The 496,902-nt window shown below is 40.6% G+C and overlaps 3 protein-coding genes, 1 non-coding gene and 1 pseudogene across 12 annotated transcripts; 1 reads left to right on the top strand and 4 right to left on the bottom strand.

Moving 5' to 3' along the window:
- Window positions 1-81,684: 81,684 nt before the first annotated feature.
- On the top strand, window positions 81,685-303,909 carry HERC1 (HECT and RLD domain containing E3 ubiquitin protein ligase family member 1). 8 transcript variants are annotated; one of them, XM_055435446.2, is made up of 78 exons: window positions 81,685-81,830; window positions 141,173-142,128; window positions 148,799-148,894; window positions 157,227-157,421; window positions 159,099-159,410; window positions 163,061-163,157; window positions 163,715-163,858; window positions 165,235-165,362; window positions 166,767-166,911; window positions 167,289-167,460; window positions 168,805-168,939; window positions 169,276-169,441; window positions 173,168-173,293; window positions 174,257-174,478; window positions 178,027-178,179; window positions 178,305-178,437; window positions 180,140-180,331; window positions 184,280-184,501; window positions 186,605-186,778; window positions 190,208-190,322; window positions 190,407-190,527; window positions 193,503-193,674; window positions 196,614-196,926; window positions 197,342-197,462; window positions 204,512-204,563; window positions 211,157-211,425; window positions 213,102-213,317; window positions 213,955-214,075; window positions 214,341-214,578; window positions 214,730-214,914; window positions 218,512-218,667; window positions 220,597-220,703; window positions 221,224-221,334; window positions 224,088-224,261; window positions 228,916-229,155; window positions 230,990-231,073; window positions 233,049-233,569; window positions 235,663-236,432; window positions 238,931-239,129; window positions 241,274-241,434; window positions 248,372-248,488; window positions 248,699-248,930; window positions 249,980-250,104; window positions 251,101-251,321; window positions 252,234-252,502; window positions 253,933-253,985; window positions 254,674-254,874; window positions 255,525-255,699; window positions 258,752-259,022; window positions 259,152-259,365; window positions 262,050-262,306; window positions 263,015-263,142; window positions 264,183-264,310; window positions 265,075-265,275; window positions 266,616-266,746; window positions 268,251-268,450; window positions 268,855-268,960; window positions 271,316-271,462; window positions 271,794-271,895; window positions 272,952-273,125; window positions 274,377-274,670; window positions 279,832-279,897; window positions 280,072-280,197; window positions 281,022-281,160; window positions 282,154-282,335; window positions 283,046-283,201; window positions 283,921-284,043; window positions 285,083-285,185; window positions 287,024-287,193; window positions 288,579-288,717; window positions 290,640-290,809; window positions 291,841-292,010; window positions 292,284-292,449; window positions 293,266-293,342; window positions 294,111-294,363; window positions 295,048-295,200; window positions 301,177-301,482; window positions 303,277-303,909. In XM_055435446.2, exons 2-78 carry the CDS (start codon window positions 141,199-141,201, stop codon window positions 303,460-303,462), a joined length of 14,619 nt encoding a protein of 4,872 aa, XP_055291421.1. In that variant the 5' UTR covers window positions 81,685-81,830; window positions 141,173-141,198; the 3' UTR covers window positions 303,463-303,909. The 8 variants fall into 8 exon arrangements, with proteins under 8 accessions (XP_055291421.1, XP_088695802.1, XP_088695801.1 ...); XM_088839676.1 differs by having other exon boundaries at window positions 224,085-224,261; window positions 235,687-236,432; XM_088839675.1 differs by having other exon boundaries at window positions 224,085-224,261; window positions 251,101-251,300.
- TRNAE-CUC (transfer RNA glutamic acid (anticodon CUC)) lies at window positions 88,296-88,369 on the bottom strand. The gene has a single exon. It is a non-coding gene; the product is annotated as a tRNA-Glu (tRNA).
- Window positions 186,884-186,966, bottom strand: LOC148776458 (U2 spliceosomal RNA; annotated as a pseudogene).
- A 139-nt stretch (window positions 303,910-304,048) lies between the features above and the next one.
- On the bottom strand, window positions 304,049-315,628 carry FBXL22 (F-box and leucine rich repeat protein 22). The gene is made up of 2 exons (XM_055435452.2): window positions 313,369-315,628; window positions 304,049-310,274 (listed from the first exon to the last, which is right to left on the bottom strand). Exons 1-2 carry the CDS (start codon window positions 313,701-313,703, stop codon window positions 309,929-309,931), a joined length of 681 nt encoding a protein of 226 aa, XP_055291427.2. The 5' UTR covers window positions 313,704-315,628; the 3' UTR covers window positions 304,049-309,928.
- Window positions 315,629-316,272: 644 nt separating this feature from the next.
- Window positions 316,273-428,746, bottom strand: USP3 (ubiquitin specific peptidase 3). Of its 2 annotated transcripts, XM_055435450.2 has the most exons (15): window positions 428,074-428,746; window positions 400,132-400,192; window positions 396,075-396,206; window positions 378,344-378,427; window positions 374,824-374,905; window positions 373,789-373,871; window positions 372,466-372,579; window positions 369,802-369,915; window positions 361,202-361,348; window positions 357,995-358,101; window positions 357,744-357,824; window positions 327,343-327,461; window positions 323,910-324,023; window positions 323,712-323,779; window positions 316,273-319,803 (listed from the first exon to the last, which is right to left on the bottom strand). In XM_055435450.2, exons 1-15 carry the CDS (start codon window positions 428,162-428,164, stop codon window positions 319,638-319,640), a joined length of 1,563 nt encoding a protein of 520 aa, XP_055291425.2. In that variant the 5' UTR covers window positions 428,165-428,746; the 3' UTR covers window positions 316,273-319,637. The 2 variants fall into 2 exon arrangements, with proteins under 2 accessions (XP_055291425.2, XP_088695803.1); XM_088839677.1 differs by lacking the exons at window positions 400,132-400,192; window positions 428,074-428,746 and adding an exon at window positions 399,048-399,165.
- Window positions 428,747-496,902: the final 68,156 nt, after the last annotated feature.

Genomic DNA, 496,902 nt, shown 5'->3' with positions numbered 1-496,902 from the left:
CCAAAGAATAATTGTCCCTTAGTGGTCTGCTGAGAGGGTCCCATTCTAAGGAGACCTTAATAGGCTTTGGTATTGGATCAGTTGAAGAACTATAAACAATGGTTAATTCACATTTCAAAAATCAGAAACACAGTTGGTGACCTCTCATTAATAGTTTCTGTTTTCAACCATTATCTTACTAGTTCCCTCTTTCTCTTCCCCTCCATCCATAAGCAAGTCAAAAGTTTCTAGCTAAAGTATATGTTTTAGTAATGTCTTTACTTTTTGAATAAAGTTTGTGTTCCCAGTTCTTAATATAAAAAAAAATACTTGGTTATATTATCTGGGGAGAAATAATTTTTTAAGCATTTCCTCCCAAACTGATCTACAGATAAGTGATCCTCTTCCACTGAGCTAGAAACAAAAAAAAAATGAAAGAAAAAAAAGCTCACAATGATTTTTTTAAAAACCTGTTCTGCAGTAGGAGCACTTATATACAACATTTTAACATTTTATTTAATCTTTGTTACCTTGTAAGACAAGGGAGAGCTCTATTTCTATAGATGAGGAAGCTGAGACTCAATGGAGTTACGAAATTTGCATGCGATGGAACAGCTGCAGCACTTGGAATCTGGATTCCAGCCCAGTTTCGCCTACCTCCAATTCTACATCCTTCTCTATTTTTCCTGGGGAGGCAGTGTTGAGTGAACAAAACATCCCAGAGAACCAAAGACAGCATGATACTGTTTTTATAAAGCTCAAAATCTGTACTATGTTTGGGAGTACATGCCAATGTGATAGAACAGTATTTTAAAGGCACAGCAATGATTACACACAAAATTCAAGATGGAGCTTACCTCTGATGGCCAAGATGAAAAGGAGGTCAGCAGTGGTGCTAAGCTGTTGGCAGAGAAGTTCTAGAGAAATTCATGATGGGCTCACAGGAATTCATTTTATTACTTTGCTTTCTCAATCACAGGAATTATCTATATTTTTCATCAAATATTATATTAAAATAATAAAGGGAGAGGGATTTCCCTGGTGGTCCAGTGGTAAAGACCCTGTCCTTCCAATGCAGGGGATGTGGGTTTGATCCCTGGATGGGGAACCAAGATCCCACATGCCTCATAGCATGGCCAAAAAATTCTTAAAAATTAAAATAAATAAAATGGTCGGTACTTTAATAATAATAATAAAGGTAGAAAGTGGGGTGAAAAAAATCAGCCCAAATGCTCATGAAGCTGATCCTCCAATATTTTGGCCATCTGATGCTAACAGCCAACTCATTGGAAAAGACTCTGATGCCGGGAAAGGCTGATGGCAAAAGGAAAAGAGGGCAGCAGAGCATGAGATGGTAGGATGGCATCACCAATTCAATGGACATGAACTTGGGCAAACTCTGGGAGATAGTGACGGACGGGGAGGCCTGGCACACTGCAGTCCATGGGGTCACAAAGAGTCGGAGACTACTTAACAACTGAACAAAACGGTCATGAGATGCCATAGTGGGCAGGACATGGAGGCTGCGTGGCAATGATCCCTGAATGTGCCTTGGCCCTCAAAACTTGATGCTGGGCGTTGCGCTGTGTCCTTTTACCTTGATCCGAGGTCATCGTGCCACCCCATGTGAATGCTTTGACTGAATTATTTTATTCCCATTTTAAAGAGAAAAACTAGAATATCCCTCCTGCGTCCCAGGTCACCTCCCCAGCCAATCCCTCTGCTTGGAGTATGCCTAAAGATTGTGGTCTGAGGACGTCTTCTGAGCCCAGCTACATTGTTGGCCAACTCACACTCTGGTGCCTTCCTGTCTCTCTGAGCTTAATTCCAGAGGCTGGGCAGGATTTGAAAAGCCATCCAGGTCATTCCCCTGCTCATTTTGAATTGAGAAGAGGCAATCCAGTTCTGTGTCTTCCTCAGTTTCCTTTCTTAATTCTTAACCAAAAGTATTAGTCTCTCAGTCATGTCCAACTCTTTGTGACCCCATGGACTGTAGATCAACAGGCTTCTCTGTCCATGTACTTCCCCAGGCAAGAATACTGGAGTGAGTAGCCATTGCCTTCCACAAGGGATCTTACTGACCCGGGGATTGAACCCAGGTCTCTTGCATTACAGGCAGATTCTTTACCCTCTGAGCCACCAGGGAAGCCCCTCTTAACTGAAAGGCCTGGGTTAATTCCCTGACACTTTTCAGCTTTTGGATCTTGGCCTTGTCTTTCACCATTTCTGGGCCTCAGTTTTCTCATCTGTGCACTGGTGATAATTATAGCAATGTTATTTGTCATGAGTGCCTCGTTGAGACCCATTTTGTAAGGGAGGTTTGACAATTTTGAAGAACTTGGGAAACATAAGGGACTTGATATTTACGTAACTTAGTTGTACTCTGAGACCGTAGGCATAAGAAGCAGCTCTGAGAAACGTAAAAGCAGAACACCCATGGCGACAGTGGTCCTCAACACTGGTGCCCTGGACTCTGGGTGGTGGGTCCTGGGGTCCTAGCTCACCTCCCACTCATCGCTTCTGCCCCGACGCCCCTGTGTGATGCCTGATCCTGCACAGACACTCGGCAGTGGTTTATTAAACAGGGGAGGAAGCAGGAAGGGCTCCTGCATGTGGGCCCAAGGCTCTCAGCTGGCCACCTTCTGCCCACCCCTCCGGAGGGTGCCTGCTAGAGGGGCGGGAGGTAGGAAAAGAGCTCTGCTGGAGGCAGGGTGCTGAAAGCGAGGCTTACTGCTGCTTTGCCTTTTCATTCAAGGCTTGTGTAGCTCACCTCAAAGGGCGTGACAACTCTTTGAAGAAGTAAATGCAGGACTCAAAACTATTTGGTCCCCACTTTGCTTCCTTGTTTTGTTGTTTTTGATGCTGTTTTAATTTGCTAGGGCAGCCATTACAAGATCATAGCCTAGGTGGCTTAAACAATAGAAATGTATTTTCTCACAGCTTGAGAGGCTGGAAGTCCAATATCAAGGTGTCAGTAGGATTGGTTTCCTCTGGGGCCTCTGTCCTCAGCCCGTAGATAGCTGCCCTCTTCTTGTCTCTTCCCACGGTTGTTCCTCTGGACACGAGCATCCTTGGTCTCTGTGTGTCGGTATATCCCCTTCTTGTAAGGTCAACAGTTGTACTGGGTTAGGGCCCACCCTCCCAGGTCAGTTTAACTTGATCACTTCTTTGAAGGCATGCGTGCGTGCATGCGAGCTCAGTCACTTCCGTTGTGTCTGACTCTTTGCAACCCCATGGACTGTAGCCTGCCAGGCTCCTCTGTCCATGGGATTCTCCAGGCAAGAATACTGGAGTGGGTTGCCATTTCCTTCTCCAGGGGATCTTCCCAACCTGCATGGCAAGTCTCTTGCATTGGCAGACAGGTTCTTTACCACTAGCGCCACCTGAAGGCCCTATATCCAAATACAGTCCCATTCTGAGGTTCTGAGGGTTAGGACACATGAGTTTGTAGGGGAGGTGGAAGACACAATTCAGTCTATAACAAGTATATTCTTTAAGAATTACTTGAGTTTTTGATGTCTGCCTCCTCCTGTGGGCCGTAAGCTCTATGAGAGCAGTATGGTCGGTCTGTTTGCTGTTCTGTATATAGTGCCTGTGGGTGTTCATAAGTATTTATGGATTGAATTAATGAATGGCTTGTTTTTCCTTGGTTGATCCAAGATGGCAAAGAAAGCTGCAGGACCTCACATTGGCAAGAAGCCAAAACAGAGCCCTGAGAACCAGGCACCCAGCAGCCACCCTCTCCCCACATTCTGTCCCACAGAGCATACTGGCTTAATACAAATTGGTACCGAATAGGCCTACTAAGGGTCAGATGTTCATCTGGCCATAAGGATGAGTAAACTTCTGCTAAGATGAGGGGAAAGAAAGTAGTGGTTAGCGTTCTGTTTGTTCATCCTTATGTCATCCCCTGATGATGGGAAAGATTGAAGGCAAAAGGAGAAGAGGGCAGCAGAGGATGAGATGTTTAGACAGCATCACCGACTCAATGAACATGAATTTGAGCAAACTTTGGGAGACAGTGGAGGACAGAGGAGCTGGCATGCTGCAGTCCATGGGGTCACAGGGAATCAGACACAACTTGGTGACTGAACAACAGCAACAACAGTGCCTTCCCACGGGTGAACTTTAGAAAGTCACCAGATGAAGGAGTAAAACTGCTCTGGGTGTTGAATTAGTCGTGTGATGAATTAAGAGTTTACCATTTTTCCCCACCTCTAGACATCGTAACCCTGATTCCAGGTCAGAGACCCAGAGGGCCCTGCTGGAGAGCCAGCAGCCACCTGCTGGGATTGGAGGAGGTGTTCAAGGTCAGGCGTAGACAACATATCGAACTCTGGCTGAGTGTTTGGGAAGAGTGAGTATGTGTGTGTATTCTGGGTGTTTCAAGGTATCTGTGTGTGTACATCTGTCTCTGGGATGTTTGGATGTATGTGTGTGCATCACTGGGTGTATCTGAGTTTTCTCTTTGTTTCTGTGTGTGTGTGTGTCTGACTGGGTGTCTGGGTGTGCACCTGTCTCTGTGTGGGTGGATCTGGGTGTCTGGGCTATTGTCAAAAAGGACTCATGATGAAGTGCCTCTGCCCCAGGCTTTGTAGCATCTGTCCTAAAGCTGTCAGACCTCCAAGGCTGGTCTATTTGACATTCCAGGGGACAGAGTTGAGGACAGCCACATCTGCTGAGTCATAAGGATGTGGGCTCTATGTGTCCACAGTTGGACGTATCTCCTTTCACACACACGGAGGGGAAATTTCAGACGGGTTGGCTGACCCTGCATTCTCTCAGAAGGTCCTGACCTCAGCCAGCCCCAGGAAGGAGCAGAAATGAGAATGCTCAGAAGACCTAGAGGTTGGCAGGAGGCGAGCTGAGACTTGGGTGTTCCCCAACTGGGTACCCTGGGTCACGGCTTTCTCAGGCTCTTCCAATAACCAACCTGCCAGCTTTGCAACTGATTGATGACCACTTCTTGATGGAGGAGGAAGCCAGGGCAGATGGTTCTGACCAATACGAACTCCAGAACTCACCAAACTCCTAGTGCTAACCCTGGAAGGTCCCCTCAGGCCACGAGTCTGGACTCTGGGAAATCCTTCTCTTCCCTCCCCAGTCCACCCAACCAACAAATAAACAAAGAAGACCGCAATAGAATGCCTAGCCACAATGCAATCAAGAGAGTCTTTCAAGCCTGTCTGATATAAACAGTAAAATTTCCCCAGGGTTAGCAGGGATGGGAAGCCTACGTTACCGACTCCTTGACTGGAAATTATTTCATAGGTTCTTTTCCAAGAGCAGATGAAGAAAAGCAAAAAGGCCTTTGTGGTGTGTACCTAGCAGGGCATGGAAAGTAAACACACCTTCTGAGAATTGACACAGGCCTGGCATGGAGCTGGGCACTGTTTCCTCGGAGCCCAGACTGGGGGTGAACCTGTAGATATCCAGCTTATCCAGAGATAGGGTGCCTCCTGTCCACAAGGCTGCAGGCACAGGCGTGGGTGAGGTGAGGCAAGGGGGTATGTGTGCCTCAAGGAGGGGTTGGTTCTTCTGTACACGTGTACGTGCTAAGTCCCTCACCCTGTGGACTGTAGCCCGCCAGGCTCTGCTGTCCATGGGATTCTCCAGGCAAGTATACTGGAGCAGATTGCCGTCTCCTACTCCCGGATCTTCCCAACCCAGGGATCGAACCCAAGTCTCCTGCATTGCAGGCAGATTCTTTACCGCTGAGCCACCAGGGAAGCCCTGGTCCTTCTGAGGAGGTGGTATTCAAAGGCAGGAAGGGGCACCGGCTCGCAGCAGGGCCCTCACCATTGGTCACTTCTTGTATTTAGACTGTGAAGGCCACTGACAACCATCATGTCTCTACCATCCCTCACTTCTGGCAAGGTCCATCGGGCCCATGAGACTTTGTGGGTCTGGACTTCAGGGAAGTGGGTTTCGTGGGGATCCACTTCTCCTGTAGAGAGAGGGGCCTGAGGAGGAGGTTGAATGGTCAGTACTGCCTAATCAGGGACTTCAGCGACTGTAAATGCCCATCCAACCCCACTGAAGATGACCACAAGCCAGGGAGTTCACGATCTCCAGGCAGGACCCTCAAGAACTGGTGTCAAACTGTTCACGTTGTTACATGATTTTCTCAGGGTGAGTTCAAATCTGCCTCTCTGAAGTTCCAAGTGTTGTCCTGGTTCTATCTTCTGGGGTTCCATCCATTTAACAAATAGGTAGATAAAGATGAAAAAGGCAGTCTGTGTCCTCAAGGTATCCACAGACCAGTGACAAGAACAGCTGTTACACGAGGCAGGAGGAAATAGGGGCTAAGCTGCAAGATGCGGGCTGAGTCCTTCGTCCTGACTGATGGGGGGCCTGGGAGGCATCCAGAGGAGGTGACACTGGCAACAGGCTTAAAGGAAGACGGGGCTGTGTATGTGGAGGGGCTGTGGAGTCCAGGCCAGGAGAAGCTTCAGAGAAGACACAGAGGCAGGAGAGAGCAGAGCCTCTCCTGAGGATATGGGGTAGCCTGGCAGGGTGGCAGCCTGGTATGGCGGGGAGATTTCGGGGAGATGGGGGCTGAATCACAGAGGGGTTTGAATCCAGGCCTGGGTCTTTATTCAATGGGCCATGGAGAGGCTCAGAGGTTTTGTAAGACTTTATCAGAGCTGAGGTTTACATCAGTGATTCTCAAAGGGTGTTCCCTGGCCAGCAGCATCAGCATCATCTTGTTAGAAATGCAGATTACCAAGCCCCGCCCAGACCTGCTGAATCAGAAACTCTGAGGGTGGGGCCTCACCGACTGCTTGCCCAGGGCCTCCAGATGATTAAGATGCACTGCTTAGGAAAACAACCCTGAGAGTCAGGTGAGGTGGGCGGAGTCTGGAGGAGGGAGAGTGTTGAAGGGCTATTTGAATCACCTGAGTGGGGGCCAGGAAGCCACCTGCCCTGGGAAGGGGGCAGGAAGAGGTAGGCAGATTTGGGTTCCAGTGTCAGCCCCTCACCTCTAGCTTTTCATGAACCTGAGCCAGGGACTTCCCTTTCCTGGACTTCCGTTTCTGTATCTTCAGAGAGGAGTTCCAGCTAGAGAAAGGTAAGAGACCATCAACCACCATGGGACTCAGGGCTAAAACCAGGGGCATCCAGGGCAAACGGGGATGGTTTATCCACACAACCCCCACAAACAGTGCCCAGAAGGAAGCACTGCTCAGCATGCTTCCAGAGTGAATGCTGAAGGTGGGGTTGCTGAGGGGCACAAAGCCCATCCCTGAGAACTTTGGTGGTAGCTGAAGCTGCCAGTTCCTCTTGCTACCATTTGGTGCCCATGTACCAGGAGCCTGTCTCCCAGGCCTCTGTCCCGTCTGGCTCCAGAGGCCAGCAGAAAGGGAGACAGGGCCCTGGTCCGGCAAGGGCACAAGGCTGGCTCCCCTAGGTCATGTTGCTGGCCAGATGCCTCGATCACAGGAAATACAATATAGCTGAGGCCTCCAGGCCACTGCTAATGCTGCTGGAGGCTGAAAATACCCAGTGCCCTGGCCTGGGCGCCTGGCTGACTCTTCTGGGTCAGGAGTCGGGGGAGCGGCTGTGGTGTCTGTTACTTCACTAGTCTGATCTCAGCTCGGTTCTCACCACTTTGGCCGGGGCCTCTGGGGGTGGGGGTGAGGAATTGCAGTCCTCTTCTCCTACAGTTGGATTTTTTCTTTAGTCAAAGTATGGTAGATTTACAATGTGGTATTAATTTCTGCTGTACAGTAAAGTGATTCACGTGCATGAACATATATATATACACATTCCTTTTTATATTCTTTTCCATTATGGCTTATCACAGATAGTGAATACAGTTTCCTGTGCTTTATAGGTGGACCTTGTTTACCCATTCTTTGTATAATTGTTTCCACTTGCTAGTCCCAAACTCCCAATCTATCCCTCCCCTACTCCCATCCCCCTTCCTCCTTGGCAACCACAAGTCTGTTCTCTGTGTCCGTGGTCTGTTTCTGTTACCTAGACAGGTTCACTGGTGTCACATTTTAGATTCCACATGTGAGTGAAATCATATGGTATTTGGCTTTCTCTTTTGGACTGATTTCACTTAGTATGATCATCTCTAGTTGCATCCATGTTGCTGCAAAATGGCATCACTTCATTCTCTTTTATGGCTGAGTTGTATCCCATTGTATATACATACCACACTTTTTTTTAATCCATTCATCTGTTGACTGACATTTAGGTTGTTTCCATGTCTTGGCTATTGTAAATAGTGCTGCTATGAACATTGGGGTGCGTGTATCTTTTTGAATTAGTTTTTTTGTTTTGATAGATGCCAGGAGTGGATACTATGGCAGCTCTATTTTTAGCTTTTTGGCACTGTTTTTCATAGTCACTGTACCAACTTATATTTCTACCAATAGTGTAGAAAACTACACTTTTCTCCACACCCTCTCCAGCATTTGTATTTGTAGACTTATTAATGATGGCCATTCTGACTGGTGTGAGGTGGTACCTTATTATAGTTTTGATTTGTATTTCTCTAATAATTAGCGATGTTAGGCGTCTTTCATGTGCCTGTTGGTCATCTGTATGTCTTCTTTGGAGAAATATGTATTTAGGTCTTCTGCCCATTTTTCAGCTGGATTGTTTGTTTTTGGTTGTTGAGTTGTATGAGCTGTTTGTATATCTTGGAAATTAAGCCCTTGTCAGTTGCATCATTTGCAAATATTTTCTCCCACTCTGTAGGTTGTCTTTTCGTGTTGATCGTTTCTTTTGTTGACAAAAGCTTATAAGTTTGCCCTGTTTGTTTATTTTTCCTTTTATTTCTATTGCCTTTGGAGACTGACCTAAGAAAACATTTGTATGATTTATGTCAGAGTGCTTTGCCTATGTTCTCTTTTAGGAGTTTTATGGTGTCAAATCTTGCATTTAAGTCTTCAAGCCATTTTGAGTTTATTATGGTGTGAGGATGTGTTCTAACTTCACTGACTTCTGTGCAGCTGTCCAATTTTCCCAGTACAGCTTGCTGATGAGACTTTTACCCATTATATATTCTTGCCTCATTTGTCGAAGATTAATTGACAGTAGGTGTGTGGGTCTATTTCTGGACTCGATTCTGTTCCAATGATCCATATGTCTGTCTTTTGTTCCAATACCATGCTGTTTTGATGACTGTAGCTTTGTAGTCTAGAAGAGTTATGCCCCCTGCTTTGTTCTTTTCTCTCTGAATTGCTTTTCTGAGGCAACTCTGAGTCTTTTTATGGTTCCATATAAATTTTAGGATTTGTTCTAGTTCTGTGAAAAATGTCATGGGTGATTTGATAGGGATTGCATTAAATCCCTTCAGCTGAGTTTTTAAAAACAAGGACCTGAGGTGAAAACATAAGATAGAAAGGTTACCCATAGCTCAGAAAAATGGGTCAGTTTTTTCTAAAGATCTCAAAGAACCACTCCATGTGTCTTGCTGGTCCTCGTGTTCATCCATGGACCAGTAATGCAGACTGGGAGCGATTAGGGCATTTATTTTGGCCTGAGACCCAGGGTCTCAGAGCTTGGGGCAGAGATAGCTTCCTGCAAAACTGGTAGGGGGAACTGAGGCCATTGCCAAGAGAAGGCAAACAGATGTTGGGAGGGACCCAACGTCTCCCTCAATCTCTTACCCTTTTCTGCTGGACGGTGCTCTTCACCTAGTTCCACTGCTAGGATGCCCCCCACACATTCAGAGTTGCCTCCTGAGCAAACTCTGGAGTTCGAATGGGTCTCGCACTCCCAACATGCACCCATACCTGACCAGGAGCCAGGCATGATGCAGCCTCCAAATTCTGCAGTCCCTGCTCATATCTACCCCTCTTCCCTGAGAAGAACTTCAAACCTGGGCAGGTTTGCTAGTCTCAGGTATGAAAATACTGGATTGGGAGTCAGGCAAGGCCTCCAGATTTGAATCCCAGCTCATCCCAGCTTAGTTGAATGACTTTCAGTAAGAAATTGAGCCTCAGTTTTGCCTCTTATAAAATGGGAATAACGCTATATTCCTTGAAGCGCTGCTATGAGGATGAAATTGAGTGAACAAATGTGTGAAAGCTAATAGGGTAGGAACTTCCCTGGTGGCCCAGTGGCTAAGACTGTGCTGTCAGTACAGGGAGCCCAGGTTTGATCCTTGGTCAGGGAGCTAGACCCCACATGCCACAACTAGGAGTTCGCATGCTGAACTAAAAGATTCTGAGTACACAACTAAGACCCGGCACAGCCAAATAAGTAAATAAATATTTTGAAAAATATACAAAAGAGTCACCTGCTTACAAAAAGAAGAGCTAATGGGGTAAGTAGCCAGTATACCGTGCTCAAAAAGTGGTTGCTGCTACAACAGTCATGACTTTTCTTGATGTCATACAGTAAAAGAATAAGAACAAATACATAAATGAGGAAACTGGAGCAAAAGAGAAAGGTGGAGACTTTTTGGAGTGCATCTGCCCCTGGCACCCACTCTGGTAAAATCTGCGGTTGGTGGGTGCCTTAAAGTGAAAGAGGGGTCATGCCTCCCAGGCCTCTGAGCACCGTGGCAGGTATACTCCACAAGCTGGAGTTAGTTAGGAAACCTCACTGCCCGGCCACAGGGTACAATCTGATTTCCACTCAACCAGAACCCCACACTATCCCGTGACCATCAGCAAGCACAAAGCCAGCCTAGCCTCTTCCTACCTGTCTGTGCCGGGGTCAGTTTGAGTTTGAGAAGTAATGATAATAGTGGGCCCATTTGTCATGTTCCTGTGACGTGCCAGATGACTTGCATATATTATCTTCAGTCTTCACAACCATCCTGAAAAAGAGCTCTTGGTTCCATTTTACAGATGAGGAAAAACAGAGGCTCAGAGAGGCAAATGACTTTTCTAAGACTGCCTAGCTAGGCGTAGACTAACAGGAGAGTTTAGGTTCCAATCCAGTTCGTCTGACTCCGAAGTTCTAGTGCCACAGAGTGGGGAGAAGGCTGAAGCTCCAGGTCATTAATTCCCAGGGGATGCGCCAAGTACCTCTGCTTGCTGGTCCTGTTTCCTCACCTGTGAGTCATGTGACACTTAAGATCAGGATTTTGTTCTCCTGACATCTGACTTCTTGGAGGCCCATTACTGCCATGGGTACAGAGCACAGCCAAGGCAGAACAGTGACACAGGTGACCTCAGTATGTCCCTGTTTCTCTTGTGAGGCTCTCCCTCTGGCCAGGGCGGTATCTTTCAACTGCCAGACAGCTTTGAACCCAGGTATCACCCACTCAGGCTGCTTCACCCTGTTCTCTGGACATTGCTGCTCACAGCCTCAAACAGGACATTTTCAGCCTGGTGTCTTCTCTTTGCTAGGTTCTGCCGTCTTTGAGAAGACTGAGCAGGGAAGCTGAGATGCACGTCTGAATTAGAGAGTGAAAGGTTAATGGGCTTTTTAGTTGCATTTAATCAGAAGCTTCTGGAAACAGTGTTATAACCCCAAAGAGCAAATAGTCAACTTAGTAATTTCATCAGTGCCTCTCTGAGTTCCCTAAAGGCCCTGCACATTCACTGTGATTTTGGCTGTATTTAGCTCTCCTCCAGGCCTATGCATTTCCTGAGGGCAGGGGGTGGGCTTTCTTCCCTGCCTAGAAGAAGTGCTCCATGGAGCACCAAGGCCACCATACCCCAGGGGGTGACTGGACCTGGGTCTGACCCTGCCTGTGGAAGTGGTAGCCACTTTCTGAGCTCCCTCACTGCCTCAGTCAAGCCTGGAATTTATTCCTTAGTAGCTAAATAAGAAGGCTTCCCTGGTGGCTCACGGGTAAAGTATCTACCCACCAATGCAAGAGACTTAGGTTCAATCCCTGGGCCGGAAAGATCTCCTGTCAAAAGAAATGGCAACCCACTCCAGTATTCTTGCCTGGAGAATTCCATGGGCGGAAGAGCCTGGCGGGCTATAGTCCATGAGCTCGCAAAAGAGCTGGACACGACTTAGTGACTGGACAACAACAGTAAAAGAAGCAAGAAGGCCAAAGGAGGGAGGGAGAGTGTTTAGAAATGCTACAAGCATACAGATTTCTCAGTCATCCCAGCGCTGAACCCTCCCAGTCCTGTGGCCACAGAAAGCTCCTAGGAGCCAGGCTACTCTAGAAGAGTACATTTATCAAAAAGTAACTGAAGGGAAGATAATTAGCATTTATTAGTATCAAGTTCTTGCCACATGCAGATGCTATAAAACTGAGGACCTGAGAAATGAATCCATATGAGATGACAAAGCTACTGGGATTCCCTGGCAGTCCAGTGGTTTAGATTCCTTACTTGATAGAAAGTTCCATAGCTGGTTGGGGAACTAAGATCCTGCATGCCGCACAGTGCAACCAAGAAAGAGAGAGAGATAGCAAGGCTAGTAGGTGGTGGAGCCAGGGTTTGAACCCAGGTCTGACTTTCAAGTCCATGTGCTCTGTGCTCCTGCAGGCTGCCTCTAGGTGGCTCCTTGGGACACAGAAGCCATGGAATGCTGAAAACTGTGTCTTATTCCAAACCAGGACCCAGACAACTAGTCCTGGAGGCTGACTATGTGCCCATTGGAACCGCCCTCACCCAGCCTGTGGGCACAGAGTGCTGTTACCCCGTACCCTCATCCGCAGTTGCTGAGCATCCCCAGAGATTTTTTCCAAAGGATGCTTGGAATCGTGTCTGACTAAGACCACCAGGTGGCGCAGTGTAGGCCGCAGGCCCTTGATTCCTGGCTCTAAGGCTCAGTTCTTGGGGATCTGTGATAGACAGGATTCCCCTAAGAGGTTCCTGGGAACCTCTAAAAATATAGGTCTAATCCCTGAGCGTCTGGTTTGATACTCTTGATTGAGTTCCTGGAATCTTCCATTACTTGAAAGTTATGTTTTTTGGTTTTCTGAATTGGTAAATTTGAATTCTCATGGTTCAAAAATTTTTAAGTATGGAAGGATATATAGAGAAAAATCCTCTACTCCCCAGCAAGTATTCACTATTATTAGTAACTTGTGAATCTATCTAGAGACTATACATGTGTATATAATGTTATGTATGTAACATCTCTATATAAGATCATATGTAAGAGCACACATAAAAGAAATAAGATGTATATTCTTATATATCATATGATATATGATATATATTCTTTTTCCCTTTTTACACAGTGGTTGCATTATATTTTTACTAAATTATTTTTATTTTGTCATATACAATTTCAAAATTTTGTGTCTAATGGCCCAGCAGGTAAAGAATCCGCCTGCAATGCAAGAGACGCAGGTTCAATCTCTGGCTTGGGAAGAGGAAATGGCAACCCACTCCAATATTCTTGCCTGAAAAATCCCATGGACAGAGGAGCCTGGTGGGCTACAGTTCAAAGGGTTGCAAAGAGTCAGATATGACTGAGCTTCTAAGCATACACATAGGTCTAATCATAAATTTTACAAGAAAAAAAGGTATTTGCAGTCTTCTATTAAATAAGACTATTGCCATTTAAACGAATAAAGTGACTGATCTAAGCCATATTTTATTTGCTAACATGCAGATAAGATATGCCATGTATACATGCAACAAAAGAAGCAGAAGGAATAGATTTTAATTAAAGTAGCAAAGTAAATTATATGTTTCCTGTTGTCTAGCAAATGCTCAACAAGTAAATCACAAGTAAAAACATTAACAAGAAAGAGCTGTTGATTTAATAGGAATATGAATATCTCAGCCACAATCCTTACTGTAAAACATCATTTGATTTTTGATGGCCAATCTCAAATTGTCGTTTCACGAGGTTTGTGAATGTCACTTATTTTGTCTTTTATCAGTGTTAATGATGAACAGTTTCATGGCCTCCTTAATTTGTACAAGTTTGTCAAAAAACTTCTTTCCAGGTGTTATGCTACTTGACTTTCAAGTAATCTTGCTCATTTGACTTAACAGAAGCTAAAATAACATGTTGCTTCTGATGGCTGTGTTGGGTTCTTTCCAAATGTTGCTCAGCCTCTTGGATTTGGGGAGGTGTGGCTCTTGTAATCTCTGCTTTGGAAGTTGGGTTCTTAACCTCCGAATGTATGATGATACCAAACCACTGGCCGTACACTTTCAAGTACTCTTGGGATAGGGTGGCATGTGCCCAATTTCCCAGCCACAGTAACCTTCTGCGACATGGAAGTCTGGTTGCCTTTAGAGGTGAAAGTATTGCTTATAATATATACTCTTTGGCACCTTTTTCTCACATAACAATATAGAGATTTTTTTCCCGTATCAGTTCATAAAAAGCTTCCTTATTCTTCCTTATAGTTGTATCAGTTCAGTGACTCAGTCGTGTCTGACTCTTTGTGACCCTGTGGACTGCAGCACACCAGGCCTCCCTGTCCATCATCAACTCCCGGAGTTTACCCAAACCTGTGTCCATTGAGTCGGTAATGCCGTCCAACCATCTCATCCTCTGTCCTCCCCTTCTCCTCCCACCTTCAATCTTTCCCAGATTCAATGTCTTTTCAAATAAGTCAGTTCTTCACATCAGGTGACCAAAGTATTGGAGTTTCAGCTTCAGAATCAGTCCTTCCAATGAACACTCAGGACTGATTTCCTTTAGGATGGACTGGTTGGATCTCCTTGCAGTCCAAGGGATTATCAAGAGTCTTCTCCAACACCACAGTTCAAAAGCATCAATTCTTTGGTGCTCAGCTTTCTTTATAGTACAACTCTCACATCCATACATGACTACTGAAAAAACCATAGCCTTGACTGTACAGACCTTTGTTGGCAAAGTAACGTCTCTGCTTTTTAATATGCTGTCTGCTGCTGCTGCTGCTAAGTCACTTCAGTCGTGTCTGACTCTGTGTGACCCCATAGACAGCAGCCACCAGGCTCCTCTGTCCCCAGGATTCTCCCGCAAGAATACTGGAGTGGGTTGGCCTTTCCTTCTCCAATGCATGAAAGTGAAAAGTGAAAGTGAAGTTGCTCAATCATGTCTGACTCTTCGCGAATCCATGGATTGTAGCCTACAGTCCATGGCTCCTCCGTCCATGGGATTTTCCAGGCAAGAGTACTGGAGTGGGTTGCCATTGCCTTCTCCAATATGCTCTCTAGGTTGGTCATAACTTTCCTTCCAAGGAATAAACGTCTTTTAATTGCATGACTGCAATCACCATTGCAGTGATTTTGGAGCCCCCCAAAATAAAGTCAGCCACTGTTTCCACTCTTTCCCCATCTATTTGCCATGAAGTGATGGGACAGGATGCCATGATCTTGGTTTTCTGAATGTTGAGCTTTAAGCCAACTTTTTCCACTCTTGTCTTTCACTTTCATCAAGAGGCTCTTTAGTTCTTCTTCACTTTCTGCCATAAGGGTGGTGTCATCTACATATCTGAGGTTATTGATATTTCTCCCAGCAATCTTGATTCCAGCTTTTGCTTCCTCCAGCCATGCATTTCTCATGATGTACTCTGCCTATAAGTTAAATAAACAGGGGGACAGTATACAGTCTTGATGTATTCCTTTTCCTATTTGGAACCAGTCTGTTGTTCCATGTCCAGTTCTAATTGTTGCTTCCTGACCTGCATACAGATTTCTCAAGAGGCAGGTCAGGTGATCTGGTATTCCCATCTATTTAAGAATTTTCCACAGCTTGTTGTGATCCACACAGTCAAAGGCTTTGGCATAGTCAATGAAGCAGAAATAGATGTTTTTCTGGAACTCTCTTCCTTTTTCAATGATCCAACAGATGTTGGCAATTTGATCTCTGGTTCCTCTGCCTTTTCTAAAACCAGCTTGAACATCTGGAAGTTCACAGTTCATGTATTCTTGAAGCCTGGCTTGGAAAATTTTGAGCATTACTCTACTAACGTGTGAGATGACTGTAATTGTGTGGTAGTTTGAGCATTCTTTGGCATTGCCTTTCTTAGGGATTGAAATGAAAACTGACCCTTTCCAGTCCTGTGGCCACTGCTGAGTTTTCCAAATTTGCTGGCATATTGAGTGCAGCACTTTCACAGCATCATCTTTTAGGATTTCAAATAGCTCAACTGAAATTCCATCACCTCCACTAGCTTTGTTTGTAGTGATGCTTCCTAAGGCCCATTTGACTTTACATTCCAGGATATCCAGCTCTATATGTCTAGTGATCGCACCATTGTGGTTATCTGGGTCATGAAGATCTTTTTTGTACAGTTCTTCTGTGTATTCTTGCCACCTCTTCTCAATATCTTCTGCTTCTGTTAGGTCCATACCATTTCTGTCCTTTAATGAGTCCATCTTTGCATGAAATGTTCCCTTTGTATCTCTGATTTTCTTGAAGAGATCTCTAGTCTTTCCCATTCTGTTGTTTTCCTCTATTTCTTTGCACTGATCACTGAGGAAGGCTTTCTTATCTCTCCTTGCTATTCTTTGGAACTCTGCATTCAAATGGGTATATCTTTCCTCTTCTCCTTTGCTTTTCCACTTCTCTCCTTTTCTCAGCGATTTGTAAGGCCTCCTCAGACAGCCATTTTGCTTTTTTGCATTTCTTTTTCTTGGGGATGGTCTTGATCCCTGTCTCCTGTACAATGTCAGGAATCTCTATCCATAGTTCATCAGGCACTCTGTCTATGAGATCTAGTCCCTTAAATCTATTTCCCACTTCCACTGTATAATCGTAAGGAATTTGATTGAGGTCATATCTGAATGGTCTAGTGGTTTTCCCTACTTTCTTCTTTTTCAGTCTGAATTTGGCAATAAGGAGTTCATGATCTGAGCCACAGTCAGCTCCCGGTCTTGTTTTTGCTGACTGTATAGAGCTTCTTCATCTTTGGCTGCAAGGAATATAATCAATCTGATTTCAGTGTTGATCATCTGGTGATGTCCATGTGTAGAGTCTTCTCTTGTGTTGTTGGAAGAGGTTATATAATAGTCTGCTGTATGAATTAAACAGATTTTTATCACTTCCCCTAACTGGAGCTGTTGAATTCCAGCTTCACTACAGTTATTTGAGATTAAGTAACAAATGCTAATATGCAGGCAATGCGGGTTGGATACCTGGATCGGGAAGATCCCCTGGAGTAGGAGATTTCAACCTACTTCAGTATTCGTGCCAGAGAAATCTCATGGGCAGAGGAGCCTGGCAGGCTACAATCCATGGGGCCACAAAGGAGTTGGACACGACTTAGCAACTGAACAACAATGATGATATTTAGGTTGTTTCCTTTGCTGTTGCAACCAAGGCTGTAATGAATAACCTTGTGCATTTCAAACGTGTAGTATCTGAGGATAGGTTACTAGAAGTATAATTGCTAGATCAAATGGTCTGTGTATTAAAAGTTTTTACAAATACTGCAAAATTGGCCTATGTAAGGGTTGTACCAGTTTATACTTCTCCCATTAAAGTGTGTGGTAGTGTGACCAAGCAGTCTAAGGCACTGGATTTAGGCTCCAGTCTCTTCGGGGGTGTGGGTTCAAATCTCACCACTGTCAACAGTGTGTTTTGGCTTCCCTGGTTGCTCAGCTGGTAAAGAATCTGCCTGCAATGGAGGAGAACCCAGTTTGATTCCTGGGTCTGGAAGATCACCTGGAGAAGAGAGAGGCTACCTACTCCAGTTTCCTTGGGCTTCCCTGGTGGCTCAGAGCATAAAGAATCTGCCTGCAATGTGGGAGACGTGGGTTCAATCCCGGGGTTGGGAAGATCCCATGGAGAAGGGAACAGTTACCCACTCCAGTATTCTGGAGAATTGTATGGACTGTATAGTCCATGGGGTTGCAAAGAGTCGAACACGACTGAGCAACTATTACTCAGGAAAGTATAAGAGTACTTGCTCCTCGTCAGCTTACCCAATATGTGTTACCAAGCTTTAGAATTTTTGCTAATCTGATAATGTAAAAAATGGCATCTCAGCATTTCTTTTATTCTGAGACAATTTATGGGATTCCCACCCCCCCCCCACTATTTTAAGGTCTATTTATCCTTCCTTTACTGTGATTTGTCTGGGGAATCTGTCATTTATTAAATGTTTCTTGATTTTAACCTTAGGCAAAACACAAAAACGCTAAAGGATTGACACAGTTAACTACATTCAAATTATAAACTTCTGTGTAATAATCAAGACCATTAATAAAAGTTAAAAGATATAAGAGGAAAAAATATTCACAGTGTTCCCAATATAACTTGCAGATGAAATATTAAAGAAGAGGAAAAAGCCAGAGTTCTGTCTGGCCACCACCCCTCACCATCTTTATAGCTTTTGAAGGAAATGCTCATACCACATGACTCCTCAAAAAAAAAAAAAGAACACAAAAACCCCACTGAAGTGGATATTTTCATTTCACAGATGAAGACTCTGGGTTCAGAGAGGTTAAGAGAGCTCCCCAAGATCACTCAGCTGGTGAGGAGATGAGGTGGTGTTTCTCTACCACTCACAACTGCTTGAGCCACGTGGAGATCTGAGCTCTGCTTTGGCTTGGCCCCTACACCTAGTTCTTGAGTAGGTCTCTCTTCTCTCCACCTTAGTCTTCCTGTCTATAAAATAGCTGGATTTTGTAAGTCTTTGCCAGCTCTAGACTTCTTTGTGTGATGGGGATGGTGGAGGAGGAGGGTAGGAGTAAAATGTGGGGATGCATTATGGAATGGGGCCAAAAAGACAGACTGAGAAGGAAGGAGGGGCAGTGGGGGAGGGAGGACGGGGAGAGAGAAAAAAAGAGAAGGAAAAAAGCAATGGTTTGATGAACCTTCAAAGTTAAAATTTAAAACAAACAACAATAACAAATTAAGATGATATCTAAAAATACAACCTAACATTTCAGAGTTTTCATCAGGTTTAGAAGGTCTCTGCTATTGGTATTAATCCCAGGTTCTGTTGGGGAGGGGGAGGCTCCACCTCCTGGGGCCTCGTGTGGACAGGTGGAAGGTCAGAGGAAGCCCTGCAGGGATCTGCCCCTGGTTCTGTGGCTTTCTGGATTGACAAGAGCTGACCCTAGAGCTGGCAAGTACAGGACCTGACCCTGCACTTTCCTGGAGGCCTTCTCCCCTCAACCCGATACTCGAACCAACCTCAGAGCAGAATGCCCAGGCTGGACCCAGTGTCATGGAAAACAGCTGGGGGCAGCTTTCCCAGGGCCCCCTGCCCAGGGCCTGGCCCTCAGAGGAGGTTAACGAGGGTTAATGAGGCCTGGCCCAAGAGGGAGGAAGTCCTCTAAAGAAAGGAAGTGGAGCAGGGGTCAAAAAAAGAGAGAAAAGGGGGAATGCATCCTTTGGGAAACCACAGCAGCTGGGTTGGGTGGGGGGTTGCATTACCACTGAGTAAAGACTTGTTTTTTCTCATCACGGGTGGGGCCCAGAAAAATCCACCAAAAAACTTGGACCTCCTGCCTTCTCTGTCCGATTAACCCTACGAGCAGCCCTGAGAGTCAGAAGAAAAATAAGTTTCCACCCCTGCCTCTGGGAGCCCATGGACAGACTGTCACACTTCAGGCCAAGGCTTAGAAACATTCTCTGAGAGCTGGAGGTGGCGGAGGCTCCTGAAAAGTAAGGGTAAACATGATGTTGGATCCCATTTATATAAAGCCCCAAACAGACTACCCTCATCTGTGGTGTCCGAAGTCAGGGAGGGGATAGTGGTGACCGGAAGGAACTTAAGGGGACTTTGGGGAATTGATCTGGGGCTGATTACATAGGTGTGTTCTGATTTTGAAAATTAAATTGAACCATATACTTATGATTTGGGTGTTTTTAGACACATATTTAAAAAAAAATTTTTTTTTTCCTTTTTTTTTTTAATAAGGGCAGCTTAGATGTTTCCTTGGAGGAGCTCACATCTGACAGGGGAAGAGTTAAAACCACTGAGTACCTACCAGTTTGAGCACTTCACATATGTCAGCTCCAGGGCTTGGTAAAAGCCATGTGATGTAGCTACTGGTAGCTCCGCTTTACAGAGAAGGACACTGAGACACGAAGAAATTTAAAAACGTGTCTAAGGTTTCAGCTACTAAACGACTGAGTCAGGAATCAAACCCAGGCCTCCATACTTTCTGCTGGGCCAAGCTTTCTCACCATCTGGTAGGTCTCCAACAAGACACAGGGAGAGAGCGGGGAAGGGTATTCCAGGGAGAGGAGCAGGCTGAGCAGAGGCTCCTTGAGCAAAGGCGAAAATCTCCCGTGACTCAAAGGTGGTTAGATATGATATAAAACTAGAATTCTCACCCTCCCCAAAAGTTTTAAATCCAGGCCAAGAACTGATGCTTTCGAACTGTGGTGCTAGAGAAGACTCTTGAGAGTCCTTTGGACTTCAAAGAGATCAAACCAGCCAATCCTAAAGGAAATCAATCCTGAACATTCATTGCAAAAACTGATGCTGAAGCTGAAGCTCTAATACTTTGGCCACCTGATGCAAAGAACTGACTCGTTGGAAAAAACCCTGATGCTGGGAAAGATTGAAGTCAGGAGAAGGGGATGACAGAGGATGAGATAGGTGGATGTCACTTGATGGACATGAGTTTGAGCAAACTCTGGGAGTTGGTGATGGCCCAGGAAGACTGGCGTGCTGCAATCCATGGGGTCGCAAGGAGTCAGACATGACTTAGCAACTGAACAACAACAAGAATTTTAGGTCAATCCTGTTTAGGGCTTTATTGAAGCCATTGAAGCCACAATGAGCCATTAAACGTTGTGGGGCAGGAGGTAACTAGCGTCTTGGATGCTGAAGATCCTATTTCTGGCAAACCTGGTGTAGATTTGAACTGCCCCCTTGCCCACTCACTGTCTTGGCCCACAGAGGACAACAAAATCAGACCCCCTAAAGCAATTCCCCCAACATCCCAGAAGAGACTGGGTTTGAGTGCTTAGCACTGTCCTGGGTACTGGTTTGGGAGCAGGAGAAAAGCAACAGGAAAGGTGGCCCTGACCTCAAGGTGTTACAGTGTAGCCCAAGAAAGAAGACACAGTCACATGCATAAAAGAGATTCTCACAACATGGGTGAACTTGGAAAAGTGATGCTAAGTAAAGAAAGTCAGGCACAAAAGACCATATGTTATATGATTCTGCTTATATGAAATATTCAAGACAGACAAATCTGTAGAGACAAAAACATGATGGCTTACGGCCTGTGGGGAGTGAGTGGGATGGGGGGGTGGTGACAGCTAAAGTGTGCGGTGTTTCTCTTTGCTGTGGCAAAACTGTGAAAGCACGACTGTGGTCGTGATTACACATATCATTGAATACACTAAAACCCATTGAATTGTGCATGTAAAATGAGTGAATTTATATAAATTGCATTTCATAAAGCTGTTAAGAGAGAGATTTCAGTGGGGAGTTGAGGTCATCTGGAGCAGCTTCAGCAGGTCTTATTGGGGGGAAGGGGGAGAGGTAGAGAAAGTGTAGTGGGGGCAGGAAAGGCTGAAAGAAGGAAGGGGACTTGAATTAGGTCAGAGGATGGGTAGGATTTCCAATGCCTTCCCAAGAGGAAGTAAGAGCCTTCTTCTTTCCCCAGCCCCGCAGTCAGTGGATACACTGCCAGCAGAGCCATAAACCCGAGATTTTAGAGAAAAATCCAGGAGTCCATTTCAGAGGATGGTAGGAGCCCAGGGACCTGACTCTGGCAAGAGTGGAGGGGCAACACTTCCTGCAGCCACATGGATCTGGGTATGACTGGCAGCCCTCTGGCTGGTGGCCTCAAAGGCAGGTCCTTGCAAGCCCAAGTGGTTGACAACAGACTCTTGTCAAATGTTTACCAAACATCCACCCTCCTCTGCCTGTCAAACACAAGATACAGGAAGACACAGGCCATAGTCATAAGGAACTTCGAAGTTGAGACTGCCAGGAGGCCTGAAATTTACCACAAACTACTTCTTTTAGAGAGGTCAAGGTCACTAACAGAATCATAGAATCTTAGATGTTGAGCACAGCCTCTATTTTATATGAGAATTAAGTTCAAGTTCTACAAGTTGTTAGACCTTGAGCCGGTCGTGTGACCTGTCTGACTCTCAATAAAATGTAGTAAGGAAATCTACTCTGCCTGCATCAAATTATCCCATGTAAATTGATACGCTTTATAATTTTGAAAGTGCTATGCACATTTTGGTTATAAAGCTAATGAAGGCACATTATTCACAATATCCAAATAGTGGAAACAACCCAAATGGGTAAACAAAATGTGATAAATACATACAATGAAATATGATTCAGCCTAAAAAAGGAATGGAATTCTGATGCATAAATGAACCTTGAATATGTTATGCTAAGAGAAATAGGCCAGAAACAGAAAGACAAAGGTAAGATTCCACCTATACGAGGTTTCTAGATTAGTCAAATTCATAGAGACAAAGTACAATAGTGGTTACCAGGGGGAAAGGGGATACCGTTTAATGGGTACAGAGTTTCAGACAGGAGACACTGGCACTGCTGACCAGTCCACCTCCCCTACCCACCACCACACCAGGAGCAAAACAGCAGCCTAGTGGGTCTTCATTCCCATTTTTCATTTCAATTAAAATGATGGAAAAACTGTGGAGATGGATGGTGGTAATGGTTGCATAACAATGTGAATGTACTTAATGCCCTGAAATACACTTAAAAATGATAAAAATGTTAAATATTATGTGTGAAAGTGAAAGTCGCTCAGTCGTGTCAAACTCTTTTGTGACCCCATGGACTACAGGCCAGAATTCTGGCCAGAATACTGCAGTGGGTAGCCGTTCCTTCTCCAGGGGATCTTCCGAAGAAGGATCCAACCCAAGTCTCCCGCATTACAGGCAGATTCTTTACCAGCTGAGCCACAACGGAAGCCCAAGAATACTGTAGTGGGTAGCCTATCCCTTCTCCAGCAGATCTTCCAGACTCAGGAATTAAACCGGGGTCTCCTGTTTTGCAGGCAGATTCTTTACCAGCTGAGCTACCAGGGAAGCTCAAATATTATGTATGTTTTACCACAATTAAAAAAATAATGAGCTAAGACCTCAAAGAGATTAGGATGATACATCCTAGCTTGTGCCTGGGTAGGATCAGAAGAATGATAGCGTTTATTCATCTGTACTGTGTGCTATGCATTTTGCATTGTTATTTCATTTAATCCCCAATAAACCTACAAAGGCTTCATTATTATTCCCACTTTGCAAATGATTAAACTGAAGCTCAGCAAGTTTAAATGTCCATACACTTTAGGCCTTGCTTTAGGCAACAAGTAAGAGAAGGTTTAATTCAAAACAATGAGAAGACTTGTTTTCTGTCAAAAGAAGTTAAAATGGAGCATAGCATTCCTTGGTGATCCAGTGGTTAGGACGGGGTGCTTTCACTTTCAAGAGCCTGGGTTCAGTCCCTGGTTGGGGAGCTAAGATCCTGCAAGCCACGCAGCACAGTATGTGGTGGGTTAATTCTGTATCTCTCAAGGAGGACTCAGTTTTTTCCTTTTTATAAGTTAAATTTATTTTTATTATTAAGTATGTTAAACACTCACATAAAAAAGGAAAATAAAATGAGTTATATACTTACCACCCAGTTCAGTCACATCTTACTGTTACATATTTACCCCAGATGCTTCCCTCTTCCATTAAAGAAAATTGCAGATACAGTTAAGGCCTCTTGTGGACCCTCCCAAACCCCCTCCTCACCCTCCCACCTTTCCATAGGAACCACTGTCATGAATATAGTATATATCAATCCATACATAGCTGTATGCTTTTACAAACATATTTATGTATCCATAAAGATTATATTTTTTTCATAAGTCACATAAAACAAATATAAAACTACTAACAATTTTAAAATGTCGGTAGTCCTGCAATCTAAGGAGACAAGATGTAAGTCTGAAATGACTTTAAAGCAAGGAAAACTTAAATAATCTATCAAGTCCAACTAGTTTAAGTGGTTTTATATGCTTAACACTGAAGTTGCCTCTTCAATCACAAATATGGGAATGAGATCTAGTTTGTAAGAATGTAATGAGAAGATCAGTCCTGGGCGTTCATTGGAAGGGCTTATGCTAAAGCTAAAACTCCAATACTTTGGCCACCTCATGCGACGAGTTGACTCACTGGAAAAGACTCTGAAGCTGGGAGCAATTGGGGGTAGGAGGAGACGGGGACGACAGAGAATGAGGTGGCTGGATGGCATCACTGACTCGATGGATGTGAGTTTGAATGAACTCCGGGAGTTGGTGATGGACAGGGAGGCCTTTCGTGTTGTGGTTCATGGGGTCGCTAAGAGTCGGACACGACTGAGCGACTGAACTGAACTGAACTGAACTGAAAGATTATATTGTTTTGCAGATTTCTCAACTTTTTGGTGTACTATCATATATTTCCTTTTGCTTTTTTTTTTTAATTCAATCTTATATTTTGGGGTTAACTCATATGGATACATGTGGCTCTCGTTTATTGATATCAGTTTCTTTATAGTGTTCCATTACCTGAACTTAACCACAATTCAGCCCTTCTCCTGTTGATGGATGCTTTTTATTATTACCAACACTGCCACACTGTACGTTCTGGTTATGATGTTTCCCTGTACCCATGTATGGATGTGTCTCTAGTGTATTTTCTCAGACATGGAATGTGTAGGCCCAAGGATGTGAATATCTTCAACTTCCTAGACATTACTGCATTGCTCTCCCAGCCAGGTCTGCCACTTGAGCTCATACCAAGCAATCCTGAGCAGGCCATTAACACTCTACCGTGAATTAGTACATTAAGTCATTTTCCTTTGGTGTCAGCTGGGAGCTGAGCAATTTTAATTGACTCTAAAATGCTTTTGTCCTGTAGCATTTTGTGGGCCAGGAGAGCCTTGCACTGGGGATCTTGGCAATGCTGCACATTCCATGCCCTCCCTATTACACCAAGAGCAAAACAGAGCCCAGTAGCCCTTCATTCCCATTTTATTATTCTTTTGACCCCTCCAAAAAGCATGTGGGAATCCTAGTTCCCCAACCAGGGATTGAACCTGTGTCCCCTGCATTGGAAGCACAGGCTCTTTACTGCTAGACTGCCAGGGAAGTCCTCCACTTTCCATTTTAATTCAGCAAAGATTTGTCAGGTGCCTGCTGTTAGCAAGCACTGGAAGAACTCAATGCCAAAAAAGATTTCGCTTCTGATCCTCAAGGTGATTACAGTCTAGTGAGCAAGAAAAATCCAAGTATGTAAACCATTATCCAAATGTTGTGAAATCATCCCCGAGTAACAGACAAGGTTCTGTGGGTGCTTCATAGAGGAAATGAGTATTTTCTTGTAAATGAAGATTTTTGTTTTGATTGTAAAAGTTGAGTGTTTTAAAAATTTTTATTTTAATTGGAGTATAATTACAATGTTGTGATGGTTTTTGCCATACATCAACATGAAACGGCCTGAGATATACATGTGTCCCCTCTATCCTGAACCCCACTCCCTCCGCCCTCTCCACCCATCCCTTTAGGCTGTCCCAGAGCACCGGCTTTGGGTGCCCTGCTCTGCTTCATGCGTCAAACTCACACTGGTTATCTACTTTACATATAGTAATGTATATATTTCAATGCTATTCTCTCAAATCATCCCATCCTCTCCTTCTCCCACTGATTCCAAAAGTCTATTCCTTACATCTGTGTCTCCTTGCTGCCACGTACATAGAATCATCAGTATCCTCTTTCTAGATTCCATATGTATGCCTTAATATACAGTATTTGTCTTTCTCTTTCTTACTTTACTCTGTATAATAGGCTGTACATTCATCCACCTCATTAGAACTGACTCAAATGCATTCCTTTTTATTGCTGAGAAATATTCCATCGTGTGTATGTACCTTAACATCCTGTCCATTCATCTGCCGATGGACATCTAGGTTGCTTCCATGTCCTAGCTACTGAAAATAGTGCTGTAATGAATATTGGGGTTCCGTTCAGTTCAGTCGCTCAGTCGTGTCCAATTCTTTGTGACCCCATGGACTGCAGCACGACAGGCTTCCCTGTCCATCACCAATTCCTGGACCATGCTCAAACTCATGTCCATCGAGTTGGTGATGCTATCTAACCATCTCGTCCTCTGTCATCCCCTTCTCCTCCTGCCTTCAAGCTTTCCCAGTATCAGGGATTTTTCCAATGAGTCAGTTCTTTGCATCAGAGAGCCAAAGTATTGGAGTTTCAGCATCAGTCCTTCCAATGAACATTCAGGACTGATTTCCTTTAGGATTGACTGACTTGATCTCCTTGCAGTCCAAGTGACTCTCAAGAGTCTTCTCCAACACCACAGTTCAAATACATCAATTCTTCAGCACTCAACTTTCTTTATAGTCCAAGTCTCACATCTATACATGACTACTTGAAAAACCATATCTTTGACCAGATGGACCTTTGTCAGCAAAGTAATGTCTCTGATTTTTAATATACTATCTAGGTTGGTCATAGCTTTTCTTCCAAGGAGCAAGCATCTTTTAATTTCATGGCTGCAGTCACCAACTGCAGTGATTTTGGAGCCCAGAAAAATAAAGTCTGTCACTGTTTCCATTGTTTCTTCATCTATTTTCCATGAAGTGATGGGACTAGATGCTATGATCTTAGTTTTTTGAATGTTGAATTTTAAGCCAACTTTTTCACTCTCCTCTTTCACTTGCATCAAGAGGCTCTTTTATTTTTTAAACATTTAAAAATTTTATTTTATTTTTTTAATTTTTAAAATTTATTATTTATTTTAATTGGAGGCTAATTACAATATTGTTATGGTTTTTGCCATACATTCACATGAATCAGCCATGGGTATGTGTTCCCCATCCTGAAGCCCCCTCCCACCTCCCTCCCCATCCCATCCCTCGGGATCATCCCAGTGCACCAACCCTGAGCACCCTGTCTCATTCATAGAACCTGGACAGGCGATCTATTTCACATATGATAATATACATGTTTCAATGCTATTCTCTCAAATCATTCCACCTTCACCTTCTCCTACCAAGTCCAAAAGTCTGTTCTTTACATCCATCAAGAGGCTCTTTAGTTCTTCTTCGCTTTCTGCCACAAAGGTGGTGTCATCTGCGTATCTGAGGTTATTGATTTTTCTCCCAGCAATCTTGATTCCAGTTTGTGCTTCATCCAGTCCGGCATTTCTCATGATGTACTCTGCATATAAGTTAAATAAGCAGGATGACAATATACAGCCTTGACATACTCCTTTCCCAATTTGGAACCAGTCTGTTGTTCCATGTCTGGTTCTAACTGTTGCTTCTTGACCTGCATACAGATTTCTCAGGAGGCAAGTAAGGTGGTCTGGATTTTCCATGTCTTTCATAATTTTCCACAGTTTTTTGTGATCCACACAGTCAAAGGCTTTGGTGTAGTCAATAAAGCAGAAGTAGATGTTTTCCTTGAACTCTCTTCCTTTTTCAATGATCCAACAGATGTTGGCAATTTGATCTCTGGTTCCTCTGCCTTTTCTAAATCCAACTTGAAAATCTGGAATTTCATGATTCACGTACTGTTGAAGCCCTCACTTGAAGAATTTTGAGCATTACTTTGTCAGCGTGTGAGATGAGTGCAATTGTGCAGTAGTTTGAGCATTCTTTGGCATTACCTTTGGGATTAGAATGAAAACTGACCTTTTCCAGTCCTGTGGCCACTGCTGAGTTTTCCAAATTTGCTGGCATATTGAGTGCAGCACTTTCACAGCATCATCTTTTAGGATTTGAAATAGCTCAATTGGAATTCCATCACCTCCACTGGTTTTGTTCATAGTGATGCTTCCTAAGGCCCACTTGACTTCACATACCAGGATGTCTGGCTCTACGTGAGTGATCACACCATTGTGATTATCTGGGTCATGAAGATCTTTTCTGTATAGTTCTCCTGTGTATTCTTGCCACCTCTTCTTAATATCTTCTGCTTCTGTTAGGTCCATACCATTTCTGTCCTTTATTGTGCTCATCTTTGCATAAAATGTTCCCTTGGTATCTCTAATTTTCTTGAAGAGATCTCTAGTCTTTCCCATTCTGTTGTTTTCCTCTATTTCTTTGCACTGATCCCTGAGGAAGGCTTTCTTATCTCTCCTTGCTATTCTTTGGAACTCTGCATTCAAATGGGTATATCTTTCCTTTTCTCCTTTGCCTTTAGCTTCTCTTCTTTTCTCAGCTATTTGTAAGGCCTCCTCAGACAACCATTTCACCTTATATCTTTTACTTGGGGATGGTTTTGATCCCTGCCTCCTATACAATGTCACAAACCTCCATCCATAGTTCTTCAGGCATTCTATCAGATCTAATCCTTTGAATCTATTTCTCACTTCCACTGTATAATCATAAGGGATTTTATTTAGGTCATACCTGAATGATCTAGTGGTTTTTCCACTTTTCTTCAATTTAAGCATGAATTTTGCAATAAGGAGTTCAGGATCTGAGCCACAGTCAGCTCCCCGTCTTGTTTTTGATGACTGTATAGAGCTTCTCCATCTTTGACTGCAAAGAATATAATCAATCTGATTTCAGCATTGACCACTGGTGATATCCATGTGTAGAGTCTTCTCTTGTGTTGTTGGAAGAGGGTGTTTGCTATATGACCGATGAGTTCTCCTGGCAAAACTCTATTAGCCTTTGCCCTGCTTCATTCTGTACTCCAAGGCTAAGTTTGCCTGTTACTCCAGGTATTTCTTGACTTCTCACTTTTGCATTCCAGTCCCCTATGGTAAAAAGGATATCTTTTTTGGGTGTTAGTTCTAGAAGGTCTTGTAGGTCTTCATAGAACCGTTCAACTTCAGCTACTATGCCCCAGCTACTGATTGGGGCATAGACTTGGATTACTGTGATATTGAATGGCTTGCTTCGGAAATGAACAGAGATCATTCTGTCATTTTTGAGAATGCACCCAAGTACTGCATTTCAGACTCTTCTGTTGACTAGACTGCTATTCCATTTCTTCTAAGAGATTCTTGCCCACAGTAGTAGATACAATGGTTATCTGAAATAAATTCTCCCATTCCAGTCCACTTTAGTTCACTGATTCCTAAAATGTCAATGTTGACTCTTGCCATCTCTTGTTTGACCACTTCCAATTTACCTTGATTCATGGACTAACATTCCAGGTTCCTATGCAATATTGTTCTTTACAGCATTGGACTTTAATTCCATCACCAGTCACATCCACAACTGCATGTTGTTTTTGCTTTGGCTCCGTCTGTTAATCTTTTCATTTCTCCACTCTTCTCCAGTGGCATATTGGGCACCTACCGACCTAGGGAGTTCATCTTTCAGTGTCCTATCTTTTTGCCTTTTCATACTGTTCATGGGGTTCTCAAGGCAAAAATACTGAAGTAGTTTGCCATTCCCTTCTCCAGTACATGTGTACTGTGAGAAGTGCAATTGTGAGGTAGTTTGAACATTCTTTGGCATTGCCTTTCTTTGGGATTGGAATGAAAACTGACCTTTTCCAGTCCTGTGGCCACTGCTGAAGTTTTCCAAATTTGCTGGCATATTGAGTGCAGCATTTTAACAGCATCATCTTTTAGGATATTGGGGTACATGTATCTTTTTCAATTCTGGTTTTCTTGGGGTATATGCCCATTAGTGATATTGCTGGGTCATATGGCAGTTCTAGTCCCAGTTTTTTAAGGAATCTCCACACTGTTTTCTCCATAGCGGCTGTGCTAGTTTGCATTCCCACCAACAGTGTAAGAGAGTTCCCTTTTTTTGAAGGAGGAAACAGAGCTGGACTCCATCTTAGGCCAGGCTATGAACATTAGGCTACACGCATGGTCACCCTCCCAATGGACTCTGAATTTTGTGCCTGGTGTCTATAGAAGTGGCATACCAATGGGAAACCAGAACCCCCGGATAAAAGAGCCTCAGGACTTGGACTTGGACTCTGCGTTGCCTAAAAGAATATGCTAATTATCTCTATAACAGAACAAAGTCGTAAATTCCATTATGTTTATCGAGATATGACCACAGTCCTATTGATAAATGTCCAATGTTTATCTAGTCTTGTGATACATGAATCATGGGTTAACTTTGATCGAATCTCTCTTTTACCTTGTCCAGAGTAGTTTCAAGGAATTTGGGGAGGTGGGTTTGAGCAAGTACACTTAGGGTATATAAGGTTTTCACAAAAACTGGTCGGGGTCTTTGGCTAAGAGAAGACTCTGCCTTGGGCCCGCCGGTGTAATAAACTGCACTCCACTATCTGCACTGTCCTTCTGAGTGAGTTTGTTTCCTGGAACACGTGGCTACAACATTTTCCATGCCCTCTCCAGCGTTTATTATTTGTAGACTTTTTGACGAGGGTCACTCTGATGGGTGTGAAATGACACCTCATTGTGGGTCTGACTTGCATTTCTCTAATAATGAGTGAAGGAACATAAACTTGGACAGATTCCAGGAGATGGTGAGGGACAGGGAAGCCTGGCATCTACAGTCCATGGGGTTGCAAAAAGTCAGACATGACTTGACAGGTGAACAGCAACAATAATAATGAGTGACGCTGAGCATCTTTTCTTGTGTTTATTAGCCATCTGTATGTCTTCTTTGGGCTTCCCTGGTGGCTCAGAGGTTAAAGCGTCTGCCTCCAATGCGGGAGACCCGGGTTCAATCCCTGGGTCGGGAAGATCCCCTGGAGAAGGAAATGGTAACCCACTCCAGTATTCTTGCCTGGAGAATCCCATGGACGGAAAAGCCTGGTAGGCTACAGTCCACGGGGTTGCAAAGAGTCAGACACGACTGAGCGACTGAATGGAACGGACTGAACGGAACAGACGGATGTCTTCTTTGGAATAATGTCTGTTTAGGTCTTTTGCCCACTTTTTGATTGGGTTTTTCGTTTTTCTGGTATTGAGGTACATGAGCTGTTTGTATATTTTGGAGATTAAGTATTTGTCAGCTGTTTTGTTTGCTATTATTTTCTTCCATTCTGAGGACTGTCTTTTCACCTTGCTTATAGTTTCCTTCGTTGCACAAAAGCTTTCAAGTTTAATTAGGTCCCATTTGTTTATTTTTGTTTTTATTTCCATTACTCTGGGAAGTGGGTCATAGAGGATCTTGCTGTGATTTATGTCAGAGAGTGTTCTACCTGTGTTTTCCTCTAAGAGTTTTTTGAAACAAGGGAAAGCTGGCCATCCTAACACCCAGAGGCAATAGATACATTTGGTATCAATGCTGGGGTGACTTGTTGTAATGAGGAGTGTGGTCAGGGGTGGCCCATGGAGGTGTCCCCTGGCTGTGAGGAGGGGAAGGCTGGGCACCATCACCTAAATCTGACCCCCCTTCCTTCCTGGAGTGGAAACTACAATGCATGGGGAGTGGGAACACCTGTATTTAAGCCCTAGACGGGTAAATGAAGCCTGCCTTGTCACCTCTGCAAGCCTCTGTTTCTTTTAGAAGAAGAATCTCAAGGTTTATTTTTGGTTTTCCACTTGGACAGTCTGGCCTACAGCTGGTGCACTGCATTTGTTTGTTCAAAGTCAGATTATTATGTAATGTTTTCTTGGTTTTTGTTTGTTTTGGCCACATCATGTGGCATGTGAAATCTTAGTTCCCTGACTAGGGATCGAACCCACTCACCCTGCATCGTAAGTGCAGAATTTAACCACTCAGTTCAGTTCAGTTCAGTCACTCAGTCGTGTCCGACTCTTTGCGACCCCATGAGTCACAGCATGCCAGGCCTCCCTGTCCATCACCAGCTCATGTCCATCAAGTCGATGATGCCATCCAGCCATCTCATTCTCTGTCATCCGCTTCTCCTCCCGCCCCCAATCCCTCCCAGCATCAGAGTCTTTTCCAGTGAGTCAACTCGTTGCATGAGGTGGCCAAAGTATTGGAGTTTCAGCTTTAGCATCAGTCCTTCCAATGAACACCCAGGATTGATCTCCTTCAGAATGGACTGGATGGATCTCCTTGCAGTCCAAGGGACTCTCAAGAGTCTTCTCCAGCACCACAGTTCAAAAGCATCAATTCTTCGGTGCTCAGCTTTCTTCATAGTCCAACTCTCACATCCATACATGACCACGGGAAAAACCATAGCCTTGACTAGACAGAACTTTGTTGGCAAAGTAATGTCTCTGCTTTTTAATATGCTATCTAGGTTGGTCATAACTTTCCTTCCAAGGAGTAAGTGTCTTTTAATTTCATGGCTGCAATCAGCATCCGCAGTGATTTGGGGGCCCAAAAAAATAAAGTCTGACACTGTTTCCACTGTTTCCCCATCTATTTGCCATGAAGTGATGGGACCAGATGCCATGATCTTCGTTTTCTGAATGTTGAGCTTTAAGCCAACCTTTTCACTCTCCTCTTTCACTTTCATCAAGAGGCTCTTTAGTTCTTCTTCACTTTCTGCCATAAGGGTGGTGTCATCTGCATATCTGAGGTTATTGATATTTCTCCCAGCAATCTTGATTCCAGCTTTTGCTTCCTCCAGCCCAGTGTTTCTCATGATGTGCTCTGCATATAAGTTAAATAAGCAAGGTGACAATATACAGCCTTGATGTACTCCTTTTCATATTTGGAACCAGTCTGTTGTTCCATGTCCAGTCCTAACTGTTGCTTCCTGACCTGCATACAGGTTTCTCAAGAGGCAGGTCAGGTGGTCTGGTATTCCCATCTCTTTCAGAATTTTCCACAGTTTATTGTGATCCACACAGTCAAAGGCTTTGGCATAGTCAATAAAGCAGAAATAGATGTTTTTCTGGAACTCTCTTGCTTTTTTGATGATCCAACAGATGTTGGCAATTTGATGTCTGGTTCTTCTGCCTTTTCTAAAACCAGCTTGAATATCTGGAAGTTCACGGTTCACGTATTGCTGAAGCCTGGCTTGGAGAATTTTAAGCATTACTTTACTAGAGTGTGAGATGAGTGCAATTGTGCTGTAGTTTGAGCATTCTTTGACATTGCCTTTCTTTGGGATTGGAATGAAAACTGACCTTTTCCAGTCCTGGTGCTAACTTAAAGGGAAAAAGGCATTGCTGGTTTATTGCATAATTAAAGCAAAAGAAAATAATGAAATCAGACTTGAGAAGAATCAGAACCAGAGAGCACAGGGGTGATCTGGACCTCAGTGGTTTGGGGTGCTGGCCTCAGAATGGTCATCAGCTTCCCGTCAGTAAGTCCCCCTACACAAAATTCCCCAGAGAGAGCATCTGATTGGCTAAGCTTGGGTCAGACGCCCATCCTTGGCTGTAGGGCACTGGGATGGACAGTTTCTCCTGGACATGTGGAATGGGAAGAAGCAGTTCCCCAAAGAAAAGAGAGAAGAGAGGATAGCTGGTAAAAACAGCAGGTATTAGACTCCACAGATGGAATTTCTGACACAGATGAAGACCAACTCTAGAATGTTCTTTGAATTTAAAGTAGAGGCAGGGCTTCAACCTTGGAAAGGCCAAGACAAAGCCAGAGCTTACATTTGCTATAGTCATGGATCCCAAGGCATAGGCAGAGTGAGAAGGGAGCAAAAGAACTCGAGGGCTGCTGGATATAGAGTCAAAATGTTTAGGTTCAAATCCCAGCTCTGCTACTTACTAAATGAGAATTGGGCATGTCACTTTACCTCTTTGGACCTCACTCTTTTCCTTTACAAAATGGGACTTATCCTCACAAGGATAAGACAGACAGACAGACAGACAGACACATACACACACACACACACACACTCACTCACTCGCTCACTCACTCTCTGGAACCTGACCTGCATTTGCAGCATCTTGAATTATATCATTATTGCTGATTTTACTTACTGTTGAGAATGTCACCCGGGAATGAGGGATACTCACCTTCAGTCTGGGCTATTTGGAAAGTGTTTTATAGGGGTTCAAGGTCAATCAGTAGCAGATCACAATGTTCTGTTGGAACTATTAGAAGCCTGGCTGCCTTTGTGAGCCAGTGTGGGGGAGTAGGAAGAATCAGTCTAACTAGAAGAGTCTCCCTTCCTTCTGTTTCAAAGCCCTGGGCTTATAGCAGGGGATCATCACCTTTCTTGTCACACAGCCCCTTTGGTAGTCTCGTGAAGATTATGGCCCCTTCTCAGAATGATGTTTTTAAAGAGGTAAACTAAAATACAGAGGATTATAAAGGAAATCAATATTACCAATATATGGTTATATAAGTTATTTTTACTGTATGTAATATAATCAATGTTTCCTTATTCAAACTTTTAATAACAAAATCTAGCATAATAGCTGTAAGAATTTTGAAATGAATGATGAGTATAAATTGTATCTTGAGACACTTGCAAGGAATAGCAATGTACTAAGAAAATATCTATGGTCTGTATTAATGACAAAGTCACAGATCTTATTAGTATTGCTGGGGTTTATTGCCTGCACTCATAATCAAACAAGATGTTAGATTTCAGACAGAGGTTAGTGATAATCAAGATGTAATTTTAAAAAATCTCATTGAAATTCAAATCCCAATTTCTACCCACAGATCCAGTGAAACAATTTCCTGGGCTTATGGAGACATAGGATGAGTCAGCAGCCAGCCCCTCTCCTGTCAGCAGGTTCAGGCCACAAGGCTGGTTCCCATTCAGAGTATGCAGTGGAGCTGGTAGCAGCTCTTACTGAAGGCTTGTCTTCTCCAGTTCTCCAAGCTCTTGCTGCTGCTGCTGCTGCTAAGTCGCTTCTGTCGTGTCTGATTCTGTGTGATCCCATAGACAGCAGCCCACCAGGCTCCTCCGCCCATGGAATTCTCCAGGCAAGAGTACTGGAGTGGGTTGCCATTGCCTTCTCCGCCAAGCTCTTGCTACGTCCCCAAGAACCTGGGCTTGAAAACCTTCTGGGATGCGAAGGGCCTTGACCAGTCTTGGGCTGACCCCGGTTTCCAGCCTAGTACTCTGACCACTGTTGAACAGCCATGTGCTAATTCATCCTGAAGGGTAAGAGTGTGAAAGGCTGGAATAGGGCTTTTTCTTAAAGTTGTTCTATGAATTTTTTAATATTAATTCCTTTATTTTAATTGGAGGCTAATTACTTTACAATATTGTAGTGGTTTTTGTCATACATTGACATGAATCAGCCATGGGTGTACATGTGTCTCCCATCCTGAACCCCTCTCCCACCTCCCTCCGCATCCCATCCCTCAGGATCATCCCAGTACACCGGCCCTGAGTGCCCTGTCTCATGCATTGAACCTGGGCTGGCGATCTATTTCACATATGGTAATATACATGTTTCAATGCTAGTCTCTCAAATCATCCCACCCTCACCTTCTCCCACAGAGTCCAAAAGTCTGTTCTTTACATATGTGTCTCTTTTGCTGTCTTGCATATAGGGTCATAGTTATGATCTTTTTAAGTTCCATATATATGCGTTAATATACTATATTAGTGTTTTTCTTTCTCACTGACTTCACTCTGTATAACGGGCTCCAGTTTCATACATCTCATTAGAACTAGTTCAAATGCATTCTTTTTAATAGCTGAGTAATATTCCATTGTGTATATGTACCACAGCTTTCTATCCATTTGTCTGCCAATGGACATCTAGGTTGCTTCTGTGTCCTGGCTATTGTAAACAGTGCTGTGATGAAAACTGGGGTATATGTGTCTCTTTCAATTCTGGTTTCCTTGGTTTGTATACCCAGCAGTGGGATACTGGGTTGTATTGCAGTTCTTTTCCTGTTTTTTAAGGAATCTCCACACTGTTCTCCATAGTGGCTGTACTAGTCTGCATTCCCACCAACAGTGTAAGAGGGTTCCCTTTTCTCAGCACCCTCTCCAGCATTTATTGTTTGTAGACTTTTTGATAGCAGCCATTCTGACTGGCATGAGCTGGTACCTCATTGTGGATTTGATTTGCATTTCTCTGATAAGTGATGTTGAGCATCTTTTCATGTGTTTGTCAGCCATCTGTATGTCTTTGGAGAAATGTCTGTTTAGTTCTTTGACCTATTTTTTGATTGGGTCATTTATTTTTCTGGAATTGAGCTGCATGAGCTGCTTGTATATTTTCGAGATTAATTCTTTGTCATTTGCTTCATTTCCTATTATTTTCTCCCATTCTGAAGGCTCTCTTTTCACCTTGCTTATAGCTTCCTTCATTGTGCAAAAGCTTTTAAGTTTAATTAGGTCCCATTTGGTTATTTTTGCTTTTATTTCCTTTACTCTGGGAGGTGGGTCATAGAGGATCCTGCTGTGATTTATGTCAGAGAGTTTTGCCTATGTTTTCCTATAGGAGTTTTATAGTTTTGGGTTAATTTTTTTTATTGGGAAGATTTTTCTTATTTAAAAGTCAGGATACTCAAGAAAGAAAATTTGGAAAACAGAAAAGCCAACAAAATCCCCCCAGCTCTTCACAATAGCTCTACTCAGATCTAGACACTAGGAATATTTTAGAATTTTCAACAAATAACAAAAATAAGCTCACTCTGTCATAATGTTTTATTATATTTTTAAAATGCAATAATGCACATACTTTTCCATATCAACAAACACTCTTTGCTGATATAACTTTAAAAAAAAATTATTTGACTACTCCAAGTCTTAGTCGTGGCACACAGAATCTTCTAGTTACAGTGTGTGGGATCTAATTGCCTGACCAGGGTTTGAACTTGGGTCTCCTGACTTGGGAGCACAGAGTCCTAGCCACTGAACCACCAGGGGAACTCCTGACATAATCTTTAATGCGTGAAAAACACTTCATTGTTTGGAAATAACATAATGTTATTTACCATACTCTATCAATATTTAACATTAAAATTAAAACGTCCACGTTTTTAACTCTTATAGTTGGCACTGTTGTGAAAATTCTTTTACATCTTGGATTTCTTTTTCAATTGATTCCCCAGATAAATTCTTGGATATCATTTCGGAGTCAAAGTGAAGAAAGCATTTTGCAATAAACTGCCCATCTGCTCTTCTAAAGTTTATTCTAATTTATATTCCCGACCAGGAGTATGTTTCTGCACATCCATGCCCACCCTAGGCATTTAAAAACTTTTTCATCTTAGCTAATAAGATATTTCAAAAAATAGTATCTCTCTTTAAATTGTTTGATTGATTATCAGGTTGAGTGTATATTCATATGTTTATTGGTAATTTGTAACTTCTTGTGTGAATTGTCTATTCAACTCTGTCTCTTATCTTGGATACTCACCTTCTAACGGGTTTGAAAAAACAGTCAGTAAAAAGGACATTACCTCCTCATCTGTCACATGCAAATATCTTTCCCTGATATCTCATTTGCCTTTTGGGCTTCCCTAATGGCTTAGCAAGGAGAAGGCAATGGCATCCCACTCCAGTACTCTTGCCTGGAAAATCCCGTGGACAGAGGAGCCTGGTAGGCTGCAGTCCATGGGGGTCACTAAGAGTAGGACACGACTGAGCGACTTCACTTTCACTTTTCACTTTCATGCATTGGAGAAGGAAATGGCAACCCACTCCAGTCTTCTTGCCTGGAGAATCCCAGGGATGGGGGAGCCTGGTGGGCTGCCGTCTATGGGGTCGCACAGAGTCAGACACGACTGAAGCAACTTAGCAGCAGCAGCAGAAATGGCTCAGCGGGTAAAAAATCTGCCTGCCATGCAGGAGACACAGGAGATGTGGGTTCAATCCCTGGGTCAGGAAGATTCCCTAGAAGAGGGCATGGCAACCCACTCCAGTATTCTTGCCTGGAAAATCCCCAGGAACAGAGGAGCCTGGCAGGCTACAGTTCATGGGGTAGCAAAGAGTCAGACACAACTGAGCAACTAACACTTTCATACAGGAGCTGGAAAGGCAAGGAAATGGATTTTCCTAAATAAAGTTGGTTTGATTGAACTCTTTCTTTGGGAAATTTCCTTTAAAGCTGAGGCATTTCCCTCTAAGTATCACTGGAAAGTTCCCAAGGGCCTCCTTCCCTACTTTCTCAGTCTGATTGGCTCCAGGCCAGGCAAGAGGTCAAGAAAAAGATGTGGCAGCTCTGGAATAGCTCTGCCCCACCCATCCCCAGCTTGTCTGTGGTTTCTGCACAGCTTCCTAATCCTTCAGGGTAGGAGGAGGGCAGACAGTGGTGATGGGGGTTGGGGAGACTCCTTGGCAGCTTCAGTGTGAGGAGCATGACTTACAGATGCCTGACTCCCCAGGGTTAGGCCTGGGATTAATCGAGGGGTATAGAAATGGATACCAGGAATGGGGTTTCTCTGGTAGCTCAGTGGGTAAAGAATCCGTCTGAAATGCAGGAGACCTGGGTTCGATCCCTGGGTCAGGAAGATCCTCTAGAGAAGGAAATGGCAACCCACACCAGTAGTCTTGTCTGGGAATTCCCATGGGCAGAGAAGCCTGGCGGGTTATAGTCCATGGGCTTTCGAGAGTCAGACACAACTTGGCAACTAGACCACAGCCACATAGGAATAGAAGGAAGGGGATCTTGTCAAAGCACTGTGGAGCTACCAGGAAACTGTGCTGCTGGAGGTGTCCAGACCTGAGGAGAGATGGGGGGGTTCTGGCTTGGATTCTGATAGACAGTGTTTGAATCTTGGCTCTGCACTTTTACCCCAAATGCTTTGGGGGAAGTGACCTAATCACTCTGAGCCTTGACTTCCTCACGGTAAAATGGGAACACCACTTTAATAACGGGCTGCTGTGAGCACTGAAATAGGCAATACACTGAAAGAGTCTGGCAACTCAGGTGTCAACTGTAATAACCCGCAGCGTCTGCTCAGAGCGCTGTGTTGACAGGGTCAGTTAGAAAGGTGCTGGGACCAACCAACAGAGTCTGCATGAGGTGAGATGTGAGGAAAGGGGATGGGAGCAGGGCTGGCGCATATATGGTGTTAAATAAATAACTGAGAACTCCCTTTCCTCCTTTCTGGGAGGCCATCTTCCCTACTTGTCACTCCCTTACCTATAAGTGCCTGGATGTCCCCTGTCCTCTGACCCCAGCCACAAACCCATGGAGCCATTGCAGGTCTGCAGTTCAAAACCCAAAGAAGGCTGGATTCCTAATTGCAGAAATCTCCCTCCTATTTTTGCCCCCAGGAGGCGCATAACTAAGAGCCTCAGGGGGCCGACTTCAGATTGGGAAATGTGTCTAAATGTACAATTTTGAAAAAAAAAAACCTCTCTACTTAGCAAGTGACTGTGAGTCTACATGCTGAAATATTAACGGTGACATTATATGCATTTTGCCTAAGTAAGCACTGTCTGTGTTCATTGTGTACGTATATACATAAGCAGAACTTATATGAATGAAGCAGAACTTCATTTCCTTTTTGTACTTTTTGTATATTTTGTGAAATATATTTCCCATTGAACATTTATTATAATTATAATGCAAAACAAAATCCCATTGAATAATACACTTTTCCTTGAATAATTGCATCCATGTTGCTTTTTCTTTAAAGTACTGGAATCTATATGAGCAAGTGGATCAAAGTATAGCTTGAACAGCTCAAATATCTTGCACTTTCTCCTTATTCATTTTGATCCTTACTCATTTGGGCACCTTTGAGAATCCCTAGGCCCTGAGTAGCGAAGATTCCCTGGAGGAGGGCATGGAAACCCACTCCAGTATTCTTGTCTGGAGACTCTCATGGACAGAGGGCTACAGGCAATAGGGTCACAAAGAGACAGGACAGAAGCAACTGAGCATGCACATACTAGAACCCCCAAAGAATTCAACTCAACATCTCTCCCCTCATCTCAATACCATGTTCGGAGTTCCATGAGTCCTAGCTCTGTGCCAGGGGCTGGGGGATCACACTAAAGATGGATGATCTCCATCCTCTAGTGGTTGGGCAAATGAAGGAAGGAGATAAATGCCTTTCAGTGGCTTGCATTCAGAGATGAAAGAATTACACACAGGTGGGAGAGGTAGAAAGAGGCTTCCCAGCAGGCAGTGGGGTCACCCCCAGCTATAACTTGGGCCCCTGCAGGGTCCTCTCAAGCTTGGCTGAGGCTTGGGGTCCCCAGGTGGAGCTCTCTGAAAGGGGCCCTCTTCCCTGTTGATTCTGACGGCAGAGCTGTTGAGAGCTGGGTCTGTGGGGGTGGTTGTTCTGGGGAGCAGCCACTAGGACAGGCTCCTGTTGGCATATTCCCCACAGCTTCCTGGGGCCTAGCGGGAGCACTGCCCCTGGGGAGCCCTCCCCTGCAGGTTGAGAGCTGCTTCCAGCCCAGAGGAAGAGTGAAGTTACTGTCTTCAGACCTCAGAGAGAGGCAGGCTTGGTAAGCTGACTCCCAGAGGTTGAGAGTGTTCCTGGCAGTTCCCCTGTGGACTCAGGCTGCAGCAGTCATCGCTGCTCCTGGCTACTGGCGAGGAGATCAGAGAGGCAAGGCTAGGGTGTGGAGTGGGTTCAGGGATTGGGCTCTAGGCCTGACTCTGCCACTAATTCTCTGGGCAAGCCTTGTTACTTAGTACATGCCAGACACTGTGTGAGATATTTTATGGATATTTTAAAAAAGTATTTTCACTCTTTTACTACTGAAGAAATTGAGACCCAGAGAGGCTCTATAAATTACTCAAAGTCACACAGTTAGACTTTCTGTTCAGTTCTCTCTGGCTCCAAAGCTGGTGCTTTTCCTCCTGCACTGCGTCTGCCTCTGGACTCCCCATCTCTTCCTTATCCTATAAAGAGGCTGGACTTGATGAAGGGAGGGGGCAGGAAGGAGGCCCTTCACTAAACAAGCTAATCTGTGCCCCTCACCCACCCAGGGGCTTGCTGTCATTGCCATCAGAGCCACTGTGCCCAGGGGGTTCCCTACCAAGGCTGTGTTTGCACCAAGGCTTCTGATCTCTAGGGTCTGAGTCCAGAGCGGCCCTGATCTCGGAGAGGTAGCAGAGAATGGTGGCATGACGCGAGATCTTAATTCCCTACCCAGGAATTGAACCTGTGTAGCCTGCCTGAAAACTAGGAATCCTAGCCACCGAACCAGCAAGGGCTAGAGGCTAGAAGCTAACTTTCCCTGGCTCTTTGTCCTCAGTGAAAAATGCATTTATCACAGGTGCAGAAACTGTAAATGCAGGTACAAAGTTCATCATTGGAGACATAGCACAGGGACAAGTGGGAGAGCGCTTAGAGAAATAGTTTGTTTAGTTGAGATAGAAGCAAGGCAGAGATGCACGCCTAAAGAGAAAGGGTGGGGGTGACCCCCCAGTGAGGAGGAGCACAGTAAAGAGGGGCCAAGTCGTTTACATGGGCCAGTTCTTCCAGATCTTTGTCTTCCTAGAGGCCAATTATCTGGTTTCTTTTTCCACACTTGACTTACCCTGGGACCCTCCCAGGAGGAGCGCACACACCCCTCAGCCAAGATGGAACTTAAAAGTGAAGGCTTCTGGGAGGAGCAAGACTCATTATGGCCTTGCATCATCTCCTTTTTACTCCAAGGAGCTTTTCTGCGCTTGTGTAGTGTCTTCCTTATCCTTTACTCAGACATGGTTTTTGCCTCGTTGTCCTTGATGTGATTATTCCCTTGAGATGTTTACAAGAGACAAACACTGGCTATCTACCCTGTTTCTGTTACTTCCATTTCTAAGAGCAACCCGGGGGCTGGTTGTAAATTCCTCAGCTGGAGCCCACCTATCTCTTGCCTCAGGAAATGCAAACAGGAGGCTGGCTGGTTGTAAATGTCCAACCTGGAGCCCATCTATCTCCTACCTCAGCCCCCATCTGATGACCTCAGATACCCCTTCCCATCCCCCACAGTGGCCCCAGTCCACAAAATGAAAGCTGCTTTCCTTTTCTTTCCTTTCCTTTTCTTTTCCCTTCCTTCGTTCCTTCTCTTTGCACAGCTGCAGCCTGAAAATCAACTTGAGGAAAATACAAATAGAGATATTTCTCCAGAGAAGACCCTGGTCTCAGGAGAAGCTAAGACTGGGGCCTAATTTCTGCAAACTTTCAGGGACTCTGTAGGATCTACCTATTTCCATCTTTAGCTCCCCAAATCCAGGCTCCTTCTCTCCCAGCTGCCCTTTGCGGAGTAAAGACCCCAGTACCCTGTCTCCTCTGCTTGGCTGGTGGACGCTGCCCCTTAGGATTCTGAGCTCAAGCTCCCCGCTGTGCTTCCACAGCCCTTTCCTATTCATGACTTCACCCACAGCCCTGCTTCATGGGGGCAGGAGGGACATAATTCCATGACCATTTGACAGATGAGAAAACTGAGACCATACAGTAGGAGGCAGGCCTTTCACCTCCGAGTTCCTGCTCTTCACTCCTGATTCAGTCATTCTGTGCTCCTTTCTTCACCCTCTGGAGTTTTTCTGATAAAGCTGGAGTGCAGAGTCTGGAACACAGGCTCTCTCCCTGATTTTCCTAGGTTTGTGCCAATAGCTCCCAGGCTGGCCCTTCTACAGGAGTTGAACTTATCCTCTGCTCCATTCCTGCTGACAAGAACCCCCCAAGAGCTTTGTTTATCCCCCAGAAGAAACTAGAAACCTGCTGGCCTGCTAAAGGCTCCATCGGAAAATACTTCCTGACCACCTGCCCTGGTCTCTGTCCACCCAAAAGCAGAAATGAAACCCTGCTACCACCTAGGATCAGATGTGGGAGGCTGGCAACAGGACTCTGCAGCAGCCCCGAGATCATGTGAATCAGGGTAACTTGTGTTCTCCTTCCAGATAAGATAAAAGTTTTGTTTTGTTCTCGTTGGGGAAGGAGCTGATCTTGCCAGGTGCCAAAAATGCTAATGAGGTCCCAAGAGAGAGCCTGCCTGGAGGAAAGAGCACTGAACCTGGAGTTGCACAGAACTTGGCTGATTCCCAGAGGTGTGACTTTGGGCAAATCAAGTTGCCTCTCTGAGCCTGCCTTAGAGGGTTGTTTGGAAGGAGTGATGAGGCAACACTGCAGTACATATGGCCTTAAAAAGATGCTCAGGACATACTGGTATGAAAAAGCACGTTACCAAAAGATGTGCACGGTAGGCCCTCATTACTGTGAAACACAGAAAAACAGTGGAGCGCTGTATACAGTGCTGGCAGAGCTTGTTCTGGGTAATGGGGCCATGGATGTTTTATAATTTTCCCTATTTAAGTCTTCTCATTCTTTTCCTAGAGTGGGCATGTGTTATACATCTACCAGCTATTGCCACAATAATACTGCAAAAGAGATCAGTCCCAAAACTCAGTAGGCTTATAACACAAGGATTCAGTCTCACACTCACGGGTCAGCAGGTCAACTGCAATTTGACTGATGGAGATGGGGTTTGGCAGGGCTGCTCTGTCTCAGGCTGCAGGTCACCTGGGCCTGCTTCTCACTGCAGGTTGGATTGAGGGCTGCTCCACCTGTCTTCACTTTGGGACTCTGGCTTAAGGGACAGCAGTTATTCTGGACTTGCCTCTCCCTCCAGATCACCAGCGCCTATGACACAAGCCAAACCATAGAGCATGTACAAAGCCTCTGCTTACATAATGTCAACAACATGCCATTGGCTAAAGCAGGCCACAGAGCAAAGCCCAACATCAGTGGGGAAGGAAAGTATACGCCACCACAGTAGGAATGGGAGGGGAATGAACATATGCTGAATTTTGTTTTTGTTCAGTTGCTCAGTCGTATCTGGCTCTTTGTGACCCCATGGACTTCAGCACACGAGGATTCCCTGTCCTTCACCATCTCCCAGAACTTGCTAGAACTCATGTCCATTAAGTCGATGATGCCATCCAACTACCTCATCCTCTGTCGTCCCCTTCTCCTCCTGCCTTCAATCTTTCCCAGCATTAGGGTCTTTTCCAATGAGTTGACTCTGCATCAGGTGGCCAAAGTATTAGAGCTTCAGCATCAGTCCTTCCAATGAACACTCAGGAATGATCTCCTTTTGGATGGATTGGTTGGATCTTCTTGCAGTCCAAGGGACTCTCAAGAGTCTTTTCCAACACCACAGTTTAAAAGCATTAATTCTTCGCTGTTCAGCCTTCTTTATGGTCCAACTCTCACATCCATACATGACTACTGGAAAAATTGTAGTTTTGACTCTACAGACCTTTGTCAGCAAACTGCTGTCTCTGCTTTTTAATATGCTGTCTAGGTTGGTCATAGCTTTTTTCCCAAGGAACTGGCATCTTTTAATTCCATGGCTACAGTCACTGTCCACAGTGATTTTGAGAAAATAAAATCTGTCACCGTTTCCATTGTTTCCCCATCAATTTGCCATGAAGTGATGGGACCGGGTACCATGATCTTCATTTTTTGAATGTTGAGTTTTAAGCCAACTTTATCACTCTCCTCTTTCACCTTCATCAAGAGGCTCTTTAATTCCTCTTCGCTTTCTGCCATAAGGGTCGTGTCATATGCATATCTGAGGTTATTAATATTTCCCCCAGCATCTTGATTCCAGCTTGTGCTTCATCCAGCTAAATAGTAATCTAAATATAATACTTGTATAATAAAGCAAGAATGATGTGCTTTGTGAGATGTATTCATATTATCCACTAGAAAGTATCCTAAGGGGCTTGCCAAGAATAAGACCAGGGAGTGATTTTATAATCTTATTGTTGGGAGGTAGAACAAATGTCCTATCCTCTAACAATCCTAAAGGAAATCAATCCTAAACATTCATTAGAAGGATTGATGCTAACACTAAAGCTCCAATACTTTGGCCACCTTTTGCGAAGAGCTGATGCATTGGAAAAGACCCTGATGCTGGGAAAGATTGAAGGCAGGAGGAGAAGGAGACAAGAGAGGATGAGGTTGGTTGGCATCATTGACTCAATGGACATGAGTTTGGACAAGCTCTGGGAGACAGTGAGGGACAGAGGAGCCTGGTGTGCTGCAGTCCATGGGGTTACAAAGAGTTGGACACAACAGAGAGACTGAACAAGACAAGAACAAAAGTTAAACGGATAGGCTGACCTTCTCTGCCTTCACCCTCTCTGATCCTTTAAGATAAGTGGCCACTGCTGTTTCGGGCTTCTACAGTGCCACACAAGAAGGTGGCAACACAGATTCATGGGCATTTATAGCCAAAGGCCATCTTTGATTGTTCCCACCTTCTAGTTGAATTCCTTTCTTTTGGTTTCTCTCAGTTCATTTAGTCATTCATTCAGCTCAGTTCAGCCGCTGAGTCATTCGTTCGAGGTATATTTATTGAGTACCTACTATATGCTGTCACTCCTCTAGCAATGGGGTTGTTGGTTTTTTTTTTTTTTTTAACTCTTTATTTCATAATGGAGTATAGCTGATTAAGAATGTTGTGATAGTTTCAGGGGGACAGCAAAGGGACTCAGCCATGCATATGCAAGTATCCATTCTCCCCCATGGGGTTATTTTGGTGAACAAGGCAGGTGCTGATAAACAAGGAACTCTCTCTGGGGTTTCCTTGCTAGTGGGGAGGTGGGAGAGACACCAAGTGTCGGGGGGAGATGCTAGTGAAGTTGACAACACCAAGCAGTGAGAATGCTCAGCAGTAAAGCAATAGGGCAGTGCACTGGAAATGGACGGGACAGGGGACGGCTGTTTCAGATGGTGTAGTCAGGGAAGGCTTCCGGGGAGGTGCTGTTGGAAATTATTGGAAGATGACTTTTGGGACCTGACCTTTTTACCTGGGCTCTTTAGGCCTTGCCTCTGAGTCACACTCAAGAACTTAGCTTGGCTTCTTCCCACCAGCTCACTCTTCACTTTGGCCTACCTCAAGGACCTCTCTTGTCCTAGTTGAATTTCAAAATCCAACACAGTTTCCCAGAGTTGGCTGGTATCCAAGTCGGCTTAGCTAGTCCTCAACAAAGAGGAGCCCCACAAAATCCTCTTAGATCAAGCCAACTACTGTTGGCTATTGTGCACCAAACTAGTAAGCATTTATTGAATATTTTCTATAAACTAAACCAATAGGTGTTTATGGAACACCTGTTGTATGCCAAATCAAGTCACTTACTAAGTTCTTACCACATAACCAAGCCAACAAGTATGTATTTGCTGTATGCCTGGAATTGAGGAGAACACAAAAGTTCTAGCTATTTCTAAGAAGCTGCAATTGTGTTATTGTTACAAATGTTACACAAATGTAGCTGTAAAAGGCAGGGCTTCATAGAATAAGTACTCTGCTGCATGGGAATTCCCTGGTGGTCCAGTGGTGAGGACTTTTTGTATAGAACAAGCTCAAAGCCCTTTGAGACCCAAGAGGTGGGCCTAGAGATCAGCATGGAATGAGGCAGCCACAGAAGGCTTCACGGAGGAGGTGGGCTTTAAAGGATAGATAGGACTGAGATAGCAAAGACAGGTGGGGAATGGGCCTGGGCCTGAGCAGCATGATTCCTAGGGAGTCCGTGCGTGGGAACTGTGGAATATGATTCTGGGCGTTGATTATGCGGGCCTGGTGCCCTCTCCTTTCTGGTTTGTCAGCATTCTGGTAACAGCAAGCTCCTCCATGTCTACTGTTTCTTCTAGGTCACAGCTGGATTCCTTAGAATAGATAATAATTTGCCTGAATGATCAAGGGCTAATGTCATCTGTCAGAATGGGCAGCCCTGCAGAAAAGTATTTGTGATACTCTGGGTAGATAAGAGAATAAGCTCAAAAAGGCTGGGCTCAGTATGTCCACGTACAATGTAGTTCTAGTACAGATGTCCTCCCACCTCCTAACACCAACGTCTTTAAACATGATCACATTTCTTTCCTCGGCCTGGAGCCTTGAGACAGCAGCCAGGGCCATCTAGAATTGATTAGATTTGAGACATGGGTTCAGTGATCTTTTACTAGATTTCTGGGAGCAGGAAGAATGGCCTCTTATCATTTTTATTACTGTGATGGCTAATAACGTAGGTGGCTCAGAGATTAAAGCATCTGGCTGCAATGTGGGAGACCTGGGTTCGATCCCTGGGTCGGGAAGACACCCTGGAGAAGGAAATGGCAACCCACTCCAGTATTCTTGCCTGGAGAATCCCATGGACGTAGGAGCCTGGTGGGCTACAGTCCACAGGGTTGCAAAGAGTCAGACACGACTGAGTGAGTTCACTTCACTTTCCAAAAACCAGTCAGGAGAAAATCTGAACTTATAAAATGTCCCCACTAAGGATAATCACTTTTTTTTCACACTAAAAATATTTTCATGGCACCCACTCTGAATAGACTGGGACTGGGGGAAAAGGGAGAATAAGCCACAGATTCAGGATCCCTGTGGATAAGGAGCCCCTCTATCTCTTGACTATAAGACTTGACTCGGTTTAGGAAATAGTCTATACAGCTGCTCAGGAAACTTGCTCTTCTTTCTACATAGGGTGTTTATTCCATCTGCAGAATTGCTTCATATTTCATTTACTTGCAGGTTACAGGGACTATGTAAAGCTCAAAAGCCTTTGAACATTGTCATTATAGAGAGAATTATTTAGACCTTGGGCAAAATAAGAACTGAAACTGAGGAGCAGATGTAAAACAGACTGGAAGATTCATTCTGAGGAGGAAATAAACCCGCACAGGCTTTCTCCTCCACTGGGGTCCCTGGGAAAAGTGAGAAGCAGCAGGCAGGCTCTCAGAGTTTCCTGCAATTGCAGAATCAGCCCCCCTAAGGGGAAGTGAGAGGCAGCAGAAGGAGTGCTAAGGAGCCCTGGCATGTGCATGGTTAAAGAAAACCAGGCAGCCGGCTCTGGGTTCATCCTGGACACTTGTAAGTGTGTCATAGAAGGTGGCAGAGGAATGAGTATGAGCTGGCCTGAATCCAGCCAGCCACTCACCACTCAGCAGCTGTGGGGCTGTGCCGACCTAGCCCTTTTGAGGCTTATTTATATGTGTAGAGGTTTATTAGGCCAACGCCTGTGTGCAAAATGGGGAGGAGCTAGGGAGGCTGGGAGAGCCATCAGTCCTCAAAGCATATCTGACCCCTGAGGGAAGGCAGGCAGGCCTGGTGGCAGTTTATTTTTATTTAAATATATATATATTAATTTATATTAATATTTGGAACATGGAACAACAGGCTGGTTCCAAATTAGGAAAGGAGTACGTCAAAGCTGTATACTCTTACCCTGCTTATTTAACTTATATGCAGAGTATATAATGTGAAATGCCAGGCTGGATGAAGCACAAGCTGGAATCAAGATTGCCAGGAGAAATATCAATAACCTCAGATATACAGATGGCATCACCCTTATGGCAGAAACTGAAAAGGAACTAAAGAGCCTCCTGATGAAAGTGAAAGAGGAGAGTGAGAAAGCTGGCTTAAAACTCAACATTCAACATATGAAGATCATGGCATCCAGTCCCATCACTTCATGGCAAATAGACGGGGAAACAATGGAAACAGTGACAGACTATTTTCTTAGGGTCCCAAATCACTGCAGATGGTGGCTGCAGCCGTGAAATTAAAAGATGCTTGCTCCTTGGAAGAAAAGCTATGACCAACCTAGACAGCATATTAAAAAGCAGAGACATTTCTTTGCCAACAAAGGTCCGTCTAGTCAAGGCTATGGTTTTCAGTGGTCATGTATGGATGTGAGAGCTGGACTGTGAAGAAAGCTGATCACCGAAGAATTGATGCTTTTGAACTGTGGTGCTGGAGAAGACTCTTGAGAGTCCCTTGGACTGCAAGGAGATCCAACCAGTCCATTCTAAAGGAAATCAATCCTGAATATTCATTGGAAGGACTGATGCTGAAGCTGAAGCTCCAATACTTTGGCCACCTGATGCAAAGATCTGACTCATTGGAGAAGACCCTAATGCTGTGAAAAATTGAAGAACAGAGGATGAGATGGTTGGATGGCATCACTGACTTGATGAACATGAGTTTGAGCAAGTTCCCGGGGTTGGTGATGGACAAGGAAGCCTGGCGTGCTGCAGTCCATGGGGTCACAAAGAGTCAGACACGACTGAGTGACTGAACTGACTGATATATTAATTTATTTATTTGGCTGTGTCAAGTCTTGGTTGTGGCATGAGGGGTCTTTGATCTCCATTGCGGCACACATGATCTTCAGTTGCAGCATGCAAGCTCTTAGTTGCAGCGTGTGGGATCTAGTTCCCAGACCAGGGATCAGATTCAGACCCCCTGTATTGGGAGCATGGTGTCTTACCCACTGAACCACCAGGGAAGTCCCATGGTGGGAGAGTTTAGGCTGCAGTGCAGGTTTAAGGAAGGTCAACAAGGCTGATTGGGGTCCTCAAGTCAAAGCCCCACTTCAGAGGAGTCTTGGTATCCCCACAGGGAGCGGCTTATGGGAAGTGTGCGATCTCAGAGCAAACACCTTGGTCCTAGGATTCCTCAACTGCAAAAGGAGAGTTGGTGAGAGATTTAAATAAAACAACGTATTTAAAGTGGGATGGAATCAGGTGCCCAGTAAATGTTCAATGAATATCAACTCCCTCCACTCCCTTGTCATACCCCACCCAGAGGCAAGTTCAGCAGTGACAAGACCTGTCTTCCACAGCCCTTCCATCAACCGTCCTTCGTCCCCTCCCCTCAGCCTATGCACAGGAAAGCAGATTGTGTGTCCCAAAGCCAGGGCCCAAGGGCTTGTGTTTGAGCAACCAGGCCCTTGAGCCTTTCTCATCGCTAACATGGGGCTACTGCCCTGATCAGGCCCTGGGGTGGGGAGAAGGGAGACTCCGAAAGCCAAATGGCATTCTTACTTAGGGGAGCTTACAGCGGAGTTGGAGCCACGAGTCTCACCACCTCAGAAACACCCTCAGGGAAGACTCTCTGACAAGTTCTGCTATCAAGTACACTGGGCTGAGGTCCAGACCATCTGCCTCCCCAGGACTACTGGGTGTCTCCCCTCAAAGGGAGATGTTGGGGGTGGCTGTGAGGCAGTCCCCAGCCTCTGCCTTGCCAACAGCTGCCACCTCACCCTCATGATCCCGCCATGTTAGTCTCCGTCTTTGTTTGTCTCCCCCAAACCCCTGCCGTGAAAAATTCCAGGCCTTTGTCCCTGTTGGCCCCTCTGCCCATGGGGTCCTTCCCCTTGCCTCACCCTCCTAATGAAAGTCTTCCTCCCAGTCCTGTTCCGTTGTCTTTTCTTCCAGGCAGCCTTATGAGACCTGCTCCTTTGGTTGCCAGCTCCAGTCCCCCAGGCATGTAGCTCTGTGTCTCACTTTCTGTCTCTGAAACCAGGGGTAATGGTGACAGCACCACTCTAGCTAATCACAGTGTAGTAGTAAAAATTAAATGAAGTAATGATAAATGCGCTTTATAAAGAGCTGTGTAAGTGAGCCTTGTTGCTAACGACAGGTGTGTCCAACAGACACTGGTCTATGAATGTATAATATGGTAGAGTGGGGGTGGGGTGTGAGCCCACAGTGTGACAACATGGAAGGAGTGTGGGACTTAGGTACAAAAGACCTGTTTTCTGTCTTTGCTGCAGGGCTACACATCCCTGAGCTAATCCTTGTCCCCTCTGAGCCTCCATTTCCTCCTTTGTACATAGATGTGACCTCCAAGGGCCCTCCTGGTTACCCTAGCTTGGCTCAGAGTCTCCTCCACTCTTCCTTCAGGTGTTGCCTGAACTCCAAGATGCTGCCCAGCTCCCAGGCTGGACAGCTCCCATGGTATTTCAGGAGGCAGCAGAGGCTCCCAGCTCTCAGCATCTGGACAGCACCTCGGCTGGGAGGATGAAGGGCCTGGTGGACCTCAGGCCATGAGCTTCCGGGTGGGGTTGAGGAGAATGGGGAGCCCCCTTCTAGAGGAAAAGGGTAGGCACCAGCAGCAGTGAGGAGTGCCAAGGCCTTGGAGGACAGGCGGGAGGGATTTGCACACACCATAGCCCCTGAGTGGAGGAAGTAAGAGACTGAAAATTTGGGGGATTTGCCTACAGTCTTTGAAGGCCAAGATCACCAAAATCAGAGTGTGGTATCTTGACTGGCCCCAATCCAGATACAAGATATAGGAATCTCATTTGATGCTATGGAAAATAACATTTTTCTGCTCTGATTGTTCAGAATCTAATTAGCAATCAAGGGCTCTATCCCACACACAGCAACTCTGGCATATCCTAGATGATGGGAATTTTTTTCTAAAGTCCTTTGGTGCGTCTTTGATGTTAGATCCAGTAATTGGCTCTAGGTTTTAAACGTCTGGCATTTCCACTGTGAGTCATAATTGTTCACTGACATACCTCATTTACTGCTTAATGCCATTTATAGACCCAAAAGATAAAAGGCATTGCATGAAATTTTTAAAAACTGCACTCCTTTAAACAGACTGTATACTTTCCCCCACTGTTTTTCAAGTGTTCATCTAGTGTCCCCTGCATGCAGGCTGGTGTTCTCTTTTTCACACTTACGGCTTCATTTAATCCTCATAATCACCCCATGAGGCAAAGATTGCTATTCTTTTTTCACAAATGAGGAAAATGCAACTCAGAAAGGTTAAGTGATTTGCCCGAGGCCACATCTGCCTACACTACAGGAAACTGGGGTTCGATCCCTGGGTCAGGAAAATCACCTGGAGAAGGGAATGGTTACCTACTCCAGTATTCTTGTCTGGAGAATTCCATGCACAGAGGAGCGTGGCAGGCTACAGTCCTTGGAGTTGCAAAGAGTCGAACCCGACTGAATGACTATCACTCACTCATACTTTCTATGGGCTTCCCAGGTGGTACTAATGGTATAGAATCTGCCTGCCAGAGCAGGAGATGTAAGAGATGTGGATTTGATCCCTGGGTCAGGAAGATCCTCTAGAGGAGGCCATGGCAATCCACACCAGTATTCTTGCCTGGAGAATCCCATGGACAGAGGAGTCTTGCGGGTTACAGTCCATGCCGTCCCAAAGAACTGGACACAGATGAGTGGCTGATACTTTCATAGGGTAAGTGAATGAATGAGGATTTCAACTTTGACCTTGAACTTCTAATTGTATTTTATTGGCCTCTTCACACCACCTTAGCTCCCTCCCCTCTGATAGTTCCCATAGCCTGTCCCCTCCTACATTGAAGTGGAGAATAATGAGGAGAGCCATGACTTGGTAGATAAGACACAAAAGGATATTGTTGACTATCAACTTCATTTTCCATGTATCTGTTCATTCTTTCAACACAGATCAATGAGAGCTGGCTAAAAACAGAGACCTGATCTTAACCCGGAAACCTAAAGTTCTTGGTCACCTATGAAATGCCAGGGCACATAGGGGCTCAATAGAATCCCACTCCTACCCTGAATAAGAAAGGGGACTAAAAATGGGCACAAATAACTAGGATTCAAACAGGGGATGGTTGGTCCTGTAGAAGAAGGCCTAAGGGAATGAGAGAAAAATTCTACCAGAGAGAAATCAAGTATGAACTTCAGGCAGCAAAAGGGAAAAAAGGTCACTGATTTAAAAAAACGAAACAACTCTGTTTCCACTAATCTCATAAACTTTAAGATGTTTTATATGTGACAAGATAGGGTATAAAACTATACATTTGGAAAGGAGGTAGGTGGGTAGGGAAACAGAGGCACTGGTGTTGGCGTCTGTCAAATCCTGGGCATTCTTTCAGGCAAGGAGCTTGATGTCTTTTGGCCTTTGTTTCTTTAATCTGGAGAAGGGATGTATTTCCCGTTTCTTAGGACATTGTAAATAGAGGACATGGGAGAGTATGTGCAAAGCCTTTGGGGGCAGTTCCTGGCATAGGGCAACTGCTTGAAAATTGTTAATTCTGTGAGTTATATTGGAGTAGTTGGTCTGGAGCAGAGAGGGCCCAAAATTTGGATCAAAAGAAGGCCCCCGGGACTTGAAGGTTAATATAGCATAGGCATGAACCTTTGCAAAGACACACTCTATTTTTTTTAATCATTTTTTTAAAAAATCATTTTTAATTGGAGGATAATTGCTTTGCAATGTTGTGTTGGCTTCTGCCATACATCTACATGAATCAGCCATAGGTGTACATATGTCCCCTCCTTCTTGAACCTCCCTCCCACCTCCCACACACATCCCACCCCTCTCAGTTGTCATAGAGCACTAGGTTGGGCTCCCTGTGTTATACAGCAACTTCCCACTTGCTGTCCGTTTTACCTATGGTAATATATATGTTACAGTGCTATTCTCTCAGTTCATCCCACCCTCTCCTTCCTCCACTGTGTCCACAAGTCTGTTCTCTATGTTCTGCTCTCTATTCCTCCCCTGCAAATCGGTTCATCAGTACCATTATGTTAGATTCCATATACATGTGTTAAAATATGATACTTGATTTTCTCTTTCTAACTTACTTTACTCTGTATAACAGGCTCTAGGTTCATCTACCTCTCTACAACTAACTTGAATTCATTCTCTTTTATAGCTGAGTAATATTCCTTTGCCAACCAAGGTCCGTCTAGTCAAGGCAATGGTTTTTCCCGTGGTCATGTATGGATGTGAGAGTTGGACTGTGAAGAAGGCTGACCGTCGAAGAATCGATGCTTTTGAACTGTGGTGTTGGAGAAGACTCTTGAGAGTCCCTTATACTGCAAGGAGATCCAACCAGTCCATTCTAGAGGAGATCAGTCCTGGATGTTCATTGGAGGGACTGATGCTAAAGCTGAAACTGCAATACTTTGGCCACCTCATGCGACGAGTTGACTCACTGGAAAAGACTCTGATGCTGGGAAAGGTTGAGGGCGGGAGGAGAAGGGGACGACGGAGAATGAGATGGCTGGATGGCATCACCGACTCTGTGGACATGAGTTTGAGTGAACTCCGGGAGTTGGTGATGGACAGGGAGGCCTGGCGTGCTGTGATTCATGGGGTCGCGGAGAGTCGGACACGACTGAGCGACTGAACTGAACTGAACTGAACTGAATATTCCTTTGTATATATGTACCACTACTTCTTTATCCATTCATCTGTTGATGAACATCTAGGTTGCTTTCATGTCCTGGCTATAGATACACTCTTTTTTCTAATGTGCTGGTGAGATGTCCACATCCCATGAAGGTGATATAAACAGAAGTGAGATGATCTCTTATTTGAGAAGTATAATAGATTATTCATGTGCCAATGGCAAATGCTAAAGATGATTGCAAAAAGAGAGTGGCAGCCTGCATTAATGAAGGGTCCTTTACATGTTCTGGAGGAGAAGAAACATTATATGAGACTTCGGTTGGGTATTTTAGACTGAAGAAGGCCAGTACCATGGGAGACAGTGTGATGGAGAGAAGCCTAGACTTGGAGCAAGAGGACCCAGGTTCAAATTGCAGCTCCAACAAGCTTTGATACCTGGGCAAGTCACCAAGTGTCCTGTCTTCTTTATGTCGACAGTTGTCTTAGTACCTGCTCTTTTATGGAATTGTTGTCAGAACAAAGAGGTAGGCTCTTAAAAAAACTAAACCAAGAGTTACCATATGATCCAATGATTCCAATCCGAGATGTATTTCAAAATAATTGAATGGATATTTGTACACCCATGTTCATAGCATCATTATTTGTGTGTGTGCATGCTAAGTCGCTTCAGTTATGTCTGACTCCCTGTGACCCCACGGACTGTAGCCCACCAGGCTCCCCTGTTCACGGGATTCCAGGAAAGAGTACTGGAGTAGGTTGCCATGCCCTTCTCCAGGAGCATCGTTATTTACAATAGCCCAAAGGTGGAAACAACCTGGATGTCCATCAACAGATAAACGATTAAACAAACTTTGTGCATACAATGGAATGTTATTCAGTCTAAAAAATGAATTCTGATACATGCTATAACATTGATGAGCTTTGAAAACAGTATGCTAGGTGAAATAAAGTGAAAGTATTAGTTGCTCAGTCATGTCCAACTCTTTGCAACCCCATGGTCTGTCAATGAAATTCTCCAGGCAAGAATACTAAAGTGGGTTGCCATTCCCTTCTCCAGATGATCTTCCTGACCCAGGGATCAAACCCAGTTCTCCTGCATTGCAGGCAGATTCTTTACCACCTGAGCTACCAGAGAAACCCTAGGTGAAACAAGCCAGACATAAAATTACAAATACTGTATGAATCCACTTATATGAGGTACCTAGAATAGTTAAATTCATAAAGAAAAAACAATAGCAGTTACCAGTGACTGGGGGAGGGGAATGGAGAGTTACTGTTTAATGAGTACAGAGTTTCAGGATAGGATGAGGAAAAACATGGTGGTGAGAGTTGGACTGTGAAGAAGGCTGATCGCCGAAGAATCGATGCTTTTGAACTGTGGTGTTGGAGAAGACTCTTGAGAGTCCCTTATACTGCAAGGAGATCCAACCAGTCCATTCTAAAGATCAATCCTGGATGTTCATTGGAGGGACTGATGCTAAAGCTGAAGCTGCAATACTTTGGCCACCTCATGCGACGAGTTGACTCACTGGAAAAGACTCTGATGCTGGGAAAGGTTGAGGGCGGGAGGAGAAGGGGACGACGGAGAATGAGATGGCTGGATGGCATCACCGACTCTGTGGACATGAGTTTGAGTGTACTCCAGGAGTTGGTGTTGGACAGGGAGGCCTGGCGTGCTGTGATTCATGGGGCCGCGGAGAGTCGGACACGACTGAGCGACTGAACTGAACTGAACTGAATGGTTGCACAACAATGTGAATGTACTTAATGCCATTAATTCCACTAAACTGTACACTCAAAAGTATCTAAGATGTTAAATTTCATGTTATATGTATTTTACCACAATAGAAAAAGGATATTTTTTGTTGTTGTTGTTGTTTTGTTTTTTAGAAAGAGGTAGTATAATGTAGAGGAAAGTGCTTTGCAGTCTGTAGAGCAATATGAACCAATTAGTTTTGGTGAGTTATGCTGCCATATTTACATTTGTGTTAGAGCAACCATCAAAATTGGGGTTCCCATTTAGGACTTCTACATCTGTTTTCCAATCTGTAAACCATCAAGAAGAGGAAGATACAAAGACAAAGTAGCATCTGCTAAGAGTTGAAAGAGTTCCTCTAGGAAGTGAAAAACAGGAGTGGCGGGGTTGGTAACAACTGAACCCTTTAAACGATAAGCATATACATGTTTCACAAAAATAAACATAACTTTGGCCTTATCAGAGGCCAAATTAGAGAAAAGAAAAGTTATCAAGTACTTCCAATTCATTATTTTATAATGCTTTTCATTTACTATCTGTTCTGAGTCATTGACTCCCATACCATAATAAGACAAGCCAGGCCAGGGAAGGCCCTGAGTGTTATGGTCAAGAAAAGGAGCTAAATAACACTGTGCCCCCACCCAGTGATCTTCCTCTCTGCTAGCCAGGCCTCGGAGAGGGAGGGCCCTGCCCCATGATTCTTTGGGTGTCCCAAAGAATCAATAGGAATCAATAGGCCTTCTTGTTTATCAAATTGGTTCTCAAGAGTCTGGAGCCAGCGCCTGATTCTCCAGAGCTTGCTTCCCGCAAGTGAGCTTTACAGATGGAGTCTGATGACCTTTAAAACTAGGACCAGACCTAGGATCCAAGCATCCCAACAAGGTGCTCTTTGAAGCTCTTCTTAGAGCAGCCCAGAGGTCTTGCCGTCTTTAATTATGACATTTGGCATGAAAATTAAATGATAAACTGTGTACATGGAAGTTCATGTATACCACCAATTCAAAGTTCACTTTAGCAGTAGGGTGGCACAATTTCTAAACCACACCAGACAATAACTCAACATGCCAATAATTTGTTTTAACAGCCTCTTGTTCAGTCACTAAGTCGTGTCTGACTCATTATGACCTCATGGACTATAGTACGCCAGGCTCCTCTGTCCTCCGCTCTCTCCCAGAGTTTGCTCAACTTCATGTCCATTGAGTCTGTAACCACTGTAAGCACCTCATCCTCTGCCACCCTCTTCTTTTGCCTTCAATCTTTACCAGCATCAGGATCTTTTCCAGTCAGTCCTCTCTTCACATCAGGTGGACAAAGTATTGGAGCTTCAGCATCAATCCTTCTGAGGGATAGTTAGGTTTGATTTCCTTTAGGTTTGACTGGTTTGATCTCTTTGTAGTCCAAGGAACTCTCCGTAGTCTTCTCCAGCATCACAATTCAAGGCATCAGTTCTTCAACTCTCAGCCTTCTTTATGGTCCAACTCTCACACCCATACATGACTACTGTAATAACCATAGCTTTGACTACATGGACCTTTGCCTCTGCTTTTTAATATGTTGTCTAGGTTTGTCATAGCTTTCCTTCCAAGGAAGGAAGTGTCCTTGTGTCCTTCCTTCCTTCCAAGGAAGCAAGTGTCTCAATTTCAAAGCTGCGGTCACCATCAGCAGTGATTTTGGAGCCCAAGAAAATAAAATACGTCACAGCTTCCACTTTTTTCCCTTCTTTAACAGCCTTGCTGCTGCTGCTGCTGCTAAGTCACTTTAGTCATGTCCGACTCTGTGTAACCCCATAGATGGCAGCTGACCAGGCTCCCCCGTCCCTGGGATTCTCCAGGCAAGAACACAGGAGTGGGTTGCCGTTTCCTTCTCCAATGTGTGAAAGTGAAAAGTGAAAGTGAAGTCGCTCAGTTGTGTCCGACCCATAGCGACCCCATGGACTGCAGCCTTACTGAGATGTAAATCACATAGCATACAATACACACATTTAAAGTGTACTATTTCATGCTTTTTTGATATATTCCATTATTAATTTTTAAAGTTCATGGTAAAATGTGTATAACAGAAGATTTGCCAATTTAACCATTTAAAAATGTACAGCTCTGTGCATTCATTACAGTCACAGTGTTGTTTCATTTAATCCCTGTAAATACACCATGACTAAGCAACAACAACACAGATGAGAAAACGGAAACTGAGCGAGGTTAACACATCTCTTAGTTGCTCAGAGAGGAAGTAGCTGGGTAGACGCTCAAACCTAAAGCTGCTAACTCTAAAAATTGAGGGTTTCCTGGCATGTTGTATCACCTTCTGCTGAGGCAGAGAGGTTCCTCGAAGGTAAACAGCGCAGAGCAGCTGGAAGGTGGGCTTGTTGGTACCTCAACAAGGGAGGGGAGATGACAGAAACTACGCTTTGCGGCTGCTCGCTTGTCCTCCCGACTCCACTGTGGTGCATGGCTACTTGTGTTCTCCTTGGTGCCGCCACTGCTCTCCTTTGAGGACAAATAGGCCACCCTCGCGGCCAAGCTTTGTGAAAGGGCACACGACTTTCTCTCTCTGCGTCCTCATTTCTTGTTATCCCTCAAGCCTCTGAGGTGCAGCCCTCTCACTCCTCTGATTCAACCCCTTCCCCCATCAGTATGACTGAGTGACCGAATCCAATGACCCCCTCTCGTGTCTGTGCTGGCTTTCCCCAGGACTCCCATAGCATCCCGCTCTCATGGTTCTCCCAACTCTGACCACTCCTCTACCTCCCTCACCCTGCCCTTCCCTTAAAAGCTGGCTTTCCTTCAGAGGTCAGTCCCAAGTCGCCTTCTACTGCTCTTGCTTGCCCTGGACAGCCTCAAGTGCGACCACGTCTGGGAGTAGGACACTGAGGGGTCCAGGCTGCCGGGGATTCTTCTGGAATGCTTTGAACTCCAGCTGCAGGAACTTTTGAGAACAGCTCAGAACCTAGGCTCCAAGGACATCCTTGTGAAGTGGCTGTGGCTTTTGAACTGAGGCTGTGGGACTTTGAGGGGAAAATGCACTAAATTCAGGCTGCAAGGCTCCTCAGGAACTCAAATTCAGGCCGGGGTCTTCTTGGGAGACACACTGATTATGACTGTGAGGATGTCCAGGAGAGACTACCGGTCTCAGGTCCAAGAGGACATTCTTGAACTCAGGCTATAGGGCCTTCTTGGAGGGGTCAATGTCCTCAGCTTATAATCGCTTCTTGTGGAGTTCACCAAACTCACTCACACTGTAAACCTTGAATTTTGCCTGCAGATTCCAAGTCCATGTGGCTTTCCTCTGCCATACAAACCCAGTTACAGGACCTTCAGACAAGCATGGACATAGACTGCAGTCACCCACAAGGTCATGGTCATGACCACCTCACTCATATACACACACACACACACACACTTCTCAGCCCCCTCTCCTGGCTCTTCCACATTTTCCTGACCTCTAAATGCACGACTTCATAGGGCTCACTCCTCAGATCTCTCCTCTTGTTTGCACTATCTCGCTAGGTGATCACATTTAGTCCAATGACATTCAGTTCAGTTCAGTCGCTCAGTCGTGTCTGACTCTTTGCGACCCCATGAATCACAGCACACCAGGCCTCCCTGTCTATCACCAACTCCCGGAGTTCACTCAAACTCATGTCCATCGAGTCGGTGATGCCATCCAGCCATCTCATTCTCTGTCGTCCCCTTCTCCTCCTGCCCCCAATCCCTCCCAGCATCAGAGTCTTTTCCAGTGAGTCAGCGCTTCGCATGAGGTGGCCAAAGTATTGGAGTTTCAGCTTTAGCATCAGTCCTTCCAATGAACACCCAGGATTGATCTCCTTTAGAATGGACTGGTTGGATCTCCTTGCAGTCCAAGGGACTCTCAAGAGTCTTCTCCAGCACCACAGTTCAAAAGCATCCATTCTTCGGCGATCAGCTTTTTTCACAGTCCAACTCTCACATCCATACATGACCACTGGAAAAACCATAGCCTTGACTAGACGGACCTTGGTTGGCAAAGTAATGACTCTGATTTTTAATATGTTATCTAGGTTGGTCATAACTTTTCTTCCAAGGAGTAAGTGTCTTTTAATTTCCTGGCTGCAATCAGCATCTGCAGTGATTTTGGAGCCAAAAAAATAAAATAAAATCTGACACTGTTTCCACTGTTTCAATACCATCTGTTCTCTGACAGTGCTCAACTTCACATCTTCAACTCAGACCTTTCCCATCAGTTTCAGACTCAGTCACATCCAACCGCCTGCTTGACACATCCTGGTTGGCTGACAGGCATTTCATGTCCAAAACCAGACTTCCGACATTCTCTCCTGAGCTCCTTCCTCCCAGAGTCTTCCCCATCTTAACAAAGGGCAACTATATTCTCTCAAATTTCCATGTTGAAGAAAAGAGTCATCTGTGATCCCTTCTTTTATATGGTATATCAGCAAATCCTGTTGACTCTACCTATAAGGTATATTCAGAATCGAACTTTATTTGACTGTGTCCAGCATTTCAACCCGGGCCATGCCATCATCAACTCTCCCTAGGCTCTTGGTTATCTAAATAGTCACCTTGCTTCAATTCTTACCCAGCCCTAGTCTATCACAATGCTGCAGCCAGAGTGGTTTCTCAAAAATGTAAGCCAGATCTGAGAGCTCATTTGTTCAAAACCTGCCAGAGTGAAAGCAAAGTTCTTACCTTGACTTCCGATGCTCCAGGTGATTCTTCCTCCCCACTCCTTTCTCTCTTTCTTCATTTTCTGTCACTCTCGCCCATGTTCACTCCACTCCCACCATCTTTGTCTCCTTGCTGTTATTTGAACATGTTAAGGCCACTCCATCTTGGGACTGACTTTGTATTTTCTCCTTTCTCTATCTACAATACTTCTCTCTCAGATATTTACCAGGCTCACCCCCTCAATGCAGTCAGATCTCTGCTCAAATATTACCCCTTGGAGGGAGCCTTTTGTTCACCTGCATAAAAGGGCAATGTCCTCCTAGGCACTCCCCACCCCTTTACCCAGCTTTATATTTTCTTTGTAGCTCTTATCACCATCTGATATACTATAGATTCTTTTGCTCATTTGTTCATTGTCTCCCCACTCCACTAGAATGCAGATTCCATGAAGGCAAAGACTTTGTCTTGCTCACAGCAGCATCCCCAGCTCCTACAACAGTGCCTGGAGAATACTGTAATGAATGCTCAATGAATATTTGGTGAATGAGTGAATGTATGTTGAAAACTAAGGAAAAATTTGTTGAACCGAGTGGAACTGAATCCACTCTTAGCACTTTGTGGGCCTCACGGACCTATATCTTTCTTTTCAGAGATTTTTAGTAAACAAAAAAGGAATTTTCTAAATCAGCTATCAAGGTACTTCCCTGGTGGTCCAGTGGTGAAAGAATCCACCTCCCAATGCAGGAAGCATGGGTTCAATCCCTGGTCCAGGAAGATCCCACATGCCATGGAACAACTAAGTCAGTGCTCTAGAACCTGAGCTCTGAAATAAGAGAAGGCACTGCAGTGAGAAGCCCATGCACCTCAATGCCACAGCCAGATAAAGCCTGTGGAGAGCAACTAAGACCCAACTCAGTTATTTAAAAAAAAAAAAAAATGCCGTTATCAAGACTGTTATATGGGAATATCAATACTTAGTCTGAGGGAGAGAATTTAGGACTTCTAGAACAGTATAGGGTTCTTTAAACATGACAGTTGAAAGGGTAACAGAACTATATCTGGTCTGGAAAAAAATACTACTTTCAGTAGTTAAAACAGAAGGATATTTAAAAGGAGAACTAGCTACACAAGTGATGGAAGAACCAAGAAGTCACTGGGGAATGTGATGCAACTCAGAGATGAGCAACAGCAGGAAGCCATTTCTACTTCCAGGTCAGAAGGTCAGTGGGCGGGGACTGTCAGGGCACAGGAAACAGAGACACCAATAGAAGCTGGAACCACAGAGAGAAAGCAGAGATGGGGGGAAGGGAAGGGCAGGGTGGTGGGAGTGGGGGTGGGGTGTGTGTGTGTGTTAGGGAAAAATAGCCTGGATTTTTTTCCATCTCCCTCCAGGGCTTTTCATAGACTGAATATGCCAGGAGCTAGCTTATCTAGGAGCCTGGGAAACACAGCCTGCAGGAGTCACCTCCTATAATGCAGACCAGAGCTGGGGAAAAGGAAGAATGGTACAGAGGGCAAACAGCACAGAACTAGGACAGGCACTGAAGTGATCAGTGGTATCAACAGACAGAAGAGGAGGAGAGACCTAGGGGAGAGGCAGAGGCAGCAGCAGAGACCATTAGTCTGAGCACGAAGGAAAATCAGACCCAAACAGTACTTTCAGTTTGGATTTAAGCTGGAGGATTAGCCTCCCACCCCTGTATATGATTGTTGCCACTTGTTTCCAGAATCTCAACTGTGGCAGCTGCTTTAAAGAGGGGAATCTGCATTTCCTGGCTGGGCTTCCAAAGTTGCTTCCATTCTCCTCTTTCAAGGTGGAACCAGCTCTGCTGTTTGACACCAGTTAAGGGCACTGTTTTTAAGAGCCCATTATTATGTGGTGGGCACCAGACTGGGTATTGTCCATAGGCACACAGGACTCTGATGGTACCCAGAGTATAGCCACTGATGTCATAGAGACACCCCAGGTGCCTCGTGTGCCTTTGATTTCACAGAAACACCCTTCAAAGTCTTCATTGCACTTGAGGCTGTCACCTCCAGAAGAAGGGGAGGGCTTGTTCAGCCTCAGTAGAGCCAGGGTCAATGGGGATGTTTCTGGGGAGGAAGGCTTACATTAAGGAAGAAGTTTTAACAACTGGAGCTGCCAGCTGGGGGACTGGCTCTCTTGTAAAGGAGTGAGGTTTCTGTTCCTGAAGGTGTTCTAGCAAGGGTCCATCAAAAATATTGTGGAGGGGAAGCCTGCAGTGGCAAAATGGGCTGAATGCCTTCTTTATTGCCTCCATTGTTGTTCAGTTGTGAAGTAGTATCCGACTCTTTGCCACCCCATAGACTGCAGCCTGTCAGGCTCCTCTGTCCATGGGATTCTCCAGGCAAGTATACGGGAGTGGGATGCCATTCCCTTCTCCAGGGAATCTTCCCAACCCAGGGATCAAATCCATGGAACCACATTTCCTGCATTGGCTGGAGGATTATTTACCACTGAGTCACCTGGGAAGCAACCCTATCGCTCTTCTAACTCTGCCCAACTCTGTATTATTCTGTGGGTGACCGACTAGCTCCTTTCATTCTGTCCCTCTGGTCTGGACACATCTTTCTGTAGACCAAGCCCATATCCAAGTTCCCTGACCCTGGCAAGGGAACATCTAAGGGGAGGTTAGACAGGTGCTACCCACTCAATGGGCCATTCTCTTCTTGTCTGGGTTTGAGTTGAGGAAATTGGCTCTTGGTGGGTGTGATAGAATAATGCTGCCCTATAGATGTTCATATCCTAATCCCTAAGCCTGTAAATTTGTTACCTTATATGGCAAGAGGCACCGTAAACAGGTATGATTAAAGATCTTGAAATGGGAAAACAATCCTGGGTTATTCAGATAAGCCCAAAGTAATCAAAGGTCAGAGAAAAAGTAGATGCAATGGCAAAAGCAGAGATTGAAATGATGTGCTTTGAAGATGGAGGAAGGGGTCATGAGCCAAAGAATGCAACTTCTAGTTTCTTGGGTCTGCCCTGGTGGCTCAGACAGGGAAGAATCTGTCTGCAATGCAGGAGACCCAGGTTTGATCCCTGGGTTGGGAAGATCCCCTGGAGAAGGAAATGACTACCCACTCCAGTATTCTTGCCTGGAGAATTCCATGGACAGAGGAGCCTAGTGGGCTGCAGTCCACAGGGTCACAAAGAGTCAGACACAACTGAGATACTAACACTTTCATACAGAAGCTGGAAAGGCAAGGAAATGGATTCTTCCCAAAGCCTCCAGAGAGAATGCAGCCCAGCTGATGCCCTTGATTTTAGCTCCATAAGACCCATTTCAGGCTTCTGATCTCTAGAACTTTAAAATAATAAATTGCTATTTTAAGCCACCAAATTGTGGCAATTAGTTATCCAAGTAGGAAACTAATACAGAGGACTTATGATCAAGTTCACAGATAGCTAGCACACATCCTGGTAGACAGGAGAAAAACCACTTCCCATAAAGAGGGAGTAGACAGGCAGTTAAGAGTGTGGGCCTTGGAGACAACCAGCCCTGGATTCAAAGTTCAGCTCTGCTACATTCTGCAGTATCTCAGAGGCTCATTTCCTTCTCCGTAAAATGGGAGAATTAACTGACCTTGGCCAGGGCCTTTACACAGGAGAAATAAACTAAAGTGGGAACTCAGCATACTGCCTGGAACATTGCAAGGGCTCAATAAAGAGTGGTGGCAGTTATTCTTTTCTTTTAAATTTTATGTATTCTGGACACAAGTTTTTAATTTGTATATAAGGTATGCGAAGATTTCCTCCTATGGTATGACTTGTCTGTTTTCTTTTTACTTATTTACTTTTGGCTGCATTGGATCCTACCTGTGGCATGTGGGATCTTTGCTGGGACACAAGGACTTCTCTCTAGTTGCGGCACACAGGCTCTCATGGGCTCTCTAGTTGTGACATGTGGGTTTAGTTGCCCCACACCATGTGGGATCTTAGTATCCTGACCAGGGGTCGAATCCACGACCCCTGTGTTGGAAGGCCGACCACTGGACCACCAAGGAAGTCCCACAGCAGTTATCATTCCATCCAACATCACCGTTATTACTGCTACTGCTGCCACTGCTACTAATACTCAATGAGAGCACTCTCTATGACTGAAGGACAGGGCAGGTGCTGAGGAAGAGTTAACAGAGATAGCAGCCATAAGGAGGGAGGGTGTGATTAGAAAGGGTCAAAGGATGGAAGTCACAAACTGCTATCTGAGATGGACTTCAGAACCTGAAGACTGGCCTGAGGGCCCTGGAGGCAGAAGAGGTTACCATTTGCCTCTGCCTACCCCAGATCTGTGCTGGAGTGTGTGTATCTGGGCTCAGAGACCTGCGCTCAGAGCCATCAGCTGAGGCTTTCCCTCTGAGCGTCTGTTTGGCCCAGGGCCCAAGGCCCCCCAGCCCAGGCCTCACTCAAGCTAGGGGAATGCTGGAGGAATGCCAAGACATGACAGAGTCCAGAAGTTCAGGAGGTGGTCCTCTGTGCTGGGAGACAAACCAGGACCCTGAACCCAAGTACATCCATCTCCTTGTGCTATTTTCCAGAAGAGGAAGGTCAGACAGCAAAAGAATTTGTGAGCAAGGTACAAATGCCTCCTCATTTCTGTGGTTCTCTCCCAAGGCCCTGATATTGTTCAGTGGGCACTCCTTTTTCTTTGATTACAGAAAGGCACCAGGCGGCTTTTCCCTAATGTGTTCTGATGAATAACACACTAAGACAATGTGTTGTGAATTTTCAGCATGTAACACCACCTAACATGCTGCAGTCATGGGGTCTCAAAGAGTCGGACACGACTGAGTGACTGCACACCACCTAACAGGGTAGTCAAGAATCTTTCTCTGGAGTCAGACAAAATCTGGCTCCACACCCTGGCTTTGTCAATTTTTAGTTGTGTGACCTGGGACAAGTTCCTTAACTTCTCTGAGCCTCAACTTCTTTAAGATGGTTGTGATAGCAGATAGCTTTTAGGGTTCTTGTAAGGAGAAATGAGATGATGTGTGTATGGTACTCAGAACACTGTCTGAACCTTAGCACTTGCAAGGGGGATGTTGATTACTGTTGTTGTTAGTATCACTGTCATTATTGCAGTGAAAAGGAAAAAAAAAAGAGAAATGAGTTCTTTTTCTTTCCCTTTTGTGAGAACAAAGAAGATAAAGAGAACTATGAGCAGGCCTGAACATTCCTAGTTTTTTTTTTTTTCACTTTAACTGCTCCTAACTCTGCATGTCTGTAACTAAGCTTGCTTTTCTGCCCCCTAACTCTGCAGGAGCTACACTTCACATCAATTTTTTTTTGACTCTGTGCTAAATACATCCTGTGTCTGGTGTTTACCCTTACAACACCCTTCCCCTTGTAATTACATATGGGAAAGAAGGCCACAGAGCCACCGAACTGCCAGACTCAAATACTGAGTTATAGACACCAGCCTATGACTGTCTTTGAAATAATGCAAGAGGAAGAAATCAAGATCCTAACATCTTTGTTCCTCATCTTATAGAAGCCTCATGGGTGGACGGGGCACAGTTCTTGAGGCATAAGCCTACTGAGTTCCCCTCTCCGCCGACTGAGAATTAAAGCCACCTTTCTATTTCCTCCAAACTCTGTCTCCGTATTTTTCATTCAACTTTGGTGGGCAGAGAAAGCCAAGATTTTGGCTTTCATGTTATTTGATAATTTATGTGATAATAACATCATGTTATTGTGGTGGAGCAGAGGCCACCACAAGCCTAGGTACTGTCAGGCGATTGTCTCATCACAACAAAGATTTGAAGTGATGGTACCAACCTGACTTTCATTCTCTGTGTTGTCCCAGCTGCCTGAGATGGCTTGCTCCTCAGGGACTGGGAGGTCAGGCCCCTCTGTCCTGGAGGATTCAGGAGGGTAGGCAGCTTGAAGCCCCCAAGGTGGGTTCAGCCAGGCACAGCTAAAGGAGATAAAGAAGAATGTTAACATGTTCCAGATGTGCTCTACAGCTGCTGTATCATGGATTGGTGCTATCTCTCCTATCAAACTGTTAAAAAATTTTCTTACTGAGAAGATGGTTTCTAACTTCATGTGTCTTTGGACGAAAGAGTTGAATTAGTTGACAGGCTGATTTGATTATGACCGATAAAAACGTACCTGAGAAATCATAACACTTCCAGTTTATTTCAAATGTGGTAACTAGGAGCAAATTTCCCTAGAGGGCAAACAGGATACAGAGATCGAGTCAAATGACATTTGTCAGCAGTTTGGAATTCAAGTTCCTGGAGCGACAGCAATTGATGGGCTGCAGTGAAAAGAGTCTTTGCCTTTACCACTGGTGGCTCTGAAATCACTGTAGCCTCTGGGAATGTATTTTTGTTGTCCAATCCAAGTTCATGAGCCCGATGTACACTGAGGCCAAACAATCTGAAATGTTGGAGTTTGGAGCAGAGGAAGGTCTATTGCAAGGAGAACAGGCAGCTCATGCTCAAAAGACTGGACCTCTCCAATAATTTCAGGGGAAGAATTTTTAAAGATAAAATTTGGGGCAAGGGCTGCAGAATGTGTGTGACTTTCTTTTGATTGGTTGGGGATAAGTTGACAGGGTAATGTCTTGGGAATCTCAACCTTCTGGTTCCAATCAGTCTGGAGTCTCTGTGCTTGTGATCAGCTTATAGTCACCATCCTCCACCTGGGTGGGGGGTCTTAGTTTCTGTAGAAGAACTCAGGGATAGGCATCAGATTGTTATCTGTGTTCCATCAAGAGCAACTCAGTTCAGTTCAGTTCAGTTCAGTCGCTCAGTCGTGTCCGACTCTCCGCGACCCCATGAATCACAGCACGCCAGGCCTCCCTGTCCATCACCAACTCCAGGAGTTCACTCAAACTCATGTCCACAGAATCGGTGATGCCATCCAGCCATCTCATTCTCCGTCGTCCCCTTCTCCTCCCGCCCCCAACCTTTCCCAGCATCAGAGTCTTTTCCAGTGAGTCAACTCGTCTCATGAGGTGGCCAAAGTATTGGAGTTTCAGCTTTAGCATCAGTCCCTCCAATGAACATCCAGGATTGATCTCCTTTAGAATGGACTGGTTGGATCTCCTTGCAGTATAAGGGACTCTCAAGAGTCTTCTCCAACACCACAGTTCAAAAGCATCGATTCTTCGGCGATCAGCTTTCTTCACAGTCCAACTCTCACATCCATACATGACCACAGGAAAAACCATTGCCTTGACTAGACGGACCTTGGTCGGCAAAGTAATGTCTCTGCTTTTTAATATACTATCAAGGTTGGTCATAACTTTCCTTCCAAGGAGCAAGCGTCTTTTAATTTCATGGCTGCAATCAGCATCTGCAGTGATTTTGGAGCCCAAAAAAACAAAGTCTGACACTGTTTCCACTGTTTTTCCATCTATTTCCCATGAAGTGATGGGACCAGATGCCATGATCTTTGTTTTCTGAATGTTGAGCTTCAAGCCAACCTTTTCACTCTCCTCTTTCACTTTCACCAAGAGGCTTTTGAGTTCCTCTTCACTTTCTGCCATAAGGGTAGTGTCATCTGCATATCTGAGGTTATTGATATTTCTCCCAGCAATCTTGATTCCAGCTTGTGCTTCTTCCAGCCCAGCGTTCCTCATGATGTACTCTGCATATAAGTTAAATAAGCAAGGTGACAATATACAACCTTGACGTACACCTTTTCCTATTTGGAACCAGTCTGTTGTTCCATGACTGGTTCTAACTGTTGCTTCCTGACCTGCATACAGGTTTCTCAAGAGGCAGGTCAACTAGTCATCCTGTAATTCTGCTATCCTGTTAACTGCTTGAGCCTGCTCTTTGGAACTTGGGGAAGGCCTAGGATATTAACACTTTTTTTTGTCTCTCCCCTACAAACAAAAACAGGGGACACAGAGGGGTGTTTGTACCCAGAGGGTCCTGCAGGGTACTGCTCAGTTTCAATCCCCACTTTTCTGTGATAACTTCTCAATATTGAGAGGAATAGGGCAGGACAAGAAAGGAAATAAAGTTTTAGATGGATGCATTAATCATAAACTCAGCAGAGAAACTTGGTTTTACTGGGCTGCTGTGCTGTGCCCAGTTGTGTTGGACTCCTTGGACTGTAGTCCACCAGGCTCCTCTGTCCATGGGATTTCCAGGCAAGAATATTGGAATGGGTTGCCATTTCCTTCTCCAGGGGATCTTCCCGACCTACGGATGATCAAATCCCTGTCTCCTGTACTGGCAGGTGGATTCTTTACTGCTGAGTCACCTAGGAATCCCTACCTTTTGTTTAGTATTTTTAAATAAATATGTAGGCAGTTACTTTAGAAACAATTTTATGTGCAAATAATCTATACTGTGCTACTCTTACATCCAATTTTCCAAAAACAATGAGTTTTTAAAAAGAAACCACACCAAAATTTTTAATAGGTACTGGAGTTGTGGAAAAATTAAGTTTATTCTACTAGGAATCTCAAATTAGAATTGAGTATTCTCCAAAGTGGAAATTACATAGTGCCATTTCAGGAACAGACTATTCAACTCCCCTTCAACATTCAGAAATGACTCTCATAAGTTAAACCACATCAAAACAGTCCAACATAATTAGGTTTCAATATATTGGACCATTATGTTCTTCTAAGATGCTAATAAACCAAAACCAGAAATACTAAAGAAAAGACATTGGTTTCAATTTGACTGTTGGTTTCAAACTGTGTATTTCCCTAGGCTTGGTAATTCCATCTCTGAGAGTCTATCCTAACGAAATAATTCACAAATTTAGAAAGATCTGTATGCATATGTTCATCTCCTCATTGTGTATAAGAGTGAAAAGATGGAAGCATCCTAAATGTCAACCTCATTGTCTAACAATAGGGCATTGGTTAAGTAAACAACAGCATATCCATTCTGTGGAATGTTTGCAGCCATTGCTGATGGGTATCACAAAGACCACGCAGCAGCTCAGGAGAAGGCTTGTGGTATATATATCAGGTTAAAAAGTTAGACACAACATGGTATTACTCTAACTATGGAAAGCCCAGATAGAAAAATAGATTGGATCTGTGACAACCTGAAGGGGTAGAGTGGGGAGGTATGTGGGAGGGGCATTTAGGATGAAGGGGACACATGTATACCTACAGTCAGATCATACTGATGTATGGCAGATACCATCACAATATTGTAAAGTAATTATCCTCCAATTAAGATAAATAAATATTTAAAAATAAAGAAAAATAGATTGGAAAGAGTTGCAGAAAGATATCGTTAGTGATTGTGTTAGGATAACAGAGAATTGTGGGTAAATTTTTTTGGTACATGCTCCAAGTAAATTTTGTAGTTATATGAATTTGTGGTAGGCAGAATAATGACCCCTAGAGATCTCCACATCCTAATCCCCGGAACCTGGGCATGTGTTATCTTACATGGCAAAAGGGACTTTGCAAATGCAAATGTAAATTAAGGATTTTGAAATGGGGAGAATATCCTAAATAATCCAAGTGGGCTCAAAGTATTCACAAAGTTCTTTTAAAAAGGGAAGCAGGAATATCATGGTCAGAGAAATATTATAGTATGTTAGATTGCTGGCTTTGAAATGGGAGGAAAGTCACCATGAGCTAAGAAATTCAGGTGACCTCTAGAAATTAGCAAAGGCAAGAGAAAGATTCTTTTCCAGAGACTTCAGAAGGAACAGTCCTGCCAAATCTTGATTTTAGCCCAGAGAGACCCATTTCAGACTTCTGACCTCCAGAATTATGAGATAATAAGTGTGGGAGTTTTTTATTTTCTTATTGAGGTATAGTTGATTTATAATGCTATTAAGTTTCAAGTGTACAATATAGTGATTCACAATTTTTAAAAATAATACTGCATTTACAGTTATAAAATATTGGCTATATTCTCTGTGCTGTACAATATATCCCTGTAGCTTATTTTATATATAATAGTTAGTAACTCTTACTCCACTGCCTCAAATTTGCCTCTCCCCACTTCCCTCTTCCCACCGGTAACTACTAGTTTGTTTCCAATGTCTGTGAGTCTGTTTCTTTTTTGTTGTATCCACCAGTCTGTTTTATTTTTATTTTTGACTGTGCCACAGGGCATGTGGGATCTTAGTTCCCCAGCCAGGGACTGAAATGATGCCCCCTGCAGTGGAAGCATGGAGTCCTAACCACTGGATCACCACGGAATTTCCTGGTTCAGTTTTTAGATCCGTGTGTAAATGATAACATACCTTATTTGTCTTTCTCTGTCAATAAATGTATTGTTTCAAGCCATTAAATTTGTGGTAATTTGTTATGCAATAATAAGAAATGATTATAATACATATGATAAAACTGAAATGAATACTATACAATAAAAATTAATTTTCTAAAGTGTCAGCTATTACAGGAGTGTTACCAAACACAGTGGGATAATTATACATTTTCTTTACCCTTACGCCCATGAGATTTTCTCTTTGAATGAGGAAGAAGATTTGTACAATTGGCTTTGGAGGATCTGAATTTGCATCTCAGCCCCTCAGCTGTGTGACCTTGGGCAAATTTTTAAAAAATGTTTTTGATCTCCTAATCTACATATATGTGGACCATGAAATATGATTATTTGCAGCTGCAATGGGCCCCAAAAAGGTTGATTGATTTTTTTTTCTTTAAATATATTTTTTTGAAATTTTAAAAATAATATAACATTACAAACAGGATCAAAAGTGTAGAGGAAAACTCTTCATTTATTGGGTAAAATTCCTTTAACCAAACACAACAATTGTGCATTTCCTTCCAGTCTTTTTTTTCATATATACATTGTTTTGACCAAGAACCTTGGTTGGAAGTAACCAAAGACCAACTCAAAGTTCAGTTCAGTCGCTCAGTCGTGTCCAACTCTTTGCGAACCCATGAACCTCAGCACGCCAGGCCTCCCTGTCCATCACCAACTCCTGGAGTCCACCCAAACCCATGTCTATTGAGTCGTTGATGCCATCCAACCATCTCATCCTCTGTCGTCCCCTTTTCCTCCTGCTCTCCATCTTTCCCAGCATCAGGGTCTTTTCAAATGAGTCAGCTCTTCACATGAGGTGGCCAAAGTATTGGAGTTTCAACTTCAACATCAGTCCTTCCAATGAACACCCAGGACTGATCTCCTTTAGGATGGACTGGTTGGATCTCCTTGCAGTCCAAGGGACTCTCAAGAGTCTTCTCCAGCACCACAGTTCAAAAGCATCAATTCTTCGGCAATCAGCTTTCTTCACAGTCCAACTCTCACATCCATAGATGACCACTGGAAAAACCATAGCCTTGACTAGATGGACCTTTGTTGGCAAAGTAATGTCTCTGCTTTTTAATATGCTTTCTAGGTTGGTCATAACGTTCCTTCCAAGGAGTAAGTGTCTTTTAATTTCATGGCTGCAATCACCATCTGCAGTGAGTTTGGAGCCAAGAAAAATAAAGTCAGCCACTGTTTCCACTGTTTCCCCATCTGTTTGCCATGAAGTGATGGGACCGGATGCCATGATCTTAGTTTTCTGAATGTTGAGCTTTAAGCCAACGTTTTCACTCTCCTCTTTCACTTTCATCAAGAGGCTCTTTAGTTCTTCTTCACTTTCTGCCGTAAGGGTGGTGTCATCTGCATATCTGAGTTATTGATATTTCTCCCGGCAATCTTGATCCCAGCTTGTGCTTCCTCCACCCCAGCATTTCTTATGATGTCCTCTGCATATAAGTTAAATAAGCAGGGTGACAATATACAGCCTTGATGTACTCCTTTTCCTATTTGGAACCAGTCTGTTGTTTCATGTCCAGTTCTAATTATTACTTCCTGACCTGCATACAGGTTTCTCAAGAGGCAGGTCAGGTGGTCTGGTTATTTCCATCTCTTTTCCACAGAATTTTCCACAGTTTATTGTGATCCACACAGTCAAAGGCTTTGGCATAGTCAATAAAGCAGAAATAGATGTTTTTCTGGAACTCTTGTGCTTTTTCCATGATCCAGTGGATGTTGGCAATTTGATCTCTGGTTCTTCTGCCTTTTCTAAAACCAGCTTGAACATCTGGAAGTTCACGGTTCACGTATTGCTGAAGCCTGGCTTGGAGAATTTTGAGCATGACTTTACTAGCGTGTGAAATGAGTGCAATTGTGCGGTAGTTTGAGCATTCTTTGGCTTTTCCTTTCTTTGGGATTAGAATGAAAACTGACCTTTTCCAGTCCTGTGGCCACTGCTGAGTTTTCTAAATTTACTGGCATACTGAGTGCAGCACTTTCACAGCAACGTCTTTCAGGATTTGTAATAGCTCAACTGGAATTCCATCACCTCCACTAGCTTTGTTCGTAGTGATGCTTCCTAAGGCCCACTTGACTTTACATTCCAGGATGCCTGGCTCTAGGTGAGTGATCACACCATGGTGATTATCTGGGTTGTGAAGATCTTTTTTGTACAGTTCTCCTGTGTATTCTTGCTACCTCTTCTTAACATCTTCTGCTTCTGTTAGGTCTACATTTCTGGAGCTGTTAGGTGTCATGGTTCTTTCCATATGCAAAGAGCTTCTTTGGGAATGAAGCCACCCTGGAAGAATGCAAGGTCTCAAGGCGGAATGTGAGACTAAATTCCATAATGATCTTGTTTGATTACCTGCGTCCAGCCATTCCTGAAGATTGATACACCCATGAAATCTTCAGTTATATGAATCAGTAAAGTCCCTTTTAATTTCTACTGCTTTGGTTTGCAACCAGGAGTCCATCCACAAGTCAAAAGGATCTTGACTAGTCTTCGTTGAATATTTCTCAAGAAACTGATGATCCTCTTGGAGTTTTGGGGCTGGTTTCAACTGTCCGTAGTAACTCACACTTACTGACACACACAGGCAAACCTGTTCTTCATTCTCTTTGTGCTTTTGAAAGCTTTATTCCATATTTCATAATGGTGGGGCCCATTGTCATTCACTAAGACATGTTTCATTGTAATCTCATCTGAAGTTGGCAGAGCACTGAGGGAGGGGATGGGAAGGAATCTTCTGCCAAAGGAGGATAAAGATCCTGTCACCTGAACGCCTGGCACATTCATTGGATTGGTCTGAAGTAAGGGGAACTCATGTATTTCAAGTGTCTTTCATTTATTCATTCATTACATATTTATTGATTTTCAGGCACTGCACATGACAGCCCCAGGCTCAGCTTTCAGGGAACTCACAGCTGGGGTGTGAGGTGGGGTGAAGAGTTATGTCGCACAACCTGGGGAGCTCTCAGAGGCCTACTTGTCTCTGGTCTGATCCAGTCCCCTCTTCCAGTTTCTGAAATTTCCATCATTTGATTTCTTTTTTTAAAAAAATGTATTTCTTAATATTAGTGCCATACTCCCAGAAAGCCCAATTTAGAATGCAGATGTGTTAACTAGAGAGATGAGCACACTTTAGGACACAATACGGCCATGGCAAAGTGTAGGAAAGAACAGACACAGTACATTTTGATGAGGAGACAGCCTGGAGCCCAGGTGTTGTCAAAAATGAGAGGAGGATGGCCATGGGAGAAAGGGTAGGGGAAGGAGAAGTTGAGAAGCATCTATTATTTCACCATTTTTCTCAGGTTGGGGGCGGGAGGAGAAAGGGACGACAGAGGATGAGATGGCTGGATGGCATCACCGACTTTATAGACATGAGTTTGAGTGAACTCTGGGAGTTGGTGATGGACAGGGAGGCCTGGCGTGCTGTGATTCATGGGGTTGCAGAGAGTCGGACACGATTGGGTGACTGAACTGAACTGATGCCTAGAACATCTCTCTCTGGCAAGAAAGTAGGAGTTACTATTTTATTTCTTTATTTATATTTGGCTGCACTGGGATTTAATTGCAGCATGTGTCATCTAGGTCCCCGATCAGGGATTGAACCTGGATGCCCTGCATTGGGAATATGGAGTTTTAGCCACTGGATCACCAGGGAAGTCCTGGGACTTACTATTTTGTATTCTAGGCTTTGATGTCAGACAGAACTGTGTTTGAATTCCAGCTGGTGGCTTGCACCAAGTCACTTCTAAGTTCTCAGCCTCAGTTTCCTTATCTAAATAATGCAGAGAAAATACTCGCCTTACTGGATGGTGGTGGAAGTAAAAGATATTAATGTATCTAAAGAGTGGTGTTGGAGAAGACTCTTGAGAGTCCCTTGGACTGCAAGGAGATCCAACCAGTCCATTCTAAAGGAGATCAATCCTGGGTGTTCATTGGAAGGACTGATGCTAAAGCTTAAACTCCAACACTTTGGCCACCTCATGCAACAAGTTGACTCACTGGAAAAGACTCTGATGCTGGGAAAGGTTGGGGGTGAGAGGAGAAGGGGACGACAGAGAATGAGATGGCTGGATGGCATCACCGACTCTGTGGACATGAGTTTGAGTGAACTCCGGGAGTTGGTGACGGACAGGGAGTCCTGGCGTGCTGTGATTCATGGGGTCGCGGAGAGTCGGACACCACTGAGCGACTGAACTGAACTGAACTGAAAGAGCTCAGTAGAGAGCCCAAGCACATTGGTTTTCCTCGGTGAATGTTAGTTTCTTCCCTTAGTTGAATAATCCTAGTCATTTGACAACATTCAGGTCAAAGAGAAGAGAAACTTCAAATGGCTCTTCAGATCAGCAATATAGATGAAACTTTTGAGGGGAAATTTTATCCTTTTAAATAGAAAGAAGGAGAAAATTAGCCCAGTCTCATTCAGTTGGTATTCCACAACCACATTTCTCAATATCCTAGTTTCTAGTATTCTATAGTATTTCTCTTCCTGGCCTATTTTAGCCCCATTAAGTCAAGCCAAACTAACCTCCTCTATGTCAGAGATAAGGGGTCATAGAGTTCTTCCCTTAGTTTGTTTTCTGTTTTCTCAAAATATCAGCTTTTGGTGCCCAAGGCAATCAGGGAATGAGGGGAGTTTCCTTTTCTGGGTAACAGATAGTTAAAAATAATGATTTATTGAGTACTGGCTGTGTGCCTGGCAAATGGGCTCTGCAACTTACATGGTTTCTTTAATCTTTACACAATACTCCTGTGAGTGGGCATTTCTATCACATATTTATAGAGCCCTATAGGGTTGTTTTGAGGATTAGATGAAATAGTGTTTGAAAAGTGCTTAGAACACTTAGATTCAATAAATGATGCTGGTGTTGGTTTAGTTTCTAAGTCGAGTCTAGCCTGCCAGGCAACTCATCCATAGGATTTCCCAGGCAAAAATACTGCAGTGGGTGGCCTTTTCCTTCTCCAGAGGATCTTCCCAACCCAGGGATCGAACCCACATCTCCTGAATTGGCACTTGGATTTTTTACCACTGAGCCACCAGGGCCTTCCCTCAATAGATGTTAGCTGTCCTTATACTATTATTTTCAGTGAAGAAATTCAGGCTCAGGTTGGTTAAGATATTAATCTAAAGTCACCCAGCTAGAAGGCTGAAGAACGATCCCAGATCTTGCTGTGCGAAGTACGAAGTCAATGTGAGAGACCCACTCCGTTTTACAACACTGTGATTGAAATAAAGCACTGATCAATTGGATCAAGGACCAAAATTTCAACCCTGTTTTAACCTGACAGTCCAGTGAATGTTCACCATAATTTTGGGCCAAAACAGTTCCTCCCTTCCTGATCTCCTGATCTGCTCCTTGTATAGATGCTAACTTCAGTCCTTCCAGTTCCCAGAGCACAGCCTTACAAGACTCGGCTGCTTTTCCACTCACATCTCCCACTTCTCAAACCATTAGCAAATAATAAGATGTGTATCTATGTTGTACCCTGTACTTCCTCTTGGCCTCCTAGGATTGTCCTAAGGAAGGGCATTGATCCTAGCCTGGGTGATCAGCACGTTTTCCCTCTCAATTTCAAACTTGAGTTAAGGATGATAGTCCCTTTCTGGCGGAGAAGGCAATGGCAAGCCACTCCAGTACTCTTGCCTAGAAAATCCCATGGATGGAGGAGCCTGGTAGGCTGCAGTCCGTGGGATTGCTAAGGGTCGGACACGACTGAGCGACTTCACTTTCACTTTTCACTTTCACACATTGGAGAAGGAAATGGCAACCCACTCCAGTGTTCTTGCCTGGAGAATCCCAGGGACGGGGGAGCCTGGTGGGCTTACGTCTATGGGGTCACACAGAGTCGGACTCGACTGAAGTGACTTAGCAGCAGCAGCAGCAGCAGCAGTCCCTTTCTAATGGTGGAAATAGTAAGATGGAAAACTTGGAGGTGCAGTATTTTCTGATACATGAAGAAAGTCAGTCTTGAAAGAAACTGAAGCCAATGAAACAGGGGAAGCAAAGATGCAGCAGGGGAGTTCTGGTGATGCTGAAGTTCTTGGTTCCACAAGTTCCCGAAGCCTCGGTTTACTGTCCCCCACCACCTGATTTTGACTGTTGACTTTTTTTTGGATTCATTAAGCTTGGGGGCGGGAGGAGAAGGGGACAACAGAGAATGAGATAGCTGGATGGCATCACTGACTCGATGGACATGAGTTTGAGTGAACTCCAGGAGTTGGTGATGGACAGGGAGGCCTGGCGTGCTGTGATTCATGGGGTAGCAAAGAGTCGGACAAGACTGAGTGACTGAACTGAACTGAAGCTAATTCTTCTCCTTTTCTTTGCCAAGCAAGTTCAGGCAGCAAGTTTCTGTCACTTTCTTTTATGGTATTCAGAACTTTCTATTAATAACTTGTGTTACAATTATTTGTATATACTTCCCCTCTACTACTTTCTTTCTAGAACAAAGATATGCCTTGTTCATCTTATTCCCACTGTGCTACCATAGTGTCTGGTATGGGCAGCACTATATACATGTTCCCTTCTTCTTCCCTTCTCAGTGGAGGCACCCTTTCCCCGCTGTAGCTTCATTTTCTTTCCTCAGGATGAATGTTCCATTCCCTGCTGCTGAGTGAGAAAAATTGTCTGCCTCAGGCAGTGTGTTTTGATGAAACAACACTCACAAGCTATTGTAAAAATAAGCTAATTTACCTAAAAATGATAATTGAATTACAGCCTTAAGGAACTAATGAGGGCAGTGAATCCTGGTGAGATAATAGGAGGTCCTGCTATAGGCAATATTTCACTTAGAATGTGAATTTCTAGTGGGAACTCTGTAAAGTTTGCATTCAATGACAAGGGACTCCATTTCCAAAAGAACTACCTGTCAAACCTGTGGTCCTATTTTTAGTATTCTTGCTTCCCTTGAAACCTCTTTGGCAGATCAATGATTCGTTAGGGAGAAAAGATGTACCGAGTGGGAGAAAATAGGTACGGAGTGTGTTCTCATATGTAGATACACTTAACAAAAATTCTAGGCAACTTTTGTGACCTGGAGGTTGATATTTTGAGAATACATTATTATCAGAATATGTAACTTGTTCTATTTAGCTATCAGCTCCAGGGTGAAGTTCTGTCTAGAAATCTCTTTTTTGAGACTATTTATTTTCTGCACAATCTTTTAGCTCAAATCATATTGCTTTTTATTGATGGCTGGTTTTGTTTGCTCCATGCAAGTCTTTGTCTTCCAGAATAATTTAAATTAGTCCTTGGGTTTGGTCAGTTTCCAATTTTATGAGTACCCAGAGAAAATTGCAATGGGTTATACTCTGTTTAAAGAATGATGTATTCCAGAGGACCTACTAAAATATTTGTCATACATCTATAAATATCAAGTTACAATAAACATCTCACCTTTCCTTTGGATCCTGCTTCTCTTGTGGAGTGGTAAGATAAATGAGTTTCAGAAGTTGGGTGTCTAACTTTACAATTTTGCTCATTCCACCAAAAAAATACAGGGGAATGGAATCCACATTGTTGGTAATTTAGCTATCTTTTCATGGACATTTATCTCCATCTTCACTTTTCAGGACCCAAATGGCATGAACCTGCTTTACACAGCCTATAGTTTCAGCATGAAGTCGTATACACTGCTGCTGCTGCTAAGACACTTCAATCATGACCGACTCTGTGCGACTCCATAGACGGCAGACCATCAGGCTCCCCCGTCCCTGGGATTCTCCAGGCAAGAAGACTGGAGTGGGTTGCCATTTCCTTCTCCAATGCATGAAAGTGAAAAGTGAAAGTGAAGTCGCTCAGTCGTGTCCGACTCTTAGCGACCCTATGGACTGCAGCCCACCAGGCTCCTCCATCCATGGGATTTTCCAGGCAAGAGTACTGGAGTGGGGTACCATTGCCTTCTCCGCTTATACACCGCAGGCACCAGTAAACGTGAGAAATAATTGAATAATATATACACTCTCTTGGAACATGCTTAAGGATAGTGCTGATATCTATCTCAAAATCTTTTTGTAAAAAAAAAAGTGGAATATAAAGAAACACATACAAATAAGGTATTGTTTTCACATTTTGGAAAAGTTTCTCTGATAGGCAGTATCACTTGGATCAGAAAGACTGGCTGAAGGAAACTCCTGGAGACCAAGTACGTAAAAGGGAATGTATTCTCCTTCTCTGATGTTTAAACAGAAGCTGTAAGAACAAAATGTTTCTAATTAAGATACCACTGATTTTTCCCTCCATTAATTCCATCTTTCTTCAAAGTTAATGGGTATATACAATGACTCCACATCAAAGACTCTTTTCGAATTGTTTAGGAGATGTGAGTTTTATTAGAATTAGCAAAATTCACAACCCACAACAGAGCAATCTCTCGAAGTTATTTTGGAGTTGATTTACGAATCATTCTTTAGGAAATGGGCTGGATCCTCATGATGTGTGCTAGCCTTCTAAAACTTCTCCAAGAAATATTTCAGCCCTGTCCTTCCTCTCACTCAATCCTTCCCCCCATACTCTTGTCACTTGCAGTCTTATCACACTGTATTGTACTAATCAATTTTCTTCCCTTCCCCCTCCCATTACACCATAAACTCACTGAAGGTAGGTATTAAAGCTTGCTCAACTTGGCAACCCACTCCAGTACTCTTGCCTGGCGAATCCCATGGACGGAGGAGCCTGGTTGGCTACAGTCCACAGGGTCGCAGAGTCGGACATGACTGAGCAACTTCACTTTCACTTCACTTTCAACTTAGTGTATTCTGTGTCTTGCACAAGTGCCTGATTGATGATAGGCATTCAACAAAGATCTGTTAAATGAATGAATGAAAATAATACATCATATCTGCAGAGTTTTAGGCTTACAAGTACTTTCCTGTGTTATTCGACTCCCATGATACCCCAAGGCAGGCAAGATATCCATTATTGGCCCATTTACAGATGTTAGAGGAGATTCAGAAAGGCTGTGTAAACTGAGGGCAGATAAGCTGCAATTTCAGGAGACACCAGGACTCACGATTGTGGATTCCTGCTCTGGAGCCCAAAACAAACTTACCCCCTGAATCCTTTCAACTTTCTCCCTGTTCTGCCTCTACCCTTCACTCTTCTGTTGGTTCCTTTCACCTGTGACTTAGCCCCACTTTTAATTTCAGTTCAGTTCAGTCGCTCAGTCGTGTCCGACTCTGCGACCCCATGAACCGTAGCACACCAGGCCTCCCTGTCCATCACCAACTCCCAGAGTTTACCCAAACTCATCTCCATTGAGTAGGTGATGCCATCCAACCATCTCATACTCTTTCGTCCCCTTCTCCTCCTGCCCTCAATATTTCCCAGCATCAGTGTCTTTTCAAATGAGTCAGCTCTTCGTATCATATTCCCCATATGCAGATGAAAGATGAAAAAAATGTATTTTTCTGTTGATTTTCCACTTCCTTTATCTGGGACCTCCTGGTTGAGCTGTAGGGTTGTGGAGTATGTGGTATGAGATGGGGATGATATGTGTGTGAGAAAAGATGTAGCTGATTGTGGTGGTCAGAGTGTGTAGCTCCAAGATCAGGGCAGGAAGCTATAAAGATGAGGCCGTGGCTTTCAGTTCCCTTTATTTCCACCAGCTCCCCATGACCCCACCCCCTCATCTCCAAAATTTTTCTCCAGGGGAAATTTGAATAAAATCAACTGGTAGAATTTGGAGTATGATGCTGATTATAAGACTTCAGTAGATATTTTTCTTTGTTGTTGTTTCTGAAACATATTTATTTGGCTGCACTGCGTCTTAGTCCTGGCACATCCGATCTTCGATCTTCACTGCGGTATATGGGATCTTTTAGTTTTGGCATAAATTTTAGTCTAGTTCCTTGACCAGGGATTGAACCTGAGCGCCCTGCCACTGGCTCACTGGTGAAGTCCCCAGCAGATGTTGAGTATTAAAAAGTGGCCAGGAAAGGGAGGAGTGATGAAGGTGAGGGTGGAAGGAATTCAAGGCTTACTTGATGATATTATTTGTATTTCATAATTGTATGCAATTGGAGTCAATTGTATCCCTTTCTTCATTCCACACTGTCCTGAGGGGGGAAGGAAGGAAAGGGCAAAGGAGGGAATGTCTCAATTTGCCTTTAAAATAAGTGGAGTTCCAGTGAAGTTTTACAAATCCAAGGAAAATGGAATGTCATGGGATGCTTCGAGTGGCACTGATGCCTGCATCATCAACAAGCTAAAATGAGGCTGGCAAGGGAGCTTGTTAACCTTGTTTCAGCTTTACACACAATACCCAGATCATAAAGCACTGGCAACAATGACATCACTTCCCAGATACCCACTCCTTCACATCTAGTTTACCAGAAATAGTCACACATTTCACAGGTATAAACTTAAAAAGTTATACACACAATAAGGCTTAGCATTTAATGATTAATTAATGTGTCAGGAGATCTATATATATTTTATTCTTCACAGACACCCTGTGATAATAAGAACTAACATTATCAGTTAACAGATAAAGGCCCTCTGAGGTTCAGAGAGGTCAAGAAACTTGTCTAAAGTCACACACCTGGTGAGTGGGACTCCAGAATTCCCTCTCATCTATGTCTGACAGTGAGATAAATTATTTGACAGTCAGTCAAGTAACTCTTGGGCTAAACTGCTTCCCATATTTCCATGGGGCAAGCACTCCCTTTTCTGCCTACACCACAATTTTTTTACATTAGTGACACCTACATGGCCTTATGTTGTACAGTCCTCATATGTCCCCAGTTAGATTGTGAGGGCAAAGATCGGCTCCATGATCTCAGTCAGTGACACATATTGGTGCTTGTTAGAAAACTTCCAACGAAGGATACCAGGATGGTGGCTAAAAATGCAGTCCTGGAGTAAGAACAGGTACAGAAGGAAGAAGCGGCCAGGTATAGACATTCGACAATTTAATGAGCACCTGGACGGGTGTTAGGTGCTGGGGAACACAGTGATGACTAAGCCAGTTACGGTCCCTTCACTCAGAAGACTTCCTTGTAGAGGTCGCGATCAAGGTCATAATTTACCCGTGTTGCTCAGGAGAGAAAAAAAGAGAGTCGTCGCAGGCCCCAGCATCTGCGGGGTTTTGGCATTCCTGCAGCGCAAAGACACGAATAATAAGCTAGAACTCAGTCAAGTGAAACGCTTTCACGTGACTGAATCTGACCGGCCAGAAGTCTTGAGCTGGTTGTCGTGCGAGATAAAGCACACTGAGCGCGTCGCGCGCGTCCGAGATAAAGGGGCGTGGCCGCCCAGCCCCTGCAGCCAGTTTTTCCCGGCGTTCCTCCATCCCGCAGCACCAGGTGGCGGGGCGGTGGGGTCTTCCACGCCCACCACGAGGAAAAGGGGGAGCGCTGGCCGCCCCGCTACTCCTCACCGCCCCTTATGAAACGCCCCTAACTGTGTTCATAGGCGGAATCCGAGCAGTGCAGGCTCCGCGAGGGCTGAAAGGTGAGGGCTGCGCCGCGGCGGGGTGTTCCCAGAAGCTAGGCTCCCCACCCCCACCCATTAAATCCCCGTCCCTTTTGCCGTCCTCCAGCAACCTCGCCCATGCGCGCCTCCCCCAGTCGCTCTCGCCTCCCGCGCTGGGCCTGGTGGGCGGGGCGAGGGCTCCAAACTGCGCGAGAGTTCTGCCCAAGTCCCGCGAGACTCGCCTGCCGCCGCTGCCGCCGCCTCTTACGTCTTTCCCTTTGACAAGTCGCCGCTGCTGCAGCAAAAATAAAGGACGCGGCCACCGCAGCCGCTGCCGCGGGTCGCCGGAGCCCTGTCCCACCCCCGTCAGCTCTGGAGCCGCGTATGGTAACGCCTCCTCTCTGCCCTCCTGGCCGCCTGTGCGTGCGTCCCGCCGGCCCGGCATGGCCGGCCGAGCCGTTCGGGAGCCACCGCCGAGAGGGGCCGCCGGGGTCCCGGGTGGGCGGCAAGCGGAGGCCTGAGGAAACTCTCCTGGCGCGGTGCGGCCCCCCTGCCCCCTGAGGCCTCTTGCCGCCCAGGCGCCTGCAGAGCCGCGTTAGAAGCCGAGCCGCCGGCCCCAGAGGGCGGAGGGACCCGCCCCTCCAGCGGCTTGCTACCTGTCCCTCGGCCCTCGGTGGTCGCGTCGCTGACCTTCTTCCCCACCCCTTTATCCGCTAACGAGAGCCCCGCCCCCCGCCAGGGCTTGGACCGGGGCGGGCGGTGAGGTGGAGTGGGGTGGTGGCCCGACTCTTTCTCGGGATCCGAGGAGAGCCGTGACCTCGGTGCCCACCGTTATCCTCTCCCTTTTGAGGGGTGGAGGTTGGGATGCCGTGCCTTTCAACTCTTTTCTATGCGTTTTGGGTGGGGAAGGCTCATCATCTGGTAAACCTTTCTCCGAATCTTCCGCGTTATAATTTATAAAGCTTCTGCTACCGGGAGAGAAGAGATGCATTGTTAAGTCTCTGGGGTGAGATGAGGAGGATGATGACAGGAGCTGTCTCAAAGAACATGGTGAAACCTTTTTTGTGATGGGTGGCAGGTTCATGGGAGACACGAGGAGGACCAGAGCTGATACCACCTCCCACCTCTCCCAGTAGGTTATATAAAAGACATGCTATGCATCGTAGAGAGCTGTAAAACACAGGGACGGTCTTTGCCTTAATTTAAAAACGATTTCTGTAATACTGTGGAAAATAAGGATACTCAGAATAACAGGGACTACCAAATCTGAGCAAACTAACCTATCTTTGTAATTCCATTTCCAGAGGTAGCATGTCAAACTTAATATTCTGGTTTGCTTCCTAACAGACACTTTAATTTTTTGAAATAGTGTTTGGCCCCTCCTTGATTGGGACTTGCAAAATGTTTTGTTTTATTTGAGTCACTTCTTACGCTTGCTTGATTAAAACTGGGTACTTCTTCATTAGCACTGGCTGTACTCTATCATCACTCTCTCTTTCATTGGGCCCTCTTCCAAAATGATTGTTCTAAATACTCTTGAAAAATAAAACATTAAAAATTGTTATCAACTTGATCTAGTACATATGTGTTTTTACAATTCTGCCTGTGGTGACGGTGCTGTAAAGGAGTAGTGTTTGTGAAAAGCAAATAAACTTTGATTATTCATGATGGGAAGAAACCTATTTACCATAAGGTTTTATAAAGTCGACTTCCACTGGTTATTTTTAGACCAAAATCATTAGGTGACATTGTATGTTTCATAGTGCTTTTGTGATTGGAATGGGATGGACATGTGCCTTTGACTATGTAGATTTTAGTTAGTGTTTATGCAAGCAAAATTGAGTGTCCTAGGTGTCTGTATGCATATATGTGTGTGTATATACACATACGTGTATTAAGCACCTGCACACGTTCGTAAATCTTGGGAGTGAGTTAAAATGTATTGTTACATTATTTGAGGAAAGAAAGCATTAGGTTGAGCAAAGAATAGTCTTGTAATAATTCCCTCAAGTCACATGATGGTTGTATATGGCAGAACGAGACATCTAGGGATGTTGAAAGTCTGGACGCTTTTAAAAGTAGGATAGATTGTCATCTATTTGGGGTTGTTATTGGAATGTATTAAGTGACCTATTAAGGTCTCTTATAATTCTAAACTTTTTATGAATTTTGCTTTCCCTAAGATTCTTATCACTTTGCTTTTTAAATTTCTAGTCATGCTGTTTGCATGTGACACTTACCCATTCATTTGCTGGTCATGTATTCCATTCCCAACGCAGCCATCCCGGTGGTGTGTGGAGGAGAAAGCAAATGTGAACACGTCACTTAATCTCTTTGTTAATATTATATAAACATATGAAAATCTTATTTGATTGAAGCAATTTCAGAACACTTGATTAGGCTGGTTTGGTTAGTAGAGGATGCAAATAATAAATACAATAGAATTCTAATGTCCCAAGCATTTTTTCCTAGAAAAAGACTAAATTACTCAATATTTGAAGTTTTTAAAAAAAGACTACATACATTGAACAGCTGATTTTTTAAAATACAGATTTTCAGAACTTTAACAAAAATGATGACTTTGTGGTTTAGGATGTGGAGAGAAGTTTGTATTAGGATAAAAGCAAATTGTGAAAAAAAAGCTTGTATTTTGTGGTTGGACAATTGTGTAATAATAAGTAACAAACTTACTATAATCTATTGGTAATTTTTTATGAAAATAAAACTTTGGCTTAACAGAGGAATGTGTTATTATGGGTACACACCGCAGATTATCATGATACTAAAAATGTAAAAATTGGTCATTTTAAAAGGAGTTGGCAAAGCCATAAAGTTGCAACAGCAGCAGATTTTTTTGACTGAAAAATGTAGAAGGTGTAAAAAAACATAAAGTAGGTAATTTACTTTTTAGATGCTAGATCTGATTTTTATGAATTTAGTTTGTTCTGCTGTCACTTACTGAAATGGTAAATTACAGATGAAATCCCTGAGCAAGGACTTAAGACAGTTGCCTAAAATGATCAATTGATGGACTTTATTTATTTTTAGCTTTTGAGATTCCCAGGTGGCTCAGTGATAAAGAACCTGCCTGCCATTGCAGGAGATAAAGGAGACACGGGTTTGATCCCTGGGTCAGGAGGATCTCCTGGAGGAGGAAGTGGCACTCCAGTCCCGTATTCTTGCCTGGAAAATCCTACGGACAGAGGAGCCTAGTGGGCTACAGTCTGTGGACTCTGTAGTCAGTGGGGTTGTAAGGAGTCAGACGTGACTGAACACACACACACACCCCCCATGTTTATTTTTAACTTTATTTTGAAATAATGTTAGACTTACAGAAATGTTGCAAAGATAGTACCAAAGGCTCCAGATTCTCTTCACATAGCATCCTCTACTGTTGAGGACTTACATAACAGTGATCAAACCCAGGAAATTCATATGGTGAAATATTATTAATTAAACTACAGACTTTGTTTAAATGTCACCTGTTTTTTCCCCAGTGTATTTTTTTCCCCCTTTTCCAGGGTCTAATCCAGGATCCCATATTTCGTTTAGTTGTTGCATCTTTCTCGCCTCGTCTCCTCCAATCTGTGACAGTTCCTCTGTTTTTCCTTTTCTTTCATGACCTTGACACTTCTGATGAGTACTAGTCCATTATTTTGTATAATTTTCTCATTTTGGGTTTGTCATGTTTTTTATATGATGAGATTGAGGTTCTGTATGTTTGCAGGAAAACTGCAGAGGGGATGTGTCCTCAGTGCATGATATTAGAGGGTACATGGTGTTGATGTACATGGTATTGCTAGTGATATTTTAACCTTGATTGCTTAAGGTGAACTCTGCTGTATTCTCCACTATAAAGTTACTTTTCTTCTTTTTGTAGTTGATTCATGATCTTAGGGGAAATAGTTTGTGACTATGGTGATAATTGTTTCTCCTCAAATTTTCTCCCACTGATTTTAGCAGCCATTGGTATATATTGTCTGCAGCAGTTACTGTGATATTTCTCCTGCTGGTGATTTTGTACCTCCCTCATTCCTGAAAGAGATGTCCCTTCCTCATTTGTTCATTAAATTATCTATTTTGATGAGTGTTATGTCATGGATATATGTTCTAAAGATTCTAATCCAATAGTGTCATTATTTTGTTTCTCAGATTCTTCCAGTTTTGGCCATTAGGAACTCATTCCAGTTGGCCTCCACCCTTGATTTAGCACTTCCTTATACTCTGGCACCACAGGCTATAGTCTGTGCTCATCTTGTAATTTTCCTTGTATCTGTCCTGAAATCAACTCCTTTTATTGGAGACCAGAGTTTGAATGCTCGGTATCCTCACTAGGGTGTCATTGCTCCTAGGCCCTCAGAGGACAGAGCAAAGAAATAGATGTATATACTAACCTGCTGACACATGCAAACACATGTTTATCTCTATATTTGTCTTTATATTAAAACCATATTTGAGTTCATAGTCATATGTTCTATTCCAGTCCCAACACCACAAGGTTCATTCCAACCTTTTCTTATTTGTAACTTATTTTTTTCCTAATGGTGAGAAACCTGGCTTTCATGATCTATAATATTGTATACCAATTTATTTGTTCAATTTTAGAATGCATATCAAGTAGTGACAGATTGCTCACCCTTCTGAGGAACATTTGCCAATTGGAGTGCACTATTTGTATACAAGTTTTTTCCTTGTCTTTAACTTTCTAGTATCTAGTCAACATACTGTTTTTCAAAGTTAGGTTAATTCTTTTCTTCCTCATTTCCTTTAGTGGGGTTATATTATTCATCTGTAATGCAGTTAGGTTCTTACTCTGTATTCTATTTTGGGTTCCCCCAGTTCTGGTTGATTTTTATTTATTTTGGTATATGAGACATTACTATTACTAAAATATACTTAGAGAATTGTCACTTCTTATTCCTACCACCCTATTCCCATTCTCTTCCCCCTACACCTTTTCTCTCGCCTGTTTTCCATGACTTTCGGTAATCAGTTTTTTTAGTTTCTGGTTTATCCTTCCATTGTCTCTTTTGCACAAATGAACAGATTGTGTGTGTGTGTGTGTGTGTGTGTTATATTTCTTTTTCCCCTTGCGTACAGGTTTTTAATTTGAGGTACAATTCACACAACACAAAGCCTCCTTTTTTGAAGTGTGCAAAATCATTGTTTTTCAGTCTGTTCATAAGGCTTTGCAGCCATTACCACTACCTAATTTAGAACATTTTCATTACCTTGAAACGAAACCCAGTATTCATTAGTAGTCACTTCCTGTTCCCCTTTCCCCAACCACTAGTAACCACTCATCTACTTTCTGTTTGTAAGAATTTGTCTATTCTGTACATTTCATGTAAATGTGGAATTATATAATGTGGACTTTTGTGCCTAGCTTCTTTCACATAGTCTTTTCTAGGTTCATCTATGTTGTAGGACGTGTCAGTACTTCATTCCTTCCTATGATTGAATAATATTCCAATATATGAATATATCACACTTTGTTCATCCATGCACACTTATTGGACATTTGATTTTCATTTTTTTAGCTATGATATATACAAGTTTTTATGTGGACATATGTTTTCAGTTCCTTTTGGTTTATATTTGGGAGTGGAATTACTGGCTTATAACTTTATGCAGGTCAGGAAGCAACAGTCAGAACTGGACATGGAACAACCGACTGGTTCCAAATAGGAAAAGGTGTACGTCAAGGCTGTATATTGTCACCTTGCTTATTTAACTTATATGCAGAGTACATCATGAGGAACGCTGGGCTGGAAGAAGCACAAGCTGGAATCAAGATTGCCGGGAGAAATATCAATAACCTCAGATATGCAGATGACACCACCCTTATGGCAGAAAGTGAAGAGGAACTCAAAGGCCTCTTGATGAAAGTGAAAGAGGAGAGTGAAAAGGTTGGCTTGAAGCTCAACATTCAGAAAACAAAGATCATGGCATCTGGTCCCATCACTTCATGGGAAATAGATGGAAAAACAGTGGAAACAGTGTCAGACTTTGTTTTTTTGGGCTCCAAAATCACTGCAGATGCTGATTGCAGCCATGAAATTAAAAGACGCTTGCTCCTTTGAAGGAAAGTTATGACCAACCTTGATAGTATATTAAAAAGCAGAGACATTACTTTGCCAACCAAGGTCCGTCTAGTCAAGGCAATGGTTTTTCCCGTGGTCATGTATGGATGTGAGAGTTGGACTGTGAAGAAAGCTGATCGCCGAAGAATCGATGCTTTTGAACTGTGGTGTTAGAGAAGACTCTTGAGAGCCCCTTGGACTGCAAGGAGATCCAACCAGTCCATTCTAAAGGAGATCAATCCTGGATGTTCATTGGAGGGACTGATGCTAAAGCTGAAACTCCAACACTTTGGCCACCTCATGCGACGAGTTGACTCACTGGAAAAGACTGTGATGCTGGGAAAGGTTGGGGGCGGGAGGAGAAGGGGACGACGGAGAATGAGATGGCTGGATGGCATCACCGACTCTGTGGACATGAGTTTGAGTGAACTCCGGGAGTTGGTGATGGACAGGGAGGCCTGGCGTGCTGTGATTCATGGGGTCGCGGAGAGTCGGACACGACTGAGCGACTGAACTGAACTGAACTGAACTGAACTTTTTAAGGAACTGCCAAACTGTTTTCCAGTTCCTTTCTTTCTTATATGAAGAATGGCATGGTGTAGATATTCTGTGCACCTTTTTTCAGTGTAAGAGTGTGTCCTAGAAATGACTCCAACAGCTCATCCTTTTGAAATGATCAGTCTTTTGATAGTCTGCATTCTTATTTTTTTTTAATTAAAATTTTTAAAATTTATTTTTTGATCGCACTATGTGGCTTATGGGATTTTAATTCCCTGAGCAGGGATTGAACCTGGGGCCCCAGCAGTGAGAGTGCTGAGTCCTAACCACTGGACTACCAGGGGATTCTCAGATATTCTCCATTCTTTTTTTTTTTTTTTAATAGCTGTCTAGTACTCTCCTGGAGAATCCCAGGGACGGGGGAGCCTGGTGGGCTGCCGTCTATGGGGTCACACAGAGTCGGACACGACTGAAGTGACTTAGCAGCAGCAGCAGCAGCAGTACTCTCCTGTGTAGATGTGTCCTCAGTTATTCAGTCATTCTTCTTTGAGCATTTAGGTTGCTTCTTATATTTTGCATTTATAAATAATTTTGTAGTACATGACCTGTGTATATGTATTTTTGTAGTGTAAAAGATACATTAATATCTTCAGGGTAGATTTTTATAAACGGGATTGCTGGGTCAAAAGTTCTGTACGGAAGTAACTTTGCTAGATATTGCTAGATTTGTCTCAAGAAGGATTGTACTAATTTGTATTCCTATCGGTAATATATGAGAGTACCTGTTTTCACCATAGCCTTAACCAACAGAATATGTCATTGTGCTTTGTATTTTTTTTTGTCAGAGACAACTGATTTTAAACAGTGCCCTGCAATTATTTCAGTGTGACCTGAATCTGTTGTGAAAGGGCACTTATTGCCTGCCATTGGCAGATTCTTATAGCTTGAAAATGAAATATATTGTCCACTAATATTCTACTGATACATGCAGGTTATTTTGTGCAGGGGAAGTTGACTAGAATGCAGTTTCCTGGTCTAGCTAGGATTGCTCATTTGAGACTTTTTGTATTTGATGGAGTTGCTGCGTTGATTCATAATACCTTGCTCTGAAATACTTGTGGAGTTTAACAAAGGATAACTGAAATTGTGAGGAGAATTTTGTTACCTCTAGAGTATGTATGAGATACTGATTGTTGGTTCACACTGTCTGCTAGTTATTTTGAACAGGACATACAGGATCTATTGACATTATGGTTTGATAGTTATTTGACCAGTAATGGCTTTATCTGGAACCTGTTTTATTTCCATATGAAAGAAGGCCAGTCTTAAGGAAGGTGAAATCTAGAGTCTGAAGTTCTGGGTTAGGATGATCCTGTCAGATTTTAGTGGTGCCAGTAACCAAGACAACATGAAAAACATCCCCACCTTACAAGGAAACTTGTTTTGCCCAGTGAGGCTGGGGATTTAGGTTCTTTCCCCAAAAAGGACATTGTTCCAGGTGCTTGGAACAGATTAATGAAAAAAAGATTCTTGTACTAGAGGAGCTCACATTCTAGTGATTTCTTGATGAACTCATGTTCTCAGGAAGATAGATACTGAGTTCTGATAGAATCAGTAGAGGTCTGGTGTAGTCTTAAAAACACCTTTTGTGGTATAAAAACCTCAAATAACACTTTATTTTACTGATTACATAGAGAAGCCATGAAAAGTTTACCACCGGATGGTAACTTAGGTTGTTCCCCAATTTTTTTTCTCTCATTTTAAGTGATTTCTACTATTGCTACTACTAGTAGTGTGTGTGGTAGTCGCTCAGTCATGCCCAGCTCTTTGCAATGCCATGGACTGTAGCCCATCAGGCTCCTCTGTCCATAGAATTCTCTAGCCAAGAATACTGGAGTGGGTTGCCATTTCCTTCTCCAGGGGATCTTACCGACCCAGGGATTGAACTCTGGTCTCCTTCATTGCACGCAGATTCTTTACCATCTGAGCCACCAAGGAAGCCCAATAGAATAATAATAGTAGAATAATAGTATACTATAGTTTTTTCCTCAACTGTGGTTCCATGAGAGAACTAAACTCTAATGTTCTAGGACATTTGAGCATTAATTGTATGTGAAGAATTAACTTCTCTCCAGTGCATCCAGAATGGCACTAGTTATGTACCGTCCTTGGGAGAACTGAGAAAAGGTTTACTCCAGTATTCATTTCAAGTTTTATGGTTCAAAACCTAGCTTTTATGATCCTAGTTGAGGAAGGTCATAGTCATTATATAATAGTTAATTTGGTGTTTTTTTTTCCTGACTTATTACCAATTATTAATAGAGTGTTGTTGGATAAGTTTTAATCTCTTAGGCTGTTTCCTGATCTATAAAATGTTCGATAGTTGCTACCTCATAGGGCTCATGTGAAGCTCAATATTTTGGCTACTCAGTGCAAAGAGCCAACTCATTGGAAAAGATCCTGTTACTAGGAAAGATTGAAGGTAAAAGGAGAAGGGGGTGGTAGAGGATTAGATGGTTAGATAGCATCACTGACTCATTGGACATGAATTTGAGCAAACTCTGGGAGATAATGGAGGACAGAAGAGCCTGGCGTTCTTCAGTTCATTGGGTCACAAAGAGTTGAAAATGATATAGTGACTGAAACACAGGGCTCATGTAAAGATTAAATAAAGGAGTTTTTTCTATCTACATTTATCCATTTCTGTGACTTTAAAAACTAAGTGTTAATTGACTTCCACATTTATATCTTCAGCCCAGACCACTTCCTTGAGGTACAGGGTCGTAGTTCATCAGCTTATTTCACATCTCATTTGGCTGTCTAAAAGACTATTCAAACATGGAAGTTGTGACCCCTGTCCTCACCGTTTTCTTTGAATGTACCCTTAGTAAATTGGCAGGATCAATTAACTAGTCACTCAGACCAAAAAACTTGGTGTCAACTGTGCCTCTTTTGTTTATACCCTATAATCAGACCATCAGCAAATCTTTCTAGTTCTATCTTTTGAATATATTTCTAATCTGATCAGATGTTACCATCTCTACCTTATTCAGTTCAGTTCAGTTCAGTCGCTCAGTCGTGTCCGACTCTCTGCGACCCCATGAATCACAGCACGCCAGGCCTCCCTGTCCATCACCAACTCCCGGAGTTCACCCAAACTCGTGTCCACAGAGTCGGTGATGCCATCCAGCCATCTCATTCTTTGTCATCCCCTTCTCCCGCCCCCAATCCCTCCCAGCATCAGAGTCTTTTCCAGTGAGTCAGCTCGTCGCATGAGGTGGCCAAAGTATTGGAGTTTCAGCTTTAGCATCAGTCCTTCCAATGAACATTCAGGATTGATCTCCTTTAGAATGGACTGGTTGGATCTCCTTGCAGTCCATGGGACTCTCAAGAGTCTTCTCCAACACCGCAGTTCAAAAGCATCAATTCTTCGGCGATCCGCCTTCTTCATAGTCCAACTCTCACATCCATACATGACCACGGGAAAAACCATAGCCTTGACTAGACAGACCTTTGTTGGCAAAGTAATGTCTCTGCTTTTTAATATACTATCTAGGTTGGTCATAACCTTCCTTCCAGGGAGTAAGCATCTTTTAATTTCCTGGCTGCAGTCAGCATCCGCAGTGATTTTGGAGCCCAAAAAAATAAAGTCTGACACTGTCTCCACTGTTTTTCCATCTATTTCCCATGAAGTGATGGGACCAGATGCCATGATCCTTGTTTTCTGAATGTTGAGCTTCAAGCCAACCTTTTCACTCTCCTCTTTCACTTTCATCAAGAGGCTTTTGAGTTCCTCTTCACTTTCTGCCATAAGGGTAGTGTCATCTGCATATCTGAGGTTATTGCTATTTCTCCCGGCAATCTTGATTCCAGCTTGTGCTTCTTCCAGCCCAGCATTCCTCATGATGTACTCTGCTGCTGCTGCTGCTAAGTCACTTCAGTCGTGTCCGGATGTACTCTGCATATAAGTTAAATAAGCAGGGTGACAATATACAGCCTTGATGCACTCCTTTTCCTATTTGGAACTAGACTGTTGTTCCATGTCTAGTTCTGACTGTTGCTTCCTGACCTGCATACAGGTTTCTCAAGAGGCAGGTCAGGTGGTCTGGTATTCCCATCTCTTTCAGAATGTTCCACAGTTTATTGTGATCCACACAGTCAAAGGCTTTGGCATAGTCAATGAAGCAGAAATAGATGGTTCTCTGGAACTCTACCTTATTACTCTGGTCTAAACCACTATCATCTCCTGGGTAGATAATTACAATAGTCTCTTAACTGTTTTCTCCTACAGTCTCTTCTGTGTTTCATAGCTAGAATGGTCTTTTTAACTGTTAATCAGATATGCCACTCCTCTGTTTAATACATTGTAATGACTTCCTTTTGTAGTTAAAATAACATCTAGATTCCTAGCCATGGGCTATAAAGTCCTCCTTGATGTAGTCCATGTCTACCTCTCTCTGTTCACTCCATTTCTGCTGCACTGAGCTTCCCTATGTTCTCTGATCATGCTGGGTGCATTCCCAGGGCTTAATGCTTGTTCATGCTCTGTTCTTCCTTCAGGTCTCTGCACTGCTTGATCCCACACATCATTCGTGTCTGCTTAAAAAGGGGTTCAGAGAGTCTACTTCTTTAGAGAGATCTCCAGTGATCACACTATACAAACTAGTGATCACCTTGCCCCTAATTTCTCCTTGTCTCTCTTGCTTTATTTTTTTTATGGTATGCTTTCTGAAATGTAATGATTTGTCTGCTTGTTTATTACTTGCCTTCCTCACTAGAATGTAAACTCTAAGAGCAGGAACTTTATATCCTGTTCGTTCCAGTGTCTAGAAAAGTCCCTGACATACAGTAAGCCAGAGATGCAACTCTAGGAAGTTGTATGTGTAGTAAAATTAGATTAAGTGATTCTACCTTTTAAAGATTTAAAGATTTTAAACCAAAGGAGAACTATTAAATCAGTTAAATGATGCTGTGATTTTTTTTTGCATTAAATACTTATATGTGAAATGTTAAGATTTAGAACTTATTATCAAGATTATATATTTATGCAAAGGATGTGCTAGTAACCTTTAAAGAATAAGCTTGGAGTGTAGCTCTTCTGTTTGTTGTAGTGTTTAACATTCTTTGGTTGTCCTCTAATTATAGTGTTAGTGATGTTAATGTTATAATAATACTTCCTCTTACTCTGGCAAACTGTTTTTCCTCATTCTAAATTCTTGATTTAAAGTTTCTGTTGATCTTGATTTTGGAGGGGAATGTGTTATTATCTGAGCTTTTTCTTTTAAAACTTAATATAGTAGCATTTATAGACACCCTTTTAAATATTGTCATGTAAAATTTTTTATGTATTTTTTTGGCTTTTCTCAAGATGCGGTGAGCTGGGGCTACTCTCTAGTTGCAGTACATGAGCGTCTCATCGTGGTGGCTTCTCGTTGCAGAGCGTGGACTCTAGGGTGCTCAGTCTTCAGGAGTTGTTGCACATGGGCTCAGTAGCTGTGGTTGCCGGGTTCTGGAGCACAGGCTTAATAGCTGTGGTGCACAGGCCTAGTTGCTCAAGCCTGACGTGTGGCAAGTGGATTCTTTACTACTGAGCCACCAGGGAGGCCAGGTTTTGCCATTTTTAAAGACATTTCCTGTTAGTCACTATTCAGTAAAACTGTTCATGGAAAGTTTTGTGTGATGTAATTCAAATAAGCAAATTTGGCTAACTGATAGTATTAGAAATATAGGATAACCTAGGAATTTTATATTATTTATGTGTTAATATAATTTGAAAGCATGTGGGGGGCCAGTATCTTTTATATAAAGTATCACTGAACTTTCTTACATATCTGAGCATTTAGTGATGTATATTTACATTTTGTCAGTAGTATAGTCATAGTTTCTGACTTCTCAAAATTGCTTATTCTTTTGAAAAGAAGGAGTGATGAAGAATGATGGAGAGGTTTATATAATTTAGTGAAGGTGGTATGATGTCATGGACAGATGCACATATAAAGAATTAATATTAGGTAACACTTAGTGAGTATTTATTGTACACTGGGCACTATTGTAAGAACTTTGCTCTGTTGTATAAATCATATTAAATCTGGTTCAGTTGTTTATTATTTAAACCAATTTAACTTGTATATTTTGTAGATAGGAGATTGAAGCACACACAGAAAGGTGCTTGCCCAAGATCTTTTAGCTGGTAAATGGTGGCGCCTGGATTTGAATTCAGAAACAAAGGCAGATATCGGTAGAAACTGTGTGGGGCAGGGCGTCAAACAGCCAGCCTCAGTGTGATAGTTTTATCTGATTTAAAATCCCATCCAAATAATGTCATTTGAGCCAGGACTATTTTACATAGGTGTTCAGAAACTCATGTTGACAAAGAGGCAGACTTATAAGTGTCGTGTGTTGCTTTGACTTTTTAAAAAATAATTTTATTTTTTTATTTTGGTTTGCTGGGTCTGTCAAGCAAAAAATTATTTTTTAAAAAGTTAAAGCAACACACGACACTTATAAGTCTGCCTCTTTGTCAACATGAGTTTCTGAACTGTGGGGGCTTTTTTCTAGTTGCGGTGAGCTAGGGCTACTCTCTAGTTGTGGTGCTTGGGCTTCTCTTCTCTTGTGTGTGCTTAATTGCTCAGTCATGGCTGAATCTTGCAGCCCCATATGTGACGAGTTGACTCACTGGAAAAGACTCTGATGCTGGGAAAGGTTGGGGGCGGGAGGAGAAGGGGACGACCGAGAATGAGATGGCTGGATGGCATCATTGACTCTGTGGACATGAGTTTGAGTGAACTCCGGGAGTTGGTGATGGACAGGGAGGCCTGGCGTGCTGTGATTCATGGGGTCGCGGAGAGTCGGACACGACTGAGCGACTGAACTGAACTGAACTGAATAGACTGTAGCTTGCCAGGCTCCTCTATCCATGGGCTCCTCCAGGCAAGAATACTGGGGTGAGTTGCCATTTCTGACCCAGGAATCGAACTCTGGTTTCCTGCATTGCAGGCTGACTGAGCTACGAGGGAAGCTCTTTTCATAGTGGTGTTTTTCTTGTGGAGCTTGGCACTAGGGCGCCCCAGCTTCAGTAGTTGCTGCTCCCAGGCTCAAGAGCACTGGCTTAGTAGTTGCCGTGCACGGGCTTAGTTGCTCCTTGGCATGTGGGATCTTTCTGGATCAGGGATTGAACCAGTGTCTTCTCTGTTGGCAGGCAAATTCTTTACCACTGAGCCACTAAGGATGCCCTGCTTTGACTTCTTAAAGAATGTTTCTATCAATAGTTTTCTTCTGCAAAGAAGGTAATAGATGTTAGAAGAGAACAACAGTTGGAATAGGATTGAACTTTGCTAACATTTGGGAATGTTAGTGAATTTTTATACCCTGAAATAAGTTTTTCTTGGTAGACCTTGAAACAATGATATTAAGTAGCAAGTTTAGTCTGAAAACTGGAGTGCAAACAAGTAGTAAAATAATAATGCCTTACATTTGTATATAGCTTTTCACTTTCCCAAGTAATTTGGGAAACATCTCAATTTATCTTTGTAACACCTCTGTGGAATAGGCAGGATAGATATTTTGTCATTTGATAAGTTTCCACAGAGGAGAAAGGTGCTTGCCTAAGGAACAAGCCCTTGAATAACCTCTAGTTGCTAGACCCTCTTTTATAAAGATTCTATTCGTAAAGGACATTGCTATTGCTTTGCAAAACTGCCAGAGTGTAAGTGGTGGACTTCTGCATTGTATGGTGTTATGGACTTGATCTCTTACATTAGTGATTGAAAAATTCTTCATCTGGAGGCAGAATATACTTGGCATGATGAATTTGGCCTAAGATGGCCTATTGTAATTGGTATGTTCTTAGTGTTTGTTATACTTAAAGCCTAGACATTTTAAATAAATACAGTTTAGATTAAAAATATAATTCTTGTAGCAACACAGTTGTAATCTTTTTTAAACTGATATTTTTCATTAAGACCTTTTCCAGTTAGGCTATAGTAATATTGATGCTGTTTGGTTTATATTATAGATTAGCATAGGAGTAGGGCACTTTGCTTCTTTGAAATCTAAAAGGGTCTTGTGATAGCTTCTGAAAAGACTCATGTAATGTGTGACAGTAGGGAAATGCTGATAAAAATTTAGTATGTCACCTGTTCCTCCTGTTCATTTTGAAACTAATGAATTTCACTGATTATATTGGTCTGAGATATTAAGAGGAATTTTTCAGAACTCTTAAAGATATGCTGTATAAGGGAATAAAAGCAGGTGCAAATTTACAGAATCACTTCACTTTAATGATGATTGATAAAATGTGACATTGTTTTTCAGAAATCTACATGATGGCTGAATGTTTTGTATTTTTGAGTTGCATCTTTCACTTCTCAGTGTTATTCTCCTTTTCTGTGGTGCTATCTTGTAATTGCCTCCTTGTTACCACCCCCTCCCTCTTGGTCTGCCATCTGTTGGCTTGGCTGTTTATTTCACTATAGGAAGGCAGGAAAGAGTTCTTGTGCACAAGATAAAACTAGTCCTGTTTGGAGCTTGGTGAGCTGGAGCATTTATACAATATGTCTTCTGATGATAAATTCCAGAAGTACCATAAGCCCACAGGAATAGTAGCAATGACTCTGCAATACTGTCTACAACTTAAATAAAAATTTAAAAAAATCATAGACTATTATATTCATGGAAAACCATAAACTGGCTGGATATTATTAACAGGCTTGTAAATAAGAATTAATTACATAGGAGAGTTTAGCATATTGAGTATTCATGAAATTCTTGTCAAATGATTTCATACTTTATAAACATGATTTGTTCATGGTAAACTTAAATTCACTTATGCATGACTGTGCATTACTCTTTTATGGAAATACATAGAGGCTATTTGCAGTCCTAGGTTGATCGTTCAATTCCAAGACAGTGTTTATTTTAAAAAATATTTTTATTACAAAACCTTTTAAACATATACTAAAAGTAGAAAGAAAAGTATAAAGAGCTCCCATGTACCTATCATTGAATCTTCATGAATTATTATAGATAATTTTATTTTCTTTATATTTCTGTCTACCACTACACACTCCCAGTTCTGGACTTTTTGAACCATATCCTGGACATACTTAGTTTGTAACTTTTAGGTATTTCAATATGACCTCTAAAAGATAGTCATTTTCTCTTTTTGTTAAGTACGCATAATACCATTATCTTAAAAAATTTATAACGAGGTGTTAATATCCTCAAACATGTAGTCAGGTTTCGTGTTTTTCTGATTGTTTTATATACATACACAGTTTGCTTGAAGTGGATTCCAGATAAGGTCTGTACTTTACAATTATCTTGTATATTAAATCACTTTTAATCTTTAGGCTTGCCTTCCTTTTTTTTTTTTTGTTAAGAAACCAGGTTTCTGAGAAGTTTCCCATAGTCTCATTTTGCTGATTGCATCTCTGTACTGTAAATGTCACTTAATACGTTCTGTCCCCTGAATTCTTATAGTAAATTGATAGATTTGTCAGATTTTTTTTTTTCTTTTGGTAGGTGTACTTCATAGGAGTAATTCGTGTTTCCATCAGGTCCTGTTCTCTTTTGTGATATTGGCAGTTATTGATGATCATTCATCAGGGATTGCAAAATAGTGAAATTCTGTTTTTCATGTATTAGATGGTTTTTTTTTTTTTTAAGATGTTGTTTTTTAGGATAGTCCTTCAACAGTGTAAAATTGTACATTTTGGACCGGGAGGAGAAGGGGACGACCGAGAATGAGATGGCTGGATGGCATCACCAACTCTGTGGACATGAGTTTGAGTGAACTCTGGGAGTTGGTGATGGACAGGGAGGCCTGGCGTGCTGTGATTCATGGGGTCACGGAGAGTTGGACACGACTGAGCAACTGAACTGAACTGAACTGAACTTATGTCTGAATGGGTTCTGGGATGATTTGACAAGGTTCTCTACTGAATTCTTTTAAAAAGGAAAGAGTGCAGATCTTTATTATTGAAAATCCATAAAGAACTTGGGAATCTTGAATAACTGAAGTTTTACATTTGGCCAGTAAATAGCTGAACATCCCATTATGAGATAACAGTTTGTCTTGTAGCATGTGTAGCTGGTCATTGGGGTTTGTTCTTTTGCAGTCAGTGTTCATTTTCAGAAATTTCAAAAGTAATTTGTTCAAGGCAGCAGTTATTAGTTTTGTGAGTCTGATTTCTTGGCATGAATTTGAGAATAGGCTTTGGTATGAATCAGATTTAAGAAATTTTGAGTTAATGTAACATAGCATATTTTGTATTAAAAGTTGTCAAAGAACTAGAGCAGCAGCACTTCCAGTGTAGATCCTTGACAAAGAGGTTTTGAGGTCAAGTAAACTGATATACTATGTGTACTTTTCCCTCTCTTGATACGTAATATAGTACATGGTAACATGTAAAAGACCTACAGTAAGGAACCTGTTTAATATTAACGCAACATTTTCCAAATTTATTTCATAACTGAGGCTTCCCCCTGTTCTCCCATAGCATCTTGAAGAACTAGTGGAACAGATTTTCCAGAGGAAACAGATTTTGGGAAATATGGATCGGAGGGTTTGAGCAGAGAATAAAGAAAAATGTCTAATGATGATGAGTATGTGTTACTTCACTACAGTGATGTGGGGAAATTTTTAATAGACAAATAATAAGATGGAAGCTATATACATATATGTGTGGGTGATTCATGTTGATATATGGCAGAAACAATACTGTAAAGCAATTATCCTCCAATTAAAGGTAAATAAAAATTTAAAAAATAAGACATTTTTTCCAATGAGAATAAAAGTCAGACATGTTGGTTGTTTGTTTTATCTTTCTTGCCTAGAAAATCCCATGAGTGGAGGAGCCTGGTAGGCTGCAGTCCGTGGGGTCGCTAAGGGTCGGACATGACTGAGCGACTTCACTCTCACTTTTCACTTTCACACATTAGAGAAGGAAATGGCAGCCCACTCCAGTGTTCTTGCCTGGAGAATCCCAGGGACAGGGGAGCCTGGTGGGCTTCCGTCTATGGGGTCACACAGAGTCGGACACGACTGAAGTGACTTAGCAGCAGCAGCAGCAGGCTGTAAGTATTATACTTTTAGAGAAGCCATGTTAGGAAAGGACTTCAGTCATATGTAACATTACATGCTAGGCACTGTTTTCAGTCCTTTTTGTGTAATTTGTTAATCTTTGCAACAAACTTATCTAGTAGGTGCACTGTTGTTATCCCAGTTTTACAGATAAGGAAATTGAGGCACAGAGAGATTAAGCAAATAGTTCAAGGTTACACTGCAGAGTTGTTGATACAGCAGAACCAGAATCTAAACCTAGGCACCTGGCTTCAGAGTCCTTGTGCTAGCCACTGCTCTACACTGCAAGATGTGGCAGATGGAGATCATGAAATACAAATTAGATTAAGAGGGGATATAAACTCTGCTTGGAAGGACCATACATATTTTCTTTAACTTTCAGGCAATCAGGGTCTGAGAGAAGAATGTGGAGAGCTGACTGTGTCTCAGTGAAGATAGAAAACATGGAAACCTGGAAACTGTTATCTGTAAAAAAGGTACATCTCTCAAAGATATAGATTAGATGGATGTAAGTAGAATGCTGAGTTAAGAGGACACTGTTACACCAGAATTTCAGATGTAGAAGGGAATTGGAGCTTACTTTATAAGACCCCTTCATTTTACATATGAGATCCGAGGTTCCATAGTTTGTTCATGTGCTTGTAGTAGTAATCATGGCTCACATAAGTGTGCTTCATTTTGCATTTGTACTTCATTCTACATTCATGTAGATTCTTGTTTGACCCTTTAAACAATCCTGAAAGGCAGATAGGTCCTATATTTTCTACAACAATGGGTTTTGAATTTTTTTTTTTTCTTGGCGAGGGCGCATACCACATGGCATATGGCATGCAGAACTTCCTTGATCAGGGATCAAACCTGTGCCCCTTGCATTGGAAGCGCAGAATCTTAACTGCTAGACCACCAGGGGAGTCCAAATCTGGTTCTTGAATTTAGATATGGTACATCCTAAAGGCTAAAATTTTGTATACTAAATCACATTGCCTCGGTTCTTAATGAATAACATGTAAGGGTAGTGCACGCTTTTGGAATGAGATGACTTGGGTCGGAAAGAAAAGCTGCATTTTGACAAATGGAAGTGACTCCCTCCTAAGTGTAAAAGATAGTATGTGCTAATTGGAAACAGTAATGTTTAGATGGTATAGAGGAAAATAAAGAAACAAGTAAAAACTGCCTCGCCACACAGAGTAACTACTGTTCAATTCTAATGTGTAGTTCTTGAGATTTTTTCCTAGATTTTTATATACTCAGAATTGTTTCAAAATTATATATATATATATATTGCTTTATAACCTAACATGTTGTGTTCTTAAAAGAGAATATTCATAGGCATTTGGTCTTTTGCCTCTAACAGTAAAAAAAAGTACATGTAAATGGCAACCCACTCCAGTGTTCTTGCCTGGAGAATCCCAGGGACGGGGGAGCCTGGTGGGCTGCCGTCTATGGGGTCGCACAGAGTCGGACATGACTGAAGCGACTGAGCAGCAGCAGCAGCAGGGACAATAGGCATAAAATGATGGCATCCTGGGCCAACTGAGATGTGCAGTCCCTTCCCTAGTACACACAGTTTAATAGCTGACCTGTTAGTAACAGTTAGGGTGAATAGGTTAAAAAACCTGTTTGGGGTTAGATTAATTTAAGGAGGCAGTGAGTACGGTAGTCACCCCTTATCCATGGTTTCACTTTCTATAGTTTCAGTTAAGCACTGTCAACCATGGTCTGAAAATATTAAATGGAAAATTCCAGAAATAATTCATAATTTTTAAATTGCTTGCCATTCTGAGTAACTTGATTAAATCTTTGGTGGTTCTGCTCCATAAATCACCCCTTTGTACAGTGCTTGAGTTCAAGGAAGCTTTATTTTACTGAAAATACAAAAAAGCAGTGATGCCGGTAATTTGGATATGCTAAAGAAACAGTCAGGTGCTTCCTTTAAGGGAAAAGTGAAAGTTCTTAACTTCATAAAGAAAATCGTATGCTGAGGTTGCTAAACTCTATAAGAATGAATCTTCTACCTGTGAAATGGTGAGGAAGGAAATAGAAAATTTGTAATAGTTTTGCTGATGCACCTCGAATTACTTAAGTTATGTCTACAATGCTTGATAAGTGCTTAGTTAAGATGAGAAGGGCATTCATTATGTTTGTACCATAAGATGTTTTGAGAGAAGGACCATAATTCACATAACTTTTATTATGGTATATTGTTATATATACTGTTTTACAGTATATTGTTATATTCTATTATTGTTAATCTCTTACTATCCTAATTTATACATTAAACTTTATAATGTAGATATGTATTATAGATGTATACATATATATAATGTAGATACTGTATGCTGCTGCTGCTAAGTCACTTCAGTCGTGTCCGACTCTGTGTGACCCCACAGACGGAAGTATATATATAATGTAAAAGTGTATAATGTATAAGTCCATGGTCTGTACAGTCCATGGAATTCTCCAGGCCAGAATACTGGAGTGGGTAGCCATTCCCTTCTGCAGGGGATCTTTCCAGCCCAGGGATTGAACCCAGATCTCCTGCATTGCAGGCAGATTCTTTACCAGCGGAGCCATAAGGGAAGCCCAAGAATACTGGAGTGGGTAGTCTATCCCTTCTCCAGCAGATCTTCCTGACCCAGGAATCGAACTGGGGTCTCCTGCATTGCAGGCGGATTCTTTACCAACTGAGCTAACAAGGAAGCCCAGTGTATGTATAGGGAAAATATAATATATTTGGATTTGGTACTGGCCTTAGTTTCAGGTATCCACTAGGGGTCTTGGAACATATTTCTTGCAGATCAAGAGGGGGTACTGCACTATAGTATAAAGCTTTATTTTAGTGTTTTTTTCCTATAGAATTTTGGATCGTTGATTGTTTTGTAGTTTGATGTGGAAAAAACTCTTTTCACACTATACTGGATTAAAAGACAAGTAACTTGCTCCTTGGAAGGAAAGTTATGACCAACCTTGATAGTATATTAAAAAGCAGAGACATTACTTTGCCAACCAAGGTCCGTCTAGTCAAGGCAATGGTTTTTCCCGTGGTCATGTATGGATGTGAGAGTTGGACTGTGAAGAAAGCTGATCGCCGAAGAATCAATGCTTTTGAACTGTGGTGTTGGAGAAGACTCTTGAGAGTCCCTTATTCTGCAAGGAGATCCAACCAGTCCATTCTAAAGGAGATCAATCCTGGATGTTCATTGGAGGGACTGATGCTAAAGCTGAAACTCCAATACTTTGGCCACCTCATGCGACGAGTTGACTCACTGGAAAAGACTCTGATGCTGGGAAAGGTTGGGGGCGGGAGGAGAAGGGGACGACGGAGAATGAGATGGCTGGATGGCATCACCGACTCTGTGGGCATGAGTTTGAGTGAACTCCGGGAGTTGGTGATGGACAGGGAGGCCTGGCGTGCTGTGATTCATGGGGTCGCGGAGAGTCGGACACGACTGAGCGACTGAACTGAACTGAACTGAACTGAGACTCAAGTAAACATTAAAAAGAATGAAGTATAAGTTTTTTGAAACAGTCTAAACATGGGTTTTTTAGTGAGTTTATGTGTTGTGTGAGGGGTATGGAACCATCTCTAATGATCAATATACTGTTGCAGTGGTGGGCGGGTAAAGGAGCCTATTGTGTTGGGTTGTGGAAGGGTTTTTTATACTTGAAGTTGGTTCTTTAGCAACTCTCTCTTTCTGTTTTCATGACTACATCTAGTAGTTTGCTTTGTTAATCATTCTCTTTGCCCAAGCAGATTTTTGGCATGATCTTATTTTCAAAATGTTTTCTTTTTGAGGATTAGATTATATTGTATTTACATCTTTTAATATTTCCTTGTTAGTTTTAAATTGATAGTAAAACTTATGATTTTAGGTATGCTAGTTCTTTTACATTTCCATATAAATTTTAAAGTAAGTTCATCTATAGATGCAAAAAAATCTTGCTGTGATTTTGATAGATATTGTCTAATCTCTAGATCATTTTGAGGGAGAACTGGCATTTTTATATTTAGTCCTCCACTCTAGGAACATGGCGTATCTCTTCATTTATTTAGAACGCCTTTGATTTCTTTCATCTGTGACTTTCATGTTTTAGCCTATAGATCCTGTATATGTTTTGTTAGTCTTGCATCTACGTTTTATTTTTTAAAAAGTTTAAAACCTTTCAATCAGAGTATCATATATCTTCATAGAAGTGTATGTAAATATACAGCTTGATTACTTTCATGGAGATGGAATTATTTTCAAATTTTGCTATTTTCTGTTAACTTGAGAGATTTTCAGGAGGGAGGTAGGATTCAAGATGAAGGAAAGAAGAAAAGCGTTCCATTTCTCCTTTGTCAGGTCTTCATAGTGTGACTTCATTGTTTTGTTTAAAGGTGAATTCTCAAGGAACGTAGTCATAGATAGTTAAGCTCATTTCCAAATTAACTTTGCCATTTAGATTTTTTCTATTGTAATTTACCTCCAGTCATGTTACAATAGATTAGCTTTGATGTTTTCTAATATAAGAAATTGATAACTATTTCAATGAATATGTGGGTTAAAGATCTAAGAGATGGAAAGGTCTGCCTTCTCATTTTTGTTGAGCCAGTTATTCCCTGCCCGTTAGCTTCCTTCTGTGTACTTTGTGCCGAGCACAAGCTTAAGTAAACTTGTCATCTTGCTGTCTGGTTTTTATCTTCCTTCTAAGAAGGGTAGGCAACTTAGGGTCTATGTTTATGGGAACGCCCTGGTCCATTTTGAGTAAGATTCATTATTCTGAGTTTATAAAGATGATATCATTATAATTACTTTAAATAACCATGTTTCGGAGAAATTTAAAGTGGTATTTGATAAATACAGATACTCCAGGAATAAATGAGTTTGTTATGTATGCTCCACCAGGAAGGACATGGTTAATAATAGAAAAACCATATGTATCATTTAGCTCCTCTGTATATTCTTATTGTAAAAGATAACCCTTTTCTTTTTTTAAAAAAAGATAACTTTTTCTCCCCTCATTTTTATTACTGGAGCTCAGCTATGCTTGATTTAGCTATTTCTGCCCACTTCCACAAACTTTTATTTTGAAAAAATTTTAAATCTATAGAAAAGTTGAAGAATAGTCCAACAAACTCCTATGTGCTTTTCACTTAGTTTCATAGATTGTAACACTTTGTTGTGGGTGCTTTTTTTTCCTTTTCTCTAAACATACACACTCCCCCCCCCACACAATTCGCTTTATATGAGAGAAGTTGTAGTCACCAAGATATTTCCTCACCCCCTCAACCTCAAAAAAAAAAAAAAATTTCAGGTGTGCATCTCCTAAAAATAAGGACATTTTCCAGTTTAACCACAATACCTTTATCATACCTAAGGAAAACAACATGAATTCATTATCTAATATGCAGTGTCTGTATTTAAATTTTTTGTCTTCCACTTATCTTGTATACCTTTTTTTTTTTTTTTCTGATTCACAGTTCAGTCATATTCACATATTACTTTTGGTTTCTTTGTCACTTTAGTCTCTTTTAGTCTAGAACAATCCCTTGCCTCCCTCCCTTGTTTTTCAATGATACTGACTTTATTGAAAAATTAATCTAAGCCATTTATCTTACTAATATACGACAATATGAATTTGCTGATTGTTTAAGATTATGTGTGAATTTCATGATCGCTATATAGGTGATACGTGCTTTTTGCCTCACCTCACAAGGCACCTAATGCCATTTTTTTCCATTATAGGTGATGCTAAATTTGATCATTAATTTAAAGTGGAGGCTGTTACCAGATTACTTTACTCTTAAATGCACATTCCTCCACTCCCCTTGTAACTGATAATTAATCTAGGAAGTGTGGTATTTTGAGATTATGTGAAAAGCCTTTTTATTGTTGCACATGGGCTTTCTTTAGTTGTGGCGAGGGGGCTGCTCCTCATTGCGGTGCATGGGCTTCTCATTGCGGTTGCATCTCTTGTGGAGCACAGGCTGTAGGTGCACGGGCTTCAGCAGTTGCAGCACATGGCCTCAGCAGTTGTGGCTTGAGGGCTCTAGAGCATGGGCTCAGTTGTGGTGTAAGGGCTTAGTTGGCATGTGGAATCTTCGCCAACCAGGGATTGAACCTGTGTCTCTTGCATTGGCAGGCGGATTCTTACCCAGTGTACCACCAGGGAAGTCCTGTGTATTATTTATTTAACCAGTTTCTTATTGGTGGACTTAAGATTGTTTCTTCTTTTTGTTCTTTATACCTTTTATTCTTTTCTGCTACTCTAAAAGACTGCGATGAATAGGATATTTCTTAGTTTAAGCATTACCTTATTCTTAATTAAAACTGCATAATGCAAATGTTGATTGAGCCTAGTCTTACTGAGCATACCTTCTAAATATCCTTAAAATTTATCTCCTCACAAACCCGATCCATTATGACTGTTATTTTAGGCCCTCATCTCTTAACTTTTGGGGTATTTCTTGTGTCCTGGGCATTCTGTTCTTTTCTTCTTTCTCAGTATTATCCACAGCTCCTTCTGGGTAGCTTTTGTTATGTAGTGTTACCATACTATATTCCAGTTCTTTGCACATCCTTCTCATCTGGGTTCTGAGTCCTGTAAGCATACTGTGCTTTGTGTGTCATAGGTTTTCCTAGTGTAGATGCATTTGTACCTTTTTTTTTTTTTTAACATTTATGTTTTTATTTTTGGTTGCACTGGGTCTTCGTTGCTGTTTGCAGGCTTTCTCTAGTAGCATCGTGTGGGGTCTACTCTTCCTTGTGGTGCACAGGCTTCTCATTGCGGTGGCTTTTGTTGTTGTGGAGCCCAAGCTCTAGGTGTGTTCAGGCTCAGCAGTTTTGTTCCTTTGAAGCCAGTTAGTGTTTGGTACTGTAATGTCTCCTTGCCTGTCCCCTGTTTCTTTTGATATACCATTAATTTCTTTCTAATACTCTCTTAAGTTTTATTTTTTCTTCTCAGAATCATATTTGCATCCTGGTATTCTGAGATTGTGTGAGGATCTAGCCATAGTACCTGCTTCCTGCGTGTGTGCTTAGTAGCTAAGTTGTATCCGACTCTGTGTGACCCCATGGACTGTAGCCTGCCAGGCTCCTCTGTCCCTGGGATTTCCCGGGCCAGAATACTGGAGTGGGGTTGCCATTTCCTTCTCTAAAGGATCTTCCCAACCCAGAGCTCAACACCGAGTCTGCTTCATTGGCGGGCAGATTCTTTACCACTGAGTTTGCTATTTCTCCATTCTTTATTTTAGGGAGCCTCATAAAAATGAGTTCTTGAAATGTAAGTTGGATATATCATTGGGAGTTTAGTGAGGATAAATTTACCAAAAATGTTATGATTGCCATGACTTAGGCTTTAAATACTTGCAAATAGATGGTTCTAAAGAAGGGGGAGGAGATTTTTCTCTACAAACAGCCTATGATGAGGAGCATTGGCCTCTTCAAGCCTCTAGATAATCTACTTTTGTTGAAGTCTATTGTCTGATTCATGGCCACTGGTGAGCTACAAATTAAGGTATCCTGCATATGCTGACATTACTATTTGCATTTCTGGAATAATTGCATCTATTTGCATAACAGATTGTTGAACTTGACAAATTGATAATTTGTTTTATTCTTTTGTTCTCAAGGGTTCTTTCATTAGCAAGTGCATTGATCTGAAAATGGCAAGATTGATTAGCATCCATTGTTATAACTGTTACGTTGAAAACAGAATAATTAAAAGTGTAGTAAATTTGCTCACAGCTAGTTATCAAACTTTTTGTACTAGAACATATTTTTATATATCACTCATTGTCAAAAAAAATGACTGTATTTCTAATGTTAGTGTGTATTTTTGATGGAATGTAAAGGAACTTAAAGTAGTTCAGATTGCTTTTCTTTAGGAGATATGTGGTGAACAATTAAAGACCATACAGTGCCATACCTAACATTTACTTTCATAGTTTTCGAAGTACTTCTGTGTAAGAGAAATGGAAATTCCAAGATAAGAAAGGTAACTGTGAGTAAAAGTTATTAGAACCGGTTTAATGGAATGGGGTGGGGGGAGGTTGGTGGGTGAGGATGTAGGTTCTGTATTTGTACTGAAGGAGGTATAGGACTTGTTAGGTAGAGAGGAAGGGGTTGGCATTCGGGGGTGGGCAGCAACGTGAGTAAGGGTACAGAGTAGAAGTGAATGCATCCCAGATGAGTGATGGTAGGGATTGGTAGGAGAAGGAAATGGCAACTCATTCCAGTATTCTTGCCTAGAGAATCCTGTGGACAGAGGAGTCTGGTGGGCTGCTGTCCATAGGGTCACACAGAGTTGGACACGACTGAAGCGACTTAGCATGCAGCATGCATGAAGGGATTGGTAGGGATGCCTGCCTGACCAAAACAGAGGGCTGCTGAGGAACATGGGGTAGTTAAGATCTGATAAGTTAGAGTGAACTGTTGATTGTGAGCCTTGGGAAGCAGAGTGAGGAATTCTAAGCCTAGGGAGCTGTATTACCAAGGGTCCTGGCAGCGAACAAATGGACTAGTTACAGAGATTTGGGTAGAGTTACGGAAAGCAACAAGGAATAGTGAAGTTCCCAAGGCCTTGCAGTGTCCAGAAGCTATTGGTATTTTTAAGCCAACAGGGACAGGAAAAGGAATACTGAAGCCTGATGAGAGCGGGAGCAGTGGAAGCCAAGGACCTGTGGCCACAGGGGAAGGGTTCCCAGGTGGGGAGAAAGCCAGGGAAATAAGGACCTCGGTTTCTTTTTCTTTTCACCCTCTAGTGCCTATCATTGGCCTGACCCAAATGGAAACTAGGGGAACTTGACAGTAGGGGAACTTGACAGTATAGTCCTCAAGGTAAGCCTTCAGTTCAGTTCAGTCCCTCAGTTGTGTCCTACTCTTTGCAACCCCGTGGACTGCAGCATGCCAGGCTTCCTTATCCATCACCAACTCCCAGAGCTTGCTCAAACTCATGTCCATCAAGTCGGTGATGCCATCCAACCACCTCATCCTCTGTCGTCCCCTTCTCCTCCCACCTTCAGTTGTTACCAGCATCAGGGTCTTTTCCAAGGAGTCAGTTCTTCGCATCAGGTGGCCAAAGTATTGTAGTTTCAGCTTCAGCATTAGTCCTTTCAGTGAATATTAAGGACTGATTTCCTTTACGATTGACTGGTTGGATCTCCTTGCAGCCCAGGGGACTCTCAAGAGTCTTTTCCAACACCACACTTCAAAAGCATCAGTTCTTCACTGCTTAGCTTTCTTTTTAGTCCCAACTCTCACATCTATACATGACTACTGGAAAAACCATAGCTTTGACTAGATGGACCTTTGTCAGCAAAGTAATCTCTCTGCTTTTTAGTATGCTGTCTAGGTTGGTCATAGCTTTTCTTCCAAGGAGAAAGTGTCTTTTGATTTCATGGCTGCAATCGCTATCTGCAGTGATTTTGGAGCCCAGGAAAATAAGGTCTGTCACTGTTTCCATTGTTTCCCCATCTATTTGCCATGGAATGATGGGACCGGATGCCATGATCTTAGTTTTCTGAATGTTGAGTTTTAAGCCAGGTTTTTCACTCTCTTTCACTTTCATCAAGAGGCTCTTTAGTTGTTTGCTTTCTTTCGTAGGGTGGTGTCATCTGCATATCTGAGGTTATTGATATTTCTCCCAGCAATCTTGATTCCAACTTGTGCTTCTTCCAGCCCAGCGTTCCTCTGATGTACTCTGCATATAAGTTAAATAAGTGGGGTGACAATATATAGCCTTGATGTACTCCTTTCCCTATTTGGAACCAGTCTGTTGTTCCATGTCGGGTTCTAACTGTTGCTTCTTGATCTGCATACAGATTTCTTAGGAGGCAGGTAAGGTGGTCTGGTATTCCCATCTCTTTCAGAATTTTCCACTATTTGTTGTGATTCACATAGTCAAAGGCTTTGGCATAGTCAATAAAGCAGAAGTAGATGTTTTTCTGGAACTCTCTTGCTTTTTTTGATGATCCAACAGATGTTGGCAATTTGATCTCTGATTCCTCTGCCTTTTCTAAATCCAGCTTGAACATCTGGAGGTTCACGTACTGTTGAAGCCTTGCTTGGAGAATTTTGAACATTACTTTGCTAGAGTGTGAGATGTGTGCAGTTGTGCGGGAGTTTGAGCATTCTTTGGCATTTCCTTTCTTTGGGATCGGAATGAAAACTGACCTTTTCCAGTCCTGTGGCCACTGCTGAGTTTTCCAAATGTGCTGGCATATTGAGTGCAGCACTTTCACAGCATCATCTTTCAGGATTGGAAATAGCTCAACTGGAATTTCATCACCTCCACTAGCCTTGTTAGTGATGATGCTTCCTAAGGCCCACTTGATTTCTCATTCCAGGATGTCTGGCTCTAGGTGAGTGATCATACTTCGTGATTATCTGGGTCATGAAGATCTTTTTTATGGTTCTTCTGTGTATTCTTGTCACCTCTTCTTAATATCTTCTGCTTCTGTTAGGTCCGTACCATTTCTGTCCTTTATTGTGCCCATCTTTACATGAAATGTTCCCTTGGTATCTCTAATTTTGTTGAAAAGATCACTAGTCTTTCCCATTCTGTTGTTTTCCTCTATTTCTTCAAACTGATGACATGAACCAGAGCCTTGTCTAACTCAATGAAACTATGAGCCATGCCGTGTAGGGCCACCCAAGAAGGACGGGTCATTGTGGAGAGTTCTGACAAGACATGGTCCACTGGAGAAGGAAATGGCAAACCACTTGAGTATTCTTGCCTGGAGAACTCCATGAACAGTATGAAAAGGTAATCCTTAAAGGGCAGAAAAACAGAGTATAGAAGGGTAGAAATTGTTTGGGAGACTGTGGTCAAACAGAATGCCTAGCCCAGGATCCATTTTAAATTACTATAAATTTATAAGCAGAGGAATGTTATACTGAAAATGCTCCTGTAGGAAGACTTGGTTTAGTGGATTTTGAGGATCATTTTAGGAAAAATCTCTCTTCAGGCAGAATTCCAACTTGTAACAGAAAAGGCAGAAGGCACTCTGTTATCTGATTTATCCTTATAGACTCTATGGGCAATATAATTTTTTTTGAATTTCTCTGTAGACTTCTTAGACCAGAATTAATTCATCTACTTCAGAGAGTTCCTGAGATCTTGAAGCAAAAACAATAGTATGCAAGTAACTTAAAGGGACAAAAGAGGGATCAGTACAGAGAACCAGCCTTGCAAAGCTTGCTTGGTGGTAGAGTAGAAGGGGCAGTGGTGATGAAGACAATTACAGAAATAATAATAAATCAGGCAGAGTACGACAAATGTTATAAGATTTATAATGGAAAATGTTATTGGTGTTTAGAGGAGGAAGTGGTCAAATCTGTGTTGGTGAGTGCAGAGTGATTAAAACATGAAAGGCTTCATGGAGAAAGGTGACCTTTGATATTGGCCTTTGAAGGAGAAATATGGATTTTGACAGGTGACGATTAGAGCAGTGAGGGCCATCAGTTATAGGGAATAGTGGGAACAAAGGCACTGAGGTCCGAGTGTTTGGTTTGTTAGAATTAGGATGTACTTAGGGGAATTGTTGAGCTTCAAGCCAACCTTTTCACTCTCCTCTTTCACTTTCATCAAGAGGCTTTTGAGTTCCTCTTCACTTTCTGCCATAAGGGTAGTGTCATCTGCATATCTGAGGTTATTGATATTTCTCCCAGCAATCTTGATTCCAGCTTGTGCTTCTTCCAGCCCAGCGTTCCTCATGATGTACTCTGCATATAAGTTAAATAAGCAAGGTGACAATATACAACCTTGACGCACTCCTTTTCCTATTTGGAACCAGTCTGTTGTTCCATGACCGGTTCTAACTGTTGCTTCCTGACCTGCATACAGGTTTCTCAAGAGGCAGGTCAGGTGGTCTGGGATTCCCATCTCTTTCAGAATGTTCCACAGTTTATTGTGATCCACACAGTCAAAGGCTTTGGCATAGTCAATGAAGCAGAAATAGATGTTTTTCTGAAACTCTCTTGCTTTCTCCATGATCCAGCGGATGTTGGCAATTTGATCTCTGGTGCCTCTGCCTTTTCTAAAACCTGCTTGAACATCTGGGAGTTCACGGTTTACATACTGCTGAAGCCTGGCTTGGAGAATTTTGAGCATGACTTTACTAGCGTGTGAGATGAGTGCAATTGTGCGGTAGTTTGAGCATTCTTTGGCATTGCCTTTCTTTGGGATTGGAATGAAGACTGACCTCTTCCAGTCCTGTGGCCACTGCTGAGTTTTCCAAATCTGCTGGCATATTGAGTGCAGCACTTTCACAGCATCATCTTTCAAGACTTGAAATAGCTCAACTGGAATTCCATCACCACCACTAGCTTTGTTCGTAGTGATGCTTTCTAAGGCCCACTTGACTTCACATTCCAAGATGTCTGGCTCTAGGTCAGTGATCACATTATCGTGACTATCTTGGTCGTGAAGATCTTTTTTGTACAGTTCTTCTGTGTATTCCTGCCACCTCTTCTTAATATCTTCTGCTTCTGTTAGGTCCATACCATTTCTGTCCTTTATCGAGCTCATCTTTGCATGAAAAGTTCCCTTGGAATCTCTAATTTTCTTGAAGAGGTCTCTTGTTTTTCCTTTTCTGTTGTTTTCCTCTATTTCTTTGCATTGATCACTGAGGAAGGCTTTCTTATCTCTCCTTGCTATTCTTTGGAACTCTGCATTCAGATGCTTATATCTTTCCTTTTCTCCTTTGCTTTTCGCCTCTCTTCTTTTTACAGCTATTTGTAAGGCCTCCTCAGACAGCCATTTCGCTCTTTTGCATTTCTTTTCCATGGGGATGGTCTTGGTCCCTGTCTCCTGTACAATGTCACGAACCTCCATCCAGAGTTCATCAGGCACTCTATCAATCAGATCCAGTCCCTTAAATCTATTTCTCACTTCCACTGCATAATCATAAGGGATTTGATTGAGGTCATATCTGAATGGTCTAGTGGTTTTCCCTACTTTCTTCAATTTAAGTCTGAACTTCGCAATAAGGAGTTCATGATCCGAGCCACAGTCAGCTCCTGGTCTTGTTTTCGCTAACTGTATACAGCTTCTCCATCTTTGGTTGCAAAGAATATAATCAATCTGATTTTGGTGTTGACCATCTGGTGATGTCCATGTGTAGAGTCTTCTCTTGTGTTGTTGGAAGAGGGTGTTTGCTATGACCAGTGCATTCTCTTGACAAAACTCTATTAGCCTTTGCCCTGCTTCATTCCGTGCTCCAAGGCCAAATTTGCCAGTTACTCCAGGTGTTTCTTGACTTCCTACTTTTGCATTCCAGTCCCCTATAATGAAAAGGACATCTTTTTTGGGTGTTAGTTCTAAAAGGTCTTGTAGGTCTTCATAGAACCGATTAACTTCGGCTTCGAGAGTGAAAAGGTTGGCTTGAAGCTCAACATTCAGAAAACAAAGATCATGGCATCTGGTCCCATCACTTCATGGGAAATAGATGGAAAAACAGTGGAAACAGTGTCAGACTTTGTTTTTTTGGGCTCCAAAATCACTGCAGATGCTGATTGCAGCCATGAAATTAAAAGACGCTTGCTCCTTGGAAGGAAAGTTATGACCAACCTTGATAGTATATTAAAAAGCAGAGACATTACTTTGCCGACCAAGGTCCGTCTAGTCAAGGCAATGGTTTTTCCCGTGGTCATGTATGGATGTGAGAGTTGGACTGTGAAGAAAGCTGATCGCCGAAGAATCGATGCTTTTGAACTGTGGTGTTGGAGAAGACTCTTGAGAGTCCCTTATACTGCAAGGAGATCCAACCAGTCCATTCTAAAGGAGATCAATCCTGGATGTTCATTGGAGGGACTGATGCTAAAGCTGAAACTCCAATACTTTGGCCACCTCATGAGACGAGTTGACTCACTGGAAAAGACTCTGATGCTGGGAAAGGTTGGGGGCGGGAGGAGAAGGGGACGACGGAGAATGAGATGGCTGGATGGCATCACCGACTCTGTGGACATGAGTTTGAGTGTACTCCGGGAGTTGGTGATGGACAGGGAGGCCTGGCGTGCTGTGATTCATGGGGTCGCGGAGAGTCGGACACGACTGAGCGACTGAACTGAACTGAACTGAACTAGGGGAATTGTGGAAGATGAAATTGAAAGGCAAACTTGGCTCCCTCTGGATGGACTTAAACCCACAACAATGTCTTATTTTCAGTTTCATAGGAAATGGAGAACCATTGACTTCTTTATCGATGGGTAATGAAATAACTGGTTAAAACTGAACTTTTAGAACTTTAGCAGAAGTAGGTAGAATGCCCTGGAATGGGTAGACTCTTTGGGAGCCCATGGCAGTTTCTCAGGGTAGGTTATGACGGCTGAAGCTGGGTGGAGCCAGTGGAAATGTTAAAAGAGGCTGGGATATAAGGGAAAGGCCTGAGTCAGACTGTTCTATGGTTTTGACTTAGGGTACTTGAGTTGAGGTATCAGAGGAGCTGGTTTTGTAAGGATGTAGGAGGGTAGGATAGAAGAGCATTAGGAGGTAGAGAAGCTAGAAGATTTGAAGTTAATTTTGGAATGGTGAATTGAGGGTGGGCAGCATTGACATGGTGATGTCCATGAGGCTTATGGAAACAGGACTGGTGCTCTGCAGAGATACTGTCCAGAGATGTGGATTTGCGAGCTATCTGTGTAGTGATAGGTTTACCTTTAGCAATGAAGATATATGGTTGATGTAAAAAGAAAGAAAAGTATTGAGGGAAAAAAAGAGGACATCTCAGAACCTTTGGGCTTTAAGTGGATAAGAGGAGGCAAGAAATCTCCCAATTATTGGGTTAAAATTTTTTTTTTTTTTTGGTCAGCTTTAATGAACAGGGCTTTCCAGGTGGCACAGTGGTAAAGAATCTGCCTGCTGATGCAGGAGATGCAGGTTTAATCCCTGGGTGGGGAAGATCCCCTGGAGAAGAAAACGGCAACCCAATCCAGTATTCTTGCCTGGAAAATCCCAAGGACAAAGAAGCCTTGCGGGCTGAAGTCCATGGGTGTCATAAAAGAGTTGGACACCACTTAGCAATTAAACAACAACAATGAAGTATAATTAACATACAACAAAATTTGCCATTAAGTGAACAATTTGACAAATTTTGACCAATGTATGGTCATGAAACTACTACCACAATCATGATATAGTCCATGTTCATCATCCCCAGAAATTTCCGCCATACCTCCTTTGGTTCAGTCAGTTCAGTTCAGTCGCTCAGTCATGTCCGACTCTTTGCGACCCCATGGATCACAGCACGCCAGGCCTCCCTGTCCATCACCAACTCCCGGAGTTCACTCAAACTCATGTCCATCGAGCCGGTGATGCCATCCAGCCATCTCATTCTCTGTCGTCCCCTTCTCCTCCCGCCCCCAACCTTTCCCAGCATCAGAGTCTTTTCCAGTGAGTCAACTCGTCGCATGAGGTGGCCAAAGTATTGGAGTTTCTTGGGAGTAGTTAATTTACTCTCTGTATTCCCTAGTCACTGGCAACCAGTGATCTGCTTTCTATCATTATAGTGTTACTTCTTCTGGAATTACTTATATATATCTATGGGCTTCTCTCGTGGCTCAGTTGATAAAGAATCTGCCTGCAATGCTTGAGACCTGGGTTCGATCCCTGGGTTGGGAAGATCCTCTGGAGAAGGGAAAAGCTACCCACTCCAGTATTCTGGCCTGGAGAATTCCATGGACTGTATAGTCCATGGGGTTGCAAAGAGTTGGACATGACTGAATGACTATATATATATATATATATATGGGGAAGCATAAGTATATAGTCTTTTATGTCTGGCTTCTTTAACTAGTTTAATTTGTTTGTGATTCATGTGCACTGTTGCTTACATCAGTAGTTCATTCCTTTTTATTACTGAGTGACATGCCATTGTATCGATACACTGTAATTTGTTTATCCATTCATCAGTTGATGGATATTTGAGTTTCCAATTTTAAGCTATTATGAATTAAAGCTGCTATGAATATTCACTTACAGATTTTTATGTTGTCGTATGTTTTCTTTTTTTCTGGACAAATACCTATGGAGTGGAATTGCTGCATGTACAGTAAATATAGTATATATTTAGTTTTATCTACCAGTTTTCCACTTTATATTCTCAGAAGTTCATGAGAGTTTTAGTTGCTCCGCATCCTCACAAATACTTGGTATTGTCTGTTAGCCATTTTTGTGGGTTTGTAATAGTATTTCATTGTAGTTTTAATTTGCATCTCTGGTTGGAGAAGGCAATGGCAAGCCACTCCAGTACTCTTGCCCAGAAAATCCCATGGACGGAGGAGCCTGGTAGGCTGCAGTCTGTGGGGTCGCTAGGGGTCAGACATGACTGAGCGACTTCACTTTCGCTTTTCACTTTCACACATTGGAGAAGGAAATGGCAACCCACTCCAGTGTTCTTGCCTGGAGAATCCCAGGGACGGGGGAGCCTGGTGGGCTTCCATCTATGGGGTCGCACAGAGTCGGACACGACTGAAGTGACTTAGCAGCAGCAGCAATGACTAATGTTAGGCTTCCCTGGTGGCTCAGAGGTTAAAGTGTCTGCCTCCAATACGGGAGACCCGGGTTTGATCCCTGGAGAAGGAAACGGTAACCCACTCCAGTATTCTTGCCTGGAGAATCCCATGGACGGAGAAGCCTGGTAGGCTACAGTCCACGGGATCGCAAAGTCGGACGTGACTGAGTAACGGAACGGAATGACTAATGTTGAGCATCTTTTTATATGCCTGTTTGGCCATTTATGTATCTTTGGTGAAATGTCTGTTCACATATTTTGTCCATTAAAAAAATTGTGTTTTCTTATTACTAAGTTGGAAGGGTTCTTTTTATATATTCTTGATACTAGTCCTTTGTTGGATATATGTTTTGCAAATAGGTTAAATTTGAGGCTGGCCTTTTCATTTTCTTAACAGTGCTTTTTGGACAGAAAAGTTTTTGAATTATGATAAAGTTCAGTGTATCAAGTTTTTGAGTCCTATTTAAGAAGTTTTTGCCTAATATAAGGTTGCTAGGATTTTTTTTCTTCTAGAGATTTTTAGTTTTAGCTCTTACATTTAGGTCTATGGGCCAATTTGAGTTGATTTTTGAATATGGTATGAAATCATTTAAGGTTCTTGAGAGAGTGGCTAGGAGGAACAGATTTTATCACAGCAACAAATAAATAACTGAATTGGCAAATGATTCACCTAAACAGTCCGAGATTTTTGGTTTTTAGAAATTAAATGATGCAGAACGTGAAACGGTCACAATAGTTGTAAGCAGCATGATTTAGTGGTTGAGGGTGGATGTCACAGTGCTCTGGTTTGAATCCTTACTCTATCACTTACTTGTCAGTGTGACATTGGGTCACTGTTTAGCCTTACTGTGCCTCCAGTTTCCTTTCCTTGCAAATGGGAATAATAAGAGTACCTATTTCATAAAGTTCTGAGATTAAATAAGATAATAGATGGAAAGGGTTTAGTACAGTGCCTGCCAAATAGAAAATACTGAATGAATGTTAGTGGGTATTATTGCTCTGTTCACATAGAGAATGTTAGAAAGCTACAGAATTTGATAAATTCATTTATAGGAACGATTAAGTCTACTTCTGTGCTCAAATCCATCAGCTTCCCTCACTAATTTATGTTTTAGAAAGAAAGGTAGTGCTATTTGGTTTCTTTTTCAGTCCTTTGGTAGTTTTTTAAACCATGGTTTTCATTGATGGCTTCAGTTCAGTTCAGTCGCACAGTCGTGTCCAACTCTTTGCAACCCCATGAATCACAGCACGCCAGGCCTCCCTGTCCATAACCAACTCCCGGAGTTCACTCAAACTCATGTCCATTGAGTCGGTGATGCCATCCAGCCATCTCACTCTCTGTCATCCCCTTCTCCTCCCGCCCCCAATCCTTCCCAGCATCAGAGTCTTTTCCAGTGAGTCAACTCATCGCATGAGGTGGCCACAGTATTGGAGTTTCAGCTTTAGCATCAGTCCTTCCAATGATGGCTTTAGTAGTTTGTATATATAATTAAATTTGGATTCGTGCATTGGACCGTGAGTAGAAAAAAGAACAATTGGCCTTTAGCGGTATAAATCATTACAGTAAATTAAAACAAAACAAAACAAGGCAACAGCAGTTTTTTTTTTTTTTTTCCTTTGTCAGTATTTAGCTGGTTCATCAGGATTGTGAATTGGTTGTTCTTGAATACAAGCAAAAACCCATTAGTTTGATTCAGTTTTGTCTGTAGTTCTTCACTTGCTGAATAAGCACGTCTGCTTCCTGGTTTGACTAGTTGTCATTATTGATGTAGCAGAACAGTTTGTCAGCAAACTCAGCAAGTCCTTTCATTTTCTAAGTGTACTCACTTTCTAAGTAGGGATAATAACAAGAAAAGCATTTTCCTTTTTTATCAACTGTTTACTTTTGTGCAGCTAAACATTGATAATTTGTGTGGCTGATTGAGTTAGTGTGCCAAAATCAGTGTCAGCTTAATGAAATCCTGGAGAAGGGACATACCTGGGGCAGGGTGGCGAGAGTGAGATCACAGTGTGCATTTCATTTTCAACTGCAGAACTTTAAAAATGGGCTGTCCCTCTTGCATTTCCAGAAGTGCCCTTGTTAAGTACCTTTATTGAGGTCTGTCTTATGTGAATCTCTAAATTCATAAATTCAGAACTTCATACATTCATTTGTAGCTGTGCGTGTGGCAGAGGGGTGATGGGGAATGACAGGTTCGGTTTTACTTACTTATGTATTTATTTATTTATGTTGTGTCTCATGGCTTGTGGGATCTTAGTTCCATAACCAGGTATTGAACCTGAACTGAGGCCCTTGGTAGTGAAAGTGTAGAGTCCTGACCATTAGACTGCCAGGGAATTCCCGACAAATTCAGTTTTAAACATGGTAAGTTTAAAACATCTTCTTTTAAAATTTCTTTCAATTTAAGATTTAAGATCTGAGCGGTTATATCATGTTAGCAGTGGATGTTCAAGTCTGGAGTTCAGGAGGGAGACATTTAGACTAACTCAGTATATGAGAGGAAGGTGAAAGCCTTGGGAGAAGCTAGAACTACTTCAGAAATGTATGTACCGTGAGAGGAGGAGACAAGTGGACGGAAGACAGAATCCACAGTGTCCGTCTCCCGTGGTACCACCATACTTGGAATCAACTCTTTATGTCAGTTAAGAATAAGATAATACCTGGGTTTAAATTAGATTCTATGTAAATAAGAAACCACAGACCCAGATTGCTTAAGCGAATGTTTATTGAGGTTGCTTTATGTGCTTTACCTTTATTTCTGAACATTAAGAATATAAGCAAAATTGACACAGTTTTTGCCCTCATGGACTTAATAGACTAACATGAAAGGACACTAAACAAATTGTCACATAAATAGTATGTAATTGCAAACTCTGCTGAATGCTGTGGAGGTAAAGTACTAGTTGTTGTATGAGCATTGTAAAAGAGAGACCCGATCCTATCCTGGCACAGTCAGGGACAACTTCCCTGTGAAAAGTGAAGTCGCTCAGTCGTGTCCGACTCCTAGCGATCCCATGGACTGCAGCCTACCAGGCTCCTCCGTCCATGGGATTTTCCAGGCAAGAATACTGGAGTGGGTTGCAAAAGTGACATTTAATTCATATAAATAGTTATTGAGTACCACTGCCTGGTACTGGGCTGTTAAAATTGAGAGTTTGTGACTAGACAGTAACTGGGTGAGAGGGGCTGGGATGGGGATGACAGGCTCTAAGTAGAGGGAGCATGTACAAAGGTTCTGCAGTAGAAAGAGGCACACTGCCTTCTAGGAATTGAACAGCTCTGGTGTGGCTAGAGAAGGGTGAGCGAGGGAGAGAGGTCAGTTCAGCTTCTGAAAAAATTTTAACTTTGAAAACAGACTTTATTGGGACTCTCCTGGTGGCCCAGTGGTTAAGACTCTGAGCTTCTACTGCAGGGGTTGAGAGTTTGATACCTGGTCGGGGAATCCATGTGTGAGCCCTGTGTCCCACGTGCCACATAGTGCAGCCAAAAAATTAAAAAATAAAAAAAAAAAGACTTTTAGCTCTTTGTTATAGAAAAATATTAAACATATACAGAAGTGGAGAGAATATTTCCCAACATTAGTCTTCAACAGTTATCAGTTCCTGGCCACTTTATTTCAGTGCTTTCATTCAGTAACACTCTGGACACGAAATGTGTGGGTTTTTCCCTCGCACCAACCAGTCCTGTAACTCTAGTCCTCTGATTTAACTCAGTGCTGATACTATCTGAAATTAGCATAGACCCCATAGATGGCTCAGTCCCACAGATCTGTCCCCATTTGCCCCAGATGCCCTTTGCAAGTCCCAGATTTATTTTGTATACAAAGTATACTCCCAAGTATACTTTGCCAGCTATACTTCTTAGCAACTGGTTGTAAATTGGGTGTTCCCAGTACCTCCTCATCAGGTTTGATAGTTTGATAGAATGGCTCTCAATGCTCAGTAAAACACTTTCCTTGCATTTACTGAGTTATTATAAAGGATATAAGTCAGGAACAGCCAAATGGAAGAGATGATTTGGGCAACATATTTCTGGGGGACAGGGGGTGGAAGTGTGGCTGAAGAGCTTCCTTGAGCATACTGGAAGCTCTCCATACCTGGTCACTTAGGGGGTTTAATGGAGGTTTCATTATTTCACCATCATTGATTGAAGCATTGGCCCATTGGTGATGTACGTCAATCTCCACCCCTTCTCCCCTCCTGGAAGGTGGGGCTTGGGGGCTGAAAGTCCCAACTCTAATTATGGCTTGGATTTCTGAGGACCTGCCCCCATTCTGAAACTCTGGGGGTCCCAAGCCACCAGTCACCTTGTTAGCATACAAAAGATACCACTCCAGTGATGCCAAGGGTTTTAGGAGCTATGAGCCTAAACTGGACAAAGATCAGGTATCTTCTTTTGTATCATACCATGTGCTCTGTCCACTTTCCTTGCCCCTTGTATTATTTTGAAACAAATCCCAGATACCATATTCCAAAGGATTTTAAAGCAGAGGAGGGACACAGGTTTGTTTTTTAAAGCACTACTCTGGCTAGGGAGGCAAAGATTGGTTAAGAGATTATTTTGGTGGTCTAGTTGGAGAAGGAAATGGCGACCCACTCCAGTGTTCTTGCCTGGAGAATCCCAGGGACGGGAGAGTCTGGTGGGCTGCTGTCTATGGGTCACACAGAGTCGGACACGACTGAAGCAACTTAGCAGCAGCAGCAGATGAGAGATAGTTGTAGTTTGGATGAGGGTTGTGACAGTGAAAATGGAGATACGTGAATAGATTTGAGAGCCTTTTAGGGGATGATCAGTTCAGTCTCTCAGTCGTGTCCGACTCTCCGCGACCCCATGAATCATAGCACGCCAGGCCTCCCTGTCCATCACCAACTCCCGGAGTTCACTCAAACTCATGTCCACAGAGTCGGTGATGCCATCCAGCCATCTCATTCTCCGTCGTCCCCTTCTCCTCCCGCTCCCAACCTTTCCCAGCATCAGAGTCTTTCCAGTGAGTCAACTCATCTCATGAGGTGGCCAAAGTATTTCAGTTTCAGCTTTAGCATCAGTCCTTCCAATGAACATCCAGGATTGATCTCCTTTAGAATGGACTGGTTGGATCTCCTTGCAGTATAAGGGACTCTCAAGAGTCTTCTCCAGCACCACAGTTCAAAAGCATCGATTCTTCGGCGATCAGCTTTCTTCACAGTCCAACTCTCACATCCATACATGACCACGGGAAAAACCATTGCCTTGACTAGACGGACCTTGGTTGGCAAAGTAATGTCTCTGCTTTTTAATATACTATCAAGGTTGGTCATAACTTTCCTTCCAAGGAGCAAGCGTCTTTTAATTTCATGGCTGCAGTCAGCATCCGCAGTGATTTTGGAGCCCCAAAAAATAAAGTCTGACACTGTTTCCACTGTTTTTCCATCTATTTCCCATGAAGTGATGGGACCAGATGCCATGATCTTTGTTTTCTGAATGTTGAGCTTCAAGCCAACCTTTTCACTCTGCTCTTTCACTTTCATCAAGAGGCTTTTGAGTTCCTCTTCACTTTCTGCCATAAGGGTAGTATCATCTGCATATCTGAGGTTATTGATATTTCTCCCAGCAATCTTGATTCCAGCTTGTGCTTCTTCCAGCCCAGCATTCCTCATGATGTACTCTGCATATAAGTTAAATAAGCAAGGTGACAATATACAACCTTGACGTACACCTTTTCCTATTTGGAACCAGTCTGTTGTTCCATGTCCAGTAACGAGAGGATGATACTTAAGTGCAAAAGTATGCACCCTAGGGTATGTGAAAATTCCAAAATGGAAGAGGGTAAATCTTGCCTATAGTAGAGAAACAAAGCAGCCTCTAAGTAGCATGAATTAGTTGGTGTTGTGGAAAGGGTAGGGCATTCATAATGTATTTCTTTGATTAGTTTTGTTCAACTCAACAAATTTTGTTGACTTTAGTACTGCATTAGTAGTTACAGTTGATCCATTCTGGTTCCTAAACTGTGGGTGGCCAGTTCATCCTGAAACCTCCTGCTTCTTTGCATTACTTACATAGCTTTACTCTTAAGGCCCTACTCCCAGGCCAATGATGACCAATTTCTGTGTTCTCTTAATTATAGTGAAGCAGGCTTTTTACTTTTCTGAGCCACGGGTCTGGGCCTTGGTTTCACTGCATCCTCTGCTTCTCCCCCATGCAGTGTAACGTCTACTTAAAAAAAAGTATATATATGTATTTGTTAAGATGTATATATATATGTATATATTTCTGTATAAAACATCAAATTTACCATCTTAACCACTTTTAAGTGTACAGTTCAGTGGTATTAAATATATTTTTGATGATGACTCATCATTGTCCATCTCTGTAGCTATTTTTATTTTGTGAAAACTGAAAACTATTCCCGTTAAGCAGTAACTGTTTATCCCCCTTCCTCCAAGCCCCTGACAACCATCATTCTGTTTTATATCTCTGTGATTTTGACAGTATACTCTTAAGTACATCATATGAATGGAATCATACAGTATTTGTCATTTTGTGACTGGATTATTTCACTTAGCATAACATCTTCAAGGTTCATTCATGTTGTAGTATGTGTTAGAATTTCTTTCCTTTTTAAGGCTGAATAATATCCTGTTGTATGGATAATACCATGTTTTGTTTATCCATTCATCTGTTGATGAGCACTGGGTTGCTTCTGTCTTTTAGCTTTGTGAGTAATGCTGCTATGAACATGTGTTTACAAGTATCTGTTCAAGACCCTGCTTTCAATTCTTTTGGGTATAACCCAGAAATGGAATTGCTGAATCATATGATAATTCTGTTTGTAATTTTTTGAGGAACACTGTATGGTTTTCTGGGTTTTGCAGGTGGCTCAGTGGTAAAAAATCCACCTGCCAGTGCAGGAGACAAGGGAGATGTGGGCTCACTCCCTGGGTTGGGAAGATCCCTTGGAGGAGGAAATGGCAACCCACTCCATATTCTTTTTTTTAAAGATGGCTATAATTTTTTTTATTTTTTAAATTATGAAAGTATGATAACACATTAACAGGAGACTCGGAAAATGCAGCACAAAGTTACATATAGTTCCACTATATATTACAATTATTTTTTCAGTAGATAAATTAAGATTTTTAGTTGTAGTTTCAATATCAAATCTCAAAAATTAATAAAATGAATAGACATAAAAGTAGAAAGATGTAGAACCTGATAAGCACTGTGAACCAATTCAACATAATTAAGATGTATACAGTTTTCACATAACAGCAGGATACAAATTCTATTCAAGTTCCCATAGACTCTACACCAGGAGACACTGCAGCATATCTAGGGACATACAACAAAGTGCAAAAATTTCATGGTCTCAAAGTATTGAAATCATATAGGGTCTGTTCTCTTATCACTGTGAAATTATGTTAGAAACCAATATCAAAAGATATTTGAAAATAAATCACACATTTTCAAGTGCAGTGTGACATTTACCAAGAGAGATCTTTGACAGCCATTGAAAGCTTCAATAAAGTTCAAGACTGAAAAACACAGAGGATGACTGCAGAGAAGAATATGAAAATGAGAAATTAATATTAAAGATGTTTTTAAAACCCCATGAATTTGGAAATTAAATATCCACTTTTAAATGATATGACTCCGGTATTATTACCTGAAAAATCCTATGGACAGAGAAACCTGGTGGGCTACAGTCCATGGGGTTGCAAAGGGTTGGATACAACTTAGAAACTGAGCATGAGCACAAGCACAGTACCATTTTCCACAGCCCCTGTACTGTTTTACACTGGTACCAACAGTGCACAAGGGTGCCAGTTTCTCCACAGTGAAGTGTATCTCATTGTATTATTAGTTTTGATTTGTCTTACTTTAAAGAGAAATAGATTCAAGGGACTAGATCTGATAGACAAGAGTGCCTGATCAACTATGGATGGAGGTTTGTGACATTGTACAGGAGACAGGGATCAAGACCATCCCCATGGAAAAGAAATGCAAAAAAGCAAACTGGCTGTCTGAGGAGGCCTTACAAATAGCTGTGAAAAGAAGAGAAGTGAAAAGCAAAGGAGAAAAGGAAAGATATAAGCATCTGAATGCAGAGTTCCAAAGAATAGCAAGGAGAGATAAGAAAGCCTTCCTTAGGGATCAATGCAAAGAAAAGGAGGAAAACAACAGAATGGGAAAGACTAGAGATCTCTTCAAGAAAATTAGAGATACCAAGGGAACATTTCATGCAAAGATGGGCTCGATAAAGGACAGAAATGGTATGGACCTGACAGAAGCAGAAGTTACTAAGAAGAGGTGGCAAGAATACACAGGAGAACTGTACAAAAAAGATCTTCATGACCCAGACAATCACAGTGGTGTGATCACTCACGTAGAGCCAGACATCCTGGAATGTGAAGTCAAGTGGGCCTTAGAAAGCACCACTATGAACAAAGCTAGTGGAGGTGATGGAATTACAGTTGAGCTATTTCAAATCCTAAAAGATGATGCTGTGAAAGTGCTGCACTCAATATGCCAGCAAATTTAAAAAACTCAGCAGTGGCCACAGGACTGGAAAAGGTGAGTTTTCATTCCAATCCCAAAGAAAGGCAATGCCAAAGAATGCTCAGACTACCGCACAGTTGCACTCATCTCACACGCTAGTAAAGTCATGCTCAAAATTCTCCAAGCCAGGCTTCAGCAATACGTGAACCGTGAAGTTCCAGATGTTCAAGCAGGTTTTAGAAAAGGCAGAGGAACCAGAGATCAAATTGCCAACATCCACTGGATCATCGAAAAAACAAGTGAGTTGAAGAAAAGCATCTATTTCTGTTTTATTGAGTATGCCAAAGCCTTTGACTGTGTGGATCACAATAAACTGTGGAAAATTCTGAAAGAGATGGGAATACCAGACCACCTGACCTGCCTCTTGAGAAACCTGTATGCAGGTCAGGAAGCAACAGTCAGAACTGGACATGGAACAACAGATTGGTTCCAAATAGGAAAAGGAGTACGTCAAGGCTGTATATTGTCATCCTGTTTTATTTAACTTATACACAGAGTACATCATGAAGAACGCTGGGCTGGAAGAAGCACAATCTCAGATATGCAGACGACACCACCCTTATGGCAGAAAGTGAAGAGGAACTAAAAAGCCTCTTGACGAAAGTGAAGGAGGAGATTGAAAAAGTTGGCTTAAAGCTCACCATTCAGAAAACTAAGATCATGGCATCTGGTCCCATCACTTCATGGCAAATAGATGGGGAAGCAGTGTCAGACTTTATTTTTTGGGGCTCCAAAATCACTGCAGATGGTGATTGCAGCCATGAAATTAAAAGATGCTTACTCCTTGGAAGGAAAGTTATGACCAACCTAGACAGCATATTAAAAAGCAGAGACATTGCTTTGCCAACCAAGGTCTGTCTAGTCAAGGCTATGGTTTTTCCCGTGGTCATGTATGGATGTGAGAGTTGGACTGTGAAGAAATCTGAGCACAGAAGAATTGATGCTTTTGAACTGTGGTGCTGGAGAAGACTCTTGAGAGTCCCTTGGACTGCAAGGAGGTCCAACCAGTCCGTCCTAAAGGAGATCAGCCCTGGGTGTTCATTGGAAGGACTGATGCTAAAGCTGAAACTCCAATACTTTGGCCACCTCATGGGGAGAGCTGACTCATTGGAAAAGACCCTGATGCTGGGAGGGATTGGGGGTGGGAGGAGAAGGGGACGACAGAGGATGAGATGGCTGGATGGCATCACCGACTCGATGGACATGAGTTTGAGTCAACTCCGGGAGTTGATGATGGACAGGGAGGCCTAGCGTGCTGTGATTCATGGGGTCGCAAAGAGTCGGACGCGACTGAGCGGCTGACCTGAATGATTAGTGATATTGACCTTTTCATGTGCTGATTGGCCATTTGTATATCTTCTTTGAAGAGAGATCTGTTCAAGTCCTTTCCCCAGTTTGAACTGGAGTTGGTTTATTTTGTTTTGTTACTGCTTTTAAGAAGTTCCCTGTATATCTTTGCTTTTAATCTCTTATCAGATGCTTTATTTGTAAATATTTTCTCCCATTCTGTGGTTTGCCTTTTTACTTCATTGATACTGTCTTTTGATGAACAAAATTTAAAAATTTTCATGAAGTCAACTTTGTCTTTTTTGTTGTTGTTGCTTGTGCCTTTGGTGTGATATCTAGTACTTCAATGCTAAATGCAGTGTCCTGAAACTTTTGCCCTATGTTTTCTTCTAAGAGTTGTAGGTCTTACAATAGGTCTTTGTTCCATTCTAGTTAATTTTTATATATGGTGTGAGATAAGGGTTCAGTTTCATTCTTTGAGTGTGGATATTTAATTTTCTGAGCACCATTTGTTGAAAAGACTGTCCTTTTCCCATTGAATGTCTTGGCACGCTTGTCAAAAATCATTTGACCATATATTTGAGGGTTTATTTCTGATCTCTAATATGTTTTTTGGGCTCTTTGAGGCTCTTATTCTATTCTTTGTTCTTTGTAGCAGCTTTTGAAATCAGGAAGTATAAATCCTCCATCTTTGTTCTTTCTCAAGATTGTTTTGGCCCTTGAGATTCTGTATGAATTTTAGTATTCGGTTTGTCTATTTTTGCCCAAAAAATGTCCTTAGGATTTTGATAGGAGTTGCGTTAAATCTGTAGGTCACTTTGCATAGTATTGACATCTTCACAGTATTAAATCTTCTAATCCATGTACATTTAAAGTGTTTCTATTTATGTCTTCTTTAATTTCTTTAAGCAATGTTTTATAGTTTTCATTCCCTGATTAAGTTAATTCCTCAGTGTTTTATTCTTTTTGATGCTATTATAAATGGAATCATTTCCATAATTTCAGATTGTGGTTAGTTACAGAAATGCAATTGATTTTTGTGTGTATTGACTTTGTGTCCTGCTACTTTGCTGAATTCATTTGTTAGTTCTAACAGTGTGTGTGTGGACTCTAGGATTTTCTATGTATAAGGTATTATTTGGTAATAGATAATTTTGCTTCTTTCATTCCAATTTGGATACTTTTATTTTTCTTGCCTAATTAATCTGACTAGGACTTCTAAGACTGTGTGGAATAGAAGTAGCAAAAGTGAACATTCTTGCTTCCTTCCTGATCTTAGAGGAAAAGCTTTCAGTATTGAAGTATGATGTTCACAGTGGGTTTTCATATGTGGCCTTTACCTACCTACCTTTTTGAGATAGTTTCCTTCTATTCTTTGTTGGGTGTTTTTCCCATGAAAAGATGTTGAATTTTATCAAATGCTTTTTCTGAATTTATTGAGATGATCATGTGGTTTGTTTTCCATCATTTGGTTTCACAGCATCTTGAGCCAGACTGGGTCCTGACCCCTGCTCACAAGATATTTGACTTCTTTTTGCTCCTCTGCATTTTTATTGGGGCTTCCCAAGTGGTACAGTGGTAGAGTCTGTTTGCCAAGGCAGGAGATGCAGGAGACACTGGTTCATTTCTTGGGTCAGGAAGATGCCCTGGAGGAGGAAATGGCAACCCACTCCAGTATTCTTGCCTGGAGAATCCCATGGACAGAGGAGCCTGGCAGGGCTACTGTCTATAGGGTTACAAAAAGTTGGACATGACTGGGTACAACCCACCCACCCACCACTTTTAGTCTTGTTTACAGTTATTCTTGTTAATTTAAGTACTTACCATTATTTGTAGTATTGTTCCAGTAGCTTCCATCTTCTCTCTTCCCTCAAATTCTATACTTTTCTTTGCCTTCAAAGCACATCAGTTCAGTTCAGTTCAGTCGATCAGTCGTGTCCGACTCTTTGTGACCCCGTGAATCACAGCACGCCAGGCCTCCCTATCACCAACTCCTGGAGTTCACTCAAACTCATGTCCATCGAGTCGGTGATGCCATCCAGCCATCTCATTCTCCATCGTCCCCTTCTCCTCCTGCTCTCAATTCCTCCTAGCATCAGAGTTTTCCAGTGAATCAACTCTTCGCTTGATGTGGCCAAAGTATTGGAGTTTGAGCTTTAGCATCAGTCCTTCTAATGAACACCCAGGACTGATCTCCTTTAGGACGGACTGGTTGGATCTCCTTGCAGTCCAAGGGACTCTCAAGAGTCTTCTCCAGCACCACAGTTCAAAGGCGTCAGTTCTTCGGCGCTCAGCTTTCTTCACAGTCCAACTCTCACATCCATACATGACCACGGGAAAAACCATAGCCTTGACTAGATGGACCTTGGTTGGCAAAGTAATGTCTCTGCTTTTTAATATGCTTTCTAGGTTGGTCATAACTTTCCTTCCAAGGAGTAGGTGTCTTTTAATTTCATGGCTGCAATCAGCATCCGCAGTGATTTTGGAGCCCAAAAAAGAAAGTCTGACACTGTTTCCACTGTTTTCCCATCTATTTGCCATGAAGTGATGGGACCAGATGCCATGATCTTAGTTTTCTGAATGTTGAGCTTCAAGCCAACTTTTTCACTCTCTTCTTCACTTTCGTCAAGAGGCTTTTTAGTTCCTCTTCACTTTCTGCCATAAGTGTGGTGTTATCTGCAGGTTTTTGGTATTGATATCTGAGGTTATTGATATTTCTCCCGGCAATCTTGATTCCAGCTTGTGCTTCTTCCAGCCCAGCATTCCTCATGATGTACTCTGCATATAAGTTAAATAAGGACCTAGTCCCTCAATAACTGACCTCTACTACTATCAGTGGAGATCGGAACTTTTCCAGGTTATCTTCTGAGTCATTGCCTCCTTTACATAACTTGTGGCAGAGCACAGTATTTGAGACACACTACAGAAAAGAATTAAAAACAACATCATAATCCCAGTTTGCAAGGTAGCTCTAAACCAGGAGCCCAGACTGGAAGATAGCTCAATAAATCAAAAGATAATCAGGTTATTAGGTGAAATTGGCTCTAACCAATGTGTTTGCTTTTTAATTTTATGTAATTGTTGTTCTACTTCCCCAGAGGCATTTATCCAAGTGCCGCAAGGGATGTTTGTTATTGTACAGATACCTCCTTACTCAGCATGTAAGTAATCAAGCAGTTATCTAAAATTTGAACAGTGGGTTAAGCAACCATTGTTGAGGGAAACTGTGTTGGCTCTGAAGTCAGCTAGCTTTTCTATTTTAAGGGTGAGATTCCAGATTATTCATTGGTGCTCACTCTGATCCATGGGAAGAACGTGCTCCTTATGGAGGCAAAACCAGAATCATTTATGCCTCCTGGAGGTTCTTGTCTAAGGTGATTACAGAGGCTTTATGGGACAAACCAGTGAGAGACTTCTGTTTGGTTATGTAGGGAGAATACAGCAAGGGCACACTGTCCTTGTATTCTCAGGTATCAAGGCAACAGAGTCCCTAAGGATAAATCTCAATCCCCAAATTTCCATGTAAGAAGATGTAACTAGTGGTGTACTTAGGCACCTGCAGAAGTGTTAGTATCTGTGAATTCATTTATTGACATAGAAGTGTTAGCATTACTCAACCAAGGCTCAGATATTATGTTGTTACACACTGAGAGGTTACCTGGGTACATAGATATGTCAATAAGTTTATAAATGACTGGACTTGGATTGGCAACTCCACAGAACTTTTCTTGCAAGTATTCAAAATATCTCGTTTTCCCCTCCCAGGGCTGGGTCATACTGAAGCAAGGAATAGGTTTAGGCAGGCTTGGCACTCTGACTCTAAAATGGGCTCGTGGAACAGTCTGAACTTGCAGCAGCATATGGAACCTCTGTGAAATTACTTATAAGGTGAACCAATGAATCTTTGTGATTTTGGATAGACTCGGTTTTCTTTGGGGGTTCCTTGGTAGCTCAGGTGGTAAAAAATCTGCGTGCAATACAGGAGACTGGGTTTGATCTCTGGGTCAGGAAGATCCCCTGGAAAAGGGAATGGCAGCCCACTTCAATATTCTTGCCTGGAGAATCCCATGGACAGATAGCCTTAGACGTCATCTCCTTCAGACTCTGAGCTTTACCTTCAGGTTGGCAGATGTTACGCAGGTCCGGTTGGGGTTTGGTGCCACTTTTAGGTGTGACATGGATCCAGGAATCTACTCCCTGATACTCAGTGTCATAATGACTAGTCAACAGTACCTGATAAGGGGCCCTTCTGCCTTCTTTTGATAATGTATCCTAAGTTTATTTTGGGGAAGCACTTCCTGCCATACTGTTTTGTTATCTTTTTCCCCAATAGTTTATTGAGTTGAAATTCATATAACACACAATTAACCATTTTAAAGTGAATAATTCAGCTGTACTTCACCACATTGTGCTGCCACCATCTCTGTCTAGTTCCAAAACATTTTCATTACTCCATAGTAAAACCTCTTTCCCATTGCGCAGTTTCTCCTTATTCTCTCCTCCCACTAGCTTCTGGTAAGAAATGACTTTCTTTTTCTCTCTGTGCATTTTCCAGTTCTGGGACATCTCATGTAAAAAGAATCATACAATATGTGACTTTTTAATGTCTAGCTTTCACTTAGTATAATGTTAACAAGGCTCAGTCATATTGCAGTAGGTATCATTACCTCATTCCTTTGTATGGCTGGATAATATTCCATTACATTGCATAGATAATATATTTTGTTTACTCATTCATCTGTTGATGGCACTTGAGTTTCCACTTTTTGCCTATTAGAGTAAATATGTTATGAATTTTCTATAAAAGTTTTCCTGTGAATGTATATTTTCAGTTTTCTTGGTATAGACCTCAGGTTTCATCACATTCTCATGGGGATTCATGGTCTGACAGTAGATTCATAACCAGTGGTTTACATACTGTTGTATTAGTCAAGGAATTAAGTCTGACAGTTACTATGGTTGCCACTCTATTTCTTTCATTTCTGCTTCATGTATTTCATTACTGGGCTCATACACAACAGTTGTATCTTGATAGTGATTATACTTTTTATTACCAAGAAACTTTTTGTCCCAATTGTTACTTAAATAGGTAATAATTTCGTGGGGGGGGGGTGCTGAATTTGCTTGTTAAATTATTACCTTGCACTTTATCTTTAAGCTTTCCACGTTGTTTTGTTTTACATCTCTTTCTTATGGATAGCATATATATTTTAAATAAGTTTTACTTATTAGATCTTATTGTTATGTATACTTAATTTATAACAGAGATTATAAATAATGTGCCTGAATTTTGTTTAGATAGCATATAGATTTTTTTTTTTTGTATCAGTCTTTGTCTTTTTAAAGTACTTTTTAAATTTATTTTTTTAGTTGGGGGAAAATTGTACAATGTTGTGTTGGTTTCTGCTGTACAACAGTGTGAATCAGCCATACATATATCCCTTCCCTCTTGACCCTCCCTACCCCTCCCCTCCCCCAACCCCACTCCCCTAGGTCATCAGATTACCTGGTGGCTGGGCTCCCTGTCTTACATAGCAACTTATCACTAGCTATGTATTTTACACTTGATAGTGTATATATGTCGATGCTACTTTCTTCATTTGTCCCACTCTCCCCTTCCCCCACTGTGTCCACAAGACTTTTCTGTACATCTGCGTCTCCATTCTAGCCCTGCAGATAGGTTCACCAGCACCATTTTTCTAGATTCCATATGTATGCATTAACATACAATATTTGTTTTTCTCTTTGACTGACTTCACTCTGTATAACCAGCTCTAGGTTCATCCAGCTCATGGGAACTGACTCAAATTCCTTCTTTTTTATGGCTGAGTAGTATTCCAGTGTTATGTACCGCATCTTTATCCATTTATCTGTAGACATCTGGACATGTAGGTTACTTCCATTTCTTGGCTGTTGTAAATAGTGCTCCAATGAACATTGGGATACATATGTCCTTTAGAATTGTGGCTTTCTCAGGGTATATGCCCAGTGGTGGGATTGCTGGGTCATATGGTAGATTTATTTCTAGTTTTTTGAAGAATTTCCATACTGTTGTCCATAATGAGTGCATCAGTCTACATTCCTACCAACAGTGTAGGAAGGTTTCCTTTTCTCGACATCCTCTCCAGCATTTATTGTTTATAAATTTTTTGATGATGGCCATTCTGGCTGGTGTGAGGTGATACCTCATTGTAGTTTTGATTTGCATTTCTTTAATAATGGGCGATGTTGAGCATCTTTTCACATGTTTGTTGGCCATCTGTATGTCTTCTTTGGAGAAATGTCCGTTAGGTCTTCTGCCCCTTTTTTGATTGGAATGTTCATTTTTCTAATATGAGCTGTATGAACTGCTTATATATATTAGAATAGAATTAGAGGTTAATTCTTTGTCAGTTGTTTCTATTGCAATTATTTTCTCCTGAGGGTTGTCTTTTAATCTTGTTTATTGTTTCCTTTGCTCTGAAAAACTTTTAAGTTTAATTAGGTTCCATTTGTTTATTTTTGTTTTTATGTCCATTATTCAAGGAGGTGAATCAAAGAGGATCTTGCTGTGATTTATGTCACAGAGTGTACTGCCTATGTTTTCCTTTAAGAGCTTTATAGTTTGTGGCCTTCCATTTAAGTGTTTAATCCATTTTGAGTTTATTTTTGTGTGTATGTTGGTAGGAAGTGTTCTAGTTCAATTCTTTTACACATAGCTGTCCAGTTTCCCAGCACCACTTATTGAAGAGGCTGTCTTTTCTCCATTGTATGTTCTCGCCTCCTTTGTCAAAGATAAGGTGCCCATGGGTGTGTGGGTTTATCTCTGCAGCCGAGGCTTGTGGGGGAGTTGCTGCAGTCTGAGGGGGGGGTCTGTGTGCTCTCCCATGGGAATTGGCCCTGAGTCATGTGTCACTCTGCAGAGCTAAGCTGTATAGGCTCCTGCAGTGGTGTGGACAGTAAGTAACCTGTATTTTCTCACAGTTTGGTGGCAGATGCTATCTTTGCAGTCTGGACTGCAGTGGACAGTATTTTGTCCCCTGGCTCAGGTACTTGCCTGGCTTTGGTGGTGACCAGTTGGCTTGGATTGCCCCCTCTGGGATCATACATTGCGGTTATGTCTAGTTCTGCCTTTGGCACTCGTACCAGGTTTGGTGGTGGCTGGACATATATACCTGTGCGTGTGTGTGCACTCAGTTGTTCTGTCATGTCTGACTCTTTGTGACTCCATGGACTGTACCCTGTCAGGCTCCTCTGTCCATGAAATTTCCAGGCAAGAATACTGGAGTGGGTTGCCATATCCTACTGTAGGTGATCTTCACCCAGAGACTGAACCTGCCTCTCCTGTGCCTGCTCCATTGGCAGGTGGATTCTTTACTACTACACCACCTGGGAAGCAACTGTATCTACCTCTGGGGTTGTGTGGTTCATAGCCGCTACTTATCCCACTTGTGGCATTCACTAAGGCTGATTACTGTGGTCTGTAAGTTCATGGAGTCAGAGGGTCCCTGCGACAATGATCTCTTGCCTCTGGGAGGCACAGGCTTTTCCCTGGTCTCCCTCAGCTGTGTTGTATTAGCTCCTTCAGTGTATTTTCATGGCAGTCAACCCCGGTCCTCTCCCTGGGGTCTGACCCCTGAAGCCTGAACCTCAGCACCCGGTCCCCATTCACTTCGGCGGGTGTGTTGGGAAGTACAGTTTCACATCGATCTCTGTGATGAATTCTTTCCATTTTGCCTCCCAAGCACTTGCTGCTGTGCTCCCCTCTGAGATTCTGAAGCTCCTCCCTTCCCCCTGCCCATGAGAGGGTTCCTCAGAGTGTGGAGACTTTTTCTCCTTCACAACTCTGTCCCAGGGGTGCAGATCCCTGTTCTAAAATCCTTTGTCTCTTTTTTGTCTTTATTTTTTGCCCTGCCTCATTCTGAGGAGATTGGCTTGCCTTTTTGGAAGCCAGCGGTCTGCTGCCATCATTCTGTAGGAGTTATTTCACATGCAGATGTAAATTTGATGTGTTTCTTGGGAGGAACATGGTCTTTCCATCTTACTCCTCCGCCATGTTGAAAAGTCCAGTGTCTTTGGTTTAAATAGATGGGTTTTGCTGATAGTGATGTAAGATATGCTTAGTCTTATTGCAGACCTTTTTTCTGTTTTATCTTTTAATACTTCTTTGCTTTCTTCATATTTTGTCCCTTTGTTATATGTTTTGCATTTCTTTGATTCATCTCTGTCCCTGCATAATTTGGAAAAGTATAAGAATATCGCTGAATAGCAGTAATTAACCAGAAAAGGAAATTGGAAAATTCCATTCATACTAGCACAAAATCAAGAATACTTAAGAAACACTTTATCAAGAAAGGCATAGGACCTATATGGAGAAAATGTAAAATAAGATTGGATCAAATAGAAAGGCGTATTATATTCTTGGGTGGACAAATTATCATGAAAATGTCTATTTTATGAAAATATATGTATTTAATGAAGTTCAAATTAGAATGTGCTCTCTTGAGAGAGGTAGCATGTAATTTTTAATTTTTTTAGAGTGATGTTTTCTTTCTTTTTTAAAAAATTAAATTTATTTATTTTAGTTGGAGGCTAATTACTTTACAATATTGTAGTGGTTTTTGCCATACATTGATATGAATCAGCCATGGGGTAGCATGTTATTGAATATAATAATCTTAGAGGTTAGGGACATGCTTTACCCCATCAGCCATTGTAATCAAGTCACTGTTGGCGTAAGAATGGCAAGTAGACCAAAATAGAGAATTCAGAAGTAGATCCTGTTAATGGAAAAAAAGTAAATTATTTTGTTGGTTTAAGTTTTCTATTTCCTTACATAATTTTGTCCACTTGATCCATCTTGTACAGGAAATGGTATTGATATATTCAAGTCTCCCATTATTTGTGTTTCTGTTTCCTTGCACCCGCCTTGGTTTTGCTTTATAAAGGCTGTTGAAATACTGTGCATTTGATTGGTTTAAAAATGCCCAATGCCAGTCTGATTCTTTCGCCTTTTTAAGTTTTAATTTGCTCTTTTTGCCCGGACGTCTTGAGGATTTTACCTACATCTTTCAGTTTTACAAGGCCAAAGTATTAGAGTTGATTGTTCTTGGTTAATTTTCTAGGTATCTGTGAGCCCTTTATTGTATTGATTCAGATATTTTTCTATTTCTGGCAAGTTTTCTTGGCTGGTAGCTTTAAAATCAGATTTTTTTGTTTGTTTTGTTTTACTCTTTTAGGTAGTCTAGTAGTACAAATACTTGCCCTTATTTTCTTCTCTTCTGTTTCCACTGCTTTCACTAATTCGTGTGTGCATGTGTGTGTGTGTGTGTGTGAGAGATTTTAATTCTCATAATTGTTTCCCCCACCCGCACCCCTTAGTTGTCCTTGCCCTTGCCAGCTTATTATTTGCGTCTACTCTTCCTTGGACACTTTATAATTCATTATTCATTTCCAAGAATTTTGTCTTTTTCTTCTATTTCCTTCTTCTTGTTCAGTCACTAAATTGTGTCCGACTCTCTGTGACACCATAAACTGCAGCACACCAGGCTTCCCTGCCCTTCATCCTCTCCTGGAGTTCAGTCAGACTCATGTCCATTGAGTCAGTGATGCCATCCAACCATCTAATCCTCTGTTGTCCCCTTCTCCTTCTGCCTTCAATCTTTCCCAGCTTTAGTGTCTTTTCAAATGAGTCAGCTCACTCATATCAAGTGGCCAAGGTATTGGAGCTTCAGCATCAGTTCTTCCAATGAATATTCAGAATTGATTTCCTTTAGGATTGACTGGTTTGATCTCCTTGCTGTCCAAGGGACTCTCAAGAGTCTTCTCCAGCACTGCAGTTTGAAACCATCACTTCTTCAGCACTCAGCCTTCTTCTCTCCCTGTCCCTTAACTTTTCAAAAACTTTTGTTTATTTATGTGGTCTTTTTCTCATTTTATTTTTCTAGTATCTGAATCAAGATTTTTCATATCCTCAAATGTTTAAATGTGTTTAGTTTTGTTTGAATTGTTAACTTTTGTTTTTTTATGCTTTCTTTTTATCAGGAAGATTTCCCTTAGTTGATGTATGTAAACTTTCCTGATTTTTTGTAGTAGTTCTTTGTGGTCTTTTTTCTTGTTCATTTTTACGGTATTGGGCTTTTAAGAAAATAATATTCCTAATTTAATGGCACCCTCTTTCTAAATTTTAATTGGAGAATAATTGCTTTGCTATGTTGTGTTAGCTTCTGCCATACAACATGACTTAGTCATAAGTATATATATGTCCCCTCCCTCTTATACATAAGTATACTTATGTATACATAAGTATGCATATATACCTCCCTCCTACCCTCCACCCCATTCCACCCTAAGTTGTCACAGAGCACAGGATTGAGCTCCCTGTGCTATACAGCACCTTCCCCACTAGCTTATCTATTTTTTACATATAGTAATGTTTATGTGTCTGTGCTACCCTCTCAATGTATCCCACCATCGCCTTCTCCCACTGTGTCCACAAGTCTGTTCTCTATGTCTGCAACTCTATTGCTGAATGGAACCCTCTTCTGTCTATATAGCAAAGTCCAAGTACTTTGAAGAATTTTTTTTGGTATGTGTGTATGTCATTTGTTTCTTTTGCTTGAGAGGAAGCTTTGTTATATGTCCAGTTTTATGGTTCTCTTTTGTCTTGCAGAACCCTAAATATTCACTCCTACTTTTTTTCTTTTACCCTTTACCATCCAGTTGCCAAAGAATTCTTCTCTCTTCTTTTTTGTCTTTTTTCTCCTCTCTGCATTTCAAGGATTACTCACATAAATCATACCTGTCTTTTAAAATTGTACCTGCTCCTTTAAATCATTCCTGACCCTTTAAATCTCCTTTGAAATCTCTTTCATGTAGTTTGTGTTCTGGACATTTGTTCTCTATTTTCAGATTTAGTGTGGATTTAATCTTTCTGGCAGTCATTCCAGATCATTTTTAGGCTTCTTCAATATCCTTCCTCTTCTCTTCTACAGATTTTCTTAGTCTGCTTTTGCTTGCCCAAAGCCTTGTGGCTGTTTGAGGTGAGAGTATGTGCACTGGGATTGATGCTGTTTCTTCTTTTTCAGTTAATTTGCAATTTTGTCATAATATATCTTCAAATTATGCTGTAGGTGTAGTTTTGTGTAGAATTTAATTTTTCCTTACTGTTTGGGAAGAAATGGGAGATAATTATGTAACTGCCACTGTCCTCAGCTGTCTTGGAAGTCCTGGATTACTTAATAAATGGTAGTAGCATAATTAGCCATCTACATGGAAACAATAAAATTGGAATCCAATTCTACACCATATAGAGCTTATTAAAATGCCAGATGAATGTAAAACTCATATAGACTCATGTGTAAAACATAAAAATATACCTCAGGAAAATTCAGGTGAATATCTGGATAATCTGGAAGTCATGTGTAAGAGCATGATGATGTTGGGGGTGCTCCTTTAACCAAGAATGGAAAGCAGGAGCTATAAAAAAAAAAGATGTGTGCGTATGCAAAAGGTGGATTTAGAAAAAATATTTGCAGTGTTGAAAACAATGATAAAATACAAAAACTTTTTACAAATTGACAGGAAAAATAACCCAGTAGAAAAATATGTGACTAGAAGGACACGAATAACATTTCCCTGAAGAATATGTCCAAATGACAAATATACATGCGAGGTTCAGATGTTAGTAATCAGGGAGATTCAAATTAGAGCAGCTTTATAGCAATCAAACTAGCAAAATTAAAAAGAGAAAAATTACCTGTGGCTCACAGGGATGGAGGTAAATAAGGTACTTTTATATCCTCTGCACAATGTTTACGTAAATACTTTGCTGAATAAAGTGGAAGGAGGCTTATGGTTTTATTTTCCCTCTCCTAAGTATATACTTTCCAAGTATCTAGTGAAGATAAATAAAGCATAGTAATTATAAGCTTGCAAAGGGAAGTACCATTAGATTTTATATTTAGAATTTGACAGGATGTATTTAGAAACAGGAAACTCCCTTTAATTAGCCTGGCTTATCTATCACTGGAGCTCTTTCTTTAAGATCTATCTATATCTTGAAAATAAAATGCCCTTCAGTACATGAGGATCTTTCTCTACCACTAACTGTCATGACTACCGTCCTGGGGACTTGCTTGAAAGGCAGGAGTTAGTCTCAACTCCCCTGCAATGTTTTATGATGAAAATTTTCAAACACAGTTTTACAGCAAAGTTGAAAGACTTAAAAATGAATAGGCATATATATTCAACACTGAAGTTCTTCCATTAATACTTTTCTATACTTGTTTTATCATATAGCTTATCCATATGTATGTGTTATGTGTATATATATACACATATATTTATGTTTACACATACCCACCAATGCATCTTATTATTTGATGTATTTTAAGATTACTCACGACTGAAGTGACTTAGCAGCAGCAGCAGCAGCAAGATTACTCACATCAGTGTATTTCCTCCAAATATATGCGTTTATAATATATGTATATCAACTCCATTATATATTTATGCTTATATATGTATATCAACTGGGGTTCAGTATTTATTAAGGTAAAATTTACATGTGGTGAAATGTAAAATCTTAAATATATATTCACTGTGTTTTTACAAATGCGTAAAGTTTTGTAATCCAATATTGCTCTCACATTGGAAAGTTACCTCATGCCCTTCCCAGTCTATTCATGCCCTCACCTTCTAGAGGCAGCTGTCATTTAGCATTGAATCTTATTATCGTTGTGTTTACTTCTGGGTCAGTTTGTAGGAGAGAAACTTTTGGGTCATCAACAAACTAATACATGTTTAGTTTTTGGAGGCTTCCCAGGTGGCGCTAGTGGTAAACAACCCACCTCCCAATGCGGGAGACTTAAGAGACGCAGGTTTGATCCCTGGGTTGGAAGATCCCATGGAGGAGAGTGTGGCAACCCACTCCAGTATTCTTTCCTGGAGAATTCCATGGACAGAGGAGCCTGGTAGGCTACAGTCCGTGGGGTTGCAAAGAGATATGACTAAAGCAACTTAACACACACATGCATGATTAGTTTTATAAGAAATTACTAGATGTCTTTCTAAGGTGGCTGTTCAGATTTTACATTTCTACAAATGGTTTGTGAGAGTTCTGATTGCTCTGCATCCTGCTAACCTTTGATCTTGTCAGCCTTATTAATTTTAATCCTTGTGGATGTGTATTATCTCTATGTTTTTAATTGGCATCTTTCTGATGAATAATGATGTTGAGCACTTGTGCATTTTGGCCATTCACAGTATCTTTGGTGAAGTTTTGTTCACATCCTTTTTGACAATTTTAAAAATTAGGTTGTCTTTTTATTACTGAGTTGTAGGAGTCCTTAATTGTGTCTTGGATGATAGTCCTTTGCAGGATATATGTCTTGTGAATATTTTATCCCAGGAAACTTAGTTTTTAAGTGTTCTTTGTCAACAAATACTTACTGAGCACTTACTGTATGCTGCTGCTGCTGCTGCTAAGTCACTTCAGTCATGTCCGACTCTGTGTGACCCCTTAGACGGAAGCCCATCAGGCTCCCCCGTCCCTGGGATTCTCCAGGCAAGAACACTGGAGTACTGTATGCTAGAATACAGTAATAAAATATATTTTTATATATTGCTGTTTTGGAGTCACTGTGGTTCCTCAGTACAGTCAGGGAGACCAGTAAGAAAGCTTCTGTGGTGATCCAAGAGATGATGGCTTAGACTGGGGTTTTAGCAATGGAAGAGTGTGAGAACTATTTGGATTCTTGCTATATTTTGAGAGTAGAGTTGACTGAATTTGGAGTGTAAGTATAAGAGAAGGAGCAATCAATGATGGCTCCCAAAGTTTTTTAGCCAGAGGAAATGGAAGAATAGGGTTGTCATTTATTGAAATGAGGAATTCCACAAGAGGAATAGGTTTGGGTGAGTGTGGAGAAAATGTTGGATTGGGAATTCAGTTTTGAATTTGTTTAATTTGAAATGCCTATTCAGTTCAGTTCAGTTCAGTTGCTCGGTCGTGTCCGACTCTTTGTGACCCCTTGAATCACACAGCACGCCAGGCCTCCCTGTGCATCACCAACTCCTGGAGTTTACTCAGACTCATGTCCATTGAGTCAGTGATGCCATCCAGCTGTTTCATTCTCTGTCGTCCCTTTCTCCTCCCATCCCCAATCCCTCCCAGCATCAGAGTCTTTTCTAGTGTGTCAACTCTTCACATGAGGTGGCCAAAGTATTGGAGTTTCAGCTTTAGCATCAGTCCTTCCAATGAACACCCAGGACTGATCTCCTTTAGGATGGACTGGTTGGGCCTCCTTGCAGTCCAAGGGACTCTCAAGAGTCTTCTCCAGTTCCACAGTTCAAAAGCATCAATTCTTCTGTGCTCAACTTTCTTCACAGTCCAACTCTCACATCCATACATGACCACTGGAAAAACCATAGCCTTGACTAGATGGACCTTTGTTGGCAAAGTAATGTCTCTGCTTTTTAATATGCTATCTAGGTTGATCATAACTTTCCTTCCAAGGAGTAAGCGTCTTTTAATTTCATGGCTGCAGTCACCATCTGCAGTGATTTTGGAGCCCCCCAAAATAAAGTCTGACACTGTTTCCACTGTTTCCCCATCTGTTTGCCATGAAGTGATGGGACCAGATGCCATGATCTTTGTTTTCTGAATGTTGAGCTTCAAGCCAACCTTTTCACTCTCCTCTTTCACTTTCATCAAGAGGCTTTTGAGTTCCTCTTCACTTTCTGCCATAAGGGTGGTGTCATCTGCATATCTGAGGTTATTGATATTTCTCCCGGCAATCTTGATTCCAGCTTGTGCTTCTTCCAGCCCAGCGTTCCTCATGATGTATTCTGCATATAAGTTAAATCAGGGTGACAATATATAGCCTTGACGTACTCCTTTTCCTATTTGGAACCAGTCTGTTGTTCCATGTCCAGTTCTAACTGTTGCTTCCTGACCTGCATATAGGTTTCTCAAGAGGCAGGTCAGGTGGTCTGGTATTCCCATCTCTTTCAGAATTTTCCACAGTTTATTGTGATCCACACAGTCAAAGGCTTTGGCATAATCAATAAAGCAGAAATAGATGTTTTCCTGGAACTTTCCTGCTTTTTTGATGATCCAGTGGATGTTGGCAATTTGATCTCTGGTTCTTCTGCCTTTTCTAAAACCAGCTTGAACATCTGGAAGTTCACAGTTCACATATTGCTGAAGCCTGGCTTGGAGAATTTTGAGCATTACTTGACTAGCGTGTGAGATGAGTACAATTGTGCAGTAGTTTGAGCATTCTTTGGCATTGCCTTTCTTTGGGATTGGAATAGGTGTCTATATATGGCAAGGTCAAGTGGACAATTACATTTATAAGTTTGGAATTCAGAGGAGAGGCCACAAGATACAAATCTGGGGTCCATCTTCATGTAGAACCCGCTGTTATACTGATAGTGGGACCAGAATCCAAAGAGAAAAGGTACATAAATCACTGATTTTTAAAATAAACCTTTTATTTTGTGATAATTTTAGATTTACATTAAATTTGCAGAGATAGTACAGAGTTCTCATATGCCCTTCACCCATTTCTCCCTAATATTGACATCTTAAATGACCATGGTTCATTTATTGAAGCTAAAATACTAACATTGGTACATAACTGTTAACTAAAGTCCAGACTTTGTGCTTCATCAGTTTGAGATTACTAACTGTAATATGTGATGGAAGTTAAGAAACATTTTCTGAAAATTTTCATAGGTTTTTGATTGCTTTTTCTTCTCTCTTTATAGAACTAATGGCTGAAGAGTAAATCAATATGGCAACTATGGTTCCACCAGTGAAACTAAAATGGCTTGAACACCTCAACAGCTCCTGGATTACAGAGGACAGTGAATCTATTGCTACAAGAGAGGGGGTTGCTGTTTTATATTCTAAACTGGTCAGCAATAAGGAAGTAGTACCTTTGCCTCAACAAGTTTTGTGCCTCAAAGGACCACAGCTGCCAGACTTTGAACGTGAGTCTCTTTCAAGCGATGAACAGGACCACTATTTGGATGCCCTTCTTAGCAGTCAGCTAGCACTTGCAAAGATGGTATGTTCAGATTCCCCATTTGCTGGGGCACTTCGAAAACGATTGCTTGTACTCCAGCGTGTCTTCTATGCACTTTCTAATAAATACCACGACAAAGGCAAAGTGAAACAGCAGCAGCATTCTCCGGAGAGCAGCTCTGGTTCAGCAGATGTCCATTCTGTTAGTGAACGTCCTCGGTCAAGCACTGATGCACTTATAGAAATGGGTGTTCGAACTGGTCTAAGTTTATTATTTGCACTTCTGAGACAAAGTTGGATGATGCCTGTGTCGGGACCTGGGCTCAGTCTTTGCAATGATGTTATTCATACTGCAATTGAAGTTGTGAGCTCTTTGCCACCATTATCTTTAGCAAATGAAAGCAAGATTCCACCTATGGGCTTGGATTGCTTATCACAAGTAACAACTTTTCTTAAAGGAGTAACTATTCCCAATTCTGGAGCAGACACTTTAGGTCGTAGATTAGCTTCTGAGTTGCTGCTTGGTTTAGCAGCTCAGCGAGGTTCTTTGCGGTATCTCCTTGAATGGATAGAAATGGCATTGGGGGCTTCAGCAGTTGTCAATTCCATGGAGAAAAGCAAACTACTGTCAAGCCAAGAAGGGATGATCAGCTTTGACTGCTTTATGACTATATTAATGCAGATGAGGCGTTCTTTGGTATGTATTATAAATCTCAGCTTTAAAATTCTTATCTAACAATTTTGGAAAAGGTCAACTCAGCTTTTAATGAATTGGTGGTAACAGTGAATGATTTGAGAATTCTACTGGTGATGTTAGGTTAGTTAATTATTTTACGTACTTGGAGTGAAGAAACTTTTATATGTGTTGATGTGAATATGCAATTTAAGGACAAACTAGTTGGTATTATGTTAAGATTTCTGAATCAGGAGTCAGGATTATAGTTTAAGTTTTATGGCTTCTTGTGCGAACTTGAGAAATTCATCTAACTTCGCTGTGTTTTAGCAAACTCAAATGTAAAATGAGAGGCCTTGGCTGGTGACTATGGAGATCTTTTGACAAAAAAAATTGCTAATTTCAAGCTTCTCAATTTTTATTAACTATTTACTGTATGCTAAGTGTTATTCTAGGCCCTAGGGATACAGCAGAGAAAAATGTAGTTTCTTGAATCTTACAGCCTAGTGGGGGAATCAGACAATACATATAAATTTCAGGTAGTGTGAAGTTCTAAGAATTAAAATAAGGGAGGGAAAGGGAATGCAAAATGATGGACTCAAGCAGAGATTGGGGAGGGGATAGGTGTGGTATTTTGGTTAATGTGGTCAAGAAAGTCTCTGAATTGTGACATTTGAGCAGAGACCTGAATGGAGGGGAGTGATGAACTGAGCATCCTAGATCTGCAATGAATATCTTGTTCATGAAGGAATTTAATTACTTGATTATCATAAAGGAACTAATTTTGGACACCATATTAAAGAATAAACAGTAAAATGCAGTGCAATATGATATATTTCAAGAATTTCTAAAATTGAAATTTAATGCTTTTTGAAAACAGAATAAAAGTTTGAAATAAGAATACAAATTTGGAATATAAAGATTAAAACACTCATAAATTGACTTAATTTCAGTTGGGTGACATTGATCAAGCTTTTTGGTGTCCTTTATCACCAGATATCATATGTCATTTAACAAATTTATTTAGTTTATAAAAATATGGTTTATAAATTATGTGTGTATGTTTCATGTCTTACCCCCTGCCAAAAGTGGAGAGCTCTTGGATTGACAGGAATGTTTCATAAAAAATAATTATGTTGAATTTACTTTTAAACCAGGGCATTTAAATTTTCACCTGGCTTATGTTTTGTGCTTGTGAATTGAATAATAAATATTGGGTCATTTTTTTTTACAAATAATTTTATTGTAAGTAAGTACTTGGAGACTCTATATTATATCTATGAAAATTTGAATTTCTTAATGTTAAATAAAATGTAGGCAGGAAAGCATGTGGTGCTTTGCTCCGAATCTGGAATGTTGGAAAGGCCCTATGAAAGTAGAGACCTCGAGCCAGAGATGCAGTGATCTGAGTAAGAAAGATTTGAGGTAACAGCAGTGAAAGGCCTCTTGTGGTTTCTTACTGAATATTTAAACATGCACTTGCATATCTGTGTTTCTCATTTTATTTTACAATTCTTAATACTTTCTGGTAACGTTCTCTAAATTTGTACCATTTTCAAATATGTGATGCCATTTGATGACCTAAAATAATGTATCTGTTCTTGGTCACATGTTAATATTTCTGTGAGGAGTTACTTAATTCTTCATTTTACAGTCCCATTTATTTTCCATTGCCTTTGTCATAAAGAAAAGATGTTAATTATTGCACAGACAACTTATATGATCGTATGCTTGCCCCTAGTGTATTTCCTTTTTGACCAAAATGCTAAATACCCTGAGTCAGAAGCCTTTGCCCCACCTTACCCTCTAAACCTTATCCTGCAGTATTACTCCTTAGTGGGAAGAGGATGCCCAAAGAAAGTAAAGTGCTTTTCTCTGTATCTGTTTAGCTTCGTTGTCTTTTAGCACGTTGGAAATGTTTGTATGCATATTTGGTTGTGAGTTTAAATTGGCTCTAAAGCTTAAGAAATACTCATACTAAATATACTTACTACCTATATACTGAGCTTTAATATTCATTTAATTAACGTATAGTATACTATTCCATTCATTTTTGGATTTTTACTTACTGCTTCCCAGTACCTGGCATAAGGGAAGAAGAACTCTAACCTTTGTTGAATGCCTGCTACCAGGTGCTTTTTATAAGCAGTGTCTCATTCAATTATCTTGTTAATCTGTAAAGAAGATATTATTTACTGTTATCTTAAGGATGAAGAAACTGTGGCAGTTATCCAAAGTTACACACCTATTTGTCAAAAGAACTGAAAGTATAGCGTGTACTCCTAATTAAGCATGGACGGGCCAGGCACTGTGTTAACCAATTCTTACAACCCCCTAGTCTGTCAGCAAAGCCCGTGTTTTTCTCTGACTACTATATGCAGCTTTTACACTATTTATGTTAAATTGACTTTTTCCCCCATGAAGGCCTACCTTAAAGTAGATATAAAACACCATAAACTTATTTTATTGCTGGATTTCCAGTTTTCTCTCCACTTGACTTCTTTCATTTCTGGACAGAACGTTGTATTCACCTAGGCAGAAAGGGCTTCCTTTCTTCCCCTCCTAGGCTATACCCTTATGTTATAACTTTCTGTTTGGGCTAGGACACCCCAGATAGCTTTCGTCAGAATTCTGGGTATATTCTGGGGAAGAATCTTGTATGTTTGTGTGATTTAGTTTGGCCCTCCAGAAGTCACCACAGGCCTATGTTAGATTGAATTTAATTAAATTTCAGATAGATTTTAGGGAAAAGAGATGGTTATTAACTTGAACTTTGTATTTATTATTCTTTCTTGCACAGTGAGGATAGGATCTGATGCTCTTGGTCTCCAGAATTCATATTTCTTACACTTTACAGTGTTATCAGTTGTTGTTGGTTGAGAACTCATAAAGTATCTAGAGCCTCTCCTGGTACACTGGACCCCATCCTGACCTGATTCTTACTATCCTAAGATTCTGTCCTCATGAGCAGCTGGGATAAAACTTATCCCCAAGCTATTAATAGAAGTTAGAGGGAGAGACACATAACCATCAGTTGAGTACCTGGTATACTTAGTCACTCAGTTGTGTCCATCTCTTTGCGACCCTTTGGACTGTAGTCCACCAGTTTCTTCTGTCCATGGGATTTTTCAGGCAAGAATACTGGAATGGATTCTCATTTCCTTTTCCAGGGTACCTTCCCCACCCAGGGATCAAACCAGCATCTCTTATGTCTTTTGCTTTGCAGGTGAATCCTTTACTTGCTGAGCCATCGGGAAACTGGTATAAGGCCTTAAAAAAAAAGTTCATCCTTAAATTGTATTTACATGTGTGATTCTTACTTAACCTCCACTACCCACACATGCAGTAACTCAGAGGTTCGAGTGCAAGTGTGCAAGATAATCATTAACTTATATCTAAATAAAGAGAAGGGAAATAATGTCACTGTATATCCCCACATCCTAAAAAAATAAACTAAAAATATAAACAGCACTAAAGGCATCTTTGGCCTTTGATACCACTAGGTATTTACTGTGTGCCAGATAATGCTAGTCTCTGGGTTAAAAAGATGAATAAGCTTTGTAGCATCCATGCCTTTATCTAGCTTACAGTTTAAGGAAAGAGAGATGCATAGACATTTCATGTTAATGGTACTGGACTGTACTAGAGATCTGCATAGGGACAAGGTCATGGGACATAGGAGAAAGGCTAGAGGGGAAGGGGCTGAAAATGATGTTTAGTTGAAAAGTAAGAGTTTGCTTGCAAACATGAGGTTTGTGAGTGAGGGAGCTGAAAAAATCTTCAGCTGAGAGGTTTAGTGTTCACAGAATGATGGAGGTGTGGTAGAGCAGGCTTCTGGATGTTCATGGTGGAATGGAATGAACTAAGGCTGACAAACTAGGTGGGGCCATGTATCCCATGCTGTGGGGTTTTGAGCTTAATTCTGTAGGCAGTGGGGAGTTACTAAAACAATTGGAAGAAGAGTAAAAGCAGATAGCAAGAACATAAAGAAATGTACTCCATCAAGTCTTAATGTTCTTGTATGATTATCTTATTAATAAAAAGACAGGTGGGGAAAAAACGAAAAGGTATTATGATGGTAGGTAAATAAGAGAAAGGTAATTTAATGAAGACCTGTAAAACCATATATTTTTGTTATTTTAATTTCCCCTGTATCTTTAGACCTTTGAACTTCCTGTTAGCAGTGTATGAATTGTTGCACACTTAACATGCTTTATTTTCCAAAATGAAAAATGCCTAGATGTAGCCCTCTTTTTCTGTTATGCAGTATATTTACAAAACACATTAAGAATTCTATACAAAATGGGTTTTAGAGATGTCTTTAGTCCTAATTGATTGGGGAAGGATTAGTCTCATGCTTAATACTGATTTTTTGGGGAGAACAGAAGTCAACGACAGTCACTACAGACAGATTTTGAAGAATTTTTAAAAAAATTGGTTTGGTGCAAAAATGTATTAAAGACTTCCTGTGTTTTCTCTTCTTTCTCTGTGTATATCATACAAAATAATGACAACTATTGCTTCCAGTTTTGAGTTCTTTCTATATATTAAGAACTGTGCCAAGGATGTTTTATGTATAATTTCAGTTGTTACATCCAACAGCCCTAAATAAAAGAGGCATTATTCCTGTCGAAGGATAAGGAAACTAATCCTTAAATCACATTGCCCATAAGTGATGAAGCACAGGTCTGTTACTGAAAACCTTATGCTGTTTTCAGTGTTTTCCTTTATACTGTAAACAGGCATAAGAAACCAATTATTATAGCCCTGTACCAGCTCCCAAGAAGGTATAGTAAGCTGTTGTTTCTCATCTGCTTTTGGTTTGGTAATCAGTAGAGGTGACCTTTAAAGAATGGAGTCACAGATTACAATTGTGTTTTTCCCAGAGGTTCTACACAGCTAATTATGGAATTTGGAGAGGTTGTACCTCATAGTATTTTCTGGTATAGCCACACATTATGTATCTAGGAACTAGGTAATTTTGAACAGCCAGCTTCTGATATAACTCTGAGACCTGCAAGTGGCTCTCTAAAGCCTTGCTATTGGAAGTGTGAGCCTCAGACAGCAGCATTGGTGTCACTGGAAGCTTGTTAGAAATGCGGAATCTAAGGCCCCCACCTGTATTTACTAATTTGGAATCTGCATTTTAACAGTTTCCGGATAATTCATGTTTACATTAAAATTTCAGAAGTACCACCTTAAGGGATTAGGAGGAAAAATTGATTTGGTAGCATTAGCTTAGCACCTGATGACCCAGCAGTAAATTAAATAGCCAATATCATTTCTTTCATTACCTAGGAATCATGTTAATTAAAATAGCTTGAATTGATAAAATCATACTGTCCTGGAGTTGAATGGGATCTTACAGAGCACGTAGGCCCAAATCTCTTCTATGGTAGAGGATATACTTTTCTATGGTATATTTGCCAGGTGATCATATAGAATGTATTTTTACAAATAATAGCCTTTGAAATAAAGACACCAATGAAAATTTTACAATTATAAGACTGATAAATCAAGAGAAGGAACTTGATATTTGTGATGTAAAGATTTAAGAATATAGAAATTTGAGGGAACAGTGGAGGTCAAGTTCACTCTGATTTATCAGTTTTCAGTAAAAGAGTGATTTCTGGTCATAACCATTGGGTCCTTTTGTGGAGAAATTGCATAGGAGGAACTGGTTTGGGTGAATGTGGGAGAAATGTTAGATTGGGAATTTAGTTTTGAATATGTTTATTTGAGATGCCTATAAGGTGTCTGGGAGAAGGCAATGGCACCCCACTGCAGTACTCTTGCCTGGAAAATCCCATGGATGGAGGAGCCTGGTGGGCTGCAGTCCATGGGGTCACTAAGAGTCGGACACGACTGAGCGACTTCATTTTCACTTGTTACTTTCATGCATTGGAGAAGGCAATGGCACCCCACTCCAGTGTTCTTGCCTGGAGAATCCCAGGGACGGGGGAGCCTGGTGGGCTGCCGTCTATGGAGTCGCATAGGGTCAGACACGACTGAAGCGACTTAGCAGCAGCAGCAGCAACATAAGGTGCCTATATATGGAGAGTCAAGTGGATAATAAATTACCTTAGGCTGTTTGTCCCAGAGAGGAGCTGTGATTCCTCAGCTATGAACTGACTTGTGGGACTTTTGTTATGCCAAAACTAAGGAGGAACAGACTTAACTGCTGTTCTGGTCAGGATCATCAGTTAAGTTGGCTATATGCTGCTTTATTCTTGGAGCACGTGAACAAGGCAGCCCCAGGGAAGTCCTAGATTGTTGCCTGGGAAATCCCATGGATAGAGGAGCATGGAGGGCTACAGTCCTTGGGGTCGCAAAGAGTCAGACACAACTGAGTGGCTTTCACTTCACTTCATTTATTAAATATTGGCTGCCCAAAGAGTGTGTAATTGGCAAAATTCTGCCTCTTTGACTGTTTCTGTGTTAAACCTGTGACCCTTAGAACAAATCACTGTTTAATAAGATAATCAGTGAGGGATTGGTACTTAATTTACTGCTTCACTCTATAGCCACCTCTTTTACAACACATAGAAGTTGGTTTCGTGATGTAATGTTAGGATTTGATCTTAAAGCACATAATTATATAAACAGTTCTTTAAACGTTTTGTGGACAGTTTAAGTGATCTTAATATATGTCTCTCTCCTTACCAAACTGTATTCCACAATGTCTTAATTATAGGGTTCATCTGCTGATCGGAGTCAGTGGAGGGAACCAACCAGAACATCTGATGGCTTGTGCTCACTCTATGAGGCAGCTTTGTGTCTCTTTGAAGAGGTATGTAATAATAATGGCTTTAAATAATCATACATTAAAAGTTGCTTTGTCAAGGGATGAACTGGAAGATTGTGATTGACATATACACACTACTGGATATAAAATTAATAACTTATAAGGACTGACTGTATAGCTCAGGGAACTCTACTCAGTACTCTGTAATGGCTTATGTGGGGAAAAAGTCCAAAAAGGAGTGGATAGATGTATATGTATCACAGATTCACTTTGCTGTACATCTGAAATTAACACAACATTGGAAATCAATTATACTCCAATAAAAAAGAAGAAAAAAGAAAAGTTAGTTTGTCTTAAAAAGCTTCTATTTATCTCTTAAAAATAATCCAATTCCGTCTCTGGAAGGATGCAAAAGAAAGTGGTGTCAATGGTTGGTTGCTTCTAGAAAGTAGAGCTAGGGTGTCGTATAAGGGGTGGGAGGGAGACATATTTGTCAATGCATACTCTTTTATTCATTTTGGACTTTGTATAAGGTGCATTTTTTAAATTTAAAAATTTATTATTAGAACAGATAAGAAACACAAACATGTGCCTTAATGGAATTATTATAAAACAAATAGTCTTTTAATCTGTGCTCAAGAAAGAAAGAAAACTTTACCAGCAACTCTGGAGACCCTTTCATGTCCTGGTTATTATCCCTTTCCTTCTTCTCTAAAGAACCACTATCCTGACTTTAAGGGTATCAGAGTAGTCACTTCCTTGCATTTCTTTGTAGTTGTGTGCATCCCTAGACGCTGTAGTTCAGTCTTGTCTACTTAAAAATCAATCATATGTATATGTTTATCTTTTCCTTCAATGTATTTGTTCAGGAACCTGGACTTTTTAGGTTGTAGAATTTCCTACCATCTGGATTTTGTTAATTGATTACTCATAATACAGTTCCTGTGTATTTCCTGTATTTTGACAGGTGAATCTAAAGATTTGATCTGTTTCAGGTTTGATCCCTTTGGCAAGATCATACATGGTGTTGTGATCTTTCATCTGGTTATCTCTCTTTTTGTAGTACTGTCAACCCTGAATTCTTAATGATCAGATCTATTAATTCATTGGTGCTTGGTTGCAAAATGGTAATATTCTAATTATATCTTTCATCTTCCAGTTGTTAGTTGGAATGTTTTCATGAAGAGATGATTCCCTTATTGACTATTTGGTTACCTTGTGACAGTTCAAATAGGAAAAGCAGAATAAATGTTTGATTCTCCCATTTGATTTTTTTTTAAAAAAATTTAACACCAATTTTTATTTACTAGTTTTCAGTTTAATGAACTGGTCTTCTGTCATCCTTCAAGCTTGACCAGTTGATTTCACTTGAATAATACTATTACAAACTCAGATTTAAACCTGTTCAAGCTTTACTTCATTGAATTATCATCTGTCGTGAAGCTGGTACTATTTTATCTTTGGCCAACAGTCTTTCAGGGTAATGGTCTCTTCAGGGTGGTTCCCAAGTTCTTTTAACATAGACCTAATAATCTTTGATAGCTTCTTTGCTAACTGACCCATCAAATTGTTCTGAACTCAAGATGGTCTCATCTTACACATTTCTTGACCTGGATCTGCAACTAGCTAGCTATTTCTCCATAAGCCCTGGTTTCTTTTGGTGGAAAATAGTATTTCAGGATCACCATCAGGGTGCTCATCACTATGTGTCAGTGTTATTTTTCTAGGCTCTTACAGTAGAGCCAGGAAGTTTGTGTGTGTGTGTGTCTGTGTGTGTGTACATGTGTGTGAGTATTTAAGCTAATAGTATACCTCTTTAGTTGATACTTTCAATTTCACAGCTATAGAATTTTTACTTACCCTTTTCTATATTACAGTTATATCTCCTTTCTTTCAAAGTAAGAACATCAGTTTTCAAGGTACAGGGATGTAGAATTAGAATATCCTTTAATTATTTATTTTGGTCACATAGTGTGACACAGAGTAATCCTGAAATAAGACAAATACTACCATCATATGTTTACTAAAAAATGCTTTTTACATGTGATTTCCCCATTTTTTGTAGTTGTATTATACGTACATACTCAGAGCATGCATAACTCTACGTAATAACCCTCACTTAGTATGAGTTCTATAAATAACTACATCTTTAATGCTCACTGCCAGTTTCTCTTAGTGTCTCTCTATTCTTTTTAGTTGTCTGAAGCTTATTCTCAAGTAGAATCCTTAGTAAAGAATTATGGAAAAGATTCTCTTAGTTGTTACATGTTAATTGCTATGCTTTTTATATTTAAAAGTCACTTTGCAGAAGAGAGAAGATAAAATCTTTGGCTCACATTTTCTTGCCTTCTACTTCTTAAATATATTTACCCATTTTCTCCTGTCATAAACCTTTGCTGCTGAGGTCTGAAGATAATCTGATTTTCTTTCATATATTTATGAGTCACATGCTTGTTTTGCTGAGAAGCCCAAAGGATCTCTTCTTTAGAAATCAGTAATTTTACTAGAATACATCTTGATGATATCCATTCAGGGTTGATATTCTCAGAGATGTGAAGATTTCAATATGTAGTCTGAAATCTTTTTTATTTCAGGGAAGTTTCCATAAATTATTGCTTTTAGTACTATTTTTACTCTGTTTTCATTTGGTTCTCTTCTAGGACTCCTATTGCTTATTTGTTGGATCTTTGCCTAACTAGTAATTCTCACGTTTTCTTTAATACTTTTTATATGATTTTCATTTCTTTTTTATTTCTAAACAACATTTATCCTTTTAATCTTTAGTTGCTCTTATAGTTTACTTATTTCCAAAATGATGTTTTTTCTTTTATTTCTAATTCTTTTTTGAGTCTGTCACCTTATTCTTGAACAAGTCTATTTCAGATTTGTGCTTTTCTTTCACATCTTGTTTCATTTTCTCAATCCCTTTAGCTGGCTTTGAAATAGGTTACAGTTTGATATGTCTTGTGGGCAGTTCTCTTCTGGCTTGCTTTTATTTAAAAGTAGTGATATTATTCAGTCTCTTCCCTCTCCTGCGCCCCCCAGTAATAGCTTCACATGGAATTTGACCTTTGTACTTTTCTGTTGCTTATTTTTATGAAAAATTTGTTTTATTTTCCTAAATTTTTAGAATGGGATGAGATTCAAGTTCGCTTTTCTAAATCCAAAGACTCCCTTCCTCTGTTGTTTTTATGTGATGTTATTTAAAAAAAAGAAATAAGATGGTTTCCAGCATATTCCCCTCCCCACCTTTTGTTTTTAGCTTCTCTCTTTTCTCTCTGTTGTTCCCATTCTGCTAAACTTTTATTCCACTCCTAGTAGTTTCTGCTTCACATGAGGGCTCTATTCTGGAAGGGAGTACTAGCTTGTCAGTTTCAAGAGGTCACCGAATTAGATTGATGTAGCTTCTTTCAAACTTCTCATGGATCCTTTGTACTTACCTTCTTTTTAGAGAGGGCAAAGCTCTTCCCAGTTGCAACTGCTTAGATTGGCTCACTGTTCTTTCTGGTGAGTAGTGGGTTGGCTGTTTGGGGCCTTTTTCTTACTCTTAGATCTGTCAGATATTCTCTGGCTTCCTCCTGTACAGATATATTACTATGCACATTCTGTGTTTGGTCGTGGTTTGTCTGCACCTGCTCATATTTTGGAGTTATTGGAACTATATTTTATTGTGAATGTTAAGCATGAGTTTGGAGTTTTGCCTTCTTTTTGTTCTGTACAGTGATTCCGTGTTTGAAAAACTACATTGCTGCTGCTGTTGTCATCTTCCTAGAATTCTTCCCACCCCGTAGTTGTTTTTAAAAAACATTTCTTAAGTCTTTTGAATAATTTTTTTTTTTACTTCCTCCCCCATTCCCTCTACTTCTTCCTCTCTTTCCCGCTTCCCTCTCCTCTCTCTCTTCCCCTCTCCCCTTCCCTTCGCCTTCTCCTTCCCTGTCCCCTCAACCTCTCCTCCTGTTTCTTTTTTGTGAGGATCAGGGAAGGAAGGCTATGAATTTTTAAGCCTTATTTTAGAATGGTAATCCACCCAGTATATAATGGGCCTTCCCTGTGGCTCAGATGGTGAGGAATCTGCCTGCAATGCAGGAGACCCAGGTTTGATCCCTGGGTCAGGAAGATCCTCTGGAGAAGGTAATGGCAACCCATCCCAGTATTCTTGCCTGGAGAATTCCATGGACAGAGAAGCCTGGCTGGTTACAGTCCATGGGATCACAGAATTGGATACAACTGAATGACTGTCACTTCACTTCAGTATATATTCCAAGACCCCCAATGGATGCCTGAAATTGTAAATAGTATCAAACCCTATAAATACCATGTTATTTCCTATATATACATACCTATGTTAAAGCTTAATTTATAAATTAGGTACAGTAAGAGAACATCCAAATTGCCAGCATAGCTCCTCTTGTACTTTGGGACCATTATTAAGTAAAATAAGGATTACTTGAACACGGGCACCGAAATACTGGCAGTTGAGCTGATTATCAGATGGCTACTAAGTGACTAATGCTGCTGCTGCTGCTGCTAAGTCGCTTCAGTCATGTCTGACTCTGCGACCCCATAGACAGCAGCCCACCAGGCTCCCCCGTCCCTGGGATTCTCCAGGCAAGAACAATGGAGTGGGTTGCCATTTCCTTCTCCAATGCACGAAAGTGAAAAGTGAAAGAGAATTCGCTCAGTCATGTCTGACTCTTAGAGACCCCATGGACTGCAGCCTACCAGGCTCCTCCGTCCATGGGATTTTCCAGGCAAGAGTACTGCAGTGGGGTGCCATTGCCTTCTCCGAAGTGACTAATGGGTGAGTAGTTTATGTAGTGTGGCTATACTGGACAAAGGGATGATACTCAGAACAGTTTGCAGTTTAACATTTATGAATTATTTATCTCTGGAATTTTCCATTTAATACTTTCAGATGACAGTTGACTGCCAGTAACTGAAACCACAAAAAGTGAAACTGTGGAAAACGGGCGACTACTATAATAGATCTTGAGATAAATTCTAACTTACTTGAGCCCATCATCCTTTTGTTGGCAGCAGAATTTCAGATCTTTTATTAGGGACTAGCAGCCTTTATTTATGCACATTTTGTGTGTTCTCAGAACTCTCCTGATGTTCACTGAAAATTATTTGACACACATATTCTCTTGTTTTTGGGTACTATTTAAAGGTTCTGACTGAAATTACTCTATACCTTCCCATTTAATGGTCTGGCGATATAATATATTGGCTTTTAAAGATTCCTCTTTTATTTTGCTGGATTCAGAAAAAAAAACCCAAAAATAAAAAAACTTTAAAAAGCAGTCAACAAATTGACAGCTGCTGTAGTCAGAAATAATATCTTTATTGTATGGGATTCATACAGGTCAATAAAAAGTCCACTGAGCTCTAATAAATAAATGGATGCAAGTTAGTGGTAAACAGTAGTTGGGAAAATTTTAGTTCTGTTTAATAAGGAACTGTGAAGTTAAAAGACTGCATCCTGTTTTTCCCCAGTGAAGTTTTCAAAGAAATTTAAAGCATAGTTTTTTGTATGAATACAGTGAGACTGGTACTTTCACATAGGCCTGTTCATTGGTTAGGGAAATTGTGATGACAACCCTGGTTCTATGCTTTTGGCAGGGTTTTGAGGAGAGAGGAGGGGAGAGGAGAAGCCTGAATTTTTATAAAGCATTATGAATGGCAATAAACTTTACCATTATATTCAACACAAATGGTAAATAAGCCATGATTTTTTATATAGCTATATCTATATATACATATAGATGTACATATATAGATAATGTGTATATATAGATTGTATATAATATATATACAATGTATAGATTATGTATGTATAGATAATGTAGATAATTATATACAATTGTATATAGTGTATATATAGATAATGTAGATAGATTATATAGATAATATCAGTTCAGTTCAGTTCAGTTGCTCAGTTGTGTCCGACTCTTTGCGACCCCATGAATCACAGCACGCCAGGCCTCCCTGTCCATCACCAACTCCCGGAGTTCACTCAAACTCATGTCCATCGAGTCGGTGATGCCATCCAGCCATCTCATTCTCTGTCGTCCCCTCTCCTCCTGCCCCCAATCCTTCCCAGCATCAGAGTCTTTTCCAGTGAGTCAGCTCTTTGCATGAGGTGGCCAAAGTATTGCAGTTTCAGCTTTAGCATCAGTCCTTCCAATGAGCACCCAAGATTGATCTCCTTTAAAATGGACTGGTTGGATTTCCTTGCAGTCCAAGGGACTCTCAAGAGTCTTCTCCAGCACCACAGTTCAAAAGCATCCATTCTTCGATGATCAGCTTTCTTCACAGTCCAACTCTCACATCCATACATGACCACTGGAAAAACCATAGCCTTGACTAGACGGACCTTGGTTGGCAAAGTAATGTCTCTGCTTTTTAATATACTATCTAGGTTGGTCATAACGTTCCTTCCAAGGAGTAAGCGTCTTTTAATTTCATGGCTGCAGTCAGCATCTGCAGTGATTTTGGAGCCCAGAAAAATAAAGTCTGACACTGTTTCCACTGTTTCCCCATCTACTTGCCATGATGTGATGGGATCAGATGCCATGATCTTTGTTTTCTGAATGTTGAGCTTCAAGCCAACCTTTTCACTCTCCTCTTTCACTTTCATCAAGAGGCTTTTTAGTTCCCCTTCAGTTTCTGCCATAAGTGTGGTGTCATCTGCATATCTGAGGTTTTTGATATTTCTCCCGGCAATCTTGGTTCCAGCTTGTGCTTCTTCCAGCCCAGCGCGCCTCATGATGTACTCTACATATAAGTTAAATAAGCAGGGTGACAATATACAACCTTGACGTACTCCTTTTCCTATTTGGAACCAATCTGTTGTTCCATGTCCAGTTCTAACTGTTGCTTCCTGACCTGCATACAGGTTTCTCAAGAGGCAGGTCAGGTGGTCTGGTATTCCCATCTCTTTCAGAATGTTCCACAGTTTATTGTGATCCACACAGTCAAAGGCTTTGGCATAGTCAGTGAAGCAGAAATAGATGTTTTTCTGGAGCTCTCTTGCTTCCTCATGATCCAGCGGATGTTGGCAATTTGATGTCTGGTTCTTCTGCCTTTTCTAAAACCTGCTTGAACTTCTGGAAGTTCACGGTTCACATATTGCTGAAGCCTGGCTTGGAGAATTTTGAGCATGACTTTACTAGTGTGTGAGATGAGTGCAACTGTGCGGTAGTTTGAGCATTCTTTGGCATTGCCTTTCTTTGGGATTGGAATGAAGACTGACCTTTTCCAGTCCTGTGGCCACTGCTGAGTTTTCCAAATTTGCTGGCATATTGAATGCAGGACTTTCACAGCATCATCTTTCAGGATTTGAAATAGCTCAACTGGAGTTCCGTCACCTCCACTAGCTTTGTTCGTAGTGATGCTTTCTAAGGCCCACTTGACTTCACATTCCAAGATGTCTGGCTCTAGGTGAGTGATCACGCCATCATGATTATCTTGGTCGTGAAGATCTTTTTTGTAGATAATATACATATATTGATATATACATATAGATATATGTATATCTATGTGTAGGTATATACAAACACATATATATACACATATATACATGTATAGATATGTGTAGATACGTGTGTGAGTGTTGAATTGTTCTGGGCCATTATTGTTTTTAGAAAAGCCCTCATTTTATTCATAATATCATAACACCAGTTTCAAAGGCAGTTTGGTATGGTATGTTTCAGGAATCATATGATTGTTGTCATTTTTTGCTTATAATAGTCCCATTTCTGAATTTCTCTACTAAGGGAAGTGATTAAACATGTAGCAGCAGCTATATTGTTAAAAATGGCTTATATAACGAATAAGTAGAAAGAATCTGAATGTCCTTTTAAAGGAAAATGCTTAAGTAAATTGTGATTTTTACATCAGATGAAATATTGTTGGTTCAATTATGAAGACTCGGTAGACAAAGAAAATTCTTTTGTGTCATCACTTGTATAGCCACTGTGATAACTGTTAAAAAACGTGTATATGCAGAACTCTGGAAGGACATATATAAAAAAAAGGTAACATATATTAAGGTGATGGGATTATTAAAGGTGGAGTTTTTCTACTTGTTTTTCTATAATGCTGTTTTATGCATTAATAAAATATTTAGGTATAAGAGTTGATTGTGTCTTCTCCCCATTTTTGCCATGTTTGTTAGTATCTTTTAGTGAATTTTTTTCTGTAGGAATAGATAATCTAGCTATCTGTGTTTAAGATTGGATGTGTTGTTCTTAGGTTATTTGAGCAGTTCAGATAGTTTTAGAAGAAAGAAAGTCAACAATTTCAGAGAATATTTATAAAAATATCTATACTAAAAATGTCTTAAGTGTTCATTGCATGTTTCTTATTTTAATAGGTTTGCAGAATGGCTTCTGATTACTCAAGAACATGTGCTAGCCCTGATAGCATTCAGACTGGTGATACTCCCATTGTTTCAGAAACCTGTGAGGTTTATGTTTGGGGGAGCAATAGCAGCCATCAGTTGGTCGAAGGCACGCAGGAGAAAATACTACAACCCAAACTGGCTCCTAGTTTCTCTGATGCTCAGACTGTGAGTTCTCTGCATACTTTACAAATTGGTAGATGACAGAGTTTACTTTAAATAATGTTATGAGTGGGAATTTTTTGGTTTTTGTATTTACAAGTGAATGTTCTTGCTTGTTTTCTTATCTGTATTGTTTCTGTACTATATTGCATCAGTTTTTGCATTTTTATAGAAAAAATATTTTAAGTCCCTCATTTTCCTAACAGTATTTCCGAGTTTTTTTTTTTTTCTAATTATTTATTTATTTGCATTACAATAGTTTAATATGAACAATCAGAACTAATGAACAGTATAACAATATTTTACAACTGAAATAATTAAAATAAACTATAAAATTACTACATAAAACAGGTCTGATCTAGCTTATTTACTTTCTATAATCTCTTCAGTGCTGCAAAACCATTTATTTCTTTTTTTTTTCATGTTTTAATAAACACTTCGTCTTTTTGTATTGCTTTCTTTTTCATCACAATAATAGAAATATAACACCATATATCACTGTAAAACACATTTCCACATAAATGCTGATTAGCACAAAATATTTTTCATCATTTACATTTTAACTGTAATAATATATGGCAGGATTAAAGCTGCATCCATCATGTGTCTAACTAACCTTGCTGTAATGAATTTTTAAATGTAATGGTTTCTGTTGCAAAGTAAAATCGTACATAATGTCTAGTGACACAGTACGCTGGTGAATGGGTGGTTTTGGAAAATGGAAATGCAACTTCATTTTTAATTAGATTAATAAACTTCACCACCTCCACCTCCACCTCCAGCCAACTTCCCAACCCTCCCTCCCACCACCATTATTTATTTATTTATTTATTTTAAATGAGGCTTTTAATTAATGTTTGACAGAGCTGATTCAGGTTGAATAGACTAAATTTCTTTAAACAAACTTACTTATACTCCAGAGTCCTTTAAAAACTTAATAGCATTTATACATTGAAGGTATTTGATTTTCTTGTAACTAGCACTTCACATGCAACAAGCATTTGAAGCAACAAGCATTTGACCCAACAAGTAAAACTTTCTACAGTTCATAACTTTTATAAATAAAATAAATTAAATGTATAAATAAAATAAATAAATTAAAAAAATCAAATTTGCATCAGGAGTTTTAAAAAGAATTATGAATGTCAACAGACTTACCATATATTCAACACAAATAGTAAATAAGACTAGGTAAAAATTATAATTTTCCTTTTGCCATATTAGCATTTCATTTTCTTATTGTGATCACTTTTTTCCCTTTGTAGCTATCTTTTGGGCAAATTGGAACTTTCTATATTTTCATTAAAATATATATTTTTCTCAAATGAATTTAGAATAAATATTACATGTTTCTTGTTATAACAGACCTTAAGGAATTACAGGAAAATTTTACTTCTTTCCCTTCATCAGTTATATTAAAGGAGGCTGCAACATTTTGTTGTTTCGTTGAGCCAAAACTGGATAGATAACCGGAAAAGATAAAATATACATTAATTTGAATTAACAGTGAAGTCAATGTGAATAGGCCATTAATAATTTTCTTAATTTTTCTGTTTACTTCTTAATCTCTGTGGAGATGCATTTCTACTTTAAAAGATTTCCTTTGAGCTTCTTTGGTAAGATAAACTTTAATATTATACTTTGATTCTCACAGAAGCATTTTATATCTGATTCTGTTTATAGATTGAAGCTGGACAATACTGCACTTTTGTCATTTCTACAGATGGCTCTGTCAGAGCTTGTGGTAAAGGCAGCTATGGAAGACTAGGCCTTGGAGACTCTAATAATCAATCTACTTTAAAAAAGTTAACATTTGAGCCTCACAGGTCCATTAAAAAGGTCTCATCTTCTAAAGGATCTGATGGTCATACTTTAGCTTTCACTACAGAAGGAGAAGTCTTCAGTTGGGGAGATGGTGATTATGGGAAACTGGGACATGGAAATAGTTCAACACAGAAATATCCCAAGCTTATTCAGGGCCCTCTGCAGGGAAAGGTATGTGCCTTCTTTTTGGATTTAAAAATAATTAGTTGCACTGATACTTATGATTGCTATAGTTGATAATACCTTTCAGATTTTGGTGTATTCTGAGGTAGCCCCCCTCCTAACCCTTTGGCTTATCTTTTGTATGTCTGCTTGATGGTTTACAGCACACTTTCACATATAGTTTTAAATTTTAATTCTTCTAACAGTTTTGTTAAAGTAGTTATTATTTTCATTTTACAGATAGGAAACAGAATCATCCATTTCACAAATATTTATCTAGTACCTTACATGGGATTCCCTGGTGGCTCAGACGGAAAAGCATCTGCCTGCAATGAGGGCGACCTGGGTTTGATCCCTGGGCTGGGAAGACCCCCTGGAGAAGGAAATGGCAACCCACTCCAGTACTCTTGCCTAGAAAATTCAGTGGATGGAGGAGCCTGGTGGGCTACAGTCCATGGGGTCGCAAAGAGTTGGACACGACTGAGCAACTTCACTTTCTTTTCCAAGTGTCAGGCAGTATTTTAGGCATTTGACATATAATAGTGAACAAAAGGGGCTTCCCTGGTAGTTCAGCTAGTAAAGAATCTACCTGCAATTCAGGAGACCCCGTTTCAGTTCCTGTGTTGGGAAGATCCTCTGGTGAAAGGATTGGCTACCCACTCCAGTGTTCTTGGGCTTCACTGGTGGCTCAGATGGTATGGAATCTGCCTGCAATGTGGGAGATCTGGGTTAGATCCCTGGGTTAGGAAGATCCCCTGGAGGAGGGCAACCCACTCCAGTGTTCTTGCCTAGAGAAGCCCCATGGACAGAGGTACTTGGCAGGCTACAGTCCATGGGGTTGCAAAGAGTCAGACACGACTGAGTGACTAAGCACAGCACAGTGAACAAAAGAGACAAGATCCTTACTCTTGTGGATCTTTAATCTCTGGGCTGGAGATAATAAGTAAGCAAACATATAAAGTAATTTCAAATAATGGTAAAGAAAAAATTGAGTAATGTAACAGATACTAACTGATGGGGTGTGATAATAGATAGTGAGATCAGAAGGTTCTCTTGGAGTAAATGGCATTTTAACAAAAACTTTAATGAGGCATTAAAAGTGGTTAAGTAAGTTGCCCAAGGTCACACACAAATAATTAGCACCATTAGAAATTGAATCTAGAACTCCTCTTTTTGTTTCTCTTTTACCTTTCCATAAAGAAATGAAGCCATTTTCCTAACTTAAAATTATATGCAATTTTGTAAGTTCCTCCATTTTAAGATTGCATTCTTTCTATGAATGTTTTCTTTTATAAAAACCTTCAAAATTTAAATTTTATTTTATTCCAGGATTAAAAGTGAGATACTTTTCTTTCATGGGAGTTTGTCTGATAAGGTTGGTCATCAAATGAATTTTCAGTTCAGTTCAGTTCAGTCACTCTGTCATGTCCGACTCTTTGCGACCCCATGAACCACAGCACACCAGGCCTCCCTGTCCATCACCAACTCCCGGAGTCCACCCAAACCCTTGTCCATTGAGTCAAGGATGCCATCCAACCATCTCAACCTCTGTTGTCCCCTTCTCTTCCTGCCTTCAATCTTTCCCAGCATCAGGGTCTTTTCAAATGAGTCAACTCTTCGCATGAGGTGGCCAAAGTATTGGAGTTGCAGCTTCAAAAATCAGTCCTACCACTGAACACCTAGGACTGATCTCCTTTAGGATGGACTGGTTGGATTTCCTTGCAGTCCAAGGGACTCTCAAGAGTCTTCTCCAGCACCACAGTTCAAAGCATCAATTCTTCGGTGCTCAGCTTTCTTCACAGTCCAACTCTCATATCCATACATGACCACTGGAAAAACCATAGCCCTGACTAGACGGACCTTGGTTGGCAAAGTAATGTCTCTGCTTTTTAATATGCTTTCTAGGTTGGTCATAACTTTCCTTCCAAGGAGTAAGCGTCTTTTAATTTCATAGCTGCAGTCATCATCTGCAGTGATTTTGGAGCCCAGAAAAATAAAGTCAGCCACTGTTTCCCCATCTATTTGCCATGAAGTGATGGGACTGGATGCCATGATCTTAGTTTTCTGAATGTTGAGTTTAAGCCAACTTTTTCACTTTCATCAGGAGACTCTAGTTCCTCTTCACTTTCTGCCATGGGGTGGTGTCATCTGCATATCTGAGATTATTGGCAATTCTCCCAGCAATCTTGATTCCAGCTTGTGCTTCCTCCAGCCCAGCATTTCTCATGATGTACTCTGCATATAAGTTAAATAAGCAGGGTGACAATATATAGCCTTGACGTACTCCTTTTCCTGTTTGGAACCAGTCTGTTGTTCCATGTCCAGTTCTAACTGTTGCTTCCTGACCTGCATACAGGTTTCTCAAGAGGCAGGTCAGGTGGTCTGGTATTTGCTGGAGCAAATGAATTTTACTTTATTATAACTTTAAATGTGTAAGACATCAGCCTTAAAGCAGTGAGCCTTAGAACATTCCACCTAACATCAAGGGATCTTTTGATAAAGTGTTGAATATGGGGCTCTAAGAAACTTCAGATAAATACTCTTTAAAATTATATTGGGTTTAGTTTTTCTAGTACCTTTTTTCTCAATTCCAGTTGTTTTTAATTTTGTGGCCCTGTTTCATGACTTTAAACCCAGTGATTGAACCCAGACCACCACTGTGAAAGCACTTAGTCCTAACCACTGGACTTCCAGGGAATTCCCTACTTATATTCTTTTAATATTCCATTTTACAGTGGAAACTTTACCAGTTAAAAATAACTTAGTATGAATATCATGAAGGAAAAAGTCCCCAAAAATGAATTAATAATTTGCAGGTAAAATTTTCAGAAATTCTTAATAGATTATCTAAAATGTATTAGGTGCTCAGTATTTTAAATTGAATCTTAGATTTTCTAAAGTGAGTTCTGAGTTTTGCAGATTAAAAAATGTGGTTATTAGTACAGATATTTTTCTGTTTATTTTTCAGAAGTTAGTGAATTTGATCATTGTTAAAAGGTATAAGTGATCCCCCAAATTGTGCTGCCATACACCCTTATTTCCCTGATTCTACTTATCAACTCTAGCTATTTGAGGGTAAAGAGATACTGTCAGGCATTCAATTGATATAGACTTATATACTCTTTAGATCTTCTTTCATTGGTAACAGTCAGTGTGTTTTTGAGAGTTAGCCCTATTATGTAATGAATTTTTCTTGATTAACCAGCACTGGATTATATTTTAAAATTTAAATGTTTTATTTAAAAATTTTTCATTGTGTCATGAGTGTTCAGCTCCATTCAGCTCTTTGAGTAAAGAGTTGGTTGGTGATGTAGTATTGTTACAAGTGATTAGATCGATGTATTTGGGGCGGGGAGGCAAGGGGTGAGAGGGTGCTGCTAACCTTTACAATCTCTTCGTGGAAATTAAGAAAAGTTGTCCTTTCTTGGTAGAAGTCAGAGCTTGTGGCTTGGCCAACAGAGCTTTGGCTGTATTTCAGCACTTTCTTGACCCTTTAGCTAGGCACCCTTGTCTTGAGCAAAAGCTTCTAAAGTGTACATGGCACTTCCTGGATGAGTTGTGAATATCAGTATCTCTGAAGTCTCTGTGCATAGAATCAAATGTGAGCTCTGTATTTTAGCATCTTTGTATTCATCATATTCACTCTGTGTGCAATGCAGGTAGTTGTTTGTGTGTCGGCTGGATACAGACATAGTGCTGCTGTCACAGAGGATGGTGAATTATACACATGGGGTGAAGGAGATTTTGGAAGATTAGGTAAGATTTTTTAATAATTGAAGGTATTCTCACAGAAAAATAGAAATGACAATGGTTATTGAGAACCAGTGAGACTAATAGGCCAAAGACTGTTTATTTTTTTTAGTTTTAAGCTCAGAGAAAGATGATTTTATATAGAGAGTACCTAGATTCTGCTTTTAAGATGTAATTAAATCTAGCAGATATTTACTATAGGCGTTATAGGATTTCAGGGATAAGAAAGATTACCATCCTGAAGTGATCCTGAAATGTGTAATATAGAGGTAGTGAAAACAAGTTAACATTAACATGATACCAGATAGCTATAGATATGTGCTATGAGAGGAGCATGATAGAATGTTCTACTGATTCCCTGAAGGAACTGGGTACCTCATATTGGGAGCAGCGTAGAAGATTAGATGCGAAGATACTAAAAATGATTCAGTTTTTCATATTTAATTACACTTTAAAAATTCCTCAATTCTGTAAGTAACTTGTAATGTTTATTCTACCTGTGAAGTAATGACTTAAAGAAAAAGAGTTAACATTATTTCTTTGTTGTGTGTGTTTTATCCAAGGTCATGGTGACAGTAATAGCCGTAACATTCCAACATTAGTAAAAGACATTAGCAACGTAGGAGAGGTTTCTTGTGGCAGTTCACATACTATTGCTTTATCTAAAGATGGGAGAACTGTATGGTCTTTTGGAGGAGGAGACAATGGTATGTAAAAAATTATTTATGGATAACGGCCTTTTTTTTCCTTGAGTTTTAAAAATTTTATTTTTCAGTTGTACAAACCTATTGTAGAGAACGCAAATGCAGATGAGCAAATGTTTTTTCTGACATTGAAAAAATTTAAATGAACTGTTTCAACAAATGTTGCTCATGAACGTTAAAATTTTGGGAGATAGACATCTAAATATTATATATATATGCACTTATATAAATATGTGCATATATTTCTAAATAGATGTTTTAAAAAAAGAAAGCAGACCTATCTATCCCATAGATACTATCTTGCAACCTGTTTGTTTTTGTCTAATAGTATCTTATGAATATTTTTGTGTCAACAAACATGGCTGTACATTTTTCTTTTCAATGGCTCAAAGTATTCTTTCATGTGATTTTAGCAAAACTTACAAAGCAGTTTGTTATTGTTGAATATCTAGACTATTTCCAGTTTTTTTCAGTATCAAAAACAGAATAGTGAATGACAATCTTTTCCTACGTTTCTTCGTCACTCCCACCAGCAATATGAGAATGCTCACTTCCCTATATTCCGCAACATTACTGACAATTAAAATTAAGATGATTTAAAAAATAATTTCAATAGTGAAAATGCTATTTAGTTTGTATTTACTTCTTAGGGAGTTTCTTGGCCTTTTTTTATTCCCCCCTTCTGGTGATTTGCCAAGTTTTCTGTTTGGTGAATTATTGAGTCTTTAAAAAAAATGAAAAATAATTATATGTATACACATTATTGAATGTGTGTGCTAAGTCACTTCAGTCCTTTCTGACTCTGCAACCCCATGGACTGTAGCCCTCTGTCCCAGTCTCCTCTGTCCATGGAATTCTCCAGGCAAGAATATTGGGAGTGGATTGCTGCGCTCTCCTCCAGGGGAATCTTCCCGACCTGCAGGAATCAAACCTGCATCTCTTATATCTCTGGATTTGGTAGGCAGGTTCTTTACCACTAGTGCCATCTGAGAAGACCACACATTCTTATAGAGGACCTGTTTATTTTATCAGCAAATTTGAAGTTAGAAATATGACCATTAAAGAGGAGAAAGACAGTAAATGAATTTTCTGTATCTCTCTTAAAGTGGTTTTTATTGCTTGAAATTAAAGAAACCTATTGTTTATTGTTTTTTTTATTTTAATGAAACCATTCATTTGTTAATATCCTCTGCTATCAGAAACTCTGAGTTTTCTAAGATGTTTCTAAGTTTTCTAAGATGAGCTTTTTAAGATGTGAACAATCTGTCAGGTAAGTCATGGAAAGGTTAGTGATGTTTATCAGCATTAATAGTTAGAAAAAAAGTAAAGTTTCTTTGAAACAGATAAGTTGTTTAACTTGAATGTGTTTGTTTTTATAGGCAAACTTGGCCATGGTGATACCAACAGAGTGTATAAACCTAAAGTTATTGAAGCTTTACAAGGAATGTTCATTCGTAAAGTTTGTGCTGGAAGCCAGTCTTCACTTGCTTTGACATCAACAGGGCAGGTAGGACTAAGGGATAAGCATAAAAGGTTGAGAGTATTTCAGAGGGCCAGGTGACTAAAAAGTAATAATCGTATTTAAATTTTAATGTTAATCTACTGAAAGGAAATATTTTCTCCTGTTCGAAGTAGTTGAGTATCTGAGAAGGAACGAAGTTTTCTGATTTGACCTGTGTAAGCTAGATAGAATTCCTGTTAGCCCCATGTTCTTTGTATTAAGATAATTTTAAAAAGTCTTCTAGCACTAAGCACCCTTTAAACCTTTTCCTAGAACTCATGAATAGTGGGGGAAAGTGAGACTAGATCTTGCTGGAATCAGTGATATAAACTAAGAAGGCAAGAAGGTGATCAAAAGAGAGATCAAGGAGAATATTTCCAGATGGAAAATAATCTGAGAGGGTAAGGTGTTTCTGGAAAAGGATTACTCAGGCTTAAGATAGTCAGAATTGTGTAATCCCTTTAAACTTTTTATTTTCTCCATGCATGTTTTAACTTCCCTCTGTTCGTTGGTGGTGGAAAGGGTCTAGCTGTGGCGATCAGTTCAGTTCAGTCACTCAGTCGTGTCTGACTCTTTGTGACCCCATGGACTGCAGCCTGCAGCATGCCAGGCTTCCCTGTCCATCACCAACTCGTGGAGCTTGCTCAAACTCGTGTCCATTGAATCGGTGATGCTATCCAACCATCTCATCCTCTGTCGTCCCCTTCTCTTTTTGCCTTTGGTCTTTCCCATCAGGGTCTTTTCTAATGAGATGGCTCTTTGCGTCTGGTGGCCAAAGTATTGGAGCTTCAGCTTTAGCATCAATCCTTCCAGTGAATATTCAGGACTGATTTCCTTTAGGATGCACTGGTTGGATCTCCTTGCAGTCCAAGGGACTCTCAAAAGTCTTCTCCAACACCACCGTTCAAAAGTATTAATTCTTCGATGGTCAGGTTTCTTTATAGTCCAACTCTCACATGCATACATGACTGCTGGAAAAATCATAGCTTTGACTAGACCTTCAGAGTCTCTGCTTTTTAATGAGCTGTCTAGGTTGGTCATAACTTTTCTTCCAAGGAGCAAGCGTTTCTTAATTTCATGGCTGCAGTCACCATCTGCAGTGATTTTGGAGCTCTCAGAAATAGTCTGTCACTGTTTCCATTGTTTCCCCATCTTTTTGCCATGAAGTGGTGGGACTGGATGCCATGATCTTAGTTATTTGAATGTTCAGTTTTAAGCCAGCTTTTTCACTCTCCTCTTTCACTTTCATCAAGAGGCTCTTCAGTTCCTCTTTGCTTTCTACCATAAAGCAAAAGCTATGGTGATAGACTGATAATAATCAAATCTGTGTCTCCTGCATTGGCAGGCGGATTGTTTACTACTGAGCCACCAGGGAAATCCTAACGTATAGTGTATTTTTGTTTGTTTCAGGTCTATGCTTGGGGCTGTGGAGCTTGTCTAGGTTGTGGTTCATCAGAAGCTACTGCACTGAGACCAAAGCTTATTGAAGAACTGGCTGCCACAAGAATAGTTGATATTTCTATTGGAGACAGTCATTGTTTGGCTCTTTCTCATGGTAAGATCATTTGTTTTTAAAGAGATAGTGTTAAATATTACCTTTCATAAGTGTTTTACATTTATTTATTTATCTTATTTTTGGCTGTGCTGGATCTTTGTTGCAGTGTATGGGCTTCTCATCGTGGTGGCTTCTCTTGTTGTGGTCGAATTGTGGGTTCTAGGGTGCACAGGCTTCAGTAGTTGTGGCATGTGGGCTTAGTAGTTGTGGGGCATGGGCTTAGTTGCTCTGTGGCATGTGGGGTCTTCCCAGACCAGGGATTGAACCTGTGTCCTCTGCATTGGCAGGTGGATTCCTAAATCACTGGACCACTGGGGAATTCCAGTGTTTTACATTTAAATTTGAGTTTTCTTTTGTTCTTTATGTTTTGTTTTCAGATAATGAAGTTTATGCCTGGGGAAATAACTCAATGGGACAGTGTGGACAAGGAAACTCCACAGGTCCTATTACTAAACCAAAGAAAGTAAGTGGCTTAGATGGCATAGCTATTCAACAGATCTCTGCTGGAACATCACATAGTCTAGCATGGACTGCTCTTCCTAGGGACAGGTAAGTGTGCCCCTGTTTAAAATTTCCTGTGTTTTATTAACAGCAAAAACACTAACAAAAGCAGAAATAATGGAACATTGTTCATTTATTATTCAATAATAATTTTTATGCAAAATAATTTTTAATTTTTATTAAATTATTTTTATTCAAATACTCTTCTGAATATTTCTGATAATGGCTTTTTTACTGTCATAGAGATGCCATCTAGATATCTTTCAGTCTGAATGTTGAGGTTAGATGTATTTCATAAGCAAGAAGTTATATTGTACATTAAAATGCTACCTTAATTTAAATGTCTTTTAAACATTTTGAATTCCTTCTCTGTCTTTCCAGATACTGATCTTAAAAATTGTGTCCACTATCAGGAGGAAACTAAATTAAAATAATCAAAATCAGAACTAGATGTCATTGATTTTTAATAATAGTTAATTAACTTTCATGCCCTTTATCTGTGTCATTGTGTTTTTAAGCAGTGGCCATACTTTTAGACAAAGTAAGTTACTTTTTGCAGAAAAATAACTTTTTCCTAACATGATAACCATGTCTTTTTAGATAATCAGGTAAATTTTAGCCAATATTTGAAGATTGAATTTTAAGAAATTTGGGAGTTATTTCAGCTATGTTCAGATGTATATGGGCTAATGAATAATTTGCAACATATTGTATTTGTATTCTAAACCTTTGGTTCAGATGTGGTTTATTATAACATTCTGACCAATTTTAAACATCTATAGATAATTACCCTCTAAAAGAAAAGCTGAAAATACAATAAATTGAATATAAATAACTTAGTGTCAGTGTTAAATCTGTAGCTTTCCACCTTATATGTAGAAAATGATTCCCAAGATCTTGAAAATTTTCACACGAGTTTTGAATATGTTTTCTTTTAGTATTGAGTTGGCCAAAAGTTCTTTTAGACTTTTCCGTAAATCCTACGGAAAAACCTGAACAAACTTTTTGGCCCACCCACTACATTTCAAGATATCACTGTACAGAGTCAGGCTGTTTTTCTTAATATGAACTGTACATCTTATGGAGCCTAAGAACCAGAAGGGGCTGTAGTAATTCATGCAGTTCAGCACTTTGACTTAAGGTGAATGAATATCGAGACCTCCTAAAATAAGTAGTGGCTATATATTTTCTTCTTAAAGAATTCTAGAAGTAGCAAATTCTTGGTCTTCTTCAGTTGTTAAAACGAAGGGTTCTTATCAGCTTTATAATCAGAAAGGTCTTTGTATATCTTATTGACATCTTTCAACTTTAGTACTGTTAATTTTTGTTTTTGATTGTGTGTGAAAATTTCATGTTAAGGGTATTTCATGATTTTCTTATGCTTCCTTCTAGACAAGTTGTTGCCTGGCACCGACCTTATTGTGTAGATCTTGAAGAGAGTACCTTCTCACACCTTCGTTCATTTCTTGAGAGATACTGTGATAAAATAAACAGTGAGATTCCCCCACTCCCTTTCCCTTCATCAAGGTATGTTATATATATGTGTGTATTTTTATGTGTCTGTGTGTAGTGCACACGTGCACACATATCTGTTAATTACTCATTTTGAATTTTGAGTTATTCTTTCTTACTCAATTTCTCCCTCAATTATATGAAATTTTATAATCAAAAAAGAGCTCAACATGCATATTTAATGATAATAAGATTTAGGAAAAATTATCCATAAATTCATGAACCATGTTTTTAAAATTACTGTTAGTCATAATTTGAAAAAAATTTTAAAGAGAAAAAAAATGTTACCCAAAGTAGATAGCATGTGCACTTTTATATTCTAGAAGTTTATAGCAGTTTATTTGGTTTCAGGGAACACCACAATTTCCTCAAACTGTGCCTGAAGCTGCTTTCAAATCACCTTGCTCTTGCACTTGCGGGAGGGGTAGCTACTAGCATCCTTGGGAGACAGGCAGGTCCACTTCGAAATCTGCTCTTCAGACTGATGGACTCAACTGTCCCAGATGAAATCCAAGAGGTAAGAGTATAAGACTTGTACATCTGTGTCTCAGTCACATTTCTCCTTGAGGTTATAGCTTGTAAATTCAGCTTTGTATTAGTAAATTTCAATTGGATGTTGTTTCTGTTACTTCTGTTTTCCTGGTGGGAGTAAACTTTTTGTTAACTTGTCCTTTTTGTTAGCTTGTCTATCATGAAGGTCAAATGTCACCTCTGAGAAACCTTTCATTTCCTGCTCTGCTGCCAGGTTTGATTTCTCCGTGTATGTTCTCATCACATCACATTGTTTTGTGGTTGTCTGCTTACAACTGTGTTTCTCTTTTCCACCAGAAGATTAATTTCTGAGCACAAGTACCCAATTTTATTGTGGTAGAATGCACATAACATATTTGCCATCTTAACCATTTTTAAGTATACAGTTCAGTGGTATTAAATAAATTTAAAATGTTGTACAACCATCACCACTGTTTATTTCTCTTTTCATCTTACAAATTGAAATTCTGTACCCATTAAACAATAATATACCATTCTCCCCCTCCCTTCAGCCACTACCATTCTACTGTCTTTCTCTACGATTTTGACACCTGTATGTCATAAAAGTGGAATCATACATTGTCTTTCTGTCAGTGGTTTTTTTCACTTAGCATAATGTTGTCATGATTTATCCATGTTAAGTAGCATGTGTCAGAATTTCCTTTTTAAGGCTGAATAATCTTTTGCTATTTGTATATATTAAATTTTTGCTCATCTGTCATCTTTATGACCTTGAATTGAGCAATGGTTTATTAGATATGGTGCCCAAACACAAGTAGCCAAGAAAAAAGATAAATTAGACTTCATAAAAATTAAAATAATTTATTTTTATGCTGGTGTTGGAGAGGGGGTGCTGAGCTGTTCGTTATGAAGAGTGACAAATTAGACTTCATTTACCACTTGAAACTGTTGCTTCAAGTACAGATCAGGCAAGGAACAAACTCTACAACAACCATCAGGACCAAAGAAGAGTACACTTAAGTTGAAGACATAACACTTGATCTGAAACAAGAAATTTGTGCCTGCTCAACGGCTTTGAAAGAGCACTTCCCAATGCTGCTAGTAGTCTTTGTTTTTTAAAAAATCAACAAACATTTATGCTTAAAATGACATTATCAAGAAAATGAAAATAAAACTCACAGAATAGGAGAGATATTTGTAAATCATGTGTCGTGTCTCATAAGATTCTAGTTTCCAGAATATATAAAAGATTCTTACAACTCAACAGTAAAAAGACAGCCCAATCAAAAAATGAGTCAAAAATCTGAATAGACATGTCTTCAAAGAAGAAATACCTAAGGCCAGTATGTACATAAAAAAATGTTCATCATTAGGCATAAGGGAAATGCAAATTAAAATCACAGTGAGATACTGCTTCATACTGAATCGTTATAATAAAAAAGACTGATAATATGATTTTCCTGATGGTCCAGTGGTTAAGAATTCACCTGCCATTGCAGGGGATATGGGTTTGAAACCTGGTCCAGGGGGGTTCCACATGCCACAGGGCTACTATGCCCATGCACCACTGAGCCAGTGCTCTAGAGCCTGCGAGCTGCAGCTGCTGAAGCCTGTGGTCTGCAATAAGATAATCCACCACAATGAGAAGCCTGCACACAGCAACAAACACCCAGGGCAGCAGCAACAACAACAACAACAAAAAATTGATTACAACGAGCATTGGTGAAGATGTAGAGAAATTGGAACCTTCATATATTGCTAATAGGAATATAAAATGATACATCCACTTTGGAAAACAGGTAGTTTTGTAAATAGTTAACATACAGTCACCATATAAAGTAGCAATTCCACCTGGGTCTGTATCTAAGAGATTTTATTAAGAACCTGTACATTAATGTCCATAACAGTATTATTCATTATAGCCAAAAAGTGGAAACAAACAAATGTCTGTCAACTGGAGAAGGGATGAACAAAATGTATGTCCATACAATGTAATGTTATTCAGCTATAGAAGGGAATGAAGTACTTACACAGGCTACAGCATGGGTGAGTCTTCTAAACATGCTAAATGAAAGAAACGAGTCACAGAAGGTCACATACTATGTGAAATGTGCAGAGTAAGCAAATCCATTGAGACACAAGGTAGGTTAATTTGTTGTCAGAAGTTTTGGGTGAGGACGAGATGGGAAGTGGCTGCTCATGGGCACAGTTTTTTTTTTGGGGGTGATGAAAATGTCCTAAATTAGATAGTGGTGATGGTTACACAACTCTGAATAAACTAAACCTACTGAATTTTATACTTTCAAAAGTTAAATTTTATGATCTAAATTATATGTCAATTAAAAAAAAAAGCAAAACGGATACAGTGATTTTCCCATAAGAATTGTAGAAAAATTCTTCTAGCTTTCAGATTGTTAGTCGGAAAATCTATGCTATTCAAATTTTTAATCCTTTTATGGATATCTTTTCCTTTCTGGAGTCTATAACAAGTTCTACTTCTCTGTTCTCACATTTTAAAATGATGTGAACTGTTGTGGTCCAGTTTTATCCATTGTCATGTATATTTGGATAGACTCTTAATTTGGAAACTCATAGCCTTCAGTATTAAGAAATTATCTTGAAGTGTGTGATGATTTCCTATTCACTGTTTTCTGTGTTCTTTCTCTCTCTCTCTCTGAAACTCATTATTGGGTAATAGACCTCCTGAATCATTCCTCTTAATTTCTTTAAGTTTTCTTTCGTGTTTTCCATCTTTTCTCTCCTCTATTTTATGAGAAGTTTAATTTTTATATTCTAACCCTGCAGTTGAGGTTTTATTTTCTTATGTTTTTAATTTATAAGAGCTCTTTTCTTAAGCATTGAGTGTTTCTTTTTTTCTTATTCAGCACCATTATTTTAGTGATAAAGAAACTATGACCCAGAGAAGTTTGAGGCTTAAGATAATAGAGCTATTTTGTAAGCTGTTCCTGCTACCTGGACATTTGTTTGGCTAAGGCCTGCTCTGTTTTTAACCTAAATGCCTAATCCTCAGGGAGACCCTCCACAATGAGCCCATGAATGTGTGCTTAAGTCGCTTCAGTCATGTCCAGTTCTGTGCGACCATATGGACTGTAACCAACCAGGCTTCTCTGTCCAAGGGATTCTCCAGGCAAGAATACTGGAGCGGGTTGCCATACCCTCCTCCAGTGAGTCTTCCAGACCAAGGGCTTGAACCTGCATCTGTTTTGTTTCCTGAATTGGCAGGCAGGTTCTTTACCACTAGTGCGCACCTGGGAAGCCCATAGACTGTGTTAAATGCCTTTATGTATGGGTGCTCACTCAAGTTTGCACTTCATTTTACTTTTTCTGTGTGACTCTTTTCACACTTAAAATTGCTTACTCAGGGTCTCTTTTTCTTATTAGACTATATGCTTATATAAGCACGGCTTTTCTGTGTCTTGTTTATTGGTACATTCCCAGCACTGTTCAAAGAGCTTTATCAGGCTCAACACTATTAGACTCAACACTGAATATTTATTGCATAACGATTAGCTATGTAGTGGCAAATACAAAATTCTAGTCTTCTTAAAGACTTCTAAAGAAGGATTTGTCTTGCTTTCTTTTATTCATATGCCACCTTCTTCAGACTTCTATGATCCACCTTCTTTAGACTTCTTTGATCTTAGTAGTTTGTGGATTTATTTTTTATGTGTTCCTATTAAAAATGTAAGAACCAAGCCAGATAAATCTACTTTTTTTTTTTTAATATAAGGTTGTAATTGAAACTCTGTCAGTGGGAGCAACCATGCTGTTACCTCCATTACGAGAACGTATGGAATTACTTCATTCTCTTTTACCCCAAGGACCTGATAGATGGGAAAGCTTATCTAAAGGACAGGTGAGCCTTTGTCTGGTATCTAAGTAAACTATTACTATATTATCAAAAAAAGACTGAAAGGGAAATAAAGCTAATCAGTTGCCAGTGTTCGTGGAATAATACTTCACTTTATGAGTCTGGTACATCCTAGTATTTAATGCTTTGTATTGGAAGAATTCCCAGGCTTCTAATGAAAGTGAAGCAAGTGATAACTTAAGCGATTTGGGGCTCATTATTAAAATTATGTCTCATTTTTCCAATGTTGTTTACACCGTCAAGCCAGAGAATTTATTTGTAGTGTGTGGAGTTGAAATCAAGGGCATGAGCTACTGTTGGTTCCCTGCCCAGAACTTTGTTTGAAATAGTTTATATAAAAAGTAAAGGAAGATGACTGTTGTGAACAAGTACTTGATGATATGAGTATGCTTCTTCTTTCCATTTTTATTGTCATATGTGCATTAAAATAAGTACGTTTTGCTCAATCAAACAGAACAATCAATTGTAGAGTTACAGATTTGAGGGAAAAAGTGTTACTGGCAGTAAAATAGCCACAGATGTTTTCCAGTGAATATTTTGCATTAGTTTAGATTTCAAGTGATTTATTTTAAGCATTAGAATAGATCATTGCATTGGTAATTTTGTAGAAGAATGTGTACTGTAGTTTATCTGTTGACATTTCCTTCTCCTACTTATAGCGCTAAAATTATTATGTATAGTGTGTCATTTTAGCTTAGTGTTTCAGGTAGTAAGGATGTAATCCAACACTTTAAGTTGCAGTTTCTGAAATGGTATTAGTGGGATAGCTTTTTTAAAAAACTACACATTTTCTAAAAGATTACTGTCTATTAGGATATAAAGCACATTAGTTAGCATCATTATAGGTGTTTTTTTTTTTCCCTGGGATTTTTTGTTAAATTTACTTTTCTAGTGCATTTTAAGCTAATTATTTGTTCCTGTTTCATCTTTGGGAATATTTTTCTTTAGAGAATGCAACTGGATATTATTCTGACAAGTTTGCAAGATCATACCCATGTAGCCTCCTTACTTGGGTATAGCTCACCCTCTGATGCTGCTGACCTCTCTTCCGTATGCACTGGCTATGGAAACCTGTCAGATCAACCTTATGGCACTCAGAGCTGCCATCCAGACACCCATCTGGCTGAAATTTTGATGAAGACTCTCTTAAGAAATTTAGGATTTTATACAGTAAGTTGCCCTTTTTTTTGTAGTAAAAGAAAAAAGAAGAAGAAGAAAACTTGGGTTGGGGGTTTCCCTGGCAGTCCAGTCCAGTGGTCAACACTCGGCACTTCCAGTGCAGGAGGCACAGGTTTGATCCCTGATCAAGGAGTTAAGATCCCACATTCTGCATAGCGTGGCCAAAAAAAAAAGAAAAAAATACTTGGGTTGGTTTTTTTGAAGGGTGTGGGGTTCATTTCAGGTCACAGTATTTTGACATTTAAACACTTATGAAATAAATAAAACTAGACTCCACTTCCCAAAAGGGGGGAAATGTATCAGATATTCTGAAATATTGTGGGTGCCAACTGACTTATAGTTGAGAATTCCAAAGAGATGTATTTTGGAATTTTACCAAATTTTTTCTGATATTAATGTGTAAGAATAAACATAAAAATAGTCAACAACATTTTGCAAGTGAAGAATCATGAGGAAAGGATTAATCTTACCAGATATGATCTTATAATTAAACAGTATAGTTGATACTGACTAAAAATAGGCTGATCAGTAGGAGAAAAGACAGTGGACAGTAGTATTGCTTTTTCTTATTAGAATGCCCTTAATTTTTACTCTCTGGTGTTTCTTAGATTTTTCTCTTTTTTTCCTTTCCATTTCTATGGGTTCTAATCCATACCATCATGACCTAATGGTAATAACAGTGTTGTAACTGTTGTCACTGTCACTGGTCTCCTCTTAGCATCTTATTGCTGGAATAACCTTGTTGTATTAAATAACCTCGTTTTATTAAATCAAAACTTTTTCAGATCCTGCATCATTTGGCTCACACACCACATTCACCTGAGCTTGTGTGTAGCACACCTATCTCTTCTCTTCTTGTCTGTCAGTCTATGACTTCTTTAACACTTGACTGTTCTAGGAGAGCTTTGCTCAAACAACATTTTCAACCGTGTATATTAGTCACTCAGTTGTGTCTGGCTCTTTGCAAACCCATGGACTGCAACCTGCCAGGCTCTTCTGTCCATGGGATTATCCAGGCAAGAATACTGGACTTGGTAGCCATTCCCTTCTCCAGGGAATCTTCCCAACCAGGGATCACACCTGGGTCTCCGGCATTAAAGATGGATTCTTTACGTTCTGAACCACCAGGGAAACCCAGGAAAGCTTCTAGGAAGCCTTGCTGAAATAACCTTTTCTAACCATGTAACTATAACTTAATACCTCTTATTGGTTTTTAGAGTCAAAAGTGTACTGTGTAACTAACTTCAAAGTGTTTGTGTATCATTTCATATTGTCTCCTACTCTTCAGGGTCAGGTCTGTATATTCCTTTTTTCGGTACAAGTCTCCCTAGTAGCTCAGTTGCTAAAGAATCCTCCTGCAATGCAGGTGACCCCGATTGAATTCCTTGGTCGGGAAGATCCGCTGGAGAAGGGATAAGCTACCCGTTCCGATATTCTTGGGCTTCCCTGGTGGTTTAGCTGGTAAGAATTTGCCTGTAATGCAGGAGATCTGGGTTCAATCCCTGGGTTGGGAATAGCCCCTGAAGAAGGGAGCCACTACCCACTCCAGTATTCTGGCCTGGAGAATTTCCATGGACTGTATAATCCATGGGGTCACAAAGAGCTGGATATAACTGAGTTATTTTCACTTAGTGTTGTATTCTGCCCAACTTAAAAGGTTGTTGATTAAGTCAGAGTGACAGTTGTTCCGTAGAATTATTTTCTTTCAGATTTAAGAATATAAATTTGGTCTGACGTTTGGCTGCAGATGGAATGGGAACAATGTTATAAGTATATCCATTTGGTATTGACTGAAATTTTTTCCCAAAGTTCTATTAAAGTATTGCCTTTCTTATGCCATTAGGGCTGAAGTAAATGTGTATATTATATGGAAATGGAAATAAAATACTAACTGTAATAACTGCTTTTAGGCTGAAAATCATAAATTACTGTTTCTTTCTGATATAATTTAAACCAATTTGTCTTGTTCTAAGATTTTAGAATAAGAGTGCTTGTCTTGGTCTGTTTGTGCTGCTATAATAGAATGCCACAGAGTGGACAGCTTATATACAACACAGTTTATTTCTCACCATTATGGAGATGGAAATTCCAAGATTAAGGAGGCAGCAGATTAGTGGTACCTGTTTCTTGGCTCATAGACAGCTGTCTTCTTGCTGTGTCTTCACACAAGGGAAATCTCTGGGGTCCCTTTTATAAGGTCACTCTGCCCTCATGACTTAATCACCTCTCAGAGGTCCCACCTTTGAATACCACTGCTTTGGGGATTAGGTTCAACATATGAATTTTGAAGGAACACATTCGGTCTCTAGCAGTGCTTATTTGCCCACTTAAAATGGTGCTTATATAGTGAGGGCCTTAAAATATTCTGAGACTTTCTCTTGCATATTGTAAACAAAGACCATAGTTTATGCATAAGGGTGTTTATCACATTATTATTTATAAGAAATAGAAATTGGAAACAACTGAAATATCTAAAAATTGGGGAATGGTTATATAAATTATATATGCTCAGTGGACTATTTGTCTCAGATTTTATGTACACATGGTTTATGAAAATACAAAAAATATTTGTGGATCTGTTAGAAAAGAGAAGACTAAAAATAGAATATGTAATTTTATGAAAAAAGACACAAAACCAGAAAAGAAATACAGAAAAAATATTAGATACAGTGGTTGGCTAAATGGTGATTTAAACTTTCTTTAAAAAAAAAAATACAGTTTTAACATTTTCTAAATTTTTTATACTATTTCTTTTTAAAAAATATTTTTAACTTGAAATAACTTAAAATTTATGCATGAATCACAAGAACTGTTCAAAGAAACATCCGGTACCCTTCAGCCAAATTTAACTTTTCTTCCATCCGTTATTTGAAAGTAAATTGTAGAAATCATACTGGCTATTACTAAGCATTTAAGCCTGCATTTTTTAAGAAGGACATTCTCTTTCTTATATAACAACAGAGCAGTTACTGAATTCAGAAAATTTAACATTGACACAGAACTATTGTATAATATATAGTCCATGCTTAAATTTATACAGTTATCCCAATAATGTCCTTTATGGCACCCTCCCCGTGTCCCCCAAAATCAGGATCATACTCTGTATTTAGTTGTTGTGTTTCTTTAGTCCACTTACTGCTTTTATAATCAGAAATAAATTTAATTTCTGAGAATTGTGTTGTTAGAAATTCAAGTGTGTAAAAATAAAACCTTTACATAAGAGGTTGGGAAAACAGTAGCATTAAAATGTTGGTATGTTTTGTCTTTGGGTATTGTTGTTTTCCTTTTTCTTGTTTTCTGCATTTTCAGAGTTTTTGTGGTGAAACATTGTTACTTTTATTTTAGTAGAAAAGCAAGTTGAAATTGCATGATAAATCTTACCATCTTATAGCTAATGATTATATAGCAGTAGCAAAGATGTAAGGATTAATAATGAGAGAAAGGAGACCATGACTTCTTAAATCAGATTTATTTATGGTAGGACATTAATTTCACTTTCGAACACTTCGGATATAATCTTCATTTATGTATCATTTTAGGATCAAGCATTTGGGGAGCTAGAAAAGAACAGTGATAAATTTCTACTTGGAACATCATCTTCAGAGAACAGTCAGCCCGCTCATCTTCATGAACTGCTATGTTCACTGCAGAAACAGCTGCTGGCATTTTGCCATATCAATAACATTAGTGAGGTATGTGATACTTTGCTTTCTATGGTCATTTCTCAGGGACCTTGAAACGCAGATATTTGGGTAAACCATGAATTTTTTGTACCTTGAATCTTCCAATATAGTAATTTAGAAACTTTTTTCCTCAGAACTCAAGCAGTGTGGCATTGCTTCATAAACATCTTCAGCTCTTGTTGCCTCATGCCACAGATATTTATTCACGTTCTGCAAATTTGCTGAAAGAAAGTCCTTGGAATGGCAGCGTTGGAGAAAAATTAAGAGGTGTGTTTGGTACTGGGTTTCATATTTAATCAGTGGTTGTAAAACAGGAATTTTTAGCTGGCGTGCTGTGATTCATGGGGTCACAAAGAGTCGGACACAACTGAGCGACTGAACTGAACTGAACTGAAAGTCAAAGAGGGTCTGAAACCTCTGAGTGGAGTAGGAATGACTTTGAATCTCCTGAGCTGGGTTTTGGGTGATGGCAACAGTGATTGATCTGGTTAATCTTAAAAGATGCCCACTGTTGTGATAGAGGTCTAATTTAAAGGAATTAGATGACATATACTCAAAAAGGTTAATATTAAATGGCATAAAGTGAGATTTTCATCCATTTCTTTACGTTTCTTTAGCATTTGCAATCCTCTTTCCTTCTTGAAATACTTTCTTTCTGTGTGTGTGTGTGTGTGTGTGTGTGTGTGTGTGTGTAGTAGAGTTTTATTAAAGTACAAAAAGGGACAGAGAAAGCTTCTGACATAGGCATCAGAAGGGGGACAGAGAGTGCCCCCTTGCTAATCTTAGCATGGGAATTATATACTTTTTCAATTGGTTATTACAATAAGTCAAAAGAATGTCTCAAGATTGTAAAAATTTTACCAGACCCACTCCGACAATTTACATTTTAAGATGACAGGGTTCGGTTCAGTTCAGTTACTCAGTCGTGTCCAACTCTTTGTGACCCCATGGACTGCAGTACCCCAGGCCTCCCTGTCCATCACCAACTCCCAGAGCTTACTCAAACTCACATCCATTGAGTCGGTGATGCCATCCAACCATCTCATCCTCTATCGTCCCCTTCTTCTCCAGCCTTCAATCTTTCCTAGCATCAGGGTCTTTTTCAAGGAGTCAGTTCTTCGCATCAGGTGGCCAAAGTATTGGAGTTTCAGCTTCAGCATCAGTCCTTCCAATGAATAGTCAGGACTGATTTCCTTTAGGATTGACTGGTTTGATCTCCTTGCAGTCCAAGGGACTCTCAAGAGTCTTCTCCAACACCACAGTTCAAAAGCATCAATTCTTCGGCGCTCAGCTTTCTTTATAGTCCAACTCTCACATCCATACATGACTACTGGAAAAACCATAGCTTTGACTAGACGGACCTTTGTCAGCAAAGCAATGTCTCTGCTTTTGAATATGCTGTCTAGGTTGGTCATAACTTTTCTTCCAAGGAGTAAGCGTCTTTTAATTTCATGACTGTAGTCACCATCTTCAGTGATTTTGGAGCACAATATTTTAATTTAAAAAATTACATTTGGTTTAAAAAACGTAAAATGCTTTCCTCACTAAAACGTAAGCACTGTGAGGGCAGGCATTTTTAGTTCTTTATTCACAGTCATACACCTTTCACCTATAATAGTGCCTGGTATATAGTCTTTAAGTCTTCAATAAATACTTCTTAAGTGAATCTGAAAATGGGAGTAAATCTGTGAATGAGAAATTCTTAATACACTTTACGTGAAGATGCTATAATCATTTGAATTTGTTGGCTCAAGGATATGTGTGCTTTCCCATAAAGTGTCTGTTGTGATGCATTCAGAAAGTAAATCAATACTAACCCCAACCTCGCTACCAGAGAGTTATATAATAATTCAACAAAGAGTTATTGAATTAGTATACTCCAGTTCTAGGCAAAAATAGTTCATTTATTAGTTTTTTTCTTTAAGTTTGTCTGAAAGTTGATCCACGTTAAATTTCTTACCCTTCATAGATGTGATATACGTCTCAGCTGCAGGCAGTATGCTCTGCCAGATTGTTAACTCCCTCCTGTTACTCCCAGTGTCGGTGGCTCGGCCTTTGTTGAGTTACCTCCTCGACTTGTTGCCACCTCTTGATTGCCTTAATAGACTCCTGCCAGCTGCTGCTCTTTTGGAAGACCAAGAGTTACAGTGGCCTCTTCATGGTAAGCACAGTTAATAAGGGAGCAAATAATGCATTTGAGAAAAGTTATTCCTTTTTCTCACATCAGACAAATCATATCTGACACTTTGGGGTATAATGTGATCAAAAGATAGAGTTGCTGTCTGAGAGCTTATAGTGTAAAGTGGGTACCTGAGATGAGAAAATATAAGAAAGTTGATTGTATGTAAAGTGACACAAATCAATTCTTTATCTGATTATTAGGCTTGAATAGTATATTTCATTGATTTCAAGACATGCTTGTTTTTAGATTTTAACATGGCTTAATTTGGATACATCTTACAGTGGATAAGAGGAAAGCATTGGTTTCATAAATTGGTTGGCAGCATAATGACACATTTTACAAACATTGGATTGATTTAAGTTTTATTTCTTAAATGCAAAGATTTTTAGTTTTAAATCTCTATTTCACAGTAAAATATTTTGTATTTTGTCTTGATACGTAGATAACTGATTGTAAAAGATAGAAATTGGGAACCTATCTTTCTGTGTTTTTCTTTTTAGATACTTTATAGAAAATAGCATTTAAAATTTAAAAAAAAAAAATTTTTTTTTTTTGGCTGCCCCGAGTCTTAGTTGCTGCACACAGGCTTTCTCTATTTGCAGAGAGTAGGGGCTACTCTTCAGTTGTGGTGTGTCGTCTTCTCATTGCAGTGGCTTCTCTTGTTGCGGACTGTGGGCTCCATGGCATGCGGTCTTCAGTAGTTCGGGCCTGTGGGCTCAGGAGTTGTGGCCCTGGTGGCCCTGGGCTCCAGAGCACAGGCTCAGTAGTTGTGGTGCTCAAATGGGGGATCTTCCTGAACTAAGGATCAAACCAGTGTCTCCTGCATTTTAAGGCGAATTCTTAACCACTGGACCACCAGGGTAGCCCAGAAAATAGCATTTTGATTTTAGGCATAATGTGTGAATTCACTTTTAATTTATAAAATTCTGGTTATTTTATTCCATTGAAGATAACTTAAAATATTATGTCTAGAAAATAGCAATGTGTTTTTCTATTGAAGTCTATCCTAAGGTTATCAAAGGAGTTTCGTTACTGAAATCTTAAAAACTTTCCAAGTTTAAGTGAGATCACACTTTTAATGGAAAGAATCCTGAACTAAGGCATTAAAAGATTTAGATTTTAGGATTGGCTCTATTTGAACTTGGCTGTATGACCTTGGGTGTTTAAGTGACTTGCCCAAGCTTCTTTAAACTTTGGTTTCTTCTCCTGCAAAGATTACTTTGAACAGAATACTTTGAGGGCCCATCTTACACCCCATTGTTCTGTGTCAACTGGATTTAGATGAAGTCAAATGTTAAGGTTACAGCTGTTTCAGGATATTGATTAGACTTTATATGGAGCCATTCCAGGTTTACTCTTGTTTCTCTAAAGCATCTCAGAATTTTCTAAGACTTATTACTCTATTTGTCTTAGGTGAGGTAAGTGTCATTTTATTTTGGATTTTGCATCAGTGTTGATTACTGATTTTTTCCCATAATTTTCCTTTTTCATGCTATCCTTTGTGTCACTTTTACTACCACAGTTATACTAACCACATAACATCAGTTTGGAATCTTCTTTTTTTCCCTCTTTTCTTTAAAATTTGTCTAATTTAGGAGTTCTCTTCTTGAAGGTTTGAAAGATTGTAAAAACTATCTGGGCCTAGCGTTTTTTTATAGATATATTTTTGGTGATTAATTTTCCCTTTTTAGTGGTTGTTCTCTTACAGCTTTTTGTTTCTTTTAAAATTCATTTCAGACATTGATATTTTTTCAGAAAGTGTCATTTTGTTGGTTTTCAAATTTATCAGTACAAAGTTGTTCATAATATTCACTCATGGTTTTAAAAAAATCTCTAGTGTGTTTGTGGTTCTATCCTCTTTTTTATTTTTAATTTGAAAATTTATGCCATCATTTTTTCTTGATTAATTTTATTAGAGGTTTATCCATTTTATTAGTGTTTTCAAATAACCAATTATTTTAATTTGTTGATCTCTTGTGTTTTTTGTTTATGATTTCATTGATATCTATTCTTATCTTTATGGCTAACTAGTTTTATTTTTTAAGTGAAGAACTTTTAAAAATAAATGTACAATAAGAAAGCATGAATCTGGATCTTCAGTTCAGTTCAGTTCAGTTGCTCAGTCGTGTCCGACTCTTTGCGACCCCATGAATCACAGCATGCCAGGCCTCCCTGTCCATCACCAACTCCCGGAGTTCACTCAAACTCATGTACATCGAGTCGGTGATGCCATCCAGCCATCTCATTCTCTGTCGTCCCCTTCTCCTCCCGCCCCCAACCCTTCCCAGCATCAGAGTCTTTTCCAGTGAGTCAACTCGTCACATGAGGTGGCCAAAGTATTGCAGTTTCAGCTTTAGCATCAGTCCTTCCAGTGAACACCCAGGATTGATCTCCTTTAGAATGGACTGATTGGATCTCCTTGCAGTCCAAGGGACTCTCAAGAGTCTTCTCCAGCACCACAGTTCAAAAGCATCCATTCTTCGGCGATCAGCTTTCTTCACAGTCCAACTCTCACATCCATACATGGCCACGGGAAAAACCATAGCCTTGATTAGACGGACATTTGTTGGCAAAGTAATGTCTCTGCTTTTTAATATGCTATCTAGGTTGGTCATAACTTTCCTTCCAAGGAGTAAGTGTCTTTTAATTTCATGGCTGCAATCAGCATCTGCAGTGATTTTGGAGCCCCCCAAAATAAAGTCTGACACTGTTTCCACTGTTTCCCCATCTATTTGCCATGAAGTGATGGGACCAGATGCCATGATCTTAGTTTTCTGAATGTTGAGCTTCAAGCCAACACTTTCACTCTCCTCTTTCACTTTCATCAAGAGGCTTCTTAGTTCCTCTTTACTTTCTGCCATAAGGGTGGTGTCATCTGCATATCTGAGGTTATTGATATTTCTCCCGGCAATCTTGATTCTAGCTTGTGCTTCTTCCAGCCCAGCGTTCCTCATGATGTACTCTGCATATAAGTTAAATAAGCAGGGTGACAATATACAGCCTTGATGTACTCCTTTTCCTATTTGGAACCAGTCTGTTGTTCCATGTCCAGTTCTGACTGTTGCTTCCTGACCTGCATACAGGTTTCTCAAGAGGCAGGTCAGGTGGTCTGGTATTCCCATCTCTTTCAGAATTTTCCACAGTTTATTGTGATCCACACGGTCAAAGGATTTGGCATAGTCAATGAAGCAGAAATAGATGTTTTTCTGGAACTCTCTTGCTCTCTCCATGGTCCAGCGGATGTTGGCAATTTGATCTCTGGTGCCTTTGCCTTTTCTAAAACCTGCTTGAACATCTGGAATTTCACGGTTCACATATTGCTGAAGCCTGGCTTGGAGAATTTTGAGCATGACTTTACTAGCGTGTGAGATGTCTGGATCTTAGTACAGGACAATTCTGAATTCAGGTCTTAAAAAGCATTAAGTAATACTAAGTGTCATTTTGCTCGATCAGTTCTTTTTGTTTTGTTTTAGGCCGCACCATGCGGCATGTGGGATCTTAGTTGCCCAACCAGGGATCAAACCTGGGCCCTCTGCTTTGGAAGCACAGAATTTTAACCACTGGACCACCAGAGAAGTCCCCTAGATCAACTCTTGTTTTGATTTTGGAGGGATAAGCTACCTCAGTTACTCAGTGTTAAGGTTGAAATTTGATCTGGATAGAATCAGTGGGGGATAATTCTGCCATGTACTGTTTCAATGTTTATCTTAAAATTGGTAACTTTACAAAGTCAATTTTTATATGAGGCTTATCTGAATGTATTTTAAATTAGCTTGGTAAAGAGTATATATACAGAAAATGTTACAGTTTTTGTTTTCATTATAAAATTATTTTGCTTCAATATCTTCTTGTAGTGCAATAGAAATAGAAATGAAAAAGTTTGAGAATCTTGAATACCAGATACATTACTAATGATTTTGTTTTCAGGAGGGCCAGAACTGATTGACCCTGCTGGCGTGCCATTACCTCAGCCAGCCCAGTCCTGGGTGTGGCTTGTGGATCTGGAAAGAACAATTGCTCTTCTTATTGGGCGATGTCTTGGTGGCATGCTTCAGGGTTTGCCTGTGTCTCCAGAGGAACAGGACACTGCATATTGGATGAAAACACCACTTTTTAGTGATGGTGTAGAAATGGACACCCCTCAGTTAGGTAATGTGCTTCTCTGCAACATTTGTAAATAAAATGCATTTGTGTTTATACCTCCTTTGAGATTTCTCTTATTATGGGTTTGCAGAATAGAGAACTGATAGAAAGCAAATGCAACATTATAGGGTAGAGGATCCGAGACTGTAACTTGGAGCCCTCAGAAAAAGTTAAATCCTGTGGCATTGTATAGTGAAAAGTACCCCCTGAAATAGAGAAGTACAGGTCTAGTTCTACTCTTATTATTTATCACTCATTTTAAGCAAATCATCTAACTCATAAAAATGAGTAAATGCTTGATTTACTTGTGTTCTTGGGCTTGGAGCTTATGAAACTGCTTCATAGACAGGTAATGACCATGACTTACCAGGGCTCAGTTCATAAACACCTTTCAGTTGTGAGGACCAATCCCTTCTACCCCCAGCCTGTCCTGCTTTCATGCTGATATTACCTTGTATGATTCTTTATTTTTTTCCTCCTTATTTATGGTACCTTTGGAGTTTCCTTTCCTGCCTCATCTCCCATTTGTCTACTTTGCTAGTAGGCTAGCTCTCAGACTGTCTGAATATGAAGATTTGTCCAGGTCCTGAACAGGTGGTGTAGTTGTTTTATCTAGGATTGGTCCTTCAGTCTCTCTGGACCTCTAATTTCAATCCTTGAAATAATGAATTAGATTAGATAGCCTATATGGTCTTGTTAGATTTGAAATTTATTATTTCTCTGGTAAGAGAAGGAGACTCGGAGAATGTCCAAGAAGCAAAATCTAAAAGAAATCTCGATCTAAGAGAATTTCAAGAGGAGAAACAAAAAGTAGAAACCAAGACAAAAATTGCAGAAATTCTGCTTTGGGATTGGAGAGTGGGAGTGAGAGATTTTGAAGACTTTCCTCCTTTTCCAGCTAGGAGTATATATTCATGTTTCATTTATGTACCAGAAAGTGATTCCGTTGATACTTAGGAAGATTTGTATAAAAGAAAAGTAAAATCATGTTTTTTTCCAAGGGGCAATTAGCATCATAAAGATGGTTCCAGTGCTATCAATGTTTAACTCTGTGATAGTCCCAAATGTCCTCCTGAGGGCAAAAGTATCATTATCTCTACCCTCCTCCTTTTTCTGTCTACTTTACTCACTTAACTGGCCTTTGATATGAATAAAATCAATTTCAGGTTTAATGTTATTTTTCAGTTTTTGTTATAAAGTTATATAACTAGTGAATTGTTTTATTTTATGTTTAAATACTTGTTATATTAGGAAATATAGCAATGTTAATCACTCAGTCATGTCCAACTCTTTGCAACCCCATAGGCTATAGCCCACCAGGCTCCTCTGTCAATGGAATTCTCCAGGCAAGAATACTGAAATGGGTTGCCATTCCCTTCTCCAGGGGATCTTCCTGACCCAGGGATCAAACCCAGGTCTCCTGCATCACAGGCAGATTCTTTACCACTGAGCCACTGGGGAAGTCTTTATATTAGGAAATGGGTCTTGTCTTTATAAAAATGAATGATAATTCAGTTATATCATAGGTTAAATTAAATTGACTTTGGGTGTTAGCCTGGGAACCTATCATTTAGTGAAATGTTTTGTTTTTTTAATGGAAAATGAATTCTTAAAGCCAAATGTCTCATTGAAAAGTTAGGAACCGCCTGAACAAATATAAATGTCATTTGAGAAATTATTTATATAAGTATCAATATGTTTGATCTCCATTAAATTATCCTTAAGTGATTATTTTCCCTTAAGTCTACAAAAAGAAAAAAAAATCATGACTAGTCTCTTTCCCAATGATTCCATGTTTCTCAATAAGAATATCAAACCATTTTGAACTAGAAAGTTCTTTGTCACATAAGACTGTGCTGCACATATAGGGCCCTGCCTACCAAAATGCCAGAACTCTTTCTTGGAATGTTGTTACATGTAGTCACACCAAGAAAGGGATGATACTACCCCGAATTGAGAAGCGTTAAAAGACTACCTCTGTAGCATCTACTTAAAACGATTTGAAATATATGATTTCACACTCATTAAGTAAATATGGCAAGATTTTATTTGTAGCACCAAAATTTATGAGGCTTGGAAGTGATAACTTGTGTAATTTTTGTTTTTTAGATAAATGTATGAGTTGCCTATTAGAAGTAGCTCTTTCGGGAAATGAGGAACAGAAGCCTTTTGATTATAAATTGCGGCCTGAAATTGCTGTCTTCGTAGACTTGGCCTTGGGTTGTTCAAAAGAGCCTGCTCGAAGCCTTTGGATCAGCATGCAGGATTATGCTATTAGTAAAGGTAAAGTAAAGAGGATAACGGGGGTAAATATGTAGATAGCTCATTATACCAACTAATAAATGTGTAATATATATAAGTAGAAAATCACAGGAATAACTTTCTTATAGAAAGTATTACTTTCTTATAGAAAAAGGAATTTTACAATTTGCATTTTACACTTGATCTTAGCCAAAAGGCCGAGAAGTGATACAATTTGCATTTTAAAAACAGTTTCTTATTCCTTTTTGTGGAAACTACCCTGTGTATTTTTATGTACATATATCCTGTTTGAAGAAAATCAAGTGTGGGAAAATTGAGATTTTTATAAAGAATAATAAATCCAGAGGCAGCATTTTACTGAAGGATTCCCTGTGGTGTAAGTGGATCTAATATAAGAGTTTGTTTAATGAATCTCTTCCCTTTGCAAGCCCTGGTCAAGAACTGAAATGATGTGTATGTAGATGTCTTGAGCTCTGGGTCTGGTCATTTTCCTCTTTTGTAAACCACTTTACTCTTTTAGGGTGCTGTTGAAGAAACCAGTTTGAAATGAGGTGTGTTATTAAGTACAGCAGTAAAGTGTAATGAGAGTGTATAGTGGTATTTCAGTTTCTATTGATTAATTGATTAATATAGTTGTTTTATGTACGAGTTTTTAACGGATATACCTGACTTCCTTTCAGCTCCCTTGCTTGCCCTCCCCTTTGAAAATATTTTCTTTTCTTAAATTTTCTTGGCTGTACCACATAGCGTGTGGGATCTTTGTTCCCCAACCAGGGATCAGACCTGAGCCACTTGCACTGGAAGCATGTAATCTTTACCGCTGGACCGCCAGAGAAGTCCCCCATGCTTTCGCCCTTTAACAATGTCTTGGATTTTTCAGAATACATACCCCTAGTTATCTTTCTCCATGTTGTTGTTTCTTTGATCTGCAGTTCCCTGTTTCTTTGGATTTTCTTCCTTCTGTGATAAAAATGGTAAAAGTAAAAACCTGTTCACCTTTTATAATACTTTATATAATAAAGATGAGATACATATCATTCAGATCTTTAAAACATCGGTGAGATATGTTTGAAAGTTGAATCTCATGCAGTCTGTCATTTATTTATTTACTCATTCTATTGTGTTGACTTTCACCAGTGGTAGAAAAGTACGATAGTGGAGGAGAGAAAAAGCTTGTTTTCTAAGTTATATTTCCCCATATTCTCTTATTTCATCATTTTCTTGGAATGTGCAGTTAGGTAGTCTTTTATATAATGTTGTCACTTGTTACTTTGCAGTGAGCACTTTTAAAAGTGATATAAAGATAAGAGGAATAAACACTGTATGTCTCCATTGTTCACTTGCTTGTACACCGTATACCTACACAAAGTCTAGGTATGTAGCCTAGACTTTATACCTGAATAGTGGAAACATTTTGTAGAGCCTGGTATGAAATGACTATAACTTTAGTGAAGGTGTTTGAAAAGAACCTTTTAAACATTGCAAAGGAGGATGGTCCTTGCTAAATTTGAAACACTGCAAAGGATGTCACTTTAGTTTGCTTTTAAATTGAATATTAGCCTACTTGAAATGAGATCTTGTTTGGTTTTAAGTCATAGCAGTTTTCAGAATAGCAAGCAATCCCTTGGAACAGATGATCTCTCAGAAACCTAATGTGGAAAATTTTGTATGTAATACAAACTGTTATTTTAAGATTCTCTAGTGTAAGATTTTCTTAAAATCTGACGTGATTATATTCATTTTTTCACCTGTAAAATAGGTAAGTCTGAACTTAAATGTTTACCTAAGCATCCAGAAAGTACTGGAAAGTCAATCTTTAAAACTTTTCTCTTAAGATAGGAGTTTTAAAAAGGAATTAAGAACAAGTGAAGATAACTTGGCGCTTAATATTTTCCAAGGGTGTTTTTTGCTTGGTTTTGTTTTTAAGTAGCATGGTAAATCTGTCAAATTAACAGAGTCTGGCAGACATTCTGGGAGTGGAGTAGACAGTAAACCTCCCATATCCCCATTTGGGATATACTGAATGTATTTCATTTTTACTGTACCAGTGTGCTAACATGGAATTAAAGAAAGCAGCTCACTAGTTCTCATCATCTAATGCTGTGATTTGGGTTTTCAATTGCATGTACTCATTTCTGTCTGAATATTGTTTTATTTCTTACCCACCTAAATGTACATGTACTTATAGTGTCTATTGATACGTCACTAACTTCAAATACCAGATATATACACACTTGACTAGTTTTCTCAATATCTATACTAGGATAACTAAAAGGTACTCTTCAGAAACAGACACCTGATTACAGATACCCATCCTCCCAAAGGACTGTTCTCTGGGTAAAAGCCAACTGTATTCTAAATATATTATAGTCATCATTGACTTCTCTTATGTTCACATCTGATCCATCAACAAATTCTTTCAACTCTGTCTTCAAAATACTTAAGAAATCTGACCTCTTCCTACTACCCCCACTACTACTACCTTGGTCTGAGCCACCATAATTTCTTACCTGAATTACTGTAATAATTGCTTCTGCTATTGCTGTTCCTATAGTAAATTCTGTGCTCAGCAGTTAGAGTGAGCCTTTTAAAACACAGATCATATCATCTCATATCTCTTCAAAGTTTCTTAATGATCCTTCCAATTTTCCTCAGAGTAAAACCGAGAGGACTTGAAATGGCATGCAAGGCGCTATGTGATCTGGTCTTAGACAGCTTTCTGATGTCACCTGCTACTCTTGTGCACCCATGTTTTGCTCTAACTGCATTGGCCTCTTTTAACTCGCCTCAGAGCCTCGACATAGTTTTTTTGAAAGGACGCTGTCTCTGTATGCCTTCTTCTCTATGTTGTCTAGATTTCTCTGCTTGATTGTAGCCATATCCGAGACCTTCCCAAACCAATCTATAAAAGATAGTAAACTTACACAGTACAGTATTCCCTGTTCTCCTTACCATGCTTTAATTTTCTTCATAGCGCTTATCTGTCATATTAATGTTTTTATTTACTGTCTCCTTATGCCCTCTTGGCTTCCTTGGTGGCTCAGAGAGTAAAGAATACTCCTGCAATGCGGGAGACTTGGCTTCAATCTCTGGGTTGGGAAAATCACCTGGAGGGGGGCATGACAGCCCACTCCAGTATTCTTGCCTGGAGGATCCCCATGGACAGAGGAGCCTGATGGGCTACAGTTCATAGCGTCGCAAAGAATTGGACACGACCAAGCGACTAAGCACACACATGACCCCCAACTGGAATACATGCTCTGTGAGATCCAGGACTTAGTTTTATTTACTACTGTACTCCTAGCACAGTATGTGGGAGGAAGTAGGTTCATTTGCTAAATAATTGCTTAGAAAAATGATAATATTCAGGTGTTGGGTTACTAAAGCTATTAAAATGACCTCTGAACTCTTTTCTCTGAAATGTCAGTGTATCTTTTTTTTTTTTTTCAGATTGGGACAGTGCAACTTTGAGTAACGAGTCACTCTTGGACACTGTGTCTAGATTCGTTCTTGCAGCTCTTCTGAAACACACAAATTTACTCAGTCAAGCATGTGGAGAAAGCCGGCAAGTAACTTAAAACTATCCTCAGACAAATATTTGCTCTCATGATATTAGAAATTAACTTTTCTATTTTGGTTCTTTATTTAGATATCAACCTGGTAAAAGCTTATCAGAAGTATACCGTTGTGTGTACAAAGTTCGAAGTCGTTTACTTGCTTGCAAGAACCTTGAACTTATTCAGACCAGGTCATCATCAAGAGACAGATGGGTAAAGTTGGAAATCAGTTAATTTCTCTTATTTTTCTGCAAGCTATAAGAGATAGCTCCATGTTGGTTTATGTGATGGGAAAAAAATGTGCCTTAGTTATTGCAGATGTTCAACAAATGTTGAGTAGTTCTTTTTCTAGTGAAACAAATTGGATAAGTAGAAAATTGGGATTTGTTTAACCACTTATTTATCAAGTGTGATATGGCTCCTGAGAGAGTTTATATATTCTTAGGCCGTATAGGTATTAATAAATCGAATTGTCCAAATCATATGAAATATGATTCCTTTATTTTACATTGATCAGACCACATTTGAATTATCCTATTTGATTTGGGGTGCCATAACTTATGAGGGATATTAAACTACGTTAGATTGGTTAATCATCTTATCCAAGAACTGGAAAATGTCAAAAATGTTTAGATTAGAAAATGAAAACAAAGGGGAGTCTCATGTTAGCTGCCTTAAAGATACTTAAAGGGCTTCATGTAGGAGAGGAAATAAACATGTTCCCTGTTGTTCCAGAGGACACAGGTAGGACCAAAGGGTAACAACTGAGTGAAGAATGAATGTAGGGAAAAAAGCCTTCTAATGGTTAGAGTGGCCTACGGCTGGAGGTAAAGATGAAAAACTCTTACTGAGGCTGTTCTGGAAGTGATTCTAATGGTTAGAGTGGCCTACGGCTGGAGGTAAAGATGAAAAACTCTTACTGAGGCTGTTCTGGAAGTGATTCTAATGGTTAGAGTTGCCTACCGCTGGAGGTAAAGGTGAAAAACTCTTACTGAGGCTGTTCTGGAAGTGATTCTAATGGTTAGAGTTGCCTACCGCTGGAGGTAAAGGTGAAAAACTCTTACTGAGGCTGTTCTGGAAGTGATTCTAATGGTTAGAGTTGCCTACCGCTGGAGGTAAAGATGAAAAACTCTTACTGAGGCTGTTCTGGAAGTGATTCTAATGGTTAGAGTGGCCTACCGCTGGAGGTAAAGATGAAAAACTCTTACCGAGGCTGTTCTGGAAGTGATTCTAATGGTTAGAGTGGCCTACCGCTGGAGGTAAAGATGAAAAACTCTTACCGAGGCTGTTCTGGAAGTGATTCTAATGGTTAGAGTGGCCTACCGCTGGAGGTAAAGATGAAAAACTCTTACCGAGGCTGTTCTGGAAGTGATTCTAATGGTTAGAGTGGCCTACCGCTGGAGGTAAAGATGAAAAACTCTTACCGAGGCTGTGCTGGAAGTGATTCTAATGGTTAGAGTGGCCTACCGCTGGAGGTAAAGATGAAAAACTCTTACCGAGGCTGTGCTGGAAGCGATTCTAATGGTTAGAGTGGCCTACGGCTGGAGGTAAAGATGAAAAACTCTTACCGAGGCTGTGCTGGAAGCGATTCTAATGGTTACCGAGGCTGTGCTGGAAGCGATTCTAATGGTTAGAGTTGCCTACGGCTGGAGGTAAAGATGAAAAACCCTTACCAAGGCTGTGCTGGAAGCGATTCTAATGGTTAGAGTTGCCTACGGCTGGAGGTAAAGATGAAAAACCCTTACCAAGGCTGTGCTGGAAGCGATTCTAATGGTTAGAGTTGCCTACGGCTGGAGGTAAAGATGAAAAACTCTTACCAAGGCTGTGCTGGAAGCAATTCTAATGGTTAGAGTTGCCTACGGCTGGAGGTAAAGATGAAAAACTCTTACCAAGGCTGTGCTGGAAGCAATTCTAATGGTTAGAGTTGCCTACGGCTGGAGGTAAAGATGAAAAACTCTTACCAAGGCTGTGCTGGAAGCAATTCTAATGGTTAGAGTTGCCTACGGCTGGAGGTAAAGATGAAAAACTCTTACCAAGGCTGTGCTGGAAGCAATTCTAATGGTTAGAGTTGCCTACGGCTGGAGGTAAAGATGAAAAACTCTTACCAAGGCTGTGCTGGAAGTAATTCTAATGGTTAGAGTTGCCTACGGCTGGAGGTAAAGATGAAAAAGTCTTACTAAGGCTGTTCTGGAAGTAATTCTTGCAACAAAACTGAAATGATTTCTGAAGTGCTTGATAATTCTGATAACATGATCCTATAATTATGAGTATAGCCTGATACATAATTATATTATAATTATACATATAAATTTCTTTGAAACTTTCTTTGAAGCTTCATACATAAGATGCTTTGCACTCCATTATATAGATCTTAGATTTTAAAAACCAAACTTTATCTCTGCATTTGTATTATAGTATTCTTTTAGCATGCACTGATTTAATATTTGTGGATCAGATTATTTGTGAGTGACCTTGAAAGCCCATGAAATGTATTAATCAGCCATTTTGTTGAAGCTCACATTTGAAATTTACATATTGTGAGGATACATGACTTATGTTTTGTGCGAGTCTGACTGACTGCTCAGTATCCCCCTCTAACCGTGAATCACACCTATAATAAGGACTCTCTTCTTTAGATGACTACTAGGTATCATAATCACCATGGGGAATAACATTGTCCTTATCAGATTTCTAACTTTTGGTTTCTTCAAGGGCCAAGTGAGAAAATAATTGAAAAATAATATGTTTATATAACTGAAATTTGCTAAGAGAGTATAACGTAAATATTTTCACCAATAAGAGGTTAAAAAGCACTTTTTTAAAAATTAAAATTATTAAACATTTATACAGAGTAGCAGTAACATACAATTTGAGGGAGACTGAATAGAATTAAATTTCATGTTCTTTAATTACCTTTTATGCTTATTGTCATACTCAGGTCATTTTAATTTAGCAGTTTACAGCAGAACAATCAAAATATTGAGGAAGAGAGCTTAGTGAGATGTCGCTATACATTCTTTCTAATCTCTTCAGATTTATCCAATATATCTTTTGTGTTTTTGTGGTAAAATTCATGAGTTGTTATTGCTGTTAACATTATTTTCCATGATAAAAAAAATCAAGGTTTTAATGATATTTTTCAAAATTAAAATATATATATTTAGTGTAGCTCTGATTATTTCTTTAAGATCTCGGAAAACCAAGACTCAGCAGATGTTGATCCTCAGGAGCATTCATTTACCCGGACCATTGATGAAGAAGCTGAAATGGAAGAACAGGCTGAGCGAGATCGGGAAGAGGGACATCCAGAGCCAGAGGATGAGGAGGAAGAACGAGAACACGAAGTGATGACAGCTGGCAGTGAGTACACCCTTCTTGCTTTACAGATACACACTGTGGCATTCTTTTTGGTAGGGAAACTGACTACAGAAGAGAGAGGCAAACATTTCTTTACAGTTTTTTGAAAGGATCCTGTATTCTCTTGATGATCTGGTTAGCTAACATTTCAGCTCTTAAAACTGTGTTAGTTCCATTCAAGCTATTGGATTGGGTGTTTTGGGCTGAAAAGCTCTATATGCAGGCTTTTGGAAATAGTACCTGTTCCACTGAGTTTCATTCATGAAGTGATGCCCATGAGTCATTGAATAGGGTCATTCAAAGTATGTTCTCTAGGGGTACCAAATTGCCCATTCTCCTGACTGACTTCTAAGTGGTGAGAAGGAGAGAGACCATATGCAGAACTTTTTAAATTATAAACTTCACCCACTGACTATAGTGCTGTTTTCAGTAAAAAGCAAGAGACAATATTATTGGTTGAGAATATTACATGAGAATATTATTGGCTGGTGAATGACATTTTTCATGCTTTTATAAGGCTACCAATAGTTTTAAAATGTAATCATTTAAATATTTAAAGAGAAATCCCAAAGCTTTTAAATATTTGTTAGTATCTTTTGAGTGATTTGGCTACGTCAATTTAAAGTATATATTCAGTTTTGTAGCCTAAAACATTATGGCCATCTACACATTTGGTATTGAGATTGTCTATATTCTTCAGTTTGACACTTAATTTGTTACCAGTTTATTTGTGTTTTGCATATTTCTAAAAATGATTTTGAGATGGCTCAAAACAAGGCCAAAGCCCATTAAAACAAGAAAAAATATAAGGTCCAAATGGAGAGGAGGGGATTAGAGATGACGAGTAGGAGGATAATTATGATTATATACAATATAGTTTTGAGGGTTGCCTTACTACGCGGCCAGGGATTGAACCTGGGTCCCGGCAGTGAGAGTGCTGAGTCCTAACCACTGGACCACCGGGGAATTCCCAGAGAATAGTTATAGTTTTAAAACCTAGGCTGAGGGAACATTTTTGGATGAACTTAAGGTTTAGTTTAGAAATTCCTGAAAGCAAAGACTAAAGGGGAAAAGCACAGTAACAAAATATAACCCTCAATTACTGTATAATAAAGCATTATAGTTAACCAATAATTTTTAAACTAAAATACCATTTTTGAGCATCAGTTATATGCTGGCCTTTGGGTCAAATGCTTCACATAGATTAACTCATAATCCTCTCAGTCTTATCAGATGATTTCTAGTATTACCTTGTTCTGCTGCTGCTACTGCTGCCAAGTCACTTCAGTTGTGTCCGACTCTGTGCGACCCCATAGACAGCAGCCCACCAGGCGCCCCCATCCCTGGGATTCTCCAGGCAAGAACACTGGAGTGGGTTGCCATTTCCTTCTCCAATGAGTGAAAGTGAAAAGTGAAAGTGAAGTCGCTCAGTCACGTCTGACTCGTAGCGACCCCATGGACTGCAGCCTACAAGGCTCCTCCAGCCATGAAATTTTCTAGGCAAGAGTACTGGAGTGGGTTGCCATTGTCTTCTCCAATTACCTTGTTTTAAAGATGGACAAACTCAGGTTTAAGGAGGGAAAATTATATGCCTAGGGCCACAAGTAGTAGCAGCTGGAATTAGAACCAAATCTGCCCAGAATTCCAGTGACAATTCTCCTAATTACTTTAACTGGTTTCCAGCTCTGGACTGTTAGTTCATTGGTTTGTTTTTCTTAGAAATAAGGGACTTTCAATAGCATAATGAATATATTATCATAATACCTTGAAATATACAGATCTATTTTAAAGTTTGTATTTCCATATTTGGAGAAGGAAATAGCAAACCTCTTGCTTGGGAAAACCCATGGACAGAGGAGCCTGACGGGCTACAGTTCTTGGGGTTGCAAGACTCAGACATTACTTAGTGACTAAACCACCACTACCACCACTTCCATATTAATGGATGACCCTAATATTTTACTAACTTTTTTGCCTAGTTTCTCCATTAAAAATACCACCTTTACTTGAATTTGAGCAAAATATTCTTTTCCTCTTGTGAAATATCTACCACTGCATCAGAAACTTGTTAAACCCACTGACTTTTTACACTTGTAAATTGGCAAGGGGTAGCATGGCAACCCACTCCAGTGTTCTTGCCTGGAGAATCCCAGGGATGGCGGAGCCTGGTGGGCTGCTGTCTATGGGGTCGCATAGAGTCGGACATGACTGAAGCGACTTAGCAGCAGCAGCAAGCAGCAGCAGCATTAGATGGACATTTAGTAGAATCTGATTCTGTTTCAGCAAAGACCTTTAAACGTTGTGCTTATTTACTATGTTCAAAATACAGCAACGTGTAGATGTTAGGAGTTATGTGGACTTTGGAAGGGGAAAAAGAGCTTTTCATTTTAACTAATGCGACTTAAACTTTGTCTTTTTCTCTTGTAACCTGACAATTTTCAAACCAAGGTTGTGAACATTTCAGAAATGGGCAGTTATTTTTATATAACCCAGTGGTTCTCAAACTATAATGGCCTTCAAAATCATCTGGAGGGCTTGTTCAAACACAGATTACTGGTTCCATGCCTAGAGCTTCTGATTTAGACAGTCTGAGAGAGGCACAGTATTTTTCATTTCTAACAAGTGCCTGGATGATGTTGATGCTGCTCTTCTGGAACCACACTTTGCAAACTACTGATCAAACTCATAAGAGTAGAAATAGAATCAACCAAATCTAAATTCTATGAAGGCATGAGTATTTCCTATTGTAATTTTTATAAGCTTAATATTATACATATATTTTTGATAAAATTTTTACTTAGATGCTGTATTTAATGTCTAAAAAATAATTTTCCCTCTTTGATTAAGTATTTGGTCCCAACTTTTTGACTATTTTTATTGTTATTTTCTTTGCTCTTCTCTCCCCATGTGTTAAGACCTTGTTTTTGTGTTGCATGTTACAGAAATCTTTCAGTGTTTCCTCTCAGCCCGTGAAGTAGCTCGTAGCCGAGATCGAGATAGAATGAACAGTGGGGCAGGGTCTGGGGCTCGAGCTGATGATCCACCTCCTCAGGCTCAGCAAGAGCGAAGGGTGAGCACAGACCTTCCTGAGGGTCAGGATGTGTACACTGCTGCCTGCAACTCCGTGATCCATCGATGTGCCCTGTTAATATTAGGCGTAAGTCCTGTGATTGAGGAGCTTCAGAAGCGAAGGGACGAAGGACAGTTGCAGCAGCCTTCTACAAGTACCTCTGAAGGGGGTGGACTTATGACCAGGTGGGACTGAGCAGAAACTTAAAGCATTTCTTCTTCCTTTGTTTCTGTATGCATTGAAATGATTTATTCTGAAGTTAACACAGACATGGAGGAGGAAATACAAATTGACGGATGAATTTAATGTATAGAGTGATCCTAGTTCAACCTGGAGTATAAATTTCTGATTAAGTGAGACAGCACAATTTTTCGTACATATAAACAACAGTAGTTGAGAAACATGAAAATATTTGTATACCTCTGTAATTGATTAAGAAGACTTTGTGCTTAGACCTAACTGAGAGCCAGGATTTTCCATCAGCAGTCATAATTACTCGTCACTGTGTGTGTGTTTTATCTCTGTGCTGCTGGTTCCATTCAATTTTATGTTCACTAACAGTCCCAAATCGAAAAACTTTTCTTTGTGCATGTGAGACAGGAGCGAAAGTCTTACTGCAGAGAGCCGGCTAGTCCACGCAAGTCCAAATTATAGACTGATCAAATCGAGGAGTGAATCTGATTTGTCTCAGCCTGAATCAGATGAAGAGGGTTACGCACTGGTAGGTATACCTAGATTCAGTAAAGGATTTTTTTTATAAATACATAAGACTTTGGTTAGACTAAGTAATATACATTTGTTTTGACAAAAAAAGTTTTTTTAAAAAAGAACTTTTAAGAGCAATGAGATAACTTTATTGCATAGGTATTTATCACCTGTATGTTAGTGACTCTCAGATTATTTTCTTTAGCCCTGACTTCTTCCTGAACTCCAAGTTCATGTATCTCACTCCTTGATAGACATTCTACTTGAACATGTTAGGTGACCACAATCTTAACCTATCCAAAAATAAACTCATTTTTCTCCGAAACCTGTTCTTTCCCATCCACTATCTTAGTATTAACTCCCCAGGCTGGAAACCTAAGTTCATCTTTGCGTCTGCTGCTGCTGCTAAGTCACTTCAGTCATGTCCGACTCTGTGTGACCCCATAGACGGCAGCCCACCAGGCTCCCCTGTCCCTGGGATTCTCCAGGCAAGAATACTGGAGTGGGTTGCCGTTTCCTTCTCCAATGCATGAAAGTGAAAAGTGAAAGTGAAGTCACTCAGTCATGTCTGACTAGTAGCAACCCCATGGACTGCAGCCTACCAGGCTCCTCCGTCCATGGGATTTTCCAGGCAATAGTACTGGAGTGGGGTGCCATTGCCTTCTCCACATCCTTGCCTCTACTTTTTCTTAATTCCTGGTCCTCCTCACTCCCCACAGTCCCATTAGTCTGACCTTGAAAATTTTACTCCTAATACCTTTCTAATATGTCCTGTCCATCCTTCCTGCACTGTGTCTCAAATTTTTCTTCTCTTTTGCCTGGCCTAGTACAAAACCTTCAAACTGGTTTACCTCTGTCTTGTCTTATGCCTGTCTTCAACATTTCACTAGAATAATATTCCTGAAATACAAATCTGTTTTTATCTCCTCTACTTAAAATCTTTCAGTAGCTCTCAGTTACCATATCAAAAAAAGCCTCAGGATCTGGATTGCAGGCACTTAAGGTAAAAATCAAAGAAATGAGATGCTGATCTATATAAGAAGTAGGAAGTAATGTGTGCTGTAGTGTGATGGGTTAAATAAATTGAGAATGAGAACAATCTGATAGCTTCTATTTGAGTAGCTTTGGACTTGGAGTTGATAGCTGGATTTTCATTTTGACTGCTCCTCTGCCTTTTATGTGAATCTGTATGTGCTACTTTACCTCTTTGGGCCTTAGTGTCCCATTTTGTGATATGAGGGTATAGTGCCTGCTGTGCATGTGGCAATGTGTTAGATTTCATTACTGTTTTAGACTTGGCTACTGACCCTGATTCTACTGCTGAAGAGCTTTTTTTTTTAACTTATATTTTATTGGAGGATAATTGCTTAACAATGTTGTGTTGGTTTCTGCCTTACAACAATGTGAGTCAGTATATATAAGTATATATATATATCTCCCCTCTCTCTTGAGCTTCCTTTCCTCCCCACCCTTTTATCCTATCCCTCTAGGTCTTCACAGAGCACATAAAGCAGGCTGAGTTTCCTGTGTTATACAGTAACTTCCCACTAGCTATCTGTTTTATATTTGGTGATATATATATTTCAGTGCTACTCTCTCAATTCATTCCACCCTCTTTTTCCCCCTGCTGTGCCTACAAGTTCATTCTTTAGGTCTGCATCTCTATTCCTGCCCTACAAATAGGTACATCAGTACCATTTTTCTAGGTCCATATATATGCATTAATATATGATATTTATTTTTCACTGTCTGATTTACTTCACTCTGTATAACAGACTCTAGGTTCATCCACCTCAGTTCAGCTGACTCAAATTCTTTCCTTTCTATGGGTGAGTAATATTCCACTGTATATATGTACCACATCTTTATCTATTCATCTGTCGATGGACATCTAGGTTGCTTCCATGTCCTGGCCATTGTGAATAGTGCTGCAATGAACACTGGGGTACATGTGTCTTTTAGAATTGTGGTTTTCTCAGGATATATGCCCAGTAGTGGGTTTGCTGGGTCATATGGTAGATTTATTCCTAGTTTTTAAAGGAGTCTCCATGCTATTCTCCATAGTGGCTATATCAGTTTACATTCCCACCAACAGTACTAAAAAAGGGTTCCATTTTGTCCACATCCTCTCCAACATTTATTTTTTGATGATGGCCATTCTGACCAATGTGAGGTGATACCTCACTGTAGTTTTGGTTGGCATTTCTTTAATAAGGAGCGATGTTGAGCATCTTTTCAAGTGTTTGTTGACCATTTGTATATCTCCTTTGGAGAAATGGCTGTTTAGATCTTCTCTCTGTTTTTTATTGGGTTATGTGCTTTTCTGATATTAAACAGCATGAGGCTACTTGAATATTTTGGAGATTAATCCTTTGTCAGTTGCTTTGTTTGCAGTTATTTTCTCTTATTATGAAGGTTGTCTTTTCATCTTATTTATAGTTTCCTTTGCTGTGCAAAAGCTTTTAAGTTTAATTAGGTCCCATTTGTTTATTTTTGTTTTTATTTCCATTTACTCTAGGAGGTGGGTCAAAGAGGCTCTTGCTGTGATTTATGTCAAAGAGTGTTCTGCCTGTGTTTTCCTTCAAGGGTTTTATAGTTTCTAGCCTGCAGTTTTTGTATTGATTGATACCATCCATTTTTAGCTCTGAAGTTCCTCTCATGTGAACAGAGAAAATAGATGTGAAAGTGTTTTTGAGAAGTATGGAATGCTACATAAATATGAAGCTATTGTTTAAAAGAAACTAAGTGTGAAAGATTCTTCCTCTAGGAAAGTTGAACAGTGTCTTCAAGCAAGTTTCATTCTATGTTTTTGTTTGTTCTTCCTCCTTTTCTTCTTCATTCCCATTAGTATCCCTGTGTCCTGATTCACATTCCCAGTCTTACCATCTACTGAGAATTCCTTTCTGTCCCTTTGATTTTCCAAGTTGGTCAGTCTCTTTGTTTATTCTCCTAACTCTGTGACAATTCTCAGAACTTCCCAGTGACTTATAGGGGTCTATACCATTCTGCATATCCTGGCCTCACTCCTTTCTGGTCTTGTCTGCTGCTCCTCTCCTCCTTGATGACCCTCCTTCTTGCCACACTGACCTCTTGGCTTTTCCGTGAACATACCACACAACTTCCCCATAGGACTTTTACATGGCTGTTTTTTCTAATTGGAATACTGTTGTCTGCAGGCAAATCCCCTCATTCCAAGCCTTTGTCCGATGTTACTTTTTTGATGATGCCTACCCTGACCATGGGCTTCCCTGGTGGCTCAGAGGGTAAAGCGTCTGCCTGCAATTCGGGAGACCTGGGTTTGATCCCTGGGTCGGGAAGATCCCCTGGAGAAGGAAATGGCAACCCACTCCAGTATTCTTGCCTGGAGAACCCCACACTCGGAGGAGCCTGGTAGGCTACAGTCCATGGGGTCACAAAGAGTTGGACACAACTGAGCGACTTCACTCATTCATTCACTCACTCCCCCTGACCACTCTATTTGAAACTCCAGTTTGCCTTCCTTTCCAGATGTTCACTCCTTGTCCACTTTGCCTTGCTCTGTCCCTCCCACTCCACCCCCCCACAGTGAAAGTGAAAGTCACTCAGTCATGTCTGACTCTTTGCGCCCTGATGGACTATACAGTCTCTTTGCGATCCCATGGACTATACAGTCTACGGAATTCTCCAGGCCAGAATACTGGAGTGGGTAACCTTTCTGTTCTCCAGGGGATCTTCCCATACCAGGGATTGACTCAGGGTCTCCAGCATAGCAGGTGAATTCTTTACCAACTGAGCTGTCAGGGAAGCTGATACACGTCCCCTGCCCCTACTCCCACTCCCACCTCCTGCCCAGTACCTAGCATTATTTATTTGCTATATTTATCAGTTTCTCTTAGCTTACACTAGGATATAAGTTCCCTGAGGACAGAAATTTGTGCTGTTTCATTCATGGCTGTACCCCAAGTACCTGTAGTGCCTGGCACACAGTAGATAGTCATTAAATATTTTTTTTTAAATGAATGTTTGATCTATTTTGGTAAAATTTCTGTGCCTATTTGTTCTTTCAGCTCTTTAATTTAGGCCCTTGTTACCTTTGCCTGAATGGGGAGTTTTCAAACTGATCTCCCTGCCTTTTCCGGTCCCTCTCCTTCAACACTGCTGCCAGAGCTGGAGCTCTTAAAAACACCCAAAACAAGAACACACTTCAATAGCAAAACACCTGCTGGTCATGCTACCTTCTTATTAAAAAATCCAAAAAACCAAAAAACTCAGTGACTGCCCAGAAATCAAAGATTCTGGAAAATGTTACCTGTCTGCTTTTGAAGCCAGTTTCCTTGCAGCAATCTGCAATTTTGCCATAGCATAGTAGTCCATCTGCCAGACCCCAAACATACCTTTTGAGCCTTTTCTCATTGATTGTTTGCCTTAAATGTCCTTTTCCTTTGTTGATGAAGTCTTGCCTCTCTCCTAAGTACTGGTTAAAATGTCACCTCTTTCAAAAGTTTACCTAAGATTACTCAACAGTGACTTTGTTGTTTCCCTGGCAGTTTGTTAGTACCTCTAATAAACCACTAGTGATTTGTCTCATGTTGGACTTTTTTATTTTTGGCTGCACTGGAACTCTGTTGCTGTTTGTGGACTTTCTCTAGTTGTTGGATTTACTTATATATTATTAGTATTTCTTTCCAGTAGACCTCTTCAAAGTTCTATTTAGTGCCCCCCTTTTTAGTGCCCCTCATATTTCCAACATTGTGCTTTGCATATTGTAAATAATTGATAATTCAACTCATATGAAAAGGTGAAAATGAGAGTTAAAGTGGCATACTTCTTGCAAATAAACAATGAAATCTGATTTAATCACAAATCTGTTTATTTTGATCTGGGGCCTGACACTTTTCGCTTTCTGAGCTCTAGCATTTTTATCTTTGAAATGGGAATATCTTTGCCTGCTATGCTTGCCTTCCTGGGTTGTTGTGGTAAACAAGTTTAGGAATACAATTTAAATTGAAAATGCTGAAAGTTATGGTTTCAAAACATAATAGGAAGACAAATAAATGGAGGTGGGTTGAACTTAGGTCTAACTGCCAAGTCTGGTTTCTATAGTTTTCAAAAAATTAATAAACATAATTTTTAAAAAGATGGACTCTTGATCATCTTTTCTTATGGAATATTTAGAGAGAGAGTGTCATAAGAAGTGGAAAAGTCAAGAACTAGAGAGAGCAAATTCTCTTGTTGATGAGGAGACCTAGGCTGAGCCTTCAGTAGACGTAGGCTGAGCCTTCAGTTTTGAGCTTCACATAGACAAAGAGGACAAAACCGTGGGGGCACTGTGAGATTTTCCTGCTGAAATACGTTACCCTTCTGTCTGAGTTTATTTAGGATTATCATTCATATCTTTAATATATAGTAGTACTTATTTATCCTGAATTGTCACTGAATGAAATGCTTTCTTAAAATAACTGAAGTTAACCAGCTTATTGCTAAACCTGTGTTTTAATCTTTTTTTATAAAGAGTATTATGTGATATATTATCTGCTTCTCTTGTCTTAGTAAACAGAGAAACCTAAGTCAACAGTTACACAGTGAAACCTAAGTTTAACTGTTTGATTGACAGATGTTATACTTACCATCATTTCTTACTATACTCTCCTAATCTACCTCCCTCATTTCCCTACCACTTTTTTCACAAAAAAATTGATTTAGCATACAAAAGTAAACACTATTTATAAAAGTATAAAGAGAATGAATTAGGACTAGAAGAAGCTGAGAGAGGAAAATAAAGTCCTGAGTAAGATTTGCAAACCTCCTCATGTATCCTGTGATGTTCTCCTAGATATGGGCCACTGAATAGGAAAAATATGAGTTGCGTGATTCACAGTGACTAAAAGATAAAAACAAACAAAAAATAAAAAGTTTTTATTTTTGAGAAAAACTGAGATATTTCTGGTTCTGAGGCCTGAGATAAATTTCTTCAATAATCCCTAATGGCAAAGGTACTGTTTGATAAAAATGTTACATTGCATGACATGGTAATATCTTCAGGAAGTATTATGACAGCTCTTTGGTGTTTTCTCCAGCACCAAATGGCCTGGTAGCGTGCTTATTTCTGGTGTATGTGTGTGTATGTAAAACAAAATGTATTTATCCACAATGTGGGTTACCAGGAAAAGATTTTCCAAATAATTTCCAAAATAAAGATTTTCCAATAATTTTCCAAAGATTTTCCAATAATTTTCCAAAGATTTTCCAATAATTTTCCTAAATAGATCTGTTTTCTCAGTTCTGCAGGCTTTCTTCTTTGCCACCAACTTTTTTATTGTGTGATAGAGTGCAGTTGAAATTGCTGAGATTCTAATACCGTATCTGTGCATAAATCTAAGTTATGGGTTTGTACAGACAACCAGTATATGGTTGTCTTTACATAAGACAGAGTAGATAGTTGTCACCAGTGCCTCCTCACCACGCGCAGAACAGAAATATACTTCTGTTCTTCCTAAAAGCCTGCACTGTTTTATTAAGCTGACTGCAGTTTCACCAATTTGAGATTTCTTTAACAGGTTTTTTAAAACCTGTTAAAATACAACTAGAAGGCTTAGGACTGTCTTAGTCTTCTGTTAGTGTGGATTTATAAGATTCTCTTCTTCTGTACACCTAGCCAAGGCTAATAGTTTTAGAATCAATAGAAGGTGAAGGTAGAACAAGTAGTAATTTTGGAAAATGAGACTTTGCTACAGGGGCTTTAGGCATCTTGAGGATATTAATAGGAGATCATACTATGTTTGGAAGGTAAAAGACAACGATTTCAAAGAGGAAATGGTGACAAAGAAAAAGTTCTGCTACTTTACACTGTTAATTAATGTGTACATTGACTTTGTGTATTAGTTTCTCAAAGTCATGTGCCTGAGCTTTCTTAGAGCTGTTTTCATTGGGTTTTTAGAGACTTTTTTCCTTAGCCTGACTTGACTGATGAATAAGTAGCACATTGCTATAATTATATAGATTATTTTTTATTCTAGTACTGTCTTAAATCTTAATTTTGAAATTATTTTCACAATTAAATTTTATTATTTATTTTTAACTTAACAGAGTGGAAGACGAAATGTTGATTTGGATTTGGCATCATCTCATAGAAAGAGAGGTGAGGATTAAATATTAAATATCTGATTAAATTAAGTAACTCTTTTTATGTAACTGATGTATTTAGATCTGAATGTCATTGAAGCATTATTGTAAAAAAATTAGAAACATTTTGTCAGAAAAGTTAAGAGGGAGATCAGTTTCTTGAAAATAATACTCTTAAAGTCTGGGAATGTATAGGAGTTAAAAATTGGTTCTGTTTCTCGTTTGTCGTGTTTTGACTTTTAAAAATTTTGTGGATTCTGGAAGCAGTACTTTACATTTGGAGGAGTTATGGACATAATTTTCTGTACTTTAGCTCACTGTTATAGTTGCTGTAGTTGAAGAGCTCTTTACCTCACTCACCTTTCATACACATATGTACACTTTTAAACTGAGAGTTTATAATTTTTTTCCCTGTTTACCTCTCAAGATAAAACATGTGAGAAATAAACAGGTGATTTCTAAAAATGAAATCTTCCCATGAGGAGCAATTTTAGAGCGTTATCAAGAGTTAAATTTATTTGTTAAAAGCTGTATCTTAATGAATAATATAGTTAACTCTTGTTTATATGTACCAATAGATGGAAAGAACAGTTTTAGATAATACAAATCCAAGGTAACTAAAAACTCACCAAGTGTTATTCTTTATTAATTTGCATTTTTTATTAAACGCATTTATTCTGTGGTTGTGAAAATGTGAAGTGTTAGAAGTTGCTGCTAGTGGTAATTTCCTAAGAGCTGGTGGGAAAACTTTTTTCCTCATGATATTAATCTTTAATATTTCAGAATTGAACCCTTCTCTTGATAGCTTCCTTGGCAGGATGTTAGGTTTACCTACAGGGAAAAAAGGTGAGAAGGGGAAACTGAGAAGTTAGAGGAAGCAATGCACACACAGTTTTTTCATTTTTGTGTTTGTAACTTAGAAGAAATGTTGGTATTTATACTTAGAATACTAAGAATGATTTTTTTTGAACTATTAGGAGTTATGAGGACTAGAGCTGGTACTTTCTTTATTGAAAAGTCTTTTAGTACTATAACATATCAAAGCTGCTGGGTTCCAAAAATATTATAGAGTATATGTGATATCAAAGAAATTAGTGTTAATATCATATGCAGTGTATATTTTATTGTTTTCTAATTCTTCGAAAATTGGCAATTCATGTGCCGTAATTAGCCAGAAGTATCGTTTTCTTTAACCACTTGAGTAAGGAATTAAATTGTGGAACATTTTTACCTTTCTAATTTTGGTTAGCTCAGGTGAAAGTTGTTGCTTTGATTTTTATGTTATATTAATGAAAAGACGGCTTCAAACTCATTGAGTAGCATAAGGGATCCAACCTGTCATATTAAGAGCTTCCTCCTATACTGATATAAGTGTTATTCCACTGGCTAAAATTACTTTTTTCTCAGATCTTTATTATGCTTATGAAACTATAAATTTGAGATTCAGTTTATGATAACTATGTCAGTATGTAGCAGAGTAATCTTTGGAATAAACAAAAAATGATATTTTTAGCTTTGAATTAAGAATAACCTAGAATTCAAGTGTAAATTACTTAGAAATTAATATGACACTTTATCCCAGATTTGCTCCCTGTTTATAATTTTAATCAATTGCCCTGTAAGTAGATTTCATGTGGTTTTAGAGCTAAGTAGATACAAATGAATGAATTATCCAAGTTCAGTTTTTGGGTAAACCAACTTTTCCAAAAGTTCAAGGTAGTACCAGACCTGTCAACTTCTTGAAACTTTATTTTATTGGAAACAGGCAAATAAATAGGACCTCATGGGAAAAGTTTGTTTAAATTACCCATTTAGGAGGTTATAATAGGGAGGCAAACTTGTTATTATGTTAATTATGATGATATCACTTAATGTGGTACCAATTTATTCTAGTAATCATTACATCTTAATGTTCTCAGGCAAAAATTTTGCTGATAGCTTTGTTCCTAGGAGTAAGTGACTAGAAAATGGAAGAATTACTGTTCTAGGAAGAGCAGCAAAAATAGTTTTCCATCTCATGAATCCTAGTGTTTGTGGATTAAACAATGAAAATGTATACTTAATAGTTTCATTTATTATTATGAATTTCTTTCTTTAAAAGTCATTAACATTGAAAATATACTTGGAACATTATATTTTGAAAAGAATTTTTTAAAATCATGTATATTTAGAGACTACCCTCTGGCCAAAGTGGGGTTTTGTTTTGTTTTGTTCTTAAATGATGGTAAAATAAACGACTCTGTTTTTTCCTTATTTATTGTCAAAATGGACCAGATGTCATAAGCTATAACATGCCTATCTTCAGTTGGGCAGATGAACCTACCAAGTCTGAGAACTTTTTGGAGCAATTCAGGTGTTCTGATTCTGACTTGAGCTATGAAGGACAAGCAGATGTCCAGCCAAGTGAGAATTCTTCTATGTGCTTATTTATCCCTTTCCAGTATTTTGAGGAGAAAATGTGAACTTTTTTCTCTCACTTTCCTTTTTCATTTATTAGTCTAGTAGTCCTGAGTTATTAAAAGTTTAGTAAGAGAAATTAGAGATAGCAATATTTAATTGCATCTGTTATTGAAACTAAATGGATAGATTAATGACAATTAATGGTTGTATACACATATCGGCTGCTCTTAATATGCCTCCAAAGACTAACTTGAGGGAGCCTAGTGCCTATAATTTCAGTATTTGGCATTGGGGATACTGGAATTCATGTTGTTGAACCATGATTGCTTCTTTTCCCCTCATTCCAGTTAATGTTTCACAATTGGTACAAGCTCTTGGTCCAAGAAAGTGACTATGGTAGGAAGGAGTAAAGTGAGCAAATAAATTGAGCTCAGCCAACCTGCTCATCAGAGCTAAATTCTAAATAAAAAAAATATCATAGATTACTTTAAAAAGAGACAGGTGATCCATATTTCTGCTTAGCACCTCAGAAGTAATATCAAATTTGTATTCATTAAACACATAAAAACTGCTATATGCCAGGTATTGTGCTAATCACTTCAACCATATTAACCCATTTAATTCTCATAATAGCTTGTCAAAATTCTTGACAAAACCTGTTAAACTTTTTAGTATTTGGGTACTTTGATAATACAGAAAAGATTTGCTGTAGTTGTGTAGAACTGAGCACCTTCTTTACTGAACGACAGTACCTTTTTGCAGATACTTTAGTTTTTGTATTTAAGTTGAAGCTGATATAATCAGTGAAAAATGATGGAGATTCCAAAGCAAAAATTTAAGAAGGAGCATCATGGTTTGATTTCACCACCCTGCCCCAGATCTTTAAATATAGTGTTAGTGTTTTATTGCTAAATAATATCAGAAACATTTATCAACATGTGTATTTCATGGTATGACTTGTATGGGTGAAATGCTGTTTTATCTATGCATTTCAAATTAGATTGTATAAAGAAGAACAAATGTGAATGTTGTCTCCTGTATGAAATTTCTCCTTTTGTCTTCTGATTCTTGTTGTGGTAGTGTATTTACTCCTTTTTGGCCAGTTGAGCCCCAGAAAAAAGAAGAGCTTCAAGCAAGTACATGATGGCATGTTTAATTTTTTTCCCCTTTTAGCTTGCCTACATATTTTATGGTTTATAAAGTATGTATTGCAGCTCTGCCATGTTCATTTTGAAAATTCCACATAAGAACCAAAGTTATAAGGACAAGTAAACAGTCTCAAATTTCTTGTTGGATTTCATATTTTCTTTTTATAGTAGGAGACTCTGAATTAATATTAAGAATTGGGTTAGTCACAGTTACTCTATAGAGGCTTTTGATATGCTTTTCAGACACAATATTTCCTATATTCAGACAAAACAGTACAGAACAAATTAGTTATTAGGTTATTATAGTTTTTTTTAACAATTACAGTTTTTCATCTCTCATTTCCATACTATGAGATTTTGTGTTTCAAAGTATTTTTGATATCAGCTTAAACATTTTGGTTATAAAAATTTATTTATTTATGCTAATACTTTCACATAGCGTCTTTCTTGTTCTTTCTTTTGTTCATACAAAGTTTTGTTTGGTCTATACACTTAATAAGTTGCATGTTTTAAATTAGGGGTCAGAAAACTATGAATATGGGCTAAATGTGGATTGCTATCTTTGTTTTAAAGTTTTGTTGAAACACAGCCACACTCATGTATTATCTATGGCTCCTTTCACATTACAACAGAAGAGTTGAATATTTGGATGAACGGTGAATAATCCACAAAATCTAAAATATTTACTAACTGACTCTTTATAGATAAAACTTGCTGACCCCTGCTTTAAATTGCAGAGAGGACTTAATCTGGGGATTGGCTACCTATTTCATAGGATATTTTGGAGTATATTAAGGCAATTCACTTCCTGTAGATTCTTCACAATTGAACCTTTGTGTAGGCAGGTAGTGGAATTCCCATGAATCAATGTTTTGTGAGTTGATTAACAGCAAGTTATTTGTAAGGTCACCTCCCATAAACTTAAGGAATTAGTTTTATTAATTTAGAAGATCATTTTCTTTGAGCCTCTGTTTCTGGAAGTAAGGAAACTGAACTAGATAATCTTTAAGGTCGCTTTTACTTACGTGGTTCTAACATTAACTCTTTGCACATTTTATTTTCATTTTAAAAAACAATCGTAAGTATTATAAGGTAGAAAAACTTTTTATTCTGAAATTTTTTTATTGAACTAATAGGCTCAATCCTAAGAGCCAAAAAATACTATTTGTAAGTTAAGGTTAAATCCAGATTCTGATTTTGGAATGCTTAAGAAAATGAAAAATGATTCTTTCTTTTTTTCCACATTCCCCTGCTTTATTTTTTAAATATCATTTTTAATTAAATACATTATGTATCCATGACATTTTTCTTTGGATTTTTGCTCTTTTCTGTTATACTTGTGAAAATAATCAGCTATACAGTTAGGGGAAATTTTCAGATTGGTTATTTCTATTTCAATAGAACTGAAAATCTAACATTTTTTAATCTTAAGAATTCTTGCTAAAATATGGAAGGCAGATAAATCATATATTCTTTGTCATTCTAAATTATTTTAGTAGAATTCATATAAATTATTTCATAGCTGCTTTATAATATTAACTGCCTGTTGTGAATTCCTGTGTCTCATTTTGAAGTCCTAAGGTTTTCCTGACATCATTGTAATAATTCAGAAATAAGTTATACAGTTGATATTATGTTAGTTCATTTTCTCTGCGGGCATTAGTAGTCCTCTTCCCACATCTTTTCCATCTAGTATGTAACAAACGTAATTTTTGTAATACATATTTTATTAGGTACCTCATTCCTGATTCATTCCTAATAGAAAAATTTGGTGGGTTCACACAGTAAGATATTCCACAGCACTCAAAGAAATGAACTGTGGCTACATGGAATAATGTGAATTGAGTATTAGCAATATTATACTTAAAACATAATATACAAAAAGATTACATAAAATGTTGCTTTTTTATAAGGTCACAGGCAACTAACACTAAACATTATTTGTCTTGGAATACATATAAAACAGTATTTAACAGCAATAATGAAAGCGTTAGGTGGCAGGACACAGGAGAGAGATGGGTTGTGGGGAGGAACAGATAGTACTCTGCCAAGTTTTCTATTTCTTGTGTTCACATTTGTTATAAATATAAATACAAAAGCAAGCCATGCATGGATCAATGATGAGAGTATATCATAAGCCAGAGTATGATTAATCTAACTGATATACCCAAGATCAGTTAAACCAAAAAAGACAAAGCTTGTTAGAATTTAGACATTGATATATTTATTTAAAGCCCCTGCTGGCACATGACTTGGACAATGTTGTGATCACACATACTAACATTTTTGCTGTCTAGTGTAAAGATTTTAAGCTATAAAATGCCCTTTGGCAAAACTAATGGTATTAGCCACTATCGTTAAACCATTTGGTAATTTTATGTAGATATAATTTTATAGTAAATCTTACGTATTCTTATCTGTGAAACTTTGCTTCTTCTATAAAGGAGTTTCACAGCCTGCAATAAATATGAATATATGTTATATTCATATTTCATCTTACATTAATGAAACCCAAAGGGTGATGTTTATGTCTCCTTTTTGTGTAAGTTTACTTGCCCTTCTATATTCATTTTTTTGGTAATATTTCATTGCAGATATGTAGACACTTTGCGCAATCTTAATTCACTCTTTGCAATGATAATGTTAAATCAGATGAAGTTCTATTGCTAGTTGATCTTACCAGCAGTGTCCTAAGTGCCTAGTTCTGTTGTGGTCATAAATGGTGGTCTGGTTTAATACTGCAGAGCCTTTTAAGCTAAGCATTTTGAGAACAGCTTCTGCCTTTCTTTTTCTTGTGGCAGCGTGTTGCTAAAGCGCTTCAGAGACACTGGTACATTAAACAGGGCTTTCCCTTTCTTTTCTTACATTGCTCTAGTTTTTGGTTTTTTGTTGTTTTTTAGCAAAGCATTTTGCTCAGATTCACTTAATGCATGCATGTATTCAAACATGAGTATCCATTCCTCACCAGTTGATATGGTAGCAGCACTCAGCCCTCATCTAGTTTCAGAATATATGTTCTACTTGGTCATCACTGATGCATGTTTGTTCTGTTTGTATGTAGGTCCTGTGCACAGTCAATTGGAATCCCTGAGCGACTCGTGGACTCGCCTGAAACATAACAGAGACTGGTTGTGCAGTTCCTCTTATTCCTTTGAGTCTGATTTTGATCTTACCAAGTCTTTGGGAGTTCACACTTTGATTGAAAATGTTGTAAGCTTTGTGAGTGGAGATGTGGGGAATGCCCCAGGTTTTAAAGAGCCAGAGGAAAGTATGTCTACAAGTCCCCAGGCCTCCATCATTGCAATGGAGCAGCAACAGTTAAGGGCAGAAGTAAGTTTTTTATATTTACTCCTTATGAGGGACTATGAACCACTGAATATACAATTAATAGGAAAAATTTTTCCTTTTCTTCTACTCCTTGCCTCCCTCTTTCCTTCACCTGAGCTTTTTGATGTTGCTATCTTAACTGGAGCAACTTGATATTTTCTTTACAATGAACAATAGTGTATTTTTAATTGCTGTCTTTTAGAACAAGATACTCTAATCACTAAGTGTTTCCTTGTCTCCTAGAAACTATAATAAGATTGGTGGGTGACCATACAGGTCTGTTCTTAGATTCTCCATTTTTGACACATTTGTCTCTGTTTAAAAAGGGATAGATCAGAACATCATGGTAATAATGATGAATGCTAAAGTTAGTGAACAAAACTTCTTAAGTATCTCCCTCAAAATATTTATTAATGATTGTGATTTTAACATGTCCTCAAATTCTCTGATACTCTTCCTGCCAGGAGGTTGAGCTTAATTTTCCTCTTTTTAATAGTAAGCTGGACTTAGTGACTTAGAGCTAACAGAGTATGAAAATGGGGGAAAAATTTTACTTTGCAGAAACCTGGCAGACATCACCTTAACCAAGTGATCAAGATTAATATCATCATAATTAATAGGTTACACTAATATCATGCACGGTGATAATAATATGATGAGAGGGAGACTTTGTAATATTCTTCCCCCAAATCCATATCTGTAGTCCAAACATGAGAAAACATCAGGCAAACTGAAATTGAGGGACATACTATAAAATACAGGAACAGCCCTTTGTAAGCGTCAGGGTCATGGAAAACAAAGACAGAAATTGTCACAGACTAAAGGAGACAAGACAACTAAATGCAGTGTAATATCCTGGATTGGATCCTGGAACATAAAAGGGGCATTATGGGGAAACTGGTGAAATCCAAATAAATTCTGTGATTTGGTTAGTAGTGTTGTACCAATGTTAATTTGTTTTTGATAAATGTACCATAATTATGTAAGATATTAACAGTAGGAGAAACTTGGGGAAAGTATATAGGAACTCTTCTATAGATACAAAATTATTTCTAAGTAAAAACTTTATTTAAAAACAAAAGAGGAATAGGCCAATTGAGTGCTGTGGTGAATATTTGTCCTCCTAGGGAAGATAGAGCCCAAAGTTCAAGAGAACCACATTGAGACCTTTTGGGAATACTTCTTCTAATTCTTGAACTAAAGAGTATTCATTCTATATAGCAGTATTATAAGAAAAGGAAGCAGTATCATTACTACCTGACACTTTTGAAACCTTCACATGTATCTCCTCATGAGCATCACAGTAGTTCTGTGAATAGATTATAGTACTAATAGCCTCATTTTATACATGAAGAAACTGAGACTCAGGAAATTAAATGAGTTTCCCAAGACTGCATAGTAATTGGACTACTGTGGCCCTTAAACTAGGTCTCCTGCATCCAGATTTACTACTTTTTCCACTGTACTGTGTAACTTATACTGAAATATGCTGCAGAGACCTTAGAGATATTTTAATTTTTAAAGTCATAATAGTAAAATAATTATTTATGTCAATAGAACAGATTCCTAAGAAATATCAAAATTTTCTGTACACTAAGAAATATATTGTCTATGATGTAGAGAGTTATTTTCAGTTCAGTGAAGAATTCTAAAATATGTTTATTTTACCTTTTTGCAAGCTCCGTTTAGAGGCACTTCATCAGATACTTGTTCTGTTGTCTGGAATGGAAGAAAAAGGTAGCATCTCTCTGACAGGAAGCAGATCGAGCTCAGGTTTCCAGTCATCCACTCTGCTCACATCTGTGAGGCTACAGTTTCTAGCAGGATGTTTCGGTTTAGGCACTGTTGGACATGCAGGAGCCAAAGGAGAGAGTGGCCGATTGCATCACTATCAGGTAAGTGACAGAGCTGTCCTGTGAGGATGACACCTTGCAGTATATTCAGATTTTAGCTGTATTTTTACAATACCAGTTTAACAATGCTAAACTTTTTGGTGTTTAGAATTGAGGTTTAAAAATATAAAGACCTAAATGACTTAATGATATCATTGGTTTCATTTCTTGAGTAATAGTAGTGTAGCTGCAATTAGATAAACCAGTAGGAAAGCTATGGTACTGTTGTACTTTTACATTCTTTGCTGGTTCAGTTTTATTATCCCTTAGCCAAATTGTGTAGAGGTAGATTTAAGTTGGGACAGGGTTGGTATTTGGGAGGATGGGTTTCAAAAATTTACATTTTAGACTTGATCAATTTTACTTAGTTTCTTGTTTGAACTGTTTTTTTAAGTGTTCTCTTCATGTCTTCCATGCTTAGAGAGGAAAAATGCTTTGTGGGAAAGGAGAAAGATTATATTGAATCAAGAATTTTCAAGCATTGAAAAATAAGTTTTAACTTTTATATACTGAAATATACAAAATGATTAAAAACCACCATAGGGCTCTAGTATAGCCTAGGGATAAAATGCTATTACTTTCAAAAGTAGGAAGTGTTATTGTTGTTAATAGAAAAGGTAAATCTTTATGCGTAATTTAGGATGGGATCAGAGCAGCTAAGAGAAATATTCAGATTGAAATCCAGGTGGCTGTGCATAAGATTTATCAACAATTGTCTGCTACCCTGGAGAGAGCCCTGCAAGCCAACAAGCACCACATTGGTGAGTAACTGCAATGCAATTACAAATGTAAATGCAATGCAATGCAAATATAAGATGCAAGTTGCATTTTCGCCTGGGGTTGTAGTAGGTAGCTACCGTTCTGTGTTTAGTAACATTAGTATGTCAGCTTATCTGTAAAGAATAAATCTTGAAAATGTAATAGGGTTCCATACTACCATTTCTGTTTTGGAATATGACTTATTTTAGTAAATGCTTTGTTAACTTCAAAGAAGATTCTCAATTGTCTTTCTCTCTTTTGTTCTAGAAGCCCAGCAGCGTCTCCTTTTGGTTACAGTTTTTGCCCTGAGTGTTCACTATCAGCCAGTAGATGTTTCTTTGGCGATTTCCACTGGTCTGCTAAATGTATTGTCACAGTTATGTGGCACAGACACCATGCTAGGACAGCCGCTTCAGTTGTTGCCAAAAACTGGTGTTTCCCAGCTTAGCACAGCTTTAAAAGTGGCTAGTACAAGGTTGCTCCAGATTCTAGCCATCACTACAGGGTGAGCATTGTAGACATTTTGATAGAACTTTGTGGGGGTTGGTCTTCCACATTTTAGTAGTTTCCTTTTACCCCTAATCTTCTTTATGTATTTAAGTATGGTTACCCTTATGTATAATTACCGTTTATTTTTTTCCCATTATTTCACATAGGACCTATGCTGATAAACTGAGCCCCAAGGTAGTTCAATCTTTGTTGGATTTACTCTGTAGTCAGTTGAAGAATTTGTTGTCCCAGGCTGGTGTATTGCTTATGGCCTCTTTTGGAGAAGGAGAAGAGGATGAAGAAGAAAAAAAAATTGACTCCAGTGGAGAAACTGAGAAGAGAGATTTCAGAGGTATCATAAACGTTTTTTGCTGTCATTATTTATAAGCATTTATTGAGTCCACATTGAGTGAATATCTTTAGAATGTAGACTTCTTTCTGTTGTGAGACTTGAAAGGATTTTTATTTGTTTATTTAGAAACCCCATTTCTCTCCAAATATGTACTATGTAGATGTACGTCTGATTGAACTTCCTCTCTTTACAGTCAGTTAACCCTGATGTAGTAACTATACCACCCAAAGTCTAGATTCAGGCTCTCTATTGTATCTTAAACCTAGAGGTTCTCAGTGACTGATTTCCCCAGATTATGTTTTTGTAGCATTTAATCCTGACAGCTCATCTCTTGAGTTGCAGTCTTGGTTTAAGTGTTCCTCCAAGATCAAGGTTTTTAATATTTTGGAATTGGGTTAGAATTAGGGGAGCTCAACTTCTTGCTAGGCTGTTCTGTTCTCTAGTTACTAAAAAAAAAACTCTCTGTTATATATACTTAGCTGTAATAAATTTTGGTTGCTGTAATATGGTCACCTGCTTATAGCTTTAAAAAAACTATTAATCAACATTGTGGCAATTCCCTCATGATTCAGTGGTTAGGACTTGGCTTTTACTGCTGAGAATGTGGGTTCAAGCCCTGGTCAGGGAACCAAGATCTCACAGGTTGCACAGCACAGCAAAAAAAAAAAACCCACAAAAAATATAGTGAATGTTGTATTTCAGTAGAATGTAAACCCTTAACAGGAGAACTACTGCATATGTTAGTTATATAATTAAGGAATAAAGGTCTAAAACTGATCATTTGTTGAAGAAATTTTGTGTAACTATCAATGTCTTATTACCATAATAAGCTCTGGGAACTGTTAAATCCTTTCTGGACTAGATAGATAGATAAAACAAAGGTAATAGACCCAGTCTTTAAAGATCATTATGAGGATTAAATAATTTAATACTTGTAAAGGATTTAGAGCAGTATCTGGCACATAAGAGCCTGATGAATGTTAATATTGGAATAGTATAATGAATAATATTTAAATAAATAAGGTAGTGTTTAAATAATATTAATACTGTATAGATAGGTAGTTGGGTGGATAAAGGAACATATACAAAAATGACAAAACATTATCTCTGCCCTCTAGGACTTTCTAGGGTAATGAGGAAGGCAGACATTTAAACAAATAATTACAGTGTAATACAGTAGGCTCAGAAGAAACAGCTAAATCTCTTAGGTCAGAATCTAGAAGTATGTATGGGTCTCTTTGAGGGCTAACTTTTGATTTCAGAGGCTGAATCTGTGGCAAGTTACTTTTTTATAAAGAGCATGTTGCACATACAGAGTGTGGGGAGACTTACAAGGCATGATAACATAAAAACAGGCTTTTAATGCCACCTCCCTTTTTCCTGAGATCCAACTGGGGATACGGTTATTAAGGTAATAGTTTCTTACCATCCTCTGTTGAGCACTGCATATATGGACAGCATGGAAGAAACAGAAGAGTTACTTCTCTGCATCCTTCCATACCCAATATAAGAATAAACTGTGATGAATCTTAGCAGATGTAACAACACACTGAGTCCACATCCATTCCTCTCAGGTTGTACCTTTTCTGTTTATGGGCATGGGTGGGAGTGAGATTGATTCTAGTCAGCAGTGGCCAGGCATTCAGATAGGTAGACCAGGTATTAATAACTCCACATACTCTCTATAGTACTTAACTAAAAGTATGGTGTACTTTTCCAAGAATGAGATGGCTGGATGGCATCACTGACTCTGTGGACATGAGTTTGAGTGAACTCCGGGAGTTGGTGATAGACAGGGAGGCCTGGCGTGCTGTGATTCATGGGGTCGCGGAGAGTCGGACACGACTGAGTGACTGAACTGAACTGAACTGAACTGATACTGGAAACAAACTATATCATCAAGCTGTATCAACCAGCTTTATGGTTAAGGTCTCTAGGCTTTAATTAATTAATTGAGTGTCTTATTAAAAAAAAATACTTGCTGGGAAATAAAATACTTGCTGGAAGTGAGAGTGGGGTTGGATGGAGGCCTCCTAAGAGATTTTCCCAGGGGTCTCTGCCACGAGAGAAAGCTTCATGGAACTTTTGAACTGGATTTTGAAGAAATGCATAGGAACAAGGTTAGAGTGACATGTAGGTACCCAGGGCAGGCTAATAATTTTATATTCTTCAAATTAATACTATTAAAAAGGTTTGCATATTAGCAAAGACTGAAGAAGTAAGATTAGAGTACTGTGAGAAGGAAACGTAGAAAAGGAACTCTTAGCTTTTTCTCTAATTGTCCCTAGCAGGTTAGTTCTATCATAAACCTGCACACCCATCAGCAAAACAAAAACCCTCCAGTTAACAAGATATCCAGGAAGATATTATAGATTACTGACTAGTCAGACCTGTCCTTTGGCTGGGAGTTAGTCTCTCCTCCATCACAAGTGACTTATCTGTGTATTTCTTAATTTGATATGCCAGGATCTCCCTGAAAGAAATGCCTGTTTTCAGATTGTTAGTTTTCCACATTTTAATGCACCTTACAGACTGACATTCTGGGAAACTGCCCCGCTGGCAAACTTCTTTGCCCTGACTCTGAGTGGGTCATACCTCCAAGGTGTTGGATGATATGAGATCATGGTGTATTAGAGGAAGAGCAGAAAGTTCTTTGGCTTCAAAATGCACAGGGTTGTTGTTTAATTGCTAAGTCATGTCCTGCTATTTTCAACTCCATGGACTGTAGCATACCAGGCTTCCCTGTTCTTTACTATCTCCCACAGTTTGCTCAGACTTATGTCTATTGAGTTGGTGATGCTATCCAACCATCTCATCCTCTGCCACCCTCTTCTCCTCCTGCCCTCAGTCTTTCCCAGCATCAGGGTCTTTTCCAATGAATCATTCTTCTCATTGGATGGCCAAAGTATTGGAGCTTCAGCTTTGGCATCAGTCTTGGAGGGAAACTATTAGAGGGGTGATGAGAGGTATTGATGCTCTTGGGAAAATTGGGATGGTTGTTTAGAGCAGGTTGGGTGGAAAGATTTCTTATATGTAGAGTTCAGGCAAACCATACCCAGGTCTAGAAATTTGTTTCTTGTAGAATATAAAAACAGTTAAGTCTTTTTTAGAGATGCAATTCTTAATTTGATTGGGCCAGAGGATGGGGGAAGTGGTGAGTGGATCATGGACTTTTTGAAAATGTGATCACAGTTGTCAGTTCTTTTACTAGTCTAATGCACACACAGACATGGTTTTGTTTTGGTTTTTAAGAATATGTTTCAGTTCATAACATTTATTTATTTTTGTCCATGCAGCGTGGCTTGTAGGATTTTAGTTCCCCGGCCCGGAATTGAACCCAGGCTCTAGGCAGCTAATTGACAGCCTAGGTTGTGAATTAAGTGCTACTTAAAAATGGCAACCCACTCCAGTGTTCTTGCCTGGAGAATCCCAGGGACGGGGGAGCCTGGTGGGCTTCCGTCTATGGGGTCACACAGAGTCGGACACGACTGAAGTGACTTAGCAGCAGCAACTGCATTCTCAGTGTAAGTTACTTGATAAAAAACTGTTTCCTGTTTGCTTTTGGTTATAATGTAAACCTCTCTGTTGACTCTTTAGCTGCTCTTAGGAAACAGCACGCAGCCGAACTGCATCTGGGGGATTTTCTAGTTTTTCTTCGCAGAGTTGTATCTTCAAAAGCAATTCAATCAAAAATGGCTTCCCCAAAGTGGACAGAGGTGCTTTTAAATATAGCGTCTCAGAAATGTTCTTCAGGTATGTGACCTTTGTCTTATTTTGGAGTATTTTGCATATCATATGTGTTTTATTCAGATAATGCCAGACTTTAATAACACTGGATACTTGACCTTGATTTTAAGACTTTTCTTTCCTGTTTTGTGAGTACTTATTTGATTGAAAGAAAAGTAATTTCAGGAGTAAAAATGAAAAGGAATCAATAATAGAAGATAGCACTAGAGAAGATCATAGATTTAATATTGGAAATGTCTCTAGTTGTTCAGATTACAATAATAAGTGGAGCACATCCAGTATAATGTGATAATTAAGCACAGATTTTGAAATTGTTGGATTATCAGAATGCAGATCTGAATTTGTTCTTTCTCATCATGATATGATTTCTGTTGCCTTGATTTGACTTCTAGTTGTGTGCTATCTATGAGAGTTCTGTAAAATAAGCTTAATTCTTGCTTCTTAGCCTAAAACTCTGGTCTGCTTACATAGATTACTGTCAGTCTTTTCCTAATCTGTTTGTTTTTTATTGTTTTTAAAATAAATGTACATAAAATAGAGTTTACCATTTTAACCACTTAAGTGTATAATTCAGTGACATTGAGTACATTCACAGAGTTGCTCAACCATCATTGCTGTCCATCTCTTGAACTTTTTCATCATCCCTAGTCTTTCTTAAGTGTGCTGAAGTGTAACATAGTCTTCTATGGTACATGTTATTTTATATGTGTACATTTTTAATATATTTTTTAGTGTTTCTTTTTACTTTTTTGTATGTATTCAATTTTTAAAAAATTCATTCTATATATGTTTTAAGTTGATATATAAACAAAAAGAATACAGGCAGCTTATTATTAACATAATAGCTGCAGTTATTAACTGCAAAAATACAGTAAAATGGAGTCATACTAAATGTTAATGTTCTTACAACAGAATTATCCCAGTCATTGTGGTAGCAAATTCTGGCACGAAATTGATTTGTTGTTAAAAGTGTTTATAAAGAATTTCCAAAATTGATCAACTGTGCTGCAAATAAAACAGCATTTTATTTAAAAGAGGCCTTACCTTTGTCTTATTTTCTTAAAAGCTCTGCCATTTACAAGTTACTACTATTGGCAGATCAGTAGTTCAAGTCAGGATTCTTCCTGTAACTGTGCTTCTTAGCCTTATATACAGTAAGTTTATACTCATTTTCCCATTAGTTTTTCTTTACTAGTATAACTTCACTAGCTTTTTTTTCTCCTTTAATAAAATAAGGCTTATGATAATATTGAGTAAGTTCTTACAGAATGAAGAAGAATCAGATATTAATTTATTTCTACTGGTTGTGTTGTATTGGGTTGGCCAAAAGAGTTATTTCGGATTTTTCTGTAAGACAGTGCAAAAAACCTGAAAGAGCTTTTTGGCCAACCCAGTAATAGTAATGGATAGGAAAAAGAGCATCAGTATCCTGCCTCTGTCTTTGTTTGTTTTAGAAAAATACAAACTGCTTTCTCTCCACTAACCCTATAGGTCCATCAGGGCATAGATGCAGTCAGAAGCAATTAAAGGGTATGATAAGTCTGAGCTTTAGAGGTTAACAGGTGTGTCATTTAAAATTCTACTGTCTCTACTGAGCTATGTGGCTTTGCTCAAGTTACTTCTCTGAGCCTCTGTTTACTCATCAGTAAAATAAGGATATAATGTAGGATTTGTGAGGATCAACACAGTTATTAATGTATATGAAATGCATAGCATGGTACTTGGCACAGGTGTTTATATACATAAAAACTGAAAACACAAACATGAATATTCATATACATTGATGGATATGGAATAAATCCAGAATTCTTGTGCTGAAGTGAAGTCCGTTCCATCCTAAATACTTAACAGCCTCAAGGATGTTTTTCAAGAAGTTTTTTTAAACTTTGAATTTAAGTCACATTTATAATAAGACAATGTTCTTTTCCCCGCCAGGAATTCCTCTCGTTGGTAACTTAAGAACGAGGCTCCTTGCACTTCATGTCCTTGAGGCTGTGCTGCCAGCTTGTGAATCTGGTGTAGAAGATGATCAGATGGCCCAGGTTTCTATTTTTAAAATTATTAGAAGATATTCTTTACATCTGCAACATGATTCACCCAAACTTGAAACTTACGGTCTCTTCAGTTGCAAATGTGTCATTTATTCAGTAGCATCTATCACTTCCACTTCTGTAATTGTTTTTAAAGTTTTTTCATTTCCAAGCAAAGAGAAAGAGAAATTAGTTATGAGATGTGAGAAGTGGTGGTATAGTGAATATTTTCAAGATCAGAATGAAAGGAAAATTTACAGAATTTCTTTGGGCGTCTAGAGAAAGATGTGAGGCTGTACGGCCTCATCAGAGGTCCATATAGCGAGGCAACATGAGGGCAGTTGAACCCACTCTGTAGTGGGTTAATGATCTTTACAAAAAATGACATTTTAGCTTGCATCTATGCAAAGTAGCTGTCAGACATTGGTATAGTTAAATCTCATGGGTGACTTAATCTTATGATTTATCTTTTCTAAAAATAGTTTAAATAATCCTTTACAGATTTTATCATTCTTTTTCTTTCAATACATAGGTTGTGGAACGCCTGTTTTCCCTCCTGTCAGATTGTATGTGGGAGACACCCATTGCTCAGGCCAAACATGCTATTCAGATAAAGGAAAAAGAACAAGAAATAAAATTACAGGTACCTGATTCTTCCAAAAAGGTATTTTTAGACAGCACAAGTGAATATCTTCCCACCTGTCTCTGGATCCTTTTTTCTTTGAGGGACATTGTTCTATCAGTTATTCAGTTTCCTCTCTGCACTCTCTCTCCCTCTCCACTGGAGGAATTTCCTTCTCCTCGGTTTGCTTTTTGCTCCCAACTTACTTGACCTCTGGAAACTCTAGCCTTCCCTTGTTTTCAAACCATCACTTTCTCCAGATTCCCTCTGCCAATCCTTGGTTCCCTCTGGAGGCATCTCTTCTTTTGTGTGACTTTCTCATTGCCTCCATCCCAGATTCTGGTGTTCCTCAGAGTTTTGTGTTTAGCTTTTCTAGACTTCTCAGTCATAATCATGACCATTTTCACTACATTCATTGCCTTCCATACTTGAATGATAGATAGCCCAGGTGTCTTTCCTTCAAAGCTTTCTTCTTTTCCTCCTATCCAATTTTTATTGGTGGCACTAACATTCAACTAGCTTTTCAAACCTGAATTCCTGGGAGTTCTAGACTTTGCTAATATCCCCATCCGTGTGGTCCCTAGACCTCATTGATTTCACCTCCTAAATCATTTTTGCTTGAATTCATCCATCTAGCTATCTTAGTCTTTCTATTAGTTTTCATGATCCCATGCTTTTTCTGGTTTTCCTTCTACCCCAGTACAATGGCGTTTTCTTCTCATCCTTTTTTATTTGTACTTCCCCTTCTATTTTAGGGCTTCCCTGGTGGCTCAGACCAGGTAAAGCCTGGTCTGAGGCAGATTCCCATTGAGGCAGATTCAGGTAAAGAATCTGCCTGCAATGTAGAAGACCCAGGTTCAGTCCCTGGGTGGGGAAGATCTCCTGGAGAATGAAATGGCAACCCATTCCAGTATTCTTTCCTGGAGAATTCCATGGACAGAGGAGCCTGGTGGGCTACAGTGCGTGGGTTCGCAAAGAGTTGGTCATGACTGAGTGACTGCCACTTTGACTCTCACTTCTATTTAATCTAACTGCTGGAATATCCCAAGGTTTGGTCCTAAGACCCCTTATTTTCTTCAGCTGTTACTTCCATTTCATTTCCTCTAGCGTCAAACCTTATTCAGACCCATTTGCCATTGGTCACCAAATCTTTAGTCCCATTTTTGACATTTTTTTCTGAATTCCAGACTTACATACCCATCTTCTACTTGCCTTGCCACTTGAATGATAGTCTAACAGGCATCTCATACTTAGCAGCATCCTTAGTTCTGTTAATAGTCTGTTCCTTCCCCAGGCTTTCCCATATTTTTTAGTAAGTGACTCAACCAAAAAACCAAGCAGTCATCCTTGATTCCTGTCTATCACACACACCCCATTTTCTCTATCTATACAATCTCCAAGTCCTGCTAACTTCTCTGTTAATACTTAACTTGAATTTTTCCACCTTCTCATTCCTCTGCCATCACCCTACTTCAAGCCACTCTTATGTCTGGCCTGGATTATGCAGTATTCCATGTTAATTCCCTATAATTCATTCTCTACACAGGATCTAGTGTGAGCTTTTAACTTGGTAACTTGGAACATGTTGATCCTCTGCTTAAAACCTTCCAGTTAATGATTTTCCATCCTTTATCTCCTCTGCTTACTACACTGAACAACTTGCCTTCTTCTTGTTTCTTGAACACACTGAGCTTGTTCCTTCCTTTATTCTTTGCTCTGTCTTTCTTTCTACCTAGAATACTTCCCTCAGATATGTTTCTCAGAAGTCAGCATATTATTCATGTCTTGACTTAATGATCACTTCTTCAGATTCCTAATCCACAATCTAGAGTCAGTTGCCACATACTCTGCCACAAACATCACCTGTTTTAATTTCTGCGTAGGATTTATCACCTAATATTTTCTTGTTTCTTTTCTGTCTCCACCTTCTAAAATATAAGCTCTATGTGAGCAGAGACCTTATCTATCCAGTATATTGCTGAATATATAGGACTTGGTATAGTGTCTAGTACACAGCAGATGCTTAATAAATCCTCATTGAGTAAATGAAGGACTTTCACATTGTCAGTGTTTCTTACCTGAACTCTTGCAGTAAACTCCTGATTGTTCTCTCTGTTTTCATCCTGTGTACTCCTGGTACAACAATGTTTATGAAACATAGATCTGATCAGAGTTCTTCTATATAAATCATTCTATGTAGAAATTCCGTTGTCTAAAGATCAAACTTAGAATGCCTTCCATGATTTTGTTCCTAGTTCCTTATTCTCTTTCAGTCTCATCCTCCAGATCTTCAATACTGCTTGCAATTATGTTAAATCAGTGAATGCTGATCAGTGAATTCTGTTTCAGTTCTGTGCCTTGACACATGCTGTGTATACTGCCTTAAATTTCTTTTTCTTTGATCAGCTGCTTAATGTCTTCTTATCATTCAGGATTGAGGTCAGAAGTCATTCTCTTTTGAATGCTTACCTTATCCTTCCCAAGCATGGTTAGAAACTTACACTTTTATGTTTCTGCTATACCTGTCATGTAACTTCTTTTATTCTCTCACTGCAGTACTTGTTATTTGTCTCTCTTTTGCCTGACTGAGCTATAAGCTCTTTGTGGGGCAGGGACCATGCCACATTTATGCTTGTGTTCCCATCGCCTGGACAGTAACTGGTATATAGTAGATAATAAATACTTGTGGAATCAAACCAAAGAGTCTTAGAATATCTATTAACTGAGATCTGAGTTACTTTAAAATACTGACTCTGTTTCTTTTCTGGTAGAAGCAGGGAGAGTTAGAGGAAGAAGATGAGAATCTTCCTATACAAGAAGTATCCTTTGACCCAGAGAAAGCTCAGTGTTGCATAGTGGAAAATGGACAGATTTTAACTCATGGCAGTGGAGGAAAAGGATATGGATTGGCATCAACTGGAGTAACTTCTGGGTGCTATCAGTGGAAGGTGCGTAGAATTCTAAGTAATTATTAAATACGTTTTATCTTTTAGTCTTTTCCTCCTAGATTATTATTTTTTAAAAAATGGAAAGACTATTACAAAATCATCTTATGTAAAAGTTCTAGTACTCTGTAACATAAATGGAAGCTCAGTGAAGGATATACAAGAACCCTGTATTATTTTGTAACTCTTTCAAAAATGTTTTTAATATATAGTTGAAAAATCATGATCATCTCTTCCATGAGAAGTCACACAGTGCATCCCCAGCAATGAAAATTCAATAACATATGTGTGATGTTTCTTCCTGGGAGAGCACATTAGAGACTGAGTGGCCGAGATTTTTACTGGATGCTAGTCACATACTCTCCATCTGGCATAGACTAAAATTTTAGATTCCCAGAGGGAAAGTAGCTTTTTAGCATAAACCATATTATCGTACAGTCTAAGCCCGGGGAGCCACCTTTATCAGTTAGGGAAACTTTGTATCAGTGTGGCGAAGTATTTATCAGTCTAGTCCCCAGGTGCCATCCAAGGACCAACATTGCAAGCAGACATTTCTAAGGATAGCAGTCCTATTGTGTTACTTCTTTTGATTGCACAGTCTACCTCCTTGGCTCTTGGCCACAGTGTTTTTACAATAAAATTAATGTTATTATCTGGTAGGACCTCAGACAGCAGGGTGAGACCAGCCTATAGTGTTGACTTCAGAGGTCTTAGACTTAGCCAGTTAAAATAAATCTTATTAATCAAAAAGATCTATCTTAAAAAGTCATGTGGCTTTTCCCATAAATTTAGCACAGCACTACTCTGGCCAGTCCAGGACTCAGAATGGGCATGTACACAGAAAAATGTAATTCCAGAGGTTGTATGTGGTATCCTTGGCCTTGGAGATGAAGAGTTTATAAGATGTATAGTAGTCAGGCAGAACAACTTAACAGGACCCCAATGTGATCTCCTATCAGGGGGCCTCCCACCTTATTTTCTCACTGCAGTCTAAATAATTTAGTTGAGTTCTTGGTTTCAGAGGGACTATCTGAAGCAAGTTGGTTAAATAGTTCTGTTTGTTTGCGATATTGTTTTATCTGCCTCAAGAGCGTGGATCGGAGAAGGCAATGGCACCCCACTCCAGTACTATTGCCTGGAAAATCCCATGGATGGAGGAGCCTGGTAGGCTGCAGTCCATGGGGTTGCTACTAGTCGGATACGACTTCACTTTCACTTTTCACTTTCATGCATTGGAGAAGGAAATGGCAACCCACTCCAGTGTTCTTGCCTGGAGAATCCCAGGGATGGGGAAGCCTGGTGGGCTTCTGTCTATGGGGTTGCACAGAGTCGGACACGACATGACATCTGGAGGTGTTCTGTGGAAATTACAGGACCTGGAGTCACCCCCTGCTTCATATAGCCTGTTAGGTATAATGGGAGGCTCAGAAGCCAGTTTGAATTTAAAGTGTTCAAAACCACCTTCTCAGCAGCATGGCTTTCCCTCGTTCCGCCCCCTCCCCCAGGAGGAGGAACAGTTGTGAAAAATGGTGATCATTTATGCCATCTCTATTCTTCCACACTTCCTGGGGCCTGGGTTCCCTCCCCACTTACCTTATTCTAAAATCAATATTTCTCATTTAGTAATTATAACTTCACATTTTTTAAAATCATTTTTTATCTTCATCTAGCCCTTTTGTCCAGAAGGGTTAGAAGCAATAGGGACAAAAGAATTTTCACACACACAAAAATTTTTTTTAATAAAAACATTTTTATTCCTAACCAGAAATGTTAGGAATTGTCAGGACAAAATCCCAATTAAAAAATAGTTTTTCACACCATCTGTCTCTTCTATCCTAACCATTTATCCAGTGAGCAGCCTAGGAAAGATCCATCTTTTTCTGGGGAGAGCTTCATTTAATAATCTGTCTTACTACGGCCTGTGTATCAGACATAGAATCAAGCTATCAGTCTGTTGTTGAAACTGTGACTAGTTCAAAAAGCTGAACAGAAAAAGTCAGTAGCAATAGGACATCCACAAGAAGAAGTCAAGAGTCCATCTGTTACAAGAGTGGACGAGAGGGATCATGTGCCCTATAGTATGCCCTCCTCCAACTTTCAGGTTTCAGGAAGAACAGAAGTTAAGAATGTAATCAGTTTCTATGTCAGAAATAGAAAGCCAATCAGCAGCTCAAGTTAGATGACTATCAAAAGAACAAGCCCTTTCCCAGGAGCATATATAAGAATCCTGGGCAGTCCAGCTAGAATCCACGATGTTTTCAGTTTATGGCTACACCAATTAAATCTTTAACAGTCCCAACGTTTGATTTTTTGGTCTGGTACCTACTTTTAGTTGAACACAGCTCATGTTGAGTTGAAACAACCCATAGTAGAGAGTATCAGGTTTTAACTTAGAGGCTGTTCCAAGCGGTTGGAAGCTGTGAATTGAGGCTTCTATAATAAAACTAGCAACTTTTGGGGGTAGCAGTAAAACCTAAATACTGCAGGATCAGACAGCTTCATTTTAAGTCTAAGTGATTAAGGTCTTTTTGCCTTCTTAAAGTATAGATTTGATTTACTTACTCAGAAATACTCATTGCAGGCTAGAAAATCTAGAGGTCTGACTCTAAAGGTCAGACATCTGATTTTACAGGAACTAATTGGCAACTAACAACTGCTTTTTAAAGATTGCCACTCTTTATTTTGTTTCCCTTTGTTCTCGTGGTTCTGATAGGCAAATATCATAACAAAAAATTGTTAGTTATAGAGGCTTGTTTTGTTTCCATTACTCAAAGAATTTAAATTCCAATCTACTCGCCAGGAGCAAAAAGCAGGGAAGTTGTGTGCCACTAACATTTTTCCTCTGCAGCTTTCACTTACTACTTTGATCTCTTAGTATTTATGAAGTTACACCATATAACATTTTACACTATCTTTTATTATACATCCAGATGCAGTAGCCACGAAATGAAGCTGTTTTGTAAAATTTACTTTCCTCTCAGATCTCAAGTTTACTTAGACCCCTAGCAGTAAATTTAGGATTTACAAGGTTAATTGGTTGGACTGGGGTACTAGTATAGTAGTGGCAGCTTCTAGGCTGAAGAAAATTGCTGGAGTAGTTCCTTTTCTTCTCTCTCTCCCTCTACCCCCCCCCCCAACTTTCTCTCATCTCTTCCTTTCCTCCCCTCCCTACCTCCCATCCCTTCCCTTCCCTCCCATTCCTTCCTTTCTTCTTTTTAAATCTTTGCTCCACTGTGGGAACTGACTTAAATACCTTATCTCTTCTTATTTGGAGGAAAGAGCAACATACACTTCTAATATTTTTGATCTACCCAAAACACACCTCAGGGATTTTTGAACTTTTTCTCTTGCCACCTGGAGGAGAGAGCAACTGCACACTTATTTTTATTCTTTGGCCCATCCAAAGCCCATGTGTGGGAATGTTTAGACCCTTTCACTTCCCACCTAGAGAGGAAAACAACACTTTCTGCTCTCTTCCCCTCACTTAACAGGGCCAAAAGCAGCCAGGGGATCCAGTGAGCCAACCCTCCTGTGGTTGACTCTATTACTTTTGAATTCCATGGGTAACTTTTGTCTCTCACAATAGATAACCACTCACCTTCTGTTTCATAAAGTGTAACCCCATAGACATTAGAGTTTTCTCTTTCCCCAGTTCTCTCTTGTTCCCAAATATGTACTTATATTTTAATGATTTAGAGTTGTTCTAGTGAAGCTCATATTGCCACTACTGTGTTGGAGATCCTGAAGATTACCCCTGTGTTCAAAGATTTGGTAGAAGGACTCATAGGACTCAGTATATCATTGTATTCATGATGTCTGGGGTTTTCTATAACAGGTGGTAAGGATATATAGCCAGATAATAAGGGGAAGAGACACAGGAAGCATCTAGAGGAGTACATGTTCAGGCTTCCTTATGTTTTCTCCATGCCACGAAGGGTCACATGGACCACACACTTGTCCCACCAACAAAATACAGCAACATGTGTGTGATGTTTTAGGGAAGCCCATTAGAGACTTGGTTCCCAAGATTTTTACTGGAGACTGGTAATGAAGGTACCCTCTGCCTGGCATGTGCTCAAAGTCCAGACTCCCAAAAGGAAAGTTCATGTTCATTGTAAACTACATTGTTCAAACATTCTTGTCCTGGTAAGCTGCTTCAGTCAGTTAGGAAAAGTTTTGTAACAGTGTAGGAAACTGTTTACCAGTCGAGTTACCAGGTACTTGCTAAGGGGCCACTGTTATAAGCATGCCTTTTTAAAGAGAGCAGTCTCAAGCCTGCTATATTAACTCTTTTCTGAACAAAAGTATACATAAGAGAGTAATTAGAAATTTTGTATATAAAGAATTGAAGCTGTCTGTTAAAAATTTTCTGGACTTGATGTACTTTCTCAACTTCATAATTAAGATGTAAATTAAAATTGTTTATTTCAAATAAATACTCATGTACTACATGGTAAATATTAAATTTGCCTTAAAATCTTTAAAACATGGTGAAATTGTTTCCTTTGTGTGTTATTTTCACTTAAGCTAAAAATAAACTTGTATTCTCATAAAGGCTTAATTCTTTATAAACATATTCCTCAGTATTGCTTTATATGGTTAATGGTATATAAAAAAGTTTTTTTGAATATTAGTGAACATTGCCACTTGATTTTAGTTTTACATTGTGAAGGAAAACAGAGGTAATGAAGGCACGTGTGTTGGAGTTTCTCGTTGGCCAGTACATGACTTTAACCACCGTACTACCTCGGATATGTGGCTCTATCGGGCCTACAGTGGTAACCTCTATCACAACGGAGAACAGACTCTGACGTTATCCAGCTTTACTCAAGGAGATTTCATTACCTGTGTGTTAGACATGGAAGCCAGGACCATTTCCTTTGGGAAGAATGGAGAGGTACTGAAACTTATTCAGAGGCATTGCTTGTTTTGTTTTCTTTTTTATATTAGTTATCTATTTTATGCATATTATCAGAGGTGTAAATATGTCAATTCCAGCCTCCTGATTCTTCCCTCCGCTACCCTTTCCTCCTTGGTATCCATACATTTGTTCTCTACATCTGTGTTCCCGTTTCTGCTTTGCATCTATACCACTTTTCTAGATTACATATATGTGCATTAATGTATGCTATCTACTTTTCTCTTTCTGACTTTATTCTTTATGACAGTCTCTAGGTCCATCCATGTCTCTGCAAATAACCTTATTTCATGCTTTTTTATAACCAAATAATATTTCATATGTATGTCCCACATCTTCTTTATCTATTCTTCTGATGATGGACATTTAGGTTACTGCCCTGTCCTGGCTATTGCAAATAGTGCTGCAGTGAAGGTTGGGGTTCATGTGTCTTTTTGTTTGCTTAAAATGTTTCCTTTTAAGATCATAAGCAGAAAGAATAACAAAGTCATAAATTTGAAGGAAAGTAACCCATAGAGGAACCCCCATAACACTGGGTATATGCCTGATAGTGGGATTGCTGGGTCATATAGTAGTTCCAGGTTTAGTTTTTCAAGGAACCTCCATACTGTTCTCTATAGTGGCTGTATCAATTTATATTCGCACTAGCAGTGTATGAGGTTCCCTTTTCTCTATACCCTCTCAAGCATTTTTTTTTCTCCAGGGTCTCAGCTTTCTCATGTATTCTTTTTTCTGATTTTTAATTGGAGGATAATTGCTTTACAATGTTGTGTTGGTTTTTTGCCAGATAGCAACATGAATCAGCTATAAGTATACATATGTCCCCTTCCTCTTGAACCTCCCTTCCATCTCCCACCCCGTCCTATGCCTCAGGTTCCAGGATTTGTTGTTTGTAGATTTCTGATGATGGCCATTCTGACCAGTGTGAGGTGATACCTCATTGTAGTTTTGATTTGTGTTTCTTTAATAGTTAGTGATGTTGGGCATCTTTTCGTGTATTTGTTGGTTATCTGTATGTCTTCTTTGGAGAAATGTCTATTTAAGTCTTCTGCCCATTTTTTTCCTGAACTCTTTTTTGTTTTTTTAATTTTTACAATGTTGTGTTGGTTTCTGACGTACAGTGAGAGTCAGCCATAATTAAACATACATCCCCTCCCTCCCCTCTCCCCATCCCATCCCTCCCAGTCATCACAGAATGCCAGATTGCTTTTGCCCATTTCTTGATCTTTTTTTTTTTAATTTTGAACTGCATGCCCTGTTTGTATATTTTGGAGATTAATCCTTTGTCAGTTGCTTCATTTGCAAATATTTTCTCCCCTTCTGAGGGCTGTCTTTTTGTCTTGCTTATGGTTTCCTTTACTATGGAAACACTTTTAAGTTTTATTAGGTCCCATTTGCTTATTTTATTTTCATTAATCTAGGAATTGGACCAAAAAAGATCTTGCTGTGATTTATGTCATAGAGTTTTTCTTTTTACTTATCCTTGACTTAGTTAGTGCTAGCTATTCAGTTTACAGATTATTTGCTCTTCTCTGCTTTTTCTCTAATCCTTTTGGTTCTTATAATATTTATCAGCACCAAAAAAACCCAAAAAGACACTAGTAAAATCCCAATAAAACAGTTGTAACAGAGGAACAAATTAAGATCATTTATTATATGTGGAATTTCCTTGGTTAGCAAGGATAATTGAGATTTGAATCTAGTAACATACTGTATCTCGTAAGAGCTTTGAATCTTAATATGTATTGGGTATTATCAATTTTAAAGCATATTTTTATTTCTTTTTTTTCCCATCACCTGTGCCACACTATAGGAACCCAAATTAGCTTTTGAAGATGTGGATGCAGCAGAGTTGTACCCATGCGTAATGTTCTATAGTAGCAACCCAGGGGAAAAGGTAATGAAACCTTAGACCTTCATAATTAAGCATGAAGAATATTTGTTATTTTTTATTAATATTTGTTAAAATCATACAGAGTTTATAGGTACAAGAAGCTATTTCTACCATTAGAAGTACCTTCTCACGTAAATTTACTCTTCCAGAAGAAGGTTAGATTATTTTTTAAAATTACCTTTATTCTTTTTTAAGGGACTATTTTGATATTCTGGTAATTTGAATATAGTGAATCAACGTTCAAGCATACGTGGGATTATCGGAATTACAGGAAATAGCTTAGGGATAATCTGGTTCATTGGCAGTTGTGCCTATGAGAGGAATCTAAAAATAACCTCAGTGTAGTCAGATACTATTCTGTGAATAATGGAAGTTTCAGTTATGATGGGGAAGCTGCCTTTCATTCATTCCACTGAGGGTTTTCAGACCCTGTAGATGGTGTAAATTTGAACCCTAAGTCCTCGGAACAGTATTAAAGTGATACCCTCTTACTAAAACTTTCTTTCCTCCTAATCTAAAACCCACACAGAGAGAAACTTCTTTGTGGTCTCACTGTGAGGATTGATTTGTTTTCTACCCCATCCTTTTACTTGAGGATGTAGTATAGCCTAGGTCTGGTCTCCAGAATTTCTAGTTATTTTTTAATAGGAAGTTGTCAAGCTGTCTCACATATCGTACATCTGTGATGAAAATGCTAGATTTGGTAAATTCTAACCATGAAAGTTATAATTTATTCTGGCCTTTTAAATATATTAAAAATTTTTTTCAAGGAGGTATAATTTCAAGCTAGCTACTCGTGAGATAGTGGAACTGCTTCTTGAGCCAGGTGGCCAACAAAACTGAATTGGAAATGAAATAAACAGGCACCCCAGTACCTGCTTTTTATCCCTTTCCCTGGTGATATTCTTGTAGCCTAGAGCAGGTTCTTAGTATGTTCTGGTTAGAATGATGGCCTATTGCTCTGTAACATCTGTGACACTTGAAGGAATTAATTTAACCTTAGGTAGGTTTTATATCAATCAGTTTATTCTACCCAGAAGCGTTGTCTGACTTCAGACTCTGATAGAAACAATACTAATAATAGTTAATATTTTTTTTAATATTTACTGTGTGTCTGGCACACAGCAAAGTGCTGATAAGCATTTTATATGCATGGTCTAATCTTTAATATAGTAAGAGGTAGATACAGGTATTAGTGTCAGGTTTTTTTTCAGATGAAAAAGCTGAGGTTTAGAGAGAGTAAATAATTTCTGAAGATTACACAGAGTTAAGATTTGAACCCAGGTCTTTCTCTTCTTTTAACCTCTATGTCTTATTTGAAATGTGTGACCAATTTTATAACCTTGTGAGTTTATCTTTGTGCCTCTGAAACAATATAAGATGGTCCCAGGACTCATTATTATTCTGGAGTCTTAAAGATTAGAGTGAAGTCAAGACTTTTGGAGTGGGAACTAAGGTTTCCCTGATAGCTCAGATGGTAAAGAATCCGCCTGCAGTGCAGGAGACCTGGGTTTGATCCCTAGGTTGGAAAGATCCCCTGGAGGAGGGCATGGCAACCCACTCCAGTATTCTTGCCTGAAGAATCCCCACGGACGGAGGAGCTACAGTCCATGGGGGTCACAAAGAGTTGGACATGCCTGAGCGAATAAGCACTGCACAGCAAATTGAATCACATACACCTTGGTCTGTACCTGTCTTTTGAGTGACCACAACAGCACTCCTCCTAACAGGCTGTAGAAGGTTTAAATGACAGGGTAACTTATTTCTCAGGACCATACTGCTACTGACTTTAGTAGAGCTGTAATACTTGCTCACTCCTTATTGAGGGCCAATAGTACAGTACACATATATCAGGAGACCAAATACTAGTTCCACATGGGATTACATGTGCTAGATTTGTAGTTTTGTGATTTATAGAATTAATAGTTTAGGACAACTATTAATAATCACACATTTGCCACCCTCTTTTCTTTTATAGGTGAAAATTTGTGATATGCAGATGCGTGGCACACCACGAGACCTCCTTCCAGGAGATCCTATTTGTAGTCCAGTAGCTGCAGTGCTGGCAGAGGCCACTATTCAGCTTATTCGTATCCTTCATCGAACAGACCGTTGGACTTACTGCATTAACAAAAAAATGATGGAAAGGCTACACAAAATTAAGATATGTATTAAAGAATCAGGTCAGAAGCTAAAGAAAAGCCGCTCGGTTCAAAGCCGAGAGGAAAATGAAATGAGAGAAGAAAAGGAAAACAAAGAGGAAGAGAAAGGTAAACACAGTAGGCATGGCCTTGCTGACCTGTCAGAACCGCAGCTGAGGACCCTTTGCATAGAGGTGTGGCCTGTGCTGGCAGTGATAGGAGGAGTTGATGCTGGTCTTAGAGTCGGAGGTCGGTGTGTTCACAAGCAAACTGGGCGCCATGCCACGCTACTGGGAGTGGTCAAAGAGGGTAGCACGTCTGCCAAAGTCCAATGGGATGAAGCAGAAATTACCATCAGGTATGATTTGTTGAGTTACACTGTTAGCAAATGAGTATTTATTGGTGAAATTTGCTATTGCGTATGGACAGTGAGTAATTATGTATTTTAGGTGAGCCGCCAATTAACTTTTTAAAATAATATTTTTCGTACATCTGGGTATGAGTACTATTAATTTGCTAAAGGGGTATTTCCCAAACTTGTGTTCCTTGAAAATACTGCTGCTGCTAAGTCACTTCAGTCGTGTCCGACTCTGTGTGACCCCATAGACGGAAGCCCACCAGGCTCCCCCGTCCCTGGGATTCTCCAGGCAAGAACACTGGAGTGGGTTGCCATTTCCTTCTCCATGTGTGAAAGTGAAAAATGAAAGTGAAGTCACTCGGTCATGTCCGACTCGTAGCAACCCCATGGACTGCAGCCTACCAGGCTCCTCCGTCCATGGGATTTTCTAGGCAAGAGTACTGGAGTGGCTTGCCATTGCCTGCTCCGCTTGAAAATACTAGTGGTTTGTAAAATATATAGTTTTTACTTTGTTTTGTGAAAAAAAATGGTAAGCTCAGTAGTTTAGATTAAGTAGGATCCTTGTGTCTATTTTTCATTTAACTTCCTGCTTTTTAATCATTTCCATTACACATTGGGACAGAAAAAAAGCCAAACAGCAGATAGATCTCTTAGTTCCATTTTATATAGGAAGGCTTTGAATGTAGGATGGTAACGTTTGAGTGATTAAAATTAGGTTTTGTATTATCTGTTATTTTAAAATATTCTTGCTTTTTTTTAAAGCATATATTTCTATACCGTCAGTGTGCAACATTTTTGATAGGTATAAAAATTATGTTTATTTGGCACAAATTGTGTGCTTAAAAGCATTTAGATGTGTTTAGAATCAGGTAGAATTTGAGTGAGATAGAAACTTCGTATGTTTAAAAGGAAGTATGTGAAGTATTTCAGTTAATAAGGGGACTCACTTAACTAATGACTGCATAATTGTATCATTTGAAAACATGGATTTATTGATGATATTATGTAACTGTTCATTATACTGCTTAAAGTGATTCCATTATTAATATGACATGGGACAATATAAAAAACAATGGTTCTTCAGTATTTTTTGGAGGTGGTACTGTTATGTAATGATAGCTATGGACCCTTTCAGCTGAAAAATAAACACATGTGAGTTTACACACAATTTCAGGAATTAATGGACTCCAAGCTAAGAAAACAATGAAAATTTTACTTGTGAAAGTATCTACGTTTTCTTTTATTCTTTGCCTTGTTTTGGAAAGGATTTATGATGCCTTACTAAGATGCATACAATAAAGCAAAATGATTAAATTAAAACAAATATTAATAAGAAAAATGACCCAAAGAGAAAATAAGAGTAGGTTAAGCTGGAACCAAAATTTAGGTTAATAGAACAAATGTATGCCACCAAACTTTGTATACTTGCTAAAGCTTTCTATTTCAGTTCTTTATTAATGGCTGTAGCATTTTGGAATTCTTGCTGCATATTAGGAAATATGTAGTCATCTTTTTGCTTAAACTAACTTGAAAGCATTTATTGAAGACTGCGAGGTAATTTTTCTGAATGAAACAAAGTCTTAATCTGGAATAGTTTATAAATGGCCATTACCCATATAATAAGCTAGATTTATTGTACAAACTTTCTGAACGGCTCACATTAGGGATTGGCAAACCACACCTGGCCCAGCTCCTGTTAAATAGCCACGAGCGTTCATTCAGGTATATCAGTGACTGCTTTGACACAATGATGCCAGGGTTGAAAAGTTGCAACAGAGACTATGTGGCCTCCAAGTCCTAAAATATTTACTATTTGGCTCTTTATAGAAATTTTGCTAGTCCCTGACTTATGTCATATAATAATGAATATTCATATTTGAAGGCACAGGAACATCTCATTGCTTTTGCGTTTAACATCACATCTCCTCATTTTTCTCATAATAGATTCATTTTTCTGTTTGTAATGAGTTCTCTAGTTTGTGTAATTTATTCTCTGTTTTGATACATCTTATTTTGTCTACATTATTTTCTATACCTTCCTCTTGTCTATCCCTCACTTGCTTCTTCCTGTGTCATTCTGATCTTTATTAAAGCTTCCCAACTTTTTGGTCGCCTAGTGATACTCCATTGTATAATCTGGAACCCTGTGAACCACTTCCTTTTGACGTGGCACGATTTCGAGGCCTGACAGCTTCTGTGTTGCTGGACCTCACATATCTGACTGGCATTCATGAAGATATGGGCAAACAGAGCACGAAGCGACATGAAAAGAAACACCGACATGAATCTGAGGAGAAAGGGGATGTTGAACAGAAAATTGAGAGTGAATCTGCTTTAGATACACGAACGGGCTTAACATCTGATGATGTTAAGGGTACCACAAGCTCCAAATCAGAAAACGAAATAGCTTCATTTTCTTTAGATTCAGCAGTGCCAGGTGTGGAATCCCAACATCAGATAACAGAAGGAAAAAGAAAAAATCATGAACACATGTCCAAAAACCATGACATAGCCCAGTCAGAAATCAGAGCAGTCCAGCTCTCCTATCTCTACCTCGGTGCTATGAAATCACTCAGTGCTCTTCTTGGCTGTAGTAAATATGCTGAACTGTTGCTGATACCAAAAGTTCTGGCTGAAAATGGCCACAACTCAGACTGTGCGAGCTCTCCAGTTGTTCATGAAGACGTGGAGATGCGCGCAGCCCTTCAGTTTTTGATGCGCCACATGGTGAAGCGAGCGGTCATGCGGTCACCCATAAAGAGAGCACTGGGATTAGCAGATCTGGAACGAGCTCAAGCCATGATCTATAAATTAGTGGTCCATGGGCTTTTGGAAGACCAATTTGGGGGCAAAATTAAGCAAGGTAAGTTATCTGATTTTTAAAAAATTTTTGCTTTGTGCTGTTGAAGTTACTCATAATTGTCAGAAGTGATATGTTCTGTAAGTGATTCATAAATCTTTTTGGCCAAAAAGTTTTCACAGTATTTTTTCCTTTGCAAGGGAGACAGTTCCTTTCTGTTTCTTTATATTAATAACCATCTGTCTTCAGGCATACCTCTTTTTATTGCACTTTGGAGATACTGCATTTTTTACACATTGAAGATTTGTGGCAACTCTGGGTTAGGCAAGTCTTTCAGTGCCATTTTCCAACAGCATTTGCTTGCTTTGTCTCTGTCACATTTTGGTAATTTTCACAACATTTCAGACTTTTTCATCATTACTGTATTTCTTATGGTGATCTGTGATCAGTGATCTTTGATGTTGCTACTGTGATTTGCTGAAGGCTTAGATGATGGTTAGCATTTTTTAACAATGAAGTATTTTTTAGTTAAGGTATGTACATTGGTTTTTGTTTTTTAGACATAATGCTGTTGCTCACTCATTAGACTATTGTGTAAACATAATTTTTTCTGCACTGGGAAATCAAAAAGTCACTTTATTGCAATATTTGCTTTATTGCAATGATCTGGAACCAAACCCACAGTATCTCCGAGGTGTGCCTATACCTATAATTTTTTATTTTTAACTTATGGAAGTATTGAAAGTTAATAATTATTACATTTTGTAAAATTGAAATCTAACTCATGCCACAAAAGGTACTCACGTATTTATTGGTCTGATTCAATATATATATATATTATTCTGATAGCTTTCAGAGATATTTTAAAGGACTTTCTAAAAGTTCTACTTTCATAGGCTGTATATTGTGTGTAAAAATCCTTGTTTATCTTTTATCCTCACCTTTGGGGATAATAAGAGTTCTGAGAATAAAAATGAAATCATTTAGTAAATATTTATTGAGTACCTACAGTATGCTAGGTACCCTTCTGGATTTGGGGGAGTCAGCAGTGAACAAAACAAAGTCACCTACCTTCATGGTGCTTCCTTTTCTTCCCCTTCCTTCCCTCCCACTTCCTCTTCTTTTTTGTTTTCCCTTATTCCCCTTCTTCCTTCTTTAGCTTAGATAGTAAATAGGCAGAGAGAGGTGTATGGTGCATATAAACAGGAGTTGTTAAGATCATGATTATGAAAAGTAGCTGGTCACGTCACAAACTGAATAGAATTAGCTAGCTATTTGTAACAACTGCTATCTTGATTATGTTTATTTGTAAGTTCCCTTACCAGATAAGAAAAAATTGCAAATGCTTTATAAGCCCTTAGACATTTTAACATAAGAAAAAAAAAAAAAACCCTTAAGAGTAGTTTATTTTGTGAGGCATTGTCCTTTTTTATAACTTGGGAGTTTCTGCCTAGGTTTTTATTCTTGTATTTACATATCTTCATCTTTGTTGTTTGAAGACTAAAGATAGACATCAAAATCAAACTGCTAAGGAAACACAGTTTTAATGATCCTTAGAGAACCTCTGGTTAAATCTTGCAAGAATAAGTGAAAGAGTACCTTCTCTCAAGTAAGAAATGAGTAATTACAAGAGCTTGTTACATTATTGTCTATAGAGGCAATAATCAGTTCAGTTCCGTTCATTCCTTAGTCGTGTCTGACTCTTTGTGACCCCATGGACTGCAGCATGCCAGGCCTCCCTGTCCATCACCAACTCCCGGAGCTTGCTCAAACTCATGTCCATTGAGTTGGTGATGCCATCCAACCATCTCATCCTCTATTGTCCCCTTCTTCTCCTGCCTTCAGTCTTTCCCAGCATCAGGATCTTTTCCAATGAGTCAGTTCTTTGCATCAGGTGGCCCAAGTATTGGAGCTTCAGCTTCAGCATCAGTGCTTGCAGTGACTTTCAGGACTGATTTCCTTTAGGATGAACTGGTTTGATCTCCTTGCAGTCCAAGGGACTCTCAAGAGTCTTCTCCAACACCACAGTTCAAAAGCATCAATTCTTTGGTGCTCAGCTTTCTTTATAGTTCAACTCTCACATCCATACATGACTACTGGCCATAGCTTTGACTAGACAGACCTTCTTCAGCAAAGTAATGTCAGCAAAGAGGCTATGATAACAAAACAATAATGAATGTATATTCAGTTGTGTCTGATTCTTTGTGGTACCGTGGACTATTGCCCGTCAGGCTCCTCTGTCCATGAAATTTTCCAGGCACAAATACTGGAGTGTGTTGCCACTTCCTACTCCAGGGGATCTTCCTGACCCAGGGATCAAACCTGGATCTCTTGCATCTCCTGCATTGACAGGTGGATTCTTTACCACTGAGCTACCTGGAAATCCCCACAATAATGAATATAAGAATGTATATATAGAAGAACATTTTTTTCTGTAAATCCTTCACAGAAATTGATACTTATGAAATGTACTTAGAAACTTTCCAAATTAAAAGTTTCCCATTTCCTTATCACTTAAAAAAAAATCCTTACTACTGTCTAACTATAACCTTGGTTTATAGAGATTGATCAACAAGCTGAAGAAAGTGACCAGGCCCAACAGGCACAGACCCCAGTTACCACCAGCCCATCAGCCTCAAGTACAACTTCCTTTATGAGCAGCTCCCTGGAGGACACCACAACTGCCACGACTCCAGTCACTGACACAGAAACGGTGCCTGCATCTGAGTCCCCTGGGGTGATGCCCCTTAGTCTTCTCAGGTAGGGAAGTTGACCTTTAATGTCTGCTGTATTGATGCCTGTGATTCTAAACACATGATTGTTTTCTTATGAAGAATTGCCCAACTAGGGCAAGACATTCTAGAGCTAGAGGGAACCTAAGATCATGTAGTCAAATTCATTTTAATGAGGTTGGAAATGCCCCCTCAGAAGTTTAATAACTTGCTTGAAGTCTCACAGCCAGTTAGTGGTGGTCCCAGATCTAATCAGCAGTGCCACTGAGAATCAGGTACTGTAGTACTCTATCTCCTTATAATATGTTTGTTTGTTTTTTTTTTGGCTAGGCTTTTGAATATTATTTTTCTTTAAAGTATATACTGTGTTTTGAATATTAGTGCCTCAAGAAAGAGCTTAAATTCAGGAAAATAATTTTCTTTTCTCAGATATTTTCCTTTTAAGCATAATTCTTTAAGTGTACTTTTATTCTTTCTGAAAAGATCAAACAAATCTGCTCTTCACCTGAAAGCATGTCTTATAATGCTTCTTCAGCCACAACTCTTTTGTGGACTTGTAAATGCCAAGGAATGTTTGTTTCTTTTTTTGCTTCAGTTTGCCAGAGGTTTAGACAAATTGAAAACCTTTTTTTTTTTCTTTTCCAAATGAAAACCTTTAAGTGAAAATCCTTGGAGAGAGACTGTTTTGTGACCTCTTTTAACTAGGGCTTAAGTGAAATTAAGGGAAGCAGAATGATTATTTTCCCTTTTTCTTATTTCTTTCCCCCCTTCCCTTAATTGACAGCTCATTATTTCCAGTGTGTAGGCTGACATCTTAAGAGAGTAGGAGAGTGGTTATTATTGTAATGATGGTAAAGTTTTGTTGTACTCAAGAGCCATCTGAGAGGCTTTCTAAAGCTCTGGGGCTGTATCTGCCAGCAAGTCACAATCAGTAGGTCCAGTGTGGTGCCTAGTTTGTGTTTGAATTAAGTCTCCGTGATTCTGATGCAGTGAGCTTCAGCTCGCAGAGTAAGAATTATTGTTCTCGTTTTAGGCAGAAAGAGTGCTAATCCTAGTAGCTATACCAGTGGCCAATCCCCACCCATTGCCTATCTCTTAGTCTGTCTTAAGTAACACAGCTCCAGGAGGTACTTCTGTTTGAGAAAGGAGGAAAAGAAGAGTGATAGGATATTTTAATATGTGTTTTAATCCTTCTGGCAATTACAGAATTCAAGGCATCAACAGAGGATCAGTAGCACTGTAATTCTTTGTTGCCCTGAAACTCCATAGGCATGGAATTCAATGGTAAAATAATGCTCCCTTGCCCCCAGAGGCATTCACCAGGCCTGTGGCTCCTTCTCTCCTTTTAATCTTCATTTACCTCATATTGGCTGGGACTGTGTTAGTAGAGTTGCAGTTGTCTCGCCTGGCTCACCATCATTTAACATGAGAAAAATCAGGGAACAACTGCCCTCATCATATCATAGTTACTTGACTGGGTTGACAGTGCTTTTTAGATGCTTAAAAAGTTGTCATTAGTTCTGTTGGACAAATCTAAAGAGCAGTCAGTCAGTGAGGATCTTCCTGGGCTTTATTTTTTAACTAGTGTCTGCCTTCTTAGCCTGAGAGGGGTTACTTCTCCTGTACCTTTACCCCTCTACACTGCCGACCTTCTTATACTGTTTTTCATTTGTGTTGTGTGACTTGGCACTTTTGTTTCCACAACTTACCTATAGACTATTATTTTGAATCCATGTGAATACTTTCATGGCTAGCTAGTAAATATATATATCTGAAGTAACTGTAAGTTATCTATCTTTAGAAGTCTTCTTTATTGTCTAACTACAATATGCCTACCAGAATACCCCTGTCATCTTGGTATTGTAATTGAAGGAAAGCTCCACAAAGGTAGAGATTGTTTAAAAATCTGTTTTGCTGATTTCTGTATTCTCCGTACTTGTCACGTCACTTTTATTTTGCTTGAACAAATGAAAAGGTATTAACTACTTTTACAGTAAAAGCATCCTATGAGATAATGATTTTTAAAACTGCAGAGTCTATCTTCCCTCTCCCCAGTTAAACTGTAGCCAACTTGTGTAGTTTTTCCAGGTTGCGTATTTCTATAAGGAGATTGTTATGCATATATTATATTCTAATTGGATTTCTATGCTAACCATTATTGTTTCCGTAAAGGCAAATGTTCTCTAGTTACCCAACTACCACTGTGCTTCCCACACGTCGTGCACAGACTCCTCCAATATCATCATTACCAACCTCTCCTTCTGATGAAGTAGGAAGAAGGCAAAGCTTAACCTCTCCTGATTCCCAGTCAGCAAGGCCAGCCAACCGCACAGGTGCGTGTGCTGTCATGCACTTTGACACCCAGACCTTGGCATTCCATATGTGTGGGACTTGATTATGTGGGCATTGTGTTTTGTCTTCACTAAAACAGTGATTTTTTTTTTAACTTTTTGTTTTGTATTGGGGTGTAGCTGATTAACAATGTTGAGGTAGTTTCAGGTGAACAATGAAGGGACTCAGTCATACGTATACATGTATCCACTCTCCCCCAAGCCCCTCTCCCATCCAGGCTGCCACATAGCATTGAGCAGAGTTCCATGTACTATAGCATTTTGTTGTTTTCTGCAAACCTCAGCATGAAGCAGCCATAGGTATACATATATCCCCTCCCTTTTGAACCTCCCTCTCCCATCTTCCTCCCCATCCCACCCCTCTAGATTTATACAGAGCCTCTGTTTGAGTTTCCTGAGCCATACAGCAAATTCCCATTGGCTATCTATTTTACATAAGGTAATGTAACATTCAGAAAACTAAGATCATGGCATCTGGTCCCATCACTTCATGGGAAATAGATGGAAAAACAGTGGAAACAGTGTCAGACTTTATTTTTTTGGGCTCCAAAATCACTGCAGATGCTGATTGCAGCCATGAAATTAAAAGACGCTTGCTCCTTGGAAGGAAAGTTATGACCAACCTTGATAGTATATTAAAAAGCAGAGACATTACTTTGCCAACCAAGGTCCGTCTAGTCAAGGCTATGGTTTTTCCCGTGGTCATGTATGGATGTGAGAGTTGGACTGTGAAGAAAGCTGATCGCCGAAGAATCGATGCTTTTGAACTGTGGTGTTGGAGAAGACTCTTGAGAGTCCCTTATACTGCAAGGAGATCCAACCAGTCCATTCTAAAGGAGATCAATCCTGGATGTTCATTGGAGGGACTGATGCTAAAGCTGAAACTCCAATACTTTGGCCACCTCATGCGACGAGTTGACTCACTGGAAAAGATTCTGATGCTGGGAAAGGTTGGGGGCGGGAGGAGAAGGGGACGACGGAGAATGAGATGGCTGGATGGCATCACTGACTCTGTGGACATGAGTTTGAGTGTGCTCCGGGAGTTGGTGATGGACAGGGAGGCCTGGCATGCTGTGGTTCGTGGGGTCGCGGAGAGTCGGACACGACTGAGCGACTGAACTGAACTGAACTGAATGTAAGTTTCCATGTTACTCTTTCCATACTACTCACCCTCTCCTCCCCTCTCCCCATTCCATAAGTCTTATTCTCTATGTCTGTTTCTCCATTGCTGCCCTGTAAACAAATTCTTCAGTACCATTTTTCTAGATTCCGTATATATGCGTCAGAATATGATATTTCTCTTTCTGACTGGGGTCCTACTCTGTAGATTGGCACCTCAGGCACTTAAAGGAGCACTCTGGGTGGGGTTCTACTCTGTAGTTCAATGCATCAGGCGTTTAATGGGCCAACCTTTCTGTTGTTCAGCTGCCCTTGATGGTGTGAGGGGGGAAAGAGGCTATGGTGATGGCTCCATCCCCTACACGTAACTCAGCAGTATCGCCTTGCTTCCATGGCTGCCCAGCTTTGCTCCACAGGCAGTTCCTACCACAGTCGCCTCCCTCACCTCCCCTCGATCCGTCTCTCCACAGCCAATAGCAGCCCTCACCCTGGCATTCCTCCACAATCCCTAAACTCTAGCTCCCAGCCTCCACACCTTCCAGGGGACCTGCGTCCCTGTCCTGGTTATGTGTGGCTGCGGCAAGGACTGTCTGATTCTCATTCTATTTAGGCTGCCACAGATGAGCTGTTTCACTCTCAGCCTTAGATGTTTCTTCTCTGATCAGACAATTGCCCCGATACGGGGATGGGACCCCTGCTTCAGTTCCCCAACCTGCTGAGGGCAGGTCCAGTCCACTAACACTCCTGTTTTCCCCCCTAGTTCCTTCAACCTGCTGAGTTTTGAGTGGTTCTATGTATTCTTTTCAGCTGGTCAGGTACTCCCATCTGTTTTCAGCTGGTGTTCTGTGTGCCCTTCTATGTCTGAAGGTATATTCCTGATGTATCTGTAGAGAGAGATGTACTCCACGTCCACCTACTCCTCTTCCATCTTGTTCTCCAAGTTAGTTATCCGTTTTAAATATAGCAGTGTGTATGTGACGTCCCAAACTCTCTAACTTGTCCCTTCCTCTTGGCAACTGTTAGTTCATTTTCTAAGTCTTTGAGTCTCTTTCTAGTAAAATAGTACTTTTAATTAAAGGGAATCTTCCTCATCAAACTGAGCTGTCTTCTCTGTTTTGAAGCTGTAGATTGAATTATGCCTTTTTTATAGAGAAATTGTGAGTGTTAGTTGCTCAGTCATGTTGACTATTTGCAGCCCTGTGGACTGTAGCCCACCAGGCTCTTCTGTCCACAGAATCCTGGAGTGGGTAGCCATTCCCTTCTCCAGGGTATCTTTCTGACCCAGGTATTGAACCCAGGTCTCCTGCATTGCAGGCAGAGTCTTTACCATATGAGCCACCAGGGAAGCACCCAAAGGTCTTGGGAAATTCAGTGTGTTTTTCCCTTCATGTTGTAGTTTTCTAGAAGTGTTTGTGTATTTTTTAAAAATTTTCCATGTCTGTTTAACATACTCAGTCTTTACCGTATGGAATACATGGAATAACAGTTCTCATTATTAGAACAGTTATGTTCTGTGAACACAGAATTAGCAAAAACGGGACCACTATTCCTGGTGAAAATATAGGGCTAGTTTTTTGCGAGCTTCTGATCACACTCTTGTCAACTGATCAGAATACAACCTTATTTTATGTGTGTTTCAATTTAAAGGCACCATATTTAATATAATGTATTATTGATTCATTAGATTTGAACTCATGGCCAGGAGCACTATTAACTCATGCCTGTGTGAAGCTTAACATATATTTTCTCCATAAGGCACATTGTAGCTTTCTTGCACTTAGGAACACTAGACAGCATTTCAATACTACACTTGGAGGCTGTTTTAAACAATGAAATCACCAACAAAAAGCACAAAACATGCAAAAAAAAAGTTACACTAAATGACATGAAAAAGATACTTGTTATAGTCTGAAAACTGAAACAAGAATACACAGCATCACCTTGTTTGACCTTAGCTGGAAATAAATGCATCAGGAGACTGAATCTTTTGGTCATCCTGTGCATGTGAATGACTGTGAAAGTGCCATGAGTATTGATTTTGGAGTTATAAATCAGTGTTAATGAGTAAATTTTTGGCAGATATGGAATCCACAAATGAGAGTCAACTATATTTATGGTATCTGTTATACTTAATTTATCAATTCTCTCATTTATAGGTCTGTTTCTGGTAACTAATTTATCTCTCCATTTTGAATTGTGCTTTCTTGATTCTTTGCATGTTTGGTAACTTTTTATTGGATACCAGACATTGTGAATTTTACCTAGTTGAGTGCTGGATATTTTGTACTTCTGTAATTGTACTTTAACTTTGTTCTAGAATACAGTTAAGTAACTTGAAAACAATTGGATTCTTTGAAGACTTCCTTTTAAGCTTTGTTAGGTGGGACCAGGACAACCTTCAGTTTGTTTAGTATTCTATCCAGTGCTTTGTGCCCTATTACAAAGTTTTTTTCATTCTGCCTTGTTGTAACACAAATGCTTCCCAACCTTATGGGAGCTCTAAGGATTGTTCTGCCTGCAGCTTCTGGGTGATTCTTTCCCTGGCTTTGGATAGTTGTTGTATTAGCATCAGCTGAAGGCTTGAGGTGACAAGGACCTTCTGCACATATCTGGAGTTCTCTTTGTAGCTCTCTTCTTTTCATACAGATGAAAAGAGTATCCTACCCTGGTATCTGGTATCCTACCCTGTTAATTCTAGCCACCTTTGAGCCTGTACTTTGTCTCCACCTTTCAGAGAGACCCCTAAGTTTAGCTTGAATTTACCTTCCCTGACCTACAGGTTTGGAAATTTTTTCCAGGCCATAAGCTAAGGCAGTTTTTACACCTTGCCTCATTTGATTCCCTTCTTTCTGGGTTTACCATCCCACACTGCCTATCATCTATCTGCAGACTGTTTGATAATTTTTGTCTTTTTTTTAGTTGTTTAAGGTGAGGGTAAATCTAGCCTTTGTTACTCTTTCATGGCAAGAAGGTGAACTTCAACAGATACATCAGGGCTATCACCACTGTAGCAGTAATGACTTTTTTTCTAAGCAAAAATAAGAATTGTAGTCTTCCCTCTTTCCCTTCTTCCTTACTAATCCAATTCAAAAGCCATTAAGTGAGGCTAATCTAGGTAGGCATTCATGTCAGCAGGGTAAGGGAGGTGTGTGACATGGTAGCCCAGAGTGGGTTGTCAGAGCCAGATTTGGGTGAAAAAAACTTGTGTGTGTGGAGTGGCCTGGCATAGAGCTTTTGAGTCCAGGTGGGGTGAGAAAGTGTCCTCACGGTCTGGCACTAGGTGTCAGAGCCATGTAGGTTGAAAAGGGCCTCCCCTGCCAACTGTCCACTGAAAGAGCCTTGGAGCAGTGATGCTTCAATAGCAGTACACACAGTTCAGTTCAGTTCAGTCGCTCAGTCGTGTCTGACTCTCTGCTACCCCATGAATCACAGCACGCCAGGCCTCCCTGTCCATCACCAACTCCCGGAGTTCACAGAAACTCATATCCACAGAGTCGGTGATGCCATCCATCCATCTCATTCTCTGTCATCCCCTTCTCCTCCCGCCCCCAACCTTTTCCAGCATCAGAGTCTTTACCAGTGAGTCAACTCGTCGCATGAGGTGGCCGAAGTATTGCAGTTTCAGCTTTAGCATCAGTCCCTCCAATGAACACCCAGGATTGATCTCCTTTAGAATGGACTGGTTGGATCTCCTTGCAGTCCAAGGGACTCTCAAGAGTCTTCTCCAACACCACAATTCAAAAGCATCAATTCTTCGGCGATCAGCTTTCTTCACAGTCCAACTCTCACATCCATACATGACCACGGGAAAAACCATAGCCTTGACTAGACGGACCTTGGTTGGCAAAGTAATGTCTCTGCCTTTTAATATACTATCAAGGTTGGTCATAACTTTCCTTCCAAGGAGTAAGCGTCTTTTAATTTCACGGCTGCAATCAGCATCTGCAGTGATTTTGGAGCCCAAAAAAATAAAGTCTGACACTGTTTCCACTGTTTTTCCATCTATTTCCCATGAAGTGATGGGACCAGATGCCATGATCTTTGTTTTCTGAATGTTGAGCTTCAAGCCAACCTTTTCACTCTCTTCTTTCACTTTCATCAAGAGGCTTTTTAGTTCCTCTTCACTTTCTGCCATAAGGGTACACACACCTAGTGCCAAAATCCTATCTTCTAAATACTATTCTCTATTAGAAGGATCCTTGATCTTCTGAGAGAAGTGGCACTTCAGGTCTGAGTATGAGATGAATGTAGAATGCCTTGTGCCAAAAAGTGGTGAAATACTCAGAGAATGATGGGCACGGGCCTGAAGGACATATAAATTAGAATGGAAGGGCATCCACTGGCCAAATCTGGGAGATTTGGGACATAAAAAACAATAATTACACTGCTGCTCTGCTGCTGCTAAGTCGCTTCAGTCGTGTCCGACTCTGTGTACCCCATAGACGGCAGCCCACCAGGCTCCGCTGTCCCTGGGATTCTCCAGGCAAGAACACTGGAGTGGGTTACACTTAACAGATAATAACTCGTGATTGCAATAAGAATCTATAACCATATGAAAAAGGAGGAGCTTTGCTTTAGAGTGGAATATCAACTGATGAATCTGAAAGCGACGATGGACTTTAAAATACCATCATTTGTCAGCTATCATAATGATAATTAATTGAGCCAGTTAACATAAATGAAAGTGGAAGTGTTAGTCACTCAGTCTCGTCCAACTCTTTGCAACCGCATGGACTGAGCCCACCAGGCTTCTCTGTCCTTGGGATTCTCCAGGCAAGAATACTGGAGTGGGTAGTCATTCCCTTCTCCAGGGGATCTTCCTGACCCAGGGATCGAACCTGGGTCTCTAGCATTGCAGATGGATTCTTTACCGTCCGAGCCACCAGGGAAGCCCCAACATAATAAATGCTGAGTGAAACTTTGATGAAGAATAAGATATTTACATATTCTCATAGTTTTTCCCCCCACAAATACTTATTAATTACAAAGGAAAAGAAAGAATTAACTTTACAGTGGAGAAACCTGGCAGATCCAAGCTTAACTCAAGTAATCAAAGTTAACATCATCAGTAATGAGACAAAATAAAATCATGGACCATCCAATAGAATGCAATAAGAAGGCAACATCAGTTCTGTGATACTCCTGCCAAAAAGCACAGCCTGAATCTAATCATGAGGAAATAGCCGACACCAGATTGAGGGACTTTCTACCCTGTAACTGGCCTGGAATCTTCTAAATATCAAAGTGATTGAAGGAGGCTGAAGAGACATGAAAAATTAAATGTAAAGATTATCCTGGATTGGATCCTTTGCTGTAAAAAACATTATCAGGACTTTCCTTGAAACTAGAATCTGGATTAGATGATAATTGTGAATTTCCTGACTATGATAGTTGCATTGTGGTTATGCAGGAGAATGTTGTTATTTGTAGGAATGATGTATTAGTATATTCAGGGAAGATGGAACATTATGTCTTTTCCTTATTCTCCAGTAGTTCAGGGGTAAAAGAATTTTTTGTACTATTCTTTAAAATTTCTGTAAAATTAAAAATTTTTTGTAAATAGGAAACTTTTAAAAAAGAAAATATTAACCATTGTTTTCATCAGGTTTATTTCATAATAGCTGGTTTATCTTTAAGAAAAACCTTAAGAAGCTCTATCAAATTTAATCACATTCAACTAGTGAATTCTTTAACATTTCATTAAATTTGGACAATACTAAGAAAATTGGGAATTATGGTCACTTTTTACTCGTGGTATATAGTGATATTTAGGACTTTACCTCTCTTTCTTTTGTTTCAGCCTTGTCAGACCCAAGCAGTAGACTTTCAACTTCTCCTCCTCCTCCAGCGATTGCAGTACCCTTGTTAGAAATGGGGTTCTCTCTCCGGCAGATTGCAAAAGCCATGGAAGCCACAGGTACTGTAACTTTTGAAGTATCAGTATACGCAGATATGAGAAACATGATCTTTATTAAGGGTGATATGTTTTTTAAGAGGCCATAAAGCTTGATAAGATTTTTAATACAAGATTTAATTACAGTTGCATCATAGCAGGCACTCTTAAACTGATAATAGGAGTAATTATTTTGCCCAAAGTCAATATTAGACCTTTTTTCCACCCGTTCAGGTGCTCGAGGTGAGGCTGATGCCCAGAACATCACCGTCCTTGCCATGTGGATGATAGAGCACCCTGGGCATGAGGATGAGGAGGAGCCCCAGTCAGGCAGCACAGCGGACTCAAGGCACGGAGCAGCAGTTGCAGGCAGTGGTGGGAAGTCAAATGATCCCTGTTATTTGCAGTCACCAGGAGACATCCCGTCAGCTGATGCTGCTGAAATGGAGGAAGGCTTTAGTGAAAGGTGAAATTCCAATTTCCATATTCCTGTTCCATGTGTTATAAATGGTGCCTCAAGAGCCCCACTTAAGTCCCTTCATAGGTGCTTCCAATGTCTAAGGTTGCTAAGTAGAGATATATGAAAAGATGGACATTTCAGTTACAAGTTTATGTTTCTGTGAAGTGTCAAAATGACATGACAGGTTTTGACTTGAACGATATTTTTATGAAAATAAGGAAGTAATTTTAATATAAAGTTGCTGAACAGAACTAAAAACTAAAATGTTTATTCTGAAATAAAATAAACATGTTGATAAAATAATTTTATTATATGTTAAATAACTAGAATGTTCATTTTTATTTAATTGATTTAGTGCATTCAATAGAAATGGATTCGGTAGAAATCTTTGTGTCTCTTAATATAGGTTTATATTTTCATCTCATCTTTAGTTTTTAATATCCAGTGCAATACACCCTTTTTTAAAGTTGCAAAACAAATTCTGTGATAATGCCTAGCCTAAAAAGAAATGTAGAAACCAACATAACATTGTAAAGCAATTATCATGCAATTTAAAAAAATGTAGTAAAATATTCTGTAATTCTTTCTAAAATGCTCCTCATTCAGCACTTCTTATGACTTTAAATCTTCATTTCATTTTAGTTCATGAAGTCATATTGGGGCTTGTGTCTTATATTAATCTGCAGGCTTTTTCTGACAAGTTCAGTGAATATTTCCATAACTTATTTTGAAATATCTGTTGCTCCAAGGCAAGGATTCCCAGTCATTTCAGATTTTCAGTAAGGCTGTTGACCTTGTTTGAATTTAAACTTGTATTAAGCATAATTTCATGGTTGGTATATTTCAAAATCAGATAACAATACTGCTCAGAGCAAAATGACATTTATAACTTAGGAACTTTGCCAAGCACAAAAGATATATTTCAAAATTTTATCATAAACATATTGTTCTTGATAATACTTGGAGGAAAACGTACTGCAAGCAAGTTAGTACCTGTGTTTTCTGTTCATGATGATTTTTTAAAATGTGCATTGCTTTCAAACTTGCACTTTTAGTGCTGATAATCTGGATCATGCAGAGAATGCAGCTTCTGGAAGTGGACCACCAGCTAGGGGTCGCTCAGCAGTAACGAGAAGGCACAAGTTTGATTTAGCTGCTCGAACATTGCTAGCAAGAGCAGGTAAGTATGTTTCACATCCTTCTCTTGGTGAAAGTATTATATAGTTTGTTTATATTTTAAAGTCAATGTAAAAGCAACGTTAAAGAAGATGTAGATTAATAATACTAAATATTCAGTACCTCCACATTCAAAGAACAACTATTTGCATATTACTTTCTATGCATTTATATAATTTTATTTAATTTAAACCACAGCATACATTCATAAATTTTAAGTTCCCTCTGGATGCAGAAGGCTATAGTAGTCACTTGTAGATATTGAGAAATTTCATAAATGCTATCTCTGCCCTCAAGAAACATAATTTAAGAAGTGAAGATACATGTTTAAGACATCACAGGTGAGAAGGAACTAGAAAGAGTTCTGTGCCAAGTAGGCACTGACTTTTCTGAGGTATTTTGTGGACTTCAGGGCTTCACTGCTAGGTAAGGCCCTGGATAAGCAAAAATGTATTTTTTCGTTACATTAGTAAATATTTTGAGGATTATGTTCTTGGCATATGAAATGTAAGTTATAGGGAATATATTTTCCAAACTGAAATCCAGACTATGTTCTTTTGTCAAAGCAGAGTTTAATCCTTGAATTCTTAAAACATAAATAATGATTCAGTAGTTTATAGGAACAGAGACATTGAGACCGTCCTAGAACATATAGGATGTATATTTAATATATAGTGAAAGGGACTGATTTTAAAAAACTGAAAGAATAATAACAGCCCACATTTACTGAGTGTTCTTCTGTATAACAAACTTTATGAAATATTTTACATGGACTCTCTTATTTAAACCTATCAGCAACTGTGCAAGGTATGAATGCTATTATCCCCATTTCACAGAAGAAGCAACACATATGATAGGTAAAGTTTTATTTTGATGATCTGGAGTCCAGTAAGTCAGCTGAGATAGGCTCTTATGTGCGTTGTAGGCAGTTAAGAACTGGCGATATATTCAGAATTATTTTATACATGCAAATAAAATGCCTTTCTTGTTTTGTTCTGAGCGGGGTTATACCGCTCTGTGCAGGCCCACAGGAATCAAAGTCGGAGAGAAGGAATATCTTTGCAACAAGACCCAGGGGCGTTGTATGACTTTAATTTAGATGAGGAATTGGAAATTGATCTTGATGATGAAGCGATGGAAGCTATGTTTGGACAAGACCTGACCAGTGACAATGATATTCTGGGAATGTGGATCCCAGAGGTACTGGATTGGCCTACCTGGGTGTGTGTGACTGCAGCGGGGGCTGCTCTGACTTATTTTCCTGCCCTCCTGTCCATACTGCTTACTAATAACAGCCTTGCCTAGAGTTGTAACACTCTGAAAAGTCTGACATCTCATCCTAAAGTTTGGGGCTCTAACACTTGAGGTTACTTTGATACCTACAAACTAATAAGAAAAAGTCTCTCTTGTTGCTTTCTCTGTGCGATTTTATTGCTTCTCTCCCCAGAATAGATGAATAGAGCCATACTGTGGTCATTTGATTCTAATATCAAAGATAGATTACAAAATAAGCATCAGGTCCCAATCAACTCTGCTGGGTATTTAACATGGCTGCTGTGCTTATCTTATTATTGAATGCATGCTCTTCTCCTTCATAGGTTCTATTTAATCACTGTAATGCCTCATTCTAGGAGCCAGTGCCACCTAGATCTTGTAAATACGTCCATCAAAGGGCAGGGTACATGGTGGGTTTGTATGTTTACATTGTTTAGCATTACACTTTTTGTAGCAGGGAAACTGAGAAGTTCACAAGTGTAAGTTTCATAGATCATCTACCATATTAAGTTAATAAGATAAATTAATCTAAATGACTTCTTAGAAATTCAGAAAATAGATATGCATGTTATGATCAGATAAAAGTTTTCTTTGGAGGGATTTTAAATCATTGAGATGAGGCGGATTGTTTTTATTAATAATTTTTTTCTCAGTAGTATAGTCAGTTACATTTATTGTCACTTAGTGTGAGGAAGGGGCAAAGAACACCTTCAGACTGTGATCTGAATTTTGATTTGTTATAGCTTTGATGAACATCCAACATATGTAAACAAGTAGTTTAGTATAAATGATCTGTTTACCTCTTCTTAGTTTTATGTTAATTTAACTAATCATGTAATATGAAATAATTTTGTGCAGCATGTTTGTGAGTCTGAAGACAGGGAAGAAGTGGTGGTGTGTGAGCTGTGTGAATGCAGTGTCGTCAACTTCAATCAGCATATGAAGAGAAATCACCCAGGCTGCGGGCGCAGCGCAAACCGCCAGGGCTATCGCAGCAATGGCTCCTATGTGGATGGCTGGTTCGGTGGTGAATGTGGGAGTGGGAATCCATACTACCTGCTATGTGGCAGCTGCAGGGAAAAGTACTTAGCCCTGAAGACCAAATCCAAGGCAACAAGTTCTGAAAGGTACTTTGAAATTGTGTAGATATCCAGACGCTCTGACTGAAGTATATAAAAGTTTCTCTCATTAAGACATGGGGATTGTAGTTTTCTTCATGTGAGGAATTACCTGAAATGGCAACCCACTCCAGTACTCTTGCCTGGAGAATCCCATGGATGGAGGACCCTGATGGGCTACAGTCCACGGAGTCGCACAGAGTCGGACACGACTGAGCAACTTCACTTTCACTTTACTTTTTTCCTTTATAAAGTCCTGTGATTGCTGAATTAGATACAGGGATGAAGGAGGTGGAAGAATTCAAGTTCCTGCCAGAGGTGGCAGTCTATAGTCTGGGAACAGTGGTATGGTCTCAGGTCCTTCACTGGAGTGTGACTGTATTAATCTTAAATTTGTTAACAGATTGTGAGTGGGACACTTGCTTTAACCTTCAGGAGGTTTATGTTCCTTTTTTCCCTTTGGTGTTTTTCACCATATTTTTGACATCTTAAGATCTTTTTTCTTGATTAAAAAAATAGATTATTTAGATTAAATGAACTTCCATGAAAATATTACTTCTTTATATTCCTAAATAGCAATTAATTGCTAATGAGTAAGGTTTTTGCCCTTACTGTCAACTATTAAAACCCTTAAAGTGTTCTGGAATAGGCTTTGATTAAAAGATGTATGTAGGGGACTTCCCTGGTGGTCCAGTGGTTAAGAATCCACTTGCCAATGCAGGGAACATGGTTCAGTCCCTGCTTCAGGAAGATTCCACATGCTGCAGAGCAGCTGAAGCTCATGTGCCACAACTGCTAGAGCCTGAGGACTCTAGGGCTTGTGTTCTGCAACAAGAGAAGCCACTGCAATGAGAAGGTCATGCACGGCAATGAGAAGTAGCCCCCACTCACTGCAACTAGAGAAATCCCACATGCAGCAACGAAGACCCAGTGCAACCAAAAATAAATAAATAAATTGGGGGGGGAAGATTTATGTTGGTCACCCAGAAACCTCCACAGTTATTTGATAAAATAATCACTGATTTTGTAAACACCTCCATACCAGTAGTTTTTATTACATTAGCCTATAACGTGAAGGGACTTCCCAGGTGGCGCCTAGTGGTAAAGAACCCACCTGCCAGTGCAGGAGACACAGGAGACCCAGTTTCGATCCCTCGGTTGGGAAGATCCCCTGGAGGAAGAAATAGCAACCCACTCCAGTATTGTTGCCTGGAGAATCCCATGGACAGAGAAGCCTGGCGGGCTACAGTCTATGAAGTTGCAAAGAGTCGGACATGACTGGGTGACTAGCACTTTCACTTTCCATAACATGAAACATACACTTTTTTATTTTGTGTTGCTTTATTAATGACCTTTTAAAATGTCCTAATGACATAATTTGCACTTTGGAGTAATAATTGTTTTATATGAAAACACAGTGTTCTTTGTGTTTGGTGCAGGTACAAAGGACAAGCTCCAGATCTTATTGGCAAGCAGGACAGTGTGTATGAAGGTAGTTGTTTTGAGAACCTCTTTATTTCACATGTATTTTTGTATATACCTTCTACTTAACATCTATTACTAAAACTTAACGTTCATATGTTTCTCTATATTTACGTACACGTTAACTTAAACTTCCCCCCAAAAGTTCAAGATAGTATGACAGCAGTAGCCCTAGTTTTAAAAGTCAAGGGAAAAAGACCTGGGTTCTAATATTTTCCCACAGAATGTTAATTTCTGTGTGGTGTGTATATATTTTCAAAGTAGGTAAAGTATGAAGTATTAATACAGTTTGAATTTTCATCCTAATTGTGGAAAGTAAAAAATAAAGAAGTGAGCATCAGTTTATCTGGCGCATTCATTTATTTGGAATAACTCATTTCCTAATGATCATGGACAGGGTCAATTACTCTTTGTTGGCCCCATAACAATATTTTTTATTAGTTGAAACCTCCATTACCAACTATAACATGTGCTATTGGTTTAAATGGATTTGCTCTTACTCCCTTTCCCTTAGTCCCACTGTGACTCCAGAGTGCAGTTTAGTTGGGTCACCAGGAGATGGTGCTATATTTTATTTTGTAGGCACTGACTAGGCTTTCAGTCCATTTGCATCTTAGACCTATCTCACAATAACATTGCCAGCAGGGTTGTGTTGTGTTTATATTTACATACCATCCATTTCTTTATTTAAATTCCAGAAGACTGGGACATGTTGGATGTTGATGAAGATGAAAAGCTAACGGGTGAGGAAGAGTTTGAATTACTTGCTGGCCCTCTTGGTTTAAACGACCGCCGCATTGTACCAGAACCAGTTCAGTTCCCTGACAGTGATCCACTAGGAGCATCAGTAGCAATGGTAACAGCAACCAACAGTATGGAAGAGACCCTGATGCAAATAGGTAAACTTGGAATGCTGATTGGCATAGATTTTATAGAGGCTATATTAATTTGCTTCTTAGAAAAGTAAATAATAAGGTAGAGGTTAATAATAATGAGTTCAATATTTTCTATCCCATCAACTGTCTTTAGGCAGGTGTTTTAATGTTTTGAAGGTATAATGTAATATTAATTTCTGATTCTTGTGTTTTTATAAAATATTCAAGTGATAAAAAGAATTTATAAAATGAAAAGTGTTTTTTTTTTTTTTAATTTTGTGTTAAGAGAAACCTGGAAATAAAAACTATTTTGTAGTATTTTTTAATTTGGGTAAGATTTTTGCTTTATGAAATACTAAATATGTATGCAAAGCATATTTTTAAAACTATATTTTTTCTATATTTATTAATATCAGTGGAAGTGATACATGAGCAAAAATAAAACCAAAAAAATTTAAGAATCATATTTTTCCTATACTAAATTATTGACTTAGAAATATCTATTTCTCTCAAACCATTTTCTATATAACAAAGTTTTATGGATGAGCGAAATACATTGATTTGCTTTATTTCCTAGTAGCCTAGAACCTAGCTACCTAGGGAAAATTTTTCAGTAGTTTGGCTATTTTTTTCCTTACCTTCTTGAAAACTGAGCAAAATCTTACATTTTTCAGGTTGCCATGGCTCTGTAGAAAAGAGTTCCTCTGGGAGAATAACATTGGGTGAACAGGCAGCTGCCTTAGCAAATCCTCATGACCGGGTGGTTGCTTTAAGGAGAGTGACGGCTGCTGCTCAGGTTCTTCTGGCCAGAACCATGGTCATGAGAGCTCTGTCTCTTCTCTCAGTCAGGTAAGTGTTATTTGTGTCAAAAGATGCGAAGTTAGCTTCTTGTACATATTGGACAGGAGTCTGGTATTGTTTGGGAAGAAGAAATAGAAGTTTTAGAAATTTGAATAACTTCTGTTGAATGAAAGAAATTAGACAGTAGTCATCATTATTCATTCGTTCAGTCAGTCAGTCGTTCAGTTAATGTTTGGGTCTTTTTAGGCAGAAAATATTGCTGTTATAATAACTGAGTAAACTGCAAACATTTTATTATCTGAAATGGGAAACTAAGACCATTGGTCCATTTGCTGTAGGGTAAAACTAGAAGGTTGAGTGAGTTTTTCTGCAGAGTTTACCAACTGTATAGCTAAGTCAACCTGCGTATTGTGGAGGCTCCTGCTGTGTTCATACTGTGGAGTGTAATGTTAAAAAAAGGAAGAGAACCAAGAATACCTAAAAGACATCCATTTAAGAAATGATTAAGTAGGGATATTTAACAGTAAATCAACGAAGACAGAAGGACCCTGAAAGAAACTGAAAATTTAGATCAGACTTTGCCAACCAAGGTCCGTCTAGTCAAGGCTATGGTTTTTCCAGTGGTCATGTATGGATGTGAGAGTTGGACTGTGAAGAAAGCTGAGCACCAAAGAATTGATGCTTTTGAACTGTGGTGCTGGAGAAGAGTCTTGAGAGTCCCTTGGACTGCAAGGAGATCCAACCAGTCCATTCTAAAGGAGATCAGTCCTGGGTGTTCATTGGAAGGACTGATGCTAAAGCTGAAACTCCAATACTTTGGCCACCTCATGCGACGAGTTGACTCACTGGAAAAGACTCTGATGCTGGGAAGGATTGGGGGCAGGAGAAGAAGGGGACGACAGAGAATGAGATGGCTGGATGGCATCACCGACTCGATGGACATGAGTTTGAGTGAACTCCGGGATTTGGTGGTGGACAGGGAGGCCTGGCGTGCTGTGATTCATGGGGTCGCAAAGAGTCGGACACGACTGAGCGACTGAACTGAACTGAACTGACTGATATGATGTTGGCTCAAGAATAGACAGTTTGGTCTATGGAAAACGAACTTCAGAAACTGACTCATACTTGTAGATTAACATTTGATTTATAGTTTTATTTATGACAGTGCTTACATTGCAGAGCAGTGAGGAAAGGTTAATCTTTTCAGTAACTTGGGCTAGGTCAGATAATTTATTCACTTCGGCAAAAAAATGAGTCTTGGCTCCAACCTCAAACTATATAAAGCCAGTGTTTTCAAGTGACTTTTTGGTCTAAATGTAAAACATAAATCAGTAACATTTCTGTAAGATAACGATTTTATTCTTGATCTTGGAACAAGCAGAGATTTCTTAAGCAAGTCACAAAAGGCATTCACTTTAAAGAAAAAAATTGATAAATTGTACTACATTAAAAAAGAACTTTTGTTCAGCAAAAGTCATATAGGAAGTAAAAAGTCAGAAAGTAAAAAGAAAAGCCCTTGAATGGGAGATGATCTTAGCAATGCATATAACCAACAAAATATATAAAGTATTCTTACAAACCAATAAGAGAAAGAAAAAGAAAAATGGACACAATACAAAATAATATAAAAGATCTTGAAATGGTCAATAAACATGAACAAAAAAATGTTCAGCCCCATTACTCTTCAGAGAAATGAAAGTAGGGTACGACTACACACCCAACAAAATGGCTAAAATGTAAAAGACTGAGTGAGGGGAGAAAAGTGATCATGAGGATGTGGAACATCTAGACCTCTCATACACTGCTGGTGCAAAAATAGGATAGTTACTTTGGAAAACTCTTAGATAGTACCAACTAAAAGTATTAATGTACTTATGACCCAGGAAAACACTTCTGGATAAATATATCCAACAGACGTGCTTACATATGTGTACCCAAAGATGTCAGAAAGAACGGCAGTGCTGTTCGTAATAGCCCCATACTCCCATCTGTATAGAGAAATGAATTGTGGTAAATTTCATTTATATAGGCAGCCATATATTTTTCTGTTGCACTCTATTGTGCTTTGTAGATATTAGTTGTTTTTTGTTGGTTTTTTTTTTTTAACAAATTGAAGGTTTGTGGCAGCCCTGAGTTGAACAAGTCTGTTGGCACCATTTTTCGAATAACATTTGCTCATTTCATGTCTCTGTGTCAACATTTTGGTAATTCTTGGACTGTTTCAAGCTTTTTCATTATTATCATATTTGTTATGGTGATCTGTGATCAGTGATCTTTGATGTTATTGTTCCAAAATGATTACTGAAGACTTAGATGATTAACATTTTTTAGCATTAAAGTATTTTTAAATTGGGCTATGTATTAATACATTGTTCTTTTGGCATAATGCTGTTGCACCCTTAACAGACTACAGTATAATGTAAGCATGACTTTTATATGCACTGGAAAACCAAAAAAATTCAGCCTTCTTAATTGCAATATTCATTTTATTGTCATGGTCTGGAGCTGAGCCCACATCTCCATCTTATGCCTATGTGTCAATGAAAATTAATAACTGCTGCTAATAATACAACAGCATGGATGAATCTTACAAGCATAATGTTAAATAAAAGAAGCCAGATATAAGAGAATACACACTGTATTATCTATCTATATGAAGTTCAAAAACAGGCAAAACTGATTTATGACCTTAAACATCAGAATAGTAGTTATTTTTGAGGGCCTGGAGATTGAGAAGGGCCCAAGTAGTCTTCTGGGGTGTTGGCAGTGTTCTGTTTCTTGATCTGGAAGGTGGTTACATAGGTTTGTTCAGTTTGTGAAAATTCATGGTTTATGAACATTCCTCTAAATTATACTTTGATAATTCAGGTATACTTCAAGTGTATGTTGATATTTATTAAAACAAAAGTTTCAGTAACAGTTTTCAGGTTTTTATTTGTGGAATCTCTTACATACATACGTACAGTAGGACATGTATGACTAGGATAGTGCAACTTGCCTTTTATTTTGGTTGTTGGTCCTATGGATTGTATGTGGGGCTCCAGATGGTCACTTAAATCTATTTTCTTTATGTATCTAAGGTGTGTTCTTTTTCTGGCAGTGGTTCCAGTTGTAGCCTGGCTGCTGGTCTTGAATCTCTGGGACTTACAGATATCCGGACTTTGGTTCGACTAATGTGCTTGGCTGCAGCAGGGAGAGCTGGCCTCTCCACCAGTCCATCTGCCATGGCAAGCACTTCAGAACGTTCACGAGGTGGGCACAGCAAGGCCAACAAGCCCATTTCTTGTCTGGCCTATCTGAGCACAGCTGTGGGATGTCTAGCATCAAACACTCCTAGTGCTGCAAAGCTCCTGGTGCAGTTGTGTACACAGGTAGGATAGTTTTCAGTGCTTTTCTTATTGTATTGCTTATTTCCAACCAATTCTTAAAGAAACTTGTGAAGTAAAAAGCTTCTTTTCCAAAATTAAAAATTAATGTATTTGTTCTGATTACCTCTTCAGAACTTGATTTCTGCTGCAACAGGTGTAAATCTAACCACAGTTGACGATCCAATTCAGCGAAAGTTTCTACCTAGCTTTCTCCGAGGAATTGCTGAAGAGAATAAGCTTGTAACCTCCCCAAATTTTGTTGTAACTCAGGCCCTTGTGGCATTACTAGCAGACAAAGGGGCCAAACTGAGACCTAATTATGATAAGTCAGAAGTTGAAAAGAAAGGTAAGTTTCATATGATTTAAATATACAGTCTTTTAATCAATTTGATATATGTTTTTAAAAATGTTTCTGCATTGTTATATGTGATCAATTATATAACAACATATATGGTGGAAGTGACAGATTCATGGAATTAGATCTGATAGACAGAGTGCCTGAAGAACTGTGGTTGGAGGTTCATGACATTGTACAGGAGACGGTGATCAAAGCCATCCCCAAGAAAAAGAAATGCGAAAGTGCAAAATGGTTGTCTGAGAAGGCCTTACAAATAGCTGAGAAAAGAAGAGAAGCAAAAGGCAAAGGAGAAAAGGAAAGATATACCCGTCTGAATGCAGAGTTCCAAAGAATAGCACTGAGACACAAGAAAGCCTTCCTCAATGATCAGTCCAAAGAAATAGAGGAAAACAATAGAATGGGAAAGACTAGAGATCTCTTCAAGAAAATAGAGATACCTAGGGAACATTTCAGGCAAAGATGGGAACAATAAAGGACAGAAGTGGTATGGACCTGTCAGAAGCAGAAGATACTACAAAGAGGTGGCAAGAATACACAGAAGAACTATACAAAAAAGGTCTTCATGACGCAGGTAACCTTAATGGTGTGGTCACTAGAGCCAGACATCCTGGAATTCTAAGTCAAATGGGCCTTAGGAAGCACCACTGTGACAAAGCTGTGGAGGTGATGGAATTCCAGTTGAGCTATTTCAAATCCTAAGAGATGATGCTGTGAAAGTGCTGCACTTAATATGCCAGCAAATTTGGAAAACTCAGCAGGGGCCGCAGAACTGGAAAAGATCAGTTTTCGTTCCAATCCCAAAGAATGGCAGTGCCAAAGAATATTTGAACTACTTGAGGCTTAAACAGTACATGAACTGTGAACTTCCAGATGTTCAAGCTGGATTTAGAAAAGCCAGAGGAACCAGTGATCAAATTGCCAGCAGTCGTTGGATCATCAAAAAAGCAAGAGAGTTCCAGAAAAACATCTGCTTTATTGACTATGCCAAAGCCTTTGACTGTGTGGATCACAACAAACTGTGGAAAATTCTTAAAGAGATGAGAATACCAGAACACCTTACCTGCCACCCGAGAAACCTGTATGCGGATCAAGAAACAGCAGTTAGAACTGGACATGGAACAACAGACTGGTTCCAAATTAGGAAAGGAGTACATCAAGGCTGTATATTGTCACCCTGTTTATTTAACTTATATGCAGAGTACATCGTGTGAAATGCCGGGCTGGATGAAGCACAAGCTGGAATCAAGATTGCCGGGAGAAATATTAATAACCTCAGATATGCAGATGATACCACAGTTATGGCAGAAAGCGAAGAGGAACTAAAGAGTCTCTTGTGGAAGTGAAAGAGGAGAGTGAAAAAGCTGGCTTAAAGGTCGACATTGGAAAAATGAAGATCATGGCGTCTGGTCCCATCACTTCATGGCAAATAGATGGGGAAACAGTGACAGACTTTATTTTCTTGGGCTCCAAAATCACTGTCGATGGTGACTGCAGCCATGAAATTAAAAGATGTTTTTTCCTTGGAAGAAAAGCTATGACAAATCTAGACAGAGTGTTAAAAAGTAGAGACATTACTTTGCCAACAAAGTTCCGTCTAGTCAAAGCTATGGTTTTTTCATTAGTTATGTATGGATGTGAGAGTTGGACCATAAAGAAGGCTGAGCACTGAAGAATTGATGTTTTTGAACTGTGGCATTGGAGAAGACTCTTGAGAGTCCCTTGGAAAGCAAGGAGATCAAACCAGTCGATCGTAAAGGATATCAGTCCTGAATATTCATTGGAATGACTGATGCTGAAGCTGAAACTCCCAATACTTTGGCCACCTGATGCAAAGAGCTGACTCACTAGAAAAGACCTTGATATTGGGAAAGATTGAAGACAGGAGGAGAAGGGAACGACATAGAATGAGATGATTGGATGGCGTCACTGACTCAATGGACGTGAGTTTGAGCAAGCTCTGGGAGATGAAGGACAGGGAAGCCTGGCATGCTGCAGTCCATGGGGTTGCCAAGAGTTGGACACGACTGAGCGCCTGAGCAATGTGTAGTTAAGTTAGATCATAAGAAAAGTGCCTGGATACTTTTTCATTGTGCATGGAGATAAATACTAGAAAATATGCCAAGTTTGTCTTTTTAAATTAGATTATTTTATTCGATTATGGTTTGAGTCACCATAGATAAAGGTTTCCATAATATAATTTATATAAAGTAGTGCTGTTTTTCTCTTTGTCTTAAGACAATATACTTGAAGGGACTACTTAAATACACTGTGTACCCTTATCTTAACCATTTGGCCAAGAGAGATGGGCTTTTGGATCTATCAAGGCAGTCCCTTGATTGGCTATTATGATCACTTTTGAGCAACAAAAGCCAAACTCTTATTTTTTAGGACATGCTCTCTCTGCCCTGGCCCTAAACTAATGTCTGCTGTATTCTCAGTCTATGTATCCTTAGAGCAAAGACCATTGATTAATGTATATAAATGTATATTTGCAGTGAATCAGATTTATTATAGAATTTTATGTGAGATAAGTGCTTTATAACTTGTATGCATATCTTAGTGAAACGATTGCTTGAAAAAGTGCTAATTCTTAAAGATGGGTTAACCCATTTTTGTTTGTTCACCACCACCAGTTCTCACCCGGGCATCATTTCATTGTTTTGTTTAAGCAGGTTTAACTGCCCAATTGTATGCCCATCCTTCCTATGATCCTTCTGCTGTAGGCCCTCTGGAGCTGGCTAATGCCCTGGCAGCCTGCTGCCTCTCCTCAAGGCTATCCTCACAGCATAGGCAATGGGCTGCTCAACAACTTGTGCGCACTCTTGCCGCACATGACCGCGACAACCAAACTATTCCACAAACACTTGCTGATATGGGAGGAGATCTCAGAAAATGCTCCTTTATCAAGTTGGAGGCGCATCAGAACAGAGTATGTATTTTAAGCCTCAAGTGTGTTGATCACCTTATGTAAGATAAAATAGTTTCTGCTGTTCTCCAAGAGCTTAAAGTTTAGATCATGGGGTGTGTATATGTGTGTCTCTCTTTCTCTGTCTCTCTCATACACACACACATGTGTGTGCCAAATTATCAGTATTGGCTAGTTACCGACTCTTCTTTCTCTACATGTGTATGTTGTATGCTATGTAATCTGATACAAATGGGAACATCAGATGGGGAATGAGAAGAAAACCAAAGGAATAACCTCATGAAAGATAAGAGCTTATATATGCAAGAGGAGAAGAAATTGACCCTAACGTTTTAATCTAAACCACTGGGCCCCTGACTTTTCCAATTTAAAAATCATTTTTTTAGTCTTGTAATTTGTTTTATAGAACATATTGAATACTTCTATTTTATTGGATTAAAAAACATTTTTTAATTAAACAAACATGTTTAGTAAAGATTGTAACAAGTCTAAGATAATTCAAATGAGTTTGGGCATAGTATTTTAAAGGTATATCTCATATAGGTGTATATTTACAAGCCACTTAGAAAGAATTAGACCATACATATTGTTTTATAACATGGATACTTTTACAATTTTATGGTAGATTTATTTTTAATTTGCTAGAACTCTTTCAAATTACAGAATCATTTGAGTTAAAACTTGCTCACATGTTGCTGGACTTTTTTCTAGGTAATGACTTGTGTTTGGTGTAATAAAAAAGGACTCTTGGCTACAAGTGGCAATGATGGCACCATCCGGGTGTGGAATGTCACCAAGAAGCAGTATTCACTGCAACAGACCTGTGTGTTCAACAGATTGTGAGTACTGATGTTAGCTCCCTTGGGTAACGTTTAAAAATAGGAGAATCCTAAACATGCTTCATCTTGGTTGTGTTAGTATAATCAAATTGTCACTAAAGTTTTTTACAATTTTTTATTTCAAAACAGTTTCCAATGTGTTGTTTTTGGTTTTTTGCAAGATAGTATTTAATTAATTAATTAATTTTGGGCTGCACTGGGTCTTCATTGCTGGGCGTGGGCTTTCTCTAGTTTTGGTGAGTAGGGGGTACTCTCTAGTTGCAGTGCACGAGCTTCTCATTGTGGTGACTTCTCTCGTTGCAGAGCACAGGCTCTAGGCACAGGGGCTTCAGTAGTTAGGTTGCACAAACTTAGTTGCCTCTCAGCATGTAGAATCTTCCCAGACCAGGGATCGAATCCCTGTCCCCTGCATTGGCAGATGGTCTGTCAACCACTGGACCACCAAGTCCTGCTAGATTGTAATTTAGAAGATAAAAATATTAACTGTCAATATCTGGACTTACTCAGAATTAAATCAAGGCCTACTCTGCTAACATGTTCAGTTCTACAAAACAATAGGCTTATTTTCCATCATTCTTCAAGGATTATTTAGGAATTAAGAGTAATGATATTTCTTCTGTAGCACAGTGTAATATCTTTTCTATTTTTATAGCTAAATATAAAACTTCCTTAGCTATTCGGCAAAGAGTCGGACACGACTGAGCGACGGAACTGAACGGATAGCTATTCGGCAGGCAAGAATCAGTGTGCCCTGAGTAATAATCATATGTATAAACCATGCAGAATTAGAATATGTTTGTTGACAAATTAGTACATTAAATGATGTATTGTCTAAGTAATACTCTTGTAAATCTACAATTTTCACATTATGACAAACACTAGCAATTATGTGATTGTCAAATACCACTAGCCAAGGTTTTGAAATGTAAGAGTCTCTCTTTATGTACTGTGGTCTATATAAAACCCTTATTTTAAGATTTAGGATTTAGTTTCCTTTTGGATGATGGATTAGAATTCCATACTTATCGGTTGTATTCTAGGGAAGGTGATGCTGAGGAAAGCCTAGGATCACCCAGTGACCCAAGTTTCTCACCTGTTTCCTGGAGTATCAGTGGCAAATACCTAGCTGGGGCTTTGGAAAAGATGGTGAATATATGGCAAGTTAATGGTAAGAGTCACATAAATACTAGTAAACTACTGAAGGTACTCTTTCTCTTAGCCTTCTAAGTTCAAACATTGGCTTCCCTTCACCTTGAATCTCACAATCTGTTTCTCAACTGTGGAAATCTATGCATAGTATGATTTAAATTAAAGAGTATTCATTTCCTGACTTTCATTTCTAAGAGTTTCAGTTAACCTGGTAATTGTAAACTAAAAATTCCTTTTATATACCACTCAGCATTCAGCCTAGGATTAGAGAAGTAGCAGTCACTACATTTCCAGCTGTGTATTCTTTTGAATCAGTTGAAATATTTCTATTAATTTTGTCTCTTTCACAGGTACAAACTCTTGTAACTCTTGTTGATTTTTAATATATCTCTGGAAAAATAAAATTTATTATTGTAATCTTCGGCTTACCAGTATTTTTGTTTGCTTTTGCTTAATTGAGAAATTGCTAGCCTAACTGTAGATGAATTTCATATGTTAATTTGGTTTTCAGTAATTATTAGGAAAATTAAGTGATATTTGTATACTGATTATTTTCCTTATTCTTTCTCGTATCAAAGCTCTCTTTTTGCTATTAATAGTTACAGAAAAACTCAATTTGATAATCAAATGTAGTATATAGATGAAGGATCCAGCCTTGCAGTGTTATTCATTAGTAAGCTATTATGAAATTGGGAACTGCTTTGAGCGTGTTAAATAGTACTTGTTTTTGTTATTGCTCTTAAGAATTAAATGACAACTAGTTAACATTTTTTCCCTCTCTAGGAGGAAAAGGGTTAGTAGATATTCAGCCTCACTGGGTATCTGCTCTGGCTTGGCCAGAAGAGGGTCCGTCTACAGCCTGGTCAGGAGAGTCTCCAGAATTGTTGTTGGTGGGACGGATGGATGGATCTCTAGGACTGATTGAAGTTGTTGATGTATCTACCATGCACCGTCGAGAACTGGAGCATTGCTATCGAAAGGATGGTAAATGATTAGACTTGTATCTGGTTGAGAAAGTGTTCCCTCTAATCAAATAGATATACTCTTTTGGCACATGCTGAGTAAATACTACTTTTGGTTTTGTTTTCTAAATTGCCCAGTTGGTATATCATTTTAGTTAGCTGCTAAGTTGAAAGATAGTTGTCTATCAACTCCTGCCACACATTACTGCCAAAATAAGACCTAAATTACTATTTATCTTTTGTGTAAGTGTCTGAACACTTACAGTGCTCTTGAGGTCTCCCTGGAAAGTTGAGAATGTCCAAGAGGAAAAAAGATAATAGCCATTGATGGAGATGAAATAGTTAACAAATGTATGAAATTAAGCAAATAAGGAAGGAGGAGGAGGGGAGGGATGTTCCTGATTTGAGGGTCATACTAGTAAGCCCTTCACTTCTTTTCTCACTTTCTTCATTTTGGATGGCTCAGCATCATACTGAACAGTTCTGTTAGATGATTTGGGGGAGTAGGATATCTCAAAGATCCTCATCCCAGCTTCTGTGGTGCTCTTTTAACAGAATAAAACAGGTTTTTTAGTTTTTGGGGTTTTTTAGATTTTTAAAATAGATAATACCATCATATTGTTCAAAATTTTTAGTTTAAAAAGATACAGTAGGAAATTCTCTGGCAGTCCTGTGGTAAGGACTCTATACTTCCACTGCAGGGGACACAGGTTTGATCCCTGTTCAGGGAACTAAGATCCCACATGCCACATGCATGGCAAAAAAAGAAATAAAAAGGTATACAATGCAAAGTCTTTCTCACATTTACGCAACTCCCATGTCCCCATTATACTCCTGCAGAAACTGTTTTTTACTTCTTTCATAGCCTTCTGGTGTTACATATACTAAAACAAATATGAATATAGATTGTTAGAATATAACATGTTTGATAGAACATGCAAACACACGGAATAGACAATATTAAGCAAAGGAAAGGGTAGGTAATTTTTTACCTAAGAGTTGGTTTATTTCACTTGTTAGTTTCATGATAGATTCTGGTCCAAAAGGAGAGAACCTAAAATGACTTAAATCAGCAAGGGAATTCAATTTTTGTTTCTTTTTTTCAATAACCACTTGAAAAGAATGAAAGATTAAAAATGAGATACTTCTTGTCACTTACAAATAACACCTTTAAAGTGGGTTGCATGAAATCTCTGCTCTAAGCCTATATTTTATCTAAATGCATTAAAGAGATGTTTGTAAATTTATTTCCAGTAGTTGTAGTGGTATGTATTTGTTGCAAAGTGTCTTTTAAAGTGAGACAATGACAAATAAGTCTCTCATTTTCTTTTTTAAATTTTTATTTTGTTTTTATCATGTTAGTGTCTGTAACTTGCATTGCTTGGTTCAGTGAAGACAGACCATTTGCAGTGGGATATTTTGATGGAAAATTGTTATTGGGAACAAAGGAACCACTTGAGAAAGGAGGCATTGTTCTAATTGATGCACATAAGGTAAAGCATCTTTACCAATGATTACTTTTTCTTATTTTATACTGTAGTATTGCTTGATACTAGTTTCTCAAAAAATGTTTTTTACCTCAGTCACTTGTGATTTAATATTCTGTTGTTATACAAAGTTTTGGGACCATGTATATAAATGGAGACGTTTGTGTAAGAAAGCTGTTGAGCTAAGAGATAAAAGCAAAACAGTGATATAGGATACCTTGGTCAGAATACCTCCCAATAATGCTAGAAATTCCATATATGAAAAATGATTCCGTTACCTTAAACAGAAGTTACCAATTCAGAAGCTTGTGGGGCCACTAGTTAAGTAACATAAATTCATGAAGCCAGTGGTTGGAACGTGTAAAGGAGGGTAAAAAAGTCAGAAGAATAGAACCTGTTACACAGAGTGAAGTAAGTCAGAAAGAGAAAAACTAATATTGTGTACTAGCACATATATATGGAATCTAGAAAGATGGTACTAATGAACCTATTTGCTGAGCAGTAGTGGAGACACTTGGAGAAGGCAATGGCAAGCCACTCCAGTACTATTGCCTAGAAAATCCCATGGATGGAGGAGCCTGGTGGGCTGCAGTCCGTGGGGTTACTAAGGGTCGGACACGACTGAGTGACTTCACTTTCACACATTGGAGAAGGAAATGGCAACCCACTCCAGTGTTCTTGCCTGGAGAATCCCAGGGATGGGGGAGCCTGGTGGGCTTCCGTCTGTGGGGTCACACAGAGTCGGACACGACTGAAGTGACTTAGCAGCAGCAGCAGCAGCAGCAGCAGTGGAGACACTAGACATTGAGAACAGACACAGCTGGCGGGAGAGGAAGGAGTGGGTGGGATGTATGGAGAGAGTAACATGGAAATGTATATTACCATATGTAAAATAGATAGCCAATGGTAATTTGCTAACACAACTCAGGGAACTCAAATGAGGGGTGGGATGGCAAGGGAGATAGGAGGGATGTTCAAGTGGGAGGGGACATGGGTAAACCTATGGCCAATTCATATTGATGTTTGGTAGAAACCAATACAATATTGTAAAGCAATTATCCTTCAATTAAAAATAAATTTTAAAAAAAATCAGAAGAACCCAGTGAAGACAACCATATAAACATAAAACATGTCCCAGATTCTCATAGTATCAGCTATTTTTGGTGTAAGAGATTCTTTTAAAAAAAAAAAAAGCCTCTTCTTTTTCATATTTTGATAATCAGTAGTCAATAAAAATAACTTTTAAAATGGTGATGAAAGATAACATATTCCTTCTGAATTAGAATTTCATAATTCATTCATCCAAGTAACATTTATTGGGCTTTGACTGCAGCAAATATATATAATGGAGACTATATTAAACAATGAGTGGTTGGAAATAATAGTATCTGATTTGCATAAAATATCCATTTCAGGATAATTGAGTGATAGAAGTATAGGTCATAAATTACTAAGTTTTAAGTGTAAAGCAAGCATTACTGTGCTATTTTTCTCCCTCTACCATTTTAAGGATACTCTTATTAGTATGAAGTGGGACCCAACGGGTCATATTCTTATGACATGTGCCAAGGAAGAAAATGTGAAACTCTGGGGACCAATTGCAGGGTGCTGGCGCTGTCTACATTCACTCTGTCATCCATCTATTGTAAATGGCATTGCTTGGTGCAGCCTTCCAGGGAAAGGATCCAAGTTACATTTACTGATGGCCACGTATGTTATAAATTTGTGTGTGTGTGTGTCTTAATCTTTATATTAGTGTAGGCTGTTACTTACATTTTAAGTGTGGCTTCTCAAGAATTTTAAACTGTTTACTACCAGTTATTGTTCTTAAAATGTATAATACCATAAGATCACCTTAGAGAAATAAAGAACAGTTTTCCATTGTGAAGCTTTGGGTATGCAATCCAAAGATATGCCATTTCCTTTACCCCATGTAATACTGGTAAAAACATGGGTCCTACTTGTATTTCTTGTGAAATTATAGCATACCTACCACAAATATATTTTTAAAATATATGGTAGCAGTTCTATCAGGTCTTAATTGATTGCTGTTTGAAAATATTTTTACTTATACATATTGACATGTTTGGTTTTACGTGATCAAATTTTTCAAGTGGCTGTCAGAGTGGCTTAGTATGTGTTTGGCGTATTCCCCAAGATACCACACAGACCAGTGTGACTAGTTCAGAAGGATGGTGGGACCAGGAATCAAGTTGCCAGGTAAGTGTTCTGGTGTTTTTTCAAGACTTTATTTGAAACCTTAGATAGTATATGTTATCAAGTAGTCCTCCTATTTGGTATCTCAAACATCACGAATAGTTAGGGAAATGTGAATAATTGTCATACTTTGTGTGCTTTTTGAATTAGCTTTATTTATTTTTTGTAAGTCAGAGATACCATAATTACTTGTTAAGGGGAGATACTCAGTAAATATCAAGTGCTGATCATTTATGGTATATAATTGACACTACCAATAGGTGAGTCACAGATTGAAGGTTTTTGGTACAGTGAAGTAGGAACACCACAGGAGCACGCCTGTCCAAAGTATCTCCTACTGAAACCAGAATTCCATCTATAGAACCATTCCTTTACGTTAAACAGAGGTTAAAAATTAGAGCAGACAGGAAATTTCCTGGTGGTCCAGTGGTTAGGACTTGGCACTTTCACTGCTCTTGCCCCAGGATCAGTCCATGGTCAGGGAACTAAGATGCCAAAATGCATGACTTGGCCGAAAATGAAAATTACAGTAGATGCTCACAGAGCAATCTGGGTAAGTAACGTAAATTCACAAAGCTGGGAACTGGAGGGTATGGAGAAGGTAAAACACTACACACACACACAGACACACACACACACACACCCCACTACACACACCCCACTACACACACCCCACTACACACACCCCACTACACACACACACAACACTACACACACACATAACACTACACACAAAAATTCACAAAGCTGGGAACTGGAGGGTATGGAGAAGGTAAAACACTACACACACGCACACACACACACACCCCACTACACACACACACCCTCCCCAGTACACACACACACAACACTACACACACACACACAACACTACACACAAAAATTCACAAAGCTGGGAACTGGAGGGTATGGAGAAGGTAAAACACTACACACACACACAGACACACACACACACACCCCACTACACACACCCCACTACACACACAACACTACACACACACACAACACTACACACACACACAACACTACACACATACATAACACTACACACAAAAATTCACAAAGCTGGGAACTGGAGGGTATGGAGAAGGTAAAACACTACACACACACACACACACACACACACACACACACACACACACCACTACACACACCCCACTACACACACACTACACACACACACACACACACACAACACTACACACACACAACACTACACACACACACACACACACCACCCCTCCCCCCGCCAGGAGTACGTATGCTTCATATGCACAGCTTCATATAAAGGGCGTAACTGCCACAAGCTGATTGCCACCCTCTAGAAATGAGATCCTATTATTACCAGATTATCTAATTTTTTTGATAGAAACCAAAAATTCAGTGTTTTAAGTAAAATTTCCCAGTATTAAACATTGGCATCTGACTTGAAAATTCCTTAAAACCCTGGGTGGCCAGTTGAATTATATCCCTGAGTTGCCAGTTTGCAGCCTCTGTTGCTCTCTTTTTTGTTCATGATACAAATACTCCTAGAAAAAACACATTATGTCATTTTTGGGTAAATGAGTATATATGGTTATTATACTCTCTCATAACTAAAAGGAAAAGGGAGCTTAAAGACAGAAAGGGGTGCGGAGGGAGTGGATAGCTCACAACTAGGAAGAAAATACCACAGGAGCAGAGGTAGGAGCACTTGAGATAAATCTGATTTGCCCTCTCTGCTAAAAAGTAGCCCTTTGGACAAGCCTTAGCTATCTCGTTGCTAAAACCTGCAGAGCAAACACGAGATTAGGTTGAGATTAAAGGCCATGTGACAGACAGAACCATAACAGAAAAAGGAACCTGTTTGTATAGCACCAGCATATTCTATTCACAAATGTTAGAGCCAAAAATGAAAATTACAAAAAGCGAAATTTTAAAATTAAAACACTCATTAAAAAGTAGAAGTGGACTTTCCTGGTGGTCCAGTGGTTAAGATTCTGTGCTTCCATTGCAGGGGATGGGGCTCGATCCTTGGTCAGGGAACTAAAATCCCACATGTTTCGTGGCAATCCCCCTTCCTCCCCCCTGCAAAAGGTAAAAGTTAGAATTTTTTCCTATTTCTGAGGGATAATTGAAACAAATGTAGTCTGTTTGAAGAGTAGGGAGCTAGATTACAAGTACAACAACAACAAAAAAAGATGAAATAGCATCAGTGAAGGAGAACCAGGTTCATATCTTCTTATTTTCTGTCAGGCTAACCCTATGAGAAAGTTGTCCTTCCTTCTTCCCAACTTTATACTGAAATATAAAATTTCCAAGAATGAATTATAAATTGTTTTCATTTCAATATTTATTAAAAATAAAAATTAATTGCAGGATGGATACAGGAAATCAGTTGGAGCCAAGTGTGTTTATCAATTGCGAGGACACATCACCCCTGTCCGGACCGTTGCCTTTAGTTCTGATGGGTTGGCCCTGGTGTCTGGTGGATTAGGTGGCCTTATGAACATTTGGTCTTTAAGGGTAAGAGTATAGATGTTATTTTTTTATATTAATTTACATACATTATAAGTTAACCCAACCAATCTTAGGAATATTTTGTGTAATAATATCTTGAATATTGAAGAAACCCTTTTCAGAATTCTCTACCCTTTAATTTTTCTTAGTGATGTATTTTTAAAGTTCTTTAGAAAAGGCCCTAGAAAACTGGATAGTAGTATGCAGTTGGACATTGCCGAATTTAGCTAAATGTAGGTTTTAGAATAAGTTTTTGTGAATGTTAAGTATAAATTTAAAATGTAAATAATGGCTAACTAGTTAAGGAGTGTGTGTTGATGAATGCATCTCATTTTAGGATGGCTCTGTCTTGCAAACTGTTGTGATTGGCTCTGGAGCTATTCAGACCACAGTATGGATTCCAGATGTTGGGGTGGCTGCTTGCTCAAATAGATCAAAGGTAATTTTATAATTAAATCAAATTGCAAGTTGTTAACCTCTAAGGTATCTTTGAAATCGTAGTCCTAGGATCCCACTTTACAGAGGAGAAAACTGATATCCAGAGGGATTATTACTTGCCCAAGATAATGCAACTATCTAGTGGCAGAAGGAGAACTAGAACCTCGTACTCTTCTGTACTCTATACTTTGGGGAAAATGCTTAATTATTGAATGACTTTCCACTAGAAGTTATAAAGAGAATTTTTTACTTTCTGCCATGATTTTTGAGATAGGATTAAATTTTCTTAAAATAATTTTCCCTAAAAAGAAGGACTACCTCATAAACCTTTAACTCAAGTATTCAGAATAGATCTTGGCTTTCAAATTTAATGTTCTAGTAAAAAATACTAGCCCTCTTCTGTGAAATAATTTTGTGATGACATTATCTCTTACAGTCCATGGGGTCGCAAAGAGTCGGACACAACTGAGTGACTTCACTTTCACTTTATCTCTTACAATATTGCTTTTCATACCCCTAATGATTAGTGCCAATATTCTGCTTTGGTTTACATTTTATGTGGTTAAGAAATATTAAAATAGAGCTATAAACCTGCATGAACAGTCCTAGTAGATGTAAAATATAGAATCGAATCATAGATAGTAGTAGCCTGCATAGAATAAACCATAGGGCAGTGCTGCTTCTCCTGTAGATGTGTGTCACTCAGCAGAGTACTGCTTCCTCTAGTGTCCCTTTGATCATGTCAGACTGTTAAAATATACTGGATGATTTTGCTATAAGTCCTAGGAAATAGCAAATGATTAATGTTTCTTTAAGATGAATCAGCTAATCCAAGGTAGTTCACAAATTTTATAGTGATTTCTTATTCACTTGTCTTTACCTTAGACAAAATTTAGGATGTTTTGAAGTTCCTAGGCATTAAAAGTATAGCATAAAATATCTAAAAAGCAAAAGTATTTAATGCCATTGTTGGAAGGAATTTCTCATATATAAATGGTGGTAGAATTGTCTCTCTTTTATTTAAACAAATATCATGGCATGGTTTCTCTTTCATCAGGATGTTTTGGTCGTGAATTGTACAGCAGAATGGACGGCTGCCAATCATGTTTTAGCAACCTGTAGGACAGCACTGAAACAACAAGGTATTCTGGGATTAAACATGGCTCCCTGCATGAGAGCATTTCTGGAGCGGCTACCCATGATGCTTCAGGAGCAGTATGCATATGAAAAGGTAACTGATTACAGTCACTCTTACAGATATAAAGATGAGTGGTGCTTTGGAATTTGAACTGTAGCTTTGAATTTATCCCTTAAGAGTATGAGATCTGAGTAAAATAAGTGGGGTTATTTGGGCAGAAGCAAATGAAAAAAAGTCATGCCTAAAATTGTTATTCAGTAATCCTAAACCTGCTTTTACTTTATTTTAGTGAGAGTAAAATTTTTAAATAAACCTCATATTTGTATAGTGCTTCTGTCATTCTTTTTCAGATTATTTGTTCATTCAAAACCTCTTTAAACCCCTGCACTTCAGAGTACATCATCTTCACTTTTCTAACCCAAATACCTATTTTTGTGTGACTTTGCTATCCCAAAGTTGGGAGGTGGAGTGGATATGGGCATAGAGTGAATATCCTGACCACTTATCAGGTGAATCTTTGTGGAAAGTTCAGTGGAAGAGCTACGGTTGAACTAAATAAGTCGGGTTGTTAAATACTAGAATGGGAAATACGGAGTTTGGACTTCGTACCCAGGTCATGATTCTGTGTAACCTGTCTTCCAGCCCTCAGTAGTCACAGCAGGCTGCTCTGAAGCAAAGTTCTTTGGGGTTTTTTCCTTTTTTTTGTTTGTTTGCTTGTTGCTGTACTACACTGATCAACTGTTACCATACCCAGTTAATTTCAATGAGGTTTGCCCAGGTTTTCTTTTCTGAATCACTCAGTCACTCACAAAGTTGCTCTAGTACCTCTAGGGAAGACCGTGGAAGAAGACTGTCTTTGGTGGCTACCAGGGTTCTTTTGGTAAAGGAGAAAATGTGAGAGGGTACAAGTCTCCATGGTTCAATTTTCTGCCTTTTTTTGTGTGTTATTGTGAACTAACAACAAAAAACTGTAAAACTGTAATGAAAATATGCTAAATGCAATGTAGCATCTTGGATTGAATCTTGGAGCAGAAAAGGAACATTAGTGGGAAACACCATGAAGTTCTGTGATTTAGTTATTATTGTAACCAGTGTTAATTTCTTAGTTATAATTAATGTACCATGGTTCTATAAGATGTTAACATTAGAGGTGATTGGGGTTTTATAGGAATTCTCTGCACTAATCTCTTTAACTCTCTATGTGCCTAAAATTATTTCAAAGTAAAAAGCTTAAAAAAGAACCAGTAAAGTTAAAATATGACTCCAGGCTTTCAGAATGCAGTAGGCCAATTTATAACATTTGGCAGAGGCCCTTTAGCATCGTATCCCTGCCTTTTCTCTTAGCCTCATGTGGTTTGTGGAGACCAGCTTGTTCACAGCCCTTATATGCAGTGTCTGGCTTCCCTTGCTGTGGGACTTCATCTGGATCAGCTGCTGTGTAATCCACCAGTGCCCCCACACCACCAGCACTGCCTCCCTGACCCTGCATCCTGGAATCCAAATGAGTGGGCCTGGTTAGAGTGTTTTTCCACCACCATAAAAGCTGCTGAAGCCCTGACCAATGGAGCACAGTTTCCAGAGTCTTTTACTGTTCCCGATCTAGAGCCTGTTCCAGAGGATGAACTTGTACTCCTAATGGTAAGTGTAGTATGAGCTACTACTGTATGTAACTGAGATTGTGTTATATGGATGTTTAACAAATAGTAGACCAACAGTAAGTATTTGCTGGCTTGAATAGAGCAAGAAGCACACCCTTGCTGCTGCTAAGTCACTTCAATCGTGTCCGACTCAGTGTGACCCCACAGACGGACGCCCACCAGGCTCCCCCGTCCTTGGGATTCTCCAGGCAAGAACACTGGAGTGGGTTGCCATTTCCTTCTCCAATGTGTGAAAGTGAGGTCACTCAGTCGTGTCTGATCCTTAGCGACCCCACAGACTGCAGCCTACCAGGCTCCTCCATCCATGGGATTTTCTAGGCAAGAGTACTGGAGTGGCTTGCCATTGCCTTCTCCGAAGCACACCCTTAGATAAACTGAAAATATTTTCTTTCAGATAATCACATTCAGTCTGATAAAAGTTTTCTATGGTGACAGGGATTGATGATGAGAATTGTGGAGCTTGTATAAACTTGCTGGTTTTCAAAAACATCGTCCCATATTTTCTCATTTTCTTGTTCTTAGATACCTTGTTGGTACACATATATATCTGTAAATATATTTTAGCTTGTTTTCCTGGCTGTCTTTTTAGATTTATTCCACATATAGATTCTAAATTATTTCACACTTCAAACATGTTTAATAGAATATGAGAAGGCATTTTAGTTGTCATTTCTTTGTGATTGTATTTGAGAGTGTCTAGACACCGAACTGTGATAGAAATAAAATGCCTGGGTAGCTAGTGCAGGCCAGCAGTTGATCTAACAACCCCCTGACCTAATTAAGATTTATATAAACAAACATTTGAATATATAAATATATATACAATGTAAAACATTGTATGTTGTTCATATATTCAAATTCATATATTCATATATTTGAATATATTTATTGAATATTTATTCATTGATAAGTGAATTTATCAATTCATTTATTGAATATATTCATATATTCAGAAATATGTGAATTTAAGAAAATCAATTTGAGCAAACTCCGGGAGATAGTAAAGGACAGGGAAACCTGGCGTGCTGCAGTCCATGGGGTCGCAAAGAGTAGGACACAACTAAGTGACTAAACAACAGGAACGATCTAAATATAGATTATTTTAGTTAGGAAGTAGTCTTCTGAGTATTTTTCTCTCAAGTATGTCATATGTAGCTGAGGAAACTGAAGCCTAGAAAGATGAAGTGACCTGCCCACAGCTGTTTTGAATTCACAGGGGTGATGGCTCCTGCAAATGACCTTGTACCTGTGGATACAAGATTAGCTTTCAATCTCCAATGTGTTAGTGATAGTTGATAGTAAAAGTGTTTATCAGCTCAGTGCAGTTCAGTCGCTCAGTCATGTCCGACTCTTTGCGACCCCGTGAACCGCAGCATGCCAGGCCTCCCGGTCCATCACCAACTCCCAGCGTTTACCCAAACTCATGTCCATCAAGTCGGTGATGCCATCCAACCATCTCATCCTCTTTCATCCCCTTCTCCTCCTGCCCTCAATCTTTACCCCATCAGGGCCTTTTCAAATGAGTTAGCTCTTCGCATCAAGTGGCCAAAGTTTTGGAGTTTCCGCTTCAACATCAGTCCTTCCAATGAACACCCAGGACTGATCTCCTTTAGGATGGACTGGTTGGATCTCCTTGCAGTCAAGAGTCTTCTCAAGAGTCCTCTCTCAAGACTCTCACAGAGTCTTCTTTGAACTTCTCCACAGTTCAAAAGCATCAATTCTTCAGCACTCAGCTTTCTCTATAGTCCAATTCTCACATCCATACATGACTACTGGAAAAACCATAGCCTAGACTAGACAGATCTTTGTCGACAAAGTAATGTCTCTGTTTTTTAATATCCTGTCTAGGTTTGTCATAACTTTTCTTCCAAGGAGTAAGCGTCTTTTAATTTCATGGCTGCAGTCACCATCTGCAGTGATTTTGGAGCCAAAAAAAATAAAGTCAGCACTGATTCCAATATTTCCACATCTATTTGCCATGAAGTGATGGGACCGGATGCCATGATTTTAGTTTTCTGAATGTTGAGCTTCAAGCCAACTTTTTCACTCTCCTCTTTCACTTTCATCAAGAGGCTCTTTAGTCCTTCTGCAGTTCAGTTCAGTTCAGTTGCTCAGTCATGTCCGACTCTTTGCGACCCCATGAACCACAGCACGCCAGGCCTCCCTGTCCATCCCCAACTCCCGGAGTCCACCCAAACCCATGTCCATTGAGTCAGTGATGCCATCCAACCATCTCATCCTCTGTTTTCCCCTTCTCCTCCTGCCGTCAATACCTCCCAGCATCAGAGTCTTTTCCAATGAGTCAGCTCTTCACATCAAGTGGCCAAAGTATTGGAGTTTCAGCCTCAGCATCAGTCCTTCCAGTGAACACCCAGGACTGATCTCCTTTAGGATGGACTGGTTGGATCTCCTTGCAGTCCAAGGGACTCTCAAGAATCTTCTCCAACATCACAGTTCAAAAACATCAATCCTTTGGCTCTCAGCTTTCTTCGCAGTCCAACTCTCACATCCATACATGACAATTGGAAAAACCATAGCCTTGACTAGACAGACCTTTGTGGGCAGAGTAATGTCTCTGCTTTTTAATATGCTGTCTAGGTTGGTCATAACTTTCCTTCCAAGGAGTAAGAGTCTTTTAATTTCATGGCTGCAGTCACCATCTGCAGTGATTTTGGAGCCCAGAAAAATAAAGTCAGCCACTGTTTGCATTGTTTCCCCATTTATTTTTCATGAAGTGATGGGACCGGATGCCATGATCTTTGTTTTCTGAATGTTGAGCTTTAAGCCAACTTTTTCACTCTTCTCTTTCACTTTCATCAAGAGGCTCTTTAGGTCCTCTTCATTTTCTGCCATAAGGGTGGTATCATCTGCGTATCTGAGGTTATTGATACTTCTCCCAGCAGTCTCGATTCCAGCTTGTGCTTCCTCTAGCCCAGCATTTCTCATGATGTCCTCTGCATATAAGTTAAATAAGCAGGGTGACAATATACAGCCTTGACGTACTCCTTTTCCTATTTGGAACCAGTCTGTTTTTCCATGTTCACTTCTAACTGTTGTTTCCTGACCTGCATACAGATTTCTCAGGAGGCAGGTAAGGTGGTCTGGTATTCCCATCTCTTTCAGAATGTTCCACAGTTTATTGTGATCCACACAGTCAAAGGCTTTGGCATACTCAATAAAGCAGAAATAGATGTTTTTCTGGAACTCTCTTGCTTTTTCGATGATCCAGCGGATGTTGGCAATTTGATCTCTGGTTCCTCTGCCTTTCTAAAACCAGCTTGAACATCTGGACGTTCACAGTTAACGTATTGCTGAAGCCTGGCTTGGAGAATTTTGAGCATTACTTTACTAGCATGTGAAATGATTTCAATCGTGTGGTAGTTTGAGCATTCTTTGGCATTGCCTTTCTTTGGGATTGGAATGAAGACTGACCTTTTCCAGTCCAGTGGCCTCTGCTGAGTTTTCCAAATTTGCTGACATATTGAGTGCAGCACTTTCACAGCATCATGTTTTAGGATTTGAAATAGCTCAACTGGAATTCCATCACCTCCACTAGCTTTGTTCGTGGTGATGCTTCCTAAGGCCCACTTGACTTCACATTCCAGGATGTCTGGCTCTAGGTGAGTGATCACACCATCGTGATTATCTGGTCGTGAAGATCTTTTTTGTACAGTTCTTCTGTGTGTTCTTGCCACCTCTTTTTAATATCTTCTGCTTCTGTTAGGTCCATACCATATCTGTCTTTTATCAAGCCCATCTTTGCCTGAAATGTTCCCTTGGTGTCTCTGATTTTCTTGAAGAGATCTCTAGTCTTTCCCATTCTATTGTTTTCCTCTATTTTTTTGCATTGATTGCTGAGGAAGGCTTTCTTATCTCTCCTTATTATTCTTTGGAACTCTGCATTCAAATGGGTTTATCTTTTCTTTTCTCCTTTGCTTTTCCACTTCTCTTCTTTTCACAGCTACTTGTAAGGCCTCCTCAGACAGCCATTTTCCTTTTTCATTTCTTTTCCATGGGGATGGTCTTGATCCCGTCATGAACCTCTGTCCCTAGTTCATCAGGCACTCTGTCTATTAGATCTAGACCCTTGAATCTATTTCTCATTTCCACTGTATAATCATAAAGGATGTGATTAGGTCATACATGAATGGTCTAGTGGGTTTCCCTACTTTCTTAAATTTAAGTCTGAATTGGCAATAAGGAGTTCATGATCTGAGCCACAGTCAGTTCCCGGTCTTGTTTTTGCTGACTATAGAGCTTCTCCATCTTTGGCTGCAAAGAATATAATCAGTCTGATTTCATTGTTGGCCATTTGGTGATGTCCATGTGTGGAGTCTTCTCTTATGTTGTTGGAAGAGGGCGTTTGCTTGACCAGTGTGTTCTCTTGGCAAAACTCTATTAGCCTTTGTCCTGCTTCATTCTGTACTCTTGAGGCCAAATTTGCCTGTTCCTGCAGGTGTTTCTTGACTTCCTACTTTTGCATTCCAGTCCCCTATAATGAAAAGGAAATCTTTTATGGGTGTTAGTTCTAAAAGGTCTTGTAGGTCTTCATAGAACTGTTCAACTTCAGCTTCTTCACTGTTACTGGTTGGGGCATAGGCTTGGATTACTGTGATATTGAATGGTTTGCCTTGGAAACAAATAGATCATTCTGTCGTTTTTGAGATTGCATCCAAGTACTGCATTTCGGACTCCTGTTGACTGTGATGGCTACTCCATTTCTTCTAAGGGATTCCTGCCTACATTAGTAGATATAATGGGCATTCTGAGTTAAATCCACCCATTCCAGTCCATTTTAGGGAAATAGTAACAATGGGTAAAAATTAAGTTTGACATGATTGTAAAACTGCTCTTAATTTCTCATAATATTACCAAATTATTATCATTATTTTTTGAAAGAAGACTTAGTTGTTAGTTAACAACAGATGAATCTTTTGCAAAAAATTTTCTCAAAAAATGGCCTGGGAAAAAGGAGGGCTGCATTTTCATCTTCTTCCTGCTTGTAACTGACCATGTGATCTTGGGCTTCTCCTTTTCTCTTAAAAAAAATATTAATTTGATCATTTTTAAGACTTCTTTAAAAAAAAGAAGATAAATATTGATTAAGCAAAGTTGATCCTGATGTTTGCCCTGTCTTACAGGATAACAGTAAATGGATTAATGGCATGGATGAACAAATTATGTCTTGGGCAACTTCCAGACCTGAGGTCAGTAAAGAGGACAATAACTTTATGGTGGTTCTTAGTAACTCTTCTGGTTCTAAATGCTTATGTGTTTATACCCTGGTGTCCCCCATAGAGGCTTGTACACACTTAATACCCAGTAGATGCTTGTTTGAATGAGTTAACGAATCAGATTTTGATTTGTTTGTGGTTTTCTAGGACTGGCACCTGGGAGGTAGATGTGATGTCTACTTGTGGGGTGCTGGCAGGCATGGACAGCTGGCAGAAGCTGGAAGAAATGTAATGGTACCTGCAGCAGCTCCCTCATTCTCACAGGCCCAACAGGTAAGTAGGAGGGGAAAGAATTGGAGAACTGACAGTTCTGATTCCCTTGCCTTCAGTAGTTTACTTTGGGATAGCTTGTCCACTGCATAATCTATTGTGAGGAATCCAACAAAGTCATGATATAAAGCTTCTAAGTATAAGTTTTATAGAGTTTTTATCAGACTTAAGTTTTGTTAATATTCCCAAATTTTTCTTGTTTTCAAGTATAATGAAGTAACATCATGATGCTTTAACCCTGCCTAGCACATATTTATAGATGTTAAGATATTGCTAGTTATCAATTCTCTCTTTGGGGTCATAAGCCTGCTGGGATCTTTAGCCAGATTTCATGGATACCCTTCCCCTCTTCTGATAATTGTGGTGCTACATCTCCAAACTCTTCTTAAGGCTCCTGCTTTCACTTCTGTTCTTCTCTACCTCAGTAAGCCCCAAGATGCACTACTCTTTCTTGCAGATATCCCCTCCAGTTTCTGTTTCTTGGTGGTCTCCAGCCAGTCTTTACTGTTTTCCCATCACTGTTTCCTTTTTCTTCTTTTTCTCATTGTCTTCTTAAACTCTGCAAACTTGACTGAAAGCTCTGTAGATAACATTCTAAACTGTCTTAAATCATCAGATGAGCCTCATACATCTTTTAGTTAAGCAAGCAGTTTTATAATAATCAAGGGCTTGTAGGAATCCCATAGTTATGTCAACTCTTCCACTTTAGTGAAAGGATGAAAGAATTGATAAAGGTATCCTAGGTATACATGGAATCGTTTTAAATGTTTGCATGTTAAAGCTATGTAATAGAAGATAGTACATTTAATTTTGTGTTTTTACACTAGGTCATATGCGGTCAAAATTGTACCTTTGTCATCCAGGCCAATGGCACAGTGTTGGCTTGTGGGGAAGGAAGTTATGGCAGATTAGGACAAGGAAATTCAGATGACCTTCATGTGCTCACAGTCATTTCAGCCTTGCAAGGTAAAATTATCCTCAGTTAAAAGCAGATCAGAAACTATGGCCTGTTTGTAGGAATGCTTGATTATTACATTATAACTCACCCAAACCTTTGCTAAAATAAAGTCATGTAGGGTTTTCACTTATATTTATATTCTTGTTTAGGCATGTACAACCTTAATTTTCCATATTTTAAATTGTATTATTTTACAAGTTGTCATAGCATTGCTAGAATTCAGTGGTATAAATTGCTGTGTTAATACTCACTGAAGATTGTAAACAAATTCTTTAAAATTGCAAAATTGTAATTTGGTAACTACTACTAGCAGTAGTAGGGCTTCCCAGGTGGCTCAGTAGTGAAGAATCCACCTGCCAATGCACGAGACACAGGAGACATGTGTTCCATCCCTGAGTCAGGAAGATCCCCTGAAGGAAGAAATGGCAACCCACTCCAGTATTCTTGCCTGGAAAATTCTATGAATAGAGCCTGGCGGGCTACAGTCCATGGGGTTAAGTGCATAATGAATTCTTGAATGAATTCTTGATCTAAGTGTGAAGAGCACAACATTGAGAGTGGGAGGGCTTGGTTCCTGTTCAGTTCTATTACATCCTGCCTCTGGTGCCTCGCATCAGCAACTCGACGTCTTTGTGACTCAGTTTCCCTAGTTTTACAAGTGGTGATGATCATGTCTGCCTCATAGGCTCTGTGTGAAAATAGAAAATGAACAATTCATGTAAAGCACTTATAGGAGTGACTAGAACATAGTCCTTAGTGACTGGAATTGCTCCTATCACCCTTCTTCTGTTCCTTATCATCATCATCATTTTATGTTACTGCTCCCAAATTTCTAGGTTATGGCTACAATTTAGATTTAAAATTAAAGATAATTCTTTTTTATTTCTGTAGTACTGTTATGGTATTTTCTTTAATTCTATGAGACTACTTTGTAGGAGCTTCAACTAAAGAGGGAATTTTTACCACCCAGTGACTCTTGTTGCGTTTCTGCTCTGTTGCAGGCTTTGTGGTGACCCAGCTGGTGACTTCCTGTGGTTCTGATGGGCACTCAATGGCCCTGACTGAAAGTGGTGAGGTCTTTAGCTGGGGAGATGGTGATTATGGCAAACTCGGCCATGGGAACAGCGACAGGCAGCGACGGCCCAGGCAGATCGAGGCCTTACAGGGAGAAGAAGTGGTACAGGTTGGGCAGGATATGGATAAGTTTATCTTTGAATGTAAACATACTGGGTTTAGTTCTCAAGATTGGGTAATGAAAAACAGTAGGAAAAACATATTACTCCATCATAAAAGATCCAGTGTCTTTGGTGGTTCATAGTCATTCTTGAGTGTCTCAGGGGTTTAAATGGGTTTTGGTATTAGAATGGACTCTTTTCCCTGAACCAACTGATTGACCTAGGCCAGGGTGCTTCAGGTCTTTGTAAGAGGTGAGGTTTAACTCCTGTCCCACAGTTCTTGATCTACGGCTAAATGGAAAGCTTTGCTTTCAACCTGTCATTATTATTACAAAGGTTGAGTTTGTATACTTTTTTCTAGAAAATCAATTAGTGATCTAAAATAGTATTGTCAAATTTCATAGTACCTTAGAGTTTACAAAAAATTTCCCCATTCATTAACTCATAAAGTCTAGGTCATCTCTGTGCAGCTGAAGAGCAGCAACAGTTCTTCCAAGATGTGCTGTTTATCTTGGTCTTTCTGAAGATGATGAGTAGATCAGACTTGGCGGGAGCAGGAGAGCCACTTGGGTGGGTAGGACATACTAGTCTTGAAGATCCTGAGTTGCCAGTGAAGTTTATTTTAAAGATTATTACTGTATTAAAAACCCAAATGACTGATTTCTTTCTTAGTATACCCTCTTATTAACATTTTTGTTCTTATTGATTCTGTTTGTAGATGTCTTGTGGCTTCAAACACTCAGCAGTGGTAACATCAGATGGCAAACTGTTTACCTTTGGGAATGGTGACTATGGTCGTCTGGGTCTGGGAAACACCTCTAACAAAAAACTTCCAGAGAGAGTGACTGCACTGGAGGGATATCAGATTGGACAGGCATGGAATAAGTCAATAATATGTTCTATCTGATCATAGTTTCTTGTTTCCTCTGTGTGCACTTAGATACTATCCTTTCAGGAAGATTAGAATCACCAGTTGTACTTATCCTGATGTACATTTTGTTTGGCCTAATTGGTAATTGGTTAACAAATGAAAATCATAATTCAGGATGTGAATATTTCAAACTCCTCTTCATAATACAACTTGATATGAAACCTTTAAACAATATGGTAACTCGTGTTTGGTATCCTGAAAATAGATGGCTGAATTGCAGCGTATTGGTAGCTGCTGCTCTTAAGTAATAATTGTCCATGACCTATACATGTTGAGATTCTCTCTTAATGAAAAGAGGAGATAAAATATTATCTTCTACTATCTTTTATCTTTTATTATTCCTTAGACTGTCTCTGGTGTGAATGAGTATTTTTTAATCATATGTACTTTTTTCCTGTCTTGTGTACTGTCTAATTCAGAGTTAGCCATAGATATTTGGAAGATTTTTCTTTGAAGAAAAGAAGGTTGTCTTTTGTTTGTGAATGTTAAGAATATTTTCTTCATGACAAATATTGACTAACATATGTAAAACCCTGAAACCAATAAAAATCTTCTGGAAACAGAGCCAACTTTTTCACTGAAGTGAAGAAAAAGGGTCCCAGAAATGGGTATGTGTTTTAGGTATTGTGGTTGGCTTACTGATCACCCTATTCTTTCTCCAGGTGGCTTGTGGCTTAAACCATACGTTGGCGGTATCAGCAGATGGCTCCATGGTGTGGGCTTTTGGAGATGGGGACTATGGAAAACTAGGTTTAGGAAATTCCACTGCAAAATCTTCACCTCAGGTCAGTATTGTCTTTAATCTAGGGATGCAGACACCATGGTTTTCTTCTATGTCAGTACCTCTTTTTAGTTGGAAGTAATTTACTTCTTAACATTTTTGGTAGTTCATAATGAAATATAGAAGCTTCCTTTGCTTATTCTTAAATTTCTATCATTCTAGACCTTATTTTAAATAAGCCATAAATTACTAAACTGGATATTAAAATTCTGCAAGAACAAGCATCTGTCCTTGTCATGGACTGAATAGTGTAGGACTACCTCTCATATAGAGAAGAAATAAGTATAAATATATTCCCAGGATATCTTATGGAGGGAAGCATGAACAATCTTTTGTAACTCTACTTGTGGCTGCCATTTCAGCTTGTTATTACCACTGAATTATACAGGTGTTTGCCATTTTTAAAGCAATAGGAAAACCCAGTGCATAAACAATAATTTAGAGTCTTTATTCACATTATAGAAGGTTTCTTGGCTCTTCAGAACTCTTGTACAGTCCTTTTTATGTGGATTTTTCTAATATGTTTAACAAACAGCATGATTTATAAGTATTCAGTTTACATTCAACTTCAGATTTCACTATCATATGTAGTCTGTGACATCTTGATAGCTAGATTGGTAGTAGGTACAGAAGGGAAGGAAGCCCTCTCTGAAGAACATATAAAACAGGTATTGTTACCTCTGAAAGGAGAAAAAAATCTGACTGGGAGTAGCCTGTGGTTTTACCTGGTATTTTAGTGTTCTTTAAACAGCTATAGAGTTCTCTTTGGTTTATGTTGTGCAGAGCAGTGTCTCCACTTCACATAGGGTGCTGGGGGATTTTAGTCAAACATCCCATACCCACTATGGAACTCACCCAAATTCAGGTAGTCTGCAGAGCAGTATGAGAAAATAACATTTAGGAGTGTACATTTGACTGGAAATAGGTGAGTGACTATTAATATTTTTCTGGAAGATAGTCCTTGAGTTTATGCATACCAGTAGGCAAATTTGAGTGTTTTTCTTTTCTTTTTAAAGTATGTGCCTTACCCTTTTACTTTGCAGAAAGTTGATGTCCTTTGTGGAATTGGAATTAAAAAGGTTGCTTGTGGAACTCAGTTTTCTGTTGCGTTAACCAAAGATGGTCATGTGTATACCTTTGGTCAAGGTAAGGCATTTTCCAGGCTTTAATTATATTGCTTATTTTGTGCACACGTGTATTACAGAAACATGTGCCCTCCAGCTACATAGAAAATGCTTAAATTGAGTCACTTCTCTTTCTGGTGATGAGTGACCCTCATTCCCCAGCTACTTTTCAGTTCCTCTTTCATGATGTTTGCTGTTAAGACAAACTCTCCTCCTCATTGATCACCCCTCCTACCAGAACCTTTGTTCTTGCTAGAAGAATTCCTGCCAAAGCTTTCCCTTCCTCATCTCTGCTGCCTTTTTGCCTTGCTGCCACAAACACTGCCTTGACCACCAGAGCTCCTCTGGATCCTGCCTCACTTCCCAGCCCTTGCAGGGACTGGGGGTTCAGGTCTTAGGAATTCACAGGCATTCAGGATTCAAATCTTAAGTAAATCCAAATCCAAGCGTCCACAGTGGGATTCCCTGGAAACGTGTTCACTTTTGTAAGTGGAACTTCCTGGCAAGTTGTAGTGACTGAAGGGTGTTTGAGGTAGATGTGAGGAAGAGGAAGAAGTAAGCTGTGATTGAAGTTTCTAGTCTTGGAAGAATGTTGACACCACTGACAGGACAAGGGGTTGGTTTTGGGGAAAGAGATGAGCTTAGTTTTAGTCATATTGAATTTGGGCCATGTACTCTAGGCTACGTGGATGGAGAAGTCTGGCAAGTTACTGGGGATTTAGGTCTGAAATCTCCAGAGAGATTGCTTATAGAGATGTTGGTTTGCCTAATGGATAATGGTGTAGTTAAAGCCATATAAATAGGCTCTAAGAAACCCAGGGAGAGAACATGGGATAGAAAAGTAAGAGAATAAAACTCTGGAATGTGAGTAAAGGGCATATAAGCACAGGAAGAGGACTGAGGAGAGTTGGCTTTGAAAGGAGTGGAGAGACAGAGAGGTAGCCGGTGAGCCAGGACAGTGCAGTCTCTGAGGGGCAGGAGGAGCTGAGGCAACATTATCAGAAGGTAAAGTAGAGCTCCGTGGGCTGCAGCTGGAGAAGAGGCCGCTGCAGTAGGCAGTTAAGAGTTATTCATGGCTTTTGAGAGGTTTCAGTGCAGTGATGAGAATGGAAGTTAGGCTGCAGAAGGTGGCCAAGCCAAACAGCATGTTAAACAATAGGATCTAGCCTGCACTTTGTAGAAGTTTGGCAGCAAAGATAAGGGGAGAAGTTGACTGGAAATTTGAGAACAAGAAAAGTTGCATGATGTGTTTTCTTAGGCTGCAAGAACTTTAGAGCCTTTGTGACTTATGTGCAAGTCCTCTCAAGTATGAGGATGCTATAGGTACCTCTTGGTTTGAAGTAAGCTAATCATTTTACATTTAATTTCATTTATTTTTATGATTAAAGGAGATTGTGACATTTTGCAAAGAAGCAGTTTTAAACTTTATCCACTCAGAATCCAGTATGCCGCTAAGTCAGGTCAGTCATGTCCGACTCTCTGCGACCCCATAGACAGCAGCCCACCAGGCTCCCCCGTCCCTGGGATTCTCCAGGCAAGAACACTGGAGTGGGTTGCCATTTCCTTCTCCAATGCATGAAAGTGAAAAGTGAAAGAGAAGTCGCTCAGTCATGTCCGACTCTTCGTGACCCCATGGACTACAGCCTATCAGGTTCCTCTGTCCATGGGATTTTCCAGGCAAGAGTCCTAGGGCACCATTGCCTTCTCCGAGAATCCAGTATACCTTACCAGAAAACCAGTTTTTGCCCCAGTGAGATATATATGTCATTGTCATACCACCATAGACATTAAATGACTCATTAGAAATTAAAAAAGGACTATGGTGTACCATCCATAAATGTCCTTTTGCTATTTTTTCAGATCGCTTGATAGGCTTGCCAGAAGGGCGTGCTCGCAATCACAATCGACCACAGCAAATCCCTGTCCTGGCTGGAGTGGTCATTGAAGATGTGGCTGTTGGAGCTGAACACACACTTGCTTTGGCATCAACTGGAGATGTGTATGCCTGGGGGAGCAATTCAGAGGGGCAGGTAAATATTTACTTCACTGCTGCTCTCTCATGTCTAGAAATCTGACAAAATTGTTCATTTGGCAAAGAGATAAGCTAGAAACTCAAAATATCTACACAAGGCCTTAAGCACATCACTGTACTCTACATCAGATTATTTGGAGTCCAGTTGTGCGTATCTCTCTGTTGCTTGTGGCCTAGTAAATGTATCATTGTTGAAAGATAAATCTGGTAATACAGCAAATATAGTTAAGGGGATTAACTCAATTTATGTGTGTGTGTACACACTGAGAAGTGCCTGGTACATAGTAAACAGCATTTTATAAGCATGTGGTGCTATCATCATTAATCATCATCATTTTCACTACAGTAATAAGAGAGATTACGTACTAGAAGCATCAGTTGATCTGAAAAATGGAAAGAATAAAACAACAGTACTTTTATATTTTATGATATGACAGTGTACAAAGTATATTTGTGTTTGTTCAGAAGGTCGTATCACTCCCATTATGCAGAGCGATAAACCGAGCCTATAAGAGATTGGCAAAAGACTCAAGAGGTTGATGTGTTCAGCCTATCCTGTATGTGGAAGAGGGATGTACTTTGGTGGAGGAGGTCTGAGATGCCTACTACTACAGTGGCTTTCAGCTCCACACTCCACATGCAGAACCACGTCCCCTTTCTCTGTAAATCTGCTATACTTATGGCTGCCTCTAGAACCAGCAGCCCTCAAGTTCAAGGTCCAGTATTATTCATAGTAGCCTCATTTTGGCTCTGTGGTCCCCTCATCATTATATTAACAGGTGGGGAAGCTGGTCATCACTCTGGTTGCACATTGTCTTAATGAGAAGAGAGTTGATGTGGGGACACCTTTGGAAGGTCCTTGGTGGACCTTGACATTATCCTGCCTGATGATGTTGAGGTGCTCAGTCACCAAAACACTGGGTGTCCTAGTTAGGCCCTAAGAATAGAGATCTGGAGATGAGAATTTTATTCTGTGTGTATTTTTATAATTGTTTATTTACTGTTACACAGGCAATCTATGTAAAAATCAAGAAATCAGTGTATCTTGAGTAAAAACTCTAGTGATCATTCTGTTATGTATGTATTTTTTAACTTTCCAAGAATTTATTTCCTGTCTAGAAGTGGAAAAAATGTTTTCAGTCATTGAGACTCCTCTGCTAGATTTGGAATGGCCTCGTTGCACCTTAATTTATAGGAGACAGTAATGAGCTATAAGGATCATTCTGATAGAGAAAATCAAAATTAGCTTCATTATTTTGATATTGTTGCTTGATACAGATAGTAACTTATTTATGTCTGCTACCATCCAAGACAAAATTTTATCTTGGCTTCCTCTCTTCCTCTTTCTAATTGAATATCTGAGTATTTGTAATTTATTCCCAGCTTGGCTTAGGTCATACCAACCATGTTCGAGAACCAACCCTGGTAACAGTTCTGCAAGGGAAAAATGTTCGGCAGATCTCAGCTGGCCGCTGCCACAGTGCTGCATGGACAGCACCTCCTGTCCCGCCGAGAGCACCAGGTGAGGGAGGAAATAGCTGTGCTGTGGCAACCTCTCTTTCACCCCAGCTGCACTGTCTGCTTGCCAGCTTCACACTGCATGCAGGCACCATTCTGAAGCCGTCAGACCTTCCCCCACACAACCAAAGCACTCTTTGTGCTACAGCACTGCAGATGCTTTCAAAGCAGGCATTTCTCCTACAGACTTCATTACATAGCAGTCCCTCTCTGCTCCCCAAAAGAAGAAAACATATTACTTAGGCAAGCAAATTTATAATTTTAGAACAGCAATGAAGTATTTTTTATATGTAAAAATGATGAATTATAGCTTTCTAAGGCATGCTGTTAATAAAAATGAAAAACCCTGAGACCACTTGTCAAATTCTCCACCCTAGTCAGTGGTTTTGAAACATGATGCTGTCTGTACATTGGCACAGCAGAAAAAAAAAAAAAACTGTTACCATTTTGCTCCAGTGATGGGGTATTTCTATCTTGTGGGTGTTTTGCTCTTAATTTATTATGAAACCTTATAGATATACAAAAGATATAAAGAAAATTAAATGCATATCATTCCCCACAAGTGTAACCATTGCCTTAAGTATGATATTTATCTTCCTATGCATTTCTTCATATTTGGGCTACCTCTCCCATAGACCATCAAGTCCCCTCTGGTATCTGAAGCACTAGAATGTCCCTGAAGTGACCTTGTGCCTGAGAGATGTTTTCTCATCCCTTTTTGGTGCCCCCTACTTCTTAGCCACAAGTCCTTGGGGAAAACTCCCCATACCGATTGTTTTCTCTTAGATACCCTTAGAGAGCAAGGTAGGCCTGCCAAGTAGATTCCAAACAAGAATGTTCTAATAGAATGAGCAGTGCTGCCAGGCCTCTGACAATTTCAGGTTCTCAGGGGCTTCTTCAGCTTCCAGCAGGGTTTTCCTTCCAGTTCAGGACAGAGACAAGACAGCGTGGTGGCTAAGGATTCAGGCTCAAAAACCACATTGCCTAGGTTGAATCCTCCATTTAGGAGCTGAGTGACCCTGAGATTCAGTTTCCTTGTCTATAAAATGAGCATAATAATAGCACCTATTGTAAAGAACTGCAGGAGTAAATGAATCAGTTCTTATGAAGCTCTTAGTGTCAGGCACATAGAAGTACTCAGTAAATGTTTGTTTAGTCACTAAGTCATGTGACTCTCTGCGACCCCATGGACAGAGGGTGTCCATGTTAGCTTTAACTAATAGGAAAATACCTCTGAGAACTGAACTATACAAATGTTTATTTGCAGGAAATGCAAATAAGTTGAGTATCTCATTCTTAGAGTTTTGTACATTTCTGTAAGAGGATACCCATGGATACAGTCCTTGTAGTCTTTGCTTCTACAGAGCTTATTCTTTAGTATTAAACCTCCATGAATCATGTACTCGTATCTTTCATTCTGTCATGTTAACTTTCTGTCAGAGCCCTCGTAAGTGTGCGAGGGGGTTCTGCTGAGTTTCTTATTTCCGTTTTCCAGAACTTGCTGTCTGGTCCTGGTCCACACCTTGTGTTATTATGAAGATGTCAAGAATGAAATGTTATTGAATGTGAAAGAACGAATTTGTGTTTTTTGTTTTGTTTTGGGTTTGTGTATGTGTGTGAAGAAACTAAGTCCTTAGTTAAATGGGAAAGTAAATTAAAGGAGAAAAAAGTAAGTTTCCATAATGATAAATAAAAAAGATGTTTTACAAACCAACACTGGTGCATCAAAAATTTAAGATGAATTGATGGATAAAGGAATTGATAAATAAGTGATAAAGTATACATAGCAAAATATTAATTGTAAGTGGTGGGAATGGGTGTTCCATTATATACTTGCAACTTGTGTATGTGTTTGAAAATTTTCAAAATGCTAAAAATGAAAACAATGCATTTTCCTTTACAACTGTGGATTTGTGTTCTGGGCAGGTGTGTCAGTGCCTCTGCAGCTGGGCCTGCCCGATACGGTGCCCCCCCAGTACGGGGCTCTGAGGGAGGTGAGCATTCACACTGCGAGGGCCAGGCTCCGGCTGCTTTACCATTTCTCTGACCTCATGTACTCGTCCTGGAGGCTGCTGAACCTCAGCCCCAACAATCAGGTAATGCACTGGCTTAGGAAGCGGTGCCCGTGCTGTGCTCACCAGGTCCCTGGGCCTTTTTTTCAGCCTTCGGATACTTCCTCCATGGCTAATGCTTTTAGCACCCAGGAGATCTAGAAAAGGCAACAATTCTGTTCTCATTTTATTGCTAGATTAAGGATGATCCAGATACAGGTTATCGTGCTGTTGGACACAAAATGGTCTTCCTTCAGTGTTTTGGTTTGTGGAAAGTTCAAGGAAGTGTGAATGGTTAAGCATGTATTTTCTACAAACTGTAGTATATGATTTTAAAACTTAAGCACACGAAAGTGTTAATACCTCAGTCAAAGGGGTTATATAAGTGAGTGTGAGAAACTTTGGAGACTTCTTGCTGTCCTTACAAATGAATATACCCTGTGGAGGGGTAGTGGGGAGATAAAGTGAATTTGGCTGATTTGATTGTCTTTATAGAACAGTCTAGTAATGTAGAAAGAAAGCAAGCTGACTGTGTTTGTTTAATGTGTAGGCATGCCTGCCAAATGTGTATTAGTTTGTAAAACTGTTAGTCAAAAATCCTTTTGGTAACCCAGTTATAGGTGTATGAGAGATATGAGAAATCATTGTTAGAAATAGATAATCAACCTGGTAACAGGATACTGTGCAGCACTAACAGAATGTTAGCATCCTGTTTACAGTTAATGAGAGAAATGTTTATGGTATAAATTGAAGTGAGAAAAACAGAAAATTTATATAAATAGTACAATCTTGAAAATGTGGAAAGGAAGGCAACTGGAAGGAAGTGGATGAAAGTGTTAATGGGGCCATCTCCATATGGTAATATTAGGGATGATTTTATTTGTGTGCTTATGTGTGTGTCCTTTTCTGTATTTTAAAAATAATAATCATACTTTATCAGAAAAATATTTTGAATAAATTGCTAATAAGGGCTAATACCCAGGTTTATGCTTTTAAAGTGCATTTCTAAAAGTGACATGTTATTTCTTTTAAGCCTTAGATTGTACCATTTCTGCTAAGCTTACTCTCTGTTACAGAATAGTACGTCTCATTATAATGCTGGAACATGGGGCATTGTGCAGGGACAGCTTCGGCCTTTGTTAGCCCCAAGAGTCTATACCCTCCCAATGGTGCGCTCTATAGGAAAAACCATGGTTCAAGGCAAAAACTATGGACCTCAAATTACTGTAAAGAGGATATCAACCAGGTTAGCACATTATGTATGTATGTTTCATTAACTGGCATATTTTGAGATGGACTTACTACTGCCTAATCTCTGTGAGCCTTTGCTTCCTCGTTTGTAAAGTAGAACAGTAATAGCATTTTATGTCAGTACCCAGTATAATTACAATGAGACTAGCACAGTGTTTGGCTGTTGTTAAGCTGGCCTAATCCTTCACTGATGGGAAAATATCTTCAAGTGACACTTGTGGTGATCTGGGAGCATTATATTTTATTCTGTTTTCTCTTTCTTTTAAAGAGGACGGAAATGTAAGCCTATCTTTGTTCAAATAGCAAGACAAGTAGTTAAACTGAATGCCTCAGACCTCCGTCTGCCCTCCCGAGCCTGGAAGGTTAAACTAGTTGGAGAAGGTGCTGATGATGCCGGAGGAGTGTTTGATGACACAATTACAGAGATGTGCCAGGTATATTCATGCAGTGTCCCCTGCTGAGTTGTCCACTAGGATGGTGGGCATTTTACTGTTTCCAGTGATGACTGTGGCCATGTTTTTATAAATCTAAACAAGAATTCATCTGTGATACTTACATAAAGCCATGCTATTAGTAATGTATATGTGAATTATTACAAGGGTTTGTGAAATGCTTCATGAAGATATGTTTCTGAGTTAGTGCCAGCGCTTGGCCATCTACCAGTGACTTACCATTTGTTGTTCTGTATAACAGAGGAAACAGCAATGACACATATGTACACTTCTGTAACAGACAAATCCAGGACCACTCATGTGCTCCCATTTACTTTGGTCCTTTTAGAACAAAGAACAGCCAGGCTCCAAGGAAATTAGAAAAACAAATCTTAAGAGTTTGAACAAGTCCATATTTTAAGATCTACAGTCACAGTTGTGCTTCCAAATCAGCTCTGATCCTTCCAGCTTTGCCTCGGATCAGGATTTTTTCTGATAAATCTGTATCTAAAATAATACTTGGCTGTCATTTATTAAGTTTATTTGAATATCACTATACCCTGCTCAGAGATACCCCAGCTCGGGCCCTGGATTGGCTTTTTCATCTTTATTCTGTGTACTGCAGGGCATTTTCTCCATGAGGGGTTTCTAAATTCATTTTAAGTTACAGCCACAAAAATAATTACAGAAACTGCTGTTTGTCATATAGCATTATAAGTTCCTCAACATTCTCTTTTCAACATGATCTTTAATGTTAATTGGTTCATTTTCTTGATACATTTAACTGTATTTCTAAAAAAATTGTTCATTCTACTACAGGAGCTTGAAACTGGTATTGTGGACCTTCTTATACCATCTCCCAATGCTACCGCAGAAGTGGGTTACAACAGGGACAGGTAAGGGCAGTCAGCAAGTGTTACTGAATGTCTGCAGTAATAGTGTACATTTACTGTATGCTAGGCACTGTTCTAAGTGTTTTACATGGATTATCCCATTGAATCTTCATTATAGCTCTAAGGAGTGGGAACTGTTACTTTTCTCCTTTCACAGATAGGAAACTGAGGCACTTACATCATGACTTGTTATTTATTATGAGACCAACTGACTTATAATATAGAGGAATAGAGGAAGTGCAGACTTGAAAATGAAACCAGACTTCTTTTGTATTTCTGAAGGCCCACATGGCCTTCCCTCAGTGAATTAAAATTCATTAAAAACCTTTGAAATGCTATGCAGTCACAGCAATTAGTATTTGCAATCATGTATTGTTCCTGTGTTTGTCAAATTTTGAATTTTGGATCCTGCTTCGTGGACTTGTAAATGATAAATGATTTTAGGAAATAGGGCATCTTTGAGCAGGTAGCTTAAGGACTAATAGAGCATTCACTCACCGTTTTTATGGTTCTTCAAAGTAATTCAAAATACGGTCCCTGTGCCATCTAGAACAACAGCAGTAGGCCATATGTCACTATTGAACACCTGAAATGCGGTTACAGGAGCTGAAGAACTGAATTTTAAATTTTATTTAATTAACTTAAATATCTGCATGTGGCTAGTGACTGCCATATTGGACAGCACAGGTCTAGACTAATGCTTTAGCTGTTTGATAACTTGTTTCTAATAGAAATGAGGACAACTTTGAAGTATTTCCTTTAATTCTGCAGGTTCCTTTTTAATCCTTCTGCCTGCCTCGATGAACACTTAATGCAGTTTAAGTTCTTGGGAATCTTAATGGGGGTTGCCATTCGCACAAAGAAGCCTCTGGACCTCCACTTGGCCCCTCTGGTGTGGAAGCAGCTATGCTGTGTCCCACTCACCCTGGAAGACCTGGAAGAGGTGGATCTGCTCTATGTGCAGACTCTCAACAGCATTCTTCACATTGAAGACAGTGGGATTACTGAGGAGAGTTTCCATGAGGTAAATCCTGGCTGGTCCATGTTTCTGCCGGTGTTGACAAGAATTTTCCTGTGTAAAACTCAGATATAGCCTTCCGCTTGCTGTCCAGCTGACCCATGCCATATACCATTGCTATACTTAGCAGTTCAACCTAGAAGTTTAAATAGCTGCTAACAGAGTCAGCTCCAGCACTCAGCTTCTGCTCCTTCCTCTTTAATCCATTCTCTGCTTGTTAGAGTGAAGGACAAAGAGAACCCAGAAGGCCTGGGATAACCAGAGTTCATCAAACCTGGTTTGGAGACAGATTCAACTGCATTTTTAATGAAAACCAGATGAGTCAGTACTCCCTGCTCATCAAGTAGCCCAGCAGTCCCCGACCTTTTTGGTACCCACCAGGGACTGATTTCATAGAAGACAATTTTTCCATGGATGGGAGTAGACAGGGGGTGATTTGGGGAAGATTTAAGCACATTACATTTATTATGCACTCTATTTCTATTATTATTACATCAGCTCTACCTCAGATCATCAGGCATTAGATCCTAAAAGTTTGGAACCCCTGAAGTAGCCTAATCAGCTATCTCAGTTGCCTTGTCTTCATCCAAGATTTCTGATGTTGTTGATGTTTTGCTATATTTGTGTGTAACACACTTTTTGTGGTCATTTCTACCATGGAGTAAAAATTCTTTTTTCTTCTATTCATAGATGATTCCTCTTGATTCTTTCGTTGGCCAAAGCGCTGATGGCAAAATGGTTCCTATAATCCCTGGTGGAAATAGTATCCCACTCACATTTTCTAATAGGAAAGAATATGTGGAGAGGGCCATTGAGTATCGACTTCATGAAATGGACCGACAGGTGAGAGGAAACATTTTGAGAGGTTCACGTGAGAGGTTTGAGAGGTTTGCTTTTGACTCCAGACAGGAGCTGTCTGGTTTTTACTGAATTTTGGTGTATGAGTTCATGGTGTTGATTAATTTGTATCTATATTTCAGTCCCTATTCAGAGACTTTTCAGGCCATATCTCAGGGTCTGCTCTTTACTCAAAGCCTTAGGTGAGCTCCGAATTGGCCATGGTTTGGCTTGGAGGCCAAGCCCTCGGCCAGGCCTTCAGAACCTGCCTTCTCACTCTCACTCTTCCTCAGTCTTATCTGTCTTCATGTCTTACGGCCCCCCAGCCCAGTGTCCTGCTCCAGCTCAGTCAGGGTCCGTGTGAATGAATCCCTAAAGACTGGCCTTGGAATCCCATATGAGGGCCTCTTTCCTCCAGGTCTGTAACTGTGCAGATCTTTTTTGTCACCTAGAAATTCCTCAAGCTATCATGTACTTCTGAGTTGTAGACTAAGAATTAGGCTGCAGAGTTTGGGTCTTCTTTCTTCAATTCGCGTGTGAGACATTGAATGAAGAGTGTATTTTATGTCTAACTTATATATCCTTGTTCTGTGCTGATACATAGTAAGCATTTAGTAAATGATGGGAGTATGATAAGTGACCTTAGAAATGAATACTGTGTCCCAAAGCGGTGATTTTGGTTATATAGTCCTTCATAGCCAATGCAGTAATACCTTATTTGCAGAAGATGTTGGGCTTTTCTCAAGAGTTTCATGCAGGGTCTGAGGCTGTGTAGTAATTTGTATTATATATATTCTATACTCTTCACTCCTGCTTCCTTCTTCGACTCTGGCTTTGGGCCAAATCTAGTCAGAAAACTATACCCCTTAGTTTAGTAAGAGAGGATACTTTCAGCAATGTTGTTTACACAGTCAGGGCTTAGGATTTGTCTCTAGTGCTTAAAGATCCTTAACTCCTTATAGACTGAATAACTGACCAAAAATTCCCTGGTCACTTCCAACATGCCAGATGTTGTAGCAGGCCCCCGCATGTGCAGTTTTCCCCATAGTTACTCAATGGGGAGATAGAAATTACTATCACCATTTCAGAAATGAATGCCTGGAGTCCAGAGAAATGAAGTAATATGCCCAAGGCAAAGCCATGATCACAAACCAGGTTTAACTGTGGTATCCAGGCTCTTGTGCTGACCTTTCCTGTGAAGGCCAGATTGACCTGTTCCCCAGCAGCTGTGCTCTGCTCTGCCCTGGCTTTGTTCCTTTCTTGATAAGAGGCCTTCTTCCTCTTTCACTTCCTCCTTGTCTCTTAGAACCCCGTGTTCTTCCTATAGCTGTCCCAGGTGTTCCCCACTCAAGCAGCCATCCATGTACCTCAGCTTCTTTTTAAGCACATTTTGGCTGAGGCATTCCCTTTTCTGTCAGCAGAGACTGTCCTTATTGTTCATTCCTTAGCCCTGGGCATGACAGCCTTTCAGTTCAGTTCAGCTCAGTTGCTCAGTCGTGTCCAACTCTTAGCGACCCCATGAACCATAGCACGCCAGGCCTCCCTGTCCATCACCAACTCCCGGAGTTCACTCAGACTCATGTCCATCGAGTCGGTGATGCCATCCAGCCACCTCATTCTCTGTCGTCCCCGTCTCCTCCTACCCCCAATCGCTCCCAGCATCAGACTCTTCCAGTGAGTCAACTCGTCGCATGAGGTGGCCAAAGTATTGGAGTTTCAGCTTTAGCATCAGTCCTTCCAATGAACACCTAGGATTGATCTCCTTTAGAATGGACTGGTTGGATCTCCTTGCAGTCCCAGGGACTCTCAAGAGTCTTCTCCAGCACCACAGTTCAAAAGCATCAATTCTTCGGCGCTCAGCTTACTTCACAGTCCAACTCTCACATCCATACATGACCACAGGAAAAACCATAGCCTTGACTAGATGGACCTTGGTTGGCAAAGTAATGTCTCTGCTTTTTAATATGCTATCTAGGCTGGTCATAACTTTCCTTCCAAGGAGTAAGCGTCTTTTAATTTCATGGCTGCAATCAGCATCTTCAGTGAAGTCTGACACGGTTTCCACTATTTCCCCATCTATTTGCCATGAAGTGATGGGACCAGATGCCATGATCTTCGTTTTCTGAATGTTGAGCTTCAAGCCAACCTTTTCACTCTCCTCTTTCACTTTCATCAAGAGGCTCTTTAGTTCTTCTTCACTTTCTGCCATAAGGGTGGTGTCATCTGCATATCTGAGGTTATTGATATTTCTCCCAGCAATCTTGATTCCAGTTTGTGCTTCTTCCAGCCCAATGTTCCTCATGATGTACTCTGCATAAGTTAAATAAGCAGGGTGACAATATACAGCCTTGACGTACTCCTTTTCCTATTTGGAACCAGTCTGTTGTTCCATGTACAGTTCTGACTGTTGCTTCCTGACCTGCATACAAGGTTTCTCAAGAGGCAGGTCAGGTGGTCTGGGATTCCCATCTCTTTCAGAATTTTCCACAGTTTATCGTGATCCACACAGTCAAAGGCCTTGGCATAGTCAATGAAGCAGAAATAGATGTTTTTCTGGAACTCTCTTGCTTTCTCCATAATCCAGTGGATGTTGGCAATTTGATCTCTGGTTCCTCTGCCTTTTCTAAAACCTGCTTGAACATCTGGAAGTTCACGATTCACATATTGCTGAAGCCTGGCTTGGAGAATTTTGAGCATGACTTTACTAGCGTGTGAGATGAGTGCAATTGTGCGGTAGTTTGAGCATTCTTTGGCATTGCCTTTCTTTGGGATTGGAATGAAGACTGACCTTTTCCAGTCCTGTGGCCCTTGCTGAGTTTTCCAAATTTGGTGGCCTATTGAGTGCAGCACTTTCACAGCATCATCTTTCAGGATTTGAAATAGCTCAGTTGGTATTCCATCACCTCCAGTAGCTTTGTTCGTCCTGATGCTCTCTAAGGCCCACTTGACTTCACATTCCAAGATATCTGGTTCCAGGTGAGTGATCACGCCATTGTGATTATCTTCGTCGTGAAGGTATTTTTTGTACAGTTCTGTGTATTCTTGCCACCTCTTCTTAATATCTTCTGCTTCTGTTAGGTCCATACCATTTCTGTCCTTTATCGAGCCCATCTTTACATGAAATGTTCCCTTGGAATCTCTGATTTTCTTGAAAAGATCTCTTGTTTTTCCTATTCTGTTGTTTTCCTCTATTTCTTTGCATTGATCGCTGAGGAAGGCTTTCTTATCTCTCCTTGCTATTCTTTGGAACTCTGCATTCAGATGCTTATATCTTTCCTTTCCTCCTTTACTTTTCGCTTCTCTTCTTTTCACAGCTATTTGTAAGGCCTTCTCAGACAGCCATTTTGCTTTTTTGCATTTCTTTTCCATGGGGATGGCCTTGGTCCCTGTCTCCTGTACAATGTCACGAACCTCCGTCCAGAGTTCATCAGGCACTCTATCTATCAGATCTAGACCCTTAAATCTATTTCTTACTTCCACTGTATAATCATAAAGGATTTGATTTAGGTCATATCTGAATGGTCTAGCGGTTTTCCCTATTTTCTTCAATTTCAGTCTGAATTTGGCAATAAGGAGTTCATGATCTGAGCCACAGTCAGCTCCTGGTCTTGTTTTTGCTAACTGTATACAGCTTCTCCCTCTTTGGCTGCAAAGAATATAATCAATCTGATTTCGGTGTTGACCATCTGGTGATGTCCATGTGTAGAGTCTTCTCCTGTGTTGTTGGAAGAGGGTGTTTGCTATGACCAGTGCGTTCTCTTGGCAAAACTCTATTAGCCTTTGCCCTGCTTCATTCTGTGCTCCAAGGCCAAATTTGCCTGTTACTCCAGGTGTTTCTTGACTTCCTACTTTTGCATTCCAGTCCCCTATAATGAAAAGGACATCTTTTTTAGGTGTTCGTTCTAAAAGGTCTTGTAGGTCTTCATAGAACTGTTCAACTTCGGCTTCTTCAGCATTACTGGTTGGGGCATAGACTTGGATTACTGTGATATTGAATGGTTTGCCTTGGAAACAAACAGAAATCATTCTGTCGTTTTTAAGATTGCATCCAAGTACTGCATTTCAGACTCTTTTGTTGACCATGATGGCTACTCCATTTCTTCTAAAGGATTCCTGCCCACAGTAGTAGACATAATGGTCATCTGAGTTAAATTCACCCATTGCAGTCCATTTTAGTTCACTGATTCCTAGAATGTCGACATTCACTCTTGCCATCTCCTGTTTGACCACTTCCGATTTGCCTTGATTCATGGACCTAACATTCCAGGTTCCTATGAAATATTGCTCTTTACAGCATCAGACCTTGCTTCTAGCATCAGTCACATCCACAACTGGGTATTTGTTTTGCTTTGGCTCCATCCCTTCATTCTTTCTGGAGTTATTTCTCCACTGATCTCCAGTAGCATACTGGGCACCTACCAACCTAGGGAATTCCTCATTCACTATCCTATCATTTTGACAGCCTTACACAGTAATAACTCCACAGCCTTCCCCCAAGATGTGGCTTCTCTTCAGGTTCTCTGGCTTGGCAGATGAGTCTGAACTGACCAAGAGTGGAGAAGTTATTTATGAAACAAACCTTGAACAGTGGTAGGTCTGTGTGTAGAGTATGCTGTGTGTGTCTGTCTGGGGGTGGGGGGCAGGGCAGGGAGCAGGGAGGGCACCATGTATCTTTATAATCTTTCTAACTCTCCTGTGCTGATCTCAGAGGGGCCACCCTCAATATATCTGGATTATCCGTGTCCTTCAGCTGCCTCCTTCTTGCCACTCTTGATCCTGTTGGGATGCATGTGTGTAAGGGCTGTTCTGCCCTTGCTGCCTCCAGGGCTCAAGGTGTGTGCCTTGCCAGGCCACTCTCTCCAGGGCATCTTGTATGGAAAGGACAGAACTCTTCTGTGGGAGAGAAGAGCATTCCTTTGTGCCCTTTGGCCAGGTCCTTACATTCCAGGGTTGGGTGGGGTACCTGACTGCTAGAGTATGCTCTATTGTATAACCTTGGAGTGGTTTCACCAAACAGACTGTGTAGGCAACCTCTGACCACACCCCTCAACTGATCTGTTCTCTGCACTGTGCTAACAAAAACTAACTACCCTCGCTCAGAGGTTAAAGCGTCTGCCTCCAATGCGGGAGACCCGGGTTTGATCCCTGGGTTGGGAAGATCCCCTGGAGAAGGAAACGGTAACCCACTCCAGTATTCTTGCCTGGAGAATCCCATGGACGGAGAAGCCTGGTAGGCTACAGTCCATGGGGTCGCAAAGAGTCGGACACGACTGAGCGACGGAACGGAATCATACAGACTCATTTAAAATACCTATCATAATCATGTGAGCAGCAATTATTTGCCTTATTTTTTCAGATGAGAAAATTAAAAGAAGTGGTGGAACTGGGATTCAGAACCTCTCTCCTGATTAAATTCTTTATCCTTTTTACTGCCTTCCTATGAAAGGACTTCTCAGTTTTACTTTCTTCTTTGTACTTTTCTAACTTTTTTTTTTACAATCAGCACAAATGATTTTTACAAAAAGAATATAACTATTTTCAAAAGAAAATATAAATTACAAAGACAGTAGAAGCCCTAGACACATCCTCCAAAAGCTGCTTACCCTGGTGAGAAGATGATGTATTCCACAGAGCAGTTATAACAGCCTGTGGCCATGTGTGGTTAGGAGTGTGAGTGAGTGGGGTTGGCATTAGAAGGGCCCCCATGGGCTAGAGTTTTGTGGGGCTGGGAAGGTGGGCCTCTGAATTGACTTGACCTGGAAGGAATACAGGAAGGAATGTATGAATCCCACAAGCAGGGAGAAACTCTAACATAGGGTCAGAGGCAAGAAAGTTGGACCATGTGCTGTCATGCCAGTTCTGAGGGACAAGTGGAGGGCCTGGGAGCAGATGAGCACACATGAGGTGCCCAACCCAACTGGGTCCACCATGGGTGCCCAGTCTGGACACAGATGTTGAATGAACAACCTCTCCTGGGAGCAGGTGGCTGCAGTCCGAGAAGGAATGTCCTGGATCGTCCCTGTGCCGCTGTTGTCCCTCCTCACAGCAAAGCAGCTGGAGCAGATGGTGTGTGGGATGCCCGAGATCTCCGTAGAAGTCTTGAAGAAAGTGGTACGGTACCGGGAGGTGGATGAGCAGCATCAGCTGGTGCAGTGGTTCTGGCACACACTGGAGGAATTCTCCAACGAGGAGCGTGTGCTTTTCATGAGGTTTGTGTCTGGAAGATCTCGACTACCAGCCAACACTGCTGATATTTCTCAGAGATTTCAAATCATGAAGGTTGATAGGGTAAGTAAGGTATTTTTTCTTTCTGGTAATGTCTGCCTTTGTTGCTTCCTTGTTGCTTGCATGTTGGGCTTCAAGTAGACCTGCCAATTCAGGATTAATGCTTGGAATTTCCAGATTTTTTTTTTCTTTTTAATCAAGCAGGAAAAACTTGTTTAGAAACATCTCATAACTTCAATTAAAAAAAAAATGTCCTACATGGATGTAGAAAACACACCACAACCAACAACCTTCACTGAATCTTCCAGTATCTTCCTGAATGAAAGCTAAGCTTGGCAGAAGGGCCATCATTGTTACCTCTGCATCGTATTTCCTATGCCTTTTCATCATGTGACTTCTGCACTGGGACACGGTCTTGTTTATTTGTTTTCACCAAGATACTAACCATTAACTGGTGCACGTGCTCCAGGAGGAACGTGACGACACGAGGAGGAGCAGTAATGTGCTCTGCGGCTACGTGTGTGGTGTGCATCACGGAACAGGCAGTGTGGCTTCTCTGTAGCCTCGTGAAAGGCCCTTGCTGCAGAGCGCCAGCCCAGCTGCCGTTTTGACAGATGGCTCAGGAATAAAAGGGTTTAGAGCCTTAAATGCATGCTGCTGCCAGAGTCATCTTTCTTTCTCAGGCACTCATCTGACCATGTCACTCTTCTTCTTTTACACTGTTCAGGGCCCCCTTGTGTTGATTCCAGGACAAACACTGACCACCTTAGCAGCCTCCACACCTCCACACCTTAGCGACCTTAACACCTCCACAGTCTGGCCTCTGCCCTGCATTCTGATATCGCCTCTTAACACTTAACTATTTCTGGCCATTATGGCTGCTTGCCTTGCTCCTGATAGACCACACTGTTTTTTGGTTAGTTGTTTGGCGGGGGCGGTTATTGGCCACGCCGCATGGCTTGCAAGATGTCAGTTCTTCAACCAGGGATTGAACCTGGGCCACGACAGTGAAAGCCCGGGATCCTAACCACTAGGCAACCAGAGAACTTCCAAGACCACCAGTGGACACTTTTTAAATGTTTATGCCTTTGTGGGATCTGTTTTCCTTGTGGTATCTTCTAGTGGTATCCATTTTCAGTTTTATGTAATTTCTCAAGCATACTCATTTTTGCATGACACGTTTGGAACTTTATATAAATTGTATTTATATTCACCTAACAATATATCTCCAGCACTTTTCTGTCTTGCTACTAAGCATCATAATTATTGTTTTAAATAACTGTATCACCATCAGTTAAAGAGGTGGGCTGGGATTTCATTAACTGCTCCTTCCTCATCAGAGAGGTGGTGGGATGTCAGGCAAAGGGTGCAGAAGGCTCAATAGGAGATCAGTGAGGGGAGGAGGACTCCCTCAGAGTTGTTCCTTCCATTTCACTGGCTCTGTTGGCGCATCTCCATAGCAGCTTCCAAGTTTGCACCCTCTGGTGAAAGGGAGTGAACTCTGTTGCCCTGTGGCAGGCACCATGTGAAGCATGTTCTCCCAAGTAACCCCACCAGTCAGGGCTCATTCTCATGTCACACGGGAGGGCCTTCGAAGAGTGAGGAGAGGGAAGAAGCGTCTTCACCAAAAGCTAGATGGCCACAGGACACCAGAGCCTGTGCTCTCCCTACCATGACCAAGCCTCAGCTTGCTCTCCAGGTGGCCATGCAGTCAGTCCTGTTTGCGGAGCCCACCTGCAGGCAGGGAGAAATGCTCTCCTGACTTGGGGGGCAGTGGTTATGAGCAGTGCTGCTCCCCCCTACCCCCCTGTGACACCCTGATGCTGCAGTCACAGCTCTGGGTCTCTCTCTCCACAGCCTTACGACAGTCTGCCTACCTCACAGACCTGCTTCTTCCAGCTGAGACTGCCCCCCTACTCTAGCCAGCTGGTCATGGCTGAGCGCCTGCGCTACGCCATCAACAACTGCCGATCCATCGACATGGACAACTACATGCTCTCACGAAACGTGGACAACGCTGAGGGCTCCGACACTGACTACTAAGGGTGCCATCACCCCTCTTTCTTCTCAATAATGTTCACTTCCAGCTTAATGTTGATACACTTTTATGGTAACTACATAGATGTTTTAGGAACATAAACCGACATTATAAACAGTGGCCACATTTAGTTACTCTAAAGGTAACAAAGAAATTAGATGTTTTTATTTTTCTGTGATTGTACAAAAAAAAAAGACAAAGTGCTCTCAGTCAGGTTTTTCCCTCCATACTTTTGGTCACTTTTGATAAGTTTGCATGGAACCATTTTGGTGCATTTTTAGTTGGGAATGGTACATTTTTGTAAACCCGCCCAGTGAACATGGAATTGTACATTGTGTATAATTGTTCATTAGAAAGGACAGTTTTACATGAATATTCATATATTTATTTTGTTTTAATTTGAATTGCCTGTGCAGGGTTCCTTATGCAGAGAAATAAAGCTGATTCAGGAATCAGAGCATGGGCTGCTTTTGTTATTGGAGCTTTGATGAAGAGAGAGTGAGCTTTCAAGTTTCATTCTGACAGCTTTTTGATTCATCAGAAACATTCCTTCACACCGGACTTTGCTTTTAAATGACAGAGCAGAGGTCCACATGGGTATAGCAGCCCCTGAGGTGAAGGCTTCTGTTCATTGGTTCTGTCAGTCTTGGTCTCTCACTGTGTTCCCTTATCACAGGCCCTTATGTCAGCCACTTGGCCCGTACTTTTGCACCACCCATCCACCTCCTCCAGAGCTGGCTTAAAGTGTGACACACTCATAGGAGCCTTTCTTAAACAACCCGGGATACCTGGTACAGGATACAGCTCTACTCAGTTCTGACACACACACCCCCACCCCCTCCACACACACTGCCCTTTGAGAAACCAGTGGAAACAATGATGGAATTAATGAGCAGGGCAGTTTGCAATAACATGTCATCTACTCTGGAAGGTAGCCAGGTGGGCACTTAGCATACGTGAACGAGTGAACATGTGAATGTGTGAATTAACATGAGAAATAAGGAGGGGCTTTTATGTCCTTGAATGATGGTAGGGAGTTGTACGGGGGACTGGGGAAAGGATTACACCCTTGGTGCTTAAACGCAGCCCTTGAAGGCCCTGGGCTATATGCTCATTTGCTCAGGCATGTCAGAATGAGCATGTGGTTCTGGGAGAAAGGGCCATCTGGAGAGCAGCTGTGAAGGCTCTGGGAGTGGGAACAGGGAGCAGGCACAGCCTTCAGGTGGCTTGTCTCTTCACCCATTAGAAGTTCATGCCCCAGTATACTTCCAGTGTACTTCATGGACAAGGTCAAGGCTGACAGCCTGCTCAAATGAGGGGCCAGACAGAGAGCTTTACAAGGACTTGTTTTCCAGAAGGTAGGTAAAAGGCATGTGTTTGCAAAAAGAAATTGGAAGGAAAATGTGGTTTTGCTTGCCAAGATAAAGTGGTGCATGGATATTCCCCAGTGAGTATGCCTAATAATATTTAGAATGATGATATTTTAGTTTTATGGAAAAGAGACTTCAGTTGGAACTGTGTCTCAGAAGGAGACCATAGCTTCCAGGGTCTGGGCCTTTAATACTTGATCTGAGAGCTCAGTCAGAAGCAGCAGTGAAGGTCTTTGTGCTTGTAGCATCCAGTCAGTGAGTGGGAATTACTGTTAAGGCCTCTAGGTCAACAAGGAACTGCAGAGAAGAGAGGCCTCTGTGCTGCGGAGGTCCTGGACCATACCACAGGGTTCTCTCAGGCCCTCTGGGCTGGTTCCTGGTAACCAGTGGTTCTTCCCTCTTGCTGAGCTGGGCTGAGGGTGTGCGAGCTGAAGGCTATGTCTGTAGTCTCAGAGACTATTTTAAATCAAAATAAGGCCTTGAGCTTCATGAGGCTCTGGGCTCTGCTGCCACAGTTTGCTCTGGACTCGTGGGGAAAGGGCATCCACAGCAGGCTAATGCTTATGGTTCCGGCTCCCACCTGTCAGGCCTAACGGATGGCTTCTCAGGAGCCCTAACTCTGTGAGGAAACTTACAGAGACACCTTGGTTTTATAACATATGCCATTTCTTTGCTGGAAACCTATCATTTTGCTTCATTCTCTCTACTTTTGGAAGCTGTAGGAGAGAGGGGAAGGCAGGAGTCCCTGATCTGAGGACTTGAAATGAGTCTAGTGCAACTATTTTTCCCCCCATAGTTCACTTTTAACCCCCATAGAGGTTTAGGTCTTTTTCTTTCCTTGCTGGATTTATTCAGTTAACAAATCCTTGCAGTTTTTGTCACCCTTAGATGGTCTCAAGAGACTTTTACCCCCAAACTTTAAGATTCCCTCAGAGGCCCTTTCAAGGTCCATCTTTTCTGTGGGCCTCCCAGCTTTGTGGCCTTTGGCCAGCACTGCCAGCCAGATGAAACTTACATCTGGTGAGCTCGGTTTTTAGCAAAAACCAAGTCTTGGGCATTGAATCCCAGAGTTGAAGGAATGCTAGAACTAAGGCATCAGATGGTCTGTCCCTTTACAGACCAGGAATTCGAGGTCAGGAGGAGGAGCGTGCTGGATCATAGGTACTTAATAGATGAGAGCTGGGAGTCCCGGCTTCCTGTCAGCACACTGCTGAGTTGAGGGAGCAGTCAGTCCCCTGCAAATGCTTAGCCTGTGCTGAAACAGGCCAGTGTGTCCCTTAAGACAAGCCTTGGAAGGCAGCATCCCCCTAGCAGGCTCTGCTTTCTAGGGAGCAGTCAGGAGCCCCTGACTTCAGATCATGTGGCCCCAGTCTCTGTTTGCACTGAGGGTCCCGGACCAGCCAGTACAATGTGGTGACTGGGGTCAGCCCCCCACTAGGGGGACACTGTTCCACCCTGGTGCTGAGGTTCTGCACCCTCCCCCTAGCTTTCACTTTGGCTGCCTTGGCCAAAACAGAGTGAAAAAAGTTAGCATTCAGGACCTGGGCAAAGTCTGTGGTCTGTTCTAATGGAGGCCCTGAGGGCATAGATAACCCCCAGGCCATTTCCAGGTGGCTCTGTCAGGCTTCCATCTCCCCCAGCTCGTCCTTCTCTGGAGTTGATTGGGCTTTCTGTCTTTCTTTTCTGAGCTGTGCCTGCTGATACCAACCTTACGGGAACTGGAGTCAGTCCCAGGGCTGGCTTAAAGGTCATGTCTTTCAACATGTGTTGCTGCTTCCCAGTGCCTGGGCCTTGTGGGTTCTGCCAGGCACCACCCCACCATGGATATGAGGCTGCCTCTCCCTACCCGCCCCCTTCCAGGCACTACATAGTTAGGCATAATTTTGTCACAGTGTCACCGAAAGTGTATTGGCCCTATATTACAAATAGAGAAATGGAGGTTCAGAGAAGTCATAGCTTGTCAGAAGTTACAGATGGCAGAGCTGGGAGAGAACTCAAAACTCCCGCCCAACCCCAGCGGCACGTCTTCTGACTAGACTGACTCCCTTGAAGTAAGGTCTAGTCCAGCCCAGGGCCAGTACCCATTGAATGACTGTGAGATGAATGAGTTGGTGGGTTAATTAAGCATACAGTGCCCCCTGGTATGTGCAAATCTGAGAAAAGACTGTGAAAGCTGTGTTTAGATTAAGCAGGGCACTGTGTTCTGTCCGCTGCCTTTGCTGTGAACAGTGACTGTTAGAAGGCAGGGTGGACAGTCAGTGCCTGCCTTCTGGAAGCATCTCAGATGGGCCTGGCTTAGGGACCCAAAGCTCCCATGCAGGGGGCGGGGCCTAATTGGAGCCCTAGAAACAATGCTGGACACAGCTGTCAGCACAGCTTCAGTTCTGTAGTCGCTAGTCTTGGCATATGGGGGTTTACTAGGCATCAAAGGGAACTGAACCCTCATTATAAAAGAGCTTCTGTGGGAAAAGGAGCCTCAGGGGAATGCAGGTTAGTGACATTCCAACTGAACTTACAATAACCTTTGTTTGCTTTACAAACACAGTTCCATGATTCTTAAAAGAACTTTCCAAAGCAAGATTTTCTTGCTATCCCAATACACGGGTAAGAACGCTGAGGTGTGGAGAGGGCTGACCTATGCTTGGTCAGAGGAATGCTAGAAACCAGGATCCTGTTGTTCCCCAGACTAAACCACCAACTCAGGGCAAATGGGACCTCTGGGAACTGGGGCTTATCAGAGACGATAAAAGCAAATCCATGGGGTTTAAGTGGCTTCATTTTAAACAAACATTTAACTCCCTGGAAGCCTGAGCTTGCTTTCAACATTGTTTTCAGTAGTGGCTGAAAAATCAATTTCCTTTAAAAAGCCTCTCTCCAGTGTTCAAAGCAATGGTGGGTAAACTAGAAAATCACCCAGAGGAAGCCTGCGTATCATAGGCTAATAATAGTGGGCCGTCCCATTCCACTGAAGCTGGTGGCTTGGCAAGGCTGGCTTTTCCTACAGGGGGATGAAATGGGATTTTATTTCTGGGCTAAGCGCTGGTCTAACCAGGGGCCCCGGGGCAGCAACTGAGGCCTTCAGCATTCCCTGAAGGGGCTTAGGCAAGGTAGGATGCTGTCTGCCTGCCTACAGACTCTGCCTAGAAGTTTCAGCACTTCTGAGCCTTCACCATCATCATCTTGGGGCCCTGGCGCCTGCTGGGGGTAGCCTGAGTGTGGGGATCTCCAGCTCTCGTTTCATCCTCATAATAACCACTGAGGCCTCCTTTATCCCTTATTTTTCTGATCATCTTTTCTGCTCACCTTGTCTCCTTACCTCACTCACTCTGTTCAGCTGCAGCATACCAGCCATGCTCCTAGTCTGGCGCCTTTGTGCTGGCGGCTGTCCCCTCTGTCTGGAATATTTTCCTCCAGATGCTACACCCCTCCACTTCATTTCTCAGATGCCTCCTTGTCAAGGGGGCTTAACATTCAACCTCTTTTAAGTTGCTTTTCCTTTGCTGGCCCTAGTCAGCACTCCCCAAATATCTTTTACCCTGTACTTTCCCCTCTTCCCCAGTACTTCTTATACACTGGCTTGTACACTGTTTCTTCTCCCACTAGAACATAAGATCCATGAGAATACAATGTCTTTTTTTCCCTTGCTGTTTCTCCAATATCTGGGCAATGAATAAGGAACCCATATGTTTGGTCAGGCCCCTCAAGATAGCTGTTCTCTTGTTCTCTATAAGCCCTGCCTGACTAGTACCTGTTTCACCTAAAAAACCCTACACACATAGGACCAATCTTCCTAGATACTTGCCCCAGGCCCCAGCTGATGACTGTTCATATCAAAGGGTCCCTGAGGGGCATGCCCCACTGTTAGTTTCCTTGGTAACTAATGAGCCTACCTGACATCAATTCCCCTATAACTGGTCATCTCTCCTCCCCTCTCCCAAGCAAAGACTGTCACAATGTCCTGCTTGCTGCACACAGTGGGGTGTCACTCCAGGACCTTGCTTCAGACATTAAGTTTCCTCCAGCCATTAAACTATTGATGTCATTGTTGCTGACTCTGGGCTCTTTCTCAGAATTAAAGCTGGGCAAATCCAGGCCTTGTAGGCCTAAGGGGTGCAGCCCAACACCAGTGAGTAGGCATCAAGAGCCCCTTTCACAAAGAAAAAACACTTGTTCTCAGGTGGGTCAAGGGCCTTGATCTCAGCTGGTGATGGGAGTAGCCAGGGTGAATATCGCCCACCACTTCACCATTCTCCCTGCCTTCCCCCCTTTCCCCAAATTTTCCCTCTGTACCTGGAACCAGGAGGCTGCAGGATGACTGACTGAGAGCCTCTACTTTGGTGGCCAAAGGTGGGACAGCAGTGACTAAAGCTATGAAATTGAACTCAAGGTGTGTGCCCAACGTTCAAATCTAGCAGATAAAAATTTAACTTTACATTGGCTTTTAATGGTTTCGTTAACCAGAGATTTAACCAGCGCTGCTGCTTTTGTTTCTTTACTTTGGGATTGTCAAATGATTTTCTTCGTTTTTGATGGATGGGAGAACGGTAGAAAACAAGCATAGCTGCAGTTTATGAAAGAATCATATCAACAAGAATTTTCTTGAATCGCTCAAAGCGAGTTGGGGGTGGGCACGGAGCAAAGACTCAGTGGAACCACGGCTCTATTAGACCCAGGGTTCTACCCCTCCTCCCTCTGAAGCAGCAAGGAGGGGTTGGGGAGAGGGCTGTCCCTCACACACCCCTGGGGAGCTCCGGCTGGCCACACTTCCCCACCGGGGTGATTTAGGACACCCCCGTCCCCCTCCCCTCCCTGCAGCTGCAGCCTCAGCCGAGAAGGATGGGATAGAGACCAAGTGGAGAACCCGGTGCCCTAGGGAAAGAGAAAAGTGTGCTGGTGTTTAGCGAGAAACAATCGGGTGTTTTCCAATCATCCGGCCATCAAATCTCGCACTCAGCCAATGTATAAAATCGTAATATGGGATAGGCGCTCGTATCCCTGTGTTGGCTGAGGATGTGGCGGCTGTCTAGGAGCTGGCGTTCAACACAAGTAGCTCCTTCCTCCGAAGACCCGGGGCCGGTGTCCTGCCCGCGGCCCGGCGGGCCTAGCGCAGAAGCAACTTGCGGAGGGCGGCGCCGGGCGCGTGCGGGCCGCGCGGGAGCTGGTCCGGGATCATGGCCGCGCTGTGCTCGGCGCGCAGCGTCAAGCGCGGGCACGCGGCGCGCAGCCGCCTCAGGCCGGCCGCACTCACGTTACGGCAGAAGTCCACGTGCAGCGTCTGCAGCGCGCGCCCGTGCGCCGCCACGGCCGTCAGCGTGCGGTTGGTGACGCGCGCGCAGTTCTCCAGGTGCAGCGCGCGCAGGCGCGGGCAGCAGCGCAGCAGACGCGCCAGGCAGTCGTCGGTGACGTGGCCGCAGCCAGACAGCGTAACGGATGCCAGGTTGGGGCACCTGCGGAGAGAACGCGGGCCGGGCCGAGGAGGATGCGGTTAGCGTGCTAGCGTGCGGCCGCCCCCGGTCACGCCCCCTAGCTCCCTGGCTGGTTGGTCCCAGTGCCAACTCTGGGAGACCGCATCTTGTAGAGGAGTACCGGGCCTAGCTCTTGTGGCTTAGCTGGTAAAGAATCCGCCTGCACTGCGGGAGATCTGGGTTCGATCCCTGGGTTGGGAAGATCCCCTAGAGAAGGGAAAGACTACCCACTCCAGTATTCTTTCCTGGAGAGTTACATGCACTGTATGGCCCGTAGGGTTTCAAAGAGTTGAATCCGGTTGAGCGACCCTCACTTTCAGCTGACCTAGCGAGTTTCCCTTTGGGAAGTTACCCGTGGTGACGCGGCTGGATCTGAACTGGGACCCGCTTCCCTTGCTCTTCTGCTACTCCACATAACCATACTTGGCTAGCCCACACCCCCGTCCTGCTGTGAACATAGGCGATGCTAGTTTCTAGGAGGGTGAGGAAAGCGGTGCATGGTGACAGCTCAAGTCTAGCTTCAAGCTGAGGCCTGGTGATCGTGGCAGGACAGTGCAGAGAGGGTTTCCCGTGAAGTGTCTTAGAGTCAGGCTCATTCCAACTCTTGGCCATCGGGGCCCCCCTCTGAGTTCCAAGTTCTAGAGCCCTGGTTTCAGCTCAGTTGACTGAGGCAGTTACTGCAACTCCGCTGGGATGCCAGCCTGCCAGAAGTCAAGATCCACAGGTAGCTAGATCCAGGCCTGTTGTGGGTACAGTCAGGGACACAGGTAGCTTGTCCAGAAAGCATGGGGGGAAGGGGGTGTCTCTGCACCAACCTTACCAGCAACTGCTTGGGAAAAAGATCTTGAGCAAAGTTGGACGTGGCTTCTTTGTGCCATGACCTTGATTGTCACTCATTACCTGGTATGTATGTTTGAGGTTGGCTGCAAGAGAATAATGCCCACCTGTGGGGTTGTCCTGAGGACTAAATGAGATTAGAAGTGTCTGGAGCCTGTGCAGGGCCTTCTGTAGGCGCTTCTAAGCCATGTTTCCTGAGAGCAGGCAGGACCAGACTGCTTCCAGTCAAGAACCTGTCTCATGGGTGCAGGCCTCGGCTTCCTATTGCCAGAAGAAGCGGAGTCAGGCCACCGAGGGTTTCCCTTTCCCCATCAGCCTCCCTCAGTGCCCCTGGGCTGCACCTGACTGAGCCAGCTGAGCTCCGTTTGCTTTAGGAAGGAAGGAGCTAAAGTAGACTGGACATGGCTGCATCCACACACCAAGAACACCCCATCTTTCCAAGTTTGCACATCTTCCTTAGTCTTCATATCTGCCTTCCACCCCCAGTTTCTCAAATGAGGAAACTGGCTCAGGGAACTCAAGTGATTTGCCTGTGACTTGCTGCCTGACTCAGGACAAATATCTGAACCTTGCTGCACCACCTCTTCATCTGTCAAGTGGGAGAGAAACTGTTACCTTCAGGGTGGTGGTGAGGATTAGGTAGGCATTTAAGCCCTGAGGCTGTTAACATGATTCCTTCCTCTTGAGAACCTTTAGAATAATCCTGAGGCAGGGAAAAACCAGCAAAAGAAACCATGGACTCCCTACCCAGCCATCCTCAGCTGTCCCCAGGTGATTGCCAGATCTAGGTTTGGTGCACAGGTATCAATACCTACTATGTGCCAGTGCTACTGTGTCATTTAATCCAAAATTAGCCTGTGAGATAAGGCAGTTTATCCCATTTCACGGGGGAAGAAATGAAGTTGAATTCATTTAAATATTTGGGCTGGGAGTCACATGGTCAGACAGTAGCAGTACTGGGGGACTCAGCCCCAAGCCCTTTTTTTTTTTATGACCCTCGTGACCCTTGCTGTACCGAGACAGTCCACACCTTGCTGGTTTGGGGGGTTATACCTGCTTCTCTTACAAGAAGAATGGAAGAAATTTAGGGCAGGCTTTTTGCCCTATATGTATCACTTCCCTGTTTACTGGGTCTTGTTAAACCCATCAAAATGGCATGGTCTCATTAGGGACTGACCCCAAATCCATCTTCTATTTTCTTCTATGGCCTTAAAAAAAAAAGGATGGGCCACTACACTATTTGCTTCTGTTCCTTCTTAGGCTGCCAGAATACAGCAGCTATTAAACCTGGGTGGCAACAAGCAGACTGAACCTAGTTTGTTAGTGAATGAAGGGATCATTTCCTCAAAGGCAGGACAGGACTGGTAAAGGCTCAGTGAGAGCCTGGCTAAGGAAGACTATTCTTTCATGGACTGCTCTGGGCAGGAGGCTGTGACACTGAAGGGAGTCTCGCCCACGGCTCAGCCACTATGGGGTCGACAGGTCAAATACAGGATGTATTTAGGACATACTTATGCCAAAGATTATTCCATCTATCTGAAGTTCAAATTTATCTGGGCCTCTTGAATCTTTGCTAAAATCTGGTAATCCTAGACTGTGGCACAAATCACACAACCTGTTAAGACTTTTTGGTTTCCTTACTTGAGAACTTGGGCTAAAGCACTCTTCCCTTCAGTTTACTGATCCTCGCAGTAACTTCAGGTACTATGAAGATTAGTAAGTTTCTCATAAGGAAACCATTGTCTGCACCCGGGCTGGAGCCTGGATTAATTCATCTAACCCAGAGCCGAGCAGCCTAACCCTCCTTCAGCTGCACTTCACAGGCCTTGGGGTTTGCTTGCCAGGAGCAGAGTCAAGGGGGTGAGCTGATTGCTGAATCTTGAGACCTTTTCCTGGGGCCTGACACTGAAAATGAAAGCCCAGCTGGACCCACCCAGCCCTTAATGTCTGCCAGAGAGGACAGCTGCCAGAAGCACAGGGACACGCTGAAGCCTAGTTCTTCCTCTCTGCTAAAGCAGCTCCAGGACCTGTGAGGCTAAGAGGAGGACTGGCGCCCTTTCCCCCCATAATTCTGTCCATCCTGTGGAGACTGCACAGTGGGTGGGCCTGGAGGGTCTGCCTTGGGCCTAGTCTGAGGCTCCCTGAAGCAGAGCCGTCTTGGTCTCGTATTTTACTCTTCCCAGACCCCCAGGAGCCTCCCAGAGCTCTGGATGCCAGCGCTGCTCAGGAGGCAGCCTACCTGTCGCACACCTGGAGGAGGAAATCATTGACTAGGCTCTCGTGCCGGCTGCAGATGTTCCTCTGGAGGGCGCTCTTGAGCCAGTCCTCGATGCTGCACACCTGCACGCGGCTGGAGTGCCAGCAGATGGAGAGGCTCCTGAGCGCCGGGCTCAGGAGGAAGTTGTCCTTCTTGAGTTCTGTGAGGGAGCGAAAGTGCAGCAGGGGCCAGAGTGCAGGGTCCTCAAACACGTCCTGGAGCTGCGGGCAGGTCCTGGCAAGGTTCTTCCTGCTGTCCTTGTCCAGGAAGGAGAAGAGGTGCAGCAGGCACTCCCGATTGAGCTGGGTGATGTGCATGGTATGCAGTGGCCACCCCGAGTGTGGCTGGAGCCCAGGGACCTGACCTACCTCCAGCCGCTCCTCCCCAGCTCTGGGCTAGTGGACATATATGGTTGAAGAATGGTGTTTATTTTTGGCGAACAACTGGTGCTGGCACTCTGAGGAGGAGGGAAACCCAGACGGAGACATACGTGCGGCAGTCTGTGGCTCGGCTTATGTTTAGAGGAATTGAAAACCCTGGCAGAAAAGCAGCATGTTGAAGTTCAATAGCCTCCTTAAAGGGGATTTATTTCCTTTTAGCTGACAATGGTGTTAGGCAGAGAGCTCTTTTGGCATTTTCATTCGAGGTGCTGGCTAGACCACCTTTGTCCGGGCTTGCAGTCTCTACTCACTGGGAGGGACTCTAATTGTAAATAGTATCTGGTTTTATTTCCTGGGACATCAATATGAGTCTTCGGCTCTACTTTCAATATGAAGAAGCCTGCTGTCTATGAAGAGCTAAAGGTGATGGTTTTATGCTCGGAGGTGTAAGCAGAAGCCGTGGTTGATGACCCCTTTCTGTGTTGTTTTGTTCCATAGTGATGGTTTCCAGCCTAGGCTGAGCTACCTTCAAATCCTGCTGCTCCCCTCCCGGCAGAGGGATTTCCCAGTTGGCTCTGTTTTTAACCCTGAGCTTTTTCATAAAAGATTTGTGTTAAGTAGCTTCTCGCTCTCCAGGGTTCTTCTGTGTGTACGTGTGTCACATTTTAAACTTCTTTACTTGGCTTTACATTTTTCCAGTTACGTGTCCTGCTGTATCTAATGTATATTCCCAAAAGTGCCAGGATGGATGAAGTAACTCTTAATACAGAACTGCTTGAAACAATTATAAGCTGAAGTATTTTACTCTTGCCCTGTAAGCCGGCCACACATCCTCCTTGTGAATGTGTGTAGTTCAGTTCCCGGCAGTTAAGCTGCTAGGTAAGTTGCCTGGAGGTTTTACTCATGAGTTCTCCCTTCCTAACACAAAACTGAGATTTCTTAACCTGTGGATCCATTTTCTAGTACCGTTCGCTCCCAGCCCGTCACCAGACCCTACTGTATTTCCCCTCCTGTGAACTCCTTTGTCTGTGTCTCCTGTCTTGCTTGGTTTGGGGGCTGCAGTAGTGAGATGAGAACCGTTTTTTCTCTGCTAGACGAGGCCACTTCAGTGGTTACTGTTGGTTCCTTTTCCCACATGATTAGGATTGGAAAGAATGGGAATACTGTTTCCACTTGTGTGGATGAAGCACATGTGCCAGGACCCTCTTCTGGAACTGCGGCTCCGTTAGACCTGGTGCAGCTCTGCCTGTCAAAGCAGAATGCAGCCTAGGGGTGAAAGCAGCCATTGTGGCCAGCTCCCTTGCTTTGAGGAGCCAGTCTCAGTGGTTCCCTGTACCCACGTTACCCCGCCACTGCCAAGGTCAAGTGCAAAGCGTGACTTTTCTTAAAAACAACATACATCAAGAAACAGCCAGAAGCAAGATTTCTCAAGGAAAAGGTTACTAGGAACCGCTCATATTTCATACTAATCATTTTAATTGTTCAAATGACAGCTGACAGCCAGAGTCCCTCTTTGGGCTCTAGTTAAACTTATTTAAAGGGTACTGCTGCACCAAAGGTGTGTTTACTGGAAAGCCTTTAGGATTTCCCTCCTGAATCCTTTCCAAACCAGTACTTCTTAGAGGGCTGATCCCTGGAAATAGTTGGTTCTTTCATCTTCTTAAAGGCAGAGTAGTGTAAACATGCCAGCCACAGGGGAGAGTCATTTTGGTTCCTTGTGTCTCCCAAGCTGCACTTCAACAGCTCTGCTTGAGCAGCAAATATGGGCAGAGCCTGGCCACTTTGCTGCTCCTCATGTGGGGTGGTAGGAGGCACCCCAGAATATAGGGTGGGTCCACAGGCAAGCCTTCCTGAAGGGAGGGCTGGGCTCACAGCCAAGTGTTCTGACAGCTGTTCCGCCAAGCTCCTCCCTTTCAGCCCTGTGGAACTCGCCTCCTCCACAGCCTCTGACCAGCATGGCTGCCAAAAGGAAACATGCGATCCGAGAACTGGAGGCAAAACCATTTGGGCTGCAGGCATCTCTGTCTTCAGTTTTAGAAGACTGACAGAAACAGGCAAATGAGTAGCAGAAAAATGATGGGTGTGGACACAGGGTGGTTCTTACAGGAGCTTACTGTAAAGCAGGTATTTAACAGTGGCACTTGTTTCCCTGTTTGATCCTTTGCTCAGAGCCCCAAACCTGGTTCCTCAGGGTAGTCTGGCTGTGATGGAGGCAAGCGGACCTCATTCTTATAAAATCAGCATCACAAGGAAGGACAGGACGAAGTCACACAGTGCGGGTGAGCTCCCTTGGGACGAGACTGCGGCACTGGACGACCTGGCCTGCCACCAACCCTGCCCTTCCAGGCCATTCTGTCTGGGCCCAAGTGTACAGCAGCTGCAGGTGATGAGGGCTTCGTAAAAACCTGCTACCTGCTGACTCATTCCAAAGGCCCGCAGCTTGAGCAAGTACATCATCACTTAACTTAGCTCCACTGAAAGAGGTTTGGAAATAATAGTCAAAAGGGAAGAGACCAGATCTTTAATGATACTTTCCATAAAACAGTTCAGGTTGGTGAAGCAGAAAAGGGCTGTGATTACAACTTAAATGAAATCAGTCACTTGCACAAGTAATCCTCTCAGCATCATACAAATTAGGTTTCAGTGGAAATGATCACCTCTCACACAACCAATACTCGCAGAGGGCAGTCTGAAGTCCATCGCAGTCAGACCTGAGGGGGAAGGTCCTCACCCAGCGAGGTGATGCACAGACCTTCGACTACAGCATGACGCTACCCACTCCCACTCCTTCCTGCATTGTGAGCACCCTCCTGCGGCCACACTCTGGTCCCCTCTTATCTGTTCCTGGCTGCAGAAACAGACTTTGCTCAGGAGCTTCTCCAGGGCCCACGTGAAGAGGCCACTTCAGCTACAAAGGGAATGTGAGAGAGTTTAGGGGATGGGAGAGGTGGCAGTGGGATAAGTATATCTGAATAGACATATGTACATACACTAAACCAATGAAGGAGAGGTTTGGCTTTAAGAAATAAATATGTCCCCAACCCTAGAAACCAAGCTGCTGAGTAGGTTCCACAGGTGAGATACACATTTAACACTTAACCAGGGCTCATACACTTTACTGGTTTAATTCTATTACATTTGTCATCACTAGACACTGAGTAGAATACAGTGGATAAGCAAAGGTTTTCTCCACCATGGAGAGAGATTTGTGTTGCCACAAACTGTTTCCATCACCCACCTGTGTGGGAGGACTTCTGAGAAAGTCTTGTTCCGAGGAGCCCTGTGACTCAGCGCGAGGCCCTGCCTCAGCACTGCTCTCTGAGTGGGAAGCCACACACAAGCTAGAGACAACACGGCACCGGGGAACAGCCCTGAAGAGCACGAAGGTCAGCTTTCGAAATAGGCGTGATAAGGCTGCACAGTTAAATTTTCAAAATACAAATAGGCACATTTACATCACTGGTGTTCAAGTGCACAGTTCACATGGATCCAGTCGCTTTCCCAAAGAACCTTGTGGTATCCTTCAGGCATGTCTGCTTTAATAAAATGAAGAGATAAAAACACTGCAAAATTCAAAAGAGGAGGTGTGTTCATCACCTAAGCCAACAGTGTTGCCTGTGTGAGGACCACCTTCCCCAACAAAGTAGTCTCGTCTGTTGTAAGTTCCATTTGGTAGAAAGGCCATTTTCCTCCATCAACACTGGCCGAGGCTTTCTTATTGGAGTTATAACTGCTACCCACGCAGAGACTAGTGATCTAAGTGCAAATGTTAGACGTTACAGTTGTGTATCTTCTAAGCAAAAGAGACTGGATTCATAGGAGCAAGGTCAGAGGAGATGCACATTTCTAGTTCAATGTCATGTGATGTTAATGTACTGATACAGTAGATCAAATTATGTGAAACTGTCATTTTTGCAGTTCAAGAAGTTGTGGCTCAATGTATGTAATTTAACATTGTAAACTGTTTTAAATACATGTTTTCCTGTTACCTTCTGGGCTCTCTAAGTTGTAAGATCTATACGTGATGGCAAAGCTTTGGAGTGAAACTGTAGGCCAGCACTGTCTGAGAGCTCTGTGCACAGGTGGACTGTCGAGCCCTAGGTGGTCCTGTGCCATGAGTGGCTGCTGAGAACTTGAACCATGACCAGTGTGACTGAAGAACTGAGTTTTCAATATATTTTTAATTAAAATCAACACTTTAACTATTCCTGGCCAGTGACCACTGTATTGGACAGTAGATGTTCAGACATAATTTGCTGCTAGTTATTTTAGCAGATGTGTTCTGCTCTGAGAAAACAGGATTTTTCCAGCTAATATTAAAGTGGGAATGGAGCAGCTCTGCTCCTGCAGCTTCAAATATCCAAGCTAAGAGGAGTGCCACTCAACTTTCTTTTACATCCATACACTTAAAATCTGGACCTTTTTTTTTTTAACAGAAAAAAATGAGAAAGTCTGATTGGCTGGCTTAACATTAACTACATTCTGCCCCCGCAACAACTTGTAGCGGACTGGGACGGGAGGAAAATACCGACTGGAATGAGGAGCGACCGTGAAAATGTGCGTGGTCCTATCCCCCAGGCCCAGCTGGAGCTGCCTCCTCCTCCTCGCTAATTTGTACGCTGTGCACCAGCACCCCAAGGTGAGCAGGCTGGCTTGAAAACACTTCTGGAAAGCACAGGAAGCTTCCTTAGGTGGGCTTCTGGTTCCAGATTTCAATTTGAATTAAAGCTAAGTAGTGCTGGTGCCTACTTTTCTTGAAAACAATTTTAAAAGACTGCTATCCTAAACAACAAAAACTCTACTTATTCAAAGTGAAAATATTTTCATTTGCTCTGCTATGAGGATAGGCCAGTGAGAGCCGTTAAAGAGCTGTTAAAACTTCAAGACTTTAGTTTCCTCCTGTGGACTCCACAGTGTTACCTGAAGTTTAGGTGATGGTCAGAATCAGCTTTGGAAGGTAGCATCTCAACCTCCGGTGGCCAAGGAAGAAGTAAGACTAGAGTGGACATGCAGTTAATCCCAGTGCTACAACCAATGGGGGAATTCGGTGCTGACTCAAAAAGGCAAACATGACACTACAGTTTCTTCACACTGGATAAATAACTCTTGGATAACATGCTGCTGAGTCACAGAATTTTTGAAACACTTTTAAGTGTATTTGGTGTTATTTGGACTGTTCAGTACCCCTATCTCATCTGTGAAAGTACCCCAAAACCAAAAAAAAAAGTAATTCTTGAATTTGCAATGTAGGTACGACTGAATCAACCGATTTATTTAGTGCTGATAAACAGCACCTTTGAGAGAGATCAACAGCAGCAGTCACCTGGTCTATTTAATGATGCCCTTCCTGTTCGCTTTTACAAGCAGAAAGAATGATTACTGAGCAGTCACTGAACTCTCGTGAGCCACAAACTGACATGCACACATGATACTTGGTTTAGAGCCAACCTGGTCTCCGTTGGATCTGTGAGAAGGCAGCAGGTGGTTACATTGCTCTTCACAATCGGGAGCATCTCTCGCTCAGCATATGAGAGTAACAAAGCATGGATGTAAATGTGCCTCAAAGTGAGAACTGAACATTAATATAAAAAAGTCAAATAGAACTAAGTTCTTGAAACTACATATAAAAACTGAATTATTACAACTAAAGCAGCAAATCAAAATATCTGCTGAGGTTTTCTGGTAGAACTAAAAAAAAAAAAAATTAGTTGGTGCCCATGTTCAATAAGTCACTACCATTGACAAAATAAAACTAAACCCAAAATAGGAAACTGAAAAGTGCATAATGAAATTAAATCTTGGATCAAGTATTTATGGAAAATTGGAAATGTCTGTCCGGTATAGCTGACGAATAATGATTTGGAGGAGGTACTAAAGTTTGTCCGACCCAGCTTTGGCCTGGCGTTCCACATAGAAAAGGATGTAGGCCTTGGCCTTCCCCACCGTGTCCTCATCAGTCAGCGTTACAGTACTGTCGTTGAAATGGAACCAGCGGCCTTCGTGAGTTGCGTATGCTGTGTAATGTCCAGAACCGACCCTGTAAAGAAAGGTCAAATGATCAAAGAAAAAGACTACAGAAGTCACACAAGAATCTGTGCAACCTTATAAATTATTAGAAGGACAATAAATTTTAATAAGTACTGTATGGAATAAATTCTAGAGATTTGTAATTTAAGACAGTTGATTAAGCTCACGTTTATCTTCTTGAAACCATCAAAATGACAAGGAATATAGTGACACTGGAAAACAGGGAAGAGTGCCATGGACTGACCAGAAACTGAAGATTTTCTGAAACACACAAAGCCGTGTTTACATGGCACTGGATTAACAGAGAAACTAAACATCAAAGGAGCCTAACAAGCAGAGGTCAAGGCCTATGGAAACATGGAAAACTTAGGACCAGATTTCCCATCAGTCTTAGAAGAAACTTGAGCATAGGGCAGAAATCTGCCTCCAGGGAAGCACTTTCTCTCCTACTTTGACCGTCAAAGGCTTTTCTTTCTCAGCATGACCCACCCACTGACAGATGGAGCCCCGGAGTCAGTCCTCCTGGGTAGGAGAAAGCCTGTAGACAGAACAAAGACCTTCACAGACTGCTAGAAAAACCCTTACAACATTTCATGAGCTGAAGACATCAGACTAAGAGTATCCTTGTCAACTACCAAACAAATACATCTCAAGTAATTTCTTAAGTCCAAAGAAAAAACAAGCAAATGAGAATCAGACGAGTAGTGGACTTATCATTTATAACTATGAATGGTGACATCAGTAGAGCAATGTCTACAACGTTCAGAGAGAAGAGGATTTTCAACATGGACAGTGGCTTGCCAAGGTAAAACTAACATCCTAAAGCAGACCAGAAAAAGGAAGGGATGTACCCCTAATACAGGCTTTCAAGGGAAAAGAGTAATCAAGAATGTTATATTACAAAATAAGAAATGTACCTTTGAAGTAGAGAACATGAAGTTTATTCTAAATAATACCTGTTTCCCTCCATCTAAATATCAGTTGGCCAAGGGAATCAGCAGTTGTTTGGAGTAATGACTACTCAGGATTTTGTGAACAGACTGGTTGTGAATGCTGGGCTCAAATGAAGCTTTCTCCATTTTGCTTCCGTGTGTCTTCTCTTCATGCTTTGCAGCGTATCTCAGGAATACCCTTTCCCACCAAGACTGAAGGAAAGTTCTACCAGTCACTCAGTCGTGTCCAACTCTTTGCAACCCCATGAACTGCAGCACGCCAGGCTTCCCAATCCTTCACTATCTCCTGAAGTTTGCTCAAACACATGTCCATCGAGTCAGTGATTCCATCCAACCATCTCATCCTCTGTCGTCCCCTTCTCCTCTTGCCTTCAATCTGTCCCAGCATGAGGGTCTTTTCCAACGAGTCAGTTCTTTGTATCAGGTGGCCAAAGTACTGGCAGTTTCAGCTTCAGCATCAGTCATTCCAGTGAATATTCAGGGTTTATTTCCTTTAGGATTGAGTGCTTTGATTTCCCTGCTGTCCAAGGGACTCCCAAGAGTCTTCTCCAGCACCACAGTTCAAAAGCATCAATTCTTTGATGCTCAGCCTTGTTTATGGTCCAGCTTTCACATCTGTACATGACTACTGGAAAAACCATAGCTTTGACTATACAGACCTTTGTCAGCAAAGTGATGTCTCTGCTTTTTAATACACTGTCTAGGTTTATCACAGCTTTTCTTCCAAGGAGCAAGATCTTTAAATTTCATTGCTGCAGTTACCGTCTACAGTGATTCTGGAGCCCAAGAAAATAAAGTCTGTCACTGTTTCCATTTTTTCCCCACCTATCTGCCATGAAGTGATGGGACTAGATGCCATGATCTTCGTTTTTTGAATGTTGAGTTTTAAGCCAGGTTTTTCACTCTCCTCTTTCACCTTCAAGACGCTTTTTAGTTCCTGTTCACTTTCTGCCATAAGGGTGGTGTCATTTGCATATCTGAGGTTGTTATTTCTCCAGGAAATTTTGATTCTAGGCTGGGCTTCATCCAGCCCAGCATTTTGCATGATGTACTCTGCATACAAGTTAAATAAACAGGGTGACAACATACCAGCCTTGACGTACTCCTCTCCCAGTTTTGAACCAGTCAGTTCCATGTACAGTTCTAACTGTTGTTTCTTGACCTGCATACAGGTTTCTCAGGAGGCAGGTAAGGTGGTCTGGTATTCCCATCTCTTTAAGAATTTTCCGCAGTTTATTGTGATCCACATAGTCAAAGAAGCAGTAGTAGATGTTTTTCTGGAATTCCCTTGCTTTCTCTATGATCCAATGGATGTTGTCAATTTGATCTTTGGTTCCTCTGCCTTTTCCAAATCCAGCTTGTACATCTGGATAGTCTTGGTTCACGTATTGTTGAAACTTTGCTTGAAGAATTTTGAGCATTATCCTACCATGTGAAATGAGCACAACTGTGCGGTAGTTTGAGCATTCTTTGGCACTGCCTTTCTTTGGGATTGGAATGAAGACTGACCTTTTCCAGTCCTGTGGCCACTGCTGAGTTTTCCAAATTTGCTGCCATACTGAGTGCAACACTTTCAGAGCATCATCTTTTAGGATTTGAAATAGTTCAGCTGGAATTCTATCATTTCCACTAGCTTTGTTCTTAAGGCCCACTTGACTTCACATGCTAGGATGCCTGGCTCTAGGTGAGTGACCACACCATTGTGGTTGTCCGGGTCATTAATACCTTTTTTGTACAGTTTTTTGGGTAATCTTGCCACCTCTTCTTAATATCGTATGCTTTTTTTAGGTCCCTACCGTTTCTGTCCTTTATTGTGCCTTTCTTTGCGTGAAATATTCCCTTGCTATTTCTAATTTTCTTGAAGAGATCTCTAGTCTTTCCCATTCTGTTGTTCTCCTCTATTTCTCTGCATTGCTCACATAAGAAGGCCTTCTTCTCTCTCCTTGCTATTCTTTGGAATTCTGCATTCAGATGGGTATATCTTTCTCTTTCTCCTTTGCATTTTGCCTGTCTTCTCTTCTCAGCTATTTGTAAGGCCGACTCAGACAGCCATTTTGTCCTGTTGTGTTTTTCTTGGGGATGGTTTTGATCACTGCCTCCTGTACAATGATAGTTCTTTAGGCACTCTGTCATCCAGATCTAATCCCTTGAATCTATTTGTCACTTCCACTGCAAGGGATTTGATTTATGTCATACCTGAATGGCCTGGTAGTACTCCCTACTTATTTCGGTTTATGTCTAAATTATGCAATAAGAAGCTCATGATCGGAGCCACAGTCAGCTCTCAAGTCTTGTTTTCACTGACTGTTTAGAGCTTCTCTATCTTCAGCTGCAAAGCATATAATCAGTCTGATTTCAGGACTGACCATCTGGTGATGTCCATGTATAGAGTTGTCTCTTGTGCTGTTGGAAGAGGATGTTTGCTATGACCAGAGCATTCTCTTGACAAAACTGTTAGCCTTTGCTCTGGTTCATTTTGTACTCCAAAGCCAAACCTAACTGTTATTGCTGGTATCTCCTGACTTTCTATTTTTGCATTCCAGTCCCCTGTGATGAAAAGGACATCTTCTTTTGGTGTTAGTTCTAGAAGGTCTTATACATCTTCGTAGAACCGTTCTACTTCATTTTTTCCAGCATTAGTGGTTGGGACATAGACTTGGATTACTGTGATTTGAATGGTTTGCCTTGTAAACAAACAGAGATCATTCTGTCATTTTTGAGATTGCACCCAAGTACTGCATCTTGGACTCTTTTGTTGACTGTGAGGGCTATTCCATTTCTTCTAAGGGATTCTTGCCCACAGTAATAGATATAATGGTCATCTGAATTAAATTTGTCCATTCCTGTCCATTTTAGTGAATGAATCTGTTGTAGAGGGAGCTGGGAGAGAGTTACTGAGAGTGGTACAAAATTGCAGGTCTTTACTGCCCTATTCCCAACCCCGAGAGCCCGCTGGCATACTCACCCAGAGCCATGATGCACCACCACAGCAGCGAGGTCGTACAGGCAGTTCTCTGGGCCACTGTTCTCAGGCTACAGATCGGGGAAGAAGGTATCCCAAGACTGAGTTAGGAGCAGTGGTCAATGACAGCATATCCCTACCTCAATGACCTCCACCCTCTCTGTGAAGACTTAATTTTACTAACAAATGTAATTACGTTACCTCTAGTAAGTAGCATTTCATGTCTAGGCCTCTCAGGGGGAATTCTACATATGTATCAACTTTGTTTCTTAAATATGCTGTCCAATGAAATCTTTTCAAATGTAAGCATAGCACCTGGATGAGAGATAAAGACAAAAATTATAAACAAGCACTTAATTTACCTTTCAATCAAAATTAACTACTTGATGGTACTAATATCTCTTAGATAATACTTTAGGCAGTCTAAGAGTTTTTCTTTTGATTCTTGATATTGGTTTCTTCCATGAATATCTTTTTATGATACTGTGATTTATAATAATGTATTTAGTTTTGTCTCCTTTCCTGACACAAGATCCTAAATGCCTTGATATTTCCTAAGTGAAAAGAGCCACACAGAGTGATCTTTTGTTATGTTAGTGAGGTATGGGAGCTTGTTGCCAAGAGAACCAATCAAGAAATTGAGTTAAAACTTTCAGTCCTACCTCCCTGACCCGCAAGAGGGGAGAGGGATTGGAGGTTGAACGATCAGCAATGGCCAGTGATTTCTTTAATCAGTCGTGTCTGTGTAATGAAGCCCAAAGGACAAGATTTGCAGCACTTCCAGGTTGGGGAACCAGAGCTCTTCCACGTGCCACCATGCAAGGCCCCAGATTCCATGAGGACAGAAGCACCTTTGTTCAGGACTTTGCCCTTTGTATCTCTTCATCTGGTTGTTGATTTGTATCCTTTAACATCCTTTGTCGTGAATTGATAATCTGGTGAGCAGACAGCTTTCCTGGGTTCTGTGAGCTGCTGTAGCAAATTAATGGAACCCAAGAAGGGACAAGGGTCATGGGGACCTCTGATTTTTACCTAGTCAGTCACAAGTACGAGTAACAATGGGAACTCTGAATGTATAAATTACTTTGGGTAGTATACTCATTTTTACAATATTTATTCTTCCAATCCACGAACACGGTATATTTCTCCATCTATTCATGTCCTCTTTGATTACTTTCACTAGTGTTTTATAGTTTTCTATGTACAAGTCTTTTGTTTCCTTAGGTAGATATATTCCTAAGTATTTAATTGTTTTCATTGCAACAGTGAATGGAATAGTTTCCTTAATTTCTCTTTCTATTTTCTCATTATTAGTGTATAGGAATGCAAGGGATTTCTGTGTGTTGATTTTATATCCTGCAACTTTGCTGTAATCATTGATTAGCTCTAGTAGTTTTCTGGTAGAGTCTTTAGGGTTTTCTGTGTAGAGGATCATGTCATCAGCGAACAGTGAAAGCTTTACTTCTTCTTTTCCAATTTGTATTCCTTTTATGTCTTTTTCTGCTCTGATTGCTGTGGCCAAAACTTCCAGAACTATGTTGAATAGTAGTGGTGAGAGTGGGCACCCTTGTCTTGTTCCTGACTTTAGGGGAAATGCTTGTAAAAATGAGTATACTACCCAAAGTAATTTATACATTCAATGCAATCCCTATCAAGCTACCAACAATATTTTTCACAGAACTAGAACAAATAATCTCACAATTTGTATGGAAATACAAAAAACCTCGAATAGCCAAAGCAATCTTGAGGAAGAAGAATGGAACTGGGGGAATTAACCTGCCGGACTTCAGGCTCTATTACAAAGCCACAGTCATCAAGACAGTATGGTACTGGCATAAAGACAGAAATATAGATCAATGGAACAAAATAGAAAGCCCAGAGATAAACCCACGCTCCTATGGACACCTTATCTTCGACAAAGGAGGCAAAAATATAAAATGGAGAAAAGACAGTCTCTTTAACAAGTCGTGCTGGGAAAACTGGTCAGCCACTTGTAAAAGAATGAAACTAGAACACTTCCTAACACCATACACCAAAATAAACTCAAAATGGATTAAAGATCTAAATGTAAGACCAGAAACTATAAAACTCCTAGAGGAGAACGTAGGCAAAACACTCTCCGACATAAATCACAGCAAGATCCTCCAAGACCCACCTCCCAGAATATTGGAAATAAAAGCAAAAATAAACGGGACCTAATTAAAATCAAAAGCTTCTGCACAGCAAAGGAAACTCTAAGCAAGGTGAGAAGACAACCTTCAGAATGGGAGACAATAATAGCAAATGAAGCAACTGATAAAGGATTAATCTCCAAATTATACAAGCAGCTCCTGCAGCTTAATTCCAGAAAACTAAGTGACCCAATCAAAAAATGGGCCAAAGAACTAAACAGACATTTCTCCAAAGAAGACATAAAGATGGCTAATAAACACATGAAAAAATGCTCAACATCCCTCATCATCAGAGAAATGCAAATCAAAACCACAATGAGATACCATTTCACACCAGTCAGAATGGCTGCTATCCAAAAGTCTACATGCAATAAGTGCTGGAGAGGGTGTGGAGAGAAGGGAACCCTCTTACACTGTTGGTGGGAATGCAAACTAGTACAGCCACTATGGAGAACAGTGTGGAGATTCCTCAGAAAACTGGAAATAGAACTGCCATATGATCCAGCGATCGCACTCCTGGGCATACACACCGAGGAAACCAGAATTGAAAGAGACACGTGTACTCCAATGTTCATTGCAGCACTGTTTATAATAGCCAGGACATGGAAGCAACCTAGATGTCCATCTGCAGATGAATGGATAAGAAAGCTTTGGTACATATACACAATGGAGTATTTCTCAGCCATCAAAAAGAATGCATTTGAATCAGTTTTAATGAGGTGGATGAAATTGGAGCCAATTATACAGAGTGAAGTAAGCCAGAAAGAAGAACATCAATACCGTATATTAACGCATATATATGGAATTTAGAAAAATAGTAACCTGAACCCTGTATAAGAGACTGCAAAAGAGACACAGGCATTTAGAACAGTCTTTGGGACTCTGTGGGAGAGGGTGAAGGTGGAATGATTGGAGAGAATGGAATTGTAGCATGTATATTATCATAAGTGACCAGTCCAGGTTCGACGCATAAATTTTCCTCTGTTCAAAAAAAAAAAAAAAAAAACAATGGGAACTCTGAAGTCCAAGGAAGGAGTCGTAGGAACCCTCAATTTGTAGTTTGTCCCTTCAGAAGCCTAAGCCCAAAGTAACAGCCTGGGCTTATGATGGTGTCTGATGTGGAGGGCGATCTTGTGGGACTGAGCCCCTTTACCCTGTGGAATCTGATGCTCTCTCTGAGTTAATAGTGTCAGAATGGAGTTGAATTGTATGTAGGACACCCATGGTGTCACAGAACTGCATGTTGGTGGTGTGGTGGGGAAACCCCACCCGTCACGCTCTGTAAATAGTGATCAGGACATATTTACTTATGAATTCATAAAGGGCTTAGCTTTACTGAAAACCCTAGAGACCAATGCAGAACAGATTATATAAGAATAAAATTAGAAAAATAATTTGTCTTCCAACCAATCGTAAGCATTTTTCCCTCAAAACTGCATTATAATTTGAAATGCAACACTCACCTTGGGTAGTTTTTGAATCCAAAACTTTTTAGTGGACTTTTGTTTCTTCTTGCACTTGTGGCACATATATAACTCTGTCTCATCAAGTTCTTCTAAGTCAGTAAAACTGCGAAGACAATCTAAAACCAAATTGATTTTGGCAGCATTAAAAGGGGATGCCTTTTATAGAGGAAGTGTACTGTAGGGAAAAAAAAGACTAAGAACTTTGAAAGTGAACAATTCAGGTTCAGATCTCAGCTTTATTAGCTATATGACCTTAGAAGAGTCAGCTTTTCTCTTGCAAAATGGAGACCCTCAAAAAAGTCTACTTTTTTGTAGTCTACTGAAGAACTGTTGTGAGGAAGATAAGTAACATGTATAATGTGCCTGGCATCATGTCTAACATCTGGTGATGATCAGTTCATGACAGATGACATTATTGTAGTTGGGTTTACTATTATTAGTAAAAAGAATTAATCTGAATAATTCTGACAAAAGTGGTTCCCTAATGAAATCAAGGTTCAAACAGCAGTTTTCTCTCAATGTCTTATATAACAAAGGACAGAACCCCAAGTTCATAAAAAAAGTCAAATTTAGATCAGATGTTTCACAGTCAGAATTTATTCAAAAATAAACATAGATTACAAAAGGCTGCATCATTGTTGACCTTCCTACAATATCGCCAGTAAATCCTTTGTTTCACACTCTACTCAAAATCCTGTGAGGTGAACCATAGGTATATTTTTTTCTTTCAAAGATTTAACTGTGTGATCTGGGGTTTAGTAAACTTTGGCCCAAATCCAGCCACCTGATTTTGTAAATAAAGCCTGGAATATAATCATACCTATTCATTTATATACTCTCGGGCTGCTTTTACACCACAGCAGCAGACCCAAGCAGCTGTGACACAGACTTTATTTGCTGAAAAGCCTAAAATAATTACCATCTGGCCCTTTATAGAAAAAGTTTGCCAAATCCTGGCACAATTAGTAATATATTCAGAAGTCCATATAAAATGAATGCATTGTTCTGTGAGAATTAATATACTATTTTTTTAGAGAAAAATATGAATGCCTTTGTATCCACCACTCTGGTAAGTATATGGACTCTCTAGTCCTCGAGGAGCCAGAGTTTATGTGAATGGCATCCCCTAGAGTTGTGGAGGGGGTGGGCAGCCCTGTTCAGAGCTTCCTAGGTGCCTCTTCCCAAGCAGCTCCCCCACCCCACCCCAGAAGTACTCACTATGCTGACTTTCGTTCAGTCATTTCTTGGCTTGTCTTCAAACAGCATATATAATGCCCTTATGCATCTTTAAAACAGTATGATGCTTGGTTGGAGAAGTTGGTTGGGTCGCAAGCACAAACAGCATATAAGGAAAGGCAACATTGTACTCAAGAGTCTTCAGGTCATAGTCAACTTTGGCATTAGAGAGAGTATAAGGAAGAGCCCCTTCAGGGAAGTTAGTGAAGCAAAGTCTAGCAGGGTTTATGAATGGGACAGATTCTACACAGACCAACACGTGTCCAGAGGGCCCAAGTGCTTTTTTTTTTTTTTAAGCACACTTTTAAAAACCATAACATCAGTTTCAAGTGTATAATATAATGCTTCAGTATTTATATATATTGTGAAATGATCATAATAAATCTAGTTACCATTAGTCACCGTAAGTTACAAATTTGTTTCTGCTGATGACAGCTTATGAGATTTATTCTTCAGTTCAGTTCAGTCGCTCAGTCGTGTCCGACTCTTTGTGACCCTATAAATCACAGCACGCCAGGTCTCCCTGTCCATCACCAACTCCCGGAGTTCACTCAAACTCATGTCCATTGCATTGGTGATGCCATCCAGCCATCTCATCCTCTGTCATCCCCGTCTCCTCCTGCCCCCAATCCCTCCCAGCATCAGCATTTTTTCTAACGAGTCAACTCTTCGCATGAGGTGGCCAAAGTATTGGAGTTACAGCTTTAGCATCAGTCCTTCCAATGAACACCCAGGGCTGATCTCCTTTAGAATGGACTGGTTGGATCTCCTTGCAGTCCAAGGGACTCTCAAGAGTCTTCTCCAGCACCACAGTTCAAAAGCATCAATTTTTTGGTGCTCGGCTTTCTTCACAGTCCAACCCTCACATCCATACATGACCACTGGAAAAACCATAGCCTTGACTAGATGGACCTTTGTTGGCAAAGTAATGTCTCTGTTTTTTAATATGCTGTCTAGGTTGGTCATAACTTTCCTTCCAAGGAGTGAGCCTCTTTTAATTTCATGGCTGCAGTCAGCATCCGCAGTGATTTTGGAGCCCAAAAAAATAAAGTCTGACACTGTTTCCACCGTTTCCCTATCTATTTCCCATGAAGTGATAGGACAAGATGCCATGATCTTAGTTTCCTGAATGTTGAGCTTTAAGCCAAACTTTTCACTCTCCTCTTTCACTTTCATCAAGAGACTCTTTAGTTCTTCTTCACTTTCTGCCATAAGGGTGGTGTCATCTGCATATCTGAGGTTATTGATATTTCTCCTGGCAATCTTGATTCCACCTTGTGCTTCTTCCAGCCCAGCATTTCACATGGTGTACTCTGCATATAAGTTAAATAAGCAGGGTGACAATATACAGCCTTGACGAACTCCTTTTCCTATTTGGAACCAGTCTGTCGTTTCATGTCCAGTTCTAACTGTTGCTTCCTGACCTGCATACAGATTTCTCAAGAGGCAGGTCAGGTGGTCTGGTATTCCCATTTCTTTCAGAATTTTCCACAGTTTATTGTTGACTTCCAAATATGCAATAAAGTATTAACTGTAGTTAGCATGCTATCCATTACATCCCCATGATTTACAAGTGCAAAACTGTACTTTCTGACTCCCTTTACCCAGTTTACCGACCCCACTCCCTGGATCCTGGCACCCACCAATCTGTTATCCTTATCTATGAACTTGTTTTTTAAATTCCGTTAAGTAAGGTCACATGGCATTTGTTTTTCTCTGACTTACTTCAGGTAGCATAGTACCCTCACGATCCATCCATGTTGTTCCAAATGATAAGATTTCATGACTGAATTATATTCCATTGTGCATGTGAGTATGAGAGTGTTTGTGCATGTTATCACATTTTCTTTACCCAGTCATCCATCACTGGATGCTGTATCCTGGCTATTGTAAATGCTGCTGCAATGACCATGAAGGTGCATATATCTTTTGAAATTAGTGCTTTTGTTTTCTTTGGGCAAATACCCAGAAGTGGAGTTGCTAGATCATATGGCAGTTCTATTTGTAATTTTTTGAGGAACCTCCATGCTGTTTTCGGTAGTGGCTACACCAGTTTACAACCCCACTGACAGTAAATGGGGGTTCTCTCTTCTCCACATCCTCCTCAACACTTGTAAGCTGTTGTCTTCTTGATGACTGCCACTCTTACAGGTGTGAGCTGGTATGTCACTGCGGTCTTGATTTTTATTTCCCTGATCATTAATGATGTTGAGCATCTATTCATATACCTGTTGACTCTCCATTTGTCTCTGGGAAAATGTCCACTCAGATCTGCTCATTTCTTACAGCTGACTCCACTAATATGCAGATACTTTTCAGTAGCAAATGCTCCAATACTATATGGTCTGTGGCTGGTTGAACCTATAAAGCAGAACTGTGTATATGCAGGGCTGACTATAAATTACACATGAACTAACCCCCTCATTGTTCAAGGGTTGACTATAGTCAGGTTTTTTTTTTTTTCTGCTATAGAGTTGTGCAAAATTTTTTAAATATATTTTAGATACTAACTCCTTATCAGATACATGACGCAAATTCAGTAGGTTGCCTTTTCATTTTGTTGATGATTTCCTTTGCTTTACAGAAGCTTTTTATTTTAATGTGGGCCCACTTGTTTTTAGTTTTGTTGCCTTTGCTTTTGCAGTCTGATCCAAAAATTATCACCAAGACTGATGTCAAGGAACTGACTGCACATGTTTTCTTCCAGGGATTTTAGGGTTCAGGTCTTAATGTTCAATTCTTTAATCCATTTTGAATTAACTGGTTTGTAAGTTAGTGGTCCAGTTTCATTCTTTTACATATGGCTGTCCAGTTTTCCAAACACCATTTATTGAAGAGACCATCCTTTCTCCATTGTGTATTCTTGGCTCTGTTGTCATAAATCAACTGACCCATGTATACATGATTTATTTCTGGGTTCTCTATTCTGTTCCATTGATCTATATGTCTGTTTTTGTGTGAATACTATACTGTTTTGATGACTGTAGCTTTGAATTATAATTTAAAGTCAGGGAGCATAATACTTCCAGATTTTTCTTTTCTCTCAAGAATGCTTTGGCTATTTGGGGTTGTTGTGGTTCCACACAAATCTTAGAATCATTTGTTCCAGTTCTGTGAATGATGCTTCTGGTATTTTTATAGGAATTGCATTGACTCTATAGATTGCCTTGGGGAGTATGGCCATTTTAACCATTGATTCTTCCTATCTGTGAGCACAGTATATCTTTCCATTTGTTTGTGTCATCTTCAATTTCTTTTACTAATGTCTTATAGTTTTCCAAGTACATGTCTTTTGCATCCTTGGTTGGATTTATTTCTAAGTATTTTATTCCATTTGATGAAATTGTAAATGGGATTGCTTTGTTTTTTAAAAAATATTTTATTTATTTTTGGCTGTGCTGGGTCTTCATTGCCACACATGGGCTTTCTCTAGGTGCAGCGAGCAGGGACTACTCTCTAGTTGCAGTGCATGGGCTTCTATTTGCAGTGGCTTCTCTTGTGGAACAGGCGCTCTAAGGCACACAGGCTTCAGTAGTTTTGGCTCCTGGGGTCTAGAGCATAGGCTTAATAGTTGTCGCCCATGGGCTTACTTGCTTCACAGCAGGTGGGATCTTCCCAGATCAGGGATTGAACCGGGTCTCCTGCACTGGCAGGTGGCGTCTTTACCAGTGAGCCACCAGGGAAGCCCCAGGATTGTTTTCTTAATTTTTCTTTCTGAGAGTTCAATATTAACATATTATGGAAATGCAACAGATTTTTGTATACTGATTTTGTATCCTACAACTTTACTGAATTTACTTTTTTCTAACCTCCCCCAGCGGGTCATCCCAACCCAGGGATCGAACCCATGTCTCTTCTGTCTCCTGCATTGGCAGGAGGGTTCTTTACCACAAGTGCCACCTGGGAAAACCAGACCTGATACAGATGACCTTGATTATGTTGAGAACATGGAACAACAGATTGGTTCCAAATAGGAAAAGGAGTACGTCAAGGCTGTATATTGTCACCATGCTTATTTAACTTATATATGCAGAGTACATCATGAGGAACGCTGGGCTGGAAGAAGCACAAGCTGGAATCAAGATTGCCGGGAGAAATATCAATAACCTCAGATATGCAGATGACACCACCCTTATGGCAGAAAGTGCAGAGGAACTAAAAAGCCTCTTGATGAAAATGAAAGAGGAGAGTGAAAAGGTTGGTTTGAAGCTCAGCATTCAGAAAACAAAGATCATGGCATCTGGTCCCATCACTTCATGGGAAATAGATGGGGAAACTGTGGAAACAGTGTCAGACTTTTATTTTGGGGGGCTCCAAAATCACTGTGGATGCTGATTGCAGCCATGAAATTAAAAGACGCTTACTCCTTGGAAGGAAAGTTATGACCAACCTAGATAGCATATTAAAAAGCAGAGACATTACTTTGCCAACCAAGGTCCGTCTAGTCAAGGCTATGGTTTTTCCAGTGGTCATGTATGGATGTGAGAGTTGGACTGTGAAGAAAGCTGATCGCCGAAGAATTGATGCTTTTGAACTGTGGTGCTGGAGAAGACTCTTGAGAGTCCCTTGGACTGCAAGGAGATCCAACCAGGCCATTGTAAAGGAGATCAATCCTGGGTGTTCATTGGAAGACTGATGCTAAAGCTGAAACTGCAATACTTTGGCCACCTCATGCGACGAGTTGACTCACTGGAAAAGACTCTGATGCTGGGAGGTATTGGGGGCGGGAGGAGAAGGGGACGACAGAGGATGAGATGGCTGGATGGCATCACCGACTCGATGGACATGAGTTTGAGTGAACTCCGGGAGTTGGTGATGGACAGGGAGGCCTGGTGTGCTGCGATTCATGGGGTCGCAAAGAGTCGGACACGACTGAGCGACTGAACTGAACTGATGTTGAGGTATAGTCCCTCTACACCCACTTTAAGAGTTTTTACCAAAAGTGGATGTTGAATTTTCTCAAATGTTTTTTTTCATCTATAGAAATGATTATATGATTTTTATCCTTCATTTGTAAATGTGGTATATCACTTTGATCGACTTTGCAGATGTTGAACCATCTTTGCATCCCTGAAATAAATCCTACATGATCATGGTATATGATACTTTCAATGTATTGTTGAATCCTGTATCCTAGTATTTTGTGAGGTTTTCTGTGTTTTTGTTCATCAGGGATATTGGCCTCTAATGTTCTTTTCTTGTGTCCTTGTGTGATTTTGGTATCCGGTAAAGCTGGCTTTGTAAAATGAGTTTGGAAATGTTCCTTTCTTTTCTGTTTATTGGAAGAGTTTGAGATGGACTGTATTCTTCTTTGAATGTTTAGTTGAATTCACCAGTGAAGCTGTCTGGTCCTGGATGCTATTTGTTGGGAGGCTTTGATTACTGATTCAGTTTCCTTACTAGTAATTCGTCTGTTGAGATTTCCGTTTCTTCATAATTCAGTCTTGGTAGGTTTTATGTTTCTAGGAATTTATCCATTTCATCTGTATTGTCCAATTTGCTGTCATATAATTGTTCATCATGGTCTCTTATCATCCTTTGCATAGCTGTGGTATTGGTTGTAATGTCTCCTCTTTCATTTCTGATTTTTATCTATTTGAGTCCTCTTTTTTAAAATTGTTTTTAATATGCCTTTAATTATTTATTTACTTGACCGCATCACATGGCATGTAGGATCTTAGTTCCCTGGCCAGATACTGAGCCCATGCCCCCTGTAGTGGAAGCACAGAGTCCTAACCACTGGACTCCCAGGGAATTCCCAGTCCTCTGTCTTTTTTGCTTGGTAAATCACAGCTAAAAGTTTGGCAGTTTATCTTTTCAAAGAATCAGCATTTAGTTTTACTGATCTTTTCTATTGTCTTTTTTGTCTCTATTTCATTTATTTCTTCTCTGATCTTTATTTCCTTCCTTCTAGTAACTCTGGATTTCATTTTTTGTTCTTTTTCTAGTCCCTTGAGGTATAAAGCTATGTTATTCAAATTTTTTCTTGTTTCTTGAGGGTAGGCATTTATTGCTATGAGCTTCCCCTTAACGAGCTTCTCAGATGGAGCAGTGGTAGAGAATCTGCTTACCAATGCAGGAAACATAGGGGACATGGGTTCAATCTCTGGGTTGGGAAAATCCCCCGGAGAAGGAAACAGCAACCCACTCCAGTATTCTTGCCTGGGAAATCCTATGGACAGAGAAGCCTGGCAGGCTACAGTCCACAGGGTCACAGAGAGTCACACATGGCTGAGCATACACGCACAGTCCCTCTTAGAAATGCCTTTGCTGCATCCTATGAATTTGGTATGTTGTATTTCCTGTTTCATTTGTCTGAAGATACTGTTTCTCTTTTGATTTCTTCTTTGACCTACCAGTTGTTCAGTAGCAGGTGGTGTTCATCTTTACATTTGTCACTTTTCCAATTTTCTTCTTATAGTTGACTTCTATTTTCATACCATCATGGATGAGAAAGATGTTTGATAGCATTTCAGCCTTATTAAATTTATTAAGACTTGTTTGGCGAACTTCCTAGTGGTCCAGTGGTTAGGAAGCCACACTTTCACTTCTGAGGACCTGGGTTTGATCCCTGGTCTGGAACTAAGATCCCACGAGCCATGTGATGTGGCACACACAAAAAAAACACCAACTTGTCTTGTGGCCAAAAATGTGATTTACCTGGGAAATATTCCTTGTGCCCTTAAGAATGTGTATTCTACTGCTTTTGTATGGAGTGTTGTCTGTATGTCTGTTACATTTATGTGATCTAATGTATCATCTAAAGCCAGTGTTTCCTTATGGAATTTTTATCTGGTCTATGTACTGATGTAATTGGGGCATTAAAGTCCCCACTATTTATTGTATTGCTATTTCTCACTTTAAGTCTGTTAATATTTGCGTTATGTAGTTATGTGCTCTTGTGTTGGGTGCCTAAATATTTACAAAGGTCACATCTTCTTGTTGGGTTGACCCTTTATCACTTTATAACACCCATCTTTGTCTATTACAGTCTTTGTTCTAAAATCCATTTCGTCTGATATGCCTACCCTAGCCTGCCTTTGTTTTCCATTTGTGGGGAATATATTTTTCTATCCTTCCACTTTCACTCTGTGTCCTTATTATCTGTAGAGTCTCTTCTAGACAGCATATAAATGGGTCTTGTTTTTTAACCCATTCAGCTGCTCTGGATCTTGACTGGAGAACTCAGTGCATTTACATTTAACCTTTGACATAATTAACCATAATTATTGGTGGGGATGTGCCAATCACTATTTTCTGAATTGTTTTCTGGCTGTTTTATAGTTCCCCTCTGCTCTCCTCTTGCTCTTGTCCTTCGTGGTTTGATGACTTTCTTTAGTGGTAAGCTTAAATTTCTTTCTCATCTTTTGTGTATTTACTGTAGGTTTTTACTTTGTGGTTACCAGGAGGCTTACATATGAGAGTTACCACTTTGTAACAATCCATTTTAAGTTGATAATAAGTTAAAACACATTCTAAATTTTTTCCTGCCCACATTTTATTTAAGTCACACCCTTTTATATTGTGTATCCCTTAACAGTTAACTATTGCAGTTTTAGTTATTTTTACTACTTCTGTCTTTTAACCTTCATACTAGTTTTAAAAGTGATTAATCCATTCCTTTTACTATATATTTACATTTGACAGATTTACACTTTTGTATGTTTTTGTAATTAGTGCCCTTTATTTTCATCTTAAAGAAGTTTCTTTAACACTTCTTATAAAGTCAGTTTAGTGGTGGTGAACTCCTTTAGCTTTTGCCTGTCTGGAAAACTCTATCTTGCCTTCAATCCTCAGTGATAAATATGCCAGGTAGAATATTCTTCGTGGAATTTCTTTTCTTTCAGCACTTTGAGTATATTGTGTTACTACCTTCTGGCCTGCAAAGTGTCTGCTGAAAAATTAAGATTCTCTCCTTGTTTTCCAACTTTTGATATTTTAATTATATTGTGTCTTGGTGAATTACTTTGGGTTCAGTATTTTTGGAACTCCCTGGGCTCCCTGGATTTTCTTCCCCAGATTAGGGGCATTTTCAGCAACTATGTCTTCAAATTTAAGTTTCCTGCTCCTTCCTCTCTACTCATTCTGGCACTTCTGTAATGCAAATGTTCTGTGACTTCAATACTTGGCACTTGTATTTTCTATCTCTTTGTTGAAGTTCTGTTTGTTCACCCATTCTTTCCCTGAGATGGGTGAGCATCTTTATGACAATTATTTTGAACTCTATCAGGTCAATTACTTATCTGTTTATTTAAGTTTTTTTTTTAAGGCTTTATCTTGTTCTTTCATTTGTACCATAGTCCTTTTGCTTGACTCTACGCATTAGATACAAGAGCCAACTCCCCAGTCTTGAAGGAGTAGATTTTGTGTAGGAGATGAACCTTACTGCTTAACCATGCTCTAGCTGTTGGCTGTCTCGCAAAGCTTTCTGATTGTCTAAACAGCTACCTATTTTATTGTTAATAGTTCTCAGGAGTTGAAAGTATGCCAAGACCTGTCATTTTCCCAAAGGGAAGAATCTCAGGCAGCAGATCTTAAAGTATGCAAATGTATACAGTCCTATGGGATCTGGAGGTGTCCCTCCCACCAGAGTCCAAAAAATTGGGGTCCAGACGAGGGTATAAACTTGTTTTCTGGAAGATACCAATGATCTATGAGATGGTCTCCCTGGCCTGTTTCCTGAGAGGACTTCTGTAAGCCCCTAGATGTATGTCAAACCAGAAGCCTTCCCCTCAGGCCAAAGCTCTAGGATAGGGAGATTGGCCTCTTTCACAGGAAGACTTGGGTGTGTTTTAGTCTGTCTGCGCAGTGCCCTGGGGGTGGTGGCCTGCATTGTTACAGTCCTGTGTGACCAAGGAATCCAACCCCTCTCCCCCGGGTCTCTGGAGACAGGCAATCAAGGGGCATCCCATAGGCTGTAGCCACAAAAAAGGAGCAACAGATGTGTGTAAAAGCTCCCCTCCAGGAGATACTGGAGCTGTGGAGCACGGCAGAAGGAGAAGACCTCACTCACTGTCCAGAATCTCTGGAAAGGATTATGGTGAGCCTCAGATGTGTGTTTAATTAAAAGCCTACCCTCCATGCTGCAGCTACAATGATGTGCTAATAGGCCTCTTTAACAAGTGGTGCTGGGAAAACTGGTCAGCCACTTGTAAAAGAATTAAACTTGAACACTTCCTAACACCATACACCAAAATAAACTCAAAATGGATTAGAGAGCTAAATGTAAGACCAGATTCTATAAAACTCCTAGAGGAGAACGTAGGCAAAACACTCTCCGACATAAATCACAGCAGGATCCTCCAAGACCCACCTCCCAGAATATTGGAAATAAAAGCAAAAATAAACAAATGGGACCGAATTAAAATCAAAAGCTTCTGCACAGCAAAGGAAACTATAAGCAAGGTGAGAAGACAGCCGGCAGAATGGGAGAAAATAATAGCAAATGAAGCAACTGATAAAGGATTAATCTTCAAAATATACAAGCAGCTCCTGCAGCTCAATTCCAGAAAACTAAGTGACCCAATCAAAAACTGGGCCAAAGAACTAAACAGACATTTCTCCAAAGAAGACATAAAGATGGCTAACAAACACATGAAAAAATGCTCAACATCCCTCATAATCAGAGAAATGCAAATCAAAACCACAATGAGATACCATTTCACACCAGTCAGAATGGCTGCTATCCAAAAATCTACATGCAATAAATGCTGGAGAGGGTGTGGAGAAAAGGGAACCCTCTTACACTGTTGGTGGGAATGCAAACTAGTACAGCCACTATGGAGAACAGTGTGGAGATTCCTCAAAAAACTGGAAATAGAACTGCCATATGATCCAGCAATCGCACTCCTGGGCATACACACAGAGGAAACCAGAATTGAAAGAGACACGTGTACTCCAATGTTCACTGCAGAACTGTTTATAATAGCCAGGACATGGAAGCAACCTAGATGTCCATCTGCAGACGAATGGATAAGAAAGCTTTGGTACATATACACAATGGAGTATTTTTCAGCCATCAAAAAGAATGCATTTGAATCAGTTTTAATGAGGTGGATGAAATTGGAGCCTATTATACAGAGTGAAGTAAGCCAGAAAGAAAAACACCAATACAGCATACTAACGCATATATATGGAATTCAGAAGGATGGTAACCTTAACCCTGTATACGAGACAGCAAAAGAGACATAAGTGTATAGAACAGTCTTTGGGACTCTGTGGGAGAGGGTGAAGGTGGGATGATTGGGGAGAACAGCATTGTAGCATGTATATTATCATATGTGAAATGAATCGCCAGTCCAGGTTCGACGCATGATAAAGGATGCTTGGGGCTGGTGCACGGAGATGAACTGGAGGGAGGATATGGGGAAGAGGGAGGTGGGAGGGGGGGTCAAGAAAGGGAACACATGTATACCCGGGGCGGATTCATGTCAATGTATGGAAAACCAACCAATATATTAATGTAAGGTAATTTGCCTCCAATAAAATAAATTTTAAAAAAAAGAAAGGCTGGGCTCCTGTCTGTTGCTTCCTGTTGTGCCTGGAGGGGGATGGTTGTTTAAAAACAGCTGCTCTATTGGTTACAGTCCCGTGGGACCTGTAAGCATGACCCCTGCTGGCCACCAGAGTCGGGTGATACAAAGGTGTCCCCTGAAAGCAGCTACAAAAATCTGAGGGCCAGACAAGGCTGTAAGCCTCTTGCTGGAAGATACTGGTGAGCTAGGGCAAGGCCAAAGGTGAGCACAAAGGTTGTGTCCACTGGCCTCCATTCCCTGAGCAATCTGTCGGCCCCTAGGACTGTGCCGGATTGGAAGCCTGCCCCTCAGGCCAAGGCTCCTGCACAAGCAGTCTCAAGACTGGGTGTATTTCAGTCCGTGTTTCTGTTTCTGTGCAATGCTGTGGGGATGGCAGTTGGCCAAGAACTGTCTTTCCACTGTTAATAGTCTCACGGGGCCCAGGAATGCATGCCAGGTGATGAAGGGGCATCCCCTGGGTGGGAGCTGACACATGTAAAAGTTCCCCTCCAGGAGATGTTGGTGTTCTGGAGTGTGGCAGAGGACAGTCTGAAGATGGTGCCTGCTGGCTGGAGCAAAACAGAAAAGGAGTATAAAGATGGCACCCACCAAAACAAACAAACAAACAAACAAAAACACAGAACACGGCATCTGCAGGTTTTACCAAGGCAGAAGAGCATGAAGGTAGTGCCCTCCGGCCTCCATCCCTACAGGGTATCCCAGCAGGCCCCTGCCTCTCAGGCTGATGCTTTAAGATCAGCAAATAAGCCTCAGAGTCGTCTTGGTGCTTTTCAAATGGCTGCTTCAGTGTGGAGCCCTAAGATGACAGCCTGTGCATGAGTCCTTTAAGAGACACTTCCAAGTCTCGTGGGTCTGGTGGATGCAAGTCCTGCTAGTGTTAAAGCTAGATGTTTTGAGGCCTCACCTCTCAGGTGCGGGTCTTAAAAGTTGGGGTGCCTGGGTGGATTTCAAGCCCTTCCCTCCTTAGAAGCTCTGGGTGAGGGCTTATGGTGAGATTATGTCTCAGCCTCTCCTACCCACTACAATCTGGTTTCTTTCTTACTTGCCCAATGTGCAGGAGTCTCTCTTAGTTTTTAGGGTTTTTTCCAAAGCAAACTGTTCCATACGTAGCTGGAGATTTGTGCATCCATGGAAGGAGGGAAACTCAGGATCTTCCTGTGTCACCATCTTGAGTTGGAACCCTCCCCCATGCATTCTTTTTTCTTTTAACTTGAAGTACAGTTGATTTGCAATTTTGTATTTCTGCTGTATAACAAAGTGATTCAGTTATATATTCTTTTTTAAAATACTTTTCCATTATGGTTTATCATAGGATACTGAATGTATAGTTCTCTGTCCTATACATTAGGACCTTACTGTTTACCCATTCTGTATATAATAGCTTTATATCTAATAACCCCAACCTCCCACTCAATCCTTCCCCCTGCTTTCTCCCCCTTGGCAGCCACAAGTCTGTTCGCTGTGAGTCTGTTTCTATTTCATAGATAGGCTCATTTGTGTCATATTTTAGATTCCACATGAGTAATACCATATAGCATTTGTCTTTCTCTTTCTGGCTAACTTCACTTAAAATGATCTCATCTATGTCGCTGCAAATGGCATTATTTCATTCATTTTTATGTCTGGGTGGTATTCCATTGTGTATATGTACCACATCTTCCTTATCCATTCATCTCTCAACGACCATTTAGGTTATTTCCACATCTTGGCTATTGTGAACAGTGCTGCTGTGAATAGGGGTGCATGTATCTTTTTGGATTAGAATTTTATCTGGATATATGTCTACGAGTGGGACTGCTGGACCATACGGCAATTCTATTTTTAGTTTTCTGAGAATACTCCATACTATTTTTCATAGTGGCTACACCAACTTACATTCCCAACAGTATAGGAGGATTATTCCCTTTTCTCTACCCTCTCCAGCATTTGTTATTTGTAGGGTTTCTAATGACGGCCATTCTGACCAGTGTGAGGTGGTACCTCACTGTAGTTTTTATTTGCATTTCTCTAATAATTAGTAATGTTGAGTATCTTTCCATGTGCCTATTGGCCATTTGTGTTTCTTTTTTGGAGAAATGTCTATTTACACTGTCTGCCCATTTTTCTGTTGAATTGCTTTTGTTGTTGAGTTGTATAAACTGTCTGTATATTTTGGAGATTAATCCCTTGTCGGTCACACTGTTTGGAAATATTTTCTCCCATTCTGTAGATTGTCTTTTCATTTTGTTTCTGGTTTATTTTGCTGTGCGAAAGTTTGTAAGTTTGATTTGGTCCCATTTGTTTATTTTTGTTTTCATTTCTATTGTCTTGGAAGATGTAGGATTAGAATCCTCATGCATTGCTGGCGAGAATGTAAAACAGTACAGCCACTGTGAAAACAGTCTGACAGTACCTCAAAAAATCAAAGAATTGCCATATGATCTAGCAGTTCTATTCCGAGGTATACTCTCAGAACTGAAAGCAGGGACACAAACAGATATTTGCACACTTACGTTTTCAGCAACATTTTTCATAATAGCCAAAAGGTAAAAGCAGCCCAAGTTTACATCAACAGATTAATGGATAACAAAATGTTGTATATACTTACAATGGAGTATTAGCCTTAAAAAGGAGAGCAGTTCTGATACATGCCACAGTTTAACAATCAACCTTGAAAACATCATGCCAAGTGAAATACACCAGTCACAGAAGGATAATAGTACGATTCATGGAAAGTAGAACAGAGGTACCATGGCTTGGGAGAAAGGAATGGTGAGTGATTGTTTAATTAGTACATTTTCTGTTTGGGGTGATTTTAAAAGTTCTGGAAATAGTGGTGATGGTTGCATAATAGTCTAAGTTTACTGGCTGCTGCTGAATTGTACACCTAAAAATTATTTACATGGTAAATTTTATATGTATTTTACCAGCATTTTTTTTAAATAAATGAAAATCAATATCTGCCTAAAACTTTCATGAACAAATAAGAGAGGAGGCAAGAATGAAGACTCTGAGATGCCTGGTTACTCAGCTTCTCTATCCCATATTAACCAGGTGCTTTTTTATGATTTGCTAGCAAGACACCATTCTCTAGGTCTCCCCAGCCACATAACACTGAGAAAGAAAACAACTTGATGGTAGGGAAGCATTTCTCCCCTATATTTAACCTGCACTGAACCACTTTCCTGTATGGAAGCATGCAGTTGTTCAGAGGGAGATATTAGGAATTCGTAAGTAGGCACTGTAAAAGTCTCCTCATTATGATAATTATTTAGAACCTCTAATTTCAGGAATTTGATACCCTTATAAATCATGGCATCTGGTCCCATCACTTCATGGGAAATAGATGGAAAAACAGTGGAAACAGTGTCAGACTTTATTTTTTTGGGGCTCCAAAATCACTGCAGATGCTGACTGCAGCCATGAAATTAAAAGACGCTTGCTCCTTGGAAGGAAAGTTATGACCAACCTTGATAGTATATTAAAAAGCAGAGACATTACTTTGCCAACAAAGGTCCGTCTAGTCAAGGCAATGGTTTTTCCCATGGTCATGTATGGATGTGAGAGTTGGACTGTGAAGAAAGCTGATCGCCGAAGAATCGATGCTTTTGAACTGTGGTGTTGGAGAAGACTCTTGAGAGTCCCTTATACTGCAAGGAGATCCAACCAGTCCATTCTAAAGGAGATCAATCCTGGATGTTCACTGGAGGGACTGATGCTAAAGCTGAAACTGCAATACTTTGGCCACCTCATGCGACGAGTTGACTCACTGGAAAAGACTCTGATGCTGGGAAAGGTTGGGGGCGGGAGGAGAAGGGGACGACGGAGAATGAGATGGCTGGATGGCATCACTGACTCTGTGGACATGAGTTTGAGTGTACTCCAGGAGTTGGTGATGGATAGGGCCTGGCGTGCTGTGATTCATGGGGTCGCGGAGAGTCGGACACGACTGAGCGACTGAACTGAACTGAACTGATAAATGCTGAGATTAGTGAAAGAATGTATCAGTATTTCACAGCAATTCATTTGCATTTTTGAGACCAAAATGTAAAATGCATAGGTTTTCTGGACTGCCCTCTGTTTTTTTCTCCTTGCCACACTGGGGGCTGCCTCTGCAGCCACAGTGCAGCCCTCCCTCCCCCGGGAGGCCGAGCCCGCTTCCCACTCGCACACCCTCAAGCACCCTCTGCACCTGGCCTCGGCCCCGCATCACCTGCTCCTTTTCTGAAAACAGAGCCCCTCCCTCCAGCAACCTTCCGGTCCTTATCTTCTCCCTGACATAATTTCAACCTCCTCCAGCATCTTTTTGCTTTCCAACATTTTGTTCCTTTGTGTTTTTATTCCTCCTGAATTTTTGAGAGGCTTAAGCTTATGGGGTCGGAGAAGGCAATGGCACCCTATTCCAGTACTCTTGCCTGGAAAATCCCATGGACAGAGGAGCCTGGTAGGCTGCAGTCCATGGGGTCACTAGGAGTCGCACACAACTGAGCGACTTCACTTTCACTTTTCACTTTCATGCACTGGAGAAGGAAATGGCAACCCACTCCAGTGTTCTTGCCTGGAGAATCCCAGGGACTGGGGAGCCTGGTAGCCTGCCGTCTATGGGGTCACACAGAGTCAGACACAACTGAAGCGACTTCGCAGCAAGCTTATGGGGTAACCAACAAGGAACTGGTCCCACGGCCAACTTATGCACAAAATAGTACAGAGTTCCCTCCATTTAATGTGAGGCCATACATGATATACCGAAATGAAACAGAAGACATGAAATGCCCATTAGACAATTCAATACAAGCTGAGCCTAGCATGTACAACACTCAGTTTTAAAAAGGGTGACCCAATTGCTTCTAGGAGCCCTCTCTGTGTTCTCTCAACTCTCCCTGGAACTGCCACAGGAAGCCCACACCTGCGGCTAAACCCAGACGATGGTCAGTAGCCTGCTGTGCCAGCGGCAGCCTCTGCTGCTGCTGCTGTGTCACTTCAGTCGTGTCCAACTCTGTGTGACCCCATAGACAGAAGCCCACCAGGGTCCCCCGTCCCTGGGATTCTCCAGGCAAGAACACTGGAGTGGGTTGCCATTTCCTTCTCCAATGTGTGAAAGTGAAAAGGAAAGTGAAGTCGCTCAGTCGTGCCCGACCCTTAGCGACCCCACGGACTGCAGCCCACCAGCCTCCTCCATCCATGGGATTTTCTAGGCAAGAGTACTGGAGTGGCTTGCCATTGCCTTCTCCGGGGGCAGCCTCTAGGGAGTTTCAATAAATGATGTTATAAATCCTCGCTGGGTTTGTAGAGAACTACCCCCACTACCACAGTGATTTTCCTATGAATTTTAGAAAGCTTCTTTAGCTCACCTGGAAAATTAAGGCCTGTTTGTCAAGGTTTCTATGGGTTAAAAAGTGACAACTCACAATCATTCTAAAGCTTCAGCTGCTGCCTTTTTATAAAGGTTTTTAAATTAAAATATTCATAACCATGGTATTTCTGGAAATAGGCTTATAAGGGAAGTTTGCTTTCCATTTTTGTGCTCTTGACTTTCCCCCCAATTTTACAATAAACATACAAAGACTTCTCTGTTTGATACATCTCCTTGATATTCACAGATTTGACAATTGCTTTGATGTCTTAACTATATGAAAGTTTGAATGACCCTGAAATGTACTCTATTTTAATATTTTGCAGCAGCATGAGTGTGAATTTCACCTCAGAGCTCATATATAGATGGGAGTCACATGGTCAGTGACCAGTCTACGAGGCATCCAACACTCACACCTCTGCCAAGTTTTGTTGTTCTGTACTTACCTTCACTAAGGATCTGAGGAAATGGTTAACTTTTTCATTTGCACTTCATTGCATTTCATGAGGAAAAGTGTGCGCGTGCGTGCCGTGGTGGCTTCTGAAACTCCTAACTTAAAGGTTTAGGGCATAATATTTCACAAGTGTCAGTCTAACAAATTATATAAACTGTTTAAAGGGACTTTCCTGATGGTCCAGTGATTAAGACTTTGCTTTCCAATGCAGGGGGTCAAGTTTGATCCCTGGCTGAGGAACCGAGATCCGACACGCTGCAGGGTACAGCCAAAAATTTAAATATAAGGCTTGTAAAAAAATTAATGTTTAAAAAAAGACCTGTTAAATAGTATCCTATAGAGAGCAGAAAATGAAAGTAGTTTGTTAAAGTTACTGAATCACTTTATGTACTACATAAATCTAACAGGGCAGTAATTTGGAAGTATGCATAAATAATTACATTTTGTTTTACTCCCCCAAAGCAAATATATGAAAGTGATGCAGTAAGTTAAAAAAATATATAAAAGAGATGAAAAATAGTTCCGTTTCTTTCTGAATCCCACTACCCACTAAGATAATCACTGTAGACAGGTATACGCTGCTGTAGAATTTTAGTGCACATATTTTTTTAAATGTTACACAAATGGAAGAATTCATGGGATAATTCTATATACATATTTCCATAGATAATGTTTGACTTTACAGTATTTTGTAGCTTTATTTCTGTGGCCTAGCTATTGGTCAGTTGTAGGATCAACAACTGTAGGATTGAGCTATATGATCAGCTGTTGATCCTAACACCAATATACGAGTTCCCTCTTTAGGAAACATTCACTCATATTGCATGTAATCTGTCTTTATCATCTTGACCAATTTTGCTTTACTTACATTTTCTTGAATATAATTGAGACGTAGTATTTTTCCAGATGTTAAACTAACCATATGCATTTCTTTCTCTTTTTTTTGAAATTTATTTTTGACTGCACTGGGGCTTTGTCTAGTTGCGGCATGCAGGCCTCTCATTGTGGTAGCTTCTCTTGTTGCAGAGCACGAGCTCCAGAGTGCAGGCTTAGTAGCTGTGGTGCACAGGCTTAGTTGCCCCGTGGAATGTGATATCTTCCCAGACCAGGGATCGAACATGTGTCCCAAGTATTGGCAGGAAGATTTTTAACTACTGGACCATCAGGAAAGTCTTGCATTTCTTTCTTACTCATGTATTTGCCCAAGTACTTTATATATATCAGTTCAGTTCAGTCACTCAGTAATGTCCGACTCTTTGTGACCCCATGAGTTGCAGCACACCAGGCCTCCCTGTCCATCACCAACTCCCGGAGTTCACCCAAACTCATGTGCATCGAGTTGGTGATGCCATCCAGCCATCTCATCCTCTGTCGTCCCCTTCTCCTCCTGCCCCCAATCCCTCCCAGCATCAGCATCTTTTCCAGTGAGTCAACTCTTCACATGAGGTGGCCAAAGTATTGGAGTTTCAGCCTTAGCATCAGTCCTTCCAATGAACACCCAGGACTGATCTCCTTTAGGATGGACTGGGTGGATCTCCTTGCAGTCCAAGGGACTCTCAAGAGTCTTCTCCAACACCACAGTTCAAAAGCATTAATTCTTCGGCGCTCAGCTTTCTTCACAGTCCAACTCTCACATCCATACATGACCACTGGAAAAACCATAGCCTTGACTAGATGGACTTTGTTGACAAAGTAATGTCTCTGCTTTTTAATATGCTGTCTAGGTTGGTCATAACTTTCCTTCCAAGGAGTAAGCGTCTTTTAGTTTCCTGGCTGCAATCACCATCTGCAGTGATTTTGGAACCCAAAAAATTTGCTTTGGTTCCATCCTTGCATTCTTTACGGAGTTATTTCTCCACTGATCTCCTGTAGCACATTGGGCACCTACCAACCTGGAGAGTTCCTCTTTCAGTATCCTATCATTTTGCCTTTTCATACTGTTCATGGGGTTCTCAAGGCAATACTGAAGTGGTTTGCCATTCCCTTCTCCAGTGGACCATTCTGTCAAACCTCTCCACCATGACCCACCCATCTTGGGTGGCCCCACACAGCATGGCTTAGTTTCACTGAGTTAGACAAGGCTGTGGTCCGTGTGATCAGATTGGCTAGTTTTCTGTGATTATGGTTTCAGTGTGCTTATATATATAAAATTTTAGTTTCAAGTTTATTAACTTCTTTTCCACTTTGCTTATGCATCTTTTACCATTATACGGTTAAATTTACTAATTTCTAGCCTTGGTGATCAGAGAAGGCAATGGCAAGCCACTCCAGTACTCTTGCCTAGAAAACCCCATGGATGGAGGAGCCTGGTGGGCTGCAGTCCGTGGGGTTGCTAAGGGTCGGACACGACTGAGCGACTTCACTTTCACTTTTCACTTTCACACATTGGAGAAGGAAATGGCTACCCATTTCAGTGTTCTTGCCTGGAGAATCCCAGGGAAGGGGGAGCCTGGTGGGCTTCCGTCCATGGGGTCACACAGAGTCGGACACGACTGAAGTGACTTAGCAGCAGCAGCAGCCTTGGTGATAAACTTAGAAAGCGCTCTCCTACAATTATAAAGATGTTTTCTTATGGTGTCTTTTTATTTTTCACACTAAATCTCGAAGCCTCAAGTTAATTTGGGAAAACATGTACGTTTGGAATGAAATTAATGTTTCCCAATAAATTTTCAGTTATACAATTAATTGACTAATTTTTTATTTTCTTCACTAATTTGAAGTGTCTTCTTTGCCATACAGTAAATTCCCATATACATATTTTCTAAACCTGTACCTGTTAAATTAGTGCCTCTAGGACACTACTTACATTATCTCTGTCCTGCTCCATTATTTTTGTTTTAAAACGTTTTAGTTCCTCTTAATAATATCTGCCTGTAGAAGAAATTCTGAACTAATCAGAATTTTGGGAGTAATTTGGGGGGAAACTGACATCTCTACCATATTGGGTCTTCCCATCCAAGAATATGACACAGCTGTTTATTTTGGCCTTTTCTGTCCTTCTATAAAGTTTTATAGTTTTTTCATCTTGCATATTTCTCAATAAATTTATCTTTAAGTACTTTAGGGTTTTTGAATACAACTGTGAATAGGATCTTTTGCTATGCATAAAAAGGTTAATTATATTTTTTTGCCTGTTTTCTATTTGGCCATCTTACTAAACTTTCTGGCTCCAGATTAAGAACTTATTTATCAAATTAATACCTGTGCTTATTTTTGTAAGTTGAGTGTTAGAAAAAGCAGGTCTCCTGCCTAGTACTGTATTCCAGAGATAGCTAGTGTTAAACATTCTTTCATAATTTCCAACTGATTCTTTTGAAATGTTCTAGGTATGTAAGAGTTTAGTCTTTCCTCTTTATTGCTTATTCTTATTTCTCTTCCTTATCTACTGCCTTGTCCCACAGCAGTAGTTCTCCTGGCTGATTCCTGACTGTAATGGAAAAGTCTTCACTGTTAACTGGATGATCCCTGATAGCTTTCAATGGATAATCTTCAACAGGTTAAGAACATGTTTATTCCTATAATACAAGGGCTTTTTTCTGCTTTTAATCAGTAATGAATTTGGAATTTTACCAAAACCCATTTGGGCATTTTGATTTTTCTTCTCCCAATAAATTATACTTTCTAATATTAAATCAGTCTTGTATTATTGGACTAAATCCTACTTCATCTCTGCATATATTGTTTTAGGACAGTCCTGGATTCTACTCGCTAACATTTTATTTAGGATTCTTTGATTTACAGTATTAGTAATATAAACTATACTTTCTTTCCTTTTGGATGATATTTTTGTTACGATTTAGACCTGAGGTTATTTTAGCCTCTCATAATATACACCTTTTCAAATAAATGATTTCAAATGCCAGTCGTGTTTCTCGCCATCACTGTTCCTTTTTAAATGAAAACTAACCTGGCGACCCACTCCAGTATTCTTGCCTGGAGAATTCCATGGACAGAGGAGCCTGGCAGGCTACAGTTCATGGGGTTGCAAAGAGTCGGACACCACTGAACGTGACTAACAACTTTAACAATTACAAATCCAAAAAGCACAAAAGCAAAATACTAGCCAAGTAGACTTTTAAGCATGTGAAAGCAATAGTTTTACATATTTCCATTCCCATTTAATAAACAAATGTGTATCACTCAACTAAAACTAATCACACTATGAACCATCCAACAAAAAATAGTGCCCTTAATTAACGGCAAACAAAAAGAGAACCACACCCTGTCATATATGTTTTAAAGCTAACAGTAAGGTTATTATTTATTATTGAAGTATAGCCGATTAACAATATTGTCTTGGTTTCAGGTGTACAGCAAAGTGATTCAGTTATACATACATATATATTGTTTTCAGATTCTTTTCCCTTATAGGTTATTACAAAATACTGAGTATAGTGTGCTACACAGTAGGTCCTTGGTGGTGATCTATTTTATACATAATAGTGTGTATCTGTTAATCCCAAACGCCTCACTTATCCCTCTACTTTCCCCTTTAGTAAGCATAAGTTTGTCTTCTATGTATTTGACTCTACTTCTGTTTTGTATTTAGTATTTTTTTTATTCCACGTGTAAGTGATACATGGTATCTGCCTTTCTCTGTGTGACTTACTTTCTCTGTCTGACTAGTATAATGATCTCTAGGTGCGTCCATGTTCCTGCAAATAGCATTATTTCATTCCTTTTTATGGCTTAATGATATTCCATTGTATATATATACTACATCTTTTTTATCCATTCTTCTATCAGTGGACATCTAGGTTGCTTCCGTGTCTTGGCTATTGTAAACAGTGCTGCAGTGAACACTGGGGTGCATGTATATTTTCAAATTATGGTTTTCTCTGGATATATGTACAGGAGTGGGACTACTAGATTATATATATGGTAGTTCTATTTTTAGTTTAAGGAACCTCCATACTGTTCTCCACAATGGCTGCGCCAATTTACGTTCTCACCAAAAGTTAAGAGGGATCCCTTTTCTCCACACCCTCTCTCTAGCGTGTACTGTTTGTAGACTTTTTGATGATGGCCGTTCTGACTGGTATGAAGTAATACCTCTTCATTGTTTTGGTTTGCATTTCTAATTAGTGATGTTGAGAATATTTTCATGTGCATTTTGGCCATCTGTATGTCTGTTTTGGAGAAATGTCTGTTTAGATTTACTGCCAAGTTTTTGATTGGGTTGTTTGGTGTTTTGTTATTGAGCCACATGAGCTATTTATATACTCTGGAGATCAGTCCCTTGTCGGTGGCTTCATCTGCAAATATTTTCTCCCATTCTGTGGGTTGTTTTTTTTGTTTTGTTTATGGTTTCCTTTGCTATGCAAAAGCTTTTTTAAGTTTAATTATGTCCCATTTGTTTTTGTTTTTATTTTCATTATTGTAGGAGGTGGATCCAAAAAGATATTGTTTCAGTTTATGCCAGAGAGTGCTCTGTGTTTTCCTCTTAAAGAGTTTTATAATATCTAATCCTACATTTTTTGGGCTCCAAAATCACTGCAGATGCTGATTGCAGCCAGGAAATTAAAAGATGCTTACTCCTTGGAAGGAAAGTTATGACCAACCTAAATAGTATATTAAAAAGCAGAGACATTACTTTGCCAACCAAGGTCCGTCTAGTCAAGGCTATGGTTTTTCCAGTGGTCATGTATGGATGTGAGAGTTGGACTGTGAAGAAAACTGATAGCCGAAGAATTGATGCTTTTGAACTGTGGTGTTGGAGAAGACTCTTGAGAGTCCCTTGGACTGCAAGGAGATCCACCCAGTCCATTCTAAAGGAGATCAGTCCTGGGTGTTCATTGGGAGGACTGATGCTAAAGCTGAAACTCCAATACTTTGGCCACCTCATGTGAAGAACTGACTCATTGGAAAAGACTCTGTTGCTGGGAGGGACTGGGGGCAGGAGGAGAAGGGGATGACAGAAAATGAGATGGCTGGATGGCATCACCGACTCGATGGACATGAGTTTGGGTGAACTCCGGGAGTTGGTGATGGACAGGGAGGCCTGGCGTGCTGTGATTCATGGGGTCACAGAGAGTCGGACACAACTGAGTGACTGAACTGAACTGAATCCTACACTTAGGTCATTAATCCATTTTATTTTTGTGTATAATGTTAGAAAATGTTCTAGTTTCATTCTTTTACATGCAGCTAACTGTCGTTTTCTCAGCATCACTTATTGAAGAGACTGTCTTTTCTCCACTGTGTAGTCTTGCCTCCTTTGTCATTGATTAGCTGACCATACGTCTGTGGGTTTATCTCTGGACTTCCTATCTTGTTCCAATTGATCTATATTTCTGTTTTTGTGCCAGTACCATACTATTTTGATTACTGTAGTTGAGGTACAGTCTGAAGTCAGGGAGCCTGATTCCTCCAGCTCTGTTTTTTCCCTTTCTCAAGACTGCTTTGGCTATCTGGAGTCTTTTGTGTTTGCATACAAACTGTAAACTTCTTTTGTTCTAGTTCTGTGAAAAATGCTATTGGTTATTTGATACGGATTGCACTGAATCTGTTCATTGCTTTGGGTAGTAGAGTCGTTTTTATATTGATTCTTACAATACAAGAACATGGTGTATCTCTCTGTCATCTTTGATTTCTTTTATCAGTATCTTATAGTTTTCTGAGTACAGATCTTTTGCCTCTGTAGGCAAGTTTACTCCTAGGTATTTTGTTCTTTTTGAAGTGACGGTACATGGGACTGTTTCCTTAATTTCTCTTTCTGACCTTTCATTGTTAGTATACAGAAATCCCAGAAATTTCTGTGTATTAATTTTGTATCTTACAACTTTACCAGATTCACTGATTAGTTCTAGTGGTTTTCTGGTAATTTCCTATCTATGGTATTATATCATCTCAAAACAGACACTTCTTTTGGAACCCTTTTTTTTCTCTTCTGATTGCTGTGGCTTAAGACTTCCAAAACTATGTTGAATAAAAGTCATGAGAGTGGACATCCTTGTCTTGTTCCTGATCTTAGAGGAAATGCTTTCAGCTTTTCACTGTTGAGTGTAATGTTAGCGGTGGGTTTGTTGTATGTAGCCTTTATAATGTTGATATTGGTTCTCTCTATGCCCACTTTCTGGAGAGCTTTATTTTTTAATCATAAATGAATGTTAAATTTTATCAAAAGCTTTTTCTGAATCTGTTGAGATGATCATAGGGCTTTTATTCTTCAATGTGTTAATGTGGCATATCACACTGATTTGCAGTTACTGAAAAATCCTTGTATCCCTGGCTAAATCCCACTTGATCATGGTTAGGGATACTTTTAATGTATTATTGGATTCAGTTTGCTAGTATTTTGTTGAGAATTTTTGCAACTGTGTTCATTAGTGATAGTGGCCTGTAATTTTCTTTGTTGTGGTATCTTTATCTGGTTTTGGCATCAGGGTGATTGTGGCTTTTTCGATTGAGTTTAGCAGTGTTCCTTACTATTTAATATTTTATAATAGTTTCAGAAGAATAGATATTAAGTCTTCTCTAAGTGTTTGATAGAACTCACGTGTGAAGCCATCTGATCCTAGACTTTTGTTTGTTGGAAGTTTTTAAGTCACAGTGTCACTTTTAGTACTTCGGATAAGTCTGTTCACATTTCTTCTGGTTCAGTCTTGGAAAGTTATACATTTCTAAGAATATGTCCATTTCTCCCAAGCTGTCTATTTCATGGGCATATAGTTGCTTATAGTAGTCTCTTATGATCCCTTGTATTTCTGTGATGTCCACTGTAACTTAATTTTTCATTTCTGATTTTATTGATTTGCGCCCTCTCCCTTTCTGTTCCTTAATGCATCTGGTAAAGGTTAATCGAAGAACCAGCTTTTGGTTTCACTGATCTTTTCTATTGCTTTCATTGTCTCCATTTCTTTCTGCTCCCATCTTTATGATTTCTTCTGCTAATTTTGAGTTTTGTTTTTCTTTCTTTAGTTGCTTTAGCTGTAAGATTAGGCTGTTTACTTGAGATTTTTCTTGTTTTCTGAAGTAAGATTGTCTTACTATAAACTTCCTTCTTAAAGTTGCTTTTTCTGTGTCCCCTAGGTTTTGTACTGTGGTGTCCATCTGCTCTAAAGTGTCATTTAAGGCCTGTGCTTCCTTACTGATTTTCTGTCTGGATCTGTCCATCAATGTAAGTAGGGTGTTAAAGTCCCCCACTATTGTGTTACCATCCATTTCTCCTTCTATGACTGTTAGGAGTTCCTCCATGTATAAGACAAATGCTATGCTGGGTGCATATTTACAATTGTCATATCTTCCTGGATTAATCTTGATTATTTTGTATGGTCCTTTTTTGCCTCTTGTAACATTTTTTACTTTAAAGTCGATTTTGCCTGATATGAGTATTACTATTCCAGCTTTCTTTGATTTTCATTTGTACGGAATACCTTTCTCCATCCCCTTTCAGTTTGTATGTGTCCTTAGATCTGAAGTGGGTCTCCTGAGGACAGCATACATGTGTGTGTGTCTTGTTTCTGTATCCATTCAGCCAATCTGTGTCTTCTGAATGAGCATTTAATCTGTTTACATTTAAGGTAATTATCAATATATATGTTCTTAAGGCCACTTTGTTCATTGTTTTGGATTTGTTTTTGTAGGTCTTTTTTCTTCCCTTCCCTTGTGATTTGATGGATATCTTTAGTGTTGGGTTTGGATTACTTTTTGTGAGCATGTATCTTGTAGGTTTTTGGCTTGCAATTACCATGAGGTTTTGATATAGCAGTCTATATATATATATATATATATATACACACATACACACAAGATTAAGTTGCCTGTCTCTTAATTTCAAATGCATTTGTACTCTCCTCACCATTGCAGGTCTTGATATATTTGTGTATGATTGATTTCCTACTTTCCCTGTTTGGCTGCCTTTACCAGTGAACTTTCCCATTAGTAATTTTCTCATTTTTAGTTGTGGCCTTAATTTTCTGTCTAGAAAAGTTCCTTTCCTATTTGTTGTAAAGATGATTTGGGTGTGCTGAGTTCTTTTAGCTTTTGCTTGTCTGTAAAGCTCTTGATTTCTCTGTCAAAGCTAAGCCTTTCTGGGTAGAGTATTCTTGGTTGTGTGTTTTTTCCCTTTCATCACTTTAAATATATCATGCCACTCCCTTCTGGCCTGCAGAGTTTCTGCTTAAAAAAAATCAGCTGATAACCAGACAGGAATTCCCTAGTTGATTTTAATATTTTCTCTTTAATTTTTGTCAATTTGATTAATGTGTGTCTTAATGTGTTCCTCATTGGGTTTATCCTGTATGAGACTCTCTGCACTTCTTGGACTTGAATGTGTGTTTCCTTTCCTTAGGGAATTTTTTGGCTATTATCTTATCAAATACTTTCTCAGGCCCTTTCTTCTCCTTCTGGGACCCCTACAATGCAAACGTTGGTACATTTAATGTTGTCCCAGAAGTCCCTTGGACTGTCCACATTTCTTTTTCCTTAATTCTGTTCCAAAGCAGTGATTTCCAGCAATCTGGTGTCCAGCTCACTTTTTCGTCTGCCCCATTGATTCTACTACTGATTCCATCTACTGTGTCTTTCATTTCCGTTACTGTTCATCTCTGTTCTTTAAAGCATCTAGCTCTTTATTGCATCCCCTCAGTCTATGCCTCCATTCTTTTCCTGAGATCTTGGATCTTCTTTACTATCATTACTCTGAATGTTTCTCCAAGGAGAGTGCCTGTCTTCATTCTGCTTAGTTGTTCTTGGGTTTTATATTGTTCCTTCGTCTAGAACATATTTCTTTGCCATCTCATTGTATCTAATTTTGTGCATCTGTGGTCTCTATTTTCCAAGCTGCAGGACTATAATTCTCCTTGGTTCTGGTGCCTTCCCCCTGGTGGGTGAGTTGATCCAGGGACTGGTACTTGCCCACTGGTGGGTAGAGCTGGGTTTTGTCCCTCTGATAGGCAGGGCTGTCTCAAGTGATGTGTTTATAGGTGGCTGTTGGGTGGAGCCAGGTGCCAAAATGGCCACCTCTGGGAGAGCTCACAATGATGAGCCTTCCCTGGGGTGTTCACTACCACTGTCCTTGCCCCTGCAGTGAGCCACAACTGACCCCCGCCTCCCCAGGACCCCCTCTTAAGACCCAAAGGTAGGTCGAGCCCATGCTCCTATGGAGTCACTGCTTTGCCCTGGGTCCCAGTACATGTGAAACCTCGTGGGCACCCTCCAAGAGTGGAGTCTCTTGCTCCCCCCAGCCCTGTGGAGCTCCTACAGTCAAGCCTGACTGGTTTCTAAAGCCAAACGCTCTGGAGGCCCTGATTCCAGACCCCCAGGCTGGGGAGTCTGATGTGGGGCTCAGAACTCTCACTTCTTATGGGAGAGTCTCTGTGATATGATTATTTTCCAGTTTGTGGGTCACCCTCCCACCAGATATGGGAGTTGATTATAAAACAGAAGCATTCCTACCATCTCACTGTGACTTCTTTGTCTTTGGGTGTAGAATATCTTTTTTGGTGGGTTCGAGTCTTTTTTGTCAATGGCTATTCAACAATCAGTTGTGACTTTGGTGTTTTTGTGAGAGGAGGTAAATTCATGTCCTACTCCACCATCTTGTCTCCCGCCTCTTTCTCATTCTTAAGCAGAAGTTGAGCCCTGACTCACAGGTAGGTGTCTTTGATGGTTCATCATGAAAGATAATGCCACTGTGTGCTGCTGTGTTTCTACTGTGCAATTTGGTTACCTTATGAAAGTTTCTGAAATAAGGTGCTTTTTCATCCTGAAATTTTTCTAGCCTCCTGGGTCCTTTACACCTTCTTGAAAATTATCAGCATCATCTGAAAATCTCATTTTGTTGTGTTTCACAGATACTGCATGGTTTAGAAATTCTGAAGCTGACAGTAAGCTCTTTTAATAAAATAAAAATCAAAAGCATGAGGATTCAAAGGAAAGTCAGTTGAGAATACAGGAAACATGTTTCTGGGCCCCCTGATGCTAATACCAATCTGTATCAGATTTCAGTAAGTCTATGCCAAGAAAAATTCTATTTGGGATGTGAGGCAAATGCAACTTGTCACTTTTCTTGTTTGTAGTAAGTACAGCTTATAACCACCTGTGTAAGCTGTGTCACTCTCCTGGATGGTCTCCAGAAAGAAAAATCTCTCAGTATTAGAGCATTCTGGGATAAGTTTAAGTGAAATGTTATAGAAAGCAATAAGAACCAAGTATGTGACCAATTCAGGAGGGGTGGGAGGAATCAGCACTGAGGATAAGAAGGAAAGAAACAAGAACAAATGAGTGTCTCTGTGTCTTGAAGTCAAAACTCATCTGGACTGATCAGTGTTGTTAAACATGAGGAAATATTATTCAAATATATACCCATATATATATACACACTGAGGAATAACATTAATATTAGTGTTCTTATTGAAATTTTAAGATGAATTCAGTCTAATTTAGATTATATAGTTTAAGGCTAATTCCTTTAAAATTTTCATTGATTTCCTCTCTAAATGATCAAATAATGTTTGTTTCATGCTTAAACTAGCCTGAATTCACATGCTGTAAATATACAGAGAAAATGATCTGACACTTGCTATCAAGTAAACTGTGATATTTTCTTCATCTCAAACAGGCCAGAAACAGTTTTAGAGAAACATACTGTAGTCACATATTTTAGGGGGAAGCGGCATGAATGGGGCTTCCTTAAATTTATTCCATACTCTTGTTCAAAAAAGACAGACAAAACTGTCAGATGGAGAACAAACTAAAAGCATCTACAAAGTGTTTTCATATACATTTTGCTGAATAATTTGATTCTAGAGCAGCACTGTCCATGATGGAACTTTCTGCAATAGTGGAAATGTTCTGCATCTGTGCTGACCACTGGCCACATATGGCTACAGAGCACCTGAGTTTTAAATTTTGATTAAATTTTAATAGGCACATGTGACTTTGTGGTTGCATGTTGGACAGTGCAGTTTTAGACCAACAGAACCTTCTTCTGTTCTGTAGGAAAAGATTATATAATATGTATATAAATCATTATGACAATATTACCTAAAACTGTTAAAGGACAAAAAAAGAGTTACTTTTGGTGAACATGCCCTTCAGGGTAGAAACTTTTGTTATTTGCTTTCAGTGTAGAGGTCCTTAATGACAGGACACATACTAGATCATCTTTTTTTTTTTCTAATCCTAGTTTCTTCTTTCTCTGACTGAAAAGAATAATTAGTCATTTTAGTGGTTGATCAAGGACAGGTCTTTTGCCTTGACTAAAGTAGTTAATACTCAGGAAGGAAAAAATTTGTTCAAAAATCTCTTAAATGTGCTTTTTAATTTCCCAGTTAAAACCAAGGCCTCAGGCTTAGCCAACAGTTGTTATCATCAAGAGCTCTCAAATTACCAGTCATACAAAAGAGTAAATGACACCACAATTTATAAAGCTTTTCTGAGGTTCTTTCTCCCTCTGGATACTAGGGGAATAGCCATAGAATAAATTCTATTTCATTAGATCAGAAGAAAAGTTTTGTGATAGATTTACAATTATTAAAAAGAAGAAGAGTCTGGGGCAGAATGGATACATATGCATGTATGTATGGCTGAGTCCCTTTGCTGTCCACCTGAAACTATCACAACATTATTAATCGACTACACGCCAATACAAAATAAAAAGTTTAAAAATAAAAAGAGGTAAGAAGTAGTTTACACTTGACAGCAGGTCAATACCTCTGGCAGATATTCTTGCTAAACAATTTTTTTTTGGACAGGAAGAGACATTCAGGTTTGACTTAAGTTATAGCACAAATTCATTAAAATAATCAACACAGCACTTATAGATGAAACTTATAAATGTATTATTCAGCTATTTCAGGGTGAGGGAAGAAATTCCAGAACATTAAAGTATCTTTACCTCGTAATGAACAAGTTGGTCCATTTTCTTGATTCTTAGAGCGTTTATTTCTGAACTGACTTGGAATATCTAATGAAAGGTCTTAAAAGGAAATAGGAAAACAGAACTGTTACAGGAATATATAACCACACAAAAAATAATTTCCAAAATGATGTATTTTAAGGATTTATCTCTTTACTGTCTTAGCTTTCAAAGGAAACATTGCAGTTATTAATACAGTATCATATCATCACATGGCAAATATGTCTTACCTAGGAATGGATCAAACTTTCTAGATTCTGTCCCACATATGAGACAGTTAACTTCATTTTGGAGAATGCCTCCGAATATAGCCGTGACAACCGTAGATGCTCCATTTCTAAAGAAAATCACAAAGGAAAATATCTCAGCAAAAAACTAAAATATATGTAAAAGCTCCTCTAGGTCACTCCCTACTCCCTTTGGCGGATATATATATTAATTTAAGTTACAGAATAACACAAAAGCTTAAAAGCTAAATAGATGTATACCAAATAAAAGGTTTAAGCCACTGGCCTTCCTCTGACCCCTCTACCAATCCCACTACTTTCTATACTACAAAGGTTACTAATGCTGAACATTTGCCATTACTAATAGATCACATACATACCTGTACTCACAGCAAGAGGACCCCTTTTCCCTCAAATATACCCCTCAGGAAACCCCCTTATATTAGATCCTTTGCAAAATTTCTCATCATATGAGGATCTCTCTAAATTACATTACTTTGAACAACAACCTTCAAAGATAGTTTAAGATTTTTTTTAGATGTTCACATTTGGGCAAAATGAAGTAAACAAATTTAACATATACTTCGTCATCACTGGTAGAGATATGATTTCTCAATTAAACACTTAATATAATTCCCTTGTAGAGATCAAAAATATGTACAGCACTGTAAGAATAAGACACCAACTGTCCTAATGTTACTTAACCTATGTGTGCCTCAGCTTCATCAAAGGTCAAACAGGAATGACATCTATCTACCTTAGAAGCCTGGTGATGATGAAATGAGAATATACGTACAATGCTTTCTAGACAAGTGCTTACCAAAAAGAAAGCCCTTTGAGCACTGTCAGCATCTTTGACCTGAATAATCAGGGTCACACCTGCTCTGCTTGTCTTCTCTTCCCGAAGTACATATCTTGGATGTGTACCTCACTCTGTGACAGGGGCATGGCGTGCCAGCTGACAAGGTGCATCAGTGACAGTATGATTAGCAAGCACTTATGTACTTACGCGCCAGGCTCCATTCTAAACACTTTCCATGTGCTAAACTAATCCCCACAACAACTCTGAGGTAGAGAAGATTACCTCCATTTTACAGACAAGGAAGCTGAGGTTCAAAGGTTAAATAACTTGGCCCAAGTTCACACAGCTGGCCTGACCTGAGCACCTTCTCTGAACACTATGCTCCTTCTCTTAACAATATAATATTGATGGGTATATACTTTGGTTAAAATTATTTAAAATCCCAAATGGCTCCAGGTTTCACTGCAACCACAGGAACCCACATAAAACTGTCAACAGAACAAAGATAAATCAGAATAAATGAAATTAAATTATTAATGGCACTGAGGTTATTTTATTGTGTGCTTTCATTAATAGCACTATAGTGAACACAGATGTGAACTTTTGTGCACTTATGCAGTTATCTGAGCCAGTATATTGCTCTTTTTCACTAATAGTAATTTGAGGTGGTTTTTGTCCCTTGCAGTCAATAGTATTCCTAAGACACTGAACCATACTTTGAGTTGCTCCAAATGAAACCTACTGCAATGATGAGACAGAAAAAACCTACCCAAGCAAACCTATTATTTTAAAAGTTCTGCTTCCTTTTCTTTGAAAGGGCTTCCTTCTGTACTGGTAAAAGAAATATGCTGTAGCTTTTTAAGTTGTACATGGCTTTAGTATTACAAAGGATATACCCCCAAAAAATCTACTGAAAATAAAGGGTTTATGACTGATCCTTTCATACTGATATTCACATACTCTGCTGCCTTTAATTAAAATGGAAACTGCTTTATTAAAAAGCAGTACATTTAAACTCAATGTACTTCTTCCTTTACAATTTCTTCCTCTGAAAAAAAGATACTAATCAAGTCTTGGCTATTTTAAAACAAGATTCACAAATTATTTCAAAATCACTATCCTACTTATTATAACTGCATACCAAGAAAGCATAAATATCAGCTACTTGGACCGGCTGTTACACTGAGAAGGTCCTTTATACTTGCACTAAGGAGTTTCTATATATTAAAAATAACCCACTGGCTATTTATTTCTACCATCCTCACCCCCACCTTCAGTAGGGTTTGATGTGTTTATACGAATAAATACAAATATAGGAGACCTTTTTTGCTGATTTTTTTTTTTTGCAGTTTTAGCAAGTCTCTCATCCTTAGATCCTGAAATGCATCCTCCAGTGAATTTAAGGAAATATAAAGAAGCCTGAGTTTTTAATATCTGAGAAGGGAACAGCTACGCACTCCAGTATTGTAGCCTGGAGAATTCCATGGACTGTATAGTCCATAGGGTCACAAAGAGTCGGACACGACTGAGCAACTTTCACTTTTATGTTCCTAACTCACTAATGAAACTTAAAATTTACTACTATTTAAAATATCATTAAAAGATATGGATTAATACTGAAAACTCAGGAGTTACTAAAAGAACAACCTGTGACTATCACAAAATATGATACCTCCTCACTTCATATGTACTTGCCTTCTTAGAGCCCAGCTCAGTATCCTTTGTGTGTGATTACACCATCACATAAAATACAAAGCAGAATTTGTCATTTAATACTATGTTTGAATTGATGCTAGCAGCAGGGACATTTCAACCAGATCACAGTTCCTTCCCCCTCTATACTCATTTCTAACTTGAACAAAGCTACTAGGACCTTTAGGATCAAACATTTTAAGAAGTATGGCCATTCATATTAATCACCCTTCTCTGATACAATCAGATTAACTCTGAGACTACAGATTTATTGACTCCAAGGCAATAATACTACAGCGACCCTATATATTATTTTCTTTTGTTCTTTGGGAAATTCATCTCATAAAGTCCCTTTCCTGCACAGATAAGTATAAAGTTTTTCCAAAAATTTGAACACAAGGAGACAAATAACCAAAATCCAAGCTGAAATAAAAGTCGATTAAGTCTCCCTCAGCAAAATAAACATTCTGATCTCAATGTATATTTGGGAGTATTAGTATTTGGGAAAGCAACCCAAAAGGTTGTTTCGTTCATATCGAGAGGCAAAAAAAACCCCAAAATTCAGAAAAGTTATCAGTGCCTCAGTGTGATTAAAGATCAGGTTAAAAATATAAAATTATTTTTGGAAAGTCCAAAATGAAGCTGTAGGAAAATAATACACATTCAAAATATTTTAAACCTTCGTGATCAGTGAACAAATGAAAGTGAAATCTTACATGCAACATTTGTTACTTGCAGACAGAGTAGAATTCTCTTGCAGAATTGATGAGCGGGAAATACCGTTGAAACCACCCTGGAGTTCCAAGTGCAGGTGGTCTAGCAGGTAGCGCATGAACTCATGGGCATCCTGCTGCTGATAGCCCCTTGAAGCAAACGGAAACAGTCACTGAGTGGCTCTGCCCGCCCGGCCAAACACGCTGGAGGGTGAATTGCTGGGAGGGCCGCAACGCTGCGCTCAGAACACAGGGAGGCGCCCTCATCCCTCATCCTCACTTTCTCCTTGTCTTACACACAAAATTACCTTCAAGACAGAATTCCACTTCTTAAAAATAAGTTTGGAAACCCGGACTAGTAGAGCTAACTGGACTTGCAGTGATCTCAACTGACCTCACATAAGAGGAACACTAAGAGGCAAAAAGGGGGTTGTGGGACCTGCCTGAAGTCCTACAACAGGAGAGTAACACAGATGGGACCACAACCCTGTCTCCCGGATGGACTATGAATCTCATTTCCCACACAGCCTCTCTAGGAGATGCTCACATGTTAAAACTTCACATCATATACCTGCACCAGAAAACTAGGTCTAAAGTTTTATTAAAGTTTGTTTTAAGAAATAAAATCTTTAGATTAAAAGATACTAATTTTCAAACACTGGCTGAAAGGAAGAAAAATTTTATCTAAAGAACTAAAGATGTCTAACATTCTATGCTTACATCCTAATCTCTGATTCAAAGGACATTTTTTAAACAAAATTTTCAAAATGCATTGACTCATATACAATTATGCTCTAGCCTAAAACCTGAATATATATAGCCACATATTCTGAGGTTATTTCTTATACTCTATTCAGTCAGGAAATTCTGTGGAATTCTTATGCTAATACAGATCAATGACAAGTGCAGAGTAATGTAAATCTGACAAAATTAAGCTGGTACAGCTAGAAGGGTTAGAGGTTTATGTAGATAAGTCAGCAGTGATGTCTAAAGTACATTTATAAAATTATGGATAGGAAAGACTTCTGCCTTACATTTTTTACCAGAATGGAAGGTTCTCTGTAATCTCTGCCCTAAGTGGCAAGTTTTCTGGCCTGGTCTGAGTCAAAACTTTCATCGCCCTTCTAGGCAGTGGTTCCACAAACAAAATTTCTTTTAACCAGATTTTCCCCCTTTTCCTAAAATTTCTCCTGGAAATAAATTATGGAAATAATCTGCCTAATCAATGGAATTTACATCGAAAATCAGTATTTCACTGTAACTTTTCTAAACTATTTAGTAAATAGTAGGAAACGGTAAACCACTCCAGTATTCTTGCCTGGAGAATCCCATGGACGGAGAAGCCTGGTAGGCTACAGTCCACGGGGTCGCAAAGAGTCGGACACGACTGAGCGACGGAACGGAACGGAATACATATGTTGCTCAAGTATTTAAGACTCTTATGAATAAAATGTTAAACTTAAGTTAAAAGTAAAACTATTCAAAGTTGGTAGTTCCTTTATATATATCTAAGGAGATGCTTTAAACCCTTTCAATATACATCTTTTTCATGACTCAAAGATCAGATCAGTATCTCAGGTCATATCTAAAATTCTATCCTATATAAAAAAGTTTTATTCTCTGACCAAAATAACCTAATACCTAATCATCATTTTCTAAAATGGATCAGTAAAACCTTTATCTTGTAGTTATGTCAATTTGCATTTTTATCACATATCCATCCCTTAAAATAATCTGCCTAATGTACATTAATGAACATTTCCAACCATATCATGATTCTCTTTCCTTATATCAAAATACATTATTTTCTACTGTTTCCTTTACCATTAGAAATACATTTGGTGACCTGTATGAGATCATGGAACACTCATTGTTTCATAAAGGTAAGTTATAAGCATCTGTTACAATTTGTGATCTTTACCCAGAGAAGGAAAAGTCTGTGTTTCTTCTAGGACTAGCACCTTTTTTTTATTCTGACTAAAGAGACATTTCCATTTCTAAACATTTAAATAAAGCCTTTCATTGACTTATCTGAAGAACGGCAGCTCCAGTTTTACCACTGTTCCTTATCCTCACTTGCTTGTGACCTTACATGAAGATTACCTCCTTCTCTTTAATGTCTATAGAAAATCTGTATCATAAAGATAAGTCATCTTAGAGAGCACACTGCAAACATAAAAAGCCTAGACGATCAGAAGGCCTCCATTCCGAATGAGGGTTGCAGATGAGGTACAACACACAGGAACACAGAGCAACTATCTCTTCATCTCAAGAACAAAGAAAGGTTCCAATGAAGAAAATGTGACTTTGTGCCTGTTTAAGCGAAAAGCAGATATTCCAAATGAAACAGACACCACATCATACAGGCACACACAAGCACTTGTGCAAGGCTCCAACATGCACAACTGTGACACATGCCTATGCATTAGTGACCGTTTGCTGTTTAGTAAGGACCACTGCATTATGTGTAAAATGGTAAAGACCAACATGGAATAGGATATGCCTCTATGGAATTTTATCACTCTAAAAAAGCTTCTTCTGAAATATCTAGGACACATAAGAGTTTTAGGTTCTGTTCATATTTAAAATAATTTTGCCCAAATTATCTGCAAAACCAAAAGCAGTTACATTTAGCTATTCCTACCCAGTGTATATTGTCACCCTGCTTATTTAACTTACATGCAGAGTACATAATAAGAAACGCTGGGCTGGAAGAAGCACAAGCTGGAATCAAGATTGCTGAGAGAAATATCAATCACCTCAGATATGCAGATGACACCACCCTTACGGCAGAAAGTGAAGTAAAAAGCCTCTTGATGAAAGTAAGAGAGTGAAAAAGTTGGCTTGAAGCTCAACATTCAGAAAACGAAGATCATGGCATCTGGTCCCATCACTTTATGGGAAATATATGGGGAAACAGTGGAAACAGTGTCAGACTTCATTTTTGGGGGCTCCAAAATCACTGCAGATGCTGATTGCAGCCAGGAAATTAAAAGACGCTTACTCCTTGGAAGGAAAGTTATGACCAACCTAGATAGCATATTAAAAAGCAGAGACATTACTTTGCCAACAAAGGTCTGTCTAGTCAAGGCTATGGTTTTTCCAGTGGTCATGTATGGATGTGAGAGTTGGACTGTGAAGAAAGCTGATCGCCGAAGAATTGATGCTTTTGAACTGTGGTGTTGGAGAAGACTCTTGAGAGTCCCTTGGACTGCAAGGAGATCCAACCAGTCCATTCTAAAGGAGATCAGTCCTGGGTATTAATTGGAAGGACTGATGCTAAAGCTGAAACTCCAATACTTTGGCCACCTCATGCGACGAGTTGACTCACTGGTAAAGACTCTGATGCTAGGAGGGATTGAGGGCGGGAGGAGAAGGGGACGACAGAGAATGAGATGGCTGGATGGCATCACTGACTCGATGGACATGAGTTTGAGTGAACTCCGGGAGTTGGTGATGGACAGGGAGGCCTGGCGTGCTGTGATTCATGGGGTCGCAAAGAGTCGGACATGACTGAGCTACTGAACTGTACTGAACTGAACCCAGTGTAAGGCATCAATCAAGGCTGAGTTTCTTCGAGACAAAAATACTAGCAAATGAAAATAATAATGTTTTTGTTTACAAACAAAATAAAACCTATACAATAGATAAATTCCTAATTAGAATTAATACAGGTGTACCTAGTTTTACTGCACTTTGGTTTATTGTGCTTTGCAGGTATTGTGGTTTTTACAAGTTGAAGGTCTGTGGCAACCCTGCTTTAGGCAAATCTGTTGGGGCCATTTTGCAACATTTGTTCACTCTGTGTCTCTACCACATTTTGGTAATTCCTGTAATACTTTAAATTTTTCTATTATTATTATTATATTTGTTAATGTGATCAATGGTCAGTGATCTTTGATGTTACTTTGGTAATTGTTTTAGGGTGCCACAATCATGTAAGGCAGCAAACTTAGTAAATGTTGTGTGTGTTCTGACTGCTCAGTGTTTTCTGACTGAACAGACAGGCTGTTCCTGCCTTTCTCCCTCCCTCCAGCCTCTCTATTCCCTGAGACACAATCATATTCAAATTAGGATAAATAACAACCCTTAATGGCCTCTAAGTGTTCAACTGACAGGAAGAGTCGCAACTCTCTCACTTTAAATCAAAAACTGAAAGGATTAAGCTTAGTGAGGAAGACATGTCAAAAGCCAAGAGAGGCCAAAAGCTAGGCCTCTTGCACCAAACAGACAGGTTGTGAAAGCAAAGGAAAAGCAAAAAAAAAAATGAACTTAAAAGTGCTGCCCCAGTGAAGACACCATTAATTTAAAAAGTGAGACCCTATTGCTGATACAGAGAAAGTTTTATCAGTCTGGACAGAAGATCAAACCAGCCACAATATTTCCTCCAGCCAAAGCCTAATTTAGAGCAAAGCCGTAATAACTCTCCTCTATTCCAGGAAGGCTGAGAGAGGTGAGGAAGCTACAGGAGAAAAGCTTGAAGCTAGCAGAGGTTAGTAAGTAAGGTTTAAATAAAGAATCCGTCTCCCTAACATAAATGTGCAAGGTGAAGTGGCAAGTGCTCATGTAGAACCTGCAGCAAGATATCTAGATCTTGCTAAGATCAATAATGAAGGTGGCTACACTAACCAACAGATTTTCAATGTTGGCAAAACGGCTTTATACTGGAAGAAGATGTCATCTAGGACTTTCACGGCTAGAGAGGAGAAGTCAATGTCTGGCTTCAAAGGACAGAGTGACTCTCTTGTTAGGGGCTAATGCTGCTGGAGACTTGATGTTGAAGCCAGTGCTCGTTTATCATTCTGAAAATCCTAAAGCCATTAAGAATAATGCTCCATCTACTCTGCCTGTGCTCTATAAATGGAGCCACAAAGCCTAGATATAGCACATCTGTTTACAACACTGTTTACTGAATATTTTAAGCTCACTGTTGACACTTACTGCTCAGAGAAGATTTCTTTCAAAATATTACTGCTCAAGGACCACACACCTGTGATGTGTTGCCCATGAGCTCTGATGGAGACATACAACGAGATGAAAGTTGTTTTCAAGGGATCAAATTCCCTGTATATTGACATCTGTTAACCAAGGAAAATGGGCTTTCTAAACTATAAAAAATTTTACTTTGGGATTATAACTACAATAAAAACATAATTCAAGACTCACTTCATTTCCACTTTGGCATGTTATAAGAACTTTACCCTGTATATATAATAGGTAGTGGTGGTTTAGTCACTAAATCATGTTCGACTCTTTTGTGACCCCATAGATTGTAGCCTGCCAAGCTTCTATGTCCATGGGATTTTCCAGGTAAGCATCCTGGATCGGGTTGCCATTTCTTCCTCCAGGGGATCTTCCCAACCCAGGGATCAAACCCAGATCTCCTACACTGCAGAAGGATTCTTTACCGACTGAGCCACCAGGGAAGCCCTACACACACATAATCTTCTTATAACAATTATAAGAAGAAAACCCTAACTCACAGACTTACGCCTGGGCATTGGGCAGTGACCCTGCACTAAAACTTTATCCATGATACAATCTCAAAATCTAGGTCTAACCAAGAGAAAATTATTCTTTGAGAAACCCACTCCAGTATTCTTGCCTGAAAAATCCCATGGACAGAGGAGCCCGGTGGGCTACAATCCTTGAGGTCACAGAGAGTGAGACACGACTTGGTGACTGAACAACAACATGAAAGTGGGGAACAATCTGAATTATTACAGAACAAAGAGAAAGCCCTGCTGAGAACACTGAGACATCCTATTCTGCTCAGTCGCTCAGTCATTAGCAAGATCTAAGAGGCCATGTTTTACAGGAATCACTCCAGCAATGCCATCCAAATTTCTCAACCTGGTCAGCTTTTCCAGTTCTTTTCTTTCATCGGTAGGAATAACAGAATGTGTACAATTAAGTAGCTAAAAACTAACTCATGCTCACAGCTAGAATAAATAAACTGGTAGAGGTAATGGGCAGATTTAGATGAAAAGCAGAGTTCTATTAAATGAAGAGGGAACTGAGTCACCATGCAATCCAAGCAGAAGAGTAGAGAGACACCTGGTTGGCCTCACTTGGGCATGCGGACACGTTACTACAAGCTTACTGTGAACACATCTATCACTGACCAGCGCCATGAAGACCTGGGTTCTCATTCTGGTCCAAACGCCTACTAGATGTATAACACTGAACTCTCCTCTGTCAAAGTTTCATTGTCTTTAAAATGAACCCAACACTTCCTGTGGATAATAACTGCAGCCATGAAATTAGAAGACGCTTGCTCCTTGAAAAGAAAGCTATCACAAACCTAGACAGAGTATTAAAAAGCAAAGATATCACTTTGCTGACAAAGGTCCAAATAGTCAAAGCTATGATTTTTCCAGTAGTCATGGGTGGATGTGAGAGTCAGTCCATAAAGAAGGCTGAGTGCTAAAGAACTGATGCTGTTGAACTGTGGTGTTGGAGAAGGCTCTTGAGAGTCCCTTGGACAGTAAGAAGATCAAACCAGTAAATCTTAAAGGAAATCAACCCTGAATACTCATTGGAAGGATGCTGAAGCTTCAATACTTTGGCCACCTGATAGGAACAGCCAATTCACTGGAAAAAGACTCAGATGCTGGGAAAGACTGAAGGCAAAACGGAGAAGAGAGTGGCAGAGGATGATATGGTTGGATAGCCAACTGAATCATGGATAGTCCATTGAATCATGGATAGTCCACTGAATCAAGTCCATTACCGATTCAATGGACATGAACTTGGGCAAAGTTCATGGGAGATAGTGAAGGGCAGGGAGGCCTGGCGTGCTGCAGTCTATGGGGATGCAGAGAGTTGGACATGACTTAGTGACTGAACAACAGCAACGCTTCCTACCTTCATGGGAATTCTGTTGTGTTCCTTAATGAAGATCAGATATAAAATACCCAAAGTGCTTGGCACATAACAGATATTCTACAAATGGAAGCACTGTTTATCTGGTAACAAAACACAAGGATTAAATCCCTATCAAGAGTGTAACTAGGTCAGTTCAGTCGCTCAGTCATGTCTGACTCTTTGCAACCCCATGGACTACAGCACGCCAGGTTTCCCTATCCATCACCAACTCCTGGAGCTTACTCAGACTCACGTCCATTGAGTTGGTGATGCCATCCAACCATCTCATCCTCTGTTGTTCCCTTCTCCTCCTGCCTTCAATCTTTCCCAGCAGCAGGGTTTTTTGCAATGAGTTAGTTCTTCACATCAGGTGGCCAAACTATTGGAGCTTCAGCTTCAGCATCAGTCCTTCCAATGAACTTGGGACTTATTTCCTTTAGGATTGAATGGTTGGATCGCCTTGTAGTCCAAGAGGCTCTTGAGTCTTCTTCAACACCACAGTCCAAAAGCATCAATTCTTCGGCGCTCAGCTTTCTTTACGGTCCAGCTCTCACATCCATACATGACTACTGGAAAAACCATAGCTTTAACTAGACAGACCTTTGTTGGTAAAGTAATGTCTCTTCTTTTTAATATGCTATCTAGGTTAAGCTTTTCTTCCAATAAGCATCTTTTAATTTCATGGCTGCAGTCACCACCTGCAGTGATTTTGGAGCCAAGACAATAAAGTTGTCTAACTAGGTGATTGATAGAAACTTCTACTGGTGATTAGCAATAATTTAACAATCATTTCTTCTTATAAGATATTCTTTCCTGAGAAGAGATTTAAATGACATGAAATATACAAGAAATATCCTTCAAAACAAAGAACAGGGTTAACAATAGTCAATTACATCTGACCCTCAAGGCCACACTCTTCAGTAAGACAACAAATCACGGTCCTGTTACCCTTCAGACACTTCTCCACACTACCCATAGATCTGAACCACTCTGAGACAATCAAGCAAGATATACTGCTAAGGTTTACTACACCGTGCTGGCTTTAAAAAAGGAGAGGAGCATATATTAGATGCCAGAATCATGACTAGTAAGAACCATGATGTGCTTCAGAAAGATAAAATCAGCAGAAGGTGGCAAAGGCTGTTGTCAAACACCCGCAGTGCTTCAAATCTGCTGCTCGCTACAGGGCTGATGAGCCTAGGAGAAGAGGGGCTTTTCTGACAGCAGGGCATTTTCCTCTCAAGCGAGACTAGATAAACAACATGGAAAACTCAGTGACTCTGCAGCCATGTAAGGAGATGATCTGTTCATTTTGTTACTGTCTGAAAAATGAATCTTATGGACTTAACTACAGTCTGGAATACAGTACCATGGTTTTCTACTGATTACATTTGGAATTTTTTTTTAGCTGAAATAAGACAGTATATGATGATAATTACTGTTTATAAGATTTTAAAAGAATCAAGGAAATTTTGTCCAGTATGTTTTTCTAGAGCACGTAAGTTATTTATAAGGTCTTTGTTTTTATTAAAAAAAATGCTCTGCTTTTTTGTTAAAGACATTTCTAAGGTCTATTATTTAAACACATTGTCTAGTAGGATATATCCAACTTATCTTCTCCTTAAAAAACAAAACAGTCTTCATTATTGAGAATACCACTTGCTGGAAATTGTTTCAGCAACAATGTAAGGACAAATATTAAATCTTTTAAATATCCTTTATTAAATATTACTTACCTAAAATTGGGCATAATCTTCCAAACAACATAAAATAAGGACTCTGGGCTAAATGCAGTCTGGCTACCTTGCCATAAAGCACAGAGTGTCTTTCTAAACTCTTCCACCAAAGACCTAGAAGAGAGGAAGGGATGATGAAACCCCGCAGCATTTGCGAGAGGCTAGTGTTTTAGTACACAATGCCAAATTGTCTAAACTTCACAAATAAAATATGAAAACATAAAAAATTTGGTCTCTTCTGAACTAAATCTGACAGTTAAGTAACAGCATCTCAAAAACCCATACAAAAAGCGGTAACTACTTGACAAAACTAGTTTTTTAATTATATGATGAACTCTTGAGTATGCCATCATACTTGTACCATCATACTTGTAAAATAAAGCAATGGGTAAGTTACAAACCAAATTACTTACTGATGCATATTTTAAAGCATGTAAAACAAGTAACAGAATCTCATGTCCACCTCCTGGCTCTCTCCTTCTTGTCCCTCACTAGGAGCACTTCTCAGACTTGTTCGGGACTGTCTGCTCATCTCTACCGCAGAGAGTTAATCTGATTGCAGAGCTTCAAAGCTCACCTCTGTACTACTGACTCTCAAATCCAAATCTGAAATCCATATTTTTCTCACGATCGCTTTTATCCAGGTGTCTCCAGGTCCCAAGAGGAATTTCCTACTGGGCGTCCTCTTGTCTCTTCTCACCCAGCGTGTCCTAAACCTGCTCCCTGTACTCTCCCTATGGCCACCAGGTCTCCACTCACTCCTCCCACAGGAATACAACTTCCACTTTTTTCTTGGCACATGAGTTCATGGAATAAAAAATTCTGAGTGTGTCCAACTTCTGATAAATCCCCTTAAAGAGAAAGAGTGGGCCTTCCTCACTCCTCCTTTTTGCCTTCCAGCTAAAGTGAGGCTGAAACGGTGGGCCCCCAGCAGCACTGTGGACAATGCAGATGAGAGCCACACCCAGGGACGGTGGACAAAACGTCAGGTGAGCCCAGCGATTCCAAGAAACAAAGCTAGATGGGTAAGCTCCAACTGTTATATAAGAAAATAAACCAGGGATGCTTAAGTCACCATTAGTTTCGGTTTTCTATGCACAAAGGTAAACTTAGACACCTCCTCAACTGCAATGACCCTGTGTGTCAATACAGCTACCATCTTCATAGACAGCTGGTTGATACCACAGAGACTCTCACCACCTTCGGTCTCAACCCCTGTTATCCAACAGGCTCCTGAGATAAAAATTATGTTTTGTACTTCCTAGTACCTAAATCCTCATCCTATGTTTGAGGAACTCCATCTTAAGAGTCTTGTGAGAGTCAAAGGCTACCTCCCACTATGGAAGCTGAAAACCCTAAATACTTGCTCCTCAGTCCTCGCCCCACTCCCTCCTTGCAGCCAGGATTCAGGCACATGGCCTTGGTATGCCTATTTGAAGCAGTTATTAGAAAAGAGGCTGTGACAGTGCCAAATCATTTCAGGTGGCAACGAGCATCTTCAGGAGTGTGGGGGGAGGTGGGGGGAGATGGGGGGTGCAGTAACAGCAGCTTCCACCCAGCACCAACTCCAGCAGTGCTGGCAGTGGGAAAGCTTAGGCGGGGCATGGACAGTGACTCTAGACCTGATTTTCCACCCATCTGGTAATGGTAAGTTCACCAAAGACCTTCAGTAATTCCTTTTCTCCATAAGATGGCCAGAGGCAATTTCTGTAATTTGTAACTAAACCCTAAATCACACTAATGCATCAAGTACTACTAATTCTTCCCTTTTGTGCACGTGTATTTTTTCCTCTTCATTTCACTGCTATTCCCTCTAACCAATTACTACAAAGTGTGAAGCCTTGAATGTAGGCATGTTCTAGCTCATCCTGCACACTGCTGCCAAAGCAGATTCTTACAACTCCACTCCTCGTGATATCATGCCCTCCCTGCGCCAATGCCTGGCTTCACTGCATACTCCACACTGCACACTATTCTAACATGGTCTATGCTATTCTCCCTCAGCCAGGCAGGAAGAACAGTGTCAGACTGTTAAGTATTAGATTATGTGTGGCTTTTCAGAATGTGTGGGGATACGGTGTGTGGGAGCAGGAATGGGTAGACAGGGAAAATATTACATTGTTATAGCCTCATTTCAGTAATGTTAAGATGCCTCTTACAACCATGATAAGATGACACAACTTCTGAACCCCAACAGAACATGGTTTGAATTTGAATACATATTATTTTGGTTCTCAATAATCACTTGTCACTTCCTCCTCCCACATCAACTAATAATTGACTGTATTGCCCCATAATGAATTTGATAACTGCAAATTAATTATTCAAGACAGGTTTACCTAACCCTATCACACAAATTAATTCACAAAGACTAATGATATTCATGCTGCTCTGTAACTAGAACTGTGTTTCATTCATAGACATCAATTTCAGAATGCCCCAATCCACAGACTCCACGAGTGCTGAATTTATCCTGCCTGCTAGGTAAATAGAAATAAAAGAATTCCGACAATTATTAAGATTGCCAGCTAAATATTGAAACACAGCTGTTGAGTTTCTTTTTAAATGCACGTGCCTATTTACTCACTTAACACAATGGAAATCACCAGTAAGAGTCCTTTGTTCTGTAGCTCAAAGCCAGAAAGGACATATTCTGAGACTCACACGTTGTTGTCCCCCTGGCTCCTGGTGTGGTACGTTCGCCGTCCTGCTGTCTTCCCATTCCGTAATTCCACAGCAGGCAGTTCTTTGAAATAACAGCAAAACTGCTCAATGTTACTATTTTAAAAGGAAGGAAAGAAAATTATTTTTTAAATGTCCTAGGACCTGTAAAGAAAGTACTATGAGACCCACATACGGATTTTGAAAATGTGATCTGTCAATTTCTCATTAAAGTTGTATTCAATGCAATCTCTTACATCATGTTTCTTCATTAAGGTTCCTCTTTTGTTCCCAGAAAACAATACAAATAGATGACTTTGCAGAAATAAAGAAAGACCTTAAAGCAAACTCTCTCTTCCCCATCCCGCTTCCCATTCAGAGATTATCACCATTTCTTTCTTTTCAGGGTGTTTGTTTCCAGGTGTTCAATAATTTCCTCCAGCAGAAGCAAACTATGAGAGCAACCATATTGTTTGAATACCCCATACAGAGCAACAAGGAGAATTCAGTAGCAACTAGAATTTCTTCAAGCAAGAAAAGCTGAGAGTCAGTCCGTTTAAGGAGAGAGCACATGTGGCTTCTGGCCCTGGGAAAATAATTTATTCTGGTCTTTGACACCACATTAGAATCTCAAAGTGTACAACATTCTAAATAATCTCTTCTAGATAACTTAGGTCAGCCTCGTTGCCTGTTTTATTTTTTTCACTGCTCATCCTACACATTGAGGATCCTCTAAACAACTGATCTAATGACCATACTTAAGACTCAACTAATGACTGAACTGAGTTCTCCCAACAAGGTTCCTTTCAGCCTAGGGGTCTGCAAACTATGGCCCACAGCAAAAATCTGGCCCTGGGCCAGTGAGCTTTCCCATTTTTAAAGTGAGTTTTGTATTTTTAAAGACTTGTTTAAAAGGGAGGGAAGTATTGAAGGGAGGAGGAAAATATGTGAGAGGGCCTGAATGTGGCATGCAAAGATTAAAAATATTTATTTAATCTGGCCTTTTTCAGAAGTTTGCTGGCCCGTTGTCAAGCCTATTTAAGAAGTGACAGGAACTAAATAATAACTACTAACAGTTATTTACTGCCAAGCACTGCTCTAAGCACTTTATGTAAATTATACACTATCTTCCCAGCTACTCCGTGAGGCAGACTATTATCCCCATTTCACTGATGAGAAAACTAAGGCACAGGGAACTGAGGTAACTTGCCCCGAGTTACCAGGCTAGAGTCAGGGCCAGAGACAGAACCTGAATGTGGAGCCTTTGCTGTTAACCATTCCACCAGAAACTAACATTAGATAGTTGAGGTCTGACTGTAACATTACCTGAGCGACTGAAGGATGGCGTTCATGAAACATGTGTTCCCCAAATTCCGAAGGCCCGTGGCACAAATGGCAGTGGCGCTGCCCTGTAAGATGGAACGAAGGCAGCCTTCAGTACTACCCAGAGAAGGCCCACTGTTCCAGACAGCAGAGGGCAAAGGCCTGTATTTGAAACTCTGGCATCAAGCCAGGTTGGAATCAATCCTTTTCAGTCCAGTGAAGATTTCAAATTCTCTTTATAAGTGTTTGGATATTTTTAGAAGGCTATTTCTGATCCTAGGACTGTTCTAAATGGAAACTTAACAGGAAATCAGCTTTACTTTACTTACTTTACTTTACTATGGAGTACATGATGTAAAAACCAGGAAGGTCCTTAAAAGAAATATGTTTAAGATTTTATTATTGTTGTTATTTAGTCACTAAGTCGTGTCTGGCTCTTTTGTGAACCCATGGACTGTAGCCCGCCAGGCTCCTCTATCCATGGGATTCTCCAGGCAAGAATATTGGAGTGGGTTGCCATTTCCTTCTTCAGGGAATATTTCTGACCCAGGAATCAAACCCAAATCTCCTGTATCAGCAGGTGGATTCTTTACCACTGAGCCACTTGGGAAGCCCTAACACCTTCATAAGACTACTAAAGCTACTACAAAGTGGAAAAAATATAACCAAGGAACAAAATTTACCATAACTTCAGACCCACAGAATCTACAGTAGGGACCTTTACCAGAAGGAAGCAAGGATCTCTGAGACCCTATGCAAAAGGGTAACAAGGTACACGAAGAGGCCTTAAGAACAAATGCTCGCTAAGGTACTGAAGCATGGTGGTAATCCTGATGGAAGGCACTGACAGACTCACCAGGGTATTTAGTCACATCGAGTCATTAGTAAAATATTCCAGCGGCAAACACTTTGTAAAATATTCCAAACACAAGACATACGTTTATAAAAGTCCATAAGGGGGTAACATTAATGTTAGAGTTGTAATCAGTGACTAGACCTCAACCAATTCTTGTATTTGAATAAATTTTAATTACTTACATTTACTTTTAGTAACTTGCTGTTCAGTGATGAGTTTTCCAAAAGTTTTCTTTTCCTATGCCTGTCAGCTGTGAAAGCTGAGCTATTAAAACACAAACAGACAATCAAAAAGACATTCCTACATACATACCACCCAGCAGGATAGACAGCAAAGGTGGCCGTGCTAAGCTTTGAGGGTACATCCCTGGCCGACTGCGTAGCCAGGCCAGGGAGGGACCCATGAGGCCGCTGGGGCCCACCAGAACTTCAAGTACTGAGGAGCTCCACTTCCCCTGGAAACCCCCACTGCTCCTCCAGCAGAGTGGGACTAGAATCTGCCACCTCCGGGCACTTCCCAGAGAAGCTGGCCAGGTAGGTGTGGTCTCTTAGACGGACCCTCTCCTCCACCACTCTGTCTACCAATGGTGAATCTCCAAACTAGAGAATACACACACCACATAAAAAAGGGAAACCCTGGTCGGACATGATTATTCTGACATTTAACTTCAACTCTCAAATACTCTATTTCTTTCTTCATTTTGGTAAAGGTATCCTCTTTTGTTCATTTGTTCTAACAGATGATCACATAATCTGAGACTGTGGAATGATAAATACATTAGAGGTACACAGGCATACACCAACTCCTTTGATTCAGCTATGCTACGAAGCATGTTGTAAAACAGATCCTAAATAACACATAAATTTTGAATTAAAATTATTTAAATTTTTCACAATGAAAGACAGATCTTGTTTGAAATTTATCAGGAAGTAATTCCCATCTTCAAAAGGTCACTTGAAAATGAGGTATCAGGGAACTTTAATCCAAAGGAAGTAAAAGTTACTATTATTAAACAACACAGACTTTTAAGTCTACCAACCCTTTTCCATCTTCCAAAATTATCAGGCTAATCCAAAGAAAATATGTAATTATTTTTCTTTCCAGAATTTCCACATGAACTGCCTTGAGAGCAGTAGATCTAGTGACAGTCAGCTGCCTCAAATCTAAAAATATTCTTAGGAAAAATGTCTTCAGAACTGTATGTACCTCTCATACACTGATGACAAGGTAAGAAGTGATCAACCCCATAGGTAGTATGAAAGAGAAAGTGCCTTGAAAGTGAAAGTAGCTCAGTCACGTCAGACTCTTTGCGACCCCATGGACTATACAGTTTGTGGAATTCTACAGGTCAGAATATTGGAGTGGGTAGCCTTTCCCTTCTCCAGGGGATCTTCCCAACCCAGGGATCGAACCCAGGTCTCCCATGTTGCAGGCAGATTCTTCACCAGCTGAGCCATAAGGGAAGCCCATGTGTAGTATAATGTCAAGTTATTCCTTCACCAATTCTGTGAGGAAAGGGGTCACAAGCACAGTGACAATGCCCAATAGCTAACTTTTATTCAACCTATACAAATAAAGCCTTTAGCCTTCTAAAATATATTATTAAATTTTACCACTGGTGATTCTCAAAATGGCAGAATCCTTTCAGTTCAGTCGCTCAGTCGTGTCCAACTCTTCACGACCCCATGAATCACAGCACGCCAGGCCTCCCTGTCCATCACCAACTCCCAGAGTTCACTCAAACTCATGTCCATCGAGTTGGTGATGCCATCCATCCATCTCATTCTCTGTCGTCCCTAACTCCTCCCGCCTCCAATCCCTCCCAGCATCCTTTAGGTCCATGCTATTTAACAAGGTAGCCGCTCACTACATGTGGCTAGTAAATTTAAATTAATTCAACTTAAATAAAATGTAGAATCCAGTTCCTCATCATGCTGGCTCATTTTCAAGTGCTCCACAGGCACACATGGCCAGTGGCTACACAGTGTGATTATACAAGGTTTCTGGTGCCCAGTGCTGCTCTAGAGACAGGCTGGACAGCTGACAGTAAAACTCAATTGCAGTCATGGATCTTCCATTGTAGCTTCCAGCACAGATTCAAGGCTATGTTTGAGAAACATCAAATAAACTTAGATAATGTTTCTCAACACAGAAGAAGGGTTGCAAGGTACATTTTTCAGTGGGGCCAAGGAGAAGTGGAGACAAGGTAGTCTATGACACCTTTTACCTAATGAAGTGGTAATTGGAAATAAAAGATCTGAAAGCTGCTTATATAAAAGCATGCATGTTCTTCAAAGTCCTGTTCTCCCTCTGACTTAGTTTGATGAATTTGTCATTGAGATGATAGTCTTTTCTTAAGAGAAAACTCTAGGTGGCAGGGAGAAATAATTTGGTAGCTACCTCCTTCTATAACAAAGAGTCAGGTTACTAAGATCTTTACAATGACGTCATCACACCAGAGAGTGATGTTATTAAAAACTACTGCAGGAATCTCCTATATCACAGTTAATTGTGACAATTTCAGACCAAACTCAATAGTCTAGATCTGTGTGTGTACAGCTGTGTCTCCTAGACAGGGCTCCTGCTGCTCTGTTCAAATTAAGAGAAGGGAGGAAGCACTTTGAAAACATGAGGTGCCCCAACAGGACAAGCCAAAACATACTTAAATCCAAAGTGTTGTAAATAGTTTAGATTTTAAGGAAATCATTTCCTCTCTTTTCAGCTTATAATCTATATTTAGTCAGAAACATACAGAGAGACTTTGGTTAACCAAAGCTAGACAGTGTTTAACTTAGACAACTCAGTTCATTCTCTATCACCACACAATTTAAAGATACCCTACTGGCTTTACATGTAAGTTTGCTAAAGGACTCCCACTTCTGGCATGTTCTCACAATGCCATTTATATATCAACTGTCAAAATAAATTAGATGGCACCTGATGATCGGGAGATTTACACGGATTTCACCTGAGTCAGCAATCATTCCAGGACCATGCTTCCAGCCACTGCAGCAGCAAAGGCACTGCCACTGGGGCTTCTGTTCACTGCTTGGACTTTGGGTCCAGTGAATTGTGTCTGACTAACCTATTTGGCTTCAGCAAAAAAAAAAACTATTCACAGTAGTTTTCTTTATTTATGATGACAAAGCATGTCACAGCTTCCTATACTTTCAAGTGATAAATACTGGTCCTAACGAAAAAGAAAAAGAAGAAACTAGGATTTTCTGTTATCATATAGATGCAAAGTAAACAATATAATTAAACCTATTTTCCCTTAAAATTTATACATAAATTTCAGAGATTCTAAGAAGATCTCATAAATACACTTGATAAGGATTTTCTAATATTTCAGGTAAACCTATAATGATTTTGGATGATTTTCTGCCCTTCCCTTGCACTAGCAAAACTCCCCTTGCAAATAAACTGAGGAACTTATAAGATGGTGGGTAGTAACTAAAAAAACAGGCTCTGGAGCCCTTGGATACAGTTTATGACAAATACTAAATGAAATAAATGCTGAGTTATGATCACTGACAATTTTCATATACCTAACTCCAAAATTTATTTTGCTCACATTTCAATCACACTAAAAACATTGAGTGTGATGAGGTTATGGAACTCATCAACAAAAATCCCACTCAGAAATCCTGAAATACCCCTCAACCCTATTCCATCCCTTCTTTCCCAAGGTCTGTTACTTACTTTTCCAAGTTCTGTAAGTGTTCTCTGACTTTCTGTACCAGCCCCAGCTTGGTGTCATTAACCACAAAATCATCACAGCGATAACTGCAAGGAAAATATTAATCAGTGTGTGTAAAGAGCTTGAGGAAACCACAGTAATGAAATCACTAAAACCATGCTGCCAAGATGGTCACGTGCCTCTGCAAGCAGTTACAGTCAGCGGTGAGTTCAAAGAGGACTTAGAATCCACACTGGAATGTTTTTAAGGAGCCTTTTAAAAAAGCCACGTAGGCAATGAACACTAGTTTCTTTTCACATTTTTATTCAAAAGCTCTTCAATTCCTCTTCGAAAATGAAATAGGCTGCGACATGTGTTATACTCCTTTTAGTGTTGCATAATACATGGAAAACGAAATGCAAAGCACCAATTCTATTCATGTAGCATGAAGCCTAAAGCTTTAAAGTGATCCCTCCCAACTCAAATTAATGGGGAGAAGAGATATAAGAAAAAAGCAGGAAAAAGATAATTAACCTGAGGGATATTTGAATAAAAAACTAAAAGCTATATACATTTTACACTCCAGCCAAGCTCCCCTGTCCATGAAATTTTTCAGGCAAGAATACTGGAGTGGGTTGCCATTCCCTTCTCCAGGGGATCTTCCTGACCCAGGGATAGAACCTGGTTCTCCTACATTGCAGGCAGATTCTTTACTGTTTGAACCACCAGGGAAGCCCCTCTTACACATAATTTAATTTAAATAAACTAAACTGAGAGGAATGAATCTTTCATTCTGCAGTGTTAGGAAACAAAAGTATAAAACAGTGGCTACGTCTTGGAGGAAACAAACGCTTTGATGAAAGATGTTTAAGATGTTCTTTAGAAATGATACTTTGTGTGTGTGTTAGCAAGTCAATAAGCAAATAATATAAGGAATCCAACATAATAAACTCTAACTTGTACATCAGCATTCAATTTTTTTTCCTGAAATATGGCCAATTTTAACTGAAACAACTTACAAGCTAGTACCAAAATATTCTTTTGAACTGCAGCTTTGTACAAAACCACTTATTAAAACAACCAAAGAATAATGACAATAACAATGCCATTCTTATGAGCAAAATTTTGAATGCCTAGCAATTAGTAAAAATTAGGTCAAATCTAGCACAATCCAAAAACTGTTTCTTACACACCTGAAACCAGGCTATTCAAAAATTGTAAAGAGGATGGAGAAAAGTAATTTGTTTAAAAAAAGATTATACACATAAACATGGCTTGTCTCTTAGTCACAATTTACACATGTAATTATTTAACAAGCCCCTCCCCCAAAATCTGACTATCTAACGCTGTCAATCAAGAGTCTCTAATATTCTCCAAGCTCCCATGGTCAATCCTTAACATTTCTACTAATAGCGAAAGCTACCATTCATATCCCAGACTGTTTCTCTATGATCAAAGCCATCAGCAATGGGAGGAAAATAATTCCTTATTGGTTTTATAACAAATACATAAAGCAATTAAATTCGTGGAAAGTTTCCGTTCCTTGCTCCTTCTCAGCATAAATGTTAAGAGGGTAAGGTCTACTCTATAAATCTGGGATTAGGGCACTTGGTTCCTCTGTGAATCCCAGGAATGCACTAGAGCATGAAATTGTATTGTTACCCTAATTCCTGCTTGCATTTTCATTTTAGATTGGCATAAACATATACATGCACTTTGGCTAAAAGAATTACCCAGTGTTCAAAACAAAAACAACTCCAAATGCTACTGTTCATCTGGGGAATGAAGTCTAAGAGCAAATTAAATGGCCTTTCACATATTTACATACTGCTAGTCTATCTAATTGAAAAGTGAGCCCCTTAACTTTCACACACATACAAAAAAATGGTTGCTTTGTTTAAAGAAACAAATTGCTTTAAATTATATGAAATAACTGATTTTTTTCATATTAAAGTAATTCTTTTTGGTGTGACATGAATTCAGTCTTTAGCATTTGTTAAAGGAACATTTTCATATATCGAAATACAGATTTATTTATGGCCTTGCTCCATTCTGAACTAATCTGCCTTAACTGGGTCTACTGACTTCATCTCTGAGTGTTCATCATTAAAGTGAGTAAGTTGCTCTAGGCTCTAGAGCTGTGCTATTGCGGCACAGCTATTTTTCTGTTACTTTTCTATGCACTAATGAAGCACTGTAAAGTGCTTATTTCAATATTTTATGCAGAAAGCAGCAGTTACAGTGATACCTACATAAACCGTAATTTATAGTTAAATTGAAATATTTAATTATAATACAACTGAATTATTTTTCAGGCTCAAAAACTAAGAATGAAAAAAATTTTTTAACTTCCAAATTAAGGCGCACTAATGAGGTAGAATCGAGTGTAATTTTAGTAAGAATGGCAATTATGATTTAACACAGCAGAGCCAAATTAATAAGCTGCGTATAAAAATGTTTTAAGATAATAGACAATGTTGAGTCATTTTCAGCAAATTCATAGTAATTTAACAAGAAGCTGCCTCTCTACAGTCAAAATATAATCAATGAACTCTGTCACAATGAAATCAGAATGAAATGTGTAACAAAATGATTTCTCACTGACTTTAGGGATTTGAGCTTATAATTCTGGCAAGCAACAAAACAGCTTGAATTCTTGCTCAAGAAAGAAAACTATTTTTAGATGGAGAGATGAAACATTATTATTTCAGTTAAGGGAATTATGTTTTAAAATTTGAGAGAAAGATCACAAAGGATATTTTACAAAAAGTGAAAGATTTTCAGTTGATTCACCAAGAACTGACTCAACATTTGAACACTATAAATACTTTTATTTTTAGCTTTAGATAAGTTTTACAAGAGACAGTAGCCAATGAATACTTAGGGTACATTTTGTCTCCAGTGACTTCCAAATTGAAATGTCCTCGTCTACTTGCAACCTTAAAAGCAATCAAATTCATGTTGCAAATATTTTTTAATCTTTTACATCTGTCACTTTCAGCTAGATAGGAAAAAGCTACTTTCTATCAACACAAACAAGAACCAGTTATGTGGGATCAAAACCCCAGATTTACTGGAATTAATTCCCTTATTTGATCCACTTCATATTAACATACTGAAAATATTTGTGCTCTGAAGCAGACTGTATCATGGGTGCAGTTATTAAAATGATGCAGTTACTAAAACTGTTCAGTATACATGTACAAATGCTCTGACTCATAACCAGTGGAACTGTTACAAGAGACAGAAGATAATGAATTTAATGACTACATGCTCTTTGCCAACATTCACTGCTTGAGTCATGGCAGATTTTACAAAGGTTTACTGTTAACTCTAATTCAAGATTTTCTTGACTCAAAAGGAACACCTGCCAATATTCAACATGAGAGAAAACATCACCCATGACTTACATATTTTACCTATAGCACAGTGCACATGAAGGAGCTAAATTTAAAGATCCAAGGAGAGAGAAAAAGCTTCTTTGTGACACAGCTAGACAGGTATGAGAATTTATGTTAAAATTTAAACTATTCATACTACAAATTAATAATGGTTTTACACATTTCAACATGAACAAATATGCAAGAGATTTTAAATGCAGTAGCATTATGAAAGTTGGCTCTAAAGAATGCTTTGCAGACATGAATAAATTTAGAGCTGATCTTCTGTTTATATAATGGCCCTTTGAATTTGATATTGATAATACTGAGTTGCTACAAGAGTGGACTTACCTAACTTAGATACAGTTTTGAAATTGATATGCTTTTGCTTCAGAGTCAATTAGTCTAAAAAAAAGATGTCAGTCCTGTCAATACAGATGTCAAGTATTAAAGAAAATGGGGGGTTTTTTGGGGTACTTTATGGAAAAAAATTTAATAGTGTTTGGAATCTACATTTTCAATGGCAACTCATATGACTAAATACAGATCAAGCATTTCTGATGAAAAGTTAGTATCTGAATGAAAATGCACTGTATGTGTAAAATATCACACTGGATTCTGAAGGTTTCATATTTCAAAAAAAGATACAAACTATCTCTAATAATTCTACATGGATTACCATGTTGACATGGTAATACTGGGTTGGCCAAAACGTTCATTCAGGATTTTCTGTAAGATCTTAGAGGGTTAATATATGCAAGACCTTATGACAAAACCAGAACAAACTTTCTGGCCACCCAATATTTTGGATAACCAGGTTAAATAAAATATACAATTTAAATTAATTAACCTGTTTGTCTTTGCTTTTATACTGAGGCTACTAGAAAATTTTGTGTTACATACGTGATGAATTATTTCTCTTGGACAGGACTGCTGGCCTAGAAAATATCTAAGATACTGGCTGCTCTAGTGAAGTCACTCAGCCGTGTCCGACTCTTTGCGACCCCATGGACTGTAGCCTACCAGGCTCCTCTGTCCATGGGATTTTCCAGGCAAGAATACTGGAATGGGATGCCAATTTAGTTCAGTTCAGTTCAGTCGCTCAGTCGTGTCCGACTCTTTGCAACCCCATGAATCACAGCACGCCAGGCTTCCCTGTCCATCACCAACTCCCGGAGTTCACTCAAACTCATGTCCATCGAGTCAGTGATGCCATCCAGCCATCTCATTCTCTGTCATCCCCTTCTCCTCCCACCCCCAATCCCTCCCAGCATCAGAGTCTTTTCTAGTGAGTCAACTCGTCGCATGAGGTGGCCAAAGTATTGGAGCTTCAACTTTAGCATCAGTCCTTCCAATGAACACCCAGGATTGATCTCCTTTAGAATGGACTGGTTGGATCTCCTTGCAGTCCAAGGGACTCTCAAGAGTCTTCTCCAGCACCACAGTTCAAAATATCAATTCTTCGGCGCTCAGCTTTCTTCACAGTCCAACTCTCACATCCATACATGACCACTGGAAAAACCATAGCCTTGACTAGACGGACCTTTGTTGGCAAAGTAATGTCTCTGCTTTTTAATATGCTATCTAGGTTGGTCATAACTTTCCTTCCAAGGAGTAAACGTCTTTTAATTTCATGGCTGCAATCAGCATCCTCAGTGATTTTGGAGCCCAAAAAAATAAAGTCTGACAGTTTCCACTGTTTTTCCATCTATTTCCCATGAAGTAATGGGACCAGATGCCATGATCTTAGTTTTCTGAATGTTGAGCTTCAAGCCAACCTTTTCACTCTCCTCTTTCACTTTCATCAAGAGGCTGTTTAGTTCCTCTGTTGCCATCTGCTGCTGCTGCTGCTGCTGAGTCACTTCAGTCATGTCCGACTCTGTGTGACCCCATAGATGGAAGCCCACCAGGCTCCCCCGTCCCTGGGATTCTCCATGCAAGAACACTGGAGTGGGTTAACATTTCCTTCTCCAAGGTATGAAAGTGAAAATTGAAAGTGAAGTCACTCAGTCATGTCCGACTCTTAGTGACCCCATGGACTGTAGCCTATCAGGCTCCCCTGTCCATGGGGTCTTCTAGGCAAGAGTACTGGAGTGAGTTACCAGTGCCTTCTCCGTTTCCTCTCTAACACCCCTCAACTCTTAAGAACTTGCCCACCACAGTAATACTACCATTGTCGTAAAGAGGCAAGAAGTATAATTTCAATGAACTAGAAGAAATCAACTGATTTTGGCTGAATTTGGTCTCACTGTCTTAGAAAATTTTAGGTTTTCACAATTGTCCTTATTTCCAAGAGTAGATTTTAGAAATTCTTACAGTCACTAAGAAGGACATGTATTTCTAGGCTTCTAACTTTCGTCCTGTCTGAATTCATAACACTATACAAGCAGAATCTGAGGATGATGATGAAAGGAAAGCACCTGCTTCCACAGGTCGAAACTTCCAGGGGCGCCTGGCATGTGGTACAGGGTCAGTAAATGTCAGCTTCCTTCCATTGTGTAACCAGGGCTGCCTTGTAACACACCCTTCTCTAGCTGCCCCCATTCCCTCTGTTTTGATTTCTTCTTCCTCCCTGGCCTAGAGGTCAAAAGAAAATAAGTAACAAAAGTAGGAAATAAATAAGAATTTAAATGCTGTCTGGTGCCTTAGTCTTGGGCTGCTTTCAAACTGGAAACTCTCTCATTAATACTGGTATTAAAAAGTCCCCAGACAAACAGAAGAATTTAAAGTAAACAAGTTCTAAGAATCTCTTCCTGGTTTGCAATGTGTTGAATATATTAGGTCAGAATTATGCTTGCCTCTAACACCTGAAAAAAATGAGCCACCATTCTTGGTTTTCCCTCCAAGGAGATTACACCAGAATAAGAAGTACAAAGGAGTACATAACTTGTAGGCTGTGTTCCAGAGCTTCTAGACTGGGCATCAGAAACTTGGAAGGCATGTCCCATTTTGAATAAATATTGTTATACGGCTAAATGTCTTAAGGCGAAAATACACCTGGGTCCAAAAATGTAACTGAAATAATATAAAAAGCTGTTCTCTTTTTCTACTTTCTGCTGAGAAACTGGAGCTGAGGCGCAGGTTTTAGCATCTCTTCATTCATATAAATAGGACTTCATGTATCTAACAAACGAAAGTCAGGAACTATCTACATTACACAGTCAACTTTTAGGCTATTGAATTAATACTAAAGCAAGTTTAAATTTTGTGATCTTAGGCAATTCTTCAAGTAAAGATGGGCTATACCTCTACTAGACTACTTGTCTGATACAGAGAACATTTACTTCTGTATTTACTGAAAACAAAGAAATGCTTAAGAAAATTGAAGTAAACTGTCACTAAAGACAAAAAATAATACTTAAGAAATCATATTAGACAACATGTTAGAGATGTTAGGTTAAGAAAATGAGATATAAAAAGGCAAGGAAGGAGGATTCTTTCTCTACTTATAACACCTTGAGACAAAGTATACTATCATCTCAGCAATGTAAAAATTAGTCTCAACCCAAATTCCTTGAACCAAACATGATGCTAGTTTTAAAGTATTTTAAACCAATAGTTAATAAACTGATTAAATGTAGAGTAGGGTATTATATACATACTGTTGTTCAAAGCAGAAGATATACAAATAATTTTACTACCTTGTACCAGGTAGCAGGCAAATTTTCATAAGAAATACCAATTATTTACACTATTAATAATTTGGTTAAAAAATGGATAATATAACTAATTTCAAATTCTGCTACTCTAATAGCAAAAAAAAAAAAAAACCCCACTTCATGGCAAATAGATTGGGAAGCAATGGAAACAGTGATAGACTATTTTTTGGGGCTCCAAAATCACTGTAGATGGTGACTGCAGCCATGAAACTAAAAGATGCTTGCTCCTTGGAAGAAAAGTTATGACCAACCTAGACAGCATATTAAAAAGCATTACTTTGCCAACACAGGTGTGTCTAGTCAAAGGTATGATTTTTCAAGTAGCCAAGTATGGATGTGAGAGTTGGACTATAAAGAAAGCTAAGCACTGAAGAATTGATGCTTTTGAACTGTGGTGTTGGAGAAGATTCTTGAGAGTCCCTTGGACTGCAAGGAGGTCAAACCAGTCAGTCAGTCCTAAAAGAAATCAGTCCTGAATACTCATTGGAAGGACTGATGCTGAAGCTAAAACTCTAATACTTTGGCCACCTGATGCGAAGAACTGACTCACTGGAAAAGACCCTGATGCTGGGAAAGACTGAAGGCAGGAGAAGGGGATGACAGAGGATGAGATGGTTGGATGACATCACTAACTCAATGGACGTGAGTTTGAGTAAACTCTGGGAGTTGGGGATGGACAGGGTGGCCTGGAATGCTGCAGTCCATGGGGTCGCAAAGAGTTGGACACCATTGAATAGCAAAACTGTCCAATTTCTTCATACACTAATTTCTTATTCATACATTTTAAGATTTTTATTTTTTTCTAATTTCAAGCATTTAATCATGCCTAATCCTTTTCTATTTCTATAATCTCCCCCAAACCCACCTTTTTCCTCCTCCATCTCAATTAATAGTTTATCCTATACTTTGGCTATTTCCTTTCATATAATATTTGTCCCTGCCCTATCTAAGTACAATTACAATCAAATCCATAAATAGCTGTAGCTGAATTAAGCTGTAGTATTTGATGGTCCTGCAGTGTTGACCTTTCCTAAATTTTCTTCTCTCTCATCTTTCCCTTGCAATCTTCCCTTTCACTTCAGTGTTACCTCCTTTACACTTAGATTTCAGCTTTCATTCCGCACGTCAACAACCCCCTTACCCTCCCTCATTTCCGTGGAGCACACCAATCACTGTTTAACAGCAAAAAATATTCCTTACTTGGTCATCTCCATCTGTACTTTATTTCCCCATTCTCCAAAAATTAAAACATGCAGCATGGCTCAATCATTTTCTCACCCTAAAATGTAATATGGGTTCACCTTTAATTTTAGAAACACTTATTTCCTTCCTATTTTGACCCTGCACCTCATGCCCCCTCTAATTATAAAGGCAAAACACAGGTCCATTAAGGCAAAATCTTCCAAATTATTTTCAATGGCTTCTAATGAGATTTAAAAATTAGCCACAGAACTGAGCATCAACCACCCACAACACACTTACACATGGTTGTCCTAATTAGAAATGTAAGGAAATCTAAATTAATATATGTATAGTATAAAAAAATTTTAGAATGAGCTAGAGATGAAAATTTTAAAATGTTTTGCTAACAGACTGGTTCCAAATAGGAAAAGGAGTACGTCAAGGTTGTATATTGTCACCTTGCTTATTTAACTTATATGCAGAGTACATCATGAGGAATGCTGGGCTGGAAGAAGCACAAGCTGGAATCAAGATTGCTGGGAGAAATATCAATAACCTCAGATATGCAGATGACACCACCCTTATGGAAGAAAGCGAAGAGGAACTCAAAAGCCTCTTGATGAAAGTGAAAGAGGAGAGTGAAAAGGTTGGCTTGAAGCTCAACATTCAGAAAACAAGGATCATGGCATCTGGTCCCATCACTTCATGGGAAATAGATGGAAAAACAGTGGAGACAGTGTCAGACTTTATTTTTTTGGGCTCCAAAATCACTGCAGATGCTGATTGCAGCCATGAAATTAAAAGACGCTTACTCCTTGGAAGGAAAGTTATGACCAACCTTGATAGTATATTAAAAAGCAGAAACATTACTTTGCCAACCAAGGTCCGTCTAGTCAAGGCAATGGTTTTTCCCGTGGTCATGTATGGATGTGAGAGTTGGACTGTGAAGAAAGCTGATCGCCGAAGAATCGATGCTTTTGAACTGTGGTGTTGGAGAAGACTCTTGAGAGTCCCTTATACTGCAAGGAGATCCAACCAGTCCATTCTAAAGGAGATCAATCCTGGATGTTCATTGGAGGGACTGATGCTAAAGCTGAAACTGCAATACTTTGGCCACCTCATGCGAAGAGTTGACTCACTGGAAAAGACTCTGATGCTGGGAAAGGTTGGGGGTGGGAGGAGAAGGGGACGACAGAGAATGAGATGGCTGGATGGCATCACCGACTCTGTGGACATGAGTTTGAGTGAACTCTGGGAGTTGGTGATGGACAGGGAGGCCTGGCGTGCTGTGGTTCATGGGGTCACGGAGAGTCGGACACGACTGAGCGACTGAACTGAACTGAACTGAACTGATTCATATCTTTAATACTTTTGTTAAACCAGTATCTCAAAGTACAGTATATACATAGGATGAGGTTTGACATTAATGATAATGGATACAAATTTGTATCTCACACAGTCTCGTAAACTTTTTGTCCAATTTATCAGATCTGATTGAAAGTGAAGGGGAAAAGTGTTAGTCTCTCAGCCATGTCAGACTCTTTGCGACCTCATGGACAAAGAAGCCTGAAAGGCTCCTCTGTCCATAGAATTCTCTGGGCAAGAATATTGGAGTGGGTTGCCATTTCCTTCTCCAGGGGATCTTCCCAACCCAGGGATCAAACCCGAGTCTCCTGCATTGCAGGCAGATTCTTAACCACTGAGCCACAGGGGAAGTCCTAATCAAATCTGATTAGTCTGTGTTTTTATTTAGGTAGCCAGCATTTTTATTTTGTAATGTGTTTGATAAGATCAAAGTAGGAGTGCAGTATGTCAGCTTGCCTTTTCCTTTTTCACCAGTATTTGTGTTATTATCATTACCGTTTTCATCTTGAAGGATTTTTCCTCATAAAAATCTTTCCAAATGTTTATCCACTTGATGAGGGTTGATTTTTGGTAAAATAAAGTAAATCCATATAACTGGGCAGACAAAAAACACAGCAGCATACTGTCCAAGTCTAATAGAAGTGAACAAGAGTGAGGCCACCACACATGCAGCTGACTGAGGACACTCTGCACAGCTCATGACAGAACCATCGAGTCCACAGACCGCTGGCAGTAGGTATATTAAAATATTTGCCAAAGATTTTTTCAGAAGTTCTGCCATCTTCTTCCCAAATGTTCCAGTACATTGTTTTAGAGACCACTGCACTAAAAACTAGACTCCTAACATAGAGCTGGTTAGTTCTCAATGAATATTTACTTATTAAATAAAAGCAACATATCCTCTATTCTGATTTTTTGGGATGTTGTTCACATTATGTTCAAGGATTATCATGTTCATCAGTTCCTGTCTCCAGGGAAAATTTTTGAAGGCAAAAACTTAAGGGGGAAAGGAACTGCTTGTAATGCCAAATCTTCTTCAAAAAGGATCTACAGCTTTGCTTTGGTGTCTTTCTTTAATACACTTATTCCTAGATTTAGTTTGTAATTTTTGTCCTATGTTGAATGCTTTTTTGTTTGGTCATTTCCATTTTTAACTAATGAAGAGAAACCTGTTAGTTTTTGTATATTTATCATGAATCACAAAGGAGATCATTCCTGGGTGTTCATTGGAAGGCCTGATGTTAAAGCTGAAACTCCAATACTTTGGCACCTGATGCGAAGAGATGACTCATTTGAAAAGACCCTGATGCTGGGAAAGATTGAGGGCAGGAGAAGGGGACGACAGAGGATGAGATGGTTGGATGTCATCACCGACTCAATGGACATAGGTTTGGGTGGACTCCAGGAGTTGGTGATGGACAGGGAAGCCTGGCATGCTACGGTTCATGGGGTTGCAAAGAGTCGGACACGACTGAGTGACTGAACTGAACTGAAGTGACCATTTCAAAATTAATTATTAATTTCACTTGTTTTCTACTAAAGTCTCCCTGAGTTCTCTGGGCATTAAACAATTTGAAAGCAGAAATAATTTGTTTTTCTTTTCCAAATTTATACCAATTATTTACTTATTCTGTCTTATTTCAATGACTAGAACTGCAAAAGCAATGTTTAATAACAGTGGTGATGATGTAAGTGATGACTGGAAGTATTTGTCTTGTTTCTGATGTTAATGGGAACAGCTTTAGTATTTCATCAATTTGCATATGATGCTTGCTTTCTTTTGGGGGGACCATCCTGTTTTAATAGTTTCCTTTTATTTCAATGTTATTAGTTTTTAAGAATCAAAAATTATTTATAAATGAACTTTTGCTTCTAATGTTACAATAATCTGGAATTTCCTTTAAAAATTAATGTGTTGGCAGACTTGTGAAATTGACTCAGTAATTACATATATTTCTTTTTGACACATCTTCCTGAGTTAGACTGACTTTAAGTTATACTTATTTACAACTGACATTTTCTTTTTGGAGTTTCTATCAGATTTTTGCCTTACAGTTTTAAAAGTTTCATAATATTAGTATTCTCAATGTTAAATTTTAATAGTTTGAGGCTGTACTATCTGATACAGTAGCTACCAGATACATGTTGCAATTTAAACATCATTAAAATAAAACAGAACATTCAACTCCTCAGTCCCACCAGCCACTTTTAATTGTTCAACTGCTACCATATTATATGACACAGATGTCACACCCAAAACAAAGAAAAAATCTCTTTCTCAGCTTTAAAATTCTACAGCTTTTTCCATTTCTGTTGTTAGTGCTATTGAAGCTACCCAAGTCACAAGGCTCCACATCATATTCTTGAAGTACTAACAAACTTCCCAGACCAAACCAATCTTCACGCTTGTGAAACAAGAGGCAGGCATCATACAAATGAACCTGATTTTTTTTTTAAGCAACAGTAAAGAAACAAGTCCTTTAATCTACTGGCTATACAGCAATCTTTATACAGTAAGTTGTGTATAATACTAATACAAAGAAAAAACTTTTATGCAAAAAGTACCCCTCAAGAAAGAGCAATGACAAATCGATCATTAAGTTTTAAATTATTTTTCATCCCCAGATACCATGATGTGATGTCTACAGCAAACTCTGACCTCCAGCTTTATTATAAATGACAGATATAGTTAACAGAGAGCAAACCACAAAACAAGCAAAGCTGATATTCCAATGACTTCATCTATTTCAAACCAAGAAAAGTTAAATCCAAAGAACTCTTTTAGCAAACAAGCTTATTTTAAAATTCTCTTTTATTCAATTCTAATGTACTGCCATCAACTAAACCAATTTTGGAAAAGTAGAAGAATACCTGCAGAGAAAACCCATTTCCTTTGTTAAAAGCAGACAAATACTACCTTATTAAGAGCCTTTTGTTTTCAGACCATGTGTTATAGTTTCTTTTTAATAAAACTTCAAAATACTGTTTTTAAATAAACAAAATTCTTCCTGTTCTCTAATCTTTGCAACACTGAAACTCTGCATCCAAAAAGTTTATAAGGATAGTCAACAAAAGATCTTCTTTTTAATCACAACTGCCTTTGAAAATGATTCAGCATCCATTTAAGCCCACAAATAAAAGCTTAAAAGTTTTTATTAAAACTGCTATTTGTTATGGGTGTTTAAAATCTAAAATACAAGTCTTTTTTCTAGACAAGTGAATCGACTCACATTTCATAATATTTCTTTGTCTGAAAGAGTGCGTTAAAACATTAATTACTTTGCCAGGAAGGAAAAATTCCAGTAATTTAGTTTTACTATTCCTTTCATACTTCTGAATCCTCAGAAATTCAGTTTTGTTGATAAGCTGACAAGACTATGTCAGATGCCAACAATGACTTGTTCAATATTTTAAATCTATTAACTGTAAATGTCTGGTTATGAGTGATGTTGAGCATCTTTTCATGTGTTTGTTGGCTATCTGTATGTCTTCTTTGGAGAGGTGTCTGTTTGGGTCTTCTGCCCATTTTTTGATTGGTTTGTTTTTCTGATATTGAAGTACACGAGCTGCTTGTCTACTTTGGAGATTTGACAATGTTTCTTAATGAATTCTATCTAAAATACAAGAGGAGAAAAAAAGTAAATAAAAGTTCCTAAATTTAATTTTTGTTTCTTTTTGATACAATAATATGTACCACATACAGTTCCATTTGTAGTGACTAGGGGAGAGAATTTGGAGTGGGAGGAGAGGAAATATTACACACAATAATCTGAACGCCTGCCCTTGTGTGAAAATCTTGAGATTTTCATTTTTATTAAAATCTTCATTTGTCTCCTAAAAGAGTGGGTTTGGGTCAAACCAAAATGATTCCTTCTGGCATTGGTTTCCCTCTTTTGAAATCAGGACCCATTTTATGTTGTTCTGCTTGTTTGATGAATGCTTCTTCTGGATGTGCTGTTTATATAGGAAGTGAAGGGACCTGCTCTGCAAGACTGTTCCTCTCGGGAAGTCAATGGAATAGCTCACATACACTGTGATTTGGCTCTTTTTCAGGAAAAATGTTCTGCAGCTCCTCAGTCCTCCAAGAGGCTCGAGAGTGTACAGCAGTATAGTTTTGGTATAACCTTCACCACTTTTGGAAAATAGTTAACAAAATTCAAATCTTTCAAACATCTACTGCCTACTCAGCACCAGACACTGAGTACTGTGGACGATACAAAGATCTGACATATGGTTCCTGAAGTCCCCAAGGACATTTACAACTAACTAATGTGCAGCAGGAAATTACAAGTATCCCAGGGACTGTGAGCTTAGGAGAGATTATATCCAGCTACAATTGGAGCTTGGGAGTGGGGGAGGGGTGAGCAGACAGTTCAGTGATAAGTTCATAAAGGATATGCAAAAACAGGACAGGGCACGGACTCATGGAAAGGGGGAAAAAACGACAGAAGAACTGCAGACCTCAGAGCAGGTTTCAACTTCTTCAGAGGACAAAGCACATGGAAAAGGAGCCTTAACATTAGCTACAGTCAAAATATTTTGACTATAAGTATAATAACTAATAATCAAATAGGTTAAACCTAATACACCAATATTTTATCTCTGAAGCAAACCAATCAGTCTAACCACAAGAAACGTATATACAAGGAAAATCTACAAACTGAAGCAAAATTACTAAGGTGCACTGGAAAATACATACACGTACACACACACCCCCCATACAGAAAAAGAAATCCTTTTTGTTTCTTCATCATTGAGAAGTGTGGGAGAAATGTTGAACAGCTCCACCAGCTTAAGACTATCACAGATTCCTTTCAGGCTGTCAGTATAAAACTGCAGGATGATTCCCGAGAATTTCATTCTAAACCCACAAATGAGACGGTTATGTGACCAGCTGCAGCTCCCTTCCTGCATTTCAGAAGCTCTGGGTGTCCACACACTTGCGGCTCTGTACTACCTCACACAAAAGACTGGCAGTTGGCCAAGAAGCCCCTGCCATGGTGTATATTCCCCAAGGTTCAAGATCTACCACTTAATTCCAATTCAGCCATGAAATGACTTGTACTTTAGTAGCCTATACCAAATGAAAGCAAATTAAATTCCAGTCCAAGTTAATAAAGGTATTCCTTCAAAATGCAATACACAAAGATGTTAAAGTACAACAGTCTATTATTTTTAAAAAGACCTACAAATATAATTCTACTCCATTAAGAAAATTCTAAGATAATTCTTTGGATTTCTTCAAGAGTTACTATTCCTTCATAATCTTACCTAGCAACAAAACCCACTGCACACAGAGATCCAAGTGTATTTCCAAACTTCCCCATTAAGCATCTCATGCACAATGCTAACTAAATATCAAGAAGAATGAATGTTCTCAACATCTGGTGATACAGATTGACACAACCTACAATGATGACTGTGAGAGATACCTCAAGAGTGATCTTAATCCCTGCTGTTGAAAGAGAAATACAACCTTACAGAAACACACAGTTCTGTCAGTTGGACAGTTGTGTCATTCTAGTATACAAGTGTCCTGAGGGAAAGGGGGAAAATCTAATGAAAATACTTTAACATCTTGGCTAATGCTTAATTTTTGTAAGAAGGAGTGTTTCACGAGATTAAACAACAATAAACTGAGCACTAGGTTCATAAAATCTTCACAAGATTTTCACTTTTACCGATGTCTTCGCCTGCCTCTAGCTTGTCTCTCAGGTCTGGACATCGTCCACACAACAGATCACTGAAACAGTAGTGATCTGGAGGACTAAATCTTAATGTGGTTTATTCGGTAGCCACAGCATTATAACCGTAAAGCACACAACTTCAGTAGAAAGTGTGAATCAAAAGCAGTATTAGGACCTGAAATCCCCATTCCTGCCCAGTATTGCCTTCGTGTATTGTTTTTGCCACACAGTATTCAAGGGCTATATGGCAAAAACAAAAACCAAAGGGCCCCTTTCAATGTTAAAACCTTTCAAAGTTAGTAAAATGATTAAAAACAATAAAGATTTATTTACAACTTACTAGTCAAGGAAAGAGATTTGCGTCACACCAAAGTAAAACTGTAAAATACACTGACTCTCTGAGCATACCAAATGGAGGTGGATTGTTAAATATGACTTGTAACCTAAATAACCTGTTCTAAGTCATGCTCAAAATTCTCCAAGCCAGGCTTCAGCAATATGTGAACCGTGAACTCCCAGATGTTCAAGCAGGTTTTAGAAAAGGCAGAGGAACCAGAGATCAAATTGCCAACATCCGCTGGATCATGGAGAAAGCAAGAGAGTTCCAGAAAAACATCTATTTCTGCTTCATTGACTATGCCAAAGCCTTTGACTGTGTGGATCACAATAAACTGTGGAAAATTCTGAAAGAGATGGGAATCCCAGACCACCTGACCTGCCTCTTGAGAAACCTGTATGCAGGTCAGGAAGCAACAGTCAGAACTGGACATGGAACAACAGACTGGTTCCAAATAGGAAAAGGAGTACGTCAAGGCTGTATATTGTCACTTTGCTTATTTAACTTATATGCAGAGTACATCATGAGGAACGCTGGGCTGGAGGAAGCACAAGCTGGAATCAAGATTGCCGGGAGAAATATCAATAACCTCAGATATGCAGATGACACTACCCTTATGGCAGAAAGTGAAGAGGAACTCAAAAGCCTCTTGATGAAAGTGAAAGAGGAGAGTGAAAAGGTTGGCTTGAAGCTCAACATTCAGAAAACTAAGCTCATGGCATCTGGTCCCTTCACTTCATGGGAAATAGATGGAAAAACAGTGGAAACAGTGTCAGACTTTATTTTTTTGGGCTCCAAAATCACTGCGGATGCTGATTGCAGCCATGAAATTAAAAGACGCTTACTCCTTGGAAGGAAAGTTATGACCAACCTTGATAGTATATTAAAAAGCAGAGACATTACTTTGCCAACAAAGGTCCGTCTAGTCAAGGCTATGGTTTTTCCGGTGGTCATGTATGGATGTGAGAGTTGGACTGTGAAGAAAGCTGAGCGCCGAAGAATTGATGCTTTTGAACTGTGGTGCTGGAGAAGACTCTTGAGAGTCCCTTGGACTGCAAGGAGATCCAACCAGTCCATTCTAAGGGAGATCAATCCTGGGTGTTCATTGGAAGGACTGATGCTAAAGCTGAAACTGCAATACTTTGGCCACCTCATGAGACGAGTTGACTCACTGGAAAAGACTCTGATGCTGGGAAAGGTTGGGGGCGGGAGGAGAAGGGGATGACAGAGAATGAGATGGCTGGATGGCATCACCGACTCTGTGGACATGAGTTTGAGTGAACTCCGGGAGTTGGTGATGGACAGGGAGGCCTGGCGTGCTGTGATTCATGGGGTCACGGAGAGTCGGACACAACTGAGCGACTGAACTGAACTAGTCAGAAAAATTCTCACCTTATTGTCATTTATATGAAACAGACATGTATAGTGTATCACAAAGAGAGAATAAGGCCTCCAATATCCTTTTAAAGGATGTGATACTTAAAAAAAAAAAAAAAATTAGCCTGAAGGACTTCCCTAGTGGTCCAGTGGTTAAGAATCTGCCTACCTATGCTGGGGTCTCAGGTTCAATCCCTGGTTGGAGAACCAAGATCCCACATGCTGTAGGGCAATTAAGCCCCATGCAGTCAAATACATAAAAAGAAAAAATAATTTAAAAAGGAATTAGCCTGAAAGACTAAACGCAAAATTCTTAACATTTACCTACAGAGAAGAGGAGGAGAGTGGAACTGTGTTTGGACAAGAGAGACTGTCAAAATAATTTTTTAAACAAAGAAGTGAAAATTTTAAGTTTATGTAACAAGATGTAAACTGGAACAGTAGGAACATGGATTTCTATCATGTTATTTCTTAATTAAAAACAAAACAAGAAAAAGAAAAGAAATCATAATGAACAACAGTTACCTTTCATTTCCCTAAAGCTTAGTGGGATGGGAAGAAGAGGCTATGCAGGCTTACATCTGAATGATTAAGGTCAGGAATTCCTGACAGCCCCAGTCCTCTGTGCATCCCCACAGGTCTAGAGGGCAGTGATGGCAGCCCCCACTGGCTTAGAAACTAGGGGAGGGGAAAGAGCCAGGAAGACAAGCAAACACTTGTACACACACAGTAAAGGAATATCATTTTCAGAAAATATTAACACTTACCAGTATGTACTGTAGCTACTGCAATCCATACACACCATGTGCTGTGCTTTTTCTTGCTTTTCTGATTTCTTATGGTTGGTTAAGGGTATTTGCGCATCTTCATAATGTTTTTTTGCATGGCCATTCACATACCTTCCAAAAATCAAATGAAAATATATTTTAATCTAAATACTGCTTTGGAAGTTAAAGTAGCAGGAGACGATAACAAAATTAGATGGTAATCAAATAAAAATGAGAAAGAATTCCTCCTAATAAAGTGCGTTCAATCCCATAAGAGCATTCATCACTTGGTGATTTATTAAGCTGAGTTCTTAAAACATGCTCCTTTTTTGCAAACATACAATCAACTTTCAATTATACACAAGATAGGGCCAGGCGAGGAAGGGCGCTATCTATTTAAATCAGTTTTAATAACACTTATCAACTCCTTTGCTGATTCTTTTGCTAGCCTTTTCCTTTTTTAAGCTTTTCTCAGGCTGCTACCCCCAACTCAGGCTATTATCAAAGACAAGCTTTGTAAACTGAATTACTCAATCACTGCCCACAGGGCCACAGGCTCTGCTTGGGTTTCTGCTTAATATAAAACATGAGAGTCAGACATGGAAACAGGATAATCTCCCATCTCTTTCTCATCAATATGGCTTCAGATCTTTTATTTGAATGCCTGAATAATCACTCCACTAACATGGAAATAGGGCTTGTTTAAAAGAAATCCTAACAAAACACAAATCATCTTAAGCTTATATAAACTGTTATTTCTTACTACATGGACAAAGATAATCAAAGGTTGACTACAGTCATAAAAATTTTCTAACACTTTCCAACTCAGATTTAATAAATCATTTTATCACAAAAAGCAAAATGAAATTTAAATAAAGTTTCATCTATACCTTCTCCTAAACACTGTACAATATAATGCCATAACTGACTACTACTTAAAGACCTTCATAAAGCAAAAACTTTCCAGTTACTAGCAAACATCCAGTTTATAGAAGGAAAGGCCTAATTGTAAACTAAGAAGAGTCAAAACAAAGGTTGCTTACGTAGTACCAAAATCTGCTCAGAGAGTTAAGGTGACATTTTTCTCATAAGGTGCCTTATTTGTACAGGATCAACACTTACCTTGGAGAAAGTAGGATAGTTTGTGGTAAGTAAGATAGTTTTTGGTAAGTAGGGAGGATCACGGGCTTCCCTGGTAGCTCAGACAGTAAACAATCTGCCTGCAATACGGGAGACCTGGGTTTGATTTCTGGATTGGGAAGATCCCCTAGAGGAGGGCATGGCAACCCACTCCAGTATTCTTTCCTGGAGAATCCCATGGACAGGGGAGCCTGGTGGGCTACAGCCCATGGGGTTACAAAGAACCAGACACGACTGAGTGACTAAGTACAGCACGGGGAGGATCAACTACCAAGCCCAGCCTCTCTACCCGAGGAAAACTAGAGGCATCAGAGGCACTGCTAATGTCAGAATGTGATCATGTTCCCTCCCAATTTTTTTCACGATAAACATAATGAAGACTTGTGTGTAGGGTCTTCTGTTCACAAAAGTGGACTAAAATGAATTTTAAAATATAAATAATGATTAAGAGTATAAATTCAAAACTTAGACAGCCTAGGTTTAAAAGCAGGCTTTGTCACACGCTGGTCTGGTAAGCCTGGGTGAGCTGCTTCACTTCTCTCCTTCTGTTTCTCATCTATAAAACTGAGATGACGGTATTTATACCCTATGGGCTGTTAGGTGATTATTATTATAATCCACGGCTCAGAACGCACGCATGCATGCATGAATGAGTGAACGAATGAATGTCAGTTTTATTTTACTTGTATTTTCCTTTATATGCTTAATCACTATCCATTCACAATCTCAATAACGTAACTGCTTGGAAACTCATCACATTAAACACACTTCAAGATAACACACTGGACAGATGAGAAAACATCCAATATTTAACTAAAAGATAACTTCCAAGGAACCCTATAGGTTCAATATCTAATCAGCTCAATAGCCTATGCTTACATGTTTTTGTACTGTGTCATGAAAAGCAACAGTAATATTTATGAGTACCCTCAGAATCCCGTAACAGTCAATATGGAACAATAATAAAGGCATTACTACTTTCAAGTCTTTGAAAACTGATAATCTGGACAGAGTATACAGTTCTTCACTAACCATACTGTAGCCTCCAAATGTACTAGATGTTTTCATGGTTACTATAATAAATTTCAGTGATAAAGTAAGTAAGTATATTAAAGATGACATTAAGATTAGCAATGTTTTGGCTAATATTCAAATACATATCAGAAGTTAACAGTCATGTATAAACTAACATAAAAATAAACATTTTCCTCATCCAGTTTTAGATTTTTACCAGATAATTTGGTCTAAAACGGGAAAAGTATCATTATACAACATCACAGATTTTTTAACAATACAAAAACTAGAAAAATAATTTAAATGGTATGGTGTCATAATGGCCAATAAGATATATAACTCAAATATGCTCCTGATAAACTATATTTCCTAGTTGAAAGAATATTCAATTTAAGACTCCCCTATAGACAAGTGATCTAAATTACTAAAAGAAAATCAGAATTCTTGGCAGTCAACACCCAGGATTACATGATAAAAGAAAAATAGCCAGTCAACTGTATAAAATGAAGATTCAAATGCAGGGTACTTTCATTATCTATGTAATCATATTTCTCTGAAACTATATCAAATTTCTAAACCTAAGATTGATTGCAATTGGAAACATACTACCTACAGAGCCTAGAAAATTTTCCATTTATTCTTCCAATACTTACTTAGAGAACTATGTGTTGCTTGCTATTAAGAACCTTAATCTCTCTAATTTTTGAGAGTTTGTCAGGTCTTTTTGTTGACACATGACCTTCCAGATTTTGGTTGTAGAGCACTAGGAGACAACTGGAGGACAGAACTATATAAATTTTATTGCATTATAATTCTCACCTCTCAAAATCTAGGAGAGGAATCTGTCTCTTCAAGTGCAGAATTTAAGTGCTTCTACTTTTCTTCTTTTTTTTTTTTTAAATGTTATCTGTACAAAGTATTTTCAGGTTCCCCAAATCCTAGAGATTTCAAAACCACAACAACCACAATTAAGATATGCAGTTAACATTTTCCAAAAGCACTCTTAAGTGTACATGGAAAAAAAAATACTCAATTCCAGGTCTGAAAATATGAAACACCAAACGTTAACTGAATGAAGATGCTCTCTTCATGCATTGAGTGTTTACAAATAATAATGGGGAAGCCACCCAAATAAACACAATATAAATTTCAGACTGTAGGACTTAGTATGATTTCCCATCCCCTTGCTGCTAAGCTACTAACTTCTGAAGTAAATTCAAAGCAGATTTTCTAAGCTAAAAGAGCCACAGAAATAAAGTGCCTACTACCCGGCACACCAAGTCTGATACTTATTTGAGTTTGTGTTAGAAGAAAGAGTCACTAAAGTAGTTGATATTTAAGTAACATCATTTTGAAGCCAAGAACTAGGAGGAAATGCTTAGGCTTGAACTGGGTTTGGGAGTGTTAAGTCCCTATAAAGCAAAAATGTCTTAATGGAACAGTGAAATATTTGGTACATCTTAGACAACATTGATAATGAACTTCACTGTGAGGCCATTTTCAAGGGAAGTCCTTTATCTGTTTTGTTTTCAGAAGAATGATATGGTATCTTGGATTTGATTCAAAGGTCAGTAAAGGGAGGGATGAGGTAGGTAACAGGGAAAACAAAACCGGCCACATGTCAATCAAATATTACTAGCAGATTGTCTTGATCATCAAATTAATTCTTCTGAGTATCAACAGAAAGGGGTTCCCCCAACCCCAGCCACTAGATTTTCCTCAGTTCCACCGCTGAACAAAGGGATTCTATTAGGAGAGGGAAGCCCTACAGAGAAGTATGCACACACTATGATTAAACAATGGTGCTAAATAAATCCAAATTAATAAAACTGGGACCAAAGCTTAGAGGTAAACTGAAAATAAGCAAGTTGTGTAGTTAAGTAATAATAAGTATGTCACCTACCTTCCACAGTGGACACTTGAACAAGTCAGACAGACCCAGGGGCTTTTGTTGGACCGGCACACTAATAAAAAGAAAAATACACAATATACCAATTGTATCATATTATTTCCCAGTTTCTCCCCTAATCTGCAATACCACATCCTGTGATTAAGTTATAAATTCCACGGCTGCTTAGGTGCAATTAGATCACAAATCCCTGCTTTCTGAGTGCATTTACAAAAAATGGCTGCCTAATTAAAGTTACACGGCAAGGAATCTGAACACATGTCCACAGCAGCTGCTCACTGTCACTGTTGACTCAACTCAAACAGCTTAACACAAGTTAAACACATTTCTCCTTCATTACTTATTCCTTTCTACCACAGTCTCTGACAAGTTAAGGACAATCTATTGTCTCATTAAAAATATTTTTTAAGTCTAATTCTTTAAATCACATGTCTTTACCATAGAGGTCATAAGCTACTATAAATGACAACTCTTTCAGTTTATTTAGTAAGAGGCAAAGCCTAAGGATACAATTCAGAAGACTAAGCCCAATTCTTCCCAAATTAATGCTTCAGTTGCATTAAATGTAATTCTAAAATTACAACTTCATGTAGTTCTTGCTGAAGGTATAATCAGGATATTAATTACTTTGAGTATTTATTATAGGGATGAGGCAGGCAAACAGGGTATGAAAACTTTTAACATAGTGACTATAATTTTGTTTTTTAAGCCCTATAAACATAACAGTGATTTTTAACAGGGAAGGGATGTAAGAATCACCTGTAAACAACTTTTTCAAAATACACACATTCTCTTGGCAGACATCTACATTGAGGAGCGGACAGAAGGACAAAAGAACATGTCTATTTTGAGAAAGGTAACTTCCCAGGTGACTCCCTGAGACAACTACTTGAGAACCGCTAGGCAGTCTCCAAGGGGCATGAGAGGGACAGTACAACCAACACTCAGGATTATAATAAATCGACAGCCTGGCACACCGTATATGCTCAATAAACACTTGTTGGAGCAACATTCAAATGTCTTAGTTCAAGATACTAAGCTCTTCCAAGATCTGATCCCTATTATATCGGTCTTACCTAATTAATACGTCACAATCGGCCTTTCTTATTGCTAAGAAAAATTAGCCAACACTGGAAATAAAGTGACTCAAGAACTATAAGCCCTTTCAATGTATAATGAAACACATTATATCAATACAATGAATATCCCAAAGAAATTTAATTATAATACCATTGTGTGAACTGCTGTTTACTATTGATTAGGACTCAAATTCCATGAAGTTACAGGTAAAATTGTAGGATTTTATTTGGTAGAGGTAATATTTGTCCAGCATACTCCGAAGGCTATGGTTTTACTACCCTGCAGGACATGAACTGATTTTATATCTAACCTAGCAATTTACTTCAACATTCATTCTTCAGTGTCTGCATTCGCTCAGTCCCTCAAATGCTCTTGGAACCAGCTTTACCATCCCACTGGTTCCCTCATTAGTGAGTTAAATAAGCCTTTGACATGCATTCATTTTATATTTGTGTAGGAGGGGAGGAGAGGGCAAGGAGGAATAGGGGAGTACAATCATATGCTCCCCAAGGGACTCTGCCTGTCTGCCCAGCACAGGGCTCTAACTACTTGTGCCTAAGAAAGTTTGTGCATGCATGCGTGCTCAGTAATGTCCAACTACAGCCCATGGACTGTACCCTACCAGGCTTCTCTGTCCGTGGAATTTTCTAGGCAAGAATACTGGAGTGGGTTGCCATTTCCTACACCAGGGGATCTTCCCTACCCAGGGATTGAACTAGAGTCTCCTGCATTGGCAAGGGGATTCTTCAACTCTACACCAGCTGGGAAGCCCATAAGAAAGCTTTCAGTGGTAAAAATCCCCTTCCAGGTAACCAAAGGGCTTTACCTTACCTTTACCTTTCCTTATTGCATTGTATCAACTGCTAAGGGCCATCCTGAAGGCATTTTAGTTGTCTACTCAGCTTGGTCCAAGTTTGTCATACGTGCATGTAAGTCACATGACAAAGGCTAGTAAGAAGAATGCCAAACTGCTAACAGTTATTTCACACAGGTACATGAGAAGACTACTGTGAGGTCGTCTTGGCTATTGGCTTTTTATGTGTACACACCCTGTGGTATCTGATTTACATCAATAAAAACATGACAGTCTTACAGTTTGAAAAGAAAGACCTATAAAGTATATTTTTAAAAAGAAAAATAAATTAGAACATAGTTTACTTGAAACAGATAATCCTGGTCTGAGATACAATTTGAAAGATTAAAAAACTACAAATATTATCTAGTTTTATTCCTCCACAAATCTTTTTCTTTTAGTAAAGACTAAGAAACATTGTATTCAGTCTGGGAAAAAAGTTTAATATGATCCTGAAATAAGTAATTATAATGGCAAGTTGTTTTGTTTTTTAAGATTTGTTTTAGGTGGGCCATTTTTAAAGTCTTTGTTGTATCTGTTACAATGTTTCTGTTTTATATCTTTTGGGGTTTTTGGCCACTAGGCATGTAGTATCTTAGCTCCGAACCGGGGATTGAACCCACATTCCTTGCATTAGAAGGCGAAGTGTAACCACTGGACCTCCAGAGAAGTCCTCAGGGCCCAATTTTTTTTACCATTAGTCGGTTTTTCTTTTTGTGTAACTATGGGAAGATTATTTTTGCCCCTCCTTTGAATGAGGAAAAGAAAACCTAGAACAAAATCACTGTTGTGTTCCCTACCAAGTGTTCATCCTCTTCCCCTACCCTGATGGCTGTAAAGTGTGTGTACGGACAAAAAATACATACAACACTGTGATCTAATTTTTCTACTCAGTACAGTAAATGCATTTCTTCGCGTTACTAAATTAGAACATGCATGCATGCTCAGTCACTAAGTTGTAGCTGACTCTTTTGCGATCCCATAGACTGTAGCCTTCTAGACTCCTCTGTCCATGCAATTTTCCAGGCAAGAATACTGGAGTGGGTTGCCATTTCCTACTCCAGGGAATCTTCCCAACTCAGGGATTGAACCCACATTTCCTGCATTGGCAGGCAGATTCTTTAGCCATCAGGGATGCCCACTAAATTAGAAGAGTGTACTCTCATCTTATAAAATCTCAGTTACCTCATAAAGTTTTAATTCCTTAGTTTTAAACTTTAGAAAATATGCCCTAAGGCTGAGGGAAGGAAGAAGAGGGAAGAAACTGCCTAACAGGGGTAGGGCTTATTGTGGGGGTGATGAAATGTCTTGGAACAGGATGGAGGTGATAGCTGTGGATGCACTAAATGCGCTGAACTCAGTTGTTCATTTCAAGAGGGCTAACTGGGGAATCCCCGGTGGCCCAAAGGCTGGGACTCTGCACTGGCACTGTCAGCTGCACAGGTGTGACCCCTAGTTGGAGAACTAAGAGCCCACAAGCTGCACGGCTTGGCAGTAAATAAATTTTTTAAAAATTTGTTTAAGGTTAATTTTATGTTATATGAATTATACCTCACTTAAATAAATAGGTGCTTAAGACAGGGACAAGGAGAAAGAATAAAAGGAAGTAAAATAGCACTGACATTCCAAAACACTAGAAACAAGTCAGCGTGTCTATTACTAAAAAAAGACCTCATTTTCTAAATTAAGAAACCAAATTTCTTCTATCATGAATATTTACAATAAGAAAGTTAAGGTTTAATGTGTAATAGGACATTTGGTCTTGGCTATTTAAAGGACAGTACTCTCTGAGTGCATAATACTTTCACAACAGAAGAACATCTGAAGGCTAGGAAACTACAGAGAATAGGGTTATTATGAAGCCATTTATTACACTGCTTTGGTGAATATTCACTCTGTTTATATATCCCTTATCCAAATTATGAAACCTTTAATGTACCCAGGAAAATTATAAAATAGAAGAAAAGGTGCTGGCTTTGAGTTAAACGCTCAATTATTGCTACAAATAGAGCAGGTCATAACATGAGTAAAAGAACTACAAATAATCTTAAAATCATTCTAATCATCTTACGGGGACATATTTTATTATAAAAGGCAGTCTCAGTTTACAGATAGACAGGTTTCAGATTTATCAGTAGGATGAACACATTTCCTGTGGAAACTGCGTTAGAGGTCTGCAGGCTATTCTATAAAACTCTATAAGAACCATTACAAAACTGAAATACTACACTGTGTGTGTGTATAAAATAAAACCATACACAGTCAATAAAAATGTTTTTAAGCTATAAACTATTCAGCAAAACATAAAAATAATAAACAAAGGTTTTTATTTTTTAAATGGTTAATGCTGGTCCTTAAGAGAAAGAGGGTGCTAAGGATGGAAACTTATAGAAGTTCAAAATGATAAGCCTTAACTGAGAACTCATAAAGGCTCTTTTTATTAGGCCTAATTACACTTCAAGGTGATGTCAGGGCAAGGAAGCCATGCAGTGTATTTCTCACACTGTTACACGTGGCCACAGGAGGGTCACTGGGTCTCATAAATACAGTCTGGCCTTCTTTCACTCAGGTTATGAAATGTCCTCAGAGCTACTCTCCTCCAGCAATCTGTCCCATATGCTGAGGCTCTCGTGGCCCCGAGCCAAGGTCTCCTCTCTCAGCTCCTGGGCATCTTAGCCTGGGGGACAGACACTGTCTAGTTCCCCTCACTCTCTTCCTGCTGTTGTGGCCTCAGGACCCTGCCCTGTTCTCACCCTCAGCCACAAGCTCTGCAAGTTGGCAGAAGCACCCCTTTGAAGGGGATAGAGACTCCTGATGCTCTCCCGAGCTAGGGCCATTCTGCACAAGGCAGAAGCTTTGACACAGGCTGGGCAGGCAAGAGAGGTAGAGGAGCCCCAGATTCTAAAACATGCTCATATTCATGGATTTTTGCTAAAGCCCCCAAAAGCTTTAACTCTCTGGAAATCCAGAAGTGACAACTGATGGTGGGAAGGCATCCAAGTGATCCACAAAACAAAGTGGTTTTACTTCCCACTGTTCCTATGAAGGGGGCTTCCCAGGTGGCTCAGCAGTAAAGACTCCACCTGCCAATGCAGGAGACATGAGTTTGATCCCTGGGTTGGGAAGGTCCCCTGGAGGAGGAAATGGCAACCTACTCCAGTATTCTTGCCTGGGAAATCCCATGGACAGAGGAGAATGGCGGACTACAGTCCACGGGGTCGCAAAAGGTTCGGTCATGACTTAGCAACTAAACAACAACGTTCCTATGAAGGGAAGACTGATCTGCTCCTTTACAGAGACAAAGAAAGGCAGAAAACTAGGGAGGTCTGTGCTCAAAGAGGCCTATTTACACACGAATACTTTTAGGTTGTGTCAGAAAACAAAATGGCATCCACACTGAATATAAATTTCTTCCCAATGATTTTCAAAATCCTTAGTATTCACTACATAGAGCCTAATAAGATAGAGTACAAGTGATATTCAAGCCCCATCAACACTGCTCCTGGAATCCTGATTTTTTCATAAAACATCACGCACTAGTGCTTACAACACAACTTGGTCACTGTCTCTACAGGCAAAAACAGTTCAAGCACATAGCACTGATAGGCTAGCAATTTATAGGGCATCCACTATCAGCAGCTGCTTCAGCTGGCAGAGAGGCTCTCAAGCTTCTCAAGAATTTACAAACGTGATGACCAGGGTTCTAGTCCTGGCCCTACCATTACTACAAAGAGCTGAGAACATCGCTACTGTGCTGGGTCTGTTTCTTCACTGTAAAATGAAGACTGGGTGATAAGCATGTCCCCTCTAAGGATAAAATTATTCAAAGAAGATAAAGCCAAAAATAGATGAAATAATCAAATAATTCCCTATAGATAAAATTCTTCCACTCTCCTAATTTTCTTAAAAGGTTTAACAAAAAGATTAATTGCTAATGTAGTATAATTTTCTAAATCAACGCTCTTCAGCTTTTTTTTTCTTTTTCCTGCTCCACAATCCCCGAGAGGCAAACATTCTCAGCACACTGCCCTTCAGTAACAGCGGAGTCACTGTTGTGGAGTCACTGTTCAAAACCACTGGAGACAAAAGTGCTGCTCCAACAGTAAAACTCAGAACACCACCCCCTCCACCCAACAACACACAGAGTTTTTTAAGTGCATCCCTCTAAAAAATTAGCAACCCAGAAGAAAATATTCGTAACTTACGGTTTTTTTAAAGAGTTAAGTTCATTATTATCTATTTAATATTCATCTAGTTCACTTTCACACATTGGAGAAGGAAATGGCAACCCACTCCAGTGTTCTTGCCTGGAGAATCCCAGGGATGGGGGAGCCTGGTGGGCTTCCGTCTATGGGGTCACACATAGTCGGACATGACTGAAGTGACTTAGCAGCAGCAGCAGCACCACATACTATGTGCCAAGCACCACTGCACTTTACTGTGCCACTTTATAAATATTCCTTCATTTAATCCTCTACAGTCCAAAGAGGTGTGAACTATGATTTGGCCTGTTTTATAGATAAGGAAGCGGTGGCATATGACTGAGAAGTTTTATATACCTTGCTACATCAGTAAGGGACAGAACTGGAACTCAAACTCAATGTTTGAAGGCATGGACTGCTGAAAAGCAGAAGCCCAGCAGGTTGTTACTTTTGCTTTAAAAAGATTCCATACTATGTGTTCCTGTAAGTGTTATACACCTGTATATAAATTGTTTGACATCTAGAAGGATATATAGTAACTGTTAACGGTCACGTAAAAAGAATGGGATGGGGGACTGGAGCCACAGAGCCCTACTTTCAACTATGCTGTCTGAATTTTGTCATAAAGCATTACTTCTTTTACAACAGAAATTAAATTTAAATGTCTTAAATTTAGAGATACTGGTAATATAAAGCTGTCCTAATGAAACAGACTTATTCTAAATTATTAAGCATGAGTGGTAAGTGATTACAAAACCCAATTTTACAACTCTATGGGTCTGAAAACATACCAATGAAAAAAATTTGCAGCTGTTACTCAAAACACGCACACACACACACAAATACTCCATAAAAGTATAAACAGTAGTGTTACTCCTCTTGAAATCAAAGGATAGGGCAGAATTACCATAAAAAAATTCTATAAATATTCCAGTATATATACAAGTAGAAACATACTCCAGGACTAACCCAGTTTACCCTCCAACTGATATATTTTTAGATGCTTTGCCGTTGTTGCTCAGTCGTTCAGAGAGCAAGGCATATAATCTTCTTTATACCATAAAGGCTCTCTGAACCATATACTCACAAGCCTATTCTATGCTAAAATTTCTGAAGTCTATCTTCAACTTGAATCCTCTGAAAGTACTGGGGGAAGGAGTGAGTGGTAAAGTCACATGGATAAAGCAGGAAATGGGCTGTAAGGTAGTCCCCACAAGAAGAAATCTGGCTACACTAAGCAACTGCCAAAGTGCCAAGGCAACCAGAGTGCAGCCGAAATCACTGTCTGTGTTCTCACTCCCACCCTGATACTGCTGCCCATTCTGAGAGTAGGCACCGGGTTCCCAGGAGACAGGAGAATTCCCCTATAAAGCAACAGGCAGTGCCCAGTGCTAAAGAAGTGAGCCAACACTGGAGGAGGAGGAGACCAAGCATGAGCACCCAATCCACAGCGCTCAGAGTAGCAGGTTCACAGAAGATAAGGCAGCCACAGCAGTTAAGAAGTGGAGTTTATCCTGGTTGCCTTTCCACCTTCCCCCTCTTGCAGCTCTGTCTCGCCTCAGTTCCATTCTTATTCAAGGCTGGCAATCAGTTAATCTCTCCTGAATCATTAGATAAGTAAATGGCTTTCTGGTAAAGTCATAGTTCAGTATTTCTTATAGCCATTCTTCCCCTTCTGTTTAATGGCCCTATGATAGATGAAAGATAACCACAAATTCTTGAACACTCCTCCCACCGAGAGGCAGATCTATGTCCTCTTTCCTTGAATCTGGGCAGGCCCTGTCAGCGCCCTGACCAACTGAATACTGCAGAAGGGACCGGGTGTCAGTTTGCAGGTCTCAGTTTTAAGAAATTGACAGTTTCCTCTTTTGATTGCTTGGAATGCTTGTTTTTGGGGTGGCCGGCCACCATGGAAGAAGCCTAAGCACCCTGTGAGAAACACACTATGAGAAAGCCAAACAACGTAGAGAGACCTTGCAAAATATGACACCTTAGTGTGTGCTGGGGGCAGGGGTGCAGAAACAGAGACCAGGAGCACAGAGGCTTGTGACAGGTGCGTTAAGAAGCCACCATGGAAGTGGATGCTCCAGCTCAAGGAACTCCAGCTGAGGGAGCCCCAGCTAGGTTCTTCCTGAATTCCTGACCTACAAGATCATAAGCAAAATGAAATGATTGTTTTAAGCTACTAAGATGACAGCATCCACCATTCACCCCTGCCAAATGACTCACAGGAATGAGTGACACTGCCGTTCAGTAGAGGTGAGGATGAGACCCTTCAAGAGGCTCTATCCCATAGGAATCAAAACCATCCAAAGACTAGATGATACCCTCTGCAACAGAGGAGGTAAGACAGTAAAACACTGTAGTCCATCATCGACTGAGCTGCCATCATCACTTAGGACTGGCTCTCTCTGTATCCTATCAATATTTTAAGTCTAGATGTGCTGTCTTGAGCATAATAAGACAACCTATTTCTTGAGCAGAATATCACATAGCAAAAAATGACCTTCAAAAATCTCAAAACCGCTATTCCCATAGCAACCCCAAATTCTTGATGAAGATTCTGAAGAAAATGTCATTGGCACTTGCAGGAATTCCTTTTCTCTTCATTAAAAGCTACAGAGCTTATCCTTCATTCCTTTGCCTCTCTGGATTATGTTCCCTAATAAGCATTCTGGGAAACCTCACATTTTATTTAAGGTTGGATTTGAAAACCTAATTGAATAATTATGAGTCGAGAATATCCTCCTCCATTTCTGTTTCCAATTCTCTCTTCACCCTAAGAGTGCTGACAGATTCCTCAGCCAGCCTGACTTGATTCCCATCACACCCATTAGCAATGTCTGATCCCAGCCTTTGTAGCTGGGGTCAAGAGCCCACATCCTAACCAGACTCCCAAGATTTCTGAGGAAGTACTTTGACTTTTCTCTTAAAGGTCTCAACAAAGTGTATGGGATTTTTGGGTTTTGGTTTGTTTTCAGTACAATTGCTTTACAACGTCATCTTGGCTTTTGCTATACAATAAAGTGCATCAGCTATATGAATACATATATATACTCCCTCCCTCCCACACACCCCCCAACCCACCCACCTAGGTCATCACAGAGCCCCGAGCTGAGCCTCCTGTGCTTCATAACAGCAGCTTCCCACTACCTACTTTACACATGGTAGTGTACATATGTCAACCCTCATCTCTTCATTTGTCCCATCCTCCTAGTGCCCCGTCAGCCCAGCGGAAGGAAGCAGGGGAAAGACTCTGCACCACATCATTTTGGCTGAACTAGGCAGAGGCCATGATCCCCTGGCTTTGGCCTTTAACCCCACCAAAAGAATTCCTTCCTGCTTTAATACAAAAATGTACCAAAGTGACTTGGTTACCCTCAGGAATGCGACTATTACTCTGTAGACTCAAAAGGAACATGTCAGAGGCAAGCATGGGCTCCAGAACCCACATAAGTCTTCTGGTCACCTTCTAGCTCTCCCATTATTTTATTCTATGACCTTAAGGAGTTGGTTTCAGAGCCTGCCTCCTCATCTGTAGCAGGGGACAAACACCACCTCTGCCTCAGATGGCTAGGTAAGGGTTTCATGAGACGAAGTGCATGAAGGGCACAAGGGGCCTAACAAACAGAAAGCCCCAGTGACTCTCAGTTCCCTTCCCTTAAGAATATATTAAAAAAAAAAAAAAATACACAGTTGCTGCTGCTGCATCGCTTCAGTCATGTCTAACTCTGTGCGACCCCATAGACGGCAGCCCACCAGGCTCCCCCATCCCTGGGATTCTCAAGGAAAGAACACTGGAGTGGGTTGCCATTTCCTTCTCCAGTGCATGAAAGTGAAAAATGAAAGTGAAGTCGCTCAGCTGTGTCCGACTCTTAGTGACCCCACGGACTGCAGCCTACCAGGCTCCTCTGTCCATGGGATTTTCCAGGCAAGAGTACTGGAGTGGGCTGCCATTGCCTAGCTATCTGGGGTTAATTCTGGTGACAGGTATTCTACACAAGGCAGTTAACATATGTCCACATATAGCATGATTGCTAATTTTTCAGAAATTTTTCCCTTAGTTTACAGACATTAAAAGGATGGGAGCTGACAATTCCTTTTCACAGAAAAATTCCAAATAAATAAGTCAGCAAAAATCCTTCAGAAACTCCTCCGGTATCTGACTTGAAATTAAATTATTTTTAAAACATCAAATGAATGAGATAAAATATTCTATTTTAATAAGCTGATCTCAAAATTGATATAATGATTATATACTTTAATGTCAGAATCATTAAACTTTACACAGTTAATGTAAAATACTTCAGAAGCAAATGTACTTTAGAAGCACATTTCAAGGAGGTTTAGAAAACTGAATAAGATGCTACTCAGATAAAACACTTAAGTACACAAGCAACTTGGGTGTCAAAACCATACTGAGATATACTAAATTCTGAAGTATTCAGAACAGAAATTAAATCATGGTGCACCAATCTAATCAATCAAAATATATTGTACCTTGGTCATTGTAATGTGGGGTTACAGGCCAAGTCTTCAAAAATATTTTTCAAATTTCTAACTTTCGTTTTAACAAAGAAGCAAATAGAAATGATTTCAAATCACACCAGATTTAAGATATGGTGATCAGGGACTTCCCTGGTGGTCCAGTGGCTAGGGCTCCATGCTCCCAATGCAGCGGGCTATGGTTCAATCCCTGGTCGGGGAACTAGATCCCACATGCCATGACACGGCACAGCCAAATAAATAAAATAAATATATATAAAAAAGATACAGTGATCAGCTTATTTTTACAGACAGTAGGTTTAAACTTCTACTCTAAATAATTCAATTCTTTTTTATCCAGGATAAATAGGATTACCTGGTTCTCTTTAAGGGACACTGTCCTTGGTTCTCAGAGGCTAATTTTGAGACTGTGCTCTAGCCAATTTTTCAAAACTTTTTCATGTCAGGACATACATGGAAAATGATAACATCTGTATGGTGCATGTACGTAAATTGAAGAGTCATCGTGGGGGCCAGAAGTAATCTGCTTGGAGGCTCCAGCCACCCTTAGGCTGAGGGGACTGTTATCTCAACACATAGATAATCTTTTTATGGCCCTTCTGATGGAAAACTATGTTTCCCAATCTTTTACCTGGTTTTCTAGTAATGCAGGAAGAAGTCTCCCTTCTACTCCAATGCCCACTTGTTGGAACAAAGGCTTTTAAGTCATCAACCAGCTGAGAGGACCAGCAGCATTATCTAGGAATCCAAAGTGCTCCTCTGAGTTTATCCTACTCACTAATGTGCTGAGACCCACTGGAGAAAATGGACGGCCAAATCCTTATTTCTGTCCTAAGTATAACCGTCCTATCCTACCACCATTCTATAACCTGAGGGAGCAACCAGTTAATAGTATGACATGAAGGAATCTAATACAAATTAAATTAAAAGAGAAAACTACTAGAAATAGTTGAGTCTGAGCACTCAGGCAGTAAAACAGCACTGACGAATTTGTAAAAGGAAAAGAAAAGTCAACTGATTAAGATGAACACGGATGTAGACTAAAAATGTTTCCAAGGCCATTTCTAGCATTCTGATGTCAAGGTTTCCAAGACAAAAATATAATTACAATAAAGTACTTCACTTCCACAGCCTTGAATATATTTGTAAGGTCACCATAGATGTGACGATAGGAGCAGGCAGACAAGTAATTTGAAGCATTATAAAATTACTTACACAATATTGCTCACACAATTGAAAAGTTAAAACTTTCCATCTTCTCTGAAGATATCCAATAATACAAAAAAAATGTATATTTGTACAAGGCTTTTAGTTGCAGCATTATCTGAAATTGCAAAATACTGGAAACAACCTAAATACCCAAAGATAGGAGACCGTTCGAATTCACTCTGAACCACGACAAATGGAGTACTATGAATGGTTTAAAAATAAGGAAAATTTCTACAAACATGCAATGATATTCAGATATACTATTAAATGAAAGAAATTCCAAAAGAGTATACCTACTTTGATACATTTTGAGAGAGAAAGAAAACTCTCATGTATCTGCAACCTTTTTTTTTTTTTTTTACAAGAAAGAAACAAGGATAGATCAAAATAATTGGTTGTTTATAGAGCGTGGATAGGAATGAGAAGGGTGAGGTAGTAACACTTCTTGGTACGGTTTTAACTTTTGGAACTGCGTGTGTGTGTGAGAGTCACTCAGTTGTGCCTGACTCTTTGCGATCCCATGGGCTGTAGCCAACCAGGCTCCCCTGTCCATGGGATTTCCTAGGCAAGAATACTGGAGTGGGTAGCCATTCCCTTCTCCAGGAGATCTTCCCAACCCAGGGACTGAACCTGGGTCTCCTGCATTGGTAGGTGCATTCTCTACTATCTGAGCTACCAGGGAAGCCCATACTCACGTTTTATATACTCAAAAAAGTAAAATAAAATCAGCAAGGATAAGGCAGAAAAATTTTAAACGGAAATCAAACAAAAACAAATGAAGCAGACTGCATGTCAAGTAAGTGTGTTAAAAGAGGGAAGGAAAGGGAAGGAAAAGGAAGGAAAACACAACAATTTTTTAACATAATACTTTATATTTTGTGAGTATACAGACAAAAAACACCATTAAAAGTATTAAGCTCTAGTTATAAGCACTTTTCTTTGCAATGGCATGGGTCATTCAGTTCAGAACTACTTTCTCTGATTATGGCATGGAGCAAACAAGTACATGTGTTGAGGATAATGGGAACCAGATTCTCACTGTTAGAGAAGGGCATTACAAATGCAGAAAGGTACAAGACAAGACCTGCAGTGCTGAACTGGAATTAAAGGTACCAAAATGAACTCATGGTTACACAAACACACAAATATAAACAAATATATATATATTCACACATATACATTTTCATATTTCTTAATTCCTATTTGCTGAGAGATCTGAGGTTATAAACATTACTCCCCACTAAAAGGAATGATGGCTACTTGGAGAAATAGCATGATTCCAAGACAGGGGCAGGCTGAGTACAAGATGAGCCGGGAGCACTTTGCCATGTCAGAAAGTAAGGGCTCCAAGAACAATAGGGACATGTCAAAATTATGGCCTAAGAAGGTCTCCACTAGCCAAATCTAGGACAACTTGATCTTCAAAATAAATAGCAACAGGATGTTAAGAAATAAAATGAAAACCTGAGTTCATGTTAATAAAATAAATGAATAAACAAGTGAGTGAGAAAGGAAAGTGCGTCCCCTTATATAATTAGAAGAAATAAGTTAAAAAATCAACATCCTGCAACCAACCTAGTAACAACTGATTCAATCAAGAATCATCAGTGGATGCTAAATTACTAGATTAATGTTTGATGAGGAATGAGACAATTATATGTAAAATCTCAAAGCATCTGCTACAAATTAGTTATTAATAACAAAGGGAAAAAAGTAACTTTACAACAAAGAACCTTGCAAATATCACCTTAATAAAATAAATACTACCAAAATGAGACAAACCAATTTCATATATCTCTTGATAAAATGCCCTGAGAAGACACACTGCTTCTGCAGTATTCCTACCAAAACCTTGCACGACTTGAATCTAATCATAAAGAAACAACAGAAAAACTCAAATTGAAGTACACTCTACAGAAATACTCAAGACGTGAAAGACAGAGAAAGGATAAGGAACCGCTGGAGACTGAAGGAGACCAAAGGAGTTCACAACAAAAGGAAACACATCATCGTGGGTGAGATGCAGGGGAGCTGCGTGGGGCAACACAGCTGGGATATAGCTATGAAGGACACTATAGAAAGGACATTATTGAGACAACTGGGAAAATCTGAGAATGCAAAGTGTATTCAATACTACTACTATATCAGTCACTAAATGTCCCAATGTTAACCAGGATCCCATGCTGAATGAAAAGAAAGCCCTTGTTCTTGACGGGGGGAATAAAGCATTTACGGATGAAGGAACATGAGGTCTGCAAATTATTCAGCGATGGGAGTGGGGGGGATATACAGAAAGAAGGTACACATGTAACACAGAGGTGGCAAAACGTTAACTCATGAATAGGTAGAGTACAAGGGAGTTCTTTGTATTATTCTTAATAATGTTCCTTTAAGTGTGAAAGTGTATCAAAATAAAAAAAGGGTTTTCAGATTTTTAAATTTTTATTCTTTACTTCCTATTAAAAACATACTTTTTGAAAATTACTATAACACAAAGGAAAAGGTTAAATTACCATTGTACAGAGCCAAACAGTACTATAAACCTGGCAGTAACTTCCCTTTATTAATGGATGACAAACTAATCCAGTAAAAATATTATAACAGATTAATTGCAGTAGTCCAAATGACCTTACAACCATGTTTCTTTCATATATCCAAACTCTGGCTCCCAATTTCCCAAGCAGAGCCAAACCAAGAGGCTTATCTACTCTCTCTGCTGACTCTGGTAATAGCAACAGTATTTTGCTCTGCTTATCAAGGAAGGTAAATCTGAGTTTAAACTTTTACTCAAAAATAGTACCGCAAAATTTCAGTTTTAGTGATTTAACTCTCTGGATGATTACTAATAAAATCCACCTCTGATAAGGCAAAGCATGTTTTTACCCTAAAAGCTGCATTTAAAAATATTTCATTTAAAAATAAACACCAATTGGGATTCCTTGGTGGTCCAGTGGTTAAGACTCTACACCGCCAATGCAGGAGATGCAGGTTCCATCCCTGGCCAGGGAACTAAGATCCCACATGCTTCACAGCATGGCCAAACAATTTGAATTAATTAAATAAAAATAAACACCAAATTAAGCATGGCAGACCAAATTCTCTCTTATCTCCTCTCCACCCCATTTCACTAAAATGACAATAAAAAATTAAATTGATAGTGACTCACAAAGAGAACATGTGAGACAGGCAAACTTCAGGAAGAAGTCGAACGAGCAGTAACAATCTTTGTAGCGTGAAGAAAGGTACAGCCCAAGTGCCAGCAGAGAAGAGTGCGGACGGGAGGCACGGGAGGCAGTTCTGGACTTAGGGACACAGGGCACAGCAGACAGCAAAGTAAAGGTGGCACTAAAAACAAGGGGTCCAAGGGCTGCAAGGAACAATGAACTCATGAACTTCCCACTCCCTCATGTCAGAACATCAGCGGCCAGGTGTACAGCTCCCAGAGGGAATACCGAAAAAAATGGAGCTAAAAAAAGAAATATCCATACAGACGTTTTGACTGTCTTCCTCCAGTGAAGAAGGTGGCCTGTCCCCAACTTTACGGTGAAGCCCAATGTATACAAGCCTCACAGAGCTTTTTAGTGCCCCACTCTTACATGAAAAAACAGACAGATAAAATAAGATCCTGTGAAGGAAACCTCTAGTTTGAAAGAACCATTGTGAAAAGAAAAAGAGGAACCCAGAGACAAGAGAAACAATGCAGACAGCACAGAAAAGCCTCAGAACAAACTCTAAAACCCAGGAGTAATGAGAGAAGATGCTGCAAAACAATAGCAATAGGATGTATGGAAAAACAATGGTCAAAAAAGGAGAAAAAGCTTTTAAAAACAATAAATACTATTATCAAAACTCAATAGAAGGGTAGAAGGGAAAACAAAAACAAGGAAATATCTCAGGAACTAGAACCAAAAGGCAAAGAAATAAAAAGATAAGGAAATTACAGTTTCTACCCACGGTCCTCAACATTCAATTAACAGAAGTTGTACAAAGAAAAATGTACAAACTAGGAGATTTAAGTATGGGAAGACGAGTGTACTCTCAAATGCACAGATTGAAAAGTCCCTTGAGAACCCATCACAAGAAAAGAAAAACTAAGCCATGCCAAGACACATCACTCTGAAATTCCGGAACACCAAGGATAAAAGGAAAATCCTAAAAGCTTCCAGGAGAAAGAATAAAAGGCTATATATGAAGGAACGGTCATCAAAAAGGCATCACATTTCTGAAGAAAAAAAAACACTGAAAGCCTAAAAACAAAGGAACACTGCTTCCAAAATTCTGAGAGGGACTTCCCTGGCAGTCCAGAGGTTAAGACTGGGCTTTCAATGGGAGGGGCGTGGGTTTGATCCCTAGTCAGGGAATGAAGATCCCACAAACTGTGCTGTGTCACCAAAAAAAACAAAAAAATTCTAAGAGAAAAATCTTTTTTTAACTAACAGTCTATAGTCAACCAAGCAGTCAAGTACAAAAGGTAGAATAAAGGTGTCAGACTTGCATGGGATCAAAAATGTGGCTCCCCTGAGAAAGGAGCTAGCTGATGTACTCAGCACAATGGTCTAATAAATGGTCTAATGGTCTAAGGAAGGGAAAGACCTGGGATCCAGGGAACGGGATCCGACACAAGAGGACAGTGAGGGATCACAGGATAAACACTGTCCAGTCGGCCTAGGGAACAGTCAGCTCAGATGGAAGTGAGGGCACTTGAGGAAGGAGAGCCTCAGGAATAATACTGCTAAGAGACTGTGTTTAAATGCTTGGAAAATAATATTCATAGACATTTGACAAATGGATACGTTACATTTGGGAGAAAATGTAAAGAAAATAAAGTAAGCAATTTAAAAAAAGCAATTACTAACTAAAGGAAAAATAAAATGACAGAAAATAAAAAAAAGTAATCACAATATTAATAAAAATTTGTGGTCTGGTCATATTGAGAAATGGAGGGGGGCAGAGGAAAGGGTAATGAAATACTAATGTCCTCACTTACCACCACAAGATGTCAAGAGATGCTACCTAGAATGGATAAATTGAAAAATAATAATGTATTACTCAGAAGTATGTGGGTAAACATGACAGAGAGCTAATAGAGCTAAAAGTGGTTGTCTGTGGACAGTAGGACTGAGGGTGGAGGGAAGGGAGCCTGCTGTTCTATTTTGAACCTTCTGATACTATACTGTAAGACGTAACTGTATAATGTACTACTTTTTGAAAACACTAATCTTTAAAAGGTAAACTGATATAACAATCTTATCAATTCATGAAGTTGCCTAAACCACTGTTTTCCATCTTAAAAAATGCCTATCACCTATTACACGAAATAAAAATTACAAAAGCTGTTTATCATTTGGGACCAGGCACCTTCTGAACTCCCTGTATACTACAAGGCTAATTTCCAGAGCTAATGGTATGTGTCCTCTACTAGAGAATGTAATTTCAAAGCTGGTCAAAATTTATCATCTATATGTTAACAGAGCCAGATACCTACAGAGCCAGAAGACAGGGCATCTGGTCCTGCTGATTTCCTACACAGAGGCAAATTCTGATCCATAAGACTGGTCCCCTCACTCACTCGAGCATTTTACTCTATTTTGAAATGCATTTCTGAAATCAGTCCTCAAAAGCGATTGAAAACAACATATGGAAACAATGTATGTGAAACCACATATGCTCAATTGTAATGCACTAAACATCTTTTATTATTCATTCTATCACAGACTCAGACTTGTTCAAACCCACTTTGGTTAAAAAAAAAAAAAGACACCTATGAAGCTATTATGCTTTTATCTGTTCTACAGTCTTCAGCTAAATGCTGGAACTGTGCCCCTAACTACAAATGAGAGGAAAGGGTAGTGGAGAGGATTAAAACTACTCAAGTCAAAGCAGATTACTAAATCAGAGTCAAAATGGCCACTTCTCCTTTGGAAGACCAGACACAAATAACCACAGAAAAATTATCAGGAGCTTATATTGTTTCAAAAATAACTCTCCTTATGAAGCTGATTATACAGAGTATGAACACAAAAACCATGAATCACTTAAGAAAAATTCTGGCATCCAATATTTCCATTTATTTAATATAGCAAGATCTGATGCAATTCCACACTTTGCCAACAACCTGAGTAAGCAAATCCATGGTTAAATAGTAAAAGGATATTCAAAAGAAGTGAATCAAGTCATAAATGTAAACTCACAACTATTACTTCAAAACAAAAGCAAGTGTATGCAAGACAAGAAAAGATGCACACACATAATTTATAGGAAGCACTCCCTCCCATAAATCAACAAAACATTCAAGACGTTAAGGGACCTCATTATCAAAGACTTTACTCAGAGAGCAGGTTTAATATCTATGTTGTACAATCCTTTTTCTAGCTTTTTGTGGTTATACAGTATAGGTTAGCACTAAAGTACAAATCTGTGTGAAATTAACACAGTTTTATTTACTGGTGTGCTGGGAAACTATCCTTTTAAAAATCAATGGGACTATTTATGAAGAAATGGAAAGAAAAAGCATAAACTGGGCATATACTTATACTCTGCTTAAAGGGCTAGATACCCAATATTACAGAAAATAGGCACCTGTAAACTCCATTAGCTGTTCTAATTATTTGCTGCAAAGCAAGAACTGGAATTTTTTCTTTTTACAACCAATAGGTACATTAAAAAAAAATCTGACCCACATTTTTCCAAAAATCTATATTAATCATTCAAAGGAAAAAAGTCTCAAAAAATATTTTTTAAATGAGGTTCTAAAAAGACTACACACAAACAAAACACTTGAAATAACCGAAATGAAACCGATGCAATTAAATTAAGTCAGAATTAAATTCTCACATCATGAATGTTGAGCTCTGGCAGCTACTTCATACACGTAAGGTGAAGCTTGAGTCTGTTGTTGCAAACAGTTTCTCCAATGCCAAAAGAGCTCACAATTAACATTCAAAATAACTCAGATGGAAACTAGAGTTAATCTCAGTTTTACTGTGTGACACTAAAATTTAAAAACCACTCAATCAAAAATATAAATGTCAGCCCCAGACTAAGTTAAATATAAGTTCTTTTAAAAAAAATTAGAATATTTTTCAACATTTATCTATTATCCTAGAGAAACATTCTGTAACCAAAAAAAAAAAAAATGTGCTGCCTAGAAATTTCAGCATGATCTTTACAAACTCTGACCAAAACAAAGGAATGGACAATGATCTATTATCTAAAAAGGAAAACCTGAGCATGGTCAGTAAGAACAAAGATTTAAAGAAGTTAAATCAACAAGTGTACTATCTTACAATCGGTTAAATTAAACCTGCAGGAACATGACAGTTAATCACCAGCCTGCTCTGCCCGGTGATGAGATAGTTCAAGAACAGTCCATGAAATTAAGAGTTTTCAGGACAGGGCAAGGATAAATAGGCAAGTAGATTTCTAAAGGCTGCCTTAAACCCAGCTAGAACAAAGAAAAAATATCAGGAAAGAACATCTACTCAAAATGGAAAACAGCCCGCTGATAGTTATTCAATTCTAAAGCACAGGACAAAGTCTCCAGATAAAATCCAGTCGGTTATAATATCTTTTCAAAGACACAAGCTGGTTCATATTCAAAATAAATTCTCAATTCCCTCCTCAAAAGGGTCTTAGAAAATTTAATTAGCTAGTGGTGATTAATGGTGAAGCATTTAGCTAACACAAATACTAAGACAACTACAAACTTCACTTTTCAATGTGGAGGTTTTGTTTCAACAGAAGTTTTCAAAATCTGAAGTTGCCTTCTTAATCTTACCTGTATATTATATATCTGTAAAAAGCAAACATATACCTGTTTTTCAGTATGTCTTAAGAAGTGTGCATGGGGGGCGGGGAAGGGATATCTTGTTTTAAGCACTGCAGCCTAAAGACTATAAGTAACTTCTACAAGAAATATGATTGGAAAATCTTAAAATATAATGAAATGGAAACTGCCTAAAAGCAAAGATTCAAATAACCCCTGAGCTACCATCAGCAAAAGCAAAATTCTCTATCTTAAGAATTCTCTCCCTCCCCCACCCCATAACAAACAACCTCCAGGAAGAATCTCCTCCAGCAGAAACAAAATGAACAAATGGGAGGGGGGCACGTTTATAAAATAACAAAGAGCTCACTGCATTTTATCCTTATCCACAGCTATGGTGAGAAGGCTGGTTCATGATATCTAACCTAAAGTAAACCTCATTTCAGCCTACAAAAAAAATCTATCTGAACCAAAATTTAGACATTCAAAAACAGTGTTCTTCCAACTGTATTAACAGCCTTCTTCCACCTTGCTGGTATTTTAATCAATAAACAAAGGGAGGAAGGGCTAATTAAATATGGAAATTTAAAATAAATTATTTCCAAAATGTAGAATTTAAAATACACTTTCACATCAAAAATCTTCAGAGGAATTACTTCAAGTATGTCTCCAAACACATTAATCCTTTAAATTATCAATCAGTAAGTGACTAGATGACAAAATAAAGAACCTGCTTTTCAAAAGGCAAGCCAAAAGTATGGTTTGAATGGTATTTGAATTTAAGCTCTGGGCTATCTCTAATATCCCCAAGCATCTTGAGCAACTCTGTTAATCTTTGTCTCAGTTTCACAATCTATGAAACAGGAAAAACTACAAGGATGGGTAGTTAATTAAATTAGTCAGGATTAAACGCTGGCCAACTGCTTTGAAGTTCCTTTATGTTGTTCTCAGTTCTCCTCCTACTCAGTAAAACTAGTAGATGAGAAAACATCTGGAATTACTATATACACTAACATCTGCAGACTCACAGCAGTTAAAAGATGACCTCTGTTTACAAGTTTCTAAGCCGAAGATCATTCAACAACCCAGGGAGATTTCAAGATACAATTGCAATAAACATTTTTTTAGGTAAATTTCCTTTCATTGTGAAACATACCTTCTCTTACCTACATTCTCAAAACAGACTATTAGAAATCACAGGGCATCTTGAGAAGTCTTGGGGCGAAACAATTCTAGGTAAGATGAACAAGCTGCTGCCGCTGCTAATGGTTTTCTCAGCATTCTAAGCTATCAATCAAGGTAAGCTTCATTACAAATAAATCCTCCAAAAAGTAACAGCCCCTGCTGAGAATCTAAGTACTTTCTTCTAAGCCATCTGTCCAGGAAAGCTCTACTAAAACACCTAGAATGCAGTGGCTCTTGTGTTTAAAGGAGCTATGAATAAACATAAAACACTAAAATACATTAACAATATATAGTTCCCACTTCAAACACTGATAAGCTACTATCCAAGTCTACTTGGATGCTTAGGTTGAACACAAAACCCACGGTCTGGACACAATCAAAGGACACTAGTATTTTCTTTCAAAGAAGGAAATTATCTAATATAGCTCAAGAAGTGGGAAAAAACTGCAAAAGAAAAAAACAACACAGGATAGGGAAAATGCCCTTGTAAATTACTCCCTGATGGGAGTGGGACTCAATTAAATTTTAAAACAGGAATTTACATTACTCAATGAGCTACAAACTAAGTTACTCACTGTTCTGCTCACTGAGCGACAAACACTAGAAAAACATAAATATTTCTAAATTAGTTTAAAGGATTCAAAATTAATCTATCAAATTCCAGTAAAGAAGGAAATCGTTTAAATTTCAAAGTGGAAAAAGTAGGATAAGAGCCTAAGGCTAATGCTGTAAAAGCAAAGAATGATGAGAATGAGCTATTTTGAGAATAAATGAATAACAAGAAACTGAAACAAACAGTTCAAATTCACCCCTCAACCCCATCCTTTCCCCTGCTTTTAGGCCATGAAGGATATTCTTCGCATACTACTAAGAATACTATTCGGAGAATAACTTCAGATCCATGTGTCAAAACTTCTTCACAACATCAAAATGTTAGGCTCAGTCCCTAGACTGCAGCCTCTTCAAATGAAAACATGGAGCACATTCTTAATCCCAGCTTCTTCACATCTACTACCAATTATTCAGAGACTTTGGAAATAAGCTTAGGCTGCTTTAAAGTTCTAGGGGCTGGGATTCCAGGTGGGATACTGACAGAAAAACTAGAAAGACAACTGCGTTTGACTTAGGCTTACAAATCTTATCGAAAAAGTTAAAATTCTTCAGAAAAGTGTATGAAATTTAAATATTAATCCTCAAAAGTATCACAGGCCCACTGATTTTTAACTGTCCCATCCACATTTACTATTAAAATGTCATACCTGCCCACCTATAAACACAGAATGTCAAAAGAATACAAATTCATCACACAGAATGTCAAAAGACTACAAATTCATCATGATAACAAGACTGCAGATGGTCAGTTCCTCACAATCCAGTCAAAGTTTACTTTACAGACTAAAAGCCAGGAGTGGTGACCGGTGAAAGCATTCTGGGGAGAAGCTCACTTACTATGCTTTCCATTTATTTTAAACATCAAGTTTAAGGCCAATCCAGCCACCGTCAAAAGGAAGAAAGTTCCTTCATTCATTAAGCAAATATTTACTGAGTGTCTTATTACATGCTCAGTTCAGTTGCTCAGTCGTGTCCGACTCTTTGCGACCCCATGAATCACAGCACGCCAGGCCTCCCTGTCCATCACCAACTCCTGGAGTTCACTCAAACTCATGTCCATCGAGTCAGTGATGCCATCCAGCCATCTTATTCTCTGTCGTCCCCGTCTCTTCTCACCCCCAATCCCTCCCAGCATCAGAGTCTTTTCCAGTGAGTCAACTCGTCGCATGAGGTGGCCAAAGTATTGCAGTTTCAGCTTTAGCATCAGTCCTTCCAATGAACACCCAGGATTGATCTCCTTGCAGTCCAAGGGACTCTCCAGAGTCTTCTCCAACACCACAGTTCAAAAGCATCCATTCTTCGGTGATCAGCTTTCTTCACAGTCCAACTCTCACATCCACACATGACCACGGGAAAAACCATAGCCTTGACTAGACGGACGTTGGTTGGCAAAGTAATGTCTCTGCTTTTTAATATGCTATCTAGGTTGGTCATAACTTTCCTTCCAAGGAGTAAGCGTCTTTTAATTTTCTGGCTGCAGTCAGCATTTGCAGTGATTTTCAGTTCAGTCGCTCAGTCGTGTCCGACTCTCCGCGACCCCATGAATCACAGCACGCCAGGCCTCCCTCTCCATCACCAACTCCCGGAGTTCACTCACACTCATAAAAATATGGAACGCTTCGCGATTTGGAGCCCCCAAAAATAAAGTCTGATACTGTTTCCCCATCTATTTCCCATGAAGTGATGGGACCAGATGCCATGATCTTCGTTTTCCCTCCCATGCTAGGCGCTTAATTTCATACAGGGTTACTACTAGACAGCAGTAAATGCATTCAACCTTACAATGAACAAATGACTGATCCTATCCAGAAAATTTAGTCTACTGGGCATACAAGAGTCTTCTTTAGATGTAGGTTGTGAGAGAAATCTGGTACAAAATAACCCATCACCCCATCAAGGAGATATCTCATTTTTAGCTCAAGTTTTATCACAAATGACAAGTTTATTACCATTGAGATGGGATCAATAATCAGGGCTCTATCCAACTAAATGTATCTTCAAAAAAGGATTAATCTCCAATAACCATCCCAAATTGCAAAATATTTACTTAATCTACACTTACTTTTCTTAGGTAATGTGAGGGCAAGTGTGTACTAGAAACTATAGGAGGATTTCTCAACTCTTTAAAGAATTAATCAAGGAAAAATTTTTCATTCCTATGCTATTAAAATATCTACAATTTAACTGGCTATTTAACCCAAACCCTTAAAGTCTTTGGCTCACCTTAGTTATGAAAACAGTTGGGTTTAGAGTATCTTCTTAAACAATCCGAGTTTTCTCCCCAGTATTTTACCACTGGTTCAACCCTTTTACCCACACACACATACACAAATGAAATGCCCAAGTCTCCAGCTTCTGAAAACAGCATCTGGTATGTGCACTTAACAAAAACCTTGAAAGAATGACCTCGTTTTTATTTAAAACGTTTTCATTTAAAAACAAGAATGAATTTAGCAAAATTAGACATAAATCAACTTTTACCTTATTAGGAGATTACTACTTTCAACACTTACCTTAAGCCACAACATGGATTTAACTTCTAACCAGTTAGTTTCCTGTCTCTCCCCAACTAGATTAAACTGCAACCTTTTTTGAGAGCAAGGCACTGACTACTGGAGTCCATCGTCCAGCTTATATATTATAAATTCTGTGAATCTCCATGCAGACATAAATGCTGCTAGTTTTAAGACCTTAAGGAATTCTTTAATATTTGAAAGCTATTTTGATAAGAGCAGGTGTCCTTAACTATTACTATTGTTGTATACAAGTGGGTTCTCAGAGTGTGATCCTGAGCCCCTAAGGGTTTCCAAAACCCTTCAGAGGTACATGAGGTCAAACTATTTTCATAAATAATACTGATGTTACTTTTATTCTCTACCCTTATTCTCTCACAAGCATGCAGTGGAGTTTTCCAGAGGCAACCCAATGTGTGATATCTCAAGAGACCGAAGGCAAAGGCAGATGTAAAAATCCAGCTGTCTTCTATTAAGCCAAACAACAAAGACAGTTAAAAAAATTAAAATAATGCCAGTCTTCTCACCAAATTTTTGTTTTGAAAATGTATGTAAATTACTATTTGTTAATAGGTAATGGATTTATTATTATTAATTGTAAAGGATATAATAAATATATATTATATGCTGCTGCTAAGTCACTTCAGTCGTGTCCGACTCTGTGTGACCCCATAGACAGCAGCCCACCAGGCTCCCCCGTCCCTGGGATTCTCCAGGCAAGAACACTGGAGTGGGTTGCCATTTCCTTCTCCAATGTGGGAAAGTGAAAAGTGAAAGTGAAGTCGCTCAGACATGTCTGACTCGTAGCGACCCCATGGACTACAGCCCACCAGGCTCCACTGTCCATGGGATTTTCCAGGCAAGAGTACTGGAGTGGCTTGCCATTGCCTTCTCCAATATATTATATACATATAATTTTCAGTACAACAAATATCAATAGCTATTAGCCATACAAACAAAGGCTCTTTGGGTTCTCAATAATTTTAAGAGGGTAAAAGAGGCCTGAAAACAAAAAGTTTGAGAACCGCTGTGGTACACAATTACATAACATATACCATAACATGTACCAAGGGCTTTCCACAGATAAGAAGCTCAAGTTAATTCCGAAGTATAATTACTTCTTACACCCCCTAATCTTGTTGAGTAATAGATCTCCTTGCAAAGCATAATTCAGCATAAAGCCAGTCTGTCCTAGTCCCTATTTAAGGGGCTTTAGATAGTTAAGTATTCAGAGTCCTTTTTATAAAGATGTTCTGACCTATAAAACCACCTATTACTTGAATAGTGCTTGGAGTCTCTCAAAGTTTGCACAAAAATTACCTTGTGCATCCATCCATCCTAACAGCAACCTGTGAAGTAAATGTGAAGTACTACCCATTTTTTACAAATGATATCATAAGACTCATGCTCAAAGGAAACAGAACTACTTTCCAAGGATGTATTGCTACCTAGAAGAGCCTAGGATGTTGGTCTTTTGCAATATGCTTGGCTGCCTTAAGGCTGTTTCACTGTGATGTAACTGCAAGCTCCCAAAGAAAACAGGGCAAGGGCATTACTTTTATTGTCCCGGTGCCAAGACAGGGATTTTCCCCTCCCTAAAAAGAACGTAATCAGACTCAACACTCGGTCACCGCATTATTCCACACACTGGCTACTCTTTTGGTGCCCTACCAAAAAGAAAAGCAAAGAATGAAAGGAAAGAAGAAATTCAAGAGTGTTGGAGAATAAATACCAGAATACATAACCCTCCAAGATGATGAATTAGCCAAAGACTCATAGTTAATAATCATTTAATCACTGAAACAACAGGCAGGCAAGAACAAGATCAAGCTCAATATAAAAATATGAAATTATATCAATGAATGGATACCAACAGGTTAGTGGGAGGCCGGCATGAAATGGGTTCAATTCACAGAACTTGAGCAGAAGGAAAGAATCCACATAAAGTTGCGAAACTAGCTTTATTAGTTCTACAAATGAAAGCTCATGACTAAAATCACCCTCTCAAAGCAATGTCAGAAACAAACATTGTTGCAAGATGCAAAGATGCCATCCTAGCCCTTGGACAAGAAATAACCCCTCCCTTAGAGCTAGCCATACTAGTTTGCTCCTTGTATCAGCACAAGCCTCTAAGTTATGTTCCATTTTAACTTTAGTTCCTCAAGAGATGTTCGATCTTCAGCACCTCTTTCCCACAGTCAAGTGGACACCCTGACTGACAAAGGCAAGGCTGACTCACAACAGGATATCTGTCACTTGCATAAACTCTTTCCCTTTTTCTAGATGCATGTGCTCAGTGAGGCCATTTTAAAATTTGATGTGAGTTTACCTAGGAAAAGCCATAAGGGAGCTGTCTGCTTTGCATCCCTGTAGTTTACGACAGAGTAAGTAATTTCATCATTCCTCATGAGGTATGCTTTTCCTAGTGTTTACTTTGGTCATTTCTTCCCCCAAATCTCTTGGAAAAAAAAAAACAACTTACCACAATGGCAGCACCACAGCTACAATTATAGCTAATGCAACATCAACTAATTTGTAAAGCAATTTGACACACCTTATTTGTTGTTTCATACTCAACATTTACTGTGGGAGAAACATTCGTAGGTAAGTTTTCTGCACCCTCATAAAAGAACTGCAATACTGCACTGCAAAATCAATTAACCGGTTATAATCTTTATAGGCTTCGTGCAGAAAAAGACAATCTGACTTTACAAAGGCAGGCAAAGGATCAAACCTCTCAGAGCTCAAGGAAACCTCAGTTATCTCGACTCCTTATACCAGGGAACATCTTTCTTTGTGGCTGTTGCCTGTGTTTTTCTCCAAGGACATAATAACCACCATTTAAGAAGTAACCTGTCAAAAGTGTTAAGGCATTCTCTAAACTATCTTCCTAGCTCCGGCCCATAATGAGAAACGTCACACAGCTAAACCGTACCACTGCTCTTTTCTCCTCTTTATTTCTTCAAATGAACTTAAGATTTTTGAAATGCACAATTTACATTCTACACCCCAACCCAAGCTGCCACCGATCACCTCAAAGCTAATAAACAAAGACTATCGGCTGCACCAGGGCCCTACCAGGAAGTAATCAAAGCAGTGTGGCCGGTGCGATCCTAAGTCGCTAGAGCAGACAATAAGAGGGCACTGGGGCTTCCAAGGGGCCCGGCAGAAGGAGTTAAGACGCTTAAGCAATGCAAAAGCACTACATAAACCTAATAACTGTCCTTCAGCACATGGACTCGGAAATCCCAAAGCAGTTTCAACCCACCAAGAAGACCTGAAAGCCAACGCGAGCCGCCCCTCCAAAGCAGCTGCTCCATCAGCCTTCTGAGCTTTTTTAGCCCGCAGCCTGTTTTCAAACTTCCCCCTCCCGTGCTGATGAAAGTCTCTGACCTCGGCCTCCCGAGTTCTGAGCACCTCTCGGGGTCGCGGCTCCCGCCCACCGGGCGTGGGTCGGGTCGCTGGAGCATAGGGGGAAGCGAAAGGAAGAGGGGCCGGAGCAGGTAGCCAAGGGCCCCAGCGCGCCCAGCAGCCCAGACAAAGCTGCCCGCAAGAGCGGCGCTTTTCCTGTCCGGTCGAGGAGGGGACACAACTCGGGCCCCGCCACACGTGCGGCCGCCTTGTGGGGGCCGGACACTCACTCCCGCGGCCCCCCGACCCGGCGACACTGGCCAGCACAGCCCCCCGGCACTGCCCGGCGGCGCGGGGGCGCGAGCCGCAGGCCAGGGTCCCGGCTCGCCGCCGTCCCCACGCGCTCGTGGCCCCCGCGGGCTCGCATCCCTCGCGGGCCTCTCCTTCGCCGGCCGGACCGTCGGGCCACGGGAAACAAAGGAGCCGCCGCCGCCGCTCCGCCCGCCGCCGCTCCGCACTCCTCACCGCGCACCCCTCCCCAGCCGCCGGGCCCGCACCGCTTCCCGAGACCGCGAGTCCGGCGCCCGCGGCCCCTAGACGGCAGGCCTGGCGGAGCCGGGGCCTCGGGTGCGCTGCAGGGCCGCCTGGGGCCGCACTCACCGCTGCAGCACCAGGACGACGGGGAGCCGTTGGGGAACTTGGCTGAGTCCGGAGCGATGCAGACGCTGGAGCTCAGGTGCGGACACTCCATGGCCACCAGGAGAGCGGCGAGGAGGACTGAGGCTCCGGGACCCGGCGAGGCGGGGGCGGAGGAACTCGGAAGACTCCGTCTGGGGTCGCTCCTCGCCGGGCGCTCGGCCGACGGCGGCTGCGTCCCGAGCCCTTGCGTCAAAGAAAGCAAAAGCTTCCGGGCGCCGGGTTTTCTCGCCCGCCGTCTCCAAAGGTCCGGCTCCGGAAAACGTGGTGCTCCGGAATCCGGGTTCTGCCGCCACCCCTAGGTTGGGGGCTTCCGTCTTCCCAGGCCGGCCCCGCCCCGCCCCTGGGCAGGCCCCGCCCCCAGGCCCGGCCCCGCCCCCGTCTTCTCCAGCTGGGTGGGGTCCGCGCGCTCGCAGGCGGGTGGCCCAGAGTCAGACTGCGCTCGGAAGTGACTTTCCCAACTCCGCTACCCCGAGCAGCCGCGGCTTCCCCCGGCCCCGAGAAGGGCGGGGCGCCAAGCCGGGGCACGCCGGTCCGGTCCGGTCCGCTGCTTTTTCCCCGGCCTGGGCGAGCGCTCGCAGTCAGAAAAAACTGATCCTGCGTAATGAGATGGTCTGACTACACCGGGGTAGAAAATCTGGTCACGAAAGAAAGTGTGAAGAAGAAAATAAAAACCACACGGGCAGACAGAGAGCCCCCATTTTGCACACTGTGGCTTAGACTCAGAGAGGTTAAAGGCCCGGCCCCCGGTGGCCCAGCGGGCTGCATGGGTCCCAGAGCAGTACTGGTTTTGTGGTCTGCTCCCTGCGGCAGGTACCATACTGACCGTGTTCTAGTTCTGGACTAGGTTCTAGACTTGTGGCCTTAGCCTGCCACTTGGGTGTGAGGTGGCGGGGGCGATCGTGAACCTGGGTTCAAACCCTGTCACTATGAATCACTACTGGCATTACTCGAGCATATGATCGGAGATTCAGATCTCAACGTCCAGTTTAAGTTTAAGCGAGATAGCTGTAACCTAGGTTTGCTGAGTGGGCGCGCCCGTGCCGGTGATCAGGTGATAAAAAGGAAAGGGATCTAACGTTTGTTAAACACCCACTGCTGTCTCCTAGCCAGGCACTTAACACACAATACCTCATTTCAACCGCGCACCACCCCGCCAGCTGCTGTTACCATCCTCCCTTTTTACCGCAGGGGAAACCGAGCCTTTAATTAGTTAATCCGCGCCGGGATTGGATCCCCGCCTCTCTGACCTCTCAGTCCAAAAAAGAGCATAGGGCAAGCCTCAAGAGGCCGCTGGGGCAAGCGCTACACCCAAGCGAGCCTGCGACCTCTCCGGGGAACGGCCTTGAGGGCGTCCCGGGCTGTTAGAAACACTGCCTCAAAGTTGGGGCTCCTTGTAAAACCCGGCGAAGGAGCAACAGGCCAGGAGGCGGGGAGGCGGGAGATTGATGTGGCAATCCTGCGGGCTGGGAGAGAGGAGGAAGGAGGGTCAGGAAATGATTAGCCGGGCCGGGTAGAGGTTAGAGCGGAGCACCTCCCCGTAGTCAGTCCTGGAGCAGTCGAGGGATGCCCTCAGTCACCTCTCACGCCTCGCCGTCCCCCGCACCACCCGCCGCCACTCTGCTTCCGCCGCGTGCTCCTCTGCCTAGGTGTACACTCACCTGCAGCATCTCTGCGGACACTTTCCCCCTCCTCCCCCACCCCACATCCCACTAGTATTTCCGACTCCTCAGTCAACGCTCTTTGGTTGCTTCCCAAGTTTTACTTGACTGCTTTAGAGCAAGCCATTTAGAGGTTTTATGACAGTGACAGAGTTGTGGAAATTGCAGCTGCTCAAATCCTAGCTCAGTTGCCTACTTGATGACCAACTTTAGCAAGTATCTCTAGTCCTCCCAAGCCTTTTTTTTTCCCATCCGTAAAACTGGGAAGATAATAGTTATCTCACAAGAAGGATGTGAGAAGTCATGAGAATTGCCACCCCCATAGGAGGTAGTCAATAATTTATAGCTTTCCAATGCTGCAAACAATGCTTGAATAAAAGTGGCTATACCAACAACGAAATTAAAAGTTTTTACATTAAAAATGGTTTAAAATTATAGCTTTTTTAAAAAAGGCAGCAGGTGAGAGAATAATTCCTAAGAAGGGGGAGGATAAACAATAAATGTGACCTCAGCTCAGGCTGTCCCAACCCTCTCCTCCTATCAACCGATTCTTATCCAAGGACTGGTTGGATCAAGGTCTATTTCCCTCTGGACACCTACCCCCATTTATCATTCATGCCCCCTCATTTACCCCTGAAACATGCCCTGAACTCATGCTGGTCTTTCATCTAGCATGTAATGTTTCCTTTTTCACTCTCAGGAAGACTCAGTTTCCTTGTCATCTAGATCTCAGTTTAAACATCACTTCCTCAAGGGGGCCTTTGCTGACCCTGCTCTGTATCCTGGGTCCCTCCAGGTGTGTGATGCCCTTGTCTGCCCCCATATTCCTCCTTTTAAAACACTCTTCAGGCGTGTATTTATTTAATGTCTGTCTTCCCCTTGAAGGTCCATAAGGGTAGCAAACAAGTCCCTTGGTTTCCTGCTGTACTCCTAGGAGTGGCACATGGAGGGTATCCAGTAAGTGAGAGTTAGATCATGAATGAGTGATCGATTAGCAATGTCTACCATGGGCAGATGGTTAGGAAGTGGCCCAGTATATGCCAAGTAATTGTCCTGCTTAACCTCTCTTAATCTCTAAATTTCCCTTCAGCTTTGAGTTTATGATTTTAACAGTATCAAGAATGTGAATATACCTTGTAAGGTGCAAACCGCGGGGTGCGGGGGTTGGGGGAGGTGGCCGAGGGGAAAGTTTTATTAGTCTTCTCTTTTTAACTAGAATAGAAAAGCAGGGGTCCTAACTTAATCATCCCTGATTGCTATGGATCACAGAGAGCTAACTATGACTATCAGGCAGTTCAGAAAAGCTGGGCAAAATCAGAAGCGCCTCCTGGGATATTTGCTTGGTTTACCTAAAACTTTACTGTGTCTCTGAAAGTTTTCATACTGTTAAAAAAAAAAAATTTTTTTTTTTTTTTTAAATCCTCGTGGTGAGTTAAATGTGTCAAAAGGGGAAGACCACGGGGCATACTGGGGAATCTGCCTTTTTAGTCCCTCCTTTCTTCAGCTGCGTTTATTCCAATGTTCGCTTTTTGATTCTTGGCCTGCATCCCTCTGGCGCTGGTGATCTCTGACTTATGGCAAGCCACTCCAGTACTCTTGCCTGGAAAATCCCATGGATGGAGGAGCCTGGTGGGCTGCAGTCCATGGGGTCGCTAGGGGTCAGACACGACTGAGCGACTTCACTTTCACTTTTCACTTTCACACATTGGAGAAGGAAATGGCAACCCACTCCAGTGTTCTTGCCTGGAGAATCCCAGGGACGGGGGAGCCTAGTGGGCTTCCGTCTATGGGGTCACACAGAGTCGGACACGACTGAAGTGACTTAGCAGCAGCAGCAGAGCCCGGTGGTGCTGAGCCAGCCTCTATCACCGGTGCCCAGAAAGAGCAGCCTCCGGGAGTCCCCGCGGGGGAGGAGTTAGGAATAGGAGAGGACGGCTCTTGCCCGCAGAGGCGGGCGAGTTTTAGAAGTCTGAATTTTTCAGAGGAGAGGAATGAACAATTCCAGCCGGCTTATCAAATGTCTTTCTTTTAGAGGGGATATCTATATAAAGGGCGGTGGGGAGAAGGGGCTGAGCCTGGAGCGGGAAGGGAGCGGCTGGGGAGGGGGATATACGTTGCCGAGGGAACCACGATCAGGACCCTTCTCAAGGTTGTCAAGACCATCCTCATCTAACTTTTAGACTCCAGGCTTCTGGCAGAATCGGTGGTCCCGAAGCAAGGATAAAAAGCTGACCGGGCCCTGGAGAAGATGTCTTATTGAAAACACCGAGAGAGCTAGGTTAATGATTTATCTTAGAGATTTTCCTAGGAGCAAAATCTCCTTAGACAACTCAGGAGGAGGCTCGGCGGGTACTCGGAAGGAGGGGAAGAGGGTGAGGAGCAGAAGTTCAGGGACACTTTTAACAGCTTGTTTAATTTTCCAAGAGGCACTTATCTGATACTTCCTTACTTGTTTACTTGTTTATCTATTGTCAGTCTCCTCCAGGAGAACAGAGACCTTGGTAGTCCTGTTCAATGCCTGATTTCCAGCTCCTGGAATTCAGCCTGGTTCATGGCAGGCAGGTCCTTAGTAACTATTTATTGAATGATTAAATCAATGATGGGGCTGGGTGTGGGCTTCAGCCAGTTAGCCATTACTGGCTGTCATTCTCTCAGTTCTTTTCATTTACCCCTTTCTATTATCTCCCTGCCCCAGATTCTTCAGTGACTCCCCATGTGTGGCAAGATAAAATTGGAAACCCACTGAAATCACAGTCACTCATCCCTTCTCGTTTGTTAAAGCTTAAAAAAAAAAAAAAAAACTATTCCAGCAATATCTGAAACGTTGTTGTTGTTTAGTCACTAAGTCAGGTCCAACTCTTTGCAATCCCATGGACTGTAGTCCTCCAGGCTCCTCTGTCTGTGGGATTTCCCAGGCAAGAATACTGGAGTGGGTTGCCATTTTCTTCTCCAGGGGATCTCCCCCTCTCCCCCTGCCCCGAACAGGGGATCTTCCTTGGGTCTCTAGCATTGGCAGGCAGATTCTTCACCATTGAGCCACCAGGGAAGCCCCAATATCTAAAATAGCTCCCTCATTATAGAAAATGTGCTTCCTCACACTCTGTGTCCTCCCCCACTTTCCTTTCTACTTGGTCAGCTGACTCCTCTCCCATGAAGCATATAGCCTCCTCAGAGAAGTCCTAAATCATTCACTCAAGACTAAGCCTTCCCTTTACACCATCACTGATTCCATTCCTGCAGCCTGCACATGGTGCTGAGTTTTTCTGTTTATGTTTCAGTCTCCTTTGGGAGCAGATGCTTTTCTTTTCAATTGTGGCTCCTAGGCAACGAGTTCAGCAACTGAAGATATAAGAAAAAGATTGTTGATTAAATGTTGGAAGTGCCCCTTTCAAGAGTGATTATATCAATCATTGTGTGTAATATTCCCCTAGGGACTCACTGAAAGGACTTCAACTCATTTCTGGTCCCAAGTAGGTACCAGATACTCTATCAAGTGATTTTCATTTCTTCTTAAATCCCTATAGCAAATATCTTAGATACAGGTATAATCCTTTCCTTTTTACTAATGAAACACCTAAAGCTCAAAGAAGGTTTAAATAATTACACAAGTACACACAATAAGTAATTGCTCTTTCATCAAAAGTGGTTTTCACCCCTTACACACATGGTCAGATAAATAATTTTGCAGTATTTTCTGGGGGTAGCTGAAGTTCCTAACAATGAAGAAGATTCTTAGGGACCGCAGAACACAGAAAAGCCTTCTGAGTAACTAAAGAATTTATGTTCAGCACCATTATCATAATCATTGTGTAATCAACATCTAAATTTGTATTCCTTTTAACACTTTTCCTCTTTGTCATTGAAATGTGAACTTCAAGGCAGTTTTATGAAGGAGATGAGGTTTTCTTGTTTAAAGACCCACTTTGCAGCTAAAGCACTGACCAACTATGCAAAACCAAATGGCTCCAGCACCAAACAATGCTAATAAGTGAAGGAATCACTTTTCTCTCTGGGCCCCAGTCTCCCATTTGTAAAACCAGGGAGTTGAACCCCCTGGGCCTTGATGATCCCAAGGGCCATTCTAGAGTAGACATTCATTGATCCTGTGATAGCTCATGGCCACCAAGTGACAGTGGCAGAAGTAAGACCGTCCTTGTATCCTTTGGCAATGACTGCTAACTGTTCACAACAAATCTTTTTTTTTTTTTTTTTTTAAGATTGACTCTTTTTAAAATTATTTATTTGTTTAGCTGTGCTGTGTCTTGATTGCTGTGCAAGGGCTTTCTCTAGTTGTGGTGGCGGGGGGGGGGGCGGTGCTACTCTCTAGTTGCAGTCTGTGAGCTTCTCATTGCGGTAACTTCTCTTGGTCAGAGCACAGGTTCTAGAGCACGTGGTCTTCAGTAGTTGCAGCTCTCAGGCTCTAGAACGCAAGCCCTGTAGCTGTGGTTCACAGACTTAGTTGCCCCAGGGCACGTGGAAACCTCTTGGATCAGGAATCAAACCTGTGTTCCCTGCACTGGCAGATGGATTCTTAGCCACTGGCCCACCAGGGAAGTTCCCCAAGTCTGTTTTCTTTTCCTCCTAGGTTCAGAAAAGACATTTCTCAGCTTCCTTTATAGCTGGGTGTAGTCATTTTTATTCAATAGACTGAGCAGAAACCACTGGCTGGCATTGTGGACAGCTGCCCATGACAAAAACTCTTCAGTGTCGAGTTTTGCTTATCAACACGTGGAGGAAATATATTAGGTTGGGTCCAGGAAGAAATGTTGGGTCTTCTAGACTTCAGAAGAAAGAAAGTCTGCTCTTTCTCTCTTCAACCATTTGTTCATTTACTAAACAAATATCGTCTGTACTCCTGCCACATGCCCGGCACTAAAAGTACAAAGACTTAGAGCTCTGAGCTATGTGGGGGCCTCCTCTGTTGACATCTCTTTGCCACTATCAAGATGGAAAGTGTAATATCACTCCTTTCCCCTTGCTTCTTCATTGACTAACTGGACATCAGATCCTCTGAATTTTAAAGTGCTGTCTAGACATGGAATCTTAAGCCTTAAAATTGTGAAAATGACTTCACACTTAAAGGGCCTGGCTTGGTATACAGTAGACCCTCAATGAAACTCAATTTCCTTGAGACCTTGTCTAGTAGGAGGGATGATGTGGGAGATGGAGGATGATAGCCTGAAATCACTGATAGTTAGCCCAGAAGGGTAGATTTTTACCCTTTTTAAAGGAACCCAGGCCAGATTACTCATTCAATAAATACCACTTATGCTCAAGATTCACAGAATATAAAACTGAAACAACACAAAGTCTCATCCTCAAAGGGACAAGGAAAGGAGCAAGAGAAACAGACAAGCAAAGAGGTAATTGCAACCCAGCATGATAAGTGCTATGACGGGAAGTACAGGATGTTGCCTAGCCACAAACAAGGGGCAACCCACCCAGGCGGGTGGGTGGGGGTGGGGGAAGCATCAGGCAAGACTTCCTGAAGGAAGTAACATATGACCTGAGCCGTGAATGATACACGGATGTTAACCAGGTTGAGGGGGGGAGGGGGGAGTGGGAAAGAGCATCCCAGGCAGAGGGAACTGTACCTGCAAAGGTTCAGAGACTCAGAGAGAGTCTGAGACTGCCAGTCTAGCTGGAGAGTCGTGTGCAAGGAGGTAGAAAGCTGGGAGGTGAGATCAGCAAGGAAGACAGAAAGATGGTAAAGGGCTACTGACTCTCTGTAGCAGAGATCTGCCATGATAAGAGAAATCTGGGTCCCCAGGATTCAGGAATCTGTCGGGGTTGCATTCTGCCAGGTCTTGGGATAGGGTATAAGGGTGCTGAGATGCAGTGATAAGACAGAGGAAAGAAAGGAACCACTAACAATCTGTAAAATGTTCACCTGCATTAGTCATCCAAGAAATGCAAATGAAAACCACAGCGCACACCTAGGCAGAACCAAATAGGAAAGATTAGAATGCAGATGTGACTCCCTCCCCGCCCCCCCACTGTAATCACAACTTGCTCCCTGACACTGTGTCCTCTGGAAGCCTACAAAACCCTGGGAGGGAGAGGCTCATACGCTTTAAGAAATAAGATTTGGGTGGAGAAAAGAATCCTAGACTTAGAGAACCTCTACCTCTGCCTAATCTAATCTGAACCTCTATCTGAACCTTATCTAATCTGACAATTCAACTATCTGGAGTATCCAGCTAACCAGAAAATAAAATTCTCACATATCCAGATCACTGGTTTTCATAGTCCCAGACCCTCCCATGAGATGCCTGATGCACTGGAAAGAAGTGGGGCTTTGGGTCTGCTCAGGTTGTGGTCCTGCTTCTACCACTGGCCTGCTGTGTGACCTTGGGCCAGCACTCTGACCTCTCTGGAGCCTCCGTCTATGAAATGGGAACAATAATACTGCTCGCAAAATGGTGATTTTCCTACTCTGTCTCCCTTCAGTTCAGTTCAGTCACTCAGTCGTGTCCGACTCTTTGCGACCCCGTGAATCACAGCATGCCAGGCCTCCCTGTCCATCACCAACTCCCGGAGTACACTCAAACTCATGTCCATCGAGTTGGTGATGCCACCCAGCCATCTCATTCTCTGTCGTCCCCTTCTCCTCCTGCCCGCAATCCCTCCCAGCATCAGAGTCTTTTCCAGTGAGTCAACTTGTCGCATGAAGTGGCCAAAATATTGGAGTTTCAGCTTTAGCATCAGTCCTTCCAATGAACACCCAGGACTGATCTCCTCTAGAATGGACTGGTTGGATTTCCTTGCAGTCCAAGGGACTCTCAAGAGTCTTCTCCAGCACCACAGTTCAAAAGCATCAATTCTTCGGCGATCAGCTTTCTTCACAGTCCAACTCTCACATCCATACATGACCACGGGAAAAACCATAGCTTTGACTAGGCGGACCATAGCTAAATACTTAAAAAAAAAAATTTACTCATTCACTTATTTATTTATCTGGCTGTGCTGTGTCTTAGTTGCAGCACATGGGATCTTCGATCTTTGTTGTGGCAGGCGGGATCTTTAGTTGCGGCACGTGGGATTTAGTTCCCTGGCCACGGATCGAACCCATGCCCCCTGCATCGAGAGCACAGAGTCTTAGCCATTGGACCACCAGGGAAATCTCCCCCTTAGCCAAATACTTAATGTTTGGAAACAGAGAGCAGGGGTCCATATATCATCGTCAGAACCATTTTCTGAGGTCACATTGGTGACCCATAATTTATGCATTTATACAGTCACACCAAAGGTTATAAGCATATTTTATAATTCTGTCATCTAGAAAGCTCTGCTGTGGTTGACCCAGTTATAAATTGGCAGCAACAGGAGGGAAACCTTTTTTTTCATCCAAAGAACAATGATGGAAAAGTTAGGAAAGGGCCTTATAGCCCATTCAGCCTTTCTCAGTTCCGTGTGTAGCTGCTGGTGATTTCAGGCTGGAAATGGAGATCAGAAGCAACAAGGCTTTGTGGAAAACTACCCTAAGAGCCCTTAGGGTAGAATGATTAGAGAACTGAAAGGGCCTGAAGTTTCACAGAGGAGGAGACAGGTCCTAGAGAGGTGACACACTTGTCCAGCAACAGAGTCCTCTGGGCAACTCCAGACACCAGACTGCTCTTTGCTTGCCAGAGTCTGTGCAAAGCAAAGTTGAAAAAGAGATTTTTCACGCATCTTATTTGACTTTTCCTGTGTGTGTAGGATGCAAAGCTGATTCCAATGGAGAAAGAGGCAGGCTTGGGCTTCCCAGGTGGTGCTAGTAGTAAAAAACCTGCCTGTCAATGAAGGAGACACAAGAGACACAAGTTCGATCCCTGGGTCGGGAAGATCTCCTGGAAGTGGGCATGGCAACCCACTCCAGTATTCTTCCCTGGAGAATCCCACGGACTGAGGAGCTTGGTGGGCTACAGTTCATGGGGTTGCACAGAGTCAGACACAACTGAAGTGACTTAACACGCACACATTCAGAGAGGCAGACTTGCTTCCCCCACACCCCTCAAACTGGTCCTAGGCGCTCACCTTCTACGTGCATCGCTAATTCTGCCTGTGGTTGTCCATAATGGGTATTTTTATTGTTGACATCCTGATATTAACTTGGTTATAGTAGTTTAACTCTTTTTCTTATCACTGAATCAAAAAACCAATTATGGTGAATTGAATGCCCAGGCAATCAGGTTCTCAGTTTCACTGAGTTTTTACAGCACTTGAAAGACAACTTCATCTGTACTTCCTTAAATAAGACTTTCAAAGTCAGAAAAGAGCCTGAATCTGTAACAGACAGGGGGCACTTACTGTGCCTTGGCTGAGATGCAAAGACTTCTTTCTCCTGTCTCAGAGTACATTTCCTTTCCATTTCCCCTGCCCATGCCCACCACCCCCTCCCATCCCAGGACCCTCAGTGTTTCCTACTGGACCACACCTCCCAGGCATCCAGCCAGAAAAATACAAAATCAGGACACTCCCTTCTCTGAACCCTAGCCACAGGCCTTGAAGGGGCCTCACGCTCAGCCTGTGCTAAGACTTGGAGCTTCCATGGCTGGAGCCTGTCCTCTAAATGTCCTCTGCTGAGTGGCCAGCCTGCAGTGGGTTTTGGCCAAAGAAGGGAGGAACCACACAAAGGCCACATCCCCACTCCCACTGCAAACTTGCATCACCGCTTCCTGCCTGTGCTCTACTGGAAGCCGTCGGCAGCTGCCCACTGCTCCCAGGAGCAAGCCTAGAGCCTTCCATGGCCTCAAGGCTCTTGACCTACCTGCCAGCCTTGTTTCTCTCCACACCCCCACACAGGCCTGACTGCTGGGCAGATCCTTAGTGCTCTCACCCTGGCTTCTTGCACAAGCTCGCCTCTGCCTCTTTCACTCCAGCCTGTGAAAGTCCTCCTGCCTACCGAGGCACAACACAAAGCCCATCTTTAGAAAACTGTGTAAGTGAAAGGATTAGCTGACTCCCTGCAACCCCATGGACTGTAGCCAGCCAGGCTCCTCTGTTTATGGAATTTGCCAGGCAAGAACACTGGAGTGGGTAGCCATTCCCTTCCCCAGGGGATCTTCCCAACCCAGGGATGGAACCTGGGTCTCCTGCCCTGCAGGCAGATTCTTTACCATCTGAGCCACCAGGGAAGCCCATCTTTAGAAAAATTCTGCAGAATTCTCTGGCAGTCCAGTGGTTAGAACTCTGAGCTTTCACTGCTGAGGGCCCAGGTTTGATTCCTCATCAGGGAACTAAGATCCCACAAATTGTGCAGTGCAGCCAAAAGGAAAAAGATGCCCACACCCATACAGATTAAGCAAATGTGGCAAACTAATAACATTTAAAAAAGAGAAAAATTCTGCACAGCACCCATCTCATTCATATTTTTTCTCTCTCTCCCTCCTTCTCTTCTTCCTCTCTTCTTTCCTCCCTGGTCTCTCCCTCTCTCTCTCTCACACACAGCATGGATTGATCCCCCTTCTTCATCTGTGTTCCTGTGGGACTCTGCTTGTCCTAACAGACAGCACTTATTTCAGTCTGCTTTGGAATAGAATCCCTCATGTTTATACCACTTCCCAGTAAGAAACTGTCTGCCTAGAATGTAAGAGCTACCTACCCTCATTCAAATGGATATTTATCAAAACCCCAGGGTTTTACATTTAGTAGGTTCTCAAGAAATGTTGTGTCCTTGAAGACAGTGACCTGATGGACAGACCTTGGCTTTGGCAAAGGATAGAACTGAGTCTGAGTGTCCCTCCACCTGTTAATAACTGTGTGAGGATTTCCCTGGCTGTCCAGTGGTTGAGATTCTGTGTTCCACTGAGGGGCTATAGGTTTGATCCCTGGTCAAACTAAGATCCCACATGCTGAGTGGTGCAGCCAAAAATCAGTTAAAACAACAACAAAACAACTCTGTGATCTTAGACAAGCAATACACTCTCTCTGAACCTCTTAGGTCCAAAAGCTGTAAAATGGGGGTTGTATCAGTGCCTGTCCCACAGAGTGGTAAAGAAAGGTGGAGATAATGTGGGTAGAACATGTAACTCTTGCCATTCATAAAGTAGGTTCCTAATAAACACAGGTCACCAACTTCACCTCATACATGCTTTTGAAGCTCTTAGTTTTGCCTTGGACCCCCTAGAATGGATATCTGGGGAGAAGGCTCCTAGAATACTCCCACTGGAAGACAAAAATGACCTCCTTACAACCTGGGCATCCTTGCAAGGAGGTCAGAGGGGATGGCAAAGACTGAAAGGATTCTGAGGAGTGGGGGCGGGGTTGGCAAAAGCTGGCAGCCCTAGGCACCCTAGGAGATGGGCCACACCCTTCCCAACTAATCTAGTCAGACACTTTCCAGGAAATCAGCTCCTCCAATCTCATTTAGCATCTACTAGAGAACTTCCCCAAAGCCACGGCCAGACTTCAACAGGAACCTAAGTAATCAGATATAGGAGTTGCAGCTAGGAGCGTGAAGAAAGGGAATTTCCAAAGGAACTTGACCAGTGTGGGTATGGCAGCGAGGGTCAGGGAACAGAGGCTCAGCGGGCAGGGCTCTAGGGGATCAGGGAGCCCCGCCTGTCATGGAGACCCGCATACTTGCCAAGCAGCCTCCTGATTGCACCTTGGTTTCCAGGAGCAGCCATCCTGGAAAAGATGAAGGGGCCAGGGTTCAGTGTGGGGCAGAGAGGAGTGGGGTGGGAACAGAGCAGGGTCTTCTGTGTGGTGGCACCTGTGGTTCTCCGTACAGATTATTAAAAGGGGGTTTCGATACATGCTAGTCTCCTGAGACTGGGTGGGACCATCAGTTCTTCACAGGAACTGAGTTCCCTGAATAAACTGATCTGCTACTTCCTTCTGTGCACCAGCAACCTGTTCAAAACCGAGTTCCCTGTGATGGGGCAGTGTTATGTGACTAGGGGTGGGGGTGACGCTGGATTCCAGCCTTGCCATGTGGCAACCTTCCCCTTGGAGATGGGGTCCTGGACTAGGACCTTGGCACTTGAATGAACTTCTGGAACTCATGTAGCCCAATCACGCTATTACCTGTGAGGAAACTGGCACCTGCAGAGGACAAACCAGTTCACAATGTCAGTTCAGTTCAGTTCAGTTCAGTCGCTCAGTCGTGTCCGACTCTTTGAAACCCCATGAATCACAGCACGCCAGGCCTCCCTGTCCATCACCAACTCCCGGAGCTCACTCAAACTCATGTCCATCGAGTCGGTGATGCCATCCAGCCATCTCATTCTCTGTCATCCCCATCTCGTCCCACCCCCAATCCCTCCTAGCATCAGACTCTTTTCCAGTGAGTCAACTTGTCGCATAAGGTGGCCAAAGTATTGGAGTTTCAGCTTTAGCATCAGTCCTTCCAACGAACACCCAGGATTGATCTCCTTTAGAATGGACTGGTTGGATCTCCTTGCAGTCCAAGGGACTCTCAAGAGTCTTCTCCAGCACCACAGTTCAAAAGCATCAATTCTTTGGCGATCAGCTTTCTTCACAGTCCAACTCTCACTTCACAATGTATACGCTATCAAATCACCACCAGGGAGACTTTAACTACCTCACATATTTGTTAATTACACCTTAAGGAATCTGAAAAATAAATTAAAATTAACAAAAATGAAGCCAAGCCAGAAAGAGAACAAGGCTCCTCCTCCCCAGTCCAGGGTTTCTATCTTATTTCTCTATGATAGCCCCATAAAGACATTTTGGTGTGGTGTGGTGTGTTGTGATGCAGGCATCACCACATGGTTGAAAATGGTAAATCTGGATTTTTTAATATAAATCTGGATTTGACTACAACATGTGAATCTTATGTATTCTAACCTTAAATTAGAGCCCCAACCTACTCCTTGCCTGGCTTCTTAAGTTTCTTATTCTCATGGGGAACTTGTGTAAATAGTTTCTAGATTCACACTCTGAGGGACTCTTGGGGTGGAGATGGGGAAGGTCCATGGCATGATAGTTAGGTCTTGATCAGCCCACTCTTTTGAGTGCTGGGTGGCAGGCAGGCAGGCATTCTCTCCTCCCTTCCTTAAAAGATCTCCATCCTCTTTCAGTCCAAATGAGGCTTGTAGGCAAGGAGACACTCTTGGGAGGTAGTACATGGCCCCTCCTGTGGGGAAAGGATCAGACTGAGTGAAAAATGGACAGTGACTCTTGTGAATTCAAGAGAAGCACAAGTAAATGAAGCCTGAAGGGGGAGGTCAAAAGGACTGATGAAACCACAAGGGAAAACACAGTCACTCATTCAAGAACTCTTTCAGTGATCACTTAATTAAATCAGGTATAGTTCATGCACTGGGCAAATCAAATCAAGGAGGGTGCAGAGACCCATGCACGTGACCCAGAAGAGGGTGACTGAAACTCAAAGTCATGGACAGTTCCTCAGAAAGTGAGGTTAGAGGAGGACCATGAAATGAACGAGATCTTTAAAAGTTGGCCAGAGATTTCAAAAGATAACATCCATGCAGGTAACATTTTTTAAAAAACTGAAAGAAAGGAGCCAGGATGCAATTTCAGAACTACTTTGGAACTCTAAGGACTAAACCAAAGTGTCTGCACTGCATGCTGGGATAATTCATTCACGCATCAAGGACTTGCTGAGCACTTCCTCGTTCTCTTACCATGCCAGGCTCTTCACTGTTCCTTGCCTCCACCAGACACATCCCCCACTCTGCCTCTAAGACATCAGTGTCCTCTTCTTTTGAGGGCTTTCCCCCCAGTGAAGGGCATGTTTTAGCAGATACATAAACAAACTGAAGAAGCTGTCATAGGAGAAGGAGCACTATCCTAGTAAGGACCAGGTCTAATTAATCTTTGTACCCCAGTGCTGGGCACATAGTAGGTACTTGGGAAATGTTTGATGAATGAATGAATATCACTGTGAGGCACTGAGGAAACCCACTTTTTCAAATCAGAAATATTAGCCTGGGGAGTTCCCTGGTGGTTCAGTGGTTAGGACTCCACTCTTTCACTGCCAAGGGAAAGAAGTATTAGCTCGGTTACAACTTAGTAAAAAGTGCATTTAAAAAATGTTTTAAAAATCTACTGAAAATGACTAACAGTGGTTGAATGATGGAATTATGGGAGACTTTCTTTTCTCTATTTCTCCCATCTTCTATATGGCAGCAACATTTTCTTATAATGAAAAAAACTTTTAGCTTATCTCCACCCTGTTCCCTCCCCCTACAAAACTGTGAGAATTACAACTTATTACCTAATTTAAAAAAAATTTTTTGTGCCATATAAATTATGAAGGCTCAGAAAACATGACCTGAATTTTATAATGCAACCAAATAAAATTTATCACATTATTCTGATGTGTTTGCTGATAGGCATGGTCATTTGTAGCCAGACATAAACAACAGCTCCCATAAAACATTTTGATTAGCATTACTTGAAAAGGCCAAACTGGGCTTTCTGTCAGAGTGCCAGGGAAGAGGAGGCAGAAACCAGGCCAGGGGGATGTGACTCTCTTGTCCTCTGTGGGGACCTCACTTTTCTGCAGAGACTGTCAGGGCCTCTGGCTGGCAGATGTGTAGGCCTCCAAGTGTTGGCAGCAGAACATGGCAGTAACTGGGGCTGCTCAGGCTTCACAAAGGAGCTTTTCACACTGACAGGAGTGGTGCTACCACCCCAAACTCTCCTTTTCCTCCCAGGGTCAGCCTTCTAGATGTGAGAAAGCCCATAAGGATAATGCCTAAAATGTCATCAATAAAAATTTATTTGGGCAGCAAAATTAACGCCTTTAGAGGGCTAGAGGGGGGACATGTTTATTCACATATAGATATTTATTGAGAACCTACTATGTACTAAGCATAAGTAAGGTCTTATACATATATGAGGGCTTCCATCGTAGCTCAGCTGGCAAAGAATCTGCCTGCAATGCAGGAGACCCACGGTTCAATTCCTGGGTTGGGAGGATCCCCTGGAGAAGGGATAGGCTACCCACTTCAGTATTCAAGGGCATCCCCGGTGGCTCAGACACCGTAAGGAATCCGCCTGCAATGAGGGAGACCTGGATTCAATCCCTGGGTTGGGAAGATCCCTGGAGGAGGGCATGGCAACCCACTCCAGTATTCTTGCCTGGAGAATCCCCATGGACAGAGGTGCCTGGTGGGCTACAGTCCACGGGGTCGCAAAGTGGGACATGTCTGAGCAACTACAGCAGCAGCAGCAGACATACATGATGGGGCTTCCCTAGTGACTCAGTGGTAAAGAATCTGCCTGCCAACACAGGGGACACTGGGTTTGATCCCTGGGTCAGAAAGATCCCTTGGAAGAGGAAATGGCAACCTACTCTGGTATTCTCGCCTGGGAAATCCCATGGACAGAGGAGCCTGGAGGGCTGCAATTCATGGGGTCGCAAAGGAGTCGGACACGACTTAGCCACTAAATAACAACAACAACAACAACATACATGATATCATTTCTCCCTTCCTTCATCGTTTCTTTCTTCAAGTTATTGTCCCCATCATACAGGTAACAACACAGGCTCAGAAAAGTTAAGTAACTGGGCTTAGGTTACTTAGTTAAGCTTTGGGAACTGGGGGGAGTGGGGAGAAGACCAAAGCAGGAAGAAGGGATCCGAACTCAGCTCTATGAGACTTGGAAAGCCATGCTATCCACACTTTACAACATAACAGAGACTTGGTGTTTCAAGTCTGTATGATCATCAGCAAGCACTCTGGGTCTCAGTTTGCTTGCTTAAAAATAAAGGGCAGGAGAAGTATGTTTTCCAACTGTCCTTCCAGCGCTGAGTTCTTTGTCACAGTGATACGTCTCCCACCATTGTGAAAGCTCTGCAGGATGAACACTCCCTGGTCCCCAGCGCAGAGCAATACCAGGGACACAGGTCTCCGGGGATTGCCCCCTAGAGGACATCGGTGGTGTTGTAGGAGCTGGGGCTCCCACAGAGAGTACAATCACATGGTCCAAGTCAACTTTAATTACTGCTTTAACTTTTTAAAAAGTGGATTTAGAAAACATTCTTATAGCCCTTCCCATGCTCACCAGGACAATGCTGCTGGAACATTTAATGATGGGGAGCATTTGTAGACTGAAGATCTACTGGTTCTGTGAGTCATATTTTAAAATTAGATTCTATTGGGTTATCCAAAAAGTTCATTTGGATTTTTCAATCAGATTTTATGGAAAAGCCTGAACGAACTTTTTGGCCAACCCAATATTTTACTTTCTACTCAGTTTCTTTTAGGCCTTTTGAGGCCACTTACTGTTTCAGTGGTGATTTTGCAGAGCTGCCAAACTGTGATAATAAAACAATATATTTGTCTCTACTTAGTTATTATAATAGTCAACTTTCGATTAGGCAATATATGCATGGGGAACAACATTCAAAAGTCACTACAGAGTTTTCAGTAATTACACCGACCCAAAAATTCTACTCCCTGGTCTAAACCCCCCAAAATTGAAAACAGACGTTCAAACAAAAACTTACGAATATTCATAGCAGCACTTTTCACGATAGCCAAAAATTGGAAACAACCCAAATGTCATCGACTGACACTGGATTAACAAAATGGGTTATTAATATATCCATACAATGGAATACTACTCAGTGATAAAAAGGGACAGAGTACTGAAGTATGCTACTATTTGGATGTATGTTGAAACATTATGCTAACTGAAAGAAGCCAGATACAAAAGGCCACGTGTCATTTTATTCCATTTATATGAAATATCCAGAAGAGGTAAATCTATAGAGATGCTCTTTCTTATCTGCAGGGTAGTAGTTGCCAGGGTCTGGGGGAAAGGGCGAATGGGAAGAGACTGCTAATGTGTATGAGGTCTCCTGTTGGGGTGATGGAAGTGTTCTGTAGCTAGAAAGTGGTGATGGCTGCACAATGGACTAAATGTCACTGAACTGTACACTCTAAAATATTTAAAATGCTGAATTGTATATTATGTATTTTACCACAATACAAATAAAGAGCATTCTGTAAAAAGGAAGTTCCCCTTTCTCCATGTCCCCTTCCTGAAGACAAAAACAACAGTTAGCACTCTTCCTTCTCTACTCTTACAGAGATTATTATTGTATGTATGTATGTATGTCTGCATCTATCCATAGTGTTCATATTATTATATATGTGCTTATATTATATATACTGTAAATATGCATTCTTTTTCTCCCTTTTTTTAGGACACTGAGTGTCACACCATTCTACAGCTTGCTTTATCCACTTCAGTTATTTTGGATGGTTCTAAGTCAGTGCTTGTTCTTTTTAATGGCTTTTGATCTTTCCAAAATGGTAAGTGAAGCATACTATCTCATGACGATTTTAATTTTTATTTATTTTCTTATGAATGAGATTGAGCATCTTTTCATGTGTTGAGACCCACTTATTTTCTTAACTTTGAATTTTCTTTTCATATATTTTGCCCATTTTTATGTGAAGCTGTTCATCTTTTTCCTTTTTGTTTGTAGATGCTCTTTATAAATTAACAGTATTAGCTCTCTATGGTATGAATTATGACTCTACTACCCCATTGTCTTTTGACCCTCCAACATTCATGTAACCAGAAGAATTAATTTTCCCTGTTTGAATTACCTGGAATGGTTTCTGTTTTTCTGACTGGATCTTGACTGATACATTTGGGTGGTTTTTTCTCCTTATTAATTTGTGAGAACTCTTTGTACATCTATCTAACATCTTTGTACAGCTAACCAATCATCTATCATTCATGTCGAAATTATTTATTAGTTTGTTTTACCTTTTGTTTTGCCTTTTAAATATGCTTATTCTTGTACAGAAATTTAAAAATTTTATGCACTTAGACTTATCAGTATTTGTTCTTTACAGTGTCTGGATTTCATGGCATACTTAGGCCTTCATTCTAAGATGATAAACATATTCACCTAAATTTCCTTCCTATACTATTATGTTTTACATTGAGTTTTTTTATTCATCTGGAACTTATTTTGGACTAAGGAGTGAGGTGGCAATATAATTTAAATGGCTTTCCCAAATGGAAAATGTTTTTTACTTAACTGTGTCAATATCATTTATTGAATAGCCCTTCCTTTCTCCTTTGATTTGAAATGCCAATTTTATCAAGTGTTACATTCACAGCCTACTTCTGGTCTTTTAAAATTGGCTTATCTATTTCTCAGTCAGTAATACTTTACTTATTAGCCAGAAACTAGTATTTGATATTATGGACTCATCCGTGTAAATACCTCTACCTTTCAAGTAACTCTTAGACGTTGAGACACAGTAAAGGTAGGGTCTAGCACCTTCACGTCAGAGAAGCCAGATGTTGATTAAGGAGGAAATACTGACAACTGATTTTCTAAACCAAGTCTTCTTGAATACTTTTTGATTGATAAAGCAAGTGCATTTAAATGCCAGATTTCAATTAAAAAATTAGGGGTTTTTTTGTTTGTTTACTTTCTTAGAGAGTTCCTAAATTTTATCTTCCAATTCTTTTACTGAGCTCTGATCTCTGCTATCATATTTTTAATTCCAAGGGCTTTTATTGTATTCCAAATGCTTCTTTTAAAAAAAGTCCTTTTTTTTCATGGATACTTATTTTCTCTTCCTGAGGATTAACCATAAAATATATCTTTTTTCCTCCTCTTTTCTGTACGTCTCTATTTTCTTTGAGTTCATTGTTTTGTGTGTTTTAGCCGCTATCCTTTAGAGACTTTTTCTTCAATTATATGATTTTTGGCCTTATTTAAGAGTGAAGCATGAGAACACTGATTGGGAAAATCTGTGTGTGTGTGAAAGAGAGAGAGAAAGAGAGAGAGAGAGATAATAGGGTTATTGATTAAAAGGCTTCAGGCAGGATAACTAGGCAGAGACTTCCTTGTATATTTAGGTAACCTTCAGCTGTCAATCTCTCAAGTCCTTTCCCTTGGACAAGTTTCACCGGGGAAGAAACCTCCAGTCTCCTGCCTGGTGGGTCCATATCTGGCTGCCTGCTCCTTGGGAGTCAACATAGGGACACTACAAAATGGGAAAATCTGGTGGGAAAAACTTGATGTTTGATATCTCAAAAAATAATAATAATAAGTACTACTGTGTGAAAAATCTATGTTCAAGACCAGTAAGTGTGCTGGGTAAGGGACTCTGAAAACATGAGGTGTCCCTGTACTGAGAGCTGCTAATACAAGCATGCATTTGAAGCTCAAGTATCCTTTACTACACTTTCCAAGTTCATTCGTCTCTGGGCACTGTAATGTCACCACTTATCTGAAAGAGTACACACTACTACTGAGAGTGTGTGTGTGTGTGTGTGTGTGTGTGTGTTGGGGGAATGGGATGGTGGTGGAGTGGGGAGCTCTTTGGGAAACAATTCCATTCCAGGAATCCCGGTCTACTTCTTACCACTTTTAGGATTTTGTGTTGTTGAAGATTGTTTCAGTGGGCTGTGTGGCCTCTATAAAGCTCTCAGTTGTTTCTCCTTCCCTTTGAACAGGATCAGATGTGTGGGAAGCTTTTGCTTTGAAATGTTTCTATTCTAGCAAGAAGGCTCAGTTTTAAACACAGGATGTATTTGTATTATCCCTGTGCTCTCAAACTCCCAAAAGGCAGGTCTTTTCTAAATTTGCTGAATTCTGTGAGCTTGTGTTTATTAACTCCCACTGTTTGCAAAGTATTTTGCCATGATCTACACATCATTTTAAAACAGGAAGTTAGCTTTTAATCATTAGGCTGAAGTCAAGTGCTTCAGAAAATAGAAAGGCTTCAGCCTGAGAATTTAACATGACGAAAGTCACAACAGGAAGGTAGGTGACTCTGGCTCTGCCTTTTGTTCAGTCTCTGGGTTTGTTCGTTGTTTGCCCGTCTCTCACATCCCTGTTTTGCACATGGCTTCATTTAACACTCTGGTCTGTACCAGTCAAATGAGCTACTCAGTCAAAATGCAAGAATTCTGTTAATACATGAACTTCCCATGTACAAAGACAGGAAAAAAGGCCTTATTCTCACTGGTATGAAATAGACCTCTGTGTGAATGAGCCATAATTCATTTACTAATTCTCTTGCTGACGGATAATGTCTGGTTGTTTCCAGTGTTGTTTTTGTTTTTTATTACAAGCAATGCTGTGATGAACAACCTGGCGCATCCTTCCTGGTGCACATGTACAAGTTTCACAAAGGCAACAGTTCTCAAAGTGTGGTCCAAGAACCCATAGGGGTCCCTGAAGCCCTTTTAGGGGGTCCATGTTCAGTTCAGTTCAGAGGAGATCAATCCTGGGTGTTCATTGGGAGGACTGATGCTAAAACTGAAACTCCAATACTTTGGCCACCTCATGCGACGAGTTGACTCACTGGAAAAGACTCTGATGCTGGGAGGGATTGGGGGCGGGAGGAGACGGGGATGACAGAGAATGAGATGGATGGATGGCATCACCAACTCGACGGACATGAGTTTGAGTGAGCTCCGGGAGTTGGTGATGGACAGGGAGGCCTGGCGTGCTGTGATTCATGGGGTCGCAAAGAGTCGGACACGACTGAGCGACTGAATGAGGTCAAGACTATTTTCATAATAATTTTCACTTTCATTCTGTTAGGCACACACTGATGAGTTTTTCAGAGGCTGTGTGATAAATACACAATTATCCAAAAAGTCTATTGAAATGCTCCTACCATTTCCAATTATGTATTTGTATGAGGCAGTCTTCTGTTAAAGCCAGTCAATAAAGAGATTTGCAAAATGTGAACAATGCTTCTCATCTCCTTAAATTTTAAAGTATATATAGGGACTTCCCTGGCCAGTGGTTAAAACTCCATGCTTCCATCTCAGGGGGCACAGGTTCATCCTCTGGTCAGGGAATTAAGATCCTACATGCCACACAGCATTGCCAACCAACAAACAAAAAAACCAAAGAAAGTACACATAATTCTATTTCATAAAATATGTTAACATGTACTGGGTTTCAATCGAAAAATGGGCAAAAGACCTAAATAGGCATTTCTCCAAAGAAGAAATACAAGTGACTGATAGGCACATGAAAAGATGTTAACATCGCTAATTATTAGAGAAATGTAAATCGAAACTACAGTGAGGTACCACCTCACACTGGTCAGAATGGCCATCATTAAAAACTCTACAAATAACAAATGCTGGAGAGGTTGTGGAGTAAAGGGAACTCTCCTACACTGTTGGTGGGAATGTAATCTGATGCAGCCACTGTGGAAAACAGTATGGAGGCTCCTCAGAAAGTTAAAAATAGAATTACCATATGACTCAGCAATCCCACTCCTGGGCCTATATCCAGCCAAAACTCGAATGCAAAAAGATACACGCAGCTCAGTGTTCACAGCAGTGCTGTTCACAATAGCCAAGACATGGAAACAACCTTAATATCCATCAGCAGAGGAATGGATGAAGAGGATGTGGTACATACACAATGGAATACTACTCAGCCGTAAGAAAGAACGAAAAATGCCATTTGCAGCAACATGAATGCAACTAGAGATTATCATACTAAGTGAAGTTAGTCAGAAAGAGAAAAGACAAATACCATGTGATACTATTCATATGTGGAATCTAAACTATGACACAAATAAACCTAAATATGAAACAGAAACAGACTCACAGACACAGAGAACAGACTTGTGGTTGCCAAGGAGGGGTAGGTTGGGGGAAGGATGGACTGGGAGGTTGGGACTGGCAACTGTAAGCTATTAGAATGGATAAACAATAAAATCCTACTGCATAGCACAGAGAACTATATTCAAAATTCTATGATAAATCATAATGGAAAATAATATAAAATAATGTATGTATATATATAACTGAATTGCTTTGCTGTACAGCAGAAATCAACACATTGTAAATCAACCATATTTCAATTAAAAAAACATGTACTGAGCTTATTTTTAAGTTAGTTAATATTTTTAAATGTTTCCATTTTTAAAATAGTAAATATGATCGATGTAACCTACATAAAAATTCTTCGGTATGGGATCTCCAATACTTTTTAGGAGGATAAAAGAATCCAAAAAGCTTAAGAACCAATGCCCTGGATACAAACCTAGAATGGAACTGAAGAGTTGCAGGGTAGGTACATATCCAGCTTGAAATGATAAACCTCATAATCACCAAACATTAAATTTTGCTTGATATTATTTATGTAGAATCTTACCCCCCCAAAATCAAGAGAATTAAAGTATGTATAGCTCAGAAATGCATGCATATTTGCTAAAACTGAAAACAAAAAAAAGAGGCCAATGTTAGGCTCAAAATGCTAGACTACCTTTCATGAGAAGGCAAGTGGATAGCTGGGAGGAAGCTGATTGGATTTGTTCTTTTTAAAAATTCTTTTTCATTATAGTTTTTTACAAAATATTATATATAGTTCCTTGTGCTATACAGTAGTACTTTGTTGTTTATCTATTTTATATATAGTATTTTGTATCTGCTAATCCAAAACTCCTAATTTATCTCTGCCCCCCCACTCCCCCATGGATTAGTTCTAAGGCTCAATGTTTATTATAGTGGTTTATAATTTACAGATATTATGCATTTGTCTTTTATATATATTAAGTATTTATGTAATTTTTTTATTTACTAAAAATAAAAATAAGAAATAGTTTCTGCCTTCAAGGGGTTTCTACTCTGCTCCTTAGGTCAAACTCCTCTCCCCTGTGGGGTTTCAACCAACTGAGAAGCTGATCCAGGGCTAAAAGCATCAGCTCTATTGTTGGTAAAGCTAGATCTGAGAAAGTGGAGACCGAATGGTTTCTCCTCCCTTCTCACTTGATCCAGGTGGTCATATGCAAACTGGAGGTAACTTGCTGAGCCCTTCTGGAGTGGCAGGGCCTCCTTGGTAGAGGACGAGACAGGAGAGAAACCATTGAAGGGAAAAGGAGAAGGGGGGCCCCCTTCCCGGAGAGCGGAGCGGAGTCCCCTGGACAAGGCACACCCAAACCCCCAGGATGCTGAGAAGGAGGTGACAGATGCTGCGAGAGGGCCAAGAGCAGGTGAGCGGTGCAAGGCAGAAGTTTTTGTTTGTTTTTTGCAGCTAACAGTGTGATGGAAAGCTTCCAGAGGAGGCTACAAACATTTTGCCTCCACAAGAAATGGAGTGGGGTTTGGGCCAGCAGTGGGGAAATGGTGAGCACTAACACAGAGGCTGAAGTGGCAAGACTGGCTGAGGGCTGAGCTGGGGCTTCTGTGACCCTCACAGGACACACCTGGCTTCTCCGGACACTAAGGATATATCACCTGAAGCTGAGTTTAACAGGGAGGGGTCACAAGGCTGGGCGAGTAAGGCAGGGTTGGGAAAGGGGGGTATGTGTGTGGGACCCCTCCCACTCTGTCTCCTCCCCAGATGCAGGAGAATCCTTCTAGCTGCTTCTACCTGGGCAGGCACAGGGAGACCCAGGGAGGAGGCACAGGGGGCGTGCCCTAAAGCAGAGTCCCCACTTCACCCCCCAGAGGGACAGGTGATCTGAGTCTGTGACCTGGTAGCCTGCCAGCTTCTTGACTTTGGGCAGGGAGCAAGAGAAGCCACACTCAAGGAAAATCTACCTCCCTTGTGTCAGGGTCTTGTTTCCGTGCATCATTTTCTTTGTGTTTCATCCTCATGACAACTCTGTGAGGTAGACACTAACATCTCCTGTTCACAGATGAGGAGTCTGAGGGGCAGGGCAGGTAAGGAGTTACCCAAAGTCCTGTAGGTGGTAGGGGATGGCACCCAAGATGCTAGAACCCAGTTCTGTATGCCTCTCAAGGTGGTATCCCTTCTATTATATTGCTTTACCCTTCTGGGCCTCAGTTTCCCCTTCTATAAAATGGGAATGATGTCTATGTCTCAGATTCATCATGAAAACTAATTGCATAACCTAGCACAGTGACCAACTCTCCTCCTTCGCTTCCCTTCCAGCCCCAGGTGCAGGGTCAGGCCACACCCTGAGGTTGCCTGTCTACACCTCTCTGGGTCTGTCTATGATCAGCTACTATCAGGACAGGGATCTGTCCAGAGAGGGCTGGAACATGAGTTCCACGGCTCATTTTATATCATTAATGGTCTCATGTTTCTGAAGGTGGTTCCTGATTTAGTCGCTAAATTGTGTCTGATTCTTTGTGACCCCATAGACTGTAGCCCACCAGGCTTCTCTGTCTATGGGATTTCCCAGGCAAGAATACTGGAGCAGGTTGCCATTTCCTTCTCCAGGGGATCTTCCTGACCCAGGAATCGAACCCCAGGTCTCCTGCATTGCATTGCAGGTGAATTCTGTACTAACTGAGCCACCAGGGATGTTTCTGATAGTTACAGTGTTTGCTTCACTGACTTTAGGGGAGCCCACCACTCTCTTTTGCCCAGTTCCCTCTATTCACGGTCTTTCACACCCAGCTGTCATCAGAGACTCTCACTTTTCACTTGATTCAAAGCCAGTTACTCACCACAGGCAGCGACTATGAGAAACCACAGTGGACTCACAGAGCAAAGAGAATCCCCGCCCCACAAACTATGGAAGGGGCCCCAGCCCTGTGCTTGCCTCCTCTTAGACACGCTTCATCAGGGCTGCATTTAAAGGGCCAGTGGCCCTTATTTGAAAGGCTGGTTAGTCATCAGCCAATTCCATTTGCTTTGATTCTATTTAATTAGATTTAATTCCTTTCAACAGTTAAGTGCCAGATGCTGGGCAAGGCTAGTGTGTTTAGCCTGCTAAAACTTGGCTCCTCAGAAAACAAATTCGTTAGGGAATTAATTTCAGAAATGGAGTTTGAATCACAGATATTTTAACTGTTTGATTCACAGATAATTTTAAGACAAGAGATGGAATGAGAGGGAATTGGAGGCTCTGTGAGTTTTATTATTATTGAGGGGTCTAGTTCTCTTGCCCGTCACACTGAGTTCCCCTGAAATTGAGTTCCTCTGTTGAGTTTATGGTTAACTTCTCAATTCAAAACCTTAGTATCTGTCTTGTCCCACATCTGTTCCCCTTGGGGTTGAGGAGTATCAGTGAAAAGAGGGGACTGAAACTGAGTAGAACCCTGTGGGACACTCCTGGGTACAACAGCCCCTTCGTTCTCCCCTTTATTGTCGTAGAAAAGGCTTTGTCTCCTAGGCCTTCCCTGAAGTCCAAAGAGCAGACTCAGGCAGTTACTAAACAGGAAAGAGAGGGAATGCAGAAACAAAGGAAAGCAGTTAAACAAGGAAAGTAAAGATAATAGTTCAGCAATAAAACTGTTATACCTGGTCCCAGTTCCAGTCCCTCCACGAGGGATACACAGAGCAATCTGATATGCTCCTTTGAGCTGTTCTGCAGGAAATAAGACTCCCCACTCCCTCCCCACCAAGCCACCAACTCACATGGATGTTGACTACTACACAGTGAACACAATCACATAGACCCCAGACTGGTTGGAACCAGAAGGCTGATGATGGAAATTCCTGAAACACTGCCACCCTGCATCCCTCACCCTAAATTTTGCCTTTGAAAACCCTTCCCTGAAATCTATGGCAGAGTTAGGTCTTTTGAGCATGAGCGGCTCACACTCCTTTGCTTGGACCTAAGTTCAGTTCTGTAATAAGACCACTGAGCCTCACCAGGGAGAGGCAGAATTCAAATAGGCTGTGCTTGTAGAACCCAACTAGGGTCTGCTCATCCCTCATGCTAAGTCACTTCAGTCGTGTCCGACTCTGTGTGACCCCATAGACGGAAGCCCACCAGGCTCCCCCATCCCTGGGATTCTCCAGGCAAGAACACTGGAGTGGGTTGCCATTTCCTTCTCCAATGTGTGAAAGTGAAAAGTGAAAGTGAAGCCGCTCAGTCGTGCCCGACCCTTAGTGACCCCACGGACTGTAGCCTACCAGGCTCCTCCATCCATGGGATTTTCTAGGCAAGAGTACTGGAGTGGCTTGCCATTGCCTTCTCCGGCTCATCCCTCATGAGGCAAATCCAATTTACCAAGAGTAGGTTGTGGTGAAGGAAAGTACATTGTTAATTGCAGGCACCAAGCAAAGAGAACAGGCATCGCATGCTCAAAAGACCTAAACTCTGCCATCACTTTCAGGTAAAGGTTCCCTACCCCGAGTTTTTGGTGAAGTATTTGAATATCTTTATTGCTCTGGCAGGCAGATGAGGACAAAGCAGGCTCCTGCCTCTCAAAAACTATGTGTCCCCCCCAGGGAAGTCTTTTTAAATGCAATGTTTGGGGTGATGACTGTAGGGTGCATGATTTTCTTCTGATTGGTTGGTGAGGAGGTAACAGGGCGATATTTCAGGAGTCTCAATCATCAGCCTTGTGGTTCCAACCAGTCTGGGATCTAAGTGCTTTTCCTCAGTGTGTAGTCGCCACCTTCCACCTGGGTTGGGGGATGAATGTCTTAGTTCCTACAGAACAAATCAAAGATGCGTATCAGATGACGCATATCCCTGGAGGAGGAATCAGGGCTGTGTTCTGTTACTGAGCTATTATCATTACTTTCCTCCTTCAACTGCTTTTTTGTTTCTGCATTCCCTCTCTTTCCTACTTAGCAACTGCATGAGTTTGCTCTTTGATGCTCAGGGAAGGCCTAGGAGACTAAAGCCTTTTCCTACAAGCAAGAAACAGGGCACACCGAGGGGCTTTTGTTCCCAGGAGGACCCTGCAGGGTCCTGCCCGGTTTCAGCATCACAGAGAGTTGCTCCTACAAAGTAGTTTAGAAACATGTGTTTGTGCCGTGATGGAGCTGGAAAAGGAAAACCAAGGGAAAAAACATAAAGCAAGGGGGAAAAGCAAACAGTTAAAGCTGTTCCAACCAGCATTCTCCCAATTGGATATGTCCAGTTCTGACATTTTGGCTCATACATGGAAAATACATACTCATCTATTTTGACTGAGCCTCAAGACAGTATGGGAAGAGTAAAAGATACCAAGTTTAGCTGCTAAAAATAAAATGACTTCAGCTAGTACTTTGCAGGAGAAACTATACCTGGAAGCCAGACCTTAGGAAGGGAAACAAAACAAGATGAAGGAAAAATCCCAGCAGAACTGAAGAATGTTTACATTCTTGTGACCACAAATGTGAAGTGAGCTCAGAAGCCAGTGGGAGTTGAAGAAAATAGAGTTAAGGTCGAAGCAGAGGCTGCTATGTGCAGAGCCCCCTCCTGGTTGCCCTGGCAATGGAACATCACCTTACAGGAATGAAATAATACTGAGAAGAAACCCACAAGCACAGGACTTGCTGCTTCCCTTTGGCCTAGGGAAGGCGGGGAAAAAGGCTTTTACTCATTGGCACCACTGCCTGGGAGGAAACTTCGGGAACCCAGGACTGGCACGGATCAGAGGGCAACCTCCTGGAGGGTGCCTGAGGGGCTGGGATCAGAGACCTACACCAGCCTGATCATTCAGGAGGGGTTAGAGACAGAAGGGCCTGAGTCTACTCATTAGCTGGCTAATAACTCTTGAGCTTGTCATGGAGAAGACAAAACGAACGGGAGGACAGCCATGTCCCCAAGGTGAAGGGAAAGCAGATGCATACACACAATTAGCTGTAACATAAGCCACATTGAGGAATGTGAGCAAAGCACTACAGAAACCCTTTTCCTCTTCGGTATTCTCTTCCTTATACAGGCCATGTTTTTATAGGAAAAAACTGAGCAAATAGTAAGCAAAAGGGAAAAATTAAGGCCACTCTGTATTATACCACCTAGAGAGGACTGTCATTAACATTTTGGAGTATATATTTTCCGACCTTTTTCTTATACAAATATTTGCCTGAGTTCAAAACATATATATGGTCTATTTATAGATATTTTTCTGAGACAGAATTATACATAGTATTATATTATATATAGGATTATATATATATATTATATATAGGATTTTACCTTTTGGCATCTCTCAACACACCATGAATATCTTTTCAATTAACACGTATACACTGGCATCTATCTGCATTGCATCCACTATTTGACTCTAAAATAATTTAGTTAATAATAATAAGATAAATAGATAGGGGGGTTCCTGTCCTTCCCCTTGGGTCAAGTAACGGGGGGGGGGTCCAGGGGCAACACTCAGAGAACCCGATACATATTTCTTACAGTTTTTGGAGCCGGCGTTGGTGTCAGTTCTTACCTAAGAAGTCTAAAGGGCAAATACAAGGTGGCTGGTAGTTGATGGACAAGATAAAGGAGAGGGGCTGTGCTCAGATGGGCCTCTAGTCCCAGGGGTGCCAGGTGAGGATGCAAGAGCATTTCCCATGGACCAACCACACACTGGAGAGAAACAGGTTGCTTGGTGATTGCATCAACATAAAGTTACAGTGGATAAGGGAGTGCAGACTTTATTTCGATGCTAATGAGGACCCATTGGGAGGTTGAGATGGGAAACCTGGCTGTGAGAGATGAATCTACTAACCATGTATAAGACTACAGGAGGCAGGGGAGATGAGAAGACAGGGAATCAGTTCAGAGGCTGTTCACCAAAGTCTGAGAACAAGGTTCCCTCCTTCCAGGGGAGTTAGAGGATTGGGTTCAAGTCTGATCTCTACCAGACTTGATGAACTTGGATCACTCACTTCACCTTCCTGAGCCTTAATATCACTTCTATAACAAGGGCATAAAAACAACTCCAAAGGACTTCCCTGGTTGTCTAATGATAAAGAATCCACCTGCCAATGCAGGGGATGTGGGTTCGACCCCTGGTCTAGGCAGATTCTGTGTACTGTGGGGCAACTAAGCCCGTGCACCACAGCTACTGAGCCTGCATGCCCTACAGCCTGTGCTCTGAAACAAGAGAAGCCACCTCAATGAGAAGTCCACAAACCACAACTAGAGAGTAGCCCTTGCTTGCCACAACTAGAGAAAGCCCAAATGCAGCAAAAAAGACCCACTGCAGCCAATTAAAAAACAAAACAACCCCAAGGAGTGATGAAAATTCTTTGTGCTTTGGAACCTGCTAAAGGTGATGGTTGCACAACCTAGTGAATGTGTTAAATGTCACTGAAGTGTACGCAATTATAATACTTAATCCCATGTTATGTGAATTTCACCTCAATTAAAAGACAAAAAAGAAAATAACCCAAGAGTCTGGTGGGGTTGTTTTCATAATCACCCTTATGTGGGCCAACACGAAACTAGCTTTCTTCCCATACTTGCATTATCCCTTCTTGGCCCGGGATCTCTCCATTGCCTCAGAGCCAGCAACTTATCTGGGTACCCTTAACGTTGTCCAGGCTTGCAGTTCAACCTGGTTATTAAAATCTCAGTCACTGAGCAGTTTATAATTTCAGTATCATTCCTCCCCCACACAGAGTATGCCTGTGCTCCGCTGGCTGAGGGTGAGGAAGGCGGGCTGGGTGGTTGATCACAGGAGGAGGTTGCATAACTGGTTTGCAGTAACTTTGCTGGGGCTTCCCTCGCCTGAGTCATCACCATCTGGCTCCTGGCCATGGCCTCCTCTGGGTGTGGCTGAGAGCAGGAGGGCCAGATTCTTCACCTGCTTCAGTCAGGACTGTACCAAGAGGGGTGGTCTCCCCATGGGCGCTGTACTAAGCTTTCCTCCAGCATCATTCAGACACAGAGGACCCCAGAGAGGGGCTGTTGGGGGTGGAGGACTGGTTGTCCTTCATTCCAAAGCCTGTCTCAGTGCTAGCTCGGCTGGATGACCATCTGGCAGCCTGAGGCTCTCCCCTCCCCCGCCACCACCGCCCAACTGATGTCTAACATCCTTCTGAGAGTCCTTCCCTGTGTCTTCCTAGCTCCTGTTCGCCCCAGCTACTTAGGGTGAAGACACCCTGCTGAATTCCAATCCAGAACTTGCTTTTTCACTTGCCACTCATTAAGAGACTCATTTAAAATCCCCTCTGGCTTCATGCTCGATTTTTCATTGACTCACAGCTAACATTTTCTTTCGGTGACTTAACAAGGACGGATGACAGGCGTGGTTGATGGCTCCTCCCTCATTTGTCCCTGGTCTGCCACAGTCATTACATGGTGGACTCTAGGAAGATAGCCACTGAAGAAAAATGGATGGTTGAGAGGCAAAAAGGAAATCGACCTTAACTTTTGTCCCCAAGGCAGCCCAAGTCAACTGACAGCACACCCACCAGACCCTGAGATGCCAGCACTTTAGACCTTCTGACTCTCCTGAAGGGAACTGTCACAGGAAGATGCATACACAAAGAGCAGGGGCTTTTCAGATTGGAATGGAAGCGGCTGAGAGGCCCATCCCACGCCCTGCTCCTGGCAGCTAAGGCTAAAAGTGCTTACGACACTGAAATCAAGGTACAAGATATGCAGTGCAGTAACCTCCTCTTCCCCTTTTCTGCATAAAGAACTCCTATCTATTCCCCCAAGTCCGACTAACTACCACACTTCTGGGGAGCCTCACCCGCCCACCAAGGGGCAGGCAGGACTCCCTCCTCTGTGCCCCCAGTGGGGTGTCCCAAGGATCCATGAAGCACTGGGCGTGGAAGGGCAGAACCATTAAGAGAGGGCCCCTCTTCGCTCCCCTGTGGCTGTGTCCCTTGGAGGATCCCTGGACGTCAAATGCATATGTTCTTAGTCACCATATTAAAAATCATATAGGCACATCCCTGGTGGCCCAGTGGCTAAGACTCCACTCTCCCAATGCAGGGGGGCCTAGGTTTGATCCCTGATCAGGGAACTAGATCCCACATGCCTCAACTAAAAGACTCTGCATGCCCTATCTAAGACCCAGTGCAGCCAAATTAATTAATTATTCAAAAAATCATATTTATCAGGCTGGGTTTTGTTAGTCGCTTGCACCTATCCCTGAACTGTTAGCTCTTTGATGACAATAATTTTTTTTTTTTGTGAAGCATAGCCTCAATACCTCATAATGCTGGGCACAACGGTAGGCACTTGACAGATGCGCCAGGCCGAAGCTGCCTGTCCCCAAGCCCACAACCTGGCCAGGAAGGGTGGCACCTTGCTCTTCAAAGCAGAGCAATTAGCTGGGCCTAAGCTGAGGGCCCGACTGGTGGTGGCTTCTTCCTCGGAAACCCCTGTGCTGTTTGCCTTCACCTGCTCCCAGTAGCTTTTCCTGCCAACCCTTTCAGAGTCCTGACACCTTTCCCCTGCTCACTCAGCACTTGACAATGGCCTTGCTCCCCAGCTCCTCCCACCACTGCCTGACAGCTCCCCAGCACTGACCACTGCATGACGGATCCAGGGTTTGTCTCAGAAGGTCAGCCTTTGGGCCTCGTGTGTGGGCTGAGCTCAATAAATTAATCTCTGAGTTAGAGAGAACATCAGTGATGTGAACTGATGGGCCAGCGGTGGTGGAAAGAGCAGGGACAGACCTGGGGTCACATTGTGACTCAGCTCCTAGCTGTCTGATCATAACTTCCTAGAATCTCTGTTTTCGCCACTGTTCATGGAGATTATAAAACACACACACACAGGCCCGATTTCATAGGGTTACTGTGCAGAGTAAACACTGTGACACATACCACTAAGCTCCTGGCTATGTGCTGACACATGGCAGATTCTCAAAAAGTGCTCACTTCCTTCCTTTCCTCCTTCCAGCTAAGTCTCTTCCAAGTCCAAAAGGCTACGAGGCTTTGAAACACACGTTCCCAGGTTAAACTGTAGTTTGGGAAGGTTAACAAACTGCTAGAAAGTGGATCTTCCCAGAGGAACAAGGATCTCAGGCGACAGAGACAACCTCTGTGTCCCCACAGATCAGGAGAGGGTGCTGAAGGTGATAGAGCTCACACATCACACCTGAGCACAGAGGTGAAGGCAGGGTCAGTCCACAGTGAATCAACGAGCAAGTGAAAGCTGGGGAGACCTGGGAATGACTGTGGGTCAGAGAGAAAGAGAGGGCAGTGACCCGAGAGTGGATGAGACTGCATACCACCGAGATCAAAGGGCTCAGCCAGGGACCCTCGGTGCCTCACACAGACTCCCAAGGAGACAGAGGGAAGCAGGGAGGAGGCATTTGCTTCCGTTTCCTTTTCAGACCCAGGAAATGGGGAGATTTGAGAGATTCCTAACCGAACTGAATGGCAGGGTCAGGGTTGGGTGAGCCAGAGTCAACTCACTGTTCTCCCACAGGGCAGTGGTTCTGAGAGTGGTCCTTGGACCAGGGTGGCCTCAGCATCACCTGAGTTTGTCAGAAATGCTGATCAGCAGCACCCGCCTCAGACACTTCAATATATTTACTGTTGTCTAGTTGCTAAGTCCGGAGAAGGCAATGGCAAGCCACTCCAGTACTCTTGCCTAGAAAATCCCATGGATGGAGGAGCCTGGTAGGCTGCAGTCCGTGGGGTCGCTAAGGGTCGGACACGACTGAGCGACTTCACTTTCACTTTTCACTTTCCACTTTCACACATTGGAGAAGGAAATGGCAACCCACTCCAGTGTTCTTGCCTGGAGAATCCCAGGGACGGGGGAGCCTGGTGGGCTTCCGTCTATGGGGTCACACAGAGTCGGACACGACTGAAGTGACTTAGCAGCAGCAGCAGCAGCAATTGCTAAGTCATCTCCAACTCTGCAACCTCATGGACTATAGCCCACCAGACTCCTCTGTCCATGGGATTTCCCAGGCAAGAACACTGGAATGGATAGCCATTTCCTTCTCCAGGGGATCTTCCCAACTCAGGGATCAAACCCACATCTGCATTGGCAGGTGAGGTCTTTACCATCTTTACCATTGATGTGGGAAGCCCACATCAATATACAGACCCAGCCGTCTGTATTCTAATAAACCCTCTGGGTAATGCTGATTCTTGCTCACGTTTTGAGAACCATCGCCTTGGGGAAAACTTTTATTCACTTACCTGAAATTTCCTTCCCATTTTGAAGTGGTAGAAGGTGGCATGACACTCGAATGGTCATAAACTTTCGAGACCAGAAGACCTGAGTTCAGACACAGACTCTGCTTCTAAGTGGCTTTGTGGCCTTGGGCAAACACATCAGCCTCTCTGAACCCTGATTTCCTCAAGCATAAAATATCTGCCTTGCAGGATTAAGTGGTTAAGGTTGGAGAGAATGTGTGGAAAGCATTTATCTGAATGCCTGACACACAGTAACTGCTCATCCTCATCATCACTATCATAAACACCCTGACAGTGAAGAGGCCCCTGGATGAGTAAGATGGAGATGCATTAAGGATAATCACCAGGCCATGTGGGGATCATCTGGCTCCATGAGTGTTTAATAAGCTGCTCAGAATGCCCCTTGATACCACTTGTCGCCTGGCTGCACCCTCATTAAACCAGGAATGACTTAAAAAGATAACAATTCCTTTCACATTTGATAATAAACAAATATCTAATTTGGATATAGCAAATGAAACGCCAAGGAGAAAAACCACTCTTGCTACAAAACAATCCAGCCATGTTCCTGCCCCACCCATTTCCCCTTTCCTCTCAGATAAGTCTCTTAAGCACACAGTAGCACCAGGCAAATATTTGTCGAATAGTGAATGAATGGACTGGCTCAATTTGATTTGAAAATGCCCCACTGTCATGCAATAAAAGGAATCATTTGTGGTGGGGCCTTTAGCCTCCTGGGGTGGAGCTAAGGCAGCACTGGCCACAGCAGCCAGGTGGATAGCACAGTGGAATCCTGGGAAGGCAGACACTAAAAGGACAGGAAGAGACCACTCTGGCCAGGCCCGGAAATGGAGGTGGCGTTGTTTAATTTAGCAAAGGCCTTTCACCGTGAGATGGCTCGTGGGCCTCCACCCCTAGCTCTCCGTGTCAGTGTCTGGTCCACCCACTAAGCCTGCTGAGGCTTGCCCATGCTGGAAGGTCCAGTGTCCTGTGGCCTCTGCAAGGCAGAGTGAACTGGATTCAGAGCACCAAGACTGCTGAGCCCACCTGCTTCCCCATGGGTTGGAGGTGGGGGGATGTATATCTCCTCCTTCTTGTTCTGGCCAAAATGTTATCCATTGGGCCCTTGGCATCTTGTTTCACTCCTCAAACACCATACAATTTTCGTCTGTGGCCTGGCTCCCATCCCACTCTGCTCCATTTATCCTTCCCAACTGTACCCAACATGGATCTTTTCATCCACTCCCTGTTCACAGAATAAAGTCCTGGTGTCTTAGCAGGGTATTCATACTTTGCAATTTGTCCCCAACCTGAATGTCCAGCTTCACTGCTCATAGCCAGGCCTCGTCCACACCTAACTCCTGCCTGCCAGCGCTCTGCTCTTCCATACCACTGGCTGCTGACTAGAAGGCCTTTCCTCCTACGGTCCACCTGGAGGACTCAGATACCTCTTTCTGAAACCTGCTCTAATGTAGCTTTCTGTGAAATGGGCCCACCAGCACCCAAGCATTTTCCTGAATACTTTCCCAAGTTTTCACTCAGCCTAGAAGTCTCCTTCTCCAACCTCAAATCCCTAATATTCTTCAGGACGTGGCTCTAGTATTGCTTTAAAATTTTTGTAAATATTTTTTACATAGTTTCAAACTTAAAGCAAAGTTGCAAGCATAGCATAAAGAATTCTAGCACATTTTTCACCTGGATTCCCAGGTGAAGGAAAATATTAATGTTTTCCTACATTTGCTTTATTTAACCTTCTTCTAGATCTCTTCCTCGCTATCTGTTTGTATAATTTTATTTTTTTCTGAATAGCTTATGAGTTATTTGCAGACATTATACTCCTCTATTTCTTCAATGTGTACATTTTCTAAAATAAAGGGCATTCTCTTATGTAATTACAGACTAATTATCAAAATTAGGAAATTAATTTTGATACCAATTATTATCTAATATACAGACCTTATTCAGATTTTACAAATTATCCTTTAAAATTATCCTATAAAGCCCTTTATAGCAAAGAAAATTCCCAGATCACCATTGCATCTAGTTGCTATGTCCCTTTAGTATTCTTTAATCTACAACACTTCTCCTAGTCTTTTTTTTTTTTTCCTTGTCTTTCCTAACAATGGGCATTTTTGAAGTATCTAGGCCAGATATTTTGTAAAATGTACCTCATTTCAGGTTTGTCTGATATTTCCTCATGATGATTTATGCTGTACAGACTTGGCTGGGGTACCCCAAAGGCGATGCTGGGTTCATCTCAGGGTATCATATCGGGAGGTATATGATGTCACTCTGTTCCATTCCTGGGGAGTTAAGGGACTCTCAGCCTTCCCAGGATCTGGTACCTGAGATACAGAGATTCAGGGAAGTGAGGAACAAAACCAGCTGATGATCCTCTCCCACGTGCCAGGCTCTGTGGCCACTTCTCATCCAAGCCTCACAGCAACCTTATAATTTAGTGGTGGTTGTGCTCATTTTACAGTGAAGATGATTAATTTGCTGAAGGACACTTGACTGGTAAGTAGCAGATTCAGATTCAAAGCCAGGCCTGTCACTTTTCATAACATTGAGGCATTGGAGACAATGGACAGTCAACAATGATGACTGGATGTTTAAAACAAACAAATCTAACACCAGGACCATTGAAAAACTTAACACCCTCCTACATCAATGAGGATGTTTTTTATTCATTTATCCCTTCAACAAATATTTATGGTGAGTCTGCTGTGTACCAGGCAGTGTCACAGATCACAGAGATATAGTAGTGAACAAATAGCATATATTCAAGTGGGACTCTGCAAATACCAGCAAATCCAGCTAAAGTGCTTAAAAAGTAACAAAAAGGCTAATAATAGAGCTGATCCAGGGTTGATTAATTTAGCAGTTCAAAGATGTCCTGGCTAACATTTGTGTTCTCTGAAATTCTCTTAGCTTTCCCTTTGGGGATGCAAGATGTTTGCCTTAGGTTTGAGCAAGATAAGCTCAAAGGAAATAAAGGGGATATTCCTGTCATGGTCTCTTTTTAGATGGGAAAAGAAATTCTTGCTAGAATCTTCCTAGCCAACTTTCCTTCCACCTCCCTAGCCAGACTATGCCGCTGCTGCTGCTGCTGCTGCTGCTAAGTCACTTCAGTCGTGTCCGACTCTGTGCGACCCCATAGACGGAAGCCCACCAGGCTCCCCCATCCCTGGGATTTTCTAGGCAAGAGTACTGGAGTGGCTTGCCATTGCCTTCTCCGGACTATGCCACTGCTGCTGCTGCTAAGTCACTTCAGTCGTGTCCGACTCTGTGTGACCCCATAGACGGAAGCCCACCAGGCTCCCCCATCCCTGGGATTTTCTAGGCAAGAGTACTGGAGTGGCTTGCCATTGCCTTCTCCGGACTATGCCACTAGCCTACACCAATTCACCATATGGCCAGAGTAATGAGCTGCCACTCTGGGCTCAGGAATTCTAGATTGCACCCCTACCACCCACACCATCTCCAGGCTCAGCCTTCCCCAAACCACTTTGTTATCAGAAGAGTTAAGAAGAGAGTGAACAAAAATTAGTTTTATTTAAAGAAACAAAGAGGACTTTGCTTTAAAGAAGCAAAGAGGACTGGACTTCCCTGGTGGTCCAGTGGTTAAGAGTTTGCCTTCCAAGGCAGGGGGTGTGGGTTTGATCCCTAGTTGGGGAGCTAAGAACCCACATGCCTTGGGTCCAAAAAACCAAAACATGAAACAGAAGCCATATTGTAACAAATTTGATAAAGACTTTAAAAATGGTCCACAGAAAGTCTTAAAAAAAAAAAAAGAAGCAAAGAGGGGGAAAGGATGTTGAGTGTGTACCTGATAATATTTTCAAATCTCCTATTCCTTAATTTACTGAAATATTTATAGACTCTTGGTTACGCAAATATAAGTTTGTGTCATTGCTATTCCCATAGAATCCTCCCTCATGGTCCAGAGGTTATTGTTTCCAAGATCCCCATGGATATCAAAATCTGAGGATGCTCAAGTCTCTTAAATAAAATGAATTCAGAACCCACAGATAGGGAGGGTCAACCGCATTCATTATATCAAGTTCTACTCCATTTTTCTTACTAAGTCATATAATGTCTCTCTCTTTATCCCTGTATCTCTTGTCTCATTCCAAAATAAGGCAACTTTTTTGTAAAGGTACAGAATCTTCGCCAGGGGAGGTTTAAGAATATTTATTAATAATAACTGGTTCTAGGATGTGTACTGACCACAGCACAGGGTGGCATCCTGGAGAGTCCTGTTGGACCAGGCACTCACACTTAGTTGCTGGATAGGAGATCCAGGAAGATCCTAGTGGAGGGGTCAGGGAGGATCCGGGGGGACACTCAGCCCCTACTATTTCCAACAATATGGAATTACTTATTTCAGTATTTTTTAAAGCTTATTTTTATTGAGGTCTAATTGATCCATTAATATTAGTTTCAGGTGTATAATATAAAGATTCAATATTTGTATACACTGTGGAATGATCACCATAATATAAGTCTAGTTAACATAGGTCCCCTTAGTTACTAGTATTTTTTTTCTTGTGATGAGAATTTTTAAGATTTACTCTCTCGGCAACTTTCAAGAATGCAGTATAGTGTTATCAACTACAGTCACCATGCTGAATATCACATCCTGGTGACTTATTTTACAGCTGAAAGCTTGTACCTTTTGACCCCCTTCACTCATTGTGCTTTTTCCCTACCACCACCCTGCCCCAACTCCCACCGCTGATAACCACCAACTTCTTCTCCGTGTCTGTGAGCTTGGGTGTTTTATTGTTTAGATTCCACATACGAGATCATGTGGTATTTGCCTTTCTCCCTCTCTGATTTCACATAATGTCCTCAAGGTCCATCTGTGTTGTCCTAAATGCCAAGATTTCATTATTTGTTATGACTAACATTCTGTTATATATTTGAGACATATACATATATACACACACACATGTATATATGTATATACATCTTGCATCTTCTTTATTCATTTACCCATCAATGGATATTTGTCTTATTTCCGTGTCCTGATTACCATAAGTAATGCAATAAACATGGGGTGCAGATATCAAGTTAGTATTTTCATTTTCTTTGGATATATACCCAGAAGTGAAATTGTTGGATCATATGGAAGTTCTATTTTTAATTTTTTGAGGAACCACCATACTCTTTTCCATAGAGGCTGGACCAATTTAATTCCCACCAACAGTGTGCATGGGCTCCCTTTTCTCCACATCCTTGCCAAGACTTATTTCTTGTCTTTCCAATAACAGCCATTCTAGTAGGTATGACGTGATCTCATTGTGATTTTGATTTGCATTTCCCTGATGATGACTGATGTGGAACACCCTTTTATTGGCCATCCATATATCTTTTTTGGAAAAATGTCTTATCAGATAGGCCCATTTTAAAATCAGATTGTTTGCCTTTTTGCCATTAAGTTGTATGAGTTCTTTAAATATTTTGGATACTAACACTCTATCAGATATGTGATTTGCAAATATTTTCTGCCATTCAGTAGATTGCCTTTCACTTTGTTGATGGTTTCCTTTGCTGCATAGAAGCATTTTAGTTTTATATAGTCCCACTTATTTATTTTTGTTTTTATTGATTTTGCTATTTCAGTATTTTAACAACTAGCATGATGGTGCCCTTGTGGTGAACTGGACATCAGCTCCAATCTTCACAATGACCATTCCCAGTGTCAGTGTTATGACTATAGCACGATCCTCCCAGTGTTGGCCCATGGTCAGGCATTTGAGCTGCTTCCAGTTTTAACTACAATATGAAGCTCAGTTCTAAACATCTGCATATGCACCTTTATTTTTTTATATTTCACAATACATAAAATGTATGTATTTATAAAGATATATCTCATATTTTTGTTTCCTTGGAACCCATTTCTCAAAGTGGTGTTTCAAGGTCAAATGGTATGATCAATTTGGTCATTTGACTTAGTGATTTAAAAAGCACTTAAGCAAGCAGAAATTACATTGTAGATTTGTTCACAAAACTTCAAAATATGAAAGCCTATTTGGTGGTTACTCCTTACAACTATAACTGGTTGAAATTAATAATCATTAGACATCATCATCCCCTTGGATCACTTCCTTGTCATGGCGAAGGGGCTTGTGTAACTCAGTGAAGTGATGAACCAAGCATAGGGTCATCCAAGATGGGCAGGTCATAGCGGGGAGTTCTGACAAAACATGATCTGCTGGAGGAGGGAATGCCAAACCACCTCAGTATACTTTACATGAGTACCTCATGAATTGTATAAAAGGACAAAAAGATATGACATCAAAAGATGAGTCTCTCAGGTTGGAAGGTGTCTAGTATGCTACTGGGGAAGAATGCAGGAGAACAAATAATAGCCCCAGAAAGAATGAAGTGGCTGGGCCAAAGTAGAAATGATGCTCAGTTGTGGACATGTCTGGTGATGAAAATTCCATGCTGCAAAGAACAGTACTGCATAGGAACCTTGAATATTAGGTCCATGCATCAAGGTAAATTGGACATGGTCAACCAGGAGATGGCAAGAATAAACATTGATATCTTAGGAATCAGTGAACTAAAATGAATGGGAATGGTCGAATTTAATTGAGATGACCATCATATCTACTACTGTGGGCAAGAACCCCATAGAAGAAATGGAGTAGCCCTCACAATCAACAAAAGAGCTGTATACAGTCAGCAAAAACAAGACCTGGAGCTGACTGTGGCTCAGATCATCAGCTTCTTATAGCAAAATTCAGGCTTAAACTAAAGAAAGCGGGGCAAACCGCTAGGCCAGCCAGGAATGAATTAAATCAAACCCCCTATGAATATGCAGTGGAGGTAACAAAGACATTCAAGGGATTAAACCTAGTTAACAGTGTACCTGAAGAACTATGGATGGAGGTCTGTAATATTGTATAGGAGGCAGATAACAAAACCATCCCAGAGAAAAGGAAATGCAAGAAGGCAAAGTGGTTATCTGAGGAGGCTTTACAAATAGTTGAAGAAAGAAGAGAAGTGAAAAGCAAGGGAGAAAGGGAAAGGTTCAGTTCAGTTCAGTCGCTCAGTAGTGTCCGACTCTCCGCGACCCCACGAATCACAGCACGCCAGGTCTCCCTGTTCATCACCAACTCCTGGAGTTCACTCAAACTCATGTCCACAGAGTTGGTGATCCCATCCAGCCATCTCATTCTCTGTCGTCCCCTTCTCCTCCCGCCCCCAACCTTTCCCAGCATCAGAGTCTTTTCCAGTGAGTCAACTCGTCGCATGAGGTGGCCAAAGTATTGCAGCTTCAGCTTTAGCATCAGTCCTTCCAATGAACACCCAGGATTGATCTCCTTTAGAATGGACTGGTTGGATCTCCTTGCAGTATAAGGGACTCTCAAGAGTCTTCTCCAACACCACAGTTCAAAAGCATCAATTCTTCGGCGATCAGCTTTCTTCACAGTCCAACTCTCACATCCATACGTGACCACGGGAAAAACCATAGCCTTGACTAGACGGACCTTTGTTGGCAAAGTAATGTCTCTGCTTTTTAATATACTATCAAGGTTGGTCATAACTTTCCTTCCAAGGAGTAAGTGTCTTTTAATTTCATGGCTGCAATCAGCATCTGCAGTGATTTTGGAGCCCTAAAATATAGTCTGACACTGTTTCCACTGTTTTTCCATCTATTTCCCATGAAGTGATGGGACCAGATGCCATGATCTTTGTTTTCTGAATGTTGAGCTTCAAGCCAACCTTTTCACTCTCCTCTTTCACTTTCATCAAGAGGCTTTTTAGTTCCTCTTGTACACCCAACTAAATGCAGAGTTCCAAAGAATAGCACGGAGAGACAAGAAGGCCTTCTTCAATGAACAGTGCATAAAACTAGAAGAAAACAACAGAAGGGGAAAGACTAGAGATCTCTTCAAAAACTGGAAATATCAAGGGAATATTTTACCCAAAGATGGGCACAATAAAGGACAGAAACAGTAGAGATCTGGTAGACGCTAAAGAGATCAAGATGAGATGGAAAGAATACACGGAAGAACTGAAAAAAAAATCTTTATGAACTGGATTACTACAGTGGTGTGGTCAGTCAGTCAGAGCCAGACATTCTGGATTGTGAAGTCAGGTGGGTCTTAGGGAGCACTGCTATTAATAAAACTAGTGGATGCAAAAGAATTCCAGTAGATCTATTCAGAACTTTAAAGGATGATGCCATCAAGATTGTGCGTTCAATATGTCAGCAAATCTGGAAGATCCAGCAGTGGTCACAGGACTGGAAAAGGTCAATCCTCATTCCATTTCCCAAGAGGAGTAGTACTAAAGAATGTGCTAACCATCGGACAATTGCACTCATCTCCCATGCTAGTAAGGTCATGCTTAAAATCTTGCATTCTATGCTTCAGCATTATGCAAAGCAACAACTTCCAGATGTCCAAGCTGGGTTTAGAAAAGGAAGAGGAACCATATATCAAATTGCCAACATTCACTGGATCATAGAGAAAACTGGGGAATTCCAGAAAAACATCTACCTCTGCTTCATTGACTGCCCTAAAGCCTTTGTGTGGATCATAACAAACTGTGGAAAGTTCATAAAGAGATGGGAATACCAGACCATCTCACCTGTCTCCTAAGAAACCTGTATGCAGGTCAAGAAGCAACAATTAGAACCCTGTATGCAACAACTGATTGGTTCAAGACTGAGCAAGGAGTACAACAAGGCTACCTGCTGTCACCCTGTTTGTTTAACTTATATGCTGAGCACATCATGAGAAATGCTGGGCTGGATGAGTTATAAGCTGGAATCAAAACAAGCAGGAGAAACATCAACAATCTCAGATATGCGGGTGATACCACTCTAATGGCAGAAAGCAAAGAGGAACTCAAGAGCTTCTTGATGAGGGTGAAGGAGGAGAGTGAAAGAGCCGCCTTAAAACTAAATATTAAAAAAATAAACTAATATCATGGCATTACTTCTCATTACTTAATGGCAAACAGAAGGGGAAAAAGTGAAAGTAGTGGCAGATTTCCTCTTTTTGGGCTCCGAAATCACTGTGGATGGTGACTGCAGCCATGAAATCAGAGGACGATTGCTTCTTGGCAGGAAAGCTATGACAAACCTAGATAGTGTGTTGAAAAGCAGAGACATTGCTCTGCCGACAAATGTCCATATAGTCAAGGCTATGGTATTCCCAGTGGTCACGTACAGTTAAGAGAGCTGTAAAGAAGGCCTAGCGCCAAAGAACTGATGCGCTCGAACTGAAGTGGTGCTGAAGACTCTGAAAGTCCCTTGGACAGCAAGGAGATCAAAGCAGTCAGTCTTAAGAGAGGGATATCAATCCTGAATACTCATTGGAAGGACTGATGCTGAAGCTGAAGCTCCAGTATTTTGGTCATCTGATGCGAAGAGCCAACCTGGAAAAGACCCTGATGCTGGGAAAGTCTGAAGGCAGAGGAGAAGAGAGTGTCAGAAGGTGAGATGGCTGGATGCCATCACTGATGCAGAGGACACGAGCCTGGGCAAACTTCGGGAGATGAGGGACATATAATGCTTTTTCATATTTTATTTTTGGCTGCACTGGGTCTTCTGTGCTGTGAAGGCTTTCTCTAATTGTGGCAAGCAGGGACTACTCTTCCTTGCAGTGCTTGGGCTTCTCATTGTGATGGCTTCTTTTGTTGCAGAGCACGGGTACTAGGGTGCGCAGACTTCAGTAGTTGCGGCATGTGGGCTCAGAAGTTGTAGCTCCCAGGATCCAGAGCAGAGCCTCAATAATTGTGGCACACAGGCTTAGTTGCTCTGAAGCATGTGGGATCTTCCCGGACCAGGGGTTCAAGCCATGTTTCCTCCACTGGCTAGTGGATTCTTTACCACTGAGCCATCCAGAGGGTCCCTAACCAAATGTTTAGAAACATCCTTGCCCACTTTTTCACAGACTACTGTTGCTTGGGAACTGGAAAGAGGGTGAGCACTGGTGTAAGGAGAGTTGGGTTCAGATCTGGGCAATGTTACTCTACTAGAGGCTGGGGTCTTGGCAATCTCTTAGCCTGTCTGGACCTTGGTTTACCCAAGGGTAAAATACCCAAGTGTAAGATGCCTTCTCTCACAGAACCAGGCACTGATGGTTTTCATCTCTTCTTGACCTTGGCCTGAGGCCTCGTCACCCTTGTCACACTCCCACCATGGTCCTCTGAATGGTAAACTATCAAAGTGCCCTGGAAAGTGCCAGTTCTGCACCTTAAGGAAGCGCATAGATTGCCACCTTCTGGTGTAAAGAGTTACTGTCCAGATGACTTTGGGGATCAAACTGCTCCCCCTTGTGTCCCTGTGAGGATCTGCCCCAAGGGTCAAGTTGCTGAAGTAAGTCAGGGGGAGTCTCTCCACCTAGAGTGGCCCTGGTGTTCGAGGTGTGGCTTTAAGATAATGTCCTCCTTCTGCCAGTACAACTCTGGGGAAAGATGATGCAGGATTTTTAAAGTTGCCTGTAAAGGAAGTTGTTTTTGCTTTTGGAGACTGTGAAGAGGCTGGTAAAGGCATCTTTGCAAAGCAGGTTTTTCATAAGCGATTTATTAAACCTTGTTTCGAGGGGCTGACAGCAGTGGTCAATCAGTCCACAAATATTTACAGAGCACCTATCACCTGCCAGACACATGCTTTGATAAACAGCCTTGAATAAGACAGGCAGCGTCCCTGGTCTCCTTGTCTAGTGCGGAAGTTTAGGAATAAGATTATTTTTTAATTGATATACTTTCTTCCATTTATTTAACTGAAGACTAAATGAAATCTAAGCAGAAAAATTTAAAACACAGTATTTCACCTTCTAAACACAGTAGCTATTTTTATTTCAACACCTTCCAGTTCTTGTACACTTGTGTGTACATTTTTATAGAGCTGTAAAAATAAAATCCAATATTCAAAAAACTAAGATCATGGTATCCAGTCCCATCACTTCATGGCAAATAGATGAAAACAATGGAAACAGTGACAGACTTTATTTTCTTAGGCTCCAAAATCACTACAGATGGTGACTGCAACTGTGAAATTAAAAGATACTTGCTCCTTGGAAGAAAAGCTATGACAAACCTAGACAGCATATTAAAAAGCAGAGACATTACTTTGTCGACAAAGGTCTGTCTAGTCAAAGCTATGGTTTTTCCAATAGTCAGGTATGGATATGAGAGTTGGACCATAAAGAAAGCTGAGTGCTGAAGAATTGATGCTTTTGAATTGCAGTGTTGGAGAAGACTCTTGAGAGTCCCTTGGACTGCAAGGAGATCTAAACAATACATCCTAAAGGAAATCAGTCCTGAATATTCATTGGAAGGACTGATGCTGAAGTTGAAACTCCAATACTTTGGCCACCTGATGCAAAGAGTCAACTCATTGGAAAAGACCCTGATGCTGGGAAAGATTGAAAGGAGAAGGAGAAGGGGACAACAGAGGATGAGATGATTGGATGGCATCACTGATTCAATGGACATGAGCTTGAGTAAACTCCGGGAGTTAGTGATGGACAGGGAAGCCTGGTGTGCTGCAGCCCATGGGGTTGCAGAGTTGGACATGACTGAGTGACTGAACTGAACTGATAATCATAAAGTATGGTATTCTGAAGTTAGTTACATTTCACTCACAATAAACACTTCTCTATGTAATCTTCATAATTATCCTTATAGCTCCAGAAGAGGCAAACATGTGGCTGTATCAAAATCCATGTAAGAAGACCCCTAAGCTTAGACTCATAATTACTTTTTTCCTTTTTTTTCTAGCTAGAGTAGATATTGCTGATGTTAACTTCTTCATGAAGATTTTTATTGCATTACTTCTCAATGATCATGAATATGGTTCATCTTGTGTGTTGCCATATTGCTTCCCCAGAGAACTGTTACTATCTTACAATGCCACCAATATTATATCCATGAGTTACTTTTGCTGCAACATCAGGCACATTGTTGCTTTTACACATTTTGACAATTAACATTTTTAAATGAGGTCCTAAATCTGCTTTAACCTGCATTTCTCTGATGCCAGTAGACAGGTTCTTTTTTGCACGTGACTATAACTGAGATGGGTACGACAGAGAATGAGATGGCTGGATGGCATCACCGACTCGATGGACATGAGTTTGAGTGAACTCCGGGAGTTGGTGATAGACAGGGAGGCCTGGCGTGCTGTGATTCATGGGGTCGCAAAGAGTCGGACACGACTGAGCGACTGAACTAAACTGAACTGATAACTGCTTGTATGAAATGCCTTCGTATTGTGATTAAAATTTTGAATGAGTGCCTAGTTTGATGTCTTCTTTTAGAAGAGAGAAAAGCAATAGAGGATTGCAGCGCTGCAGCCCAGGATGTGAGAATGGCACTTAGTGCTTTAATAATTGGGTTAATAACTCCTTCTGGAATCTTCCTAAGAAAGCTCAGCTGTTCCAGAATCTTAAGTGCAGAATCTTAAGCTCTTCTGCTGCCCAGAGCTATTAATACTAAGTGAGAAAAGTGATTCTGTAACACACTTGGCTGTGCTGGCGTCAATAGTGGAAATGACATAAGTTCCCCCTGTTTATGAAAAAGAGCTGGACATCAGCCTAAGTTACAATAATGCAAATGAAAATTATGTGACTGGAGAGTTCATTTGTTTCCTAGTGACTCTGAAGAAATAGAGTGTCCTTGAGTGTTGTAAGGGTCCATGGTTTAAACCCCTGGCCCAGAGAAGTGAAGTGACACCTAAATTCACAAAGCAAACTAGATCCCCAGCTCTGAACCCCCCTTGCATCTTTCCTGTGTCCTGACAGTGAATGTGAATGAACCTGTGATTGTCTCCTTCTTGGGGCCACCCTCCCCTCATGCAGCGTGGCCTCCTCCCAGCCTGGATGATCTCTGGAACACAGCTCTGGGAACACGTTCTGAGATGGGAGTTGGTTTCCTTTCCCACATAGCTTTCACCAAGAACCCTGGGCCTTTCCCCTCTGGGAACTCAAAGTCTTGCACCATACATGGTTCTGAGCAGTAGCTAAAATACTTTTCCAAGCACAAGTCCTTCTTCTGAAAGGTGACAAATGTTAGAAATGGGACCTGTGTGAGGGTGAGTGATTTTGACTCTATCAGTAAGGCTTTTTGGTTTAACACCTCACTGCTTTTTTTCTGGCCTGATTAGATGATGGGAAATGACATTTGATTAACACATACCTATAGTAGGCACTATCTCATTTAATTTCTTAAAAACAACTATGGAGTAAGAGATTCAGAAATGGAGGCTCAGAGAGGCTAGGTTACTAACTCGACCAGCTCCCAGAGCTAAGATGTCACTATCCTACTGATCCTCACTAAGGAAAGGAACGGCCAATCAGAATCACATGAGAGCTTTTTCAAACTACTCGTGTATGTTTCCCATTGAGAATCACTGCACCCTACAGGGCCATGTATAGGATTTGTCTGCCCAGGGTGCCATCCCATGGATGTTCTACTCTAGACAGGTGTCTGCAAACTGGTGACATGCTGTAGTCGGCTCACTGTACTGGCGGGTCCCACATTCACTGATATAGACAGTTGACTGCTTTGCGATTTTCTATGAGGAACTTGAGCATCCACAGATCTTGGTATTCTGGGGGGAGGGTAGTTGTAGAACCAATCCCCTGCAGATACTGAAGGTCAACTGTAATAGGCAGGATATAGAAATCCATGTAGAGGGGCTATAACAAAGACAAGGAAAACAAGCATCTGGAAAAATTCCTTAGAGATGAGTAGAACCCTAATGATTGGGACACACAGGAGTATAACTCGAGACCAGAGAAGAGAGAAATCTTGGCGGGAGGGTGAAAGAGGACAGAGACCAGGGCAGGCTGACTGCTGCTGCTGCTGCTAAGTCACTTCAGTTGTGTCTGACTCTGTGTGACCCCATAGACGGAAGCCTACCAGGCTCCCCCATCCCTGGGATTCTCCAGGCAAGAACACTAGTTTCCAGGAAATATGTGGCGGGGGAAGGGGATGTGGCATAGGACTTGGGAGCTCCCTGTGGCAGAATCTCTGTCTACTACACTCAGAACAGAGAGGCAGGAGCTGAGGGAAAAGAAGCACTTGACCAAGAGTTCTAAGACCTAGTCCTGGCTGTGTGACCTCAGGCAAGTCACATCACCTCTCTGTGTCTTTTTCTTTACAATAGGCATAAAAATAACCTTCTCTGGTTACCTCTCAGGGGGATTATGGGAACTGACAGAGTTAACTTATATCAAAGGGTTTTATAAATTATGAAACACTGTGCAAGAGACTACTAGGTACATCAATAAGTTCTAATTCATTGTCACTCAGAATTTCAGCCCCTTAGTTTGTTCTTGGCTATATTTTATTGGCAGCATTTGATATTTGTTGAGATCCTCTGCAGTAAAGCCTGGCACAGGGCAGGTCTCCTATGTTACTGTGTCCTGATCTTGTTGTATCTTTAGCCCAACTAGTATGACTTTATACTATGTAGAAGATACTCTGATAATAGTCTGATTGGCCTTAAAAAACCCAGGTATTGTTCTTTAAAAAGAGGGGTTTTCTGTATATGAGACAGCAAAAGATACACAGATGTATAGAACAGTCTTTGGGACTCTGTGGGAGAGGGTGAGGGTGGGATGATTTGGGAGAATGGCATTGAAACATGTATGTTGTCATATGTGAAACGAATCACGAATTCAGGGTCGATGCATGTTATAGGATGCTCGGAGCTGGCGTGGGGGGATGACCCAGAGGGAGGATAAAGGGAGGAGGGAGGTGGGAGGGGGGTTCAGGAGGGGGAACTTATGTACACCCGGGGTGAATTCATGTCAATGTATGGCAAAACCAACCAATATAATATTGTAAAATAATTTGCCTCCAATAAAAAATAAATTAATTAAAAAAGGGGGTTTTTTTTGGTGAAAAGTTCACTCATATAAGAGTATATATAACATGTAAGTACAATGTAAAGAATAATAAAACAAACTGCATAGTAAGTGTGATGCTCCCGCTTGTCCTACCCTGATGTATTCTCTTCACTGTACATACATTTCCTCATTTGTGTTCATCTTTCTTTTGCTTTTAAAAAATAGATTTACTAACATACTATAGATTTACATATATACTATCCCTAAGCAGTATCTTTTAGTTTTTCATGTCTCTGAACTTTTTAAAAAGGTGATCATATTATAATTATTCTTCTATAACTTTATCTCATATCAGTGATTTCCCTGTGTGGACAGATGCAGCCATAGTTGATTAATTTTCATTGCTGTATAGCAATCCACTGTGGAATGTACCAAAATTTATGTATCTGTCCCACAGTGAATAGACAGTTGGGCTGTTTCCAGTTTGGGGATATTATAAACAATACTTGTATAGATCTCCTTCTTCATATGTATAAGAGTTTATATAAATCCCATTTACCATCACATCACACATAGGAATAAATCTACCTAAAGAGGAAAAAGTCCAGTACTCTGACAACTGCAAAATGCTGATGAAAGAAATCAGATGACACAAACAAATGGAAAGATATACTGTGTTCTTGGATTGGAAGAATCAGTGTTGTCAAAATGACTATCTTACCCAAGGAAATCTACAGATTCAATGTAATTCCTATTAAATTACCAGTGGCATTTTCCAGAGAACTAGAACAACAAAAATATTTAATTTGTATGGAAACACAAAGACCCCTAAGACCCAAGCAATCTTGAGAAAGAAAAATGGAGTTGGAGGAATGGAGTTGAAGCTGACTATACTACAAAGCTATAGTAATCAAAACAGTATGGTACTAGCATTAAAAACAGAAATATAGATCAATGGAACAGTATACAAAGCCCAGAAATAAGTCCACACACCTATGGCAAATTAATCTATGACAGAAGTGGCAAGAATATACAATGGAGAAAAGATACTCTTCAATAAGTGGTACAGGGAAAACTGGACAGCTACATATAAAAAATGAAATTAGAACATTTCCAATACCATGCAGAAATAAACTCAAAATTAATCAAAGACCTAAACGTAAGACTCAATAGTATAAAACTCCTAGAGGAAAGTATAAACAGGACACTCTTTCACATAAATCACAGCAGTATCTTTGTGGATTCATCTCCTAGAGTAATGGAAACAAGAACAAAAATAAACAAGTGGGACCTAATTAAACTTAAAAGCTTTTGCACAGCAAAGGAAACCATAAACAAAACCAAAAGACAACCTATAGAATGGGGGAAAATATTTGCAAATGATGCAACAGACAAGGGGTTAATCTCCAAAATATAAAAATAGCTCATACAGCTAAACATAAAAAAAAAACAAAAACCAAACAACCCAATCAAAAATGGGCAGAATATCTGCATACACATTTCTCAAGAAAACATATAGATGGTCAAGAGGCACATGAAAAGAGGCTCAATGTCACTAATTATTAAAAAAAAAGCACATCAAACCTACAATGAGGGGCAGTCCTAAGATGGTGGAGGAATAGGACGGGGAGACCACTTTCTCGCCCACAAATTCATCGAAAGAACATTTGAGCGCCGAACAAACTCCACAGAACAACTTCTGAATGTTGGCAGAGGACATCAGGCACCCAGAAAAGCAGCCCATTGTCTTCGAAAGGAGGCAGGACAAAATATAAAAGATAAAAAGAAGAGACAAAGGGATGGAGATGAGTCCCGGGAAGGGAGTCTTAAAAAAGAGAGAAGTTTCCAAACACCAGGAAACACTCTCTCCAGGGGGTCTGTGGTGAGCCTTGGAATTTTAGAGGGCAAAATAACCAGGAGGAAAAATAAATAAATAATTAAAACCCACAGATTACACGCCTAACAGCAACTCCCAGTGGTGCAACAGCTCACATTCCCCACTAGCAAGAGGGGGAGGGACAGGGAGGAGCCAGCAGCACTGCTTAGGATAAGTACCGGGCCTGAACGCCCTGAGGGCAATCTGAGGGAACTAGCTTGAGATAGCAACCCAGACTGTGGGATAGCTATAGATAGAGATCCCGCGAAAAGCCCTAACCACCTCCAGACATGCTCACAGAACAAAGAACTGAGCAGAGCTAGCTGGCTGTGGACCGGCCCATCCCCCGCCAGAGACAGGCAGGCGAGGGCAGCCAGAGACAGAAGGGGGCAATCGCGGCCCCAGAAAGGCATCATCTACCAAACTGCAAGCAGACTTCTCTGCTAACCAAGACTTCTTGGGATTCTGGATTGTCAACATCCGCTGGGAGGGTCACAGCCAGAGATCAACTTCCCAGAAGTGACACATGGCACACCTGAGAAGGAGCGCCTGTTGTACACCCAGAAAACTGAGCAGCTGGGATGGGGCAGGGGATAAGTCAGAGCCTTCAACTGGGGGCGACTACGCGCGCCAAGGACCTGGTCACCTGAGCTGCTTGAACCTGGGACGGGCGCAAAATGCAGGCCCAACCAAGTCTGCGCCTTTGTGGAGTACCTGAGAACCTGAACCTGAGCGGCTTAGACCTGGGAAGTGTATGCAAACCAGGGCCCGCATCAGACAGCTCCCAGCAGAGCAACATAGAGTCTGAGCAGTGTAGACTGGGAAAGTACACATGCCATGAGCTGGGGCAAACCTAGTGTGGCTGAATCACTGTGAACACATGCCAGTGATATTTGTTTGCAGTGTTCCTCCTTCCCCAAAGCACGACTGAACAAGTGAGCCTAAAAAAAAAAGTGACCACCACTGTGCCCTTGTGTCAGGGCAGAAATTAGACACTGAAGAGACCAGCAAACAGAAGAAGCTAAAATAAACAGAGGGAACTGCTTTGGAAGTGACAGGTGCAATAGATTAAAACCCTGTAGTGAGCACCGACTACATAGGAAGTGGCCTATAGACCATGAGAAGTACAAGCTGGACCAAGGAACTATCTGAAAATGAACTGACCCCACACTGTCCGCAACAGCTGCAGAGAAATTCTTAGATACATTTCTACTATTATCATTTTTTAAATTAAAAAAATTATTTTATTTTTTGTTATTTCTAAGTCATTACTCCTCTAATTTTCATTTTTATAACCTACTATTACCCTGCAAAAAAAAAAACACCTATTTTTAAAGCAAACTTCATATATATATATTTTATAATTTCTGTGACTTTGTGTTTTTTTGTTTGTTTTTTGGTTTTTTTGGGTGTTTTTGGTTTTTTTAATATTGTATTTTTGAGAATCTAACCTCTACTCAAGATTTTTAATCTTTGCGTTTTGGTATTTGTTATCAACTTTGTACCTTTAAGAACCCAATCTTCAGTACCCATATTTACTTGGGAGTGAGATCACTGGTGTGATTGCTCTCTCCCCCTTTTGACTCTCCTTTTTTGCCATCAGGTCGTCTCTATCTCCCCCCTCCCCCTCTTCTTCTCTGCCCAACTCCGTGAATCTCTTTGTGTGTTCCGGGCTGTGGAGAACACTTAGGGAACTGAATACTGGCTGGATCTGTCTCGCTCCTTTTGATTCCCCGCTTCATCCCCCTGGCCACCTCTGTCTCCCTCCTCCCTCTTCTCTTCTCTGTGTAACACGTGAACATCTCTGAGGGGTCCAGACTGGGGAGAGCACATAGGGAAGTGATTACTGGCCAGTTTGCTCTCTCCCCCTTTGATTCCCCCTCTTCTCCTCCTGGTCACCTCTGTCTCCCTCCTCACTATTCTCTTCTCCATGTAAGTCTGTGAACCTCTCCAGGTGTCCCTCACTGTGGAGAAACTTTTCATCTTTAACCTAGATGTTTTGTCATTGGTGCTGTATAGATGGAGAAGTCTAGAGGCTACTGTAAGAATAAGACTGAAAACCAGAGGCAGGAGGCTTAAGTCCAAATCCTGAGAACACCAGAGAACTCCTGACTCCAGGGAACGTTAATCTAAGGAGCTCATCAAACGCCTCCATACCTACACTGAAACCAAGCACCACCCAAGGGCCAACAAGTTCCAGAGCAAGACATACCACGCAAATTCTCCAGCAACACAGGAACATAGCCCTGAGCTTCAATATACAGGCTGCCCAAAGACACACCAAACCCACTGACATCTCATAACTCATTACTGGACACTTCATTGCACTTCAGAGAGACGAAATCCAGCTCCAACCATGAGAACACCGACAGAAGCTTCCCTAACCAGGAAACCTTGACAAGCCATCTGTCCAAACCCTTCCACAGTGAGGAAACTCCACAATAAAGAGAATGCCACAAACTGCCAGAATACAGAAAGGCCTCCCCAAACACAGCAATATAAACAAGATGAAAAGGCAGAGAAATACCCAGCAGGTAAAGGAACAGGATAAATGCCCACCAAACCGAACAAAAGAGGAAGACATAGGGAATCTACCTGATAAAGAATTCTGAATAATAATAGTGAAAATGATCCAAAATCTTGAAAACAAATTGGAGTTACAGATAAATAACCTGGAGACAAGGATTAAGAAGATGCAAGAAAGGGTTAACAAGGACCTAGAAGAAATAAAAAAGAGTCAATATATAATGAATAATGCAATAAGTGAGATAAAAAACACTCTGGAGAGAACCAACAGTAGAATAACAGAGGCAGAAGATAGGATAAGTGAGGTAGAAGATAGAATGGTAGAAAAAAATAAAACAGAGAGGAAAAAAGAAAAACAAATTAAAATAAATGAGGACAATGTCAGAGACCTCTGGGACAATGTTAAATGCCCCAAAATTTGAATCATAGGAGTCCCAGAAGAAGAAGACTAAAAGAAAGACCATGAGAAAATACTTGAGGAGATAATAGTTGAAAACTTCTCTAAAATGGGGAAGGAAATAATCACCCAAGTCCAAGAAACCCAGAGAATCCCAAACAGGATAAACCCAAGGCGAAACACCCCAAGACACATATTAATCAAATTAACAAAGATCAAACACAAAGCACACATATTAAAAGCAGCAAGGGAAAAACAACAAATAACTCACAAGGGGATTCCCATAAGGATAACAGCTGATCTTTGAATAGAAACTCTTCAGGCCAGGAGGGAATGGCAGGACATACTTAAAGTGATGAAAGAAAATAACCTACAGCCCAGACTACTGTACCCAGCAAGGATCTCATTCAAATATGAAGGAGAAATCAAAAGTTTTACAGACAAGCAAAAGCTGAGAGAATTCAGCATTACCAAACCAGCTCTCCAACAAATGCTAAAGGATCTTCTCTAGACAGGAAACACAGAAAGGGTGTATAGACTCGAACCCAAAACAATAAAGTAAATGGCAATGGGATCATGCTGCTGCTGCTGCTAAGTCGCTTCAGTTGTGTCCGACTCTGTGTGACCCCACAGATGGCAGCCCACCAGGCTCCCCCATCCCTGGGGATCATACTTATCAATAACTACCTTAAACGTAAATGGGTTGAATGCCCCAACCAAAAGACAAAGACTGGCTGAATGGATACAAAAACAAGACCCCCATATATGTTGTCTACAAGAGACCAACCTCGAAACAAGGGACACATACAGACGGAAAGTGAAGGGCTGGAAAAAGATATTCCATGCAAATAGAGACCAAAAGAAAGCAGGAGTAGCAATACTCATATCAGATAAAATAGACTTTAAAACAAAGGCTGTGAAGAGAGACAAAGATGGACACTACATAATGATCAATCCAAGAAGAAGATATAACAATTATAAATATACATGCACCCAACATAGGAGCACCACAATATGTAAGACAAATGCTAACAAGTATGAAAGGGGAAATTAACCATAACACAATAATAATGGGAAACTTTAATAACCCACTCACACCTATGGATCACTTCAGTTCAGTTCAGTTCAGTTCAGTCGCTCAGTCGTGTCCGACTCTCCACGATCCCATGAATCACAGCACGCCAGGCCTCCCTGTCCATCACCAACTCCCGGAGTACACTCAAACTCATGTCCACAGAGTCGGTGATGCCATCCAGCCATCTCATTCTCGGTTGTCCCCTTCTCCTCCAGCCCCCAACCTTTCCCAGCATCAGAGTCTTTTCCAGTGAGTCAACTCTTCGCATGAGGTGGCCAAAGTATTTCAGTTTCAGCTTTAGCATCAGTCCTTCCAATGAACACCCATCAATCTCCCCTAGAATGGACTGGTTGGATCTCCTTGCAGTCCAAGGGACTCTCAAGAGTCTTCTCCAGCACCACAGTTCAAAAGCATCAATTCTTCGGCGATCAGCTTTCTTCACAGTCCAACTCTCACATCCATACATGACCACGGGAAAGACCATAGCCTTGACTAGACGGACCTTGGTTGGCAAAGTAATGTCTCTGCTTTTTAATATATTATCAAGGTTGGTCATAACTTTCCTTCCAAGGAGCAAGCGTCTTTTAATTTCATGGCTGCAATCAGCATCTGCAGTGATTTTGGAGCCCCCAAAAAATAAAGTCTGACACTGTTTCCACAGTTTTTCCATCTATTTGCCATGAAGTGATGGGACTAGATGCCATGATCTTTGTTTTCTGAATGTTGAGCTTCAAGCCAACCTTTTCACTCTCCTCTTTCACTTTCATCAAGAGGCTTTTGAGTTCCTCTTCACTTTCTGCCATAAGGGTAGTGTCATCTGCATATCTGAGATTACTGATATTTCTGCCGGCCCCCGAGACGCCGGCCCCGGCGGGGCAGACGCGAGAGACGCCAGCCCCGGGCAACTGACCAGGCAAAGAGGCGCGGCCGAGAGGAGCTACCCCACGCCTGAGGCCAGGGCTGGCGGCCGAGAGGAGCTGCCCCACGTCCAACAGGCGGTGGCTGCGTGGGCGCAGGAAGGCCGAGAGGAGCTACTCCACGTTCAAGGTCAGGAGGGGCGCCCTTGAGGAGATACCCCTCGTCCAAGGTAAGGTACAGCAGCTGCACTTTGCTGGAGCAGCTGTGAAGAGATTTTTCCACGACCAAGGTAAGAGAAACCCAAATAAGACGGTAGGTATTGCTAGGGGGCATCAGAGGACAGACACACTGAAATCATAATCACAGGAAACTAGCCGATCTGATCACATGGACCACAGCCGAATGTGGTCCACTGGAGAAGGGAATGGCAAACCACTTCAGTATACTTGCCTTGAGAACCCCATGAACAGTAACAAAGGGCAAAATGATAGGATACTGAATGAGGAATTCCCCAGGTCGGTAGGTGCCCAGTATGCTACTGGAGATCAGTGGAGAAGTAACTATAGAAGGAATAAAGGGATGGAGCAAAAGCAAAACCAATACCCAGTTGTGGATGTGACCAGTGATAGAAGCAAGGTCCGGTGCTGTAAAGAGCAATATTGCATAGGAACCTGGAATGTTAGGTCCATGAAACAAGGCAAATTGGAAGTGGTCAAACGGGAGATGGCAAGAGTGAATGTCGACATTCTAGGAATCAGTGAATTAAAATGGACTGGAATGGGTGAATTTAACTCAGATGACCATTATATCTACTACTGTGGGCAGGAATCCCTTAGAAGAAATGGAGTAGCCATCATGGTCAACAAAAGAGTCCGAAATGCAGTACTTGGATGCAATCATAAAAACGACAGAATGATTTCTGTTCGTTTCCAAGGCAAACCATTCAATATTACAGGAATCCAGGCCTATGCCCCAACCAGTAACACTGAAGAAGCCGAAGTTGAACGGTTCTATGAAGACCTACAAGACCTTTTAGAACTAACACCCAAAAAAGATGTCCTTTTCATTATAGGGGACTGGAATGCAAAAGTAGGAAGTCAAGAAACACCTGGAGTAACAGGCAAATTTGGCCTTGGAGCACGGAATGAAGCAGGGCAAAGGCTAATAGAGTTTTGTCAAGAGAAGGCACTGGTCATAGCAAACACCCTCTTCCAACAACACCTATGGATAGATCAACTAAATAGAAAATTAACAAGGAAACACAAACTTTAAATGTTACAATAGACCAGTTAGACCTAACTGATATCAATAGGACATTTCACCCCAAAACAATGAATTTCACCTTTTTCTCAAGCGCACATGGAACCTTTTCCAGGATAGATCATATTCTGGGCCATAAATCTAGCCTTGGTAAATTCAAAAAAATTGAAATCATTCCAAGCATCTTTTATGACCACAATGCAGTAAGATTAACTGTCAATTACAGGAGAAAAGCTATTAAAAATCCCAACATATGGAGGCTGAACAACATGCTGCTGAATAACCAACAAGTCACAGAAGAAATCAAAAAAGAAATCAAAATATGCATAGAAACGAATGAAAATGAAAACACAACAACCCCAAACCTATGGAACACTGTAAAAGCAGTACTAAGGGGAAGGTTCATAGCAATACAGGCTTACCTCAAGAAACAAAAAAAAGTTAAATAACCTAACTCTACACCTAAAGCAACTTGAAAAGGAAGAAATTTTGAATCCCAGGGTTAGTAGAAGGAAAGAGATCTTAAAAATTCGGGCAGAAAAAAATGCAAAAGGAAAGAGACCATAGCAAAAATCAACAAAACCAAAAGCTGGTTCTTTGAGAAGATAAATAAAATTGACAAACCATTAGCCAGACTCATCAAGAAACAAAGGGAGAAAAATGAAATCAACAAAATTAGAAATCAAAATGGAGAGATCATAACTGACAACACAGAAATACAAAGGATCATAAGAGACTATTATTAGCAACTATATGCAAATAAAATGGACAACTTGGAAGAAATGGACAAATTCTTAGAAGAGTACAACTTTTCAAAACTGAACCAGGAAGAAATAGAAAATCTGAACAGACCCATCACAAGCACAGAAATTGAAACTGTAATCAGAAATCTTCCAAAACCCCAGGTCCAGATGGCTTCACAGCTGAATTCTAACAAAAATTTAGAGAAGAACTAACCTATCCTGCTCAAACTCTTCCAGAAAATTGCAGAGGAAGGTAAACTCCCAAATTCATTCTATGAGGGCACCATCACCCTAATACCAAAACCTGACAAAGATGCCACAAAACAAGAGAACTACAGACCAATATCACTGATGAACATAGATGCAAAAATCCTAAACAAAATTCTAGCAATCAGAATCCAACAACATATAAAAAATCATACATCATGACCAAGTGGGCTTTATCCCAGGGATGCAAGGATTCTTCAATATCTGCAAATCAATCAATGTAATACAACACATTAACAAATTGAAAAATAAAAACCATATGATTATCTGAATAGAAGAAGAGAAAGCCTTTGACAAAATTCAACATCCATTTATGATAAAAACCCTCCAGAAATCAGGAAGAGAAGGCACATACCTCAACATAAAAAAAGCTATATATGACAAACCCACAGCAAACATTATCCTCAGTGGTGAAAATTTGAAAGCATTTCCCCTAAAGTCAGGAACAAGACAAGGGTGCCCATTCTCACCATTACTATTCAACACAGTTTTGGAAGTTTTGGCCACAGCAATCAGAGCAGAAAAAGACATAAAAGGAATCCAGATTGGAAAAGAAGAAGTAAAACTCTCACTGTTTGCAGATGACATGATCCTCTACATAGAAAACCCTAAAAATTCCACCAGAAAATTACTAGAGCTAATCAATGAATATAGTAAAGTTGCAGGATATAAAATTAACACACAGAAATCCCTTGCATTCCTACACACTAATAATGAGAAAACAGAAAGAGAAATTAAGGAAACAATTCCATTCACCATTGCAAGAAAAAGAATAAAAATACTTAGGAATATATCTACCTAAAGAAAAAAAAGACCTATATATAGAAAACTATAAAACACTGGTGAAAGAAATCAAAGAGGACACAAATAGATGGAGAAATATACCATGTTCATGGATCGGAAGAATCAATGTGAAAATAAGTATACTACCCAAAGCAATCTATAGATTCGATGAAATCCCTATCAAGCTACCAACAGTATTTTTCAGAGAACTAGAACAAATAATTTCACAATTTGTATAGAAATACAAAAAACCTCGAAAAGCCAAAGCAATCTTGAGAAAGAAGAATGGAACTGCAGGAATCAACCTGCCTGACTTCAGGCTCTACTACAAAGCCACAGTCATCAAGACTTTATGGTACTGGCATAAAGACAGAAATATAGATCAATGGAACAAAATAGAAAGCACAGAGATAAATCCATGCTCCTAAGGACACCTTATCTTTGACAAAGGAGGCAAGAATTTACAATGGAGAAAAGACAATCTCTTTAACAAGTGGTGCTGGGAAAACTGGTCAACCACTTGCAAAAGAATGAAATAGAACACTTTCTAACACCATACACAAAAATAAACTCAAAATAGATTAAAGATCTAAACCTAAGACCAGAAACTATTAAACTCCTAGAGGAAAACATAGGCAAAACACTCTCTGACATAAATCACAGCAGGCTCCTCTATGACCCACCTCCCAGAATATTGGAAATAAAAGCAAAAATAAACAAATGGGACCTAATTAAAATTAAAAGCTTCTGCACAACAAAGGAAACTATAAGCAAGGTGAAAAGACAGCTTTCAGAATGGGAGAAAATAATAGCAAACGAAGCAATGGACAAAGAATTAATCTCAAAAATATACAAGCAGCTCATGCAGCTCAATTCCAGAAAAATAAAAGACCCAATCAAAAAGTGGGCTAAAGAACTAAACAGACATTTCTCCAAAGAAGACATACAGATGGCTAACAAACACATGAAAATATGCTCAACATCACTCATTATCAGAGAAATGCAAATCAAAACCACAATGAAGTACCATTTCATGCCAGTCAGAATGGCTGCTATCCAAAAGTCTACAAACAATAAATGCTGGAGAGGGTGGGGAGAAAAGGGAACCCTCTTACACTGTTGGTGGGAATGCAAACTAGTACAGCCACTATGGAGAACAGTATGGAGATTCCTTAAAAAACTGGAAATAGAACTGCCATATGACCCAGAAATCCCACTGCTGGGCATACACACCAAGGAAACCAGAATCAAAAGAGACACATGTACCCCAATGTTCATCACAGCACTGTTTATAATAGCCAGGACATGGAAGCAACCTAGATGTTTATCAGCAGATGAATGGATAAGAAAGCTGTGGTACATATACACAATGGAATATTACTCAGCCATTAAAAAGAATACATTTGAATCAGTTCTAATGAGGTGGATGAAACTGGAGCCTATTATGCAGAGTGAAGTAAGCCAGAAAGAAAAACATCAATGAAGTATAGTAACACATATATATGGAATTTAGAAAGCAGGTAACAATAACCCTGTATGCGAGATAGCAAAAGAGACACAGCTGTATTGAACAGTCTTTGGGACTCTTTGGGAGAGGGCGAGGGTAGGATGGTTTGGGAGAATGGCATTGAAACATGTATATTATCATATGTGAAACGAATAGCCAGTCCAGGTTTGATGCATGATACAGGGTGCTCGGGGCTGGTGCACTGGGATGACCCAGAGGGACGGGATGGGGAGGGAGGTGTGAGGGGGGTTCAGGATGGGGAACACGTGTATACTCATGGTGGATCCAAGTCAATGTATGGCAAAATCAATACAGTATTGTAAAATGAAATAAATAAATTAATTAAAAAAAACCCTACAATGAGACATCACCTCACACTGGGCAGAACGACCATCATCAGAAAGTATACAAATAATAAGTGTTGGGGAAGATATAAAGAAAAAGGAACCCTCTACTGTTGGTAGGAAAGTAAATCGGTACAACCACTATGGAGAATAATATAGGGATTCCTTAAAAAGCTAAAAATAGAACTACCATATGATACTGCTATCCCACTCCTGCACATATATTCAGAGAAAACCATAATTTGAAAAGATGCACGCACCCCAGTGCTCACTGCAGCATTATTTACAATAGCCAAGACATGAAAGCAACCTTGATGTCTATCAACAGATGAATGGGTAAAGAAGTTGTGGTACATATATACAATCAAATACTACTCAACCATAGAAAAGAATGAAATAATGCCATTTGCAGCAACATGGGTAGACATGTTTCAGCCAGACATTATGATACTAAGTGAAATAAAACAGATAGAGAGACACTAATGTCATATGATATCACTTATATGTGTAATCTACAACACGGATATAAATAACTTATTTACAAAACAGATAGACTCACAAACATAGAAAACAAACTTCTGGCTACTGAAGGGGAAATATGGAGGTGGGAGGAGAGGTAACTTAAAAGGTTAACATATACATATCACACTGCTATATATAAAACAGATAACCAACAAAACCTACTGTATTTAGCAAAGGGAACTATACTGAATATTTTATAATTATCTATAAGGAAAAAGAATCTGAAAAGGACCATATATAAGTACATATATATATATATGTATGTACAACTGAATCACCACGCTGTTCACCTGAAACTAACACAGTATTGTAAATCAGCTATATTTAAACTTAAAAAACTATCAAAGTTTATATAGATCTAGAAGTGCTGGGTTGTATGGAATGTATGTCTTTTAATTTTTTTATTGAAAAAATTTCAATTGAAATACAGTTGATGTACAATATTATGCTTCAGGTTACCATATAATGATTTGACATTAGCATACATTATGAAATGATCACCACAATGTCTAGTAACCATCTGTCCCCATACAAAGTTATTACAGTATTATTGACTGTATTGCTTATGCCATATACTATAACCCTAAGAAGTATGTATATCTTTAATTTTGTAATATAAAGCCAAACTGTTCCCAGTGGCTGTACCAATTAACATCCCCATGAACAGTATATGAGAATTCTCACTGTTCTACATCCTTGCCCACTGCTTGATATTGTCTTCTAAATTTCTGCTAACCTAATAGCTGTGGAATTGTATCTCAATTTGGTTTTAGCTTGTTTTTCCCTTATTACTAAGGAGGCTGAGCAGCTTTTCACATGCCTATGGTCCTTTTTGTATTTATCTCTGAAGTGCCTGTTCATGTCTTCTGCCCATTAAAAAAAAAGAAGTTGTTTACTCGTCTTATTGATTTGTAGTAGCTCTTTATAGATGCTGAATGCTAATTCTTTGACAGTTAAATGTGTTATTTTCTCCCAGCCTTCAGCTTGTCTTATGCTGTATACCATTTTTTTTGTATGTGTGAATAGAATTTCTTAGTTTTAGTGAAGTCAACTGCAATCTTTTCTTTCGTCTTTTCCTTTCACTTTTATCTATTGCCTTGTTAAAAAATTATTATTATTATTTTTTAACCTGAAGTAAGAAAGATAATCTGTATTTTCTTCCCTAAAAATTCCAAATGTCTTTCTTGGAACTGTTCTGTCTTTCAAGCTTCTGAATATTTCCATAAAATGTTTCTGGAAGCCTGAGGTTATTTCCAGTCGACTGGGCCTCCTCTCAGCACAGAGGGCATTGAGTTCTGACAAACGCCAAGAAAAAGACTCCATTCACAGAGTGGGCTGGTGGGCGCTGCCAAGCTCAGCTCTCAAAGGCCCCATGTGTCCTTCACTCTCCAACAGCCTCAGACCTCAAGGGGGCGCACTCACACCAGGCATCCAGCTCCCTGCAGTCTACCCTGGCTCAGAGGTGGTGCCTAGCTTCTGCCAATGATGCTCTTACCTCTCTCTGGGTAGCTGCCGCCAGCCCTCATCCAGCCTCACACTAAGCTGACAAGGCCAGGCCTCTCTTCATGTTTTTGAAGGAACCACACAGAAGCTTCTTAGCTAGTCCTGCTCTCAGATCTGCCCTCCCCTCCTCCTGCTCTCTTCCTTCCTTGGAATCTTCTTGATTCCATATTGTCTTCTTGGGGCCCCTTGGCAATCATCTCTTACTAGGGCAGATGCTGCTATGGTTTAAGCTTATCCCAGGACTTCCATGGTGGTCTAGTAGTTAAGAATCCACTTGCCAATGCAGAAGACATGTTTTTAATCCCTGCTCTGGGAAGATCCCACATGCTGCGGGGCAACTAAGATTGTGTACCACAAGTACTGAGCCTGAGTGCTGCAACTGCTGAAGTCCATGTGCGCTAGGGCCTGTCATCTGCGACAAGGGAAGCCACAGCAGTGAGAAGCCTGCACACCACAACTCGAGAGTAGCCCTCCACTCGCCTAAACTAGAGAAAGCCCATGCCCCACAATGAAGATCCAGTGCAGCAAAAAATAAACTTAGATTAAGTTTACCCCAAACCTCTGCAGCACTGTAACTGCTGTTAACTACAAGCTCCCCAAAGGATCAAAACATTTAGGGGCCACAAAAGGTATAAAATATAAGTTTAAGGCCTCATACCTTTGCCTGTTTGTATTCAATTTTGCCTTGCCTTTTCACTTCCACCATTTGATCGCTGGCTTTATGACTTCAGGACAGTGTAAGCTACTGCCAGGACTACTCTGGCCAAGAACCAGGGTGAGGCCTGCGGCCTGGGATGTGGAAGGCAGGTGGGCCACGTGGATCTATGGGGTATATAAGCTGAATCTGGTACACTTTTCACTTTTCCTGTGTTTAGGTGAGCTCTGCTTCCCAGGACAGCTAGCACTGAGCACATCTGTGTATATGTAGGCACATCCTTATTCATCCACTAATTCTACAATTATTTCCTGAGTACCACAAAGGGCACAGTGATGAAGGAAGCACGCAAGCACATGATACATGTACTAAACAAATACTGAAGGATGAGGTGTTCCAGAGTCTTGGACTATGTGGCAGTTGGGCAGAGTCAGGCTAGAGTTATAGATCAGTCTAAGCATCAGTAAAACATTTTCTGTAAAGGACCAGATAGTATTTCAGGCTTTGTGGGCTACATATATCTTTGCTGCATGCTGTTTGTTTATTTGTATGCCTTTAATAACCTTTCTCAGCTTGTAGCCCATCTAAAACCAGGTTGAGGGTCTGTGGGTTAATCTACATTGCAGTGACACACTCCCAGTCTAAGGACTTGTCACGTAAAAGGTTTGTTCTGGCTCACTATCACCACCCAGTGCAGGTCGGTGAGTTTCCTATTGTCTTTTATGCAGTGACTCAGGACCCAGACCACCTCCCTCTATGAGGCCACCATCTATTCCACCCCCGTTAACTGTGAAAGAAGAAGAGAAGGTTGTAGGCTTGAATGAGGTCTTTTAAGGGCCACATCCCTTCTGTGTTCACTTTCATGGTTACAACTCAGATGGTCCCAACCTAACAGCAAGTTGTTTGCCTGTCTGTTAGGAAAGAGCCAGCAAACTGGTGAAGCCCAGTATGGTTTCTACCGCAGAGTAAAAAGTTTAAGATGCTCCTGTCTCAGCAGCCTTTAGGATGTAGCTGGGGAGAAAGAGGAGCATGTCAGTTTAGTTCAGTTCAGTCGCTCAGTTGTGTCTGACTCTGCGACCCCAGGGACTGCAGCATTCATATAAAGAGTGGCATGTAGGAAGAGTTGATTAAGAAATTCAACTGCAAATGCTATGTCAATGGTATTCTGAAGACAGCAATAACTAAAATATAACCAAGATGTAGGAGTTCATAGGACCAAGAGATCAGACTGAGATGGAGTTGCTGGATAAAATTTCAAGGACAAGGTAGGATCAGAATTAGGTTTTGAAGGAGTAGCAAGATTTTGAGGAATGAGAACTGTTTCCCAGGAAAACAGGAAGCAGAGTAAACAAAGGGTCACACAGAGAAGGTATGAAAGCCCAGAGCTAAGACAGGTAAAGACCAGGCCCTAACCAGTCCTAATGATTACTGGTCAGGTGAGAGAAGGTTCCTACAGAGGGACTGGGGTGGAGGTGGGAGTGCTCAGGACAGCAGCTAGAGGTGCTTCCTAGAAGTTTAACCCCCTGCTGGAATATTTTAGAATTTTAACAACAGGACAGCTCCATCTAAGCACAAAGGTTAAATATCTGCCTTATAGTGAAGAGAGGCAGCTGAGGATGAAAAGACAGACAGGAGTTAAATTGTGAAGGGCTTTGAATGCCAGGGTGTCTGGGATTCCCAAAACAAAGATGAATATCACTTATTTTTAGAGTTAAAGCTCAGGGAACCCCTCCCCCAATAAATATCTAATAATGAACGATTAAATAAACAAGTGTATCTATATAATGGAAAAGTCTGTAATCATTAAAATCAAGTTTCTGAATACTCATCAATGACATGGAATAAATGAAAAAAACTGTATATAGAATATAATACCAAGTTAATAACTACAAATATGAACAACCAACATCAAACTGTAAACTGTGGTTATTTTTGGATGGTAGTATTATACTTTTTTGTTTTCCTCCTTACTTTCTTCTATAATGAGCACATTTTACTTTTATAATGAATATGAAATAAATGCTCTTTTTCAAAAACAAAAGGTGGAGTTTGGCACAGTGGTTGCCATTGCTACTGTCTTATTCTTCCTAAGCAGGCGAACTCAGTCCTCACTTTCACAGTATCCAGGACCTGGCTGCCCATGTGATTCAGTTCACCATGTGATTCAGAGGGTGAGACAGACCACCCTCTGTCTCTGAGGTGTTTGACTCTGTCTGCACTGAGCACAGGACTGGGAAAGCATCTTATTGTCATTATTCCTGAAAAGTCCTTGGGTGTACTTGTAATTCCAGCAATCTCTGAGGCGTTGGGGGCCCAGAAAAGGCATGTGACCTCCCTGAGCATGCGCTATAAGTCCTGGGAATGCCAAGGACCAACACAGAACTGTAAGCAGCGAGAGCACATGCAGGTGCAAATTCTCACTTTATCACTGAGAAAACTGAGGCCAGAAAGAAGACTCTTGCCCACGATCACACAGTGAACTAGGGCAAGTAGGGACTCGGGCCCATGGATTCAAGGTCCTGGGCTCTGTTATCAAGTCATAGGCTCTTAGACAACTGTCTTTCCTGGGTTTTGGTCAAATTTGTTTTTTGTCTACTCATAACTACACAGTCAGATGTATTTTAGGTTACAGTCCATGGAATGGGGTCTATTCTTGTATGTTTAGTTTTCATGGCTCCCTGGTGGTATAGCAGTAAAGAACCCACCTGCCAAGGCAGGAGACTCAAGAGACATGGGTTTGATCCCTGGGTTTGGAAGATTCCCTGGAGAAGGAAATGGCAACCCACTCTAGTATTCTTGCCTGAGAAATTCCATGGACAGAAGAACCTGATGGGCTATAGTCTGTTAGGTTGCAAAGAATCGGACATGACTGAGTGACTGAGCATGCATGCATGCACTCATGCATAATATATATATATAGCACAGGTTTCTTCAACTAAATTCTGATCTTGTTTAAGTCTAACGCAGTATGAAAATGGTGAAAATATTCTTTGAAAACAGCCAGGAAGTTTGTCAAAAAGTTAAACGTAGTGATACCCAGCAAATTCCCTTCCAAGGTATGAACCCAAGGGAACTGAACGCTTATGTCCACACAAAACGTGTAAACCACTGTTCATGGCAGCACTATCCATATGACTAAAAAGTAGAAACAACCTAAACATCCATCATCAACCTGTGAGTGGATAAACAAAATGTGCTACAGATGTGGAGAACAAACCAGTGGTTACCAGTGAGGAGAGGGAAGTGGGAAGGGGCAAGACAGGGGTAGGGGAGTAAGAGGCACAAACTGTTAGGCTTGTGCCTAATAAACTACAAGGATATATCGTACAACATAGGAAACACAGCCAACATTTCGTAATAACTATAAATGGAGTATAACCTTTAAAAACTGTGAATCATATACTCTACACCTGTAACTTAACATTGTACAGCAACTATATACTTTAACAAAAAAAATTTAAATGTATGTTAAAATTTAACATACAATGGCATGTTACATGGAAATAAAAAGGAATAAAGTAGTGTTAAGTGCTAGACATGGATGAATCTTTAATATATATGCTGGAATTCAGGGGAAGGAACAAGATGGCGGAGGAATAAGACAGCGAGACCACTCTCTCCCCCACAAATTCATCAAAAGAACATTTGAACGTGGAGTAAAGTCCACAAAGCAACTTCTGAATGCTGACAGAGGACATCAGGCACCCAGAAAAGCAGCCCATTGTCTTCGAAAGAAGGTAGGAAAAAACACAAAAGATAAAAAGAGAGACAAAAGAGGTAAGGATGGAGCTCCATCCTGGGAAAGGAGGCTTTAAAAAGAGAGAAGTTTCCAAACACCAGGAAACACTCTCACTGACGAGTCTGTGGTGAGCCTTGGAACCTCAGAGGGCCACATAACCAGGAGGAAAAAGAAAGAAGTAATTAAAACCCACAGATTACCCGCCAAACGGTAACTCCCAGTGGAGAAGCAGCGCAGACGCCTGCATACGCCATTAGCAAGCGGGAGCTGGGCAGGGAGGAGCCGGCTGAACTGCTTAGAGAGAGGACTGGGCTTGAATGCCGCAAGGGCAATCTGAGAGAACTGGGGATAGCAAAGCAGACTGGGATAGCTTCCCCATGAAAAGGTGGAAAGCTCTAACCTAAGACTCCACCAGCCCCGCTCACAGAACAAAGGGCTGAGTAGAGCAAGCCAGCTGCAGTTGGCCCATCCCCCATCCCCTGCGGAGACAGACAGGGAGGACAGCCAGAGCCGGAGGGGGCAACCGCGGCCCCAGATAGGCATCCAATACAAACTGCAGGCAGGCTAGTTGCTAATCAAGACTTCTTGGGCTCGGGCCGGTCGATATCTGCCTGAGAAGGTGCACCGGTTGTACACCCAGAAAACCGAGTGGCAGGGGCCAGGGAGGCAATAAGTCGCAGTGACCGCGCTCGCCAAACACCTGGTCCCCTGAGCTACTCAGACCGGGGAAGGCACAAAACGCAGGCCCAACCAAGTCTGCGCCTTTGTGGAGTACCCGAGAAACTGAACTTGAGCCGCTCAGACCTGGGAAGTGCATACAACCCAGCGCCAGCCTTGGACAGTTCCTGGCAGAGCAACCTAGAGCCTGTGCAGTGTAGACTGGGACGACACACGCGCTGTGAGTGGGGGTAAACCCAGTGTGGCCGAGACACTGCGAACACTCCCCACAGACGCCAGAGATATTTGTCTGCAGCGTTCCTCCCTTCCCAGAACAGGACTGAACAACTGAGCCTTAAAAAGTGTCCACCCACCCCCTAGTGTCAGGGCAGAAATTAGACACTGAAGAGACCAGCAAACAGAAGCTAAAACAGAGGGAACCACCTTGGAAATGACAGATAGAGAAATCTAGAGACTACTCCAAGAATAAGACCAAAAACCAGAGGCAAGAGGCTTAAGCCCGAATCCTGAGAACACCAGAGAACTCCTGACTCCAGGGAACATTAATCGATAGGAGCTCATCAAACGTCTCTATACCTACACTAAAACCAAGCACCACCCAAGGGTCAACAAGTTCCAGAGCAAAACATACCACGCAAATTCTCCAGCAACACAGGAAAATAGCCCTGAGCTTCAATATACAGGCTGCCCAAAGTCACTCCAAACCCACTGACATCTCATAACTCATTACTGGATACATCATTGCACTCCAGAGAGAACAAATCCAGCTCCACCCACCAGAACACCGACACAAGCTTCCCTAACCAGGGAACCTTGACAAGTCACCCGTCCAACCCCACACACAATGAGGAAACTACATAATAAAGAGAACTCCACAAACGGCCAGAAGAGGGAAAGGCCATCCCAAACAAAGCAATATAAGCAAGATGAAGAGGCAGAGAAATACCCAGCAAGTAAAGGAACAAGATAAATGCCCATCAACACAAACAAAAGAGGAAGATGTAGGGAATCTACCCGATAAAGAATTTCGAATTTTGATGGTGAAAATGATTCAAAATCTTGAAAGCAAAATGGAGTTACAGATAAATAACCTGGAGAAAAGGATTGAGAAGATGGAAGAAAGGTTTAAGAAGGACTTTGAGGAAATAAAAAAGAGTCAATATACAATGAATAATGCAATAGATGAGATCAGAAACACTCTGGAGGGAACAAACAGTAGAATAACAGAGTCAGAAGACAGGATAAGCGAGCTAGAAGATAGAATTGTAGAAATAAATGAAACAGAGAGGGAAAAAGAAAAACGAATTAAAAGAATGAGGACAATATTAGAGACCTCTGGAACAATGTTAAATGCTCCAACATTCGAATCATAGGAGTCCCAGAAGAAGAAGACAAAAAAAAGACCATGAGAGAATACTTGAGGAGCTAATAGTTGAAAACTTTCCTAAAATGGGGAAAGAAATAATCACCCAAGTCCAAGAAAACCAGAGAATCCCAAACAGGATAAACCCAAGGTGAAATACTCCAAGACACATATTAATCAAATTAACAAAGATCAAACACAAAGAAAAATATTAAAAGAAGCAAGGGAAAAGCAGCAAATAACACACAAGGGGATTCCCATAAGGATAACAGCTGATCTTTCAACAGAAACTCTTCAGGCCAGGAGGGAATGGCAAGACATACTTAAAGTGATGAAAGAAAATAACCTACAGCCCAGACTACTGTACCCAGCAAGGATCTCATTCAAATATGAAGGAGAAATCAGAAGCTTTACAGATAAGCAAAAGCTGAGAGAATTCAGCATCACCAAACCAGCTCTCCAACAAATGCTAAAGGATCTTCTCTAGACTAGAAACACAGAAAGGGTGTATAAACTCGAACCCAAAGCAA

This window comes from Moschus berezovskii, chromosome 9, assembly GCF_049115385.1.
Source record: "Moschus berezovskii isolate FMDL1 chromosome 9, NW_MosBer_1.0, whole genome shotgun sequence".
NCBI classification, from domain to species: Eukaryota; Metazoa; Chordata; class Mammalia; order Artiodactyla; family Moschidae; genus Moschus; species Moschus berezovskii.
The sequence above is the reverse complement of the archived record's forward strand: the minus strand, read 5'-3'. Positions and strand labels throughout refer to the sequence as shown.

Coding starts and splice junctions, on each gene's coding strand:
- USP3 (XM_055435450.2), bottom strand. CDS start 428,164: ATGGAGTGTCCGCACCTGAGCTCCAGCGTCTGCATCGCTCCGGACTCA. Junction 374,906..378,343: donor CACTTACAGAACTTGGAAAA/GTAAGTAACAGA, acceptor GTGTTTTAATAG/CTCAGCTTTCACAGCTGACA. Junction 361,349..369,801: donor AAGATTATGCCCAATTTTAG/GTAAGTAATATT, acceptor GTTTGCTTCAAG/GGGCTATCAGCAGCAGGATG.
- FBXL22 (XM_055435452.2), bottom strand. CDS start 313,703: ATGCACATCACCCAGCTCAATCGGGAGTGCCTGCTGCACCTCTTCTCC. Junction 310,275..313,368: donor CTCCTCCAGGTGTGCGACAG/GTAGGCTGCCTC, acceptor TTCTCTCCGCAG/GTGCCCCAACCTGGCATCCG.
- HERC1 (XM_055435445.2), top strand. CDS start 141,199: ATGGCAACTATGGTTCCACCAGTGAAACTAAAATGGCTTGAACACCTC. Junction 178,180..178,304: donor ATATCAATAACATTAGTGAG/GTATGTGATACT, acceptor TTTTTTCCTCAG/AACTCAAGCAGTGTGGCATT. Junction 273,126..274,376: donor AGCAGTATGCATATGAAAAG/GTAACTGATTAC, acceptor CTTTTCTCTTAG/CCTCATGTGGTTTGTGGAGA.